This window comes from Scyliorhinus torazame, chromosome 6 (assembly GCF_047496885.1).
Source record: "Scyliorhinus torazame isolate Kashiwa2021f chromosome 6, sScyTor2.1, whole genome shotgun sequence".
NCBI classification, from domain to species: Eukaryota; Metazoa; Chordata; class Chondrichthyes; order Carcharhiniformes; family Scyliorhinidae; genus Scyliorhinus; species Scyliorhinus torazame.
Genome location: NC_092712.1, coordinates 41,438,383 through 42,015,098, shown reverse-complemented (window position 1 = coordinate 42,015,098; position 576,716 = coordinate 41,438,383). Strand labels below are relative to the sequence as shown.

Genomic DNA, 576,716 nt, shown 5'->3' with positions numbered 1-576,716 from the left:
TGCCAACTTGTTGTTAATGTGAGAGTTTTAAAAAAAAGTTACCATGAACCTGGCCGATTGTCAATAAAACTCACTGGTTTTCTAATGTCCTTTACGTCAGGAATGAAACTTTAAAAAAATATATATATTTTTATTCTCCTTTTTCACATTTTCTCCCAGATTTACACCCACCAACAATAAACAATAATCAGTAACGATTATGTCAATCCCCATATCAATAACAATGATCCCTCCCATCCTCCCATCAAACCCCAAGCATTGCCTCGCATGTTCACATAAAGAAATGACAAAAAGGAATCAGGAATCACCCATAGTCACCATTAACATACACAGTGCCCCTCCCCCAACCACCCCCACCAACTAATGTTCGATGTTATCCAGTTCTTGAAAGTGCATAATGAATAATGCCCATGAATTGTAGAGCCCCTCCATCCTTCCCCTCAGTTCAAACTTAACCTTCTCAAGAGTCATGAATTCCAAAAGGTCCCCCCCCCCCACGCCAGGGCACAGGGTGGAGAGGTTGCTCTCCATCCCATCAGGATCCGCCTTCGGGTGATCAACGAGGCGAAGGCTACAATATCTGCCTCCACACCCGTTTCCAACCCTGGCTGGTCCGACACCCCGAATATGGCCTCCCGAGGGCCCGGGTCCATTTTCACGTGCACCACTTTAGAGATTACCCTAAAAACCTCCTTCCAGTAATCCTCCAGCTTTGGACAGGACCAAAACATATGAACGTGATTTGTGGCCCCCCCCACACCCGCCACGTTCACACACATCTTCTACCCCTTCAAAGAATCGGCTCATCGTCACCCTCGTGAGGTGTGCTCTATATACCACCTTCAGCTGTATCAGCCCCAACCTCGCGCCTGAGGTGGACGTGTTCATTCTCCGGAGCACCTCACACCAGAACCCCTCCCCCATACCCTCTCCCAACTCTTCCTCCCACTTTGCTTTGATCCCTTCCAGTGGTGCCTTCTCCTTCTCCTAGGGGCTGGTGCTCACTGGGCTAAATCGCTGGCTTTTAAAGCAGACCAAGGCAGGCCAGCAGCACGGTTCAATTCCCGTACCAGACTCCCCGAACAGGCGCCGGAATGTGGTGACTAGGGGCTTTTCACAGTAACTTCATTGAAGCCTACTCGTGACAATACGCGATTTTCATTTTGTTTTCATTTTCTTCCAAAATAGCTCCGTAAACTGCCGACACTACCCCCTTCTCCAGTCCCCTTGTCGTCATCACCTCCGCCAGCATGGTAGAGGCCGGCTCCTCCGGGAAGCTCTGTATCTCCTTTCTGGCAAAATCCCAAACCTGCATGTATCAAAACATTTCCCCCTGCTCCAGCCAATACTTCGCTCCCAGCTCCTTCAATCCTGCAAACCGACCCCCAAGAAACAAACCTTTTAGTGTCTTAATCCCCTTCTCCTCCCAAATCTGTGGTTCCCCCGAAATGGCATTTCCCTTGACCCTGCCCCCAACCCAAAGTGTTGGCGAAACTGTGTCCAAATTCTCAATGAAGCTATTATTACCGGACTCCCCGAGTATTTCCCCGGGGCCATCGGGAGCGGCGCTGTTGCTAGCGCCATCAATCCCGACCCCCTGCTCAAACTCTCCTCCATTCTGACCCACTGGGAATCAACCCCTCTGACCCACTCCTCACTTCTCCACAATCGCCGCCCAGTAATAATACATCAGGTTCGGAAGTCCCAAACCCCCTGCCTGCCTTCCCCTCATGTCAGAAATGAAACTTGTGGCTCTTACCCAGTCCGGCCTATATATGACTCTATACCAACTGCAGCATTTTTGCCCTCTGACATAACCCGGTAAAAGCATTCAGCTGCAACAAATTTCTATTAAGAAAAGCATTTCAAGTAGGTGACACGCCATCACCGTCTCAAGGCAACTAGGGATGAGCAATAAATGCCAGCCTTTACACACTCCGAGAATGAATATATATATTTTTTAAATCCCACCCGTTTCCCTGGCAGATTGACAGATCTTGCCTTCACCAGTTCATTAGGTTCCTGTAGCACGTTGCCAGCACAGAAAAGGAGAAAACTTTTAAAAATCTGATCTGTGGAAGCAGCCAAAGAAAAAAAAATTCTAGGTGATTAACTTCTTTGGTCAAACAATTAAAAACATTTGCTTTCTGCCAGAAGTATTAATTATTTTTCAAACACACTGCAGTGTCGGCGAACTTAACTTAGAGCCAGAGTTTTTACAGCAAGGAAAGAGGCCCTTTGGCCAATCGTGTCTGTGCCGTCCACCAAATACCTACTCTAATCCCATTTTCCAGCACTCGGTCTGTAGCCTTGTTTGCTAGGGCGTTTCAAGTGCTCATCTAAATACTTTTTAAATGTGAGGATTCCCACCCCTCCTATCCTTTCAGGCAGTGAGTCCCAGATTTCCACCACGCTCAGGTGAAAAAGTTTTTCCTCACATCCCCTCTAAACCTTCTGTCCTTTACCTTAAATCTGTGCCCCCTGGTCATTGATCCCTCTAAGGGGTAAAGTTTCTACCCTATCTATTTACCTCATAATTTTATACACCTCAATGAGGTCCTGCCTCAGCCTTCTCTGTTCTAAGGAAAACAACCCCAGCCTAACCAGCCTCTCCTCATAGCTGAAATGCTCCAGCCAGGCAACATCCTGGTGAATGTCCTCTGCACCCTCTAGTGCAATCTCTTCCTTGTGGCAACCAGAACTGCACACAGTACTCTTGCTGTGGTCTAACGAGTGTTTTGTACAGCTCCATCATAAGCTCTTTGCTCTTATATTCTATGCCTTGGCTAATAAAAGCAAGTATGTTGCGGAAAAGCCAATGAATACAAACATTGTGACTCTCCGATGAGGAACCGCACTCGGGTGGGTACAAACAACATAGCCCAAGAAGAAGTCAACCTGCTCGGGGACAAACAAAAAATGTGGCTACAAATCAAATTTCACAGTATTGCATTAAAAAAAAAAAATGTCTAATGTTAAAGAACAGGAATAGAGAAATCCAAACGGGAATGATTGTAAAACATTTCCTTTGCACCATTCTTACAACAAACTGCAACTTCCTTATTTTGCAGTGGCAATCTCAGTCTTTGCATGCTAATGTCACAGGCATATCTTGCTGGCAACAAAAGTACAATTGCTAATTTGGAATTTAATAGTGTTCTGTTTTTGTATATTTTCTTCAGGTTACTTGGAGGGAGTTCTCAAATTGACAGCACAGCTTTGAAACTTGTGCACAAGAGAACTGTGAGGTTGATTTAAGTGCTTCAGGGAGCTGGGGAATATGTAATTCAATCAGGTGGAAAGCTATCAAGCTAATGGTGTAGATTCTGGTGCAAATTTGTTGATTGCTTGAAGCCACGAATGTAAGCAGAGTTTCTTTGGCATTGGGTTGGCTCCAATACACCATGTCTGGCGATGATAAATGAGCCAAGTCGTGAATGGCAGATTAGATAATAATATGTAGAAACATCGTAATAATAATCGCTTATTGTCACAAATCGGCTTCAATGAAGTTACTGTGAAAAGTAACCACATTCCGGCACCTGTTCGAGGAGGCCGGTATGGGAATTGAACCCGCGCTGCTGGCATTGTTCTGCATTACAAGCCAGCTGTTTAGCCCACTGAGCTAAACCAGCCCCTCGGGGGGCTGGATTCTCCGCCCCGCCACATTTCAGCCTCGACCCGCCAGCGGAATTCTCCGTTACGCCGGCCGGTCAATGGGGTTTCCCATTGTGGGGCAGCCTCATGCCATCAGGAAACGCCCGGGCACTGGCAGAACAGAGAATCCCGCCCAGGAACATGGGTAGGCCATTCAACCCACTGATCTGCTGGTGCCATTCAACTGGACAATGGTTGATCTGCACCTCCTTCAATGGCTTCCTCAATCCATGTCTCTCGATATTCACACCTGATAAATTTCTATATGCCTTGGATATTTTGATTGGGGGCTTAAATCCCACACAACAGTGTGCATAAAAAAGTGATTTCACTCCTGAATGGCCTGACTAATTTTTAGAGATTATGTCCCCATGTTCTAGATTCCCTCACCATGGGCAATAGCTTTTCTCTACCTACTCTATCAAATCGTTAATATCTCAATTAGAGCACCACGCAGCCGTTCAAACTCCGGAAAATGCATCCCAAATTTGTAATATCAGTTTTCACCAATTAATCACCTGCTTCACTGAACTGTTTCATATAGCTTCATCCAAGTATTAGCAGACATACGGCAAAAAGCTAAGTTCCCAGGACAGATGCCTGGGGAATGCCACTTGTCAACATCCCAGAGTACATTCCTTTTATCCCAGGTCTTTGCCTCTACCATTCAACCAATTTTCAAACCTGGTCACTGGGTTAGCTCAAATTCTATGCACTCAAATATGGGATATACACCCAGGTCCCTCTGCTCCTACACCCCCTTCAAAATTGTAACCCTTATTTTATATTGTCTCCCCACATTCCTCCTACCAAAATGCATCACTTTACACTTTTCCGCATTGAACTTCATCGGTCACCTATCTGCCCACTGCACCAACTTGTCTATGTTCTTCTTTTTAAAAAAAAATGTTTTATTTAAAATTTTTGGCCAACCATCACAGTACATTGTGTATCCTTTACACAGTAATATAACAATATAAATAACAATGGCCAGTTTTATAAACAAGAAATAAATAATAGATAAACAAAAACAAAACTAAATGGCAACTGCCTTGTCCCAGATAAATATTCTCCAAAAATATGTTTTAACAGTCCAATATACAATTATCTATAACAACAACCGAAACATATATATTATAGTATACATATATACTTATATATTAACATCCCTGAGAATCCCTCTGGTTCCTCCCCCGCACCCCCCCCCCCCCACCCCCCTCCAGGCTGCTGCTGCTGTCTTCTTCTTTTCCATTCCCTCTATCTTTCTGTGAGGTATTCGACGAACGGTTGCCACCGCCTGGTGAACCCTTGAGCCGATCCCCTGAGGACGAACTTAATCCGTTCCAGCTTTATAAACCCTGCCATGTCATTTATCCAGGTCTCCACACCCGGGGGCTTGGCTTCCTTCCACATCAACAGTATCCTGCGCCGGGCTACTAGGGACGCAAAGGCCAAAACATCGGCCTCTCTCGCCTCCTGCACTCCCGGCTCTTCTGCAACCCCAAATATAGCCAACCCCCAGCTTGGTTCGACCTGGACCCCCACTACCTTCGAAAGCACCTTTGTCACCCCCACCCAAAACTCCTGTAGTGCCGGACATGACCAGAACATGTGGGTGTGATTCGCTGGGCTTTTCGAGCATCTCGCACACCTATCCTCTACTCCAAAAAATTTGCTAAGCCGTGTTCCAGTCATATGCGCCCTGTGTAACACCTTAAATTGTATCAGGCTTAGCCTGGCACACGAGGACGATGAGTTTACCCTACTTAGGGCATCAGCCCACAGCCCCTCCTCAATCTCCTCCCCCAGCTCTTCTTCCCATTTCCCTTTCAGCTCGTCTACCATAATCTCCCCCTCGTCTCTCATCTCCCTATATATGTCTGACACCTTACCGTCCCCCACCCATGTCTTTGAGATCACTCTGTCCTGCACCTCCTGCGTCAGGAGTTGCGGGAATTCCCTCACCTGTTGCCTCGTAAAAGCCCTCAGTTGCATATACCGGAATGCATTCCCTTGGGGCAACCCATATTTTTCGGTCCGCGCTCCCAGACTTGCAAACGTCCCATCTACAAACAGATCTCTCAATTGTGTTACTCCTGCTCTTTGCCATGTTCCAAATCCCCCATCCATTCTCCCCGGAGCAAACCTATGATTATTTCTTATCGGGGACCGCACCGAGGCTCCCGTCTTTCCCCTATGCCGTCTCCATTGCCCCCAAATTTTCAGAGTAGTCACCACCACCGGGCTTGTGGTGTATTTCTTCGGTGAGAACGGCAACGGCGCCGTCACCATGGCTTGTAGGCAAGTCCCCCTACAGGACGCCTTCTCCAATCTCTTCCACGCCGCTCCCTCCTCTTCTCCCATCCACTTACATACCATTGAGATGTTGGCGGCCCAGTAGTACTCACTCAGGTTCGGTAGCGCCAGCCCCCCCTATCCCTACTACGCTGCAAAAATCCCTTCCTCACTCTCGGGGTCTTCCCGGCCCACACAAAACTCATGATACTCTTCTCAATCCTTTTGAAAAAAGCCTTCGTGATCACCACCGGGAGGCACTGAAACACAGAGGAATCTCGGGAGGACCACCATTTTAACCGCTTGTACCCTCCCTGCCAGTGACAGGGATACCATGTCCCATCTCTTGAAGTCCTCCTCCATCTGGTCCACCAACCGAGTTAAGTTTAACCTATGCAATGTACCCCAATTCTTGGCTATCTGGATCCCCAAGTAGCGAAAGTCCCTTGTTACCTTCCTCAGCGGTAAGTCCTCTATTTCTCTGCTCTGCTCCCCTGGATGCACCACAAACAGCTCACTTTTCCCCATGTTCAGCTTATATCCTGAAAATTCTCCAAACTCCCCAAGTATCCGCATTATCTCTGGCATCCCCTCCACCGGGTCTGCCACATACACCAATAAATCGTCCGCGTAAAGAGATACCCGGTGTTCCTCTCCTCCCCTGAGTACTCCCCTCCACTTCCTGGAACCCCTCAATGCTATTGCCAGGGGCTCAATCGCCAGTGCAAACAATGGGGACAGAGGACATCCCTGCCTCGTCCCTCTATGGAGCCGAAAATACGCAGACCCCCGTCCATTCGTGACCACGCTCGCCATCGGGGCCCTATACAGCAGCTGTACCCATCTAATATACTCATCTCCAAAGCCAAATCTCCTCAACACCTCCCACAAATAATCCCACTCCACTCTATCAAATGCTTTCTCGGCATCCATCGCCACCACTATCTCCGCTTCCCCCTCTGGTGGGGGCATCATCATTACCCCTAGCAGCTTCCGTATATTCGTATTCAGCTGTCTCCCCTTCACAAACCCAGTTTGGTCCTCATGGACTACCCCCGGGACACAATCCTCTATCCTCATTGCCATTACCTTGGCCAGAATTTTAGCGTCTACATTTAGGAGGGAAATAGGTCTATAGGACCCGCATTGCAGCGGGTCTTTTTCCTTCTTTAGGAGAAGCGATATCGTTGCCTCTGACATAGTCGGGGGCAGCTGTCCCCTTTCCTTCGCCTCATTAAAGGTTCTCATCAGTATCGGGGCAAGCAAGTTCACATATTTCCTATAAAATTCAACTGGAAATCCATCTGGCCCCGGAGCCTTCCCCGCCTGCATACTCCTAATTCCTTTCACTACTTCCTCTATCTCGATCTGTGCTCCCAGTCCCACCCTCTCCTGCTCCTCCACCTTAGGAAATTCCAGCCGGTCCAGGAAGCACATCATTCTCTCCTTCCCATCCGGGGGCTGAGCTTCGTATAATCTTTTATAGAATGCCTTGAACACTCCATTCACTCTCTCCGCTCCCCGCTCTATCTCTCCTTCCTCATCCCTCACTCCCCCTATTTCCCTCGCTGCTCCCCTTTTCCTCAATTGATGGGCCAGCAACCTGCTCGCCTTCTCCCCATACTCATACTGTACACCCTGTGCCTTCCTCCACTGTGCTTCTGCAGTACCCGTTGTCAGCAAGTCAAATTCTACGTGTAACCTTTGCCTTTCCCTGTACAGTCCCTCCTCCGGTGCCTCCGCATATTGCCTGTCCACCCTCAGAAGTTTTTGCAGCAATCGCTCCCGTTCCCTACTCTCCTGCTTTCCTTTATGTGCCCTTATTGATATCAGCTCCCCTCTAACCACTGCCTTCAGCGCCTCCCAGACCACTCCCACCTGGACCTCCCCGTTATCATTGAGTTCCAAGTATTTTTCAATGCACCCCCTCACCCTTAGACACACCCCTTCATCTGCCATTAGTCCCATGTCCATTCTCCAGGGTGGACGCCCTTCTGTTTCCTCCCCTATCTCCAAGTCTACCCAATGTGGAGCGTGATCCGAAATGGCTATAGCCGTATACTCCGTCCCCCTCACCTTCGGGATCAACGCCCTTCCCAAGACAAAAAAGTCTATTCGCGAATAAACTTTGTGGACATAGGAGAAAAACGAAAACTCCTTACTCCTAGGTCTACTAAACCTCCACGGGTCTACTCCTCCCATCTGCTCCATAAAATCTTTAAGCACCTTGGCTGCAGCCGGCCTCCTTCCAGTCCTGGATCTCGACCTGTCCAGCCCTGGCTCCAGCACCGTATTAAAATCTCCCCCCATTACCAACTTTCCCACCTCTAGGTCCGGGATGCGTCCTAGCAAGCGCCTCATAAAATTGGCATCATCCCAGTTCGGGGCATATATGTTTACCAAGACCACCGCCTCCCCCTGTAATTTGCCACTCACCACCACATATCTGCCCCCGCTATCCGCCACTATGGTCTTTGCCTCAAACATAACCCGCTTCCCCACTAGTATAGCCACCCCCCTGTTTTTCGCATCTAGCCCCGAATGAAACACCTGCCCCACCCATCCTTTGCGTAGTCTAACCTGGTCTATAAGTTTCAAGTGCGTCTCTTGTAACATAACCACGTCTGCCTTAAGTTTCTTAAGGTGTGCGAGTACTCGTGCCCTCTTTATCGGCCCGTTCAGCCCTCTCACATTCCACGTGATCAACCGGGTTGGGGGGCTTTTTACCCCCCCCTCCCCCTTGTCGATTAGCCATCCCCTTTTTCCAGCTCCTCACCCGGTTCCCACGCAGCTGTGTCCCCCCCCAGGCGGTGCCCCCCCCCGCCCACCCCACCCCATTCCGGCTCCCCCCTCTCCCCAGCAGCAGCAACCCAGTAACTCCCCCCTCCCACCCCCCCGCTAGATCCACCACTAGCGTAGTTACACCCCCCATGTTGCTCCCAGAAGTCAGCAAACTCTGGCCGACCTCGACTTCCCCCCGTGACCTCGGCTCGCACCTTGTGACGCCCCCTCCTTCCTGCTTCCCTATTCCTGCCATGATTATCATAGCGCGGGAACAAAGCCCGCGCTTCCCTTTTGGCCCCAACGCCCCATCTCCTCCACCTCCCTTTCTCCCTCCACCACCACCTGTGGAAGAGAGAAAAGTTACCGCATCGCAGGATTAATAACATAAAACTCATCCTTCCCCCCCCTTTTTCCCCCCATACTCGCCCCACCACTTTGTTTCAAACGTTCTTTTTTAATAACCCGCTTATTCCAGTTTTTCTTCCACAATAAACGTCCACGCCTCATCCGCCGTCTCAAAGTAGTGGTGCCTCCCTTGATATGTGACCCACAGTCTTGCCGGTTGCAGCATTCCAAATTTTATCTTCTTTTTGTGAAGCACCGCCTTGGCCCGATTAAAGCTCGCCCTCCTTCTCGCCACCTCCGCACTCCAGTCTTGATATACGCGGATCACCACGTTCTCCCACTTACTGCTCCGAGTTTTCTTTGCCCATCTAAGGACCATCTCTCTGTCCTTAAAACGGAGGAATCTCACCACTATGGCTCTAGGAATTTCTCCTGCTCTCGGTCCTCGCGCCATCACTCGGTATGCTCCCTCCACCTCCAGCGGACCCGCCGGGGCCTCCGCTCCCATTAACGAGTGCAGCATCGTGCTCACATATGCCCCGACGTCTGCTCCTTCTGCACCTTCAGGAAGACCAAGAATCCTTAAATTATTCCTCCTCGCGTTATTCTCCAGCACCTCCAGTCTTTCCACACATCGTTTATGGTGTGCCTCGTGCATCTCCGTTTTCACCACCAGGCCCTGTATATCGTCCTCGTTCTCGGCAGCCTTTGCCTTCACGACCCGAAGCTCCCGCTCCTGGGTCTTTTGCTCATCCTTTAGCCCTTCGATCGCCTGTAATATCGGGGCCAACAGCTCCATCTTCATTTCCTTTTTAAGTTCTTCCACGCAACATTTCAAAAACTCTTGTTGTTCAGGACCCCATGTTAAACTGCCACCTTCCGACGCCATCTTGGTTCTTGCTTGCCTTCCTTGCCGCTGCTCCAAAGGATCCACTGCAATCTGGTCACTTCCCTCTCCTTTTTCCATTCGTTTCCAGGGGGGATTCCCTTCTGGTTTACCGCACAGTGCTTCTAGCCGTTAAAATTGCCGTTGGGGCTCTTATTAAGAGCCCAAAAGTCCGTTCCACTGGGAGCTGCCGAAACGTGCGACTTAGCTGGTCATCGCCGCACCCGGAAGTCCTCGTCTATGTTCTTCTGAAGTACACTCCTCACAGTTCATAATTCTTACAAGTTTTGTTTCATCTGCAAACCATGAAATTGTCCCCTGCACACCAAGATCCAGATCATTAATATATATCTGGAAAAGGAAGGGTCCCAACACTGGTCCCTGGGGAACACCACTACAAAACTTCCTCCAGCCAAAACATTTCCATCGGCCATTACTCTGTTTACTATTCCTCAGCTAATTTTGTGTCTATTTCTCCCACTCTCCCTCGCGGGGGGGGTTCCAGATGATCAAAATGAACGTACTGCCCAGGTACTTCTTCCTACTTAGATCCATTCCGATCTACATCCCCAAGGCCTTTTCCAAAGCACAAGACAAACTAATCATGGCGTTCGTATGGGGGGGGGGGGATAAACAAAATCCCTTCCAAACCTACAATTCTACCATTGGGCGGCGACAGCCGGGCGAATAAGGGGATGGGTCAAGGAGCCATAAGCCGAGTGGGTGCCTGCGGAAGAGGCGTCCTGCATGGGGACCTCCCTCCGGGCCCTCGTCACGGTGGCACTCCTATCCCCACCCAAAAAACACTCCAGCAGCTTGGTGGTGATGGCCACCCTCCATTCCTGGAACCAACTATGGCAGCAATTTGGCCTGACCAAAATGTCGGACAAAGCTCCCATCTGTCACAACCATAGGTTCACATCAGCGCTGACTGACGCCACTTTCAAAAGGTGGGGACAGGACGGAGGGACACTGACAGTCGGGGACCTATACACGGACGGCAGGATCGCAACACTGGAAGAAATTCCAGCTAGACGGGGGAACAAGCTAAGGTACCTGCAACTCAAAAACTTCCTATGAAACCCACAACCGCCACGACAGATATTACTGGAAGAGTTACTGGCCGCAAGCATACTAGATAAAGGGAACTGTAGCGACATGTATGACCGACTGGCAGAGAGGGCCGACACCGTACTGGACGCAACAAGAAAGAAATGGGAGGAGGACCTGGGGATTGAAATAGGGTGGGGACTCTGGAGCGAAGCACTGCATAGGGTCAACTCCACCTCCACGTGCGCAAGGCTCAGCCTGACGCAACTAAAAGTGGTACATAGAGTCCACTTAACAAGAACCCGTATGAGTAGGTTCTTCCCGGAGGTAGAAGATAGATGTGAACGGTGCCAAGGAGGCCCGGCCAATCACACCCGCGTGTTCTCATCTTGCCCCAGACTTGCGGGGTGCTGGACAGCCTTCTTCGAGGCAATATCCAAAGTGGTGGGGATGAGGGTGGAGCCATGCCCGAAAGTGGCAGTCTTCTCGGGGTATCAGACCAGCCAGATCTATTCCTGGGGAGGAGGGCGGACGCCCTTGCCTTTGCCTCCCTGATCACCCGCCGTAGAATCCTGTTCGGCTGGCGATCAGAAGCACCACCCAAAGCTGCAAACTGGCTGTCCGCCCTCTCAGAGTATCTCCAAATGGAGAAAATGAAATTGACCTGAGGGTCAGACAACGGCTTCCACAGAACGTGGGAGCCATTCACCCAATTGTTCCGGGACCTGTTTGTGGCCAACAAACAAGCAGAAGAATAGCCAGGAAACAGGGGAGAGTAGCCAAGGCACGAGAGGGAGAGATAGAACGGGAGAGTGGGGAGACAGCTAAACCCAAGAGGAAAGAAAGGCGAACCACAGGAGGTGGGGGGCACGGGAAACGGCAACAAACTTTGCATCTCCAGGAACAGAGAGCAAGGAGAATCCAGGCGAAAGATGGGATGAACGGCTGAAGCGGACGTGAGCGCGAGACGACAACGGCAGCGAAATCCATCCGGGAGAAGCAAGTGACAACACCAACACCAGACCCATTCGAGTATTGCCCTCTGTAATTGTTTCTCCGGCACCCAAATGTATATCTACCTCCCAGTCCCCCCCCACAAACAGATGCCTACTTATGTGTTGTAAATAATATTGCCAATTGTACAGAGTTGCTGCTGTTGAGCTGGTGCGTAATACCTTACCAGTTATTTTATTTTATTTTTTATTTATTTTTTATTATTACTTTTTGTTTTTGTGGTATGTTTGTGTGTGCCCTTCTCTTCTATATATACATATCTTATTCTGTGTACATAACGGTAAATATACTTTGTTCAAAAATCCAACAAAAAAACATTTATATTTTAAAAAATTGTGTGTCTATTTTGCTACTGTCCCTTTTATTCCATCAGCTATAACTTTTTTCATAAGTCTGGTGTATGGCAATGTATCGAATGTTGAAAGTTCATGTACACCACATTAACCTCATCGACCCTCTCGGTTACCTCTTCAAATAACGTAATCAGTTAAACACAATTTACGCTTTAGAAATCCTTCTGGCTCTTCCAAATCAATCCACATTTTCCATGTAACTACTAACACTATCCCAAATAAGTGTTTCTGGAAGCTTCCCCGTCACTGAGGTTAAACTCATCAGCCTGTAGAATCGGCTGGGTTTTGCTCTACGCCCTTTGGTGACCAAGGGCGTAGCATTTGCAAATTCTCCAGTCCACTGGCACCTCCCCAGAGTCTAGGAAAGATTGAATGGTTATGGCCAATTTCCAATCTCACTTTCTTCAATATCTTTGGATGCATCTCATCCAGTCCTGGTACCACGTCAACTTTCAAAGTCGACTGTCTATTCACACTTCCTCCTTATCAATTTTGAACCCTTTTAGGGATAGTTTCTTCCTCTGCCACCTTGTCCTAGGTAGTATTTATCTCCTTGGTAAAGACATACGCAAAGTATTTATTTAATATCTCAGCCATGACCCCAGGCTTCATGTGTAAATTCTCCTTTAGGTTCCTAATCGACATTACTCCTCTTTTTACTACCCTCTTACCTTTTTTTTTTAAATCCAGAAAAGACTTGCGATTCCTCTTTATATTGGCTGCCAGTCTTTTCTCATAATCTCTCTTCGCTTCTCTAATGTGCTTCTGCACCTCCACTCCGAAAATTCCTCTCGATTCTCAAATGTATTTTCTATCTGACACCGGTCATAAACACACTTTTCCTTCTTTATCTTAACTTCCATCTCCTTTTTCATCCAGGAAGCTCCGAATTTCTTTTTCCTACATTTGCCTTTTCACGGATTACACCTCGACTGTGCCAGAATCATTTCTTTCTTGAAGGTAGCCCATTATTTAGCGACAATTTCCCTGCCAACCTTTTGTTCCAATCTATCTGGCCCAGCTCTACTCTTGCCCCACTGAAATCAGCTCTCGCCGAGTTAATTATTCTCACTCTGGATTGCCCATTGTCCTTTTCTACCATCATCCTACATCTTATGATACAATGATCACTGCCACCTAAATGTTCCCCCACTGACACTGCTTACTTGGCCCACCTCAATTCCCAGAACCAGGTCCAACAGTGCATCCTTGTCAATGGGTCAGCAAGTGCAAGCTGTGACAATTACATTGTTATGCTAATTGCCATATTAAAGACAGGTAATGGCTATTGGCTCAGCCTCCGAAAGAGTATAAACAGACACAGTGGAACAGTTGCTGTGGGGTGATCATCTGGAGTTTGTATCGCTAAGTCAGGTGCAGAACAAACTAGGTAAAGGGCAAGTGGCTATATTATCACTCGATCATGTACCAACAGTTAATATTAACATCCTTTCCTTGGACTGGACACATACTGTAGAAAGATTTCCTGAATACCATCTAGGAATGTATGCCCCTCTCCACGCTTTGCACTTCGACTGTTTTAGTCTACATTTGACTAATTAAAGTCCCCCACTGTAACTATCCAACAATGTTTGCATCTCTGTACTTTCCCTGCAGATTTGTTCCTCTACATCCTTCTCACTAGTGGTTGGTCTATAGACTACACCAAGGAAAGTAATTGCACCCTTTTTGTTCCTTAGCTCCAGCCAAATTGTTTGTGTCCTAAAACCCTCTGGGATACCCTATTTCTCTAAAGCTGCTATGCTCTCCTTAACCAATACTGCCATTCTTCTTCCTTTCCCATCTTTTCTGAACACCTTATACCCAGAAACATTGAACACCTAGTTCTGCCCTTCCTCGAGACTAAAGTTGTTATGTCAATGAGAGAAGAGGCCGCAAAAACGTTACAGGCTGAGCAGGCTGCAAGAGGGTAGGAAGAAAAGGTCATCATTCAAGAACCAAAATGAATGGAGCAATCAGTATAACGGCAATTCACGATTGTCAATGTGCCAGATTTCAAATAATAACCCGCTGACCGGACCATAAAGTACGACTTGCTTATAAAAGGAAATTGACAAAGGTTTTTTTTGAATGAAGTCCCTTCTGAAGCACCAAAAATATAATCTTTCAAGCTCCAGTTTTACACTGTTCAGCAATGCACTGACATTTTTTTGAAATATGATAATTTTTCTCTTTGAAATCAGTTTAAACGCGTCATCACAGCAATGAACTCAGCTCCTCAGTGCACATCGCTGTAGTTATTTCTATTTTACAGCTAATTGGCTTCCTGTAATAAGCTAACAGAATGCCTATTCCAGCAGTCCTGGTTTTTAAAATCCCCTTTGTGACAAAATCTAGATTTACTGTTTGAAGAAAACGTCACACTGAATGGGGCAGTAAGAGCTCTTTGGAGCAGGCTGATTTATTCAGAAATGACTACTAATCAAATAAGTCTCGTCTTTTTAAAGCGTACACAAGCCCAACATCAATCACAGACAAACAGCAATGTCCACAAAACATCAACAATAATTTTGTTGAGACACATTTTGTATTTTGGCTGGCAACCTTATGTTAAAGTTTATATTCCCAATTAAAGCAACACAAAATACTCAAGAGACTTAGGAAGCAATTCTCCGGAAAGATTTCCAAGTGTTGTAGTGAGCAGGAACTACAACATTGCTTCCCGGCACTCGGCCCAGCGAGGCTGGCAACGCTATTCAACACTAATTGGTACACTTCACGAGGCCTCATTGGCTTCTCGCTGTAAATGAAGGCTTGCCAGCTGATTCGCCGGCACCGTGCCCACCAGCCCCCCGCTAACAAGGTCAAGCACCACTTAATCAGCCAACCCCAGCCAGCTCGCAACAATGGCGACCAGAAGGCCGGCCCCAAGATTCAGGGATGCAGATCTGGGGAGGCTGCTAGACGCCATAGAGGCCAGGAGGGAGGTTCCGGAGGGTCAGCCATAGGGTAACCAATACCACCCGGGACGAGGTGGCAGTGGCAGCTTTGAGCGCCGGGAAGGTGACCAGAAGGGCCCGCCTCCAGAGCAGGAAAAAGATCAACAACCTACACCGGGCAGCACAAGTGAGTAGACTCCAAGCCCCCCCCCCCCCCCCCCCAACCCCACCCCGGGAGACCTTTCCGTCCCCATGGGAGCATCCACCCCAAACTCTCCATCTGACCCCCACCCCCCGGACCCTTCATTCACACAGCGGTCCCTGCCCACCACTGCCAGAAAACCGCGCCCTTATGAAAGGAACCACACTTAAGTCGCTGTATCTCCTTCATTCTCCATCATCTCCCCAGGCCACATATCAACCATCTATGGTCAACATCCAACCCTTTCTAAACTAAATACACATGCAAAAAGTCTGGTGACTCCTTGTTCTTGGATTCCCTCTTGTTTGGCTGCAGACATGGCTTCAGAGTGGTCTGGCTGATTTACCAGTAGGTAGGGAGGGATAGCAAGAGGATGAATCATACATACAACCTCACACTATTATTCTGTGGTACCGTGGATAAGTAGGCAGCACATCACTACATCCTTAAGGTCAACTAGGACAGGGCAAGGAATGCTTGCCTTGCTGCCGCAGTACTTCAATGCAATGTATCAATAATTTACATTTCTCTCATTTCATCCAGCCAGCTGGCATCATTTTAACATTACCCAGCTTCTACTACAAACATTTGCCTTAAACAGTAAGTGCAAGCAGCTCATGGACTTCTTTATCACAAAGACATAGATCATTCGATCAGCTGCTTCTGCCACTTATCTTTCGTCCCCTTGCCCACTGGCCAAAGTGCCTCTAAAGATTCCTCCTGCTGTAGCCCTGAATTTACAATGTACTCTAGTTTTACTCCCATCTTCCTTCATGCCTCCTCTGTGCTCATCTTGTCCATGAGACTCACTTCCTGCTCCCTCGATCCTATTCCCAGTAAATTACCGGCAATCTAACGTCGCTGCTTGGGTCTCACGTTACTCGATATTGTGAACAGTTGCTGCAATCACCCGCTCCTCAAAAAAATTAACCCTTGACCCCACAATCCTGGCAAACCATCGTCCAATCTCGAACCTCCCTTTCTTCTTTAAAGTCCTTGAGTGTGTTTGCTGCCTCCCAAATCCATTCCCATATTTCCCTCAAATCAGGTTTCGGCCCCTGCCACAATACTGAAACCGCTCTCAAAGTCATTAAGGACCTCCTCGGTGACCGTGACAGAGGTAAATTATCGTTCCTTATTCTTGGCGACCTCTCTGCAGCCTTTGACATGATTAATCACACCATACTCCTTAATGCTTCCCCACAGTAATATCCAGCTAGGCGGGACGACACTAACCTGGTTCCATTCCAATTGTGGCCAAAGAATAGCTTCTCTGTCTGCCGGAGGTGCAAAAATGTCCTTTCATCAATATTGGGAAGGCTGAAGCCATTGTCCTTGGCCTCCCTACAAACTCAATTCTAGACTCTATCCCAGTCTCTGGCAACTGATTTAGGCTCAACCAAAGTTTTCAACCTTATTTTCATATTTGGCCTCTAACTGAACACCCACATATCTGTGGCATCACTAAGACTATCGACTTCAATTTCAGTAAGAGTGTTCGACTGCACTCCTGTCATCGGCTCTTGAACCCTCATCCATGCTTTTGTTACCTCAGTACCTGACTATTTTAACAGTCCTGGCTGGCCTCCCACATTCTACCCTCCATAAACACGAGCTTCCTAAACCTTGCTTCCCATATCTTTACTTGCATCAAGCCCGATTCACTCACTGTCCTTGTACTCACTTATCTACATTGGCTCACAGCTAAGTAATGCTTCTATTTTAACGTTCTCACCTTTGTTTTCCAAACTCCCCCCACGCTCTCCCCAGCTCTGTAACCCCCTCACCATCTCTGTAACCCCCTCAAGCTTCAGAACCCTCTGCCTTATCGGTGCTCTTCAAATTTGGTCCTCATGAGCATCTGTGATTTTATTGGTGGATGTGTCTTAGTCCTAAGCTCTGGAATTCCCTACCTAACACTCACTATCTCTTTCCTCCTTTAAGACACTCCTTAAAGTCTTTGGCCAAGCTTTTGGCATCTGTCATAACTTATCTTGTGGCTTGTGTTAAATTTTGCTTTGGTACTCTCATGTAAAGCGCCTTGGGATGTCTCATTCCAGTAAAGGAGCAATACAGTTCCAAATTGTTGTTTTTCTGATCTTATTTTAGATTCTTAGCAGTTGCTGATTTTGTTTTTCTCCCTATTAGTATTGGTGATGAATGCAAGAAATTGATGTATATACTTCATATTTGCGGCAGTAATGTTATTAAAACTTCTGCTTTAAAATACATACAGACAGTAGGTCTGCTCAAGCTGTAATTAAGGAGTCATAAAAAGGCGAGCAGATTCATTTCAACAACTTATTTGGTTATAGATAAAGGACTAATAGAATTGTGTTTTGATTGCTAGAGATTCTCTGGAGTGTAGATAATTTATGAGGGATTGTATTTACTCCTAGCTAAGCCGCTCATGGAACTTAGTGGGATACAGATGATATAATTAATGGGAGGATAATGGGAGGAGCCCGATCTGCCTGTAATTTTAGAGTCGAACAAGACAGAAGTGTACTGGATCTGCTCTTGAAAGAATCTCTCTATAAAAGCATTTACACAGATAAGCAAGTAGCATGTTCTGTTAACTATATTTAGAAGGGATGAGGGAACAAAATGTAACATCTCAAAGTTTGCAGATGATACCAAATTAGGTGGGAGGGTGAATTGTGACGAGGATGCAGGGATTCTACAGCAAGATCTTGACAGGTTGGGCGAGTGGGCAAACCAATGGCAGATGCTGTATAATTTGGATAAGTATGAGGTTATTCATTTTGGAAGCAAAAGCAGGAAGGCAGATTACTACCTGAATGGTTGTTAAATTGGGAGGGGAGTGTGCAGCGGGACCTGGGTGTCCTTGTGCACTATTCGCTGAAGGTAAGCATGCAGGTGCAGCAGGCGGTAAAGCAGGCTAATGGTATGTTGGCCTTCATTGCAAGAGGTTTTGAGTATAGAAGCAGGGATGTGTTGCTGCAATTGTACAGGGCATTGGTGAGGCCATACTTGGGAGTACTGTGTGCAGTTTTGGTCGCCTTCTCTGAGGAAGGATGTTCTTGCCCTCGATGGAGTGCAGCGAATGTTTACCAGACTGATTCCAGGGATGGCAGGAATGTCATATGAGGAGAGATTGACTAGGCTGGGATTGTTCTCGTTGGAGTTCAGAAGAATGAGGGGGGATCTCAGAGACTATAAAATTCTAACAGGACTAGACAGGGTAGATGCTACCAATGATGGGCGTGTCCAGAACTAGGGGTCACAGTCTGAGGATTCAGGGTAAACCATTTCGGACAGAGATAAGGAGACATTTCTTCACACAAAGAGTGGTGAGCCTGTGGAATTCATTACCAGAGGAAGTAGTTGATGCTAAAACCTTGAATATATTCAAGAGGCGGCTGGATATAGCACTTGGGGAGAATGGGCCCAAAGGATATGGGGAGAAAGTAGGATTAGGCTATTGAGTTGGATGATCAGCCATGATCGTGATGAATGGCGGAGCAGGCTCAAAGGGCCAAAAGGCCTCCTCCTGCTCCGATCTTCTATGTATCTCTGTAAGTGGCATTTGAACTATTTTGGGTTGCTTATTTGGAATTAGTAGATAGTAATTTCAAGTTTTCCCTTTTATTTAGGAACTGTTTAACTGATAATTGTAAAGCTATTGCTTTGATGTTAATGTGGTTAATTTGGTGTATAAATTAATGTTTGTTTTAACATAAAGGATACCTTTTGGTCAGAGTTGTCATCACTCTTGTGAAGTATCCTTTCCTCACAGTTTTACAAATAGAAAAATTGTTTGGGGTTCTGGTCCGGCAAAAGTTGGGGACAGGTCCGGTATTTCATAGAATTTACAGTGCAGAAGGAGGCCATTCGGCCCATCGAGTCTGCACCGGCTCTTGGAAAGAGCACCTACCCAAGGTCAACACCTCCACCCTATCCCCATAACCCAGTAACCCCACCCAACACTAAGGGCAATTTTGGACATCCTAACATATAACATGTATCTCATTTTTGTGTTGTGTTTTTACATAGGAACCTAAGGATTTATAGGCACTAAGAAGGGGCACCAAAATTAATGCCTAGTTTAAGGCAACTTGCCTGCAGAGGAGAGGTTGAAGACTCTTATGCAAGTACAGGACCAGAAAGGTTCTAGTCCATCTGCACTTCTGCTTCGAAATAGTCATAGCATTCAATCCCACACACACTCAAATAGCTATCCCATTCTCTTTTATATGTTTTGCTACAATATTTAACTCAAATGCACTATATTAAGTGCAAATTCTTCCATGCTAATTTAAGTAAATTGCTGCAGTTGTTTGAACTGATTTATCCGAAGAATCTATCCGAAGAATCACAGAAGGGACGTGCGAGAGATTTTTTTTCTTTAAAAAAAAAATAAAAAATTTAGAGTACCCAATTATTATTTTTTTTCCAATTAAGGGGCAATTTAGCGTGGCCAATCCACCTAACCTGCACATCTTTGAGTTGCGGGGGTGAAACCCACGCAGACATGGGGAGAATGTGCAAACTCCACACGGACAGGAAGTGCAAGAGATGACCATTCAGCCTATCATGTATCAAATCTAATACTAATCTCACTGTTGTAATCTTTCCCCATAGCCCTTCTTCTGCTTCAAACATTATCCAATTAAAAGGTGTAATGCTACCTCACCCACTCGCTGTAGCAAAGCATGTTGCGCTCAGACAGCCTTGAGCAATGAAATGTCTCATTGCCTTCTCCTCAGATGCTTAGTGAGAATTTCAAATTGATGATACCACTTCAGCAATTCCCCTACAAACCAAATTAATCACTAACTACCCATTTGAAGAGTTTTGTAGAACAAAGAAAAAAGAAAATGACAGCACAGCCTGCGCCGATCCAGATCCTTTATCTAAACCTGTCGCCTATTTTCCCAAGGATCTACTTCCCTCTGTTCCCCGCCCGTTCATATATCTGTCTAGATGCATCTTAAATGATGCTATCGTGCCCACCTTTGCTGGCAAAGCGTTCCAGGCACCTACCACCCTCTGCATAAAAAAACTTTCCACACACACCTCCCTTAAACTTCCCCCTCTCACCTTGCAATCGTGACCCCTTGTAATCGACATCCCCACTCTTGGAAAAAGCTAGTTGCTATCCACCCTGTCCGTAATTGCAAGAATTTTTATTAAATCTCTAGTCTTCTCTGTCTCAAAACCGACAACCACATCGACTGCAGCGGTTATTGGCCGCAGCTCACCACCACCTTCTAAAGGGCAGTTCATGCTGGCCGAGCCAGCAATGCCCACATCCCGTTAAAGAATTAAAAAAAATTATTTCCACTGGTCACCATATTCATTTCATCCATCACCGATGCATTGTGGCCACAGTATGCACAATATATAAGATGCACTGCAATCACTCACCAAGGTTGTTTTAATGGAATCTGCCTCCCTTTCTAATCTCCACCATTAAAATCAATAAGAGCCACAATGTCATGGAACAGATTTACTATCAAGTTCCTCTCCAAGGTCACACACCAACACAACATGGGTCAGACTGTCCCTTTATTGTTGTTGGATCAAAATCAACATCTCTACCAAACACCAAAAGGGGAGCACTGTAACCACAAACTGTCGCAGTTTCAGATGATGGCTGTCTTCCACATTCCCAGGGCAACCAGGGATGGGGCAATAAATGCATCTTTGCCAGAGCAAAGATTTTTAAAATTCTGTCCTGAGGCGTGGCGTTGCTGACTGGGCCAGCACTTCTACTGCCCATCCCTAATTACCCTCGAGAAGGAGGTAGTGAGCTGTTGTCTTGAACCGCTGTAGTCTCGGATGTGTAGGTACGCTCAGTGCAGTTTCGGATGGAGTTCCAGGATTTTGAACCACAGACAATGGAGGAACGTCGGGCGATATGTCAGGTAGGTGTGTGACTTGGAGGGAAATTTGCAGATGGTGGTGTTCCCATGTATCTGCCCCCAAACTCCTTCTGGACGCAGTAGATTTGGAATGTGCAGTTGAAAGATCCTTTGAAAGTTGGAATGAATAATATGCAGTGAATTATAATAGCACTGAAGCTCACGGTAACCTTTCATAAAATATTCAGAGTTTAAAAAACATTTAAAGGGAAAGGTGAGTTTGCAAAAATGTGTTAGTGAAGTTGCTAAGGAACAGGGGCAGACAGCCCTCTCCAGATAGGATTACAATAATTAGTTAAATTATCAGTGTGCCATCGTGCTAAAGAACAAAAGATTAATGGAAAGGATTGGTAAGTCAGTTCATAGAATTTACAGTGCAGATGGAGGCCATTCGGTCCATCGAGTCTGCAGCAGCCCTTGGGAAGAGCATCCCACATAAGCCCACACCTCCACCCTATCCCCATAACTCAGTGACCCCACCTAACCTTTTGGATACTAAGGGGCAATTTAGCATGGCCAGTTCACCTAACCCGCATATCTTTGGACTGTGGGAGGAAACCGGAGCACCCGGAGTAAACCCACGCAGACACGGGGAGAAAGTGCAAACTCCACACAGACAGTCACCCAAGGCTGGAACCCAGGCCCCTGGAGCTGCGAGGCAGGAATGCTAACCATGGTGTTTGAATGTTTGAACTTTCAGGAGCCAGAACATTGAAGTTAAAACCACCAAGGTAGTCTTCTTTCCTAGCAACTAAAGCTAAATATATGCAAATCTAATTTACTTGATAACTAGATGTGCAAGGCATTCCCTGCTTCCTTTCCTGCCATTTAATTTTAGTTCAATCAACTTCCTCAACTGCAGATGAGTGCAAAACACAACAACTTTCTCAGAGTGGCAACTTGCAGCCGGATTGCCACTCTCGAAGGACTTGCCCACATTGATATTCCAAAGTCCATCTCGCTAACCTTCCTCACTCAGGCTGGGAGGGTAAAACAGGAGCAGTGAAATGTGCCCCCTGCTGCATCGGTAAGGAGTAACTGGAGCCCGGAGAGGCAAGACGCCCCCCCCCCCTTACCCTTTACGCCACTAGTTGCAGTAAAGGGAGGCTTTTAAAGGAAGAAGGCAAGTTTCAAAAGTAAGTGGGTTGGATGTCTGCAGGGTGTCCTGAGGGAGGCTGCGTCTATTTTTTAAAAAAATAGTTACTCTGGTATTAGAAGTCTTTTGTTCCTTCTACCTCTGAGTTACAGTTACAATTTTTAAATAAACCCTATGTAAATCCACTTTGGTTTCAACTCCCCAAGACAGTATATCTTGGTACGAAAACAGAAAATACTGGACAATCTCAGCAGGTCTGACAGCCTCTGTGGAGAAAGAAGGGAGCTAACGCTTCAAGTATGGATGACTCTTGGGCGGCACGGCGGCGTAATGGTTAGCACTACTGCCTCACAATGCCGAGGACCCGGATTCGATCCCGGCCCCGGGTCACTGACCTCGTGGAGTTTGCACATTCCCAGTGTCTGCGTGGGTCTCACCCCACAACCCAAAGATGTGCAGGATAGGTTGATTGGCCATGCTAAATTGCCCCTTAATTGGAAAAAAATAATTGAGTACTCTAAGTTTATTTAAAAAGTCTGGATGACTCTCTGTATCTTGGCTCTAGGTTAATGTAAGAACCAAAGCGATGGGAGTTTAACGGCTGAAAATAAACCAATGGGGGTTTTAAATTATTCAATCCCAAGCAGCATGCTTGATTTAGTATATAATACATCATACTTCAAGTTCACCAGCACAAATAACCATGCAGGATTTGGAGAGCTTTGGATCAGTGTTACCTCTGATTGTGCAATGGCATACGATTGCCACTACAATAGCACTAACAGATGTCAGGGATTTAATGAGTGCTTGGAGATCACACTTTTAGAAAAGCGAATGGATACCAAGTTTGAAGTGACTCAGGTGTAAATTAAGTTCTCAAGAGAGGGTGCAAATATATAAGATGGAAAAAAAATTCAGAGAAAATTCTTTTGGAAGCTCATTAATTAAGAAAGGTGGAAAAGGGACCATTACAGCATATCTGGTTGGTGTCAAAATAAAAACCTACCCTGTCACACCACTCAGTGACTTTCTTTACTAATTATCTACCCAATCTTCTCAAAGTTGAGGACTATTGTTGCCTTTCCAGAGAGTCTGTTCTAATTCTTTATCACATTGTAGGTAAAATAGTGAAATCGAAATTTTCTTCCCGCTTCTAAACTGAATCTTGACCGGAGTTTTGTGCATTTAATTATGTAAATTGTCGCCAGGGCAATGGCGTGACCAGAGTCGACCTGCCCCCACCCCCCAGTCTGAATTTGTACAAAGCTGTGCAGTTAACTCTTCCATGCTACATTCTCCATGGCAACGCCTCTATCAGAGCCTATTCCCCAACCAATTGGCACTCTATTTTCATGCAGTATAAATCATTGCATCCACAGTTCCTGTGGGTGGTTCTCGTGACCTGTACTGATGAGTGAAAGGCAAACAGTCTTGATGGTATGTCTCTTTTTTTCAGCAATCCTCAAGTCCCGTACGACCAAACAACTATAATGACAGAAAGTGCAACTTGGAACTTTGTCAGAAATCTACCGGTGATTCTATGCTGATCTGGGAGTCTGATCAGGTAATTATTTATTTTCCTTTGCAAGTAACTTGAGTTGATAACGACCTGGACCTGTTGCCCAAGAAGTTGGGGGAAGCCAGGTCACCCAATGGTTTCAAAAGATAGCAGGGTGGGCACCTGAAGGAAATAGATTTGTAGGGCTATGGGGATAGAGCAAGGGAATGGGACTGACTGGTTTGCTCTACAGAGAGTCGGTATGGGATCAATGGGTGTAATGGTCTTCTTTGGTGCCATAATTCAGATAGAACCAAGCATATGAGGGAGGATATGCAAAAATTGAAGTGTAAACAGAAAACAAATCAAACTACAAATCAAAGCCAGCATGATGCAAAATAAACATAGCTTCATTACAGTACATTTTGAAACATGGAAGCTTAATATTGATTCAAACTCCCAAAGGCTGGCCATAAAATCTCATGTAACCTCTCAATAGGAACTTGACACTTACAGATTTGTGCCATTAAGTTCCAACCTTTCTGTTTCATGGAGGAAATATGTGGGTTGAAACAATATGTAGGATCAATGGGATTACTTGTTTGGACCAAATGCTCTTGTATTTAAAGAAAAAAATATTCAACGCAGTTCAGCCCATTTTATGAAATCAGTGCAAGAGGACGACCCTGGGCCAGGCAGTCAAACAGCACCTAGAGGAGTGGGTGGATAAAAAAAATAAATAAAAGCTGCACTGTGAATGGTGATTTTTAAAAAAACATCCAGAGTGACATCACAGGGGAAATGCAAGTTAATAGAGTGGGACTGGGTACTTGCACGAGAGGAGCGGCCTTGGCAAATAGGACCAGGGTGAGCATTTTTGAAGGTCGAATTTGAATGCTGAATACAGGGTTAAAAGCAGGATTCTTGAAAGTGTGGAGGAACAGACGGATCTTGGGGTCCACGTACATAGATCCCTGAAAGTTGCCACCCAGGTTGATAGGGTTGTTAAGAAGGCGTATGGTGTGTTGGCTTTCATTAACAGGGGGATTGAGTTTAAGAGCCGCGAGGTTTTGCTGCAGCTTTATAAAACCCTGGTTAGGCCACACTTGCAATAGTGTGTCCAGTTCTGGTCGCCTCATTATAGGAAGGATGTGGATGCTTTGGAGAGGGTGCATAGGAGATTTACCAGGATGCTGCCTGGACTGGAGGGCATGTCTTATGAAGAAAGGTTGAGGGAGCTAGGGCTTTTCTCACTGGAGCAAAGAAGGAAGAGAGATGACTTGATAGAGGTGTACAAGGTGATGAGGGGCATGGATAGAGTGGACAGCCAGAGACTTTTCCTCAGGGCGGAAATGGCTGTCACGAGGGGACATAATTTTAAGGTGATTGGAAGAAGGTATAGGGGCGATGTTAGAGGTTGGTTCTTTACACAAAGTGGTGGGTGCGTGAAATGCACTGAAAGCAGAGGTGGTGGAGTCAGAGTCATTAGGGATATTTAAGCAACTCTTGGACAGGCACATGGACAGCAATACATTGAAGGGGTGTAGGTTAGGTTGATCTTAGATTAGGATAAATGGTCGGCACAACATCGTGGGCCAAAGGGCCTGAATTGTGCTGTACTGTTCAATGTCCTACTGGCCAGTCTTCACTCAACCCAAATTCAAGACTAATTTTTATTTTAGTCAAGAAATAAAGTAAAGTTTCCAGTTATTATTTAATATTCTTTAAACTAGAGAAATTAAATGAAAAAGGAGTAATTTAAGAGGTGTTCAAGGCAGATCAGCCAAAGTGGAATGCTCCTCCTGTGCGAGATGGGAAGCCAGGGACACTTCCAGTGTCCAGGGTGACCATGTGTGCAGGAAGTGTCTCCACATGTAGCTATATGAAATCCGCAGTTTCAATCTAGAGCAGTGACTGGAGCCACTGAGGAGTATCTGCGAGGCTGAAATTCTCAATGGATAGTGTGTACAGTGAGCTGGTCACAAGAAAGAAAGGGAATGGGTGACCTGCAGACAACGTAAAAGCACTAGATAGGTAGTACAGGAGTCCCCCTGGATCCATCTCACTCTCCAACAGATTTTCCTTTTTGGTACTGCTGCGGGCAGTGGTTTCTCCAGGGACTGCAGCAAGAGCCAAGTCCATGGTACCACAAGTGGCGCAACTGCATGGAGGGGCAGAACAGAAAAAAAGAGCAATAGGGATCCCAGCATAACAAGAACAGATGGACGTTTCTGTGGCCGCAGATGCTGGCTCGCGGGTCCACTTGATCAACCGGTGTTTCCCATAATGTGACTCTTGGATATTTTCAAAAATCACCTGTTGTCGTGCAACTTTTATCAGTATTTTTTATCCGCCCTCTCCTGTCTTGGGGTCCTGCTCTCGCTCTCTGGTTGCTGCTTGCAGCCTGTCCCAGGGTGGTATGTTGTCTCCCTGGTGCCAGGGTTAAGGTTCTCACTGAGTAGCTGCAGAACATCCTTTTTAAAAAAAATAAAATTTAGAGTACCCAATTATGTTTTTCCAATTAGGGGCAATTTAGCGTGGCCAATCCACCTAACCTGCATATCTTTGGGTTGTGGGGGTGTAACCCACGCAGACACTGGGAGAATGTGCAAACTCTACACGGACAGTGATCCAGGGCTGGGATTCGAACGCGGGTCCTCAACGCCGTAGGCAGCAGTGCTAACCACTGTGCCACGTGCCGCCCGAGCTGCAGAACATTTTAAAGGGGGGGGGGGGGTGAAAAGGCAGAAGTTGTGGTCCATATCAGTACAAAAATATGGAGAAAAGCGAGGGACGAGTACCCGCAAGCAGAATATAGGGAGATAGGAAATACATTTTAAAAAAGGATCTTAAAAGTACTAATTCTCAGGGTTACCCCCAGTGCCATGTGCCAGCAAGATCATGAATAGGAGAATAGACTGGATGAGTACACAGTACCTGCTACTACTGTGGGGGAAGAATTTAATCTAGAGTGGTAGGGGTATGGGAACCTGAGCGGGGAGACACGAGAGCGAAACAAAAATAGAAATGAATGACAAAGAAGTAGAAAGCAAAAGTTGAAGGTAAAAGAAACAAAGGCTAGCAGCAAACAGGGCCAGAATATAAAATGAGATTTGTAAAAATGTTAAAAAGAAAAATCTAAAGATACTATATCTGAATGCATGTAGCATTCGCAATAAGGGGCGAGATCTTCCAGATGTTCAAGCTGGCAGGATGGTCCGGTTCTGCTGAAAGCACTCCCCACTGCAGGTTTCCCGGATGCATGGGGTGGATTCAATGGAAATCCCATTTACAGTGGAAACTACAAATGTAGTGGGTCAAGGGTTATGGGGAGAAGGCCGGAGAATGGGGATGAGAAAAATATCAGCCATGATTGAATGGCGGTGCAGACTCGATGGGCCAAGTGGCCTAATTCTGCTCCAATGTCTTATGGTTTTATGGTATCAGGGTGAGTTAGCTGCGCTAGATTGGGTAACTTCATTCAAAGGCATGATGGTGGTTAGGCAATGGCCAATATTTAAGGAATTAATGTATACATTACAACAGTTGTACACATTCCTTTCGGGTGCAAATACACAACAGGCAAATTGGCAAGCCATGGCTGACAAAAGAAAATAAGGATAGTATTACACCCAAAGAGGAGTCATTTAAAATTGCTGGAAAAAGGAGCAAGCCTGAGGACTGGGAGCAGTTTGGAATTCAGCAAAGGAGGACTGGTTAAAAGGGAAAAATAGAGCTTGAGAGTAAACCTGCAAAGAGCATAACAGCAGACTGTAAAAGCTACTAAAAGTATGTAAAAAGAAAAAGATTAGTGAAAACAAGTCCTTACAGTCCAAAATGGGAGAATTGATCAAGGAGAACAAGAAAATGGAGGAGCAATTCAACAACTACTTTTGTTCTGTCCTCAGGAAGAATTATACCTTCCCAGAAATGGTAGGAAACCAAGGGTTTGGTGTGAAGGATGAATTGAAGGAAATTAGTATTGGTAAAGAAATAGTGCTGGAGAAATTAATGAGAATGAAAACTGAAAACTCCAGGGCCTGATAATCTACATCCCAGGGTATTAAAGGAAGTTAGCACGGGAATAGTGGATGAGTTGGCTGTCATTTTCCAAAATTCTGTAGATCCTGAAACAGTCCCGTAGATTGGAGAGTGGCAAATGGAACCTGACTATTTGAAAAAGGAGTGAGGGAGAAAACAGAGAATTACAGACCGGGTAGCCTCACATAATAGTAGGGTAAATAGGGCAGCATGGTGACACAGTGGTTAGCATTGCTGCCTCACGACGCCGAGGTCGCACGTTCGATCCCAGCTCTGGGTCACTGTCCGTGTGGAGTTTGCACATTCTCCCCGTGTTTGCATGGGTTTCGCCCCCACAACCCAAAGCTGTGCAGGCTAGATGGATTGGCCACGCTAAAATTGCCCCTTAATTGGAAAAAATTAATTGGGTACTTTATATAAAGAAAACTAGTAGGGTAAATGCTAGAGCCTATTATAAAGATTGCGATAACTGGACACTTAGAAAATATCAACAGGATTAGACAAAGTTAACATGTAGTTAGAAAAGGGAATTCATATCTGACAAACTTACAGAAGTTTTTTTGAGGATATAACTAGCAGGATAGAGATGGGTATTTGGATTTTCAGAAAGCTTTTGGTGAAGTTCCACATAAGAGGTTAGTGTGCAAAATTAAAGTGCATGAGATAATATATTGGCATGGATTGGGAACTGGATACAGAGAGTAGGAACAGATTTGTCTTTTTCAGAGAGGCAGGCGTTGACTAGTGGGGTATCAAAGAGCTTGGGCCACAGCTATTCACAGCATATATCAATGATTTGGATGATGGAATTGAATGTAATATTTCCAAGTTTGCCGATGGCACAAAACTAGGTGGATTTGAGTGGTGAGGAGGAAGTGAAGGGGTGATTGAACAAGTTGAGCGAGTGGGTAAATAAATGGCAGATGCTGTGTAACATGGATAAGTGTGAAATTATACACTTCAGTAGGAAAAACAGGATGACAGAGTATTATTTAAATGAGGATAGATTGGGAAATGTTGACGTTCAAAGGGGCCTGGGTGTTCTTGTACACAGTCACTGAAAGTAGGAATGCAGATGCAGCAAGCAATTAGAAAGACAAATGGTATGTTGGCCTTCGTTACAAGAAGATTTGTGTATAAGAGCAAGTATGTCATACTGCAGCTTTTCAGGGCTTTGGTGAGACCACACCTGGAGCACTGTGCGCTGTTTTGGTCTTCTTACCGAAGAAGATAAGATATACTTGCCATAGAGGACTGCAGAGAAGGTTCTTCAGATTGATTCAACGGTAGCAGGATTGTCATACGAGGAGAGATTGGGTTGGCTAGGCCTGTATTCACTGGAGTTCAGAAGAATGAGGAGATCTCATTGAAATGTGTAAAATTCCAACAGGCTGGATAGACTGGGTGCAGTGATGTTGTTTCCTCTCGCTGGGGAGGTCTACAACAAGGGGTCACAGTCTCAAGATGCAGGGTAGGTCATTTAGGACTGAGATGAGTATAAATGTCTCCACTCAGATGGTGGTGAACTTATGGAGCTCTCTACCACATAAGGCTATGGTGGCGAAGTCACTAAAAGTATTTAAGAAACAAATAGATAAGGTTCATAGACATTAAATGCGTCAGAGAGAGCGGGAGTAAAGAATTGAGATAGGGGATCAGTCATGATCATATTAAATGGTGGAGCAGGCTCGATGGGCTGCATTTTCTATGTAATGCATCCTATTTTCCTATGCTCCTATTTTCTATGTAACTCAATGCTATTTTAATTAGGGTAGCAAGGTCACTTGAGACTTTGGGGATAGTTCTCCTTGCCAGGTAGGAGATCCATGCTCAGGGTTATGAACCATGGTCAATAGCCGAACCAACAAATTTTCAGTGATGGTGGCAGAGCTAGAACCTTGAAGGGCCATGGTGGCTTACAGGCAGAGGATCCTTCAAGAAGAGGACTTGATTTTCCTTTAAGCATGAGTAATGCTATGGGAACCAATGTATTCTTTTCCCTAGTCATATTGAAAATGGGAGGCTCCTATGAGCAACTGAAGAGGAAAGCACAACCCCGGGAGGTGAGAAGAAATGAGCAGGAGAGCCGCCGTTAGGCAGAATACTGCTAGTGTTGTAATTAGTACCAATAAATGTTGTTTTCCTGCAATATCACTTCACTGTGTTGATTGGCTTACCATCCCCAATGTCCATTTTGCAGTAACCAGAGCCAGTTCTTATCTTGACTCTCAAGACTGGAGACAAAGTGGTCCGTACATTACCCCAGCTTCAGCCTTACCATTAGCCACTTACGTTTTGGGTCGGATCCATCTGGACTACTAAATCCAGCATCCTTTGCTGACACCCAGGCAGCAAAACAGTCACTCTCGTCTAAAGTAATTGTCAACATCTACCAGAAAGAAACAGAACACAACACAAATTCAGTCACACCTAATTGGGTGGATAGAATACTGCACAGCTTCACAGCTACCACAGAAGCAACGATAACCAAACAATGCTCTTGCTCACTATTACACGTCTAGGCATTTGTCTTAATAACGTCCCCAGCCTGCAAGATGTCCTGCTAATCTGTTCCAGGCTACTGCTCAATAAACTTGAGTAATGACCCGTATTCATTAATCCTGTGTGAATTTTATCAAAACCGAAGAACCTGGAACATACTGCGAACGACATCTACACTGGATGCAGCCCCTACAACATCAACTGTTCCCACGCAAATTAAATGTTGAGATGTTGAGCAGAGTTGGAATTTGTTATTTTAAAATCCATTGAGAAGAGTAACCTGCATGAGTTGTAAGTAGGTCATCATACACACCTCATGTTGATGACTGCTCCTACTGTTCCACTTTTCTTTGCACGGAAGTGGAGTTCATAGAATCATAGAATTTACAGTGCAGAAGGAGGCCATTCGGCCCATCGAGTCTGCACCGGCTCTTGGAAAGAGCACCCTACCCAAGGCCAACACCGCCACCCTATCCCTATAACCCAGTAACCCCAACCAACACTAAGGGCAATTTTGGACACTAAGGGCAATTTATCATGGCCAATCCACCTAACCTGCACATCTTTGGACTGTGGGAGGAAACCGGAGCACCCGGAGGAAACCCACGCACACACGGGGAGGATGTGCAGACTCCGCACAGACAGTGACCCAAGCCGGAATCGAACCTGGGACCCTGGCGCTGTGAAGCAAATGTGCTATCCACAAGGCTACCGTGCTGCCCCCTACAGTTGATAAAGGTATTGGATTGGGTGGAGGGCACAGACTAAGGCCACGACTAAGACTGCACCATAGTTGAGCATGAGTAAAATTGCTGGGTCCCATACAGATGTGTTACGGGCAGCACGGTAGCACAAGTGGATAGCACTGTGGCTTCACAGCGTCAGAGTCCCAGGTTCGATTCCCCGCTGCGTCTCTGTCTGTGCGGAGTCTGCACGTTCTCCCCGTGTCTGCGTGGGTTTCTTCCGGGTGCTCCGGTTTCCTCCCACAGTCCAAGGACGTGCACGTTAAGTAATTAGCCATGCTAAATTGCCCTTAGTGTGGAAAATGTTAGGAGGGGTTGGAGGGGTTATTGGGATAGGGTGGGAAGTGAGAGCTTAAGTGGGTCGGTGCAGACTCGATGGGCCGAATGGCCTCCTTCTGCACTGTATGTTCTATGTTATATGTGTGCATGGAATTCTCTTACAGGTTGGGTCCCAGGTCAAGGTCTGACACGCTGTAGGGACTGGCAGTAGGAGTAATAACAGAGGTTAAACATAGAGTTGGTCTTAAATTTAAAAAAAAATAAGCTCCAAGTCTGAAAGTAACAGCTGAAGTGTAGTATCAAAAATGACTACTGAATGACAGGAGCAGCATTAGCAGCGATCAATGATAAGATGTTACCAAGAGGCTAAAAAAAATCAATGGTTGTGATGGAGGAGATTTGGTGGTCTTATTTCTATGAACAAGATAATGAACAAAGACATGAAAGGAATCGGTTATTTTTAAAATGTAATTATAACCTTGTAATAAAGTGGAGCAACATTTAATTTAAAGCAAGTGTTGAATGCATAGTTGAATTAGTTTATAGAGGAGTTCTTTTGCAGTTCTGACTGCTTCATGAATTTTTGGACAGATTTGTATAATTTATCCTCAGCCAAAAGTTTCTTAAATTTTCTTCTCAAATAACCGTACTGCATTAAAATGTACAGCCTGCATTTCCGTTAACTATTAGCCACCAGGGAAATCAGTTACCTACAAACTTAAGAGTTCTGGGACCACTACAATCCAGGAAATTGCAGGCTCCTAAATAAGCAGATCTTTTTATAAGGAAATCACAATTCAGAAGGCATTGCATGAGATATAATTAAAAGTTCTGTCAGTCATTGCAGCTTAAGAGAAAGAGCTTGCCAGAGCTCTTTTAAAAATCGACCTACTTTAGAAAATGTAATCAATGCATTTTCCTGGCAAACGAGCACACATTCAAAAAAAAGCTGAATAAAACTGATAAAAAGCAGCATCAGGAAATATTAAATTCTATAAATTAACAATAGAATCACAAAGATCAAACTTGGCGCAAAGAAGGACTCAGGAAAAGTGCCAACTTCCAAAGAAAAAAATAAGGGTAGGCTTGTTAAGCCAGTGTTTTGCCAAACCAAGTTTGAAGTGTCGGCAAAACTTTGTTCAGCATATAATGTTTTTCCAGCACTTTTGTTTTATTTCAGATCTCCAGCATACGCTGTTTTTTTGCTTTTATTTAATTTTGAATTGTGATGTTCTTGGACTCACTGAGAGTCAATGGGCTGCCACTGTTGCCCCCTCAAAACTTAATTATACCAGTTCACATTCTTTAAAAGAAAACACACAGATGAGCCTATCTTAACACAAACAGTTCAAAGGACAAAATACGGTGGCTTCAAAATCTTCAGAAACACATTTCAGTCAGAGGCGAGTTACGATTTTACCATTACATGATTCCTAAAGTGAAGTACATTTAAAAATTCTTCACTAGCAATGAAGCTGCCACTTCTTGACACGGAGACCTTATTATTTTATCGCCTTTTCGATAACCGTTCTCACCGATGAGACTGTTTGCTGTAGACCTGCAATGCGCATTAGATATCTAGCTGGCAGGGTGTGTGGACAAGAATGGCCCAGACTGACTGATACAAACCATGCATACCTATCCCACATTTCAGCAACTCTACTGGTACATCAGTCCTTCAGAGTCACAGGGATGAAATCCCAGACTTGCCTGCTCAACACCATTGTGGAAGGACCAGGATTACAACAGTTTTGAGACATGGCCATACACTTTCACAATGAAACAAGTGACGGGCAATAAACATGGTCACGTGAAAAAAAAATTAGCGGCATTTTCTAACAAATGTGAAAAAATTGGAAGATGAAAACTTACCCCTGTTTTCAAGTCCACTGAGAACCAGTTTGGCACATAAACCATTTTGAACCGTTTCTTGACTTCTTCTTCAAATTCTACTTTCCCAAGGTCTTCTACCTTGCAAGCCTGTTGGATAATGTAAGAGCCGTTTATTTTAAATATTTTAATATCTTTTTAATGGACCAGTTACTGCAATCGCTGGGATCTGGGCAGCACACTCCACTGAATAAGTCAGCTTTGTCTTCCAAATTCTGGGTCGAAAACTCTCTGAAAATGACCAATTGTTTATTCCTTGGAGGGTTACTGCCAGATTTTAGGGCCCCGCTATGTGTGAACAGAGAGAACGTAACTGTCCACAATTCAGCAACGTCAAAGTCTTATGAGCGGCAATGCAATTTACACAAAACTAAAACATTCTCGCGCAATATGTTCGAAGGACGAAACTGAAACCAACTGCCAGGTCATGCCTTATGGATCAAGAGTGGTGCTATATGACAGTCCATTGTGGTCCTTGGGTCGAATATTTCACAGGCGGAGGTGCCGTCTTTCAGATGAAGTGTTAAAACAAAAGGACCTGCCTGCTCTCACAGTGGACAGAATATCCCATGGCCCTATTTTGAAGAGGAGCAGGGGAATTATTCTCCGAGTCAAGGTCATCATTTAGCCCCGTGGGGGCCTGTCTGAGTTGAAAATGGCTGTCACATCTCCTACATTACAACAGTGACAGCACTTCAAAAGTACTTCAAAGGTGGCCATGAAAGGTGCTTAAATAAATGCAGTGTTTCAAATCACCATTTCATGGCAAAAGATGGGAGATGGTGGCAGAGTGGTAATGTGGTAACTTACAGGACTGCTAATCAGAGACCTGATGTTAAATCTGTTAATATCCTGCTGAGAAAGGTACAGGTTCCACCAAGGCAGCTGGAGGAATTTAAATTCAATTTAGAAATCTGGAATTGAAGCTAGCCTCAGCAATGGTGGCCATGATTGTTGTAAAAACCCAGCTAGTGCACGATTGTCTTTTAGGGAAGGAAATCCATCATCCTCACCCAGACTGGGCTTCATGTGACTCCAAATCCACAGCAACGTGGGAGATTCTTAACTGCTCTCTGAAATGGCCTAGCAAGCCATTCAATTGTGGAAATGAGGGCTTTGGCATGAAATACTGGCTTTGCCAGTGACCCCCGCACCCAATTAAATAATATTCTTAAAAACGTCTGTTGATCTCGTCGCGCACAAGATCCAGGGAGAACTGAAACCCTTGTATATTCTGACTGTCCGCAATCAGTGTGGGTTTTGGAGAGGAAGATATGTGTCGTTCTTAGCGCCCCAAAGTGGGTGGTTAATTTAGAATCCACAGTAACTGGCTTTCATGGATTTAAATAAAAAGGGTGATTTATTCAAACGTTCAACCCGAAAGTCTAAAGGCCATGTCAATCGTTCCCACTCACAAGGTACAATTAAAGAAAATAGTATAGTTTCACAAGTTGTAAGCCAAATAAATGGTTTATAGGTCACGTGTTGGGTTCATGATAGAAGAACAAACTGTCGTGTGGGCCAATAAAGAGTGTTAGGATATCGGACCAGACCCCAATATTTGTTAGGATGCCGGACAAGCACCCGAAACAATTTTAATTTGGAAACTGTGAGGAAAGGATACGTCACACCAGGAGTGATGACTCGGACTAATAGGTATCTTTGTCAAAACAAACTGTAATTTAAACACAGAATTAACCACATTAACAACAATGAAAATTGCTTTACAATTAACAATTAAGCAACTCTTAAAAACAAAGAAAAAACTAAACTTATCTATTCCTGCTACTAACTCTAATTAAGCAACCCAATACAGTTCAAATGCCACTTATAAATAAAGTTAACAAACAGATTATTTGCCTGGTTGTGCAGAGACCTTTGGAGAGAGAGACCCTTTTAGGAGAAGAAATGCACTTCTGCTCAACCTAGTAGCATTTGGCAAAACTGCTGTTCAACTTAAAATCCTTCTGTCTTGTCAGACTCAAATCCTACGGAAAACGGGCGAGCGAAGCGGCCGCAGCAAAGACACTCCCGCACAGCCACAAAATCGCGGCTTTTTTGGGGGTGTTTTCCCGTGGAATTTTTTTTTTTTTTTTTTTTTTTTAAAGTAAAAAATTCTTTCGGCCCCACGAATTCGGTCCAGCCCAGGCGCCAAAGCTCTGATCCACGGAGCTGGAGAGGGAGAGAGAAAAAAAAAGGAGAGACTGGTCCCGGTGAGCTGCATGTGGAGGAGTGGGGATCGCTCAGAAACGGCCTGAAGGTCGGAGCACGGAGAGGATCACAAGAACAAAATAAGAATTTTTTAAATTCAACCTTCCTTGTTCCTCTCCTGCAAATTTTAAAAAGAAAAGAAAAAAATTTTTCAAGGGAAAAAAACATCTTCAAAAATTTTTTTTTTTTTTTTTTTTTTTTTTAAAGCGCTTTTTATATTTTAAAAAAATCGTTTTTAAAAGGAGAAAAAAAAACTCTTGGGTTTTTTATTCTTTGGGGGGAACAAAAATAAGAATTTCTTTTTCGCACCAAAACCCAGGTAAAAAAAAAAAGAGAAAGGCACAGACAGAAATATGCCTCCAAATAATAAATTGGGGGGGGGGGGCGGCGAGATGGAAGATGGAACAGCAGCGAAGGCGAAGGAAAAAAAGCAGGAGCTGCGGCCGCGCAGACAGACGACCCCACGGGGCGAGGCGGAGGTTCAGGCGAATCAGGAAGCGGAAAAGCTGGCGAGCCGAGCAGCAGGAACAGGACACGGCGACCATTATCTCCTCTCCCCCCCCCCCCCCCCCCCCCCCGCACAGGGAGAGGAATGGAGAAGCGTGCTGAAAACGGAAATAAACGCCATAAAGGAGGAGATTAAAATGGAGATAAACGCCATGAGGGAGGCACTCAGGACGGAGCTCCACACAATGATGGGGAGATGCTGGCGGAGACAACAGAAAAAATGCAGCGAACCATCGATGGCCTGGAAAGGAAGGTGGAGGTGCAGGAGAAAACTATTCAGGAGTTGGAGAGGGCCGCCCCGGACCAGAGCGACAGGATGGTAACTCAGGAAACCGAGGTGAAAAGGCTGGTAACGACCCAGGGGAGCCTAAGAGGGAAAGTGGAGGACCAGGAAAATAGGTCCAGACGGCAGAATGTTAAAATAGTGAGTCTGCCAGAGGGCTACGTCATCCAAATGCTGGGCAAGCTAGTGGGAAGGGAGAAGTTTCCAAACCCCCCAGAAATCGACAGAGCGCACAGGTCGCTCCGACCCAGGCCCAAGGCTGGGGAGCAGCCCAGAGCGATTATCGTGAAGCTGCACAGGTTCCAAGACAGGGGAAAAATCCTAAAGTGGGCCCGGCAGGCGAAAGCGAGCACGTGGGAAGGGAAGACCATAAGGGTGGACCAGGACATTGGGGCGGACCTGGCCAAAAGAAGGGCTGAATTCAACAGGGCCAAATCACCACTCTACAAAAGTAATGTGAAATTTGGGATGCTATTCCCGGCCAAACTCTGGGTAACATTGGAGGAGAAGGAGCTGTTTTTTAACACCCCAGCGGCAGTGGAGGAGTTCTTTAGAGCGAACAAACCTGGGGAGGGACATCCACAACGGCCATCATGAAAGCGACAGGGATGGAAAAGAAAGGAAGAATCGGAACAAAGAGCAGCGGGCAGACCGCAAACAGAGACAATACGATCACGAACTGTACACACGTGTTTGGTGCACTGTGCAGGACTGTGCTAACTCGTTCCCGGGCTCGCTTCACCTCTCAATGCAATGGGGGGGGGGGGGGGGGGGGGGGGGGGGGGGGGAGCGAAGCAAGGTGAATGAGGGTGAAAATGGCAGCCAGGTGGGCGAGACCAGGGCTAGCAAAAGGAAGGTAAAACAGGACCAGAGCAGGGCAAGTGCTGGGAGGAGGGCCACCGTGCTAGTGAGGAGGGCTAACACGGGAGGACAGGAAAAAAGGAGGGCCGCGGCACGCTTCTCAGGGGAGAGGGAGCGCCTGGCACAAAGAGAAAGTGGGGGGGGCAGGGCAGAGCGGGGGGGGGGGGGGGGGGAAAGAACACAGGGACACACACAGAGGAACAGGGACTAGGGGGGGGGGAGGGAAAGAGGAGTCGGGGAGAGAGCGCAGAACAAAAGAGAAGCAAAAGGAAGGGTGAAGTAGATAAGCAGCACGAACACAGGCCTCGGCAGGCATGGAGCAGGGCGAGGAACCAAGATGGTGCCACAAACAGCCACTCGGGAGGGCTTCAGGACGAAGGGAGACCCTGGATTGCAGGGGCGCAGCCACATGGCGTACACACAGCTGGCGGCCATGGTGGGTGCCCCCTGGACAAAAGGAAACCCCGGGGCCCGACCTCATGGTGAGAGCGGTGACCGCGGCCATTTTGTACGGCCCCCTAACGAAGGGAAACCTTGGAGGGCAGGGGCGCGTCCACCAGGTGAATGGGGGGGTCAAAAAACCCCCACCAGGATTGTTACCTGGAACGTAAGGGGACTCAACGGCCCGGTCAAAAGATCCAGAGTCTTCACCCACCTAAGAAGCCTAAAAGCAGACAATCTACCTACAAGAGGCGCACCTGAGGGGGAAGGACCGACTGCTGGTAAGGAAGGGCTGGGTGGGACAGAAATACCACTCATGCTACGGGACGAGGGCTAGGGGCGTAGCAATATTAATTAGTAAGAGGACGAGGTTTCGGAAACCAAGACAGTTACGGACCCACGGGGACGGTATGTCATGGTCAGCGGTGTCCTGGAAGGGGCACCGGTCGTACTGGTAAATGTGGGACGACACAGAATTCATAAAGACCATGGCAGAAATCCCCGATCTTGACACACACCGACTGATCATGGGGGCGAGTTCAACTGTGCACAGGGAAAAAGACCGGCATGGCTAGGGAACTAGGAGCATTTATGGAGCAGATGGGGGCGGTGGACCCATGGAGGTTCCTGCACCCGGGAGAGAAGGAATTTTCATACTTCTCACAAGTACACAAGGTATACACTCGTATCGACTTCTTTGCAGTGGGGAAATCGGTGCTTCCAGGGATCACGGGAACAGAGTACTCCGCGATGGTTATCTCTGACCACGCTCCACACTATACGGATGTGAGGTTGGAGACAGGCTGTGCCCAGCGCCCCGCATGGAGGCTGGACACGGATCTCCTGGCCGACAAGGCCTTCTGTCAGAAAACATCGCGGGCCATAGGCGACTACGTGAGTAACAACCAAAACGGGGAGGTCTCGCCCTCCACATTCTGGGAGGCACTGAAGGCCGTGATTAGAGGAGAGATCATAGCCTACAAGGCAAGCAGAGATAGGGAAGAGAGGGTGGCCAGGCAACAACTGGTGGACTCCATCCTGGAAGTCGACAGAAAATACTCCGAGGCCCCGACCGTAGAGCTGCTGGCGGAGAGGAAAAAGCTGCAAATGGACTTTAAGCTGCTATCCACTAGGATATCCACTAGTGTACCAGCTCCGTCAGACACGGAGGACCTTCTACGAACACGGAGACAAGGCTGGCTGTCTATTGGCTCACCAGCTGAGAAAGCAGGCAGCCACAAGGTAAATAGCACAGGTAAAGGATAGCAGAGGCAGACTGGTAACAGAACCAAAGGAGGTCAATCGGGCATTTGAGACCTTCTACCGGGGACTGTACACCTCCGAGCCCCCCAATGGGGACGAAACTGTTCCTAGACGGACTGGAACTACCAGTTGTGGGGGAAGACAGACGGGCGGAGCTGGAAACACCAATAGACCTAGGAGAAATCATGGAGAACATCAGCTCCATGCAGGCTGGGAAGGCACTGGGTCCCGATGGGTTCCCGGCAAACTTCTACAAAACATTTGCACCAGTCCTGGCCCCACACCTAAGGGACATGTTCGCGGACTCACTGGCAAGGGGCACCCTGCCTCCAACGCTAGCGCAGGCCACAATTTCACTGATACCCAAAAAGATAAAGACCTGACGGAATGCGGATCATACAGACCCATTTCACTGCTGAACGTAGATGCGAAAATACTCGCAAAGGTCCTGGCCAAAAGGCTGGAGGGCTGTGTACCAGAGGTGGTCACAGAGGACCAAACTGGCTTTGTCAAGGGTAGGCAGCTCACAGCGAACATCAGGCGGCTGCTGAACGTAATAATGACCCCCTCTGGGGAACGAACACCAGAGGTGATCGTCTCCCTGGACGCAGAAAAGGCCTTCAACAGAGTCGAATGGAAATACCTCCTCGAGGTACTGGAACGGTTTGGGCTAGGAGGGGGTTCACCGCTTGGGTGAGGCTCCTGTACAACGCTCCCAAAGTGAGCATCCAAACTAACACCACCAGCTCTAAATACTTCCAGCTGCAGAGAGGAACAAGACAGGGCTGCCCCCTGTCCCCACTCTTGTTCACGCTAGCCATCGAAACCCTGGCGATAGCCCTGCGAGACGCGAAAAGCTGGAAGGGAATCCGGAGAGCAGTCAGAGAGCACAGAGTCTCACTCTATGCAGATGACCTGCTCCTCTATGTCTCGAAGCCACAGGATGGACTGAAGGCAGTACTGCAAATGCTGAAAGAGTTTGGAACCTTCTCGGGCTACAAACTTAACCTGGGCAAAAGCGAGGCATTCCCAGTGAACGCAAACGGGGGAGGGAGAGAGCTGGAGGGGCTCCCGTTCAAAACAGCCCAGAACAGATTCCGCTACCTGGGGATCCAGATAGCCAGAGACTGGACACAGATCCACAAGTGGAACCTGGCCAGCCTGGTGGAGGAAGAAAGAAGAGACCTTCAAAGGGGGGCTCACTCCCACTCTCCCTGGCGGGGGGAGTGCAGACGATCAAGATGAACATACTGCCAAGGTTCCTCTTCCTGTTTGATCCATCCCGATCTTCATCCCCAAGGCCTTTTTCCAAAACGTAGACAGTATAATCATGGCGTTTGTGTGAGGGGGGTAAGAACCCGAGAATCCCAAAACAGACACTGCAAAGAAGGAAAATCAAAGGGGGCTTGGCCTTACCAAACCTACAATACTACCACTGGGCAGCAACAGCAGAAAGAGTGAGGGGATGGGTACAAGAACCCAACACAGATTGGGTACAAATGGAGGAGGCATCCTGTAAAGGAACGACCCTCTGGGCCCTGGCTACAGCAGCACTCCCATCCCCCTCAACAAGATACACAACAAGCCCAGTGGTAGCGGCCACGCTGAGAACATGGACCCAGCTCAGACAACACTTCGGGATAACTAAAATGTCCCCCATGGCCCCCATCTGCGGCAATCACAGATTTCCCCCAGCCATGCTAGATACCACCTTCAAAAGATGGAGGTGGGACGGAGGCACACTGACGGTCGGGGATTCTACGTAGGGCACAGACTGGCGACACTAGACGAACTGACGAGGAAGTGGAGGCTAGCAAAAGGACAGGAAATGAGGCACCTCCAAATAAAACACTTCCTCCGCAAAGAGATAGTGGGGTACCCTGGGGCCCCAGAAACCACACTACTAGAGGACCTGATAGGCACAAGCAATGGGAAGGGGAGACAATGTGGGAAAATATACGGACAGCTACTGGACAGAGGCCGGACTCCACTGGACGAGATCAGACAAAAATGGGAGGACGAACTGGGGACAGAGGTAGGATGGGGACTCTGGAGAGAAGCACTGAGCAGGGTGAACTTCACCTCCTCCTGCGCAAGGCTAAGCCTAATGCAGCACAAAGTGGTGCACAGAGCGCACCTGACCAGAACCCGAATGAGCAGGTTCTTCCCGGAGGTGGAGGACAAATGTGAGCGGTGCCAGAGGGGCCCGGCTAACCACACCCACATGTTTTGGGCTTGCCCCAAGCTTGCTGGGTTCTGGACAGCCTTCTCCGAGGCAATGTCCAAGGTTGTGGGGGTGAGGGTGAAGCCATGCCCAATAGTGGCAATCTTCGGGGTATCGGAGCAGCCAGAGCTACACATGAGGAAGGGGGCCAACGCCCTTGCTTTCGCTTGCCTAATCGCACGCCGGAGAATCCTGCTCGGCTGGCGATCGGCAGCACCACCCACAGCTGCAGACTGGCTCGCTGACCTTTCGGAATTTCTCCACCTGGAGAAGATGAATTACACCACCCGAGGGTCAGAGGAAGGCTTCCTGAATACTTGGGGGCAGTTTGTCGGTCTGTTTCGAGGCCTAAACCTCTGTATAATAAAGGAAATTAGCGCAGGCGAGAAAAATGTGATGTGCAACTGTTTATAAATATGAGAAATGCCAATAAAAAGATTAAAAATCCTACGGAAAACTGCAAAACTACATACAGACCTGCCTCCTCCCAATAATTACATCATCTGTATCCCACTAAGACCACCTGCTTAGCTAGGGCGAAATACTACCCTATAAATTCCAGGAAATCTCCAGCAATCATAACAATATCCCATTCGCCTTTCATCTGTAACCAATTAAGTGGTGAAATGAACCATGACCTCACCTTTCATGACTTCTTAATTGCAGCTTTAGTGGACATTCTGCCAGTATGTATTTTAAACCAGGGTGTTTAAAGAACATTACAGCCACAAATATGGTGTTAGCCTCACTTTGATTAGCCACTTTCTATGTATTTTTTCCAGCCATCCCTCCTGGGGTTTGGAGATCATTACTGTCTTTGTTTCAAGCCAGGAATGCAGTTCTGGATGATTTCACGATCGGGGTTTAAAAAAATAATAATTTACAGAATATGGGCAACATTGTCTCGGCCAGTATTTGTTGTCCATCCTGGATTGTCCTTGAGGTGGTGGCAGTGAGCAGCCTTTTTTATCCGCGGTAGTCCCTGTGGCATAGGTACACCCACAGTGCTGTTAGGGAGGGTGTTCCAGGATTTTGACCCAGCGAAAGTGAAGGAACAATGAGTGCTTTGTATTATGAAATTATTCTATATAACCGTAAAACTAGTCCTGCTGTCCCATTGCTTGTTGACCAGAAGCTGCTGAGAATTGCATTCTTACGTTTTTCATGAATCATCATTATTAATTCAATACGAAGAAACATTCATTTTCACTGGGATAAAGATGTTGGTCTTCTGTCAACAAGCAATGCTTCAGTGAGACACTGGTTCTCGAGATTCTGATAAACATCAGTTTTATTCTCCACATGGATAGGTGTATGGTAAATATTTGGCAATGCCACAAATATAAGAGAAAGCTGTGGATAGCGAAATTGATTAAATAAATGTATCAAAAAATACTACTCTCAGGGGGCCATTGATTCATGGAAAGTGAATAAATCAAGTATTGTATATAATTCTAAGAGTTTTTGGCCATTGTATTCCATCAATTTTGTTTAAAATGGAAAAACGTTGATCTTTTTCAGGGTCAACTGACAGGAGTGATCATGCAAGGAATATACCGTCAATTTATATATTTTTTTATAGAAAAAAAAAAGAGAAAGTAAGCAGCATCTTTCAGGTTGTCCAGCAAAGTCGTAATGGCCATTCAGCCCATATAGTCCATGCTGGCTCTCTGCAAAGCAATGTAGTCATTCCCATCCCCTGTTCTACCCCCGTAGTCCAGCACGTTTATGTCCCTCAAGTGCCTATCCAATTTTCTTTTGAAATCATTGCTCCTATCTGCTTATGCCATACTCCAAGGCAGCGAGTCCCATGTCATTACCACATATATTTTCTGCTTTCGTAGTTAGAACCCCTATTTGTGAAGCCTGAGACCCCATATGTTTTACGAGCTACTCTCAATATGTCCTGCCACCTTCAAAGATATATTCATATAAGACCATAAGACATCGGAGCAGAATTAGGCCACTCGGCCCATCGAGTCTGCTCCACCATTCAATCGTGGCTGATATTTTCTCATCCACATTCTCCTGCCTTCACCCCATAACCCCGATCCCCTTATTAATCAAGAACCTATCTATCTCTGTCCTTCTCTGAAACCTCCAGTTCTTCTGCCGCTGCACCTTCTCTAGAAATGTGACTTGAAGTCTGTGATGCTTCTCCCTCTCCTTCCTGCTGAACTGCATCACTTTTTCATGTTTAGTGTTAAATATATATCAAAAAAGCAGTGGCTCGGGCTCTTACCCTTGGGAACACTCTGCAATGTGGTGTGTGCTTAAATAGAATTTGCAGTATAAACAGAGCCTTTAATCCAAATGGTCTATACTAGCATTTATGCTCCATTGGAGCTGATGTACGACGCTACACAATTGAACCAATACTTGTACCTAAATAGCAAATTAGTTCCAATTCAGTTTATGGTATAGAACGTGTGAACCATTTTCCTGCAGAGTAGAACAGATTATCTCTCCAGTCACCAAACAGCCAAAGTGCTCACAAACAATTTCAGAAATGAGTCATGCCACAGAACAAAAATCTCCAGAACGGCTTCAAAATGCATTCAGCTAAATTAGCATCATTAAAAGGCATTAAATCTTTTCCTGGCCAGTTCTTGCTTATTAACCCAAAAGGACACTGCAAGAGATTTGGGGGCAGATGATGTGGGTGGCAAGTGAAAGGGAACTTTAAAGAGCACTTGAATTATAATTATATATAACTTGACCTGCCTTTCTACGACCAGAGTACAAATGCTGGTGACGTCACTCTGGAACAACTAGCTCAACAAGTCTGGCGTGCAGAATATGTTGGGAAGCAGCTTAAGGGGAAAGTAGACTTTTTAAAAAGAAAAGAAACCAGTGGCTTTTATAGCCAGTTAATTTACGTCAGTGACTCCTCTGTGCTGTAATTCACAGATCATGGCCAGAACTCTTCAGCCTTTCACGCCAGCGGGATTTTCCGGTCCCGCCGACGGTGCACCCCACCGCGGGGTTTCGTGGCGGTGAGGGATGCAGTCAACGGGGATCCCAGTTAACGGCGGCAGGACTGGAAGCTCCTGCTGCTAGCCAATGCCGGGTTGCCTCCACTGTGCGGTAAATTCGACCCCACGTTAATAACTTTAAAAAAGACGCAGGGCCGAATCTTCTGACCAGATGTACGGCCGAATGTGCAAGTCCTGACATAGGGGTCTCTGTGGACATTGCCCAGGAGCTTTCAACTTCCGGGTTTGGTAAACCAAGCAGCATCCACTGAAACCAAAAGCTGCATAGGTACTCTGTTCACAAGGTAGACAAAGGATTACCTTAATGTCCATTCCAATATTGAACTGATTAATATTGTTACAACCAAGATCAGGCAAAATGGACAATCGGGTCAGTGCAGACCAATCTGTTACAAATCACTTCCGTTGCATTTGGGAGAGATGGGGAGGAAGGAAGATTTATTTGTCATCTGCTCTTCAGGCAAAGCCATTAGGCGACAAACATCCGTCTAAAACAATGCCTGACTTAAATCTGGACTCACCTTCAGCACATCCCAGAATGCCACAATGTTGTTCGTATCTTTGGTCACTATGTGTCTCTTATCATTTAGAATATGACACTGGATGATACTAGCACCCCCTAGAGGATATAAAGAAAATTCACTGATGAAGTTGAATTTTGTAATGATAGTTCTTTTAAATAACGCAATGGCTCTTCCACCCCTCCACCACAACAATCAGCCCAATAGGTCACACTAGTGCTCCACAGGCGTGCCCTTCTGCCAGTATTCCCGTGCAGACTATTTACGAAGGCCACTCTCTGTATTTGCCCATTTGCACTTACAAAGATAAACATTTGGCAAAAATGCATTGTAGGTTACAGACATTTTTCCAAGACAGGGCAACTTAGCCTTTAGACTGCTAGTAGTTACAGGAAAGCGCCACTGTCTCAGGGTTGGTCCTATCTCACTGCTGTTGCAACTTACAACCCATTAACTGCAATGCTGAAGACACTCTTCATTGCTGGAATGTAATCATACGAAACCTGAAACTCAAGTCAATTGTTTTCTCGGCATTTTCTGCTTTCCTCTCTTTCACTTATTAGTCCAATGTTCACCCAATTTCCAACCAATGCACTTTATATTACAACAATTCTCTTAAAAAAAAAAGCCTTCTCAGAATTAAAAAGGTGCTGCTACAGAGGGGAAGGCAGGCAGGGGGTTCGGGTCTTCCGAACCTGATGTATTATTACTGGGCGGCGAATGTGGAGAAGGTACGGAGCTGGGTCAGAGGAGTTGACTCCCAATAGGTCAGAGTGGAGGAGAGTTTGGGTAGGGGGTCGGGACTGAAGGCACTAGCGACAGCGCCGCTCCCGACGGCCCCGAGGAGATACTCAGCGAGTCCGGTAGTAATAGCTTTGTTGAGAATTTGGAGGCAGTTTCGACAGCACTTCGGGTTGGGGCAGGGTCTAGGGAAATGCCAATTTGGGGGAAACCATAGATTTGAGCCTGGGAAGTGGGCTGAAAATTTTCGGAGATGGGAGGAAAAAGGAATTAGGACACTAAAAGATCTGTTTCTTGGGGGTCGTTTTGCAGGATTGAAGGAGCTGGGAGCAAAGTATGGGCTGCAGCAGGGGGAAATATTTAGATACATACAGGTTCGAGACTTTGCCAGAAAGGAGATACAGAGCTTCCCAGTAGAGCCGGCTCCCACATTGCTGGAGGAGGTGCTGATAACAGGGGAACGGGAGAAGGGAGCAGTATCAGCGGTTTATGGGGCTATTTTGGAGGAGGATAAGGCGCCGCTAGAAGGGATAAAGGCAAAGTGGGATGAAGAGTTGGGAGAGGATATTGGAGAGTGGTTCTGGTGTGAGGTACTTCGGAGGGTGAAGGCCTCCACCTCATGCGCAAGGTTGGGGCTGATACAGCTGTAGTTGGTATATAGAGCACACCGTACAAGGGCGAGGATGAGCCGGCTCTTTGAGAGGGTAGAAGATGTGTGTGAATGTTGCAGGGAGGACCCCCGCAAACCACGTTCGTATGTTTTGGTCCTGTCCAAAGCTGGAGGATTACTGGAAGGAGGTTTTTAGGGTAATCTCTAAAGTGGTGCACATGAAACTCTACCCGGGCCCCCGGGAGGCCATATTCGGGGTATCCGACCAGCGGGGGTTGTAAACGGGCGCCTTCGCCTCGTTGATCGCTCAAAAGCGGATCCTGTTAGGGTGGAGATCGACTTCTCCACCCTGTGTCCCGGCATGGCGGAAGGACCTGCTGGAATTCTTGGCGCTTGAAAAGGTCAAATTTGAACTGAGGGGAAGGTGGAGGGGTTCTACAATTCATGGCCATTATTCATCATGCACTTTCGAGAATTGGACCACATCAAACATTCGGGGGGGGGGGGGGGGGGGGGGGGGGGGGGAGAAAGAGGATTGGGGGGGGGGGGAAGAGACCGGTAGCACACGTGCCTAGCACTGTGGCTTCACAGCGCCAGGGTCCCAGGTTCGATTCCCTGCTGGGTCACTGTCTGTGCGGAGACTGCTCGTTCTCCCCGTGTCTGCGTCCAGTTTCCTCCCACAGTCCAACGAGGTGCAGGTTAGGTGGATTGGCCATGCTAAATTGCTCTTAGTGTCCAAGAAGGTTAGGAGGGTTTATTGGGTTACGGGGATAGGGTCGAAGTGAGGGCTTAAGCGGTTCGGTGCAGACACGATGGGCCGAATGGCCTCCTTCTGCACTGTCTGTTCTATGTTCAATGAGACGGACTGTATGTGTTTGTTTATGTTAACATGCGGGTTTGGTGGGGCGGATGGGATCATTTTTATTGATATGGGGATTGACATTACATTCGTTACTGATTATTGTTTATTGTTGGGTGTAAATTTGGGAGAAAATGTGAAACAGGAGAATAAAAAATATTTTTTAAATAAAGCCTTGTAATTTTCTCCTCCTCTTAATACTGTGTGAATAACTTCTCTAGTTACCAGCAGCACTTCTAATACTTTATTCAAATGACAATTCCTGACAGGGACAAGGTTCATCTCCCGCTGGCAGATATGACATCCAGTCCAAATAAATTACCAGACGGTCTCAATCAGGCTTTCCAGCTATTAATCCCGGGCTCGAACACTGGTTGACCCTCCCATCCTTTCCCCCCAACCACTATCCTTGCAGTCAACTGGCGGCCACTCCAGTCAAGATGAGGAAGACCCATGTTAGCCGACAATTGCCAACACCCTTCGTAAAGCATTTTTTTTGTTTATTTATAAATAAATATAAAATAAATAATCTTTATTGTCACAAGTAGGCTTACATTAATGCTGCAATGAAGTTACTGTGAAAAACCCCTAGTCGCCACATTCCAGCACCTGTTCGGGTACACGGAGGGAGAATTCAGAATTCTCAGCTGGTACGGGAATTGAACCCGCGCTGCTGGCTTTGTTCTGCATCACAAACTAGCTGTCTAGCCCGCTGGTTTATTTATACACCAGGGTATGGTTGAGCACTGATAAGAGGTGTTTGTCCAACCAAAAATTGATTCAAATGTCAGAACACCCCCATGCCTGTACAACTTATATAACCAAAGCAATTTTACTTCGGGCAGGAAGGATGAAAAACAAATTGGGTAGGAAGGGATTTTCTTATGAGGAGAGGCGAGTAGTTTGGGCCTGTACTCACTGAAGTTTAGAAGATTGAGAGGCGACCTTATTATAGAATTTACAGTGCAGGAGGCAATTCGGCCCATCAAGTCTGCACCGGCTCTTGGAAAGAGCACCCTACCCAAGCCCACACCACCCTATCCCCATAACCCAATAACCCCACTCAACCAACACTAAGGGCAATTTTGGACACCAAGGGCAATTTAGCATGGCCAATCCACCTAACCTGCACATCTTTGGACTGTGGGAGGAAACCGGAGCACCCGGAGGAAACCCACGCACACACGGGAAGAACATGCAGACTCCGCACAGACAGTGACCCAGCCGGGAATCGAACCTGGGACCCTGGAGCTGTGAAGCAATTGTGCTAACCACTATGCTATTGTGCTGCCCTTATTGAGACATATAGGATTCTTAGGGGACTTGACATGGTAAATGCTGAGAGGTCGTTTCTCCTTATGGGAGAGAGTACAGGACCTGAGGGCATAATCTCAGAGTAAGATTTCAGACAGAGATGGAGAGGTGTTTCTTCTCTCAGAGGGTAGTGAATCTGTGGAATTCTTTACCGCAGAGGGTTACAGAGGCTGGGTCGTCAAGTATGTTCAAGGCAGAGATAGACAGATTTTTAATCAGTAAGGGAATCAAGAGTAATGGGAATAAGACAGGAAAGTGGAGTGAGGATTATCACAGCAGATCAGCCATAATCTCATTGAATGGAGCAGACTCGATGACGGAATGGTCTACTTCAGCTCCCACATCTAATGGTCTTATGGAATTATCCTTTCCATGATATAATAAAGATTAACAAAGTCAGGCACATCATTTGTCAACTGTGGTCAAATCAAATATGCTGCGTTCCTCCAACATAACCCATACTTTATGTTCCAAAACAGTGAACCTTGATCAAGTACGGAGTTAGATGACCAGTCTTCAAAGATACATTTCCACGGCAGATGGTATGTGAGTCGGTACCGACTGAAGGCAAGATGGGGAAGGTGTTGCTCAGGTTGGATCTTGTTACTTGCTAAGGGCAAAAAGGACCATGAGAATTTTGACTGTAGCAAGCAGATTTGCATTTTTGTGTGGTCAAAACGGCGAGAATTACATGCAACAGCATCTGGGAGCGAGTTCTAAAGCTAAGGAGCTAGTGTAACATTTCAGAGCTAATGTTCTATGTGGACGACATGATACACATTGGCAAGGTACACCTGTTGCTGGTTCAAACATGCGTAACTCCTGTGGTATTCTTGTGGTCCTGGTTTATGAGACCAAAGGTTTGACCACATCTTTGCGATGTTTCTGGGGGTGTGCTCCAGCATAAAATACAACAACCAGTTTCATCCAGTTCACTGGTGTGTCACTGACGAATGTGATAGAAAATAGTTACTTTAGAGATACTAGTTAGTGTAATGTAGAAATAAGCCACTTTGATTCTGGCAGTTAGGGAGAAAGGGATTTGAGACCGCATGGAAAAAGCAGGAAGAGGTGTGTCTATGAGAGTGATGCTGCATTGATAGGGGCCAGAGAAAGGGATTGGAAGTGAGCCAATCAGAATAGATCAAACAGGTCAGGAGGGATATAGGCTGACCTATGGGCGTCGAGTATGTGAAACTTGATACCATTTGAATTGATTTGCAGAGATCCCTTTGTTTCTTTGTTCATTCGCTTTCTGGGATATAGGAAACTGGATGTCTCTTATATTTCTATGAAATGAATCAAGCTTGCAAGCTAAATAAATAACTTCTTTTTACGTGCGAATCCATCTCAACTTTTATTGAGGCCAGACTGACAGAGAAAGAAATTTGGGAATCAACATCACAGGGCTAGATCGAATCTGAAGGTAGAAAATAAGCCACCTTACAAATGGAGATACAAAATGTATTAGTGGGCAGATAGAATCATAGAAGCGCAGGAGGCCATTCGGCCCATTGAGTGTGCACCGGCTCTTGGAACGAGCACCCAAGCCCACGCCTCCACCCTATCTCCGTAACACAGTAACCCCACCTAAGCTTTTTGGACACTTAAGTGCAATTTATCATGGCCAATCCACCTAATCTGCACATCTTTGGACTGTGGGAGGAAACCGGAGCACCCGGAGGAAACCTACACAGTCACGGGGAGAACGTGCAGACTCCGCACAGACAGTGGCCCAAGCCGGGAATCGAACGTGGGACCCTGGAGCTGTAATGTAACTGTGCTAACCACTGTGCTACCGTGCTGCCCCAAGACAGTATGAAGGAGAGGTTGCTTCTGATTGTGGCAGCTAAGTCCAGACAGTTTGAAAGAACTTCTCTGCTCCTTTTTTAGGCTTGCTTGGCTGGAAATTAAAAAGCAGAAGAATGAGATGCTGATCATTCAGCTGGATGGAACAGCCCTTGCCTGGCTTCACTCTCACCAGTCCAGAGAATTATCGATATGTCTACTCTTCCTGCTCCCACATGATTACCTCTGGTTTCACCCTTCTCGCTGGCAACTGTTTTTGAGGCTGAAATAGGCCATTCGCAACTTTGGTGTCATATTTGATCCAGAGTTGAATTGTTGACCACATATCCACTCCAATATAGTTTACATCCAACTCCATAACATGGCCCGACTCCATCTCTGCTTCAGTTCGACTGCTGCTCAATTTGTTTGATGAGATGGGCTCATCGATGCCTATATTACCTCCAGATAAGATTATTCCAATGCTCTCCTGGCTTGCCTTCTATCCTCCGACTTACATAAACATCTGCTGGTCCAAACCTCTGCACCCCTCTGTTGTTTCCTAGTCCAGCAACGCCAAATTTAAATTACTTTCGGTTTTTCAAATCCATCCACGGTTTCACCCTTTCTCATCTCTGTAACAAACCTGCTCGGAACTCTGCTCCTGAGTGATTGGCTCCATCCCTCTCTCCTCTGCGAACAGTCTGAGATTAAGCCAGCCAGTTCGTAACCTTGGTGTCACATTTGATTCGTAGACGAGATTCCGATTTCTTGTTAGTGCCATCACTAATGCCACCCTATCTGCACCTCCGTATCACCCGTCTTCACCCTATCTCTGCACATCTGCGGCTGAAACCCTCAATTCTGCCTTTGTTAACTCTTGTCTCAACTATTCCAATGTAGGGCAGCACGGCGGCGCAGTGGTTAGCACTGCAGCATCATGACGCCGAGGTCCCAGGTTCGATCCCGGCTCTGGGTCCTGTCCGTGTGGCGTTTGCACATTCTCCCAGTGTTTGCGTGGGTTTCACCCCCACAACCCAGGGATGTGCAGGGTACGTGGATTGGCCACGCTAAAATTGCCCCTTAATTGGCAAAAATGAATTGGGTACTCTAAATTTGTTTTTAAAAACAGTTCTCAATGCACCCCTGGCTGGTGTCTCACATTTTACCCCCCTTGGGATTTCCTAATTGCTCCACTGTAACCACCTTAATAATAGATTCCAGCATTTTCCAAGATGTTAAGCTAACTGGCCTGCTGTTTCTTGCTTCCTGTCTCTCTCTTTTCCCCAATAGAGGAGTTATATTCGCTGTTTTCCAAATTGATGGGACCTATCCAGAATCTAGGGGATTTGAGAAAATTAAAACCAATGCATCTACTATCTCAGCACCCACTTCTTTTAAGACTCTAGGATGAAGTCCATCAGGGTCTGGGGCCTGTTAGCTTTTAGTTCTAATAGTTTTCTCAGTGCTCTTTCTCTAATGAAAGAAGAACCAGGCAACGTGCCTCAATGACTACCGACCAGGGGCCCTGACTTCAGTCGTAATGAAGTGCTTCGAGACGTTGATCATGAAGCGCATCATCTCCATACTCCCAGAATGCCTTGATCCACTGCAATTCGCATACCGCTGCAACCGGTCCACATCAGACACCATTTCCCTGGCCCTACACTCATCCCTAGAGCATCTCGAAAACAAGGACTCCTACATTAGACTCCTATTTACTGACTACTGCTCCGCCTTCAACACCATAATCCCAGCCAAGCTCATATCAAAGCTCCAAAACCTAGGACTTGGCTCCCCACTCTGCAACTGGATCCTCGATTTTCTGACCAACAGACCACAATCAGTAAGAATGAACAACAACACCTCCTCCACAATAGTCCTCAACACCGGTGCCCCGCAAGGCTGCGTACTTAGCCCCCTACTCTACTCCCTGTACACACACGACTGCGTGGCAAAACTTGGTTCCAACTCCATCTACAAGTTTGCTGACGATACGACCATAGTGGGCCGGATCTCGAATAACGATGAGTCCGAATACAGGAGGGAGATAGAGAACCTAGTGGAGTGGTGTAGCGACAACAATCTCTCCCTCAATGCCAGCAAAACTAAAGAGCTGGTAATTGACTTCAGGAAGCAAAGTACTGTACACACCCCTGTCAGCATCAACGGGGCCGAGGTGGAGATGGTTAGCAGTTTCAAATTCCTAGGGGTGCACATCTCCAAACATCTGTCCTGGTCCACCCACGTCGACGCTACCACCAAGAAAGCACAACAGCGCCTATACTTCCTCAGGAAACTAAGGAAATTCGGCATGTCCACATTGACTCTTACCAACTTTTACAGATGCACCATAGAAAGCATCCTATCAGGCTGCATCACAGCCTGGTATGGCAACTGCTCGGCCCAGGACCGCAAGAAACTTCAGAGAGTCGTGAACACCGCCCAGTCCATCACACGAACCTGCCTCCCATCCATTGACTCCATCTACACCTCCCGCTGCCTGGGGAAAGCGGGCAGTATAATCAAAGATCCCTCCCACCCGGCTTACTCACTCTTCCAACTTCTTCCATCGGGCAGGAGATACAGAAGTCTGAGAACACACACGAACAGACTCAAAAACAGCTTCTTCCCCACTGTCACCAGACTCCTAAATGACCCTCTTATGGACTGATTTCATTAACACTACACCTTGTATGCTTCATCCGATGCCAGTGCTTTTGTAGTTACATTGTATATGTTGTGTTGCCCTATTATGTATTTTCTTTTATTCCCTTTTCTTCTCATGTACTTAATGATCTGTTGAGCTGCTCGCAGAAAAATACTTTTCACTGTACCTCGGTACACGTGACAATAAACAAATCCAATCCAAATTCATGTTATGATCACTGTTACCCAGAGTGCCTTTACTTTGAGGTCATTAATTAATCTTGTCTCATTACACATGACCACATCGCAGATCACAAATATCCCCATCCTCAATTATGAGAAAGCCTGGCACATCAATGCAAAAGAAGCATTTGCAACTATCTTCAGCCATAAGTGCTGAGCAGATGATCCATCTTGGCTTCCTCCTGGAGGTCCCCAGTACCACAGATGCCAGTCTTCAGCCAATTCAATTCACTCCATGTGACATTAAGAAATGGTTGAAGGCACTGGATACAGCAAAGCCTATGAGCCCAGACAAAATCCAGCAGTGTACTGAAGACTTGTACTCCAGGACTAACTGCACCCCCAGCCAAGCTGTTCCAGTGTAACTACAACACTGGCATCAACATGGCAATGTGAAAGATTGCCCAGGTTATATGTCCTGTGCACAAAAAGCAGGACAAATCCAACCCGGACAATTATCGTCTGATCAGTCTATGCTTGGTCATCAGAAAGTGATGCAAAGTGCTGTTGATGGTGCTAAGAAGTAGTACTTACTCAGCAATAACCGACTCACTGAAGCTAGGTTTGACTTCCACCAGGGCTGGTCATCTCCTGACCTCTTTACAGCCTTGGTTTGAATGTAGACAAAACAGCTGAACTCCAGAGGGGAGAGTGATTGTCCTTGACATCAAGGCAGCATTTGACTGAGTGCAGCAAGGAGCCCGAGCAAAACTGAAGTGAATGGGAATCAGGGGGAAACTTCTCCATGGGTTGGAGTCATACCAGGCACAAAGAAATATGGTTGTGGTTGTTGAAGGTCAATCATCTCAATCCTGGGACATCACTGGAGCAGTTCCTCAGGGTAGTGTCCTAGGCCTAACCACCTTCATCAATGACCTTCCTTCCATCATGAGGTCAGAAGTGGGAATGCTCATTGATGACTACATAATGTTCGACACCATTCGAGGCTCCTCAGACACTGAAGCAGTCCATGTCCATATGCAGCAGGACTGGGACAGTATTCAGGCTTGTGCTTATAATTAGTAAGTAATATTTGTGCTGCAAGTGCTGGTCAATGACCATCTCCAACAAAACAGAACCTAACCAGGTCCCCATGACATTTAATGGCATTACCGTCACTGAATATCGACTATCAACATCCTGGGGCGAGAGGGTGGGGGTTACCATTGACCACAAACTAAAATGGTCCAGCCATATACATACTGAGCCTACCAGAACAGGTTAGAGGCTGGGAATTCTGTGGAGAGTAACTCCCCTCCTGACTCCCCAAAGCCTGTCCACAATCAACAAGGCAAAAGGTAGGAGTGTGATGGAATACTCTCCACTTATCTGGATGAGTGCAGCTCCAACAACACTCAAGCAGCTCGACAAAATCCAGGACAAAGCAACCCAATTGATTGGCACCCCATCCACCACTTTAAACATTCACTCCCTCCGACATCGACACACAGTAGCAGCAGTGTGTACCATCGACAAGACTGACTGTAGCAACTCACCAAAGATCTTCCGACAGCCCCTGTCAACCCCACGACCATTACCAACTGGAAGGACAAGGGTAGCAGATGGCAGAGCACCACCAACAGCAAGTGCCCAGTCCAAGTCACACACCATCCTGACCTGGAAGTGTATCGCTGTTTCTTCACTGACACTGGGTCAAATTTATCTTCCAACAGCTCCGTGGGGGTTCCTACAACACACGTTCTGCAGCAATTCAAGGGGGCAGCTCACCATCACCATCTCAGGGGCGATTAGGGATGGGAAGTAAATGTTGGCCTAACCACAATGCCCACGTCTCATGAATAAGTTCGTTAAAAAGCCTGCTCTCTGGTTGGTTCTAACACATGCTACTGAAAAACTGCCTGAAAACACTTTGAATTCAAGCAGCCATTGCCAATCTAATTTGCCAAATCGATATGTAGATTAAAATCACCCATGATTATCACTCTACTTTTCTCACAAGCCCCAATTATTTCTTCCTGTACACTCAGTCCTGCAGCATGGTAACTGTTTAGGGGCCTTTCCTACCTTTATTTTCTCTTATCTCTACCCAAACCGATTCTACATCTTAACCTTGAGAACAAATGTCATCTCTCTCTATTATACTAATGTCAGCTTTAATAAACAGGGCTACCCGTCCACCTTTTCCGAGCTTCCTGTCTTTCTGAAATTTCAGAGTCATAGACGTTTACAGCACGGAAACAGGCCCTTCGGCCCAGCTTGTCCATGCCGCCCAGTTTCTATCACTCAGCAAGTCCCACTTGCCCCGTTTGGCCCATACCCCTCTATACCCACCCTGCCCATGTAACTGTTTAACTGTTTTTTAAAGGAAGTAATCGTACCCGCCTCTACCACTGCCCCTGGCAGCTCGCTCCAGATGCTCACCACCCTCTGTGAAAAAAATTCCCCTCTGGTCTGATTTGTGTCTCTCCCCTCTCACCTTAAACCTATGCCCTCTAATTCTAGACTCCTCTACCTTTGGGAAGAGATGTTGATCATCTACCTTATATATGCTCCCCAACATTTAATAGATCTCTATAAGATCACCCCTAAGCCTTCTACGCTTCCTTGAACATTCAGTTCCAAACTTTTGTCATCTTGCAGCCATGTCGCTGTAACATACAAGATTCTGAGGGGTCTTGACAGGGTTGATGAGGAGTGGATGTTTCCTGTTGTGGGAGAATCTTGTACGTCGGGGGGGGGGGGGGGGGGGGGGGGTGGGGGGGGGGGGGGGTCACTGTTTTAAAATAAAGGGTCACCCATTTCTGACAGAGATTAGGATTTTTTATTCTCTGAGGTTTGAGTGTCTTTGTAACTCTGTCTTAAAATATTCAAAGACTCTCTTCCTCAAAAGCGGTGGAAGCAGAGATGGATGGATTCTTGATAGCCAAGGGAGTGAAAGATTATTGGGGTCAGGTGGGAACGTGGAGTTAGGTTACAATCAGATCAGCCACAATCTAATTGAATGGTGGAGAAGGCTCGAAGGGCCAAGTGGCTACTGCTGCTCCAAATTTGTATGTGCATATGTAATTGTCATCAGATCACACATATTTGTATCTATTTGAGCTACCATGTTACAAATACTATGTGCCTTTAACTCTGTATTTTTAGCATTTTTGTGGTCGCACTGTTAAGCTTGCACACTGTGCCCCTTCCTGCCATGCTTTATCACTTCCCTTATCTCTGCTATCTTGTCTTGTCTTCTCTCGTTAATTGATCACATCTTTCCACACTTTATCCCTTTCCCCCAGTACTGCCAGAATTATTCGAGCCAGTACGGTTCAGGTGAAGAATGCCCCAGTGGTACAGCTGCCACCTTCCCCAGTACTGGTGCCAGTGCCATGAAATGAAACCCATTCCTCCCACACCGACCCTTGGACTACATATTCAAGCCCCGAATCTCATGTACCCTTCACCAACTTGCTTGCAACTCAGGTAACAATAGAGAATATTACCTTTGAGCTTTTTGGAATTTATACAGTGCAGGAGGCTGTTCGGCCCATTGAGTCTGCACCAACCCTCTGAAAGGGCACCCTACCTAGGCCATTTCCACCGCCCTATCCCTGTAACCCCACCTAACCTGTACATCTTTGGACACTAAGAGGCAATTGATCATGGCCAGTCCACCAATCCTGCACATCTTTGGACTATGGGAGGAAACAGAAGCACCCAGAGGAAACCCATGCAGACATGGCGAGAAAGTGCAAATTCCAGAGATAGTCGGAATTGAACCCAGGTTCCTGGAGCTGTGAGGCAGCAGTGCTAACCACTGTGCCACCGTGCTGCTCAGATTTCTGATGCAGAACTTCTTCCTTTGCCTCCTTGGACCATGACCACTGGATCCTCCCTTTCCAACTGCACTTTCTCTCCAGCCCAGAGCAGATGCCCCGAATGCTAGCTCCCGGGTAACAAGAGAACTACCTTTGAGATTCCCATACCTGCAACTACTCACAGCCACATTCTCTTGCTCCTGACCACTGAACAAATCAGCTGCACTGCTAGAACATTCTTCACCTGAAGCCAGGTCGTCTCCGAACCCCTCGATGTGTCGCAACGTCTGAAGTTCGGCCTCCAGCAATGACTCTGAGCTGAAGCTCCTTAGGCCACAAACATTTACTATAGCCTTTTGGCCTGGGTCACAGTGACGTCCAGCAGCTTCCTCATTCTGCAGTCGCAGCACATCGCCTATCATCTTTATTACGTGTTAATTAATTTATTTTTCTTCTAGATGCTGCTTCCTGCCTCCACGTCCTCCCTTCACCAGCTCTTCTAGATGCTGCTTCCTGCCTCCACGTCCTCCCTTCATCAACTCTTCCTAGGTGCTGCTTCCTGCCTCCACGTCCTCCCTTCACCAGCTCTTCTAGATGCTGCTTCCTGCCTCCACGTCCTCCCTTCATCAACTCTTCCTAGGTGCTGCTTCCTGCCTCCACGTCCTCCCTTCACCAGCTCTTCTAGGTGCTGCTGACTGCCTCCATGTCCTCCCTTCACCAGCTCTTCTAGATGCTGCTTCCTGCCTCCACGTCCTCCCTTCACCAACTCTTCTAGATGCTGCTTCCTGCCTCCACGTCCTCCCTTCACCAGCTCTTCTAGGTGCTGCTTCCTGCCTCAACGTCCTCCCTTCACCAACTCTTCTAGGTGCTGCTGACTGCCTCTACGTCCTCCCTTCACCAACTCTTCTAGATGCTGCTTCCTGCCTCCACGTCCTCCCTTCACCAGCTCTTCTAGGTGCTGCTTCCTGCCTCAACGTCCTCCTTTCACCAGCTCTTCTAGGTGCTGCTGACTGCCTCCACGTCCTCCCTTCACCAGCTCTTCTAGATGCTGCTGCCTGCCTCCACGTCCTCCCTTCACCAACTCTTCTAGATGCTGCTTCCTGCCTCCACGTCCTCCCTTCACCAGCTCTTCTAGGTGCTGCTGACTGCCCCCACGTCCTCCCTTCACCAACTCTTCTTGGTGCTGCTGACTGCCTCCAGTTCTGCCTTTTGGTCTCATTTGGGAATAGGTTTCATAGGGCACGATTCTCCCAAAACATTTCCAAGTTAATTTGTGGCGGCTTTTTCAGAGAGTCCCCCCCCCCCCCCCACACCGGCTCTGCCGGTGCGTTCCCCACCACTATTCAATGACACTTAGTCACCTTTTGGGGCCCTGGGGAGTTTCTCACCGGTTTAGCTCATACTTAGAATTTGTTTTAGCACCGGTGAGCTCAACTGAGAGATAGGGCCGCCATTTTGAAAGGGTGCCCTGATCTCTAAGTGAGCTTGTGGGTCCCCCCCCACCCATTGGAAGTGCCACCCGGGCACCCTTGCCAATGCCAGGGTGGCATTACCAAGGTGCCTGCTGGGTAGTGCCAAGGTGCCCGCATTCCAGGGGGCCAGCGAGCCATCCTGCACTTACCCTGACCACCCAGGGGTCTCTGGAGGCTTGGGAGGCCCCCCCCCCAACCGGGTGCCGTTCCACCTGGTCCAACTTTGTGTGGACCAGCACTGATCGGCGTCCGGCTGCAGCCTCTCTGGGGAGGCCGGAGAATCTAAGGAGGTTGGCGGATCCCAGGCAGGTAGTCCTAAGTAGGTTTACGACCTACCTTTGGGAGCGGCATTCGGTCATGCCCATTTGGGCAGAGTTCCGACTCCGACATCGCGGGACATCGGTGAATCCCGCGAGGCACGGAGGCTGTTGGGACGCTCGCTGCAGGACTCTCGCAGGATTCTCCGGCTGTGTTGTGCTCTCGCTCGAGTTGGCTGCAGAATTGCGCCCATAGGAAGGTTAGTTTAACGCCAACATTAAAACTAGTGACATGAAGGAGTTCTTTTGGCATAGATACATTAACAAAGGTTCTGTTTTCATTCAGTTTCAGAGGTGAACATTCCTAATTATTTATGCCATCAACATTTTTGTTGTGCTTTTCTGCCTCTGTGTAACGTCAAACTTGTACATAAATCCAACACTTTCCTGATCACAAAGGTCTAACAATGCAATATTTATTGTCTTTTGCAGTCGCAAAAAGTGATGGGGGTGCCAGTTGATTTTCAGTGTGATATAATGGAATGCTTGTACATGTCTCAATCTTGGCATGCAGAAGGTTACAGCTTTTGATTTATAAAAGACCATGTCTAATTATGGAAGCTGCCTCTTCACTGTGAAAACAAAAGAGGAAAAAAAAAGCTGGGAGAAAGCCCAAAGAACAGATTCGCTAACTTTACGAGGTCAAGTTAACTTTGATTGAGAGTGCTGGCCGTGACCTCGCAAAACATCCAAACTGAGGCACTTTCTTCAAAACAATGAAGCTGGGGAATTGAGTTGGTGGTGATGCTGGAAGCAAAGGGCATGCTGGATAATTCTGCTTCATTAAAAGCCACCTAAAGTTGGATCAGTGTGGAGAGTGGACCTGATGTTTCCATCTCCACAGCAAGACCGAGAGATACTTACTAAATTTGGATTAAAACACTGTTTTGAATGAATTTCAGTGAAGCTACCGGTTTCCCCCACAGATGTACAGTTTTGTTTTAAGAGAAAAAAAACAGCAAGCACCACACTACAATATTTCAACTGGGTTAAGAACAAGGAGAAAACACATACCTACAGCATTCAAACAGCTCATTACTCATTTGACTACTCACTGTAAATTATTTCAACTTCTCTTTCCCACTTGTTGATAATATTCCCCTTCTGGCTTGGTGAATTTATGCATCGAGTGGCTGAGCTGTACAGACTCAGGCAATTCTGGGTTTTAAACATAGAAACACAGAAAACAGGATCAGGAGGAGGCCATTCGGCCCTTCAAGCCTGCTCCGCCAATCATTATGATCATGGCTGATTATCCAACTCAATAGCCTAATCCCACTTTCCCCCCCATATCCTTTGATCCCCTTCACCCTAAGTGCTATATCTAACTGCTTCTTGAAAACAAACACCGCCTTGTCCTCAGCTGCTTCCTGTAGTAGCGAATTCCACTTCTGGATGAAGTAATTCCTCCTCATCTCTGTCCTAAATGGTCTACCCCGTATCCTCATGACTGTCCCCTGGTTCTGGACACACCCACCATCGAGAACATCCTTCCTGCATTTATCCTGCCTAGTCCTGTTAAAATTTTGTAGGTTTCTATGAGATCCCCCCTCATTCTTCTGAACTCCAGCGAATACAATCCTAACCGATTCAATCGCTCCTCATAAGTCAGTCCCACCATCCCAGGAATCAGTCTGGTAAATCTTCGTTGTGCTCGCTCTATAGCAAAAATATCCATCCTCATATAATGACACCAAAACTGCACACAATACTAAACTGCAAATCCTGATGGAAGCAACATGGGTGAACATCAAGTGAGGGACATCAAGTGGGGACCATTGTGCCCACTGTGTGCTAATAGTCCACACAATACTCAGTATTAAGAGTCACTTGGCTAAGGATTGAATTGAATTTAGATTTGATTTGTAATGTGTACTGAGGGGCAGTGAAAAGTATTGTTCTGCATACAGTCCAGACAGATCGTTCCATACATGAACAAACATAGGACATACATAAATACACAGGCATCGGGTGAGCATACAGAGTGTAGTAATACTCAGTCAAGAAGATGTGTGAAGAGATCAGATCCGTCCATAAGGGGATTATTCAGGAGTCTGGTAATACCGGGAAAGAGGTTGTTTTTGAACCTGTTAGTGTGTGTTCTCAGACTTTTGTATCTCCTGCCCGATGGAAAGTTGTAAGGGAGAATAACCAGGGTGGGAGGGGTATTTCCCAAGGCAGAGTCAATGGATGGGAGGCGGGTTCGTCTGATGGACTGGGCTGTGTTCACGGCTCTCTATGGTTTCTTACGGTCTTGGGCCGAGCAGTTGCCATAGCAGGCTGTGATGCAGCCAGATACGATGCTTTCTATGGTGCATCTGTAAAAATTGGTAAGAGTCAATGTGGGCATGCTGCTTTTCCTTAGATTTCAGAGGAAGTATAGGCGCTGTTTCGCTTTCTTGGTCATAGCGTCACCGTGGGTGGACCAGGACAGATTGTTGGAGATGTGCATAGATAGGAATTTGAAGCTGTCAACCATCTCCACCGTGGCACCATTGATGCAGACAATACTTTGCTTCCTGAAGTCAATGACCTGCTCCTTAGTTTTGTTGACATTGAGGGAGATTGTTGTCGTTACACCACACAGTTAGGTTCTATATCCCCCTCCTGTACTCTGACTCATCGTTGTTTGAGTTCCAACCCACAATGGTTGTGTCATCAGTAAATCTGTACAAGAAGTTGGTAGCAAATTTTGCCACACAGTTGTGTGTATAAGGAGTATATTAGAGGGCTAAGTACGCAGCCTGGCTCGGCCCCGGTATTGAGGACTATCGAGGAGGAAGTTTTGTTGTTTATTCTTATTGATGGTGGTCTCTGGGTCAGGAAGTCGAGGATCCAGTTGTAGAGGGAGGAACCAAGTCTGAGGTTTTGGAGTTTTGATAAGAGCTAGGAATCAAGAGGCAATTTAATTTTCGACGAACAAACCATCCTTGGTTTGAATTGGGAATTGATAGTCTTCTGCCTTGATGAAAATGCTGGATTGGGGGAGGGGCAGGAATGCTGATCAAATAGTTGGGGATAGGGGCAGGGTCGGTAGGAATGGAGGTGGGATATCAGGGCAGCTGGCCACTTTCGAGCCTATCTGTATAAATGCTTTTAAAAAATCAAAGAATCTGCACTTTCAATTTGGCCAAGACAGATGGAAAGTCGGAGCCTGGGACAGGATGGGAAAATTTAATTGGTGTGCAACAGATTTTCGTCAAAACTTCCTTTGTAGAAACCCTACAAAACACTTTCAACATTGCCAGCATTTCAAAAAAATCTTCCTTGGTGTGCGGCATCGCTGGCAAGGTCAGCATTAGTTGCCCACCTATAATTGCCCTCAAGAAGATGGTCATAATCCACCTTCTTCGACTAATGCAGTCCATCCAGCATCGGTACACTCAAAAGTGTTTAACAGTCACCCACAGAAACATACCAGAGAACTTGTGATTTCAATTATATTGTACAGTTGCTAAGGGGAGCCAGGCATGAGCAGAATTCAGCCCCCTACTGTCATTAAATATTTTACTCACGGCCCTTCTTTTATTTTTATTTTTTAAATTTAGAGTACCCAATTATTTTTTTCCAATTAAGGGGCAATTTAGTGTGACCAATCCATCTACCCTGCACATCTTTGGGTAGTGGGGGTGAGACCCACACAGACACGGGGAGAATGTGCGAACCCCACACGAACAGTGACCCGGGGCCGGGATCGAAACCGGGTCCACAGCGCCGTAGATAGCAGTGCTAACCACTGTGCCATAGTGCTGCCCAAGGGTCCTTCTTTTATTGTATGGCATTTGAACAGTCTTCTGATCACACATCACCCATTGCTGCATAGCTCTGAATCTCAATTTTGTCCATAAGACCACAGGAAATCATAGAACCATAGAATTTACAGTACAGGATCGGCAATGTGGCCCATCGAGTCTGCACCGGCCCTTGGAAAGAGCACCTTACCCAAGCCCACAACACCACCCTATCCCCGTAACCCCACCTAACCTTTTTGGACACTATGGGCAATTTAGCATGGCCAATCCACCTAACCTGGACGTCTTTGGACTGTGGGAGGAAACAGGAGCACCCGCAGGAAACCCTTAGGAACAGGAGGAGGCCATTCAGCCCTTCGAGTCAGCTCTGCCTTTTAATAAGATCACGGCTGATCTAACACTCACTACGTCCGCTTTTATGCCCAATCTCCATAACACTTAATCCACCTCCTGATTAAAAACCTATCGATCTCAGCCTTGACTGTTCAAGGACTCTGCCTGAGGGCAACACGGTAGCAGTGGTTAGCACTGTTGCTTCATACCTCAAGGGAATCAAACCTGGGACCCTGGAGTCACTGTCTGTGCGGAGTCTGAACATTCTCCCCGTGTCTGCGTGGGTTTCCTCCAGGTGCTCCGGTTTCCTCCCTCAAGTCCCGAAAGACGTGCTGTTAGGTAATTTGGACATTCTGAATTCTCCCGGTGTACCCGAGCAGGCGCTGTTGTGTGGCGACTAGGGGCTTTTCACAGTAACTTCATTGCAGTGTAATGTAAGCCTACTTGTGACACAGCTTCCTGGGGTAAAGAATTCCAAAGATTCACCACTCAATTCTTCCTTAAATCCATCTTAAACGAGCACCCCCTTATTCTGCAACTGTGCCTCACAGTGAGGTATCTGGTCAATGCATATAGAGTACCAATTCTGCTGAACACCACAGCTAGAGGCTTAAATGACCCCAAACCGCAGTATGATTGACACTGACCCAAGATTGAACCTTTCAGATTCTTAAATCCAGCTCATTGCTGTAATGCTTGGAGATTAGATACCATCTGTTTTCACAGAACACTCAAACTAAATTGTACAGAAATTCTCCAAACCCTTGGTTTCTCAACCACTTAATTGACATATGACCTCTTGAAATGCAATAAAACGTCAACTCGCCTCTGAGAACACCTGGACACAGTTCACATTAGATAAGTAATTATTTTACCCAAATGTGTTTCATTTTTCTGTTAATTTTAATAAAAAGCACTAGAAGGTTATGGACGGGTGATGTTAATACACAATTTTCAGCTAACATTATATCTATAAAAAACTAAAATCATTCCCCAACCATAATTTGCAGGGATTTAATTTTATTTTGATTAATCTGACGTCTTTTTATTTGCATTTTAATTCCCATACACTCCTCTCCCGTGGTGGGGATGGAAAGGATGACATTCAAAAAGAAACACTAAGGGGACTTTGTTAACAGAAAAATAACAAAGACTGTATCTCCAAGTCGAGAGCATAAATAGGCTGGCAGTCCAGTGAAGTGCAGCTTGGTTGGAGCTGCCTCCTTTGAAGGAGACATTAAATGGAGGTCCTGTCTGCCACTCTCATGTGGACATAAAGAATCCCATGGCACCATTCTGAAGATAAGTAGGAGAGCTCTCCCCAGTCTCTTGACCAATATTTATCCCACAATCAACATTGCTAAAATGGGCGACACTGCTGCCTCATAGCACCAGGGACCTGGGTTCAATTCTGGCCTTGGGTGACTGTGTGTGGAGTTTGCACTTCTTCCTGTGACTGCGTGAGTTTCCTCCAGGTGCTCCGGTTTCATCCCACAGTCCAAAGATGAGCAGGTTAGGTGGGGTTACGGGGATAGGGCGGGGGAGTGGACCTAGGTTGGGTGCTATTTCGGGGGGTCGGTACAGATTCAATAGGCTGAATGGCCTCCTTCTGCACTGTAGGGATTGTTTTGAAAACAGATGACCTAATCAGCACCACATTATTGTTGTGGGAGTGGGCTATGCATGAATTGGCGGTCAGGTTTCCTACAATAAGCGATTACATTTAATTGGCTTTGGGTTGTGAAAAGCTCGATATAAATGCAAGATTTTATCCTGATGTTGGAAAATCTGCAAATGAAACAAGGAAATACTCGTCAGGTTAAGCAGCATCTGTGGGAAAATCCCAATTGCTTTCGGAACGCAACCTCCTGCCGACTGGCAATCCCAGACTAATCGCGCTAATGAATATCAGAAGATAGATACCACACAATAAATACACACGTTCCTAGCTAAGTGTCACGTACCTTTAATTACTTGCTCTGGTTGTGTGCAAAGGGGGACCAAAGGGGCGCTGCAATCATTGTCATAATCACCAGATGCCCTGAAATTCTGAATACCCTTCATGGACTGCAAAACAAATTATGAAAACTTAGGTTAAGTCACAACCACACGGTACACATGTATTTTCCTCAAGTATGCACACATTTTAAAAATGTCAAATATATAGGCCTAGTTACATCAAAGCTGAGATTTCAGGGGATGAGGAAATGCAATGGCCTGAAGTGGCTTTCCACATATTTCTAGGTTTGATAGTTTTCTGAGTATACTAAGCTATATCTCTTAACCTTCTCTGCATTGCATTGGGTTAAGAGGAGATTTGAGGCAGATATTCAAAATTATGAACTGATCTGATAAGAGTAAGTCAAGAGGGACAGCTTCCAGTGAGAGGATAGTTGGCGACCAGAGGACACAGTTTTCAGGTAATTGACAACAGGAGGAAAGAAATTAGTGTGGATTGCACTCTTGACACGTTGGTAGAAGCAGATTCAACAGCAGCTTTCAAAAGAGAATTGGATAAATACTCAAAGGGGAAAACTTTGCAGGACAATGGGCAAGAATAAGGGAGAATGACCTCCTTGTGTTGCATTACTCCATGAACGGTGTGGTCTGCGTGGGGTTTATTTGTGCACCGCCCATTCTTTCCTGCTTGCTTACAGTGCCCTTTAATTGTTCCTTTTTCCAAGGAAGCAAAGCACAGAAGTAATAACAGCTTTATTTAAGACCCAAACTTCAATATTTTATCCACAAAACATGAAATTCATAAATTACATTGTATCTCGACTATTTGTGTTGAGAGCTAAATTGTTGGTTTAGCCAGGATATCCACATTGTTTTGCGGTACTTTCGCTTAATCCCAATGTGCAAGCGAAGGCCATCAACTGGATTTTGCTAACCAAATCCCTTGGCTGAAGAATCATAGTTGCTAGGGCAGGAAACAGAAAGAAGAAAGTGTCCAGGCCCCCTCGGATCTTGCAGAATTAATTCTAAAATGTTTATCTTGTTGAATAAACTTCTTTGGTGACAAACTGCCTTGGCTGCCTATTCTTTACTGTCTCACAAGGTTATGACGCTGCTGCAGCAATGCACCATATAAAACAAATTCATAAAGCTTCTATAAATCTTTGGCGGGAATGCTAATGCTACAATACCTATACCGCAAACTTAAATCATGTTCACTGGGAAAGAAAACAGTAATTGGGCTCCCATTCCTTCTATAGAGGCATTTAAACGGTTTGGAATTTTAGAAAACGGAACTTTCTAAAGAGGTGCTTCACCTTAGAATGCTGACAGTATAGAGCCATTTAAGATCACAGCTTCTGTGCATTTCTGATTGTAGGTTGCTCCTTTAGTTGTCCCACTCTTTTTAGGGCCAGAAGATGCCTGAGACAATTTTACAATTTGTATATGTGCATAAACAAACGTCACTATTGTTAAGAAAACAAAGGTAGTTTTAAGGGATTTATGTTTATATTGGTAAACATTAAAAATAAGGTATAGTTTTGAGTGGGTTTAATTTAGTGTTTCTGTGCATGGAAGGGTAAAACCTACAGTTCGATTAATGCTGGGCAAAGGTACTTGTATGTGTGGGGTTGGTTAGTTCCAACTGTGTTTCTGTTGTGCTCAGAGAGGGCTACAGCATGAAGAATAAATAGGCCAGCAGAGATATGCGGCTGTTGTTTAGCAACTGGGGTAGAGAAGCCTTTAAAGTTTTAGTTTTAGCTGAATTTGTGGACAGATGGAGACAGGACCTCAGGGAGTGAACATACCTCAATTCTGCCAGAACGGGAGCTGCAAAGAGACAAGCTTCCTACAGTACAAGTTACAGTCCAGATAACTGGGACAGAGAGAATTTTTAAGACGACTGAGGGAGTTAAGTGAACAGAGACCAAGGTATTGTTCAGAAGAATTTAAGGAAGAGCAAACAAATGATCTGAAGTGGGACAGCAGCCTTCAAAGATAAATAGTCTGGGAATCGAGTGTTAAAGCAATTGTGAGCAGTTTACATTGCTGTCAAAACAAAGAAATCTTAATGGGGTTGGTGTAAAATCCTGGGCTAGATGCTCTGTTAAGAGTGGAGCGGAAGCCATGTTTAAAAATGTAATTTGGGACTTCCGGTGGCGGTGGGTTGGAGGGCTTCCGCCCGAGAATTAATTTTTCGGAGCTTTGATGCCCTGTCCCAGTAGCAACTTTTTAATGAAACAAGGGTAGGAAGGCACAGAGAAGAGAGATGTCCAAATCTCAAAGAAAAATGGCCGTGAAAAAGGGGGCTAATGAAGGTCCGCCGGTGGGTGGAAAGGTCGGCTGAGGAACTGGAAGGAAGGCGCCGGATGAGGCCGCACTGCTCACGGCAGAAAGGATGACCGAGGCGATGGCCGTGAAACTTGAAAAACAGTTCACAAAACACATGGAAGCAATGAGGAAGGAGATGGGGGCGGTATTGAAAGTGCTGGTGGAGGAGGCGATTGCCCCAGTGAGGGCGGCGGTATAGAGTGCATAGGCTGAGGTGCGGGAGCAGGGTGAGACACCTGAAGGAAGTGGAAGAGGCACTAGCGCAGCACAGTGATCAACTCACCTCGATGGGGAAGGAGCTGCGGAGGGGATAGAGACCAACAAGGGCCTGCGAGCCAAAAATGGAAGACCTGGAAAACAGATCCAGGCGGCAGAATCTGAGGATCGTGGGTCTGCCCGAAGGGGTGGAAGGCCCGAGGCCGACGGAGTATATTGCCACGATGTTGGCAAAGCTATTGGCGGAGGGGGAAGATCCCTCTCAATATGAACTGGATCGGGCTCATAGGTTGTGGAGGCCTATACCAAAGACGAGTGAGCCGCCAAGAGTGGTGGCTGTTTGTTTCCGTAGGTACCACATGAAGGACAAGGTCCTGTGCTGGACAAAACAGAAGCGGGAGGTGCAGTGGGCTGAAGTTGGCATATGCATATACCAGGACTTTATGGTGGAGGCGGGCGGCCTTTGGTCGAGTGAAGATAGCACTGTATAACAGAAAGGTGTGGTGCGGCATAGTGTACCCAGCTAAGTTGAGGGTGACCTACAAATCCAAAGACTTTTATTTTGAGACGATGAAAGCGGCAGAAGTGTTTGCGAAGGCAGAAGGGCTGTGGCAGAATTGAGAAATGGGACGGAGGACTGGTCTTGTACTGAGGGTAGAGGGTTGGTAGGAGAGTAGTAGCTGTATGTAGCTTTATTTTTTTCACTACATGTGTTGTATGTACTAAATGAGTCGACGCTGTCTATTTGGACAATAAGAGTTCGGACTTTCCTTTGCAATGATGGTTCTTTGGGATTTGTGTGTTTATGCTGGGGTTGTGTGTTAAAGGCAATTTCTTTGTTTCCCTGGGACCGGGCCGGGGACTGGGGCCTCCACATTGGCTGGTTTAAGCCGGCCAGTGAACGGGAGTGAGGTGGGGGGAGGGGTTGCGGCCATCAGAGCCTGGTAGAACAGGTTTCGATGAGCCTAGCTGGGGTGAAAAGTGAGGGGAAGGGACCGATGCTGGGTGAGGTGTTTTCAAGAGGAAATGGAGGGGAGGAGTGTGGGAGGGGGTTTACAACTCGTGGCTGGCATTCATTGTACACTTTCGGGGATTGGATGGCCTTGAATATTAGTTTTTTTGGGGGGGGGGGGTCGACTATATATGTTAATGGTGCCCATGGACGATTCCAGAGTCCTTTTCTGGGTTTAAAAAAAATTTGATGCTTATATTGTCATGCAGGCTGTTGTGTGGGGGTTGGTGGGAAAATGGGATCGTTGTTCTTAATAAAGGATTTGACATTGTATTTGTTTATTGTTTATTGGTGGGGGGTAAACTTTGAAGAAAATGTGAAAAAGGAGAATAAAAATATTTTTTAAAAATGTCATTTGGAAAACCTGGTCTATATTTCGGGATGTAAACTGCTACGGGAAAGTATAATTATGAGAAGATTTTAAAGTATGCTTTTGGAAGCAGAGTTTGGAAACTCTCACGTGACAATCACCTGGGGGGATTCTGAGGAGACATCCACAAACATTCACTTGGGGTTCACAGTGGAGAGTGTATTTGCCCACAGTTTGTGCTTAAAAGGGACTTTGTGTTAATGAGACCATTGTAGATTAAGATGTACTCTGAATCCGTATTAATCCTAAAACAGCAGACTGATGCCAGCCTATCTTTTCTACCAATGTGGCAATGTGTCCCCCACTGCTGTTTGTGAAAGTGTTTCAAAATCAACATCCAGAAAATAATCTAAAGAGGGATTTATTTTTGAAATTAACAGTTTGAAATCTGATTGCCGGTTTTAGTAAAACACAAATGAGCGCACAGATATCATTGCAAATTTATTAGGGGAGAAGTATTGGAACTGAGTGAGAAAGGACCGATCAAAGTTGCAGCTATGTGACTGTAATCAATTAAAGATGTATTTAAAAAGGAAAATTCCTCTGAGTGTGGGTGGGGCCTTTCACAGCATTGAAACAAGTAGAAAAGACCATTTTATCCATGCTGCTTCTTTAAATGATTCCTTCAAATTGCAGAGCAGAAGTGTGCGAAAGAAGGGATGGGCAAAAAAAAGTTCTAGTTTGTGGGGTGGGCAGATTAGGCAGGCATCAATATGGTAAGACTGTAAATTGTTCCTTGCAACATGCGCATTTGCAGATATGATGTCAATACACAAAGTAACGGATTGATTGGGCTGCAACATTAAATGTGAACAATGTAGTCTGCATCAGCACAAATATATTCACCCATTTATTCACTGACGATTTTGTGGTGGCGACCCAGATAGCTGGAGCTGGGTCCGCTGATCGATCAATCTCCATCTGCAAATCAAGTTTAAAAATGCAGAGAAATTAAAAGGGGCACAAGTTTAATACTTAATACTAACAGAACACTTAATCAAGAGTAAGGCAGAGTTAACACGCTGAGAACCTCTTGCAGAAATGGAGGCATCACTCAGTAGCTGCAAATTTTAAAGCTGAATTGAACCACACTGTTCCCCAATTTGAAGTAAATATCCTTTATGGTGTTGTATGGCTTGAGGATAAGACCATCAACAAAATACGCAAATACATGGGGCGGGATTCTCCTTTGGCCGACGGCAAAATCATGAAACCTGAATGGGCGGAGAATAGGTTCCGATGCTAAAATTATGGCGATCGTTGATTTGACATCAAGTCGAAATTCTCGACAGCGGTGTCAATGTGGTCCGGAACACACACAATTTAAACACCATTTGAATGTCATTAGCGGGCCTGACCCAGTATTCTCCAGGGCCTCCGTGATGCTATGACTCTGATTGGCTGAGTTCCCAATGGCACGTTTCATTTCTGCTTTTAAAAATCGTGAAACCGGCTTCGTGGTTGCGGAGGGAGAAAGAGGGGGTACGCAAAATTTCCAACATTGCCATAGTTTGCTAATACTTGTGCCACTGGCAGAGGGGCTTCTGTCAGGGCCGGGGGGAGTTGCGGGGAGGGGGGCTGTGGAGTCAGCGGGGGGGGGGGGGGGGGGGGGGGGCACGGAACTCCATTGCTGCAGCTGGCAGCCATGCAGCTGCACACGCCACTAACAGCCCACTGTGAACTTAGAGCCACGGGTCGTATGGGTGTCACCCCCAGACGACCCCCGAGGTGCCCTCTGGCCCCAGCCAACCCTGAACGGACGCGCTCCAGCACAACCAGTGCAATCTTGTTGGCTGGGATGGTGTGTGTGGGGATTATAATATGTATAAGCGGCTGCAGCTTGTCAGCCACCCGAGTGTTAATCACAGATCCATCAAATCCCGCACCGTTTTTCATTAGAATCGATTGGGTTCCAAGTGGTGCCGGTGCTAGCCCCGCCACAGTTCATGGATCAATCCAGGTTTGGCACCAGTTTTGCTGTCGTTAAAGTCCACAAATTCTGCGCCGGTGTCAACATGTAGTCTCGGAAATGGAGAATCCTGCCCATGGATTTTGAAAAAAGGTCATTCTTGGAGTCGATTTCGGCGGCGTGAGAGCAGCTGGTTAGTCAGTTTCAGCGGGAGCATTGCGGAAGGAGGGTGCTGGGAGGGGCAGGCCAGTCGATTTCGGCGGCGTGAGAGCAGCTGGTGAGTGGTGAGTCAGTTTCACAGCAGGAGCTGAGACTTTTTCTCTTTTCTTTAAATTAGTTTTTTAGGCGGGATCAGGAAGTCGACCCGCGGACGTCTGGGAAGACCCTCACCAATAAATTCTGGTGGAGAGGAAACCCGAGACACTACACGTGTAGTGTCTCCCACCCGCCCTCCTCCTCTAACCTAATAATAAAACCCATTGGTCTGAGGTAAGTACCATATTTTTATTATATTATTATTATTTTTTATAAAAATTTAATTTAGTTGTTAGCCAGATCTTGGTAGAAAGTTAGAGGAATGGCAGGGAAGGGAGTACAATGTTCCTCCTGCAGGATGTTTGAGGTGAGGGATGCAGTTAGTGTCCCTGCTGATTTTACCTGCAGGAAGTGCTGCCATTTCCAGCTCCTCCAAGACCGAGTTAGGGAACTGGAGCTGGAGTTGGAAGAACTTCGGATCATTCGGGAGGCAGAAGGGGTCATAGATAGCAGCTTCAGGGAATTAGTTACACCAAAGATTGGAGATAGGTGGGTAACTGTAAGAGGGACTGGGAAAAAACAGTCAGTGCAGGGATCCCCTGCGGTCGTTCCCCTGAGAAACAAGTATACCGCTTTGGATACTTGTGGGGGGGACGACTTACCAGGGGTAAGCCATGGGGTACGGGCCTCTGGCACGGAGTCTGTCCCTGTTGCTCAGAAGGGAAGGGGGGAGAGGAGCAGAGCATTAGTAATTGGGGACTCTATAGTCAGGGGCACAGATAGGAGATTTTGTGGGAGCGTGAGAGACTCACGTTTGGTATGTTGCCTCCCAGGTGCAAGGGTACGTGATGTCTCGGATCGTGTTTTCCGGGTCCTTAGGGGGGAGGGGGAGCAGCCCCAATTCGTGGTCCACATTGGCACCAACGACATAGGTAGGAAAGGGGACAAGGATGTCAGGCAGGCTTTCAGGGAGCTAGGATGGAAGCTCAGAACTAGAACAAACAGAGTTGTTATCTCTGGGTTGTTGCCCGTGCCACGTGATAGTGAGATGAGGAATAGGGAGAGAGAGCATTTAAACACGTGGCTACAGGGATGGTGCAGGCGGGAGGGTTTCAGATTTTTGGATAACTGGGGCTCTTTCTGGGGAAGGTGGGACCTCTACAGACAGGATGGTCTACATCTGAACCTGAGGGGCACAAATATCCTGGGGGGGAGATTTGTTAGTGCTCTTTGGGGGGGTTTAAACTAATGCAGCAGGGGCATGGGAACCTGGATTGTAGTTTTAGGGTAAGGGAGAATGAGAGTATAGAGGTCAGGAGCACAGATTTGACGTCGCAGGAGGGGGCCAGCGTTCAGGTAGGTGGTTTGAAGTGTGTCTACTTCAATGCCAGGAGTATACGAAACAAGGTAGGGGAACTGGCAGCGTGGGTTGGTACCTGGGACTTCGATGTTGTGGCCATTTCGGAGACATGGATAGAGCAGGGACAGGAATGGATGTTGCAGGTTCCGGGGTTTAGGTGTTTTAGTAAGCTCAGAGAAGGAGGTAAAAGAGGGGGAGGTGTGGCGCTGCTAGTCAAGAGCAGTATTACGGTGGCGGAGAGGATGCTAGATGGGGACTCTTCTTCCGAGGTAGTATTGGCTGAAGTTAGAAACAGGAAAGGAGAGGTCACCCTGTTGGGAGTTTTTTATAGGCCTCCTAATAGTTCTAGGGATGCAGAGGAAAGGATGGCGAAGATGATTCTGGATATGAGCGAAAGTAACAGGGTAGTTATTATGGGAGACTTTAACTTTCCAAATATTGACTGGAAAAGATATAGTTCGAGTACAATAGATGGGTCGTTTTTGTACAGTGTGTGCAGGAGGGTTTCCTGAAACAATATGTTGACAGGCCAACAAGAGGCGAGGCCACGTTGGATTTGGTTTTGGGTAATGAACCAGGCCAGGTGTTGGATTTGGAGGTAGGAGAGCACTTTGGGGACAGTGACCACAATTCGGTGACGTTTACGTTAATGATGGAAAGGGATAAGTATACACCGCAGGGCAAGAGTTATAGCTGGGGGAAGGGCAATTATGATGCCATTAGACGTGACTTGGGGGGGATAAGGTGGAGAAGTAGGCTGCAAGTATTGGGCACACTGGATAAGTGGGGCTTGTTCAAGGATCAGCTACTGCGTGTTCTTGATAAGTATGTACCGGTCAGACAGGGAGGAAGGCGTCGAGCGAGGGAACCGTGGTTTACCAGGGAAGTGGAATCTCTTGTTAAGAGGAAGAAGGAGGCCTATGTGAAGATGAAGTGTGAAGTTTCGGTTGGGGCGATGGATAGTTACAAGGTAGCGAGGAAGGATCTAAAGAGAGAGCTAAGACGAGCAAGGAGGGGACATGAGAAGTATTTGGCAGGAAGGATCAAGGAAAACCCAAAAGCTTTCTATAGGTATGTCAGGAATAAGCGAATGACTAGGGAAAGAGTAGGACCAGTCAAGGACAGGGATGGGAAATTGTGTGTGGAGTCTGAAGAGATAGGCGAGATACTAAATGAATATTTTTCGTCAGTATTCACTCAGGAAAAAGATAATGTTGTGGAGGAGAATGCTGAGCCCCAGGCTAATAGAATAGATGGCATTGAGGTACGTAGGGAAGAGGTGTTGGCAATTCTGGACAGGCTGAAAATAGATAAGTCCCTGGGACCTGATGGGATTTATCCTAGGATTCTATGGGAGGCCAGGGAAGAGATTGCTGGACCTTTGGCTTTGATTTTTATGTCATCATTGGCTACAGGAATAGTGCCAGAGGACTGGAGGACAGCAAATGTGGTCCCTTTGTTCAAAAAGGGGAGCAGAGACAACCCCGGCAACTATAGACCGGTGAGCCTCACGTCTGTAGTGGGTAAAGTCTTGGAGGGGATTATAAGGGACAAGATTTATAATCATCTAGATAGGAATGATATGATCAGGGATAGTCAGCATGGCTTTGTGAAGGGTAGGTCATGCCTCACAAACCTTATTGAGTTCTTTGAGAAGGTGACTGAACAGGTAGACGAGGGTAGAGCAGTTGATGTGGTGTATATGGATTTCAGCAAAGCGTTTGATAAGGTTCCCCACGGTAGGCTATTGCAAAAAATACGGAGGCTGGGGATTAAGGGTGATTTAGAGATGTGGATCAGAAATTGGCTAGCTGAAAGAAGACAGAGGGTGGTGGTTGATGGGAAATGTTCAGAATGGAGTACAGTCACAAGTGGAGTACCACAAGGATCTGTTCTGGGGCCGTTGCTGTTTGTCATTTTTATCAATGACCTAGAGGAAGGCACAGAAGGGTGGGTGAGTAAATTTGCAGATGATACTAAAGTCGGTGGTGTTGTCGATAGTGTGGAAGGATGTAGCAGGTTACAGAGGGATATAGATAAGCTGCAGAGCTGGGCTGAGAGGTGGCAAATGGAGTTTAATGTAGAGAAGTGTGAGGTGATTCACTTTGGAAGGAATAACAGGAATGCGGAATATTTGGCTAATGGTAAAGTTCTTGAAAGTGTGGCTGAGCAGAGGGATCTAGGTGTCCATGTACATAGATCCCTGAAAGTTGCCACCCAGGTTGATAGGGTTGTGAAGAAGGCCTATGGAGTGTTGGCCTTTATTGGTAGAGGGATTGAGTTCCGGAGTCGGGAGGTCATGTTGCAGCTGTACAGAACTCTGGTCCGGCCGCATTTGGAGTATTGCGTACAGTTCTGGTCACCGCATTATAGGAAGGACGTGGAGGCTTTGGAGCGGGTGCAGAGGAGATTTACCAGGATGTTGCCTGGTATGGAGGGAAAATCTTATGAGGAAAGGCTGACGGACTTGAGGTTGTTTTCGTTGGAGAGAAGAAGGTTAAGAGGAGATTTAATAGAGGCATACAAAATGATCAGGGGGTTGGATAGGGTGGACAGTGAGAGCCTTCTCCCGCGGATGGATATGGCTGGCACGAGGGGACATAACTTTAAACTGAGGGGTAATAGATATAGGACAGAGGTCAGAGGTAGGTTCTTTACGCAAAGAGTAGTGAGGCCGTGGAATGCCCTACCTGCTACAGTAGTGAACTCGCCAACATTGAGGGCATTTAAAAGTTTATTGGATAAACATATGGATGATAATGGCATAGTGTAGGTTAGATGGCTTTTGTTTCGGTGCAACATCGTGGGCCGAAGGGCCTGTACTGCGCTGTATTGTTCTATGTTCTATGAATGAAAGACTCAGTAGATAGTCATGTCCCTCATAATCCAGGATTTGTGTTTCAGGACATCAGATGTTGCACAAAACTAATTTGATGGGCATCTCTTTGAAATTTATTTGGCCCACTTTTATGGAAAGGGATTCAACAAGATTTTAGCCATGATTGCAAGATCACTTAGTGAGAAATCTGAAAGAGATGTTCTCTGACAATGCTCTAACCCCAGTCTACCTCGGAGTGAAGCTGTGTGTGCTAACCTTCTGTGACCTCTTGAAGAAGGTTGCAGACAGGTTGAAGACAGGGCTCAAACTGGTCCAAAGATTCACACGCCCAAGCTGGGGAGAAAGAGCATTAGTGCTTGTGACATCCGCGATGGCCCTTGTCTATTCTGCGCACTGGGTATGGACCCAAAGCAGCTGCGTGACTGTGCTCACCCAGAACAGAGCACAGTTTAACCACCTGAATGCAAGGTTAGAGATATTGCCCTCCATCTATATCAGCCACAAGAAAGAAGAGGTATATCTGCCTGGCTGTATGATAGCTACTTCCACACAGAAGCAGGTCTGCACAAAATTAAAAAGGTTTCAGCTTCAGCTTCCATAATGACGGCAATTGCTTTTCCTGAACTCGTATTCCATTCAGAGCGAGGCAAAGATTACAGAGGATCTGACTTAAATATTTTCATATGAAGGACAGGAAGCATGCAAGCACGGATGCATTTGTAATGACGGAGTCAGATCAAACTAGGGTCCACTCTCACAAATTAATCAAGTGGTGGGCGAGTGGCAAGTTTCACTTTTCTTCGATAACAATCTGTCTGTGGAACACGATTCTAAAGGTGGCGAAACCACCAGGATTTCGGAAAAATAAAAAGCGGTTCACAACAGAGGCTAATTGGACAGAAAACAATTTCTAGTTCTAGAGCTTCCTGGGCTTGCCTGATCGCCCACAAGAAGTCTGAGAAGAGCTTTTGTCTTTTCCCTCTCCCAGAAGTTGAGGTCAGAAATATACATGGGAATTAAGTCAGCATACGATGGGAACAAACACCAATTTTTTCATTCTGGATACAGAAACCAAATAAATACACAAGAGGTATGGCCCAGATTCCAGTCCTATAATCATAGAATTTACAGTACAGGAGGAGGCCATTCGGCCCATCGAGTCTGCACCGGCCCTTGGAAAGAGCACCCCACGCCTCCACCCAGTAACCCCGTCACCCCACCTAACCTTTTTAGACACTAAGGGCAATTTATCATGGCCAATCCACTAAACCTGCACATCTTTGGACTGCGGGAGGAAACCGGAGCACCCGGAGGAAACCCACACACACACGGGGAGAACAGGCAGACTTCGCACAGACAGTGGCCCAAGCCGGGAATCGAACCTGGGATCCTGGAGCTGTGAAGCAACTGTGCTAATCACTGTGCTACCGCGCTGCCCTAACTAGTCCCAGCCAGTGTTTATGCTCCATTTGAGCCTCTTCACAGCTCTCATCTAAATCTATTGTCACGCTGTAATCCCTTCTCCCTCAGATGCTTCTCCAGATTCCCCTTAAATGCATAGATACTACTTGTTTCAACCACTTCCTGGAGTAGAGAGTGCCCCACTCTTACCATGCTTTGAATAAGGAAGTATACACTGCAGGCACTCACCAAGGCTCCTTAAGACAGCATTTCCAAACCCATGAGCACTAGAAAGATAAGAGCAACAGACAGATGGGAACCCCACCACCTGGAGGTTCCCTGCCAAACCACACACCATCCTGACTTGGAAATTTATCGCCGTTCCTTCACTGTCGGCAGGTCAAAATCGTGGAACTCCCTAACAGCACAGTGGGTGTACCTACACCACAGGGATTGCAGCGGTTTTAAGAAAGCAGCTCACCACCACCTTTTCAAGGGCTATTCGGGATCGGCTATAAATGCTGGGCGAGCCAGTGAGATCCATACCCCGTGAACGAATAAAGGAAAAACGTTTCTTTCTGAATTCCCTATTGGATTTCTTGCTGACTATCGTATACTGAACGCCTCAAAGTTATGCTCTTCCCCACAAGTTGAGACATTCTCCATGCATCCACCGTCAAATCCGTTCATAATTTCAAGGTCCACAATCAGATCAGCCCTCGGCCTTCCTTTTCCATGAGAAAAGAGACCCTTTTCATAGTGTTCGATACAGGTCTAACATAACTTCCTTACTTTCAATCTTATTCCTCTAGATTCACAAGATCATTAGAACATAAGAAATAAGAGCAGGAGTAGACCATTCTGCCCCTGAGCCAGCTCAGCCATTGAATAAGATTATGGCTGATCTAACTGCGGCATCGACTCCACTTTCCATCATGTCCCCCAATAACCTGACCCCCCTGTTGATCTAATCCAACCTTGAATACATTGAATAATCCAGTCCCCATTGCTCGCTGGGGAAGAGAACCCCAAACACTAACAACCTTCTTGAGAAAAAAAATCATTTTTGTCTTAAATGGGAGACCCCTTGTTTTTAAACTGTGCCCCACTAGTTGTAGATTCATTCACAGGGAGAAATATCCTCTCAACATCCACCCTGTCACACCCCCTCATAATCTTCCAAGTTTCAATAAGACCACTCTCCTCCTTTTTGAAATAAAGCCGAGTGCTTGGCTTGCTTTTTAAAAAATGGGTTTATAACCTGTGGTGCAACTTTTAGCAATTGGCGCATCTGTACTCTCGATCCCTTTGCCCTTCTAGCCCAACGTCCAATAACTGGCCTCCCTAATCTTCCTACCAAAACGTCACATTTATCCAGACTTCGTTTGCCAATTATTTGCCCATCCTGTAAATTTATTAATATCTTCCTGTAATTTGTTTCAGTCCTCCTCAGTCTAGATTAAATTAATATTGGACTCCAAGCAGTCAATCAAGTGTTTGCAGACATTTGCGTCATTCTGCGCATCTCTTTTTTTCATTTTAAACCAATAATTATTGAATACAGGAGTTGGGACGTCTCGTTGAAGTTGTACAAGACATTGGTACGGCCACACTTGGAATACTGTGTGCAGTTCTGGTCACCCTATTATAGAAAGGATATTATTAAACTGGAAAGAGTGCAGAAAAGATTTACTAGGATGTTGCCGGGACTTGATGGTTTGAGTTATAAGGAGAGGCTGGATAGACTGGGACTTTTTTCCTTGGAGCGTGGGAGGCTTAGGGGTGATCTTATAGAGGTCTATAAAATAATGAGGGGCATAGATAAGGTAGATAGTCAACATCTTTTCCCAAAGGTAGGGGAGTCTAAAACTAGAGGGCATAGGTTTAAGGTGAGAGGGGAGAGATTCAGAAGGGCCCAGAGGGGCAATTTCTTCACTCAGAGGGTAGTGAGTGTCTGAAATGGGCTGCCAGAGGTAGTAGTAGAGGCGGGTACAATTGTGTCTTTTAAAAAACATTTAGATAGTTACATGGGTAAGATGGGTATAGAGGGTTATGGGCCAAGTGCGGGCAACTGGGACTAGCTTAATGGTAAAGACTGGGCGGCATGGACTGGTTGGGCCGAAGGGCCTGTTTCCATGCTGTAAACTTCTATGATTCTATGATTCTAATTTGAATTAAGTAGCATAAATGCTTTGGTTAGACAGGACAGCGGTTTGTGTGTTGTAAACGCAAGTATTTGGATATACAACCCGACATTGTCTTAGTGGCTTTGTGTCATACTTTGTCACATAATGCTCCTCAAAAGCATTAAGGGTATTATATAATCCATAAGACCATAAAAGCAGAATTAGGCCACTCGGCCCATCGAGTCTGCTCCGCCATTCAATCATGGCTGATATTTTTCTCATCCCCATTCTCCTGCCTTCTCCCCATAACCCCTGATCTCCTTATTAATCAAGAACCTATCTATCTCTGTCTTAAAGACACTCCAGACATTTGGCCTCCACAGCCTTCTGCGGCAAAGAGTTCCACAGATTCACCACCCTCTGGCTGAAGAAATTCCTCTTCCTCTCTGTTTTAAAGGATCATCCCTTTAGTCTGAGATTGTGTCCTCTGCTTCTAGTTTTTCCTACAAGTGGAAACATCCTCGCCACTTCCACTCTATCCAGGCCTCACAGTATCCTGTAAGTTTCAATAAGATCCCCCTCATCCTTCTAAACTCCAACGAGTACAGACCCAGATTCCTCAATCGTTCCTCATACGACAAGCTGTTCATTCCAGAGATCATTCTTGTGAACCTCCTCTGGACCCTTTCCAAGACCAGCACATCCTTCCTTAGATATGGGGCCCAAAACTGCTCACAGTATATCAAATGACCAGAGCCTTATACAGCCTCAGAAGTACATCCCTGGTCTTGCATTCTGGCCCTCTAAACTTAAGTTAGTCTTGTATATTTCAGATTAGTTTCTTCTGAGTAACCATAAACACTGCTTGGGTTGCCTTTCTTAGAAATCAAATTCTTCCCGAATAGGATGCGGAGTTTTCTTTCACCCCTCTTCCTCATTCCGTAATGCTTTGCAAGTGGCATGGGATAAGCTGAAGACAACAAGAGCCTCATGTCACACGTTGTGGCTGCACTGATGCCCATACGGTTTCAGCTTCCTGCCATCTGCTACCTGACAACTTTACTTTACTACCTATTTGTTAGCTCAGAGGGTGGTGGTTTTGTTTAAAAAAACTCAATATTCTGATTGCTATTCTTACTACTTTACCGTTGCCCTGTTTGAATTCTTGTATCTATCTATTTTATGTCTATTATACTGAAATTAAAGTCCTTGAGCGCTGCAGTGTTGCCAAAGGTTGTGCCTAATTTTTCAGACTGTACCTTGAGAACGGGTGCTTTTTCCTCACAAATCAGAACCCGAATGTCTGGATTCCGGAGGTCTGTGCAGTAAATCTTTCGGTCTCGTCCTCCCGAATAGACATGGGTGAACGCTTCGTTGACCTGCAATGCCCAAACTCCTTCATCATGAACCCTATAGGTCGCTATGCACCTCTGTTGTCCCAAGGACCACAGGCGGATGGTTCCATCAGAACTACCAGATAAACACTAAAGGATAAAGATGGGAAGAAAAACTGCTGTTAACTGCACCAACAGAAACATTTAAATCATTTACAGTTAAGAGAAGGACAACATTGCAATCGTTGTGGGTTGATACTGAAAGATTCTCAATGAATACTAAAACATAGAACATAGAGCGCAGAATGAGGCCATTCAGCCCATCAAGTCTGCACCCACCCACTTAAGCCCTCACTTCTGCCCTATCCCCATAACCCAATAACTCCTCTAATCTTTTTTGGTCACTATGGGCAATTTATCATGGCCAATCCACCTAACCTGCACGTCTTTGGCCTGTGGGAGTAAACCGGAGCACCCGGAGGAAACCCACGCAGACACGGGGAGAATGTGCAGACTCCGCACAGACAGTGACCCAGCGGGGAATTGAACCTGGGATCCTGGCGCTGTTAAGCTACAGTGCTAGCCACTTGTGCTACTGTGCTGCCCCGCTGAGTTGATGAGAAGGGGCGTACACCTATTTTCCTTTCTTCCACCCTACTCAAAACTAATGTGCTGTTGAGAAGAAATTTCTAACCTCTTGCATTCTCTGATATCAAGCCAGCTTACAATACGGTTAGTTGAATATGGTTAGTTGCAACCTACTTCATATGCACAGCAAGAGTTTACACCTAATCATAGAACAGAAGCGTTGAATTACTCCAGTGCAGAAGGAGGGCAGCACGGTAGCATAGTCGTTAGCGCAGTTGCTTCACAGCTCCAGGGTCCCAGGTTCGATTCCCGGCTTGGGTCACGGTCTGTGCGGAATGTGCACGTTCTCCAGTGTCTGCGTGGGTTTCCTCCGGGCGCTCCGGTTTCCTCCCTCAGTCCAAAGATGTGCAGGTTATGTGGATCGGCTATGCTAAATTGCCCTTAGTGTCCAAAAAGGTTGGGTGGGGTTACTGGGATTGAGTGATGGTGTGGGCTTGTAAGGATGCTCTTTCCAAGGGCTGTTGCAGACTTGATGGGCCAAATTGCCTCCTTCTGCACTGTAAATAATATGATTCAGCCCATCGAGTCTGCACAGACCCTCCGAAAGCATACCACACCTTGGCACACTCCCCTGCCCTCAAACTCCATAACCCCAACTAACCTACACATCCTTGGATACTAAGGGGTAAGTTAGCACAGCCAATCCACTTAACCTGCACATCTTTGGACAGTGGGGGGAAACCCACGTAGACACAGGGCGAAAGTGCAAACTCCACAGTCACCCAAAGCCGGAATCGAACCCAGGTCCTTGGCATTGTGAGGCAGGAGTGTGAACCACCATGCCACCGCGTTGCCCACTGGAACCATGTATAAACCCTTATGATAAAATTTTACTCTTTAAAAAAGTTAATAAAGACAATTTTGTAGGGGGTTTCTCCAACTCCGAGGCTTGATCAGTGAAACATTAGGCCTTTGCTTGAGATCGTGTCACAACAGAATGGCAAAGATCAGTAGTCAAGTGAAGGAACATTGTTCAGAATTTCCCAATGAGGAGCTGCTCTCAGTTTTGTCATTGAGAAAGTATCCAATTTTCATCATCACTCCTCAAAGTCCGTCCCTTAACTACCAAATGTGTTGTGTTACTGCTTTTGTTCTTTTGTATATTCCGGTACCAGCCTCCTCGAACAGGTGCCGGAATGTGGTGACTAGGGGCTTTTCACAGTAACTTCACCGAAGCTAACTTGTGACAATAAGCAATTATTATTATTCTATTCTTACTTAAATTCAGACGATACTTAAAGCCCAAGCTATTTCTAGTGCCACATTCTTCTGCCACCATCTGAAGACAAAAAGGATCCCATGAAGTTACGGGGCTAACTGGCCAAGGGAAATAATCTGCAACAGGTTAAATGCGTTACCTAGATGAGCTACAAATAATACAAACAAAACCCACTGTGATAGAGGGAACTGGGTTCAGACAGAAGGGAAGCTGAAAAGCACAATTCTAGAGTAAAATAGATTCTAAAAAATGAAACCAGCACAAGTTGCAAACTATATAACAAAAATGTTTACTGGGCAGAGGTAGCTGTATCCCATCATCACCAATTAAACAGATGCAATGGTGGAAGACAACATCCATTACCCCCAAAGCCCTGATTAATCACACTAATTAAATATTATACTGACAATTCAAAAATGACGACACCATTATAACTTGATATTAGAGAAACAGAGAAGCAAGAATGAGCGAGGGAAGCGCATGCGAGTGAGGCCAAAGAGAACGAGAGAGATAGAGAGAGAGAATTAAAGGGGGCCAAGAGATGGTGGCAAAAGCAATTGGGAGAAGATGGAAGAATTTGAATTTATATAAAACCGTCTACCAAGACTGCTGCATAGAACAACACAAAATGACTTTAACTTGGAACAGTAGCAAGAAATGTGAAATACCTGTGTGCCATCTCGGTTCAACAATAGAGCTTTTACATTATCCGTGTGACCTTTAAGTTTCATCAGCTTTGCACATGTCCTGGGATCCCACACTCTCAGAACCTGTTAATTGCAACCAACACCGCATACTACTTTAGGCAGCCTGAGACTAATGGCAAACATTTAACTCACTTCCAACACCTTTTGTTAATTCCTGTTTAATGTCATAAATTCAATCAGCAATTTTAAACAAATCAAACAGAAATTACCCCTCCACTGAAATAGAAAAAGAATGCACCATGAAAGTTCTTAGAAGTTATACAATAGGTCAAGCAAATTTAAAAGAAACTGATCTTGGTCACACTTAGCATTCGACAAAAAAAAAAATGCAACTGCAAAATATAATTTCCCCTTTCAGAACACTTACACAACTTATTAAAAAGTGTGAAATTTAATACCCACATTGCTGTTCTAAGCTTTAATTACTACGAAACATGAAAAGAAAAATATAGTTAGTCATAAGACACAACATGAGGTCCAAGTGCTGTTTGACAACTAAGGCAAGTCATCAAACACATTTGGAAAATAGGTCACCAAATCTGAAAAGTTGGCTTCTCAATTACATGAAACAGTCAAGCATGACTGGCATCATAATTCAACTTACCTTTTCAGTGGACCCAGACACAATGACTGTTCCCATCTGGTTCATTGCAAGGCTATAAATGGAATCTTTATTTCCACTCAACGATGATGCTGTTGTCACAAAAAAATGTATTTAGGTCCAAAGTAATTTGTTTCTGTGCAAAGTCTCCACAGCATTGCCAATACATTGGCAGATGGACAGGTAGGCGGAGGGCGATAGAGAGAAAGCATGGCAGCTATCTTCTTCTGCTAATTGTCCACACCAAAATTATACTTGTATCCAATGTTATAGATATAAACTCAAATCTAATTTCGGGGGCTAAGATCTTGCACTCTGAAAAACTGATAAATACTTTTTCAAATTGCTGAAGTGACGTCTGTTTGTGACCCTCAAATAATAAGTCAATATGGAAGTCATAACACCTCGTTATCTTTGAAGAGACACCATTGACCCGGTGGGCTACAGAGACCAAATTCAGTGGGAACTACACAAAGGCCATTGACATTTCGTAAACCCGGTCTGCCTAATTGGAGCCAATTCATTTGCTCATACAGTTATAGAGATCTGCAACACAAAAAAGACCCTTTGGCCCATTGCATCTTCACTGGTTAACAACAACCACCTAACCAATCTAATCCCATTTTCCAGCACTTGGCCTTGTATGCTTGACATCGCAAGTGCACATCTAAATACTCTTTAAATTTTATGAGGGTCTCTGCCTCCACCATCCCCTGGGTGAAAAGCCTCCCTTTTTCTCTGTACCCAATGCTGTATATTCCTCGATATCCAGGGTATACTGAATTTGTTGGTTCCACTCTTATGTACTCTCCCTTTTTCCTTCTTGAATGCATCCCACTAGGGCAGCATAGTGGTTAGCACAGTTGCCTCACAGCACCAAGGACCCAGGTTTGATCCGGGCCCTGGGTCACTGTCCATGTGGAGTTTGCACATTCTCCCCGTGTCTGCGTGGGTCTTACCCCCACAAACCAAAGATGTGCAGGGTTGGTGGATTGGCCATGCTAAATTGCCTCTTAATTGGAAAAAACTAATTGGGCACTTTAAATTTATTTTTAAACATGAGTGTCCCACTGTTGTGTCAAAGATTTACCTAAAGAGTTTACTCCCAGTGCACTCTGGCCAAATCATATCTGATCTTATTAAAATCGGCCTTTCCCCCGTTTAGAACTTTGATTTCAGGCCCATCCTTGCCCTTTTCCATAACAGTAAGAAGTCTTACAACGCCAGGTTAAAGTCCAACAGGTTTGCTTCGAATCACTAGCTTTCAGAGCACTCCTCCTTCCTCAGGTGAAGGAGCAGTGCTCCTAAAGTTAGTGTTTGAAACAAACCTGTTGGACTTTAACCTGGTGTTGTAAGGCTTCTTGCTGTGCTCACCCCAGTCCAACGGCGGCATCTCCACATCATGGCTACCTTTTCCATAACAATCTTGAATCTTGAATCTAACGGAATTCTGATCACTGTCTGCAAAATTCTCTCCCACAGATACTTCAATCACTTGCCTGGCTTTGTTACCTACAATTAAGTCCAGGCCCACCCTCTCTCTCTTGTAGGTCATTCTTTTTTTTAAATAAATAATCTTTATTGTCACAAGTAAGCTTACATCAACAGTGCAATGAAGTTGCTGTGAAAAGGCCCTAGTCGCCATATTCCAGCACCTGTTCGGGTACACAGAGGAAGAATTCAGAATGTCAAATTACATAACAAGCACATCTTTTAGGACTTGTGGGAGGAGACTGGAGCACCCGGAGGAAACCCATGCAGACACGGGGAGAACGTGTGGACTCCACACAGATAGTGACCCAAACCGGGAATCGAACCTGGAACCCTGGTGCTGTGAAGCCATAGTGTTAACCACTGTGCTTCCCAATACATATTGGCTTAAAAGGTTCTCCTGAACGCATTTAAAGAATTCCGTTGTCTCTAAACCTTTCACACTACGACTGCCCCAGTTAATGTTAGGGAAGTTGAAATTCCTCACTATCACTACCCCTATTACTTTTAACTTCTCTGAAATGTGCCAAAATATCTACTCTTCTATTTTTCTCAGACTGTTAGAGGGTCTATTAAAGTTGTACCCACGTGGTTTCACTTGATGAGCCTTCTGAGATACCCCGCCCCTCCTTACTGCTGCAACTGATTACCTCATCTGAATTGCAACACCCTCTCCTCTATTACCTCCTTCCCAGTCGCCTATGAAGATCCCCTATCCTGGAATATTGAGCTGCCAATCCTGCCCCCCTCTCAACCATGTCTCAGTGATAGCCATACCCCCATATTTTAATTTGTGCCCTCAACTCATCTGCCTGGTTTGTCAGACTCCTTGCATTCAATCTTGCCAAACATCCTCGTGACTTACTGGCCTATAACGTATATGCCTTCAAAGAACAAGAACAAAGAAATGTACAGCACAGGAACAGGCCCTTCGGCCCTCCAAGCCCGTGCCGACAATGCTGCCCGACTAAACTACAATCTTCTACACTTCCTGGGTCCGTATCCGTCTATTCCCATCCTATTCATGGATTTGTCAAGATGCCCCTTAAATGTCACTAGCGTCCCTGTTTCCACCACCCCCTCCGGTAGCGGGTTCCAGGCACTCACTACCCTCTGCGTAAAAAACTTGCCTCGTACATCTACTCTAAACCTTGCCCCTCTCACCTTAAACCTATGCCCCCTAGTAATTGACCCCTCTACCCTGGGCACTCTGTCTATGCCCCTCATAATTTTGTAGACCTCTATCAGGTCGCCCCTCAACCTCCTTCGTTCCAGTGAGAACAAACCGAGTTTATTCAACCGCTCCTCATAGCTAATGCCCTCCATACCAGGCAACATTCTGGTAAATCTCTTCTGCACCCTCTCTAAAGTCTCCACATCCTTCTGGTAGTGTGGCGACCAGAATTGAACACTATACTCCAAGTGTGGCCTAACTAAGGTTCTATACAGCTGCAACATGACTTGCCAATTCTTATACTCAATGCCCCGGCCAATGAAGGCAAGCATGCCGTATGCCTTCTTGACTACCTTCTCCACCTGTGTTGCCCCTTTCAATGACCTGTGGTCCTGTACTCCTAGATCTCTTTGACTTTCAATACTCTTGAGGGTTCTACCATTCACTGTATATTCCCTACCTGCATTAGACGTTCCAAAATGCATTACCTCACATTTGTCCGGATTAAACTCCATCTGCCATCTCTCCGCCCAAGTCTCCAAACAATCCAAATCCTGCTGTATCCTCTGACAGTCCTCATCGCTATCCGCAATTCCACCAACCTTTGTGTCGTCTGCAAACTTACTAATCAGACCAGTTACATTTTCCTCCAAATCATTTATATATACTACAAAGAGCAAAGGTCCCAGCACTGATCCCTGTGGAACACCACTGGTCACAGCCCTCCAATTAGAAAAGCATCCTTTTCTAATTGGAGGGCTGTGACCAGTGGTGTTCCACAGGGATCAGTGCTGGGACCTTTGCTCTTTGTAGTAAATATATATATATATATAAATGATTTGGAGGAAAATGTTTTCCTGACTCCCTTGCTGTCTCTTCTAATTTTGGCTGTGCACCTCCCCTGGATAAACCTTCTCTTGGTCCCACCCCACTACCAGCCAAGTTAAACCCTCCCCGACAGCACTAGTAAACCTGTCTGCAAGGGCTCTGGTCCTATTTTGGTTCGGGTGCAACTCGTCTGCCTTGTACAGATCTCACTGTCTCCAAAAAGGGTCCCAACGTCCCATAAATCTAAAGCCCTCCCTCCTGCACCATCCCTCTAGCCACACATTCACCTGGACTAACCTCCTATTTCTGTACTCACTAGAATATGGCAACAGAAGTAATCCAGAGATTACTATCTTCTGGGTCCTGTTCTTTAATCTACTTCCTAGCTCCTTAAATTCTGCTTGCAGGATCACATCCCTTCTACCTATATCGTTGGTATCAATACGTAACACTATTTGCACCCCCCTCCCACCTTTATGCCCTGCAGTCTTTCGATCACATCCCCGGCCCTGGCACCAGGGAGGCAACATACGATCCTAGATTCTCTTTTGCGGCTGCAGGAATGCCCGTCTGTTATCCTTGCAATTGAATCCCCTACCACTATAGCCCTGATGTTCTTCCCCCTCCCCTTTTGTGCATCAGACCACCCATGGTGCCAGGAAGTTGGCTGCCACTACTTTAACCTACAGTGTCCGCCCCCCCACCCCCCCCCCCCAAACAATATCCAAAACAACGATAAAAGGCTGGGAACAGACGAAGCCTGTGTGGAATATAAGGAAAGTAGGAAGGAACTTAAGCAAGGAGTCAGGAGGGCTAGAAGGGGTCACGAAAAGTCATTGGCAAATAGGGTTAAGGAAAATCCCAAGGCTTTTTACACGTACATAAAAAGCAAGAGGGTAGCCAGGGAAAGGATTGGCCCACTGAAGGATAGGCAAGGGAATCTATGTGTGGAGCCAGAGGAAATGGGCGAGGTACTAAATGAATACTTTGCATCGGTATTCACCAAAGAGAAGGAATTGGTGGATGTTGAGTCTGGAGAAGGGTGTGTAGATAGCCTGGGTCACACTGAGATCCAAAAAGACGAGGTGTTGGGCGTCTTGAAAAATAATTAGGTAGATAAGTCCCCAGGGCCTGATGGGATCTACCCCAGAATACTGAAGGAAGCTAGAGAGGAAATTGCTGAGGCCTTGACAGAAATCTTTGGATCCTCACTGTCTTCAGGTGATGTCCCGGAGGACTGGAGAATAGTCAATGTTGTTCCTCTGTTTAAGAGGGGTAGCAAGGATAATCCAGGGAACTACAGGCCTTATGTCAGTGGGAGGGAAATTACTGGAGAGAATTCTTCGAGACAGGATCTACTCCCATTTGAAAGCAAATGGACGGATTAGTGAGAGGCAGCATGGTTTTGTGAAGGAGAGGTCGTGTCTCACTAACTTGATAGAGTTTTTCGAAGAGGTCACAAAGATGATTGATGCAGGTAGGGCAGTGGGTGTTGTCTATATGGACTTCAGTAAGGCCTTTGACAAGGTCCTTCATGGTAGACTAGTACAACAGTAGGGCAGCACGGTAGCACAAGTGATTAGCACTGTGGCTTCACAGCGCCAGGGTCCCAGGTTCGATTCCCCGCTGGGTCACTGTCTGTGCGGAGTTTGCACGTTCTCCCCGTGTGTGCGTGGGTTTCCTCCGGGTGCTCCGGTTTCCTCCCACAGTCCAAAAGACGTGCAGGTTAGGTGGATTGGCCATGCTAAATTACCCGTAGTGTCCATAAGGGTTGGGAGGGGTTATTGGGTTGCGGGGATAAGGTGGAAGTGAGGGATTAATGTGGGTCGGTGCAGACTCGATGGGCCGAATGGCCTCCTTCTGCACTGTATGTTCTATGTAATCTATGTAAAAGGTGAAGTCACACGGGATCAGGGGTGAGCTGGCAAGGTGGATACAGAACTGGCTAGGTCATAGAAGGCAGAGAGTAGGTATGGAAGGATGCTTTTCTAATTGGAGGGCTGTGACTAGTGGCGTTCCGCAGGGATCAGTGCTGGGACCTTTGCTGTTTGTAGTATATATAAATGATTTGGAGGAAAATGTAACTGGTCTGATTAGTAAGTTTGCAGACGACACAAAGGTTGGTGGAATTGCGGATAGCGATGAGGACTGTCAGAGGATACAGCAGGATTTAGATTTTTTGGAGACTTGGGCGGAGAGATGGCAGATGGAGTTTAATCCGGACAAATGTGAGATAATGCATTTTGGAAGGTCTAATGCAGGTAGGGAATATACAGTGAATGGTAGAACCCTCAAGAGTATTGGAAGTCAGAGAGATCTAAGAGTACAGGTCCACAGGTCACTGAAAGGGGCAACACAGGTGGAGAAGGTAGTCAAGAAGGCATACGGCATGCTTGCCTTCATTGGCCGGGGCATTGAGTATAAGAATTGGCAAGTCATGTTGCAGCTGTATAGAACCTTAGTTAGGCCACACTTGGAGTACAGTGTTCAATTCTGGTCGCCACACTACCAGAAGGATGTGGAGGCTTTAGAGAGGGTGCAGAAGAGATTTACCAGAATGTTGCCTGGTATGGAGGGCATTAGCTATGAGGAGCGGTTGAATAAACTCGGTTTGTTCTCACTGGAACGAAGGAGGTTGAGGGGCGACCTGATAGAGGTCTACAAAATTATGAGGGGCATAGACAGAGTGGATAGTCAGAGGCTTTTCCCCAGGGTAGAGGGGTCAATTACTAGGGGGCATAGGTTTAAGGTGCGAGGGGCAAGGTTTAGAGTAGATGTACCAGGCAAGTTTTTTTTACACAGAGGGTAGTGGGTGCCTGGAACCCGCTGCCGGAGGTGGTGGTGGAAGCAGGGACGATGGTGACATTTAAGGGGCATCTTGACAAATACATGAATAGGATGGAAATAGAGGGATACGGACCCAGGAAGTGTAGAAGATTGTAGTTTAGTCAGGCAGCATGGTCGGCATGGGCTTGGAGGGCCGAAGGGCCTGTTCCTGTGCTGTACTTTTCTTTGTTCTTTGTTCTTTGTTGTTTTGTTATCTGTTAGAAAGGGAGATGGGCACCGGGGACTCTATCTCCACTTGGAGAGGCAAGCTTTGATCAGGAATAGACAGCATGGCTTTGTCAGAGGGAGATCATGCCTCACAAATTGTTTGAATTTTTCGAACATGTGACGAAGTTTGTAGATGAGGGTAGTTTACATGATTTCAGCAAAGCATCTGACAAGGTCCCACATGGGAGACTTATAAAGAAGGCAAATGCACATGGGAGACATGGGAACTTGATAAGGTGGATTCAAAGCTGGCTGAGCTGTAGGAAACAGGGGGTGATGAGGGCAGCACGGTAGCAGAGTGGTTAGCACCGTTGGCTTAACAACTCCAGGGTCCCAGGTTCGATTCCTGTCCTGGGTCACTGTCTGTGTGGAGTCTGCACGTTCTCCCTGTGACTGTGTGGGTTTCTTCCGGGTGCTCCGGTTTCCTCCCACAAGTCCTGAAAGACATGGGGCGTCATTCTCCGCCGGCGGGAGTCTCCGTTTTGCCGGCGCCCGGGGGTTTCCCGATGGCGTGGGGCTGCCCCACAATGGGAAACCCCATTGACCGGCCGGCGTTACGGAGACTCCAGCCGGCCGGTCAGCACAGAAATGTGGCGGGGCGGGTAGGAGAATTTCGCCCATGCTGTTAGGTAATTTGGACATTCTGAATTCTCCCTCTGTGTACCCGAACAGGCGGTGGAATGTGGCGACTAGGAGCTTTTTACAGTAACTTCATTGCAGTGTTAATGTAAGCCTACTTGTGACAATAAAGATTATTATTATTATTAATAAGGAAGGTTACCTAGCCAGTTCTATACATTTAGTCAGCCCATATGCAATCTGGTGTACATGCGACTCTATACTATGCGCCTTCCGAAGTGATCTTGTAAGCCTTAGTCCTATTATTTTTTTTCAGCGCAATTAGACAGTCACCAAATGCAGCTTTGCTAGCTAGCACTGTCAAGCTATCAACAAATTAAAACAAAACAACCTTTATAAATCTCCCAAGCATTTACTTCTATTGTATATAGCCTCCATATGTATTTCCCCTACCATTCCATTCACAATTAGGAACTTACTTGTGACAGTATTGTTTGAGGCAGTCAGGGCTGTAAGGGTATTGACATCCCAGAGGAAAATCTGTCTGTCCAGCCCCGCTGAAGCCACTAACTCTTTATCCTTTGCATAAGCCAATGCCTTAACATAATCCTAGACAGAGAAAGAAAGATTGTTAGCTTTCACCCAATTTTCTCCCTCCTCTCTAAAGCCACCAACTTACATTGCAGTATTATTTCATTTCCATATGTGTAATTAGACTGTGAGCTTGTGTGATTCACCTGAGGAAGGAGCAGCGCTCCGAAAGCTAGTGACATCGAAACAAACCTGTTGGACTTTAACCTGGTGTTGTAAGACTTCGTACTGTGCTCACCCCAGTCCAACGCCGGCATCTCCACCTCATTAAACAAGTGCAATTTCTTGCAATAATTAGGAAATTGGGAGTTGGAACGAAGAAGCTTTTTCTCCTCCTTGGTTTGCACAGCTCCACTCCACAACATGCTGTAAAAGGAAGTTTACTACTTCTAACTTCAATCTGCCCAGGACACATTTGTTGCATAAATCTTAAATGACTAAAACCAATTCCAGTAGGATACTTTCGAAACACTCCTGGGGTACAAGTATTTAGATTCAATTCCATGAGGAAATTCCACAAGGTGCACCTGAGCCATTAGAACTAACAGACAGGAAATTGGGTTTGATACCTCATCCAAACATTTGTTAACAATGCAGTACTCCCTCAGTACTGCAATACTCCCTCAGTACTGCACTGTGTCAGTCTAGATCACACGCACTGTTTGTACGCACAAGCCTTTGGCTCACGAGACAAAATTACTGTCAACTGAGCCAACTCAATGTTTTTATAGCTAAAAATATTTCCTGTGATCTATCCCCTCAAGTATCTCAAATAACCCCAAAGGTGATTAGTTACTTCAGTGGATTAAGCTCTAATTTACTAAAAGCAAGGGATTTAAATTTTCATTCTTCAAATAAACTGGATATAAAATGGATAATTCCAGACAAGATACACCAGAACATATGCATAATATGGAGCACGCGGGAGAGACCTTCATTAGTCACAGTGCCCAAAAGGTCACCTTCACATCAAGACTAATTCTGAACCATGCTCACCATTATAGGAGAAAAGAGGGACTTCCTGTGACGGTTATGAGGTGAGCGGTTGCATACAAGCTGGCTCCCGCTTGGAGTCTTGGTTTTTGGCCCTTTTTGCCTTGTGAACAGGTGCAGTTTTGGGAAGAAAGGTGGAGTAATTGATATTCATTGGTTTCTCTTCTGGTGTGGGATATCTACAGAATACTACACAAGACAGAAGTTGAATAAAGGCCCCTCATCAGACTCAGAAGGCCCTCGTGATGGAGTGGAAGAGAAAATGGCGGAGCCCTCCATGTTGTCGATGTCCAATAACTCCTTAACCTAAACTTCACATCCCTGGAAACTTGGGGGCAATTTACATAGGAACATAGGAATTAGGAGCAGAAGTAGGCAATTTTACTTCGAGTCTGCTCCGCCATTCAATCAGATCATGTTTGATCTCTTCCTGGTCTCAAATCCACCTCCTCACCTGTTGCTCATTTCCCTTTAACCTGTTTTTTAAAAAACCCAGAAATACATCTATCTCCTTCTTGAAACCATTTAATGACTTAGATTCCACCACACTATGGGGCAGCGAGTTCCACAAATTCATCACCCTCTGCGAGAAGTAGTTCCTCCTCATCTCAGTTCTAAATCTACCGCCTCTCATCCATCCAAACTCCAGTCAGTATAAGCCCAAACTATTTAATCACTCCTCATACATCAACCCTTTCATCCCCGGAATCAGTCTGGTGCACTACCTCTGCCTCCACCTCCCTTAAAATCCTAGGGCGCAGGCCATCAGGACCTGAAGACTTATCTACCTTTAATCTCATCAGTTTATTCAATACTGTCTCCCTAGTGATGGTTATTGCAAAAGTTCCTCTGCATTAACTGTAGAATTAAGGAAATGTTTATTATCTTCTTTGGGGAGGTAGAATCCAAATCATAGAATTTATAGAAGGAGGCCATTCGGTCCATCGAGTCTGCACCGGCCCTTGGAAAGAGCACCCTACTTAAGCCCACGCCGCCACCCTATCCCCATTAGCCATTAACCCCACTTAAACTTTTGGACACTGAAGGGCAATTTAGGATGGCCAATTCGCGTAACCTGCACATTGTTGGAATGTGGGAGGAAACCGGAGCACCTGGAGGAAACCCATGCAGACATGGGGAGAAAGTGCAAACTCCACACGGACAGTTACCCGAGAACGGATATGAACCTGGTCCGTGGAGCTGTGAGGCAGCAGTGCCGAAGGGCATTGGTCACTGCCTCACTTCTGTTCTCTTCGGTCTGGTTCTCTACAAGCCCGGTTGTAGAGCATCTGGAACTAATTTAGGCAGCATATTAAATTGGGGGCAATTTCATTGCCGTCACCAATTTGTGAGAAGCATAAGTTTGTGCCGTCTGGGATGATTGCAATGTATAAGATTTGGAAGAGGGAGGGGATCGAGAGGTTCAGAGATTTGTTTTTGGCGGTTAGGTTTGCAGCACTGGAGGGGATAGTGGAAAAAATTAAACTTCTGAGGGGGAGATCGTTTAGGTATATGCAGGTGCCAAACTTTGTTTGTAAGGAGCTGTCCCTCAGCTACCGCGATCGACACTTATGGACAGGTTGCTATCTAGAGATGAACAAAGGGAAAGGACGATAATGGACATATATGGGTGGTTGTTGAAGACAGGGAAAGCACAGTTAGAGGAAGTAAAGGGGAAGCAGGAGGAGGAACTGGGCCTGGGGCTGGAGAGAGAGGTGTGGAGTGAGATTTTGTACAGGGTGAATTCCACCTCTTCTTGCGACAGGTTTAGCTTGATACTGTTTAAAGTGGTTAATAGTGCACACTTGACTAGAGTGCGCACGAGTGGGTTCTCCCCGGAATAGAAGACAGGTGTGTGTTGATTGAGGGAGCCGGTGTGCCATTCACACATGTCCTGGTCCTGCCCCAAGTTGTTTGAGTTCTGGGTCTCCGTTATTGAGACTACGTTGGAGTTAGGCTCGAGTCCTGTCCATTGGTGATGATCTTTGGGGTGTCAGACTCGCCGGCATTCCTAGAGGGGAGGAAGGCTGGTGGCCTTGGCCTCTCTAATAGCCCGGAGACGAGTCCTACTTGGGTGGAGGCCATCAGCGCCATCCAAGGCCTCAGCATGGTTGGAGGACTTGGTAGTGTTTCTGAGATTAGAAAAGATTAAGTATGTCATTAGAGGGTTGGAGAAAGGGTTCTGTTCCAGGTGAAAGATCACCTTCTTTAAAGGCTTGTTTGCAGCCAGCAGTGGGGCGGGGGATTGTTAAGGTTATCATTAGTTTGTTTAAAAATAACAAATTGTTTGCACTATATTGCAATGTTTTGGATGTAATAACGGTGAAAATTTTTTAAACTAAAAAATATTTATAAAGAAAAATATTTTGTTTGTGCATTTCTTGGGGACCATACCAACACTTTTAGACAAACAAAATATTTTCTCTCCCCGATAATGTACAGTCTTCACCCATCACAAAACAAATACCTTGTGAGTTCGTAGCGTAGACATGCAAAATCCTTTATGGGCATTCCACACTTTCACTGTTGTGTCCGATGAAGCCGATATTACTGAAAAATAAGCAATATTAAATGATGAGGTCTGAAAGTAACTTTGGTTTAGAATCATCTCTTAAATAAGCACACTATATGATATTGTTAGCACTATCAGGTTATTAGACATCTTCTAGGATCAGAGACCAAACTTATTCCACATGAATAAGGGCTTCATACTAATTAAGGAAGGGTGGGTGGATTCAGGAAACTAAATTTCCAAAGTAATAAAATAGTGAATATTTAAGGATTGTCAATCAAACCAGTTGCTTTGCCCTGAATGGCGTCAACCTTCTTCAGTAAGATATGACCAAACTGAAAGAGGCTTAACAGGGCAGAAAATGTTTGCCTGGCTGGGGAATCTAAGAGGTTACAGTCTCACAACAAGGCGACAAACATTTAGGACTGAGACTAAGAGAAATGTCTTGACGCAAACACTAACAATTGTCTAGCCCAGCGGGCTGCGATGCTCTGCTTGTTCAATAACTAAGGGATATAGTGATACAATAGCAAGATGGGGATGAGGTAGATTAGGCATGATCTTGTTGAATAGCAGAGCAAGCCCCAAGGGTCAAATAGCCCAATCTAGCTCTCTGATCCCATGAAGTCAGGAAAAAAAAAAGAGATAAATCCGAATTATGGCAACTGACAGTAACCCTGAACGTTATTAAAAGTAACCAAAAAGTTCCATGTCTGCATACAGCAAGGTATGCACACAGGCTTGGGCTGTAAATGGCAAGTAACATTCTTAGCACTCAAGTGCCAGGCAACGACTATCTCCAACAAGAGGGACATTAACTTCCTCCCCATGTCATCCAACAGCATTATAATCATTGAAATCCCCATCATCAACACGCTGAAGTTGCCACTGAACAGCAACTGAACTGGACAAGCTACATGGCTATGTGAGAAGGTCACAGGATTGGTATTTTGCAAGTGATTCATTTCCTGACTCTTTAAGGTCTCCACCAGCAGAGAATCAGGAGACCATTCGGCCCATTGAGTCTATGCTGGTCCTCTGTAGAGCAATCCAGTCAGTTCCATTTCCCCACTCTATTCCTGTAGCCCTTCAAGTTTATTTCCCTCAAAGCGTCTATTCAATTTCCTTCTGAAATCATTAGTTACCTCCTCAGGCAGTGATTTCCAAGTCGTTATCATTTCCGTAAAAAGACATCAGTAAAATACAATTCTGGATCACGGAGGTGGGAAAGGAAAACTTCTGGAGCCCACAAAACAATAGGAGTTCGAGGAGAGCCAGGCGGCACGGGTGGCACAGTGGTTAGCACTGCTGCCTCACTGCGCCAAGGACCCTGGTTCGATCCTGGCCCCGGGTCACGGTCCGTGTGGAGTTTGCACATTCTCCTCGTGTCTGCGTGGGTCTCATACCCACAAGCCAAAGATGTGCAGGATAGGAAATATCTTAATTGGAAAACAATAATTGGGAATGGGGAGAATATGCAGACTCCGCACAGACAGCGACCCAAACCGGGAATCGGGAATCGAACCCGGGACTCTGGTGTGGTGAAGCAACAGACCACTGTGCTACCGTGCTGCACTTAATAACCCAGACTGCGGTGCTCAGGGCATGATTTTAACATTTGCAGATGATACAAAGATTAGAAACATTGTCAACTGTGATTGTCTTGAACTTCAAAAGGACCGAGACCTGAATATTGGTAGATTGGGTAGACAAACGGCTGATGATGGTCAATGCAGAGAAGTATGAGATAATTCATTTTGGCAGGAAGAATATGGAGAGACAGTACACAGTAAAGGGAGAAACTCTAAAGGAGGTGGCAGGAACAGAAGACCCTTAGTATATATGTACATAAGTCACTGAAGATGGCCGGGCAAGTTGAAAGAGCCACTAATAAAGCATTTAGTATCTTAGGTGTTATTCATAGGGACATGAAGTACATGAGTAAAGAAGTAATGTTAGTATAATAATAATCTTTATTGTCACAAGTAGGCTTACATTAACACTGCAACAAAGTTACTGTGAAAAGCCCCTTGAAAGCCCCTTTAAGGCACCACTTTGGCCTCATTTGAGTATTGCATCCGATTTAGATGAGGGAACTAAATGTAATCTCCAAATCTGCAGATGACACAAAGTTACATGGGAGGGTGAGCCGTGAGGATGCAGAGATGCTCCAGTGTGATTTGGACAAGTTGCGTGAGTGGGCAAGTGCATGACGGATGCAGTATAATTTGGATATATTTGGATAATGAGGTTATCCACTTTGGTAGCAAAAACAGGAAGCGAGTTTATTATCCAAATGGCTATAAATTGAGAGAAGGGAATATATAATGAGACTCGAGTGTCCTTGTACACGAACTGCTAAAAGTAAGCATGCAGATGGTGAAGGCGACAAATGGTACATTGGCTTTTATAGTGAGAAGATTAGAGTATAGGAGCAGGGTGTCTAGCACTTATCCAGTGAGACCATACCAAGAATATTGTGTGCAGTTTTTGTCTCCTTATCTGAGGAAGGATGTTCTTGCTATGGAGGGAGTGCAGAGAAGGATTACCAGACTGATTCCTGGGACGACAGGAATGACATCTGAGGAGAGATTGAGTTGGTTAGGATTATGTTCACTGAGTTTAGAAGACTGAAGGGGGGGGATCTCATAGAAACCTATAGAATTCTAACAGGACTAGACAGGGTAGATGCAGCAAGGATGTTCCTGATGGTGGGGATGTCCAGACACAGGGATCACAGTCTAAGAATGCGGGGTAAACCATTTAGGACTGAGATGTGGAGAAATTTCTTCACCCAGAGAGTTGTGAGCCGAAGGAATTTGCTAGCACAGAAAGTAGTTGAAGCCAAAACACTTATGTTTTCAAGAAGGAGTTAGATATAGCACTTGGGGCTAAAGGGATCAAAAGAAATCAAGTGCCAAACTTGAGAAAGGATGTGAAGAATTTAAAGAGAGTACAAAGGAAGTTCATAAGAATGATTCCAGGAAAAAGACAGCTTTGAGGACAGATTGGAGAGGTTGCCATGTTTTCCTCAGAGAAAAGGAGGCTGGGAGGAGACTTTATAGTGATATTAAAGATCTTGAGGAAAGGGTAAATAGTGAGAAACTGTTCCCTCTCAAGACAGCATCAAGAACTAGAGGACACAAATTCAAAATAATTGACAAAAGGAGTAAATGTGATGAAGGGAAATTTTTTTTTTTTTTTTTTTTAAACCCAGAGGGTGGTTGAAATTCCTGAGGGGGTGGTGGAGGCAGGTTCAATTGTGATATTCAAAAGGGAAGTGGATTGCTTTCTGAAAATAATTAATGTGCAAGATTATGGGGCTACGGCAGGAGAGTGGGACTAGGTAGAATGTTCTTTCAGAGAGCCAGTGCAGACTCCATGGCCACATGGCCTCCTTCTGCACTGTCAAGATTCCACGACTCTGCATCAGTGCAGGAAAAATGAAAGAGCAACAATATTGCCACAAGGTCAACACACCAATGGGCTGGTTAAACAGCATTTGGATCCACCACCGCCAACACAGAGTACTGCACGTGGACAATACCAGTCTTGGGTAGGCTAAATTAAACAATAATCACATGGCATAGAGCAGTGATGGGCAACCTCGGCGAGTGAGTGGCCATCCTTCATCTGTGAGTTGCAAGATTAAAATCAGTGTTGTTCACGAACCATGACTCCATGAGTAAGATTAAATACATTTAATACATGCTGAATATTTCATAGAAGTGTTGCAGAAAATGCTTGATCATTTATATATTAATGGAACTGTCATCAACTTCAAATGGTAAAAACAAAAGAAATATTGACACTTTGGACGCAGAGGGAGCGCACGGCTCAATGTTGTGAGCAATCAGCATGGACCTCACTTCACTTGCTTTACTTCAGTCATACCAATAGGGAAAAAAACTACGCAGATGAAAATCAGTGGAATGTGGCAACCCTGTGCATGGGCAACGGTCAACAAAATGTCGCGTGGGCCGCACTCAAAACCCAGATGGGCCGCTTGTGGCCCCCAGGCCGCAGATTACCCACCACTGCTATAAAGCATCAGTAACGGGCTGCTCAGCAGCTTGAGCACAAAGGGCACAATGGGAACCAAACTGGGTGGGAAGATGATTTTACTGTTAAACATACTCAAGTGTATAAAAGCCAGATTCAATGAAGTGAAGCTGAACTACTCACAGGTCTTTCCATTACAGCATAACACCACATCATTCACCCAGTCAGTGTGGTGCTCCATGGAGGCAATATAAGGATCTTGCTGAAAAAGAAAAAGAGGAATCATTAGGCAGACAGAAAAGTGGCAGCACAACTTCAAAGTTGGATTGCAATCTGTCCCAGAGTGACGACCCTCGGAAGGAGCAGTCCTAGACTGCCCGAGTTTAACACCACATGGAGTGCAACTCTCGTGTTGAGAAGTGAAATGCAGACGATGAGTATAAAGATTTACAGACGTATTTAGAAATTGAAGATCATTACATAAGGAGGCAGAAAGTTGTGATGAATGGATGCTTTTCTGGCCGAATGGAAGAATGCAGCGGGGCCCACCAGGGGTCAGTATTGGGATCATTGGTTTTCTTGATTTATATGTAAATAACCTGGACTCAGATACAGCGTACAACTTTGAAGTTCATAGTTGAAGCAAAACTCAGGGTAGCATAGGAAAGTGAGCTGTGTTGTAACAGGCTTCCCCAGGATTTGAAAAACGGCCATTTAGGAGAAGCTAGACCGGACAAGTGGAGCTGAGGCCAAAGCAATTTAATATGGAAAAAAAAAGACAAAAACATGGGAAAAAGGAGAAGACTATACCACTTGAATCTGCTTCACTATATAATAAAAGGTGACTGAACTTCAACTCAGCTCCACTTTTGCTCCAAAGATACATTAAATATTTTTAACAACTGACCACCTACAGCCTTTTGCGGCACAGAATTCCAAAGATTCTGGGGTGGCACAGTGGTTAGCACTGCTGCATCACAGCCCCAGGGACCCGGGTTCAATTCTAGTCTCGGGTGACTGTGTGGAGTTCGCACTTTCTCCCAGTGCCTGCGTGAATCTCCCAGTGCCTGCGTGAGTTTCCTCCGGGTGCTCCGGTTTCCCCCACAGTCCAAAGATGTGCAGGTTAGTTGGATTGGCCAATTGCCCCTTAGTGTGCAAAAAGTTGACATGGTTACAGAGATATGGTGGAGGTGTGGCCTTAAGTAGGGTGCTCGTTCCAAGGGCCGGTGCAGACTTGATGGGCCAAATGGTCTCTTTCTGTACTGTGGGGATTCTATGATTCTCAACTTACCAAGTGAAGAAAATTCTCCTGATCTTAGCCCTAAATGGTCAACACCTTATCTTAAGACAACGCCTCTTAGATCTAGACTTGCCAGTCAAGGGAAAGTGTCTCTCATCAGCTAACCCATCAGGTCCTCTCAGAATATGACATTTCAATTAGATCACCTTTTTTTAAACGTTAGAGAATATAGGCCCATTCTACTTTATGTCTTCTCATACAAGTCCCTCATTCCAGAAATCAATCTGCTATACCTTCCTCCAAGGCTAGTTTAGCCTTTTCCTTACGTACAGGGACCAAAACCATACAGTGATGCATTTTGTGAGAAAAATGCAGGGAGGCAGCATAATGTAAATGGAACTATTTTGAGAGGAATGCAAAGTAAAGGGTCCCACGGGTGTACATTCATAAACCTTTGAAGGTGGCACAGCAACTTCCTAACTGGTTAAGAAAAACCCATGGGATACTTGCTTTTTTCTAAATAGGGACACTGAACACAAAATGGGTCAGTCACGCTAAACCTTTTCCAAATTCCTGGTTAGACCCTAGCTAGACCTCCCTCTCGCTCCCTCCCCTGCACACAGAGTGGTGTAAAGATCTGGGGCGGGATTGTCCCTTTTGGGGACTAAGTCCCCATGCCCGCCGGAAAATGAGCGAGAATCACTCCGGACATTTTCCTCGAAGGTCCGGGGTGATTCCCCATTTTCCAGGGGGCTAGCAGGGCCCCAGCATGCGTCCCGCAGCTCCAGCTGCTGGCAGGGCCCTGCTGTCCAGACCGCGCGGCTGCAAGCAGGTTCGCGTATGCGCGCGGCAGCCCACCTCGGCGCGGGTGCCGCCGACATGGCGGACCCACACAGCAGGTCTGTACGTAGTTAGGTAGGGCCCCCCCAGATCACGATGGCCCGCCGATCGGTGGCCCACGATCGCGGGCCTGACTACCGCTGAGGCCGCCCCCGGAGTCAGATTCCTCCTGCCTTCCACCAGGACTGCCACCACGGCCGCGGGTCCGAGCTCCCGCCGGGTGGTACCAGATGTGAACCACGCCAGCGGGAACTCGGCTGGTCGACCGCAGAGAATCGCCGCGGGGGCCTGTTCCAACGGCCCCCAATTGACGTTGTGTCGACCGCACGTGCACGAGACAGGTGGGTCTCCGGATTTCCGGCGTGAACGGCTATTCTCCGACCCCGCACTAGGTGCAATTCTAGCGCGGAGAGTCGGAGAATCCCGCCCCTGGAATTTTCTACATGTAATGAGAGTGAAAGCAGAGGCTCTCAGACTTCCAAAAGTCAGCTGGACATGCACTAATTTGCAGGGTAATGGGGAAAAGTTTGGAGTGTGGTCTAAATTGCACAGCTTCTCCCTCGCCATATTTGGTTTTTTAAAACAAGAGCCTGCAAAGGCACAGCAGGTTGAATGACCGCTTTCTGTGCTGTAAGATTCAATGCTCTAATTCTTCAGTATTTTTACTGCCCGTCTGATACAGTGCAAGTATTAATATACAGATCATATAATTTCATAGAATTTACAGTGCAGAAGGAGGCCATTCGGCCCATCGAGTCTGCACCGGCTCTTGGAAAGAGCACCCTACCCAAGGTCCACACCTCCACCCTATCCCCACAACCCAACAACCCCACCCAACACTAAGGGCAATTTTGGACATTAAGGGCAATTTATCATGGCCAATCCACCTAACCTGCACATCTTTGGATTGTGGGAGGAAACCGGAGCACCTGGAGGAAACCTACACACACACAGGGAGGATGTGCAGACTCCGCACAGACAGTGACCCAAGCCGGAATCAAACCTGGGTCCCTGGAGCTGTGAAGCAATTGTGCTAACCACAATGCTACCGTGCTGCCCCTGAGGGTTAATTCGCATTAATAGGAGGGTTAATTCCTCTTCCTCGTGTGCCAGGCTTAGCCTGATACAATTTAAGGTGATTCATAGAGCGCATATGGCGGGGGCGAGGCTGAGTAGGTTCTTTGAGGTGGAGGACAGCTGTGGGAGGTGCTCAGGAAGTCCGGCGAACCATGTCCATATGTTTTGGTCATGCCCGGCACTGGAGGGGAGTGGCGGGAACAATATCTAAGGTGGTGAAAGTCCGGGTCAGGCCAAGCTGGGGGCTAGCACTATTTGGAGTAGTGGACGAGCCGGGAGTGCAGGAGGCGAAAGAGGCCGGTATTCTGGCCTTTGATTCCATAGTAGCCCGGCGAAGGATCTTGCTAATAAGGAAGGAGGCGAAGCCCCCCAGCGTGGAGGCCTGGATAAATTATATGGCTGGGTTTATCAAGTTGGAAAGGACAAAGTTTGCCTTGAGAGGGTCTGCGCAGGGATTCTACAGGCGGTGGCAACCGTTCCTAGATCATCTCGCTAGATGAAGGTCGGACAGCAGCAACAGCAACCCAGCCGGTGTGGGGGGGGGGGGGGGTCTCTGGGGGGCATTTGAGCAAGAAAACACATGAATGATCCGGAAACTGACATGTACGGGAAGAATCCAATGTACAAAGTTCTGTATCGTATTGACTTGCCATGTTCATGTCTTGCCACGCAAGTTCTCTTTCTTTTCTTTGTCACGGGTGGGGGGGGGGGGGGGGGTTGTTTGTAAGGTGGAAAATATTGTTGAAAATTTCATAATAAAAACATTTTAAAAAATATATATTTATAGATCATATGGAGGTTTGAAAGGAATACACAAGTTCTTGTGGAGGAAGTGGGTTGGTGATTGATGTAGTCATGAATAGATTATGGCATGAGTGGGTTTAATCGATCGAATGACCCATTATCATTCCAGACATCTTGGTAACTTCACAATGGCATTTTTTGCATTTATAAATTTCTATAAATCTCAGTACTTATTCTTCAAGATCACTTGACATTTCCAACTCTGTTACCAATAACAGGGCTCAGTAGCCTGGAACAAACATTGCTGAGGGTGTGGAGGAGGAAGAAAAACATTATTTCTTCTTAGAAAGATCAATTATGCTCTTTCCAATCTAAGTGAAGATCATGAATAGCACAGACCATATGCAATAAACAGAAATCCAATCTCTGCGCTATTATTCACATGTAATGTTTAAAGAAGTGACAGTTTCCCTGTTATTTGCACAGTCTGATGAAACTCATGTGGGGAAGTTCATGAATAAACTTCAATATTGATAAGTGTGAGACAGTACATTTTGGTGGGAAGAACAAGGAGCCCACATAAGTGTCTAAATGGGGTGCAGGAATAGGGGAACTGATGCAAGTTAATAAAACCATTAAAACACACAAAAAGCACTGGGATCCATTTCTAGATGGACAGAATTGAAAGCAGAAAAGTGATATTAAACTTAATAGACCCTATTAACATTGCACTTTCCAGGAACTGTGTAACATTTTGGTCTCCATATTACCAAAGTGAATGGAGGCAAAAGGTACAAAATAATTTGACTGGAAGGATAGCAGAACTGAGAGGTTATAACTATTAGGAAATTTGAATAAAGTGGGGACCTTTTCTCTCTTTAAACAAAGATAGAGAAGTGAGTAATAGGGGTCTTTAAGATTATGAAAGAGTTTGATCAGATAGACAGAAAATCTTTTCCATTTTCAGGTGAATCACAACTATGGGCCATAAGTACAAGACTTTGTTTTTAAAATTCCCCAATTAAGGGGCAATTTAACATGGCCAATCCACCTACCCTGCACACCTTTGGGTTGTGGGGGTAGACCCACACAGGTACGGGGAGAATTTGGAAAATCCACGGACAGTGACCCGGGGCCGGGATTGAACCCGGGTCCTCGGCGCTGTGAGGCAGCAGTGCTAACCACTGCACCACCGTGCCGCCCTGGCCATAAATATAAGATGGATCACTAATAAATCGAAGAGGGAATTCTGGAGAAGTGTCTTTACCCAGACAGTGGTTATAAATAGAACTCACTGCAAGGATTATTTGAGGGTAACAGTAGATGCAATAAAGGGAAAGCTGGATAAGCATGAGGGAAAAAGGAATCGAAGGATATAGACTTAGATGAAGGAAGTTTGTGTGAAGCACAAAACCGATGGTGTTATGCCAAGCAATATCGACTACTATGGCTAAGCCACACAGTTAGACTGGATGACTGTCACCTATCAAAAGATGCTCTGTATAGAGCTTGAATGTCCCAGTAGACCTGTTGGGGCATCAAAACTAAGATACAAGGATTCACGCAAGTGAGACATCATTTAAGGTCATATTGACAGTAAACACTAGGGACAGTGTACACATGACCAAAACACTTGACACCAAAGCTCACAGTGGAGCTTGGAAATCGGAAGAACTAAGCCTTCAGATTAGGACCGTTGCTGTTCGTAGTATATATAAATGATTTGGAGGAAAATGTAACTGGTCTGATTAGTAAGTTTGCGGACAACACAAAGGTTGGTGGAATTGCGGATAGCGATGAGGATGTCAGCGGATACAGCAGGATTTAGATTGTTTGGAGACTTGGGCGGAGAGATTGCAGATGGAGTTTAATCCGGACAAATGAGAGGTAATGCATTTTGGAAGCTTTAATACAGGTAGGGAATATACAGTGAATGGTAGAACCCTCAAGAGTATTGACAGTCAGAGAGATCTAGGTGTACAGGTCCACAGGTCACTGAAAGGGGTAACACAGGAAAGGGTAGTCAAGGAGGCATACGGCATGCCTGCCTTCATTGGCCGGGGCATTGAGTATAAGAATCGGCAAGTCATGTTGCAGCTGTATAGAACCTTAGTTAGGCCACACTTGGAGTACAGTGTTCAATTCTGGTCGCCACACTACCAGAGGGATGTGGAGGCTTTAGAGAGGGTGCAGAAGAGATTTACCAGCATGTTGCCTGGCATGGAGGGCATTAGCTATGAGGAGAGGTTGAATAAACTTGGTTTGTTCTCACTGGAACGAAGGAGGTTGAGGGGCGATCTGATACTACAAAAGTCTGAGGGGCATAGACAGAGTGGATAGTCAGAGACTTTTTCCCAGGGTAGAGGGGTCAATTACTAGGCGGCAGAGGTTTAAGGTGCAAGGGGCAAGTTTTAGAGGAGATGTACGAGGCAAGCTTTTTTGTTTGTTTTTTCTACACAGAGGGTAGTGGGTGCCTGGAACTCGCTGCCGGAGGAGGTGGTGGAAGCAGGGACAATAGTGCCGTTTAAAGGGGCATCTTGACAAATACATGAATAGGATAGGAATAGAGGGATACGTATCCTGGAAGTGTAGAAGATTTTAGTTTAGATGGGCAGCATGGTCAGCGCAGGCTTGGAGGGCCGCAGAGCATGTTCCTGTGCTCTACTTTTCTTTGTTATTACCACAGTAAAGTGTCATTATAGGAAGGAGCATGCAGCAGTAGTCCCTGGATCAACAAATGACAATCTATGGTTCCCCAACTGCAACCAAAGTCTTGCTGAAGTAGGACTATCTTTGAAAACTCAACAAATGAACAGTGGGTATCGCCAAAGCCAAAGAAGAAACAATGGTCTGGACCTATTGGGCTAAATGGGATATGTTCCTTTGCTGTAAACATTTTGCAAGAGTATCGACCCACAGGCTTCAAAACTAAAGAACAAGGGTTTGTAGTTGCAATCCCCCACCCAACACAATCACAACTGTTACTCTCAAATAGCACCAACTAAGAGACAATATCTGTGCATAATCTTTTATTTATATCCATTTAGAGTACCCAATTATCTATTTTTCCAATTAAGGGGCAATTTAGCATGGCTAATCCACCTACCCTGCACATATTTTTGGGTTGTGGGGGGTGAGACCCCTGTAAACAGGGGAAGAACATGCAAACTCCACACGGACAGTGACCCAGGGCCAGGATCGAAGCTGGGTCCTCAGCACCGTGAAGCAGCAGTGCTACCAATGTGCCACCATGCCGTCCTAGTATCTGTGCATAATCAACATTAATGTAGGTACAACTGGAATACTTCAGCATTCAAATCACTTCAGCTATTTTCATACGAAGTACCATGATATCATTAGAATTCACTGCCCAGAATAAACATATTTATTCAAAAATATGAATTCACTGCTCAGAAAAGTCTTTGGATCTGCTCCTGCTTTACTGATTTAACTTTTCATGAAGTAGGGCAGAAAATAGTGCACAGACCTCATATTTGCTGAAATAATCCCAAGGAATTAACTGATCCCTATGACAATGTAGGCAAATACGCAGACTTCACTTCTCTTCAGCTGAGAGTTGTGAGTCAGAATGGGCATGTGGGGGCAGAGGGTACAGGCACAGGGTGCTAGAAGAAAGAGTAATGAATTGTTGAATTGCTTTAGGAAGAACAAAAAACTGGAAATAATAAGTCAGTCAGGTTTGTACAACTTGACAGCCATTCTGACAAAAAGTCATTGGCCTGTCTTTCCAGTATTTTCTCTTTTTATTTCTGATTTCCAACATCTGTAGTTGGTAGTTTGCTTTGGAATATGACTGCCTTTATGTTCAATGGCTTCTCTTTTGCGTTAACCCTTAAAACACCCAATTGTCGAATTTGACCTATAGGTTGCTTATCCAGAACAAAAAACACCACATTTCTGTCTCCATCACCAAGACCCTGAAATTACTTTAGTGCTTCATTAACCTTCAATAATCAGAACTTTTGGTAGCTTCGGAAAAATACAATAGCTCCTGATGTTGAATGGAAGTACAATGAATTTTCCACAATCCTCTGAGGTCATAGATGAAGTTAATATAGATCCCAAAAGATTGAAGGATTATAATTTCAGCGCTATTTCAAGAAAATATCTTCAGGTTGTTGGGAGCTCCATTTGTGTGCAATTTACATTACTTAATGAATCTCTAACATTTCCCTCCCGCCAATTCGTAAATAAATATTGACATTGCAGATTTTAGTACTCCGCGTGAGGAGCCAGAGATATTGGGCGTGATTCTCTAGTCTCCCTGTTTCTCAGCAGCAGGAGCTGGCCTGCCGTTAGCCAGCGGTGGGATCTTCTGATCCCGCCGCCGTCAATGGGATTTCCCATTGAATCTACCCCATGCTGCTGGGAAACCCATTGCAGGAATGCGCTAATCGGCAGAACCGGAAGATCTCACCCATGCGGTTCAAATTTCTCACCTTGTGCTGGTTGACGCTCCATATCCTGATAATTGAATCTCGACCAGCTGTGAACAGTCTGTTTAACGTGGGATCAAGCTGAAGTGCATTAACGCCATTCCGATTGTATTTCTCGACTTCATCTCGAATAACGTATGACACCTAAAGTGAGAAAAAAAAAAATCAGCCATTAACAACATTACCACAAGTCATGTCACTGTTTTGTTATGCTCTTGTCGTAGCATAAGCTGCTTCCTTGATGTGCACTCTGACAAAGGAAGGTTCAGACTTGGAAATAGCTTTAACACTTTTATTAAACTATTAACAATTCTCCTACTTGGATTCGATGCTACTGTTAATCCTTCTATAGCTACTCAGACTGACTAACCAGTCTGCTACAATCCACGTGGTGGGAGTGATGTTCAATCAACCCTGTGTCTGTACTCACTGAGAGTCTCCACTTGAAAGAGCCCAAGCAGGTGTGATGTGTCCTTTTATATGGGTTGGTGTAATGCCCCCCTGTGGTAGTGTCACCACTGTGTGTATCTTGAATGCCCATTGAATGTCCTATTATCATAGAATTTACAGTGCGGAAGGAGGCCATTCGGCCCATCAAGTCTGCACCGGCTCTTGGAAAGAGCACCCTACCCAAGGTCAACACCTCCACCCTATCCCCATAACCCAGTAACCCCACCCAACACTAAGGGCAATTTTGAACACTAAGGGCAATTTATCATGGCCAATCCACCTAACCTGCACATCTTTGGACTGTGTGAGGAAACCGGAGCACCCAGAGGAAACCCACGCACACACAGGGAGGATGTGCAGACTCCGCACAGACAGTGACCCAAGCCGGAATCGAACCTGGGACCCTGGAGCTGTGAAGCAAATTGTGCTATCCACAATGCTACCGTGCTGCCCATTCAAATTGCACCATCATCCCTGGTGAGATTCGAACCCATATGCCCAGAGCATTACCCTGGGTCTCTGAATTACAAGTCCAGTGACAATATCACTACGCCACTGCCTCCCCCTTTTATCTTACTGACCTATTGGTTGACTGTCTGTGTGTCATGTCTCTGGTGTTCCCTCTAGTGTCTAGCTAGGTTTAGTGTATGTACATTAACCCTTTGTGTACTTAGTGATGTATACCACCACAGTCACAACAAATAAAAATAAAAATACAAGAAATCCGTCAGACAGGCTGAATTGTGTAGTGACTACTTAAGAGGAACAAATACAATAGATTGTGGTTAAATTAAGCTGCAATCACCAGGTTTTTAAATTTCTCCACATTACAGCTACTTGTAAGAATGCCCTCCCATTTTGATCATTTGTTGAGTGACATTAAATTTCCAGCAAAGTCAGTCTAGTCCCTTTATGTCAGTTGTTGCCAAACCAGACCAGACCACAAAATAGGAAGTTCACACAGTTCAAAGACAATTTGTCCATACCTACTACACTTCACGTACAAGAACTCGCCAGAACCTCTTCAGATTTGAAGAGCTGAAATTTAAGTAACTAAATAAGATAAGTTAGGGAACAAAGCTGGGAGGATAAAGGAAGAAAAAGTGAATCTGAGAGCAGAAACAGGAAGGCAAAACAGCTGATTGAGTGAGTACAGTTATATATTCTATAATATCAAGGAGCAAAGAAGGGCCTGAGTTAGTATTAATTAATACTAGTTTATACCATTTGAAATTGAACACTAGTTACTACTATTTGATAGTAAAAGGATAAATTCAACTTAAAGGAGTATGGCATGGCAACAGAGTCTAAGCCGTGGTCTGCTCCTCATGCTCCATATGGGAGACCAGAAACGTTTCCAGTTCTCAAGACCAGCATGTGTGCAGGAAGTGTCTCCAGCTGCAGTTCCTGGAAGCCAGAGTTTCAGAGCTGGAGCAGTGTCTGAATACACCGTGGAGCACCCACGAAGCAGAGAGTATCATGGATAGCACGTCTAGAGAGGTGGTCACACTGCAGGCTAGAGTCCACAGACAGGAAGGGAATGGGTGACCACCAGGCAGAGCAAGAGGGCGAGGCAGGCAAATGACAGAGCGAGTGAAAGTGGTGGGAGATTCAAGTGTGAGGGCCGTGCAATGTTCCTCCTGCAGGATGTTCGAGGCGAGGGACACCTACGGGAAGTGCACCCATCTCCAGCTCCTCAAAGACCATGTTAGGGAATTGGAGCTGGATGAACTGAGGATCATTCGGGAGGCAGAGTCGGTTATAGATAGAAGCTACAGGGATGTAGTTACTCCTAAGAATGAAGGTAGCTGGGTGACATTTAAAAGGAGGGGGAAGAAGCAGTCAGTGCAGGGATCCCCTGCGGTTGTTCCCCTCAATAACAGGTATACCGTTTTGGATACTGTTGGGGGGGGGGGGGGGGGGGGGGGGGGGCTACCAGATGTAAGCCACGTGACCAGGTCTCTGGCACCGAGTCTGTCCCTGTGGCTCAGAAGGGAAGGGGGGAGAGCAGGAGCGCATTAGCTATTGGAGACTCTATAGTTAGAGGTACAGATAGGCGGTTCTGTGGCAATGATAGAGGCTCGCGGTTGGTGTGTTGCCTCCCGGTTGCCAAGGTCCGTGACGTCTCTGATCGTGTTTTCAGGATCCTTAAGGGGGAGGGGGAGCAGCCACAAGTCGTGGTACACATCGGTACCAACGACATAGGTAGGAAAAGGGACGGGGATGTAAAACAGGAATTTAGGGAGCTAGGGTGGAAGCTGAGAGCCAGGACAGAGCCAGGACAGACCGTGTTGTCATTTCTGGTTTGCTGCCAGTGCCACATGCTGGCGAGGTGAGGAACAGGGAGAGAGTGCAGTTAAACACGTGGCTACAGGGACGGTGTAGGAGGGACGGTCTCAGTTACTTGGATAATTGGAGCACATTCTGGGGAAGGTGGAACCTGTACAAACAGGACGGGTTACACCTGAACCAGAGGGACACCAATAGCCTGGGAGGGAAATTTGCTCCAGCTCTTCGGCGGGGTTTAAACTAATTTGGCAGGGGGATGGGAAACTGATTTATAGTCTAGGGGATAGCGTTGCTGGAGTTCAGGAAGTAGAGGGTAGTGCAATAGGAAGGTACCAAGGTCACAAGAGTGGACCTGCAGGCATGAAGGTGATTTGAAGTGCGTCTACTTCAATGCGAGGAGCATCAGGAATAAGGTTGGTGAGCTTGAAGCATGGGTGGTGCCTGCGACTACAATGTTGTGGCCATTACGGAGACGTGGATAGAACAGGGCAGGAATGGTTGTTGGAGGTTCCGGGGTTTAGATGTTTCAGTAAGATTAGGGAAGGTGGTGAAAGAGGTGGAGGAGTAGCATTGTTAATCAAGGATATTATAATGGCTGCAGAAAGGCAGTTTGAGGAGGATCTGTCTACTGAGGTAGTGTGGGCTGAAGTTAGAAATAGGAAAGGAGCGGTCACTTTGTTAGGAGTTTTCTATAGGCCCCCAAACAGTAACTGAGATGGAGGAAAAGATTGCAATGCAGATTTTGGATAGGTGAGGTAGTCACAGGGTAGTTGTCATGGGTGACGTTAACTTTCCAAATATTGATTGGAACCACTATAATTCAAATAGTTTGGATGGGACTGTTTTTATCCAGTATGTGCAGAAGGGTTTCCTCACACAATATGTGGATAGACCGACAAGAGGCAGGGCCACATTGGATTTGGTACTGGGTAATGAACCGGGCCAAGTGTTAGATTTGGTTGTGGGAGAGCACTTTGGAGATAGTGACCACAATTCGGTGACTTTCACTATAGCAATGGAGAGGGACAGGAACATACGACAGGGCAAGGTTTATAACTGGGGGAAGGGCAATTACGATGCGATTAGGCAAGAATTGGGGAGCGTAAGATGGAAACAGGAACTGTCAGGGGCACAATTGAGATGTGGAGCTTGCTCAAGGAGCAAATACCGCGTGTCCTTGATATGTATGTCCCTGTCAGGCAGGGAGGAAATGGTCGAGTGAGAGAACCATGGTTTACAAAAGAGGTTGAATGCCTTGTCAAGAGGAAGTAGGGGGCTTATGTAAGGATGAGAAAACAAGGTTCAGTTAGGGCACTTGAGGGATACAAGATAGCTAGGAAGGAGCTTAAGAAAGGGCTTGGGAGAGCTAGGAGGGGGCATGAGAAGTCCTTGGCGGGTAGGATCAAGGAAAACCACCAAGGCTTTTTACACTTATGTGAGGAATAAAAGAATGACCACGGTGAAGTTAGGGCCGGTCAAGGACAGTGGTGTGAACGTGTGCATGGAGTCTGAAGATATAGGAGAGGCCCTAAATGAATACTTTTCTTCAGTGTTCACAAAGGAGAGGGGCCATGTTGTTGAGGAGGATAGTGCGATACAGGCTGGTCGGCTGGAGGAGGTAGATATTCGGAAGGAAGATGTGTTAGGCATTTTGAGAAACCTGAGGATAGATAAGTCCCCTGGGCCTGATGGGATATATCCTAGGGTTCTTTGGGAGGCGAGGGATGAGATTGCAGAGTCTTTGATCTTTATGTCCTCACTGTCTACAGGAATAGTGCCAGAAGACTGGAGAGAGGCGAATGTTGTCCCCTTGTTCAAGAAAGGGAATAGGTATAACCCTGGGAATTATAGGCTGGTTAGTCTCACTTCGGTCATAGGTAAATTATTGGAAGGGTCCCGAGGGATAGGATTTATGGTCATTTGGAAAGATACAGCTTAATCCAGGATAGTCAGCACGGATTTGTGAGGGTAAGTCTTGCCTCACAAGTTTGATTGTATTCTTTGAGGAGGTAACTAAGTACATAGATGAAGGTAGAGCAGTTGATATTGTATACATGGATTTTAGTAAGGCGTTTGATAAGGCGCCCCATGGTCGGCTCATGCAGAAAGTAAGAAGACATTGCATAGAGGGAAATTTGGCCGATTGGATCAGTAACTGGCTATCACAGAAGACAGAGGGTGGTGGTAATTGGTACATTTTCATCCTGGAGCCCAGTCACCAGCGGTGTACCACAGGGATCAGTGCTGGGTCCTCTGCTATTTGTGATTTTTATCAATGACTTGGATGATGGAGTTAAAGGTTGGGTTAGTAAATTTGCTGATGACACCAAGATTGGTGGAGTAGTGGATAATGTGGAGGGCTGTTGTCGGCTGCAAACAGACATTGATAGGATGCAGAGCTGAGCTGAAAAGTGGCAGATGGAGTTTAACCCTGGTAAGTTTGAGGTGATCCATTTTGGTAGGACAAATTTGAATGCGGATTACTGGGTTAACGGCAGGGTTCTGAAGAATGTGGAGGAGCAGGGAGATCTCGGAGTTCATGTCCTTGAGACCTCAGAAAGTTGCCACCTAAGTGGATAGAGCCGTGAAGAAAGCCGAAAGTGTGTTAGCATTTATTAACAAGGGGATTGAGTTTAAGAGCCGTGAGGTTATGCTGCAATTGTACAAGACCTTGGTTCGACCACATTTGGAGTATTGTGTGCAGTTCTGGTCGCCTCATTATAGGAAGGACGTGGAAACATTGGAAAGGGTGCAAAGGAGATTTACCAGGATGCTGCCTGGATTGGAGGGTAGGTCTTATGAGGAAAGGTTGAGGGAGCTAGGGCTTTTCTCATTGGCGTGAAGGAGGATGAGAGGTGACTTAATTGAGGTGTATAAGATGATGAGAGGGATAGATAGAGTGGACATTCAGCGACTTTTTCCTCGGGTAAATGTAGCTGTTACAAGGGGGCATAACTATAAAGGTTCATGGTGGAAGATGTAGGAGGGATGTCAGAGGTAGGTTCTTTACTCAGAGAGTGGTTGGGGGCGTGGAAAGCACTCCCAGCTATGGTAGTGGAGTCAGACACTTTAGGAACTTTCAAGCGGCTATTGGATAGGCATATGGAGTGCACTAGAATGATTGGAGAAGGTTGATTTGATCTTAGTTTCAGACTAGTTCGGCACAACATCGTGGGCCGAAGGGCCTGTACTGGGCTGTACAGGTCTATGTAGAACTGACAGGCGCTTCTGTGACCACGACTCCAGAATGGCATGTTGCCTCCCTAGTGCTAGGGTCAAGATGTCACAGAGCGGCTACAGGGCATTCTGAAATGGGAGGTGATCAGCCAGAGGCCCTAATACATGGTGGTACAAATGACGTAGGTAGAAAAAGGGATGAGGTCCTGCAATGTGAATTTAGGGAGTTGGAAGGTTAAAAAAACAGGACTTCAAGTGCTTTGATATCAGGATTGCTTCCAGTGCCACAGGCGAGTGAGTATAGAAATAGAAGGTTAGGTCACATAAACGTGTGACTAGGTCAACAGATTCAGCAGCTTAGTTCAGTACAGGCAAGTAATACTTTGCTTTTGAACAACTGCTGTGCATTGCATCCCAAATGAAAACTCAAATATACCTAAACCACGCAATCCATGCAGGTAGATATTTTATTTGCAAGGTATGTTGTACATACAACTCTTATCTATACAAGACACACTTCACTCAAAAGTACAAGGAATTCTAACAAAGGATTAGCAATAGGCAAGGCTTATGGAAACTCAAGTGTGCGATGCTAGAGTTTAAGCAGTTAAAGGCGTACCATCTTCTACAATCAGCACACAGCAACCTTTACATCCAAGTACAGATATGCCAAACAATTTCATGAGAAATGTTCCCAGCAAAAGTAGTGATAAACTTTATTCAACAATGGCAACTTGTGTTATAAAATTTACTTTATGGATAAATTGTGCCAAGATGTTTTACCAGAGGAAAGAAACGCTAAAATAAAAGGAATGGACGGTGTGTCACGATGGGCAAGTTCGGAGAGGCAACTAAAAACTTGGTTGAAATTATGAATTGTGAGATGGGAAACATAGTTCACTAGTACAGCACACTGGTCTACTGGTCACGTGCATTACAGCATTGTGGAAAAAGGGAATCTGGCTTACTGCTTCCCTATAAAGTTAGGCAAGACGGGCAGCACGGTAGCATACGGGCAGCACGGTAGCATTGTGGATAGCACAAATGCTTCACAGCTCCAGGGTCCCAGGTTCAATTCCGGCTTGGGTCACTGTCTGTGCGGAGTCTACACATCCTCCCAGTGTGTGCGTGGGTTTCCTCCGGGTGCTCCGGTTTCCTCCCACAGTCCAAAGATGTGCGGGTTAGGTGGATTGGCCATGATAAATTGCCCATAGTGTCCAAAATTGCCCTTAGTGTAGGGTGGGGTTACTGGGTTATGGGGATAGGGTGGAGGTGTGGACCTTGGGTAGGGTGCTCATTCCAAGAGCCGGTGCAGACTCGATGGGCCGAATGGCCTCCTTCTGCACTGTAAATTCTATGAGATCTATGATCTATGATCTATGAAGACTATGAGCAGCCTGGTAGCTGCACTCTCAAGAGTGGTCTCATAGAAGTTTCCACAGAACCCCGATAGTGCAGGAAGCCATTTGGCCCATCAGTCTGCACCGAGCCCCAGAGAGCATCCTATCTATGCCCACGCCACTGCCCCATCTCTGTAACCCCATAATCCAACCAACCTGCACATCTTTTTTTGGACACCAAGGGGTAATTTAGCATGGTCAATCCACCTGACCTGCACATCTTTGGACTGAGGGAAGAATGGAGCACCCAGAGGAAACCCACACAGACACGGGAGAAAGTGCAAAATCCACACAGTCATCCAAGGCCGGAATTGAACCTGGATCCCTGGTGCTGTGAGGCAGCAGTGCTAACCCCAGTGCCTGTGTCGTTTCATAAAGATACTCTTATTCCCAACACTTGTGATCCAAGCAGTTAAGTATCCAAGAGCAAGGAGACTGATGCACCAAAGAGTCAATTCAGGAGAGAAACTTGCAGTTGTTCACACCTACATTGAATTAGATTGCATTTAGATTGTGCAGTTCACTTCATTCCCCATTTTCATTCCATGTTTCACCCATTCATGTTCACATAAATAAAAACGAGTAGATCCAAATTTGGAATAGACATGGGAGTAACTCGTAGCCACCTAAATTTGCCACTGATAAAATGTACAATACTGCTTCACAACTGTTAAAATGTACCATCTTAAATTTGCATCAATTTTCTTGCCTTTCAGTTTTTATCTGAATGGCTGTTGCACTAAGTTTTTGTTCAAACGCAGAGCCAGAGTGCACAGTGAGCACATTCGCCAACTGCAGCATACATGCTGAAAGCTGTCAAGCTTCAGTTTACGGCAGAGATTCAAAATACAACTAGTCACAGGAAAAACACTTTCATTCCTTAGAAATGTTTTCATGTCCTGCAGGATGATATTTTAAGTTATAATAATATTATTAGGAAAAGATAGCAACCCTTAAGAGCAAGTAACCCCCCATTTAGGAAAGGCAGTGGCAAAGCGGTATTGTCGCTGGATGACTAATACAGAGACCAAGAGTCATAGAATAGAATAGAATTTACAGTGCAGAAGGAGGCCATTCGATGCTCAGGGAACCACGGTTCGAATCCCGCCATGGCAGATGGTGATACCTGAATTCATTCGAAAATATCTGGAATTAAAAGTCTAATGACGACCATGAAACCATTGTCAGAAAATCCCATCTGGTTCACTAATGTGTAAACTGTTGTCCTTACCTGATCTGGCCTACATGTGACTCCAGAGCCACTGCAATGTGGTTGCCTTTAAAATGCCCTCAGGGATGGGCAGGAAATGCTGACCCAGCCAACAATGCCCACATCCCATGAACGAATAAAAAAAATGTCAATGAAGAAATTATCTGTTTATACTAATGTGCAAATAATGTTATACTAATGTATAATAATAATTATTATTATATTTTTCAAAATAAATTGTAGCACTGTCAAAAACATTAAAAACAAATAAAAAGATTTTCTCCTGCAACGGTTAACAGATTAAATAAGCACACAGTAGAAACTCGTCCAATCTGATTATCCAATCAAACCATTTCACCCCAATTATTTCTGGTATGCTTAAATTAGAAATTTATTTTCAAAAACACCAAGTGTCTGATGAAACTTGAATACTGAGAAACTCAACTCTACACTGGTTAATGGAGTAGGGATCTCTCTCAGACTGCACATTGGGTGCCAGTACTTGAAGGAAGATGCAATGTTATCAGCAATATGTGAAAATCAACCGGTCAGAATGTGAACCATAAAAGCATGGGGTGGCCGGGGGGTAAGGTTTGGAAAGCATGCAGTTATTATTTGGTGCAGCTGGACAGCTAATGGCATCTGTCAACAGACCTAGAATTATAGAACCCCTACACTGCAGAAAGAGGTCATTCGGCACATCGAGTCTGAACCAACCCTCTGCCAGAGCACCCCACCTAGGCACAACCCCACCCCACCAACCCCCAATCCCGGTAATCCCACATAGAGGCAATTTAGCATGACCAATCCACCTAACGTACACATCTTTGGACTATGGGAGGAAACCATAGCACCCGGAGGAAGTCCATGCAGACACAGGGAGAATGTGCAGACTCCGCACAGTCACCCGAGGTCAGAATCGAACCTGGATCTCTGGTGCTGTGAGGCAGCAGTGCTGACCACTGTGCCACGCCTGCATGTTTTAGGTTTTTAAAACTTGTGTGGCAAGTTATTGCTCATTTGTCTTCTTGAACGAGAACATTGTTGGCAATGCCTGCATTTGTTGCCCATTCCGAATTGCCCTCAATAGAGTGGTGGGGAGTCATGGTCCATGTGGCGTAAGTACACCTGTGCTAATAGCAAAGGAGTTCTAGGATTTTGAACGAGTGACAGCAAAGGAACAGTGATGGGAGTCCCAACTCAGCATGGGGTGTGACTTAGAGGGGAACTTGTAGGTGGTGGTGTTCCTAGACATCTGCTGCCCTCATCCTTCAAGGTGGCAGAGGTCACAGATTTGGAAGGTGCTCCTGAAGAGGAATGGTGAGGAAGGATGCCTGAGTACGTTTTCTTTTATTCATTCAAGGAATATGGTCGATGTGGTAGAGGTCAGTGTGTGCAGTGGGTAGCATCAACAAGGGCAATTAAGGATGGGCAATAAATGCTGGCCCAGCCAGCAATGTCCACGTCTCATGAATAAATTTAAAAAAATAATGTTTAAGGTGGTGGATGGGGTGCCAATGAGTGAGTGGGCACATGCATGGCGGATGCAGTATTATGTGGATAAATGTGAGGTTATCTGCTTCGGTAGCAAAAATAGGAAGGCAGGAACGGCATGGTGGTGCTGCGGTTAGCACTGCTGTCTCATGGCACTGAGGACCCAGGTTCGATCCCGGCCCCGGGTCACTGTCCGTGTGAAGTTTGCACATTCTCCCTGTGTTGGTGGGGGGTCTCACCCCCACAACCTAAAGATGTGCAGCTAGGTGAATTGGAACAAAAATAATTGGGTACACCAAATTTTTAAAAAGTTTTAAAAATAGGAAGGCAGTTTATTATTTGAATGGGTGTAAATTGAGAGGTGGATACTCAGCGAGACCTTGGTGTCCTCATGCATCAGTCTCTGAAAGTAAGCCCACACGTACAGCAGGCAGTAAAGAAGGCAAATGGTATATTGGCCTTCATAGCAAGAGGATTTGAGTATAGAAATAGAGATGTTTTACTGCAATTGTATAGGGCATTGATGAGGCCACATTTGGATTATTGGGTGCAGTTTTTGTGCCCTTATCTGAATAAGGATGTTTTTGCTATGGAGGGAGTGCAACAAAGGTTTACCAGGTTTACCAGGCTGATTCCTGAGATGGCGGGACTGTCATATGGTAGCACAAGTGGCTAGCACTGTGGCTTCACAGCACCAGGGTCCCAGGTTTGATTCCCCGCTGGGTCACTTTCTGTGCGGAGTCTGCACATTCTGCGTGGGTTTCCACCGGTTGCTCCAGTTTCCTCTCGCAGTCCAAAGACGTGCAGGTTAGGTGGACTGGACATGCTAAATTGCCCTTAAGTGTCCAAAAAGGTTAGGAGGTGTTATTGGGTTATGGGGATAGGGTGGAAGTGAGGGCTTAAGTGGGTCGGATGATGAGGATGTGTTAACCCTGCTTAAGGCATCCGCCCACAGACCCGCCTCTATCTCTCCCCCAGCTCATCTTCCCACTTGCCCTTTAGTTCCTCTATCTGAGTTTCCTCCGACTCCATAAGTTCTTTGTAGATATGTGATACCTTCCCCTCCCCCACCCATGTTCTGGAAACGACAGTGTCCTGTATTCCCCGTGGTGGCAGGAGTGGGAAGGTCGGAATCTGCCTTCTCAGAAAATCCCGTACCTGCAGATATCTAAACTCATTCCCTGCTGGCAGTTCAAATTTCTCCTCCGAATCTTTCCAAGCTAGGGAAGCTCCCGCCTATAAATAGATCTCCCATCCTCTCAATTCCTAGTCTCTGCCATCTCCGAAACCCTCCACCAGTCTTCCCGGCACAAACCGATGGCTGTTGTAAATCGGGGCCCAGACTGATGCTCCCTCCGCTCTCCTATATTTTCTCCCCTGCCCCCAGACTCTCAGAGCCGCCACTACCACCGGGCTTGTGGAGTGCCAGGCCGGCCGTTATCAGTGCCCCCAAACTTGTGTTCTTACACGATGCCTTCTATGTTTATTATCTAACAGGAACCAGAGAATAGTGATAGATGAGTCTTTTTCGGATTGGCAAGATGGGAATAGAGGATCAGTGCTGGGCCCTCAATGATTTACAATTTCTATCAATGACTTGGGTGAAGGGACCGAAAGTATGGGAGCTGAATTTGCTGATGACACAAAGGTGGATAGGAAAGCAAGTTGTGAAAAAGACATAGTGAGTCTGCAAAGGGACATAGTAAGGCTAAGCAGGTGACAGGGCGGCACAGTGGTTAGTACTGCAGCCTCACGGCACCGAGGATCCGGGTTCGGTCCCGGCCCCGAGTCACTGTGTGGAGTCTCCCCGTGGGTCGCACCCCAACAACCCAAATATGTGCAGGGTAGGTGAATTGGCAACGCGAAATTGCACCTTAATTTTAAAAAAATTAATTGAGTACTCTAAATTTATAAAATGAAATAGATAGGTTAAGCAAGTGGCTAAAAAATTGGCAGATGGGAGTACACTGTGGGAGATTTACACTTATTCACGTTGGCAGGAAGAATAGAGAAGCAGCATATCAAAATTCATAGAATCCCTACAGTGCAGGAGGCCATTTGGCCTATTGAGTCTGCACTGACCCTCCGAAAATGACCCTACCTAGGCCCACTCCCCTGCCCAATCCTCATAACACTACCTAATCTACACATTTTTGGACACCAAGTGGCAACTTAGCACGGCCAATCCACCTAACCTGCACATCTTTAGAGAGATTGCAGAACTCTTAGGTACATATGGTGCATGAATCAGGAAGAGTCAGCTTGCACAAGTGATTATGAGGCAAATTAATTGCTGTCATTTATTGCAAGGGGAAAGTAGGGATGTTTCACATTATTGTACATAGAAACATAGAATACACTTACATTGGACAATTCATTATAAATGATTCATGATAAACAAGGATATGACAGGTCAATGGAAGGCGGGAATGTGGAGTTGCCGCCACAATCATTTTTTAAAAATGTATTGTCCCCAATTAATTTTTTCCAATTAAGGGGCAATTTAGCATGGCCAATCCACCTAGCCTGCACATCTTTGGGTTATGGGGGCGAAACCCACACAAACACGGGGAGAATATGCAACCTCCACACGGACAGTGACCCAGAGCCGGGATTGAACTTGGGATCTCGACGCCATGAGGCTGCAGGGCTGACCCACTGCGTTCCGTGCTGCCCTGACGTCACAATCATATCAGCCATGCTCTTATTGAATGGCAGAGCAGGTTTGAGGGGCCGAGTGGCCTACTCTTAATACTAATTTGTAAGTTTATTTGTTCCTTTATGAATTGGTGTTAAATAATTTGACCAGAGATGAATTATAAAGAATCTCATGGTAAATAATTTGCGGCCCCACTCATTTTTGAGCCTAACTTTATCTATACCTTGTATCTCTCAAATAGAATATTTGTGAAAGATTCAGTCCAAAGATGTGCCGGTTAGGTGGATTGGCCATGCTAAATTGCCATTCGTGTCCGAGAAAAAAGGTTAGGTGGGGTACTGGGTTACGGGGATGGGGTGGAGGGGTGGGCTTAGGTAGGGTGATTTAAAAGGTTATAACATAATATATATATATTTTACATTTAGGCTTATATTATCAACTACAGATTTAAGATAATTGGCAAAAGAAGAAATGGCAACATGAGGAAAATTATTTTAACATAGCAAATAGTTATGATCTGATACACTGTATGACAGCATGTTGGAGGCAGGGACCTTCAGAGAGCCAGCACAGACAACAAGCTGAATGGCCTCCTTCTGTGGTCTTATGATTCTATAATAATGGCACTTTATTGAAGAAGCACATTAACAGCCCGATGGCTGAATTGGAGTAACAGTCTATACATGAAGTTTTTTATGTAAGTAATCAGATGATAATCTGATCAAAAACAAATTTGGCAGGTAACAGGGACAAGGTGGATGGGATGTTAAACGGTTAACATTGAATTGAAGTTATATTAGAATTACAAACTGTTGAAGAAAATAATAGTCAGCACTTCGAGTTTTCGCGAAAGGTCCTTTATTTAACACAAAGTTTGTGGGGGGATTAGATAGACCAAAGTCATTCCAAATGTCCCCACTCTACAGAGGTAAGGCAATGAATTTATATGTTACAGTAAGCCATATCTTGGACAAAATGCATTCTTTAGATAAGCAGAAAGACAGAAAAAACGAGCAGGCCTTGAGTTCCTCGCCTAGGAAAAATAATAATTGTCTGCTGTCAGAAAAAAAGTGTGCAGCTGTCTGCTTGTTTACATTGTATGACCTTCTGACTGTTTCATACAGAACCTCTTGACTAAAAAATAAGGCTAAATGGTTTGCCAAGTGCCTATTTCCATGAAATATAGTCAAGCAGCCGGTTAAAATGAATACAGAGTATTAAGGCAGCTAATCCGCCAACTAAAGTCCCTTCTACAGGGAGTCAAAGTGTACCCCTACAGGAGCTAATCATGGATTCTTAAACCCCACCATAACTAAGGTACAACCAGAATACAGAAGAGATTTACGAGGATGCCACTGGGACTTGATGGTCTGAATTTTTTATGCTGAGCTGTGCCGTTCCGGTGGTTTTGTTGAGTTATTTGTTAAAATTAAAACTTCATTAAAAATACTTCAATAGAAAAAAAACAGCTTGTATGCTGGCCTTTATTGTAAGGATATTCGAGTCCAAGAATAAAGATGCCTGGCTACAATCGTTATGGGGCTTTTGTGAGACCATACCTGGAATATTGCGAGTAATTTTGGTCTCCATATTTAAGGAAGGACATATGGCTGTGGAGACGGTACAGAGTTATAAGGAGAGCCTGGATAGGCTGGGACGTTTTTCCCTGGAGGGTAGGAGGCTTAGGGGTGAACTTATGGAGGTGTATAAAATGATGAGGAGCATAGATATGATAGATAGTCAACACCTTTTCCCAAAGGTAGGAGTCTAGAACCAGAGGGCATAGGTTTAAGGTGAGAGGGGAGAGATACAAAAGAGACCAGAGGGGAGATTTCTGCACACAGAGGTGGTGAGCATCTGGAATGGGCTGCCAGAGGCAGTGGTGGAGACAGGTACGATTTTGTATTTTAAAAAGCAATTAAACAGTTACATGGGCAGGGTGGGTATAGAGAGATATGGGGCAAATGCAGGCAAGTGGGTCGAGCTTAATGATACAAGCTGAGCTGAAGGGCCATAGATGTAAACATCTATGACTCTATAACCATGTCCTCCATCACACACCCACCCCCAAGGATGAAGAGGAGAAAAAGCTGCTCGTTCATATAAGGGAACGTCTCAACCATAAAGGTGGCAACAGGGTAACTTTCACAATACAGGAGCGAGCTCAACCCCATGCCCTCGTGCACTTGGCGGTCAATAAACCAAGGATATTCAAGCACGTCAAAAAACCCAGCCTCTCAGGATGTCCCTAATAAATGCCTTAGTGTATAAGGAGGGCAACAGGATATCAGTCACAGCACTGGACTTGGCCTCGTCCAACACACTCTGAGACAAAGGAGTCAATACCCCCAAGACACCCAGCACACACCAGGACACACCACCCAGCTGGCCCAGCACCTCATTAACACCACCTAGGACAGGACACCACCCACCAACCAAAACATTGCTTGCCCAGAAGAGAAGAAAACCAGTGTCCAACACCCCCCCCCCCCTCTCTCTCTTCACCCCCCTCCCCTTATTAGACACAAAATAGCAGCGTATGTATGCCCTTCAAGAAGGGTATTAGGGGACAGGACAGCACTGCCTCATCAGAGACAAAACCACTGCCTCCCAATGGAAGACCCAACCACAACAAGGAGGACATTCAAGAAATCAATATACATTATTCACCCAGAGGAGGGCGTTTAACTGTCCCAGCAAGCCTAGCCCCAAACCGAAGAAGGGCTCAGGCAACGCAGAGACATAGCATACTTCAACAAATTGGACAGGAAAAAACGATCACATCCAGGCATGCGCCACCACTCATTTCTCTTGACCCCAGTAGCCCTAAAAACACCAACCGCAAAAAAGAATCAGAAGGAACCCAGTCCTCTCCAGGATATATGCTCTGCACAGGCCTTCAAAGAAGACAAGTACGGATTCACAAAATTCAAAGCAACAACAAAATAAAAAGCAAAATGAAAACCCGACACAATTATCTCTAATTGGGGCTATCCTCAAGTGAGGACTAATCTAATCCTACCACCCACCACCACACCAACCACCACTCATCACCCCGCCTCATCTTGATAAGGGGTGCCTAAAATGCACTCCCTTCTCATGGATGCAAGTCATTGAAAGCTAACATGCAGGAACAGCAGGCAATTATGAAGGCTAATGGTATGTTAGTCTTTACTGCAAGAGGGTTTGAATGCAGTAGTGAAGTCTTGCTTCAATTGTATAGAATCTTGGTTAGACCAGACCGAAGAATTGTGCACCGTTTTGGTCCCCTTACCTTAGGAAGGATATTATTGCAACAGGGGGAGTGCAACAGAAGTTCACCAGACTTGTTCCTGGGATGGCAGTACTGTCTTATAAAGAAAGATTGTGGAACTGGGCTTGTATAATCGACGTTTTGAAGAATGAGAGGTGATCTGATTGAAATCTATAAAATACTGCAAAGGAATCAACAGGGTAGATGCAGCTAAGATGTTTCCCTACTTGGGAGAACAAGGGGACACAATTTCAAAATAGTGGGAAAGCCACTTTGGACCGAGATGAGGAGAAATCTTTTATAGAGGGTTGCGAATCATTGAATCTTTCTACCCTCGAGGGTTATGGCAGTTCAGTCACCGAGTAAGTTTAAAATAGAGATTGAAAGATTTCTAAATACCAATGACAGAACGAGATATGGAGATAAGAGTAGGAAAATGGGACTGAAGTGGGTAATCAACCATGATTATATTGAATGATGGAGCAGGCCCGGTGGGCTGAGTGGCCTACTCCTGCCCTTATGTTTTGCCTAAGGCGTGGTAGAAGCAGGTTCAACTGAAAAGGAAACTGGACTGTTGTCTGAAAAGGAAAAGCGTGCAGTGGTATGGGGAGAAGGAAGGAAAATGGAATTGAGTAGAACAGAATTGTGGGAGTTGCTCATTCGGAGAGCTGATGCAGACACAGTGGGTCAGGTGGCCTCCTTCTGTGCCGTACAGTTGAGATTCTATATTTTGATCAACCTTGCTCTAGTGATAACAGGTCTGAAATGATAACATGTTTTTCCACTGGGAATTATGACCTCCCACTTCTTCGGTTTCTCGTGGTCACATGGCAACAGGTGGAAAAGTAAACAAGCCAGTGCACCACAGAGCTCTGGGAGTAAGGTGCATAGCTGCCTGTTCAGCTGGGCAATCATGCAATTGAGGGTGCAATGGAAAGGTGGGGAGAAAAATAGGAAATCTAACGTGGGATGAAATATTTAAACATGCTTTTTCATTTTGAAAATAATATAAATGAGAATACTGATGTCAGAAAATAGTTGTTACATTTGGACTCTATTCATCTAGACCATCTATTACTCAACAGTGCTGAAACAAACTTCTGCTGTATCTCAATGCAGATAACAAATACCCTAGACATAGTGAATGCAGCAATACTCCTGGGCAAAATTGAAAACAGCTTCTTTGGTACCATGTCTCCATGCCCTTTGATTCCTGCTAATGATTTGGGCTGTAACAAAATTTCAATAATTTAAAGCTTTAGCTCACCTTAAGTCAGGTGGAGGGACTTGGCCACAAAATCTAGGCTGCCACTCCAGTATAGTACTAAAGGAGTGCTGCACTTTTAGAGGTGCTGTCTCGCGGATGGGACATTAAACCAAGGACCTATCTGGTTGCCCAAACAGCTGGGCGGCACGGGAGCACAGTGGTTAGCACTGTTGCTTTGCTTCACAACTCCAGTGTCCCAGGTTCGATTCCCCGCTTGGGTCACTGTCTGTGCGGAGTCTGCACGTTCTCCCCGTGTGTGCGTGGGTTTCCTGCAGGTGCTACGGTTTCCTCCCCCAGTCCAAAGATGTGGTTAGGTGGATTGGCCCTGCTAAATTGTCCTTAGTGTCCAAAAAGGTTAGGTAGGGTTACTGGTATAGGGTTGAGATGTGGGCTTGAGTGGGGTGCTCTTTCCAAGGGCCGGCGCACACTCAATGGGCCGAATGGTCTCATTTTGCACTGCAAATTCTAATAAAAAAGAAACTTGTATGGCACTATTTAGAAGGACAACGGGGGGGGGGGGGGGCAATGCTATATAGTCGTTATCGCATTACTGTTTATGGGATATTGTTGTGTGTAATTTGTTATGCTGTCCAGTTTCTATTAGAACAATGACCACACTGCAAATTGGCTGCAAAGTGCTTTGGGACATCCCACGGTGATGCAAGGCACTATGGAAATAGAAGCCAGACTTTCTTCATTGAAGCCCTGTAGCTCTGTCACTAGATTACTTATTACCCAATGCTTTGAGTCTTTTCACCTTCCCTCTGTGAGTTCCAGTGCTCGAAAGCTTTCTATTTAAATGCTGTGTATATTTGGAAGCAAAGATGGGGTGACAGTGCTTCATGGTGCATGTCCCAGGCAATCCTAAAATTGTGTCAACAGTTTCAACTACAGATAAATATATATTCTCGACAGAAATATTTATCACAATCTTTCTGCTGGGCCATCAGTTGTCAGGCTAGGTTTGTGAAGATATTGTTAAATGATTCTGGCAATTGGACACAGCTGAATTAACATGCATCAGCCTGTGCAGGAGGCGAGCGCACAGCAATATTTAAAAAACTCTTCGGTGGTACTGTCCACGGCCCAGCAGAGCCAAGCGCTATGCTGGGACTGAAAATGTAACTTTGTTGTCATGTGCATTTATTTTTTAAAAATGATTTTTTTACTGAAGCTGAAGACAGTGCTACAAATTTGCTAAAAGCATTTCTAAGTTGTTGACAGAACATAAACTTGACAGAGAAAGAGAAAACACAAGGGAGGAGACAGGTGGCTAGGATGGGAGGGCAAGGAGAACTCAGTCTTTTAAACAAAGTGATGCCTGTGATACAAGAAAGTAACTTGCACTGCAAAAGTGTTCATTGTAAAAGCTGACAACATTGTAATTTTTAAAGTTAGAGTCAAAAAAACAAGCTGGCAAGCAAGTCTTTGCCTTCTGTTTAAGAAGCACATGCCAGCTACTGGCACAAAGTATGACATACCCTCAGCTGCTACTCACTGAGGAACCTGCAGTGGAGAGGGGAAATCTAAACCAGCTGTTGCTTTTTCTTTCAAATCTTCCAAAGCCATGGCTTCAATTTCTGTAAAATGCAATGATGGGCTTGTGAAATCTCCACTGGCTCCAAGTATGACAAATAGACCATGGCTAATGCACCTCAAAACATGGGTTATTTCTGGTATTCGATTTGCTACTACTGGTCACAGCAGATTGAGCTGAGGAACTAAAGGCATTGCACAGTAAGTTGAGCAAAATTACAATTTTAAAGCTTCCAAGGTCCAAAATATATTTTTGAGTATCCTAATAATTTGTGCCAAATATTTTAAATAAGATGCTTCTCTTCTCTCTTACCCCCAACTACACAAAATTAACATTTTCCCTCATTGATCCCATTACTGTCAATTAAAATTAGATCCCCAGCATCACAGATGTCAGTCTTCAGCCAATTTGATTCACTCCACATGATATCAAGATATGGCTGAAGGCACTGGGTACTACAATGGCTCAGGGCCCTGTTCTGGCAACTGTACCGAGAATCTGTGCTCCAGAATTTGCCGTGCCACTGACCAAGCTGTTGCAATACAGCCACAATACTGGCATTGATCAGTGATCGTGAAAAATTGTCCAGGTACGTCACATCCAAAAAAAGGCAGACATACTGCCCCATCAGTCCACTCCACTCTCGATCATCAGCAAAGTGTCATCAACTGTGCTGTCAAGTGACACTTACTCAGCAATAATCTGCTCACGGGCACTCTGTTTGGATTCCACCAGGGTCACTCAGCTCCTAACCTCATTACAGCCTTGGTTCTAACATGGTCAAAGGAAGTGAACACCAAAGGCGAAGAGAGAGTGACAGTCCTTGACAAGGCGCCCTAGCAAAGCTGGAGTCAATGGAAATTAAGTCAATGGAAAAACTTTCCACTGCTTGGAGTCTACTTAGCACAAAGGAAGATAGTTGTGGTGGTTGGAGGTCAATGATTTCTGTCCTGGAACACTATTGCAGGAGTTCCTTATGATAGTTCCAATTATGATAGGACACTATCTTCATCAATGACCTTCCCTACATCGTAAGGTCAGAAGTGGCAATGTTCACTGATAAACTATTGAAACTCTTCAGATACTGAAGTAGTCTGGGTCCATATGCAAAAAGACATGCACAACATTCAGGCTTGCGCTGACAAGTGACAAGTAACATTCGGGCCATATAAGTGCGAGGCAATGACAAGTGAGAAGCACACACTAGCCCATGACATTCAATGACATTACCATCACTGAATTCCCTTTGATCAACATTCTCAGGTCACCACTGACCAGAAACTATTTATTGATTTAGTCCTGTGCTAAACAGACCATGTAAATACTGTGGCTTCAAGAGCAAGTCAGAGACTGGGAATTCTGCAAAGTAACTCACCTCCTGATTTCCCAAAGTCTGTTCACTATCTATAAAGCACAAGTTAGGAGTGCAATGAGAGACTTGCCATTCCCTGGATAAGTGCAGCCCCAACAACACAAGTTTGAAACCACTCAAGACAAAGCAGCCTGCTTGGTTGGCACCACGAATGAATGAAATGAAATGAAATGAAAATCGCTTATTGTCACAAGTAGGCTTCAAATGAAGTTACTGTGAAACGCCCCTAGTCGCCACATTCCGGCGCCTGTTCGGGAGGCTGTTACGGGAATTGAACCGTGCTGCCGCTGCTGGCCTGCCTTGGTCTGCTTTCAAAGCCAGCGATTTAGTCCTGTGCTAAACAGCCCACTGAATGCATAGTGGCATCAGTGTGCACCATCCACAATGTACACTATAGCAACTCACCAAGGCTCATCCGACAGCACCTTCAAACCATAACCTCTACACCACCGAGAAGGACAAGAGCAGCGGATACATGTGAACATCACCACCTGCAAGCTCCCGTCCAAAAGAAACAGCATCCTGACTTGGAAATATATCGCCGTTCCTTCACTGTCACTGGGTCAAACTCCTGGAACTCTCTCCCTAATAGCACTATGCGTGTACCTAAACCACATGGACTGCAGCAGTTCATGTGGTTTAGGTACACGCACAGTGTTACACAGGGCAGCACGGTAGCATAGTGGTTAGCACGGTAGCATGGTGGTTAGCATAATTGCTTCACAGCTCCAGGGTCCCAGGTTCGATTCCCAGCTTGGGTCACTGTCTGTGCGGAGTCTGCACGTACTCCCAGTGTGTGCGTGGGTTTCCTCCGGGTGCTCCGGTTTCCTCCCACAGTCCAAAGATGTGCAGGTTAGGTGGATTGGCCCTGCTAAATTGTCCTTAGTGTCTAAAATTGCCCTTAGTGTTGGGTAGGGTTACTGGATTATGGGGATAGGGTGGAGGTGTGGGCTTGGGTAGGGTGCTCTTTCCAAGAGCCGGTGCAGACTCGATGGGCTGAATGGCCTCCTACTGCACTGTAAATTCTATGATTCTATGAAAAAGGCAGCTCACCACCACCTTCTCAAGGGCAATGAAGGATGGGTAATAAACTCTGGCCTAGCCAGTGCCCACTTCCCATGAACAATAATAAGAAATTAGATCAGAATACAGCATACTGATACCATATATTAACAGTTATTCACATTATGCAAGTAGTGGAATAAGTACAAATCCCAATATTAAATTATTTGAAGTGAAAATTAATTTGTGGATTGTTTCTAAAACTGGCATTCTAACTCTTCAAAACAGCTTTTGAATCCTTTTGCCTCCCGTTGTAACTCATTTAAAAGCAAACAATGATTTAATCTTTAATAAATCATCCATTTCTTAAGAGGTGTCATTATATTTTCCACTTTACGATGAGCTATCCAAGCATGCATCAGAAAGCACTTCATATTAATGGAGCACTTAAACTGTTCTCCACGGGGTAAATATCCATAGAAGATAACATAATGGCCTGGGTCTTGCTGTAATAATGACGACGAAGGTATCAGCACTCGCTGTTATTGGGAAAACATCTGGTGGAGATTTTGCCATCCCCACACATACAATAAAGTCAGAAATCCACAAGCTGCTGTCAGAGTTTCCCACTCCTTCCTCAGTTGTAGCCCTTGCCACTAGATTTTATCGTTGAAAATACCGCATTGTCATGAATCTTGGATATTTGGCCAAAAAGTCAGGATTTGTCCATTTAGGAATAAGTGTGTTTTTAAATAGCATAATTCGTGATGTTTACTGTGGAACAACCACTTAGGCCCTGAAAAGTTAATTTTACATGTGGGGGACGCATTCCCTCAAGAAAATATTACATTGAATTTTTAACTTCTTCTATTCTTCTTTTATCTCTCTTAATCCCCACTACATGCCCCAATCTTTATTTCACTTCCCATACATGATTTAAATGTCACTTACATTTCCTTTAGTCTAAAAATAAAATCCTGCTGTAGTCTCTGCAAGTCTCAGTGAGGATACTTCAATATTATAGGGCACAGTGGATGGCACTGTTGTTTCACAGTGCCAGGGACCCGGGTTTGATTCCCGTCTTGGGCCACTGTCTGCACGGGTTTCCTCCGTACTCCAATTTCCTCCCGGTGCTCCAATTTCCTCCCACAAGTCCCAAAAGACGTGCTTGTTAGGTGAATTGAACATTCGGAATTCTCCCTCAGTGCACCTGAACGTGGCGACTAGGGGATTTTCACAGTAACTTCATTGCAGTGCTAATGTAAGCCTACTTGCGACACTAATAAAGATTATCATTAATTGAAGAGCCTCGATGTTGCATGCCTTGTTCACATGCACCACTGATCCTCTGTGGAGGATAGATACGGAGATTTCTACTGACAAGCCTGCAAAAACTGTCTTTGCCGTGGAGAGAACATTGCACGCCACTACAAGTTATCCTGACATATATTAAAGTGAATCACTTAATGTGATTTCGACTATACACAGCATAGGATCCAATTATGAGATGTAAAAATGTATTGCATTGGAACCAATACAATTCATCTTCCCTTCACACTTAGGAATTGCATCTTCAATAATCACTCATTTTTATTTTTATTAATGAGTTGCATGTTTAATTCTATCTTTTAAGAGGAGATGAGAATCAATCGTTTCAGCAGCTGAAAAGCACCACTGATTTCTTGAATCATTTCATCCTTCCAAATGTCAAAAGTATTTTTGCATTCCAAGAAGCTTTGAAGTTGGCAGGTTGTTCACCCAGGACTCAAAATATTTTGATCTCCACAGTACTGAAGCAAACTACAGAACACATTTACACACACCCAAGAAATGTTTGTACAGGAGCTAGCAAGTTATTTTTATATTTACATTACATGAAATTTATAGTGCAGAAATAGGCTTTCATCTCATCTTAGTAAGACATCTTTCCAATCCGTTTGCCCTCATACACGTACCTAGTTTCGGCCTTAAATACATCGCTGCTATTCACTTCAACCATTTCATGGAGTACTGGTATCCACATTCTAAGCACTCTGTACTATTAAAACAATTTTAGTAACCATTGATGAAGTGACTGCCCTTAACCTCAAGGCAGCATTCGACCAAGTGTGGCAGCTTGGAGGCCTGGCAAAATTGGAGTCAATGGGATCGGGAATCATATAGAGTACAACGGAAGATGGTTGTGGGAGGAAATCATCTCAGTCCTGGAACATCGCTGCAGGGATACCTCAGGGTGGTGTGCTAGGTCTTTAGCCTCTTCATCAATGCCCTTCCCCTCATCATGAGGTCAGAAGCGGGGATGTCCGTGGATGATTAGGCACTGTTCATAGCTGGCATGGGCACTGACAAGGTGCCAGGTTGGCAGTGCCAAGCTGGCATTTTTTGCGCACACACGATCGGGCCAGGATTGCTCTGTGTGGGTGTTTGGGGGGGGGGGGAGGTGCTGGACAGGGACCTTCCCATATTGTGTTCGGGCGGGGGGAGGTAGGAGATTGTTTCGGGGGCCTCGGAGATCGGGACCCCATTTATATATGGTGTCTTGATTTCTCACTACAATGGGGAATTCCGGCGTGAGGATATCCCACTGTAAAAAACGGGGTGATGTACAGTCTCGGCGTTGAATAGCCACATGTTTCTCCGCACTGCGAGTGCTGGGTAAACATACAGCTAAACAGGCTCACTAGGGGACTTTGTTCCTTTTTGGAAGAATCGCGCTCGTATTTTCTACCCGACACCTGTCAAAAGCACAATTATTCTTCCTAAATTTCTTTCCCCCTTTTCATCCAGGGAGCTCTGGATTTGTTTGCCCTATCTTTCCCCTTTAAGGGAAAATACCTTGACTGTGTCTGGACCATTCTTGTTTCGAAGGTAGCCCATTGTTCAGCTAGTTTTCCCACAAACCTTTCACGTCAGTCTAACCAGCTCAGCTCCATTTTTACCCCGTTGAAGTCGGCTCTCTCCCAGTTAATTATTTTTACACTGGACTGCTTATTATCCTTTTCCATCATTCTAAACTTTAATATGATAATCACTGCCTTTAAAAACACTTGTCTTTGCAGGGGCAGGCCAGTCGATTTCGGCGTGAGAACAGCTGGTGAGTCAGTTTCAGCGGGAGCAGTGCGGAAGTGGCTGCTGGGAGGCAAGCCTGTCCTTCAAAAACACTTATCTTTGCAGGGGCAGGCCAGTCGATTTCGGCGGGAGTGGAGCTGGCTGGTTAGTCAATTTCAGCGGGAGCTGTGCGGAAGTGGCTGCTGGGAGGTAAGTCTGTCCTTTAAAAACACTTGTCTTTGCAGGGACAGGCCAGTCGATTTCGGCGGGAGAACAGCTGGTGAGTCAGTTTCAGCGGGAGCAGTGCGGAAGTGGCTGCTGGGAGGTAAGTCTGTCCTTTAAAAACACTTGTCTTTGCAGGGGCAGGCCAGTCGATTTCGGCGGGATTGGAGCTGGCTGGTTAGTCAATTTCAGCGGGAGCTGAAAATTTTTTAAAATTTTAGTGTTTAAGGCGGGAACAGGAAGTCGACCCGCGGACTTCTGGGAAGACCCTCACCAATAAATTCTGGTGGAGAGGAAACCCGAGACACTACACGTGTAGTGTCTCCCACCCGCCCTCCTCCTCTAACCTAATAATAAAACCCTTTGGTGTGAGGTAAGTACCATATTTTATTATTATTAATTTATTTTTTATAAAAAATTTAATTTAGTTGTTAGCCAGATCTTGGTAGAAAGTTAGAGGGATGGCAGGGAAGGGAGTGCAATGTTCCTCCTGCAGGATGTTTGAGGTGAGGGATGCAGTTAGTGTCCCTGCTGATTTTACCTGCAGGAAGTGCTACCATCTCCAGCTCCTCCAAGACCGAGTTAAGGAACTGGAGCTGGAGTTGGAAGAACTTCGGATCATTCGGGAGGCAGAGGGGGTCATAGATAGCAGCTTCAGGGAATTAGTTACACCAAAGATTGGAGATAGGTGGGTAACTGTAAGAGGGACTGGGAAAAAGCAGTCAGTGCAGGGATCCCCTGCGGTCGTTCCCCTGAGAAACAAGTATACCGCTTTGGATACTTGTGGGGGGGACGACTTACCAGGGGTAAGCCATGGGGTACGGGCCTCTGGCACGGAGTCTGTCCCTGTTGCTCAGAAGGGAAGGGGGGAGAGGAGCAGAGCATTAGTAATTGGGGACTCTATAGTCAGGGGCACAGATAGGAGATTTTGTGGGAGCGTGAGAGACTCACGTTTGGTATGTTGCCTCCCAGGTGCAAGGGTACGTGATGTCTCGGATCGTGTTTTCCGGGTCCTTAGGGGGGAGGGGGAGCAGCCCCAAGTCGTGGTCCACATTGGCACTAACGACATAGGTAGGAAAGGAGACAAGGATGTCAGGCAGGCTTTCAGGGAGCTAGGATGGAAGCTCAGAACTAGAACAAACAGAGTTGTTATCTCTGGGTTGTTGCCCGTGCCACGTGATAGTGAGATGAGGAATAGGGAGAGAGAGCATTTAAACACGTGGCTACAGGGATGGTGCAGGCGGGAGGGATTCAGATTTCTGGATAACTGGGGCTCTTTCTGGGGAAGGTGGGACCTCTACAGACAGGATGGTCTACATCTGAACCTGAGGGGCACAAATATCCTGGGGGGGGAGATTTGTTAGTGCTTTTTGGGGGGGTTTAAACTAATGCAGCAGGGGCATGGGAACCTGGATTGTAGTTTTAGGGTAAGGGAGAATGAGAGTATAGAGGTCAGGAGCACAGATTTGACGTTGCAGGAGGGGGCCAGTGTTCAGGTAGGTGGTTTGAAGTGTGTCTACTTCAATGCCAGGAGTATACGAAACAAGGTAGGGGAACTGGCAGCATGGGTTGACATCTGGGACTTCGATGTTGTGGCCATTTCGGAGACATGGATAGAGCAGGGACAGGAATGGATGTTGCAGGTTCCGGGGTTTAGGTGTTTTAGTAAGCTCAGAGAAGGAGGCAAAAGAGGGGGCGGTGTGGCGCTGCTAGTCAAGAGCAGTATTACGGTGGTGGAGAGGATGCTAGATGGGGACTCTACTTCCGAGGTTGTATGGGCTGAAGTTAGAAACAGGAAAGGAGAGGTCACCCTGTTGGGAGTTTTTTATAGGCCTCCTAATAGTTCTAGGGATGTAGAGGAAAGGATGGCGAAGATGATTCTGGATAAGAGCCAAAGTAACAGGGTAGTTATTATGGGAGACTTTAACTTTCCAAATATTGACTGGAAAAGATATAGTTCGAGTACAATAGATGGGTCGTTTTTTGTACAGTGTGTGCAGGAGGGTTTCCTGAAACAATATGTTGATAGGCCAACAAGAGGAGAGGCCACGTTGGATTTGGTTTTGGGTAATGAACCAGGCCAGGTGTTGGATTTGGAGGTAGGAGAGCACTTTGGGGACAGTGACCACAATTTGGTGACGTTTACGTTAATGACGGAAAGGGGTAAGTATACACCGCAGGGCAAGAGCTATAGCTGGGGGAAGGGCAATTATGATGCCATTAGACTTGACTTGGGGGGGGGGATAAGGTGGAGAAGTAGGCTGCAAGTGTTGGGCACACTGGATAAGTGGGGCTTGTTCAAGGATCAGCTACTGCGTGTTCTTGATAAGTATGTACCGGTCAGGCAGGGAGGAAGGCGTCGAGCGAGGGAACCGTGGTTTACCAAGGAAGTGGAATCTCTTGTTAAGAGGAAGAAGGAGGCCTATGTGAAGATGAGGTGTGAAGTTTCAGTTGGGGCGATGGATAGTTACAAGGTAGCGAGGAAAGATCTAAAGAGAGAGCTAAGACGAGCAAGGAGGGGACATGAGAAGTATTTGGCAGGAAGGATCAAGGAAAACCCAAAAGCTTTCTATAGGTATGTCAGGAATAAGCGAATGACTAGGGAAAGAGTAGGACCAGTCAAGGACAGGGATGGGAAATTGTGTGTGGAGTCTGAAGAGATAGGCGAGATACTAAATGAATATTTTTCGTCAGTATTCACTCAGGAAAAAGATAATGTTGTGGAGGAGAATGCTGAGCCCCAGGCTAATAGAATAGATGGCATTGAGGTACGGAGGGAAGAGGTGTTGGCAATTCTGGACAGGCTGAAAATAGATAAGTCCCCGGGACCTGATGGGATTTATCCTAGGATTCTCTGGGAGGCCAGGGAAGAGATTGCTGGACCTTTGGCTTTGATTTTTATGTCATCATTGGCTACAGGAATAGTGCCAGAGGACTGGAGGATAGCAAATGTGGTCCCTTTGTTCAAAAAGGGGAGCAGAGACAACCCCGGCAACTATAGACCGGTGAGCTTCACGTCTGTAGTGGGTAAAGTCTTGGAGGGGATTATAAGGGACAAGATTTATAATCATCTAGATAGGAATAATATGATCAGGGATAGTCAACATGGCTTTGTGAAGGGTAGGTCATGCCTCACAAACCTTATTGAGTTCTTTGAGAAGGTGACTGAACAGGTAGATGAGGGTAGAGCAGTTGATGTGGTGTATATGGATTTCAGCAAAGCGTTTGATAAGGTTCCCCACAGTAGGCTATTGCAGAAAATACAGAGGCTGGGGATTGAGGGTGATTTAGAGATGTGGATCAGAAATTGGCTAGCTGAAAGAAGACAGAGGGTGGTGGTTGATGGGAAATGTTCAGAATGGAGTTCAGTCACAAGTGGAGTACCACAAGGATCTGTTCTGGGGCCGTTGCTGTTTGTCATTTTTATCAATGACCTAGAGGAAGGCGCAGAAGGGTGGGTGAGTAAATTTGCAGACGATACTAAAGTTGGTGGTGTTGTCGATAGTGTGGAAGGATGTAGCAGGTTACAGAGGGATATAGATAAGCTGCAGAGCTGGGCTGAGAGGTGGCAAATGGAGTTTAATGTAGAGAAGTGTGAGGTGATTCACTTTGGAAGGAATAACAGGAATGCGGAATATTTGGCTAATGGTAAAGTTCTTGGAAGTGTGGATGAGCAGAGGGATCTAGGTGTCCATGTACATAGATCCCTGAAAGTTGCCACCCAGGTTGATAGGGTTGTGAAGAAGGCCTGTGGAGTGTTGGCCCTTATTGGTAGAGGGATTGAGTTCCGGAGTCAGGAGGTCATGTTGCAGCTGTACAGAACTCTGGTCCGGCCGCATTTGGAGTATTGCGTACAGTTCTGGTCACCGCATTATAGGAAGGACGTGGAGGCTTTGGAGCGGGTGCAGAGGAGATTTACCAGGATGTTGCCTGGTATGGAGGGAAAATCTTATGAGGAAAGGCTGATGGACTTGAGGTTGTTTTTGTTAGAGAGAAGAAGGTTAAGAGGAGACTTAATAGAGGCATACAAAATGATCAGGGGGTTAGATAGGGTGGACAGTGAGAGCCTTCTCCCGCGGATGGAAATAGCTAGCACGAGGGGACATAGCTTTAAACTGAGGGGTAATAGATATAGGACAGAGGTCAGAGGTAGGTTCTTTACGCAAAGAGTAGTGAGGCCGTGGAATGCCCTACCTGCTACAGTAGTGAACTCGCCAACATTGAGGGCATTTAAAAGTTTATTGGATAAACATATGGATGATAATGGCATAGTGTAGGTTAGATGGCTTTTGTTTCGGTGCAACATCGTGGGCCGAAGGGCCTGTACTGCGCTGTATTGTTCTATGTCTCCTAAATGTTCCCCCACTGACACTTGGGTCTCCTTGGCCCACCTCATTTCCAAGAACCAGGTCCAGCAGTGCATCCTTTCTTGTTGGATGGACACGTACTACTGTAGAAAATTTTCCTTAACATAATCTGGGAACCTTTCTCACTCTCCGCCCTTTATACTACCACTGTCCCAGTCTACATTCAGATAATTAAAGCCCTTAATTATGTTGCTTTCATCTCTCTGTAATTTCCCTGCAGATTTGTTCCTCTACATCCTCCTCACTAGTTGGTGGTCTATAGACTACACCAAGGAAAGTAATTTCACCCTTTTTGTTCCTTAGCTGCAGCCAAATTGATTCTGTCCTGAACCCTTTGGGACATCCTTTTTACCCAGCACTGTAATGCTCTCCTTCACCAATAATGTCACTCTTCGTTTCCTTCCTTTCTTATCTTTTCTGAACACCTTGCACCCAGGAATATTTAACACCCAGTCCTGTCCTTCGAGTCAGGTTTGTTATTACCACAACACTTTTCTACATTGCAATCTGCACCTGCAACTCCCTAATATTATTTACTATATTTTGCACATTCACATACATGCACAGTAACCCTGGTTTATATATTTTTACTTTCTCCCTTACTGACTTCACCTATTAACTTACTATTCTCTATACGAGTGCTATCTGTCCCTTCCGGTACTTTGTACGTTCTGGTATTCCTCTCTCATATTTCCTCTTGCCGGGTTAGTTAAAAGCCCTCCAAACATCACTAGCAAAGCGGTCCAAAACAAACTCAGTCCCAGCTCTGTCCAGATGCAGCCCATCTGCCTTGTGCAGGTGCCATCACTCCAGAGACAGTCCACTGTCCCAGGAATCTAAAGTCCTCCCTCCTGCATCATCTTTCCAGTCACATTCATCTGCCTTGTCCTCCTACTTCTGTACTCACTTGAATGTGGCACTGGAATAACCCAGACATTACTACTTTTGAGGTCTTGCTTGCTAATTTACCTAGATTCCAAAATTCTGATTCCAGGACCCCATCCCCTTTCCTACCCAAGTCATTGGTAACAATCTGGACCACAACCACTGGCTGTTCACCCTCCCCCAGAAGAATGTCCTGCAGCCGCTCTGTGACATGCATGACCCTGACCCCAAGGAGGCGACAAACCACCCTGGAGCGAGGTCTACGGCCACAGAAATACCTGTCTGTTCCCCTAACTAATGAATCCCCTATCACTATTGCTCTTCCCTTCTTCTTCCTCCCCCTTTGAACAACCGAGTTACCCGTGGTGCCACAAACCTGGCTCTGACTGTGCTCCTCTGGGAAACCAGCGCCTGCACCAGCTTCCAAAAGGGAAAGTCAATTTTAGAGTGGGACCCCAGGAGGCTTCTGCACTCCCCGCCTAGTTCTCTTGGACTGCTTGGTGGTCACCCATTCCCTATCTACCTCCAGGCTCTTAAGCTGTGACCACCTCTCAGAACATGTTATCCACGTAGCTCTCAGCCTCGCGGATGCGCCAGTGACTCCAGCCGCTGCTCCGAGGTCTGAAACCCGTACAGCTGACAGCACTTCCTGCACATATAAATCACTTAGCACACTCGTGGTATGCACAGATTTGCACATATCATAGGATACAGTGGTGGCACAGTGGTTCACGCTGCTGCCTCACAGCACCAGGGGCCCAGGTTCAATTCCGGCTGTGTGGAGTTTGCACGTTATCCCAGTGTCTGCGTGGGTTTCCTCCGGGTGATCCGGTTTCCTCCCACAGTCCAAAGATGTGAAGGTTAGGTGGATTAGCCATGCTAAATTGCTCCTTAGTGTCCAACGGTTAGGTGGAGTTACTGGGATACAGGGTTAGGGCGGAGGAGTGGACGTAGTTGGGGGTGCTCTTTTGGAGGGTCAGTGCAGACCTGATGGGCTGAATGGCCTCCTTTTGCACTGTAGGAATTCTATGAAATGAACCATCCCCTAGAGAGAGTACACGCATTGACTTCTCCTCAGATACTGAAGCAGTCCAAGTCTATCTGTAGCAAGACCTGTACAATATTCAGGCTTGGGCTGATAAGTGGCAAGTAATATTCCTTTCACAGAAATCATCATCTCCAACAAGAGCACATCCAGCCATCTTTTCTTGACAATCCCCCACAATCCTGGGGTGTTACCATTGACCAGAAAATGAACTGGACCCGCCATGTAAATCCTGTGGCTACAGAGCAGATCAGAAACTGGGAATTCTGAGGCAGGCAATTGGCAAAAGAAGCAATGAAGATGTGAGGAGAAACATTTTCATCGTTTAGATCTGGAATGCACTGCCTGAGAGTGTGGTTGAGGTGCAATTCAGACATTCAAGAGGGAACTGGATTATTATCTGAAAAGAAAGAATGTGCAGGATTACAAGGAGAAGGTGGGGGAGTAGCACTGGGCGATTTGTTCCTTTGGAGAACCAGCAGAGGCCCAAAGGCCTCACTTCTGTGCTGTAACAATTTGGTGATTCTGAGTAACTTCCCAAAGCCGATCCACAAGTCAGTTGTGTGAAGGAATACTCTCCACTTGCCTGGTTGAGTGCAGCTCCAACAACAGGAGTAGCTAGACACCATCCAGGACAAAGCAGCACACTTGATTGGCATCCACCACCGTAAACATTGATTCCCTCCATCACCAAAGCACAATGACAGCAGTTTGTACCATCTACAAAATGCACTGCAGGGAACTCCCTCCCGAACAACATTGCAGTGTACCTGCACTACATGGACTGGTTCAGGAGGCAGCTCAGCTCACTCCACTTTCTCGAGGGCAATTAGGGACAGACAACAAACGCTGGCCTTGTTACAATGCCCACATTACATGAAAGAATGCATTTTTAAAAATCGGTTTGAATTGATTGATCAGAATTGCCCTGACCACTTCACAAAAGGTGCACTATTCTGACTTCAATCAGTTGCAGTTACATTTCAAAGCTAACCTTTTGTGAAGCACATTGCTTCAAACTTCAAAGATTATGAACGTTGAACAACTGCCAGGTAGACTGTTCGACGGCATTTAAATTTTTTTATTATCCAATAGACCAGTTTAGCCCAAAATCAGAGTAAAGTTCTGGACTTCCCAATGTTAAATTGCGCATGTTTTGCACGCCGCCTTGCCAGTACACTTGAAACAGATATTGACGTTGAATGGTTATCTGCAGCATATGGGCACAGTTTGCTCATTTATCCCAAATGTTGAGAGCCGCTGTGATGTTACCCATCAGCTCAATTTATGTCAAAAAGCCTGCAAATAACCCAAGACCAAACACCTTTGCTTCACTGTAATTATATGCATCCTCTGCAAAGTTAAATACAGATTGCCATTGGGCATGGAGCTACTGGAAGCTTCAAGCATTTTGGGGGCGAACTTTTCATAGATTATAAAGGACTATTTTATCATGCACAGTAAAACTTGGATAACATTCAGATCAACATGGCATTTACATGTCCAACCAATTTGCACATTACGCAGGATAAATTTTCACGAAGAAAATAACCAAACTAAATTAGTGGGGGCACTTTCGGTTCAAGATCGGAGGTTATGCTTTAAAACTGAAAACAAAGCAAAGGGCCAAAGCACTTGGTGCAGGACACCCACAAAGTTGAAAAGAAAAAGCGAGAGAAGACTTGTTTAATCAGAAATTAGTCATTAGTTGGTGCCAAGGCTTTTAAAAACCCAAGCTTAAGATGGAGTAGGTCCCCGGACGTCACACAAACGCATTGCACAACTAGCCTTTCAAAGCAATGGGAATGGAGGGATGAGACAAATGCGAATGATCCACATTTGGGGTTTTGAAGGACAAAGTAAGTTGAAGAAATATCACTATAGTAAAAAACAAAATAAAAATCAATATCAGTAAGAAGTGAGAGAATTTAGATGATGGGGTGAAAGTGGAGATATTTCATTAAAAAAAGCTTTGGCTGCATTCCAGCCAAGAGAGAGAGGTGTGCTAAACAAACCACTCCAAATGCAGGTACAATAATATTCAAGTCTTTGGTGGAGAAAGCTAAAAGTTGTTGGTTGGTTTTGAAATACAGGAAGAACCATCTGATGTCAAAGGAATTTGATTTTCAGGATTCCACTGGAGTGCACAGAGACGCAAGGGTTACCAATTCTGTCATTCAGATCAGAGAACTGAATAATGTTGGAGAACATAGAGTGGGGAATGGGGTTGGCAGCTGAATGCAGAAAAATTACTGGTTTGGAAAAAGGAATAGAGTGGGAAAGAAAGACGGGAAGTGGCTGGGGGATGGGAGATCAGGAGAAGACATGCACAAAGCCGAGGGAGCAAATTTATAATAATAATAACCTTTTATTGTCACAAGTACAAAGTTACTGTGAAAACCATCTAGTCGCCACATTCCGTCGCCTGTTCAAGTAAGCTGATACAGGAATTGAACCCGCGCTGCTGGCCTTTTTCTGCATCACTGAGCTAAACCAACCCTTCTAAGATGAGGATGTAAAGTTTTAAGCATAGTTCGAAGGTAGGGTAATGTGCGAGTAACTTATAGCATTTGCACTGCCAGTTTGTCAAAACCTTTGGCGATGTCTATGGTATTGCATAATTCACTAATGTGCTAACAGCAGACATCTAGAGGCAAGCTTCAGAGTGAAACAGACATGCTGAAAACTATAAAAGCATGAATTATCTAAAAACTTTCAAAATGACGATAATTTGACCTAACAGCAGCGGTGACCTTACAGAATGCAATTTGTAACTTTGAGGAGGGCTGTTTTAATCCTTTGAAATGAAAAATTGCTTATTGTCACAAGTAGACTTCAATGAAGTTACTGTGAAAAGCCCCTAGTCGCCACATTCCGGCGTCTGTTCGGGGAGGCTGGTACGGGAATTGAACCGTGCTGCTGGCCTGCCTTGGTCTGCTTTAAAAGCCAGTGATTTAGCCCAGTGAGCTAAACCTGCCTTGGTAAGAATAGAAGAAATTTAAACATGGAGTTGCTGGAAAGCTGGGTACAGATTTGATAGGCGTATAGAATTTGCAGGAGGAAACTTGAAAAGGAAATTAGGAGAGCAAAAAGGGGGCATGAAAGGATGTTGGCAGGTAAAATAAAGGAAAATCCAAAGTTGCTTTACAAGTGCATTACGGGTAAACGGATAACTAGGGAAAGAGTACGGTCCATTGAGAACCACGGTGGCAATTTGTGTGCGGAGCCGGAGGATGTCAGTAGGGTTCTAAATGAATACTTTGCGTCGGTGTTCACTAGTGAGGGGGACGATGTGGATGCAGAAATCAAGGAGAAGGACTGTGATAAAATTAAAGAGATTGGTATAGACAGAGGGGAGGTTCTGAGTGGTCTGCCAAGCTTAAACTTTTATAAATTTCCAGGGCCAAATGAAATGCATCCCAGGCTGCTGAGTCAGGCAAGGGAAGAAATAGCACAGGTTCTAGCAATAATTTTCAATTGCTCTCTGGCCACAGGAGGACTGGAGGACAGCCAATGTGGTACCATTATTCTAGAAGGGAGGGAGGAATCAACCAGGAAACTACATGCCAGTCAGTCTAACTCAGTGGTGGGGAAACCATTGGAATATTCCAAGAGACAGAATTAGTCTGCATTTGGAGAGGCAGGGATTAACCAAGAACTTTGCTTTTGACCAATTTGGTTGAATTTTCCAAGAGGTGAGCAGCTGTGTAGATGAGGACAATGCATTTGATGTAATCTACTTGATATGGTCCCACATGGGAGACTGATAGCAATGGTAAGCGCTCATGGGATCAAAGGAAATTTAACAAATTGGGTGCAGAATCCGCTGAGTGGCAGGAAGGAGGGTGACGGTCGAGGGGTGCTTTTCTGACTGGAAGCCTGTGACCAGTGGGATCCTGAAGGGATAAGTGTTGAGGCCCTAGATGTGGTTTGGCGCTAAGAAGGCAGGACTAGCAAAGATGAACAACAGGGTTCAACCTCTCCTCCCTGGACCTCGTTCTCACGAAACAAAACTCCCTATAACCCACATTTCCTTAAGTCGGAGTCATAGAATGCCTACAGTGCTGGAGGCCATTCAGCCCATCGAGTCTGCACCGAGCTTCCGAAAGTGCACCCCAACCAGGCCCCCACCCTATCCCTGCGAGGGAATGGACTGGGCTCCATAGCTAAACTGGTGGAGGAAGCCAGGGAAGATTTTAGGAGGTGGGATACACTGCGCTTAACGTTGGCTGGGCGGTTCAAGTGGTGAAAATGAATATTCTGCCGAGGTTCTTGTTTATCTTTAAGGCTTTCCTGTTCTTTATATCAAAGGCCTATTTTCGGAAAATGGACAGGATCATCTCGGACTTTGTATGGGCGGGGAAGGTGCCGAGGGTGGGGAGGATCCTGCTACAGAGGCAGAGGGAAGGGTTGGCATTTCCGGACTTTCTTCATTATTGTCGGGTGGCGAATGTGGACAAGGTGCGGCAGTGGTGGGAAGGAGAGGGGCTGGAGTGGGTTAGGATAGACGGGGAATCTTGTAAGGGGCCTAGTTTGAGGGCTATGATGATGGCAGCATTGCCAATGGCTCCGAGAAGGTATTCAAGGAGCCCAGTGGTGCAGTCCACGGTGAAGATATGGAATCAGCTGAGGAGGCCTTTTAGGATGGAAGGGATGTTGCTGTTAACGCTGCTGTGCGAGAATCATGGGTTTGAGCCGGGGGGGATGGATAGTGTATACAAGTGGTGGAGGGAAGTGGGGCTGGTCAAGGTGAGGGATTTGTATTTGGAGGAAGGGTTCAGCAGTCTGGAGGAGCTAAGGGAGAGGGTAGAGCTGCCGAGGGGTAGCGAGTTCAGATATCTGCAGGTTCGAGACTTTGCACGAAAGGTCTGGAGGGGGTTCCCTAGGTTGCCTCAATACACTCTGCTGGAGCGACTGCTGCTTCCGGATGCGGAAGGGGAGGGAAAAATTGGGGATATATACAAGTGGCTGGGGGAGCAGAGAGGTGAGTGGGTGGTGAAGATCAAGGAGAAATGGGAAGCGCAGTTGGGAATGGAGATCAATTGGGGAGTATGGAGTGAGGCACTGCGAAGGATAAAAGGGGACCTCCTCTTGTGCAAGAATGAGCCTGCAACCCCACCTAACCCGCACATCCCGGGAAACTAAGAGGCAATTTACCAAACCTGCACATCTTTGGACAGTGGGCGGAACCAGAGCACTCGGAGGAAACCCACGCAGACACGGGGAGAAAGTGCAAACTCCACAGTCAGCCAGCCAAGGCCGGAATTTTACCCAGGTGCCTGGCGCTGTAAGGCAGCTGTGCTAACCACTGTGCCACCTTGGCACCCATCTTTAGGAATGACTGCAAATGGTTGACTTCCAGCATTGTCCCCCTGTCAAAACTGACATAGCCTCTCTCAAAAAAGAGTAAAAGAAAACTTGTTTTTAATTCCTGTTCTCACTAACCATTGCATCATCTCCATTTGTCTTTTTTCTCGCCCAAGTCCATGAACATGTTTGCCCCTTTTAGCACCATGCCCATTCCAGCCTGAATGTCTCCAATTAGGAGACCCCCCCAACCCCCCCTGTCGCAATGCACTAAAATTGCCTGACCAAAGTCACAAACAACCAGTGTGATGATGCATCAACTCTCAGCTTTACCGCTTGACAATTTTTGATACAGTTGACCTTTCCTCAACACTTCGCTTCCATTCTCCACAACCATCAAATTGCCCTTACATTCTGTCACTCGGAACTTGCCCATCATAGCTAGACCATCTCCAGCAATGGCTTCTCTCCCCAGCCAACCAGCTGTACTTCCCATCAACCATTCATCCTGAATCTTTTTATCCAAATGCTGTCTTTTGGCCTAATCAACGAGCTCTGCTTCCGGGCAGATCAGCTACTGCCACTCATCTCTACCACTCCGCCACCTCACTTGAACCATCCACTGGTTGTCAAACCGTATGCCTGACATCAAGTCTTCCTGCTGGTAAACCTTGGGGCTCATGCTACCATGATTTTGAGTATTTTAGAACTATTCAGGATTAAGTAAATATAAAATCATCAAATACCTTTTGCGTCAAAACTGAAAATCTGAGGAAATGTTTGCCTATCAGCAACCTTTTCAGTGTTGTAATTAATTTAAAAGGAGAGGGAGACATTTCAAATGGGAACTGAAAAGCATCACAATTCTCATTCTTACCCTTTTATAAAAATTACATTTCAGCTCATTTCATTCCAAATGAAATGGGGGCAGCACGGTAGCACAGTGGTTAGCATTGTGGCTTCACAGTGCCTGGGTACCAGGTTTGATTCCCGGCTTGGGTCACTGTCTGTGCCGAGTCTGCACGTTCTCCCTGTGTCGACGTGCGTTTCCTCCAGGTGCTCTGGTTTCCTTCCACAAGTCCTGAAGGACGTGCTGTTAGGTAATTTGGACATTCGGAATTCTCCCTCTGTGTACCCGAACAGGCGCCGGAATGTGGTGACTAGGGGCTTTCACAGTAACTTCATTGCAGTGTTAATGTAAGCCTATTTGTGACAAAGATTATTATTATTATAAATGCTTCTGCCTCTTGAAACTCCAGATTTGAAGTAGGTAGGGATTACGGCCTGACAAATGTTGCAAAGTGTTCAATTTTCTGGAGAATACCTTTGTACAATACCCTTTCAGTCCCATCTCTTATAACTTTGTGGATCTTCAGAAGCTGCAAAATAAAATAACTATACTTTTCCCTGGTAGCGTAGGGGTTTTTACTTCTGATGGGCAGCATGGTTGCTGCAGGCTTGGAGGGCCGAATGGCCTGTTCCTATGCTGTAATTTTCTTTGTATAACTACCCCTTTTAGACACATCATATCCTACGTGATTGATGTTCATTACCCATGCTGCTTCAAACATCAAAATATTCAGTTTTTTCAGATTGGTCCAAGAGCTCATTTGGGACTCCAGTTCATGGTCAAAGCCAAATTTACAAAGCCTCAATTCCCATTCTGTAACAGAACTAAACACTGAATCACAATTAATCACATTTTCCCCAAAAGGTGCCACATCTGTCTGTGTGGAGTTTGCACTTTCTCCCAGTGTCTGCGTGGGTTTCCTCCGGGTGCTCCGGTTTCTTACCACAGTTCAAAGATGTGCAGGTTAGGTGGATTAGCCGTGCTAAATTGCTCCCTAGTGTCCAGGGATGTGTAGGTTAGGCTAAGGGGTTATTGGGCTAAGGTGGGGAAGTGGGCTGGGTGTAGTACTCTTTTAGAGGGTCAGTGCAGACTCGATGGGCCGAATGCCTTCCTTCTGCGCTGTAGGGATTCTATGATTCTAGTGCACCCCCTGCACATAGGGATACTATGGTCTACCTAACAAGCTCATTCAAACCCTGACCTTCAACAACTAAACGAGGAAAGTCAATACTTCACCTCAGAAAAATATTAATACATCTAGAACTCTTGGGCATTCTGATTAAATTGTCCTTCTAATTGTCTTATCTTTCAGTATTGTGTAAAATCTTTCCATCTGTGTGCCCTGAGCTTTTAAAATTGGGCTACATTCACCTTGTTACATCAAATAAATGAAAATCTTGTGTAACAAGATGTTGAAGCGGTCAGTGTGAATTAATATGACGATAATTTGATTTTTCACAATTCAGAGAAGGTGGCATCCTCCAAAGTTCAGGGAGATACTGCAAAGACGCAGTTAACACATTCTTAAGCTGCAAGCTTAATAGTGTGCTGGATTAGGAGTGCTGCATTCTGGCTAGTGCAATCAGCAGACTGACAACACAAGGTGATACAATGTCACGGGATCTAGGGTACTGCAGTGATATACAGTATTTGTCACTGACAGTAGGTGAAGCACTTGCTCCCACAAACTATTGCAGACTCAAAGAATCTCAGCTGTGACAATGGTACCTAAACCTCGGCATAATAAGGCACAGAGCTAAGAAAGCACTGTGCTACAAACAGGTGTACAATGACATTCAAAGTTGCCAGGTTGCATTAAAAAATGCTCTGGTGACAGCAAAGAATCTGACAGCACAAGAGGCAGTCATTCGGCCCGTTGTGCCCAGAACTGTCCCAACTTAATCCCACAACTCAGTGCATGTCCTTGCATTCGAGCAGCCCAAGAGGAGATTTGATAGAGGTGTTCAAAATCTTGAGGGTGCTGGACAGTGTAGATCAGGAGAAACTGTTCTCGCTCGTATAAGGATTGACAACAAAGGGATTTAAAGAGATTTGTAAAATAAGCAAATGCAATGTGAGGAAAACTTTGTTCACACAGCGAGTGGTTCAGGTCTGGAATGCATTGCCTGAAGTGCAGTGGAGGCAGGTTCAATAGAGGCATTCCAGAAGGCACTAGATGCTTATTTGAATTGAAACAATGTGCAGGGATACAGAGAAAAAGGCTAGAGAATGGTGCTTACTCATTCGGCAAACCGTGCAGTCACGACAGGCCGCATGTCCTCCTTCTGCATCATAACAATCTCTGCAAAGGCTACCAGACCTGAGTATTTCCAAGTTTCTGGTTTTATCAGCTTCTTCAATTGCTCCACATGCTTCAAGTCCTAAGTAACATCTTTGCAAGTCTTATCATAGAATAGAATTTACAGTGCAGAAGGAGGCTGTGCCAGCCCTCAGAAAAAGCATCCCACTTAAAGCCCACACATCTCCCCCATCCCCGCAACCCCACCCAACCCTTTTGGACACTAAGGGCAATTTAGAATGGCCAATCCACCTAACCTGCACATCTTTGGATCGTGGGAGGAAACGAGAGCACCCGGAGGAAACCCATGCAGACACGGGGAGAACGTGCAGACTCCACACAGACAGTGACCCAAGCCAGGAATCGAACCTGGGAAGCAACAATGCTAACCACTATGCTACTATGCCGCTCTTCGTCTGCATACCCCGTGCCTAAAATGGGGTGCCCAGAATTATCTAGTACAGCACAACATCGAGGGCCGAAGGGCCTGTTCTGTGCTGTACTGTTCTATGATCTATGAATACTCCAGCTGAGGGCAAACTAGTGATTTCTAAAGCTTTTGCATGATTTCCTTGTATTCAGTGAATTTCCCCTGAATGTGGAACAATGACTAGCTCAGAAACTTGTGGGATTCTAACAAAAAATACTTTGTGGGTATGAAGAAATTCATAAATTCCCTGACAAGACACTTAAGGATTTATGAATGTCACTGGAACCCAGAGGATTTTGTGTAGCTGAAAACTGACTATAAGAATTACTTTTGCATCATCAGCTAAATGAATGGAAAAGTAAACCATAACGTTCATCGCAATACCTGGTTTAATGATGTTTGCCACAGACCAGTCATTTATAATAATAATAATCTTTGTCACAAGTAGGCTTACATTAACAGTGCAATGAAGTTACCATAAAAAAACCCTAGTCGCCAATTCCGGCACCTGTTCGGCTTCACAGAGGGAGAATTCAGAATGTCCAAATTACCGAACAGCATGTCTTTCAGGACTTGTGGAAGGAAACCGGAGCACCTGGAGGAAACCCATGCAGACACAGGGAGAACATTCAGACTCCACACAGCGCACAAACCCCGGAATCGAACCTGGGACCCTGGAGCTGTGAAGCAATAATGCTAACCACTGTGCTACCGTGCCGCCATAAGTACAAGCTGTTGTTGTTTGTTGCACAAACTTTACAAAATTTTCTACTTTGTGGCTATAAAGCACCCCCCCCCCGCCCACCCGCCATTGCTATGCATCTTACTCATCTGCAAAGATTTGTACAAATTTCTCTTAAACAATGGTCTCTACTTCAGTCAATATTTGTGACAATACAATACACTCCATATTCTGCTTTTCTACAGAGAGGGTGTTAGGAACATAGAAAGTAGGAGCAGGAGGGGGCCATTCGGCCCTTTGAGCCTGCTCATCCATTCATTGTGATCATGGCTGATCATCCAACTCAATCATTATCATAACCTGATCCCACCTTCCCCTCCTATATCCTTTAACCTACTCCGTCCTAAGTGTTATATCTAACTGTTTCTTGAAAACATATAATGTTTTGGCCTCAACTACTTTCTGTGGTAGCGAATTCCAACCACTCTCTGAGTGAAAAGATTTCTCCTCATCTCTGTCCTAAACAGTCTACCCTGTATCCTCAGACTGTGACCCCTGGTTCTGGATATTTGGAAATACAACATTTTTTAAATACATCAAAACGGAAGTTGTTATTACACAACTGGAGTTGTATTCCCATGGACGCTTTCAGCAGAATCACATTTTGTACAGCGGAGGAGGGGGCCATTTGGTCTCCAGATGAGCAATTTACTTAGTGCCATTCTCCCAACTTCTCAGAACATCAAAGCGAGATAACAACACAAGGACCATTACTGATGCAAGCATTTGGAGGTAACAAATAGCAAGCATCCCACAAGCACAACGACATACTAAAAGTAAAGTTAATAAAATTTACAGCACGGAAACAGGCCAATCAGGCCAAGCCACTCTGCTTGTGCCCCCTCGCCCTACACCAATTTCCCAACAGCGATGGGTAAATCCTGCTGATAAAATTTGTAGGTGCGGTTAATAATTACCGCCGCATAAAAACGCAAATCCCAAGGAGACAACCGCACATCTGCAGAGTTCCCATCTTGTGCGATCGGAACGAATTCACTGGAGAAAATACTTGGAAGATGATTGAGCTGGAGCAAGTGAACATACGGAAAGATTGAAGGGGACTAAAAGATGGTCCAGGTGGAGATTCCACTGTTTTTCAAACGGGCACGGGTTTATTGAAGATTGAAATAAGATATAAATTAATGGGGTCTAGTCGAGTCCCTCCTCCTGGCAGCGGCTCCAGGCGCTGGATTTGAACAGGCTGCACAGAGGGAGCGGAGGCCGCGGGGAGCAGGCGGCCGGGCGGGGGAGAGGGGTTGCTGGAGGAAGGCGGAGACCTCGGGGGGGCTGTAGGAGCACGGGGAGCCGGGCGGAGGGTCCGGCAGCGGCGTGGTGGGCCCTGATCCTTACCTGGACTTTCCTTCGCGCCGCGGTGTTCTGCCGATGATGAGCCGCCATTTTGCATGTTGACAGCGCGACGTCACCTCCTGTGTGACGACAGAGATGTGCGCGCGCGCGGGCCCAGGGAACTGGCCAATCGGAGAGAGCGCCCGCGGAGGGAGGGGGGGAGGAGCCGGAATCAGCAGGTGGACACCTGGACCACCTCACCTGGGGACATCCCACACACTCACCTATCCCAGTGCTTCCCAAACTATTTAATAATAATCTTTATTCGTGTCACAAGTAGACTTACATTAACACAGCAATGAAGTTACTGTGAAAATGCCCTTGTTGCCACACTCCGGTGCACCAGTTCATGGACGTTAAAGAACCGTGCCTTTTTTGCAGACTTGTGGAGTCTGTGAGCCACGCCTATGTTCAATGCCCTAGATTGCACTCCCTTTTTGGTTTCTTGACAACGTTGTTAAGATTTTGTTATCACTTAATAATAATCGCTTATTGTCACAGGTAGGCTTCAATAATGTTACTGTGAAAAGCCCCTAGTCGCCACATTCCGGCACCTGTTCGAGGAGGCCGGTACGGGAATTGGACCCGCGCTGCTGGCCTTGTTCTGGATTACAAGCCAGCTGTTTAGTCCACTGTGCTAAACCAGCCCCACTTCAGCCCCACGCTCCTGATATATGGGCATCCGGGGCGGAGGGGGACGGGCAAGGCGGAGGGCCTTCTCATGAACCTTCTCCTGGGCCTGGCGAAACTTGACATAAACAGGTCCAGGGAGCGGGCGACCAGGGGTCATCCAACCGGACTGTCTGCCCCTCTTCCGTGGCTTTATTCACTGCCGGGTGTCCCTGGAGAGGGAGTATGCGGTGTCCATGGGCACACTTGAGGCCTTGGTCCGGTTTCCTCCCACAAGTCCCAAAAGACGTGCTTGGTAGGTGAATTGGACATTCTGAATTCTGCTTCGGTGTACACGAACAAGGCGCCGGAGTGTGGCGTGTTATAGGGCCAATCAACTAATTAGAAGAACTAAAAACTAATTAAGGGATAAATCAAAGGGGGCTGCTCCTATAAAGAACACCGCAGGGGTTGGACTGCTTTACCGACCCCGATTTTCACATTTTGGTTTGATGTTTTTAAGTTTCCGTACCTCTTAATTCTTTTTGGGCTGTGCTCCTGATGTTCTTTGTAGGAGCGGTCCCCTTCGATTTATCCCTTAATTAGTTTTTAGTTCTTCTAATTAGTTGATTGGCCCTATAACACGCCACACTCCGGCACCTGTTCAGGTACACCGAAGCAGAATTCAGAATGTCCAATTCACCTAACAAGCACGTCTTTCGGGACTTGTCGGAGGAAACCGGAGCACCCGGAAGAAACACACGCAGACACGGGTAGAACGTGCAGACAGTGACCCAAGCCAGGAATCGAATCCGGGTCCCTGGAGCTGTGAAGCAACAGTGCTAACCCCACTGTGCTACCTTTTCCAATGTAATAAAACTACCTGCTGCTGATGCTGGAATTTGAGATAAAAACATAACATTTTCCGGTAGCACCTGCGGAGGTTTTCATTTTACCTTTTGAGTCGAATATAGCCTCTTCGTATCCCAGAAGGGAAAACCAGTTCAAAATGTTCACGCCCCGGTCTGTAACAATCAGGAACTCTGGAGTTCCTTTTCAAGACATGCAAGGGTAGTTCCGACAAGATACCCTGAATTTTCAAATTTTGCCGTTTACTTCTTTTGGGATTTGAACCGAAACTTTAACTCTGTTTCTCTCGCCGCAGATGCTGCCAGACCTGCTTAATATTTCCAGCGTTTTCTGTTTTTTTTAATTTTCCAATGGTTTCATTGTTGCATGGGGATGTGGGCATCATAGTCTCGGCCAGCATTTGTTTCCCATCTCCAATTGCCCAGGAGAAGTAGGTGGTGAGCCGTCTTCTTCAACCACTGCAGTCCACACGGTGTAGTTACACCCACATTGCTGTTAGGGAGGGAGTGGCAGGATTTTGACCCAGCGACAGTGAAGGATGTGGTAATCACCACTGTTATACATATTAGAAGATGTGTGGTAAGACCCTGTACTACAGGTACGGTGATAGTCCTTGCCTGCGGGCTCCGCCCAGTAGGCGGAGTATAAATATGTGTGCTCCCCATACAGCAGCCATTTCGCCAGCTGCTGTAGGGGGCCACACATCTTAGAGTAATAAAGCCTCAGTTGTATTCAACTCTCGTCTCTGTGCAATTGATCGTGCATCAGTTTATTACTCTAAGATTTTCAGAAGATGGACCTCCGCATCAAGCCGGATCACCTGCAGCTGGATCCACAACCAAGCGACGCCAAAAAGGACTTTCAACACTGGCTAGCTTGTTTCGAAGCTTACATCAGGTCTGCACCAGATCCAATCCCAGAAGCTCAGAAGATGTGGGCAGCACGGTAGCATTGTGGATAGCACAATTGCTTCACAGCTCCAGGGTCCCAGGTTCGATTCCGGCTTGGGTCACTGTCTGTGCGGAGTCTGCACATCCTCCCCGTGTGTGCGTGGGTTTCCTCCGGGTGCTCCGGTTTCCTCCCACAGTCCAAAGATGTGCAGGTTAGGTGGATTGGCCATGATAAATTGCCCTTAGTGCCCAAAATTGCCCTTAGTGTTGGGTGGGGTTACTGGGTTATGGGGATAGGGTGGAAGTGTTGACCTTGGGTAGGGTGCTCTTTCCAAGAGCCGGTGCAGACTCGATGGGCCAAATGGTATCCTTCTGCACTGTAAATTCTATGATAATCCAGATACTCTACTCAAGGCTGAGCTTCAACGTCTTTCCACTGGGGCCTCACCCAGTCAATACGCCTGTGCCATGCGCCAGCCAACCAACACTGGAGGCCTCCGATGTTACTTCTGCGGGCAACAGAAACACCCCTGCCAACGCTGCCCGGCCCGCACCGCCCTTTGCAAGGCCTGCGGCAAGAAGGGGCACTTCGCTGCTGTGTGCCAGGCCCGCTCAGTCGCCGCTATTACCCCGACCCCCCTCGCGTACGGAAAATGGGCGCCGCCATCTTCACCTCCACGGACTTTGTGCGGCCAATGGGCGTCACCAACTTCTCTCCCTCAGACCATGTGCGGCCAGTGGGCGCCGCCATCTTCCCCTTCTCGGACCATGTGCGGCCCATGGGCGCCGCCATCTTTTTCAACCCCCACCACGTGCGGCCCGTGGGCGCCGCCATCTTGTCCATCCCAAGATCATCAGGCACCGCCATCTTGTCTTCCCCACGGCACATAGGCACCACCATTGTTCCAGGACCCGTGCCCCACGGGCACCCTATTGTTCGACACCAGTAACGACCAGCTACGACTTGCCTCGGTCACGATTGACCAGTCTCGCCTGCACAATCTAGCCACTGCCTCGACAAGCGTGAAGATCAACGGGCACGAGACCTCTTGCCTGCTGGACTCCGGGAGCATCGAAAGCTGCATCATCCAGATATGGTAAGGTGCTGCTCCCTTGCGGTACAGCCCGCCAATCAAAGAATCTCCCTGGCCTCCGGATCCCATTCCGTGGCGATCCGTGGGTACTGTATAGTCACACTCACGGTCCAGCCTCTGCGCTGCCCTGCTACTCAGCCTGGACTTCCAGTGTTACCTCCAGAGCCTAACATTGAAATTCGGCGGGCCCCTACCACCCCTTACTGTGTGCGGCCTTGAGACCCTAAAGGTTGACCCACCTTCCCTATTCGCAAACCTATCCCCGGATTGCAAACCTGTCACCACCAGGAGCAGACGGTACAGCAACCAGACAGGACCTTCATCAGGTCCGAGGTCCAGCTGCTGCTTCGGGAAGGCATCATCGAGGCCAGCAACTGACCCTGGAGAGATCAAGTGATAGTGGTGAAAACTGGGGAGAAACACAGAATGGTCATGGACTACAGCCAGACCATCAATAGGTACACGCAGCTCGACGCGTACCCCCTCCCACGCATATCTGATATGGTCAATCAGATTGCACAGTACCGGGTCTTCTCAACTGTAGACCTTAAATCTGCCTACCACCAGCTCCCCATCCGTAAGGCCATGCACCAGCGCCAGCGCCCATACACTGCCTTTGAGGCAGATTGTTAAGTAATGGGTTAAGAGACATTGCAATTAGTTGTCTCATTTATGTTAAGTATCCATTAATTGACACTGATATGGAAAGGGGCTTCAGGTGGCCTCTGTCAGGTGGTGTGTTGTTAAGAGTTTTGTGCAGAGGCTGTGGAAATGAAATAAATGGTGTTTGGTGAAAAGGAACAAGAACTTTAGACTGTTCATATCACAGTAACTAAAACGGCTAACAATTGGTAGCAGAGGATGGTTGCTGTGTAAATGTGAAGGGTTGAAAGATACAACTTTTCCAGATCCAACCAAGGAGTGAGTGAGAAAAGAAAAAAAAAGGGATTTATGGCTGAACCGAGGATAAAGATGGCTCGATATGACTATCCTCCCTTATTTTCTGAAAGGGAATCGTACGACCAATGGAGAAGTGCAGTAGTTATGTGGACTAAGGTAACTGCTTTGGGAAAGAGAAAACAAGGTATGGCATTGGCTCTTTCTCTACCATATGGCAGTAAAATCTGAAACAAAGTGCTTTCTGAGCTGGAATTGGAAGAGTTAGACTCAGAAGAAGGTCTGGTCACTTTATTACATTATATGGATAAGATTTATAAGAAAGATGACTTGTTAAGTGCGTATGAAGCATGGTCGGATTTTGATAAGTTCCGGAAAATGGAGGATATCTCCATGGAAGACTATATAACGGAATTTGGCAGACTATATAAAAGGCTGCAGAAACACAATCTGGAATTTCCACAGTCTGTGTTGGCCTTTAAATTACTTGACTGTGCTAGAGTGAGCAACATGGATAGGCTCCTGGTTTTGACAGGAGTTCAGTTTACTGATAAGGATACCTTATTCGAACAGATGACAAAAGCTTTACAAAAGTTTCTGGGGAAACATTCGATTCCGATGGCTCTGATGACCCAAATAGGTCAGCCTGCAATAAGGCAGAATATGGAAGATACACTAGTAACAGGATGGCGAAATCGTATGGCTACGAACAGGGCTCAAGACTATAGACGGAGACCGAAACAAGGAAATTATGAAGACAGAAACCCAGTTAGAACCTACAATAGGAAGATGAACCCCAGAAATGCACGGGGCATGATAAATCGATGTTTTCGATGTGACTCTCAATACCATTATCCTTTCAACTGTCCAACTCGATATGATAGAGTGTTTGAAGCGACACATGACACGGAAGAGTCAGAAGAGGAAAAAGATAGTGACCAGAAAGAAGGCATTGTCCTATTGACAAGCAGTTTTAAGCCGGTAATGAGGGAGTTGGTTGCAGAATCCTTCAACTGTGCTGTATTGGACAGTGGCTGCACATCTACTGTGAGTGGAATTGACTGGTTAAAATGTTACCTGGACTCTTTGAATGCTGAAAATTGTAACAAGGTTAAGGAATTTAAAAGTTCCACAAGTTTCAGGTTTGGGGATGATAATACTCTGAAGTCGCTGAAAATATTGCCGGAGTGAATCATTTCATTAGCACGGATGTTGTATCAAGTGAGATACCTTTGCTTCTGAGCAGACCGTCGATGAAGAAAGCACACATGAAACTGGATATGGAACAGGATAAGGCAATAGTTTTTGGAAAGACGGTGGAATTACAATTCACACAGTCGGGACACTATTGTATTCCATTACTGACAAATAATTTTTCAAGTAGAGTGGTTAAGGATGTGTTAATGGCAGTTGAAAATGGGACTTTAGCTGATAAAAAGCTTGTGGTATTAAAACTGCATAAGCAATTTGCACATCCGTCTCCTCGGAAGGTGAAAAATTTATTAAAGGATGCAGGGGTAAGGGATGATGACTATACTAAACTGATAGAACAGGTTAGTGACCGCTGTGAAGTTTGTAGGAAGTACAGAAGGACACCAGCACGACCGATAGTAACCCTACCTTTGGCCAGGGATTTTAACGACATTGTGGCCATGGACTTTAAGATCTGGGATAAAACAAATTGTATATTTATTTTGCATTTTGTAGATTTAACAACCAGATTTAGTCAATCAACGATTGTACGAAGCAAAGAAAAGAGAGTAATCAAATCATGGAAAAATGGATAGGGACAGGAATGGGTCCACCTTATGGACAATGGGGGAGAATTTGCTAATGATGAGTTTAGGGATATGTGTGAAAACATGAATATCAGAGTTATGAATACGGCTGCAGAAAGCCCATTTAGTAATGGTGTCTGTGAAAGAAATCATGCTGTCATCGATGACATGCTTCGGAAAATTTTGGCAGATCGACCAAATTGCAGGCTAAATTCAGCTTTAGCATGGGCAGTACATGCAAAGAAGTCATTGCAGATGGTTGGGGGCTATAGTCCTTATCAATTAGTGTTTGGTAGAAGTCCTAAAATTCTGTCCATTTTGGATGACCAGCCTCCAGCTTGGGAGGGGACTACAATTAGCTTTGGTTTTGCTTAACATTTAAATGCATTACATAGCAGTAGAAAAGCTTTTTTGGAAGCAGAAGTCTCTGAAAGAATTCGCAGAGCTTTAAGACATAACGTACGGCCATCAGATGCCATTTTTCAGCAAGGAGGCATGGCATACTATAAGAGAGACAATTCTAATGAATGGAAAGGCCCAGGGAAGATCATAGGCATAGATGGCAAAATAATTATTTTGCAACATGGTAATCAAACTGTTAGGGTACATTCATCAAGGATAATGGGGACAGATTACAAATTTTCAAATTTAGACAGAGCAGACAGACACGACGAGGAACCAGAGTCATCTGGTACGCATGTGTTACAGAACTATGAGGACCAATTAACTGATATAGACAGGGTTTCTGTGGAGGAACACAACACTTCTGGTGAATTAGAACAGGCCATTTTTCTGAAAGGGCAACTGCCAAAAGATGGTACAAAAGTGACATACTTGCCTGAAGGGTCTAGTCAATGGAAGGATGCAACTGTTATTAGTAGAACAGGGAAGGCCACTGGAAAGTATAAACATTGGTTGAATGTACAGCATTCAGGGGAAGGAGTCAAGACAATGGATTGGGAAAACGAAGTTCAAAAATGGAGGACACAGAAACGCAGTGCCAGTTCAGATAGTACATCGGATAGTAAACAGGTCCGCAGGAAAAGGTCGAGAACTATTGAAAGGACATCCTACAGCAGAAGGGAAAGATCACGCAGTAGCAGTACTGAACGAGATACCAGGCGGGAGAGGGGACGTAGTTTGTCAAGATCGCGGAACATGAGTAAGACTACGAATACTAATAGAAGTAGAAGCCCACATGCATGTGAGATTTTGGTGGCTTCAAATAAATTGGATGAAAAAGTTATTAAAGAAGCTAAACAGCAAGAATTGCATAGTTGGAGTGAATTTGGGGTATACACGGAAGTACCAGATAGGGAACAAAGAGCTCTATCCCACAGATGGATTTGCACGGAAAAGGTTCTTCCGGATGGAACTTATAAGGCAAAGGCCAGGCTTGTGGCAAGGGGATTTGAAGAAAACTTAGAAGATCAGGATTTAAGGGTAGATTCACCTACAGCAGGAAAGGTTATTTTAAAGATCTTCTTAGCTCTATTAGCCACAAAGGCATGGGAATGCAAATCTATAGATATAAAAGCTGCCTTTTTGCAGGGGCATCAGCTCCAGAGAGACATTTTTCTCTGTCCTCCTAAAGAAGCAGCTAACATAGAAAGGGTACTCTGGAAGTTGAACAAATGTGTATATGGATTAAATGATGCATCTAGAGTCTGGTATTTTTCAGTAAGGTCAGTTTTGTTAAAGTTAGGCTGTTGCCAGTTGAAAGCAGACCCTGCAATGTTTTACTGGCACTATAAAGGAAATCTTTCTGGCATTTTTATGATGCATGTCGATGATTTTTTGTGGGGTGGGACGAGTGATTTTGAAGCTATTGTAATCTCTGGTTTGAGGAAAGAATTCAGGGTTGGAAGTCAGGCTTCCGGTGCATTTAAATATATTGGACTGGAAATTGGACAGACTAAGTTAGGGGCAACTTTATGTCAGCAATCTTATTTGGAAAGCATCACCCCAATAGCAATTAGTCATGGCCGAGTTTCACAAAAAGACGCAATGGTTTCAAATATAGAAAAAGAGCAACTGCAAAGTTTAATTGGGCAACTGAACTGGTTAGGTAGACAGACTAGACCGGACATGAGTTTTGATGTCTTAGAGTTGAGTACAAAAATGAATGATCCCAAAGTGGAAGATCTAATAAGAGCAAATAAAGCGTTGGCCAAACTAAAAATGCAGCAGTGTGTTTTGAGGTTTCCGGTTTTAGGTGACCTTCAGCACTTGAAACTCATAGTTTATAGTGATGCCTCCTACACAAATTTATGTGATGTAGTTTCAAGCGCAGGAGGTTTTATAATTTTCCTTTTGGAGAACAATGGTAAATGTTGCCCGCTTGTGTGGGAAACAAAGAAAATAAGGCGAGTGGTAAAAAGCACTTTGGCTGCTGAGACATTAAGCCTTGTAGAGACGGTGGATATGGCCTTTTATATAAGTATGATATTGACAGAAATTTTGGGATTAGGGGATTTGGGTAATATACCTATTGACTGTCACATTGACAATAAATCCCTGTGGGAAAATGTGCACTCTACAAAAAGTGTCAATGAAAAGAGGTTATGGATAGACATCGCAAGTTTGAAGCAGATGTTGGACAGAGGGGAAATAACAAAATTAAATGGGTCGACAGGAGCTATCAACTGTCAGACTGTTTTACGAAAAGAGGGGCGAGTTCACAGAAACTTTTGGATATTGTTAATGAAGGGCGCTTGTTTCTGTGACTGTTTCTTTTTCTTTCTTGTCCAAACAAAAAAAAGAAACAAAAGGGGGGAAATCATGTGTGTGTTTTTGAGTTTCTTGAAATTTTGTTTTCACCTAATTACTTTTTTTTCTCCAAGCAAGGGAAGGCTGTTAAGTAATGGGTTAAGAGACATTGCAATTAGTTGTCTCATTTATGTTAAGTATCCATTAATTGACACTGATATGTAAAGGGGCTTCAGGTGGCCTCTGTCAGGTGGTGTGTTGTTAAGAGTTTTGTGCAGAGGCTGTGGAAGTTAAATAAATGGTGTTTGGTGTAAAGGAACAAGAACTTTAGACTCTTCATTTCACAGCAACTAAAACGGCTAACACAGATGGCCGCCTCTACCATTTTCTCAGGGTTCCCTTCGGCGTCACCAACGGGGTCTCGGTCTTCCAAAGGGAGATGGACCGAATGGTCGACCGGTACGGGTTGCGGGCCACCTTCCCGTACCTAGATAATGTCACCATCTGCGGCCACGATCAGCAGGACCACGATGTCAACCTTGCCAAATTTCTCCACACCGCCACTCTCCTCAACCTCACCTAATAACAAGGAGAAGTGCGTATTCAGCACAAATTGCTTAGCCATCCTCGGCTATGTGGTCCAGAACGGAGTTCTGGGGCCTGATCCCGACTGCATGCGCCCCCTCATGGAGCTCCCCCTTCCCCACTGCCCCAGGTCCCTCAAACGCTGCCTGGGGTTCTTTTCATACTATGCCCAGTGGGTACCAAACTACACGGACAAGGCCCACCCACCCATCCAGTCCACCCTTTTCCCCCTGACAGCCGAGGCTCAACATGCCTTCAACTGTATTAGAGCCGATATCGCCAAGGCTGCGATACACGCAGTAGACAAGACGGCGCCGTTTCAAGTGGAGAGCGACGCATCAGACGTCGCCCTAGCTGCCACGCTCAATCAGGCAGGCAGGCCCGTGGCATTCTTTTCGCACACCCTCCATGCCTCCGTAATTCGGCACTCCTCCGTCGAAAAAAAGGCCCAAGACATCGTTGAAGCTGTGCAGCATTGGAGGCATTACCTGGCCGGCAGGAGATTCACTCTCCTCACTGACCAACGGTCGGTAACCTTCATGTTCAATAACACACAGCGGGGTAAGATCAAAAATGATAAAATCTTGAGGTGGAGGATTGAGCTCTCCATCTACAACTACGAGGTTTTGTATCGCCCCGGCAAGCTCAACGAGCCCCCAGATGCCCTATCCCGAGGTACATGTGCCAGCGCACAGGTGGCCCGACTCCAGATCCTGCACGATAACCTTTGTTACCCGGGAGTCACACGGTTGTACCATTTCATAAAGGCCCGCAGTCTGCCCCACTCAGTCGAGGAAGTGCGGACAATCACCAGGGACTGCCAGGCCTGTGCGGAGTGCAAACCGCACTTCTACCAGCTGGACCGCGCAGGCCTGGTGAAGGCCTCCTGCCCCTTTGAACGCCTCAGCGTGGATTTCAAAGGGCCCCTCCCTCCACCGACCGTAACAGATATTTCCTCAGTGTGGTCGATGAATACTCCAGATTACCCTTCCCCATCCCATGCCCCGATATGACGTCTGCCACCGTCATCAATGCCCTCAACACAATCTTCACTCTGTTCGGCTTCCCCACTTACATCCACAGTGACAGGGGATCCTCATTCATGAGTGATGAGCTGCGTCAGTTCCTGCTCAGCAGGGGTATCGCCTCCAGCAGGACGACCAGCTATAACCCCCGGGGAAATGGGCAGGTGGAGAGGGAGAACGGGACGGTCTGGAGGGCCATCCAACTGGCCCTACGGTCCAGAAATCTCCCGGCCTCCCGCTGGCGGGAGGTCCTCCCCAATGTACTGCAATCCATTCGGTCGCTATTCTGCACCGCCACTGACGACACACCCCATGAACGTCTCTTTGCCTTCCCCAGGAAGTCCACATCCGGGGTGTCGCTCCCGACCTGGCTCTCCGCTGCAGGACCCGTACTTCTCCGTAGGCACGTCCAACTCCACAAGACGGACCCGTTGGTTGAAAGGGTGCAGTTAGTCCATGCTAAACCCCAGTATAGAGGCGTGGACTATTTTCTAAACGGTGACAAAATTCATAATGCTGAAGTGCAAAGGGACTTGGGAGTCCTAGTCCAGGATTCTCTAAAGGTAAACTTGCAGGTTGAGTCCGTAATTAAGAAAGCAAATGCAATGTTGTCATTCATCTCAAGAGGCTTGGAATATAAAAGCAGGGATGTACTTCTGAAGCTTTATAAAGCATTAGTTAGGCCCCATTTAGAATACTGTGAGCAATTTTGGGTCCCACACCTCAGGAAGGACATACTGGCACTGGAGCGGGTCCAGCGGAGATTCACACGGATGATCCCAGGAATGGTAGGCCTAACATACGATGAACGTCTGAGGATCCTGGGATTATATTCATTGGAGTTTAGGAGGTTGAGGGGAGATCTAATAGAAACGTACAAGATAATGAATGGCTTAGATAGGGTGGATGTAGGGAAATTGTTTCCATTAACAGGGGAGACTAGGACCCGGGGGCACAGCCTTAGAATAAAAGGGAGTCACTTTAGAACAGAGATGAGGAGAAATTTCTTCAGCCAGAGAGTGGTGGGTCTGTGGAATTCATTGCCACAGAGGGCGGTGGAGGCCGGGACGTTGAGTGTCTTTAAGACAGAAGTTGATAAATTCTTGATTTCTCGAGGAATTAAGGGCTATGGAGAGAGAGCGGGTAAATGGAGTTGAAATCAGCCATGATTGAATGGTGGAGTGGACTCGATGGGCCGAATGGCCTTCCACTCCTATGTCTTATGGTCTTATGGTCTTATGCCTACGTAGCGTACCCCGACGGCCGCCAGGATACTGTCTCCCTCAGGGACCTGGCACCAGCAGGTTCCACACACACACATCCCTCCGGCCCGGCTCCACCACCCACCAGCCCCCCTGCCCCGGCGCACCCAGCAGCACCCCCCCCGCCCCCCCCCCCGCCCCCAGGACCATCTGTCCTCCCCCTGCCCACGCCCGAGGATGAAGGGAATTTTGGCACTCTCCCGGAGTCACTGAGGACCAGACCAACACCGGAATCGCCGCCACCACTGCGTCGCTCCCAACGCCACATCAAGGCCCCGGACCGGCTAAATCTATCATTAGTTCGGGACTATCAAACCACCTTGTACGGGACTTCAGAACGAGATTTTTTTTTTTTTCGCTTCTGTATATTAAACCTGCTCTGTATATAGTTCTCCACCACCCCCGCGGACTCAATTTTAACAGGGGGTGAATGTGGTAATCGCCACTGTTGTACATATTAGAAGATGTGTGGTAAGACCCTGTACTACAGGTACAGGGGTAGTCCCTGCCTGCTGGCTCTGCCCAGTAGGCGGAGTATAAATATGTGTGCTCCCTATACAGCAGCCATTTCGCCAGCTGCTGTAGGAGGCCACACATCTTAGAGTAATAAAGCCTCAGTTGTATTCAACTCTCATCTCTGTGCAATTGATCGTGCGTCAGAACAATTCGATTGTTCTAAGTTATCGTGAGTAGCTTGAAGGGGAATATGCAGGTGGTGGTGTTCCCATGCGTCTGCTGCCCTTGCCCTACTAAGTGGTAGAGGTGATCGGTTTGGAAGGTGCTGTTGAAGGAGCCTTGGTGAGTTGCCGTAGTGCTCCCACTGTGCATTGATGGTGGAGTGGATGAATGTTTAAGGTGGTGGATGTTTAGTCCTGAAGGATGTCTACCTTCTTCAGTGTTGTTGGAGTTACACTCATCCAGGCAAGTGGATAGTATTCCATCATCGTCCTGACTTCTACCTTGTAGATTGTGGACATGCCTTGGGGGAGTCAGTCAGCAGGTGAGTTACTCGCTGCAGAATTCCCAGTCTCTGACCCCTGACCTTTTAGCCACAGTATTTAGATAGCTGGTCCAGTTCAATTTCTTGCCAATGGTACCCCTCAGGAAGTTGATAATGGGGGAATTAGTGATGGCAATGCCATTGAGCATCAAAGAGAGATGGTTAAATTCTCTCTTGTTGGAGATGGTCATTGCCTGGCACGAATATTGCTTCCATGTGCCCTCATTTTAACACTCGAAAATTAACATGATCACAGACACCAACAAAAACAATAAAGCAGTACAGTTGCATTTAATATATAATTATAAAAGTTTACATATTATACATCAATTTATAATATAAAGATGAAACTGTGTGAGAAAACTTTGGGCCAGTTGTCAGATTTGGGGCAATATTCAATAGATCTTATTAAGGTATTTGTTAAGGTGTTGCACCTTCTGCAATTGCAAGGGAAGGTGCCATGAAAAGGGGATGAGAAGTTAGGGGTGATGGAGGAGTGGGCCAGGGTGTCACAGGGGGGGTGATCCCTGCTGATTGCTGATGAGGGGGAGAGTGGAAGATGTGTTCTGTGGTGGCATCATGCTGGAGTTGGCGGAAATGGAGGATGATCCCGTGAATGTGGAGGCTGGTGGGGCAAAATACCTTAATAAGACCTATCAAACAGTACCTTATTAAGTTCAACAATAAATATGTCTTCACTAGTTGAAACCACATCGGCACAGTAAAGGTTCAAGCTAGGAGCTGTCTCCATGCTTCCTTCTACACACAGCTCTGTCCAACATTACACTATACTCTGGGTGCAGGTCATGCAGTTTCTTACATCACTGTATGGGTGGTACTATACGCAGTCTCATGTTAAGCCTTTATATCACAGAATCACAGAATTGTTATGGCACAGAAGCACCATTTTCGAAGGTGGGCTCATTGGAACTGATGCAATGGAGGCGGTGAAACAGAGAAAGGTAAGGAGTCCTTACAGGGAGTGAAGTGTGGGGAGCCATTTTGGATTTGTTTATTGTCACATGTATCAAGGTACAGTGAAAAGTATTTTTCTGCGAGTAGCTCAACAGATTATTAAGTACATGAAAAGAAAAAGAAATAAAAGAAAATACATAATAGGGAAGAAAAGATAAAAGGGAGAGGTTAGTAATAATGCTTGTCTTAGAATTAAATTTTATAAGGTTAGAACGATTGTAAGTTAAGTAAAAAGTGGATCTGTTAGGGAGAGCTCACAGAGAGTCGCCGTGCTTGTGGTAGTCACCACGAGTAGTATATTACATGTATTACGGCACTGCCCGTATAGTAGAGGTACATGGGTAAATCCCTGCCTGCTGGCTCCGCCCAGTAGACGGCATATAAATATCCGGTGCTGCAGCCATTCTGGTTCCAGCTACAGGAGGTACAACATCTTGCTCAATAAAGCCTCGATTGTTCCATGACTCTCGTCTTGTGGTAATTGACGGTGCACAAATTTATTGAGCAAATATTTTTTTTAAACGATGGCTCTCTGCATCAAGCCTGATCGCCTGCAGCTGAGCCTTCAAGCAGCCAACCCTACGTCCACCTTTGACCACTGGCTAACCTGCTTCGAAAGCTACCTCAGGACAGCCGCTGAAGAACCCTCGGACTCGCAGAAGCTCCAAGTCCTCTATTCATGGGTGAGCCCTGACATTTTTCCCCTCATCCGGGATGTGCCCACCTACTCCGAAGCGATGGAGCTCCTGAAGGGACACTACATTCGACCAGTCAATCAAGTATACGCCAGGCACCTACTGGCCACGAGACAGCAATTCCCCGGGGAGTCTCTGGACGATTTCTGGCGTGCCCTGCACATCCTAGGTAGGAACTGTGACTGGCAGGCAGTTTTGGCAGTCCAGCACACCGAACGTTAAATTTGAGATGCTTACGTTACAGGCATGAAGTCTGCGTATGTCCGCCAGCGGCTATTGGAAGGGGGTACGCTTGATCTTGCGGGAACTAGGCAGCTCGCTAATTTGTTAGAAGTGGCCTCCCATAACGTCCAGTCCTACCCCCCCGACCGCGTGGCACCCTCGTGGGCATCGCTGGCTCCACCAGCTCACCGCAAGCCTGTGCCGCACGGCAGCCAGCCAACTCGGGGGGGCCCCAAGTGCTATTTTTGAAGGCAAAACAAACACCCCAGGCAGCGCTGCCTGGCGCGGAGCGCGACCTGCAACAGCTGTGGGAAGAAGGGACACTTTGTTTCTGTTTTCCAGGCCCGGTCGGTCGCCGCTGTTTCCAGGCCCGGCGTTCCTACACCCCCCATGTGCGACCCACGGGTGCCGCCATTTTCTCCTTTGCAAGCCACGTGCAGCCCGTGGGTGCCGCCATCTTCTTCACCGCAAGCCACGTGAGGCCCGTGGGCGCCGCCATCTTTGATGCCACCCGCCATGTGCGCCCCATGGGCGCAGCCATCTTCGGCGCCATTTTGGACGGCACCTCAGGATCCCTGCTCGTCTGGCCGTTCATCGCCTGCCGCTACCTCCACCACCGCTGACCAGCCCGGGACCTCCCAGCATCTGCCGCAGCTCGCCTCTATCACCCTGGATCAGTCCTGGCCCCGCAACCTCGCGACCGCGATGACGACGGTGAAGATCGATGGGCACGAGACAACCTGCCTTTTTGACTCCGGGAACACAGAGAGCTTCATCCACCCCACTACTGTAAGGCGCTACCCCCTCCTGGTATACCCCGTCACCCAGAAAATCTCCCTGGCCTCCGGATCCCATTCCGTGGAAATCCGAGGGGTACTGCATCGCGACACTCTCTGTCCAAGGTGTAGAGTTCAGCAACTTCCGGCTCTACGTCCTCCCCCATCTCTGCGCTGTCCTGTTACTCGGCCTGGACTTTCAGTGCCATCTCCAAAGCCTAACCTTAAAATTCAGCGGACCCCTACCCCCCCCCCCCCCCCCCCCGCCCCCCCACCGTATGCGGCCTCACAATCCTTAAGGTCGATCCAACTTTCCTGTTTGCGAACCTCACCCCAGATTGCAAATCCGTCGCTGCTAGGAGCAGACGGTACAGTGCCCAGGACAGGACCTTCATCAGGTCGGAGGTCCAACGGCTTCTGCGGGAAGGCATCATTGAGGCCAGCAACAGCCCTGGAGAGCTCAAGTGGCAGTAGAAAAGACTGGGGAGAAGCACAGAATGGTCATTGACGACAGTCAGACCATCAATTGGTACATGCAGCTCGACGCGTACCCCCTCCCATGCAAATCTGACATGGTCAATCAGATTGCACAGTATCGAGTCTTTTCCACAGTGGACCTGAAGTCCGCCTACCACCAGCTCCCCATCCGCCCGGAGGACCGCCAATACATTGCATTCAAAGCAGATGGCCACCTCTATCACTTCCTTAGGGTTCCCTTCGGCGTCACTAATGGGGTCTCGGTCTTCCAGCGAGAGGTGGACCGAATGGTTGACCGGTACGGACTGCGGGCCACCTTCCCGTACCTAGATAACGTCACCATCTGCGGCCACGATCAGCAGGACCACGACGCAAACTTCCAAAAATTCCTCCAGACCGCCAAACTCCTTCATCTCACATACAATAAGGAGAAATGCGTGTTCCACACCAACCGCTTAGCCATCCTTGGCTATGTCGTGGAAAATGGAGTCCTAGGGCCCGACCCCGACCACATGCACCCCCTCATGGAACTCCCACTCCCCCACTGCCCCAAGGCCCTGAAACGATGCCTGGGGTTTTTCCCCTACTATGCCCAGTGGGTCCCTAATTATGTAGACAAGGCCCGCCCACTCATTCAGTCCACAGCTTTTCCCCTGACGGCTGAGGCCCGCCAGGCCTTCAACCGCATCAAGGCAGACATCGCCAAGGCCACGATGCACGCGGTCGACGAGTCCCTCCCCTTCCAGGCGGAGAGTGATGCATCGGATGTAGCTCTGGTTGCCACACTCAACCAGGCGGGCAGGCCCGTGGCCTTCTTTTCCCGCACCCTCCATGCCTTCGAAATCCGGCACTCCTCTGTCGAAAAGGAGGCCCAAGCCCTAGTGGAACCTGTGCGGCATTGGAGGCATTACCTGGACGGCAGGAGATTCACTCTCCTCACTGACCAACGGTCGGTTGCTTTTATGTTTAATAATACACAATGGGGCAAGATCAAAAATGACAAGATCTTGAGGTGGAGGATCGAGTTCTCCACCTATAATTACGAGATTTTGTATCGCCCGGGGAAGCTCAATGAGCCCCATGATGCCCTATCCCGCGGTACATGTGCCAGCGCACAAGTGGACCAACTCCGGGCTCTCCACTATGATCTCTGCCACCCAGGCGTCAACTGGTTCTTCCATTTCATCAGGCCCGCAACCTGCCCTACTCCATTGAGGAGGTCAGGACTGTCACCAGAGACTGCCAGGTCTGCGCAGAGTGCAAGCCGCACTTTTACCGGCCAGATCGAGCGCACCTGTTGAAGGCCTCCTGCCCCTTTGAGCGCCTCAGCATGGACTTCAAAGGGCCCCGCCCCTCCACCGACTGCAACACGTACTTTCTGAACGTGATTGATGAGTACTCACGGTTCCCTTTCGCCATCCCATGCCCCGATATGACTTCTGCCGTGGCAGAAAATTAAAGCCCTCCACAGCATCTTCACTCTGTTCGGTTTCCCCACCTACATCCACAGCGATCGGGATCCTCTTTTATGAGCGAAGAGCTGCGTCAGTTCCTGCTCAGCGAGGGCATTGCCTCAAGCAGGATGACAAGCTACAACCCCCGGGGAAACGGGCAGGTGGAGAGGGAGAATGGGACGGTCTGGAAGGCCGCCCTGCTGGCCCTGCGGTCTAAAAATCTCCCGGTCTCCCGCTGGCAGCAGGTCCTCCCCGCCGCACTCCACTCCATCTGATCGCTGCTCTGCACCGCGACTAACGAGACTGTGTCCTGGCGCCCATCGGGGTGTGCCACGTAGGCGTACTGCGGGTTTGCATGATGGAGGTGGATTTTTTCGACCCAATGGGGTCTGACTTATGGGTCCGCACATGCTTCCGAAGGAGGACAGGTCCAGGAACTGTCAGCCATGTTGGGAGCGAGACCCCATAGGTGGACCTCCTGGGGAAGGCAAACACACGTTCGTGACGGGTCCCGTTAGTCGCGGTGCAGAGGAGCGATCAGGATAGTCCTGTGGATTTGGGGGAGGAAGTAGAAATGGGCTGTGACGTGCTGGGGCACAATGAGGTTGGAAGCTGTTGTGGGAAGATCATCAGAGGCGACTGTTGTGTTATGCTGCTACGTGTAGCATAAGCTGCTTTCTTGATGTATGCTTTGACAAAGGAAGCACCAGACTATGAAATGAGTTCAATGTGTTTATTGAACTATTAACACAGTTCTTAAATGAGTTCAACACTCTACTAATCTAACTGTAGTAACTCAGTCCAGCTTTACCAGCCTGCTCTAAGTTACGCGCTGGGTGTGATGCTGTTGATCAACCCTGATGTACTCTCTAGTTGTGGGTCTGTGGAACGAGGCAGAGCATGTGTGCCCTGTCCTTTTATATGGGGTGTGAAGTGCCCCCTTGTGGTAATGCCACCTCTGGGTGTCCTGATTACCCATTGGTTGTGTCCTATTGTAATGACCCATTGGCTGTATGTCTTCATGTCATGACATCTCTGGTACTCCCTCTAATGGTTACTTAGTTGTAGTGTTTTTACATTAACCCCTTGTGTATATACAGTGATGCATATCACCACAGCAACGAGGTCAGTGACCGTTCTTGGTTGATGTTCGGTGTGGGGGTCATGGTAAAGGTGGAGGGAGGAGGGAGTCTGTGAGAGTTGACGCCCAGCCTTTGCGAGGTAGAGGTCTGTCCAGCAGACAGCAATGGCACCACCCTTGTCAGCAGGTTTGATCACAAGGCCAGGATTAGATTTGCGAGAACAGAGTGCAACAAGTTCAGAAGGAGACAGGTCGCAGTGGGTGAGAGGAGCAGAGAAATTAAGGTGCTTGATGTTGTGTCAACCATTCTCAATGAAAAGATAAAATGTAGGTAGGAGGCCTGAGGGAGGGGGTCCTGGGAGAGGGAGAAGACTGGAGGTGGGTGAAAAGATCCATTGAATGAGGGAGGACTCCAGCCCAAAGAGGTGAGCACTGAGCTTTCAGCATCAGAGAGGGGAAGGGGTGTAATGAGTACATGGCAAGGGCTGGGGTTAGAAGAAAGAATGGGGTCAGAAGATGGGAAGGTGTGGAACGTGTTGGTATCAGGAAGTCATTGGAGCTTGCATTCCTGAACACCTGAAAGGAAGAGAAAAAGTTTCTCGTTAAGGTGTCGGATGAGACGAAGAATTGGATTGGATTGGATTTGATTATTGTCACGTGTACCGAGGTACAGTGAAAAGTATTTTTCTGCGAGCAGCTCAACAGATCATTAAGTACATGAAATGAAAAGGAAATAAAAGAAAATACAACAGGGCAACACAAGGTACACATTGTAAATACATAAGCACCGGCATCGGATGAAGCATACAGGGTGTAGTGTTAATGAGGTCAGTCCATAAGAGGATCATTTAGGAGTCTGGTAACAGTGTGGAAGAAGCTGTTTTTGAGTCTGTTCGTGCGTGTTCTCAGACTTCTGTATCTCCTGCCCGATGGAAGAAGTTGGAAGAGTGAGTAACCCGGGTGGGAGGGGTGTTTGATTATACTGCCCGCTTTCCCCTGGCAGCGGGAGGTGTAGATGGAGTCAATGGATGGGAGGCAGGTTTGTATGATGGACTGGGCGGTGTTCACGACTCTCGGAAGTTTCTTGCGGTCTCGGGCCGAGCATTTGCCATACCAGGCTGTGATGCAGCCAGATAGGGGCTGGTTTAGCACAGGGCTAAATCGCTGGCTTTTAAAGCAGACCAATGCAGGCCAGCAGCACAGTTCAATTCCCGTACCAGCCTCCCCGAACAGGCGCAGGAATGTGGCGAATAGGGGCTTTTCACAGTAACTTCATTTGAAGCCTACTTGTGACAATAAGCGATTTTCATTTAATTTCATAAGATGCTTTCTATGGTGCATCTGTAAAAGTTGGTAAGGGTTAATGTGGACATGCCGAATTTCCTTAGTTTCCTGAGGAAGTATAGGCGCTGTTGTGCTTTCTTAGTGGCAGCGTCGACGTGGGTGGACCAGGACAGATTTTTGGAGATGTGCACTGTGGTGAATGTATTACGGCAACTATTCACCACTGCATTGCATTGTACTATGTTGTTGCCCTTGTGGGCTCCACCTATGGACCATTGTATTATATTACATCGCATTGTATCATGTTGGTGCCCTTGTGGGGAGGTATATAGATCTGCTGCCCTGCAGGCGGCTCTCAGTGCAGGGCAGTCGCAGGCAGGCACAGTTCTAGCTGATTAAAACCACTGTTCACTTCAACTCTCCGTCTCGTGTGAATTGATGGTCGCATCAATTTAATCAGCTCCAACATCGCGATGGAAGCAGCCCTCAAACCTGATCGACTGGAACTTGACCCACAGGCCGCTAAAGCCAAAGGGATTTTTTTGCACTGGCTCCGTTGTTTTGAGGCCTACCTCGCCGCCTCCTCCTCACCCTCCGTCACCGACGCACAGAAACAGAAACTGAGCCTCCTCCACGCCCGGGTGAGCCACAGGATCTCCGTGCAAATCGAGGAAGCGACCACGTACGCAGGCGCGGTCGCGATCCTGAAAAGGCAATACATGAGGCCGGTGAACAAAGTGTTCGCGCGGCATCTCCTCACCACTCGCCGCCAACGCCCCAGGGAATCGCTGGAGGAGTACCTACGCGACCTGCAAGTACTCGCGCGAAGCTGCAACTACCAGGCCGTCACGGCCTCACAACACATGGAACTCGCCATCCGGGACGCCTATGTGGCTGGAGTCCGGTCCAACTACGTCAGACAGCGCCTGCTCGAGAAAGGCGCCCTCGACCTAGAAGAGACGGTAAAACTAGCCACCTCCCTAGAAGTAGCGTTCCAAACCCTCAACACTTTCCCCTCCGACCACGCGACCCCCTCGCGGACCCCCGACCAGAGGGTGCCCCAGGCCTGTGCCGCGTGGCTGCCCACACGACTCGGGGGGCTGCCCTGCTATTTCTGCGGCCAGCACCAGCACCCCAGGCAGCGTGGCCTGGCTCAGAACGCGACATGTAGCGGCTGCGGCAAGAAAGGACACTTTGCCAAAGCTTGCTTGGCCAGGTCCAAAACCTCCAAATCACAGGCCCGGCTTTCAGACTCACAGGCCCGCAGACCCCGCAGCATGGCTGCATGCCTGCCGGCACCGCCCCCCCCCCCCCCGACGCGTCATCTGCCTCGTGTTGTCCGTGGGGGCAGCCATCTTCGACTCTACCCAACACCCAACACGTGCGACTCACAGGGGCTGCCATCTTGGCCGTCGTCTCCCACACGGCTCTCCATGTGCGACTCATGGGGGTCGGCATCTTGACCGCCATCTTCATCACCGCCCGACACGTGCGACTGACGGGGCCCGCCATCTTGGCCGTCATCATCATCACCGCCGACACGTGCAACCGACGGGGGCCGCCATCTTGGCCGCCATCATCATCACCGCCCGACACGTGCAACCGACGGGGGCAGCCATCTTGGGACCACCCCACCACCTCCGACCACGCCGGCTACCCGCAACCCGACGCTGTCACCCTCGACCAGTCACGCCCCAAGCACCTCAGGAACTCGATGGTGACCATCCGGGTCAATGGACACGAAACGCCCTGCCTGTTTGACTCTGGGAGCACAGAAAGCTTTGTACACCCAGACACGGTAAGGCACTGCTCTCTCCAAATTTCCCCCGCATTCCGAACAATCTCCCTCGCTTCCGGATCGTATTCCGAGCAGATCCGGAGATACTGTGTCGCGAACCTTGCAATACAGGGCGTCGAGTACGCCAATTTTAAACTATATGTACTCCCCGATCTCTGCGCTCCTCTCCTGTTGGGACTGGATTTCCAGTGCAACCTCAGGAGCCTGACCCTGAAGTTCGGCGGGCCCCTACCCCCTCTCACCGTATGTAGCCTCGCGACCCTAAAGGTCGACCCTCCCCCGCTCTTCACGAACCTCACCGCTGACTGTAAACCCGTCAGCACCAGGAGCCAGCGGTACAGTATCCAGGACAGGACTTTTATCAAGTCCGAGGTCCAGCGGCTCTTGAGGGAGGAGATCATCGAGGCCAGCAATAGCCCCTGGAGAGCCCAGGTGGTGGTCGTCAGGACCGGGGAGAAGAACCGGATGGTTGTAGACTACAGCCACAGCATAAACCGATACACGCACCTCGATGCATACCCCCTTCCCTGGATAGCGGACATGGTTAATCAGATCGCCCACTATCGGGTGTTCTCCACGATAGAGCTGAAGTCCGCATACCACCAGCTCCCAATCCGCCCGGAGGATCGCCACTACACGGCTTTTGAGGCAGACGGCCACCTGTTCCACTCCCTCCGGGTTCTCTTGGGCGTCACCAACGGGGCCTTGGTCGTCCAAAGAATGATGGACCGAATGGTGGACCAGTACGGGCTGCGGGCCACATTTCCGTACTTGGACAACATCACCATCTGCGGCCACGACCAGCAGGACCACGAGACCAACCTTCAGAAGTTTCTCCAAACCGGCCAAGTCCTAGGGCCCGACCCCGACCGCATGCACCCCCTCCTGCAACACCCCCTCCCCCACTGTCCCAAGGGCCTGAAACGATGCCTCGGATTCCTTTCCTATAATGCCCAGTGGGTCCCCAACTATGTGGACAAAGCCCGCCCACTGATCAAAGCTACCATCTTCCCACTGCCGGCTGAGGCCTGCCAGACCTTCAGCCGCATCAAGGCAGATATTACCAAAGTCGCGATGCATGCTGTGGACGAGTCCACCCCCTTCCAAGTGGAGAGCGACGCGTCAGAGGTCGCCCTCGCCGCTACCCTCAATCAGGCAGGCGTCCCGTAGCCTTTTTCTCCCGTACCCTCAACACCTCTGCGATTCGACACTCCTCAGTCGAAAAAGAAGCTCAAGCCATTGTGGAAACATTGGAGGCACTACCTCACTGGTAGGAGGTTTACCCTCGTCACCGACCAACGCTCGGTAGCCTTCATGTTCGATAACACACAGCGGGGCAAGATCAGGAACGATAAAATCTTGAGGTGGAGGATCGAACTCTCCACCTATAATTATGATATTGTGTATCGTCCTGGGAAGCTCAATGAGCCCTCAGATGCCCTGTCCTGCGGCACATGTGCCAGCGCGCAAGATGACCGACTCCGGGTCATCCACAATGACCTCTGTCACCTGGGGTCACCCGGCTTCTCCACTACACCAAGGCCCGCAACCTGCCCTACTCCACCGAGGAGGTCAGGGCCATGACCAGGGACTGCCAAATTTGTGCGGAGTGTAGGCCACACTTCTATCGACCGGATAAGGCCCACCTGGTGAAGGCATCCCGGCCCTTTGAGCGCCTCAGTATCGACTTCAAAGGGCCCCTCCCCTCTACCAACCGAAACGCGTATTTTCTCAAGGTCGTTGACGAGTTCTCCCGCTTCCTCTTTGCCATCCCCTGCCCCGACATGACCGCAGCCACTGTCATTAAGCCCCTACATAGTATCTTCACCTTGTTCAGTTTCCCCACTTACGTCCACAGTGACCGGGGCTCCTCGTTTATGAGTGACGAACTGCGTCAGTACCTGCTCGGTAAGGGCATTGCGTCGAGCAGGACTACCAGTTACAACCCCCGGGGAAATGGACAGGTGAAGAGCGAGAACGCAACGGTATGGAAGGCCGACCTTCAGATTCTTTGGACATAGAGACTGGGGTCTCGCTTCTGGCCTGGCTGATGCCACTGGGGGTTATACTCCTCCGGAAACATGTGAGGAACCATAAGTCCGGCCCCCTGGTCGAGAGGGTCCAGCTCCTTCATGCCAACCCCCAGTATGCCTCCGTGGCGCACCACGACGGCCGACAAGATAGAGTCTCCCTTCAGGACCCGGCACCCGCAGGATCACCTACCCCCCCCCCCAACCTACACCAAACAGCGCCCCCGCCCCTACATGGCCTACACCCCCCCTCCTACACCCCCTCTCCCCATCACCGACCTACAGGGATGAAGCTCCAGAAGACACGTTCCCGGAGTCAACACCCGTGCCCGCATCGACGCGTTCAACACCCGTGCCCGCACCGATGAGTTCAACACCCGTGCCCGCAGCGAAACCAGAGCTCAGGCGATCGCAGCGCACGATCAAGCCGCTGGACAGACTCAAACTGTGAGCCACTTCACCCCCGCTGCACTTCCATTTTTTAAAAAGGGTGAATGTGGTGAATGTATTACGGCAACCATTCACCACTGCATTGCATTGTACTATGTTGTTGCCCTTGTGGGCTCCACCTATGGACCATTGTATTATATTACATCGCATTGTATCATGTTGGTGCCATTGTTGGCTCCGCCCCTGGCTCCACCCCCTCGGGGTGGTATATAGATCTGCTGTCCTGCAGGCGGCTCTCAGTGCAGAGCAGGCAGGCAAAGTTCTAGCTGATTAAAACCACTGTTCACTTCAACTCTCCGTCGCGTGTGAAATGATGGTCGCATCATGCACCCCAAGGAATTTGAAACTGCTGACCATCTCCACCTCGGCCCCGTTGATGCTGGCAGGGGTGTGTACAGTACTTTGCTTCCTGAAGTCAATGACCAGGTCTTTAGTTTTGCTGGCATTGAGGGAGAGATTCATGTCGCTGCACCACTCCACTAGGTTTTCTATCTCCCTCCTGTATTCTGACTCGTCGTTATTCGAGATCCGGCCCACTAATGTGGTATCGTCAGCAAACTTGTAGTCGTGTATATAGGGAGTAGAGAAGGGGGCTAAGTACGCAGCCTTGCTGGGCCCCGGTATTGAGGACTATTGTGGAGGATGTGTTATTTATTCTTACTGATTGTGGTCTGTGGGTTTGAAAGTCGAGGATCCAGTTGCAGAGTGAGGAGCCAAGTCCTAGGTTTTGGAGCTTTGATATGGATAAGGTGGAATGGGGACAAGGACCGTTTTCCTCCACCTGTGCCCCTTGTTAATTCTCCTTAATATTATCTCCTGGTTCCACACACCTTCCGAGTGAGTTTAAATCCTCCGAGGAATTCTGTCCTGGCTCTGTTGTTATGGGCCAGGGTTTCGAGATCCCCAAAGTCTATTATGGAGTTCACTTGACCCACAACCTTTCATAGATTGTGATATGGGGAGCACATGGCCCACTCTATAGGTGTGGTACAGCAGAAATGGTTTATTCTATGAACTCAAGTTCACCTTTTAAAACATACAGTGAACATCTTAGCAACCATTAATTCAAATACAACCCCCAAAGAATACAACACTAAGTAATCCTTAATAACTTCCCAAACAACATCCAGAAGACAAAAGAAACACCTTTCAACAGAAGCACATTAGGTTTACATTCACTACTGAAAACATTTATAAATCTGAATTCACCAAATGATCAAGAGATAGTCTTTTCATGGCAGAGAGATCAACAGTACACCTGCTCTGTCTGGCTTCAGCTCCAACACTGAAAACAAAACTAAAACACACCCTGCAGCAAACAGCCTAAAACTAAAGTAAAAAGCTGACAGACAGCCCAGCTCCACCCACTCTCTGATATCACTGCAGTAGTAAACACCCATTTCTTAAAGGTACTCTCACTACAGATATTTATATACACGCCCATTTATAAACACCCATTTCTTAAAGGTACTCTCACAAGACACTGTTCTGAAGGTGGTATATAGAGCATATCTCACAACCAGTCCGGCCTGTACCGGTGTCATTTCCCCCAGAGCCACTCTCTATGTCCAAAGAATCTGAAGCCTTCCTTCCTGCACCATCTTTCCAGCCCACACATTAATCTGTTTTATCTTCCTATTTTTATATTCACGTGACACTGGGAGTAATCCAGAGGTTACTACTTTTCAAGTCGTACTTGCTAATTTTCTATCTCGCTCCCTAAATTTAGACTGCAGCATCACATACGTCTTTCCACCTATGTCATTGGTACTGATGTGGACTACCACAGCTGGCTGTTCACCCTCCCGCTTTTGCAGCCACTGAGTGACATCATAGAATTCCGACAGTGGAGAAGGAGGCCATTCAGCCCATCAAGTCTGTACGAACCCTCTGAAAGAGCTTCCCGGTGGAGCCGGCCTCCACATTGCTGGAGGAGGTGCTGACGACAGGGGGACTGGAGAAGAGGGTAGTGTCGGCGGTTTACCGAGCTATTTTGGAAGAGGAGAAGGCACCACTGGAAGGGACCAAATCAAAGGGGAAGAGTTGAGAGAGGATATGGAGGAGGGATTCTGGTGTGAGGTGCTCCGGAGAGTGAAGGCCTCCACCTTGTGCGCGAGGTTGGGACTGATACAGCTGAAGGTGGTATATAGAGAACACCTCACAAGGGCGGGGATGGGCCGGCACTTTGAAGGGGTGTGAACGTTGCCGGGGGGGGGGGGGGGGGTGGACGAATCACGTTGATATGTTTTGGTCCTGTCCAAAGATGGACGATTACTGGAAGGAGGTTTTTAGGGTAATCTCTAAAGTGGTGCACGTGAAACTAGACCCGGGCCCTCGGGAGGCCATATTCGGGGTGTCGGACCAGCCGGGTTTGGAAAGGGGTGCAGAGGCAGATGTTGTAGCCTTCGTCTCATTGATCACCCGAAGGCGGATCCTGATGGGTTGGAGAGCAGCCTCTCCACCCTGTGCCCTGGCGTGGCGGGGGGACCTGCTGGAATTCTTAACTCTTGAAAAGGTTAAGTTTGAACTGAGGGGAAGGATGGAGGGGTTCTGCAATTTGTGGGCGTTATTCATTATGCACTTTCAAGAATTGGATAACATCGAACATTGAGGGGTGGGGGGATTGTTTGAGTTGGGGGGAGGGGGACTGTATGTGTCTATGGGTGATTCCTGATTCCTTTTTGTCATTTGTTTATGTTACATGCGGGCAGTTGTTTGGGGGTTTGGTGGGAGAATGGGATTGTTGTTGATATGGGGATTGACATTATATTCGTTACTAATTCTTGTTTATTGTTGGTGGGTGTAAATTTGGGAGAAAATGTGAAAAAGGAGAATAAAAATATATTTTTTAAAAAGTCTTCACGGGGTCCGGAGTCAATGTTGAGAACTTCCAAGTCAACTCCCTCCCGACGGTATACCACTGTGCTGCCACCTCTGCTGGGCCTGTCCTGCCGGTGAGACAGGACTTACCCTGGAATCGTGATAATGGTGTCTGTAAGGTATGATTCTGTGAGTATGACTATACTAGGTCAGCATTAGACTTTTAATTCCAGATATTTTATTAAGTTTAAATTTTATTGAGTTTAAATTCTATCACCTGCCTCGGTAGGATTTGAACCTGGGTCCCCAGATCATTATCCTGGGTTTCTGGATTACTGGACCAGAGACAAAACCACTGTGCCACCACCTTCCCTCACAGACTAATGATGTGAGGGGACTTCAACTGTGTACAGGACCTGTTGATGCATGGGTCAAACCCCAAAACGGGAAAAACAGCAAACACGGCTGGAAAATTAGGAACATTTACAGAGAAGGTGGGGGCAGTGGACCCATGGAGGTTCATGTACCCAAGTGAGAAGGAGTTCTCATGTTTTTCACGAGTATACAGGGTCTATATCCACATCGACTTCTTTGTGGTGGGGAAATGGGTGCTTCCACGGATAGTAAGAGCAGAATACTCCCCGATCGTAATCCCCGACAACGCTCCACACTACATGGATGTGAGGTTGGAGATGGGCCGTGCCCAAGGCCCCCCATGGAGGTTGGACACGACCCTCCTGGCCGACAAGGTCTTCTGCCAGAAAATATCATAGGCCACAGACAAGTACACAATGAACAACTGGAATGCGGAGATCTCACCCTCCGCGTTCTGGGAGGTGCTGAAGGCTGTGATCAGAGGAGAAATTATCACCTAGAAGGAACGCAAGGATAGGGAAGAGAGGGTTGCCAGGCAACAACTGATTGACTCCACACTGCAGGCAACCACAAGGGAGATAGCGCAGGTGAAGGAAAGCAAAGGCCAAACCAAAAAAGGTCAACAAAGCATTCGAGACCTTCTACCGGGTCCTGTGCACCTCTGACACCCCGACGGGGACTTGGGGATGAAACAGCTCCTCGACAGACTGGATATGCCAGTCATTGGGGACGATAGATGGAGGGGGCTGGAAGCACTGCTGGAACTGGGAGAGGTCATAGAGAGCATCAACTCCATGCAGGCGGGAAAGACGCCTGGACCGGATGGATTCCCGGCGAACCTCTACAAACGATTTGCGGCAGCACTGGCCCCGCACTTGTGGGAGATGTTTGCAAACTCACTAGCGAGGTGCACCCGGCCTCCAACGCTAGCACCGGCTACTATTGGCACCCAAGAAAGACAAAGACCCATCCGAATACGGATCCTACATACCCATTTTGCTGCTCAACGTGGGTGCGAAAATCCTCGCAAAAAGTGCATGCCAGAGGTGATCGCAGAAGACCAGGTGGGCTTTGTTAAGGGTAGACAGCGAACATCAGGTGACTACTGAACGTGATAATGACCCCAGTCGGGGAGAGAACACCAGAGGTGATCATCTCCTTGGACTCAGAAAAGATCTTCGACAGAGCCGAGTGGAAATACCTCTTGAGGTACTGGAGGGATTTGGTCTGAGGACAGGGTTCACCTCATGGGTGGAACTCCTGTACAATGCCTCCATGGTGAGCGTACAGACCACCACCACCAGCTCTGACTACTTCCAGCTGCACAGAGGCACAAGGCAGGGATGCCCACTGTCCCCGCTCCTATTTGCCCTGGCAGTTGAACCGTTGGCGATCACCCTCAGAGCGGTGAAAAACTGGAAGGGAATCTGAAGAGGAGACAGAGAGCACAGAGTCTCACCCTATCCAGGTGACTTGCTCCTCTCCATCTCACACCCGTAAACCAGCATGGGAGGGATCACAAAGCTTTTGAGAGAGTTTGAAGCCTTTTCGAGCTACAAGCTCAACCCGAGGAAGAGTGAAGTCTTCCTGGTGAACCCAAAATGGGGAGGGGCAGGGCTGGAGGGATTGCCATTCAAGGGAGCCCAATACAAATTCCGCTATCTGCGAATCCAGATTGCCCACAACTGGACACAGATCCTCAAAGGGAATCTGCCCAGTCTGGCAGAGGAAGTAAAAAAGGACCTGCAACGCTGGGACACACAGCCACTCTCCCGAGCGGGGAGGGTACAGACAATCAAGATAAACGTGCTGGCCAGGTTCCTCTTCCTGTTCAGATCAATACCAATCGATAACCCCAAGGCCTTCTTTCAATCAGTCAACAATATTATTATGCCGTTTGTGAGGGGGGGTAGGGGTGGAGAACCCAAGGATCCTGAAATAGGTCCTACAAGAAAAAGAAGCATAAGGGGACTGGCCCTCCCAAACCTACAATGCTAGCACTGGGCAGCCGCAGCAGAAAGAATGAGGGGACGGGTGAAAGAACTGGAAACGGAGTGGGCGAGGATGGAGGCGAGCTCCTGCACAAGGATGACCTCCGAGCCCTCGCCAAGGCAGCGTTCCCACCCCTGCCAGCCAAAGCACTCACCAAGCCCAGTGGTGGCAGCCAAAGCCCAAACCTGGAATCAAATGAGACAGCACTTTGGTCTGACCGAAACGTCCACTATGGCCCCCAGCTACGGCAACCCAGGTTCACACCAGCCATGTTGGATGCCACCATTAGAGACAGGATGTGCGGGGTGGGAGGTGAAGGGGAGAGGGTAGGGCAAGGGGAGGGGTGGGGGAACAGGAACAGCCCGAATAGACAACTGGGGGACAGGAACAAGGCCACAAAGCCAGGGCCCTGCGGCAGGGACGCAGGGTTCAAGGTCAGAATGGGGGCTGGCCAAGGCTGAAGCACCCGGTACAGGGAGGGATACCAAACCATCTCCCCCCCCCCCCCACCCCTGAGTGGAAAAGTCCATTCTAGCCGGCAAACAAACAGAACCAGTTACATGACCTAGGGCTGTGCCTGGGCCGGCACAGGTACGTAAGCAAAACCCTATCCAAATGTGAATACACAAAGACATCAAGGGAACATCCAAACGGGGGAGGGGGAGGAGAGGGAGGACTGGGCTACCCAATTAGGGTGTAAAGGGCAGGGGGAGGGGAGAAGGGAGCTATTCATCTGTAAATACACGATGATCTGTTTCTGTAAGCTCTGTAAAAACTGCAACATTTCAATAAAAATATTATTTTAAAGGTAAGGAAGGAATCAGGATGTCCCGCCGCTGATATGAGATTGAGAGCGTGACGTGGCTGCCGCACACTCAGTGTTGATCTCCCATCGAATGGTGAGTGCTGCAATTCAACCCTGTGCTCTCGCACACTTAGACTGCCCGATGCCCTTCTTAATGTTAGTTTGCAGTGAGCAGACGGTGCGTTTACTCTGGTGGAGCGCAGCTGGTCAGTCATCCTCTTCCGACACGGCCGGGAATCTTTGTGCTCAACCCCATCAGCAAAAACCTCCACTGGGAGCTCTGTTCATGCTGTTGTGGTCAGACAGGAGGGCCTCGTACTGCAGAGAGTCTCCCTTGAACTGTGGGGCCGTATGGTGTTTTCTTCTCTGGGACATTACGGACATCCAGGCTGAAGCTCCCGACCTGCAGTGAGTGAATGGCTGTCCAGATGCCCTTTAGATATGGTGTTGGAGCCCGTAAGGTAATGTTGTGGTGGAGACTTCCTGACCACCCCCACTGCGAGATTTTTCATGCTCCGTACAGATTCACATTTAATGAGCTGACCAGTGTAAGATCGTGCATGGATAGACATCCTGCTACTCTCCCTCCTTACACCCAGCAGGACTCACTCTCACCTCTGTGCCTGCCACCGAACTTCATGTTCAGAGTGGGGAATTCTCCTCACTACCTTATTTGGAAAAGCACTTTGAACTTGTAACAAAGCAGAAGTTGTTCTCGAACAGATACCATCAGATTTTCACAGTAATTTCATTGCAGTGTTAATGTAAGCCTACTTGTGACAATAATAATGATTATTATTATTATAATTATTCGCTGTAAGACAACTTTGCAACCAAAGTAACATGTGGCCATAGCTTGAAAGTAGAAGGACTCTACTCCCAATCTGTTCCAACCTCAAGTTCACCTGAGATTCAACCTCCTAGTAAATCAAATGCAAGAAGACTCAGAACTTACTGTGAATCCTCTACTATAACAAGACCTCCATTCCAGTTAAAGCATTAATTTATCCAAGAAACTACAAGCCTGCAACAAAAGAGACTGGTGTAATTCCTGTTTGTAATGTTATTTCATTTCTTTGTCTATTTCTGTTCTTTTTGTATGTGATAGTGTTTGTTAGATGTCACATTTTAAACCTGTGAGACAAGTATGTCATCATAATTAGTCTTCTTTATTTTAAAATTTACAAAAGCTTGCTGCTAAGACAAATTACTTTGAGGGTAAGTGTAAGGAACCACTTTTAAATCCTTCTCTGATCCTTGATTCCCTTTTTAATTTCTGTCCTTTTGACCATTAACTTTTGGATCTGGACGATTACTGAACCGCACCCCCCCCCGCCCCCGCTGCCCCCCTGCCCACTCCCACCCCCACCCCCGCTGCCCCCTGCCCCCCCCCCCCCCGGTACAAGGTGCTGTTTGGACAGGTCAAAGGACTCCCCTCAGGCCAGTGTGCTATTTGGCATGGTCCAATGATGTCAGTTTGATGGACTTGGCTAGCAGCCAATCAACTCTTCCGGAATTCCTCGACTTATTCGGTTCTCAATTTTGATTGGCAGAGAGCCCCGGAGAAACTTCTGGAAAGAAGGCAAACTCCATTTTGAGTTCAGTTCTGCTTACACCAGGAGAGCAGGAAGGACGCAGATTTGATCTCTCTTGATCAGCGAAGGCTGCCACCTGCGGAAAGTTTAATTTCTGATTAAAAGGCTGCAAGCAGTCTATCTCCAGCTATCTGTAAAGTTTCACTTCTGATCAAGAGGCTGGGGGGCGACAGCTCAGATCTCTCTCTCTCATCTGATGACTTGTAACTAACTACTTTGCTCTTTCTGGACAGCCTGTGACCTGTTGGTAAGTGGTCATATACATTTTGATTAAGCAACTGAGAAGCTAGAGCTCTGGATTTTCTCACCTGATGGATTATTTCTGAAGGTTTCCTTCCCCATTCAAATCCTCTCCCCTTGTGCCCCCATTATGACAGAAACCTTGAATACTTCGGTTCAGGAATAGTCGTCTGTATTTTAATTAAACCTTCTCCACCACGGATGAAGTTTAAATCTATCTCCCAATTTAAAAAGAATTCTTTCATGGATGTGGGTGTCACTGGTGAGGCTGATATTTACTGCCCGTAAACCCAATAGACCGTAAGAAATAGGAGCAGGAGGAAGCCATTCAGCCCTTCGAGACTGCTTCGCCATTTAGTAAGATCATGGCTGATCTAACACAAATTCCACTTTCTTACCGACCTTCATAACCCTTAATTCCCTACTGATTTAAAAATCTATCGATGTCAGACTTTAAAATGTTCAAGGAATGTCCCAGCTTCTTGGGGTAAAGAATTCTAAAGATTTACCACCTTTTGAGAAAATAATTTCTTCCTCGATTTCATCTTAAATGTGCACCCCCTTATTCTGCGACTGTGCCCTCTGGTCCTACACTCTCCCATGAGTGGAAACATCATCCCAACATGTTCCCTGTCTGAACCCCGAAGAATCCCACCCCAACTTGTCTGATCATTCAAAAACTTTGCATTTCCACTTGAGTATCATTTGCATTCTTGAATTTGAATTATTGGGATTGTTAAAAATGCAAATCGGGGCGAAATTCTCCGGAAATGGCGCGATGTCCGCCGACGGGCGCCCAAAACGGCGCAAATCAGACGGGCATCGCGCCGCCCCAAAGGTACGGACTCCTCCGCATCTTTGGGGGCCGAGCCCCAACCTTGAGGGGCTAGGTCGGCACCGGACGAATTTCCGCCCCGCCAACTGGCGGGAAAGGCCTTTGGTGCCCCGCCAGCTGGCGCGGAAATTACATCTCCGGGCGGCGCATGCGCAGGAGCGTCAGTGGCCGCTGACGGCATTCCCGCGCATGCGCATTGGAGGGAGTCTCTTCTGCCTCCGCCATGGTGGAGACCGTGGCGGAGGCGTAAGGGAAAGAGTGCCCCCACGGCACAGGCCCGCCCGCGGATCGGTGGGCCCCAATCGCGGGCCAGGCCACCGTGGGGGCACCCCCCATGGCCAGATCGCCCCGCGCCCCCCCCCCAGGACCCCGGAGCCCGCCCGCGCCGCCTTGTCCCGCCGGTAAGGTAGGTGGTTTAATTTACGCCGGCGGGACAGGCATTTTAGCGGCGGGACTTCGGCCCATCCAGGCCGGAGAATCGAGCTGGGGGGCCTGCCAACCGGCGCGCCGCGATTCCCGCCCCCGCCGAATATCCGGTGCCGGAGAATTCGGCAACCGGCGGGGGCGGGATTCACGCCATCCCCCGGCGATTTTCCGACCTGGCGGGGGGTCGGAGAATCTCGCCCCAGAACTTTGAATTGAGTGAGTTATCATCCTGCACTAACCTTCTGAAAGAGCATCCTACCTGAGACCAATCCCACATCCTAACCCCACCTAGGGGCAATTTAGCATGGCCAATCCACATAACCTGTACATCTTTGGGCTGTGGGAGAAAACCCCACGCAGAAATGGGGAGAGTGTGTTCTGGTGTTTTAACTCTGGGCTTAACCACCAGTGAAGGAACGTTTTTTTTTTGTTATTGCAAAGAACGTATTTCTAAAACTAAACCCTCTGGAAAATTGTCAACAGTAGCTAGCAAGCCAGAAGTATGAATGCAAAATGGACTGTGCCTGTCTGAGCTTGCAGGGCTAGAGAGTACCAGGGCTTGAGAGAGGAGGGGGGCTCACAGATGGACTGCATGTGTGTCTCAGACCTCGGGGCTTCTGAGGTTGAGCTTACTTGTACCCACGGCGTAGCTTCCTCTTTGTGGGATCTTGCTGTGTGCAAACAGACTCCCCCCCCCCACCCCCCAACCCCACCCCACCCCCACACACCCTCAATGTAGTCTGCTGTATCCACGACCATGACAACAGCAACAAGCTTTTTTTAATTTTCAGTTTAACATGCGGAAAAGACCCCAAGGTGCTTCATAACGATGTGTAGTTCAATGAAAAGTCATTGTCAGTCTAAAGGTGGAAGACCAATTCTTGGAAAAGCACCTTTGCGGTTGACAGACGCTATGTAAATGCCAGCTTTTTTCTAAAATTCCTCCGCAGCTTACAGGCTACACCAGCAAGAGTGGAATTTGCTGCTCTTAGAAAAAGAAAAGAAAGACTTGCATTTATCTAGCCTCTTTCATGACTACAGGATGTCGTTAAAGTCCTTTGAGGCCAATGAAGTACTTCTTGAAGTGTCGTAACGTAGGAAACGCAGCAGCTGATTTTCACTCCGTGAACTCCCACGATGGCAAATTGAAAATCAGTGGATAATCTGATTTTTGTGTTGATTTGAGGGACAAATAATAATAATGTTTGTTGTTATTATTGTCACAAGCAGGCTTACATTAACACTGCAATGAGGTTACTGTGAAAATCCCCTAGTCGCCACATTCCGGCGCCTGTTCGGGGACACAGAGGGGGAATTCAGAATGTCCAATTCACCTAACAGCGCGTCTTTCGGAACTTATGGGAAGAAACTGGAGCCCCCGGAGGAAAACCACGCAGACACGGGGAGGACGTGCAGACTCCGCACAGACAGTGACCCAAGCCGGAAATCAAACCCGGGGCCCTGGCGTTGTGAAGCAACAGTGCTAACCATTGTGCTACCGCGCCACCCTATTGGTCAGGACTTTGGGGCAGCTTCCCTACTCTTTGAAGTAGTCCATGGGATCTTTTGGATTCATCCAGATGAGGCCTTGATATAATATTGCATCCAAAAGACGGCACCTCCAACAGTGCCGCACTCCCTCAGTCCTGCACTGGGAGTGTCAGTCTTGAATTTTGTGCGGAAGCCCTGGAGTGGGTCTCAAACCCAGAACTCTTTGATTCAGAGGCAAGAGTACTCACAGCTCTGACACACCTCTAGTTGCCCTCGAGAATGTAGCCGTCGGGTTTTACAGCACCAAAGGTTGGCCCTGCGGCCCATCGTGTCTGCGCCGGCCATCAAGCACCTATCCTTCCTAACCCCATTTTCCAGCACTTGGCCCGTAGCCTTGTGTGCAATGGCGTTTCTGGTGCTCATCTAAATTCTTCTTAAAAGGTTGTGAGGGTTCCCGCCTCTACCACCCTTTCAGGCAGTGAGTTCCAGGGGTGGCATGGTGGCAGAGTGGTTAGCACTGCTGCCTCACAGTGCCAGGCGCCAAGGCTTGATTCCGACCTCGGGGCGACTGTCTGTGGAGTTTGCACATTCTCCCCGTTTCTGCGCGGGTTTTCTCCCACAGCCCAAAGATGTGCAGGTTAGGTGGATTGGCCGTGCTAAATTGTCCCGAGGTGGGGTTAGGATGGGGGATTGGGCCTAGGTAGGGTGCTCTTTCAAAAGGTCGGTGCAGACCTGATGGGCCGAATGGCCTCTTTCTGCACTGTAAGGATTCTATGGATTCTATGAAACACCTTTCTCTCTGAAGTCAGTGTGACGTGCAGGAAGATCCAGTCCAGCGCCACCTGCAGGCAGAGGGGACTGTTTGAAAAAGTTGAGAACTTTAAATCTAACTCAGTGAGGCTGATAGTCCATCTGGTGGACACAAGTTAGAATTGAACAGACATGGGGGGGATCTTCTATGTGAAAGCCCAGGTCAGTAAAAATGAAGGTGACTCCCCAGAGGAAGTCTTGCAGCCTGTGACTGATGTGTTGGGTACTCTGCTACACAGACGAACCAACAAGGTTGCGAACGGTACAACTCAGTTTTATTGCTAACATTTATTTACAGTGGTAAACTGGTCACTGAGTTTCGATCATAACCCGAGAATCTGTGGACCTATTCCTAACACCATCTTGGAGAGGCACTCAGCACATGGTGGATGTCTGAGTGGCTTGTTGTGAGCTCTGTGCCCTGAGCTGTCTCCTGCTGGAATGCTCAGGAAGTGTCGTGTTTCCTGTTTTGTACTGTGTATGCTCTTGGCTGTGATTGGCTGTGGTGTTGTGTGTGTGTTGATTGGTCTGTTGATCTGTCCATCAGTATGTATGTGCTATGATGTTTACCTGAATATCATGACAGCGACGTCTAATTGAAGGTTCCAGCTAGAAGCTCCAAACCAACTGATGGTTTCAACACTCTGCATCCCAAGTGCTACCGACTGCTACCTCAGCAATGAAGCTATGCATCTCTCACGCTCATTTTAATCCCCGTTATTTTGATCCTTCCCGACTCCACTACGTGTCTGTCATGTGTGTGTGTGTGAGGGGAGTATAAAAAGGTGGGACGGTGAAGGGGGGAATAATTAGATTAGCAGACTGTTCTATTATCACCATTACATATTTGTCACATTTCTTGTTATAAATAAACAGTTATTAAGTTTTATTTACAAATCTGGGATTCTCTGCAATCGACGCGATGTCTGCTGACCGGCGCCAAAAATGGCGCGAATCAGTCCGGCATCGCGCCGCCCCAAAGGTGCGGAAGTCTCCGCATCTTGAGGGGCCGAGCCCTCACCTTGAGGGGCTAGGCCCGCGGCGGAGTGATTTCCGCCCCATCGGCTGGGGGGAAAGGCCTTTGGCGCCCCGCCAGCTGGCGCGGAAATGACTTTGCCGTGCGACGCATGCGTGGGAGTGTCAGCGGCCGCTTACGGCATCCCCGCGCATGCGCAGTGGAGGGGGTCTCTTCCGCCTCCACCATAGTGAAGACCATGGCGAAGGTGGAAGGAAAAAAGTGCCCCCACGGCACAGGCCCGCCCGCGGATCGGTGGGCCCCGATCGTGGGCCAGGCCACCGTGGGGGCACCCCCTGGGGCCAGATCGCCCCACGCCCCCCCCACCAGGACCCCGGAGCCCGCCCGCGCTGCCTTGTCCCACCGTTCGAAACGTGTTTCAATCCACGCCGGCTGGCGTGGGTTGACAGCGGCGGGACTTTGGCCCACCGCGGACCGGAGAATTGCCAGGGGTGGGCCCGCCGACCGCCGCGATTTCCGCCGACCGGCGCGGCGCGATTCCCACCCCTGCCGAATCTCTGGTGGCGGAGAATTCGGGACACGGCGGCGGCGGGATTCACGACAGCCGCCGGCGATTCTCCGACCCAGTGGGGGGGTCGGAGAATCGCGCCCCTGGTGCCTGAAAGTCATTGGAGCAGTCAAGATCTCAGGATATATTTACGGACTGTTGGTTAATTCACTTATGTTGGGATTCTGGGGCCTGTGAGGCTGGAATTGACCGTGCACTAGCCCAGGGTGGTGTAACAGTAAGAAAAAACACTAACTTCACTTATTATAACACTTTGATAACGGACAACAGTAAAGTACTTCGAGTAGGATTCTCCGATGCTGGAATCGGGGAAATGTGATTGAGCGGCGAATCGCACGTCAGCCAACGATCGAAGCTGGCGCCAGGCATCCGACAGAATGCCATGCTCTGGTGCCTCGACAGTGGCGTGAATGCATTTTACGGCGCAAGTACAATAAACGCTGTTGGCATATCGTTAACCGGCCCATCCCGCTATTCTCCGGGGCTCCCGCGATCCTCCGCCAGGACGAGTTACTGACGACGAGGTTCACTTGTGATTTTAAAAATCGGGAAACAGGCGCAGTGGCTGCTGAGGGAGGGAGTGGAGGCAGGACAAGTTCCCAGAGGCGCAATCATGGGCTGCCGGTTCTGCCACTGGGGGGGTGGGGGGGAGGGGGAGGGTCTGCCAGTGTAGTAGGAGTGACCAGGGAATGGGCCGTGGTGTCAGGGTGACCCCCGGCACCGGGACGTCCAGGCATGGACTGCTGTTGCTGCCCAGGTCAATAAAAATGAAGGTGACACCCCAGAGGACGTATTACAGCCTGGGAGTTCTAATTGAATCCCGAGAAGATAACCACCTTGCTGCGTACCCTACTGACCGCCCACTGTGGCCCGTGGTTGTGCACCCACTCCACCCACCCCCAATTCCTCCCTTCACTCCACCTCCATCCCACCAACCCCCCCCCCCCACCCACAACTGGGAGTCACCTGCCAACGGGGCATCAGGAGGCCCACCGAGGGCAAAGCCGATGCTAGCCCTTACAGGAGGGCATTGGCATGGGTGACTGGCAGGGTCTCGATTTTTGGCCGACGAGCGATTCTCCGCCCGTTCGGGTTTCCCAATTCTGCCGTTGACCGACGGAGAATCCTGCCCTTAGGGTGTGATCTATGGCCCGGTTGCGCTTAAGCGAGAGCGCGACGAGGCCGTTAAATCGCGGGAGAGGCCAAAATCTCAAGAGCAAGTGGTCACGCGGGCGCCAATCAGCACTCCTTTTAAAAGCGTGAAGCTGGTGGAAGGGCAGCTGTGGGGGTCCAAGGAGGTGAGTAGCCACCTTCGCTCACAGGCAAAGAGTCCGGGGTACTGGGGTTACGGCCCCAGTGGCTCTAAGCAGGGTGGGGCAGACCCCGGGGTGGGGGGGGGGGGGGTCTCGTCATCCGGCAGATAGTTCCCGCTCGCTACCACACTTTGGTTAAATCGTGCCCAAAGTCTCTGAAACAGGCAATCCAGCCCTTAATCTCCCAAATGGGGAATTCTGACCATACTTTTTATTGAGCACGATTTAAATTCATAGAATCATAGAATTCACAGTGCAGAAGGAGGCCATTTGGCCCATCAAGTCTGCACCGGCCCTTAGGAAAGAGCACCCCTCTGAAGCCCACACCCTTACCTATCCCATAACCCCATTTGGACACTAAGGGCAATTTATCATGGCCAAACCACCTAACCTGCACATCATTGGAGGAAACCAGAGCACCCGGAGGAATCCCACGCAGACACAAGGAGAACGTGCAGATTTCCCACAGACAGTTGCCCAAGCCGGGAATCGAACCTGGGACCCTGGAGCTGTGAAGCAACTGTGCTAACCACTGTGCTACCGTGCTGCCCTTGCTTTTCTGCATCGTGGTTTCCTGACACTTGTCCATTTTATTTTACCCAGTTCTATCCTCAGCCCCTCATTAGATACCCCTCTCTCTTACTGTGATGCCTCCCTCATTTTATCGCTGCCCCTTACTGTAAGGAGGCCTTTGCAATATTTCCGACTGAAGTTGTTGCTCTTGTTGATCCGCTTCCAACCGTGTGACAGAACCTGTATTACCTGACAGTGCAATCGCACCATTGTGTGAAATGGGTGTATAGACTGCTGACATGTCATTTGATACATAGCTTTAAATTTACATTATGTGAAGCATAAAACAAATCCTTGTGGGATTTATTCAAATTTTACTGAGTTTAACCCTGGCTCTGCTCTGTCTTGTGCTGAGCTGCTGTAGTCGAATTGATCTCGATGACACGGAGATGGGAGGGCAGAAATAAGCCTGGGTTGCTCCCTCTTTGATTGATAGATATTTTCCAGCAGGCGTCACTGGCTATGTGCATATATCGGTCAGGGACTGGGGGGAAACTTGATCATCATGTCTCTGACAGCATAGAATTAACAGCACAGAAACAGACCATTCAGCTTGACTGGTCCATGCTAGAGCTCCCTTTTCACAGTAACTTTATTGAAGTGTTAATGTAAGCCTACTTGTGACAATAATAAATGTATTATTATGCTCTGCATGAATCTTCTCCATATCTCATTCATCAAATAATATCAATTTTTCCTTCTCTATTTATCTGAAATCAATCGATGTAGTGTCAGCCGCATCTCAGTTAGTGGCGCTCACAACAACGTTTTGGGTTCAATTCCCACTTGAGGGCTTGGGCTCAAGGCTGACACAGCGACGCGGCACTGGTGAGAGGCGTTGTCCTTCCGGTTAAACTGAGGCCTGATCTGCCGACTGGGATAAATATAAAGTTTCCAATGGTGCTACTTTGAAGGAGAGCAGGGAAGCTATCCCTTGGGCCGCGGTCAATATTTATCTCTCAATCATGATGTGGAGGTGCCGGCGTTGGACTGGGGGGAGCACAGTAAGAAGTCTTACAACACCAGGTTACAGTCCAACAGGTTTGTTTCAAATCACTAGCTTTTGGAGCACTGCTCCTTCACCTGAGGAAGGAGCCGTGCTCCGAAATCTAGTGATTCGAAGCAAACCTGTTGGACTTTAACCTGGTGTTGTAAGACTTCTTACTATCTCTCAATCCACATCGAGGCACTGGCAGATTATCTGGTCGTTATCACATGGCTGACTGTGTGCAAATTGCCGCCATTTCCTACAAAACAACAGTGACTACATTTCAGAAGTACTTCATTGGCTGTAAAGTGCTTTCAGACATCCAGAGGACATGGAATGTCCGATATTCTTTCCAGGCCAACACTCCCAAGTGGTAACAAATCCCTTATTCCAACCACTGTGAGGTAAAGGAGGTTCTCCTGAATTTTCTATGGATTTATTGGTAATTTAATTTATCATATTTGTGCCACTAGCTTTAGCCCTCCCCCCTACAAATGGAAGCATCTTTGCAGTGCCTATCCTATCGAACCCTTTCATAACCTTAAACAGCTCTCTCCGCTCAACTCCTGGATCTTCTCTTTTCCAGATAAAATTCAATCTTTCGTGACATTCAACCCTGTAAAAAAAATAGATGGATTGGCCGCGCTAAATTTCCCCTTAGTGTCCAAAGATGTGCTGGTTAGGTGGATTGGCCACGTTAAATTGTCCCTTAGTGTCCAAAGATGTGCTGGTTAGGTGGATTGGCCACGCTAAATTGCCCCTTTGTGTCCAAAGATGTGCAGGCTAGGTGGATTGGCCACGCTAAATTGCCCCTCAGCGTCCAAAGATGTGCAGGCTAGGTGGATTGGCCACGTTAAATTGTCCCTTAGTGTCCAAAGATGTGCTGGTTAGGTGGATTGGCCACGCTAAATTGCCCCTCAGTGTCCAAAGATGTGCAGGCTAGGTGGATTGGCCACGCTAAATTGCCCCTCAGCGTCCAAAGATGTGCAGGCTAGGTGGATTGGCCACGCTAAATTGTCCCTTAGTGTCCAAAGATGTGCTGGTTAGGTGGATTGGCCACGCTAAATTGCCCCTCAGTGTCCAAAGATGTGCAGGCTAGGTGGATTGGCCACGCTAAATTGCCCCTCAGCGTCCAAAGATGTGCAGGCTAGGTGGATTGGCCACGCTAAATTGTCCCTTAGTGTCCAAAGATGTGCAGGTTAGGTGGGGTTATGGGTATAGGTCTGGATAGGCGGGGAGTGGAGCTAGGTAGGGTGCTCATTCGGAGGGTCGGTCCAGACTCGATGGGCTGAATGGCCTCCTCGTGCGCTGTAGGGACCCTATGATTCTTTTTTAAAATTTCGAGTACCCAATTATTTTTTTCCAATTAAGGGGCAATTTAGCGTGGCCAATCCACCTACCCTGCGCATCTTTGGGTTGAGGGGACAAAACCCACGCAGACACGGAGAGAATGTGCCTGATTCTACAATGATTCTAATGTGTCACTGTGTACGTTTTATAAATGGAGACCCAAAACCACGCCTGAAAACAACAGAATCCGGAAGATCAAGGCCTAGGTTCACAGATTAAAAATGGATGTCTGATAGGTTGTACCTCAAAGAAGGTCGGAGTGTTTGTGAGAGTTGGGGTTACAAAGTAAAAGCACTTTTTGGACCAAGTCTCTATTACTCGGCAGAGTCCGTGCACGAAGAATCTTTGAAACTTTACACATTTAATCATAGGCCTTTATTTTCCTTACGTGAAATATCGTTGAAGAAAATGATTTTAAGTTGACAAATTAAAACTCTGACTTTTTTTGGTGCTCTGCTTGACATAGTCCTATCTGCCTGTCATTCTCTGTTTTGATATGTGCTGCGCTCAGTTTGGATATTTCTCCCAAGCATTTCCTTGATTGTAATTAAAGTTTATTTCCTGCTTTCTTCCACTTGAGTTTGTCTCCTGCCGGCCTCCTGTCCTTTGGCAGCTCTTTACCTATTGCCACAAAATCCTTGCGAAACAGAATCATTTTGCCATCGCATCACATTTAATATATGTGGGCCTGGATTGCAGATCACTTTATGTGTGCACATAATGACGTGCCACATAGTTGCTGACAAAAGATTATGAAATAGGAGTTAATCACACCTGACAGCAACTCTGTCAGTGCATGAGGACGAAAGGTTTTGTCTGGAGTATACATCCTCATTAATTCATTTCGGCAAATTCAAACCTTTTGTCGCAACTCGCCTTTGCTATTTCACTTAAGGTAATACAATGCAGGTGTCTATTCATCACAATGCAACAGTGTTATTAAACCACTCCAGCCCAATGACATTTGGGACAAGTAATTATGGCCTGGATTTTATGGTAGCTGAGGCTGTCAGCACGCTCCATTGCTCTGAGGTAAATTGGACTTCCAGAGCTGTCTAAGTTCCTCTGCTCCTTCCCGAGCCTCACTACATCAAGCCCTCATTGAGCAAGGAGGTGATGGTCATAGAATTTACAGTGTAGAAGGAGGCCATTCGGCCCATCAAGTCTGCACCGGCCCTTGGAAAGAGCACCCCATCTAAGCCCACACCTCCACCTGTAACCCAGTAACCCCACCTAGCCTTTTTGGGCAATTTAGTGTGGTCAATCCACCTAACCTGCACATATTTGGAATGTGAGAGGAAACCAGATCACCGGGAGAACATGCAGACTCCGCACAGACAGTGACCCAAGCCGAGAATTGTCCCTGGGACCCTGGGGCTGTGAAGCAACTGTGCTAACCACTGTGCTACCGTGGTGTAATGGTATTGTCGCTGAACTAGTAATCCCGAGACCCAGGGTAATCTCTGGAAACCTGGGGTTGAATCTCACCACAGATGGAGGAATTTAAACTCTTTTTTAAAGAAGTATTTTTATTCAAATTTTAACATTTTTAAATTCAACATATTTAACATTACAAAACAAAATAAACCCAACACGCCAACCAACCTCTTCCCCCTCCCACCCCCACCTAGCAGTTGACGGGAACCAGCTCCCCAAAATGTAGTATGAACAAACCCAATCTTTCAGGGAACCCTCTCACGCACCCCTCTTAAAGCGTATTTCACCTTTCCGAAGTGCAAGAACTCCATTAAATTGCCCCGCCATGCCGGGGAACAGGGTGGAGAAGCTGACCTCCACCCCAACAGAACCCACCTGCGAGTGATCAACGAGGTGAAGGCTAAAACATCTGCCCCTGCACCCGACTGCAGCTCTGGCAAGTCTGACACCCCGAATATGACCCCTTGGGGGACTGGGCTCCAAGTCACATACAGGATCACTGACATGGTGCTGAAGAATGTCCTCCAAAATTTCTCCAACTTCGGGCAGGACCAGAACATGTGTAGGTGATTGGCTGGGCCCCTCCCACACTGCTCACAAATATCCTCCACCCCCCTCAAACAGCTGGCTCATCCTCCATTTTGTCAGGTGCGCCCTGTGTACTATATTTAGCTGTGTCAGCCCCAGCCTCGCACACGAGGTTGTGCCATTCACACTCCACAGCACCTCACACCATAACCCCTCCTCCAGCGCCATCCTCAACTCCTCCTCCCACTTGGCCTTAACCCCCCCTCCAGAGATGTCATATCCTCATCCAAAATCCTCCTGCTGTAGAACTCCTGTTGGAGACCTATAGATCCCTACCAATTCACACCTCTTTAACCTGGGATTACCCCTCTCTCTGGATCTGTAAAAGCTTAATTACCTGCAAATGCTCGCAATCAAAGCATTGTCTTGCATCTTTGACTTTGACTATATATATGTTTCTGGAACCTACCTCTTCATTCACCTCAGGAAGGAGCAGTGCTCCAAAAGCTAGTGATTTGAAACAAACCTGTTGGACTTTAACCTGGTGTTGTAAGACTTCTTACTGTGCTCACCCCAGTCCAATGCCGGCATCTCCACATCATTCTATACAGACTGATCCCTCTCCTCACCAGCTGGGCTGCACCACCTCCTTTTCCTTTCACCCTATCTTCCTGAAATACTGTGTACCCTTTGGATATTCAACTCCCAGACCTGGTCTCCCTGTAACCACGTTTCAGTAATCCCCACCAAGTCAGAATCTTTTGTTTCTATTTGCGCCGTTAGCTCATTTAAGTTTGTTACGAATGCTTAGAACATAGAACATAGAACAATACAGCGCAGTACAGGCCCTTCGGCCCACGATGTTGCACCGAAACAAAAGCCATCTAACCTACACTATGCCATTATCATCCGTATGTTTATCCAATAAACTTTTAAATGCCCTCAATGTTGGCGAGTTCACTACTGTAGCAGGTAGGGCATTCCACGGCCTCACTACTCTTTGCGTAAAGAACCTACCTCTGACCTCTGTCCTATATCTATTACCCCTCAGTTTAAAGTTATGTCCCCTCGTGCCAGCCATATCCATCCGCGGGAGAAGGCTCTCACTGTCCACCCTATCCAACCCCCTGATCATTTTGTATGCCTCTATTAAGTCTCCCCTTAACCTTCTTCTCTCCAACGAAAACAACCTCAAGTCCATCAGCCTTTCCTCATAAGATTTTCCCTCCATACCAGGCAACATCCTGGTAAATCTCCTCTGCACCCGCTCCAAAGCCTCCACGTCCTTCCTATAATGCGGTGACCAGAACTGTACGCAATACTCCAAATGCGGCCGTACCAGAGTTCTGTACAGCTGCAACATAACCTCCCGACACCGGAACTCAATCGCTCTACCAATAAAGGCCAACACTCCATAGGCCTTCTTCACAACCCTATCAACCTGGGTGGCAACTTTCAGGGATCTATGTACATGGACACCTAGATCCCTCTGCTCATCCACACTTTCAAGAACTTTACCATTAGCCAAATATTCCGCATTCCTGTTATTCCTTCCAAAGTGAATCACCTCACACTTCTCTACATTAAACTCCATTTGCCACCTCTCAGCCCAGCTCTGCAGCTTATCTATATCCCTCTGTAACCTGCTACATCCTTCCACACTATCGACAACACCACCGACTTTAGTATCGTCTGCAAATTTACTCATCCACCCTTCTGCGCCTTCCTCTAGGTCATTGATAAAAATGACAAACAGCAACGGCCCCAGAACAGATCCTTGTGGTACTCCACTTGTGACTGTACTCCATTCTGAACATTTCCCATCAACCACCACCCTCTGTCTTCTTTCAGCTAGCCAATTTCTGATCCACATCTCTAAATCACCCTCAATCCCCAGCCTCCGTATTTTTTGCAATAGCCTACCGTGGGGAACCTTATCAAACGCTTTGCTGAAATCCATATACACCACATCAACTGCTCTACCCTCGTCTACCTGTTCAGTCACCTTCTCAAAGAACTCAATAAGGTTTGTGAGGCATGACCTACCCTTCACAAAGCCATGATGACTATCCCTGATCATATTATTCCTATCTAGATGATTATAAATCTTGTCTCTTATAATCCCCTCCAAGACTTTACCCACTACAGACGTGAGGCTCACCGGTCTATAGTTGCCGGGGTTGTCTCTGCTCCCCTTTTTGAACAAAGGGACCACATTTGCTGTCCTCCAGTCCTCTGGCACTATTCCTGTAGCCAATGATGACATAAAAATCAAAGCCAAAGGTCCAGCAATCTCTTCCCTGGCCTCCCAGAGAATCCTAGGATAAATCCCATCAGGTCCCGGGGACTTATCTATTTTCAGCCTGTCCAGAATTGCCGACACCTCTTCCCTACGTACCTCAATGCCATCTATTCTATTAGCCTGGGGCTCAGCATTCTCCTCCACAACATTATCTTTTTCCTGAGTGAATACTGACGAAAAATATTCATTTAGTATCTCGCCTATCTCTTCAGTCTCCACACACAATTTCCCATCCCTGTCCTTGACTGGTCCTACTCTTTCCCTAGTCATTCGCTTATTCCTGACATACCTATAGAAAGCTTTTGGGTTTTCCTTGATCCTTCCTGCCAAATACTTCTCATGTCCCCTCCTTGCTTGTCTTAGCTCTCTCTTTAGATCCTTCCTCGCTACCTTGTAACTATCCATCGCCCCAACCGAAACTTCACACTTCATCTTCACATAGGCCTCCTTCTTCCTCTTAACAAGAGATTCCACTTCCTTGGTAAACCACGGTTCCCTCGCTCAACGCCTTCCTCCCTGTCTGACCGGTACATACTTATCAAGAACACGCAGTAGCTGATCCTTGAACAAGCCCCACTTATCCAGTGTGCCCAACACTTGCAGCCTACTTCTCCACCTTATCCCCCCCAAGTCACGTCTAATGGCATCATAATTGCCCTTCCCCCAGCTATAACTCTTGCCCTGCGGTGTATACTTATCCCTTTCCATCATTAACGTAAACGTCACCGAATTGTGGTCACTGTCCCCAAAGTGCTCTCCTACCTCCAAATCCAACACCTGGCCTGGTTCATTACCCAAAACCAAATCCAACGTGGCCTCTCCTCTTGTTGGCCTATCAACATATTGTTTCAGGAAACCCTCCTGCACACACTGTACAAAAAACGACCCATCTATTGTACTCGAACTATATCTTTTCCAGTCAATATTTGGAAAGTTAAAGTCTCCCATAATAACTACCCTGTTACTTTCGCTCTTATCCAGAATCATCTTTCCCATCCTTTCCTCTACATCCCTAGAACTATTAGGAGGCCTATAAAAAAACTCCCAACAGGGTGACCTCTCCTTTCTTGTTTCTAACTTCAGCCCATACTACCTCGGAAGAAGAGTCCCCATCTAGCATCCTCTCCACCACCGTAGTACTGCTCTTGACTAGCAGCGCCACACCTCCCCCTCTTTTGCCTCCTTCTCGGAGCTTACTAAAACACCTAAACCCCGGTACCTGCAACATCCATTCCTGTCCCTGCTGCTCTATCCATGTCTCCGAAATGGCCACAACATCGAAGTCCCAGTTATCAACCCATGCTGCCAGTTCCCCTACCTTGTTTCGTATACTCCTGGCATTGAAGTAGACACAATTCAAACCACCTACCTGAACACTGGCCCCCTCCTGCAACGTCAAATCTGTGCTCCTGACCTCTATACTCCTATTCTCCCTTACCCTAAAACTACAATGCAGGTTCCCATGCCCCTGCTGCATTAGTTTAAACCCCCCCAAAGAGCACTAACAAATCTCCCCCCCAGGATATTTGTGCCCCTCAGGTTCAGATGTAGACCATCCTGTCTGTAGAGGTCCCACCTTCCCCAGAAAGAGCCCCAGTTATCCAAAAATCTGAATCCCTCCCGCCTGCACCATCCCTGTAGCCACGTGTTTAAATGCTCTCTCTCCCTATTCCTCATCTCACTATCACGTGGCACGGGCAACAACCCAGAGATAACAACTCTGTTTGTTCTCGTTCTGAGCTTCCATCCTAGCTCCCTGAAAGCCTGCCTGACATCCTTGTCCCCTTTCCTACCTATGTCGTTAGTGCCAATGTGGACCACGACTTGGGGCTGCTCCCCCTCCCCCTAAGGACCCGGAAAACACGATCCGAGACATCACGTACCCTTGCACCTGGGAGGCAACATACCAAACGTGAGTCTCTCACGCTCCCACAAAATCTCCTATCTGTGCCCCTGACTATAGAGTCCCCAATTACTAATGCTCTGCTCCTCTCCCCCCTTCCCTTCTGAGCAACAGGGACAGACTCCGTGCCAGAGGCCCGTACCCCATGGCTTACCCCTGGTAAGTCCCCCCCCCCCCCACAAGTATCCAAAGCGGTATACTTGTTTCTCAGGGGAACGACCGCAGGGGATCCCTGCACTGACTGCTTTTTCCCAGTCCCTCTTACAGTTACCCACCTATCTCCAATCTTTAGTGTAACTAATTCCCTGAAGCTGCTATCTATGACCCCTTCTGCCTCCCGAATGATCCGAAGTTCTTCCAACTCCAGCTCCAGTTCCCTAACTCGGTCTTGGAGGAGCTGGAGATGGCAGCACTTCCTGCAGGTAAAATCAGCAGGGACACTAACTGCATCCCTCACCTCAAATATCCTGCAGGAGGAACATTGCCCTCCCTTCCCTGCCATTCCTCTAACTTTCTACCAAGATCTGGCTAACAACTAAATTAAATTTTTATAAAAAATAATAATATAATAAAATATGGTACTTACCTCACACCAATGGGTTTTATTCTTAGGTTAGAGGAGGAGGGCGGGTGGGAGACACTACACGTGTAGTGTCTCGGGTTTCCTCTCCACCAGAATTTATTGGTGAGGGTCTTCCCAGACGTCCGCGGGTGGACTTCCTGTTCCCGCCTAAAAAACTAATTAAAAAAAAAAAAAAATTTCTCAGCTCCTGCTGAAATTGACTAACCAGCCAGCTCCACTCCCGCCGAAATCGACTGGCCTGCCCCTGCAAAGAGAAGTGCTTTTAAAGGTTGCCTTACCTCTCAGCAGCCACTTCCGCACAGCTCCCGCTGAAACTGACTCACCAGCTGTTCTCACGCCGAAATCGACTGGCCTGCCCCTGCAAAGACAAGTGCTTTTAAAGGTTGCCTTACCTCCCAGCAACCTCCTTCCGCAATGCTCCCGCTGAAACTGACTCACCAGCTGTTCTCATGCCGAAATCGACTGGCCTGCCCCTGCAAAGACAAGTGCTTTTAAAGGTTGACTTACCTCCCAGCAACCTCCTTCCGCAATGCTCCCGCTGAAACTGACTCACCAGCTGTTCTCACGCCGAAATCGACTGGCCTGCCCCTGCAAAGACAAGTGCTTTTAAAGGTTGACTTACCTCCCAGCAACCTCCTTCCGCAATGCTCCCGCTTCTTGCATTTAGATACAAAGTTTTTAAACTTGTTTCACTGTTAAATTTTCCTACTCTTCTATAATTCATTGGTACATAAAGACACCTGTTCTGTCCCTTACTTTTAGTTTCTGGTCACCGTCCGCCACATGACTAACCTGCAATCTTACCTCCTGCTTTAAATAGTTTTCTAGTCTCCCCGACAACTGACCCTCCCCCTCCCCAATTTAGTTTAAAGCTCTATCTACAGCCCTAGTTACCTGATTCGCTAGGACTCTGGTCCCAGCATGGTTCAAATGAAGACCGTCCCTTCGGAACAAGTCCCCTCTTCCTCAGTGCTGGTGCCAATGTCCCATGAATTCGAACCCATTTCTCCGTCACCAATCTTTGAGCCACGCATTTACCTCCTTAATCTTATTGGTCCTGTGCCAATTAGATCGTGGCTCAGGAAGTAATCCAGAGATTATTACCTTTTTTGGTTCTGCTTTTTAAATTAGCTCCTAGCTGTTCATACCCGCGAAGCAAAGCCTCTGTCCTCCTTCTACCTATGTCATTGGTCCCAATGTGGACCATGACAACTGGATCTTTACCCTCCCACTCCCACGTTCCTCTGTAGCCCAGATGAGATATCCCGAACCTGAGCACCAGGCAACACAACCTTTGGGATTCTTGATCCTGGTCAAGAGAACAGTGTCTATGCCCTGAACTATACTGTCCCCGATTACGACTACATTTCTTTTCTCTCCCCCAACTTGAATGGCTCCCTGTGCCATGGTGCTGTGGTCAGCTTGCTCACCCTCCCTGCAGTCCCCGTTCCCGTCCACAAGGGAGCAAGAATCTCAAACCTGTTGGACAGGGATAAAGGCTGAGGCACCTGCAGCCCTACCTCCTAGATCCCTCTACCTGCCTCACTTGCAATCACACCCTCCTGTCCCTGACCACTGGCCGAATTTAAGTTAATTATTCCAAGGGTGTGACTGCCTCCTGGAACACAGTGTTCAGGTACCGCTTCCCCTTATGGATGTGTCGCAGTGTCCGAAGCTCAGACTCCAGCTCATCAACTTTGAGCCAGTGTTTGTCATGCAACCAACACTTACTCCAGACGTGCTCACTGGGAACCACAATGGGATCCACCAACTCCCACATCATGCAGGAACAACATATCACCTGACTCTCCATGTCTATATTATTTAATTAGTTTTTAATTTTGTTTTTAAACCCTAATTATTTATTTTATAAATTGTTTCTTTTAAATCTCTCCTTATTATCTCTGTCTGAAAGCCAATTATAAACTATTTTTACAACAATCGACAATTGTTTTACGGTTACCATTACTAAGACAATCTTCCAGATTTTAATAATCATAATAATCTTTATTAGTGTCACAAGTAAGCTTTACATTAAACCCGCAATTAAATTACTGTGAAAATCCCCTAGTCGCCACACTCTGGCGCCTGTTCGGGTACACTGAGGGAGAATTTAGAATGTCCAATTCACCTAGCAATCATGTCTTTCGGGACTTGTGGGAGTAAACCGGAGCACCCGGAGGAAACCCACGCAGCCACGGGGAGAACGGTATTAATTGAATTAAAATATCACAAGCTGCCATGGTGGACCTTGAACCCGCATCCCCAGATCATTAGCCTGGACCCTTATGATAATAATAATCGCTTATTGTCACAAGTAGGCTTCAATGAAGTTACTGTGAAAAGCCCCTAGTCGCCACATTCCGGTGCCTGTTCTGGGAGGCTGGTACGGGAATTGAACCCGCGCTGCTGGCATTGTTCTGCATTGCAAGCTAGCTATTTATCCCACTGTGCTAAACCAACCCCCTAGATTACTGGTCTAGTGATATTACCACCATAGAATCATAGGATCCCTAGAATACTGAAAGAGGCCATTCGGGCTATTGGATCTGCACTGACCCTCTGAAAGGCCTTCCCACCTAGGCCCAATCCCCCACCCTGTGCCTGGAGTCCCACCTTGGGGCAATTTAGCATGGCCTATCCACCTAATGTCCACATCTTTGGTCTGTGGGAGGAAATCGGAGCACCCGGAGGAAACCCACGCAGACACGGGAACAATATGCAAACTCCACACAGTCACCTGAGGTCAGATTTAAACCTGGGTCCCTGGCATTGTGAGGCAGCAGTGCTAACCACTGTGCTGCCCATATCCCCCATATATTTTTATATTGACCTATTTTTGCACCCCATCTAATTTCCTTTCCAGGAGAAGACTTCTCCAAGTGATAAGAATTCCAAGTGATATTTGGATAAGAGCAAGATGGGATAGAGGCCAACTTTCCTTCCCTAATTTTATCCCTAGGCCTGGGATCTTCTTGTGCACGATAACAACTGTTGCCCAGCAAATGTGCTTTCTAAACGTAAGACTGGCTTTTCACTGGATGCTATCGAAGAATTGCAATTTGTGTTAGCGATGTGTCAAATGTCAGCATAAATTATGTACAATTTCCAACACGGATACCTCATGGGCCAAGCAATTCTCACATGTCCAATAAGTAAATTAGCCACAGTCCCAGATGACCATAGGCTGCCTTTCCCATTTTTTTTATTTATTTAGAAAATATTTTATTGAGGCATTTATAATTTTAAAGTTCTAAGCAACCTTTGAGGGGGAAGAGCTGACTGGTGGCGATTTAACCTGAGGACCACCACGCCTCAGGTCAAGGTTAAGAAGGAGAGGCCTTCAAGAACAACCTCAGCCGGTACAGGAATTGAACACGCGCTGTTGGCCTTGCTCTGCATCATGAACCAGCTGTCCAGCCAACCGAGCTAAACCGACCCCCTGTTAGGGGCATGCCTCAAATGGAAATGAAGAACTTGTCTTATGAGGAACATTTGAGGACTCTGGGTCTGTACTCTTTGGAGTTTAAAAGGATGAGGGGGAGATCTTATTGAAATGTACAGGATCCTGTGAGGCCTGGATAGAGTGGACGTGGAGAGAAGGTGACTGAACAGGTAGACGAGGGTAGAGCAGTTGATGTGGTGTATATGGATTTCAGCAAAGCATTTGATAAGGTTCCCCACGGTAGGCTATTGCAAAAAATACGGAGGCTGGGGATTGAGGGTGATTTAGAGATGTGGATCAGAAATTGGCTAGCTGAAAGAAGACAGAGGGTGGTGGTTGATGGGAAATGTTCAGAATGGAGTACAGTCACAAGTGGAGTACCACAAGGATCTGTTCTGGGGCCGTTGCTGTTTGTCATTTTTATCAATGACCTAGAGGAAGGCGCAGAAGGGTGGGTGAGTAAATTTGCAGACGATACTAAAGTCGGTGGTGTTGTCGATAGTGTGGAAGGATGTAGCAGGTTACAGAGGGATATAGATAAGCTGCAGAGCTGGGCTGAGAGGTGGCAAATGGAGTTTAATGTAGAGAAGTGTGAGGTGATTCACTTTGGAAGGAATAACAGGAATGCGGAATATTTGGCTAATGGTAAAGTTCTTGAAAGTGTGGCTGAGCAGAGGGATCTAGGTGTCCATGTACATAGATCCCTGAAAGTTGCCACCCAGGTTGATAGGGTTGTGAAGAAGGCCTATGGAGTGTTGGCCTTTATTGGTAGAGGGATTGAGTTCCGGAGTCGGGAGGTCATGTTGCAGCTGTACAGAACTCTGGTCCGGCCGCATTTGGAGTATTGCGTACAGTTCTGGTCACCGCATTATAGGAAGGACGTGGAGGCTTTGGAGCGGGTGCAGAGGAGATTTACCAGGATGTTGCCTGGTATGGAGGGAAAATCTTATGAGGAAAGGCTGATGGACTTGAGGTTGTTTTCGTTGGAGAGAAGAAGGTTAAGAGGAGACTTAATAGAGGCATACAAAATGATCAGGGGGTTGGATAGGGTGGACAGTGAGAGCCTTCTCCCGCGGATGGATATGGCTGGCACGAGGGGACATAACTTTAAACTGAGGGGTAATAGATATAGGACAGAGGTCAGAGGTAGGTTCTTTACGCAAAGAGTAGTGAGGCCGTGGAATGCCCTACCTGCTACAGTAGTGAACTCGCCAACATTGAGGGCATTTAAAAGTTTATTGGATAAACATATGGATGATAATGGCATAGTGTAGGTTAGATGGCTTTTGTTTCGGTGCAACATCGTGGGCCGAAGGGCCTGTACTGCGCTGTATTGTTCTATGTTCTATGTTCTATGTTCTATGATGTTTCCACTTGTCGGAAAAACTAGAAACAGAGGACACAATCTACGACTAAAGGAGATTCTCCTATGTCTTATGGTCTTATAGAAACAAGACAAAGGGGCTTTTAGTCATCCGCAGGGAACAATCTTGCCATTTGCCAATGCAAAGTACACACATAACCAACGAGAGCAGCAGTGCGTTAACCCAGTAGAAATACCAGATGACACCGCAGTTTAGTTTTGGATTAAAATTTACATTGTTTCCTGTCATGTGTCATACCTCCCATCTGCCCTTGGGCAGGGAGATCATTGTAAGGAGCAACTAGAAACAATTAATAGCTACAACTTAAATCTTCTGACATGACGTAATAGAGAGTATATCCCACGCAGTGTAAAAGCGTTTGAGAAAATGGAGAGAGGAGCTTATTTTTTCTGAAGGTAATACCAAATATTTTTTGTTCCTTACTTCATTGCTGTGTAAACTTATATCACTAGGGAATCAGGAAACAGAATAGATTTCACATTTCAGCAACACCATTGATAATTGCCACACTACCGTGGCCCAATCTTTAACAAGTACAGTCGATGGAAGAACTGGGTGGTGCAAATAGTTTGTGCGTAGTTATTTTACTTGTCTGAGTCTGACGCCAGCCCAGCTGGGAAAATGCTCATTCTTCATATTGGATTCTAAGAGCATAAACAAAGTCAGTTTGGGTGGTCTCCAGCCAGTCATGGCGATCGCTGCTCCAAAAGATACCTCGGTGTAAAGAAAGATCAAACTACAGGATACCAGCCAGGCTGAAACTCGTCGGTGAGAAGGCGGCAAATCAGGAAGTGTGCGAATGAATTAGTGACATCCTAAGTTTTAAGAATTTGCTGTTTCTCGGAGGGAGAACGGAGTGGGCGGGAAAGGGGTCTCATCCTGGGCAGGAATGAGCACAGTCGGAAAAGGAGCTAGGAATCTTGATTCTTACTAAAGGGTCAGGGAGGAGGAATGACAGAGAAGGTGATAAATTTATAACCTGAAGAAGCAAGCAAGAAAAGTGCTTAGAATTGGCTGCAACTGCACCAGTTAAGTAAAAGGCAATAGGAAAGGCAGCAATGGAGGGAGGGAGAGAGAGAGGGGAGGATAGGTTGGAGGCTAAAGGTGAGATTATCTGGCTGATGACGAGCATTTTTTTTTGGAAAACAAGTATGTTGTAGGATGACTGGGAGGTGCAACCTGGCCTTTTGCCTCTGGCAACAGCGATTTCAGGTCCAACCCAGATTGATGAAACCCTCTTTCCTGCCTGTAGGAGTCGTAGGTGTAATGGATTTAGCTAGACTGAGCCTGTGGGCAAAATTGTCCTGGAATTGACAGAAAAGGTTTTAAGAATCAATGCAGGTGCAACACAAAAACTCCTTTTCTCCCGAAGGCATTGCCTCTTTGTCTGAGGGACATTACCGGATCTTCCGTCCTGTCATTCTCAGTTATTCTACTTCCTGAATGTGCTGAACTCGAGCTTTTTGAGCTACAATGCACAGCATGTTCTTTCTTTCCGATTGCTGCGTCACAGCTGACAGAGACGACATGACAAGCAAAGGAGTTGAGCAAAGATAATTATGGCATTTTTTTAAATAGCAAGAAACTTCACAGGAGGGTTATGAAACAAAATTTAATACCAAGTCAAATAAGGAAATATTAGGACAAGTGACTAGAAGCTTGCTCAAAGAGGTAGTCTTTAAGGAGCATCTTGAAGGAAAGAGGCAAGGAGGTGGGGAAGGTGAGGGAAGGAGGTCAGGGTCCAGGCAGTTGAAGGACAATGGTGAAACGATTAACATCATGGGGCTCGTTTAGCACAGTGAGCTATATCGCTGGTTTGTAAAATAGAACAAGGCCAGCAGCGTGGGTTCAATTCCTGTACCAGCCTCCCTGAACAGGCGCCGGAATGTGGCGACTAGGGGCGTTTCACAGCAACTTCATTGAAGCCCACTCGTGACAATAAGCGATTATTATTAAGTGCAAGAGGCCAAAGTTGGGGGATTGCAGAGATATTGGGAGCGATATGGAGCTGGAGATATGAGAAAAATAGGGACGGGCAAGGTCATGATGCAATTGAAAATAAGGAAGAGAATTTTAAAATTGAGTGAAGTACATAAAACATGAGCCAATAAGGCAGGGAGGTAACAGATCGACTTTCTGTTATGAATCTTATTTAAACGGAGAAAGTCTGTGGGGAACATCAGCATGGATTTGGCGGTCCTCGTGCATAAATCACAAAGGTTAGGATGTGAGTACAGCAGGGAGCTGGAAAGGCAAATGGAATGTTAGTCTTTATTTCAAAGGGAATGGAGTATAAAAATAGGAAAGTCTTGCTAAAACCAGACAAGGCACTAGTTTTTTCCCCTTTATTTGTTTATAGCAAATAATGTGGGCCTCGCTGGCTGGGCCAGCATTTATTGCCCATCCCTGAGGGCATTTAAGAGTCAGCCACATAATAATAATAATAGTCTTTATTATTGTCACAAGGAGCTTACATTAATACTGCAATGAAGTTACTGTGAAAATCCTCATGTTGTGGGTCTGGAGTCACATGTAGGCCAGACCCGGTAAGGATGGCAGATTTCCTTCCTTAAAGAACGTTATTGAACCAGATGGGCTTGTATGACAATCGACAATAGCCATGATTTATACTTTTATTTCCAGATTTTTATTGAATTTAAATTCCACCATCTGCCATGACGGATTACCCTGGGTCTCTGGACTACTAATCCAGCAACAATGCCACTGCCTCCCCAGGTCTAGACCACACCTGGAATACTGTAACAGTTTTGGTCCTCTTTACCTCAGGAAAGATATATTGGCTTTGGAGGCAGTCCAGAGAAGGTTCAGTGGGTTGGTCCCGGGTCTGAAGGGATTTTCTGATGAGGAGAGGTTGAGTAGGTATGGCCTGTACTCAGTGGAGTTTACTAGGTCAATTACTAGGGGGCATAGGTTTAAAGTGAGAGGGGCAAGGTTTAGAGGAGATGTACGAGGCATGTTTTTTACGCAGAGGGTAGTGGGTGCCTGGAACTCGCTACCGGAGGAGGTAGTGGAAGCAGGGGCGATAGTGACATTTAAGGGGCATCTTGACAAATACATGAATAGGATGGGAATAGAGGGATACGGACCCCGGAAGTGTAGAAGATTTTAGTTTAGACGGGCAGCATGATCGGCACGGGCTTGGAGGGCCGAAGGGCCTGTTCCTGTGCTGTACATTTCTTTGTTCTTTGTTCTTTGTTTAGAAGAATGAGGGTAAACTTATTGAGACATATAGAATTAACAGGGGGATTAAACATTAGTTGGTGGGGGGGTGGGGGGGAGGGGGGCTGTGTAGATTAAGGGTGACTACGGGTAATCCCTGATTCCTTTTTGTCATTTGTTTATGTAAACATGCGGGATGATGTTTGGGGGTTGGTGGGTAGATGGGATCGTTGTTATTATGGGGATTGACATATCTTGCTGATTATTGTTTATTGTTGATGGGTGTAAATGTGGGAGAAAATGTGAAAAAGGAGGAGAATAAAAATATATTGAGAGAGTAAATGCTGAGAGGTTGTTCTCCCTTGTGGGAGAGGCTGGGAGCAGAGGCATAATCTTGGAGTAAGCGGTTGCCATTTTAAGGCCGAGATGAGGAATTTCTTCTCTCAGAGGATAGTGAATCTGTGGAACTTTTTACTGCAGAGAGCTGTAGAGGCTGGGTCGTTAAGTATGCCAAGGCTGAATAGACAGATTTTTAACCAGTAAGGGAATCAAGAGTTATGGGCAGAAGGCGGGAATGTGGAGTTGAGGATTATCACAGCAGGTCAGTCATGATTTCATTGAATGGTGGAGCAGACTCAATGGGCCGAATGGCCTACATCTCCCATGTTTTATGGTTTTATGTACTTCACTCAAATTTCCAGCCTGTTGATGGAATTGGGTGGGGTGTATAATCTGTTACTGCCATTTAGTGTGTGTGTGTTATTATTTAATTTGATCTCCACTAAGTGTGAGTAAGTTTTTTGACTCTTGAGAGCTTTGCATTGCACTTCATCAAGGCCATGCTTTTAACTGAGGGTAGGAGCAATCACGTGACGAAGGGTAAGGGCCGGGGTGGGTGAAGAGTTTGCATGTTCTTGGAGTGTTTTGAATTTGTGACAATTATTCAGACCAAATCCAGCAGGGATTACTGCCAGCCTGACAGATGTAAGGGGCTGAGGAGTGAATGTTTGAACAGCAGGGTGTCCCAACACTGGGGACACTACGGGATGATCCCTGACAGATGGGCTAGTAGCAAGAAGAAGGATGGAGGAATGGCAGTGGGAAGGGAAGTAGGCAGTGGCAATTGGGAGAAGGGGAAATGTAAAATAGGGAGCAAAGGATGTCCAAGGCCATTGCTGCATCTCCAGGCTGACAAGGAAACATTAATTTAAAAAAACATCAGAATATAAGAAATGAAAACAGAAGTAGGCCATTGTGTTCCTCGAAGCTGTTCAACCAGTCAACCGGATCACAACTGATGTGACTAATATCCACTAATGTAGTGACTAATGTAGCTCTGTAGAGTCTCCTGGTAAAGCTGATAAACATCTGCGTGGTCAAGTTTATTTTTGCCCCTCTTCTCCTTCTTCCCCTCCTCTCACTGGTCAAAGGGTCCACAGCCGTCACCCTCCCGATGCCACATTTAGTGAGACAAATGATGCCATCAAACTATTCAACTGGAGAAGGAATCATGACCCACTGTGGCTGTTTCCTCACCCGATGTCCGTGCACATGCACTTTTTACCAAGAGCTACTGAGGTAAAATCCCGAATTTATACAGCATCTTTAACACACTGAAAATGCGCCAAAATGTGCACCATTAGGCAACATTTGACACCAAAGCATCTAAGGGGGTGTCAGCGGAGGTGGGTTTTAAGGATTATTTTACGAAAGAAGCCAAGAGATGAAGAGGTTTCACAGAATCGCACAATTGTTATGGTACAAAGAGACCATTAGGTCCATCGTGTTTGCCTCTGAACCCATTACCGTCTGATTCAAAGGGAGGGAATAGCAGAGTAAGGCCGAGCACTGAAGATATGACTAAAAGAAATTGAGGGGCACACAAGAGACCAGAATTGGGGAATCGGAGAGATCGTGGAGGGTTTTAAGGCTTAAGGAGGTTGCCTGGTGAGATCTCCCATTTGCTGACAGGACAACGAAAACTGTCTGACTCCTCTGCAACTTCAGAGCTTACTCCGAACCAGCATATTAGCTGTACCAGCTGTCATGCCTGCGCCCCAGGCTGCAAGATGACACGCGGACTCGGCAGAACAAACACAAAAAGGGAAAAGAAATCTTCTCCGCATTTTAAAACATCTCACAATTGCATGGCACCTTTCATGACCTCAGGATGTCCTTAAGGGCAGCACGGCAGCATTGTGGATAGCACAATTGCTTCACAGCTCCAGGGTCCCAGGTTCGATTCCGGCTTGGGTCACTGTCTGTGCGGAGTCTGCACATCCTCCCCGTGTGTGCGTGGGTTTCCTCCGGGTGCTCCGGTTTCCTCCCACAGTCCAAAGATGTGCAGGTTAGGTGGATTGGCCATGATAAATTGCCCTTAGTGTCCAAAATTGCCCTTAGTGTTGGGTGGGGTTACTGGGTTATGGGGATGGGGTGGAGGTGTGGACCTTGGGTAGGGTGCTCTTTCCAAGAGCCGGTGCAGACTCGATGGGCTGAATGGCCTCCTTCTGCACTGTAAATTCTATGTTAAGCATTTCTCATGATGTGAATACTCATGAAATGTGGTCACTGTAGTAATGTAGGAGCTGTGGCCACCGGTCCGTGCACAGCACAATCTCACTAACATCAATGTGACGATCACCAGGTAATCTGCTTGTTAGATGAGGGATAATTGACAGTCGGACACCAAGGAGAACGCCGCTACTCTTCTTCAAAGTAGCGTCATTCGATATTTTATATCCACCTGAGTCTTTGAAACTCTCTTCCTGAATCGGCGGTGGACCAGTCTTTGAATATTTTTAAGGCAATGGTGTATAGATTCCTGATGAGCAAGGGGGGGAGATGAAAGGTTATCGGGGTTGAGGTCACAATCAGATCAGCCACGATCCTAATGAATGGCCAAACAGGCGCGAGGGGCCGAGTGGCCAGTCTGTACGTTCTGTGATACAGTTGAGAGTGCGTGCTGAGTTAGGACAAGATCGAGCCCCGCTGTGGCAGTGTTTCCACAAATGCCCACATTCTAGTTTCACTTATGAAGAACGTTCACTGGTAAATCTGGTTGGGAAGCCAATTCTGGTGGAAGCCGGTAGTCAGGATCTTCAGGGGAAAGAGGAAAGAGGAGAAAGTCTACTGAAAAGAAACAGAAATTCCCCATCAGGGTGAAAGGACAGGAGGATGCAACAGAAATAAATAGCAACAACATTTACAGTGTTCCCATTAACCGCCCGCTGCAGGTTTAATAGAACGGGGAATGAAATTTAATATTGAGCTGCATTTTAGCTTTCTCAGGAGATACTGCTGAAACTGCTCATCAACTCCAGTAAATGCCATGGTATAAAGCAAATAAATCAGTACGGAGAGTGGTTCCTAGGAAACGAGCCACTTTCTGACATTTGCATTACTTTGGCCACAACCCCAGGAGTTTGATGGTCTGTGTGTGCAACCCTGCTCTGGAATATTGCTGATGTAAACTACTTATTCCATCAATATCAGGATATTATATATTTGTGTGGCTTCACTTAGGCTTCTCAATTTAAAAGACGCAAAATGTCAGTTTCAATATCACATCGCCGACTGTGATCTCATGAAGAGATTCTTGAAATTCCTTGTAGTCTTTGTGTGGCACTGTGTTAACATCAAGGTGTGTCAACTCTTTACCCAGACAGTACAGTAATAAGAATGTGAAACTCACTACCACAGGGAATAGTTGAAGGAAATAGCACAGATACACTTAAAAGAAAACTGGATAAGTACATGACGGAAGAATGGATGGAAGTATATGATGATGGAATGAGGTGAAATCGGATGGCTGGTCGTTCACATGTGACATGTGTTACAATCCCAGTTGATGTTATAACTGAACGGGAAGATCGCAGAATGGAACCCTGGCTCAAAAAACCTTTTTATTTTTAAAAATAGAACGTGGAGGGACAGAGTCACAGGACCGCTAATTTGCTTTAATAATAGAAGAGAAAACATTTATTAAACATGAAAAAATTGGTTTATGACACAACATGTCTATACTATCCCCTTAGTTTAACAATTACACACAGGTTTTAGGATTAGCACGGATTACAAAATGAATTTTAATCTACAATGGTCTCATCAACACAAAGTCCCTTTTAAGCGCACAAGATGACTGTAGGCAAATACACTCTCTCTAGTCTGAAACCTAAGTGAATGTTTGTGGATGTCTTCTCAGAATTGCCCCAGAAGATTGTCACATGAGAGTTTCCAAACTTCACTCCCAAAACATGCTTTAAAATCTTCTTTTATAATTCTTTCAGGATGTAATTAATAGAGTTGATGAATGGCAGCCAGTGGATGTGATTTATTTGGACTTCCAGAAGGCTTTTGACAATGTCCCCACATAAGGGTTTAGCAAAATTCCGCTCAAGAGTTTACTGTGTAAAATTAAAGTGCACAGGATTTGGAGTAGTGTATTGAGATGGATAGAAAACTGGTTGGCAGACGGGAAACAAAGAGTAGGAATAAATGGGTCTTTTCCCAAATGATAAGCAGTGACAGCTGTTGTACTGCTGGGATCGGTGCTAGGACCCCAGCTATTCACAATATATATTAATGATTTAGATGAGGGAACGAAATGTAATATCTCCAAATTTGCAGATGACACAAAGCTGGGTGGGAGGGTGAGCTGTGAGGAGGATGCAGAGATCCTTCAGTGTAATTTGAGTGTCTGGGCAAATGAATGGCAGATGCAGTATAGTTTGGAGAAATATGAGGTTATCCATTCTGGTAGCAAAAACGGAAAGGCAGATTATTATCTGAATGGTCATAAATTAGGAGAGGGGAATGAGCAACAAGACCCCGGTGTTCTTGTGCACCAATCACTGAAGATAAGCATGCAGGTGCAGCAGGCAGTCAAGAAGGCAAATGGTATGTTGGCCTTCATTGCGAGAGGATTCGAGTACCAGAGCAGGGGTGTCTTGCTGCAATTAGACAGGGGCTTGGTGAGGCCTCACCTGGAATGTTGTGTGTAGTTTTGGTCTCCTTATCTGAGGAAGGATATTCTTGCTCTAGAGGGAGTGCAGCGAAGGTTTACCTGACGGATTCCTGGGATGGCGGGACTGACGTATGAGGAGAGATTGAATCGGTTAGGCTTGTATTCGCTTGAGTTCGGATGAATGAGGCGGGAATCTCACAGAAACCTATAGAATTCTAACAGGACTGGACAGGGTAGATGCAGAAAGGATGAGAAGATGTTTATTCACCCAGAGAGGAGTCGGCTTCTGGAATTTGTTACCACAGAAAGCAGTTGAGGCCAAATCATTGTATGTTTTCATGAAGCAGTTAGATGTAGCACCAAAAGAATTCAGAGGGAAGGTGGGATCAGGTTATTGAATTGGATGATCAACCATGATCATAATGAATGGTGAAGCAAATTTGAAGGGCCAATTGGCCTCCTCCCCGCTTGTATTTTCTATATTTCTATCATTATGCTTTCCCTTAGCGGTTTGCATTCCGAAATCCAGACCATGTTTTCCAAATGACACTTATAAACAAAGCTTTCACTCTACTTTTAACAGTGAATCCAGTCCAGGATTTTACACCAACCCCTTTATGATTTCTTTGTCTTGACTGCTGTGCAAATCATTCAAATTGCTTTAACTCTCGATTCCCAGATTGTATTAAAATGGCATCAGACATTTGATTTATCTTTGAAGACCGCTGTCCTAATTTAAATTTGGTTACTGCTATTGATTCTTTACGTCAGAACAGTTTGTTTAATGCCTTAAGCTATTGAGTAAAGACAATTACGGTCAAGGGTGACGCCCGGGTTCCTGCAGCTTTGTGCGAGAGGAATTTTTAAGTGGGGTAAAGGTCGCCCTGCAGATGACCTGCCTACTTACTGGGATGCTGCAGTGCAGTGATCTGCCTGGCCCCACCCCCCCAACCATCTTCCCCCCCAAATTATAACAAAAAAAAGTGAAGACAGAACAGTTTGTTTACTCTTCCTTGAATTCTTCTGAACAATACCTTGGCCTCTGTTCACTTAACTCCAGTCATCTTAGACATTCTTTCTGGCCCAGCTCCCTGGTTGTTTGGAGTGTAACTTGTACTTTAGGGAGCTGTCTCTTTGCAGCTCCCTGTCCAATCTTTCTTTTGGCAGTGTTGAGAGATGTCCGCGTCCTGTCTCCAACTGCTCACAAATTCAGTTAAAACTAAAACTTAAAAACGTTGTTTATCCTTACAAGGGTCTCCAATTGCTAAGCAACCCCTGCTAGTTTTATTTATTCTTCATGCTGTAATCCTGTCTAAGCACAATAGATTCACATTTGGAATTGAAACCAACACCCACACATACAAACACCTTTGTCTAGCATGAATCTAACTATAGATTTTACCCTTCCAGGCACAGAAACATTAAATTAACCCTTAAAACAAATATAAATCCCTTAAAACTACCTTTTGTTTTCCTTGCACATAGCGCAGACCAATCATATCGAATGGCCTCCTTGTGTTGTAATTTCCTTGAAATTCTATTTCTATGTACATAGGTGGAGATGAGCAAAAGAAAGCTTTTCTGTGCCTCCTTGGTATATTTGAGAACTTAGATTCATACAAGGAAGCATAAAACTCATCTAGTCTTTCCGCATTGTATTTTCCCTTGACGTTGGTACCTTAATATTAGAACATGTTCTAAGTCAGCCTTCCTGTTATATTCTTGCACTGGCGGCCCGTGTAGCTCACTTGGCTGGACAGCTGGTTTGCGATGTAGAGCAAGGCTGGCAGCGTAAATTCAATTCCCATATCGACTGAGGTTAACCTTGGCTCTTGTCTGAGGTGTGGTGATCCGTAGGTTAAATCCACGGTCAGTACCCAGATCTGTTCACCAGTCAGCTCTCCCCCTCAAAGAGGAGAAGCTCTATGGTTACCTGGGACTATGACATTATTCCAAATTCTTGCACACTTTGGCTCTCCAGAATGTTCACAGCATTATGATGTCAGCAATTTACCAGAAACGTATCTCTTACTTTTTCCTGATTCCGGGGTATTAAGGAACAGTGGAACAGAGCTGGAGCAGGTTAAATGAAGCCAGAATATTGAGGTCCCAGAATACAATTATTTAGGTCCCTAAATGATAGAACAGTATCTGATGTCCTGACCTAATTAAATCTACATCGCATCTGACAGATGGCATCCTTGACAGTGCAGCATGCCCTCATACTGCACGGGAACATCAGCCTTAGGATTTGTGCTCAAGTCCTGGTGTGAGACGTGAGACCAGAACATCCTGCCCCGTCGGCAACAGTTCCTCCGACAGAGCCACAGCTGACGTGGGAGTTCTGTTCCTCCACACCTCCCCCCCCCCCCCCCCCCCCCCACCCCCCTCCTGGGATGCATCCAGGATCCATCCAGTCAGATGGAAGCACTTGTTAAAAGGTCACTGAAATTGCTTGTGGACACCTTCACAGATGCATATACAGGGTCCCGCTGCAGGTATTGCAGCATTTCTGCTTCTATATTCCAATCCCAAATCCACCAGGAGAATTGTAGGTCAGGGTTTTGTTGGGGGCACAGATTTGCTACCCTCTGGTTCTTTTTCCGATGACCGTAACTTGGTATTCTCTGATTACCAACCCCCCTGTCCCTTTTTCTTTAAACCTAATCAATACCCTTTATGATTTTGAACACTTCTATTAAATCTACCCTTCAGCATCTCTGGCCTCAGAAGAAGGATCCCAGCCTCTTTCATTTCCCCCATTTAACTGAAGCTCCCTCACCCTTGGTACCATTATAAATGTAGCTGTAAGGAAAATACTGGGGAAAAAAATTGTCAGGATGTACACACACCCAGATGCAAGTTTAAAAAAAAATAGATTAAAGATATATAACCATTATGGTGGGTAATGACACCCCGTGTACTGCTCTACCAATGCAGCATTTCCTGCTGTGTGCTGTTAGGAACATAGGGACATGTGTAGGCCATTGAGCCTCTGCTCTGCCAGACAATGAGATCAATCGGTGGCCCAACTCCATACACCTGTCTTTGTCCCATATCCTTTAATATCTCTGCTTAACAAAAAATTATCCATCTCAGATTAAACATTAACTGTTCCAGCTTCAATTACTGTTTGTGGGAGAGAGTTCCGAACCTCTATCACCCTTTGAGTGAAGAAGTTCATCCTAACATCAGTCCTGAATGGTTTCGCCCTAATCTTTAGACTATGCCCTCTAGTTTTAGAATCTCGAAACAGTGGAAACAGTATATTATTATCTGCCCTGTCTTTCTTGACGACTTGTTAATATCTTGACGACTTCGACCAGATTGGCCATTAATCTTGTAAATTTTAGGGCGCGATTTTCCCACCTTGTTGCGTCTGGCGCCAATCCCGTTGCGCTGGGTGCATAGCGGGTGAGGCCAAAAATGGGTTTTACACCAGGTGCCGATATTCCTGACCGCACCGATCAGGCCTCACATCGGCGTAAATTAGTACTGGTCTCCAGAAACGGAAACCAGACGTGATGATCACGCCTGGGGGCTCAGAGGCCATTGGAGCCATCGGGTGGCCGGGGACAGGACAGTGCACCTGGCACCCAGGCATTGTCAATCTGGCACCCTGGCAGTGCCAATCAGCAACTCTCAACTTCACTTTGAGATCTGGGGAACTGGTCTTGCCGGTATCTTTAGTTCCCCACTGCATAAAATATTGGGATTTTCCAGCAAGAAATTGCTTATACTCTAGTCCTCCAGATATGAACCCATTCGCCTTGATTAATTTCTGCATTTGTTTGCAGCATTTTAAAGATCAATGCAACTGCACCCCAGGTTTTTTGGACATCGCTGAATTTGGCTTCATACCAGCTAGAAAGTACACAGATCTATCCTTTCTTCGTCCAAAAAGGAGAACTACGCACTTGCGTTTTAAAAATAAATTTAGAGGACCCAATTTTTTTTTTTTTCAATTAAGGGGCAACTTAGCGTGGCCAATCCACCTACCCTGCACATCTTTGGGTTGTGGGGGTGAAACCCACGCAGACACGGGAAGAATGTGCAAACTCCACACGGACAGTGACCCGGGGCTGGGATCGAACCTGGGACCTCAGCGCTGTGAGGCAGCAGTGCTAACCACTGCGCCACCGTGCCGCCCCAACCTCACACTTGCTAACGTTGAAATCCGTCTGCCACAGTTCTGCCCACTCATCTAACAAGTTTATCTGAACAAGTACAGCAGCTATAGTTTTCCTTGCATCATTCGAGGAACTGAGAGGAACGGAATGCTGGTCATACCTGCTTGAAAGTGAGCATCAGACAGGAGCTGGTTATAGTGCCAAGGAGCCTTCCAACATTCACTGTATGGGCCTGCACAGGAAAGATCTTAAGACCATAAGACATAGGAGCAGAATAAGGCCATTCGGCCCATCGAGTCTGCTCCGCCATTCAATCATGGCTGATATTTTTCTCATCCCCATTCTCCTGCTTTCTCCCAATAACCCCTGATCCCCTAATTAATCAAGAACCTATCTATCTCTGTCTTAAAGACACTCAGTGATTTGGCCTCCACAGCTTTCTGCAGCAGAGTTCCATAGATTCACCACACTCCGGCTGAAGAAATTCCTCCTCATCTCTGTTTTAAAGGACCGTGCCTTTAGTCGAAGGCTGTGGCCTTGGGTTCTAGTTTTTCCTCCTGGTGGAAACATCCTCTCCGCGTCCACTCTATCTAGGCCTCTCAGTATCCTGTAAGTTTCAATATGATCCCCCCCCCCCGCCCTCATCATTTTAAACTCCAAAGAATGCAGACCCAGAGTCCTCAACCGCTCCTCATACGACAAGCTCTTCATTCCAGGAATCATTCTTGTGAACCTCCTCTGGACATTTTCCAAGGCTTGAACATCCTTCCTTAGATACGGGGCCCCAAACAGCTCACAATACTCCAAATGGGGTCTGACCAGAGCCTTATACAGCCTCAGAAGTACATTCCTGCTCTTGTATTCTGGTCCTCTTGACATGAATGCTAACATTACATTTGCCTTCCTAACTGGCGACTGAACCTGCACGTTAACCTTAAGAGAACCTTGAACAAGGACTCCCAAGTCCCTTTGCGCTTCTGATTTCTTCAGCCTTTTCCCATTTAGAAACTCGTCTATACCTCCATTCTTCCTACCAAAGTGCAAAAGTTTACACTTTTCCACATTGTATTCCATCTGCCACTTCACTGCCCACTCTCCTACCCTGTCCAAGTCCTTCTGCAGTCTGCCTGCTTCCTCAATACTACCTGCCCCTCTGCGTATCTTTATATCATCTGCAAACTTAGTAACAGTGCCTTCAGTTCCTGCCTTCAGATCATGGAATTTAAGAAGGAGTTTGCACAGGCCCCTGGAAAGAGCACCCTACTCAAGCCCACACCTCCACCCCTTCCCCGTAATCCAGAAACCCCACCCAAACCAACCTTTTTGGACACTAAGGGCAATTTAACATGGCCAAACCAGCTAACATTTTTGGATGGTGGGAGGAAACCGGAGCACCCGGAGGAAACCCACGCAGACTCGGGAAGAGCGTGCAGACTCCGTACAGGCAGTGATCCAGGCTAGCAATCAAACCCGGAACCCTGGAGCTGTGGAGCAACTGTGCTAACCACTGTGCTCCGTGCCGCCAGATCTTCCAGATCATTAATGTATATTGTAAAACGTTGTGGTCCCAGCACAGACCCCTGAGACACACCACTAGTCACCGGCTGCCATCCTGAAAATGACCCCTTTATCCCCACACTCTGCATTTTGCCAGTCAGCCAATCCTCTATCCATGCCAGGATCTTACCCTTAACACCATGGGCTCTTAACTTATTCAACAGCCTCCCATATGGAACTTTATCAAAGGCCTTCTGGAAATCTAAATAGATCACATCCACTGGATCTCCTTTGTCTAACTTCCTTGTTACATCCTCGAAGAATTCTAACAGATTTGTCAGGCACGTCCTCCCCTTGACGAAGTCGTGCTGACTCAGTCCTATTTTACCATGCACTTCCAAGTACTCTGCAATTTCATCTTTAATAACAGACGCTGAAATCTTACCAATGACCAAAGTCAGGCTAACCGGCCTATAATTTCCCGTCTTCTGCCTACCTCCCTTTTTAAACAATGGTGTTACATTAGCCACTTTCCAGTTCTCTGGGACCCTCCCTGCCTCCAGTAATTCCTGAAAGATCACCACCAATGTCTCCACAATCTACTCAGCTATCTCCTTTAGAACCCTGGGGCATAGTCTATCCGGTCCAGGTGATTTATCCACCTTCAGACCTTTCCGTTTCCTCAGAACCTACTCCTTAGTGATGGTCACTGCACTCACCTCTGCCCTCTGATTCTCCTCGAGCTCTGGCATCCCACTGGTGTCTTCCACCGTGAAGACTGATGCAAAGTAACTATTCAGTTCCTCTGCCGTTTTCCTATTACAATTCTCCAGTATCATTTTCCAGTGGTTCAATGTCTTATTTTTGCCTCTCTTTAAAAAAATATATATTTTATTAAAGTTTTCAAACATAATTTTTTCCCTTACAAATCAACAAAAATGGTAGCATGATACCTGCTATATATTGTTTAAATAATATAGTAAACTAACCAAATAACATGAAGTAATGCTCCCCCACCCCCTCTCCCCATCTAGAACACAAACAATTTCTCCCCCCTCCCCGGCCCCCCCCCCCCTCCCCCCCTGCTGGGCTGCTGCTATCTTCCCCCTAACGTTCCGCTAGATAGTCGAGGAATGGTTGCCACTGCCTGGTGAACCCTTGCTCCGATCCTCTCAGCGCAAACTTCATCCGCTCCATTTTTATGAACCCCACCATATTGTTTATCCAGGTCTCCAGGCCGGGGGGTTTCGCTTCCTTCCACTTGAGTAAAATCCTACGCCGGGCTACTAGGGACGCAAAGGCCACAACATCGGCCTCTCTCGCCTCCTGCACTCCCAGCTCATCCGCTACCCCGAATATAGCTAACCCCCAGCCTGGCTTGACCCGGACCTTCACCACCTTCGACATCACTCCCGCCACTCCCCTCCAATACCCCTCCAGTGCCGGACATGACCAAAACATGTGTGTGGTTCGCCGGGCTTCCCCCGCACCTCCCACACTTGTCCTCCACTCCGAAGAACCTGCTCAACCTCGCTCCCGTTATGTGTGCTCTATGCAGCACCTTAAATTGGATCAGGCTAAGCCTGGCACACGAGGAAGAGGAATTTACCCTGCTTAGGGCATGCCCACAAACACTCCTCAATCTCCTCCCCGAGCTCTTCTTCCCATTTTCCCTTCAGTTCGTCCACCAGCTCCTCCCCCTCTTCTCTGATCTCCCGGTCTATCTCGGACACTTTGCCCTCCCCGACCCACCCCCCCGAAAGCACCCTGTCCTGGATCCCTTGTGTCGGGAGCAGCGGAAATTCCCTCACCAGTTGTCTCGTGAACGCTCTCACCTGCAGAAACCTAAAGGTATTTCCCAGGGGCAGCTCATACTTTTCCTCAAGCGTTCCCAAACTCGCAAACGTCCCATCTATAAATAAGTCTCCCACTCTCCTGATTCCTGCCCGGTGCCAGCCCTGGAATCCTCCGTCCTATTTTTGCCTCTTTTATAGATTGGAAAAGACTCTTGCTATCTTGTTTTATATTACCAGCTAGATTACATTGCATCTTCTCCCTCCTTGTTTCTGCTCGCTTTTCAAGGCTTCCCACTAATCCTCGCCAATTTGTATGCTTTTTCTTTTACTTTTATGATGTTCTTGACTTCCCTTGTCTACCATGGATGCCTTGTCCTCTCCTTAGCATATTTCCTCCTCCTTGGGATGAATTTCTGTTGTGCCTCCCGAATAACTCCCCAAGACACCTGCCATTGCTGTTCCACTGTCTTCCCTGCTCGGCTCCTTTTCCAATCAACTCTGGCTAGCTCCTCCCTCATGTCTTTGTAGTTACCCTTATTTAATTGTAATACCATTACATTTGATTCCAGCTTCTCCCTCTCAAACACAGTGTAAATTATAACATATGTGGTCACTGCTCCCTAAGGGTTCCTTCATCTTAAGTTGCCTAATCGAGTCTGCCTCATTACACATCACCAAATCCAGAATTGCCTGTTCCCTAGTAGGCTCTGTCACAAGCTGCTCCAAAAAAACATCTCTTAGACATTCCACAAATTCCATTTCTTGGGATCCACTACCAGCCTGATTTTCCCAGTCCACCTGCATATTGAAGTCCCCCATGATTATTGTAATATTGCCTTAATTAGAAGCTTTTTCTATCTCCTGATTTATTTTCTGCCCCATATCCTGACTACTGCTAGGGGATCTGTACATAATCCCATCAGGGTCTTTTTACCTTTGCGTTTCCTCACCTCTACCCACACAGATTCTATGTTTTCCGATCCTATATTGCTCCATGTTATCGATTTAATTTAATTCCTTACTAACAATTCAATCCGCCCCCTTTGCCCATCTGCCTGTCCTTTCGATAGGACACATATCCTTGGATATTTAGATCCCAGCCCTGATCCCCTTGCAGCCAATTTCAATGTGTGGAACAAGCTCATTTACCTTATTCCGTAGGGCTGTTGTGTGACTGATACTCACGAATTGCCAGCAGGCATGATACCAGATCTCAGCAAGAAGCAACACATTCAGGCAAGCAAATGAGAAAAACAGTGAAACAATTAAGAGTTGACATGACTTTCCGAAGAATAATGTTTCAAAACGGAAGTGAAAAAAAGCTTTGAGATTCCAGCGTATCTATTGGGAAAACCACAAAGCAAATCAAAGCTGCAGTGATCTTGTAAATAATCTGAAATGCACATTTGCCCTGTGCGGCCCTCAATGTCCCACTCTCCTAACACGACGGCCACATCTCGAGAAATGTCTCCCTCTTGAATTACTCCTAATGGAATGCCTGGAACAGGTCATGGACTAGATGAGGAGTCCCATGGACTGGATATCACCTGTGGCCTGTAGTTTGCCTTCTCTTGCTTTAGACGTTCATCCACACCAAACTAAAGGTGGGCATTAAATACCTGAGTTGCCAACATCCCAAGACAGAAGCAAGTGAAGGCCAGTTCCATGGGTCATCTGTAAAATACTTGGCATAAAGCCCCTAATGGGCAAATGGGCAGCACAGTGGCACAGTGCAGCCTCACAGGTTCAATTCAACCTTGGGTGACTGCGTGGAGTTTGCACGCTCTCCCCATGTCTGTGTGGGTTTCCGCCGATCCTCCGGTTTTGTCCCACAGTCTAAAGATGTGCAGGTTAGGTGGATTGGCCATGATCAATGGGTGGAGTTATGGTGATAGGGCGGTGGAGTGGGCCCAGGCAGCGTGCTCTTTTGGAGCATTGCTGCAGACTCGATGGACAGAGTGGCCTCTTTGTGCATGGTAGGGATTCTACAGGGATTCTAATGGCTCTGGAGTGGAGATGGTCGATAGCAAGTCCCTGGGGGTCACCATCACCAACAGTCTGTCCTGGTCCACTCACGTTGATGCAACAGTCAAGAAGGCCCAACAACGTCTCTACTTCCTACAGAAGCTAAAGAAATTCGGCATTTCTACATTGACTCTCTCAAACTTCTACAGATATGCGATAGAGAGCATCCTATCCGGCTGCATCACAGCCTGGTATGGTAACTGCTCGATTCAAGATCGCAAGAAACTGCAGAGTGTGGTGAACTCAGCCCAATGCATCACACAAGCTTGCCACCCCCACATTTATTCTGTAAAGACCTCTCGCTGCCTCAGGAAGGCAGACAGCATTATCAGAGACCCCTCCCACCCAGGCATTGTCTTCTTCCAGACCATTCCATCAGGCAGAAGATACAGAAGTCTGAAGACCCGCACATCCAGACATAGGAATAGCATCTTCCCCACAGTTACAAGACTCCTCAACGACTCCCCCTCGGACTGATCTGTTCCGTGTAAGAACCCTATTCACGACGCCCTATGCTGCTCTTGCTCATGTATTTGCTTTGTTTGGCCCCTTGTTCCGCACTGTAACCAATCACTGTTTGTCAATGTACCATTTGTCAATGTACTCTGTTGATTATTCTTTTTGTCTACTATGTACGTATTGTGTACGTTCCCTCGGCTGCAGAAAAATACTTTTCACTCTACTTCGGTACATGTGACAATAAAATCAAATCAAATCTATTGAAATTGAAAATAATAATAGTGAGAAACAGGATTGTCAAATCAATGCCTGGGATTAAGTAGATTTATTGAGGCAGTGATGGGAGTTTCGATTCAAGGTTTTACGATGATGAATTAATTTCTTCAGTTTATCATCTCAACTCAGGTGTCAGTCGGTATCACTTTGAGTCTGAGTTAGAAGATTGTGGGGGGTCAAACCACGTCCAGTGACCTGAGCACACAACCCATTTGGACTCTCCAGAGATAGCATTGAGGGAGTGCTTTACTGTCAGAGCTGCATAGCTTTAGTTGTGAGATTCGGTCTAAGATGGACGGAGGGTATCCCAAGAGTTGAGTTTGATGAAGAGCATGCAAGCTTTCTCTGGTATCTTAGACAATGGCCAGAATTCGCTGGCTGTTGGGATTAATTTTTTCCCGCCATCAGCGCATCCCTGCCTGTGGGTTTCCTGGCGGCATGAGATGGCTTCATTGGGAGTGCCCATTGACAAGCGGCGGGAGTACAGAAACCCACTTCCAATGCATGGTGCGCCAATGAAAAACACGCATCTGGGGGGATGGCGCGGCCAGAGAATCCTCAGAGAGCATCTAGTCATTTAGTTCTATGGTGTTTTGAGACTAGTTGTCTGCAAATGGCTACGTGTTTTGCTGTATTACAGCAGTGCTCTTGATCAGTATTTCATTGGCTGTTACAGCACTTGGGGACATCTTTTTTTAAAATTAAATATTTTTATTCTCCTCCTTTTCACATTTTCTCCCACATTTACACCCATCAACAATAAACAATAATCAGCAAGATATGTCAATCCCCTCCACCCACCAACCCCCAAACATCAGCCCGCATGTTTACATAAACAAATGACAAAAAGGAATCAGGGATTACCCATCGTCACCCTTAATCTACACAGCCCCCCTCCCCCCCACCCCACCCCCCCCCACCCACCCCCCCAACTAATGTTCGATGTTATCCAGTTCTTGAAAGTGCATAATAAATAGTGCCCATGACTTGTAGAACCCCTCCGAGCTTCCCCTCAGTTCGAACTTAACCTTCTCAAGGGTCAAGTATTCCAACAGGTCCCCCCGCCATGCCAGGGCACTGGGTGGAGAGGCTGCTCTCCATCCCAGCAGGATCCGCCTTCGGGCGATCAACGAAGGCAGATATGAAATCTGCCTCCGCTCCCGTTTCCAACCCTGGCTGGTCCGACACCCCGAATATGGCCTCCTGGGGACCCGGGTCCAGTTTCACACGCACCACCTTGGAAATTACCTGAAACACCTCCTTCCAGTACTCCCCTAGCTTTGGACAGGACCAAAACATAGGAACGTGATTCGCAGGCCCACCCCCCGGCAACGCACACACAAATCCTCTTCTCCTTCAAAAAATCGGCTCATCCTCGCCCTCGTGAGGTGCGCTCTATATACCACCTTCAGCTGTATCAGCCCCAACCTCGCACATGAGGTGGAGGCATTCACTCTCCGGAGCACCTCACACCAGACCCCCTCCTCTATAACCTCTCCCAGCTCTTCCTCCCACTTTGCTTTGATCCCTTCCAGTGGTGCTTTATCCTCTTCCAGAATAGCTCCATACACCGCTGACACTGCCCCCTTCTCCAGTCCCCTTGTCGTCAACACCTCCTCCAGCAATGTGGAGGCCAGTTCCTCTGGGAAGCTCTGTATCTCCTTCCTGGCAAAATCCCGAACCTGCATGTACCTAAACCCTTCTGCCTGCTCTAGCCCATACTTCGCTTCCAGCTCCCTCAATCCTGCAAACCGACCCCGAAGAAACAAATCTTTTAGCGTCTTAATCCCCTTCTCTTCCCATTTCCGAAAACTTCCATCCCAACTCCCTGGCTCAAATCTGTGGTTCCCCCGAATCGGCATTTCCCTTGACCCTAAACGCAACCTGAAGTGTTGGCGAAACTGCCTTCAGATTTTCAATGAAGCTATTATTACCGGACTCCCTGAGTATTTCCCCGGAGCTATCGGGAGCCGCGCTGTTGCTAGTGCCTTCAGCCCCGACCCCCTGCACAAACTCTCCTCCGTTCTGACCCACTGAGAATCAACCCCTCTGACCCAGCTCCGCACCTTCTCCACATTCGCCGCCCAGTAGTAGTACAACAGGTTCGGGAGACCCAAACCCCCTGCCTGCCTTCCCCTCTGTAGCAGCACCTTTCTCACTCTGGGCACCTTCCCTCCCCATATGAATGAGGTAATCCTTCACTCAATCTCCCTGAAAAATCGGTAGGCATTGAAAAATAAACAGGAATCGCGGCAACACGTTCATTTTAATCGCCTGTACCCGACCCGCCAGTGACAGAGGAAGGCCATCCCACCTTGCCAGATCGGCTTTCACTCTCCCCACCAAACTAGTGATGTTGTACCTACGAAGCCTCCCCCACACCCGGGCAACCTGCACCCCCAGATACCTAAAATGAATCCCTGCTCTACGGAACGGCAGCCCCCCCACCCCTGCCCCCACCCCCGGCCGAGACACCACAAAGTACTCACTCTTGTCCAGGTTCAACTTGTACCCCGAGAAAGACCCAAATACCCGCAGTAGCTCCAATATTCCTTCTATCGACGCACTCGTCTCTGACACATACAGCAGCAAGTCGTCAGCATATAAGGACACCCTATGCTCTATCCCCCCCCGCACTATTCCTTTCCATGCTCCCGAACTTCTCAATGTGATGGCCAACAGCTCAATCGCAAGTGCAAACAGCAGGGGGGACATAGGACATCCCTGTCTCGTCCCACGGTAGAGAGAAAAGTATCTCGAACTGATATTATTTGTGCGGACATTCGCCTTCGGCTCCTTATATAACAGCTTTACCCAGTTCACAAACCTTGGTCCAATCCCAAACCGCTCCAGCACTGCCATCAGGTACCCCCATTCTACCCGATCAAACGCCTTCTCGGCGTCCAATGCCACAACTTCCTCTGTTTCCTTTCTTTCCGCCGGTGCCATAACAACGTTCAAAACCCTCCTAATGTTCGAAACAGCTGCCTCCCTCTCACAAACCCCGTCTGATCCTCCCCTATCACCTTCGGAAGGCACTCCTCCAGCCTACCCGCCAGTACCTTCGCCAACACTTTTACGTCCACATTCAGAAGTGATAATGGGCCGATACGACCCACACTCCGTCGGATCCTTATCTTTTTTTAGTAACAGGGAAATCGATGCCTGCCCCAAGGTTTGCGGCAACACCCCCTTCCCTATCGCCTCCTCAAACATCCCCACCATCAGGGGTGCCAACCTATCCTTAAATATTTTATAATATTCCACCGGAAACCCATCCGGCCCTGCCACCTTCCCCGACTGCATCCTCCCGATCGCATCCTTTATCTACTGCTCCACTATTGCTCCTTCTAATGTAGCCCTGTCCCCCTCCCCTAGCCTCGGGTACTCCAACCCTTCGAGAAATTCCTGCATCTCACGGTCTCCTCCGAGTGGCTCTGACTTATACAACCTCTCATAAAACTTCTCAAAAACCTTGTTAATCAGCACTGGGGCCACCACCAACTTCCCTGCCCTATCCTTCACCTGAAGAATTTCCCTTGCCGCTGCCTCCCTCCGGAGCTGACCTGCTAACATACCTTATCTCCATGTTCATAAACTGCACCCCTTGCTCGTCTCAGTTGGCGCACCGCCTTCCTGGTGGACAGTCGGTCGAAGCTCGCCTGTAGTTCCTTCCTCTTTTCCAGTTTTGCCGGGTCCCCATCCTCTGCATACCTCCTATCTACCTCCAACATCTCATCTATTACCCTCTGCCGCTCCGACCTCTCCTCCTTATCCACCCTGGCCTTAAACAAAATTACGTCACCTCTCACCACCGCCTTTAGAGCCTCCCAGACGACTGCCTTCGACACCTCACCCATACAATTGAAACCTACATATTCCTTAATTACCTTTTCAATTTTCTCACAGAATACTTGGTCCCCCAAAAGCCCCACATCCAGTTTCCACCCCGGTCTCTGCGCTGCCCCCTTCTCTAGCACCATATCCATCCAATGTGGAGCGTGATCTGACACTGCAATTGCAGAGTATTCCGACCCCTTGACTCCAGCCAGCAAAGCCTTCCCCACCACAAAAAAGTTGATCCGTGAGTACACCTTATGGACCGCTGAGAAAAACGAATACTCCCGTTCCCTTGGGTGCAGGAACCTCCAAGGGTCCACCCCTCCCATTTCCACCATTAGCCCAGCCAGCGCCTTCGCCCCCCCTGATGGGACCAGCGAGCGCGGCCGTGATCTGTCCAACCTTGGCTCCTGCACCAGGTTCCATTCCCCCCCCCACAATTAGCTCATGCGTGTCTAAGTCGGGAATAGCCCCAACCACCTTCCTCGCGAATCCCACATCGTCCCAATTGGGACCGTATACACTTAACAGCGCCACTAATCTCCCCTCCAATGCCCCTGCCACAATCACATATCTACCCCCCTGATCTGCCAGCACCTTCTCCATCTGGAAGCGTACCCTTTTGCTGACCAGCACCGCTACCCCTCGAGCCCTTCCATCAAATCCGGAGTGAAACACTTGGCTAACCCAGCCCTTTTTAAGTCTCACCTGGTCCTTCACCCTCAAGTGAGTCTCCTGCAGCATTGCTACATCGGCTTTCAAACTTTTAAGATGTGCAAGCACCCTTGACCTCTTGACCGGACCTCCTACGTTCCACGTGATTATCCTTACTGGGGGTCTCTCACCCCCCCCACCTTTCTTATCCACCATCACCATACCACCGGGCCCTGCCCCATAAGCCTGACCCGCCCCTGTCCATTGTTAACATCGAACCCCTTCCCCCCCCCTTTCAAGAACCCCCCCTACAAAAACATCCCCCAACATCCCTCCCTCCACCCCCTCTTGCTCGCCTCGTAGGCCCATTGAAGCCTGCTACCCAGGCTCCAACGTCCGCAGCCCTCCTCTCACCTCACCCCCGTTCACTAACTGACTCTAGTTAGCTAGCGCGGGTGGCTCCCCCCCGCCAATACCTCTCGCCCCATTCCGCCAAGTCACAGAGAAAGAAACACCAAAACAAACCCAACAATCCAACCCCTACAATTCACTAACATAACAACAAAAGAACAAAGAAATGTGCAGCACAGGAACAGGCCCTGCGGCCCTCCAAGCCCATGCCGACCATGCTGCCCGACTAAACTACAATCTTCTACACTTCCTGGGTCCGTATCCCTCTATTCCCATCCTATTCATGTATTTGTCAAGATGCCCCTTAAACGTCACTATCGTCCCTGCTTCCACGACCTCCTCCGGTAGTGAGTTCCAGGCACCCACTACCCTCTGCGTAAAAAACTTGCCTCGTACATCTACTCTAAACCTTGCCCCTCTCACCTTAAACCTATGTCCCCTAGTAATTGACCCCTCTACCCCGGGGAAAAGTCTCTGACTATCCACTCTGTCTATGCCCCTCATAATTTTGTAGACCTCTATCAGGTCGCCCCTCAACCTCCTTCGTTCCAGTGAGAACAAACCGAGTTTATTCAACCGCTCCTCATAGCTAATGCTCTCCATACCAGGCAACATTCTGGTAAATCTCTTCTGCACCCTCTCTAAAGCCTCCACATCCTCCTGGTAGTGTGGCGACCAGAATTGAACACTATACTCCAAGTGTGGCCTAACTAAGGTTCGATACAGCTGCAACATGACTTGCCAATTCTTTTACTCAATGCCCCGGCCAATGAAGGCAAGCATGCCGTATGCCTTCTTGACTACCTTCTCCACCGGTGTTGCCCCTTTCAGTGACCTGTGGACCTGTACTCCTAGATCTCTTTGACTTTCAATACTCTTGAGGGTTCTACCATTCACTGTATATTCCCTACCTGCATTAGACCTTCCAAAATGCATTACCTCACATTTGTCTGGATTAAACTCCACCTGCCATCTCTCCGCCCAAGTCTCCAAACAATCTAAATCCTGCTGTATCCTCTGACAGTCCTCATCGCTATCCGCAATTCCACCAACCTTTGTGTCGCCTGCAAACTTACTAATCAGACCAGTTACATTTTCCTCCAAATCATTTATATATACTACAAACAGCAAAGGTCTCAGCACTGATCCCTGTGGAACACCACTGGTCACAGCCCTCCAATTAGAAAAGCATCCTTCCATTGCTACTCTCTGCCTTCTATGACCTAGCCAGTTCTGTATCCACCCTGCCAGCTCACCCCTGATCCCGTGTGACTTCACCTTTTGTACTAGTCTACCATGAGGGACCTTGTCAAAGGCCTTACTGAAGTCCATAGAGACAACATCCACTGCCCTACCTGCATCAATCATCTTAGTGACCTGTCGAAAAACCCTATCAAGTTAGTGAGACACGACCTCCCCTTCACAAAACCATGCTGCCTCTCACTAATATGTCCATTTGCTTCCAAATGGGAGTAGATCCTGTCTCGAAGAATTCTCTCCAGTAACATTTAACCGTCGCAACACAGAACGCCATTGACTTGAACTCTGTAACAATGCAAAGAGAAGTAAATTTCAAATTTCAATACAAATCAGTAAAAAGAAAGTTGTAACATTTGTACATTTGTACATTTTCCAGCCGCTCAAACACAGTCCACAGTCTTTCTTCCAGTTCCGCTCTTCAAGTCTGTCCCAAGCCTTCTGCCCTCACGAACGCCTCAGCCGCCTCCGCTGTCTCAAAATAAAAGTATTTGGCTTTATATGTTACTCTCAACTTCGCCGGGTACACCACACCAAATCGCACCCCCTTCTTGTACAAAGCCGCCTTCACTCGCCCAAACGCCGCTCGTCTTTTTGCCAACTACACCGTCCAGTCCTGGTAGATCCGAACCTCAGTACCATCCCACAGCACCTCACGCTCCTGCTTCGCCCAGCTTAATACTTTCTCCTTCATGCAAAACTTATGGAAGCAGATAATTACTGCCCTTGGTGGCTCGTTCACTTTGGGCTTCGGCCTTAATGACCGATGAGCTCGGTCTAGCTCGTAAAGGGTAGGGTTCTCACCCTCCCCCAGCAGCTCCGCCAACTTCTTAGCGAAGTATTGCGTTGGCCTTGGGCCCTCTGTCCCTTCGGGCAAGCCCACAATTCTTATATTGTGCCGCCTTGAGCGGTTTTCCAAGTCTTCCAGCTTTGCTCGGAGCCCTCTGTTAACCTCCACCACCCTCCGCAGCTCGTCTCCCATCGAGGTGACCTGGTCGCTGTGTCGTCTCACGGCCTCCTCCACCGCCTTCATCTTCTCGCCCTGCTCTCTCACCTAGGCCGCTGCCTTTGCCACCTCCACCCTGATCGGGCCAATTGCCTCCTCCAACAATGACCTCACCACGACCACCATCTCTTTCCTCAGGATCTCCATGTGCCTCACCAAATGTTTTTCCAGCTCCACCACCATCACCTCGGTCATCTTCTCCACCGTAAGTAGTGCGGTCCCGCCTTGCAGTTCGGCTTCCGCCATTCTGTCAACACTTTTGCTCGTCTTCTCCTTCAGCGGCGAACCCGCGTTTCCTCCTTTCTTCGACGCTGCTTTTCGCATCTTTTAGCGGCTTATTGTTTTTTATCTTCTTTCCTTTCTCCTCTCTCCCCCTTCACCCTCCTTCCCTTCATCAATCTGACATTCTTCTTTTTTGAGAAAAAAAAAACTTTTACCAAACTTCCATGAATCTTCTTTCTTTCTCCTCTACATTCACCTGGGACCAGGCTTCAAACCTTCTTCTTCCTAGGTGGGAGCCATCCGACGTGGAGCACCCTCCCTACATGGCGCTCGGGCCTGCCGCCTCGACCTCTTCGTAGCTCCGCCCCCGCTGCCCACTTGGGGACATCTTGAATTGAGTTCTAAATGCAAATATTTCTTGAGAACCGTATTCCTCTTCACTCAACCAAATGCTTGCAGCTACGCCCTCTCCTTTCAAGTTTCTAGTTTACATGTTTTGTCTTCAAACAACCGTGCAACCTCAAACAGACCACTGTTTGCAGCAAACTACCCAGCCTTCAGGAGAACCGCGACACCACACAACCCTGCCATGGCAACCTCTGCAAGATGTGCCAGCTCATCGACATAAATACCGCCATTACACTTGAGAACACCATCCACCAGGTACGCGGTACATACTCGTACAACTCGGCCAATGTTGTCTACCTCATACACAGCAGGAAAGAATGTCCCGAGGCGTGGTACATTGGCGAGACCATGCAGACACTGCGACAACGGATGAACGGGCATCGCGTGACAATTACCAGGCAGGAATGTTCCCTTCTAGTCGGGGAACACTTCAGCAGTCAAGGGCATTCAGCCTCTGATCTTCGGGTAAGCATTCTCCAAGACGGCCTTCAGGACGCATGACAACGCAGAATCGCTGTGCGGAAACTGATGGCCAAGTTCCGCACACATGAGTACGGTTTCAACTGGGACCTTGAATTCATGTCTCATTATATTCACCCCCCACCAACTGGCCTGGGCTTGCAAAATCCTACCAACTGTCCTGGCTGAGACAATTCACACCTCTTTAAGCTGGGATTATCCCTCTCTCCAGTCACACTGTCTGGACCTGTAAAGACTTAATTACCTGCAAAGACTCACGTTCAAAGTATCGTCTTGCATCATTGATTTTGTCTATATATGTGTTTGTGGAACCCACCTCTTCATTCACCTGAGGGTAGAGCTGTGCTCCAAAAGCTAGTGATTCCAAACAAACTTTAACCTGGTGTTGCCCAGCCCAGTCCAACACCGGCATCTCCACATATATCATATATATTTTATGGATTTCAATTAACCTTTGCCATTAATAAAGCAATTTCTGGACTCTGTTCATTTCAGTTTTGAGGAGAGGAGGCAGCATGCCCAGAATGGCATGATGCAAAACCGAGTTTGAGGGAGGAGAGAGCAGAGTTGAGGCTGGGAATGGGATATGGGGAATCTGAGAGAGGTGGGAGTAGACAGTGTGGGAGTAGGATATAGGGAGATTCTGAAAGAGGAGGGAGCAGAGTGAATGAGGGTGGAAGTGGGATATGGTGAGTGAGTGTGGAAGTGGGATATGTGGAGACTATGAGAGGAGGGAGCAGGTTGAGTGTGAGCGTGGGATATGGGAAGGCACAGAGGAGGGAGCAGTGTGAGGGTGGGAGTGGGATATGGGAGACTCTGAGAGAGGAAGGAGCAGAGAGGGGTAGGAGTGGGATAAGGGAAGACACAGAGGAGGGAGCAGATTGTGGGTGGGAGTGGGAGAGGGAAGACTCTGAGAGAGGAGTGAGCAGAATGAGGGCGGTAGTAGGATACGGAGAGACTCTGAGAGAGGAGGGAACACTGAGGGTGGGAGCGGGATATGGGGAGACTCTGAGAGAGGAGGGAGCAGAGTGAGTGTGGGAGTGGAATGTGGGGAGATTTTGAGAAAGGAGAGAGCAGATTGAGGGTGGTAGTGTGATACAGGAAGGCTCTGAGAGAGGAGGGAGAGGGTTTAGGGACGAAATTCCAGAGCTTCAGCTCTATTTGGCTGAGGCCTGGCCAACAATGGTGGAGTGAATCAAACAGGACATGAAGAGGCCAGGAGGGTAGAAAGATCACACAGGCTTGTAGGCTGGAACAGTTTACAGAGATAGAGTGGGGCAGGGACATGGAGGGATTGGGAAACAAAGGGCTGAATTCTCCGCCGTCGGGATTCTCCATTTTGTCGGCAGCCCGGGGATTCCTGACGGAGCGGGCCTACCCCACAATGGGAAACCCCATTGGCCAGCCGCCGAAAAGGAGAATCCCGATGGCGTGGTGACCCAGCATTCTGCTCCGGCGGGACGGAGAATCCCGTCCATAGAGTCTTTGTAGCTCAGAACAAAAGGTGAAAGTTGAGAATAGTACGAGTGTCATGAATTCAGTGAAATGAGGCGAGTCAAGGAAGATTGTAACTGAGGGATCACGGAGTCTGGAAGCTAACCGTCAGGGATCGCAGGGGCTTTCTCTATATCCTGCTGGTTAGTACAGCAAAAATACTGAAAGAACCTTCTCAGCTATTGGGGAAATATTCAAGCGCAGATTTAAGAATTAAGAAGGAATAATAAATGATTGGTGCGAGAGAGAAGCCAAGATTCTTGGAAACAGATTCAGAAACACAGACTGACATCTTCCCTCCTCGTTTGCGGCTGGGAATTTCCGCTGCCACTGGCAGTGAACGGAATTTCAGTTGGAACGGCAAATTTTCCATCCTCGCTCGTAACAGATCGCTCCACGGACAAGGCCGGAGAATCCCGCCCATAGAGTTGGGATATCTGTTTGAGATCAGATGGGACAGTAATTTTTTCCTTATTTTGTCAAGGGATGTGGGTGTTTCTCGGAAGGCCAGCATTTGCTGCCCATCCCTAATTGCCCTCGAAATGGGTGTCTTGCTCAGCCACTTCAGAGGGTAGTTAAGAGTCAACCACATTGCTGTGGTGGAGTCTGGCGTTACACGTGGGCCACAACGGGGTAAGGGCGGCAGATTTCATTCCCTAATGGAGATCAGTGAACCAGATGGGTTTTTAACAAAACAATGATGATAGTTTCATGGTCACCGTTATTGAGACTAGCTTTCAATTCCAGTTTAATAATAATAATCGCTTATTGTCACAAGTAGGCTTCAATGAAGTTACTGTGAAAAGCCCCTAGTCGCCACATTCCGGCGTCTGTTCGGGGAGGCCGGTACGGGAATTGAACCCGCGCTGCTGGTCTTTTTCTGCATTACAAGCCAGCTGTTTGTTTAACCCACTGTGCTAAACCAGCCCCGAATTGTTGGAATTGAAATTCTACCAGCTGCCATGGTGGGATTTATACCACTGCCCCAACAGCATTAGCCTGGGCCTTTAGATTACTAGTCCGGTGATATAATACCTGCCTCAGGTTAGTGATTGAAGTGTGTTATTCTGGGGCTGGTTTAGCACAGTGGGCTAAACAGCTGGCTTGTAATGCAGAACAAGGCCAGCAGCGCGGGTTCTATTCCCGTACCAGCCTCCCCGAACAGGTGCTGGAATGTGGCGACTAGGGGCCACTTCATTGAAGCCTACTTGTGACAATAAGCGATTATTATTATTATTATTGTTATTACCCTCTCTATATTTCTCAGGCTCTCAATTTTGCAGCAGGTATCATTCACATTGGAATGGAATGGCAGGCAACCCCAATCCTCGTCCCCATGTGTATGTGGATAGATCCCTGGATAGTGATGAACAAAAGAAACTCGAATCCCAATCTCAGCAACAACGGGGCCAATTTAAATTTCACTCAGAGTTCCCAGTGAGATAAATTAACAAGAACTGGAAACTTGCAGTTGTATATTGCCTTTAGTGTAAAAAAGAAAGTTAGAAACTAGAAAGTTGTTAAATGTGTTCCTGGAGAAGGCTGGTGGAGCAGGGAAGAAGGCAGAATGAAGAAAAGGGAACAAGGTTGGATCAGCCATATTCTGAGGCATGAGAACCTGCTGGAGAAGGTGATTGAAGGAAAATTAGAGGAATATCAGATCATAGAATTTACACTGCAGAAGGAGGCCATTCGGCCCATCAATCTGCACCGGTCCTTGGAGAGGGCACACCACTTAAGCCCACACCTCCACCCTATCCCTGTAACCCAGTAACCCCACCCAACCATTTTGGCCACCAAGGGCAATTTATCATGGCCAATCTTTGGACTGTGGGAGGAAACCGGGGCACCCGGAGGAAACCCACGCATTCATGGGGAGAAAGTGCAAATTACAGACAGACAGTCATCCAAGCCGGGAATCGAACCTGGCAGCCTGGAGCTGTGAAGCAACTGTGCTAGCCACTGTGCTACCGTGCTGCCCTTGAGGACGGGCAAGAGGAAGAAAGAGAACCGGAATTATGGGCGGCGCGGTAGCACAGTGGTTAGCATTGTTGCTTCACAGCGCCAGGGTCCAACGTGCAGAGTCTGCACGTTCTCCTTGTGTCTGCGGGGTTTCCTCCGGGTGCTCTGGTTTCCTCCCACAAGTCCTGAAAGACGTGCTGTTAGGTAATTTGGACATTCTGAATTCTACCTCCATGTACCCGAACAGGCGCTGGAATGTGGCGACTCGGGGCTTTTCACAGTAACTTCATTGCATTGTTAATGTAAGCCTACTTGTGACAATAAAAAATTATTATTATATCAGGTAACTGGACATGGAAAATGGGAAGCTTCTGGGAGCTATTGAAGAGAAAAACAGAAACCCACAAGGCATGGAGAAATTACCAGATTACTTTATACTTTGATTGGTAAAGGTGTTGCTATGGAGAATTCACCAGTTGATGGTGACAGTTAACTGCCAAGCATTGTTGGAAATTTAAAGCAGGCAACTTGACTCTGATTTGTCAAGGCATTTCTCTGAGGAATGAACCCGCGGATGGCTGCCATTAATTTTGATTAGCTGATACAGACGCAATGTGTGCACATGTTCTTTCTGTCTGCAAATAACAGGGCGATGTGTAATAATATATGTGGCTTCCAGTACCTGAAAACCGCTACACCGTGAGTCTGAAAGTCAATCTTAATGTCAGCATAAATTTTGACACACTGAGGATTGAGTACCCCACACCACAAATGTTGTCCATTCACAGAATTACATCTAAGATTGGGCATTATGTTTTAAAATGGGCAGCACGGTAGCATTGTGGATAGCACAATTGCTTCACAGCTCCAGGGTCCCAAGTTCGATTCCGGCTTGGGTCACTGTCTGTGCGGAGTCTGCACATCCTCCCCGTGTGTGCGTGGGTTTCCTCCGGGTGCTCCGGTTTCCTCCCACAGTCCAAAGATGTGCAGGTTAGGTGGATTGGGCATGATAAATTGTCCTTAGTGTTCAAAATTGCCCTTAGTGTTGGGTGGGGTTACTGGGTTATGGGGATAGGGTGGAGGTGTCGACCTTGGGTGGAGTGCTCTTTCCAAGAGCCGGTGCAGACTCGATGGGCCGAATGGCCTCCTTCTGCAATGTAAATTCTACGAAAGAGTAGGCAGGTTGGGTATCATCTGTACCTTGCTCATTGCGAACAGCGGAAGGACATGCTATTTGATATGATCCATCAGTCTTTGGGGTGCACAGCCTACATACCCAGCATCACACTGGCACTGAAACCCATATACCACATTACTCATTTGTGTGATAGGCAGAACGCCTTTTGGACTTGACGGCAGCATCCTGTTAGTGGTGAATACCACTCATGTTGCTACTGCATAAAGCTTAACAGCTTAAAGCAGTTGGCTTCACCTGTTGCTGAGAGTTTTTAGATACCTTGCCCTTCCAAGGTAAACTGAGCTAGACTGGGCACTTTTCAAGGCCGTTCATGAGTTTGCGCAAAAAACGGCAGCTGATATTATTATTATTATCATCAGGGTAGCCATTATCCCGCAGGATGTCTTTGTTGCCCCCCTATTTCAGCATCAAGCTTGCATGGCGAGCGAACGGCTCTATTTATGAAGTTGCCGATAAAGCCAGTCGTATAGCGCATGGAAGTGTAAGAATTCCTACGCACAATCACCAGTGAACGTAGGCTTGAGGTAAACCATGGTGGAGAATCCCCCTGGCATATCTCTCAACTAGTACATCAAGGATAGGGAGCTCATTTGATTGCCCCATTTCAAAGGTGAAAGCGGAGGATGGAGCCCATTAAAGACATGTAAGAAAATGATTACATGCAGCCGCAGATTTAAATACAGCAAACGTATCATCCACAGAACCCCTTGAAATTTGCAAGGGAAGTTAGGTGTCATTCCATTGAAGATGCGATTCGCATGGGACCCAACAAAGATGTTTGCGAGATCTAGGCTTAGAGGGGATCCCATGGCAACATCATCTATTTGGGCATGCATGGTGTCATTAAAACTGAATTAAATTTGCCGAGTTCATAAGCTCAATGAACACTGATTCATGCAATGGTGGCCATGATATAGTTCTAAGTGGATCTTTGCCAGTAATAATAATAATCTTTATTAGTGTCACACTGCAATGAAGTTATTGTGTAAATCCCCTAGTCGCCACATTCCGGCGCCTGTTCGGGTACACAGAGGAAGAATTCAGAATGTCCAAATTACCTAACAAGCATGTCTTTTCGGCCTTGTGGGAGGAAAGCGGAGCACTCGGAGGAAATCCACGCAGACACGGGGAGAACGTGCAGACTCCGCACAGACAGTGACCCCAAGCCGGGAATCGACCCTGGCGCTGTGAAGCAACGGTGCTAACCACTGTGCTACCGTGCCGCCTTTGTGCTACAGTAATGGTAAGATTCTTGGCAGTGTGGATGAGCAGAGAGATCTCGGTGTCCATGTACATTGATCCCTGAAAGTTGCCACCCAGGTTGAGAGGGTTGTTAAGAAGGCGTACGGTGTGTTAGCTTTTATTGGTAGAGGGATTGAGTTTCGGAGCCATGAGGTCATGTTGCAGCTGTACAAAACTCTGGTGCGGCCGCATTTGGAGTATTGCGTGCAATTCTGGTCGCCGCATTATAGGAAGGATGTGGAAGCATTGGAAAGGGTGCAGAGGAGATTTACCAGAATGTTGCCTGGTATGGAGGGAAGATCTTCTGAGGAAAGGCTGAGGCACTTGCGGCTGTTTTCGTTAGAGAGAAGAAGGTTAAGAGGTGACTTAATTGAGGCATACAAGATGATCAGAGGATTGGATAAGGTGGACAGTGCGAGCCTTTTTCCTCGGATGGTGATGTCTAGCACGAGGGGACATAGCTTTAAATTGAGGGGAGATAGATATAGGACAGATGTCAGAGGTAGGTTCTTTACTCAGAGAGTAATAAGGGCGTGGAATGCCCTGCCTGCAACAGTAGTGGACTCGCCAACACTAAGGGCATTCAAATGGTCATTGGATAGACATATGGACGATAAGGGAATAGTGTAGATGGGCTTTAGAGTGGTTTCACAGGTCGGCGCAACATCGAGGGCCGAAGGGCCTGTACTGCGCTGCAATGTTCTATGTTCTATGCCACCCTAATGAGCCCATGAACACAGCAGTGCTAGCAATATGCAAGTCCTGTATGGTCTTTACAAATGTGAAGGAATCCTTCACCATGTATGTGGGAACTTTGCTCAAAACTGGCTGTAACAATTTTCCCAACCATTGTGTCAATTCATGTTGTACAGAACCATTCATAGATTTAAAAAAAAAATCTTTTTATTGGCATTTCTCATAATTATAAACAATTGTATATATATACACAACACATTTTTCTTACCCGTGTTAATTTACTTTATTGTACAGAAAGGTTTTGTCTTTCTTTTAATTGGTCCTATACACATTTTGCTGCACTCTGGGTCGGTCTATGGACCCCCCCCCCCCCCCCCCCCCCCTGCCCCCGTTGGCTCCAGCTGTGCTTTGCTTTTATTTTCTGGGGGAGGGGGTTACCCCCTCCTTTTCTCTTCTTTTTGTGATTTCACAAGAAAGATTTCAGGAACCATTCATAGATAAGACAGAACGCAACTTATACCTGATACTTAAGCAAAACTGCTCACAAGAGCCTTGTTTGACAAAACTTGGCATCATAAAAAAATATGCTTGGATTGATGAGCAAAAGTCAAAGGGATAGGATTCGAGCTATCAGGGATAGCTGCCCTGGACTTTGTCAGTCCTACGGATGGACAGGTTTACCTATGTTACCATACGAGGGCACTCAAAGTCGACAATTCAAATAGGGTTTGCTAAAGAGCGTGTAAAAATCTCAGCTAGACTATCGAGCTGAGAAGTGTGAACCAGACGCTCAACTGTGCGCGCAAAAGCTAAAGGCACTGATTGCATTATTATGCTGTAAATATTTCATGAGATTGTCAATCCATAAAAGTGAAGCTCAAGCATCATCTAATCCTTTTACTCACTTCCTGTTACCCATTATTTTCCGTAATATAACCCATTGTAAGTGGAAAGCAAACAGCATTGCTTCCTTTTGTGGCTAGACAGCAGAATGTGCAGCGGTTAGGCATAAAGCGGGACATAATACAGATTGTGGAATGCTTACGATAGCTTATGCTAGTAATATATATGTAGAGCTATTGGACAAGATTAAACGGCCTCGTCACACCGGACTACTCAGTGACGCGACGAATCCGTTAAACCTCGCGAGTACGATGCTCGGAACCCTCGCGAGATCTAACGAGATACCGTGATCTGGATCCCACCCAGTGAGGGTGAGACCAGATTTGCATATTTAAGTGGGCAGTTAGCTTCACGTAAATATTTCTGTACCGGAGTTCCCAAGGCCCGGAATCGAACCCCCGTGCCGGAGTTCCCAAGGCCCGGAATCGAACCCTCGTGCCGGAGTTCCCAAGGCCCGGAATCGAACCCCCGTGCCTGGGATACCGCACCATGGTGCCGTTTAGCACTGGTTTCCACAAACGTGGGCCAGACATAATGTCACTTGGGGGGGGGGGGGGAGTCTCCCAGGCGATCAGAGGCCCTCAAGTGGTCGGGGTCTGAGCAGGGTGGTATACTGGCATCCTGATGCCATGGGCACATTGGCACTGCCAGCCTGGCAGGGGCACTGCCCAGTTGCCAAGCTGGCAATGCCAAGGTGCCCAGGTGCCAGGTTGCCTGTGTCAGGGATTGGACTCGGGGGTGGCCTGCCCATTTGAGATGGAGTAAAGGAGGGCTCAAGAACCCGATGGTTAGGCTTTGGCGGGCGGAGAGGGGGGGGGGGTGCGAAAGATTGGGGTGGCATTTCAAAATATGGCCTGATCTCTTCCTGCACCGACGAGCTGATCCCATCAGACAGTGACCCAAAGCAGGAATTGAACCTGGGTCCCTGGTGCTGTAAAGCAACAGTGCTAACCACTGTGCCACCAAGTCTCCCATATATGTCACAGAGGCTTTTTAAGGTAAGGAATGCACTCCCTTAAAAGAATCATAGAATCATACAGTACAGAAGAGGCCTTTTGGCCCATCAGGCCTGCGCCAACAAAAAAACCCTTCTGTAATCTGCACAAATCCCACTTCCCAGCACTTGGCCCATAGCCTTGAAGTTAGGACATTTCCAAGTGCTCACCCAAGTACTTGTTAAAGGTTGTGAGGTTTCCTGCCTCAACTACCCTCCCAGCCAGTGCATTCCAGACTCCCACCAGCCTTTGGGTGAAAAAGTGTTCCTCAAATCACATCCAAACCTGTTGCTTTTCACCTTAACATTATGCCCCTTTACTACTGAACCTTCAACTAAGGGGAACAGCTGCTTTCTATCCTCCCTGTCCATACCCCTCATAATGTTATACACCTAAATCTGGCATCTTCTCTGCTTTCTCTGCCCCAAAGAAAACAACCCGTGCTTATCCAGCCGCTCTTCATGGTTAAAACGCTCCATCCCAGGCAACAGCCTGGTGAACCTCCTCTGCACCCTCTCCAGTGCAATCACATTCTTCCTATAGTGAGGTGACCAGAATTGCACACAGTACTCCAGCTGTGGCCTAACCAAAGTCCTGTACAGCTCCAACATAGCCTCCTTGCTCTTAGCTCACTGGGCTAAATCGCTGGCTTTTAAAGCAGACCAAGGCAGGCCAGCAGCACGGTTCAATTCCCGTACCAGCCTCCCTGAACAGGCGCCGGAATGTGGCGACTAGGGGCTTTTCACAGTAACTTCGTTGAAGCCTACTTGTGACAGTAAGTGATTTTCATTTTCATTATAATCTATGCCACAATTGTTCTTAACAACCCTATTAACCTGTCCTGCCGCCTTCAGGGATCTGCGGACAAGCACCCCAAGATCCCTCTGTTTCTCTGAGCTTCCTAGTGTCCTGCCATTCACTGAGTAAAGGAATAGTGAAAGCAGATTCCATTGGAACCTACAAAGGGCAATTTTATACCCCCTTGAAAATGGTTAATTTGCAGGGTAAAGGGGAAAAACGATGGGGCTTGGCACTAGCTTTAACACCTCTTTCAGAGGGTTGGTTCAGGTACAATGGGTCACATGTTCCCCTTTGTGCTATGATATTCTATGATTCGATGTAGTATTTCTTTTTTTGTGTGCAGTTGAATAATGCCAATTGTATTAGCTCAGAGATCAGATACTAACATGGGGATAAAGCTTCATTCTGAACATACGTTTCCATTAACCACTCAATAATCCACACCTTTCTACCTGCCAATCCTGATTGGCGTTCCAGTCCCTTTATCATGCGGAAACCGGTCCCCAGCCTGATTAAAACACTCGATTATGTCTCTTCATATAATAATTTAGTTTTTGTCCCTATTCCAGCACTGAAATAACTGGGACATGCACAACATCTGTGGTGCAATCCTCCTTGCTGACACAGGATCAGGCTGAGAAATGAGTAACATTCTGCTCGAGGTAGGCCCCGAGCCTACCTCGACCGGAATGGAGATCAAACTCTGGCATTATTCTGAAACACACACTAGCTGCCTAGTCAACTGAGCAAACCAGTTCCCCCTCACCCGCCTTCTATTCTAATGTTAATTAAAAAATGAAATGAAATGTTGGCCTTTATCTCAAGGAAGCTAAAAAACAAATGATTAGAGGTTGCAGGTTGGGTGGGGGTGGTTTGCTTCTGTAGGGGGAGTGGTTAATGCTGTTGACAAGTATGTGAATCAGATTGATGCCAACAATTCAATTCCCATTCCTGCTGAGGTGGACCTGGGGCCTGTTTCCTTGACCTACCTGCATTAAAAAAGACTACCTTTTGCTGTGGTTAGATGAATAGTCACCACAAAACTGCCTTCATGCATAGTTCAAGAAGCGCAGGGTTTCTTAAAATTCATTGCCCATCTCTAATTGACCTTGAACTGACTGGCTTGTCAGGCCATTTCAGAATCAACCACATTGCAGTAGGTCTGGATTCCCATGTAGGCCAGACCGGGTGAGGACGGCAGATTTCCTTCCCTCAAGGACATGAGTGAACCAGGTGTTTTTTTTTTGTAACAATCGACAATAGTTTCATGGTCACCATTACTGAGGTTAGCTTCCCATTCCAGATTTATTAATTGATTTTAAATTTCAATCGTTGCCATGGCAGGATTTGAACCCATCTTCCCAAACCTCAGCATTACCAGTCCAGTCACTTTGCCACCACACCATATTTTCATTGTTTGCATTACCGTTGGACAAAGCTCTGACAAGGTTACATCTGAGGTCCTGTTTGGTGGTTGTTGGGTTTGGAGGTTCATGTTTGTAATGCGTGTCCCTGTAAGCGGAAGCTTGTAAGTGAATAAAGGCTCCAGTTGTATCCTTCACTGCCTGGCTATCTGGAAAATACCAAAGTGGTGTTCTAATTGTGATGGTTAAGAAAATAAAAGGATTTGATAATGTAGAAAGAGAGAATTATTTCCCTGGTGGGGAAGTGCAGAACAAAGAGCCTTAAAATTAAACCGAGGCATCCAGTGGGTGATGTCAGGAAGCACTTCTTCACACAAAGGGTAGTGCGCACAGTATGATTAGAACAAGTCAACATTGTTTTCCTCAGGAGAAATCCTGCTTGACAAATTTATTTTTTGAGGTTCATGCTGGTAGAGAAGGGGGAGCCAATAGATGTAGTGTACCTGGATTTCCAAAAGGCATTTGATAAGGTTCCACACAAAAGACTGATAGGCAAGATGAGGGCTCATGGAGTTGGGGGTAGTATTTTAGCAAGAGAAGAGGATTGGTGAATGGATAAAAAACAGGAAATGGGCATTAATGGGGGTTTTTGAAGTTGGAAGACCGTTAATAGCGGGTGCCACAGGGATCAATGCTGGGTACTCAGCTACTTACAATTTATATTAATGACTTAGATGAAGAGACAGAGAGTAATGTGTCAAAGTTTGCTGATCATGCCAAGCAAGGTGGATGGTAAGCTATGGGGAGGACACAGAGAGGCTGTAAACAGATATAGACAGGTTAAGCGACTGGGCAACAAGATGGCAAATGGTGTATAATGTGAGGAAATGTGAAGTTTATTACCTTTGGTCGTAAGAATAATATTTTTAAAAAGGTGTGAAACTTGTAAGTGTTGATGTACAAAGAGACTTGGGTGTGCCTGTACAAGCGGCGTAGACATTTAGCATGCAAATACAGTAAGTAATTAGGAAGGCAAGTGTCATGTTGGATTTAGTGCGAGGAATTGTGGAGGCTTTGGAGAGGGTGCAGTGGAGGTTTACCAGGATGTTGCCTGGTCTGAAGGGTATTAGTTATGCGGAGAGGCTGAATAGACTCGGACTGTTTTCATTAGAACGATGGAGGTTGAGGGGTGACCTGATAGAGGTCTACAAGATTATGAGGGGCATGGATAGAGTGGATGGGCAGGTGCCCTTTCCCAGGATGGAGGGGTCAGTCACCAGGGGGCATAGGTATAAGGTCCGTGGGGCAAAAATTAGAGATGTGTGAGGCAGGTTTTTTACGCTGAGGGTGGTGAGTGCCTGGAATGCATTGCCAGGGGAGGTTGTGGAAGCAGATACATTAACGGCATTCAAAAGGCATTTTGACAAACACATGGATAGGATGGGTATAGAGGGGTACGGCACAAGGAAGTGCTGAGAGTTTTGGCCAAGGTTGGTATCATGACCAGTACAGGCTTGGAGGGCCGAAGGACCTGTTCCAGTGCTGTATTGTTCTTTGTTCTTTGATTGGAGTTCAAGAATAAATTTCAAAACTGAGCATATATCTTTGTTAGACAAGAGTATTCAGGATTACAGAAGCAAGATTGGTCAAATGGAGTTGAGATACCGATCAGCTATGGAACAGGCTCAGGAAGTTGAATGTTCGCCTATTGCTGAGCGCCAAGCCTCTTTACTCGGGTGACTTGCCCACAGTGAATTGTAACTCAGGGGCTGTGCTTCTGTGAAAATTCCAACAGGAAAAAGACAGATCTGCATGGCCATTCCCACCAGCATTATAACGCTTCCATTGCTGCTGCACAGTGGGCAGCCTGCGGAGTTCACATACTAGATTCTAAAGTGCCACTACTGCAGCTAATTAAGTTCATAATTGCCTCAACATTACACAATGTTTACAGCCCTTTTCGAGCCTTGTAAACCTGTTGCACAGGTTGCTCTCAGCCACAAACAAAGTTAGCATAGCAACAGTCCAGTCTGAGTACATGTAATCCTCAGAGGCGGCGGGTCACAGAAGCGATGATTAATTACATTTGCAAAGCTCTACAGTGTAGCTCCTATTTTAACTCCAAATGCATTCACTACACACTCACCCCCTCCACTGAGGCCAATATACCCTCCCTGATGTTCCCAAAACTGAATGCAGCCCCCAAGTTAGGTATTGACCAAACATACCCCTGTATTCCAAAATAAAGACCAAACTTTGTATTCCAAACTAAAGGACAAAAGTCTGATTATACAAGTGGAATGGACGTTCAGGATCGTGGAGGTGAAATCCTGCAAATGATTTTTTAGAAACACTGGCTATTATTCTTCGATGAAGGGAGACCACAGGCTGTTTCGGTAAGATGGGTTCATAGGGGCAGGACTAGGCCATTCAGCCCATCGAGCCTGGTGCCCAAATGGCCTTTTCCATCTGTAATTGGATGGTAGAAAATTAACTGGGTGGTCCGCCATGGAACATTTTGTTGCCTAGAAATTTTTAAGCTTTGTGTAATATGGCGAGTGGGATGCACAGGTGCAACGTAACCAAGTGGAACTGAAGAGAAACCAGGGGCTGGATTTCTCTGTTCCCCCCAGCCACGTGTTTCTTGGCGGCGTGCCGTTCACTGGCAGCGGGATTCTCTGCTCTCACCGCTTGTCTGTTGTTTGTAGGAAAACGTAGCTGGTCTGATTAGTAAGTGCGCAGATGACACCAAGGTTGGTGGAGTGGCAGATAGTGTTGAGGGATTGTCAGAAAATACAACAGGACACAGATAGGTTGGAGACTTGGGCAGAGAAATGGCAAATGGAGTTTAATCCGGACAAATGTGAGGTAATGCATTTTGTAGGTCTAACATAGAGGGGAAATATACCGTAAATGGCAAAACTCTTAGGAATATAGAAAGTCAGAGAGATCTGGGCGTGCAGGTCCACAGATCTTTCAAGGTGGCAACACAAGCAGACAAGGTAGTCAAGAAAGCATACGGAATGCTTGCCTTCATTGGATGGGGCATAAAGTATAAAAACCAGCAAGTCATGCTACATTTGTATAGAATCTTGGTAAGGCCGCACTTGGAATATTGCACACAATTCTGGTCGCCACACTACCAGAAGGATGTGGAGGCTTTGGAGAGGGTGCAGAGGAGGTTTACCAGATGTTGCCTGGTCTGAAGGGTGTTAGCTATGCAGCGAGGCTAAATAGACTCAGACTGTTTTCATTGGAAAGATGGTGGTTAAGGGGTGACCTGATAGAGGTCTACAAGATTAGGAGGGGCATGGATAGAGTGGATAGGCAGGCACTCTTTCCCAGGGTGGAGAGGTCAGTCATCAGGGAGCATAGATTTAAGGTCCATGGGGTAAAGTTTAGAGGAGATGTGCGAAGCAAGTTTTTTTACGCAGAGGGTGGCGAGTGCCTGGAACGCGTTGCCAGGGGAAGTTGTGGAAGCAGATACATCAACGGCGTTCAAAAGGCATCTTGACAAACACATGGATAGGATGAGTATAGAGGGATACGGCACAATGAAGTGCTGAGGATTTTGGCAAGGTTGGTATCATGACCGGTACAGGCTTGGAGGGCCGAAGGGCTTGTTCCTGTGCTGTATTGTTCTTTGTTCTTCGGAATTCCCATTGAAGCTACCCCATGGAGCTGTGAAACCCATGGGTCGGGGTGCGCTGCCATGGGAAAAGGCACCCCCAACGGCTAGAGAATTCAGGCCCAGCAATCTAACTAATGGGAGGAAGCTAAAACAAAGAAAGAACACGACATGCATTTAAATAAGCAAATTAAACACGCACAACAAACGTTAAAACCACTGGATAGATTATAATCAATGTCATTTCCCCACTTCCCGATAATCAAAAAAATCTACAGCAAACATTATCATGTCTTGTTTCCCTTAAATTCCAGTTGTGTTCGCTCAAAGCCTCATTTGCAGCCTTAACTATTGGCATTTCAAGCCATGAAGAAAATGATTGAAGGAACAAGTATTTATCTGCCACACAAATGCATAATACAATTTTAAAACCGTCCATTTGTTTAAGTATTCCATTAGACAAAATCCAGAGGAAAAGCAAACTAATGGTTTCGAATCAAATTCACAGCTTAATTACTTAAATGGGCTTATCTTGATACGTATAACTTTCTTGGTCTGCACTTGGGCACTTAAGATTGTGTATAATTGGGTTGAAATATCACAATACTTATGCTTATTGAAATTTAAAATTGTTTCATGGTGACCACAGGCTTTAAAGCCATTCTGAAACATGGAGGATTTGGCAATAAACTTATTAAAGAAAATCACGGCACTTCACCCAGACTGATGCACCCTGCAGGCTACCGAAGCCTTTTATCATGATTGATTCACTAATAACTTTATATCCTCACAACATTTCAGTGGATTGCGCTCGTCAAGGAGGTGACGGTATATTTTATTCAAATAGTCTCAAGGTAAATGACCTTTTCCGCTTGCACGGTTTGATACTTGCCAGATGCTCCAACATCACTTATTGCCATTCGGGTTCTTCCCCTGTTATCTCATAACATTTTATTGCTTTTGATACGTCACAGATGCAACTCTTGAGTGTACAAGACTGCAGATTGGAGGAAAGAAAATGAAGCCCTGTATAAGTACTATTTAAGTAGCTAAGGGGAAGTTCACAGATATCTAGCAATTTTGGTGACTCACTACTTAATATAAAAGAAATATTTGCACATATATTGCACCTTATCATATTCCTGAGGAACACTGTATACAATGACCTCATATACAATAAATTATTCTGATATGAAGCAACTGTCTCAACATAGAAAACAGTGGCGACCAATTCAGACACGGCCAGACCCATGGCAACAGCTGATGCACGGTAGCACAATGCTTCAGATGCACTGTTGCTTCACAGCGCCAGGGTCCCAGGTTCGATTCCTGGCTTGGGTCACTGCCTGCACTTCTCCCCGTGTTGCGTGGGTTTCCTCCGGATGCTCCGGTTTCCTACCACAAGTCCTGAAAGACGTGCTTGTTAGGTGAATTGGACATTCTGAATTCTCCCTCCGTGTACCCGAACAAGCGCCGGAATGTGGCGACTAGGGAATTTTCACAGTAACTTCATTGCAGTGTCAATGTAAGCCTACTTGTGACAGTAATAAAGATGATTGTTCTGGGGAGTACAAAGTATTAGCCAAATACCAAGAAAACGGCCTGTTCAATTTTGCGTCAATGACATGGGACTGTTAACATCCACACGATCGAGTAGGCATGGTAACAGCTTAATGGGGTTGGATTCTCCGTTCCCCCAGCCGTGTGTTTTCCGGCAGCACGTCACTCTGTGGCAGCGGGATTCTCTACTCCCACTGCTTGTCAATGGGATTTCGCATTGAAGCCACATAATGCCACAGGGAAACCTGCGGGCGGGGTCCTCTGCCGGCGGGAAAAGAGATTCCCAATGGCCGGCGAATTCCGGCCAACGTCTCTTGCAAGGCAAGCAATGCTAGGTTTCTGCTCTTCTCACAGCAGCTTCAGGATTGGCCGCAATTTCATGACCCCGTCACGGCAGGACGGAAAATGCAGTGAGCTGTTCAAACGTCCATTGACTTCGGTAGGATGGGAAAATCCCACCCGGATGGGAAAATCCCACCACTGGGAGGGACTGTAAAATTCCTCCCACACATGGAACCTTTTGGGTTATAAAGTTATCATGGACCATTATTGGATACAGAACTGACCGCATGTGCGCAGCTAATGTTGGAACTGTTGTGGCGTTAGGAGCTATAGATTTGTAATTGTGATACACATTGTAAATTAAACTAAAACTGAGTAAAGATTGACTTCCAGTAAGAACTTTAACATGGTAGCTGCGAATGGTTCTCTGAAGGTGAAGCGTGAGACCAGAAGTTAATCTTTACTAAGTTTTCGATTTGTTCACAAAGCGATATTACAAATATCTAACTTTCATCTCTACAACCTGCCATTGGTGCCACTCTATACTCTTTTGAAGTGTAAATAGCCCATTAAACAAAAAAACTGCAGCTGTATAGAACCTTAGGCAACACTTAGAGTATAGTGTTCAATTCTGGTCGCCACACTACCAGAAAGATGTGGAGGCTTCAGAGAGGGTGCAGAAGAGATTTACCAGGATGTTGCCTGGTATGGAGTGCATTAGCTTTGAGGAGAGGTTGAATAAACTCGGTTTGTTCTCACTGGAACGACGGAGGTTGAGGGGTGACCTGATAGAGGTCTACAAAATTATGACTTTTTCCCAGGGTAGAGGGGTCAATTACTAGGGGCATAGGTTTAAGGTGCAAGGGGCAAGGTTAAGAGGAGATGTGCAAGGTAAGTTTTTTACACAGAGGGTAGTAAGTGCCTGGAACTCGCTGCCGGAGGAGGTGGAGGAAGCAGGGACGATAGTGACGTTTAAGGGGCATCTTGACAAATACATGAATAGGATGGGAATAGAGGGATGCGGCCCTCTGAAGTGTAGAAGATTTTAGTTTTGACAGGCAGCATGGTCGGCGCAGGCTTGGAGGGCCGAAGAGCCTGTTTCTGTGCTGTACTTTTCTTTGTTCTTTGATCAATCCCTTAACGGGACATTCTAACAAAACGGATCAATTAAAAATAATATTTTGCGGGGGGGGGGGGGGGGGGGGGGGGGGTGCAGGGTGGGGGGGGGGTGGAATAATGCACCCCAGCCCCAGCGACGCCGACCAGCTGCAGAAGTCCTCAAGCATACCAGTGGACACCCTTCCCAAAGGTCGCCTGGGCGTGCACATTAGCACAAAAGAGGTGCATCTCCTTATGTATGCTCTTTTTAAAAAGCAAAATAAACAAATTAATTAATGAACTAATTGAAAGCCCCTTCAAGTGGCACTGTAACAAAAAGACAACCTTTTAAAAGGAAACTTAATAAATTCAATTCAAATGTTGTTTCCAGCCCCTGCAGTACCCCTGGCCCCGGAGGGCCTCACATGTCCTGGAGACACCACATGCTCCCTCTTCCAAGGACACACGGGCGTGAACGTAACCACTAAAGAGGTGTGTCTCTTTAAATGTGCACAAGTAATTATCTAATGAGTGTCCCCACCTATATAAACCTGACCTTAACTTATGCAATTCACAAGTGGGAGGCACATGATTGGGCCTCGGGACTTATTGCCATAACTGGAGCCTGTAGAGACTTGAGTGTGTTCAGTTCTCATTCCCCATTTGCCTTTGCTGCTTCCACCTGTCTTACTTAGGAATTCAGGGATTCATAGAATTTACAGAGCAGAAGGAGGCCATTCAGCCCATCGAGTCTGCACCGGTTCTTGGAAAGAGCACCCTACCCAAGGTCAACACCGCCACCCTATCCCCATAACCCAGTAACCCCACGGGCAATTTTTGGACACTAAGGCAATTTATCATGGCCAATCCACCTAACCCGCACATCTTTGTGACTGTGGGAGGAAACCGGAGCACCCGGAGGAAACCCACGCACACACGGGGAGGATGTGCAGACTCCGCACAGACAGTGACCCAAGCCAGAATCGAACCTGGGACCCTGGAGCTGTGAAGCAATTGTGCTATCCACAAGGCTACCGTGCTGCCCTTCTTCAATCTCTGGGGTGAAAGACCACAGGTTGGGATGGGTTCCGCTTTGTGCAGCTGGCATTTGCAATAAAAGCACTTTCTAATTTAAGGATAAATCAGGTGTGGTGAAGGTCCTCTTCTTAGTGTCATTTAGGGTTGAATTTTACAATCCCCCACCAATGGGTTTGTAGGTGGGAGGGCCATAAGATTCTGCCACTGCCCTTGCCACCACCTACGCACTTGTCTCTAATCTGGCAGCCATTTTACAGGGGGGTTGCTTTGTGATGTTCTGAAGTCATGAACGGAACTACATAAATGCAAAGTTTTTTTTAACCATGCTGATGGTCAGGTCTTTGCAGATGCACAATAGCCTACTTGTACTGCATAGTTAGAATGTGTGGCCGTCACCTCCGTGGCTCTATTATAGCCTGGTCAGTTTATTGAACTGCTCCTCCAGTTGGCATGTGGTGAGGGATGATTGGGAAGACTGGGGATGGCAGGAACTCTGAATGTCGCCTCCAACTATTATCAGAGAATCAGAGAATCTACACATTGGCTTAGAGAATCCCAACTGAGCAAATCAGGGTAAGACTAAATAAATCAAAAGCATAAATAAGTGGAAACTGTTTCCAGTGACAGGAGGTTTGGTGATACAGGAACCTGGCATTTAGGAGCAGGACTAGGCCTTTGAGCCTTTTCTGTCATTCATAAGATCTGATTGCGGTCTCAACTCCACACTCCCCCTCAGAACCCTTGACTCCGTTAGTCTATCAGAAATCTGCCTAACAATCTGTGTGACCATAGGATGCAGATTAAAATGAATGGCAGAAGGGGCAGATGAGGGGAAGGTCTCTACAGGCAATGAGTTGTGGAATGCATTGCCTGAAAAGGTGGTGGCAGCATCAGCACTTTCAAAAGGAAACTGGAGATTTACTTGAAAGGGACAATATGTAGAGCAATGGGGGAAAGAACGGGGCAATAAGAACAAAGAACAAAGAAATGTACAGCACAGGAACAGGCCCTTCGGCCCTCCAAGCCCGTGCCGACCATGCTGCCCGACTAAACTACAATCTTCTACACTTCCTGGGTCCGTATCCCTCTATTCCCATCCTATTCATGTATTTGTCAAGATGCCCCTTAAATGTCACTATCGTCCCTGCTTCACCACCTCCTCCGGTAGCGAGTTCCAGGCACCTACTACCCTCTGCGTAAAAAACTTGCCTCGTACATCTACTCTAAACCTTGCCCCTCTCACCTTAAACCTATGCCCCCTAGTAATTGACCCCTCTACCCCGGGGAAAAGCCTCTGACTATCCACTCTGTCTATGCCCCTCATAATTTTGTAGACCTCTATCAGGTCGCCCCTCAACCTCCTTCGTTCCAGTGAGAACAAACCGAGTTTATTCAACCGCTCCTCATAGCTAATATGGGACTAATTGGATAGTTCTTTCAAGGTGCCAACACAGGCAATGGGCTGAATGGCCGCCTTCTGTGCTGTATGATTCTTAGATTCTATCAAGTCAATAAAAGAATTGCATTTCTATCGCATCTTTTGTGACCTCCAGATTTACAGCGAACGACGTGCTTTTGAAGTGTACTTCGTGGAAGTAAAATTTGGGGACAGGTGTAAAGCGGGCTGTCGACTCAAGCAACAGCCTGACATAGTCATACTCACAGAATCTTACACAGTCCCAGACACCACTCTCACCATTCCTGGGTATCTCCTGTCTCACCAGCAGGACAGACCCAGAGGTGGCGGCACAGTGGTATATATTTCCAATGGAGTCCTCAACATTGATCTAGACCCCATGAAGTCTCATGGCTTCAGGTTAAACACGGGCAAGGAAACATCCTGCTGATTACCACGTAGCGTCCACCATCAGCTAATGAATCAGTACTCTTCCATATTGAACACCACTAGGAGGAAGCACTGAGGGTGGCAAGGGTGCAGAATATGCTCTGGGTGGGGTCTTCAATGTCCATCACCAAGAGTGGCTCGGTAGCACCACTGCAGGCCGGGTCCTAAAGGATGTAGCTGCTAGACGGGGACTGCAGCAGGTGCGAGGGAACCAACAAGAGGGAAAAACGTACTTGACCTCATCCTCACCAATCTGCCTGCTGCAGATATATCTGTTCTTGACAGTATTGGTAGAAATGACCACCGCACAGTTCTTGTGGAGACAAAGTTCCATCTTCACATTGAGCATACCCTCGATCGTGTTGTGTAACATTGATCAGAAACTAAACTGGACTGGCCATTTAATACTGTGGCTATCGGGCAGGTCAAAGGCTAGGAATCCTATGGTGAGTAACTCAACTCCTGACCCTCCAAAGTCTGTCCACTATCTACAAGGCACAAGTCAGGAGTGTGATGGAATACTCTCCACTTGCCTGGATGAGTGCAGCTCCAACAACACTCGAGAAGCTTGACACCATCCAGGATGAACCAGCCCGCTGATTGCTCCCCTTCCACAAACATTCAATCCCACCATCACCAACGAACAGTAGCAGCCGTGTGCACCATCTACAAGATGCACCGCAGTGACTTATGATATGCATAATGTAAGTTTGTACATAATGTTATGCATGACCTCCGATCACTAAGTGGCATTGTAAACCCATCACATCACCATGTGATCTGGGAGTTGGAAGTTGGTCGTGCTGGGGGATAGGCGTATTTGCAGTAATTTCACAAAAGTTGTTTTGTGTTAGTTGTTCAATTAGTTAGTTTATCCTAGTTATCTTACCACGCAGTTTGTTCCATAATAAATTATTTTAAATTACATGCTCTGTAGTCCATCATTCACTTCGGCCAGTCTACAGAACAAGACATGACTCACCCAAGGTTCCTCAGACAGCACCTTCCAAACCCACGATCCCTACCATCTAGAAGGACAAGAGCAGCAGATACCTGGGAACCCCACCACCTGGAGGTTCCCCTCCAAGTCACTCACCATTCTATTTTTAAAATAAATTTAGAGTACCCAATTCATTTTTTCCAATTAAGGGCAATTTAGCGTGGCCAATCCACCGACCCTGCGCATCTTCGGGTTGTGAATGTGCACACTCGACACGGACAGTGACCCAGAGCCAGGATTGAATCTGGGACCTCGGCGCCATGAGGCAACAGTGCTAACCACAGTGCCACCGTACTGCCCTGCTCCACCATTCTGACTTGGAAATATATTGGCGTTCCTTCACTGTCACTGGGGTAAAATCCTGGTACTCCCTCCCTAACAGCACAGTGGGGGCACCTACACATCACAAGGACTATGGTGGTTCAAGATGGCAACTCACCACCACCTTCTGAAGGCCAACTAGGGTTGGGCAGTAAATGCTGGCCTAACTAACGACACCCACATCCCGCAAATGAGTAAAAAGAAAGGACACCTTGACGCAAGAGAGATATTTGAGCCCTTTAAATATTAGCAGAGGAAAGTCCCAAGAATCCTCCTTGGTCACCCTCGCAATTTAGAAAACGCAAACCTTTTTTTGTGCAAAGCTGTAAAGTAGAAGGATAAACACGGGGAGAACTGCAAAATGTACTGTCATTTGCCGCAGAGGAAGGATCCCAATCTCATGTGTGAAGTTAGGACTAAGTACATCTTGTTGAGAATCTGAATCTGAATCTCTGGGGATTAGAGATGTCTCCGAAGTTTGGATCAGTCAAGCATTTATATCAATAACAATTCCGGATCCGGAATCAATGCTACTGTTTCGCTTTCCGCTTTTCAGACACTGTACAGCAAATTGGCGAGCAGCATTTTATTATCTTCCTTACTTGTAACTTTGGCCTTTGAGTCTTACATCAATCGATTTGCTAACGGCCCTTTCTTTACAATTCTGTACTGTGTGATTAGTTTGGCACAATTCCAAATTGAAACCAGACTGTTCCTACCTTCAGCCATCCACCCCCGAAGCTCTGGATTTCCGTCCCAAATCTTTCTGTCTTTCTCTCTCCCGCTCTCCTCCCTTAAATCCTTCCTTAAAATTGAATCACAGAATTGTTACAGTGCTGGAAGAGGCCATTTGGCTCATCTGGTCTGCACTGGATCTGCGAAAGAGCATCTCACAGCAGTGTCATTCCCCCATCTTTTTCCTCCTGTAATCCTGCACATTCTTCCTTTGCAGGTAACAGACTAATTCCCTGTTGAATGCTTCAAATGCCTCCGCCACACTCTGGGGCAGTATATTCCGTGATCCTAACCACTCGCTGTGTGAGAATGTTTTCCTCACCTTGCTTTGGCTAATTCTTTTAAACCTTTTGCCCTCTTGTTCTCGATTCTTTCACTGGGGGAAAGACAGTTTCTACCCTGTCCAGTTGAGTTTGAACATCGCTAGCAAATCTCCTCTCGGCCTTCTCTTCTCCAAGGAAAACTGTCCCAACTTCTCCCATCTATCTTAATAACAGAAGTTCCACATCCCTGGAACCATTCTTGTGAATCTTTTCTGCATCCTCTCGAATGCCTTCTGTCATGTGAGAGTACCTTTAAGAAATGGATGTTTAAGCAATGTACCTTTGAGGAATGGAGCTGATCATATTACTGAAGTGATGTCAGAAGTTGGGGGGAGCTGAGCTCACTTCTGCTTTTGGTTTCAGTTTGAGAGAGCAGCTTGGGTGTGTCTGTGTGTTTTGCTGAGAGCAGCTGAAAAGTGCCTGGCTGGTTTGCTGAGAGCTGCTTGAAAGGAGAAAGCCAGTTTGAGAGAACAGCTTGGGTGTGTCTGTGCGTCTCCAGTGAGCTGCAAGAAGAAAACACAGAACTGGTCTGTTGATGTCTGCAAATACAAAGACTATAAGTATATTGAATGTAACCTCATGTCTGTTGTTAAAGGGGAAGTCTTTTGGATGTTTGAAGGAACATTTTGAGTGATTATTTAGTGTTGTATTATTTTCGGGGTTATCTTTAAAGTACGGGGTGTTAAGAGATTCAATGTTTATTTAAAAGGTTAAGTTGAGTTCATGGAATAAACATTGTTTTGTGTTAAAAACCACGTGTCCATAATTATAATACCACACCTGGGGAACAAGCCGTGTGCTTCAAAAGCAGCAATCCATTAAAGGGGGAGGTTGGTTGAACTCCATGATACATTTTGGGGTTCTGAAAACACCTCTCCCATGACACTTCACATTATTCCGAAAATGTGGCATCCAGGATTAGACAAAATGGTCTGGATTCTCCGCCACCTGCTGCTGGTAGGGGAGTTCCCGATGAAGTGGAGAATCCGGAATCATAGAACATAGAACATAGAACAGTACAACACAGTACAGGCCCTTCGGCCCACGATGTTGTGCCGACCATTTACCCTAATCTAAGATCAACCTAACCTACACCCCTTCAATTTATTGCTGTCCATGTGCCTGTCGGGAAAGAAACGGGATTGTGCCCGATGCTCTTGTTCACCTGCGGTATTTAATATCGTGAAACAGGCGCCATGGCTGCTGAGGGGGAGAGAGGGGGTACGAAAAGTGTCCAACATCGCTATAGTGTACTGACAGGTGTGCTGCTGGCCAGGGGGCTTCTGCCAACTCTACAATTCTCTGAGATCCCAGCTCTCCTCTAATTCTGGCCTCTTGAGCATCCATGATTTTAGTTGCTCCACAATTGGTGGCCTTGCTTTTAGCCGCTTACGCCCGAAGCTCTAAACCTCTTCATCTCTCTACCCTTCCTCATTTCAGATACCCCCTAAAACCTACCTCTTTAACAAAGTATTTGGCCATCTGTCTGAATGTGGCACTATGTAGCTTGGTATCCGATTTGTTTTCCGATGTCCCTGTGACACACATTGATCTTGTTAAAGGTGCTATATGAGTGCAAGTTGTTGTTGGGGATCAGAACATGAAGATGTAAATTTCCACGGGCTTTCTCCTCATTGTCCGCCATCACTTTGAAAAACCCAGAGTAAATGAAGTTGTGACGACTTCCGCACGACAAGCATGCTGTATAATATTGTGGAAATTAGGCGGGTCAGAAATCGCCATGCTGAAATGCGCAGCGGAGAGCGCCAACAAACCGAGCAGGGGCAAAGTGCCACAAAGGTGCATTGAGAACTGAATACTGCCTTTGTAAAGGCCACAAGATGCTTGTTTAACCTCCATCATCAAAATGATAGGAATGCTACACTTGGCCCAATGCCGCCCCTCCCACGTTGTAAAGTTAGCCAGCTCCCAAGGCTCATGGACAACAATCAGTTGGGCAAGATACACAAAGGTGACATCTGCCAATGGTGTCTGTGGTAGTATGCATTAGGGGTCATGTGGAACTGTGAAGCCGTGATGTCATTGGCTGACAGATCCCGGGTCCTGGTTGGCTGTTGATCTCTAGCTCCGCCCTGAAGGCGGAGTATAAGAACCAGGAATTCTCCCCGCAGCTCCAGTCTGTTGCTGAACTGCGGGGAACGAGTCACGCTTAATAAAGCCTCATCGACTTCACCTCTATTCGTCTCTCGGGAGTCTTTGTGCGCTACAATTTATTAAGCGTGCTTAAAGGACTATGGAGCTCAGGATCGTCCCGGAATGCCTGAGGATCAGCCCCCACGCAGTGAACTCAGCAGCAGTTTTTAAACACTGGCAGACTTGTTTCGAGGCCTACCTCAGAACGGCCCCCGGCCGGGTCACAGAAGACCAGAAACTACAGGCCCTGCACTCGAGGGTAAGCCCGGAAATTTTCCCTCTCATCGAAGACGCAGAGGATTTCCAGACGGCGTTCGCAGCACTAAAGAGCATCTATGTTCGCCCAGTGAACCAGATCTACGCACGCTACCAACTCGCAACGAGACGGCAAAGTCCCGGAGAATCGCTAGACGAATTCTACGCCGTGCTGCTAATTTTGGGACGGGCCTGCAGCTGCCCGCCGGTAAACGCGATTGAACACACGGACATGTTAATTCACGATGCGTTTGTGGCTGGTATGAACTCTCCCCAAATCCGCCAAAGACTTTTAGAAAAAGAGTCGCTAAGACTCTCAGAGGCACGGGCCCTTGCAGCCTCACTAGATGTAGCCGCGCGAAACGCCCGCGCCTACGGCCCCAACCGCGCGGCAGCCCCTTGGGCTCCGTGGACCCCCGTCGCGACAACCCCCCCCACCCCACAGGCTTGCGCGGTTCAGACGCCAAGTCGTCCCGGGGGAGCCCGCTGCTATTTCTGCGGCCAGGCGAAACACCCCCGGCAGCGCTGCCCGGCCCGCGCAGCGATTTGCAAGAGCTGCGGGAGAAAGGGCCATTTCGCGGCTGTGTGCCGGTCCCGGGGGGTCGCCGCTGTCCCCGGAGAAGAAGGAGTCCTGCGCGTTCCAAACGCTCCCCAACCACCCCCCCCAGCGCCCCATGTGCGACCCGCAGGGGCCGCCATTTTGGGTCCCGGCCACCACGAGGGGAGGAGGGGTGCCGCCATCTTGGGACCCCCCCAGCCCTGCGCGATGCATGGGGGCGGCCATTTTGTCCACCCCCACCGCCATCTTGTGACCCCCCAGCCATGTGCGATGCATGGGGGTGGCCATTTTGTTCACCCCCGCCGCCATCTTGGACGGCAACAATGGATCCCAGCATCGACGGCTCCACGGGGTTCGAGGAAGACGCTGAAGCACTACGACCACGTCTGGCCTCAATGACGCTGGACCAAGCACGGCCCCGGACGCTCCAGACGACGACAACAACGGTGCTGATCAACGGACACGAGACACCATGCCTGGTCGACTCCGGGAGCACAGAAAGCTTCATCCACCCCGACACGGTAAGACGCTGTTTTTTGACCATCCGTCCCAGTGCGCAAAAGATTTCCCTAGCTGCAGGATCCCACTCCGTACAGATCAAAGGCTTCTGCATAGTGACCCTAACGGTGCAAGGGAGGGAGTTTAAAAACTACAGGCTCTACGTCCTTCCCCAACTCTGCGCGCCCACATTACTGGGATTAGACTTCCAGTGCAATCTGCAGAGCCTAACTTTCCAATTCGGCCGCCCAATACCCCCACTCACTATCTGCGGCCTCGCAACCCTCAAGGTTGAGCCCCCATCCTTGTTTGCAAACCTCACCCCGGATTGCAAACCCGTCGCCACTAGGAGCAGACGGTACAGCGCCCAGGACCGGACATTTATTCGGTCCGAAGTCCAGCGGCTACTGAAGGAAGGCATAATCCAGGCCAGCAATAGTCCCTGGAGAGCACAGGTGGTAGTAGTAAAGACAGGGGAGAAGCAAAGGATGGTCATAGACTATAGCCAGACCATCAACAGGTACACACAGCTAGATGCGTACCCTGTCCCCCGCATATCCGACATGGTCAATCGGATTGCCCAATATAAGGTCTTCTCCACCGTGGACCTCAAGTCCGCCTACCATCAGCTCCCCATCCGCCCAAGTGACCGCAAGTACACAGCCTTCGAGGCAGACGGGCGATTATACCACTTCCTAAGGGTCCCATTTGGCGTCACAAACGGGGTCTCGGTCTTCCAACGTGAGATGGACCGAATGGTTGATCAACACGGGTTGCAGGCCACGTTCCCGTATCTCGACAACGTAACCATCTGCAGCCACGATCAGCAGGACCACGACTCCAATCTCCAAAAATTCCTCCAGACCGCTAAAGCCTTGAACCTCACATACAACGAGGACAAGTGCGTTTTTAGCACAAACCGACTAGCCATCTTGGGATATGTAGTGCGCAATGGGATAATAGGCCCCGACCCCGAACGTATGCACCCCCTCATGGAATTTCCCCTCCCTCACTGCTCAAAAGCCCTAAAACGCTGCCTGGGGTTCTTTTCATATTACGCCCAGTGGGTCCCCCAGTACGCAGACAAGGCCCGCCCTCTAATACAGACCACGACCTTCCCTCTGTTGACAGAGGCTTGCCAGGCCTTCAGCCGCATCAAAGCGGATAGCGCAAAGGCCACGATGCGCGCCACGACGTGTCCCTCCCCTTCCAGGTCGAGAGCGACGCCTCCGATGTAGCTCTAGCGGCCACCCTTAACCAAGCGGGCAGACCCGTGGTCTTTTTCTCCCGAACCCTCCACGCCTCAGAAATCCGCCACTCCTCAGTGGAAAAGGAAGCCCAAGCCGTAGTGGAAGCTGTGTGACATTGGAGGCATTACCTGGCCGGCAGGAGATTCACTCTCCTCACTGACCAACGGTCGGTAGCTTTCATGTTCGATAATGCACAGCGGTGCAAAATTAAAAATGACAAGATCTTAAGGTGGAGGATCGAGCTCTCCACCTTCAACTATGAGATCTTGTACCGTCCCGGAAAGCTGAACGAGCCGTCCGATGCCCTATCCCGCGGCACATGTGCCAACGCACAAATTAACCGTCTCCAAACCCTCCACGAGGACCTCTGCCACCCGGGGGTCACTCGGTTCTACCATTTTATAAAGTCCCGCAACCTCCCCTACTCCGTGGAGGAGGTCCGTACAGTCACAAGGAACTGCCACATCTGCGCAGAGTGCAAACCGCATTTTTTCAGGCCGGATAGTGCGCACCTGATCCAGGCTTCCCGTCCCTTTGAACGCCTCAGTCTGGATTTCAAAGGGCCCCTCCCCTCCACCGACCGCAACACATACTTCCTGAATGTGGTGGACGAGTACTCCCGTTTCCCCTTCGCCATCCCCTGCCCTGACATGACAGCGGCCACAGTCATTAAAGCCCTTAGCACCATATTCACACTGTTCGGTTGCCCCGCATACGTCCATAGCGACAGGGGGTCCTCCTTCATGAGTGACGAGCTGCGCCAGTTCCTGCTCAGGAAGGGTATAGCCTCGAGCAGGACGACCAGCTACAACCCCCGGGGGAACGAGCAAGTAGAGAGGGAGAACGGCACGGTCTGGAAGACCGTCCTACTGGCCCTACGGTCCAGGGATCTCCCAGTTTCACGGTGGCAGGAGGTCCTCCCGGACGCCCTCCACTCCATCCGGTCGCTACTGTGTACCACCACTAACCAAACACCTCATGAGCGCCTCCTTGTCTTCCCCAGGAAGTCCTCCTCTGGAACGTCGCTGCCGACCTGGCTGGCGGCCCCAGGACCCATCTTGCTCTGGAAACATGTGCGGGCGCACAAGTCGGACCCGTTGGTCGAGAGGGTTCACCTCCTCCACGCGAACCCGCAGTGCGCCTACGTGGAGTACCCCGACGGCCGACAGGACACGGTCTCCCTGGCGCCCGCCGGCAACACACACACCCCCTCGACACCAATCACCTAGTTCTCTAAGGATATGGGAGCCAAAAGAGAGTTAAAATGTGTGTCACCATGTTGGGGAAATCACTGCATTGTCAAAGATACATTCGGATAAATGCCTTTTACAACTATTAATATTATAGCTTTAATTTATTCCCTCTAATTTGCATGGTTACGAGTCTCTCAACCCAGAATAGAATCCCTTCAGGGCAGAAGGAGGCCATTCAGCCCATCAAGTCTGCACCAACCCTCCGAAAGAACACTCTACCACGGTTCACACACCGCCCTATCCCCTGAATTCCAGTTAACCTACACATCTTAGGTGGATTGACCAGACTAAATTGTCCCTCAGTGTCCAGGGACGTGTAGGTTAGGTTAAGGGGTTGTAGAAATAGGGCAGGGAAGTGGGCTCGGTGCTGACTCGATGGGCCAAATGGCCTCCTTCTGCATTGTAGGGATGCTATGATCTTTGGACACTAAGGGGCAATTTAGCATGGCCAATCCACCTGACCTGCACATCTTTGGACTGTGGGAGAAAACCGGAGCACCCGGAGGAAACCCACACAGATAATAGGAGAATGTGCAAACTCCATACAGACCGTCACCCAAGGCTGGAATTGGACCCAGGACCATGGCGCTGAGGTAGCAGTGCCAACCACTGTGCCACCCCATGGTTAGCATGTTGTTGCCTTGTAATGCCTCCAGAGTTGTGCCCCTTTGCAACACTCAAGGGTGGTTTAATCAGGGGCATGATTTAATGAAAAAATAAGAGTCCCTCTTTGGGTGGGGAATGCTTGGCCGAGGCTGCACTCAGTCACATTTCCTGCACCGAGGACTTCGGTTCGCCCGGACCCGATCCCCAGCATGGGAAAGAAGCCACCTTGGCACAGCCAGCCTGGCACCCTAGCAGTGCCTCTGACAGGCTGGCAGTGCCACACGGTCCCCCTTCCTTGATGCTGCCAGCCTGTCGCCCTAGCAGTGCTCCTGTCAGGCTGGCAGTGCTCCACAGTCCCCCTTCCTTGATTCTTGCGCCTATCAGGTATTCTAATAGTATGGTTTCTGGGGGCTCGGCGTACCCTACTGTCTTTTTGCGTAGGAAGTGTTTTATTTGGACGTGTCTCATTTCCTGTCCTTTTGTTAGTTTCCTTTTCCTCGTCAGTTCGTTCAGTGTCGCCAGTCTGTGCCCTACGTAAAAGTCTCTGACCGTCAGTGTTGCCCCCGTCTCAACTCCATCTTTTGAAGGTGGTGTCTAGCATGGCTGGGGGGTGATTTCTAGGTGTAACATAAGCGGCTTCCTTGTGGTGCACTTGACAAAGGAAGGTTCAGACGTGGAGATAACTTCAACACGTTTATTAAACTATTTACACTTCTATTACTCGGGTTCGACACTACTGCTAATCCTCTATAGCTACCCAGACTGACTAACCAGTTGCTGCAATCCACGTGGTGGGAGTGATATTGAATCAACCCTGTGTCTCTACTTACTGACTGTCTCCACTGGAAAGAGGCAGATCATGTGTGTGATGTCCTTTATATATGGGTTGGGGAAATGCCCTCCTGTGGTCGTGTCACCTCTGTGTGTATCGTTGTTGTCCATTGGTCGTGTCCTATCTAACTGATCTATTGGTTGAGTGTGTGTGTGTGATGTCTCTGGTGCTCCCTGTAGTGTCTAGCTAGCCTACATGTATTTACATTGATGCACATAATCACAGGGAAATTTGTAATTGCTGCAGATGGGGTCATGGGGGACATCTTAGTTAGCCCGAAGTGATGTCCCAATTGGGGCCATGTTCTCAAGTGTGGCCGCTACCACTGGGCTCGTTGTGTATCTTGTTGAGGAGGATGGGAGTGCTGCTGTGGCCAGGGCCCGGAGGGTCGTTTCTTTACAGGATGCCTCCTCTATTTGTACCCAATCTGTGTCGGGTTCTTGTACCCATCCCCTCACTCTTTCTGCCGTTGCTGCCCAGTGGTAGTATTGTAGGTTTGGTAAGGCCAAGTCCACTTTGATTTTCCTTCTTTGCAGTGTCTGTTTGGGAATTCTCGGGTTCTTACCCCCACACAAACGCCATGATTAGACTGTCTACGTTTTGGAAAAAGGCCTTGGGGATGAAGATCGGAATGGATCTAAACAGGAAGAGGAACCTTGGCAACTCGTTCATCTTGATCGTCTGCACTCTCCCCGCCAGGGAGAGTGGGAGTGAGCCCCACCTTTGAAGGTCCTTTTTTACTTCCTCCACCAGGTTCCACTTGTGGATCTGTGTCCAGTCTCTGGTTATCTAGATCCCCAGGTAGCGGAATCTGTTCTGGGCTGTTTTAAATGGGAGCCCCTCCAGCTCTGCCCCTCCCCCATTTGGGTTCACAAACGTTCTAAAGAAGGCTTATTTATTCCACTGGCATCAAAGCAGTATCAAGCCTCAAGGGAAATCTTTTTTTAAAAAAACCATTTTATTAAGGCATTTATGATTTTATAACAGCAAATACAAATATAAACAAAACTAAGTAAATAACAACCCACAACCCACAACGACACCCAGTCAACATGGCTTACACACACAATTCCCCAATCCCACCTCCTCCTCGCGCTGATCCCGCCAAAACTAAACTAAACTAAACTATACTATTCCCCCCACGCCGCCCCCCCCCCCCCACTCCGATTGTGTCTGCTAACAGTTTAGTTTTCCACGAAGAAGTCGATAAACGGCTGCCACCTTTTGGAAACGGACCCTAACATCGATCTTCTCAGGGCAAACTTAATTTTCTCAAGCCTGAGAAACCCAGCCATGTCGCTAACCCATTCCCGTGTCCCTCCACACCAATAAGATCCGTCTCCGGGCTACCAAGGAAGCAAATGCCAACACGTTAGCCCCTCTCGCCCCCGGACTCCCGGGTCTTCCGAACCTCCAGAAATCGCCACCTCTGGACCCGCTGCCACCCTTGTCTTTAATACCCTGGACACGACATCCGCAAATCCCTGCCAGAATCGCCAAAGCATCGGGTATGCCCAAAACATGTAGACATGGTTTGCGGGCCCTCCCGCACACTTCCCACACCTGTCCTCCACTCCTCCAATAAACCTGCTCATCCGGGCCACCGTCATGTGGATCACCTTAAATTGTATCAGGCAGAGCCTGGCACATGATGAGGACGTGTTGACTCTACCCAGGGCATCTTCCCACAAACCCGCCTCTAGCGCCTTACCCAACTCATCTTCCCACTTACGCTTTACCTCCACTATCTGGGTTCCCTCCTACTCCATAAGCTCTTTATAAATTTCCGAGACCTTCTCGTTCCCCACCCCCATTTTTGAAACTACCCTATTGTGGTAGTCACCACTAGCTGTATTATATGTGTTACGGTAAGACACATATACTAGAGGTACAAGGGTAAATCCCTGCCTGCTGGCTCCGCCCAGTAGGCGGCGTATAAATGTGTGTGCTCGCCGGTGCTGCAGCCATTCTGGTTCCAGCTACAGGAGGCACAACACCTTTGCTCGATAAAGCCTCGATTATTCCACTACTCTCGTCTTTGTGGTAATTGACGGTGCATCAATATATTGAGCAAAGATTTTTAAAACGATGGATCTTCACATCAAGCCTGATCGCCTGCAGCTGAGCCCTCAAGCAGCCAACGCTACGTCCGCTTTTGACCACTGGCTAGCCTGTTTCGAAAGCTACCTCAGGACAGCCGCTGAAGAACCCTCGGACTCGCAGAAGCTCCAAGTCCTCTATTCACGGGTGAGCCCTGACATTTTTGCTCTCATCCGGGATGCGCCCACTTGCTTCGAAGCAATGGAGCTCCTGAAGGGACATTACGTTTGGCCAGTCAATCAACTATATGCCAGGCACCTCCTGGCCACGAGACAGCAACTCCCAGGTGAGTCCCGAGACGATTTCTGGCGTGCCCTGCACATCCTGGGGAGGAACTGTGACTGCCAGGCAGTTTTGGCAGTCCAGCACACAGAACCTTAATCCGAGACGCCTTCGTTACGGGCATGAGGTCTGCGTTCGTCCGCCACGCCTATTGGAAGGGGGTGCGCTTGATCTTGCGGGAACCAGGCAGCTCGCAAACTCGTTAACAGTGGCCTCCCGTAACATCCAGTCGTACGCCCCTGACCGCACGGCACCCTCATGGGCATCGTGGACCCCACCAGGTACCGACTCCAGCTCACCGCAAGCCTGCGCCGCGCGGCAGCCAGCCAACCCCGGGGGGCCCAAATGCTATCTTTGTGGGCAGAACAAACACCCCCGGCAGCGCTACCCGGCGCGGAGAGCAACCTGCAACGGATGCGAAAACAAGGGACACTTTGTTTCTGAGTGCCAGGCCCGGTCGGTTGCCGCTGGTTACAGGCCCAGCGTTCCTACACCCCCCACGTGCGACCCAGGGGCGCCGCCATTTTCCTCCTCACAAGCTACGTGCGGCCTGTGGGCGCCGCCATCTTCTTCCCCACAGGCCATGTGCGCCCCATGGACGCCGCCATCTTCGCCACCATTTTGGATGGCGCCTTAGACCCCTGCTCGTCTGGAGGTTTGTCTCGACGTTCATCACCTGCCGCTACCTCCACCACCGCTGACCAGCCCGGGGCCTCCCAGCATCTGCCGCAGCTCGCCTCGATCATCCTGGACCAGTCCCGGCCCCGCAACCTCGCGACCGCAGCGGCAACGGTGAAAATCGATGGGCACAAGACGTCCTGCCTTTTTGACTCCGGGAGCACAGAGAGCTTCATCCACCCCACGACGGTAAGGCACTGCTCCCTCGCGGTACACGCCGTTACCCAGAAAATCTCCCTGGCCTCCGGATCCCATTCCGTGGAAATCTGGGGGTACTGCATCGCGACCCTTACCATCCAAGGCGTAGAGTTTAGCAACTTCCGGCTCGACGTCCTCCCACACCTCACTGCCCTGTTACTCGGCCTGGATCTCCAGTGCCACCTCCAAAGCTTAACCTTAAAATTTGGTGGACCCCCTACCCCCCCTCACCGTATGCGGCCTCACGACCCTTAAGGTCGATCTACCTTCCTTGTTTGCGAATCTTACCCTGGATTGCAAACCCGTCGCCACCATAAGCAGACGGTACAGTGCCCAGGACAGGACCTTCATCAGGTCGGAGGTCCAGCGGCTGCTGCGGGAAGGCATCATTGAGGCCAGCAACAGCCCCTGGAGAGCCCAAGTGGTAGTAGTAAAGACTGGGGAGAAATACAGGATGGTCATTGACTACAGTCAGTCCATCAATCGGTACACGCAGCTCGACGCGTACCCCCTCCCATGCAAATCTGACATGGTCAATCAGATTGCACAGTGTCGGGTCTTTTCCACAGTGGACCTGCAGTCCGCCTACCACCAGCTCCCCATCCGCAAGGAGGACTGCCAATACACTGCGTTTGAAGCAAATGGCCGCCTCTATCACTTCCTTAGGGTTCCCTTCGGCGTCACTAATGGGGTCTCGGTCTTCCAACGTGAGATGGACCGAATGCTGGACCGGTATGGACTGCGGGCCACCTTCCCGTACCCAGACAATGTCACCATCTGCGGCCACGATCAGCAGGACCACGACGCTAACCTCCTAAAATTTCTCCAGACCGCCAAGCTCCTTAATCTCACGTACAATAAGGAGAAATGCGTGTTCCGCACCAACGATTTAGCCATCCTTGGCTATGTCGTGGAAAATGGAGTTCTAGGGCCCGACCCCGACCGCATGCGCCCCCTCATGGAACTCCCCCTCCCCCACTGCCCGAAGGCCCTGAAACGATGCCTGGGGTTTTTCTCCTACTATTCCCAGTGGCTCCCTAACTATGCGGACAAGGCCCGCCCACTCATTCAGTCCACAGTTTTTCCCCTGACGGCTGAGGCCCGCCAGGCCTTCAACCGCATCAAGGCAGACATCGCCAAGGCCATGATGCACGCGGTCGACGAGTCCCTCCTCTTCCAGGTCGAGAGCGATGCATCGGAGGTAGCTCTGGCCACCACCCTCAACCAGGCGGGCAGGCCCCTGGCCTTCTTTTTCCGCACCCTCCACGCCTCTGCAATTCGGCACTCCTCTGTCGAAAAGGAGGCCCAAGCCATTGTGGAACCGGTGCGGCATTGGAGGCATTACCTGGCCGGCAGGAGATTCACTCTCCTCACTGACCAACGGTCGGTTGCCTTCATGTTCAATAAAAACAGCGGGGCAAGATCAAAAACGATAAGATCTTGAGGTGGAGGTTCGAGCTCGTCACCTATAATTACGAGATTTTGTATCGCCCCGGGAAGCTCAACGAGCCCTTTGACACTCTATCCCGTGGTACATGTGCCAGCGCACAAGTGGACCGACTCCGGGCTCTCCACGATGGCCTCTGCTACCCGGGGGTCAACCGGTTCTTCCATTTCCTCAAGGCCCGCAACCTGAACTACTCCATTGTGGAGGTCAGGACTGTCACCAGAGACTGCCAGGTCTGTGCAGAGTGCAAGCCGCACTTCTACCGGCCAGATCGAGCGCACCTGGTGAAGGCTTCCCGCCCCTTTGAATGCCTCAGCGTGGACTCCACAGGGCCCCTCCCCTCCACCGACTGCAACACGTACTTTCTGAACGTGGTTGATGAGTACTCCCGGTTCCCTTTCGCCATCCCATGCCCCGATATGACTTCTGCCACGGTCATTAAAGCCCTCCACAGTATCTTCACTCTGTTCGGTTTCGCCACCTATGTCCACAGCGATCGGAGATCCTCCTTTATGAGCGATGAGCTGCGTCAGTTCCTGCTCAGCAAGGGCATCGCCTCGAGTAGGACAACTAGCTACAACCCCCGGGGAAACGGGCAGGTGGAGAGGGAGAACGGGACGGTCTGGAAGGCCGTCCTACGGGCCCTGTGGTCTAAAAATCTCCGGTCTCCCGCTGGCAGGAGGTCCTCCCCGACATGCTCCACTCCATTCTATCACTCCTCTGCACCGCAACTAACGAGACCCCTCATGAACGTATCTTTGCCTTCCCCAGGAAGTCCACCTCCGGGGTCTCACTCTCAACATGGCTGACAGTTCCTGGACCCGTCCTCCTTCGCAAGCATGTGCGGACCCATTGGTCGATAGGGTCCACCTCCTACACGCGAACCCGCAGTACGCCTATGTGGCGCACCCCAACGGGCGCCAGGATACAGTCTCCCTCCGGGACCTGGCACCCGCTGGATCCCCACCCATGGCCCCCGACCCGACAGCCCCCCCCGCCCCCCCCTCCGGTTGCCTCATTCACCCCTGCGCAACTCACCCTCCCCCCAGCGAACCTCACCGCAGCTCCCGACCCAGGAGGATCCGTCCTCCCACTGGTTCCACTCAGGGGTGACGAAGACAGGACACGCTCCCAGAGTCACAGGTGACCAAGTTGGCGCCCACATCGCCACCAGGACTGAGGCGACCACAAAGGTGGATCAAGGCCCCCGACAGACTGAACTTGTAAATTTTTTTTCCACCACCCCCGCCGGACTCTTTTTTTTTTAACAGGGGGTGAATGTGGTAGTCACCACTAGCTGTATTATATGTATTACGATAAGATACATATACTAGAGGTACATGGGTAAATCCCTGCCTTCTGGCTCCGCCCAGTAGGTGGCGTATAAATGTGTGTGCATTTGTGTGTGCAATGGGTGTGAACCAGCCATTCTGGTTCCAGCTACAGGAGGCACAACATCTTTGCTCAATAAAGCCTCGATTATTCCATGACTCTCGTCTTTGTGGTAATTGATAGTGCATCACCTATCCTGTATTCCCTGTGGCGTTAGAAGCGGAAAGGTCGAAACCTGCCTTCATACAAAGTCTCTCACCTGCAGATAGTGAAACCCATTCCCTCCCGGCAGTTCAAACTCCTCCTCCAAATCCTCCGAACAGAGACAGCTCCCATTGATAAACAGATCCCCCAGCCTCTCAATCCCTGCTCTCTGCCACCTCCGGAACTCCCCGGGACAAACCGGTGATTGCCCCAAATTGGAGCCTACATCGCTCTCCCTCCACTCCCATCTGTTTCCGCCGCTGCCCCCAGACTCTCAGAGCTGCTCAGTTCCCAAATTTCTATCACCCTTTGTGTGTGGACATCTTTTCTAATTTCCATTCTGAAAAGCCCGACTCTAATCTTTTTGATTTTGCTTTCTTGTCATAGACCCCCCCAACCAGTGGAAATAGACTACCCCCCACCCCCCTCAACATCGCAAAAACCTCAATCAAATAACCCCATGAAAATAAAATAAAACACATATTAGGGCAACACAAGGTCCACAATGTAAATACCTAGACACTGGCATCGGGTGAAGCATACAGGAGTGTAGTATTGATCAGATCAATCCATAAGAGGGTCATTTAGGAGTCTGGTAACAGCGGGGAAGAAGCTGTTTTTGAGTCTGTTCGTGCGTGTTCTCAGACCTCTGTATCTCCTGCCCGATGGGAGAAATTGGAAGAGTGAGTTAGCCAGGTGGGAGGGGTCTTTGATTATGCTGCCCGCTTTCCCAAGGCAGCGGGACGTGTAGATGGAGTCAATGGATGGGAGGCAGGTTCGTGTGATGGACTGGGCGGTGTTCACGATTCTCTGAAGTTTCTTGCGGTCCTGGGCCGAGCAGTTGCCATACCAGGCTGTGATGCAGCCAGATAGGATGCTTTCTATGGTGCATCTATAAAAGTTGGTAAGAGTCAGTGTGGACGTGCCGAATTTCCTTAGTTTCCTGAGGAAGTATAGAAAGCGCTGTTGCGCTTTCTTGGTGGTAGCGTCGACGTGGGTGGACCAGGACAGATTTTTGATGTGCACACCTACTCTAAATTCAGGTGTGTACAAACCCAGCTTGTTGCACCTCTCCTCTTAGCTCCATTCTTAAGAGTCCAGGTATCATCCTAGTAAATCTGCACTGTACTCCCTCCAAGGCCAACATGCCCTTCCTAAAATGTGGTGCAACCTGTTGAATAGTCTGCGACTGAACATTGTCTGATTATTTTTCTTTCCATAACATAGGCACATTGATGGCCAATGTCACACCATCTCTGCCACTCCTCCTACCTTGCCTCCCTCCTCAAACCTCCATCCCTCCAACCAACTGCTCCAGCAGGTGAAAACAGCTCACCTGATGTAGCCCAGGGTCGGAGAAAGGATCTTGCTGGTATAGCAGCTTCCCAGCTACAAGGCACCGCAGGGTTGCCACTCATTTCCAAAATAGCACCAGCCTTAAATGCCCTGGAGAAAAGTGCAGTGGGGTTAACGGGACAAGACCGTGGCGATTGACCAAATCCACGGGGAGCAGCACTTGCAGTGTTACATGGCCACTCAAGCGAGAACCAATTATGTTAAGTTGCTGGGAGATGCCACTTGAACTACATGTACAATTCTAATTGGAAATTAATCAAGTTAAGTAGGACAAATGAAGGTCAATCCTCAAAAGCATTTCAAAGAATCAATTACACTGAAGTAGCGACATTTGAGATGAGGCTGTGCTTTTCCAAGGCACTGGGCTGCAAAATCCACTTTTTTCCTTTTCAAGATTCCTGTGGCCTTTTTAAATAAAAAGGAATTTTCTTCACCACTTGGTGCTCGAAGTGTGGGAAATCAACAGTTTTGTTGAAAGGAAAGGCTGTGTATCTCTGCTGAGAAATATCTCTTTGTCACCTGCAGCATGGCAAATTGTCCATCATTGTTTGAAACCCCACGATTGCAGAGAACAAATAAATTAAGAGAAATGCAAAAAGGTACCCCGGTAGCGCAGTGGTTAGCATTGCTGTCTCATCGCGCTGAGGACCCGGGTTCGATCCCAGCACTGGGTCATTGTCCGTGTGGAGTTTGCATGTTCTCCCCGTGCCTGCGTGGGTCTCGCCCCCGCAACCCAAAAAGATATGCAGGCAAGGTGAATTGACCATAACCTTTTAAAAAGGTATATATAAAAAAAATATACAAGGCCAAACAGTACAAACACTAATTTTGTGTTGGAGAAACAGCGAACCCTTCCGTCAGTACCAACGTACGGGGAGGGGCGTAGGATACTCTGATTATTAAAACAGTTCACAACACAGTTGTACTGAAAAACAAACGGTGCACGCACTAAACTTTGCGCTGGATAGACCAGACACTCTCGTCTCTGTACCAATAGAAGGGAAAGGAAGGGGTGGTGATGGGGAGAGAGGGGAAAGGAGGGTGGTGGAGAGGGACTATGCTAAATTTTCCTTTAATTGGATAAAAAATAATTGGGTGGTCTAAATTTAAAAAAAGAGAAATAACAAAGACCTTTCATTTATCCAGCACTTTTTATGACCTTTGAACATCCGATCGCATGTTCCTTCACTGTCGCTGGGACAAAATCATGGAACTCCCTCCCTAACAGCACAGTGGGTGTACCTACACCTTAAGGACTGCCGCGGTTCAAGAAGGCAGCTCACCACCACCTCCTGAAGGGCAACTAGGGATGGGCAATAAATGCTGGCCTAACCAGCAACGCCCACATCCCATAAATCAAATGTGGACTGTTCAGAGAGCAATCCGGTGATAGTAAAACAGCTTTGCTCTGATCTGCTGCCAGTGCAATTGTATTATCACAATTCCTGTAGCATATTACAACGTGTGTCTGTATGGAATCAGGAGCTTAATATTCATTTGGAAGATTGGATTACAGCCTACTTGATTTCATCATTCTGGATTCACAGCCCCAGTGTCCCGGGTTCAATTCTAGCCTCGGGTCACTGTCTGTGTGGTTTTCACTTTCTCCCCGTGTCTGCGTGGGTTTCCTCCGGGTGCTCCAGTTTCCTCCCACAGTCCAAAGATGTGCAGGTTCGGTGGATTGGCCATGCTACATCGTCCTTAGTGTCCAAAGATGTGCAGATTAGGTGGGGTTATTGGCATAGTACGGAGAGTGGGCCTAGGTAGGATGCTCTTTCGGAGGGTCGGTGCAGACACGTTGCGTCGAATGGCCTCCTTCTGCACTGTCAGGATTCTATGGATAACAATTTTACAACACCTATCAGTTTCTTAAATGAGTCCAGTATCTTCGCTCGACACACTCTGCGTTTTACCAGCCTACGAGGGTAATGTTGGCTGTTGGTGATAGATTAACTCCTGTTATAAGTGAAAATGGAGAGGGGTGGTTAAGGGACAATTGAGTACATATTTCTCATATTAAACCATCTATAAAAGTAAATGTTCCCCCCCCCCTCCATCCAAGAAAGAAAGATTTATGGTCACCCGTGGCTCTGAGGGATAGGTTGTGGGTTCAAGTCCCACTCCAGAAACTTGATCTCAGAGTCTAGGCTGACATTCCCACTGGAGTACTGAGGGAATGTTAGTCTTCCAGATGGTGCACTGAAATAAAGCTCCATTGCCCTTTCAGGTTGACATAAGAAATCCTGAAGAAGGGAAGTGTACACTTCACCCCCAGTGTCCTGACCAATATTTATCCTTCAACCAAACTCACTAAAACAGATTAACTGCTCATCATCTTATTGCTGTTCATGGGTGCTTGCGAGGTGCTATTTGGCTGCCATATCATTTCAACAGTGATAACAATTCCTTGTCTGTTCAGCACTTTGGAACACCCTAAAGCCTTGAGAACTGCAATACAAATACACGGTCTATATTTTTTTTGCTCCCTGCATTTATGTCGAGCTTCAGTGATGTCTCTCTGAAACATCTCAATGCGCTTCAAGTGGAATGAAATACGCTTAAGCACAGATGCAATATAGTGTTACATGGCACACGGCAAGATTTCAGAAATAGATATTGAGATGAGTGACTAATTCATGTGTCTGCCCTGGTATTACTTGGCCAGGATATCAGGAGAGTTTTCTGCTCTTCTACAAAATAGTGCCATGCTATCCTTAACATTTGTATGTATAGACATTGGTCTGAACTCTCACCCAATGGATGACATCTCTGACAGCGCATAATGCCCCATTGACACACTGAAGTGGCAGCCAACATTTACATACTCAAATCATGGTGTGTGCTGGGAAATGATGATCATCAGGTTGATCTTCAAAACCTCCACCAAAGTCATGGCTGTTGATCTGGAGAACCCTGCAGAGGTAATCGGCATGTGAGGCTAATTACTCAAACAGGAAAAGAAATGTGCCCAATGTTGTCACTTCTGATGGACAACTGATTAAAAAATGTCTCAATTGTGGTCATATTGAGAATAATTGGTTTTATTGATATCTCAGCTGGATGTAAAAGTCCCAATGCGCCACTTTGAAGAAGAGCAAGGGAGTTGTCCCTAGAATCCTGGCCAATATTTATCCCTCACATCGATATTGCCAAAGCAGGTTATCTAGTCATTATCCCATTGATGTTTGTGGGAGCTTGCTTTGTACTTCGCTTCCTTGCTTCCTATGTTACAACACTTCAAAAAGTACTTCCTTGGCTGTAAAGCTCTTTGAGACATCTGGTGGCCTTAAAAGGTCCTTTACGAATGCAAGTTTTCTTTCCTTTTTCACCATCAGATTCAATGATTAAATTGGGACTTTTAAAATAGCATAAACTTAAAGTGAAATGGACATTGTTCATGCTGGAGAGTATCAGGAAGTGAATAAATCTAACTTTGGGGTTGCAGTTGATTGGTTGGCTGTCATTGGATTATTGGGAAGAGCAATATAACACATGGTTATCATTTATTTCTCAACACTGATTGCATCATTTTTGCAATTTGCAATATTAGTGCTAATGTGTAAGATCAACCAAACTGTCACATTGAGCACCCAGTGAACAAGTGCCCATATTGTCACAGTAATGCACCATAAGTGGTAGCGTTTTCATCTTGTCCAGGGGTTACTGGTAAACATGCCGATGAGAAAGTTCCATTCCACATCCTAGGGTTTTGTGCCTGAAGTGACCCTCAGGATGAGGACCAGCAAGGCCAGGGACAGACTGCCATTGATGTTGGGCGCCATGTGTGGAGTTCTGCCAAGTCCTGCTCCTCTGGAGGTTCCTAGTAAGAGACGTGGGCAGTTACATTGAGTGCTACCTCTCCCTTAATCCTTGCTGTCGTACAGTCCTATGCTGTAAATTGTCTGCCTTTCTCTGTATTATCCAATTTTGAAGTGTTTTTGTTTCAGTAAAGTTAGGCTTTACGCTGCTTAACTACCTTCTAATTGCAGTTGGGTTACTCGGTAGGGTATTAGTCAGAATTTCCTGCACTGTATTAGGAATTAGCCCCAATCCTGCAGATAAGAAAGTTCTAATTAAATCCAGTGAATCAGTGTGCTGGCAGGCTACCTGTGGAGCTCCTCAGGCACCAGTGTTAGGGCCATTATCTTCACTATTTGCATCAATGATTTGGACATTATTATTGAGGAAGGTCAGCACAGTACAATAATTTGTGCGAATTTCAATAATGTCACGTCTTCTGCTGAACCATTTTGATGGACTCGGTGAAGAACAATGGCAAATGCTATTGCCATGGCAAATGGCAACTGCAGTTAATATAATATAAATCAAAGGACGTTAATCTGTCCCCATGCAGGTCCTTGGGTAGACTTCACCTAGAATATTGGGTCCAGTTGGGTCCAATGTGGGTGATAAAATAATCTTGGAAAAGGTTTGGAGGAGAGCTCTGAGAATTAATGAATAGTTACAGAGAGCGACTTAAAGAGCCTGGTCTGTTTATTTGAAAGCAGTGTAAACGTTGTCTTACTAAGGTGTATAAAATAAGGAAAGGAATTGACAATACACTTACTGATAGATTATTTCACTCTGACTGGTTAAGACAGACTGGTGCTGTTAAATTGTTAAAGAGTGGGAATGCAATAAGCTCCATCATTGATTAAGCAATGATTTTTGATTTAAGAGTCCTTCATGTTGATTTCCTTATTTCCCCTTTTTCTGCCGTTATCATTTGTTTCCATGGGTGCTTAATGGACATGTATCTTTAAGTCAAGCAGCAGAGCGAATGAGGAATTCAAGAAGTTGCAACATAGTATATGATGCTGCGGTGAATGTATTACTGCTACCATTCACCATTGTAATTGCATTACATTGTATTGTATTATGTTGATGCCCTTGTGGGCTCCGCCTGTGGCTCCGCCCCCTCAGGGGAGGTATAAGAGCTGGCCGCCATCTTCAACGCCGCCCGACACGTGCGACCGACGGGGGCCGCCATCTTGGGACCACCCCTCCACCTCTGACCACGCCGGCTACCCGCAGCTCGGCGCTGTCACCGTCGACCAGTCACGGCACAAGCACCTCAGGAACTCGATGATGACCGTCCGGGTCAATGTGCACGAAACACCCTGCCTGTTTGACTCTGGGCGCATGGAGAGCTTCATTCATCTGGACACGGACATCCACCTCCGGGGTCTTGCTTCCGTCCTGGCTGACAACACCGGGGCCTATCCTCCTCCGAAAACATACGAGGAGCCATAAGTCCGACCCGCTGGTCGAGAGGGTCCAGCTCCTTCACACCAACCCCCAGTATGTCTACGTGGTGCACCACGACGGCCGACAAGATACAGTCTCCCTCCGGGATCTGGCACCCATTGGTTCCCCTGCGACCATCACCTACCCCCCCCCCCCAACCCTACACCGAACACCACCCCCACCCCTACATGGACTACACCCCCCGTCACCCCATCGCCGACCTACAGTGATGAAGCTCCAGAAGACACGCACCCGGAGTCAACGAACCCAACACCCGTGCCCGCAATGATGAGTTCAACACCGTTGCCCGCAACGACGAATTCAACACCCGTGCCCGCAGCGAAACCAGAGCTCAGGCTATCGCAGCGAACAATCAAGGCGCCGGACAGACTCGATCTGTGAGCCCACTTCACCCCCGCTGGACTTCAATTTTTAACAGGGGGTGAATGTGGTGAATGTATTACTGCTACCATTCACCATTGTAATTGCATTACATTGTATTGTATTATGTTGATGCCCTTGTGGGCTCCGCCCCCTCGAGGGAGGTATATAGAGCTGCAGCCTGTAGGTGGCACTCAGTACAGAGCAGTCGCAGGCAGTCACAGTTCGAGCTGATTAAAACCACTGTTCACTTCAACTCTCCGTCTCATGTGAATTGATGGTCGCATCAGGTGCTAGCGTTCGAACAGGAGAACTCAGACTTTGTGGCACCCGAGAGATGGGGTGGGACTCGGTTCGATAGGTTAGCTGGTGGCCAATGAATTGGCCCAAAAGGCCATATTCTGCCAATTAACAGGTGGTGATTGGGTTCTGCCTGGGTGGGCTGATTTTCAGAAAGCCAAGGGAAGTTCAGTTTGAACCCTGGGTACTCAAGGGAAAGAACCTGCTTGCTTTCACTTTCTCTCTCGCCTTTTCTCCAGAAAAGTTGCTGTATTTCTGAAACTGCAGAGACCTGAATCCATCTACGGTGGACACCACTATAGAATGGAAAACAGGACTTGAACGCTTACTTTGAAGGCAATCATCTGAAACAAAAACTCTTTTTCCTTTTCCTTATTATTTTTCACCCCTCTCTTCCCCTTTGTGTTTGTTTGTCATCTGTGTGACTGCAATTATTGGGCAGCCAAGGGCCAAAGACTTTGCATATTTTTCTAAGAATTATTTGTTAATTCAATTGTGTTGTGACTCCGGGTCAAGGGGGGCTGGAATTGACCGTATCCTAACCCAGGGTGTCTTAACACATTGATTAAGTTAACTGCTACATTTGTATCTTGCATAAGATGCAATTACTGCCTGAGTCAAGTATCAGACTAGTTCTCTGCAGCACACACCACAAAGGTTTGCAACTTATTTTCAGGGTCCTCTACTGTCTGGGAAAAGAAAAAGAAATCTCGAGTCCATTGTATTCCTACTCAGTTTAAGTGCATGATTGTCAGTCTACCCCAATCTGCCAAAGAAATGTAAATGGATTTTTACGACAATTGATCATAGTTTCATAGTCATTGAGACAAGCTTTCTATTCTAGATTTCCGCAATTGAGATTTCAATACCACCAACGGTGCTGAGATTTGAATTCATATCCCCAGAGCATTAGGCTGGACCACTTCCGCATAGCTATCCAGTGACAATGACCACTACACCACCAGCTGATGCACCTGAGTGCCTTGCTAGGCTACTGCAGAGGCCAATCAACCACGTTGGAGAAGGAATGGAGTAGTCAGATTGGGTCAGGATGGCAGATGTCCTAACCTGCACATCTTTGGACTGTGGGAGGAAGCCGGAGTATCCGGAGAAAACCCACGCAGACACGGGGAGAAAGTGCAAACTCCACAGAGCCACCCAAGGCGGGAATTGAACCCGGGTCCCTGCCGCTGTAAGGCAGCAGTGCTGACCACTGTGTCACTGTGTGTTTTTTATTAAAAGATGTTCTGTCAGGTATATTGCCAGTGGTTTGTTTGAAAAAGATAGATATTGTGATGAACGTAGGAATTCCAGCGATATTGTGTTATTCGGTGCAGCAAGGGTTAAAAGCCTGAGTTAGTGTTTGACTGCTGCTGTCAACTTTTAAAATAGAGTCTGGTTTGAAAGACAACAATGGTTTTTGGAGCCAGGGGTGCAATTAAACCATCGTGAAAAGCTTGGGCTAATGCAGCTTTGTTTGGATTAAGGGCATTCCCTGTGGAGTTAATTAGATTTCAGCTTGGTAAGATGATGTCATCAGTGGGTGGAGGTAAGCTATCAGGCATTTTGCAAAAAAATTCAGCTGTTAGCTGGACGAAACTGTGAAGTTTGCTCTCTGAAGTTCAGTTAAAAGATACGTCTGCAGATAGAAGAGCAGTGTGGTTGGAAAGGTGAACAAACCAGTTGAAGATCCTTCTTCTGAAATGCAGCCAGAGTTTCTGCGTGGTTCTGACAGGATTCAGAATTTTTCTTTAAAGCAGTGACACAAGATCTCTCTTTCTCAAAGAACATCCATTCAGGTATTTCTGAACGCTAAAGGTATTTTAACAGTGGATTGAGAGCGGAGATGTTTTTTCTTGTTGATTTATTCATTCTGGTTTAGCACAGTGGGCTAAACAGCTGTAATGCAGAACAAGGCCAGCAGCGCAGGTTCAATTCCCGTACCGGCCTACCCGAACAGGTGCCGGAATGTGGCGACTAGGGGCCTTTCATAGTAATTTAGTTGAAGCCTACTTGTGACAATAAGTTATTATTATTACCATGAAACGAGGGCATCGCAGACTGTGCCAGCATTTATTGTCCATCCCAAGTTGCCCTTGAGGGGGCAGTTATGAGTCAACCACATTTCTGTATGTCTAGAGCCAGACCAGGTAAGGAATTCCTACCCAAATGGACATTAGTGAACCAGATGTGCTTTTACAACAATCGACAATGGTTTCATTGTCATCATTAGATTTTTACTGAATTAAAATTTCACCATCTGCACTGGTAGGATTTGAACCTGGGTCCCTAGTGCATTGCACTGGGTCTCTGTAGTAGTCCAGGGACAATACCACTACGCCACCACCTCCCCTGTTGTTTGAGTGGGAATAAAGATACCAGTTAAGGGTATTGCATTCTCTGTATTGAGTAGAATTAGGTTTAGGGTTAGGGTAATTATAAACTATTTTCTTGTGCGATGTTAAAGATATTTTAATACTGCGTTTGTAATAAAGTTGTTTTAAAACACCATAATCCTATTTCTTCATGAAATTACCCTGGACCGAGTTATCCTTTCCTTGCAGTCTTACAAAATTAAAATTAAATATTGGGGTTTCTGTCCAGTATTCTATCCACTGTTGGGGTCTGGTCTAGGATCGTACTAACATCGATAGAGAAAGTGGGTCAATAGCCAAAGATTTCAAATCATTGGCAACAGTCTGAGAGAGAGGAGGTGAGAAATTCTTTCATTCAGAGTATTGTCGGTACAGGGAACAGTACACATGGGAAGGTGGTGGAAAGTGATTCCATTAATAATTCTCAAAAGGAGTTGGGCTGGCAATGGAAGATGAGGAACTGAAAGGGTCATGGGCAAAATAAAACAAAGTGGGAACAACTCTTTCAGAGTCAGCACGGGCAAAATGGATCACACAGCCTCCAATTCTTTTACAAGTGAGCTCCCTCTAGGAAGTTACTATTGGTTTGTAAGTAAATAAATAATAGGGAATTACCGTGGGTCTAAGACTTGTATTTTAAACTTAGATAAGGGCAATTATGAGGGCACAGCAGCTGAGCAGGCGAAAGAGAATTGGCAAATTAGGTTAAGGGATCTGTCAACAGAGATGCAGTGACAAACATGTCAGGGATATTTCAGAATGCACAGAATAGATGCATTCCAACGAGTAAGAAATATTTCAAGGGGCAGACCCACTATCGGTGGTTAACTGAAATTTAGAATCAAACTTTTTTTTTTTAAATTTAGAGTGCCCAATTCATTTTTTCCAATTAAGGGGCAATTTAGCATGGCCAATCCATCTACCCTGCACATCTTTGGGTTGTGGGGGCGAAACCCATGCAAACATGGGGAGAATGTGCAAACTCCACGCGTTAGAATCAAACTTGAAGAGAAAGCATGTAATTGCGCAAAGATGGGTGGCAGGTCAGAAGATTAGACAGAATAGAAAAAAACAGCAAAGAATGACTAAAAGATTAATTAGGAGGGGCAAATTAGACTATGAAGGAAAGCTAGCCAGAAATATAGACAGTAAGAGTTTCTATAAAAAGAGTTAACACGGTGAGCTTTGGTCCAATAGAAAGTGCGCCTGAGGAATTAATAATGAATTTAAAAAAAAATTAATTTGGGGATGTGGGTGTCGCTGGCTGGGTCAGCATTTATTGTCCATCCTTGAACTGAATGGCTTGCTGGGCTGTTTCAGACAGCAGTTCAGAGTCAACCGCATTGCTGTGAATTTGGAGTCAAATATAGGCCAGACCAGGTAAAGATGGCAGATTTCCTGATGAGGGAACATTAGTGAACCAGTTGAGTTTTTACGACAATCAACAAGGGGCTTCATGGTCACCATTAGACTTTCAATTCCAGATGTTTGACTGAGTTTAAATTCCACCATCTGCCGTGGTGGGTTTCGAACCCAGGTCCCTAGGTCTCTGGATTACTAGTCCAGAAACAATATCACTATCCTATGATTTTTTTTTCCACAGAGAGTCGTAAGACTTTGGAACTCTCTTACTGTTTGAAGCAGTCTTTGAATATCCTTAAGGCAGAAATAGAGAGATACTTGATGAGCAAGGGGGTGACAGGTTGTCGGGGGGACGCAGGAATGTGGGGTTAAGGTTAAAAGTCAATCAGCCATGATCTTATTGAATGGCAAGACAGACTCAAGGGGCTGAATAGCCGGCTCCTGCTCCTAATTCATACGTTCAGATTGAATCTGTTCCCAGCACTCCTTTCAGAGGTACATTCTGGATCGTGGGCAGCACGGTAGCATAGTGGTCAGCACCGTTGCTTCACAGCTCCAGCTTCCCAGGTTCGATTCCCGGCTTGGGTCACTGTCTGTGCGGAGTCTGCACGTTCTCCCCGTGTCTGCGGGGGTTTCCTCCGGGTGCTCCGGTTTCATCCCACAGTCCAAAGATTTGCAGGTTCAATGGATTGACCATGATAAATTGCTCTTCGTGTCCAAAAAGGTTAGACTGGGTTACGGGGATAGGGTGAAGGCGTGGGGGGCTCTTTCCAAGGGCCGGTGCAGACTCGATGGGCCGAATGGCCTCCTTCTGCACTAGAAACTCTATGAGTCTATGTTGATTCAACCATACAACCTGAAGGCTTCTCAATTCACCGGGCGGACCGCACGGCATCATCAGGCAAAGCGAAGGGTGGAGGGGTTTGCCTCCTCATCAACTCCTCCTGGTGCTTGGATGTGGCGACTCTGGCGACGTACTGCTCCCCAGACCTGGAATACCTGACCGTGAAGTGCCGCCCATATTATCTTCCACGTGAGTTCACTTCAGCCATTATCACAGCGGTCTACATCCCACCCCAGGCAGTAGTGAGGAAGGTGCTGGACGAACTATACACAGTAATAAACAACTACGAAACAGAACACCCGGAGACTTTGTTCATCGTGGCCGGAGACTTCAACAAGGCCAAACTCAAGAGTGTACTGCCAAAATTCCACCAGCACATCTCCTGTCCCACCAGGGGCGACAACACTCTTGACCACTGCTACTCAAAAAACAAGAGCGCCTACCGTTCCATCCCCTGACCGCACTTTGGGAAATCAGACCATAAGGCGGTGCTCCTTCTCCCGGCATACAAACAGAAACTCCAGCGGGAGAATCCAGCTAAGAAAGTTGTGCAGTGCTGGTCCGAGGAGACAGAAGAGCTCTTACGTGACTGCTTAGAGACAGTGGACTGGTCCATATTTAAGAACTCAGCGACCAACTTAAATGAGTATGCCACCACTGTCACAGACTTCATCAGCAAATGTGTGGACGACTGCATGCCAAAGAAAGCAGTACGTGCATTCCCCAACCGGAAACCATGGCTCAATCGCGAGATTGACTCCCTACTGAAGGATAGATCTGAGGCGTTCAAGGCAGACGACCCTGACCTATACAAGAAATCCAGGTACGACCTCTGCAAAGCCATCCGGAATGCCAAGAGAGAATATCAAACCAAGCTAGAGTCACAGACAGACTCTCGGCGGTTGTGGCAAGGACTAAACAACATTACGGGCTACAAAGCGAAGCTGAACAGTATCTCTGGCAGCAGCACAACCCTCCCCGATGAACTCAATGCATTCTATGCTCGGTTCGAGCAGGTAACCAACAATCCACTGGCGAGTGCCCCAGCAGACCATAACTCACCCATACCCACCATCACAGCTTCCGAAGTCAGATTGGCCTCCCTGAAAGTGAACCCTCGGCAGGCGACGGGCCCAGACGGGATCCCTGGTCGTGCACTCAGAGTCTGCGCGGACCAGCTGGCAGAGGTATTCACGGACATCTTTAACCTGTCCCTACTCTACTCCGAGGTCCCCACCTGCTTCAAGAAGACCACCATCATACCGGTACCAAAGAAGAACCAGGCAACGTGCCTCAATGATTACCGACCAGTGGCCCTGACTTCAGTCGTAATGAAGTGCTTCGAGAGGTTGATCATGAAGCGCATCACCTCCATACTCCCAGAACGCCTTGATCCACTGCAATTCGCATACCGCTGCAACCGGTCCACATCAGACACCATTTCCCTGGCCCTACACTCATCCCTAGAGCATCTCGAAAACAAGGACTCCTACATTAGACTCCTATTTATTGACTACAGCCCCACCTTCAACACCATAATCCCAGCCAAGCTCATATCAAAGCTCCAAAACCTAGGACTTGGCTCCCCGCTCTGCAACTGGATCCTCGATTTTCTGACCAACAGACCACCATCAGTAAGAATGAACAACAACACCTCCTCCACAATAGTCCTCAACACCGGTGCCCCGCAAGGCTGCGTACTTAGCCCCCTACTCTACTCCCTGTACACACACGACTGCGTGGCAAAACTTGGTTCCAACTCCATCTACAGGTTTGCTGACGATACGACCATAGTGGGCCGGATCTCGAATAACGATGAGTCCGAATACAGGAGGGAGATAGAGAACCTAGTGGAGTGGTGTAGCGACAACAATCTCTCCCTCAATGCCAGCAAAACTAAAGAGCTGGTAATTGACTTCAGGAAGCAAAGTACTGTACACACCCCTTTCAGCATCAACGGGGCCGAGGTGGAGGTGGTTAGCAGTTTCAAATTCCTAGGGGTGCACATCTCCAAAAATCTGTCCTGGTCCACCCACGTCGACGCTACCACCAAGAATGCACAACAGCGCCTATACTTCCTCAGGAAACTAAGGAAATTCGGCATGTCCACATTGACTCTTACCAACTTTTACAGATGCACCATAGAACGCATACTATCAGGCTGCATCACAGCCTGGTATGGCAACTGCTCGTCCCAGGACCGCAAGAAACTTCAGAGAGTCGTGAACACTGCCCAGTCCATCACACGAACCTGCCTCCCATCCATTGACTCCATCTACACCTCCCGCTGCCTGGGGAAAGCTGGCAGCATAATCAAAGACCCCTCCCACCCGGCTTACTCACTCTTCCAACTTCTTCCATCGGGCAGGAGATACAGAAGTCTGAGAACACGCACGAACAGACTCAAAAACAGCTTCTTCCCCACTGTCACCAGACTCCTAAATGACCCTCTTATGGACTGACCTCATTAACACTACACCCTGTATGCTTCATCCGATGCCAGTGCTTATGTAGTTACAGTGTATATGTTGTGTTGCCCTATTATGTATTTTCATTTATTCCCGTTTCTTCTCATGTACTTAATGATCTGTTGAGCTGCTCGCAGAAAAATACTTTTCACTGTACCTCGGTACACGTGACAATAAACAATCCAATCCAATCCGATATAACAACTTGGGTGTAAAATAATTCACATCATCTCCCCTCTGGCTCTTTTGCCAATTATCTTAAAGCTGTATTCTCAGTGTTCACAGTGATATTGATAGGTTCTGCCTCCAGGGCCTTCAATCTCACGGTTTAGTTAAGGAGCATCTGGAAGCTTTTTGTTTTGATTTATGGCAACATCAGAATGATTTGCCTGGATTACTAATTCATAATTCCACAGCAACAGATTGCATCAATGGTTGTGCCTTCAACATAGTGAAACGTCCCAAGGAACTTGAAACAAAAATTGAACCCGAGCCAAAAAAATGGAGATATCAGCCGAAGTGTGTGAAATAGTGAAGGTAGTTTTTAGGAAGAGTCTTGGGACCTGGAAAGCTAAGCTGGCAATGGTGGAGTGAGCAGACAGGGGAACGTAGAATGATAATAATTTAATAATGATCTTTTTTGTCACAAGTAGGCTTACATTGACACTGCAATGAAGTTACTGTGAAAAGCCCCTAGTCGCCACATTCCGGCGCCTGTTCGGGCACACAGTGGGAGAATTCAGAATGTCCAAGTTACCTAACAGCCCGTCTTTCGGGACTTGTGGGAGGAAACTGGAACCGGAGGAAACTCTCGCAGACACGGGGAGAACGTGTAGACTCCACACAGACAGTGGCCCAAGCCAGGAATCGAACCTGGGAACTGTTGTGCTACCGTGACGCCCAGAAGGGACCAGAATTGGAGGGTCAGGAGCTTCCAAGGGTTGTGGGTGCTGGAGGTGGTTACAGTGATAGGAAGGGGTGAGGGCAACTCCATTCAAGTGGACAAGGTTGTAAAGAAAGCATATGGAATGCTCTCTTTTATTGGCAAAGGTATTGAATATAAAAATAAGGGTATAGATAGTTTTTTGAAGAATAAAGGGATATGGTGCTCGGGCAGGAAAGTGGAGCTGAGTCCACAAAAGATCAGCCATGATCTCATTGAATGGCGGAGCAGGCTCGAGGGGCCTACTCCTACTCCTGCTCCTAGTTCTTATGTTCTTATAATGTTAGAATTGTATAAAACACCGGTGAGGCCACAACTGGAGTATTGTGTGTAGTTCTGGTCACCACATTATAGGGAGGACATTGTAGCTCTGGAGAGCATGCAGAGGAGGTTGATTAGAACGTTGCCAGAGCTAGAAAAGTGTAGCTACAAGGAGAGATTAGATAGGTTGGGGTTATTTTCCTTGGACCAAAGAAGGCTGAGGGATGACTTAATTGAGGTGCACAAAATTATGACGGGGAGAGTAGGGTGGACAGAATAAAATTGTTTCCCTTGGTGGAGAATTCTAGAACCAGGGGACATAGATTCAAGGTAAGCGGCAGAAGGTGTAGAGGGGACATGAGGAGGAACCCTTTTACACAGAGGGCAGTGGGAGCCTGGAAATCGCTGCCCGAGTTGGTGGTGGAGGCAGAGACCCTAAACTCTTTCAACAAGTACCTAGATCTGCACCTTAAGTGCTGTAGGAGGCAGGGCTATGTAGGCTGCAGGAAGGTGGGATTAGAAAGTGCACCTGGGTGTCCTGGAGCTGGCATGGACAAGATGGGCCGAATGGCCCCCTTCTGTGCTGTAACCTTTCTATGGTTCGATGGATTTGAAACCAAGAAAGAGAATTTGAAAATTGCGTTGAGTTTGAGAGCTTCTATGCTCCTTTCCATCACCTCCTGCAGCAAGACCTCCAGGAAATCCAGAATGCATGCTCCTGCCATGCTATCCCAGCTCAAACTCACTTTTGGAATGACTCCAGCACCCGCTCCAGCCAAAATGCACCTTTCCCATTTAAGCCGTGCAGGCTGGCTTTAACTTGTGTGGGCAAGCTGTAAGTTGTGCAAACCTGCTCAGGATTTTGCATTCCCTGCCCAGGCGTCCAGCTGCGCAAAACTGAGCTTAGCATCGGCTTCACACGGCAATAATTGAAACAAGGAAGCGGCCTATGCGTTTACTCAATAGGAAGAAAGGGGAATAGATGAATAGCTAATTGTGATCTCAGCACCCATTTTTGAGTTGCACGGGCAGAATTGTGCGGGGCCACCACAGTGTTTGTGGACCGTTTAAATTCCCCAGCTGACCTTCCTGCCGCCTACTTTCCCCACAAACAAATGGGCCAGCTGGGTGGGCTGCAGACTCAAGGCTGCCTTCCTGGTCAGGAGGTGGCAGAGGCAGTCAATGCTGCCAGCCTCACCAGGAGGAGACAGCTCGTGATCCTAAGGGGAGGCCTCTGCTCTGAGAGGGGCAGTGTGCCGTGGAGGGTTACAATGGTCACGGAGCAGGTGTCCTTTGTTTGGGGTGAACTCTGCTAATCCCCTGCTTTCCCTGCAGTGGGGCTGCGCTTCTGAGGAGCGCCAAGACCTGGTGGACCAGTGATTGAGCTTGGCCACGCCCATCCCGTTGATGATACCGCTGGGGTGTAAGGGTTTCCAGAGGGGCTGCCTTGGTGGACTCCCACGTCACCAGAGGCTCTGTGAATATTTACAGGACACAGTGAGCATTCAGCCGTGTGAACAGCCAGGGGCCTGTACATAGTGCCCGAGGGGTTGTAAAAACGTTCTGGTTCACTAATGTTCTTCAGGGAGGGAAATCTGCCATTCTTACCCAGTCTGGCCTACATGTGACACCAGACCCACAGCAATGTGGTTGACTCTTAAATGCCCTCTGAACTGGCTGAGCAAATCACTCGGTGCAAGGGAAATTAGGGACGGGCAATAAATGCTGGCCCAGTCAGCGACATCCACATCCCATGAAGGAATAAAAAAAAGTACTAAATAAAGATCCCACCTACAATTCTTCAACTTTGCCAAGTTGCCTACATGATTGGGCAAGACAGTGCCAGACAAGGTTCGACCGGGGACGTGTGGGATCATCTACTTTCGACCTAAGAAAGACAGAGTAGTGTATTACAGCAGATGTAGTGTCAGCTTGGTGCAGTTCAGTTGGTAGAATTCTGGCCACCATTTCCTCTGGTGGGAGAGTTTAGGGCAGCACGGTAGCATTGTGGATAGCACAATTGCTTCACAGCTCCAGGGTCCCATGTTCGATTCCGGCTTGGGTCACTGTCTGTGTGGAGTCTGCACATCCTCCCCGTGTGTGCATGGGTTTCCTCCGGGTGCTCCGATTTCCTCCCACAGTCCAAAGATGTGCAGGTTAGGTGGATTGGCCATGATAAATTGCCCTTAGTGTCCAAAATTCCCTTAGTGTTGAGTGGGGTTACTGGGTTATGGGGATGGGGTGGAGATGTTGACCTTGGGTAGGGTGCTCTTTCCAAGAGCCGGTGCAGACTCGATGGGCCGAATGGCCTCCTTCTGCACTGTAAATTCTATGATAATCTATGAGAACACAGGGGAACAATCTGAAAATTAGATCTAGGCCGTCGAGGTTAGGAAGCACCTGTTCACACAAGGATTATGAAAATCTGGCATTCTCTTCACTAAGAGGTCCCTGAGGTTGGGGTTCGATGGAAAGTTTCAAAGCTGAGGATGATAGATTTTTTTTTTGTTGGTCACAAAAGCAAAGGGAGGGATGGAGCTCAAGCGCAGATTAGCTGTGATCTGATTGAATGGCGATGAAGGCTCGATGGGCTGAATGGCTTAACCCTGTTTCTGTGCTCCCATTGTTGCTCTTATTAGCCTTAGTTTTATTAGCTCTAATTCTGTCACCTTTGCTCACGAGTCGCCAGATATCTTTCTGATACCGCCACGTGGTTCAAGCTCAAGTAATGATCAATAATGCAGCTCACCGCTTTCGTAAAAGTTAAATCAACGATCATTTATTATATACAGCAATAAATACTTATATAATAATCCTACTTCTAGACTATTACCTACCACTAAAGGCCAATACTTAACTTTGGTGATGGCCCATCAGGTCAGGGAAACGAATGGTCTATCGAATTGGGTCTGGCCTGCGGGATTCAAAAAGGCTGGTACGAGTCGATAGTCTGGAACACCTATCTGGTAGCGATTGCTGGAGTAACACTTACTTGTTTCTTCATCGAAGGGTCTCGAAGGTTGCGAGCAGGAGAAGAAGGGTCGATCTGAACTTGGCCCCTTATTTTTATAGTTCCCAGGGGCTTCCCGCCTCTCGGGGCGGACCTTGACCCTGGTTCCAAGTGATTGGACTTGGTCCCAATCACTGGGTTCGATATGCTCCAATAATGGGGCGATTTCTTGATCGGGGGGGTGGTCGTCCACCTTTCTTTGTCTCGGCCACTGCTGGCGCCGAGAGGTCTGGATCGGCTTTATGTTGCTAATGTGTAGCAATTGTTCCCGGGGATGGCTGCTTAGTATGCAGATAGCTGGGTTGATGTGCTGTTACTGGTTGCAGGTGTCGGTCTGGGCCGACTTCCCCAGAGCCGAATACACTGTTTTGCCTGCAGCTGTCCGTTTGAGTCCTGTTCGCTGATTTTCCCATCAGCCTTTTTCGTTCGCCATTTTAGATCGGGGTTTGACCATTTTACTCGGAATCAGCCATTTTAGGTGGCTACACCATGAACCCCATTACAATTGGGAACAGTAATCGCGTTGCTTCAGTAGTTTGCTGCGTTGGAGAAGTTGGCTGGAAATTTTGTTCTCACTGACTGTAGGACAACCTCTCCACAGGTGGCTCCATGTGTGTGAAGTAGCACTCTTTCAGGGGGCAGCAAGTTCCCTTTGATGCTCAGTACAATAGTCATCCCTCAATCAACGTCAGTACAATAAATTATCTCATCATTATCACGCTGCTGTTTCAGAGGCTTTTTGTTATGGGCTTCCATTGAGCCTTCAGAGTTGGTTGTCACGGTGACAATAACATTTTGTTTCAGCCTGACTTGTGTCTATGCCTTTTAGAAGGTCGAGGCTTGGAGTGTTATTTCAGTAAATGGAATCCACCCCATAATATTTAGCTAAGCTTTCATCTTGTTTACTGTCATTTTCTGCTGTGTGAAACCCACAGAGGAATGTGTGATTTACCGGGCATATTGATCAATGGATTCTAAATGTGCACAACAGATTACCGGCTGGGGTGAGAGAGAAGGAAAGATTATTGAGTTTCAAAATATGAATTAGACAGGCTGGAGTCAACAAGTGGGGCGTGGACTTCCGGAGACGGCCATGGAGGGAATGGTCGCACATTTGGTGGCTCCCGCTCGAGGTGGAATCCTTTGGTCCTTCCCCACCCAATCTGAGGTGTGTTAGATGGCAAAAGATGCATGAGTGCTGAGGGAATGTAATACTCTGGTGGGACTGGTTTATGGCTTACCGGATGAGGAGTGTAACGAGCAAGAGGCAGCAGCTTGACCGAGAGGTTAATAGAGGTGCAACACAGGAGAAGGTGGTGGGGAGTGTGGTTGGGGGGGGGTGGGGAGTGATCTACGGAGCAGCTGGTGGAATTCCTCAACAACAAGTTCCAGCAACGAAAGAAGGAGGACCTGGCTAAGGTGGCGGAGACGCGTAGGGTGGCTAATGAGCATGTCAGCGGAGGCAGGAGGCACAGGGCCTGGTGACGGAGAATATGGAAGCGTCGATGGAGGAGCTCGAGGATAGACTGATCTCCCTGGAGGCGGAGATGGGGATGATGACGAGCAGCCGGAAAGGCTGAGCGAGAAGTTGGAGGATCTTGAAAAGCGCTCCAGGAGGTAAAATCTCTGGATCGTGGGGATGCCTGAGAGTATTGAAGGAGCAAGGCCGGCATGTATGTGGTGACCATGTTGGAGAAGCTGACGGGGGATTGGGTCTCTGACCGTCCTCTCGAGGTGCATTGAGCGCACAGGGTGCTGAGGAGGAGGCCACGAGCGGAGGAACCGCCGAGGACGAAGCCGGTGAAGAAGATTATGAGGGGGCCGAGGCAGACAGAGAGGTGCACCTGGGAGGAGAACGAGTTATGTATTTATCACGTTAGCACAGTGGTTAACACTGTCGCTTCACAGCGCCAAGGTCCCAGGTTCGACTCCCGGCTTGGGTCACTGTCTGTGTGGAATCTGCACGTTCTCCTTGTGTCTGCGTGGGTTTCCTCTGGGTGCTCCGGTTTCCTCCCAGAAGTCCCAAAAGACGTGCTGTTAGGTCATTTGGACATTTTGAATTCTCCCTCTGTGTATCCGAACGGAAATGCCCGATGTGGCAGCTGGGGTTTTTCGTAGTAATTTCATTGCATTGTTAATGTAAGCCTACTTGTGACAATAATAAAGATTATTATTATCAGGGCCTAGGAATGGAGCTGGCAAAATGGAGGGCAGCGGTTGCAGTAGGGTCAAGGCTGCCCTTTACAAGAAGCGGGTGAAGTTTAGGATTCTGCACCCTGCTCGTCTGCAGGTCACGCACCAGAATCAAGTATTCTATTTTGACTAGCTGCAGGCGACGAAGAACTTTATGAGTGACCATGGACTGGGAGGAATATGAGGGCATTGCACTCTGGACTTGTGCTATGTATAGAATGTGAGCACGGGGGGCGGGATGGTGGATTGGCGAAGGTTATGATGATGGGAGTTGAGAAGGTGTGTGTGCCTTTTTCTTTTTCTTGTATGTTTGTTGTTTGCGGGATGGGGCTGGATTGGGGAGTGATGAAGGGTGGCCAGAGGTCCTGGGTGTGGCCACCATGCTGGCTGGGCTAGTTAACAGGAGTGAAGTGGGGGGTTGTTTGGGGGAAGGATGTTGAGGAGGGGGAAAATGGGTGGGTTCTTTATTTGGTTATGGGGAGTGTGTGTGAAGGGGGAGTGGAGATGAGGGATGCTGACGTGGGTGTGGTTGGTGTGGGACAGTAGGTGAGGGAGGGATGGCAGTGGACATCTAAGGGTGGGCTCGGAGGAGTGTGAGGCGATCTGAGGGTGGGCTCAGCAGAATGTGAGGCGATCTGAGGGTGGGCTCGGAGGAGTGTGAGGCAATCTGAGGGTGGGCTCGGAGGAGTGTGTGGCGATCTGAGGGTGGGCTCAGAAGAGTGTGGGGCATGGACCCGGGGGGAGCTGGCTAAAGAAGGGTCCTGACTGACCAGCGGGGAAGTGGAGCGGGAAGCTCCCACGACCCGGTTGATTATATGGAACATGTGGGTTGAATGGGCCGGTTAAACAATCGCTTGTTTTCACATACTTGAGGAGTTTGAAGGCGGACATGGTGTTTCTTCAGGAGACACACCTGAAGCTGGGAGATTAGACGAGACTGAGGAAGGGAAGGTTGGGGCAGGTGTTCCACTTAGGGTTGGATATGAAGCCAAGGGGGTGGTGGAGCTGGTCAACACGAATGTGCCTTCGAGGTTGGTAGTATTGTAGCTAACCCCGGGGGCAGATAGGTGATGGTTAATGGGAATCTGCAGGGGATGCCTTTAGTTCGGGTGACTATTTGTGCCCCGAATTGCAACGATGTGAATTTCTTGAGGCGGGGATTGGGGAAGATTCCGGACCTGGATACGCGCCGGCTGATAATTGGATGTGATTTTAACCCGGTTGTAGGCCCGAGGCTGGACCAGTTGTGTCTTTGAAGGTTTTGGCTGTGGCGAAAGAGTTGAGGGGGCTCATGGACCCTCTGGGGGGCGGACCCATGGTAGTTTGGGAGACCAGGGGCCAAAGACTCCTCGTACTTTTCACATGTGCACCGGGTGTACTCCTGGATTCACTTTTTTAGAATGGATAAGGCGCTGTTGGCGGGGGTAGCCGACTCAGAGTGTTCGCCAACCATGGTTTCTGACCACACGCCTGGATTAGTGGGTGGCACAGGAGGAAGCTCAGCCACAGTGGGGGTTGGATGTGGGATTGTTGGCGGATGAGAATCTGTGTGTGTGAGAGGTGAGCACGGCCTCCGAAGCTATGTGGAGCTGAACAACATACGGGAGGTCATGGCCTCCATGCTGTGCTAGGCATTTAAGGCCGTAATAAGGGGTGAATTTATCTTGATTCGGGTGCACAGGGAGAGGGTGGAACGAGAGGAGAGAGCGAGGCTAGTGGATCAGATTTTGTGAGTGGACTGGAAGTACTTGGTTGCAACAGAGGAGGCGCTATTAAAGGAGAGGTAGAGGTTGCAGATGGAGTTTGGGTTGGTGTCCACAGGAAAGGCAAGAGGACAACTGCGGAGGGTCAGAGGGGCAGTGTATGAGTGATACGCAATCAATACGCTTGAGTCCACGTGGAGTCATATCGATTCAGCTTTAATCAGATAGAACTGTACCCAGCAGCGAAGTTACAGAAGTGAAGGCTGCTGGGACTGCATTGGTTCTTATACCCCGCCTCTCAGGGCGGGGCTATGTACATTGCCCAATGGTAGACCCCGCGGTCTAGCCAATGGTCATTCCTCTCTCTGGTACCGCAATACCTGGTATTACCACATTCACCCCCTGTTAAAAAAGAGCCAGCGGGGTGATGGTCAGTATTACTGTCGCCTTTTCATGGTAGGACCAGGTATTGCAGGTACCATGCTATCGAGGGTTGCGGAGAAAGTTCTTGCGTTGTTAATTCTCTTCATGGTGCTGCAATCAGACGATCGGGCGGCTTGGTCATCCTACTGGAGCGTCTAATTTCGGCGGCGATCCTGGTGAGGGCCCCGGCGGTAGTGACTCCGGGAACGTGGTGTCTTCCTCCCAGGCAGTTTTGTCACCTCTAGGCGGCGCTGTAAGGTCGAAAAATGGGCAGAAGGAAGGGGTGCCTGTAGGGGGCGTCGGTGCCTGCTCGGCTCTGGGTCGGGGTTCTGGCGGCAGTACTGACCCTCCGGTCAGGTACGGTGGGGGGGGTAGTGGCTCGGGCACGCATGGGGCTCCGGCAGGCGCCAGGTCCCGGAGGGAGACCGTATCTTGGTGTCCGTCGGGGAACGCTACGTAGGCGTACTGGGGGTTGGCATGCAGCAGGTGGACCCTTTCGACCAGCGGGTCCGACTTGTGCGCTCTCGCATGTTTCTGCAGCAGGACGGTTCCGGGTGGTGCTAGCCAGGTTGGGAGCGAGGTCCCTGAGGAGGACTTCCGTGTCGGGGTGGACGAAGCTCTCCGTGCTCCCGGAGTTGATGAGGCATGACGTCACGTGGCCGTTGATGCCAATCGTCGTGGTGGCCTTTGCTAGCGTTCGGGGCCGACTGTGGTCCAGGGTAATGGAGGCCAGCTGCAGCAAGGAGTGAAGATCGGGCAGCGCATCGTCAGCCGTTTTGGGGGCTTGAGGCCCCATCCAAGATGGCGCCGTCCATGGATTGCACATGGAGTCCGGGGACTCCGAAGATGGCGGCGGGGAGGAACAAAATGGCGGCGGGGAGGGACAAAATGGCGGTGCACTCTGCTCCCGCGAGGCGGAGGCCAGCTGCAACAAAGGGTTTTGGCCGGGTAGCGCGTAGCCAGTCGCGCTGGGGGCTTGAGGCCCCATCCAAGATGGCGCCGGCCATGGATCGCACGTGGAGTCCGGGGACTCCGAAGATGGCGGCGGGGAGGAGCAAACTGGCGGCACACGCTGCTCCAGCATGGCGGAGGCCAGCTGTAGCAAGGGGTTTTGGTCCGGCAGCGCATAGCCAGCCGTACTGGGGGCTTGAGGCCCCATCCAAGATGGCGCCGGCCATGGATCGCACGTGGAGTCCGGGGCCCGAGCCGCCGCTCAGTCAGGTCAGCAGAAACCCGCTCCCGCTGTCCATAACCACACCCGCCATGTTCATCATTCGCTCCAAGTATGACCGGGGTGTCAATACATTCTCTCCAGAAGGCCGATTGTTCCAAGTCGAATATGCCATCGAGGCCATTAAGTTGGGCTCCACAGCAATCGGAATCCAGACTACAGAAGGTGTTGTTCTTGCAGTTGAAAAGAGAATCACTTCACCCCTGATGGAACCCAATAACATTGAGAACATTGTTGAAATTGATGCCCACATAGGTTGTGCAATGAGTGGGTTAATAGCTGATGCCAGAACTTTGATTGACAAAGCAAGGGTTGAAACGCCGAATCATTGGTTTACCTATAATGGAAATATGACCGTGGAGTGTGTGACGCAGGCAGTTTCTAACCTGGCCCTGCAGTTTGGCGAAGAAGATGCAGATCCTGGTGCAATGAGCCGACCATTTGGTGTGGCTTTGCTGTTTGGAGAAATTTTTGAAAAAGGACCACAGATGTATCATATGGATCCATCTGGGACCTTTGTACAGTGTGATGCAAGAGCGATTGGTTTTGCTTCTGAAGGTGCCCAGAGCTCTCTCCAGGAGGTTTATCGTAAGTCAATGACATTAGAAGAGGCAAAGAACGCAGCTCTCACCATCCTGAAACAAATAATGGAAGAAAAACGGAATAAATTGATACGCAATCAATACGCTTGAGTCCACGTGAAGTCATATCGATTCAGCTTTAATCAGATAGAACTGTACCCAGCAGCGAAGTTACAGAAGTGAAGGCTGCTGGGACGGCATTGGTTCTTGAGGGCGGGGCTATGTACATTGCCCAATGGTAGACCCCGCGGTCTAGCCAATGGTCATTCCTCTCTCTGGTACCGCAATACCTGGTATTACCACAATGAGTATGGAGAAAAAGCAAGCAGAATATTGCTCAGATCCTGAAAGACGTGCTTGTTAGGTGAATTGGACATTCTGAATTCTCCCTCTGTGTACCCAAACAGGCATCGGATTGTGGCAACTTGGGGATTCCCACAGTAACCTCATTGCAGTGTTAATGTAAGCCTACTTGTGACGCGAATAAAGATGATTATTATTATCACTACACCACCATCTTCACACACGCATGCACATCCACCTTGCAATGCAACAAAGGGAATGCCATTAATAGGTGGGCAGGGCCGCTGTGGATTTTGGCCCAAGTGTTTAGAATTTCTTTCCACTTGGGTTTGGAGTTTGGAGTTTGGAGTTGATCGTCTGAGCTTTAACGGGCTGTCCAGAAACATTTAATGTGCAAAGCATGAACTAAAATGTGGCCTGTAAAATAGAAGTCTGGGAGTTTTTCTTCATTAAACATTATTTGTCTCATTGCTTTACAATCATTAGGCAAGTAAACATCACCCCCTACACCCCAGATCTGAGTTTGAACCTGACGATATGTCATAAAATCCCTCCAGTGCAGAAGGAGGCTATTTGGCCCATTGAGTCTGCACCAACCCTCCGAAAGAGCATCCCATCCACGTCCACTGATCCGCCCACCCTGCCCTATCCCTGTAACCTAACCTGCACATTCGTGGACACTCATGGGGCAGTTTTTATCATGGCCAATCCACCTAACCCGCACATCTTTGGACTGTGGGAGGAAATTGGAGCACCCGGAGGAAACCCTCGCAGACACTGGGAGAATGTGCATAGTCCACATAGACAGTTGTCCAAGGCCGGAATCGAACCTGGTCCCTGGCGGTGTGAGGCAGCAGTGCTAACCACAGTGCCACCGTGGCGCCATCAAGTTCAAATTGGCCGATCTACATTTACAATAGGTGATACCGTGCACAAAAGATTCTTCAGGCTCTGACATCAGAAGCCATTCCCCAGTGACCAATATCAGAGTAATAAGGAAATATTAGAGAACTCCAGCTCTTTAATGCTGAGATGCACTGACTGAGTCAGGCCTTGTGTGCATGTAAAGATAGTGAACAAAACAGAAACCTTTGGTTGGGCATTGGAGGCAAAATCCTTGGAATCATTTTGGAAGTGACTGGATCCTGTTACTGGGGGAATGTAGAATACTTTTGGAGAGATATGTTATGGTGGTAGATGCAAGTTTATTGAGCAATTACCCCCAAAACCATCCACTCTCTTTTTCCAGCCAACATTGACTTTTCCCAGACGAGCTTACTTTACCATGCTCAGGATAATGGGTCAGCCATTGAGGACAGAGATGAGGAGAAATGTCTTCACTCAGAAGGTTGTGGATCTTTGGAATTTCTTATCCCAGGGAGCAGTGGGTGTTTAATAGTCAGTGTATCCAAGACAGGGATTAATAGATTTCTGGACAATAAGGCAATCAAAGGATATGGGGGGGTTTATGACGAGAAAGTGGAACTGAGATAGAAGATTAGCCAGGCCCTAACTGAACGGCGGAGAAAGTTCAAGGAGCTGTACGACCTACTCCTGCTTCTGTTTCTTGTGTCTCCTCTGAAACCGGCTGCTCTTTCCTGCTCAGAGCTTTATGTGACTTAAGTCCTAATCCATTGTGATTGATTCTTTTTTTGTATAAGAGTACCTAATTCTTTTTTTTCTTTTAAGGGGCAATTTAGCATTGCCAATTCACCTACCCTGTACATCAGCTTGGTTTGTGGGGGTGAGACCCACACAGACACAGGGAGAATGTGCAAACTCCACACGGACAGTGACCCAGGGTCGGGATTGAACCGGGGTCCTTGGCACCGTCAGGCAGCAGAGCTAACCACTGTGCTGCCCCCAGTGTGATTGATTCTTAACTGACCACTGAAGTGGCCTGATGAATCTTTCAGTTGCATCAAAATTACACTTGAATATGATAAGGATGCAACAAAGACATATTGAATCTAGTGAACCATTGCAGATTCCAACTCACTAGCACCTGGGGACTGGTGTCGATGTTGGAAGATCTACCCCACCAACTGGTCAAGCAACAGACTTATGTAATCATGCACACATTATCATAGCCACGGGTCAATACACAAAATACCTTCTTCAGAATCACTGGATAGGTCCCTTCACTGGCTGGTCACACCTATCACAAATTTACAGTCAGGTAGAATGGCCTTGGGAGTCCTCAATGTTGACTCCGAGCACCACAAACTCTCATGGCAAGGGGTCAAACATGGGCAAGGGAACCTCCTGCTGAGTACCATCCACTGCCTTCCCTCAACTGATGATTCCATCTTCCTCCACATTGGAAACCACTTTGCAAAAGTCCAGAGGACTCAAAGAACATACTCCGGGTGAGTGACTTCAATGTGTATCACCATGATGAGCTGGATAGCAATTGAGTTGACAGAGTTTGGAAATAACGTACTGGGTTTATGGTAGGTGGAGTCCCGACACAAGGAAATAACATCACATTTCAGAATTTGCCAACAAAGTACCGATGGCACAAGCTAAAACAGGAAAATAAAAACCTCTAAATACAGTTTTATTTATTTGTTTATGAAATGTGAGTGTTGCAGTTATTTACTGAAATAATTAAGCCACAGGATTCCATGGCTTAAAACAGAGGAACCTTTACTATACAAGAGTCAAACAAAGCAAACACTATCTTGTGTAACCACCTATATTCTCTAACCCAGAATCATCATGAATTAAACATGAAATAACAGGCAGATTGCTGTTGATTATAAACTATAAATTACACATTAGGCAGATACAACTAAAACTTCTTCTGGATTTGGCTCATCAGTCCACTTAGTATATGTCATTAATCTCAGTCACAAAGCCTTCAAAATTGTCTTCCTCAGTTCCTGTTCTTCTAGGATTTAGCCTGATCCCCAATTAAACCTGAGTTCCAGGCATAGTCAATGGCCTTCACCAAAAATGGCACATATCTGCAGAAACCCCCCTTACTACAACCGTCTGGATCATGCAGATACACCAATGGTATCTTCCATCTGCAGCAACTATATCTGTTTACTTTCAGCTTCTGAATCTAGCCTCTGTTGTCTTCAGCCTGCCTATACTGCACCAATGGAATGATCATCTGCTACTGCGCTGGGATGGCTCTCTGCCATTTTATATGTTACAACCGATTACAGTCTCCCGGACGTTTTGGTTTCCAATCTCAGTTTCAGTCTTAGTTTCCATAGAAACTGGGAGGGTCAATTTCTTTTCTTAATTTCCCTTTTTCAGTTTCCTTTTCAATGAGGATGCACCTTGAAAAAGTGCAACTTTGAGGGTAGTGAATCTGTGGAATTATTTACCGCAGGGGGCTGCAGAGGCTGCCTCATTAAGCATGTTCGAGGCTGAGATGGACAGATTTTTAATCAGTTAGGGAATCAAGGGTTATGGGGATAAGGCGGGAAAGTGGAGTTGAGGATGAGATGAGATCAGTCGGAATCTCATTGAATGGTGGAGCAAACTTGATGGGCTGAATGGCCTGCTTCTGCTCCCACGTCTTATGTCCTTGAAACCACAGACTCCTTCACAGTGGCAAGGCCAGCACTTATTGCTTATCTTGAATTTTTATTGAGAGAACAATGGGCTGAATTCTCCGCTTCCTGAGCTCCGTATTTCTCGGTGGGGCGCCATTTGCTGGCGGCAGGGTTCTGTCTTCCCATCGCTTGTCGATGGTATTTCCCATTGAAGCCATCCCATAACTACCGGAAAACCCATGGGTGGGGTTGCGCTGCCAGCCGGAAAAGTGAATTGCAATGGCCAGAGAATTCCAGTTAATATCTATATTGGTTTACAAATCTTACGCTTGTACACAGTTGCGAACCAGAAAATGGTAATGCCAGCTTTTGCCATTATACAGCCTTACATCGGAAGCTTCGTCTATAAATTATCACCGGGTTCGTATAATCTCCCATCAGCGGTGACACCATAGTACATGAGTTGTGCGTCTTCCAGTTCTATACTCTCTTATATATTCCAATTTGCTGTTTCCTAAATTGCTGTGCAGGTTGCTATTTAACTATAAATGATAATGTAAAATATAAGTATTCTGTAAAAACACAGAGTAAATTAACTTCAAATGGAGATTAGGTTCCCTCTCTGTGCCCCGGTTCAATTATTCCATGTCTTCCAACCCCACTTCGCCATAAACCTGGACTCCCCATTCGCAATGCTCAGAGAAATCAGAATAACGGATGACCAGAAAGTTAGTTGACAGTTGTAAAATCATCCGGACATTTGGACAATTATTAATCACTTGAGTGTTGCTTTATTGGTTTATGAGATCATCGCACTACTTTGATTAGATTATAGCTTTGCAATCACTCCCAAGCATCCATTATTCTAGATTTAATTTACTGCTGATTGATAGCATTTACCATCATAAGTAGTGTATACTTTACAGGAATCATATTCTAACATAGTTTTATTGCAACATTGGACATGTTATCATTCATGGCCTGAGCATAATGGACATTTTTGTGGTGAGGAACCTCAACGCAGATAAGGTTGGAACTGCGGTGAAGGAAATGGGTGACCTTGGTGAGGTCAGTGGTGTCAGTGCTCTGAATGGACACAATTTCCAATATGCCATTGACTGCGAATCAACAATTGTGCACTGGTAAATGACTTGAAAGATTATTGTCAGGACAACATCACTATGCAATCAAAATACTCTGCCAGAATTCTCTGGTCGTTGTGATTCAATTATCCCATCGGCGGCGTACACCCCCAAAGGGTTTCCAGGCAGTATGGGGTGGTTATAATGGGAATTCTCATTGACAAGCAGTGGTAAGATAGAATCCCTTCGCCAGCAAACGGCACGCTGCCGAGAAACACAATGGCGGATCAGAGAACCCCTCGTTCTCAAACATGAAGTTGGGTAGATGTGGAGCACGGGTAATATTTGTGTTTCGGGGAGGAGGGGGGGTGCAGCGATCTATCAGACTAGCAAAAGGCGATTGTTGTGCTGCAGGACTTTGAAGAATGAAGCTGAAGAATACATTCTTTTGTCACGCCACTACTTAAAAAGAGCTATGTTGCTTTTTAAATCATAAAGTAAACTTGAGTTGGTCATTCCTTTTCAGTTGAAACCGCTAATGGACTATTGGTCTGTGTTAATTGCTGATCTGAGGATTCATACATCTGTAGAAATGGATTAGCAAACATTCGCTCAAAGTGAGTAATAAGCTGGGTTTACGTTTGTTGAAGTTCTGCTGCAGGCTGTTGTTGGTAAACTCTTGTAACAGTCCATGGCTGCGTAGTCATCGTGAGAAGGGAGCTGGGTGAGTTGAATGAAGAGACAATCCCAGATGTGTCACCATGAGAAATAAAACACAGTTTGGGGGTTTCTGCCTGTGAGCATCAATGTGCCTCATTCGCAATTCTCTCTGTAAAGAAAGTGACTTTTACTGTATCAAGTCACACCTGGTTCCTCTACCCTGTGCTCACTGACCTACATTGACTCTCGGTCAAGCAATGTGTTGATTTTAAAATTCTCATCCCTCTTTTCAAATCCCTCCATGGCCTCGCCTCTCCCCATCTCTGGGACCTCCTCCAACCCCACAACCCTCCAAGATATATGCACTCTTACAGTTCTGGCCTTTTGTCCATTCCCAATTGTAATCCACCATTGTCTGCTGTGCCTCCAGTTGCTTGGACCCCAAGTTCTGGAGCTCCCTCCCTACAACCCTCTGCTTCTATGCCTTCCTTTCCCCCATTAAGGGGCTGGTTAAGCACAAGGCTAAATCGCTGGCTTTGAAAGCAGACCAAGGAAGGCCAGCAGCACGGTTCGATTCCCGTACCAGCCTCCCTGAACAGGCACAGGAATGTGGTGACTAGGGGCTTTTCACAGTAACTTCATTTGAAGCCTACTTGTGACAATAAGTGATTTTCATTTCATTAAACACACCTAAAAACCTATCATTTCGACCAAGCTTTTGGTCATTTGCCTCAATATTTCTTTTTGTGGCTGGGTGTTATACCCTATTTTATAATGCTCCTGTGTTGTGCCTTCGGACATTTTAGTACATTAAAGGCACTAAATAACTATAAGTTGTTGTCATATAAGTTGTTGACTTATTACTCACTTTGAGCGAATGTTTGCTAATCCATTTCTACAGATGTACGAATCCTCAACTGCTTTCTTTACCTACAGATATAGGGCGGGATTCTCTGGCCACGCCCACCCAGCGACCGGAAATCTCCGCCCAAGGTCAATGGACCTATCCATGGTCCGCGCCCCGCCTGTGGCGATCTTGCAGTAGGCGGGTGGAAGAATCCGGCCCATAGGCTTTGAAGTGGTCATTGATGAGAATAGATTCTCGGCGAGGCGTGTATTACCTCGAGTATAGTAAAGGGGTCATCTATTTGGGGTGTTTAGGATAGTTAGATGATATGATAGGTAGTTAGGGAGAGACTGTTTCCTCTGGTGGGGAAGTCCAGAACGAGGTGGTGTAACCTTAAAACTTGAGTTAGGCCATGGTGGCAGGAAGCATTTCGAAACACAAAACAGAGAGGAAATCTACAACTCTGTCCCTAAAAAAAGTGGTTGAGGATCGGAGCCAATTGAAAATTTAATGTCAGAGAATGATGCATTTTGTCAGTATTAAGGGAAACAAGTTAAGATGCAGATGGACCATGGTCTAATTAGATGGAGGAATAAGCTTGAGGGGATGAATGGCCTCCTCCTGTTGTTTTGCTCCTATATTTATAGTTGTTGACAAATGTATTTTCTCAACTCGTTGAGCTGTCATCTAATATTGTGCGGGGCTTGGCTTAATGCTCTCTTTCACAATTATGCCCACTAAGTGTCTCGTTAGCCACTGGAAAACAATCAAAATGTTGTGAAAGATAGATTTTCCATGAGATAGTGCCTTTCACAATCTCCCAGGCTTTCACAAAGCACTTTCAGAATTTGGGGCGGGAGCATATTGGTGATGTTACTGGAAACTAGTTTTTTAAAAAAAAATTCACAGGGCTTGTCTCTCTGGTCCCCCAGCCGCGTGTTTCTCAATGTCACGCCGTTCGCTGGCGGTGGGATTCTATACTCCCGCCGCTGGTCAATGGGATTTCCCATTGAAACCACCACACGCCGCCGTGCAACACGCTGGCGTGGGTGTGCTGCCGCCGGAAAAAGTGAATCGCACCGGCCGGGTTATTTCGGCCATCCTTTCATGGGATGTGGGCTTCGCTGGCTCGGCCAGGATTTATTGCCCATCCCAAATTGCCCTTGAGAAGGTGGTGGCGAGCTGCTCTCTTGAACTGATGTAGTCCATGTGTGTAGGGCCACCCACAGTGAGTGGCTTGGGGGGGGGAACTTGCAGGTGGTGGTGTCCCCACGTATCTGCTGTTTTTTGTCCTTCTAGATGGTAGAGGTTGCGGGGTTTGGTAGGTGCTGTAGAAGGAGCTTTGGTGAGTTGCCGCAATACATCTTGCAATAACCCAGAATAATGGCAGGAGGTGTGACTTGAAATGAAAAATGAAAATCGCTTATTGTCACAAATAGGCTTCAAATGAAGTTACTGTGACAAGCCCCTGTCATGATATTCGGGTAAACATCATAGCACATACATACATACATACTGATGGACAGGTCAACGGACCAATCAACACACACAACACGACAGCCAATCACAGGCAAGAGCATACACAGTACAAAACAGGGAACACGACACTTCCTGGGCACTCGAGCAGGAGACGGCTCAGGGCACGGAGCTCATTACAAGCCACTCAGACATCCACCATGTGCTGAGTGCCACTACACGATAGAATTAGGAATAGGTCCACAGAATCAAGGGTCATGATCGAACCTCAGTAAACAGTTTACCACTGTAAATAGTTGTTTGAAATAAAACTGTTGTACCATTCGCAACCATGTTGGTTCGTCTGTGTAGCAGAGTACCCAACACTTCAGCCCCTAGTCGCCACATTCCGGCGCCTGTTCGGGGAGGCTGGCACGGGAATTGAACCGCGCTGCTGGCCTGCCTTGGTCTGCTTTAAAAGCCAGCTATTTAGCCCTGTGCTAAATCAGACTCTGCAGGACTTTAAGTCCAACCCATGGCAGCTGAGGGGATTTAAACTCAAGTGACAAGTTGGGAATAAACACTAGTCTCATTAATAATAATCATAGAATTTACAGTGCAGAAGGAGACCAATTGGCCCATCAGGTCTGCACGGCCTTGGAAATATCACCCTACTTAAGCCCACACCTCCACCCTATTCCCGTAACCCAGTAATCCCACCTAACTTTTGGACACTAAGGGGCAATTCAGCATGGCCAATCCATCTACCCTGCACATCTTTGGACTGTGGGAGGAAACCGAAGCACCCGGAGGAAACCCACACAGACACGGGGAGAAGGTGCAGACTCCGCGCAGACAGTGACCCAGCGGGGAATCGAACCTGGGATCCTGGAGCTGTGAAGTAACAGTGCTAACCACTGTGCTACTGTGCTGCTCTCTAATAATAATTGATTGTCATAAAAATCCATCTCATTCGTGATTCCCTTTCGGGGAGAAAGTCTGCTGTCTGCAGACCAGCCTGCATGTGACTCCAGACCAAAAGCAATGTTAATTACTGTGGTGAAATATATTCACCAGGACATGTGGTGCCTATGTAACCTTTAACCTTTAAGGATTGAGCTGGAACCCCGGTGTGCTCTGCCTCTGGCTCCTCCCCCCCCCCCCCCCCCCCAGGACGGTATATAGTCCTGCGCCCAGTGGGTGGCGCTCATTTGTACAGAAGTCACTGGCAGGCTAGTTCTTTGTGTAATAAAGCCTTCGTTCACTTGTTCATATGGTCTCGCTGTGAATTGATGGTATATCAATTACCCTCAGAAATGACCCAGCAGACCACTCAGTTCAAGGGCAATAAATGTTGGCCTGCCAATGACACTCGTATCCCAAGAATGAATAAGAAAAGATCGTTGCCGTTGTAATGTAGGAAATGCAACAGCCAATATGTGCACATCAAGCTCTCATAAACAGCTATGTGGTAATGGCCAGATAATATTTTTCACTGATGTTGGTTAAGAACATACAAAATAAGAGCAGCCGCAGATCATTCAGCTCTCCAAGCAAGCTCCACTATTCAATGAGATCATGATTGATCCTCAATCGCAAGACTATTTCCTTGTCTCTCTTAATGTTTTTAAGCTGCAGAAATCTAGCAATCTTAACCTTGGACATCCCCAACGACTGAGCCTCCCCCGCCCTGTGAGGTGGAGAATTCCAAAGATTCACTCCCTTCAAGGTGAGGAAATTCCTCTTGGGCCTAAATAGCCTGCCTCTTATTCGGAGATTGTGTCCCCTGGTTCTAGACTGGCTGGAGAATTCTGGCCTATGTCTTTGGGGTTGGGCCTGTATCCAGTTCTTGGGATATTAATGATGTTGGGGACAGCATTTGTTGCCCCTCACTGCTTATCCTCAAAGGCTGGCAATGAAATTTCTCTTTGGTGACCTACTGGAGGTGAATTTCTTTCTCTGAGGGTCGTGAGTCTTTGGAAACTCTCTTCCTGAAAAGGTGGCCGAAGCAGAGCCTTTGAATATTTTTAAGGCAGAGACGGATAGATTCTTGGTAAGCAAGGGGGTAGGCGGGATGCAGATTTGAGGTTACTATCAGATCGGCCATGTTCTTATTAAATGGGGGAGCTGGCTCGAGGGGCCGAATGGCCTGCTCCTTGTTTGTATGTTCATATGCCCTTGTGGTGATGGAGCTCCTGCAGTGGTGTGACATTGTTGCTCATGTGTCACAATCTACATTCTTTGCCTGTTGACCCATTTCTTTCTCTCTACCGACCAGAATATATGGGAATGCTTTCGTGAGCAGCAAGCTGCCATGAGACAGCCATTTGACTGAATAATGAATGTGCTCTCACTTGCTGTGGGTACACATGAGTCAATAATTTCAAGTTCCTAGTTTACATTGGTGGCTGGTATTTCCTCCAGTTGCTAATGTGAAAGAGAAAATTGACAGTGAGTTCAAAACACCTTGCCTGTTGACTTTTCTCTTTGACGACCGTAGGAGAGGGGACGGCACCTTGGTGCAGTGGTTAGCACTGCACCAAGGTGCTGAGGTCCCAGGTTCGATCCCAGCTCTGGGTCACTGTCCGTGCGGAGTTTGCACATTCTCCCCGTGTCTGCGTGGGTTTCGCCCCCACAACCCAAAGATGTGCAGGTTAGGTGGATTGGCCAGGCTAAATTGCCCCTTAATTGGAAAAAAAAAAATTGGGTACTCTTAAATTTTTTTTTTTTAAAGTATGTTGCCTGGGCCCGAGGGTCTCAGCTATGAGGAAAGATTGAATAGGCCAGGGCTGTTTTCCTTGGAGCAGTGTAGGTTGAGAGAGAACCTGATAAAGGCGTGTAAGATTATGAGGGGCATAGATAGGATGGACAGGAAGGCACTTTTACCATTCTGAGAGGGGTCAATAACCCTTTAATTTTTAAAGATTTAAGGTAAAAGGTAAAACACTAAGAGGGGAGTTGAGGAGAATCCTTTTCACCCAGAGGGCGATAGAAGTCGGGAATTCACTGCCTGAAAGGGTGGTCGAGTCAGAAACTCTTGTGACATTTAAGAAGCACTTAGATATTCTCCTGCGCTGCCGTAACATCCAAGGCAATGGTGCAAGTGCTGGAAAATGGAATTAGTGTGGTCAGATTTTTGTTGACCAGCATGGACATGATGGGCTGAATGGCCTTCTTCTATTAACTATGAATCTATGAATCTTGAAGACCTTTACAGCTAATGAAGTCCTTTTGAAGTGCAGTAACCATTTTAATGTTGGGAATGCACGGTAGCAAGTTTGGGGCAGCACGGTAGCATAGTGGTTAGCATAATTGCTTCACAGATCCAGGGTCCCAGGTTCGATTCCCGGCTTGGGTCACTGTCTGTGCAGAGTCTGCACGTTCTCCCTGTGTGCACGTGGGTTTCCTCTGGGTGCTCTGTTTTCCTCCCACAGTCCAAAGGTGTGCAGGTTAGGTGGATTGGCCATGCTAAATTGCCCTTAGTGTCCAAAATTGCCCTTAGTGTTGGGTGGGGTTACTGGGTTATGGGGATAGGGTGGAGGTGTGGGCTTGGGTAGGGTGCTCTTTCGAAGAACCGGTGCAGACTCGATGGGCCGAATGGCCTCCTGTACTGTAAATTCTATGATCGATGAATGCGGCAGCCAATCGGCACACAGCAAGTTATAATGACCAAGTAACCTGTTTTTGTGCTGTTGATTGAGGGGTGAATATTGGTCAAGGCACTGAGGGTAACTTCCGTGCTCTCCTCCGGAATAATGCCATGGAATCTTTTACTTCCACCTGAGCAGACAGGTGGGGCTCCGGTTTAATGTCGCTTCTGCGGCACCTTCAACTGTTCAGCTCCCTCAATCCTGCATTGGCAGGTCAACCTTGATTTTTGTGCTCAAGGGTGGGGTGGAACTTGAGCTGAGAACCTCGTGATCTCGACCAACTGAGCCACTGTTGACACTGACCAATGGCTGTTATTCGATAAAAAAGGGAGAGAGAGAGAAAGCAGGAAACTACAAGTCAGTTAGTTTGACATCTGTCATAGGCAAAGTATTGCAATCTATTATGAAGTCTGAACAATACACTTAGAAAATCATATTTCGATCAGATAAAGTCAACATGGTTTTATGAAGGAGAAATCTTGTAGGAGTTTGATTAAAGTTTTTTGAGGATTGAAAAATAAATAATTTTACGGGATGTGGGCTTTGCTGGCTAGGCCAGCATTCATTGACCATTCCTAGTTGCCCCTGAGAAGGTGGTGACAAGCTGCCTCTTGAACTGCTGCAGTCCATGTGGTGTAGCCCACAGTGCTGCTAGTGAGGGAGTTCCAGGAGTTTCGCCCAGCGACAGTTAAAAAGTACCTGGATGTGTACTTGGCACGCCATCACATTCAAGGCTATGGGTCAAATGCTGGCAATTTCATGAGACGGTACAGACTCGATGGGCCAAAAGGCTTCTTCTGCACTGTAGTTTTCTGTGATTCTGTGTGACAGTGAAGGAACGGTGATATGTTTCCAAGTCAGGATGGTGAGTGACTTGGAGGGGAACCTCCAGATGGTGGTGTTCCTGAGTACCTGCTGCCCTTGTCCTTTTAGATGGTAGTAGCCCTGGGTTTGAAAGGTGCTGTCTAAGGATCCTTGGTGAGTTCCTGCAGTGCATCTTGAAGTTGGTACGCACAGCTGCTACTGTGCGTTGGTGGGTGGAGGGATTAATGTAACTAGTAAGGGAGATAAAAGGGAACTATTAGATGTTATATACCTTGATTTTCAAAAGGCATTTGATAAGATGCCACACAAAAGTTTAATAGACAAGCTAAGGACTCATGGAGTTGGGGGTGATATATTAGCATGGATAGAGATTTGGCTCACAGACATGAACCAAAGAGTACGTATAAATGGGCAAATCGCAAATTCCTGGGCTGTGATTGGCAGAGTTCCGCAAAGATCAGCGCTGTGGCCTTAGATAATAAGAATAATCATCACTTATTGTCGCAAGTAGGCTTCAATGAAGTTACTGTGAAAAGCTCCAAGTCGCCACATTCCGGCGCCTGTTCGGGGAGGCCGGTATGGGAATTGAACCCGGGCTGCTGCCTTGTTCTGCATTACAAGACAGCTATTTAGACCACTGTGCTAAACCAGCCTCTCATTTTGATGCAAGGCGCTCTGAAAATCAACGGGAATTACTCAAAATGCTTAACTCACTGAGAAAATCACTGTTTTTCCAAAATGAATGTTTGTCAAAAATTAGTAAATTTTAATGCAAGACACTCTGAAATATTTACAATCTACATTAATAACTGCGACAAAGACAGACAGTAATGTATCTAAGTTTGCAGATGAAATGGAAGCTGTGAGAAGGATACAAAGAGGCTGCAATGAGATATTGGCTGGGATTTTTTGGCCCCGCAGTAGCAGGACCTGCATGGTCTATTCCTGCCACTATTTCTGTGCTGTTGTGTATGACAAGATGATCTTTTTCTTTTAGCCATGTTATTTAAGGGTTAGCCATTGGTCAATTCACCAGGGAAAATGTCACTGCTCTTCTTGAAAATAGTGGGATGGAATCCTTTGCATCCATCGAGAGGGCAGATAGGACCACAACTTATCCAAGTGATGGCACCTCTGACTGCACAGCACTCTTTCAGAACTGCACTGGAGAATCAGGCTGGTATTTGTGCTCAAGTCACTGTGAGAAGTCTTACACCACCAGGTTAAAGTCCAACAGGTTTGTTTCGAATCACTAGCTTTTGGAGCACTGCTCCTTCCTCAGGTGAATGGCCGTTTGTTTTCAGAACGCCTTGCATCAAAATTTACTAATTTCTGCCAAATATTTATTTTGGGAAAAAAGTGATTTTCTCGGTGAGTTAAGCATTTTGAGTAATTTGCCATTGGTTTCCACCTGAGGAAGGAGCAGTGCTCCGAAAGCTAGTGATTCGAAACAAACCTGTTGGACTTTAACCTGATGTTGTAAGACTTCTTACTGTGCTCACCCCAGTCCAACGCTGGCATCTCCCCATCAAGTCACTGTGAGCAAGGCTTGAGCCCTCGGCTTACTCACTCAAGAGAGTTCTTCAGGCTGTGCCTGAATGAGGGCTGCCTTGTGGGCCAGGAAGACTGGATGCAAGTTGCCATGTGGTAATGAGTCTGATGAAGAAGTAGCTTTGTAAATAAATGCCTATAATTTACTCAGCTAATCCTTTAATATCCTCTTAAAACTAAATCAAAATGTGAACTCAGCCTCTCCTGCTTAATATAAGTGTTTTTTGAACTTTTAAAACTCATCCAAGCATTCATAATGGGCTCAGCTGTAACAATAGCTCTTGGGAAATGTCAACAAAGGAGTCTGTTGAAACTGCAAGAACAGATAGTATTTTTTTCTAGGCTACATTAGATGGCCTGTCATTGAATGCACTCCAACAGTTCCTTTCCCAACAGCTGCAGCTTGGTTTTTCATGTTTAAAGGACTGGAAATTGAACTAACTTCAGATCTTGACACTTGTTGGTTTAGCACAGGGCTAAATAGCTGGCTTTTAAAGCAGACCAAGGCAGGTCAGCAGCACGGGTTAAATTCCCATACCAGCCTTCCCAAACAGGCGCCGGAATGTGGCGACTAGGGGCTTTTCACAGTAACTTCATTTGAAGCCTACTTGTGACAATAAGCGATTTTCATTTCATTTCATTTAACACTGGGGTAGGTAGGAATGTGGAGCTGTGGTTAAAATCAGATCAATCATGATCTTATTTAATGGCAGAGCAGGCTTAAAGGCCAAGTGGCTTATTCCTGCTTTTTATTCATGTGGATGTATGTATGTCCATAAGTAACAGAACTTATCAGACCTTATGCACCCTTCAAGAGTGTTTACATCTCCTCCATCAATTTGCTACCCCCACATTGTGGGTTAAGGCCTTTAGAACAGCCAAAATAGTGGCTATTTGAATTTATCATTATGTTCAAATGGCCCTGCGGGGTTTGGGTCTCCTGTCTACCTGATTCACATTCCTACCCCCTGCCTGAATGTAGCACAGTGGGGGGGGGGGGGGGGGGGGGGTCTTTGCATCTAGGTCCTGCCTGCCATTTTTAAAGGTCTCAAGAGTTGACCTAACTTCACGAAGATCCAGCAAACTCCAAAGCAAGAGTGAAATGGAGTGAAACTCCATGGAACATATCATGGCACTTCCATTTTAATAAAGCCTCATCACAGAATTCTAGAATGATGTACAATCATAGCTAACAAAATAAATTATGGATAGTATTAGATCCAGCATAGTATTAGATAGTATTAGATTGGCTCTCTTGTTTACTAGTCCAGTGACAATACCGCTACACCACTGTCTCTGCAAATATAATGTATTAGCATAGAATTGGTTAGCAGACAGGAAACAGGGAGTTGGAATAAATTGATCTTTCTTGGAGTGGCAGGCGGTGATTTAGCGGGGTACCGCAAAGATCAGTGCTTGACCCCAAGCAGTCGCCATATGCATCAATGATTTGGATGAGGGAACCAAATGTAATATTTCCAAGTTTGCTGATGACATGAAACTTAGTGGAAATGTAAGTGATGAGGAGGATGTTAAGAGGCTTCAAGCTGATTTAGACAAGTTACGTGAGTGGACAAATACATGGCAGATGCAGTACAGAATGGATAAAGATGAAGTTATCCCTTGCTGGCATTGGAATGGTTACCTGCTGTGTGGGGAGATCTCCAGGTACATCAAGGTGACCTTGCAGAAACTTCCTGAGGTGGGGGTGCCTTCGGTCCTAGAGCTTCCATTTCGTACAGAGCACTCCCCCCCCCTCCCCCCCCCCCCCCCATATCCCCCAACCTCCGCAGGTCTGACATCATGCTGGAGGATTTACCCCTCTGATTTCCAGGCTTGACTATTTCTTCCTGGGCACCTCAACATGGAGGCAGCTCGCTTTGCTCCTGCAGCCACCTCAGACCAATGGTACTGTCTAGATTCTGGCCCTCAGAGAGACAGGACTCTATCCTTAATAGGATAATGCTCTCATTGGTGGCCTCTTAACTGGTCACAACCAGTCAAATCCTCTCTGTGTTCCTGCCATTCACCCGCACGGGCCCGGGACCTGCCTTTGATTGTGGGACCCTTGGGGTGCTGGTAAAATTCTGGTCAAAGAGTCAAAACTGCAAATCTGAAGATAAAATAAATGGAGGATTCGGGAAACGTTCATCAGCTTGTTAATGAGAAAAGATAGAGTAATGTTTTGGATGTTACACGAGGATATTCTTTAATAGGCAGATGTAGCCATGCTCACGGTAGAGCCCGTCAACAAGGTTGTAAACTTAGTGATTAAATGCCTTGTAATTTTATAGAATCATTGAATTGTACAGTACTGGAGGCCATTCGTTCCATTGTGCCTGCCAGCTCTTGGAAAGAACTATCCAGTTATTCCAATAACCTATGCTCTTTATCTTTAAAAAAATATATATGTTTATTCAAAATGTTTTAAATAAATTTTTACAAAACACTCCAGAAAGGAAAGATAATATACAAAAGAGAAATAAAAAGGGCCTTACGCCAACACACAAAGCAACTTAAACCTCTAACCATTAAACTATCAAACAAACTAAGAACAAAAATGGGGCTACGCCCCTTACAATAATCAAAACAAGAACCTATGCTCTTTATCAAAGTCCTTTAGAAACTTTCCTTCTCAACTTTTTATCTAAATTCTTTGAAAGTAATTATTGAATCTGCTTTCGGCACCGTTTCAGAGCAATGCATTCAAGATTATAACAGATCACCGTGTAAAGAAAATGTTCCTCATCTCCCCACTGGTTCTTTTGGAAAATATCCTAAATATGTCTTTTCTGGTTAACTCCTGCCTGTGTCAACAGTTACTCCTTACTTACTCTATCAAAACCCTTCAGAATTTTGAAGCCTCTATTAATTCACCCCTTTAGCTTCTCTGCTGGTAAGAATAACCCTGGGTTTGCTAGTGTCCCGACAACTGAAGCCAATCATTCCCAATACTTGCTCCTCCTCCAAGTACACCTGAGAGGGTGTTGGCCACCATGGACAGCAATTGGATTGGTCCATTATTTTACTGCCGTGTTTGCTCTGGCCTTCTGTAGTATGGCTGACCAGGTAACCCTCCTGCTCTTACCACCTGCCATCAGGTTCAGTCGAAGGATTTACAAGCTGATACTCAACTCGTTTGGCCAGGTTGTGAACGCACCTTCCATGGCCATCATGCCCTGATGTAGTTCTCGAACCCGGAATCTCTGGCCTAGAGGTAGGGATTCTGTCACAAGAACTCTGTTTTCATAGAATCATAGAATTTACAGTGCAGAATAATAATAATCTTTATTATTGTCACAAGTAGGCTGACATTAACTCCGCATTGAAGTTACTGTGAGAATCCCTTAGTCGTCACATTCTGGCGCCTGTGCGGGTACACAGAGGGAGAATTCAGAATGTCCAATTCACCTAACAGCATGTCCATTCTGCCCATCAGGTCTACACTGGTTCTTTGGAAAAAGCACCCCACTTAAGCCCACGCCTCCACCCTATCCCCATAACCCAGTAACCGCACCTAACATGTTTTGGACACAATGGGCAAGTTAGAATGGCCAATCCAGCTAACCTGTACATCTTTGAATTGTGGGAGGAAACTGGAGCACCCGGAGTAAACCCACACAGACACGGGGAGAACGTACAGAATTGGCACAGTCAGTGACCCAAGCCTAGAATCGAACCTGGGACCCTGGCGCTGTGAGGCAACAGTACTAACTGTCATGATATTCAGGTGAACATCACAGCACATACATACACACATAATGATGGACAGATCAACGGACCAATCAACACACAAAACACGACAGCCAATCACAGACAAGAGCATACACAGTACAAAGCAGGGAACACGACACTCCCTGTGGACTCGAGCAGGAGAGGGCTGAGGGCACAGACCTCATTGCCAGCCACTCAGAGGTTCACCATGTGCTGAATACCAGAGTTTAATATGTTAATAGTTCATTGAAATAAAACTGCGTTGTACCATTCGCAACCGTGTTGGTTCGTCTGTGTATCAGAGTACCCAACACTTCATGATACCAGGAGTGATTTGACACCTGCCCACAAATCTGCCATCCTGCGCCATGGACACCGTCAACACACCGCAGCCGCTGCAAGTCGCTGGGAACCTCGGCGTAAATTGGAAGCTGTTCAAGCAGTGCTTCCAGCTCTTTCTGGAAGCCAACGAAAGAGAGAACACCTTGGACACCAGAAAGATCGCCATCCTCCTCACCACCGCAGGGCAGCACGCCATCCTTTCTGCAACTCCCTGGTGTTCGCGGAAGGCGAGGACAAATCCAAATACAAGACGGTCCTTCTCAAGCTCGACCAACACTTCAACGTCGAGGTCAACGAAAGCTTCACGAGATATGCCTTCCAGCAGCGCCTGCAAGGTAAGGATGAGCTCTTTCAGTCATTCCTTACCCATCTCCGCATCCTCGCGCAGTCCTGCGGTTACGACACCACCTCAGGCTCCATGATTCGGGTCCAGATCGTTTCTGGGGTCGCCTCGGGCACCCTACGCCAGCAGCTTTTAAAAATAAAAGGCCTCACCTTAGCCTCCGCAATCGAAGCCTGTGTCTTGCACGAAAACGCGACCAGCCGCAATGCACAATTTCAGGTGACCGAATCGGCGCGGCGGGGGTCCTATGCGGCCGGATCAGCGAGCCAGGTGCCCCACGAGGCCGAACGGGTCCAGGCGATTGTGCTCCTCCCGGCCCGCGGCCAGGACGACGTCGGCCATTTCGCGTGCTTTTTCGGGCCTCCCGCGCTTGTGCGCGTCAAAACCTACGGCAACACTGAGGGACGTGATGCGCAGGCGCGCCCGACGCAAGACCGAACTGCGCATGCACAGTGGCGCAACGAACGTCATGACGTCACGACGTGCGGCAACTGTGGAGCTGCACATTTAAAGCGGCAATGTCCCGCAAGAACCTGGCAATGCCTACGCTGTGGCAAGGTGGGCCACTACGCTGCTTACTGTCGAGCAGCTCAACCTGTTAATGTTCCCCAACTCCGACAACCTCGCAGGAACGTGCGGACCATTCAGCCTCCCCATTACGAATCGGGCCCAGACGACATCCAGACCGGTGACACAGATGACCGAGACGCCTTCCGTGTTGCGGTCATTGATGGGAACCGAGTTAACACGATCAATCCAGGTGATGAATGGTGTGCCACCCTGATGGTCAACCGATCGCCGATCACTTTCCGCCTGGACACTGGCGCCTCCGCCAACCTCATAGCATGGTCAGCCTTCTACGCCATGAAGGTCAGACCACCAATTCGGCCGTCCCGGTGCAGGACGGGAATGTTATCCCGGCTATGGGATCCTGCCAGCTCCAGGTGACACACAACACACACATGGCCACACTCTCATTTGAGATAGTCAGCTCATCGAAGGACTCCCTGCTAGGCGCACAGGCATGCAAGGCTCTCCACCTCGTGCAACGAGTCCACTCTCTCTCTCCAGACGGAACGTCTGACTTCCCGGATGCAGAGTTTAACGCACAGCTCCAATCGCTCCTCGCCCACAACCAGGAGGCATTCGAGGGCATGGGAACACTGCCATACACCTATAGAATTCGGCTCAAACCAGACGCCATCCCGGTCGTTCACGCACCTCGCAGGGTCCCTGCGGCACTCAAAGACCGCCTCAAGCAGCAGCTGCAGGATCTCCAGGACCAAGGGGTCTTATCCAGGGTCACAGAGTCCACGCCGTGGGTCAGCTCCATGGTGTGTGTCAAGAAGCCCTCCGGCGATCTCCGAGATCTGTATTGATCCGAAAGACCTCAATAACAATATTATGAGGGAACATTACCCCATACCCAAACGGGAAGAGATCATGAGTGAAATGGCCGAGGCGAAAATATTTACCAAACTGGATGCCTATAAAGGCTTTTGGCAGATCCAACTGGATCCGTCCAGCTGAAAGCTGTGCACTTTCAACACCCCTTTCGGCAGGTTCTGCTACAACCGAATGCCATTTGGCACCATCTCGGCGTCCGAAGTCTTTCATAGGATCATGGAGCAGATGGTGGAAGGCATCGAAGGGGTGCGCGTCTACGTGGACGACGTCATCATCTGGTCCACCACACCACAGGAGCACATCTATCGTCTCCAACGTGTCTTTGCACGCATACGTGAAAACGGCCTGCGCCTCAACCGAGCCAAGTGTTCTTTCGGCCAAACCGAGCTGAAGTTCCTGGGGGACCACATTTCCCGGTCAGGGGTCCGTCCGGATGCAGACAAGGTATGCGCCATCTTAGCCATGCCGCCGCCGGCAGACAAGAAAGCAGTACTACGCTTCCTAGGCATGGTCAACTTCCTGGGGAAGTTCATTCCCAACCTTGCCTCCCTTACGACAGCTCTGCGCCACCTCGTCAAAAAGTCCACGGAGTTCCAGTGGCAGCACACACACCAGCAGGAATGGGAGGAGCTCAAACTCCAGCTCACCACTGCACCGGTACTGGCGTTTTTCAACACGTCTCGTGCCACTAAAATCTCGACTGATGCCAGCCAGTCCGGCATTGGGGCAGTGCTCCTGCAGCGGGATGACACTACGTCATGGGCCCCGGTCGCCTATGCCTCACGGGCCATGACCCCCACAGAACAGCGCTACGCACAGATCGAAAAGGAGTGCCTGGGCTTGCTAACCGGTTTAGACAAGTTCCATGATTATGTGTATGGTCTTCCCCGGTTCACTGTTGAAACTGACCACCGCCCCCTGGTCAGCATCATAAACAAGGACCTGAACGAGATGACCCCTCGCCTCCAGCGCATCCTACTTAAACTCAGGAGGTATGACTTCCAACTGGTCTACACCCCAGGGAAGGACCTTGTCATTGCGGATGCCCTATCGAGAGCAGTGAGCACGCCGCCAGATTCGGAGGGGTATGTCAGGTCGAGGCGCAGGTGGCCTTCACATCGGCAAATCTGCCAGCTGACGACTCCAGTCTGGCCCGTATTCGCCGAGAGACTGCGGCCGATCCCCTTCTACAACGGGTGATGCGCCACATGACGGGAGGGTGGCTCAAAGGACAGTGCCCGCAGTTCTACAATGTCCGAGATGACTTGGCCGTCATTGATGGTGTCCTTCTGAAGCTGGATCAGATTGTGATTCCGCACAGCATGCACAAGCTGGTTCTCGACCAACTACACGAAGGCCACCTGGGGGTCGAGAAGTGCAGAAGAAGGGCCCGAGAGGCGGTGTACTGGCCGGGCATCAGTGATGATATTGCCAATATGGTGCTCAACTGCCCAACCTGCCAAAGGTTTCAGCCGGCGCAACCTCCTGAGACGCTTCTGCCCCATGAGCTGGTGACGTCCCCCTGGGCGAAGGTGGGTGTGGACCTCTTTCACGTGCTCGGCAGGCACTATGTCATCATCGTTGACTACTTCTCCAACTACCCAGAGGTCATACGCCTGCATGATTTGACGTCGTCCGCTGTCATAAGGGCCTGCAAAGACACCTTCGCTCGCCACGGCATTCCGATGACGGTCATGTCGGACAATGGGCCCTGTTTCGCCAGCCAGGAATTGTCATCGTTTGCTGCCTCGTATGGCTTCACACGTGTGACATCTAGCCCTCTGCACCCCCAGTCCAACGGAAAGGCGGAGAAGGGCGTTCACATTGTCAAGCGGCTCCTCTGCAAGGCTGCTGCTGCTGGATCGGATTTCTGCCTCGCCCTGCTGGCCTATCGCTCGGCCCCACTAGCCACTGGTCTCTCACCAGCCCAGCTGTTGATGGGTCGTGCCCTCAGGACCACTGTGCCTTCCTTTCTGGCACCCACAATCGACTATGCTCCGGTACTGCACAGGATGCAACTGCAGCGCGGTCGCCAGAAGAGGTCATATGACACACGGGCAACTGATCTTCCCGCCCTGGCCCCTGGAGACAAAGTCCGCATCCACCTACCAGAAGGTGACTGGTCAGCACCTGCCGAGGTTCTCCGACGCGTGGCTCCCCACTCGTTTCTGGTTCGCATGCCTGATGGATCCGTTCGTAGGCGCAATCGCCGGGCTCTTCGCCTGCTTCCACGCTCGCTACGAGACCTTACACCAACACCGTGCCCTCCTGTTGTTCCTGATTTCCACTTCATGGAGTTGCCTGCTACCATGCCCCTTCCGTCGTCGCCCGTGGCCAGGCCCGTTCCTCAGCTGGTGGTTCCAGACCTACCCTTGAGGCGGTCAACCCAAATTCGTCGCCCACCTACTAGACTGGACTTATGAGACTGTTTATACATTGAACTCATGCAACCACTTTGTTAATATGTTTATGTTCTTATTGTTACAGGAATTCGTTTTATCGTTCAACATTTCCCCGTTCTTTGTTATGGTACAACCTCGTTGTTATGTCACACCCGACATTGCCCCTTGTATATAGTTAAGCCCCATGTACATGCTGTAAATATTGCACACACACACATTTAGCTACACTCAGTACACATCTCTATTTATAAACACGTAGGCACATAATCCTGTAAAAAAGGGGGGATGTCATGATATTCAGGTGAACTTCACAGCACATACATACACACATAATGATGGACAGATCAACGGACCAATCAACACACAAAACACGACAGCCAATCACAGACAAGAGCATACACAGTACAAAGCAGGGAACACAACACTTCCTGGGGACTCGAGCAGGAGAGGACTGAGGGCACAGACCTCATTGCCAGCCACTCAGTGATTCACCATGTGCTGAATACCAGAGTTTAATATGTTAATAGTTCATTGAAATAAAACTGCGTTGTACCATTCGCAACCGTGTTGGTTAGTCTGTGTATCAGAGTACCCAACACTTCACTAACCACTGTGCTACCGTGCTGCCCTAGCTTTCTAGTATAATTCGAGTAAATCTTCACTGCAACATCTCTTCCTAAAATGTAATGCCCACGATTAGACACAATACACCAGCTGAAGCCTTGCTGGCGATTATTAAAGGTTAATCACAACTTCACTCGTACTCTATGCCTCTGTTTATAAAACACAGGATTCCTGGGCTGTTTTAATAGCTGTACCAACTTATCATGCCATCTGCCAAGATTTGTGTATGTTATTGTATCTTTCAGGTTATAGTGCCTCTCCTTAATCTCCCTGCCAACGTTTGTCATTTCACACTTCTCTGTGCTAAATTCCATCTGTCATGTGTCCTCCCCTTTTCATCTCTCTGTCTACTTCCTCCTCACTGGTGCCATATTTGCAAGTTCTGTAGTGTTTGCAAACTTTAAAATGCACCCCCCCCCTCCCCCCACCGATACCCAAGTTTAGGTCATTAATATATATCGAAAAGAACAGTCATCCTAATAACAAACCCTGGACAGCACCACTGTATCCTTCCTTTCAGTCTGAACAACAACAGTTCATCACTGTTTCCTGTTTCTTATTCAATTTTCTCTCATTGCTTCCTCTGATCTTTTAATCCCAGGAGGGTACAGTTTTGCTGACAAATCCATTATGTAGCACTTTATTGTGACAAAAAGACTTGCATTTGTGTAGCATCTTTCATGGGTGATGGCCTCCGTTACCCTCAGTCGTTCTTGATTAATAAGTGGATCAGGGGTTATGGGGAGAAGGCAGGAGAATGGGGATGAGAAAATATCAGCCATGATTGAATGGCGGAGCAGACTCGATGGGCCAAGTGGCCTAATTCTGCTCCTCTGTCTTATGGTCTTATGACCAATGGATGTCGCAAAGTGATTCATAGCCAGCGAAGCACTTTTTGGAGTTGAGTCACTGTTGAAATGTAGGAAACACAGCAGCCAACTTGCACAGAGCAAACTCTCACAAACAGCAATGGAATGGTGGCCTGATAATTGGTGAGATCATCCACGTTTCAGGGATTCTCTGGTGCCGCTGATGGCGCACCCCCGCTGCGGGTTTCCTGGCGGCATGTGGCGGAAACAATGGGAAATCCCCTTGATTGCAGCGGGACCAGAAGATCTCGCCGCCGGCCAACGTCCGCTGAGAAACACAATCATATTGCTTCAGGCATGAATGTTGGCTTGGACACTGGGACAGCACGGTAGCACGGTAGACAGCACTGTTGCTTCACAGCGCCAAGGTTGCAGGTTCGATTCCCGCTTAGGTCACTGCCTGTGCGGAGTCTGCACATTTTCCCTGTGTCTTTGTGGGTTTCCTCCGGGTGCTTTGGTTTCCTCCCACAAGTCCCGAAGAGACGTTAGGTGAATTGGACATTCTGAATTCTCCCTCTGTGTACCTGAACAGACGCCGGAGTGTGGCGACTAGGGGATTTTCACAGTAATAATAATAATTGCTTATTGTCAAAAGTAGGCTTCAATGAAGTTACTGTGAAAAACCCCTAGTCGCCACATTACGGCGCCTGTTCTGGGAGGCGAGTACGGGAATTGAACCTGTGCTGCTGGCCTTGTTCTGCATTACAAGCCAGCTGTTTAGGCCACTGTGCTAAACTAGCCCAGTAACCCCATTGCAGCATTAATGTAATATTTGTGCCAATAATAAAGATTAGTCTTATTATTATTTATTAGCTACCCTGCACTCGTCTGAAATAATGCCATGACATATTTTTCACCCAGCGATAGGGTGGATGGGGTCTCATTTTTTCATTTTAAGAGAGCTCCTCCTTCCGTGCTGCCCTGGAGAATCAGCTCTCAAATTGAATTTAAACCAACAACCTTCTGATTCAGAGGCAAGAGAAGTGCCAACCAAACCACAATTAACACTTTTGGGAAGTTCATATACTCAATATCAATGCATTATCCTCATTAACCCTCGCCATTACTTCTTCAAAGAACTCAATTAAATTTACCTGATGAAGGAGCTACGCTCTGAAAGCTAGTGATTCCAAACAAACCTGTTGGGCTTTAACCAGATGTTGTAAGACTTCTTACTGTGCCCACCCCAGTCCAACGCACCGGTATCTCCACACCAATTACATTTGTCAAACATGATTTGCCTTTTAGAAAATCCAAGCCGGCCGTCATTTATGAACACACACTTTCTTCACGTGACAATTATTTTTGTCCTGGATTACCATCTCTAGATGTTTTCCCACCTCCATCATAAGGCAATTGTTGTGTTTGCTTCTCTTCCTGTATTGTCAACATTTGCAACACCCAGTCCTCTGGCCCCACACCCATATCGTAGGCGGATTGACAGATCCTGTTACAGTCTCTAACTGTGCTACTGAAGTACTTTCCATTTCCCATTTGGCCTTGTTTAGGAAAATGATTGTTGAACTGGGGGAGGTGGGTAGGAAATGTTATCATTTGCCCTTAATGCAGAATGACAAACTGGAATGATACTTGTCATACTTAATTCACATGGGAGTGAAGAATTTCAAGCCATTTAGTGTGAGGTAGAAACTGGAGTACCTAACACACTGTGCTACCCACATTCTTTGCCTTCACAGGCAAGTTCTTACATTGCTGGAATGTGGAAAGGAAAATTAGAATTCATTACTAGAATCTCATGTGCAGCAAATCAAAATGATATTTCACACACATACAACTGCGTTAGACAGAGCCTTCCACGGCCCCAGGACACCTCTAACCACGTTACAACCAACGAGGTACTTCCTTAAGTGTAGACAGTGCAGCATTGCAGGAATCACAGCAGCCACTTTGTGCACAGTAAGCTCCCACAGAGAGCCTTGCGCTATTGGGTCGGACAACTTGAGGGATACATTTTGGCCAGGATCCCAGGAAGAATTCTCCTGCTCTTCTCCCAAAAAGAAACGCCACGGGATCTTCCCTGTCCACCGTACATCTTCAGTACTGCACAAGGTGTGCCAGTGATATGTTCAAGTGTCTGGAGGGTGGCGTTAAACCAAGGATTGCATTTCGTTAACTTCTTGACTGGCCTTGTGGTGTCTGCAGATCTGTTGGAGTGTGTGGTGATGTTTCAGCCTAAGTGCGTGCATTGCAAGAAAAAGCTCACATAACATTCCTATCATAGTAACTGAATCACCAGGTTAAGCACATCACAACTGGGAAAATGTCCCAGAAGACAGATAGAGGGAGCTCTTGACTAAGACATTCTGTTTATTTTCTCCGCTTTTTAATGCAGTTTGAACCATTTTACTACCAAGGGCATCTAAATAAATAACTGAATGCTGTTTATTCTAAGCTGGGAAGGGAGAGAGCAGGTAGGTACACTTTTGTCGGTGTTCATGTTCAGAGGCTGGGCTCTTTATTAGGTACATGTCACAAAGAAAACTCAATAATATTTAAGCAAATTTAGCAGAAAATGTGCATTTCTAAAAATATATAGGAACAAATGGATTGTACTTTCTTGGAGAACTGGGACAATTAGAATTCCAAACCTCCTCTTCCTCTTCTCCCTCCCTAGTTTTCTCGCCTTCTCAGTTTAGCTCCTTGTACCATTTCAAACCCACTTCACTGATCTATTACAGAAACGACAGGTTATGTTGCAGGGGCAGCACGGCAGCATTGTGGATAGCGCAATTGCTTCACAGCTCCAGGGTCAATTCTGGCTTGGGTCACTGTCTGTGCGGAGTCTGCACATCCTCCCCGTGTGTGCGTGGGTTTCCTCCGGGTGCTCCGGTTTCCTCCCACAGTCCAAAGATGTGCAGGTTAGGTGGATTGGCCATGATAAATTGCCCTTAGTGTCCAAAATTGCCCTTAGTGTTGAGTGGGGTTACTGGGTTATGGGGATCGGGTGGAGGTGTTGACCTTGGGTAGGGTGCTCTTTCCAAGAGCCGGTGCAGTCTCGATGGGCCGAATGGCCTCTTTCTGTGCTGTAAATTCTATGTTAATCATAGAATCCCTAGAGCGCAGAAGGAGGCCATTCAGCCCATCGAGTTTGCACCAACCCTCAAAAGAGCACCTACCTAAGCCCAATCCCCCGCCCTACCCACCCACCCCCTGTAACCCCACCTAGCTGTTGGAAACTAAGGGGCAATTTAGCCGGGCCAATCCACCAGATTGTGGCACATCTGTGGGAGGAAACCTATGCAGACTAGGGGAGAATGAGCAAACTGCACACAGAATCACCCAATGCCGGAATTGAACCCAGGTCCCAGGTGCTGTTAGGTAGCAGTGCTAACTGTGCCACTGTGACAACAATAGATAGATAGATACAAGCATAGATACATAGATAGGTAGATACATAGATAGATATAGGCAGGCAGATAGATAGATATAGATTGATGTAGACATTATATTAGAAGATAAGATCTCATTAGTTTTGTTCGAATGCAGATGGGCTGGGGGTGAAAGTGGGAAAATATTGATTGTAATTTTTATGGGACATTTGAGTTTCCCATAACAAATATTATAAAAGTGAATGTTTTATTAATCCCGAACAACTGGGATTCCACATCAGATCAATCAGTCTACATCTGGTGATGAAAGGTATAAGCTGGGTGTTGGTAATGAACAAAGAACAAAGAACAAAGAAATGTACAGCACAGGAACAGGCCCTTCGGCCCTCCAAGCCCATGCCGACCATACTGCCCGACTAAACTACAATCTTCTACACTTCCTGGGTCCGTATCCTTCTATTCCCATCCTATTCATATATTTGTCAAGATGCCCCTTAAATGTCCCTATCGTCCCTGCTTCCACTACCTCCTCCGGTAGTGAGTTCCAGGCACCCACTACCCTCTGCGTAAAGAACTTGCCTCGTACATCTACTCTAAACTTTGCCCCTCTCACCTTAAACCTATGCCCCCTCGTAATTGACCCCTCTACCCTGGGGAAAAGCCTCTGACTATCCACTCTGTCTATGCCCCTCATAATTTTGTATACCTCTATCAGGTCGCCCCTCAACCTCCTTCGTTCCAGTGAGAACAAACCGAGTTTATTCAATCGCTCCTCATAGCTTAGTCAATTTTATCAATTGAAGCTTTTATCAATTTGGTTTATGGGTGTTAGAAACGCATGGAGATAAAAAGGAATCACAGGGAGGCCCAAACTGCCCATTCAGCCCAATCTACAATATATTTCAATGAAGCCACCACAAATCTTTCTAAACTCTCAGGAATCTAGGCTGAGTCCTCACAGTCCAATACCTTCATCCCAGGAAGCAGCCTAGTGAACCTTTGATGCTCTCCCTCTTAGTCAAATATATCCTATAACCATCTGTTTATTCCGGATATTAAAATCAAAAACAGGCGAAGGTGACTGGAGGATGAGAAGAAAAGTGATATTTATTGAGAGAACAGGAGGCACTGTTCCCAATCCAGTCCAGATAACCCAACAAAATCTTTAAATCCTTTTATTACAGTCACTTTGAAAAATAGTAATTAAAATATAGAGGAAATCATGATTTTATAACTTGGTATATATTAATGAATAATTAACACATCTATCTATCTATCTGTCTGCCTGTTTGCCTATCTAGCTATCTACCTATCTATCTATCTAGCTATTTATCGATTGGTCTATTTCTGTATCCATCTATCTGTTTGGCATCTGTCTATCTGTCTGGTGTCTGTCTATCTATCTGCCTATTTCTATAGCTATCTATCTGTCTGTTTGATTGCATGTCTCTCTCTATATCTTTCTATATATCTATGTGTCTGTCTGTCTGGCGTCTGTCTATCTGCCTATTTCTATACCTATCTATCTGTCTGTTTGATTGCATGTCTCTCTCTATATCTTTCTATATATCTATGTGTCTGTCTGTCTGGCGTCTGTCTATCTATCTGCCTATTTCTATAGCTATCTATCTGTCTGTTTGATTGCCTGTCTCTCTCTATATCTATCTATCTATCTATCTGTCTGTCTGGCGTCTATCTACCTGCCTCTGCCTATATCTATCTGTCAATATGTCTCTCTTGTCTATCAAAATCATTTCCCCCGTTCTTCTTTCTATGTTTTTCTTCCATATTTCTCAGGTCTATCCATATCTATCTCCTTTCCATGCTTCTTTCTATCTTTCTTTTCCCCCCATCTCTCTCTGCTGTCCTCTCCTCAAGCTTTCACAACAGCCGCTGAGAGTTTGAGACAAGACAAATCGCTACTTTGCACTTGTGTGTGTGTGTGTGTGTGTGTGGAGGGGTGGAGAGTGAGAAAGAGGGCGAACAATAATAAATCAGTTGTCCCCCCCCCCCCCCCCCCCCCCTCGGCTCTGCCACCCTTCCCCGGGCTTTCCGGGCCAGGCAGAGGGCGGCAGCGGGGCTGAGCGCTTTGGCAGTGGGAGGGAGCCAGGGGGAAGGCGCCGCCTCTGGGAGCTGCATGTGTCACAGTCCATCAGAGGAGGCGTCCGCCTCACATCCCTCAGCATCTTCCCAACCAGCAACAGGCAGCGCGCTCCTCAGCAGCCTCAACTTTCTCCTTCTTGTTGCGTTCGTTATATTTTTTTTTTTAAAAGAACAATTGATTTTCCAACAGAGAGAGAGAGAGGAGAGAAAAAAAACCCCCCAACAACGGGGGAAGAAACGAACTATTCCACCTTCGAGCTGGACAAGAAAGTACCGTGTGGGGAAAGTGGGGAGAGGACACTTGGGCGAGACGAGGAGAGAGAGGGACAAACACTGGAAGATGGAAGGAATTGACTTCTTCGGTGGGTGACCCACCCAAAAAAGTGCGCGCGATGGGAACAGTTGTGGATTTACTGACACTTGGCAAGAGTTTTCTGCCAGCTTTGGAATTCTTTGAATCGGCGAAAGAAACTTCAAGTGGTGAGTGATCAATAATATCTGATTCTTTTTGTTGAGTATGTTTTTTTTCCAATGCTGAAGGTGTTATTATTGTGGGTTGTTGAGAATGTTTTTTCAATGTTGGGGCTGTCACTATTGCCAGTTGTGTGTGTGTATGTGTGTGTTATTTTTTTTTTTACAATTCTGAGGTAAATTGGTCCCTCGGTCCAAATCCAAACGGTTTACAGGTTCACAGAGTCGGAGAATCTCCCCTGTACCATCTGCGCCGTCCGATGTCGTCGTTGCAAGCAACAACAAAAAACCCCACCACAAAGTAAGTGCTTAATGTCACAGAAATGAGACGAACGCAGAGATGCGAGCGGAGGGGAGGTTTTTGTTTGTTGAAAGAGTGCAGCCAGCAGCTGTGAAAATAACCTGCCCTGCCAGGGTATTGTTGTGTTTTTTTTTTTGGGTGCTCTTTCACATCAGGGTTGGGCTTGAGGTTGTGTGTTTGCTTGAAACAGCAGCAGCAAGAGGCAGGAGGAGCTGTTATGTAATTGTTGGTGAGCTGCCACTTGTGCATCTTCTTTCTGCCTCAGACCACCTCGACCAGTTCCTTTGGCTCTGTGAATCTGCAGCGGGGAAGCAGAGCCTTCTGCTCATTGTTCCGGCTCTCAGAGGGAGAGAGACAGAGAGAGAGCTCTCCAATCCACCCTACTCCCCTCATGCTCATTCCCCGTTGACCTGCAAGTTATCCCCCCCCCCCCCACCCCGCCCCCTTTTTTAATAATACATCTCCAGTTCGTCCTTGGAAAGTTACTGATGAATCTGATCCCACCATTCTTGGAGGCAGCTCATAACAAAGCACAGCATTGCAAAAAAAAAAACCTCCTGGTTTCTCTTCAGGTTCTTTTGCCAATTAACTTAAGTTTGTGCTTCTTGTTATCGACCCTGCAGCCAGCGGAAACAATCTGTCCTTATTTATTCTGTCTAATGTACCCCTGGTTAATATTGCTGCTCTCACGGTGCAAAATTACAATGAAACCCTAATATGGCACAGAGATTTAAGGCAAAGATTTAACCACCGAAAATGTTAGAATGCTGAGGGAATCACCGCAAAGATCTAAGATATATGAAATGGAATATTTAATTGTCACTGATTTAATTTTCCTTTGTTTGGATGTGGGTTCAAATCAAATCAAATCCTGGTACCATTAGTTCAGAGTTAAATATATTTACAGGAGGTATCATCATCTGTTGTGCAGTTTGTGTTGTTTTTTAAATGCACCAGGGCCCCATGTGGCATCTTCCTTGTGTAAGCACCTGCTTTCTCAAAACATTAAGTTCACCAAGCGTCCAGGAAAGCCTGGCTCTCCACTTTTTAAAAATAATTGTGTCTTTGCACTTTGGGACGGAGTTATACTCCAGCTGGCGAGTGCCTCAGAGACTTAGCTCACTGGAGAGGCTTGTGCAGCTCACCACTTTATGGGGCTCAGGAGTCAGGTCCGCATTGACGGTAGCAATGTAGCTGAGCCATATTAGTGTGTGTGTGTGTGTGTGGTATCAAAGAGGACAAGCAGTTGTCTGGAAGAGGGTGGGTAAAAATAAATAAAAGACCATGTGTGGAAAATGTGGGGAGGAGTAGAAGGTTCTTCGTGTTAAAGGACTGATATGAGGTGGGCAGTTTCAGCCCTTGGCCAAGTTTGCCACTGTTTTATTTCATTCAACAAAAGCCCTCCAATTTAATCCCACTTGATTATTTTTTTAAAAGTGGCTGTCCTACAGAGAGTTGTGAAAACCAGAATATAAAATACCCTTTTCACCGGAGCACATTCCATTATGGTGATGGTGACTTGTCAGCCAATTAGCAAAGATAGAGAACAAAATGCACAAATGATGAAAAAGACGGGGACAGGCTCTGCCCTGAGTTCCTCTTGAACATGAGAAGAAAAAGAGACACACATCGAGCCTGGAAATGGAAACCCCCTTGACATATTAAAATGCAAGTTACAAGCACTGAAACTCACCCTTTGATGGGAATTGAGTGCGATAACTCCCCAAATCCCATGGACCTGTGGCCATGTTGTGCAAGATTTCAGACTGAGTGTGTGCTACAGGCACAGTGTGAGAGGGACAAGTGGAAGGAAGTCAAACTGTCCCATAAGCCAGTCTCTTTTCATCACCCTGATACTTAGAAAGTGGCTGATGATGTGATCCCAGGATCTGATGAGGTAGTGGCTCTGGTGACATGAAGCTTGCAGAGCTGATAGTGGTTCAAATGACCCAGCAATGATGGTCAGTTGCTATGCGGGCTATAAACGTTTAGATTAGTAACCTTATCTCTTCATTCTGAACCACTCTATTTTTAGTGGGAGAGGTCACACACACACAATTTATCTGTCCAAGGTACCGAAAGAGGCAAATAAAACAGGACACGGAGAGCAAAAAGTGAGGGCTGGTGATGTGGGGAAGTGGGTTGAGATGGGGAATACAGTAAGAATTTACAACGCCCAACATAATGGTGAGTTCCTGTTTCCTGAGGGAAAGATTCCCTATAGGAGATAGCATTCTGTTTGAAATCTGCCTATTTGCACCTTTCATAGTGACAGTGATTTTGGGTGAGGCATTAAACCGAGTGCCCCTTTTTTCCCTTGGGTGGATGTAAGACATCCGATCCCATTATACCAAAGAAGAACAAGTGAATACTCCCCGGTGGCCTGGCCAGCATCTCTCTCCCAATTAGCCAGATTTGCTGGTGATTATCACATCGTTTGCGGAAACCTGGTGTGCAGAAATGTGGCATAACAGCAACCACACTTCATTGGATGTGAAAGACTTTGGTTGTGAAAGTCAATTCTAAAAAGGTGCAAGAAGAGAGAGACCTGGGGATGTCTGTGCACAATGTCCTGAAGGTGGCAGGACAGCTTAACAAAGAGTTAGCAATACACAGGCGGAAGTGGTCTTTATAAATAAGTATAAAAGCAGGGTGTTTTGCAAACCCTATAGAAAGCCCCAGCTGGAGTATTGCATCTAATTCTGGGCACCAGATGTGAGGCAGAATATGAAGGTTCTGGATGTGTTCCGAAAGATATTTACTCGAATGCTACCAGGAGCGAAGGATTACAGTTACATGGAGAGACAGGAGAAGTTGGGTTGTTCTCCGAGGAGATTGGAACAACATGTTTGAAACCACAAAGGGTTTAGATATATCAGCTAAAGAGAAACTGTTTCCATTGGCTGAAGGGACAATATAAAAGGCCATTGATTTACCACAATTGGCAAAAGAACCAGCATCAACATGGGGGGAGAGGGATGGCCGGTGGGGGGGGGGGGGGGGGGGGCGGGGGGGGGGGGGGAGTGTTTTAATGTAATGTATATTTAGGATTTGGAATTCACTTCCTGCTAGGTTCAATTTTAGCCTTCAAAAGACAACAAATAAATATTTGAAGCAGGAAAAATTGCTGGGAGATAGGGAAAGAATGGGACTAACTGCAGTGCTGTTCTAAAGAGATAGCAAATATTTGAGGGGCCTTAATGACCACTTGGTGAGTTGTACGATTCTATAATTCTGTATGAATGCAGATTCATCCTTTCTTCACTCTGCAAATTGATGGTGCAATGACCACTTATTTCAGCATATTTGTGTTATTGGATGTTGAAATCTTCTAGATGCCAGGCCTAGTCTCTCAGTGGAAAATGTCACAGTGGTCTTTTCTTTGAGTGGTCTGAGGGACCGAATTCTATGTCAACGTCCGACATGGTCACATTGGGTACAGTGAAAGAATATCCTTAAATAGCAGCAGGTGAACCTACTGGTTTTTGTACTCCATTTCACAAAACTGACCTTTCCAGGAATGATGAATAAATTTTGAAAGCAATGTATTAAGTGCACCGTATTCAAAACTTGCTGGAATATCCTTTGATTCTGTCTCAAGAACAGGCCCACTATGACAACCTGGACATGTGAGACAGATTGAATGACCAGTACAACTCATGGAAAGGCTGTCTTGAGTCCTAAAGCTGAGAACTGAATGGCTCTCCCCTGGAGTTTCAGTGGAGTTGCAACCGTCTCGTTCATTCTGGTAGTGATGGTCCATAGTTGAATTCCAGTGTGGACTGGCAAGAAGATCGGGTAGACCTGTTGCATTGTGTTTTATGGGTATATTGGTAGTGTGCTCTATGAGTATATTGGGTATTGTCCTTTATGGGTATATTGGGTATTGTGCTCTATGTCTTTATTGGGTATTGTGCTTGATGGGTATATTGGGTATTGTGCTTGATGGGTATATTGGGTATTGTGCTCTATGGGTGTATTGGGTATTGTGCTGGATGGGTATATTGGGTATTGTGCTCTATAGATATGTTGGGTATTGTGCTCGATGTGTATATTGGGTATTGTTCTTGATGTGTATATTGGGTATTGTGCTTGATGGGTATATTGGGTATTGTGCTCTATGGGTGTATTGGGTATTGTGCTGGATGGGTATATTGGGTATTGTGCTCTATAGATATGTTGGGTATTGTGCTCGATGTGTATATTGGGTATTGTGCTCAATGGGTATATTGGGTATTGTGCTCGATGGGTGTATTCGGTATTGAAAAATGAAAATCGCTTATTGTCACGAGTAGGCTTCAATGAAGTTACTGTGAAAAGCCCCTAGTCGCCACATTCCGGCACCTGTTCGGGGAGGCTGGTACGGGAATTGAACCGTGCTGCTGGCCTGCCTTGGTCTGCTTTAAAAGCCAGCGATTTAGCCCAGTGAGCTAAACCAGCCCCTTTGTGTGCTCTTTGTGTGATTTAGGTATTGTGCTCGATGGGTATATTGGGTATTGTGCTCGATGGGTATATTGTTGTGCTCTATGTGTTTTTTGGGTACTGTGCCCGATGGGTATATTGGTTATTGTGCTCGATGGGTATATTGGGTATTGTGATCTATGGGTGTATTCGGTATTGTGCTCTTTGTGTGTATTGGGTATTGTGCCCGATGGGTATATTGGGTATTGTGCTCAATGGGTATATTGGGTATTGTGCTCTTTGGGTGTATTGGGTATTGTGCTCTATGGGTGTATTGGGCATTGTGCTCTGAGTATATTGGGTATTGTGCTCGATGGGTGTATTGGGTATTGTGCTCAATGGGTATATTGGGTATTGTGCTCAATGGGTATATTGGGTATTGTGCTCAATGGGTACATCAGGTATTGTGCTCTTTGGGTGTATTGGGTATTGTGCTCGGTGGATATATTGGGTATTGTGCTCGATGGGTATATTGGTATTGTGCTCTTTGGGTGTATTGGGTATTGTGCTCTATGGGTGTATTGGGCATTGTGCTCTGAGTATATTGGGTATTGTGCTCGATGGGTGTATTGGGTATTGTGCTCGATGGGTATATTGGGTATTGTGCTCGATGGGTATATTGGGTATTGTGCTCGATGGGTATATTTGGTCTTGTGCTCGATGGGTATATTGGGTATTGTGTTCGATGGGTATATTTAGTATTGTGCTCTATGTGTTTATTGGGTATTGTGCTCTATGGGTATATTATTAGACCTTTGTTCTGTTCTTACCTTATAAAGAAAATAAATAATTGCCCGCTCATGCCAAACGTTGAAGAGCGTATGCATTAGGATTTTGGTAAGATAAAGTCACTGTATGAGTGCATGCTGTTGTATTGAAATGAATAATAATGACAAAAAGACGCAGGATGTTGAAGCTTGTGTGGCTGACTCATCAGGTCAGACATACAAGCGTACCAAATCTAAAGGTAACATCAATTTATACTGCATGAGAAGAGGGTTCTGATTGGTTGGTAACAGGACTCTAATTGTTTGAGGCATTGCCATGGAATTGCGCCAAGAAACAGTCAACTGCCAAACTTTTGTTTAAATTCATACCAGGCAGGTCAACTCTGTTTGGTCAAGGCATTGCTATGGGAATGAATCCGGGAATGGCTGGTCCCCAAGCTTTTTTTGTTCAGTTGAAAAAGGTGCAATGTGTGGACATGCTCCTCTGTCTGCAAAGGACAGGGCTCTGTGTGTGAATATATGTAGCTTCCAGCACACCTAAGTGTCCACACTACGAGGGCGACTGATAATCTGAATTTCGTTTTCCATTGTAATCTCAAGCGCACTCAGGTTTGCTAAGCAAATGTCCAGCTACAAAAATGCATCTAATGTTGGACATTATGTTTCTGAGTTTTACAAGCACGGGCAGATTGAATATGGTCAGTACTTGGCCAATTGCGAACAGTCAAAATTTGCGTGATGTACAGTGAATGATCAGGATAGTCATTATCCTGCAGGATGGCAAAGACGGGTCCTGTTCCAGCACTGATCTTGCATGGTGAGCAAATGGCTTACACTGCTGAATGTGTATATTGACCAGTGACGGTAAGCTTGCAAGTAGACATTTGTAGATAATCCATTGGCTAATTTCTCAACGAGCGCATCGATGAAAATAAGCTCATTTGCCTGCTTCATTTCAAAGGTGAATTTGAGTGCAGGATGGAGCCCATACAGGTGTGTAAGGAAGTCTTTTCATGCAGCTGCAGACTCAAAAATAGCAAATGTATTGTCTACATTTTGGGAATATGTGAGAGCTAGGAGTCAGGCTAACTCCACTGAAGATGCATTTCTCTTGGAAACTCAATGATGGTTGTGAAAGCTGGGCCTATAGGGGTATTGGGTGGCAATCCAATGGCAACACCATCTATTTGTGCATACACGGTTTTATTAAAACAGAGCTCAACTGCGCGAGTTTTTGATAGGTAGGAAAGTAAGTTGTGAAGAAGACACAAGGTGCAGAATTTTCTGGCTATTCATGCTGGCGTGATCTGATGGTCCTGTCGACGGCACAGCGCACCCCCGCCGTGGGTTTCACGCCGCGTTCAAAGGGAAAAACTGTTGACAATGGTGAGACCAGAAGTTCCCATCGCCAGCCACTGGAGAGCCACCCTAAAGTGCTGAAGAACACGCCACGGAGGGGTAGGAAAATTACCCCCCCCCCCCCTCTCACCCCTCCAGAAGAGTCTACAGTGGTATATAGACAGGTTAAGTGAGTTGGCAAAGATCTGGCAAATGGAGTACAATGGGGGAAAATGCGAAATTGTCCATTTTGGCAGGAAGAATAAAGAAGAAGCACATCACCTAAATCATGAGAGACTGAGAGCTCTGAGATGCAGAGGGATCTGGGTGTCCTACTGCATGACTCACAAAAGGCTAGTATACAGGTACAATGAGTAATTAGCAAAGCTTACAGTATGTTATTGTTTATTGCTAAGGAAATTGAATGTAAAAGATGGGAAGTTATGCTTCAGTTGTCCAGGGCATTGGTGATGCCACATCAGGGGTGTGTACAGTATTGGTCACATTATTTCCGGAAGGATGTAAATGCATTGAAACGGTAGAGAGAAGGTTTATTAGATTGTTACCTGGAACGGGCAGATTATGCTACAAGGAAAAGTTTGACAGGCTTGACCTGTATCCACTGGAGTTTAGAAGAGTAACTTGATCAGAATCTTTCAGATCCTGAGGGGTATTGACAGGGTGGATGTAGAGAGGGTGTTTCCACTTGTGGGAGAATCTAGAGATGAGGAGAATTATTTCTTTTCCACAAAGAGCAGTGGAAGCAGAGTCTTTCAGTATTGTTAAGGCAGAGCTAGATAGATTCTTAATAAACAAGGAGTTAGATTCTTAATAAACAAGGGGTTAGATTCTTAATAAACAAGGGGTTAAAGGTTAGTGAAGGTAGATGGGAGGTTACAATCAGATCAGCCATGATCTTATTGAATGGCGAATCAGGCTTAAGGGGCTGAATGGCCTACTCTTCCTCCTAATTCGTATAATCGCAGGTGTTTTGGAATGACCATACATAGGCAGACACAATGAACCATGAGGATGCATCCTATAGTAGTCTGTGCCCATGTGCAGATAGACCTGGACATCACTCAGGCTTGGGCTAATAAGTGGTAAATACTTTCATACCACAGAAGTGCCAGGTAATGACTTATCTCCAACAATAGAGAATCCAACCATCTCCCTTTGACTTTCAATGGCATGACCATTGCTGAAGTAAACTTTGAGAAGTATTATAAACTGTGAGGAGGACAGTGTAGAACTTCAGAAGGACATAGACAAGTTGGTGGAGTGGGCAGGTAGGTGGCAGATGAATTAGGGATGGCAATTAGGGATGGTCAGCAAGAAGGCTGGCCTAGCCAGTGACACCAACCTCTCGTAAAAGAATAAGTAAAAAAAAACTAGCAGCTTGTTATTCTTACACAATTCCACCAAACGACTTTGAAACTTGCTTAGCGATAGATCCAATAGATACAAATTTGGATCCATCATTAAGAAAGGCGGGCATTTTGTCAATATAGTGACACCTGCATTATTCTAGTCCCTTTGTCGGATTTACAGATGTATGTCTGGGCTGACCTTGAGGCCTCCCAATGCTACCAAACATTCGGGCTGCTTGTGAAAATGGCCAAGTGGTTGGGTTACTGCAATATGTGTGCACTAGATCAGCTAGGCACGCGTTCAAAGATCCAGTGTCTTCATTGGATATTGGTTTGTGGCAGGATAGCTGGAAATAAATGGGTTTGAACCCGACAATATCTCTTCCCGTTTGATTTGGGATGAAGGCACACCAGAACTGAAACAATGTGCCAGGGCAAACTCCTCGCTTTCAGAGAATTCATGGCCAGAGAGAGTTACTGTGTTTTGGGCTTTGTCATCAATTGTGTTGCCAAACCGCTCCCGCTTAAGTGTTTTGCCATGCGGGCTGGTTTCAAATGGGCATTGTTTATGCTGCGGCCACTTATTGATAACTGATCAAATTGAAAAATGTAAAATATTTGCACATTTTAGAACAATCGCAGTGATCGGTTCAATCACATCCTGTATGAACAGTAGCTTGAGTGTCGGACTGTGTCTCACTTCAGCATTGTCGATACGCTTGGAAATGAGAGCTTTTGGGTCGAATACAAATAGGAAAGTTGGATAGATTGTTTCAGTCCTGTACTGCCGAGCATCTCTGCATCCCTGAGTAACCTAACAGCATGGGCTTCAGTGACCATCGGTTTTGTATCACTACTTGTCTCCCGATTACATGCCATCTCTTCATGGGTTTGCGATAAAAACTCGCAACCAACGTTTAAAGGCTGTTTTTTTCTTTATTAAGAATTGAAGAGCACATGATAACAGCTGGGGGTGAAGCTATGCTCCAACAGCAACAGCTTGTATTGACAAAACGCCTTTAGTTTGGTACAAACATCTAAATGCGCTTCATAGGAATGGAATCAAACAGAATTGGATGCTGATGGTGGGATTTTCCAGTCATTCCCGTCGGCGGACCGGAGACCCTACCAATGGCAACCCCCCCACCCCCCCATCGGGGCTCCCCTGGCAGTAGTGGCGGGGGGTGCGAACAGTGGGAAACCCCGTTGACAATGGCGAGACTGGAAAATACTGCCACTGGCAAATGGCGGGCAGCACTACCTCCGCAAAACAGGCTGTGGGGTGGGGGTGGGGGGCAGAAAATATCCATTCTGAGTCACATCAAGCGATATTAGCACATGTGAGCAAAAGATTAGTAAAAGAGGTAGACTTTGAGTAGTACTTTAAGTAAGGAGAGAGATGTAGAGAGGTGGCGAAGTTGAGAGAGATTTCCAGAGCTCCGAGACCAGGCATGATCAAAATCAAGAATGCTAAAGTGATCAAAATTGGATGTGGGAAGAATGAAAGATACATTTAGGTTTAACACCGGGCACTGGTTATTTTTGACACTTGCGATATAGACTGCAGCATCATACATAATTGAACTGGATGTAGTTAATGCTCTAAATTCTCACATCACACAGAGAGGTGTTTGAACCTCGATTTCTGGACCGTCTCTGCTTCAGTATTGGAGGTTCCTACCTCTACCCTGCACCACCTTCCCATCAGAAAGTACCGCAGCACTAGAATGAGCTGCTGCTTTACTGACTCCACTTTCAGGCTCAATGTTGTAACAAAAAAACAGAAAATAAAAATGCCAGTCTAGTAAGTCAATCAGTTAACAAAGCTTTCTACCCCTTCTTGGCCTTTTGGTTAGGATGAGTCTGAGGTCAGGTGTAATGCCTGGATCTGGTATGTCTCCCTTGTAGAGACCATGAATTGGATTCAATTTGAATTGGTTTTTGGAGCAGGCAAGGAGCTGGATTAGGCGTTTGCCCCTGTCCACACTCTGAGCTCTGGCTTTGTAACTGATAAAGTAAAAAAAAAAGTTAGCAAGCTCTCTCATTTTACTGGGCTGACTTTCTTTTCTCACATGGTTTGTGTGTGTGTGCTTGAGTATTTATCTGATCGATGGATGGCCGTATGGAGGAGGCATTAAGAAATCCACTAATGCTTGGATTCAGAACTAAAAATGTGAAATGCTGTTTTCAGGTCAGTCAGAGAAATAAATAACCCTTCATCACAAAGTACATAAAGAGGTCCTTTGGTCTATCCCAGTGTGCCTGTACATCACGCCATCCAGTGTTTCCAATGATTTCAGGTTATTCTGCCTCTTATCCTCCCCACATTCTCAACAGTCCCAAGTATCACATTTTTTTATCAGATTGAGCAATGGGCTGTAATCCCCAAATTAGAGCTTGCCTGTTTAGCGGTTATGTCAGGGAGCACTTGCTCACACAGAAAGAATCGGCTAAATCCAGAATTATCTTTCCCCAAAAAGGTATTGAGGTTACAAGTGAGGTGAAAATATCAAAATTGAGATTGATGGATATCATTAGGCAAGAGCATGGAGGGTTACAAAGACAAGAAGATGGAATTAAGTTACACATCAGCAGTGATCGATTCGAATGGTAGAGCAGACTTGGTGGGCTAAATGGCTTCCTCTTGACCCTGTTTTTCTTTGAACCTGTGCTTTTCCAGTCCTATATAGCTTCATGTGACGGTTTGGATACAGTTTCCTATATCGTAGTCCCCAATCAATAAGTTCACTTTGTCTGCAAAGCTTAGTGTCGCGATCCATGTAAGGTTCGAATCAGGCTTGCCCCTCTTGCTTACACCTTGCCCAAGGTTTGAACATCATCCTTTTGTGTTTCAGTGACCCAATCAGCAGTCTTGACGGTATAGTTTCAGCATCGCTCCCTCTTACTTACACTCTGATCTCATTGGCGTCATTGATTAGGTCCACTCCTTTTGTAGAGCTAAACCCAAACACAGGGAGGGAGGGAAGTACAATAATTAAGAGGCCAGGGGTTCAAACACGTTGAGGAGTGGGAAGTAAAAACACTGAGGTGGGAGGGGGGGGGCTGATGGGGGAGGTGCAGTGACATACTGAATCTAAAGGTCATCGCTCCAAATAGAACAGGACATTATGGAGCAGGCACAGAAGGTTCCTGAGCAGAGCTGCACAGAGCTTTGTATACAATGAGGCATGGACCGGCTAAATTATAATCTGAATTGGTAGTACCTTAAGGGGTTTTCCTGGTGTCTTTCACCACAATGCCATTACCGAACAACTTGTCAATTATTCCACCTACAAATTAAAAGCAATCAATAATCTGGTTTAACTTCAAACTTTGAGCCAAACCAGATGCTCGACATTTATACCATTTACTTTACATTGATTAAGGGGGGAGATTTTCACTGCCCCCCACCCCCCTCCCCACCCTGTTTTGTTAGGGGTTGTTTAGCACAGGGCTAAATTGGTGGCTTTGAAAGCAGACCAAGGCAGGCCAGCAGCACAGTTCAATTCCCATCTCAGCCTCCCCGAACAGGCGCCGGAATGTGGCGACTAGGGGCTTTTCACAGTATCTTCATTTGAAGCCTACTTGTGACAATAAGCGATTTCATTTCATTTTCTGCTGGTAGCGGGGGCTCACCATTGGCCAGCAGTGGGATCATCCTGTTCGCCATCAGGGCCACCGGGGTACCTGCCGTGGGGGGAATTGCCATTGGCAGAACCGGAAGATCCCGCTGGGCGAGAAGGGCTGGAAAATTCAGCTGCAGCAATTTGAGAGAAAGCATTTATTTTTGTTTTGTTCCCAGTGTAAATGCCCTCGGGGCAGTGGGTATCTTCTCTGCACTCTGCTAATTATGGGCCTCCTGAGCATCCTTAATTTTCCTTGCTCCACTGCACCATCAGCTGCCCCTGGCTTTAAGTTGCCTCACTAAAACTCCCTCGCTCTCCAGCTCTCTCTCCTCCTTTAATGTGCTCCATTAAAACACACCTCTGACCTAACTTTTGGCCACTAGGCCCAGCATATCCTTGTGGTTCGGTGTCGATAATGTTTGATTAAGTTTCTGTCACTGCCTTGGGGACATTTTCACTACATTAAATGCAAAGTGTTGTTGTTTTATGTCTGTTTGGCTCATTTGATTTGCCTTTGTCTCAAGAGGATTTTTAACTCGCAAAGGCGAGTGATAAGCTGGTGGTAAACAACCACCCTGCTTTTTAAAGTTTGTGCTTGGAACATGTGCATCGTTGGGGAGACCAGCATTTATTGCCTGTCCAGAATTGCCTTTCAGGAGGTGGTGGGGATCCAGCTCTTGAACAGTTGCAGTCCATGTGGTGTAAATACAGCCCCCCCCCCCTGCCCTCCCCCAGTGCTTTTAGAGGGAAGCATTCTAACCTCTGAGTCAGAAGGTTGGAGGTTCAGGTCCAGGGATTTGAGAATGTTATCTCGGCTGACAGTCCCAGTGCAGTGCTGAGGGAGTGCTGCAGTATCTTTCAAACGACACGTTAAATCCAGGCACCACCTGGCACTATTTTGAAGAAGAGCAATGGAGCTCTCCCTTGGTGTTCTGACCAATATGTATTTCTTGAAACAGCATCACTGAAGCAGATTGTTTGGCCGTTACCTCATTGCTGTTGGTGGGAGCTTGCAGGGAGTACACTTCAAAATGCACTTCATTGGTTATAAAACACCTTGGGACATCTGGAGTCCATGATAGATGCTAAACAAATACAAATCTTCCTTTTCATTCCGTCAATAAAATTGGTTGGGGAAAATTAGCTTGTCAGTGCCTCATTGTACGGCTCCATACAAATCAGTTGCCTTCGCAACTGCCTCTGTATCATGATCCATTTATGTAGCGTTTTAAAAATAATTGTACCAAAGGCGATCCATCCATTGCTGCCAGTTACACAGTCGGCGGTGAAAGATTAAATCTAACCCTTTGTGTTTGAGTCCCACGCAAGGTTTGAACACATTATCTAACCTGAGTCCACCTATGCAGTGGTGCTCGGAGTGCTAGCACCCCCATAATCAGGGGGTGTTGGTCCTTCAGCAGTGGCTGAGGCGCTGTCGACTCCTGTTCCTCTGTGTAGCTGAAGGATCGAACCAAGGTCCTGTCTTACCTGTTCCGCGGGGAATGTTAAATATCCCACAGCGACAGCTATGTGGAAAAGTGCACAGAATCCTTCGAGCTGACGTTCTCTTCATCAAACAACCTCACCAAAAGTCAGATTAACTAGGGTTGCTCGTCTCATTGCTGTTCTTGCTATGTTGGTGGTGCAGACTGATTACTAAGTTTTCTTGCATAATGATGGCCGTTGCGTGTTAAACATTTGAAGCGTCTCAGCGATATGTCACGGTAACCTCTCAATGCAGGCGTCATTCCACCAACCTGCGAGTTTTAAATACTGTTGCTAAAACTCAGTGGAAATTCCTGAGGGTAGTACTCATGATAAATTGGATGCAATAGATGAAAAGAGTTACAGCAGAAATACAGAGGTGAGAAAAAGGTTGACTTTCAGAGAACTGTCCCTCATACCTGTCTGTGGATTATACCCCAACGCTGTAACTACAGTTGGTTGGAAGGCTGGTTTGTGATGCTGAGTGACGCCAGCAGCAGGGGTTCAATTCCCGTACTAGATGAGGTTAATCATGAAGGTCCCGCCTTCTTAACCTTGCCTGAGGTGTGGCGATGCTCAGGTTAAATCAAAGGGGAGAGCAGCCCCTGGGGCTGTGGTGACATTTCCATTTTTTTACTTGAATCAACATGCCAAAATTAAGATTAGTGCGGCTTGGAGGGGTAGGGGCTAATCTGGGAAAAGGATTTTTTATTCATTCATGGGATGTGGTTGTCGCTGACTGGGCCAGCATTTCTTGCCCATCCCTAACTGCCCTTGAACTGAGTGGCTTGTGTGGCCATTTCAGAGAGCATTTAAGAGTGAACCACGTTGCTTTGGATCTGAAGTTACATGTCGGCCAGACCGGGTAAGGACGGCAGACTTCCTTTCCTAAAGAACAAAGGTGATGTTGTGGCCATGTAAGCAGTCTGAGGCCTTGGTTAATGTTCTGACATGGATGTTCAAGTTCCACCATTGTACCTGGGGAATTGGGCAGCACGGTAGCACAGTGGTTAGCAGTGTGGCTTCACAGCGAAAGGGTTCCAGGTTCGATTCCCAGCTGGTTCACTGTCTGTGCGGAGTCTGCACTTTCTCCCCGTGTCTGTGTGGGTTTCCTCCGGGTGCTCCGGTTTCCTCCCACTAGTCCCGAAAGACGTGCTGTTAGGTAATTGGGACATTCTGAATTCTCCCTCCGTGTACCCGAACAGGCGCCGGAATGTGGCGACTAGGGGCTTTTCACAGTAACTTCATTGCAGTGTTAATGTAAGTCTACTTGTGACAATAAAGATTATTAAAAAATTAAATTCAGTTAATCAAATTAATATGGAATACAAAGCAAGCACTAGTGATGGTAACTGGGAAACTATTGGATTGTTGTGAAAACTTGTCTTTAGATAAAAACAATGGATTGGACATGATCAATGCATGGGGTTATGGGCATAGGACTGGAGAGTGGGCCTAGGAACGGTGCTCTTTGGGAGTGTCGGTGATGCCCAGATCCTGTACACGAATAAAGAAAACAAAACACAGAAAGATAAAGGCAAATTGCTTTTTGACAAATTTATTGGACTTTTTTTGAAGAGGTGTCTGATTGGACGAATGTAGCTGTCATGCACATGAATTTTGAGATAACACCGATGTATACAGAATAACAACACAGAAACTGATCATTTGACCCAACTACTTGCTCCAAGGGGGCAAATGATCCAAACCACACATACCCATTCTATTCCCATGTCCCTACATCCCTGTTACCTTCACCCACCTACTCAATCCACTCTCGTCAACATATCTGCCTCAACCACTAACCCCGGAAGTGTATTCCATTGACTTGTCAAAACAAAGGTTTTCTTGTTCTGTGTTGGAAATCTATTATATTTAATTCTACCTCGGGTGGCCCCTCATCACAAACCCCTCAGCTGTTGAAAGTTGCCTGCTCCCATCTAACCTTTCGCAAGCATTCTATCATCTTGCTCTGTGTGCAACACCATACTAATGAAAAGCACTCAATAAGATGTGTCACAAATAGTTTTTTGGGAAAATTAAGATGTGATGTAAGGAAATGTAACGTTATGGATAGAAAACTAGTTGATGGACAGGAAAGTAAGAAAAGTTGCATGTGTTCTTTCTCAGGGTTTGATGTTGGCTTCATCCTTTGTTCTCCCTATCATGCAAATTATAGAGGACAAAATCTCCTTTATGACCGCCAGAGCCGTGAAAGACCTCGGGGAAAGGTGGCCATGTTTTCAGGATGTGCAGATTGGTGGAAGTTATCATAATATTAATAATCTTTATTAGTGACACATGTTGGCCCACATTAACACTGCAATGAAGTTACTGTGAAAATCCCCGAGTCGCCACACTCCGACGCATGTTCGGATACACCGAGGGAGAATTCAGAATGTCCAATTTGCCTAACAAGCAAGTCTTTCAGGACTTGTGGGAGGAACCCTGAGCACCTAGAGGAAACCCATACAGACACGAGGAAAACGTGTGTACTGCGCACAGACAGCGACCCAAGCCAGGAATTGAACCCGGTTCCCTGGTGCTGTGAAACAAGAGTGCTAACCACTGTGCTACCGTGTGCCAATTTAATGGGGAGGGATAAATGGGAGGTAATTCATGTTGTGGAGGAACACAATGCGAATTCACTGGAGGGTGTGAAGGAAGTAAGAGTCCTCAGGATTGAAATGAATGAATCTAGGAATATACAATTGAAGGTAGATAAAAACATCAAAAAGGCATTTGGCTGAATAAATGAGGAATGAGATTGTAAGAGTAAAGAAGTAATAGGATATTATCATGAGTAATAGGTGAAAAATGACTAGGCTGTGTGTTGTCCTGAGTGCTCCATTGTGGTCAAGACATTCAGGCGATAGGGAACAAATAGTACAGATAGATTAGGGTTAGGTGGAATCATGTAAAAGTTCGTCAAATGGTGCCATGAGGGTTTATAAGGAAAGGATGAAATGGATAGACTCCCCGGGATAGGTGTTAATGCCGATATTATGGGATGTTTATTAAAAAGAAGAGAGGAAGAAATTCTATAGAAAATAATTTTTTGAAGAATTTCTACAGCCCCTTTCATGACCTCAGGACGTCCCAAAGTACCTCACAACCGGTTAGGTACTTCGCGTCCAATATTAGATTTAGTGTAGTGACTTCTGCAATGTAGGAAACATAGCCATCAATTTGTTCGCCTCAAGTGCACAAGTATCTTACTGTTCTGCATTCACAGAGAACAGGCCTGGACTGCTTGTCCAGTCGATGTAACTGCTTCCCGAGACTGACATCACCTGGTGACCTGCTCATTCTATAGGGTGGTTCAGATGCTGAGATATCAGTCAGCTTTTGAAACCACAGTGTGCTGGAGCATGTGTGTTACTTTGTTAAGAACATCTGACTCGCTCATTCCCCAGTGCAATTTATCTGCTCTTGTCTGGTACCAGTGTTAAACCTGGCATCTGTCTTCATTGCAGTGACCTCTGGCTGCTGCACCACCTGGAATGAAGCATCTGTACCCTACATTGATTCTCTCCCACAGTTGCCCTGCAGTATTGCTAAATCCGGTGAACAAATTATTTCCGTACATTTTTTTCATTTAAGCTCTTCTTACTGTTTCTGTACTGATCACTCAACCTCCCCTAACACACATATTCCCTATCACACATTCTTCCCGATCACACACATGTTCTTCCCTATTATACATGTTGGACAGGATTCTTCGGACCCCCAGCAGTGTGCTTCTCAGGGACGTGCCGATCGCTGGTGGCAGGATTCTCTCTTCCCATCGCTTGTCAATTTGATTTCCTGTCGAAGCCACCCTATGCCTCTGGGAAACCTGTGAGCGACGGTGCGCTGCCAGTGGGTAAGAGGGTTTGGCCATGTTTCGCTCTTTCACATATCCTCCCCCATCAAATATTCTTGGGGCGGCACGGTGGCACAGAGGTTAGCACTGCTGCCTCACAGCGCCAGGGACCCAGAGTTCCATTCTGGTCTTGGGTGACTGGGGAGTTTGCACGTTCTCCCCATGTCTGCGTGGATTTCCTCCGGGTGCTCCGGTTTCCTCCCACAATCCAAAGATGTGCAGGTTCGCTGGATTGGACATGATCAATGCACGGGGCTGTGGGGATAGGATGGGAGAGTGGGCCTAGGTCGGGTGCTCTTTCGGAGGGTCAGTGCAGACGCGATAGGCTGAATGGCCTCCTTCTGCACTGGATGTATTCTAGGGATTCGTCCCTGTCACGCAGATCCTTCCCCAACTTAAAGCCTGGCTGTGGAGTAGAGAATTTTAAAAGCTGTTTGAATTTGCCTGTGTCATCTATAAATGATTGTTCATCAAATGCATTGGGTGCGAGCATAAACAAGAGAAATGGAAGTCGGGGGCGTGGACTGATGCTGAGCAGGGAACACACAAACGCCAGTCAACATCCCTGGGCAGTCTTTTGTTCCTGCCACACATTTGTTGCTTTGGAATGATAGAATGTTACAACAGTTTCTGCCTTTCAAGGGATCAATTTTAGAAGCATATGAATCCCTGGATAAAAACAGACTAAGGTCGTTTGCCCTGTGCCATCTGGTATGACACAATGATAGGGGAGTTGTTGACTAATCATAGAATCACACAAGGTTTATGGCACAAAAGGAGGCCACTCGGCCCATCTGCACCGGCTGAGAAATGTGCCAACCAGCCTGATCCCATTTTCCAAAATTTAGTCCCTATTCCCGCAGGTTACGGCACTTGAGGTGCAAATCCAGACACCTTTTCAATGGATTGAGAATTTCCGCTTCTACCATCCTTTCAGGCAGTGAGCTCCAGACCCCCACAAGCCTCTGGGTGAAACCACTTTCCTTATCTCCCTCTAATCTCTCTACTAATCACTTCAAATCTGTGCCCCCTCGTCACTGACCTCTCTGCTAAAGTAAATTGGTCCTTCCCAAAGGTTGTATCCAGGACCCCCACTATTTTGTGCATCTCAAATAATTCTCCCCTCAGCCTCCTCTGTTTCAGGGAGAATGACCCAGAATGTTCAATCTTTCCTCATAGCTGTAATTTTCCAGTGTTGGCAACATCCTCGTAAATGTCCTCTGTACCCGCTCATAAGAACATAAGAACTAGGATCAGGAGTCGGCCATCTGGCCCCTCGAGCCTGCTCCGCCATTCAATGAGGTCATGGCTGATCTTTTGTGGCCTTAGCTCCACTTTCCGGCCCGAACACCATCACCCTTTGTTCCTTTATTCTTCAAAAAACTATCTATCTTTATTTTGAAAACATTTCATGAAAGAGCCTCAATGGCTTCGCTGAGCAGGGAATTCCATAGATTCACAACCTTTTGGGTGAAGTTCCTCCTAAACTCAGTCCTAAATCTACTCTTATTTTGAGGCTATGTCCCCTAGTTCTGCTTTCACCCGCCAGTGGAAACAACCTCCCCGCATCTATCCTATCTATTCCCTTTATAATTTTATATGTTTATATTAGATCACACCCCCGCATCCTTCTAAATTCCAATGAGTACAGTCCCAGTCTACTCAACCTCTCCTCGTAATCCAACCCCCTCAACTCTGGGATTAACCGAGTGAATCTCCTCTGCACACTCTCCAGCGCCAGTACGTCCTTTCTCAGGTAAGGAGACCAGAACTGAACACAATACTCCAGGTGTGGCCTCACTAGCACCTTAAACAGTTGCAGCATAGCCTCCCTAGTCTTAAACTCCAACCCTCTAGCAATGAAGGACAAAACTCCATTCGCCTTCTTAATCACCTGTAAACCAACTTTTTGCGACTCATGCATGAGTGCAGTTACATCCTTTCTGTAATGAGGTGACCAGCACTGCACACAGGACTTAATCATTGTCTCTGTTAAATAGCCTACAACAGACTCAGGATTACCACAGACTCAGATTTCCCTGCAGAGGTGCAGACCTTTGGGAAGCATAAGTTTCAAAGGCTGGCTTTCTTTAATTAATCCGCACACGTCCAAGTGACTGTTATTGTTGTCCAAATTATTGTTTCTCAAAGCTTTCGCATAATCAAAGTATACTGACTGGTGTACTGAAGGTAATACAGCCTTTGAATGTTATGTGAATAATTGTTCATTGTGAGATATAGACTGCTGCATGAAAATCTCAGGTGAGAAAAGATTCAGGATTGACCCTGTTGGCTTGAAACAGATGTTGGATAAGAAGGCAATCTCTAAAATTAAATAACTGGACGCAAGTCATCAGCTGTCGGATTGTTTTACAAAATCATGAGGGGTCTCAACAGAGTGGATAGAGAAACATTGTTCCCATTGGTGTGAGAATGAAAACGATTGAAAATGAAATGCAATGAAAATCGCTTATTGCCACAAGTAGGCTTCAAATGAAGTTACTGTGAAAAGCCCCTAGTCACCTCATTCCGGCGCCTGTTCGGGGAGGCTGGTATGGGAATTGAACCCGCACTGCTGGCCTGGTTCTGCTTTAAAAGCCAGCTGTTTAGCCTACTGTGCTAAACCAGCTCCTTGGTACACAAGTTAAAGGTGACATAGGGACATGGGGAAACAGTTTTTACAGGGCCACTAATTAGGATCGAGAACGCACAGCCTGAGAGTGCGATGGAGGTGATTCATTCGTAGCTTTCAAAAGGGAATTGGATGGATGTCTGAAGGCAAAACAAAGTCTGGGCTATGGGGAAAGGTTGAGGGAGTGGAACTAGCTAAATAGCTCTTGTAGACAACCAATGTGGACTTGATGGGTCAAATAGCCTCCTTCTGTTCTGTAACCATTGTCTGATTTTACTCGATGACAGAATACTATCGACTGTCGCTGTAGACTGGCTAAAAATTGAGCCGTGAATGCTTGGGGCTGAATTGGGAAGTGATGCTGTCAAACAGGTGGCAGGCTCCTGATTAACACAGTGTAGTGGCCTGATGAGTGTGCCTCCACATTGTCAGCTGCCAATCGTGGGGCAGGTGGCAGATTGTGTGTGAGAGATCCTACTCAGAAATCTTTTCCCATCTGATTTGTTAATGTTGTTCGGTCAATAGCCTGTTGAGTGGGTGCGGCGCATGTGCGCGCACGAGAGAGAGAGAGCGAGGGAGAGTTCGGCAGTCCTGTTCCTTGTCACCTCGTTATTCTGGTGATTTGAGCGGTGATGGAAAAATTTGTCACGCGCTGCTGCAGTCCGATAATCTGATGAACGTGTGGGGGTTAGAACAGTTCATAGCCCCCCTGACCCCCCCCCCCCCCCCCCCCCGCCATAGCCGTGCTCCTTTAAGCAACAAAATTATGTCTGACCATGTAACTCAATTCCTTTTTACCACCCGATTGCCTTACTCTTTATTCCAAAAATCTATTGATCTCAGCCTCAAATGTACTCAGTGGCTGAGTATCTATCCACCGTCATCCAGGGTATGAAGGTATTCCTCCTCAGCTCAGTTTAAAGCCTGCTCCTGAGACTATAACCCCTAGTTCTACACAGTACAGCCAGGGGGAATATCCTCACAGCGTCTACCTTGCCAAATCCTCTAAATCAAATGTTATACCTCGTGAGATCACCTCTAATTCCTCTAAGCTCTAGAGGAGCGAGGTCCATTCCACTCAATCTCTCCACACCGGATAGCCCACTCATCCCAGGAATCAATCTATTTGTGTATCGCTCAAAATAAAGCCCCACCAGCTCTGAAACATGGAGTGGTAGTTAAATCAGACCCGGCTGCAGCCCAGCTCTCTCACTGAAGTCACATTAATAAGCACAAGGTGAGAGGCACCTGGTGCAGTGGATAGCACTGGGACTACGGCGCTGAGGACACAGGTTCGAATCCCGGCCCTGTGTCACTGGTCCTTGTGGAGTTTGCACATTCTCCCCGTGTCTCCGTGGGTTTCTCCCCCACAACCCAAAGATTAGGTTTGGTGGATTGGCCACGCTAAATTGCCCCTTAATTGGGAAAAAAAAAATTGGGTACTCTAAATTTATTTAAAAAAATAAAGAGCACAAGATGTTGCAAAGCACGATACCTTAATATAAGTCAAGCCGACGCGCGGCTGAAACTTGACATTATGCCACTACGCTATCGTTCTCACACACCATTTTTTAAATGCACCGCTGTGGCCTCTTTCAGTGTATGTGTCGAGTGCGACTTCTAAACGGGCAACGCACTCTGAGTGGAAATTATCCTGTGTCGCAATGATAGCCGTCAAGGGGAATTCCCCACCTTGCTGCCGCATTCAGCGAGAGAGCAATTTGCGACACTGACTCCATCCCAAACACCCTTTGACAATGTGCGGGATTTTCCCTCCCTTCCCGCCAGCGGGCGGGCCATGCAAAGCGTCGGAGACATCAGTGGGACCGGTAGATCGCACTGGCTGCCAATGGCAGGCCGCCTTCGCCACCGGAAATCATGCCACGGGGGGAACAGAAAACCCCACCCCATGTCTCCCTGCTGAAGGGGTGCAATTGAAGGATTTATCCCTCAGTCCGTGTTACTGTGCTCAAATCCTTCCGTCAGCCCTCCCATCTCTGTCACCTCCTTCACCCCACTAGCCCTCTGATGTCTGCGGTCCTCCAAGTCTGGCCCCTTGCGCACCTCCCCTTCCAGCAGTGATGGCTATGTCCTCAGCTTCCTGAGCCCTAAACTCTGGAATTTTCTTCCTAAATTCACCTCTTTACTTCTGTCTCTCTCTCTCTCGTTCCTTCTTTTCATACCTCTTTATGGGGTACGGTGTCAATTTGTATCTGATTCCTCCTTGTGAAGTGCCTCAGGACATTTTGCTATTCTAAAGGTGGCTATTTAAATTCAAGTTGTTGTTGTTGTTCTGCTTTAAAATTGAAACTCAACATTTCCCTGCCTCTGTTCTGAAGTTGTTTTCCGACAGGACTGCCACTTACCTCCCCGGCAGCAAGTTGCCATCCTTTAAAACTCATCATCAAACAATTACTTCCTGATTTATCTTCTCCTCTACTCTTCTCTTTGACTTTCTATTATGTACCTTGGATATCAGTTAGGTTTCTTAATTGAGGAGGGAAGGAGCGAGCCAGGGTTTATAAAGATTCTCTTTGTTAGTTTTTTGTTTGTTCTTAAAGGACTGCAATTGTTGAAGGTTGCTGCGGTTTGATTGACGTGTTTGCTGTATTTGGTGCAAAATTACACTCGGAATAATAGGTATCTAAAAGTGAATTACAGGCCTTAATTCAATTCAGTGGCCTTGGTGACGTCAAATGCTTGAGTGATTTATGAATGTCAAAAGGACCCGGAGAATGAATCATTTATTTCTGCCTGTTCCCAGCTATGAGCAAGCAAGAGAACAATTTTGTTTTTCAAGATAAAAATGTTCTTTTTATGATCGTGCCAATGACAGGGGTTAATATGTTTTATGGCACAATCTCTTACAGAAGTGAAAGTTATCTGGTTTGAACCCTGGGCTGGGGTTTTCTGATCCCCCCTCACGGTGGAGGTGCCTCTCCATTGGCTGCTGGTGGGATCTCCGGTCACGCCACCTGGGGAACCCGCTACGGGGGAGTTGCCTTCTCGACAATCCCGCCAGCTGGAAGGGTCGGGATATCCAGCCCCGACTTTGTTGAGTTCACTGTTTGCACCTGGGGCGCACAATGGACAACAGGGCGACTGGAGAAAGGAAGGACTTGTAAAGCCCCATTGGCATCATTTCAAAGAAGAACACGGGCTGGATTCTCCGCAGCCCCTCGCCGTGTGGGGGTGGAGAATCGATGTTTGCGCGGCGCCGCTCCCGTGATTTTCCAGTCCCTGGAGAATCGCTCGCGCGCGGATTACACGGCGCTGCTACACGGGCCATTGACAGAGGCCCCCCACCCTGCCATTCTCCGGGCAAAACTGGCGGAGTGACCGATGGCGTGGTTCTAACCACGTATCGCTGGTCGGGAACTTCGGGTGATGGCTGCGGACTCAGTCGGTGGGGGGGCTCATGGGTGGCCGGGGCAGTAATCGGGCGACTCGGATCTGCGGGTGCGTGCCATTTCGGTGGGGGGGGGGTCTACATTTCCGATGACTGTCCGCGGTCCGAGTCCGCCATGGCGCATGGGGCGGTCGCTGCAGGCCACCACCGTACTCGTGCGCGGACTCCCAACCAGACGTGCGGAGGTCGTTTCCTCAGCCAGATCTGCGAGCAATTCCCCAGGACCCTGCTAGCCCCCTGCAGGTAGGAGAATCGCTCTTGACTTTTTTAAGGAAAATCAAGAGTGAAAGGACATAGCCCCATTTTTGGAGAATGCAGCCCCGTGGGACTGCTCCCTGGTGTCCTTGTCAATACTTTTCCCACCATCAACAGCACTGAAAAGAAATAGGTTATCTGATCGTCGTCACATTGCTGCTTGCGGCAGCTTGCCGTACACAAATTGTGTTTCCTACATGGGAACAGTGACAACATTCAAAAAAGTCCTCAATTGGCTGTAAGCTGGGTTGCGAATGGCAGAATTTGTGGAAAATGCCACATTCTTTCCTTCAACGGATTTTGTTCGGGATTCTCCGGTCCGCCAGCCGCGTGTTTCTCGGCCGCGCACCGTTTGCTGGTGGCGGGACTCGATCTTCCCGCCAATTGTCATTGGGACTTCCCATTGTAACCACCCCAAGCCGCCGCGGTGAAACCCGTTGGCGGAGCTGCACTGCCGGTGGGAAAATTGAACCGCAACGAGTGGAGAACTCCGGCCTATGGACTGACTGTCACTTTGATACTGAGGCGACATCATGGATGTAAGGGTCAAACGCGGCAACATGCTTCCGTGAAACCCACCTCAGCCTGCTTTTGAAAAGCTTCTTTGCGTCATAAAAGGCACAAATGCGGGTTTCATCATCAGGAATCAGTGTTTAAAACTGGCTGCTGCAAGTGTTTCTGAGTGATGTGGAAAGTTGCTGCATTTTGGCCAACTTTTGAGAAGAGCCTTTGGTGTAAATAGTTGGTGGACCCACATTGAAATCTGTGTGGAAGTATTAATAAGGCCAGGCTTTACCAGGGAGCTTCTGCCAAACACATGCAGCTGATGCTGAAACCTCCATGGCCCCAATGACTCAATCTCTGCTGACCACACAAACTGGGAAGAAAAACATGACCAGGAGAAGAGGCGGAACGAACCATAAAAAGTATGTCATAGGCAATCAGAATTATCTGCGCCTTTTGTTTTATGGGCGGTTCTAACTGAAAGCACTTCTCTCTCTAATTGTCAAACTGGTGTATTTGAAAGGAGTTCTGATTGGATTTAATTCACTGGGAATTTGATTGAGGCAGACTGAATGATATGTTATATTTCAGTGTTTAGCACCCTCAATGAACAAAGACCTTTATTGGTGTGTGGGTGGGATTCCACCCGGGAGTGCTTTTGGAAGGGGCATAATGGCAGGGGGTAGCTAGATTCAGTTGCTTAGCAATTGAGAGGGGAGACAGTGGCGGAGTGATATTGTCACTGGCCCAATCAACCAGAGACCCAGGATAATGCGCTGGGGACCTGGGTTCAAACCCATCAGGGCAGATGGTGAAAATTGAATTCAATAAAAACCTGGAATTAAAAGTCGAATGATGAGCATGAAACCATTGTCAATTGTCCTAAAAACCCACCGGGTTCACTAATGCCCTTTAGGGAAGGAAATCTGCCATGCTTACCTGGTATGGCCGAGATGTGACTCCAGACCCACAGCAATGTGGTTGACTCTTAAATGCCCTTCGGGATGGGCAATAAATGCTGGCCCGGCCAGCGATGCCCACTACCCAGGAACGAATAAAGAAAACAAAATCCTGTGCCAGCTCTGACCCCTGAATCTGAATACTGCTAACATCGACAGAACAAATGTTTCCTTGCATCAGCCCTCTGTTGAAAATAAGTCTACATTTGTAAGTGCCAGCCGTCGCTGAGTTGGGAGGCACCTCTATCCTGAATTCAAAGGTTGTGGGTTTGACTCCCACTTCAGCACTGAGGAAGTCTTGCACTGTCAGAGGAACCCTATTTCATGTGGGCATAAAAACCTCTCATGATGCTGTGATGAAAAAGAGCAGGAGAGTTGACACAGAATCCCTACAGTGCAGAAGGAGGCCATTCAGCCTATCGAGCCTGCACCGACCCTCCGAAAGATCACCCTACCCAGGCCCACTGCTCCACCCTTTCCCCGTAACCCCACCTAACCTACACATCTTTGAATACTAAGGGGCAATTTTAGCATGGCCATTTCACCTACCCTGCACATCTTTAGACCGGGGGAAGAAACTGGAGCACCTGGAGGAAATCCACGAAAGTTCTTCCTGGCCAGTATTTATCCATCACCAAGATAGATTATCTGGTCATTGTCATCTTGTTAATTGTGGGAGCTTGAATTGGCTACAACATTCCCTACATTACAACAATGACTACACTTCAGAAGCGCTTCACCTTCATTGACTTTAATGTACTTTAAGATATCATGAAAGGTGCAAGTCATTCTTTCCATGTCCACAATACGATGCTAGTTCAGTGGGAAGCAACATTAGATTGTTTCTTCAAGTGTCACATCAAACCGAAGCCTGTTCAGGTGGCTGTTATCGGTTGCCACAGCAGAAGAGTAGGGGATTGATTCCCTGCAACTCTGACCAATAATTATCCCTATAAAACATCACTGAAAGACTTTGGCTGAGCATTCATTTCATTGTGTCGATGCCAATTGGCTTATGCAATAAAAAGCATGCACAATCGACTTGGAATATCTGTTGGAGGCTGAAAAAGTACCATGTAAATACCAGCTCTACTTCCATGCACAGGAATTCTCTCCCTGAATGAACAAAGGCTTTCTGGAAATGGAAAATGGCCTACTGATTAAAGTAGGCGTCACTCCCAATAGCCTGGCCCAGAAGTGAGTTTATTCTGGGTGAGGGAATGCTTTATTCCGCATCACTGGAAATCGAAAGGGCGCAAGTTAAAATCTTGAAATTGGTAAGGCAAGAATTATAATGGCGTTAATAGAATTCATAGAATTTACAGTGCAGAAGGAGGCCATTCAGCCCATCAAGTGTGCACCGGCCTTTGGAAAGTGCCCCCTACCCAAGCCCAAACCTCCACCCTATCCCTGTAACCCATTAACCCCACCCAACCTTTTTGAACACTAAGGGGCAATTTAGCATGGCCAATCCACCTAACCAGCACATCTTTGGACTGTGGGAGGAAACTGGAGGAAACCCACACAGACATGGGGAGAACGTGCAGACTCCGCACAGTCAGTGACCCATGCCAGGAATCGAACCAGGGACCCTGGAACTGTGAAGCAACTGTGCTAACCACAATGCTGGAATGACTTCTTTTCCAAAGGAAGGCGTTATTTGTGTATTACCTCATTGATGGACGAACTAGTCTCCCGAGTGAAAGTCGCAAGATCATTTGTAATTTGCCACAGCACAGCGATGACATTGCCAGCTTGGTATTGCTGTTTGGATCAGTGCTTTCTACAATGGGCTGAGCTCCAAATTCCATAACATCTGACACTCTTCCCCTGTTTACACAAAATAGCTGACGTCTGCGTCTTTTCACTCAGCCCACGTTACTTCCATTCTTGTAAAGCAGCAGAACTCAGGCCAAGATGACTTCTGAAGTCTCCGCTTTGAATAATTTACTGCACAATATATTGAGTTAACATTTCAAGTCCGTGTGACTCTTCTTCAGAGTTGTGTAAAAGGGTCAATGGAGTTGAAGCATTGGGCGCGATCTACTGGCCACATTGGACCTGAAAGCCAGCACACTGCAATATAACGTGGCCGGTAGATACCGGGAGACCCTGCCCCCTGAGATCTAATACGATCTTGTGAGATATCGTGGGCAGGATCCCATTGTGGGCGGGATCACGTTTTGGAAAATCTGCATAGTAGAGCGAGACAGCTAGGCTAACTCGAATATGCAGTTCCCCAGGTATTTATCTCCTTTGCCTTGGAGACCTCAGGTGAGCGCCGTTCAGTACTGGTCCTCACAAATGGGGATCAGGAGGAACAGCACTCGTGGGGGTCTCCCAGGAGATCGGGGGCCCCCAGGTGTTGCAGGGTGGCACCCTGGCTCTGCTGGTACCAGCCTGGCACCTTGGCCACTGCCAAGCTGGTAGGGGTGGGGAGGGGTGGGGAGGGGTGCTCTGCCCGGGTGTGGGGGGGGGGGCACAATGACGGGTAGATCGCACCCTTGAACTCTATTTCTGCTCCACAAATACTGCCAGACCTCCTGAGTCTCTCCAGCATTTTCTGTTTTTATTTCACGTTTCCATTTCACGTTTCCAGCATCTGCGGTATTTTGGCTTTATTTCCCTTCAGTACCTTGTAGGTTTCAACGGGATCGCCTTTCATTCTCCTCTTCTCCAGAGAATATAATAATGATAATCGTTTATTGTCACAAGTAGGCTTCAATGAAGCTGCTGTGAAAAGCCCCTAGTCGCCACATTCCGGCGCCTGTTCAGGGAGCCTGGTACGGGAATTGAACCCACGCAGCTGGCCTTGTTCTGCATTACAAGCCAGTTATTTAGCCCACTGTGCTATATAGGCCCAATATAGAACATCGAACATAGAACATACAGTGCAGAAGGAGGCCATTCAGCCCGTCGGGTCCGCACTGACCCACTTAAGCCCTCACTTCTACCCTATCCCCGTAATCCAATAACCCCTCCTAATCTTTTTGGTCATTAAGGGCAATTTATCATGGCCAATCCACCTAACCTGCACGTCTTTGGACTATGAGAGGAAACCGGAGAACCCGGGGGAAACCCACGCAGTCATAGGGAGAAAGTGCAAACTCCCCCAGTGGGGAATCGAACCTGGGACCCTGGCGCTGGTGAAGCCACAGTGCTAGCCACTTGTGTTACCGTGCTGCCCTCATTATCCCTAATCAACAGATAAATTTCCTCACCCTATCACCCCAGGGACCAATCAGTGAACCTTTGCTTTGATGTCACATGGCAGTAAAGTTAAAAATGCAATAACAAACACCAGAACCATTTGCCACTGGCTCTTTCAGCTAGCAATATCTCACACTCTGGGTATATTTTGGACTCTTGTCTTTTTTTGGCTATCAGATAAAAGCATGAAGGAATGGGTTGTGGTATAGTTGGCACAAATCTGGGCAGCTGTGCTGGTTAAGAATAGGTTATTTGTTTGATCTGGTAATCGAGTACCCTTCTTACTTAGTCAGTTGTAGAAGGTTGTTATGGTCTGGAAGGTGCTACTTGAAAAGATAGTAGAAGCAAATTTGTTGACTTTAGAAGAAAATAGGGTAAGCACTTAAAAGGAAAAACGTGCAGGGTTGTGAGGAAAGAGATGGGAAGTGGGACCGTTTGGTAAACTCTGATTGGCTCTATGCTCCTGACATCACGAAAGATGCTATATAAATGCAAGACTTTCTTTTCCTCTCAAAGAGGCAGCACAGGCTCAATGTTCTCCTTCTGCACTGTAAGATTCTAGGAACCCTGGTGAATAACCATTTTGATGGTTGCAACCGTTTGGGAAGAACACCTTGTGCATTTCTGCGCAAGAAATGTTAAATATGCAGAAGGGATTAGAGCCTACTGGATTAGCACTGTAGGAAGCTATCGGCTTGCCATCCAGAGTCCTGCTGGACGTCAGAATATAAACGTTGATAGATTGTTGCAGAGCTGGATGCCGACCACAAATGTTGTGTGGCAGAACAACACGAGGAAGGATAATGACTACTTGAACCCCCATGAGAGCCCAGGCTGTGTCCTGCTGGAAAGCTGAGACTGGAATGCTGCTTGGCCATCGCATTAAAGCAGCAACAATTCGGAAACAACAGCAGAATGAATCATAGTGCGCATTAATTTAATAAGAAGCCAACCCTGACCGGCAACTGAGACAATCGGGCAGCTCTGCAAACTAAAATAAATCAATCTCAAAAGATCTTGCAGTTAAAGCCATGCAAGGCATGAACTGTATGTGGAAATGATGGGCAGCAATTCCCGGAAATTGTGCACCGTCATAAGAGGTATTGCTTGATTCAATCCATGACTTGTTGACATGCGACTCAGTGCCTGTTGTGGAAGTGTTATTACTGGAATGGGTAAAACCAAGATACGGACAGCTGTGAACAGATCGGTATGAAGAAAGAATACATTATAGAACAAAAGAAAACCCTAGATGGAAAAGGCAATTCGGCCCACCAAACGTGATCTGTCCAGAACATCGTGGGCCGTTTCTCACACTATCTATCATCCGCTGTACAAAACACGATAAGCTTCTTCCCATGGCTGAAATGAAATTAAGAAGCGTTGTTTGCAGCTCCATTATCCTCTATATCCCTAACCAACAGATGTCAATTCAGTGCCTTTTAACAATGTCGATTGATGCTGAACAGCCTTCTCTGGGAGCTGGTCCAAATACTCACTGTGAGGTAGCATGCCCAGAACCTCCACTTATTCCAGAATTGACCTTGATCTGCCCTCGAGATTGAATTGATTATGCCTGATTTGCCTGAAGACAAATAGTTTTTTAAATCTGTTCAATGATTTCCAAATTATTTTCCTATTTAGTTCAGCCATTTGATGACCAGCTTAATTTAATATTATTTGCAATTGCTTGGGTGGGCCTGCTTCCCTAAGTCTGTGAGTTGTGTTGGGTTCTTTTAGTCAACGCTTGGTGAATCTCAGTGGGGTTGCATTCAGCCATTCCTGTAGCTACTTTACAAAGGATTTTTCATCTGTTTACCTATTACCATCAGAGTAACAGTGAGAATTTTTTACTTTATTCTTTCATGGGGCACGGGCATCACTGGCAAGGTCAGCACGTGTTGCCCCTCCCTAATTGCCCTTGAACCGAGTGGCTTGGCTCACCAGCCCCTGGGCACTTAAGAGTCAACTATATTGCTGGAGTCTGGGGTCACGTGTAGGCCAGACTGGGTAAGTGTGGCAGATTTCCTTCCCTAAAGTGCATTGCTGAACCAGGTGGGCTTTTGCAACAATAGTTTTGCGTTCTTCATTACTCTACAGTTCCAGATTATTAATTGAGTTTAAATTCCACCAGCGACATTGCCACTAAGCCACCATCACTCTTTAGAGAGGCTCGTGATTAACGATACTGTGGCTGGGATTTTCCGGCAAGCCCGCGGCGGGTTTTCCGGTGGCGGATGTGGCGGGATCTTCCGGTCCTGCTGAAGGCAGCCCCCTGCGGCGGGTTCCCCGATGGCAGGGCAGGCGAGCCATACAAAACACCATCGACTTTGGCGAGATCTTCTGGTCCCGAATGGCAGGAACGGCCAGAAAGTCCCTCCCTGTGGAACTGCCCTCTCCCACTACATGATAAAGGCAGCTTTCTTCATTAAACCCAGTACCAATGCTAACAATGACTTGCATTTATGCAGCAAATTAACACGGTAAAGCTTCCCAAAGCTGCTCATGGAAGCATATTTGAACAAAACTTGCCCCAGAGCCACATAAGGAGAAAGGAGGGCATCAAAACCTAAATCTCAACCTCAGAACATCAAAAAGGGTGGCACAGTGGTTAGCACTGCTGCTTCATAGCGGCAAGGGGCTGTTTAGCACAGGGCAGGCCAGCAGCACGGCAATGTGGCAACTAGGGGCTTTTCACAGTAACTTCATTTGAAGCCTACTTGTGACAATAAGCGATTTTCATTTTCAAGGACCCAGGTTCAATTTCTGCCTTGGGTGACTGTGAATTTTCACATTCTCCCCATGTCTGCGTGGGTTTCCTCCGGGTGCTCCGGTTTCCTCCCACAGTCCAAAGATGCACAGGTTAGGTGGATTGGCCATGCTAAATTGTCCTTCATGTCCAAAGATGTGTAGGTTAGGTGGGGTTATGGGAATAGGGCGGGGAGCCCATCTCGGTAGGGTGCTCTTTTGGAGGGTCAGTGCAGATTCGATGGGCCGAATCGCCTCCTTCTGCACTGTAGGGATTCTATGTTCTATGTTCTAAAGCCTGGTTGAAGAGGTAGCTTTTAAAGAGCCTGTTGGAGAGAGAGGCAGAGAGGTTTTGGTTGTGAATTCCGGAGCTTAGCGACTAGGAAACTGAAGGCAGGTATCACTAATGGAGGATCGATGAAAAATATGGATTTGTAAGAGGCCAGCGGTGGAGAAATGAAGGGATCTCAGTGGGTTACAGCAGTGCAGGGCTCAGTTCTTTGCAGATGACCTGATTCGAATCTCCAAAGTTACTGCTTTGTACCATTTTTCCCAGTTCCCACTCTTGGAAAGTGTCAGAGGAAAGTTTGCCCAGCTCAACCGCAGAATGTAATGCCCCACTGATGACACACTGAGAGAGTCGATCAGTTAACACCCACGTCTTAGAGTATCCCTCGTCGTGTTTCTCAGCCCGGCTAGCCTGCAGCGTTCCATTTTCAAATGCTCACCGCCAGAGTTATAAGAATGCTGTCTCCAGGAGTGAGGTAGTGTTATTGTGAAACCTGAACTCTCGGTTGTAGGAGATAATGTTCACTCAGAGCCACAGAGACTGACTGAGCGGCGCTTAAGAGGCAACGTTATGAGGCGGCGAGTTGCTTTTAAAGCTTAGATGGTTGAGGGGTTATCTAATTGAGGGCTTTGAGACACTTAAAGGATTTAGCACGGCTAGGCTATTTCTTCTGGTGGTGGGGGGGCGGGGGGTGGGGGTGGGGGGGCGGCGCTGGGGGAGGGAAATCCACAAAGAAGGGGCCGTAGACCTAATGTTGGGGCCTTGCTATTTAGGAGTGGAATTAGAAAGTGCTTTCTCGACAAGGTCTTGTAGAAATCTAAAACTGCCTCTGCCTGAAGGCTGTGGATCGTGGGGTTAATTGACATTTCCAGGACTGAGATTGATAGACTGGTGTTGGGTAAGGATTTCACGGGATGATGGAAGGAATGAGTGTGAACAGTGTTCAGATAAAGATCAGCCACGATCTAATAAATCAGCCTCGAGGGGCTGAATGGCTTACACCTGTTCCTTTACTACGATGATTTTATGATTGGAAACCAGCTGCCAAAGAATATGAATGCTAAAAATAAGCGCAGTCTCATTAAATGAGATTAATTGTAATTTCTGCAGCGATCGGCCACTCAGAATTCCAAAGTGCCTTCCTTCTTGCATCAGACAGCAGGTGAATATTTGGATCTGATGGTTTGATCTGTGAAATATAAGCCCCAGAAATTGTTACTGAAACTCTACAAAGTATTAATGCATCAAGGGCACTCATTTTAATTAGGAGAGCGGCGGTGGGATGGATTCAGGGAAGGATTATGTTATAACCAGCCTGCTTACCATTGGTTGGGGACTAATGACAATCCCACAATCCTGTGGGAGTATGAGCTTCCCCAATGAGGGGGGCGGAGAAACCATTAGTAAACTCCAAGTATAAATAAAGCTGGCCAGTTTAGGAACCAGCAGGAAGGAGTGTGCAGCAAGGGAAGTTGCTGCTGCTGTTATATATATATACATATATATATATATATGTTATAGTAAATAAATGTTATTACTTTGTATCCTTAAAACTCGTGCTGGATTCTTCGTGGCCCTCACAAAACTGGCGACGAGGGTTAAAGTGAATAGCTGTCTACACTGCTGAAGCCACCTCCCTGGAATTTTGTTGGATACAGGTTGGAAGTTGTTTTCTATTATACCATGCCGCTGTACGGACGTTTGGATGTTTTTGATGCTGCGCTGGAAAGCTGGAACCAGTACGCACAACGGATGCGTTACTATTTCCGGGCAAACAATATCACCGAAAATGAGTGCCAGGTGGTCATATTGCTCACCGCCTGCGGCCCGCATACGTTTGGGGTGATTAGGAACCTTATGTACCCAGCTGCGCCGGACACCAAAACGTTTGATGAACTTGTGAATATAGTGCGGCAACATTTTAACCCAACCCCGTCCACGATAGTCCAGCGTTACCGGTTTAATACCGCTGAGAGGACCCCTGGAGAATCCCTTGCCGATTTTCTATCCAGGCTACGCAGGATTGCGGAGTACTGTGACTATGTTGAGACCTTGTCAGAAATGTTACGTGACCGTTTGGTTTACGGTATTAACAATGCGGCCACCCAGAAAAGTTGTTAGCTGAGCCAACATTGACTTTTCAACAGGCAATTGAAATGGTATTGTCCCGAGGGAGCGCAGAACGAGGAGTGCAGGAGCTACAGGGAATGGAAGTGCATGCCTTGGGGCGCAACCCCTTCCGTCCGAAAACATCCCCCCGCACTCCTGCGGTACCTTGGATGAGGCGCCGTCCGGACCAATGCCAGTGGCTGTTGGACATTCCTCCCCGAAGGGAGCCTTCTCCAGAACCAATGGATGAGGAGCCATGTCCCTGTCAAACCTGTAGGCGGACGTCGGTCCTGGGGGCGCCAGAGGCGCCGTCGTTCCGACCGATACTGGGACCAGCCCAGGGGCCGTAACTGGGACCAGCCCAGGGGCCGTACCTTCCATGTGGATGAACCTGCGGCGACTACTCCTGAGGCCGTGGAGACGGAGGACGACTGTCTGCAGCTGCATTGTGTGGCAGCTCCCCGTGTGGCCCCCATTAAGGTGACAGTACGGGTCAATGGTCACCCGCTTGAGATGGAGTTGGACACTGGCGCAACGGTCTCCGTGATCGCCCAGAGGACATTCGACCGCATCAAGCAGGGTATACAGACCCTTACATTAACCGACTCACAGGCCAGGTTGGCCACCTACACGGGGGAACCACTGGACATTGCACGAACTACAATGACCCCTGTTGTTTATGGACGCCAGGAGGGGTGTTTCCCACTCATCGTGGTCCGCGGCCATGGGCCCAGCCTTTTGGGTCGGGACTGGTTGCGCCATTTGCGGTTGCAATGGCAGCACATCCTCCAAACAGTTTCTGAAGGGTTGACTGGGGTGCTGGGACGATACCCAGATGTATTCCAGCCTGGTTTGGGGAAAATAAAAGGGGCCGCATCCCGTATCCAAGTCGAACCAGGAGCCACACCGCGCTATTTCCGGGCGTGCCCGGTGCCTTACGCCTTGCTCGAGAAGGTAGAAGGGGAGCTCACTCGTTTGGAGAGTTTGGGTATTATCAGGCCCGTCCGTTTTGCTGACTGGGCAGCACCAATTGTACCTGTAATGAAGCCAGATGCCACAGTTCGCTTGTGTGGCGACTATAAACTTACAGTGAATACGGCTTCCCGACTCGACTGATATTCCAATGCCTCGCATAGAGGATCTCTACGCGAAGCTTGCAGGCGGACTCTCCTTCACAAAATTAGATATGAGTCACGCCTACCTACAGTTGGAGCTGGACCTTGCCTCCCAACCATATGTAACGATCAATACACACCGGGGCCTGTATGAATATACACGGTTGCCCTTTAGAGTATCCTCTGCCTGCGCAATTTTTCAATGTGTTATGGAGGGCATTTTGAGAGGTTTACCACGTGTGGCTGTCTACTTAGATGACGTTTTGATTACAAGGACGTCGGAGCAGGAACATTTGGAAAATCTGGAGGCTGTCCTGAGATGCTTTTCGGAGGCTGGAATCCGTTTACGTCGCACAAAGTGCGTATTTCAGGCAAAGGAAGTTGTCTACCTAGGTTATCGGGTGGACCGCAAAGGTTTGCACCCCTTCGCAGAGAAGGTGCGTGCGATTCAACAGGCCCCCGCCCCGACTGACACTTCGCATCTTCGTTCTTTTCTCGGTCTCGTAAACTATTACGGGAAGTTCCTCCCCAATCTGGTAACTACGCTGGCCCCGTTGCACCTTCTGCTAAAGAAAAATCACACCTGGGTTTGGGGTCAGTCGCAAGGAACTGCTTTCCGGCGGGTAAAGCAACAATTGTCGTCGCCTGGGTTACTAATCCACTATGATCCTGGAAAGCCTTTGCTCGTCACATGTGATGCATCCCCGTATGGTATTGGGGCCGTCCTGTCCCACAAGATGGAGAACGGGGCCGAGCGACCGATAGCTTTCGCCTCCCGCACATTGACTGCAGCGGAGAAAAAGTATGCGCAGATCGAGAAGGAGGGCCTGGCAGTGGTTTTTGCGGTGAAACGCTTCCACCAGTACGTGTATGGCCGCCATTTCACTATCGTGACTGATCATAAGCCTCTGCTGGGACTTTTCAGAGAGGATAAGCCAATTCCGCCCATTGCTTCCGCACGGATCCAACGTTGGGCTTTGTTGTTTGCTGCATACGAGTATTCTCTGGAGCACAAGCCAGGAACGCAGATAGCAAATGCCGACGCACTGAGCCGATTGCCTTTATCGACCGGCCCCATGTCGACCCCCACGACCGGTGAGGTGGTTGCAACCCTACATTTTATGGACACCTTGCCTGTCACGGCATCATAGATCCGTGAGTGGACCCAGACGGAGCCAGTCCTGTCAAAGGTTCGACACATAGTCCTGTATGGTGGGCAGCATAGACAGCTCCCAGGCGAGTTGCGGGCATTTTCCTCCAAGCTGTCAGAGTTCAGTGTGGAAGATGGCATCATCTTGTGGGGGACGCGTGTGATTGTCCCGGAAAAAGGCCAGGAGCTGATACTGAGATACTTGCACAATGGGCATCCAGGTGCGACCAAAATGAAAATGTTGGCCCGGAGTTATGTCTGGTGGCCAGGCCTCGACACCGACATTGAGAAGGTGGCCCAAAACTGCTCCATTTGCCAGGAGCATCAGAAGCTTCCGCCGGCCGCGCCCCTACATCACTGGGAATGGCCAGGGCGGCCTTGGGCGTGCTTGCATGCGGATTTCGCAGGCCCTTTTCAAGGATCCATGTTCCTTCTATTAATCGACGCCCAGTCTAAATGGCTAGAGGTGCATAAGATGCAGGGGACAACATCCTGCGCAACAATTGAAAAGATGCATTTGTCCTTTAGCACACATGGAGTCCCCGAGGTGCTGGTCACGGATAACGGCACTCCATTCACGAGTGAGGAGTTTGCGAGGTTCATGAAGATGAACGGCATACGCCATATCTGCACTGCCCCTTACCACCCGGCTTCAAATTGGTTGGCAGAGTGCGCAGTGCAGACATTCAAAAGAGGACTAAAGAAGCAGTCTTCCGGATCAATGGGCACGAGACTGGCTCGCTTTTTGTTTACGTATAGGACCACCCCCCATGCGGTGACTGGCGTAGCTCCCGCAGAATCCCTAATAGGCCGGAGACTTCGCACCCACCTTAGTATGATTTTCCCGGACATTGGCGCAAAAGTACGCCACACACAAGAACGGCAGGAACAGGGATTTTCTCGGCATCAGCTGATTCGGCAGTTTGCGCCCGGTGACCCAGTGTTCGTTCGGAATTTTACTGGTGGTGCCCAGTGGGTTCCTGGTGTAATCTTTCGCCAAACGGGCCCTATATTTTACCAGGTGCAAGCCCAGGGTCGTCTCCAGCGCAAACATGTAGACCACGTTCGGTCCAGAAGACTATCCCCTCCAAAGGTTCCCCGCCCCCGGAGCTCATTTCTACAGCCGCAGAGAGCAGAGACAAGGGAAGGTAGTCCTCACAATCTTCCACTGGTGCCTCACTCGAAGCCTGCGCAGGTCATTACGGAACCGAATGGAGATAGAGACGCTGACATGACGGAGGCAGCAGACTCTGACTCCGAGATGGAGACACAGGACGCATCAGAGGGGGAATCCTCGGGTCCACGGGCCGTGGATGTACAACCGTTACACCGTTCATCACGGAAGCGCCGGTCTCCGTCTCGTTGCACGCCGCCTGATCCAGCGCCGCATGCAAATGGCGTCCGGCCTGTGGCAAAACGAGTCCGACGCCCTCCTTCGCCAGGGTCTTCGGTGGATTCCTTGGACTTTGGGGGGGAGGGATGTTATAACCTGCCTGCTTACCATTGGCTGGGGACTAATGACAATCCCACAATCCTGTGGGAGTATGAGCTTCCCCAATGAGGGGGGGGCGGAGAAACCATTAGTAAACTCCAAGTATAAATAAAGCTGGCCAGTTTAGGAACCAGCAGGAAGGAGTGTGCAGAAAGGGAAGTTGCTGCTGCTGTTTTATATATATATATATATATATGTTATTGTAAATAAATGTTATTACTTTGTATCCTTCAAACTCGTGCTGGATTCTTCGTGGCCCTCACAAAAGATTATAAAGATTTTAAGGGGTAAACGGTTGGTGGCGCCTGCCTGACCACATGGGCCATTTGCTATCCAACATCCCCAACCCCACCTCATATTCAGTTCCAATGATGTTGGTGGAGTTGCTCATTGGTGGGCCCTCGATTGATCACCCCATCCACTGCCAATACTGGCATATGAAAACAAAGACTTGCATTTGTGTAGCACCTTTCACAACTACGTGACAGACCAAACCATTTTGCAGCTGACAAAATACTTCTGCAATGTTGCCGAAGGCTTTAGGAAACCCGACGACCAATGTTGTGCACAGCAAGCTCCCACAAACAGCAATGAGATAATGACCAGATAACTTGGTTGTTTTGTGAGGTTGACGGAGGGATGCATGCAGGCCAGGACACTGGGGAGAACGCCTCCTGCTCTTCTTCTGAAATAATGTCATGGAATTTTTGACGGCCACCTGAGAGGACAGATGGGGCCTTAGTTTAAGCACGTCATCTGAAAGATGGCCCCTCTGACAGTTCAGCACTCCCTCCATGCCACACTGGAATGTCGGCTGAGATATTTGTGCTCAAGGCTCTGCAGTAGGACATGAGCATTCAAATGGTAAAAAACTAAATAAATATTTATGCTTGATTGGCCGAGAGGGAGCGCACGGCTCTCACAGACAATGTTTCGTAGAATCCCTACAATGCAGAAGGAGGCCATTCAGCCCATCAAGTCTTCCCTGATCCCCCCCCCCCCCCCCCCAAAAGAGCACCCTACCTAGGCCCACTACCTAGGCCCACTACCATCCACGTCAGCCTGCCTAACCTACGCATCTTTGGGCACTAAGGGGCAATTTATCGTGGTCAACCCACCTAACGTGCACATGTTTGGACTGTGGGGGGAATCCAGGACACCCAGAGGAAACCCACGCAGACACGGAGTGAGCTTGCAAATGCTGTGTGTCATCCCCTCACCCCACTTGTACCTGCTTGACTCGTGTATCACTTCAGTCAAACAGGTAGGGAAAAAGCTATCAGCAGAATGTGGCAACTCTGCATGTGGGACACCGGTCATGTGGGCCGCACTCAGAACCCTGATGGGCTGCATGTGACCCCCGGGCCACAGGTTCCCAACCAGTGGCCTAGATGATGGCCTCAAGATGCTCTCCGACCTTTTTCATGAACTGACAATACAATTTGGAATTAAATAGTGATGAATTATTCCTGTGGGCTCCTATCCAGCAGTACCAGGTCGAGATTGGCCCAACCTTACTTCCCTTGGGAGTTTTAAATGCAAGCAAATTTTAACCCTTTACCTTATTCTGGGTTCCACAAGTGCAAACTGTAGTGTAAGGGTGTTCAAGTTAGTAAGGGTTAATGTAGGACTGGCAAAGCAGTACCGCCCACATTATGATGTAGAGAGTCACATGATGGTATAGACTGTGCATCGAGAGGGTCTGAGCAAAGTTGGCATGAATATAGCACCTGGTTAACGCTATACTTTGGAGATATGTTTATAGTTGTGTGTGAACAATGAATGATATATGTTCAACCGTACAAGCCTCCACACCCCTCAGTGAAAGACCAAACAGCATTACAATACAAATCACTTTCTGAGCCATGCCCCCACCACCCTTTGCATGTAAATAGGGCACACAGGCGGCACGGTAGCACAGTGGTTAGCACAGTTGCTTCACAGTGCCAGGGACCCGGGTTCGATTCCCAGCTTGGGTCACTGTCTGTGCGGAGTCTGCACGTTCCCCCTGCGGGTTTCCCCCGGGTGCTCTGGTTTCCACCCCAAGTCCCGAAAGACGTGCTGTTCGGTGAATTGGACATCCTGAATTCTCCCTCTGTGAACCCGAACAGGGGCCGGAGTGTGGCGACTAGGGGATATTCAGAGTAACTTCATTGCGGAGTTACTGTAAGCCTACTTGTGACACTAATAAAGATTATAAAGATTATGGGCTGGATTCTCTGCAGCCCCGCGCTGAAATCGGGCCCGGTGCCCGTCCGGCGATTCTCTGGGACCCGAGAATTGGCGCTTTTGCGAACTACTCCACGCGGCTGGGGGGCCATTGCCAGAGGCCCATCCAGCGATCCGCCACTCCCAGCCGGCCTAGTTCCCGACGACGGGAAACTAGCCTGCTATGGCCGGTCGGGACTCTCGTAGATCCGCGGCTGCCCTGGTGGGGGACGGGGTATCGGGCACCGGGGGGGAGGGGACAGATTGGGCGGGTCGGAAGAACGGGTGCGCGGCCGATTGGGGGGGCTACATCTTGCAGCTGCCTCCGCGGTGAGAGTCCCCCATGACGCAGAGGCCGCCGCTGTGCGCATGTGCGGACTCGAAACCGGAATTGCGGTGGCCAGTATCCGCAGCTAAAGCTGTGTGAATCACTCTGGGTCCCTGCTAGCCCCCTCCTCGTCAGTGAATCGGCTCGAACGTTCCTCAGGAATCTTCGGAGTGAAACACCAGCATTTCCTCACCGGCCTGGGGACATAGCCCCATTTTGGGAGAATCCAGCCCTATACTATACAAAAACAGGCCATTCACCCCACTCAGCCCACGCTGCAGTTTCCGCTACGCTCCAGCCTCCTCCCATCTTTCCTCATCTAAATCTATCATCATAACCCCCTATTCCCTTCTCCATCATCTAAGTCCCGAGCTTCCCTTTAAACATACCCAAACTATTAACTTCAACCACACTGTGTGGTAGCGAGTTCCACACTTGCACCACTCTTTGGGTGAGGATGCTACTTTCTGAATTCCTTATTTAATTTCTTTATCTTTCTTCTATCGATGGTCTCTCGTTATGCTCTTCCTCACAAGAGGAAACTTTCTCTTTGAATCTCTACGGGGTCAAACCCCTTTATAATTGTGAAGACCTCTGTTAGGCCACCCCTCACCTTTCTCCTGTGTCTGTATATCCCTTTTGTAATGTGGTGCTCGTTCATGTGGCAAGACATCAATTTCAGGTTTTTGTTTAAACCTGAAACAAAAAACCCAGAAAAGCACGAGGACCATTGGGATATTACCCAAGCTAACAAAATCAAACTTTGCACGCCAAATAATTCCCCAGTAATTGTTGGGGTTGCATGCACGGGTTCATAAGCTAAAACAACGCTCACTAAGTTCCATTAGCTTCATAGTACAATACATCAATTCTGTCCTCTCATTTCCCAGAATTTTATCAATTTCAATATATTAAACTGTAGCTAGACAGTATTTTGTTTCAGAAGGCAGTCCCTAAAACAAAAGAAGTGTAAGGACCTCAAGATCATTTATCAGCCATGATCTCATTGAATGGCGGTGCAGGCTCGAAGGGCCAGATGGATTACTCCTGCTCTTAGTTCTTATTAAGACATCATAAAGCACTTTGCAGTGACTTTAATTTGTTTCTGAGTGTGTCACTGATGCAGTGTTGGAAACATGGCAGCTATTTGCGCAAGCAAGGTCCCACAAACATAAGAACATAAGAACGAGGAGCAGGTGTAGGCCATCTGCTCCGCCAAACAGCAATACCCAATTCATTAATGATATTGGTGGAGAAATAAATATTGGGAAGAGCACTGGTGTCATGAGAATGTCGCTTTAATGTGCCTGCTTTCCTGCAAATTGCGCAGAGCGACTATTTCTGTCCATTTGAGAGGGGCAGCTGGGGTCTTAGTTTCAATGCATCAACCCAAAGACACACTTATTACACATTCGATCAGAACTATTGTGCTCCTAGGCCAGACCCCAACAGTGGCCAGGACACTGGATCGAAGCTCCAACCTTTCAATTTATGTTGGAAGACTGTAGAAAGGATACTTCACTCCAGGAGTGACTGTACGAAGAAATAGGGGCTTGATATTTTAAAACAAAACTTTATTATTAACACAGTATTAAAATCTTTAACCTGACATCTGAAAAGGGCATACAATTACCCCTTTCACAATACTACTAAACACAATACCCTTAATCACTATCCCTATTCCCAATTAAACAACAAGGAAAGAAAAAAACACAGAGCTCTCATCCCGAAGACACAGAGTAATATTTGCTTTCCAGAACAGATTTGACTCCGGTTAGAACCCCTGCAGAATCTGGCTGGATGTCTTAAAAAAGCTGTTCCAACTGGTTTGTTTCAGCTTCCACCTTGTCCTCAGGCAACTCTGCACTTTAAATACTATTTATCTTTTTTTTTTTAACTATCCTACTGTGAGAGTAAAGGATCTTACTTGTGGACTCAGTGTTAGCCAGATCAGAACTCAACTCAAAATCTTTCTCAACATGTCTGAATGCCTTAGCTCCCCCAGCAATGACATCATCTCCCTAAGCTGAAACCTCCCCAGGGACTCCCCTAGACAGACTACAATGCATTAGCCCAGGCTGCAGTCAAACACATTCTACTCCAGGTTTTTAACCCTTCAATTTCCAAATGTATATCATCCAACATATCTAAAATCCTGCACCTGTCACAGAAGCTAAGGTGTCACTTTGCGCCATCAATATAGTATTATGACTCATAAATGCTGCTCCCTCACCTGCTCCAGAATCTAATCATTGTTCATTTAGATATTGTCTCATAGCTGGAAGGAATATTGTTTCATAAATCAGTCTGGTGCTCGTGCGGTGATAGGTGATTAGCACAGTTTAATGGGGCATTTCAGTCATCTCAGGGACTATTGTAGAGCAGGGAGAGTAGGTTGTTGTAAATAACAATAGTCTTTGGGCATTCAATGGCCTTACTATGTACATACAGATTGAATTGCCAAGGCTGTGGCATTTAAAAGATTGTTATATTGGCCTGGAGCACTCGGCAGTAAAAAGGATGTGCCTGTTGCTGACGTCATAGTTGCATTTCTATTCTTTCCAAGCTTGTTCAACGATTGAATGGCATTACTATTGTCATTGCTGCCAATCCATTTTGAAATGTTCCACTAGGTTAAGAGACAAATGGAGAATTTACTAGATGTGAAGTAGTAAAAAAATTAAAGTTTAAATAAAAAGTCCATTTATTGTTTTGATCATGTTTTACATTCATTTCCAGTCCATTTCAGGGTGCAGGCTTGAACGCAAGTGGCGAGATATTCCGGTCTCGCTGGGCACTCTGGGAATGATTCTCTGGTCTCTCCGCGGCAGGTTTCCCGGTGGCCTGGGGTGGGTTCAATGGGAAATCCTATTAACAGCAGCGAGACGAGAAGATCTCACCGCCGGCCAACGACGGCCGCCTCTCGCCGCCAGGAAACCTGCCGCAGGGAGGCCAGAGAACCCGCCCAGCGGAGTGCGGGCCCCGGCTCAGAGTGCGGGCCCCGGCTCGGAGTGCGGGCCCCAATTTGGTGTGTTTATTTATTCTTTCACGGGACATGGGCATCATTGGCTAGGCTAGCATCTCTTGCCCACCCCAATTGCCCTTAACTGGTTTATAGTGAGCTGGAGGCCAGGATTCTCAGATCAGAGTTCTCCCCGCCATTGCTGCCAGCAAGAACAGAAAATTTGTTGCTCAGCCAGAGCTCCATTCACTACAGCGGGACTGGAGGATCCCATCGTCTTGAACGGATGGAAAATCCCAGCCATAATCTTGAACCGCTGCAGACTGTGTGATGTAGGTACACCCATGGTACTGTTAGGGAGGGAGTTCCAGACTTATGACCTTGCAACAGTGGAGGAATGGTGATATAGTTCCAGGTCAGGATCCTGTGCGGCTTGAAGAGGATCTTCCATGTGGTGGTGATCCCAGACATCCTCTGTCCTACTCCGTTGAAGTGGTAGCTATTGCAAGTTTGGAAGGGGCTGTCAAAAGAATCTCAGTGAGTTCCTGCAGTGCATCCTGTAGATGGCACACACTGCTTTCACTGTGCATGGGTGGTGGAGGGAGTGGATGCTGAAAGTGATGGATGGGGTGCCAATCAAGTGGGGTTGCTTTGTCCTGTCTGGTGTTGATCTTCTTGAGTATTGAACTCATCAGGCAAGTGGAGAGAATTCCATCACGTTCCTGACTTGTGCCTTCTAGATGGTGGACAAAGATAAAGTCCAACAGGTTTGCTTCAAATCACTAACTTTCGGAGCACTGCTCCGTCCTCAGGTGAATGACGAGATAGATTCCAGAAACATATATATAGACAAATTCAAAGATGCAAGACGATACTTTGAATGCGAGCATTTGCAGGTAATTAAGTCTTTACAGATCCAGAGAGACAGGTAATTCCAGGTTAAAGAGGTGTGAATTGTCTCATACCAGGACAGTTGGTAGGATTTAGCAAGCCCAGACCAGATGGTGGGGGGTGAATGTAATGTGACATGAATCCAAGGTCCCGGTTGAGGCTGTACTCATGTGGGCAGAACTTGGCTGTAAGTTTCTGCTCAGCAATTCTGTGTTGTTGCGTGTCTTGAAGGCTGCCTTGGAGAACGCTTACCCGAAGATCAGAGGCTGAATGCCTTTGACTGCTGAAGTGTTCCCCGACTGGAATGGAACATTCCTGCCTGGCGATGTCCGTCCATCCGTTGTCGCGACGTCTGCATGGTCTCACCAATATATTAGTAGGTATTAATAGAGGCAGCAACACTTGACTCATTTAAACGGTGACTGGATTTGCTCCCCACGTGCCATTAGCTGCAGAGTGGCTCATTTTCGCCAGGTGCCAGCATGAGGGGTTCTTTCGGATTAGAGTGTGGGCTCCGGCCCGGATCAGAGTGCGGGCTGCGGCCCGGATCAGAGTGCGGGCTGCGGCCCGGATCAGAGTGCGGGCTCCGTCCCGGATCAGAGTGCGGGCTCCGGCCCGGATCAGAGTGCGGGATCCGGCTCGGACCAGAGTGCGGGCTGCGGCCCGGATCAGAGTGCGGGCTCCGGCCCGGATCAGAGTGCGGGCTCCGGCCCGGATCAGAGTGCGGGATCCGGCTCGGATCAGAGTGCGGGATCCGGCTCGGATCAGAGTGTGGGCTTCGGCTCGGATCAGAGTGCGGGCTCCTTCCTGGATTAGAGTGCGGGCTCCGACCCCGATCAAAGTGCGTGCTGCGACCTGGATTAGAGTGCGGGCTCCGACCCAGATCAGAGTGCGTGCTGCGACCTGGATTAGAGTGCGGGCTCCGGCCCGAGCAGAGTGCGGGCTCCTGCCTGGATTAGAGTGCGGGCTCCTGCCCGATCAGAGTGCGGGCTGCGGCCCGGATCAGAGTGTGGGCTGCGGCCCGGATCAGAGTGTGGGCTGCGGCCCGGATCAGAATGCGGCTGCGGCCCAGATCAGAGTGCGGGCTACGGCCCGGATCAGAGAGCGGAATCTGGCCCGGATCAGAGTGCGGGCTCCGGCCCGAGCCGAGTGCGGGCTCCGGCCAGGATCAGAGTGCGGGCTGCGGCCCGGATCAGAGTGCGGGCTCCGGTTCGAATCAGAGTGCGGGCTGCGGCCCGGATCAGAGTGCGGGCTCCGGCCCGGAACAGAGTGCGGGCTCCGGCCCGGTTCAGAGTGCGGGCTGCGGCCCGGATCAGAGTGTGGGCTCCGGCCCGGGTCAGAGTTCGGGCTCCGATTCGGATGCTGAGTGCGGGCTCTGGCCCGGATCAGAGTGCGGGCTCCGGCCCGGATCAGAGTGCGGGCTCCGACCCGGATGAGAGTGCGGGCTTCGTCCCGGATCAGAGTGCGGCTGCGGCTCGGATCAGAGAGCGGCTGCGGCCCGGTTCAGAGTGCGGAATCTGGCACGGATCAGAGTGCGGGCTCCGGCCCGAGCAGAGTGCGGGCTCCTGCCCGGATTAGAGTGCGGCTGCGGCCCGATCAGAGTGCGGGCTCCGGACCGGATCAGAGTGCGGCCTCCGACCCGGATCAGAGTGCGGGCTGCGGCCCGGATCAGAGTGCGTGCTCCGGCCCGGATCAGAGTGCGGGCTGCGGCCCGGATCAGAATGCGGGCTCCGATTCGGATGCTGAGTGCGGGCTGCGGCCTGGATCAGAGTGCGGGCTAATGCACGGATCAGAGTGCGGGCTGCGGCCCGGTTCACAATGCGGACACCGGCCCGGATCAGAGTGCGGGCTCCGGCCCGGATCAGAGTGCGGGCTCCGATACGGATGCTGAGTGCGGGCTGCGGCCCGGATCAGAGTGCGGGCTGCGGCCCGGATCAGACTGCGGGCTCCGACCCGGATCAGAGTGCGGGCTCCGACCCGGACCAGAGTGCGGGCTGCGGCAGGAGCAGAGTGAGGGTTCCGGCCAGGATCAGAGTGCGGGCTCCGATTCGGACCAGAGTGGGGGCTCCGGCCCGGGTCAGAGTTCGGGCTCCGATTCGGATGCTGAGTGCGGGCTCTGGCCCGGATCAGAGTGTGGGCTCCGGCCCGGATCAGAGTGCGGGCTCCGACCCGGATGAGAGTGCGGGCTTCGTCCCGGATCAGAGTGCGGTCTGCGGCCCGGATCAGAGTGCAGCTGCGGCCCGGTTCAGAGTGCGGAATCTGGCCCGGATCAGAGTGCGGGCTCCGGCCCGAGCAGAGTGCGGGCTCCTGCCCGGATTAGAGTGCGGCCTCCGACCCGGATCAGAGTGCGGGCTCCGATACGGATGCTGAGTGCGGGCTGCGGCCCGGATCAGAGTGCGGGCTGCGGCCCGGATCAGAGTGCGGGCTCCGACCCAGATCAGAGTGCGGGCTCCGACCCGGACCAGAGTGCGGGATCCGGCTCGGATCAGAGTGCGGGATCCGGCTCGGATCAGAGTGTGGGCTTCGGCTCGGATCAGAGTGCGGGCTGCGGCCCGGATCAGAGTGTGGGCTGCGGCCCGGATCAGAGTGCGGGCTGCGGCCCGGATCAGAATGCGGCTGCGGCCCAGATCAGAGTGCGGGCTACGGCCCGGATCAGAGAGCGGAATCTGGCCCGGATCAGAGTGCGGGCTCCGGCCCGAGCCGAGTGCGGGCTCCGGCCAGGATCAGAGTGCGGGCTGCGGCCCGGATCAGAGTGCGGGCTCCGGTTCGAATCAGAGTGCGGGCTGCGGCCCGGATCAGAGTGCGGGCTCCGGCCCGGAACAGAGTGCGGGCTCCGGCCCGGTTCAGAGTGCGGGCTCCCGCCCAGATCAGAGTGCGGGCTCCCGTTCGGATCAGACTGCGGGCTGCGACCCGGATCAGAGTACGGGCTGCGGCCCGGATCAGACTGCGGGCTGCGGCCCGGATGAGAGTGCGGGCTTCGTCCCGGATCAGAGTGCGGGCTGCGGCCCAGATCAGAGTGCGGAATCTGGCACGGATCAGAGTGCGGGCTCCGGCCCGAGCAGAGTGCGGGCTCCTGCCCGGATTAGAGTGCGGCTGCGGCCCGGATCAGAGTGCGGCTGCGGCCCGGTTCAGAGTGCGGAATCTGGCACGAATCAGAGTGCGGGCTCCGGCCCGAGCAGAGTGCGGTCTGCGGCCCGGATTAGAGTGCGGCTGCGACCCGATCAGAGTGCGGGCTCCGGACCGGATCAGAGTGCGGCCTCCGACCCGGATCAGAGTGCGGGCTGCGGCCCGGATCAGAGTGCGTGCTCCGGCCCGGATCAGAGTGCGGGCTGCGGCCCGGATCAGAATGCGGGCTCCGATTCGGATGCTGAGTGCGGGCTGCAGCCTGGATCAGAGTGCGGGCTAATGCACGGATCAGAGTGCGGGCTGCGGCCCGGTTCACAATGCGGACACCGGCCCGGATCAGAGTGCGGGCTCCGGCCCGGATCAGAGTGCGGGCTCCGATACGGATGCTGAGTGCGGGCTGCGGCCCGGATCAGAATGCGGGCTCCGATTCGGATGCTGAGTGCGGGCTGCAGCCTGGATCAGAGTGCGGGCTCCGGCCCGGATCAGAGTGCGTGCTCCGGCCCGGATCAGAGTGCGGGCTGCGGCCCGGATCAGAATGCGGGCTCCGATTCGGATGCTGAGTGCGGGCTGCAGCCTGGATCAGAGTGCGGGCTAATGCACGGATCAGAGTGCGGGCTGCGGCCCGGTTCACAATGCGGACACCGGCCCGGATCAGAGTGCGGACACCGGCCCGGATCAGAGTGCGGGCTCCGGCCCGGATTAGAGTGCGGCTCCGGCCCGGATCAGAGTGCGGGCTCCGATACGGATGCTGAGTGCGGGCTGCGGCCCGGATCAGAGTGCGGGCTGCTGCCCGGATCAGAGTGCGAGCTCCGGCCCGGATCAGAGTGCGGGCTGCGGCCCGGATCAGAGTGTGGGCTCCGGCCCGGGTCAGAGTTCGGGCTCCGATTCGGATGCTGAGTGCGGGCTCTGGCCCGGATCAGAGTGTGGGCTCCGGCCCGGATCAGAGTGCGGGCTCCGACCCGGATGAGAGTGCGGGCTTCGTCCCGAATCAGAGTGCGGTCTGCGGCCCGGATCAGAGTGCAGCTGCGGCCCGGTTCAGAGTGCGGAATCTGGCACGGATCAGAGTGCGGGCTCCGGCCCGAGCAGAGTGCAGGCTCCTGCCCGGATTAGAGTGCGGCCTCCGACCCGGATCAGAGTGCGGGCTCCGATACGGATGCTGAGTGCGGGCTGCGGCCCGGATCAGAGTGCGGGCTAATGCACGGATCAGAGTCTGGGCTGCGGCCTGGATCAGAGTGCGGGCTTCGGCCCGGATCAGAGTGCGTCTGCGGCCCGATCAGAGTGCGTGCTCCAGCCCGGATCAGAGTGCGGGCTGCGGCCCGGATCAGAATGCGGGCTCCGATTCGGATGCTGAGTGCGGGCTGCGGCCCGGATCAGAGTGCGGGCTGCGGCCCGGTTCACAATGCGGACACCGGCCCGGATCAGAGTGCGGGCTCCGATTCGGATGCTGAGTGCGGGCTGCGGCCCGGATCAGAGTGCGGGCTGCGGCCCGGATCAGAGTGTGGGCTCCGGCCCGGATCAGAGTGCGGGCTCCGACCCGGATGAGAGTGCGGGCTTCGTCCCGAATCAGAGTGCGGTCTGCGGCCCGGATCAGAGTGCAGCTGCGGCCCGGTTCAGAGTGCGGAATCTGGCACGGATCAGAGTGCGGGCTCCGGCCCGAGCAGAGTGCAGGCTCCTGCCCGGATTAGAGTGCGGCCTCCGACCCGGATCAGAGTGCGGGCTCCGATACGGATGCTGAGTGCGGGCTGCGGCCCGGATCAGAGTGCGGGCTAATGCACGGATCAGAGTCTGGGCTGCGGCCTGGATCAGAGTGCGGGCTTCGGCCCGGATCAGAGTGCGTCTGCGGCCCGATCAGAGTGCGTGCTCCAGCCCGGATCAGAGTGCGGGCTGCGGCCCGGATCAGAATGCGGGCTGCGGCCCGGTTCACAATGCGGACACCGGCCCGGATCAGAGTGCGGGCTCCGATTCGGATGCTGAGTGCGGGCTGCGGCCCGGATCAGAGTGCGGGCTGCGGCCCGGTTCACAATGCGGACACCGGCCCGGATCAGAGTGCGGGCTCCGATTCGGATGCTGAGTGCGGGCTGCGGCCCGGATCAGAGTGCGGGCTGCGGCCCGGATCAGAGTGCGGGCTGCGGCCCGGATCAGAGTGCGGGCTCCGACCCAGATCAGAGTGCGGGCTCCGACCCGGACCAGAGTGCGGTCTCCGACACGGATCAGAGTGCGGGCTGTGGCAGGAGCAGAGTGAGGGTACCGGCCAGGATCAGAGTGCGGGCTCCGATTCGGACCAGAGTGGGGGCTCCAGCCTGGATCAGAGTGCGGGCTCCGGCCCGGATCAGAGTGCGGGCTCCGGCCCGGATCAGAGTGCGGGCTGCGGCCCGGATCAGAGTGCGGGCTGCTGCCCAGATCAGAGTGCGAGCTCCGGCCCGGATCAGAGTGCGGGCTCCGGCCCGGATCAGAGTGCGGGCTCAGGCCCGGATCAGAGTGCGGGCTGCGGCCCAGATCAGAGTGCGGGCTCCGATTCGGATGCTGAGTGCGGGCTGCGGCCCTGATCAGAGTGCGGGCTCCGGCCCGGATCAGAGTGAGGGCTTCAGCCCGGATCAGAGTGCGGGCTCCGATTCGGATGCTGAGTGCAGGCTGCGGCTCGGATCAGAGTGCGGGCTCCGGCCCGGATCAGAGTGCGAGCTCCGGCCCGGATCAGAGTGCGGGCTGCTGCCCAGATCAGAGTGCGGCTGCGGCCCGGATCAGAGTGCGAGCTCCGGCCCGGATCAGAGTGCGGGCTCCGGCCCGGATCAGAGTGCAGGCTCCGGCCCGGATCAGAGTGCGGTCTGCGGCCCGGATCAGAGTGCAGCTGCGGCCCGGTTCAGAGTGCGGAATCTGGCCCGGATCAGAGTGCGGGCTCCAGCCCGAGCAGAGTGCGGGCTCCTGCCCGGATTAGAGTGCGGGCTCCGATTCGGATGCTGAGTGCGGGCTCTGGCCCGGATCAGAGTGTGGGCTCCGGCCCGGATCAGAGTGCGGGCTCCGACCCGGATGAGAGTGCGGGCTTCGTCCCGAATCAGAGTGCGGTCTGCGGCCCGGATCAGAGTGCAGCTGCGGCCCGGTTCAGAGTGCGGAATCTGGCCCGGATCAGAGTGCGGGCTCCGGCCCGAGCAGAGTGCGGGCTCCTGCCCGGATTAGAGTGCGGCCTCCGACCCGGATCAGAGTGCGGGCTCCGATACGGATGCTGAGTGCGGGCTGCGGCCCGGATCAGAGTGCGGGCTAATGCACGGATCAGAGTCTGGGCTGCGGCCTGGATCAGAGTGCGGGCTTCGGCCCGGATCAGAGTGCGTCTGCGGCCCGATCAGAGTGCGTGCTCCAGCCCGGATCAGAGTGCGGGCTGCGGCCCGGATCAGAATGCGGGCTCCGATTCGGATGCTGAGTGCGGGCTGCGGCCCGGATCAGAGTGCGGGCTGCGGCCCGGTTCACAATGCGGACACCGGCCCGGATCAGAGTGCGGGCTCCGATTCGGATGCTGAGTGCGGGCTGCGGCCCGGATCAGAGTGCGGGCTGCGGCCCGGATCAGAGTGCGGGCTGCGGCCCGGATCAGAGTGCGGGCTGCGGCCCGGATCAGAGTGCGGGCTCCGACCCAGATCAGAGTGCGGGCTCCGACCCGGACCAGAGTGCGGTCTCCGACACGGATCAGAGTGCGGGCTGTGGCAGGAGCAGAGTGAGGGTACCGGCCAGGATCAGAGTGCGGGCTCCGATTCGGACCAGAGTGGGGGCTCCAGCCTGGATCAGAGTGCGGGCTCCGGCCCGGATCAGAGTGCGGGCTCCGGCCAGGATCAGAGTGCGGGCTGCGGCCCGGATCAGAGTGCGGGCTGCTGCCCAGATCAGAGTGCGAGCTCCGGCCCGGATCAGAGTGCGGGCTCCGGCCCGGATCAGAGTGCGGGCTCCGGCCCGGATCAGAGTGCGGGCTGCGGCCCAGATCAGAGTGCGGGCTCCGATTCGGATGCTGAGTGCGGGCTGCGGCCCGGATCAGAGTGCGGGCTCCGGCCCGGATCAGAGTGAGGGCTTCAGCCCGGATCAGAGTGCGGGCTCCGATTCGGATGCTGAGTGCGGGCTGCGGCCCGGATCAGAGTGCGGGCTGCGGCTCGGATCAGAGTGCGAGCTCCGGCCCGGATCAGAGTGCGAGCTCCGGCCCGGATCAGAGTGCGGGCTGCTGCCCGGATCAGAGTGCGGCTGCGGCCCGGATCAGAGTGCGAGCTCCGGCCCGGATCAGAGTGCGGGCTCCGGCCCGGATCAGAGTGCAGGCTCCGGCCCGGATCAGAGTGCGAGCTCCGGCCCGGATCAGAGTGCGGGCTGCTGCCCGGATCAGAGTGCGGCTGCGGCCCGGATCAGAGTGCGGAATCTGGCACGGATCAGAGTGCGGGCTCCGACCCGGATGAGAGTGCGGGCTTCGTCCCGAATCAGAGTGCGGTCTGCGGCCCGGATCAGAGTGCAGCTGCGGCCCGGTTCAGAGTGCGGAATCTGGCACGGATCAGAGTGCGGGCTCCGGCCCGAGCAGAGTGCAGGCTCCTGCCCGGATTAGAGTGCGGCCTCCGACCCGGATCAGAGTGCGGGCTCCGATACGGATGCTGAGTGCGGGCTGCGGCCCGGATCAGAGTGCGGGCTAATGCACGGATCAGAGTCTGGGCTGCGGCCTGGATCAGAGTGCGGGCTTCGGCCCGGATCAGAGTGCGTCTGCGGCCCGATCAGAGTGCGTGCTCCAGCCCGGATCAGAGTGCGGGCTGCGGCCCGGATCAGAATGCGGGCTGCGGCCCGGTTCACAATGCGGACACCGGCCCGGATCAGAGTGCGGGCTCCGATTCGGATGCTGAGTGCGGGCTGCGGCCCGGATCAGAGTGCGGGCTGCGGCCCGGTTCACAATGCGGACACCGGCCCGGATCAGAGTGCGGGCTCCGATTCGGATGCTGAGTGCGGGCTGCGGCCCGGATCAGAGTGCGGGCTGCGGCCCGGATCAGAGTGCGGGCTGCGGCCCGGATCAGAGTGCGGGCTCCGACCCAGATCAGAGTGCGGGCTCCGACCCGGACCAGAGTGCGGTCTCCGACACGGATCAGAGTGCGGGCTGTGGCAGGAGCAGAGTGAGGGTACCGGCCAGGATCAGAGTGCGGGCTCCGATTCGGACCAGAGTGGGGGCTCCAGCCTGGATCAGAGTGCGGGCTCCGGCCCGGATCAGAGTGCGGGCTCCGGCCCGGATCAGAGTGCGGGCTGCGGCCCGGATCAGAGTGCGGGCTGCTGCCCAGATCAGAGTGCGAGCTCCGGCCCGGATCAGAGTGCGGGCTCCGGCCCGGATCAGAGTGCGGGCTCAGGCCCGGATCAGAGTGCGGGCTGCGGCCCAGATCAGAGTGCGGGCTCCGATTCGGATGCTGAGTGCAGGCTGCGGCCCTGATCAGAGTGCGGGCTCCGGCCCGGATCAGAGTGAGGGCTTCAGCCCGGATCAGAGTGCGGGCTCCGATTCGGATGCTGAGTGCAGGCTGCGGCTCGGATCAGAGTGCGGGCTCCGGCCCGGATCAGAGTGCGAGCTCCGGCCCGGATCAGAGTGCGGGCTGCTGCCCAGATCAGAGTGCGGCTGCGGCCCGGATCAGAGTGCGAGCTCCGGCCCGGATCAGAGTGCGGGCTCCGGCCCGGATCAGAGTGCAGGCTCCGGCCCGGATCAGAGTGCGGTCTGCGGCCCGGATCAGAGTGCAGCTGCGGCCCGGTTCAGAGTGCGGAATCTGGCCCGGATCAGAGTGCGGGCTCCGGCCCGAGCAGAGTGCGGGCTCCTGCCCGGATTAGAGTGCGGGCTCCGATTCGGATGCTGAGTGCGGGCTCTGGCCCGGATCAGAGTGTGGGCTCCGGCCCGGATCAGAGTGCGGGCTCCGACCCGGATGAGAGTGCGGGCTTCGTCCCGAATCAGAGTGCGGTCTGCGGCCCGGATCAGAGTGCAGCTGCGGCCCGGTTCAGAGTGCGGAATCTGGCCCGGATCAGAGTGCGGGCTCCGGCCCGAGCAGAGTGCGGGCTCCTGCCCGGATTAGAGTGCGGCCTCCGACCCGGATCAGAGTGCGGGCTCCGATACGGATGCTGAGTGCGGGCTGCGGCCCGGATCAGAGTGCGGGCTAATGCACGGATCAGAGTCTGGGCTGCGGCCTGGATCAGAGTGCGGGCTTCGGCCCGGATCAGAGTGCGTCTGCGGCCCGATCAGAGTGCGTGCTCCAGCCCGGATCAGAGTGCGGGCTGCGGCCCGGATCAGAATGCGGGCTCCGATTCGGATGCTGAGTGCGGGCTGCGGCCCGGATCAGAGTGCGGGCTGCGGCCCGGTTCACAATGCGGACACCGGCCCGGATCAGAGTGCGGGCTCCGATTCGGATGCTGAGTGCGGGCTGCGGCCCGGATCAGAGTGCGGGCTGCGGCCCGGATCAGAGTGCGGGCTGCGGCCCGGATCAGAGTGCGGGCTGCGGCCCGGATCAGAGTGCGGGCTCCGACCCAGATCAGAGTGCGGGCTCCGACCCGGACCAGAGTGCGGTCTCCGACACGGATCAGAGTGCGGGCTGTGGCAGGAGCAGAGTGAGGGTACCGGCCAGGATCAGAGTGCGGGCTCCGATTCGGACCAGAGTGGGGGCTCCAGCCTGGATCAGAGTGCGGGCTCCGGCCCGGATCAGAGTGCGGGCTCCGGCCCGGATCAGAGTGCGGGCTGCGGCCCGGATCAGAGTGCGGGCTGCTGCCCAGATCAGAGTGCGAGCTCCGGCCCGGATCAGAGTGCGGGCTCCGGCCCGGATCAGAGTGCGGGCTCCGGCCCGGATCAGAGTGCGGGCTGCGGCCCAGATCAGAGTGCGGGCTCCGATTCGGATGCTGAGTGCGGGCTGCGGCCCGGATCAGAGTGCGGGCTCCGGCCCGGATCAGAGTGAGGGCTTCAGCCCGGATCAGAGTGCGGGCTCCGATTCGGATGCTGAGTGCGGGCTGCGGCCCGGATCAGAGTGCGGGCTGCGGCTCGGATCAGAGTGCGAGCTCCGGCCCGGATCAGAGTGCGAGCTCCGGCCCGGATCAGAGTGCGGGCTGCTGCCCGGATCAGAGTGCGGCTGCGGCCCGGATCAGAGTGCGAGCTCCGGCCCGGATCAGAGTGCGGGCTCCGGCCCGGATCAGAGTGCAGGCTCCGGCCCGGATCAGAGTGCGAGCTCCGGCCCGGATCAGAGTGCGGGCTGCTGCCCGGATCAGAGTGCGGCTGCGGCCCGGATCAGAGTGCGAGCTCCGGCCCGGATCAGAGTGCGGGCTCCGGCCCGGATCAGAGTGCAGGCTCCGGCCTGGATCAAAGTGCGGGCTGCGGCCCGGATCAGAGTGCGAGCTCCGGCCCGGATCAGAGTGCGGGCTCCGACCCGGACCAGAGTGCGGTCTCCGACACGGATCAGAGTGCGGGCTGTGGCAGGAGCAGAGTGAGGGTACCGGCCAGGATCAGAGTGCGGGCTCCGATTCGGACCAGTGTGGGGGCTCCAGCCTGGATCAGAGTGCGGGCTCCGGCCCGGATCAGAGTGCGGGCTCCGGCCCGGATCAGAGTGCGGGCTGCGGCCCGGATCAGAGTGCGGGCTGCTGCCCAGATCAGAGTGCGAGCTCCGGCCCGGATCAGAGTGCGGGCTCCGGCCCGGATCAGAGTGCGGGCTCCGGCCCGGATCAGAGTGCGGGCTGCGGCCCAGATCAGAGTGCGGTCTCCGATTCGGATGCTGAGTGCGGGCTGCGGCCCGGATCAGAGTGCGGGCTCCGGCCCGGATCAGAGTGAGGGCTTCAGCCCGGATCAGAGTGCGGGCTCCGATTCGGATGCTGAGTGCGGGCTGCGGCCCGGATCAGAGTGCGGGCTGCGGCTCGGATCAGAGTGCGAGCTCCGGCCCGGATCAGAGTGCGGGCTGCTGCCCGGATCAGAGTGCGGCTGCGGCCCGGATCAGAGTGCGAGCTCCGGCCCGGATCAGAGTGCGGGCTCCGGCCCGGATCAGAGTGCAGGCTCCGGCCCGGATCAGAGTGCGAGCTCCGGCCCGGATCAGAGTGCGGGCTGCTGCCCGGATCAGAGTGCGGCTGCGGCCCGGATCAGAGTGCGAGCTCCGGCCCGGATCAGAGTGCGGGCTCCGGCCCGGATCAGAGTGCAGGCTCCGGCCTGGATCAAAGTGCGGGCTGCGGCCCGGATCAGAGTGCGAGCTCCGGCCCGGATCAGGGTGCGGGCTGCTGCCCAGATCAGAGTGCGGGCTCCGGCCCGTATCAGAGTGCGGGCTGCGGCCCGGATCAGAGTGCGGGCTCCGGCCCGTATCAGAGTGCGGGCTGCGGCCCGGATCAGAGTGCGGGCTGCGGCCCGGATCAGAGTGCGGGCTCCGGCCCGGATCAGGGTGCGGGCTGCGGCCCGGATCAGGGTGCGGGCTCCGGCCCGGATCAGGGTGCGGGCTCCGGCCCGGATCAGGGTGCGGGCTGCTGCCCAGATCAGAGTGCGGGCTGCGGCCCTGATCAGAGTGCGGGCTTCAGCCCGGATCAGAGTGCGGGCTCCGATTCGGATGCTGAGTGCGGGCTGCGGCCCGGATCAGAGTGCGGGCTGCGGCTCGGATCAGGGTGCGAGCTCCGGCCCGGATCAGAGTGCGGGCTCCGGTCCGGAACAGAGTGCGGGCTCCGGCCCGGTTCAGAGTGCGGGCTCCCGCCCAGATCAGAGTGCGGGCTCCGGCCCGGATCAGAGTGCGGGCTCCGGCCCGGATCAGAGTGTGGGCTCCGGTCCGGAACAGAGTGCGGGCTCCGGCCCGGTTCAGAGTGCGGGCTCCCGCCCAGATCAGAGTGCGGGCTCCGGTTCGGATCAGACTGCGGGCTGCGACCCGGATCAGAGTACGGGCTGCGGCCCGGATCAGAGAGTGGGCTCCGGCCCGGGTCAGAGTTCGGGCTCCGATTCGGATGCTGAGTGCGGGCTGTGGCCCGGATCAGAGTGTGGGCTCCGGCCCGGGTCAGAGTTCGGGCTCCGATTCGGATGCTGAGTGCGGGCTCTGGCCCGGATCAGAGTGCGGGCTCCGGTTCGAATCACAGTGCGGGCTGCGGCCCGGATCAGGGTGCGGGCTCTGGCCCGGATCAGAGTGTGGGCTCCGGCCCGGGTCAGAGTTCGGGCTCCGATTCGGATGCTGAGTGCGGGCTGTGGCCCGGATCAGAGTGCGGGCTCCGGCCCGGATCAGAGTGCGGGCTCCGACCCGGATCAGACTGCGGGCTGCGACCCGGATCAGAGTACGGGCTGCGGCCCGGATCAGAGTGTGGGCTCCGGCCCGGGTCAGAGTTCGGGCTCCGATTCGGATGCTGAGTGCGGGCTCTGGCCCGGATCAGAGTGTGGGCTCCGGCCCGGGTCAGAGTTCGGGCTCCGATTCGGATGCTGAGTGCGGGCTCTGGCCCGGATCAGAGTGCGGGCTCCGGTTCGAATCACAGTGCGGGCTGCGGCCCGGATCAGGGTGCGGGCTCCGGCCCGGATCAGAGTGCGGGCTCCGGCCCGGATCAGAGTGCGGGCTCCAGCCCGGATCAGAGTGCGGGCTCCGGTCCGGAACAGAGTGCGGGCTCCGGCCCGGTTCAGAGTGCGGGCTCCCGCCCAGATCAGAGTGCGGGCTTCGGTTCGGATCAGACTGCGAGCTGCGACCCGGATCAGAGTACGGGCTGCGGCCCGGATCAGAGTGTGGGCTCCGGCCCGGGTCAGAGTTCGGGCTCCGATTCGGATGCTGAGTGCGGGCTCTGGCCCGGATCAGAGTGCGGGCTCCGGCCCGGATCAGAGTGCGGGCTGCGGCCCGGATCAGAGTGCGAGCTCCGGCCCGGATCAGGTTGCGGGCTGCTGCCCAGATCAGAGTGCGGGCTGCGGCCCGGATCAGAGTGCGGGCTCCGGCCCGTATCAGAGTGCGTGCTGCGGCCCGGATCAGAGTGCGGGCTCCGGCCCGGATCAGGGTGCGGGCTGCTGCCCAGATCAGAGTGCGGGCTGCGGCCCGGATCAGAGTGCGGGCTCCGGTTCGAATCACAGTGCGGGCTGCGGCCCGGATCAGGGTGCGGGCTCCGGCCCGGATCAGAGTGCGGGCTCCGGCCTGGATCAGAGTGCGGGCTCCGGCCTGGATCAGAGTGCGGGCTCCGGTCCGGAACAGAGTGCGGGCTCCGGCCCGGCTCAGAGTGCGGGCTCCCGCCCAGATCAGAGTGCGGGCTCCGGTTCGGATCAGACTACGGGCTGCGACCCGGATCAGAGTACGGGCTGCGGCCCGGATCAGAGTGTGGGCTCCGGCCCGGGTCAGAGTTCGGGCTCCGATTCGGATGCTGAGTGCGGGCTGTGGCCCGGATCAGAGTGTGGGCTCCGGCCCGGGTCAGAGTTCGGGCTCCGATTCGGATGGTGAGTGCGGGCTCTGGCCCGGATCAGAGTGCGGGCTCCGGCCCGGATGAGAGTGCGGGCTCCGACCCGGATGAGAGTGCGGGCTTCGTCCCGGATCAGAGTGCGGGCTGCGGCCCGGATCAGAGTGCGGCTGCGGCCCGGTTCAGAATGCGGAATCTGGCACGGATCAGAGTGCGGGCTCCGATTCGGATGCTGAGTACGGGCTCTGGCCCGGATCAGAGTGTGGGCTCCGGCCCGGGTCAGAGTTCGGGCTCCGATTCGGATGCTGAGTGCGGGCTGTGGCCCGGATCAGAGTGCGGGCTCCGGCCCGGATCAGAGTGCGGGCTCCGACCCGGATCAGACTGCGGGCTGCGACCCGGATCAGAGTACGGGCTGCGGCCCTGATCAGAGTGTGGGCTCCGGCCCGGGTCAGAGTTCGGGCTCCGATTCGGATGCTGAGTGCGGGCTCTGGCCCGGATCAGAGTGTGGGCTCCGGCCCGGGTCAGAGTTCGGGCTCCGATTCGGATGCTGAGTGCGGGCTCTGGCCCGGATCAGAGTGCGGGCTCCGGTTCGAATCTCAGTGCGGGCTGCGGCCCGGATCAGGGTGTGGGCTCCGGCCCGGATCAGAGTGCGGGCTCCGGCCTGGATCAGAGTGCGGGCTCCGGCCTGGATCAGAGTGCGGGCTCCGGTCCGGAACAGAGTGCGGGCTCCGGCCCGGCTCAGAGTGCGGGCTCCCGCCCAGATCAGAGTGCGGGCTCCGGTTCGGATCAGACTACGGGCTGCGACCCGGATCAGAGTACGGGCTGCGGCCCGGATCAGAGTGTGGGCTCCGGCCCGGGTCAGAGTTCGGGCTCCGATTCGGATGCTGAGTGCGGGCTGTGGCCCGGATCAGAGTGTGGGCTCCGGCCCGGGTCAGAGTTCGGGCTCCGATTCGGATGGTGAGTGCGGGCTCTGGCCCGGATCAGAGTGCGGGCTCCGGCCCGGATCAGAGTGCGGGCTCCGACCCGGATGAGAGTGCGGGCTTCGTCCCGGATCAGAGTGCGGGCTGCGGCCCGGATCAGAGTGCGGCTGCGGCCCGGTTCAGAATGCGGAATCTGGCACGGATCAGAGTGCGGGCTCCGATTCGGATGCTGAGTACGGGCTCTGGCCCGGATCAGAGTGTGGGCTCCGGCCCGGGTCAGAGTTCGGGCTCCGATTCGGATGCTGAGTGCGGGCTGTGGCCCGGATCAGAGTGCGGGCTCCGGCCCGGATCAGAGTGCGGGCTCCGACCCGGATCAGACTGCGGGCTGCGACCCGGATCAGAGTACGGGCTGCGGCCCTGATCAGAGTGTGGGCTCCGGCCCGGGTCAGAGTTCGGGCTCCGATTCGGATGCTGAGTGCGGGCTCTGGCCCGGATCAGAGTGTGGGCTCCGGCCCGGGTCAGAGTTCGGGCTCCGATTCGGATGCTGAGTGCGGGCTCTGGCCCGGATCAGAGTGCGGGCTCCTGTTCGAATCTCAGTGCGGGCTGCGGCCCGGATCAGGGTGTGGGCTCCGGCCCGGATCAGAGTGCGGGCTCCGGCCCGGATCAGAGTGCGGGCTCCAGCCCGGATCAGAGTGCGGGCTCCGGTCCGGAACAGAGTGCGGGCTCCGGCCCGGATCAGAGTGCGGGCTCCGACCCGGATGAGAGTGCGGGCTTCGTCCCGGATCAGAGTGCGGGCTGCGGCCCGGATCAGAGTGCGGCTGCGGCCCGGTTCAGAGTGCGGAATCTGGCACGGATCAGAGTGCGGGCTCCGATTCGGATGCTGAGTACGGGCTCTGGCCCGGATCAGAGTGTAGGCTACGGCCCGGGTCAGAGTTCGGGCTCCGATTCGGATGCTGAGTGCGGGCTGTGGCCCGGATCAGAGTGCGGGCTCCGGCCCGGATCAGAGTGCGGGCTCCGACCCGGATCAGACTGCGGGCTGCGACCCGGATCAGAGTACGGGCTGCGGCCCGGATCAGAGTGTGGGCTCCGGCCCGGGTCAGAGTTCGGGCTCCGATTCGAATGCTGAGTGCGGGCTCTGGCCCGGATCAGAGTGTGGGCTCCGGCCCGGGTCAGAGTTCGGGCTCCGATTAGGATGCTGAGTGCGGGCTCTGGCCCGGATCAGAGTGCGGGCTCCGGCCCGGATCAGAGTGCGGGCTTCGGTTCGGATCAGACTGCGGGCTGCGACCCGGATCAGAGTACGGGCTGCGGCCCGGATCAGAGTGTGGGCTCCGGCCCGGGTCAGAGTTCGGGCTCCGATTCGGATGCTGAGTGCGGGCTCTGGCCAGGATCAGAGAGTGGGCTCCGGCCCGGATCAGAGTGCGGGCTGCGGCCCGGATCAGAGTGCGGGCTGCTGCCCGGATCAGAGTGCGAGCTCCGGCCCGGATCAGAGTGCGGCCTGCTGCCCGGATCAGAGTACGGGCTGCGGCCCGGATCAGAGTGTGGGCTCCGGCCCGGGTCAGAGTTCGGGCTCCGATTCGGATGCTGAGTGCGGGCTCTGGCCCGGATCAGAGTGCGGGCTCCGGCCCGGATCAGAGTGCGGGCTCCGACCCGGATGAGAGTGCGGGCTTCGTCCCGGATCAGAGTGCGGGCTGCGGCCCGGATCAGAGTGCCGCTGCGGCCCGGTTCAGAGTGCGGAATCTGGCACGGATCAGAGTGCGGGCTCCGATTCGGATGCTGAGTGCGGGCTCTGGCCCGGATCAGAGTGTGGGCTCCGGCCCGGGTCAGAGTTCGGGCTCCGATTTGGATGCTGAGTGCGGGCTCTGGCCCGGATCAGAGTGCGGGCTCCGGCCCGGATCAGAGTGCGGGCTCCGACCCGGATGAGAGTGCGGGCTTCGTCCCGGATCAGAGTGCGGGCTGCGGCCCGGACCAGAGTGCGGCTGCGGCCCGGTTCAGAGTGCGGAATCTGGCACGAATCAGAGTGCGGGCTCCGGCCCGAGCAGAGTGCGGGCTCCTGCCCGGATTAGAGTGCGGCTGCGGCCCGATCAGAGTGCGGGCTCCGGACCGGATCAGAGTGCGGCCTCCGACCCGGATCAGAGTGCGGGCTGCGGCCCGGATCAGAGTGCGTGCTCCGGCCCGGGTCAGAGTTCGGGCTCCGATTCGGATGCTGAGTGCGGGCTGTGGCCCGGATCAGAGTGCGGGCTCCGGCCCGGATCAGAGTGCGGGCTCCGACCCGGATCAGACTGCGGGCTGCGACCCGGATCAGAGTACGGGCTGCGGCCCGGATCAGAGTGTGGGCTCCGGCCCGGGTCAGAGTTCGGGCTCCGATTCGGATGCTGAGTGCGGGCTCTGGCCCGGATCAGAGTGTGGGCTCCGGCCCGGGTCAGAGTTCGGGCTCCGATTTGGATGCTGAGTGCGGGCTCTGGCCCGGATCAGAGTGCGGGCTCCGGCCCGGATCAGAGTGCGGGCTCCGACCCGGATGAGAGTGCGGGCTTCGTCCCGGATCAGAGTGCGGGCTGCGGCCCGGATCAGAGTGCGGCTGCGGCCCGGTTCAGACTGCGGAATCTGGCACGAATCAGAGTGCGGGCTCCGGCCCGAGCAGAGTGCGGGCTCCGGACCGGATCAGAGTGCGGCCTCCGACCCGGATCAGAGTGCGGGCTGCGGCCCGGATTAGAGTGCGGCTGCGGCCCGATCAGAGTGCGGGCTCCGGACCGGATCAGAGTGCGGCCTCCGACCCGGATCAGAGTGCGGGCTGCGGCCTGGATCAGAGTGCGTGCTCCGGCCCGGATCAGAGTGCGGTCTGCGGCCCGATCAGAGTGCGGGCTCCGGACCGGATCAGAGTGCGGGCTCCGACCCGGATCAGAGTGCGGGCTCCGGACAGGATCAGAGTGCGGGCTCCGACCCGGATCAGAGTGCGGGCTGCGGCCCGGATCAGAATGCGGGCTCCGATTCGGATGCTGAGTGCGGGCTGCGGCCCGGATCAGAGTGCGGGCTAATGCACGGATCAGAGTGCGGGCTGCGGCCCGGTTCACAATGCGGACACCGGCCCGGATCAGAGTGCGGGCTCCGATACGGATGCTGAGTGCGGGCTCCGATACGGATGCTGAGTGCGGGCTGCGGCCCGGATCAGAGTGCGGACTGCGGCCCGATTCAGAATGCTGACACCGGCCCGGATCAGAGTGCGGGCTCCGACCCGGATCAGAGTGCGGGCTCCGATACGGATGCTGAGTGCGGGCTGCGGCCCGGATCAGAGTGCGGACTGCGGCCCGGATCAGAGTGCGGGCTGCGGCCCGGATCAGAGTGCGGGCTCCGATTCGGACCAGAGTGCGGGCTCCAGCCTGGATCAGAGTGCGGGCTCCGGCCCGGATCAGAGTGCGGGCTGCTGCCCGGATCAGAGTGCGAGCTCCGGCCCGGATCAGAGTGCGGGCTGCTGCCCGGATCAGAGTACGGGCTGCGGCCCGGATCAGAGTGTGGGCTCCGGCCCGGGTCAGAGTTCGGGCTCCGATTCGGATGCTGAGTGCGGGCTCTGGCCCGGATCAGAGTGCGGGCTCTGGCCCGGATCAGAGTGTGGGCTCCGGTCCGGATCAGAGTGCGGGCTCCGACCCGGATGAGAGTGCGGGCTTCGTCCCGGATCAGAGTGCGGTCTGCGGCCCGGATCAGAGTGCGGCTGCGGCCCGGTTCAGAGTGCGGAATCTGGCACGGATCAGAGTGCGGGCTCCGGCCCGAGCAGAGTGCCCGCTCCGGCCCGGATCAGAGTGCGGGCTGCGGCCCGGATCAGAGTGCGGGCTCCTGCCCGGATTAGAGAGCGGCTGCGGCCCGATCAGAGTGCGTGCTCCGGCCCGGATCAGAGTGCGGGCTCCGGCCCGGATCAGAGTGCGGGCTCCGGCCCGGATCAGAGTGCGGCCTCCGACCCGGATCAGAGTGCGGGCTGCGGCCTGGATCAGAGTGCGTCTGCGGCCCGATCAGAGTGCGGGCTGCGGCCCGGATCAGAGTGCGGCTGCGGCCCGATCAGAGTGCGGGCTCCGGCCCGGATCAGAGTGCGGGCTCCGACCCGGATCAGAGTGCGGGCTCCGGCCCGGATCAGAGTGCGGGCTGCGGCCCGGATCAGAGTGCGGGCTGCGGCCCGGATCAGAATGCGGGCTCCGATTCGGATGCTGAGTGCGGGCTGCGGCCCGGATCAGAGTGCGGGCTAATGCACGGATCAGAGTGCGGGCTGCGGCCCGGTTCACAATGCGGACACCGGCCCGGATCAGAGTGCGGGCTCCGGCCCGGATCAGAGTGCGGGCTCCGATACGGATGCTGAGTGCGGGCTGCGGCCCGGATCAGAGTGCGGGCTGCGGCCCGGATCAGAGTGCGTGCTCCGGTTCGAATCACAGTGCGGGCTGCGGCCCGGATCAGAGTGCGGGATCCGGTTCGAATCAGAGTGCGGGCTGCGGCCCGGATCAGAGTGCGGGCTCCGGTTCGAATCACAGTGCGGGCTGCGGCCCGGATCAGAGTGCGGGCTCCGGCCCGGATCAGAGTGCGGAATCTGGCACGGATCAGAGTGCGGGCTCCGGCCCGGATCAGAGTGCGGGCTGCGGCTCGGATCAGAGTGCGGGCTGCGGCTCGGATCAGAGTGCGGGCTCCGGCCCGGATCAGAGTGCGGGCTCCGGCCCGGATCAGGGTGCAGGCTGCTGCCCAGATCAGAGTGCGGGCTGCGGCCCTGATCAGAGTGCGGGCTCCGGTTCGAATCAGAGTGCCGGATCCGGCCCGGATCAGAGTGCGGGCTCCGGTTCGAATCAGAGTGCGGGCTCCGGCCCGGATCAGAGTGCGGGCTCCGGCTCGGATCAGAGTGCGGGCTCCGGCCCGGATCAGAGTGCGTGCTCCGGCCCGGATCAGAGTGCGGGCTCCGGTTCGAATCAGAGTGCGGGCTGCTGCCCAGATCAGAGTGCGGGCTGCGGCCCTGATCAGAGTGCGGGCTCCGGTTCGAATCAGAGTGCGGGCTGCGGCCCTGATCAGAGTGCGGGCTCCGGTTCGAATCAGAGTGCGGGCTGCGGCCCGGATCAGAGTGCGGGCTCCGGCCCAATCAGAGTGCGGGCTGCGGCCCGGTTCAGAGTGCGGGCTCCCGCCCGGATCAGAGTGCGGTCTGCGGCCCGGATCCGAGTGCGGAATCTGGCCTGGATCAGAGTGCGGAATCTGGCCTGGATCAGAGTGCGGGCTCCGGCCAGGATCAGAGTGCGGGATTTGGCCCGGATCAGCGTGCGGGCTCCGGCCCGAGCTGAGTGCGGGCTCCGGCCAGGATCAGAGTGTGGGCTGCGGTTCGGACCAGAGTGTGGGCTCCGGCCCGGATCAGAGTGCTGGCTCCGGCCCGGATCAGAGTGCGGGCTGCGGCCCGTATCAGAGTGGGGGCTCCGGCCCGTATCAGAGTGCTGGCTCCGGCCCGGATCAGAGTGCGTGCTGCGACCCGGATCAGAGTGCGGGCTCCGGCCCGGATCAGAGTGCGTGCTGCGACCCGGATCAGAGTGCGGGCTCTGGCCCGGATCAGAGTGCGTGCTGCGACCCGGATCAGAGTGCGGGCTCCGGCCCGGATCAGAGTGCGGGCTGCGGCCCGGATCAGAGTGCGGGCTGCGGCCTGGATCAGCGTGCGGGCTCCGGCCAGGATCAGAGTGCGGGGTTCGGCCCGGATCAGCGTGCGGGCTCCGGCCCGAGCAGAGTGCGGGCTCCGGCCCGGATCAGAGTGCGGGCTCGGGCCCGGATCAGAGTGCGGGCTCCGGCCCGGATCAGAGTGCGGGCTGCGGCCCGTATCTGAGTGCGGGCTCCGGCCCGTATCAGAGTGCGGGATCCGGCCCGGATCAGAGTGCGGAATCTGGCCTGGATCAGAGTGCGTGCTCCGGCCCGAGCAGGGCGCGGGCTCCGGCCAGGATCAGAGTGCGGAATCTGGCCTGGATCAGAGTGCGGGCTCCGGCCCGAGCAGGGTGCGGGCTCCGGCCAGGATCAGAGTGCGGAATCTGGCCTGGATCAGAGTGCGTGCTCCGGCCCGTATCAGAGTGCGGGATCCGGCCCGGATCAGAGTGCGGAATCTGGCCTGGATCAGAGTGCGGGCTCCGGCCCGAGCAGGGTGCGGGCTCCGGCCAGGATCAGAGTGCGGAATCTGGCCTGGATCAGAGTGCGTGCTCCGGCCCGAGCAGGGTGCGGGCTGCGGCCCGGATCAGAGTGCGGGATTCAGCCGGATCAGAGTGCGGGCTCCGGCCCGAGCAGAGTGCGGATTCCGGCCAGGATCAGAGTGCGGGCTCCGGCACGGATCAGAGTGCAGGCTCCGGCCCGTATCAGAGTGCGGGCTGCGGCCCTGATCAGAGTGCGGTCTCCGGCCCGGATCAGGGTGCAGGCTGCTGCCCAGATCAGAGTGCGGGCTGCGGCCCTGATCAGAGTGCGGGCTCCGGTTCGAATCAGAGTGCGGGCTGCGGCCCGGATCAGAGTGCGGGCTCCGGCCCGGATCAGAGTGCGGGCTCCGGCCCGGATCAGAGTGCGGTCTCCGGCCCGGATCAGGGTGCAGGCTGCTGCCCAGATCAGAGTGCGGGCTGCGGCCCTGATCAGAGTGCGGGCTCCGGTTCGAATCAGAGTGCGGGCTCCGGCCCAATCAGAGTGCGGGCTCCGGTTCGAATCAGAGTGCGGGCTGCGGCCCTGATCAGAGTGCGGGCTCCGGCCCAATCAGAGCGCGGGCTGCGGCCCGGTTCAGAGTGCGGGCTCCCGCCCGGATCAGAGTGCGGCCTGCGGCCCGGATCCGAGTGCGGAATCTGGCCTGGATCAGAGTGCGGAATCTGGCCTGGATCAGAGTGCGGAATCTGGCCTGGATCAGAGTGCGGGCTCCGGCCAGGATCAGAGTGCGGGATTCGGTCCGGATCAGCGTGCGGGCACCGGCCCGAGCTGAGTGCGGGCTCCGGCCAGGATCAGAGTGTGGGCTGCGGTTCTGACCAGAGTGGGGGCTCCGGCCCGTATCAGAGTGCGGGCTCCGGCCCGGATCAGAGTGCGTGCTGCGACCCGGATCAGAGTGCGGGCTCCGGCCCGGATCAGAGTGCGTGCTGCGACCCGGATCAGAGTGCGGGCTCCGGCCCGGATCAGAGTGCGTGCTGCGACCCGGATCAGAGTGCGGGCTCCGGCCCGGATCAGAGTGCGTGCTGCGACCCGGATCAGAGTGCGGGCTCCGGCCCGGATCAGAGTGCGTGCTGCGACCCGGATCAGAGTGTGGGCTCCGGCCCGGATCAGAGTGCGGGCTGCGGCCCGGATCAGAGTGTGGGCTGCGGCCTGGATCAGAGTGCGGGCTCCGGTCCGGATCAGAGTGCGGGCTCCGGCCCGGATCAGTGTTCGGGCTCCGATTCGGATGCTGAGTGCGGGCTGCGGCCCGGATCAGAGTGCAGGCTCCGGCCCGGATCAGAGTGCGGGCTCCTGTTCGGATTCTGAGTGCGAGCTCCGGCCCGGATCAGAGTGCGGGCTCCGATTCGGATGCTGAGTGCGGGCTGCGGCCCGGATCTGAGTGCGGGCTCCGGCCCGGATCAGAGTGCGGGCTCCGACCCGGATCAGAGTGCGGGCTCCGGCCCGGATCAGAGTGCGGGCTCCGGCCCGGATCAGAGTGCGGGCTCCGGTTCGGATCAGAGTGCGGGCTGCGGCTCGGATCAGAGTGCGGGCTGCGGCCCGGATCAGAGTGCGGGCTCCGGCCCGGATCAGAGTGCGGGCTCCGGCCCGGATCAGAGTGCGGGCTCCGATTCGGATGCTGAGTGCGGGCTGCGGCCCGGATCTGAGTGCGGGCTCCGGCCCGGATCAGAGTGCGGGCTCCGACCCGGATCAGAGTGCGGGCTCCGGCCCGGATCAGAGTGCGGGCTCCGGCCCGGATCAGAGTGCGGGCTCCGGCCCGGATCAGAGTGCGCGCTCCGGTTCGGATCAGAGTGCAGGCTGCGGCTCGGATCAGAGTGCGGGCTGCGGCTCGGATCAGAGTGCGGGCTCCGGTTCGGATCAGAGTGCGGGCTGCGGCCCGGATCAGAGTGCGGGCTCCGGCCCGAGCAGAGTGCGGGCTCTGGCCCAGATCAGAGTGCGGAATCTGGCCTGGATCAGAGTGCGGGCTGCGGCCCGGATCAGAGTGCGGCTGCGGCCCGGTTCAGAGTGCGGAATCTGGCACGAATCAGAGTGCGGGCTCCGGCCCGAGCAGAGTGCGGGCTCCTGCCCGGATTAGAGTGCGGCTGCGGCCCGGATCAGAGTGCGGCTGCGGCCCGGTTCAGAGTGCGGAATCTGGCACGAATCAGAGTGCGGGCTCCGGCCCGAGCAGAGTGCGGGCTCCTGCCCGGATTAGAGTGCGGCTGCGGCCCGATCAGAGTGCGGGCTCCGGACCGGATCAGAGTGCGGCCTCCGACCCGGATCAGAGTGCGGGCTGCGGCCCGGATCAGAGTGCGTGCTCCGGCCCGGGTCAGAGTTCGGGCTCCGATTCGGATGCTGAGTGCGGGCTGTGGCCCGGATCAGAGTGCGGGCTCCGGCCCGGATCAGAGTGCGGGCTCCGACCCGGATCAGACTGCGGGCTGCGACCCGGATCAGAGTACGGGCTGCGGCCCGGATCAGAGTGTGGGCTCCGGCCCGGGTCAGAGTTCGGGCTCCGATTCGGATGCTGAGTGCGGGCTCTGGCCCGGATCAGAGTGTGGGCTCCGGCCCGGGTCAGAGTTCGGGCTCCGATTTGGATGCTGAGTGCGGGCTCTGGCCCGGATCAGAGTGCGGGCTCCGGCCCGGATCAGAGTGCGGGCTCCGACCCGGATGAGAGTGCGGGCTTCGTCCCGGATCAGAGTGCGGGCTGCGGCCCGGATCAGAGTGCGGCTGCGGCCCGGTTCAGAGTGCGGAATCTGGCACGAATCAGAGTGCGGGCTCCGGCCCGAGCAGAGTGCGGGCTCCGGACCGGATCAGAGTGCGGCCTCCGACCCGGATCAGAGTGCGGGCTGCGGCCCGGATTAGAGTGCGGCTGCGGCCCGATCAGAGTGCGGGCTCCGGACCGGATCAGAGTGCGGCCTCCGACCCGGATCAGAGTGCGGGCTGCGGCCCGGATCAGAGTGCGTGCTCCGGCCCGGATCAGAGTGCGGTCTGCGGCCCGATCAGAGTGCGGGCTCCGGACCGGATCAGAGTGCGGGCTCCGACCCGGATCAGAGTGCGGGCTCCGGACAGGATCAGAGTGCGGGCTCCGACCCGGATCAGAGTGCGGGCTGCGGCCCGGATCAGAATGCGGGCTCCGATTCGGATGCTGAGTGCGGGCTGCGGCCCGGATCAGAGTGCGGGCTAATGCACGGATCAGAGTGCGGGCTGCGGCCCGGTTCACAATGCGGACACCGGCCCGGATCAGAGTGCGGGCTCCGATACGGATGCTGAGTGCGGGCTCCGATACGGATGCTGAGTGCGGGCTGCGGCCCGGATCAGAGTGCGGACTGCGGCCCGATTCAGAATGCTGACACCGGCCCGGATCAGAGTGCGGGCTCCGACCCGGATCAGAGTGCGGGCTCCGATACGGATGCTGAGTGCGGGCTGCGGCCCGGATCAGAGTGCGGACTGCGGCCCGGATCAGAGTGCGGGCTGCGGCCCGGATCAGAGTGCGGGCTCCGATTCGGACCAGAGTGGGGGCTCCAGCCTGGATCAGAGTGCGGGCTCCGGCCCGGATCAGAGTGCGGGCTGCTGCCCGGATCAGAGTGCGAGCTCCGGCCCGGATCAGAGTGCGGGCTGCTGCCCGGATCAGAGTACGGGCTGCGGCCCGGATCAGAGTGTGGGCTCCGGCCCGGGTCAGAGTTCGGGCTCCGATTCGGATGCTGAGTGCGGGCTCTGGCCCGGATCAGAGTGCGGGCTCTGGCCCGGATCAGAGTGTGGGCTCCGGCCCGGGTCAGAGTGCGGGCTCCGACCCGGATGAGAGTGCGGGCTTCGTCCCGGATCAGAGTGCGGTCTGCGGCCCGGATCAGAGTGCGGCTGCGGCCCGGTTCAGAGTGCGGAATCTGGCACGGATCAGAGTGCGGGCTCCGGCCCGAGCAGAGTGCCCGCTCCGGCCCGGATCAGAGTGCGGGCTGCGGCCCGGATCAGAGTGCGGGCTCCTGCCCGGATTAGAGAGCGGCTGCGGCCCGATCAGAGTGCGTGCTCCGGCCCGGATCAGAGTGCGGGCTCCGGCCCGGATCAGAGTGCGGGCTCCGGCCCGGATCAGAGTGCGGCCTCCGACCCGGATCAGAGTGCGGGCTGCGGCCTGGATCAGAGTGCGTCTGCGGCCCGATCAGAGTGCGGGCTGCGGCCCGGATCAGAGTGCGGCTGCGGCCCGATCAGAGTGCGGGCTCCGGCCCGGATCAGAGTGCGGGCTCCGACCCGGATCAGAGTGCGGGCTCCGGCCCGGATCAGAGTGCGGGCTGCGGCCCGGATCAGAGTGCGGGCTGCGGCCCGGATCAGAATGCGGGCTCCGATTCGGATGCTGAGTGCGGGCTGCGGCCCGGATCAGAGTGCGGGCTAATGCACGGATCAGAGTGCGGGCTGCGGCCCGGTTCACAATGCGGACACCGGCCCGGATCAGAGTGCGGGCTCCGGCCCGGATCAGAGTGCGGGCTCCGATACGGATGCTGAGTGCGGGCTGCGGCCCGGATCAGAGTGCGGGCTGCGGCCCGGATCAGAGTGCGTGCTCCGGTTCGAATCACAGTGCGGGCTGCGGCCCGGATCAGAGTGCGGGCTCCGGTTCGAATCAGAGTGCGGGCTGCGGCCCGGATCAGAGTGCGGGCTCCGGTTCGAATCACAGTGCGGGCTGCGGCCCGGATCAGAGTGCGGGCTCCGGCCCGGATCAGAGTGCGGAATCTGGCACGGATCAGAGTGCGGGCTCCGGCCCGGATCAGAGTGCGGGCTGCGGCGCGGATCAGAGTGCGGGCTGCGGCTCGGATCAGAGTGCGGGCTCCGGCCCGGATCAGAGTGCGGGCTCCGGCCCGGATCAGGGTGCAGGCTGCTGCCCAGATCAGAGTGCGGGCTGCGGCCCTGATCAGAGTGCGGGCTCCGGTTCGAATCAGAGTGCGGGATCCGGCCCGGATCAGAGTGCGGGCTCCGGTTCGAATCAGAGTGCGGGCTCCGGCCCGGATCAGAGTGCGGGCTCCGGCTCGGATCAGAGTGCGGGCTCCGGCCCGGATCAGAGTGCGGGCTCCGGTTCGAATCAGAGTGCGAGCTGCTGCCCAGATCAGAGTGCGGGCTGCGGCCCTGATCAGAGTGCGGGCTCCGGTTCGAATCAGAGTGCGGGCTGCGGCCCTGATCAGAGTGCGGGCTCCGGTTCGAATCAGAGTGCGGGCTGCGGCCCGGATCAGAGTGCGGGCTCCGGCCCAATCAGAGTGCGGGCTGCGGCCCGGTTCAGAGTGCGGGCTCCCGCCCGGATCAGAGTGCGGTCTGCGGCCCGGATCCGAGTGCGGAATCTGGCCTGGATCAGAGTGCGGAATCTGGCCTGGATCAGAGTGCGGGCTCCGGCCAGGATCAGAGTGCGGGATTTGGCCCGGATCAGCGTGCGGGCTCCGGCCCGAGCTGAGTGCGGGCTCCGGCCAGGATCAGAGTGTGGGCTGCGGTTCGGACCAGAGTGTGGGCTCCGGCCCGGATCAGAGTGCTGGCTCCGGCCCGGATCAGAGTGCGGGCTGCGGCCCGTATCAGAGTGGGGGCTCCGGCCCGTATCAGAGTGCTGGCTCCGGCCCGGATCAGAGTGCGTGCTGCGACCCGGATCAGAGTGCGGGCTCCGGCCCGGATCAGAGTGCGTGCTGCGACCCGGATCAGAGTGCGGGCTCTGGCCCGGATCAGAGTGCGTGCTGCGACCCGGATCAGAGTGCGGGCTCCGGCCCGGATCAGAGTGCGGGCTGCGGCCCGGATCAGAGTGCGGGCTGCGGCCTGGATCAGCGTGCGGGCTCCGGCCAGGATCAGAGTGCGGGGTTCGGCCCGGATCAGCGTGCGGGCTCCGGCCCGAGCAGAGTGCGGGCTCCGGCCCGGATCAGAGTGCGGGCTCGGGCCCGGATCAGAGTGCGGGCTCCGGCCCGGATCAGAGTGCGGGCTGCGGCCCGTATCTGAGTGCGGGCTCCGGCCCGTATCAGAGTGCGGGATCCGGCCCGGATCAGAGTGCGGAATCTGGCCTGGATCAGAGTGCGTGCTCCGGCCCGAGCAGGGCGCGGGCTCCGGCCAGGATCAGAGTGCGGAATCTGGCCTGGATCAGAGTGCGGGCTCCGGCCCGAGCAGGGTGCGGGCTCCGGCCAGGATCAGAGTGCGGAATCTGGCCTGGATCAGAGTGCGTGCTCCGGCCCGTATCAGAGTGCGGGATCCGGCCCGGATCAGAGTGCGGAATCTGGCCTGGATCAGAGTGCGGGCTCCGGCCCGAGCAGGGTGCGGGCTCCGGCCAGGATCAGAGTGCGGAATCTGGCCTGGATCAGAGTGCGTGCTCCGGCCCGAGCAGGGTGCGGGCTGCGGCCCGGATCAGAGTGCGGGATTCAGCCGGATCAGAGTGCGGGCTCCGGCCCGAGCAGAGTGCGGATTCCGGCCAGGATCAGAGTGCGGGCTCCGGCACGGATCAGAGTGCAGGCTCCGGCCCGTATCAGAGTGCGGGCTGCGGCCCTGATCAGAGTGCGGTCTCCGGCCCGGATCAGGGTGCAGGCTGCTGCCCAGATCAGAGTGCGGGCTGCGGCCCTGATCAGAGTGCGGGCTCCGGTTCGAATCAGAGTGCGGGCTGCGGCCCGGATCAGAGTGCGGGCTCCGGCCCGGATCAGAGTGCGGGCTCCGGCCCGGATCAGAGTGCGGTCTCCGGCCCGGATCAGGGTGCAGGCTGCTGCCCAGATCAGAGTGCGGGCTGCGGCCCTGATCAGAGTGCGGGCTCCGGTTCGAATCAGAGTGCGGGCTCCGGCCCAATCAGAGTGCGGGCTCCGGTTCGAATCAGAGTGCGGGCTGCGGCCCTGATCAGAGTGCGGGCTCCGGCCCAATCAGAGCGCGGGCTGCGGCCCGGTTCAGAGTGCGGGCTCCCGCCCGGATCAGAGTGCGGCCTGCGGCCCGGATCCGAGTGCGGAATCTGGCCTGGATCAGAGTGCGGAATCTGGCCTGGATCAGAGTGCGGAATCTGGCCTGGATCAGAGTGCGGGCTCCGGCCAGGATCAGAGTGCGGGATTCGGTCCGGATCAGCGTGCGGGCACCGGCCCGAGCTGAGTGCGGGCTCCGGCCAGGATCAGAGTGTGGGCTGCGGTTCTGACCAGAGTGGGGGCTCCGGCCCGTATCAGAGTGCGGGCTCCGGCCCGGATCAGAGTGCGTGCTGCGACCCGGATCAGAGTGCGGGCTCCGGCCCGGATCAGAGTGCGTGCTGCGACCCGGATCAGAGTGCGGGCTCCGGCCCGGATCAGAGTGCGTGCTGCGACCCGGATCAGAGTGCGGGCTCCGGCCCGGATCAGAGTGCGTGCTGCGACCCGGATCAGAGTGCGGGCTCCGGCCCGGATCAGAGTGCGTGCTGCGACCCGGATCAGAGTGTGGGCTCCGGCCCGGATCAGAGTGCGGGCTGCGGCCCGGATCAGAGTGTGGGCTGCGGCCTGGATCAGAGTGCGGGCTCCGGTCCGGATCAGAGTGCGGGCTCCGGCCCGGATCAGTGTTCGGGCTCCGATTCGGATGCTGAGTGCGGGCTGCGGCCCGGATCAGAGTGCAGGCTCCGGCCCGGATCAGAGTGCGGGCTCCTGTTCGGATTCTGAGTGCGAGCTCCGGCCCGGATCAGAGTGCGGGCTCCGATTCGGATGCTGAGTGCGGGCTGCGGCCCGGATCTGAGTGCGGGCTCCGGCCCGGATCAGAGTGCGGGCTCCGACCCGGATCAGAGTGCGGGCTCCGGCCCGGATCAGAGTGCGGGCTCCGGCCCGGATCAGAGTGCGGGCTCCGGTTCGGATCAGAGTGCGGGCTGCGGCTCGGATCAGAGTGCGGGCTGCGGCCCGGATCAGAGTGCGGGCTCCGGCCCGGATCAGAGTGCGGGCTCCGGCCCGGATCAGAGTGCGGGCTCCGATTCGGATGCTGAGTGCGGGCTGCGGCCCGGATCTGAGTGCGGGCTCCGGCCCGGATCAGAGTGCGGGCTCCGACCCGGATCAGAGTGCGGGCTCCGGCCCGGATCAGAGTGCGGGCTCCGGCCCGGATCAGAGTGCGGGCTCCGGCCCGGATCAGAGTGCGCGCTCCGGTTCGGATCAGAGTGCAGGCTGCGGCTCGGATCAGAGTGCGGGCTGCGGCTCGGATCAGAGTGCGGGCTCCGGTTCGGATCAGAGTGCGGGCTGCGGCCCGGATCAGAGTGCGGGCTCCGGCCCGAGCAGAGTGCGGGCTCTGGCCCAGATCAGAGTGCGGAATCTGGCCTGGATCAGAGTGCGGGCTGCGGCCCGGATCAGAGTGCGGCTGCGGCCCGGTTCAGAGTGCGGAATCTGGCACGAATCAGAGTGCGGGCTCCGGCCCGAGCAGAGTGCGGGCTCCTGCCCGGATTAGAGTGCGGCTGCGGCCCGGATCAGAGTGCGGCTGCGGCCCGGTTCAGAGTGCGGAATCTGGCACGAATCAGAGTGCGGGCTCCGGCCCGAGCAGAGTGCGGGTTCCTGCCCGGATTAGAGTGCGGCTGCGGCCCGATCAGAGTGCGGGCTCCGGACCGGATCAGAGTGCGGCCTCCGACCCGGATCAGAGTGCGGGCTGCGGCCCGGATCAGAGTGCGTGCTCCGGCCCGGATCAGAGTGCGGTCTGCGGCCCGATCAGAGTGCGGGCTCCGGACCGGATCAGAGTGCGGGCTCCGACCCGGATCAGAGTGCGGGCTCCGACCCGGATCAGAGTGCGGGCTCCGGACCGGATCAGAGTGCGGGCTCCGACCCGGATCAGAGTGCGGGCTGCGGCCCGGATCAGAATGCGGGCTAATGCACGGATCAGAGTGCGGGCTGCGGCCCGGATCAGAGTGCGGGCTAATGCACGGATCAGAGTGCGGGCTGCGGCCCGGTTCACAATGCGGACACCGGCCCGGATCAGAGTGCGGGCTCCGATACGGATGCTGAGTGCGGGCTCCGATACGGATGCTGAGTGCGGGCTCCGATACGGATGCTGAGTGCGGGCTGCGGACCGGATCTGAGTGCGGGCTCCGGCCCGGATCAGAGTGCGGGCTCCGACCCGGATCAGAGTGCGGGCTCCGGCCCGGATCAGAGTGCGGGCTCCGGCCCGGATCAGAGTGCGGGCTCCGGTTCGGATCAGAGTGCGGGCTGCGGCTCGGATCAGAGTGCGGGCTCCGGCCCGGATCAGAGTGCGGGCTCCGGTTCGGATCAGAGTGTGGGCTCCGGCCCGGATCAGAGTGCGGGCTCCGGCCCGGATCAGAGTGCGGGCTGCGGCCCGGATCAGAGTGCGGGCTCCGGCCCGGATCAGAGTGCGGGCTCCGGCCCGGATCAGAGTGCGGGCTCCGATTCGGATGCTGAGTGCGGGCTGCGGCCCGGATCTGAGTGCGGGCTCCGGCCCGGATCAGAGTGCGGGCTCCGACCCGGATCAGAGTGCGGGCTCCGGCCCGGATCAGAGTGCGGGCTCCGGCCCGGATCAGAGTGCGGGCTCCGGCCCGGATCAGAGTGCGCGCTCCGGTTCGGATCAGAGTGCAGGCTGCGGCTCGGATCAGAGTGCGGGCTGCGGCTCGGATCAGAGTGCGGGCTCCGGTTCGGATCAGAGTGCGGGCTGCGGCCCGGATCAGAGTGCGGGCTCCGGCCCGAGCTGAGTGCGGGCTCTGGCCCAGATCAGAGTGCGGAATCTGGCCTGGATCAGAGTGCGGGCTCCGGCCCGGATGAGAGTACGGGCTTCGTCCCGGATCAGAGTGCGGGCTGCGGCCCGGATCAGAGTGCGGCTGCGGCCCGGTTCAGAGTGCGGAATCTGGCACGAATCAGAGTGCGGGCTCCGGCCCGAGCAGAGTGCGGGCTCCTGCCCGGATTAGAGTGCGGCTGCGGCCCGGATCAGAGTGCGGCTGCGTCCCGGTTCAGAGTGCGGAATCTGGCACGAATCAGAGTGCGGGCTCCGGCCCGAGCAGAGTGCGGGCTCCTGCCCGGATTAGAGTGCGGCTGCGGCCCGATCAGAGTGCGGGCTCCGGACCGGATCAGAGTGCGGCCTCCGACCCGGATCAGAGTGCGGGCTGCGGCCCGGATCAGAGTGCGTGCTCCGGCCCGGATCAGAGTGCGGTCTGCGGCCCGATCAGAGTGCGGGCTCCGGACCGGATCAGAGTGCGGGCTCCGACCCGGATCAGAGTGCGGGCTCCGGACCGGATCAGAGTGCGGGCTCCGACCCGGATCAGAGTGCGGGCTGCGGCCCGGATCAGAATGCGGGCTCCGATTCGGATGCTGAGTGCGGGCTGCGGCCCGGATCAGAGTGCGGGCTAATGCACGGATCAGAGTGCGGGCTGCGGCCCGGTTCACAATGCGGACACCGGCCCGGATCAGAGTGCGGGCTCCGATACGGATGTTGAGTGCGGGCTCCGATACGGATGCTGAGTGCGGGCTCCGATACGGATGCTGAGTGCGGGCTGCGGCCCGGATCAGAGTGCGGCCTGCGGCCGATTCAGAATGCTGACACCGGCCCGGATCAGAGTGCGGGCTCCGACCCGGATCAGAGTGCGGGCTCCGATACGGATGCTGAGTGCGGGCTGCGGCCCGGATCAGAGTGCGGACTGCGGCCCGGATCAGAGTGCGGGCTGCGGCCCGGATCAGAGTGCGGGCTCCGATTCGGACCAGAGTGGGGGCTCCAGCCTGGATCAGAGTGCGGGCTCCGGCCCGGATCAGAGTGCGGGCTGCGGCCCGGATCAGAGTGCGGGCTGCTGCCCGGATCAGAGTGCGAGCTCCGGCCCGGATCAGAGTGCGGGCTGCTGCCCGGATCAGAGTACGGGCTGCGGCCCGGATCAGAGTGTGGGCTCCGGCCCGGGTCAGAGTTCGTGCTCCGATTCGGATCAGAATGCGGGCTCCGGCCCGGATCAGAGTGCGGTCTGCGGCCCGATCAGAGTGCGGGCTAATGCACGGATCAGAGTGCGGGCTGCGGCCCGGTTCACAATGCGGACACCGGCCCGGATCAGAGTGCGGGCTCCGGCCCGGATCAGAGTGCGGGCTCCGATACGGATGCTGAGTGCGGGCTGCGGCCCGGATCAGAGTGCGGGCTGCGGCCCGGATCAGAGTGCGGGCTCCGGTTCGAATCACAGTGCGGGCTGCGGCCCGGATCAGAGTGCGGGCTCCGGTTCGAATCACAGTGCGGGCTGCGGCCCGGATCAGAGTGCGGGCTCCGGTTCGAATCACAGTGCGGGCTGCGGCCCGGATCAGAGTGCGGGCTCCGGCCCGGATCAGAGTGCGGAATCTGGCACGGATCAGAGTGCGGGCTCCGGCCCGGATCAGAGTGCGGGCTGCGGCTCGGATCAGAGTGCGGGCTGCGGCTCGGATCAGAGTGCGGGCTCCGGCCCGGATCAGAGTGCGGGCTCCGGCCCGGATCAGGGTGCAGGCTGCTGCCCAGATCAGAGTGCGGGCTGCGGCCCTGATCAGAGTGCGGGCTCCGGTTCGAATCAGAGTGCGGGCTGCGGCCCGGATCAGAGTGCGGGCTCCGGTTCGAATCAGAGTGCGGGCTGCGGCCCTGATCAGAGTGCGGGCTCCGGTTCGAATCAGAGTGCGGGCTGCTGCCCAGATCAGAGTGCGGGCTCCGGCCCGGATCAGGGTGCAGACTGCGGCCCGGATCAGAGTGCGGGCTGCGGCCCTGATCAGAGTGCGGGCTCCGGTTCGAATCAGAGTGCGTGCTGCGGCCCGGATCAGAGTGCGGGCTCCGATTCGAATCAGAGTGCGGGCTGCGGCCCTGATCAGAGTGCGGGCTCCGGCCCAATCAGAGTGCGGGCTGCGGCCCTGATCAGAGTGCGGGCTGCGGCCCTGATCAGAGTGCGGGCTCCGGCCCAATCAGAGTGCGGGCTGCGGCCCGGTTCAGAGTGCGGGCTCCCGCCCGGATCAGAGTGCGGTCTGCGGCCCGGATCCGAGTGCGGAATCTGGCCTGGATCAGAGTGCGGAATCTGGCCTGGATCAGAGTGCGGGCTCCGGCCAGGATCAGAGTGCGGGATTCGGCCCGGATCAGCGTGCGGGCTCCGGCCCGAGCTGAGTGCGGGCTCCGGCCAGGATCAGAGTGCGGGCTGCGGTTCGGACCAGAGTGTGGGCTCCGGCCCGGATCAGAGTGCGGGCTCCGGCCCGGATCAGAGTGTGGGCTGCGGTTCGGACCAGAGTGTGGGCTCCGGCCCGGATCAGAGTGCTGGCTCCGGCCCGGATCAGAGTGCGGGCTGCGGCCCGTATCAGAGTGGGGGCTCCGGCCCGTATCAGAGTGCTGGCTCCGGCCCGGATCAGAGTGCGTGCTGCGACCCGGATCAGAGTGCGGGCTCCGGCCCGGATCAGAGTGCGCGCTGCGACCCGGATCAGAGTGCGGGCTCTGGCCCGGATCAGAGTGCGTGCTGCGACCCGGATCAGAGTGCGGGCTCCGGCCCGGATCAGAGTGCGGGCTGTGGCCCGGATCAGAGTGCGGGCTGCGGCCTGGATCAGCGTGCGGGCTCCGATACGGATGCTGAGTGCGGGCTCCGATACGGATGCTGAGTGCGGGCTCCGATACGGATGCTGAGTGCGGGCTGCGGACCGGATCTGAGTGCGGGCTCCGGCCCGGATCAGAGTGCGGGCTCCGACCCGGATCAGAGTGCGGGCTCCGGCCCGGATCAGAGTGCGGGCTCCGGCCCGGATCAGAGTGCGGGCTCCGGTTCGGATCAGAGTGCGGGCTGCGGCTCGGATCAGAGTGCGGGCTCCGGCCCGGATCAGAGTGCGGGCTCCGGTTCGGATCAGAGTGTGGGCTCCGGCCCGGATCAGAGTGCGGGCTCCGGCCCGGATCAGAGTGCGGGCTGCGGCCCGGATCAGAGTGCGGGCTCCGGCCCGGATCAGAGTGCGGGCTCCGGCCCGGATCAGAGTGCGGGCTCCGATTCGGATGCTGAGTGCGGGCTGCGGCCCGGATCTGAGTGCGGGCTCCGGCCCGGATCAGAGTGCGGGCTCCGACCCGGATCAGAGTGCGGGCTCCGGCCCGGATCAGAGTGCGGGCTCCGGCCCGGATCAGAGTGCGGGCTCCGGCCCGGATCAGAGTGCGCGCTCCGGTTCGGATCAGAGTGCAGGCTGCGGCTCGGATCAGAGTGCGGGCTGCGGCTCGGATCAGAGTGCGGGCTCCGGTTCGGATCAGAGTGCGGGCTGCGGCCCGGATCAGAGTGCGGGCTCCGGCCCGAGCTGAGTGCGGGCTCTGGCCCAGATCAGAGTGCGGAATCTGGCCTGGATCAGAGTGCGGGCTCCGGCCCGGATGAGAGTACGGGCTTCGTCCCGGATCAGAGTGCGGGCTGCGGCCCGGATCAGAGTGCGGCTGCGGCCCGGTTCAGAGTGCGGAATCTGGCACGAATCAGAGTGCGGGCTCCGGCCCGAGCAGAGTGCGGGCTCCTGCCCGGATTAGAGTGCGGCTGCGGCCCGGATCAGAGTGCGGCTGCGTCCCGGTTCAGAGTGCGGAATCTGGCACGAATCAGAGTGCGGGCTCCGGCCCGAGCAGAGTGCGGGCTCCTGCCCGGATTAGAGTGCGGCTGCGGCCCGATCAGAGTGCGGGCTCCGGACCGGATCAGAGTGCGGCCTCCGACCCGGATCAGAGTGCGGGCTGCGGCCCGGATCAGAGTGCGTGCTCCGGCCCGGATCAGAGTGCGGTCTGCGGCCCGATCAGAGTGCGGGCTCCGGACCGGATCAGAGTGCGGGCTCCGACCCGGATCAGAGTGCGGGCTCCGGACCGGATCAGAGTGCGGGCTCCGACCCGGATCAGAGTGCGGGCTGCGGCCCGGATCAGAATGCGGGCTCCGATTCGGATGCTGAGTGCGGGCTGCGGCCCGGATCAGAGTGCGGGCTAATGCACGGATCAGAGTGCGGGCTGCGGCCCGGTTCACAATGCGGACACCGGCCCGGATCAGAGTGCGGGCTCCGATACGGATGTTGAGTGCGGGCTCCGATACGGATGCTGAGTGCGGGCTCCGATACGGATGCTGAGTGCGGGCTGCGGCCCGGATCAGAGTGCGGCCTGCGGCCGATTCAGAATGCTGACACCGGCCCGGATCAGAGTGCGGGCTCCGACCCGGATCAGAGTGCGGGCTCCGATACGGATGCTGAGTGCGGGCTGCGGCCCGGATCAGAGTGCGGACTGCGGCCCGGATCAGAGTGCGGGCTGCGGCCCGGATCAGAGTGCGGGCTCCGATTCGGACCAGAGTGGGGGCTCCAGCCTGGATCAGAGTGCGGGCTCCGGCCCGGATCAGAGTGCGGGCTGCGGCCCGGATCAGAGTGCGGGCTGCTGCCCGGATCAGAGTGCGAGCTCCGACCCGGATCAGAGTGCGGGCTGCTGCCCGGATCAGAGTACGGGCTGCGGCCCGGATCAGAGTGTGGGCTCCGGCCCGGGTCAGAGTTCGTGCTCCGATTCGGATCAGAATGCGGGCTCCGGCCCGGATCAGAGTGCGGTCTGCGGCCCGATCAGAGTGCGGGCTAATGCACGGATCAGAGTGCGGGCTGCGGCCCGGTTCACAATGCGGACACCGGCCCGGATCAGAGTGCGGGCTCCGGCCCGGATCAGAGTGCGGGCTCCGATACGGATGCTGAGTGCGGGCTGCGGCCCGGATCAGAGTGCGGGCTGCGGCCCGGATCAGAGTGCGGGCTCCGGTTCGAATCACAGTGCGGGCTGCGGCCCGGATCAGAGTGCGGGCTCCGGTTCGAATCACAGTGCGGGCTGCGGCCCGGATCAGAGTGCGGGCTCCGGTTCGAATCACAGTGCGGGCTGCGGCCCGGATCAGAGTGCGGGCTCCGGCCCGGATCAGAGTGCGGAATCTGGCACGGATCAGAGTGCGGGCTCCGGCCCGGATCAGAGTGCGGGCTGCGGCTCGGATCAGAGTGCGGGCTGCGGCTCGGATCAGAGTGCGGGCTCCGGCCCGGATCAGAGTGCGGGCTCCGGCCCGGATCAGAGTGCGGAATCTGGCACGGATCAGAGTGCGGGCTCCGGCCCGGATCAGAGTGCGGGCTGCGGCTCGGATCAGAGTGCGGGCTGCGGCTCGGATCAGAGTGCGGGCTCCGGCCCGGATCAGAGTGCGGGCTCCGGCCCGAGCTGAGTGCGGGCTCCGGCCAGGATCAGAGTGCGGGCTGCGGTTCGGACCAGAGTGTGGGCTCCGGCCCGGATCAGAGTGCGGGCTCCGGCCCGGATCAGAGTGTGGGCTGCGGTTCGGACCAGAGTGTGGGCTCCGGCCCGGATCAGAGTGCTGGCTCCGGCCCGGATCAGAGTGCGGGCTGCGGCCCGTATCAGAGTGGGGGCTCCGGCCCGTATCAGAGTGCTGGCTCCGGCCCGGATCAGAGTGCGTGCTGCGACCCGGATCAGAGTGCGGGCTCCGGCCCGGATCAGAGTGCGCGCTGCGACCCGGATCAGAGTGCGGGCTCTGGCCCGGATCAGAGTGCGTGCTGCGACCCGGATCAGAGTGCGGGCTCCGGCCTGGATCAGAGTGCGTGCTCCGGCCCGAGCAGGGCGCGGGCTCCGGCCAGGATCAGAGTGCGGAATCTGGCCTGGATCAGAGTGCGGGCTCCGGCCCGAGCAGGGTGCGGGCTCCGGCCAGGATCAGAGTGCGGAATCTGGCCTGGATCAGAGTGCGTGCTCCGGCCCGTATCAGAGTGCGGGATCCGGCCCGGATCAGAGTGCGGAATCTGGCCTGGATCAGAGTGCGGGCTCCGGCCCGAGCAGGGTGCGGGCTCCGGCCAGGACCAGAGTGCGGAATCTGGCCTGGATCAGAGTGCGGGCTCCGGCCCGAGCAGAGTGCGGATTCCGGCCAGGATCAGAGTGCGGGCTCCGGCACGGATCAGAGTGCAGGCTCCGGCCCGTATCAGAGTGCGGGCTGCGGCCCTGATCAGAGTGCGGTCTCCGGCCCGGATCAGGGTGCAGGCTGCTGCCCAGATCAGAGTGCGGGCTGCGGCCCTGATCAGAGTGCGGGCTCCGGTTCGAATCAGAGTGCGGGCTGCGGCCCGGATCAGAGTGCGGGCTCCGGCCCGGATCAGAGTGCGGGCTCCGGCCCGGATCAGAGTGCGGTCTCCGGCCCGGATCAGGGTGCAGGCTGCTGCCCAGATCAGAGTGCGGGCTGCGGCCCTGATCAGAGTGCGGGCTCCGGTTCGAATCAGAGTGCGGGCTCCGGCCCAATCAGAGTGCGGGCTCCGGTTCGAATCAGAGTGCGGGCTGCGGCCCTGATCAGAGTGCGGGCTCCGGTTCGAATCAGAGTGCGGGCTGCGGCGCTTATCAGAGTGCGGGCTCCGGCCCAATCAGAGCGCGGGCTGCGGCCCGGTTCAGAGTGCGGGCTCCCGCCCGGATCAGAGTGCGGCCTGCGGCCCGGATCCGAGTGCGGAATCTGGCCTGGATCAGAGTGCGGAATCTGGCCTGGATCAGAGTGCGGAATCTGGCCTGGATCAGAGTGCGGGCTCCGGCCAGGATCAGAGTGCGGGATTCGGCCCGGATCAGCGTGCGGGCACCGGCCCGAGCTGAGTGCGGGCTCCGGCCAGGATCAGAGTGTGGGCTGCGGTTCTGACCAGAGTGGGGGCTCCGGCCCGTATCAGAGTGCGGGCTCCGGCCCGGATCAGAGTGCGTGCTGCGACCCGGATCAGAGTGCGGGCTCCGGCCCGGATCAGAGTGCGTGCTGCGACCCGGATCAGAGTGCGGGCTCCGGCCCGGATCAGAGTGCGTGCTGCGACCCGGATCAGAGTGCGGGCTCCGGCCCGGATCAGAGTGCGTGCTGCGACCCGGATCAGAGTGCGGGCTCCGGCCCGGATCAGAGTGCGTGCTGCGACCCGGATCAGAGTGTGGGCTCCGGCCCGGATCAGAGTGCGGGCTGCGGCCCGGATCAGAGTGTGGGCTGCGGCCTGGATCAGAGTGCGGGCTCCGGTCCGGATCAGAGTGCGGGCTCCGGCCCGGATCAGTGTTCGGGCTCCGATTCGGATGCTGAGTGCGGGCTGCGGCCCGGATCAGAGTGCAGGCTCCGGCCCGGATCAGAGTGCGGGCTCCTGTTCGGATTCTGAGTGCGAGCTCCGGCCCGGATCAGAGTGCGGGCTCCGATTCGGATGCTGAGTGCGGGCTGCGGCCCGGATCTGAGTGCGGGCTCCGGCCCGGATCAGAGTGCGGGCTCCGACCCGGATCAGAGTGCGGGCTCCGGCCCGGATCAGAGTGCGGGCTCCGGCCCGGATCAGAGTGCGGGCTCCGGTTCGGATCAGAGTGCGGGCTGCGGCTCGGATCAGAGTGCGGGCTGCGGCCCGGATCAGAGTGCGGGCTCCGGCCCGGATCAGAGTGCGGGCTCCGGCCCGGATCAGAGTGCGGGCTCCGATTCGGATGCTGAGTGCGGGCTGCGGCCCGGATCTGAGTGCGGGCTCCGGCCCGGATCAGAGTGCGGGCTCCGACCCGGATCAGAGTGCGGGCTCCGGCCCGGATCAGAGTGCGGGCTCCGGCCCGGATCAGAGTGCGGGCTCCGGCCCGGATCAGAGTGCGCGCTCCGGTTCGGATCAGAGTGCAGGCTGCGGCTCGGATCAGAGTGCGGGCTGCGGCTCGGATCAGAGTGCGGGCTCCGGATCGGATCAGAGTGCGGGCTGCGGCCCGGATCAGAGTGCGGGCTCCGGCCCGAGCAGAGTGCGGGCTCTGGCCCAGATCAGAGTGCGGAATCTGGCCTGGATCAGAGTGCGGGCTGCGGCCCGGATCAGAGTGCGGCTGCGGCCCGGTTCAGAGTGCGGAATCTGGCACGAATCAGAGTGCGGGCTCCGGCCCGAGCAGAGTGCGGGCTCCTGCCCGGATTAGAGTGCGGCTGCGGCCCGGATCAGAGTGCGGCTGCGGCCCGGTTCAGAGTGCGGAATCTGGCACGAATCAGAGTGCGGGCTCCGGCCCGAGCAGAGTGCGGGTTCCTGCCCGGATTAGAGTGCGGCTGCGGCCCGATCAGAGTGCGGGCTCCGGACCGGATCAGAGTGCGGCCTCCGACCCGGATCAGAGTGCGGGCTGCGGCCCGGATCAGAGTGCGTGCTCCGGCCCGGATCAGAGTGCGGTCTGCGGCCCGATCAGAGTGCGGGCTCCGGACCGGATCAGAGTGCGGGCTCCGACCCGGATCAGAGTGCGGGCTCCGACCCGGATCAGAGTGCGGGCTCCGGACCGGATCAGAGTGCGGGCTCCGACCCGGATCAGAGTGCGGGCTGCGGCCCGGATCAGAATGCGGGCTCCGATTCGGATGCTGAGTGCGGGCTGCGGCCCGGATCAGAGTGCGGGCTAATGCACGGATCAGAGTGCGGGCTGCGGCCCGGTTCACAATGCGGACACCGGCCCGGATCAGAGTGCGGGCTCCGATACGGATGCTGAGTGCGGGCCCCGATACGGATGCTGAGTGTGGGCTCCGATACGGATGCTGAGTGCGGGCTGCGGCCCGGATCTGAGTGCGGGCTCCGGCCCGGATCAGAGTGCGGGCTCCGACCCGGATCAGAGTGCGGGCTCCGGCCCGGATCAGAGTGCGGGCTCCGGCCCGGATCAGAGTGCGGGCTCCGGTTCGGATCAGAGTGCGGGCTGCGGCTCGGATCAGAGTGTGGGCTCCGGCCCGGATCAGAGTGCGGGCTCCGGCCCGGATCAGAGTGCGGGCTGCGGCCCGGATCAGAGTGCGGGCTCCGGTTCGAATCAGAGTGCGGGCTGCGGCGCTTATCAGAGTGCGGGCTCCGGCCCAATCAGAGCGCGGGCTGCGGCCCGGTTCAGAGTGCGGGCTCCCGCCCGGATCAGAGTGCGGCCTGCGGCCCGGATCCGAGTGCGGAATCTGGCCTGGATCAGAGTGCGGAATCTGGCCTGGATCAGAGTGCGGAATCTGGCCTGGATCAGAGTGCGGGCTCCGGCCAGGATCAGAGTGCGGGATTCGGCCCGGATCAGCGTGCGGGCACCGGCCCGAGCTGAGTGCGGGCTCCGGCCAGGATCAGAGTGTGGGCTGCGGTTCTGACCAGAGTGGGGGCTCCGGCCCGTATCAGAGTGCGGGCTCCGGCCCGGATCAGAGTGCGTGCTGCGACCCGGATCAGAGTGCGGGCTCCGGCCCGGATCAGAGTGCGTGCTGCGACCCGGATCAGAGTGCGGGCTCCGGCCCGGATCAGAGTGCGTGCTGCGACCCGGATCAGAGTGCGGGCTCCGGCCCGGATCAGAGTGCGTGCTGCGACCCGGATCAGAGTGCGGGCTCCGGCCCGGATCAGAGTGCGGGCTGCGGCCCGGATCAGAGTGTGGGCTGCGGCCTGGATCAGAGTGCGGGCTCCGGTCCGGATCAGAGTGCGGGCTCCGGCCCGGATCAGTGTTCGGGCTCCGATTCGGATGCTGAGTGCGGGCTGCGGCCCGGATCAGAGTGCAGGCTCCGGCCCGGATCAGAGTGCGAGCTCCTGTTCAGATTCTGAGTGCGAGCTCCGGCCCGGATCAGAGTGCGGGCTCCGATTCGGATGCTGAGTGCGGGCTGCGGCCCGGATCTGAGTGCGGGCTCCGGCCCGGATCAGAGTGCGGGCTCCGACCCGGATCAGAGTGCGGGCTCCGGCCCGGATCAGAGTGCGGGCTCCGGCCCGGATCAGAGTGCGGGCTCCGGTTCGGATCAGAGTGCGGGCTGCGGCTCGGATCAGAGTGCGGGCTGCGGCCCGGATCAGAGTGCGGGCTCCGGCCCGGATCAGAGTGCGGGCTCCGGCCCGGATCAGAGTGCGGGCTCCGATTCGGATGCTGAGTGCGGGCTGCGGCCCGGATCTGAGTGCGGGCTCCGGCCCGGATCAGAGTGCGGGCTCCGACCCGGATCAGAGTGCGGGCTCCGGCCCGGATCAGAGTGCGGGCTCCGGCCCGGATCAGAGTGCGGGCTCCGGCCCGGATCAGAGTGCGCGCTCCGGTTCGGATCAGAGTGCAGGCTGCGGCTCGGATCAGAGTGCGGGCTGCGGCTCGGATCAGAGTGCGGGCTCCGGATCGGATCAGAGTGCGGGCTGCGGCCCGGATCAGAGTGCGGGCTCCGGCCCGAGCAGAGTGCGGGCTCTGGCCTAGATCAGAGTGCGGAATCTGGCCTGGATCAGAGTGCGGGCTGCGGCCCGGATCAGAGTGCGGCTGCGGCCCGGTTCAGAGTGCGGAATCTGGCACGAATCAGAGTGCGGGCTCCGGCCCGAGCAGAGTGCGGGCTCCTGCCCGGATTAGAGTGCGGCTGCGGCCCGGATCAGAGTGCGGCTGCGGCCCGGTTCAGAGTGCGGAATCTGGCACGAATCAGAGTGCGGGCTCCGGCCCGAGCAGAGTGCGGGTTCCTGCCCGGATTAGAGTGCGGCTGCGGCCCGATCAGAGTGCGGGCTCCGGACCGGATCAGAGTGCGGCCTCCGACCCGGATCAGAGTGCGGGCTGCGGCCCGGATCAGAGTGCGTGCTCCGGCCCGGATCAGAGTGCGGTCTGCGGCCCGATCAGAGTGCGGGCTCCGGACCGGATCAGAGTGCGGGCTCCGACCCGGATCAGAGTGCGGGCTCCGACCCGGATCAGAGTGCGGGCTCCGGACCGGATCAGAGTGCGGGCTCCGACCCGGATCAGAGTGCGGGCTGCGGCCCGGATCAGAATGCGGGCTCCGATTCGGATGCTGAGTGCGGGCTGCGGCCCGGATCAGAGTGCGGGCTAATGCACGGATCAGAGTGCGGGCTGCGGCCCGGTTCACAATGCGGACACCGGCCCGGATCAGAGTGCGGGCTCCGATACGGATGCTGAGTGCGGGCTCCGATACGGATGCTGAGTGCGGGCTCCGATACGGATGCTGAGTGCGGGCTGCGGACCGGATCTGAGTGCGGGCTCCGGCCCGGATCAGAGTGCGGGCTCCGACCCGGATCAGAGTGCGGGCTCCGGCCCGGATCAGAGTGCGGGCTCCGGCCCGGATCAGAGTGCGGGCTCCGGTTCGGATCAGAGTGCGGGCTGCGGCTCGGATCAGAGTGTGGGCTCCGGCCCGGATCAGAGTGCGGGCTCCGGCCCGGATCAGAGTGCGGGCTGCGGCCCGGATCAGAGTGCGGGCTCCGGCCCGGATCAGAGTGCGGGCTCCGGCCCGGATCAGAGTGCGGGCTCCGATTCGGATGCTGAGTGCGGGCTGCGGCCCGGATCTGAGTGCGGGCTCCGGCCCGGATCAGAGTGCGGGCTCCGACCCGGATCAGAGTGCGGGCTCCGGCCCGGATCAGAGTGCGGGCTCCGGCCCGGATCAGCGTGCGGGCTCCGGCCCGGATCAGAGTGCGCGCTCCGGTTCGGATCAGAGTGCAGGCTGCGGCTCGGATCAGAGTGCGGGCTGCGGCTCGGATCAGAGTGCGGGCTCCGGTTCGGATCAGAGTGCGGGCTGCGGCCCGGATCAGAGTGCGGGCTCCGGCCCGAGCTGAGTGCGGGCTCCGGCCCGGATCAGAGTGCGGGCTGCGGCCCGGATCAGAATGCGGGCTCCGATTCGGATGCTGAGTGCGGGCTGCGGCCCGGATCAGAGTGCGGGCTGCGGCCCGGTTCACAATGCGGACACCGGCCCGGATCAGAGTGCGGGCTCCGGCCCGGATCAGAGTGCGGGCTCCGATACGGATGCTGAGTGCGGGCTGCGGCCCGGATCAGAGTGCGGGCTCCGGCCCGGATCAGAGTGCGGGCTCCGATACGGATGCTGAGTGCGGGCTGCGGCCCGGATCACAGTGCGGGCTGCGGCCCGGATCAGAGTGCGGGCTCCGGTTCGAATCACAGTGCGGGCTGCGGCCCGGATCAGGGTGCGGGCTCCAGCCCGGATCAGAGTGCGGTCTCCGGCCCAGATCAGAGTGCGGGCTCCGGCCCGGATCAGAGTGCGGGCTGCGGCTCGGATCAGAGTGCGGGCTGCGGCCCGGATCAGAGTGCGGGCTCCGGCCCGGATCAGTGTGCGGGCTCCGGCCCGGATCAGAGTGCGGGCTGCGGCCCTGATCAGATTGCGGGCTCCGGTTCGAATCAGAGTGCGGGCTGCGGCCCGGATCAGAGTGCGGGCTCCGGTTCGAATCAGAGTGCGGGCTGCGGCCCGGATCAGAGTGCGGGCTCCGGCCCAATCAGAGTGCGGGCTCCGACCCGGATCAGAGTGCGGGCTGCGGCCCGGATCAGAGTGCGGGCTCCGGTTCGAATCAGAGTGCGGGCTGCGGCCCGGATCAGAGTGCGGGCTCCGGTTCGAATCAGAGTGCGGGCTGCGGCCCGGATCAGAGTGCGGGCTCCGGCCCAATCAGAGTGCGGGCTCCGACCCGGATCAGAGTGCGGGCTCCGACCCGGATCAGAGTGCGGGCTCCGGTTCGGATCAGAGTGCGGCCTGCGGCCCGGATCCGAGTGCGGAATCTGGCCTGGATCAGAGTGCGGGCTCCGGCCAGGATCAGAGTGCGGGATTCGGCCCGGATCAGCGTGCGGGCTCCGGCCCGAGCTGAGTGCGGGCTCCGGCCAGGATCAGAGTGTGGGCTGCGGTTCGGACCAGAGTGTGGGCTCCGGCCCGGATCAGAGTGCGGGCTCCGGCCCGGATCAGAGTGCGGGCTCCGGCCCGGATCAGAGTGCGGGCTGCGGCCCGGATCAGAGTGCGTGCTGCGACCCGGATCAGAGTGCGGGCTCCGGCCCGGATCAGAGTGCGTGCTGCGACCCGGATCAGAGTGCGGGCTCCGGCCCGGATCAGAGTGCGGGCTGCGGCCCGGATCAGAGTGCGGGCTGCGGCCTGGATCAGCGTGCGGGCTCCGGCCAGGATCAGAGTGCGGGGTTCGGCCCGGATCAGCGTGCGGGCTCCGGCCCGAGCAGAGTGCGGGCTCCGGCCAGGATCAGAGTGCGGGCTCCGGTTCGGTCCAGAGTGTGGGCTCCGGCCCGGATCAGAGTGCGGGCTCGGGCCCGGATCAGAGTGCGGGCTCCGGCCCGGATCAGAGTGCGGGCTCCGGCCCGGATCAGAGTGCGGGCTGCGGCCCGTATCTGAGTGCGGGCTCCGGCCCGTATCAGAGTGCGGGATCCGGCCCGGATCAGAGTGCGGAATCTGGCCTGGATTATAGTGCGGGCTGCGGCCCGTATCTGAGTGCGGGCTCCGGCCCGTATCAGAGTGCGGGATCCGGCCCGGATCAGAGTGCGGAATCTGGCCTGGATCAGAGTGCGTGCTCCGGCCCGAGCAGGGTGCGGGCTCCGGCCAGGATCAGAGTGCGGAATCTGGCCTGGATCAGAGTGCGTGCTCCGGCCCGAGCAGGGTGCGGGCTGCGGCCCGGATCAGAGTGCGGGATTCAGCCGGATCAGAGTGCGGGCTCCGGCCCGAGCAGAGTGCGGACTCCGGCCAGAATCAGAGTGCGGGCTCCGGCACGGATCAGAGTGCAGGCTCCGGCCCGTATCAGAGTGCGGGCTGCGGCCCTGATCAGAGTGCGGTCTCCGGCCCGGATCAGAGTGCGGGCTCCGGCCCGGATCAGAGTGCGGGCTCCGGCCCGGATCAGGGTGCAGGCTGCTGCCCAGATCAGAGTGCGGGCTGCGGCCCTGATCAGAGTGCGGGCTCCGGTTCGAATCAGAGTGCGGGCTGCGGCCCGGATCAGAGTGCAGGCTGCTGCCCAGATCAGAGTGCGGGCTCCGGCCCTGATCAGAGTGCGGGCTCCGGCCCGGATCAGGGTGCAGGCTGCTGCCCAGATCAGAGTGCGGGCTGCTGTTCGAATCAGAGTGCGGGCTCCGGCCCGGATCAGAGTGCGGGCTCCGGCCCAATCAGAGTGCGGGCTCCGGCCCGGATCAGAGTGCGGGCTCCCGCCCGGATCAGAGTGCGGGCTCCGGTTCGAATCAGAGTGCGGGCTCCGGTTCGAATCAGAGTGCGGGCTGCGGCGCTTATCAGAGTGCGGGCTGCGGCCTGGATCAGAGTGCGGGCTCCGGTCCAATCAGAGTGCGGGCTGCGGCCCGGTTCAGAGTGCGGGCTCCCGCCCGGATCAGAGTGCGGCCTGCGGCCCGGATCCGAGTGCGGAATCTGGCCTGGATCAGAGTGCGGAATCTGGCCTGGATCAGAGTGCGGGCTCCGGCCAGGATCAGAGTGCGGGATTCGGCCTGGATCAGCGTGCGGGCACCGGCCCGAGCTGAGTGCGGCCTGCGGCCCGGATCAGAGTGCGGGCTCCGGCCAGGATCAGAGTGTGGGCTGCGGTTCGGACCAGAGTGGGGGCTCCGGCCCGTATCAGAGTGCGGGCTCCGGCCCGGATCAGAGTGCGTGCTGCGACCCGGATCAGAGTGCGGGCTCCGGCCCGGATCAGAGTGTGGGCTGCGGTTCGGACCAGAGTGGGGGCTCCGGCCCGTATCAGAGTGCGGGCTCCGGCCCGGATCAGAGTGCGTGCTGCGACCCGGATCAGAGTGCGGGCTCCGGCCCGGATCAGAGTGCGTGCTGCGACCCGGATCAGAGTGCGGGCTCCGGCCCGGATCAGAGTGCGGGCTGCGGCCCGGATCAGAGTGCGTGCTGCGACCCGGATCAGAGTGCGGGCTCCGGCCCGGATCAGAGTGCGTGCTGCGACCCGGATCAGAATGCGAGCTCCGGCCCGGATCAGAGTGCGGGCTGCGGCCCGGATCAGAGTGCGGGCTGCGGCCTGGATCAGAGTGCGGGCTCCGGTCCGGATCAGAGTGCGGGCTCCGGCCCAGATCAGTGTTCGGGCTCCGATTCGGATGCTGAGTGCGGGCTGCGGCCCGGATCAGAGTGCAGGCTCTGGCCCGGATCAGAGTGCGGGCTCCTGTTCGGATTCTGAGTGCGGGCTCCGGCCCGGATCAGAGTGCGGGCTCCGATTCGGATGCTGAGTGCGGGCTGCGGCCCGGATCTGAGTGCGGGCTCCGGCCCGGATCAGAGTGCGGGCTCCGACCCGGATCAGAGTGCGGGCTCCGGCCCGGATCAGAGTGCGGGCTCCGGCCCGGATCAGAGTGCGGGCTCCGGTTCGGATCAGAGTGCGGGCTGCGGCCCGGATCAGAGTGCGGGCTGCGGCCCGGATCAGAGTGCGGGCTCCGGCCCGGATCAGAGTGCGGGCTCCGATTCGGATGCTGAGTGCGGGCTCCGGCCCGGATCAGAGTGCGGGCTCCGGCCCGGATCAGAGTGCGGGCTCCGACCCGGATCAGAGTGCGGGCTCCGGCCCGGATCAGAGTGCGGGCTCCGGCCCGGATCAGAGTGCGGGCTCCGGCCCGGATCAGAGTGCGCGCTCCGGTTCGGATCAGAGTGCAGGCTGCGGCTCGGATCAGAGTGCGGGCTGCGGCTCGGATCAGAGTGCGGGCTCCGGCCCGGATCAGAGTGCGGGCTCCGGCCAGGATCAGAGTGCGGGCTCCGGTTCGGATCAGAGTGCGGGCTCCGGTTCGGATCAGAGTGCGGGCTCCGGCCCGGATCAGAGTGCGGGCTCCGGCCAGGATCAGAGTGCGGGCTCCGACCCGGATCAGAGTGCGGGCTCCGGTTCGGATCAGAGTGCGGGCTGCGGCCCGGATCAGAGTGCGGGCTCCGGCCCGAGCAGAGTGCGGGCTCTGGCCCAGATCAGAGTGCGGAATCTGGCCTGGATCAGAGTGCGGGCTCCGGCCCGAGCAGAGTGCGGGCTCCGGCCAGGATGAAATAACTCGGTTATTTCAGCCTCTTCCTTGCCTTTAGACAAGGATGCTCTGTTTTAAAAATATTATTACTCTTTTTGCCTATCCTACTGGAAAACAAAGCTGCCTTTATCTGTTGTCTAAAAAAGCACAAGGGTTCCGAGGCAGCACGGTTTTGTGAAGGGGAGGTCGTGTCTCACTAACTTGATAGAGTTTTTCGAGGAGGTCACTAAGATGATTGATGCAGGTAGGGCAGTAGATGTTGTCTATATGGACTTCAGTAAGGCCTTTGACAAGGTCCCTCATGGTAGACTAGTACAAAAGGTGAAGTCACACGGGATCAGGGGTGAACTGGCAAGGTGGATACAGAACTGGCTAGGCCATAGAAGGCAGAGGGTAGCAATGGAGGGATGCTTTTCTAATTGGAGGGCTGTGACCAGTGGTGTTCCACAGGGATCAGTGCTGGGACCTTTGCTCTTTGTAGTATATATAAATGATTTGGAGGAAAATGTAACTGGTCTGATTAGTAAGTTTGCAGACGACACAAAGGTTGGTGGAATTGCGGATAGCGATGAGGACTGTCTGAGGATACAGCAGGATTTAGATTGTCTGGAGACTTGGGCGGAGAGATGGCAGATGGAGTTTAACCTGGACAAATGTGAGGTAATGCATTTTGGAAGGGCTAATGCAGGTAGGGAATATACAGTGAATGGTAGAACCCTCAAGAGTATTGAAAGTCAAAGAGATCTAGGAGTACAGGTCCACAGATCACTGAAAGGGGCTACACAGGTGGAGAAGGTAGTCAAGAAGGCATACGGCATGCTTGCCTTCATTGGCCGGGGCATTGAGTATAAGAATTGGCAAGTCATGTTGCAGCTGTATAGAACCTTAGTTAGGCCACACTTGGAGTATAGTGTTCAATTCTGGTCGCCACACTACCAGAAGGATGTGGAGGCTTTAGAGAGGGTGCAGAAGAGATTTACCAGAATGTTGCCTGGTATGGAGGGCATAAGCTATGAGGAGCGATTGAATAAACTCGGTTTGTTCTCACTGGAACGAAGGAGGTTGAGGGGCGACCTGATAGAGGTATACAAAATTATGAGGGGCATAGACAGAGTGGATAGTCAGAGGCTTTTCCCCAGGGTAGAGGGGTCAATTACTAGGGGGCATAGGTTTAAGGTGAGAGGGGCAAAGTTTAGAGTAGATGTACGAGGCAAGTTTTTTACGCAGAGGGTAGTGGGTGCCTGGAACTCACTACCGGAGGAGGTAGTGGAGGCAGGGACGATAGGGACATTTAAGGGGCATCTTGACAAATATATGAATAGGATGGGAATAGAAGGATACGGACCCAGGAAGTGTAGAAGATTGTAGTTTAGTCGGGCAGTATGGTCGGCACGGGCTTGGAGGGCCGAAGGGCCTGTTCCTGTGCTGTACATTTCTTTGTTCTTTGTTCTTTGTTCTTTGTTCCAGATCAGCCTCCACTTCCAAAAACCTTTTTTCCAAAACCCTGGGCGGGATTCTCTCACCCTGGGGCCGGGCCGGAGAATCACCGCGAATCGCGCCACGCATCCCCAATACCGGGTCGCTGAGAATTGGGACGGCGCGGCGCTGGCTGGGGGCCAGTCTACGGCCCCCCCCCCCATCAATTCTCCGCCCAGGATGGGCCGAGCAGCCGTATCAAAAAACCCGAGTCCCGCCGGTGCTGTTCTAACCTGGTTTTACCTGGCGGGACCTCGGCGTGGAAGGGTCCGGGGACGGCCTGTGTGGGGGGGGGGGGGGGGGGGGGGGTCCGACCCCGTGGGGGGCGTCCGCGATCGGGGCCCACTGGTTGGCGGGCCGACCTCTCGGCCTAGGAACCTCTTTTGTTCTGCGCCGGCTCCTGTAGCCCTACATCATGTTGCGTTGGGGCCGGCGTGGGGAAGAGAGATACTGCGCATGCGCGCGTTAGCACCGGTGCCATTGCACATGCGCACGTTGGCGTCGGTGCCACTGCGCATGCGTGGACCCCGCGGTGTCCATCTGATGCCGGGATCAGCAGCTGGGGCGGCGTGGGTCGCTCCAGTGCTGTGCTGGCCCCCAATAGGGGCCAGAATTGCTGATCCTGAGGCCTTGTTGACGCCGTCGGGAAATGCAACGGCGTTTACGACGCCGTCAACACTTAGCCTCAGGAGCAGAGAATCCCGCCCCCTGTCTCTCTCCACAACTTTCTCCAAAACTGCCTTTCTCCACAGCTTCTCAAAATGTCTCTGAGCTCCAGCCAGTAACGACCTCATCTCCCCAAGCTGAAAAAAAATATCTTTGCAGACTGCAACAGCACATTGACTCCCTCGAGACTTCCCAGGCAAACTAAAGTCCGTTAGCCTAGATCGAAAAACACATTCCGTCGTAAATTTCTCCTGCTATTCCTCAGAAGCAAAACAAAATCCTTCTTAAAACCATGGTCACTGCAGAACAGAATTATCTTTCCACAAATCCAATCTTACCCCAGGCTTTTAACTTTAGGTTACTTGCTATTGGATTGCTAGCCTTTGACCTGCCCTGGTAGCCACAGTGTTAAACTGGCTAGTCCTGTTCAGTTTCTGATCAATGGTAACCCCCAACATGTTGATTGTGGGAGATTCAGCAATGGTAATGCCATTGAATGTCAAGGGACGATGGTTAGATCCTCTCTTGTAGGAGATGGTCATTGCCTGGCACTTGTGTGGCACGAATGTAACTTGCCACTTGTCAGCCCAAGTCTGCATATTGTCCAGGTCTTGCTGCATTTGGACATGGACTGCTTCGAGGAGTCGCGAATGGATGCATGATCTGCTTGGCTCCGTCATGATAAGTGCACCATCTACTCACTAAAAACTTACACCATCAGAAGGGCATCAATCAGTGAACATGTGGGGGTACTCAAAGATGTCAGACAGGAGTTTGGGTTGCAGCACTCACCAGCAGATGGAACTTGCAAACTGAATGTTTGGCAGCTCCTTCATGTTCTTAATCTCATATTGAGGCACAGTGGTTAGCACTGCTGCCTCACAGTGCCAGGGACCCGGATTCAATTCCGGCCCCGGGTCACTGTCTGTGTGGAGTCTACACATTCTCCCAGTGTCTGCGTGGGTTTCCTCTGGGTGCTCCAGTTTCCTCCCACAGCTAAAAAAAAGTTACCCCTTAGTGTCCAGGCGTGGCATTGCAGGGAGAGGGTGGAAACCTGTTCGGGGGCTCTTTCAGAGGGTGAGCACAGACTCGATAGGCCGAATGGCCTGTTTCTACACTGTAGGAATTCTGTGATATCAGTTGCAGGACATCCTGATGTTTAAAAAAAAAAAATTAAATTTTTTTATTCTCCTTTTTCACATTTTCATCCATCAACAATAAACAATAATCAGCAAGATATGTCAGTCCCCATAATAACAACGATCCCGCCTACCCACCAACCCCCAAACCTCAACCCGCATGTTTACATAAACAAATGACAAAAAGGAATCAGGGATTACCCGTAGTCACCCTTAATCTACACAGCCCCCTCCAACCCCAGGTCTCCAGCTCCTCCCGTCCACTGCCTCTTGTAAAACTCCTCCTCCCAACCTCGGTGCCTTCCCCCCAACTTTTCACCCCGGCTAGACCACTCGGATCCTGTTCTGCCAGGCTCCGATGGCCGCAGCCCCTCCCCCCACCTCACTCCCGTTCACTGGCCGGCTTAAACCGGCCAGCGTGGAGGCCCCCGCCCAGGTCCCTTTCCCACTTGCCCGGTCCTAGGAAAGCCCAAAGATCCCCTTTTAGCACACAAATCCCGCATATCCACCTACACCCCAAAGAACCCTCATTTCGAGTGAAAGCCCTGTCCCTTCCCTTGTCCAAATATATACCACATTGGCTCCTTTAGTCTCTACACCCGCGCGCAGTGATACAAAAAAGAAGAAAATACAGTCATGAGGTTACATCGGCACATGGCCATTCCTCAATTTGTCAGTTCTGCCACAGTCCTTCTGCTTTTGCAAACTCCACCGCTGCTTCCGCCATTCCAAAATAAAAGTCCCTGAGCTTGTAAGTCACCCTCAGCTTCGCTGGATATACAATGCCACACTGCACCTTGCAAATGTACAGTGCCCTCTTCACCCGGTTGAAGGCAGCCCGCCTCCTCGCCAGCTCCACCGTAAAATCCTGGTATACACGTATACCAGCTCCAGCCCACTGCACCACCCGCTTCTGCTTGGCCCAGCTCAGGACCTTCTCCTTCACACTGTACCTACGGAAGCACAGAGTCACTGCCCTTGGCGGCTCACTCGCCTTTGGTACAGGCCTCCATCACCGATGAGCCCGATCCAGTTCATATCGGGAGAGATCCTCCCCCTCCCTCAATAGTTTTGCCAGCATCGCGGCAAAATACTCAGTCGGCTTCGGTCCTTCAACTCCTTCGGGCAGCCCCACAATCCTCAAATTCTGTCGCCTGGATCTTTTTCCCAGGTCTTCCATTTTTCCTCGTAGATCCTTGTTAGTATCCATCACATTCCGCATCTCTTTCCCCATCGAGGCAAGTTGATCACCGTGCTGCAATACCGTCTCCTCCACATCCTTCAGAGCCTCCCCTTGCTCTCGCACCTCCGCCACTGCGCTCGCCACCTCCGTCCTCACCAGGGAAACCGCCTCCTCCATCAGCGCACTCAAAACCTCCCTCATCTCCTTCCTCACCGTCTCCATGCATTTCGCAATCTGCGCCAACTGTTTTTCAAATTCCGCAGCCATCACCTTAGTTATTTCTTCAGCCGTAAGCAGTGCGGCCTCCCCTTGGTGCTCCAGCCTCCATTTTCCTTGGTGACCCCGCGGTGACCTTTCCACTCCCCGACGGACCTTCAGCTGTTTTTTTCCCGGCCGTTTTGTTGCTCACCCTCGACACTTTTCTTTGTTTTTTTTTCCTCCTGTGTCTTCACTGTGCCTCCTCCGTGCCTTCTCCCTGCTTCTGCCGCCTCCGTGGACCCTGGGACCGGGCTTAAAGCCCCGAAAATGCCGTTCCCGAACGGGAGCCCTCGATTGTGCGGCCGCCTCCCGCCGCCGTCACCGGAAGTCGTCGACATCCTGATTTTTAATCTCTTACTGGGGAGGACACAGTAGCTGCCTAGATGTGAACTGCTCATACGCCCACTGGTATGACAATCAATCCATCTGTCATTGTGCAGGAGAATAATGCCCACAACAAGCAAGAGTGTTCCCACACCAGAGGTGGAATGCTGAATAAAATCCTCACCCTGTATGAGAGGTTGGCAGCTGAGTTACCCGGGGAGGAGCTGAGTTACCCGGGGAGAAGCTGAGTTACCTGGGGAGGAGCTGAGTTACCCGGGGAGAAGCTGAGTTACCCGGGGAGGAGCTGAGTTACCCGGGGAGAAGCTGAGTTACCCGGGGAGGAGCTGAGTTACCCGGGGAGGAGCTGAGTTACCCGGGGAGAAGCTGAGTTACCCGGGGAGAAGCTGAGTTACCCGGGGAGAAGCTGAGTTACCTGGGGAGAAGCTGAGTTACCCGGGGAGAAGCTGAGTTACCCGGGGAGGAGCTGAGTTACCCGGGGAGAAGCTGAGTTACCCGGGGAGGAGCTGAGTTACCCGGGGAGGAGCTGAGTTACCCGGGGAGGAGCTGAGTTACCCGGGGAGGAGCTGAGTTACCCGGGGAGGAGCTGAGTTACCCGGGGAGGAGCTGAGTTACCCGGGGAGGAGCTGAGTTACCCGGGGAGGAGCTGAGTTACCCGGGGAGGAGCTGAGTTACCCAGGGAGGAGCTGAGTTACCCGGGGAGAAGCTGAGTTACCCGGGGAGAAGCTGAGTTACCCGGGGAGGAGCTGAGTTACCCGGGGAGGAGCTGAGTTACCCGGGGAGGAGCTGAGTTACCCGGGGAGGAGCTGAGTTACCCGGGGAGGAGCTGAGTTACCCGGGGAGGAGCTGAGTTACCCGGGGAGGAGCTGAGTTACCCGGGGAGGAGCTGAGTTACCCGGGGAGGAGCTGAGTTACCCGGGGAGAAGCTGAGTTACCCGGGGAGGAGCTGAGTTACCCGGGGAGAAGCTGAGTTACCCGGGGAGAAGCTGAGTTACCCGGGGAGAAGCTGTGTTACCCGGGGAGAAGCTGAGTTACCCGGGGAGGAGCTGAGTTACCCGAGGAGAAGCTGAGTTACCCGGGGAGGAGCTGAGTTACCCGGGGAGGAGCTGAGTTACCCGGGGAGGAGCTGAGTTACCCGGGGAGGAGCTGAGTTACCCGGGGAGAAGCTGAGTTACCCGGGGAGGAGCTGAGTTACCCGGGGAGGAGCTGAGTTACCCGGGGAGGAGCTGAGTTACCTGGGGAGGAGCAGGACCATTCTGGTGCAAAGAGCGAGATAGGACTCCCCGAGGAAACCAGCGACGCTGCTTCCAGTTTGCATTGACAGCTGTGCCTGCTGCGTGAAAGGCATATTTCATTTAGGAGCCGACTTCGTCAATCACTAAATCTTTCTTTTCTCAATTTCAGGTACCAGCAAGAAATAAGGGCGGACAACAGCCAGTCACAGACCCTGCCCCAAACCCACCTCTGAGGAGGATGTCTCGGAGGTTTCAGAGGATGCACAGACCTGCCCAGTTCACCTGCTCCTCCCCCAGCTCTGTTCCATTCACCTCAGTGGGTCCAAGGTCTAGAGTAGGCTCGGGGTCACAATCGGGTGAGCATATCAATGACACAGCTCTGCAGTTGGCAGAGACAATGACAGCTGAGAGAACTGACACTGGAAGGATCGCTGCAGACTACCACCCTTGCAGAGTCCCATGCAGATTACAAACCTCTGGACTCAGCCTGTTGGAGATGGACAGGCACCTGTCTGCTGTTGTGTCTCTTCATGTGAGTGCTTGGCTGCCTCCGTGAAAAGGTTGATGGTCGCCGTGGAGACCCAGGCCCAGCAGAACACACAGTTGCAGCTGAATACGTGCTTAGACCTCATCTCCATTGCTTTAGCTGTGGGTGCAGTGCAGCAGTAGCAAGGCGAAAGGTGGATAGGGCATCTTGACCTCCCTCCAGGTGCCCCTTCTCCTCGAGAAGGCAGGGAGGTGCCATTGGGCACCCCCGTGGAGGTGGAGCGCCAGCCAGGTAACCTGGGGCTTACACTTCAAAGGTGCCCTGCCTGTCCACCTCCCCTCTGCCAGTGACCCCCATCGCCGCCAGCAGGCCAGGCTGAGGACGGTGCACTGTCATTTGAGCAGAAGGCGGTTAGCAGGCCAGGAACTCTGTGGGCCTTGGGCCACAAGAGGGCACCTACCCAAAATCACCACAGTCAACAGGGTCAGGCAGCAGGTTGCCTCCACTTTTTAAAAAATATATTCATTCATGGGAAGTGGGTGTCACTGGCAAGGCCAACACGTGTTGCCCATCCCTAATTGCCCTTGAACTGAGTGGCTGGTGAGGCCATTTCAGAGGGCAGATGAGAGTCAACCGCATTGCTATGGGTGTGGAGTCATATATAAACGCCAGATCGGGTAAGGATGGCAGATTTCCTTCCCGAATAGGGTAAAGGACTGAACCAGATGGGTTTTTATGGCAATTGTGGCCACCAATACTGAGAGCAATTTTATATTCCAGATTTGGGGAACTGGATTTGAATTCCACCATTTGCCAATGGTGCGTTTTTAACCCATGTCTCCAGAGCATTAGCCTGGGTGTCTAGATTACGAGTCCCATTGGATGTGCCAACACCACCTCCTCCCCAACAGCTGCAGGTGCCAGGCTTCACTGAGACCAAACAGTAGGTAAAGAAAGATGAAGAAGCTTTGAAGGCACACAGATAGCACTCTGGCATTTGTAAATATCTGTTTGGGCTCCCATCATTGTTTAATAATGAACTCCTATAGATTCACTCCTCTCACATTATCAACATAAAGTAAAGTCACCCTCGTCCCAGATGACCATAGGCTGCTTTCCCCTTTGAAGGGGGAGAGGTGACTGGTGGTTATTTAACCTGAGGGTCACCACACCTCAGGTGAAGGGCCAGGTTGAGAAGGCGAGGCCTCAGTTGGTCTTGCTCCACGTCGTGAACTGGCTGTCCAGTCAACTGAGCTACTCAACAACCCATGCTTGTGCGTGATTAAGCACTGGCTATTATTTGCGAGTGTGTGGTCTGGACATGCACCATGGAAGCCATTACTTGCGGTGCACCCTGTTCTAAGCTCTGAAGGTGGGTCCAACAAAGTCATTGCATCTGCTGCTGCCCTGATGTGAGATATGGGTGGAAGCAAGGATTACTCGGTGTGAATTAAAAATGCTATGTGAGTGGTAAGGAACGCTGTAGATGTAGTTTCAGGGTTGAAAGATTGAAGCTGCACATTGTCTTATTAACAGTAGTAAACCTTCCCAACATTATTGGAGAAAGATGAAGAGGACACATCCAATTGTTAGTCTTGTTAATTTGTCACTTTGAGCTAACATGCAGGCGAAGGCTCGGAAGCAAAAACAGCAAGAGGGATTGTGTGTAGGATTTAAGAGGTGCGTGTGCCATTGACTTCAGCCTTTGTCAAACCGCACATGGAGCTTTGTTTGGCTTGCTCGCTTCCACACCAAGGGTGGTAGTACACCTTGCATGAGGTGTTTGCAACCAAAATGCGTTGGATCTCACTGAAGGACAGCTTAGTGCACGAAATGTTAGAGTAGAATGGGCGGCTGGACTGTGCCGAAGACCGTGAGGCTCTTAAAGTGCTCTGCAGAGTCCATGCAGAAATTATGTTTACCGTAGCTAGTCCAGAATAACTAATGCACTAATACTAAGACCATCTAGGACTGAGACTTGTAGCAGTCTTTGTGATTGGAGGGTCCAGAATGCTTGCTACTCAGCAATCCATAGAACAGGTGAGGCAATCTCAGTGAGTGGATTCGAAAATAACCTCAAAGCTTTCCGGCATGATCACGATATCAAGGGAAATGGACTCTGGACAAATGGCAATTGCGGGTGGGGGGCTGGGGGAGACAGGGTATTGGGGGGGTGGAGGGGATGGCGAGGGACACACTCAGGAACACAATCTTCCCTGATCAATCTGCATGGAGGAAAGATCTCGAGGGGCCAAATTCTCACTGTGAATCCATCTGTTTGGTTCTTCCTGAAAGCTCTCTGTTAGGTCTGCCCCCCATTGGGAGCAGGTGTTAGGGTGCCTTGAGTGCACCCCCCCCCCCCCCCCCCCCCCGAGCTATGATTTATATTGTTCCCAAGTTGCCATGCACACAGAGTGTTTTGCAGGTTCTAATGTGTGCATTCTATTATCTGCACAGTTTGGTGCATGCAAAAGATCAAACCACCAGACGTTAAGCAACGCAATTTAATTCAGTTTTCATAAGTCAAGGTACATTAAAGAAAAATATTTTCTATAATCATCCTTCTAGCGTTCCAGCCAGCAGAGGAAATCCAAAACGTTCAACTGGTGTGTTGTCAGCTCACTCTGCCTGGAAACGGGGAGCTATCAGATTGGCACGGATCGTTGTGTGTGTGTCGTGCCCTTGCTATGACCTCTGCGAATGGTCCAGCGACATCGTGGCCATTGTCAGCTCCATCTTCTTCACTGTCCTCATCATCAGGTGAGACATCTCAGTCTTGCATTCCTCCCTCAACAGACAATGATGGCATTAAAAAAAACCACGAGACAGCGATGATCAGGAACACGCTCTGTGGTGAGTATTGGAGAGCTCTACCTGTGCCACACGTCTGTACCCTATCATTAGACAGCCTATTGCCTGGTCGATCGTGGACCTTGGGGAAACATGTGTGGAATTGCATCTCTCCTCAGCAGCACTCTGAATATGGAAAACTGGCTTCATCAGCTGGGTCTCCTTGGGGGTATTGCTTGGCCCCAAGTAACCAGCCCTGCAAACAGCAAGATGCTACACAAACCAGTGGCACCTGAGAGTGGGACCGGAAGTGGGCATCGTGACAGCTCACTGGAAACCGAGCACAAACGTGCAGGGTTCTATCATCACATATCGGCTACAAGTTAAAATAGTGGAAACTTTTCTTGCTGGTGAATGTGACTGCCTGCTGTCAAGGCCACAGGTGTGCAGTCAATTGCCCCTTGCACTTGGGGAAACCTGTGATTGCTGTAAAATCCCAATGACCTTCACGCCCCGTCCTGCGGGTCTAGTCAGAATTAGACAAATTGGTGTGCTCTACTGAATAGGGCATGTGCCAGCTCTCATACGCACTGGTCGGCCACTGACAGGGAGGTGCCACACGGATCCCCAGTGGAGCCTTGGAAGGAGCCACTGACAAAGAAGTTCAAGGCGGCGGTTACCTTCAATGCCACCAGTGATGGAATTTATCCAACCCCTGTGGCCTCAGCTCACCGTGGAAAAGCTGAAAGATGTGAGCAACCACAGCCTGGGGTGTCCAAAGTCATCCACGGTGTTGTCTTTTGTTCATCTGAGTACTAACTGCGATACACCTGTGGCCGCCATCTGTAACGGACCCTCTTCTCATTTGGGTGAGAGACAGCAGAAAGGCCGGGCTGCCTGGAGCCTGCATGATGGGCACGTCAATGGATCCATGAATGCATTCAAGTAATGAATTTAATCAGGATATCCTTTATAGATTTCCCTCCATCTCAAAGCCAGCAGACAAATTCTAAGCCCTTTGCTTGACCTCCATCTGGACATGGTATCTCGAACCCACCCCCTTCCAGGTAAAGAACATTCTGAAAGACCAGAGATGGGTGTTATTCCTGGTTCATATGTGGCTACGTTGCTCTTTAAGCAGGGTGATGAGAACCATGTGGAAGAAGCCTCACGCGGACACTTTACTCTTTGTCTCCTCTACCCTCAAGACTCTGCAGAGATATCATTGCCTTGGCAGAATAGAAAGACTATCTGCATGATCCCTTGTCAGCCGTGACCATTCACCCGGTAGGATGGAGGTTTGGAGTTGTGAGTTGCCTGCCCTCCACGAGCTGTGCCTCTTGGAGACATTCCACCTCCCCCTCCCTTCTTCCCTGTCTCTGACTGCAGCCAATGGAACATAGGCAAATAGGAACATAGGAATTTTAGGAGCAGAAGTAGGCAGTTCAGCCCCTCGAGCCTGCCACGACATTCAATCAGATCATGGCAAAAGGCACAGAATGATCAACCCTCCTCACTTTGCTGAGATCTCGAGCTTGTGAAACCCATGAGTCAGGCACAAACCTGCTGCAATGTGATCTTCATTATCGCGAGGAGAACACAAATGAGCACCTTTGACATCCAGTTGCTTCAATTTATAAGGGTGTCCCTTTACTCAGCCACTGGTGCTGACTTTGAACTCAACCCACCCAAAAAACTCTCCTCCTACCTCACGGGATCTCACTGTGTGGTAAAGGTTATTTTTGAAAAAAGGTTTGTGTCACCTTTCAAGCTCACACCATCAACTCCCACCCTCCCCCTAACACCCACCAACTTCCCCTATTGTCCTTGACCCACACAATATCACCGTTCATCTCCCCTCTGTAACTCTTGAACATCCCCCTGTTACCCTGGATCCTATTACCATCAATTCCCTCATGCCAGGACCAGAGGGTATAATCTCAGAGACCGAGATAAGGAGGAATTTTGTCTCTCAGAGGGTAATGAATTTGTGGAATCTTTTACTGCAGAGAGGTATAGAGGATGAAACAGACAGGTTTTTCATCCGTAAGGGAACCAAGGGTTATAGGGAAATGGCGGGAAAGTTGAGTTGAGGATTATATCAGATCGGCCATGGTCTCATTGAAAGGCGAAGCAGACTCAATGGGCTGAGTGGCCTACTTCAGTTCCTATGTCTTATGGTCTTATGGCCTTCCCTCCCCTCAGAGCCAATATTCGTTACCCTCCACAGGCCCACCCTGACCCTGAACCCTTCCGTTATCTGAACCACCTCTATGGTCTACCTCAGATACCTGCTGCTATTAGACAATGAGATTATGCTACCCTACCAAACCCAATCACTGTGTGCTCTGATCCGGCGTGCGGGCCCCGATCCGGAGTGCGGGCCCCGATCCGGAGTGTGGGCCCCGATCCGGAGTGCGGGGCCCGATCCGGAGTGCGGGGCCCGATCCGGAGTGCGGGTCCCGATCCGGAGTGCGGGCCCCGATCCGGAGTGCGGGCCCCGATCCGGAGTGCGGGCCCCGATCTGGAGTGCGGGCTTTGCTCCGGAGGGCGATTTGTTTTTTGAAAGATTGCTCTTGTGTTTTCAATGGTTTTAAATTAATGAAAAGTGGGGAAATCTGTTAATGTTATGTGAAATACGTTATTAAGGTTAATGTGGTGACTGCTAATTGAGCTGTGGAGAGCGAGGGAGTACACCTGAGGCCTCTGTGAGCAGTGGGCACCGCAGGGGCACGGCAGGGGCTGGGGTGCATCGTCAACCCGGTAACACCATTTTAATTTGAGTTTCCTTTTGATGTTTTGATTTCTATTACGTGGGCTGTCACCTCCTTTCATCAGTTTAATTTGTTGATCTTTTGTTTTTTTCAAGCGAGAATATAAGTAGGGGACAGCTGGGATACTGTATTGGATGGCAGGAGAGCTTTGAGACCGCACAAGTCATTAAATTATCTCAATAAAGAAAAGCTGTGTGTCTTGATTTCTGTTTCACCAGCCAGCTTGGATTTTATTGGCACTGGAGCAAGCTGAACAGAGTCAGCGGGAGGGCTGTTTCACGTGACCCAACATCTCAGTAAAAGAGCAATTCCTCCATACACTGTCATTTATGAATGGCAGGAAGACCCACCTCAGGATATCCTTCACCTGCATGGATGGGGTGCAGATGCCACGCCTGGATGGAAGCCAGGCACAAGCCTTAGCACTGGCTTGATGGCTCCAGGACAGAGGAAAACACACAAAGAATATTCTCACGAGATTTATGACTTCAATTTGTTCACAGATCCACGAAGGCCTGGATGATGCCGCCTCCAGGGAGCTCTGCCTTTCTATTGTTTTCTCTCAGCCAGATGACAAAGTGGAAGGGCCTGGGAGAGCCAATGGCTGGAGCAGCAAGAGGCAGTGAGGCCTCAAGAAGGTCAGGATGCTGCCGACCAGGGGTCAGTGCAACAATAGGAATTGGCCCAGCCACGGGTATATCACAGGCAGCGCAGCTATCTACAGATGAGTGGAGGCACCTTAGAATATCCCATAATGTGCCTGCACACATCTTCCAGCTTCTCTATTTGCCAGTGGTTCCTCCTGAGCAAACAGGCGGTGACTTATGCCCTGTTCAGGAGAGCACACCAATTTATCCAATTCGGTCTGGATCCGGAAAGCCAGGCTGTGAGAACATTGGGATTTACAGTAAACTCAGGTTTTCAACAAATGCAAGACACCATTGACAGCATATATGTGGCCTTGAGAGCTCACTGGTAACAGCCAGTCACCTTCATCAAGATTAAAGTTTCTGCTCTTTGAACATGTGATCACAGAAGAAAAATCTTGAATGTGCTCAATTCCCAGAAGCTCTGACAGTGCCTACATTGTGGCCCACTCCCAGGTGCTACAGGTTGTGAAGGACCTTGATGTTTGCAGGACTTGCTCTTCAGGGACAAAGGATACCCCCAGAAGACCTGGCTGATGAGAGGTACAATTCCACACATACCTCCACAAGGTACGTGACTGAGAAGATGAATGGCCTCCTAAAGATGAAGTTCAGACGTTTGGACTGGTCAGGGTGGGCTCTCCAATATTTACCACAGAGAGTGTCCCGGATCATCATTGTCTGCTATGCGCTGCACAACATCATGGTACAAATGTGGAGGGATGTCTTGACTGATGGTGGTGAAGGCCAGAATGTCACTGAACCATATACAGAGGCCGTAGCAGAGGCATGGTGTGGCACACGGACCTGTGTCAATCTGATAGCTACCAGATTCCAGGCAGAGTAAGGGACTGACACATAAGTTGAACAATTTGGTTTTCCTCTGCTGGCTGAAGGCCACGACGTCTTTATGGTTACAGACAATATAATGTTCCTTGATATATGATAACTGAATTAAATTGCACTGCTTAACGTCTGCCCTGCTGGTGCTTTAATCTTTTGCATGTGCCAACCCTTGCTAAAATGCAGCATCTTGGTGCTAAGTGCACGCATTAGAACCCGCAAAGCACTCTATGACGTCCAGCTCCTGTAATTAGATGTGAAATTTTTCTCATGCCCGCACAAAGTCTGTCTGCATGGCAACTTGGAAATAATATAAATTTTAACTCGGTGTCACCTTGACACCTGCTCCCAATGGGGGCAGAGCTGGCAGAGAGCTCTTTCAGGCAGATCCAAATAGATGGGTCCACAGGGAGGAGCAGCATGAGAACATCATTTGGCCTCTCGAGATTTTTCCTCCACGCAGATTGATCAGGGAAGATTGTGTTCCTGCAAACCCCCCAATTGCCATTTGCCCACAGTAAACCCATATCTCTTGACATTTTATCATGCCGGCACAGTCCAGCACATCGGCCCATTCTACTCTCATGCCTCGTTCAATAAGATCCCTGTCCTTCAATAAGGTCCAGTGCAATTTGGATGCAAACACTCTATGCAAGGTGTACTACAACCCTTGATGTGGAGGCAAGCAGGCCATAGCAAAGCTCCATGAGCTGTCTGACAAAGGCTTCAGTCACACACATCCCTTATCCGACATGCAGTTCCTCTGGCCGTCAAGGCTAACTCGCTCTTTGCCTCCTTTCTTGCTGCCTTCACCTGGATGTTAGCTCAAAGCAACAAATCTGCTGCACCTGGATCTCCAAGGCGGCCGTGGGCCACCTTTTCTGTGGAGGCAGCCGAGGGCACGCAGGCCGGTGCCGCAACAGCAGACAGTACATGAATGGACACCTACAGCCTTTGATCCAGTCTCCGCATAACCTCTGGCTTTTGTTCCCCTGCCTGTCTCTGCATCTCCAACTAGTCTCTGAGGGCCTAGTCCAGAGACTCGTTGTCTGTTTGGGGCTGTCTGTCTTGTCTCCTTCAATCCTCAGAGTGTCAGAGTCCTCGGATGTCATTTACTCCACCATCTGTCGACCCGTGTCTGTCATGTACTTACCAGATTATGAACCCGAGCGTATTCTAGAATGTGCCCCCTCCCCCCGAGGTGAATGTATCTGCGCTGGGGAAAGGGGCCGGTGAACCCCGCAATTGTGCATCCTCTGAGGCACCCTCGTCAGAGGTGGGAGTGGAGATGGAGCTGCGGATGGCCTCCATTGTCGGCCTTCCCCATTTATGTTGGTACCTGGAATGGAGAAAAGGAAGATTCAGTGGATGATAAAGCATTCCACAAATTAAAACAACGGAACACACTGTGGCTGAGGCTGACAACTGCAGACTGGAAACATTCCCACTGGCTTCAGAGGAGATTCCTATCTCTCCTTCAGCACAGTCACGGGCCTGCTCCTCCTCAGCTCTATCAGCAGGCTCTTCTTCCCAGCTATCACAGCGGCCTGCAACTTTCCAGTTCTCTCGTTAGCCTTCTCCTTCCCAGATACCTGAGCGGCCTGCTCCTTCCCATCTACCTGAGCAACCTGCTCCTTCCCATCTACCTGAGGGCCTGCTCCTTCCCAGATACCTGAGCGGCCTGCTCCTTCCCATCTACCTGAGCAACCTGCTCCTTCCCATCTACCTGAGGGCCTGCTCCTTCCCATCTACCTGAGCAGCCTGCTCCTTCCCAGATACCTGAGCGGCCTGCTCCTTCCCATCTACCTGAGGGCCTGCTCCTTCCCATCTACCTGAGGGCCTGCTCCTTCCCAGATACCTGAGCGGCCATCTCCTTCCCATCTACCTGAGCGGCCTGCTCCTTCCCATCTACCTGAGGGCCTGCTCCTTCCCATCTACCTGAGGGCCTGCTCCTTCCCAGATACCTGAGCAGCCTGCTCCTTCCCAGATACCTGAGCGGCCTGCTCCTTCCCATCTACCTGAGCGGCCTGCTCCTTCCCACCAACCTGAGGGCCTGCTCCTTCCCATCTACCTGAGGGCCTGCTCCTTCCCATCTCCCTGAGCAGCATGCTCCTTCCCAGATACCTGAGCGGCCTGCTCCTTCCCATCTACCTGACCAACCTGCTCCTTCCCATCTACCTGAGGGCCTGCTCCTTCCCATCTACCTGAGGGCCTGCTCCTTCCCATCTACCTGAGGGCCTGCTCCTTCCCAGATACCTGAGCGGCCTGCTCCTTCCCATCTATCTGAGCAACCTGCTGCTACCCAGCTACCTGAGGGCCTGCTCCTTCCCATCTACCTGAGCAGCCTGCTCCTTCCCATCTACCTGAGGGCCTGCTACTTCCCATCTACCTGAGCGGCCTGCTCCTTCCCATCTATCTGAGCAACCTGCTGCTACCCAGCTATCTGAGGGCCTGCTCCTTCCCATCTACCTGAGCAGCCTGCTCCTTCCCATCTACCTGAGCGTCCTGGTCCTTCCCATCTACCTGAGCGGCCTGCTCCTTCCCATCTACTGAGGGCATGCTCCTTCCCAGCTATATCAGTGGCCTGCTCCTTCCCAGCTACCTTGGCCGCTGAGATAGCTGGGTAGGAGCAGGCCCTCAGGTAGATGGGAAGGAGCAGGCTGCTCAGGTAGCTGGGTAGGAGGAAGCTGCTGATATCGCTGGGAAGGAGAAAGCTGCTCAGGTAGCTGGGTAGGAGCAGGTTGCTCAGGTAGCTGGGTAGGAGCAGGTTGCCCAGGTAGCTGGGTAGGAGCAGGTTGCTCAGGTAGCTGGGTAGGAGCAGGTTGCCCAGGTAGCTGGGTAGGAGCAGGTTGCTCAGGTAGCTGGGTAGCAGCAGGTTGCTCTGGTAGCTGGGTAGCAGCAGGCTACTCACGTAGCTGGGTAGGAGCAGGTTGCTCAGGTAGATGGGAAGGAGCATGCTGCTCAGGTAGATGGGAAGGAGCAGGATGCTCAGGTAGCTGGGTAGGAGCAGGCGGCTCAGTTAGATGGGAAGGAGCAAGCTGCTGATATAGCTGGGAAGGAGCAGGCCGCTGATGTAGCTGGGAAGGAACAGGCTGCTGAGCTAGTTGGGAAGAGCAGGCCGCTGATATAGCTGGGAAGGAGCAGGCCGCTGATGTAGCTGGGAAGGAGCAAGCTGCTGATGTAGCTGGGAAGGAGCAGGCCGCTGATATAGCTGGGAAGGAACAGACTGCTGAGCTAGTTGGGAAGAGCAGGCCGCTGATATAGCTGGGAAGGAGCAGGCCGCTGATGTAGCTGGGAAGGAGCAGGCCGCTGATGTAGCTGGGAAGGAGCAGGCTGCTGATATAGCTGGGAAGGAGCAGGCCGCTGATATAGCTGGGAAGGAGCAGGCCGCTGATATAGCTGGGAAGGAGCAGGTCGCTGATATAGTTGGGAAGGAACAGACTGCTGAGCTAGTTGGGAAGAGCAGGCCGCTGATATAGCTGGGAAGGAACAGGCTGCTGAGCTAGCTGGGAAGAGCAGGCTGCTCACATAGTGGGAAGGAGTAGACTGCTGATGTTTACCTGGACCTACTGCTGGAGAGTTTGGCCAGGCCCAGGGGTATGAGCATGAGAAGGACCTCTTCCTTCTCCGCCCCTCTCCGCACCGGATGCCCATAGTCCAGGAGCATGGGACTGAAGTGCAAACAAAACTCCAGTAAAAGGTTTTTCAAATAAGTGAAAAGGGGGTGCAGCCGACATGAACTTACAGACGCATGGACATAAACTCCACACGGCTGCAGAAAACACAGGCATCACTAATCCTACGATTGTGTGTGACTGCTGCATGTAACACCTCTGCTCCAGGTCCCAGCGGTAAAAGGGGAGGCCTCCCATGTAGAGAGACTCTACTGAGGACCTCTGATGTCAGAAGGCAAAGCTACACGCCATGGTTTGATCCGGCAATGGCAAAGGGCAAAGAAGTGAAGGGTGCGCAGCTGCCATCCATCCAGGAAATCTCTCTGCGCTGTGCTACAGGGAAATCTCTCTACGCTGTGCTACAGGAAAATCTCTCTGCGCTATGCTACAGGAAAATCACTCTGCGCTGTGCTACAGGAAAATCACTCTGCGCTGTGCTATAGGAAAATCTCTCTGCGCTGTGCTACAGGAAAATCACTCTGCGCTGTGCTACAGGGAAATCTCTCTGCGCTGTGCTACAGGAAAATCTCTCTGCGCTGTGCTACAGGAAAATCACTCTGCGCTGTGCTACAGGGAAATCTCTCTGCGCTGTGCTACAGGAAAATCTCTCTGCGCTGCGCTACAGGGAAATCTCTCTGCGCTGCGCTACAGGGAAATCTCTCTGCGCTGCGCAACAGGGAAATCTCTCTGCGCTGTGCTGCAGGAAAATCTCTCTGCGCTGTGCTGCAGGAAAATCTCTCTGCGCTGCGCTAAAGGGAAATCTCTCTGCGCTGCGCTACAGGGAAATCACTCTGCGCTGTGCTACAGGGAAATCTCTCTGCGCTGTGCTACAGGGAAATCTCTCTGCGCTGTGCTACAGGGAAATCTCTCTGCGCTGTGCTACAGGAAAATCTCTCTGCGCTGCGCTACAGAGAACTCTCTCTGCGCTGTGCTACAGGAAAATCACTCTGCGCTGTGCTACAGGGAAATCTCTCTGCGCTGTGCTACAGGAAAATCTCTCTGCGCTGCGTTACAGGGAAATCTCGCTGCGCTGTGCTACAGGAAAATCTCTCTGCTTCTGTGCTACATGAAAATCTCTCTGCGCTGCGCTACTGGGAAATCTCTCTGCGCTGTGCTACAGGGAAATCTCTTTGCGCTGCGCTACAGGGAAATCTCGCTGCGCTGCGCTACAGGAAAATCTCTCTGCGCTGTGCTACAGGGAAATCTCTCTGCGCTGCGCTACAGGGAAATCTCTCTGCGCTGTGCTACAGGGATATCTCTCTGCGCTGTGCTACAGGGAAATCTCTCTGCGCTGCGCTACAGGGAAATCTCTCTGCGCTGCGCTACAGGGAAATCTCTCTGCGCTGCGCTACAGGGAAATCTCGCTGCGCTGCGCTACAGGAAAATCTCTCAGCGCTGTGCTACAGGGAAATCTCTCTGCGCTGCGCTACAGGGAAATCTCTCTGCGCTGCGCTACAGGGAAATCTCTCTGCGCTGTGCTACAGGAAAATCTCTCTGTGCTGTGCTACAGGGGAATCTCTCTGCGCTGAGCTACAGGGAAATCTCTCTGCGCTGTGCTACAAGGAAATGTCTCTGCCCTGTGCTACAGGGAAATCTCTGCGCTGTGCTACAGGGAAATCTCTCTGCGCTGTGCTACAGGGAAATATTTCTGCGCTGTGCTGCAGGAAAATCTCTCTGCGCTGTGCTACAGGGAAATCTCTCTGCGCTGTGCTACAGGGAAATCTCTCTGCGCTGTGCTACAAGGAAATCTCTCTGCGCTGTGCTACAGGGAAATCTCTCTGCGCTGTGCTACAGGAAAATCTCTCTGCGCTGTGCGACAGGGAAACCTCTCTGCGCTGTGCTACAGGGAAATCTCTCTGCGCTGTGCTGCAGGAAAATCTCTCTGCGCTGTGCTACAGGGAAATCTCTCTGCGCTGTGCTACAGGGAAATCTCTCTGCGCTGTGCTACAGGGAAATCTCTCTGCGCTGTGCTACAAGGAAATCTCTCTGCGCTGTGCTACAGGGAAATCTCTCTGCGCTGTGCTACAGGGAAATCTCTCTGCACTGTGCTACAGGAAAATCTCTCTGCGCTGTGCTACAGGGAAATCCCTCTGCGCTGTGCTACTGGAAAATCTCTCTGCGCTGTGCTATAGGGAAATCTCTCTGCGCTGTGCCACAGGGAAATCTCTCTGCGCTGTGCGACAGGGAAATCTCTCTGCGCTGTGCTAAAGGGAAATGTCTCTGCGCTGTGCTACAAGGAAATCTCTCTGCGCTGTGCTACAGGGAAATCTCTCTGCACCGTGCTACAGCGAAATCTCTCTGCGCTGTGCTACAGGGAAATCTCTCTGCGCTGTGCTACAGGGAAATCTCTCTGCGCTGTGCTACAGGGAAATCTCTCTGCACTGTGCTACAGGAAAATCTCTCTGCGCTGTGCTACAGGGAAATCTCTCTGCGCTGTGCTACTGGAAAATCTCTCTGCGCTGTGCTATAGGGAAATCTCTCTGCGCTGTGCCACAGGGAAATCTCTCCAGCGCTGTGCGACAGGGAAATCTCTCTGCGCTGTGCTAAAGGGAAATCTCTCTGCGCTGTGCTACAAGGAAATCTCTCTGCGCTGTGCTACAGGGAAATCTCTCTGCACCGTGCCACAGCGAAATCTCTCTGCGCTGTGCTACAGGGAAATCTCTCTGCACTGTGCTACAGGGAAATCTCTCTGCGCTGTGCTGCAGGGAAATCTCTGCGCTGTGCTACAGGGAAATATCTCTGCGCTGCGCTACAGGAAAATCTCTCTGCGCTGTGCTACAAGGAAATCTCTCTGCGCTGTGCTACAGGAAAATCTCTCTGCGCTGTGCTACAGGGAAACCTCTCTGCGCTGTGCTACAGGGAAATCTCTCTGCGCTGTGCTGCAGGAAAATCTCTCTGCGCTGTGCTACAGGGAAATCTCTCTGCGCTGTGCTACAGGGAAATCTCTCTGCGCTGTGCTACAGGGAAATCTCTCTGCGCTGTGCTACAAGGAAATCTCTCTGCGCTGTGCTACAGGGAAATCTCTCTGCGCTGTGCTACAGGGAAATCTCTCTGCACTGTGCTACAGGAAAATCTCTCTGCGCTGTGCTACAGGGAAATCCCTCTGCGCTGTGCTACTGGAAAATCTCTCTGCGCTGTGCTATAGGGAAATCTCTCTGCGCTGTGCCACAGGGAAATCTCTCTGCGCTGTGCGACAGGGAAATCTCTCTGCGCTGTGCTAAAGGGAAATGTCTCTGCGCTGTGCTACAAGGAAATCTCTCTGCGCTGTGCTACAGGGAAATCTCTCTGCACCGTGCTACAGCGAAATCTCTCTGCGCTGTGTTACAGGGAAATCTCTCTGCGCTGTGCTACAGGGAAATCTCTCTGCGCTGTGCTACAGGGAAATCTCTCTGCACTGTGCTACAGGAAAATCTCTCTGCGCTGTGCTACAGGGAAATCTCTCTGCGCTGTGCTACTGGAAAATCTCTCTGCGCTGTGCTATAGGGAAATCTCTCTGCGCTGTGCCACAGGGAAATCTCTCTGCGCTGTGCGACAGGGAAATCTCTCTGCGCTGTGCGACAGGGAAATCTCTCTGCGCTGTGCTACAAGGAAATCTCTCTGCGCTGTGCTACAGGGAAATCTCTCTGCACCGTGCTACAGCGAAATCTCTCTGCGCTGTGCTACAGGGAAATCTCTCTGCACTGTGCTACAGGGAAATCTCTCTGCGCTGTGCTGCAGGGAAATCTCTGCGCTGTGCTACAGGGAAATATCTCTGCGCTGTGCTACAAGGAAATCTCTCTGCGCTGCGCTACAGGAAAATCTCTCTGCGCTGTGCTACAAGGAAATCTCTCTGCGCTGTGCTACAGGAAAATCTCTCTGCGCTGTGCTACAGGAAAATCTCTCTGCGCTGTGCTACAGGAAAATCTCTCTGCGCTGTGCTACAGGGAAATCTCTCTGCGCTGTGCTACAGGGAAATCTCTCTGCGCTGTGCTACAGGGAAAACTCTCTGCGCTGTGTCACAGGGAAATCTCTGCGCTGTGCTACAGGGAAATCTCTGCGCTGTGCTACAGGGAAATCTCTCTGCGCTGTGCTACAAGGAAATCTCTCTGCTCTGTGCTACTGGGTAATCTCTCTGCGCTGTGCTGCAGGAAAATCTCTCTGCGCTGTGCTACAGGGAAATCTCTCTGTGCTGTGCTACAGGGAAATCTCTCTGCGCTGTGCTACAGGAAAATCTCTCTGCGCTGTGCTACAAGGTAATCTCTGCTCTGTGCTACAAGGAAATCTCTCTGCGCTGCGCTACAGGAAAATCTCTCTGCGCTGTGCTACAAGGAAATCTCTCTGCGCTGTGCTACAGGAAAATCTCTCTGCGCTGTGCTACAGGGAAATCTCTCTGCGCTGTGCTACAGGGAAATCTCTCTGCGCTGTGCTGCAGGAAAATCTCTCTGCGCTGTGCTGCAGGAAAATCTCTCTGCGCTGTGCTACAGGGAAATCTCTGCGCTGTGCTACAGGGAAATCTCTCTGCGCTGTGCTACAAGGTAATCTCTGCACTGTGCTACAAGGAAATCTCTCTGCGCTGCGCTACAGGAAAATCTCTCTGCGCTGTGCTACAAGGAAATCTCTCTGCGCTGTGCTACAGGAAAATCTCTCTGCGCTGTGCTACAGGGAAACCTCTCTGCGCTGTGCTACAGGGAAATCTCTCTGCGCTGTGCTGCAGGAAAATCTCTCTGCGCTGTGCTACAGGGAAATATCTCTGCGCTGTGCTACAAGGAAATCTCTCTGCGCTGCGCTACAGGAAAATCCCTCTGTGCTGTGCTACAAGGAAATCTCTCTGCGCTGTGCTACAGGAAAATCTCTCTGCGCTGTGCTACAGGGAAATATCTCTGCGCTGTGCTACAAGGAAATCTCTCTGCGCTGCGCTACAGGAAAATCTCTCTGCGCTGTGCTACAAGGAAATCTCTCTGCGCTGTGCTACAAGGAAATCTCTCTGCGCTGTGCTACAGGAAAATCTCTCTGCGCTGTGCTACAGGGAAATCTCTCTGCGCTGTGCTACAGGGAAATCTCTCTGCGCTGTGCTACAGGGAAATCTCTCTGCAATGTGCTACAGGGAAATCTCTGCGCTGTGCTACAGGGAAATCTCTGCGCTGTGCTACAGGGAAATCACTCTGCGCTGTGCTACAAGGAAATTTCTCTGCTCTGTGCTACTGGGTAATCTCTCTGCGCTGTGCTGCAGGAAAATCTCTCTGCGCTGTGCTACAGGGAAATCTCTCTGCGCTGTGCTGCAGGGGAATCTCTCTGCGCTGTGCTACAGGAAAATCTCTCTGCGCTGTGCTACAGGGAAATCTCTCCGCGCTGTGCTACAGGGAAATCTCTGCGCTGTGCTACAGGGAAATCTCTCTGCGCTGTGCTACAAGGTAATCTCTGCTCTGTGCTACAAGGAAATCTCTCTGCGCTGCGCTGCAGGAAAATCTCTCTGCGCTGTGCTACAGGGAAATATCTCCGCGCTGTGCTACAAGGAAATCTCTCTGCGCTGCGCTACAGGAAAATCTCTCTGCGCTGTGCTACAAGGAAATCTCTCTGCGCTGTGCTACAGGAAAATCTCTCTGTGCTGTGCTACAGGGAAATCTCTCTGCGCTGTGCTACAGGAAAATCGCTCTGCGCTGTGCTACAGGGAAATCTCTCTGCGCTGTGCTACAGGGAAATCTCTGCGCTGTGCTACAGGGAAATCTCTGCGCTGTGCTACAGGGAAATCTCTCTGCGCTGTGCTGCAGGAAAATCTCTCTGCGCTGTGCTACAGGGAAACATCTCTGCGCTGTGCTACAAGGAAATCTCTATGCGCTGCGCTACAGGAAAATCTCACTGCGCTGTGGTACAAGCAAATCTCTCTGCACTGTGCTACAGGAAAATCGCTCTGCGCTGTGCTACAGGGAAATCTCTCTGCGCTGTGCTACAGGGAAATCTCTGCGCTGTGCTACAGGGAAATCTCTGCGCTGTGCTACAGGGAAATCTCTCTGCGCTGTGCTGCAGGAAAATCTCTCTGCGCTGTGCTACAGGGAAACATCTCTGCGCTGTGCTACAAGGAAATCTCTCTGCGCTGTGCTACAGGAAAATCTCTCTGCGCTGTGCTACAAGGAAATCTCTCTGCGCTGTGCTGCAGGAAAATCTCTCTGCGCTGTGCTGCAGGAAAATCTCTCTGCGCTGTGCTACAGGAAAATCTCTCTGCGCTGCGCTACAGGGAAATCTCTCTGTGCTGTGCTGCAGGAAAATCTCTCTGCGCTGTGCTACAGGGAAATATCTCTGCGCTGTGCTACAGGAAAATCCCTCTGTGCTGTGCTACAAGGAAATCTCTCTGCGCTGTGCTACAGGAAAATCTCTCTGCGCTGTGCTACAGGGAAATATCTCTGCGCTGTGCTACAAGGAAATCTCTCTGCGCTGCGCTACAGGAAAATCTCTCTGCGCTGTGCTACAAGGAAATCTCTCTGCGCTGTGCTACAAGGAAATCTCTCTGCGCTGTGCTACAGGAAAATCTCTCTGCGCTGTGCTACAGGGAAATCTCTCTGCGCTGTGCTACAGGGAAATCTCTCTGCGCTGTGCTACAGGGAAATCTCTCTGCAATGTGCTACAGGGAAATCTCTGCGCTGTGCTACAGGGAAATCTCTGCGCTGTGCTACAGGGAAATCACTCTGCGCTGTGCTACAAGGAAATTTCTCTGCTCTGTGCTACTGGGTAATCTCTCTGCGCTGTGCTGCAGGAAAATCTCTCTGCGCTGTGCTACAGGGAAATCTCTCTGCGCTGTGCTGCAGGGGAATCTCTCTGCGCTGTGCTACAGGAAAATCTCTCTGCGCTGTGCTACAGGGAAATCTCTCTGCGCTGTGCTACAGGGAAATCTCTGCGCTGTGCTACAGGGAAATCTCTCTGCGCTGTGCTACAAGGTAATCTCTGCTCTGTGCTACAAGGAAATCTCTCTGCGCTGCGCTGCAGGAAAATCTCTCTGCGCTGTGCTACAGGGAAATATCTCCGCGCTGTGCTACAAGGAAATGTCTCTGCGCTGCGCTACAGGAAAATCTCTCTGCGCTGTGCTACAAGGAAATCTCTCTGCGCTGTGCTACAGGAAAATCTCTCTGTGCTGTGCTACAGGGAAATCTCTCTGCGCTGTGCTACAGGAAAATCGCTCTGCGCTGTGCTACAGGGAAATCTCTCTGCGCTGTGCTACAGGGAAATCTCTGCGCTGTGCTACAGGGAAATCTCTGCGCTGTGCTACAGGGAAATCTCTCTGCGCTGTGCTGCAGGAAAATCTCTCTGCGCTGTGCTACAGGGAAACATCTCTGCGCTGTGCTACAAGGAAATCTCTATGCGCTGCGCTACAGGAAAATCTCACTGCGCTGTGGTACAAGCAAATCTCTCTGCACTGTGCTACAGGAAAATCGCTCTGCGCTGTGCTACAGGGAAATCTCTCTGCGCTGTGCTACAGGGAAATCTCTGCGCTGTGCTACAGGGAAATCTCTGCGCTGTGCTACAGGGAAATCTCTCTGCGCTGTGCTGCAGGAAAATCTCTCTGCGCTGTGCTACAGGGAAACATCTCTGCGCTGTGCTACAAGGAAATCTCTCTGCGCTGTGCTACAGGAAAATCTCTCTGCGCTGTGCTACAAGGAAATCTCTCTGCGCTGTGCTGCAGGAAAATCTCTCTGCGCTGTGCTGCAGGAAAATCTCTCTGCGCTGTGCTACAGGAAAATCTCTCTGCGCTGCGCTACAGGGAAATCTCTCTGTGCTGTGCTGCAGGAAAATCTCTCTGCGCTGTGCTACAGGGAAATATCTCTGCGCTGTGCTACAAGGAAATCTCTCTGCGCTGCGCTACAGGAAAATCTCTCTGCGCTGTGCTACAAGGAAATCTCTCTGCGTTGTGCTACAAGGAAATCTCTCTGCGCTGTGCTACAGGAAAATCTCTCTGCGCTGTGCTACAGGGAAATCTCTTTGCGCTGTGCTACAGGGAAATCTCTCTGCGCTGTGCTACAGGGAAATCTCTGCACTGTGCTACAGGGAAAACTCTGCGCTGTGCTACAGGGAAATCTCTGCGCTGTGCTACAGGGAAATCACTCTGCGCTGTGCAACAAGGAAATCTCTCTGCTCTGTGCTACTGGGTAATCTCTCTGAGCTGTGCTGCAGGAAAATCTCTCTGCGCTGTGCTACAGGGAAATCTCTCTGCGCTGTGCTACAGGAAAATCTCTCTGCGCTGTGCTACAAGGAAATCTCTCTGCGCTGTGCTACAGGGAAATCTCTGCACTGTGCTACAGGGAAAACTCTGCGCTGTGCTACAGGGAAATCTCTGCGCTGTGCTACAGGGAAATCACTCTGCGCTGTGCTACAAGGAAATCTCTCTGCTCTGTGCTACTGGGTAATCTCTCTGCGCTGTGCTGCAGGAAAATCTCTCTGCGCTGTGCTACAGGAAAATCTCTCTGCGCTGTGCTACAGGGAAATCTCTCTGCGCTGTGCTACAGGGAAATCTCTCTGCGCTGTGCTGCAGGAAAATCTCTCTGCGCTGTGCTACAAGGTAATCTCTGCTCTGTGCTACAAGGAAATCTCTCTGCGCTGCGCTACAGGAAAATCTCTCTGCGCTGTGCTACAGGAAAATCTCTCTGCGCTGTGCTACAGGGAAATCTCTCTGCGCTGTGCTACAGGGAAATCTCTCTGCGCTGTGCTGCAGGAAAATCTCTCTGCGCTGTGCTACAGCGAAATCTCTCTGCGCTGTGCTACAGGGAAATCTCTCTGCGCTGTGCTACAGGGAAATATCTCTGCGCTGTGCTACAAGGAAATCTCTCTGCGCTGCGCTACAAGGAAATCTCTCTGCGCTGCGCTACAGGAAAATCCCTCTGCGCTGTGCTACAAGGAAATCTCTCTGCGCTGTGCTACAGGAAAATCTCTCTGCGCTGTGCTACAGGGAAATCTCTGCGCTGCGCTACAGGGAAATCTCTCTGCGCTGTGCTACAGGGAAATCTCTCTGCGCTGTGCTGCAGAGTCTGAAGGCAGAAAGTCGCTGCTTGTGTGCAAGGGCACACCAGCGCCTGGCCGTTCCTCCCTAAGCAGGAGACTTAGAACTTCAGCAGCGACCCAGCGCAGACTTTTGCTCCAGAAGAAGTTCACAAGAATCTTCTATCATTTTACGGGGGCGGGGTCAAAGTGACCAACGGGTACAACAGCATGGGGGCAATCAGTTGGTTTATGTCGAGCGCCTGTAGCACTCAGAGCAGTCCTGCCTCTGTAGGACAGCACTCAGTGCAGTCTTGCCCCTGTAGGACAGCACTCAGAGCAGTCCTGCCCCTGAAGGACAGAACTCAGAGCAGTCCTGCCCCTGTAGGACAGCACTCAGTTCAGTCCTGCCCCTGTAGGGCAGCACTCAGAGCAGTCTTGCCCCTGTAGGACAGCACTCAGAGCAGTCCTGCCCCTGAAGGACAGCACTCAGAGCAGTCCTGCCCCTGAAGGACAGCACTCAGAGCAGTCCTGCCCCCGTAGGACCGCACTCAGAGCAGTCCTGCCCCTGTAGGACAGCACTCAGAGCAGTCCTGCCCCTGTAGGACAGCACTCAGAGCAGTCCTGCCCCTGTAGGACAACACTCAGAGCAGTCCTGCCCCTGTAGGACAGCACTCGAGCAGTCCGGCCCCTGTAGGACAGCACTCATAGCAGTCCTGCTCCTGTAGGACAGCACTCAGAGGAGTCCTGCTCCTGTAGGACAGCACTCAGAGCAGCCCTGCCCCTGTAGGACAGCAATCAGAGCAGTCCTGCCCCTGTAGGACAGCACTCAGAGCAGCCCTGCCCCTCTAGGACAGCACTCAGAGCAGTCCTGCCCCTGTAGGACAGCACTCAGAGCAGTCCTGCCCCTGTAGGACAGCACTCAGAGCAGTCCTGCCCCTGTAGGACAGCACTCAGAACAGTCCTGCCCCTGTAGGACAGCACTCATAGCAGTCCTGCCCCTGTAGGACAGCACTCAGAGGAGTCCTGCTCCTGTAGGACAGCACTCAGAGCAGCCCTGCCCCTGTAGGACAGCACTCAGAGGAGTCCTGCTCCTGTAGGACAGCACTCAGAGCAGCCCTGCCCCTGTAGGACAGCACTCAGAGCAGTCCTGCCCCTGTAGGACAGCATTCAGAGCAGCCCTGCCCCTCTAGGACAGCACTCAGAGCAGTCCTGCCCCTGTAGGACAGCACTCAGAGCAGTCCTGCCCCTGTAGGACAGCACTCATAGCAGTCCTGCCCCTGTAGGACAGCACTCAGAGCAGTCCTGCCCCTGTAGGACAGCACTCAGAGCAGTCCTGCCCCTGTAGGACAGCACTCAGAGCAGTCCTGCCCCTGTAGGACAGCACTCAGAGCAGTCCTGCCCCTGTAGGACAGCACTCAGAGCAGTCCTGCCCCTGTAGGACAGCACTCAGAGCAGTCCTGCCCCTGTAGGACAGCACTCAGAACAGTCCTGCCCAGCGCTCTAGGTGGGTTTGGATTTTGGCCTCCAACTCTTGCCAATATTTTTTATTCATTGATTGGATGTGGGCTTCGCTGGTTAGGCCAGCATTTATTGCCCATCCCTAGTCGTCCTTCTGATGGATCTGTGAGGCTTCCACATTTATCAATGTAGGCTGGTGTGCCATCAAGGACCCGTTAACTTTCAATAGGCTCCCTGTAGTGATGAACAGAAGTTCGATCCGGGCACCAAAATGCATCCCAGATTTGAATAGAAACTTGTGGTTTCAGTCCCACCAGCTGAAGCGGAGCGTAGAGCATCCCGGTGCCCTCTGGGCTCACCTGCAGCAGGTCCTCCCACACTAGTCTGCGAGCATCCTCGCTGGACAGTCCAGGAGAGAACTGAGCTGAATAATGGGCTAGAATCTGATACCCCCGGATCTGAGACAAGAGATAGTATCCTACTTTGCAGAAGGAGGCCATTCGGCCCAGTGAGTCTGAACCGGCCCTTGGAACGAGCACCCTACTTAAGGCCACGCCTCCACCCTATCCCTGTAACCCCACCTAAAACATTTGGACACGAAGGGGTAATTTAACATGGCCAATCCACCTAGCCTGCACATCTTTGGACTGTGGGAGGAAACCGGAGCACCCGGAGGAAACCCACGCAGACATGGGAGTGCGTGCAGTCTCCACACAGTCACCCGTGGCTGGAATTGAACCTGCCTCCCTGGTGCGGTGAGGCAGCAGTGCTAATCACTGTGCCACCGTGCCACCCTGTTGTGATCCAGCAGTGCCAGGAGCCTCTTACGGACCCCTTGCCTTTTTCCAGCAAGTAGAAGAAGGGAGAACTGTGGTCCACACCCCTGAGGAGGAAGTTGCAGGTCCCTCACCGCGTCCTTCCCCTCGTCGTCTACCCCCTCGGGTGGCTGGGTCCTTGATTGGCCTGTGACTCCAGGTTTCAGTACTTTGCCCTCCGATATCTCCACCTGTTCGTTGATCCCTTTGCGAACTTCTGATAGAAGATGCGGATGTGAACTTTCCCCACAACCCACCACAGCCTTAAGGAGAGGAATCCGCCCTGTTTCCTTCTCCAGCCAGCCCAGAAATGGGGGTAACAGTGCAGGAACCGCTCGACCTCCAGTAGCAGTTTGTTAAAGTGCCAACACAAGGACCCAAATCGAGCGGGCAATGGATTAAGTTCCATCCACAAGAGGTGGTGGGCCCAGCATGGCCACTGCTGCAATGAAGCCACCAGAATACAGGACATGGATACTTTGGATAAGGTCAAGGAGGTCAATCCTGGTCAGCTGGATTCCTGCCTCACCAAGTGAGGATGTTGGAGTCAGGATGGAGATTCAAGTGGACTCCACCAAGTTAAAAGAAACAAAACTGACCACCCTACCACCCACTCCCCAAACCAACCCCTCCCCAAGTCATCCCCCTCCCCAAACTATCCCCCTTCCCAAACCACCCCCACCACAAGTCATCACCCTCCCCAAGCCATCCCCTTCCCAAGTCATTCCGCCCCCAAACTCTCCCCTTCCCCAACCATCCCCTCCCCCAACCACCCACTCTCCAAACCACCCCCTCCCCAAGTAATCCCCTCCCCAAACCATCCCCTTCCCCAACCATCCCCTCCCACAACCACCCCCTCCCCAAACCACCCCCTCCCCAAGTCATCCCCTCCCTAAACCATCCCCTCCCCAAACCACCCCCTCCCCACGTCATCCCCTCCCCCAACCATCCCCTCCCCCAACCACCCCCTCCCCAAACCACCCCCTCAACAAGTCATCCCCTCCACAAACCACCCCCTCCCCAAACCAACCCCTTCCCCAAGTCATCTCCTCCCCAAACCACTCCCTCCCCAAGTCATCCCCTCCCCCAACCACCCCCTCCCCAACCATGCCCTCCCCCAACCACCCCCTCAACAAGTCATCCCCTCCCCAAACCACCCCCTCCCCAAATAAACCCCTTCCCCAAGTCATCTCCTCCCCAAACCACTCCCTCCCCAAGTCATCCCCTCCCCCAACCACCCCCTCCCCAACCATGCCCTCCCCCAACCACCCCCTCAACAAGTCATCCCCTCCCCAAACCACTCCCTCCCCAAACCAAACCCTTCCCCAAGTCATCTCCTCCCCAAACCACTCCCTCCCCAAGTCATCCCCTCCCCAAACGACCCCCTTCCCCAAGTCATCTCCTCCCCAAACCACTCCCTCCCCAAGTCATCCCCTCCCCAACCACCCCCTCCCCACCATCCCCTCCCCCAACCACCCCCTCCCCAAACCACCCCTCCCCCAAGTCATCCCCTCCCCAACCATCCCCTCCCCAAATCACCCCCTCTCCAAACCACCCCTTCCCCACAACACCCCTTCCCCAAGTAATCCCCTCCCCCAACCGGCCCCTCCCCAAACCATCCCCTCCCCAAAATAACCCCTCCCCAAACCATCCCCCTCTCCAAACCATCCCCCTCCACCAAACATCCCCCTCTCCAAACTATCCCCCTCCCCCAACTACCCCCTCCCCAAACCATTCCCCTCACCCAACCGCCGCCTCCCCAAACCACCCCCTCCCCCAACCACCCCCTCCCCAAACCATCCCCCTCCCCCAACCACCCCCTCCCCAACCACCGCCTCTACCCAACCACCCCCTCCCCCAGCCACCCACTCCCCATGACGGTGGGTTCGGGGTCACACTCGGACATGACGGTGGGCTCGGAGTCACACTCGGTCTTGACGGTGGGCTCGGGGTCACACTCGGACATGACGGTGGGCTCGGGGTCACACTCGGACATGACGGTGGGCTCGGGGTCACACTCGGACATGATGGTGGGCTCGGGGTCACACTCGGACATGACGGTTGGCACGGGGGCACACTCGGACATGATGGTGGGCATGGGGGCACACTCTGACATGACGGTGGGCACGGGGGCACACTCGGACATGACGGTGGGCACGGGGGCACACTCTGACATGATGGTGGGCACGGGGGCACACTCGGACATGACGGTGGGCACGGGGGCACACCCTGACATGACGGTGGGCTCGGGGTCACACTCGGACATGATGGTGGGCACGGCATTACACTCGGACATGATGGTGGGCTCGGGGGCACACTCTGACATGATGGTGGGCACGGGGGCACACTCGGACATGACGGTGGGCACGGGGGCACACTCGGACATGGTGATGGGCTCGGGGTCACACTCGGACATGATGGTGGGCTCGGGGCACACTCGGACATGATGGTGGGCTCGGCGTCACACTCGGACATGATGATGGGCTCGGGGTCACACTCGGACATGATGATGGGCTCGGGGTCACACTTGGACATGATGATGGGCTCGGGGTCACACTCGGACATGATGGTGGGCTCGGGGTCACACTCTGACATGACGGTGGGCTCGGGGTCACACTCGGACATGATGGTGGGCTTGGCGTCACACTCGGACATTATGGTGGGCTCGGGGTCACACTCGGACATGATGGTGGGCACGGCATCACACTCGGACATGGTGATGGGCTCGGGGTCACACTCGGACATGATGGTGGGCACGGCATCACACTCTGACATGACGGTGGGCACGGGGGCACACTCGGACATGGTGATGGGCTCGGGGTCACACATCGGACATGACGGTGGGCTCGGGGTCACACTCGGACATGATGATGGGCTCGGGGTCACACTCGGACATGATGGTGGGCTCGGGGTCACACATCGGACATGACGGTGGGCTCGGGGTCACACTCGGACATGATGATGGGCTCGGGGTCACACTCGGACATGACGGTGGGCTCGGGGTCACACATCGGACATGACGGTGGGCTCGGGGTCACACTCGGACATGATGATGGGCTCGGGGTCACACTCGGACATGGTGATGGGCTCGGGGTCACACTCGGACATGGTGATGGGCTCGGGGTCACACCCGGACATGATGGTGGGCTCGGGGGCACACTCGGACATGACGGTGGGCACGGGGTCACACTCTGACATGACGGTGGGCTCGGGGTCACACTCTGACATGATGGTGGGCACGGGGGCACACTCGGACATGACGGTGGGCACGGGGGCACACTCGGACATGGTGATGGGCTCGGGGTCACACCCGGACATGGTGGTGGGCTCGGGGGCACACTCGGACATGATGATGGGCTCGGGGTCACACTCTGACATGACGGTGGGCTCGGGGTCACACTCTGACATGATGGTGGGCACGGGGGCACACTCGGACATGACGGTGGGCACGGGGGCACACTCGGACATGATGATGGGCTCGGGGTCACACTCGGACATGATGATGGGCTCGGGGTCACACTCGGACATGATGGTGGGCTCGGGGGCACACTCGGACATGATGATGGGCTCGGGGTCACACTCGGACATGATGGTGGGCTCGGGGTCACACTCGGACATGGTGATGGGCTCGGGGTCACACTTGGACCTGATGGTGGGCACGGCATCACACTCGGACATGACGGTGGGCTCGGGGTCACACTCGGACATGATGGTGGGCTCGGGGGCACACTCGGACATGATGGTGGGCTCGGGGGCACACTCGGACATGATGATGGGCTCGGGGGCACACTCGGACATGATGATGGGCTCGGGGTCACACTCGGACATGATGGTGGGCTCGGGGTCACACTCGGACATGGTGATGGGCTCGGGGTCACACTCGGACATGATGATGGGCTCGGGGTCACACTCGGACATGATGGTGGGCTCGGGGGCACACTCGGACATGATGATGGGCTCGGGGTCACACTCGGACATGATGGTGGGCTCGGGGTCACACTCGGACATGGTGATGGGCTCGGGGTCACACTTGGACCTGATGGTGGGCTCGGCGTCACACATCGGACATGATGATGGGCTCGGGGGCACACTCGGACATGATGATGGGCTCGGGGTCACACTCGGACATGATGGTGGGCTCGGGGTCACACTCGGACATGGTGATGGGCTCGGGGTCACACTTGGACCTGATGGTGGGCTCGGGGTCACACTCGGACATGATGATGGGCTCGGGGGCACACTCGGACATGATGATGGGCTCGGGGTCACACTCGGATATGATGGTGGGCTCGGGGTCACACTCGGACATGGTGATGGGCTCGGGGTCACACTCGGACATGGTGATGGGCTCGGGGGCACACTCGGACATGACGGTGGGCTCGGGGGCACACTCGGACATGACGGTGCGCTCGGGGTCACACCCGGACATGATGGTGGGCTCGGCGTCACACCCGGACATGATGGTGGGCTCGGGGGCACACTCGGACATGATGGTGGGCTCGGGGGCACACTCGGACATGATGGTGGGCTCGGGGGCACACTCGGACATGACGGTGGGCTCGGGGTCACACTCGGACATGATGGTGGGCTCGGGGTCACACTCGGACATGATGGTGGGCACGGCATCACACTCGGACATGATGGTGGGCTCGGCGTCACACGCGGACATGATGGTGGGCTCGGGGTCACACTCGGACATGATGGTGGGCTTGGCGTCACACTCGGACATGATGGTGGGCTCGGCGTCACACTCGGACATGATGGTGGGCTCGGTGTCACACTCGGACATGATGGTGGGCTCGGGGTCACACTCGGACATGATGGTGGGCTCGGTGTCACACTCGGACATGATGGTGGGATCGGGGTCACACTCGGACATGATGGTGGGCTCGGTGTCACACTCGGACATGATGGTGGGCTCGGGGTCACACTCGGACATGATGGTGGGCTCGGTGTCACACTCGGACATGACGGTGGGCTCGGGGTCACACTCTAACATGGTGATGGGCTCGGGGTCACACTCGGACATGGTGGTGGGCACGGCGTCACACTCGGACATGATGGTGGGCTCGGGGTCACACTCGGACATGGTGGTGGGCACGGCGTCACACTCGGACATGATGGTGGGCTCGGGGTCACACTCGGACATGATGGTGGGCTCAGCGTCACACTCGGACATGATGGTGGGCTCGGGGTCACACTCGGACATGACGGTGGGCTCGGCGTCACACTCGGTCTTGACGGTGGGCTCGGGGTCACACTCGGACATGGCGGTGGGCTCGGGGTCACACTCCGACATGACACAGGGCTCGGGGTCACACTCGGACTTGATGGGTCCGGGGTCACGCTCGGACATGACGCTGAGCGCGGAGACACACTTGGATATGACGGTGGGCTCGGGGTCACACTCGGACATGACGCTGAGCGCGGAGACACACTCGGATATGACGGTGGGCTCGGGGTCACGCTCGGACATGATGCTGAGCGCGGAGACACACTTGGATATGACGGTGGGCTCGGGGTCACACTCGGCCATGATGATGGTCTCCGGGTCACACTCGGACATGATGATGGGCTCGGGGTCACACTCGGCCATGATGATGGGCTCCGTGTCACACTCGGACATGGTGATGGGCTCTGGGTCACACCCGGACATGATGATGGGCTCGGGGTCACACTTGGACATGATGATAGGCTCGGGATCACACTCGGACATGAGAGTGGCTCGGGGTCACACTCGGACATGATAATGGGCTCGGGGTCACACTCGGACATGATGATGGGCTCGGGGTCACACTCGGACATGATAATGGGCTCGGGGTCACACTCAGACATGATGATGGGCTCGGGGTCACACTCGGACACGGTGATGAGTTCGGGGGGTCACACCCGGACACGATGATGGGCTCGGGGTCATACTCGGACATGATAATGGGGTCGGGGTCACACTCGGACATGATGATGGGCTCGGGGTCACACTCGGACATGAGAGTGGCTCGGGGTCACACTCGGACATGGTGATGAGCTCGGGGGTCACACCCGGACACGATGATGGGCTCGGGGTCACACTCGGACACGATGATGGGCTCGGGGTCACACTCGGACATGAGAGTGGCTCGGGGTCACACTCGGACATGATGATGGGCTCGGGGTCACACCCGGACATGATGAGGAGCTCGGGGTCACACTCGGACACGATGATGGGCTCGGGGTCACACCCGGACACGATGATGGGCTTGGGGTCACACTCGGACACGATGATGGGCTCGGGGTCACACTCGGACACGATGATGGGCTCGGGGTCACACTCGGACACGATGATGGGCTCGGGGTCACACCCGGACATCATGATGTGCTCTGGGTCACACTCGGACATGATGATGGGCTCGGGGTCACACTCGGACACGATGATGGGCTCGGGGTCACACTCGGACACGATGATGGGCTCGGGGTCACACTGGGGCACGATGATGGGCTCGGGGTCACACCCGGACATGATGATGTGCTCGGGGTCACACTCGGACACGATGATGGGCTCGGGGTCACACTCGGACATGATTAGTTAATTGGATTAGGCCAGTTTTCAGAGGCTAGATTCACAGTATAATAGTGATCTCCTACAGTGCAGACTTTGTTTGCACTGAGTGCTGAATTTGGTGCATGTTGAGTGCTATAGTAAGAGTTTGGTGACCGAGGGAGTTAGGCGAGGAGAGAGTAAGGTGCTCCTTTCATTTTGTTTCCGACATTTCCACAAAGAGTGAGAAGAGAGCCAGGGGTTTACAGAAAGTGTAGCTGACTGGGAGCAGAGTCGGAGGGCGGAGATCTAGTTAGTCCACAGGGCAGCTATATTCTGTCAGGTAAGAGGGGATGGAGGCTAGGCCAGTTGCATGCTCCTCCTGTAGGATGTGGGTGGTGAGGGATACCACCGGTGTCCCCGCTGACTATACCTGCGGGAAGTGCACCCAACTTCAGCTCCTCAAAGACCGTGTGAGGGAACTGGAGCTGAAGATGGATGAACTTCGGATCATCTGGGAGGCAGAGGGGGTGATTGAGAAGAGTTACAGGGAGGTAACCACACCCAAGGTACAGGACAAGAATAGCTGGGTTACCGTCAGGGGGGAAAAAGCAAACAGGCAGACAGTGCAGGGATCCCTCGTGGCCATTCCCCTTCAAAACAAGTATACCGTTTTGGATGCTGTTGGGGGGGATGACCTACCGGGGGAAGGCCCTAGCGGCCAGGTCTCTGGCACTGAGTCTGGCTCTGGGGCTCAGAAGGGAAGGGGGGAGAATAGAAAAGCAATAGTTGTAGGAGACTCAATGGTTAGGGGAATAGATAGGAGAATCTGTGGTCGCGAGCGAGACTCCCGGAATGTATGTTGCCTCCCGGGTGCCAGGGTCAGGGATGTCTCGGATCGTGTCTTCAGGATCCTTAAGGGGAAGGGCGAGCAGCCAGAAGTCGTGGTGCACATTGGTACCAACGACATAGGTAGGAAAAGGGGTGTGGAGGTAATAAACAAGTTTAGGGAGTTCGGCTGGAAGTTAAAAGCCAGGACAGACAGAGTTGTCATCTCTGGTTTGTTGCCGGTGCGACGTGATAGCGAGGCTAGGAATAGGGAGAGAGTGCAGTTGAACACGTGGCTGCAGGAATGGTGTAGGAGGGAGGGCTTCAGGTATTTGGATAATTGGAGCGCATTCTGGGGAAGGTGGGACCTGTACAAGCAGGACGGGTTGCATCTGAACCAGAGGGGCACCAATATCCTGGGAGGGAGGTTTTCTAGTACTCTTCGGGAGGGTTTAAACTAATTTGGCAGGGGAATGGGAACCGGATTTGTAGTCCAGCAACTAAGGTAGCCGATATTCAGGACGCCAAAGCGTGTAATGAGGCAGTGAGGAAGGGAACACTGACAAAGGAGAGTACTTGCAGGCACGGAGATGGGTTGAAGTGTGTATACTTCAACGCAAGAAGCATCAGGAATAAGGTGGGTGAACTTAAGGCATGGATCGGTACTTGGGACTACGATGTGGTGGCCATCACGGAAACTTGGATAGAAGAGGGGCAGAAATGGTTGTTGGAGGTCCCTGGTTATAGATGTTTCAATAAGATTAGGGAGGGGGGTAAAAGAGGTGGGGGGGGGGGGGTGGCATTGTTAATTAGAGATAGTATAACAGCTGCAGAAAGGTAGTTCGAGGAGTATCACCCTAATGAGGTAGTATGGGTTGAAGTCAGAAATAGGAAAGGAGCAGTCACCTTGTTAGGAGTTTTCTATAGGCCCCCCAATAGTAGCAGAGATGTGGAGGAACAGATTGGGAAACAGATTTTGGAAAGGTGCAGAAGTCACAGGGTAGTAGTCATGGGTGACTTTAACTTCCCAAATATTGAGTGGAAACTCTTTAGGAAACCACCAAATAGTTTGGATGGGGTGGTGTTTGTGCAGTGTGTCCAGGAAGCTTTTCTAACACAGTATGTAGATTGTCCGACCAGAGGAGGGGCAATATTGGATTTAGTACTGGGTAATGAACCAGGGCAAGTGACAGATTTGTTAGTGGGGGAGCATTTTGGAGATAGTGACCACAATTCTGTGACTTTCACTTTAGTAATGGAGAGGGATAGGTGCGTGCAACAGGGCAAGGTTTACAATTGGGGGAAGGGTAAATACAATGTTGTCAGACAAGAATTGAAGTGCATAAGTTGGGAACATAGGCTGTCAGGGAAGGACACAAGTGAAATGTGGAACTTGTTCAAGGAACAGGTACTACTTGTCCTTGATATGTATGTCCCTGTCAGGCAGGGAAGAGATGGTCGAGTGAGGGAACCATGGTTGACAAGAGAGGTTGAATGTCTTGTTAAGAGGAAAAAGGAGACTTATGTAAGGCTGAGGAAACAAGGTTCAGACAGGGCATTGGAGGGATACAAGATAGCCAGGAGGGAACTGAAGAAAGGGATTAGGAGAGCTAAGAGAGGGCATGAACAATCTTTGGCGGGTAGGATCAAGGAAAACCCCAAGGCCTTTTACACATATGTGAGAAATATGAGAATGACTAGAGCGAGGGTAGGTCCGATCAAGACAGTAGCGGGAGATTGTGTATTGAGTCTGAAGAGATAGGAGAGGTCTTGAACGAGTACTTTTCTTCTGTATTTACAAATGAGAGGGGCGATATTGTTGGAGAGGACAGTGTGAAACAGACTGGTAAGCTCGAGGAAATACTTGTTAGGAAGGAAGATGTGTTGGGCATTTTGAAAAACTTGAGGATAGACAAGTCCCCCGGGCCTGACGGGATATATCCAAGGATTCTATGGGAACATAGAACATAGAACATAGAACAATACAGCGCAGTACAGGCCCTTCTGCCCACGATGTTGCACCGAAACAAAAGCCATCTAACCTACACTATACCATTATCATCCATATGTTTACCCAATAAACTTTTAAATGCCCTCAATGTTGGCGAGTTCACGACTGTAGCAGGTAGGGCATTCCACGGCCTCACTACTCTTTGCGTAAAGAACCTACCTCTGACCTCTGTCCTATATCTATTACCCCTCAGATTAAAGTTATGTCCCCTCGTGCCAGCCATTTCCATCCGCGGGAGAAGGCTCTCACTGTCCACCCTATCCAACCCCCTAATCATTTTGTATGCCTCTATTAAGTCTCCTCTTAACCTTCTTCTCTCCAACGAAAACAACCTCAAGTCCATCAGCCTTTCCTCATAAGATTTTCCCTCCATACCAGGCAACATCCTGGTAAATCTCCTCTGCACCCGCTCCAAAGCCTCCACGTCCTTCCTATAATGCGGTGACCAGAACTGTACGCAATACTCCAAATGCGGCCGTACCAGAGTTCTGTACAGCTGCAACATGACCTCCTGACTCCGGAACTCAATCCCTCTACCAATAAAGGCCAACACTCCATAGGCCTTCTTCACAACCCTATCAACCTGGGTGGCAACTTTCAGGGATCTATGTACATGGACACCTAGATCCCTCTGCTCATCCACACTTTCAAGAACTTTTCCATTAGCCAAATATTCCACATTCCTGTTATTCCTTCCAAAGTGAATCACCTCACACTTCTCTACATTAAACTCCATTTGCCACCTCTCAGCCCAGCTCTGCAGCTTATCTATATCCCTCTGTAACCTGCTACTTCCTTCCACACTATCGACAACACCACCGACTTTAGTACCGTCTGCAAATTTACTCACCCACCCTTCTGCGCCTTCCTCTAGGTCATTGATAAAAATGACAAACAGCAACGGCCCCAGAACAGATCCTTGTGGTACTCCACTTGTGACTGAACTCCATTCTGAACATTTCCCATCAACCACCACCCTCTGTCTTCTTTCAGCTAGCCAATTTCTGATCCACATCTCTAAATCACCCTTAATCCCCAGCCTCCGTATTTTCTGCAATAGCCTACTGTGGGGAACCTTATCAAACGCTTTGCTGAAATCCATATACACCACATCAACTGCTCTACCCTCGTCTACCTGTTCAGTCACCTCCTCAAAGAACTCGATAAGGTTTGTGAGGCATGACCTACCCTTCACAAAGCCATGCTGACTATCCCTGATCATATTATTCCTATCTAGATGATTATAAATCTTGTCTCTTATAATCCCCTCCAAGACTTTACCCACTACAGACGTGAGGCTCACCGGTCTATTGTTGCCGGGGTTGTCTCTGCACCCCTTTTTGAACAAAGGGACCACATTTGCTATCCTCCAGTCCTCTGGCACTATTCCTGTAGCCAATGATGACATAAAAATCAAAGCCAATGGTCCAGCAATCTCTTCCCTGGCCTCCCAGAGAATCCTAGGATAAATCCCATCAGGTCCCGGGGACTTATCTATTTTCAGCCTGTCCAGAATTGCCAACACCTCTTCCCTACGTACCTCAATGCCATCTAATCTATTTACCTGGAGCTCAGCATTCTCCTCCACAACATTATCTTTTTCCTGAGTGAATACTGACGAAAAATATTCATTTAGTATCTCGCCTATCTCTTCAGACTCTACACACAACTTCCCATCCCTGTCCTTGACTGGTCCTACTCTTTCCCTAGTCATTCGCTTATTCCTGACATACCTATAGAAAGCTTTTGGGTTTTCCTTGATCCTTCCTGCCAAATACTTCTCATGTCCCCTCCTTGCTCGTCTTAGCTCTCTCTTTAGATCTTTCCTCGCTACCTTGTAACTATCCATCGCCCCAACTGAAACTTCACACCTCATCTTCACATAGGCCTCCTTCTTCCTCTTAACAAGAGATTCCACTTCTTTGGTAAACCACGGTTCCCTCGCTCGGCACCTTCCTCCCTGCCTGACCGGTACATACATATCAAGAACACGCAGAAGCTGATTCTTGAACAAGCTCCACTTATCCAGTGTGTCCAACACTTGCAGCCTACTTCTCCACCTTATCCCCCCCAAGTCACGTCTAATGGCATCATAATTTCCCTTCCCCCAGCTATAACTCTTGCCCTGCGGTGTATACTTATCCCTTTCCATCCTTAACGTAAACGTCACCGAATTGTGGTCACTGTCCCCAAATCCAACACCTGGCCTGGTTCATTACCCAAAACCAAATCCAATGTGGCCTCGCCTCTTGTTGGCCTGTCAACAAACTGTGTCAGGAAACCCTCCTGCACACACTGTACAAAAAACGACCCATCTAATGTACTCGAACTATATCTTTTCCAGTCAATATTTGGAAAGTTAAAGTCTCCCATAATAACTACCCTGTTACTTTCGCTCTTATCCAGGATCATCCTCGCCATCCTTTCCTCTACATCCCTAGAACTATTTGGAGGCCTATAGAAGACTCCCAACAGTGTGACCTCTCCTTTCATGTTTCTAACCTCAGCCCATACTACCTCGGAAGATGAGTCCCCATCTAGCATCCTCTCCGCCACCGTAATACTGCTCTTGACTAGCAGCGCCACACCTCCCCCTCTTTTGCCTCCTTCTCTGAGCTTACTAAAACACCTAAACCCCGGAACCTGCAACATCCATTCCTGTCCCTGCTCTATCCATGTCTCCGGAATGGCCACAACATCGAAGTCCCAGGTACCAACCCATGCTGCCAGTTCCCCTACCTTATTTCGTATACTCCTGGCATTGAAGTAGACACACTTCAAACCACCTACCTGAACACTGGCCCCCTCCTGCGACGTCAAATCTGAGCTCCTGACCTCTGTACTCTCATTCTCCCTTACCCTAAAACTACAATCCAGGTTCCCATGCCCCTGCTGCATTAGTTTAAACCCCCCCCAAAGAGCACTAACAAATCTCCCCCCCAGGATATTTGTGCCCCGCAGGTTCAGATGTAGACCATCCTGTTTGTAGAGGTCCCACCTTCCCCAGAAAGAGCCCCAGTTATCCAGAAATCGGAATCCCTCCCGCCTGCACCATCCCTGTACAAGAGATGAAATTGCAGAGCTGTTGGCAATGATCTTTTCGTCCTCACTGTCAACAGGGGTGGTACCAGGGGATTGGAGAGTGGCGAATGTCGTGCCCCTGTTCAAAAAAGGGACTAGGGATAACCCTGGGAATTACAGGCCAGTTAGTCTTACTTCGGTGGGAGGCAAAGTGATGGAAAGTGTACTGAAGGATAGGATTTCTGAGCATCTGGAAAGACACTGCTTGATTAGGGATAGTCAGCACGGATTTGTGAGGGGTAGGTCTTGCCTTACAAATCTTATTGAATTCTTTGAGGAGGTGACCAAGCATGTGGATGAAGGTAAAGCAGTGGATGTAGTGTACATGGATTTTAGTAAGGCATTTGATAAGGTTCCCCATGGTAGGCTTCTGCAGAAAGTAAGGAGGCATGGGATAGTGGGAAATTTAACCAGTTGGATAATGAACTGGCTAACCGATAGAAGTCAGAGAGTGGTGGTGGATGGCAAATATTCAGCCTGGATCCCAGTTACCAGTGGCGTACCGCAGGGATCAGTTCTGGGTCCTCTGCTGTTTGTGATTTTCATTAATGACTTGAATGAGGGAGTTGAAGGGTGGGTCAGTAAATTTGCAGACGATACGAAGATTGGTGGAGTTGTGGATAGTAAGGAGGGCTGTTGTCGGCTGCAAAGAGACATAGATAGGATGCAGAGCTGGGCTGAGAAGTGGCAGATGGAGTTTAACCCTGAAAAGTGTGAGGTTGTCCATTTTGGAAGAACAAATATGAATGCGGAATACAGGGTTAACGGTAGAGCTCTTGGCAATGTGGAGGAGCAGAGAGATCTTGGGGTCTACGTTCATACATCTTTGAAAGTTGCCACTCAAGTGGATAGAGCTGTGAAGAAGGCCTATGGTGTGCTCGCCTTCATTAACAGAGGGATTGAATTTAAGAGCCGTGAGGTGATGATGCAGCTGTACAAAACTTTGGTGAGGCCACATTTGGAGTACTGTGTACAGTTCTGGTCACCTCATTTTAGGAAGGATGTGGAAGCTTTGGAAAAGGTGCAAAGAAGATTTACCAGGATGTTGCCTGGAATGGAGAGTAGGTCTTACGAGGAAAGGTTGAGGGTGCTAGGCCTTTTCTCATTAGAGCGGAGAAGGATGAGGGGGCGACTTGATAGAGGTTTATAAGATGATCAGGGGAATAGATAGAGTAGACAGTCAGAGACTTTTTCCCCAGGTGGAACAAACCATTACAAGGGGACATAAATTTAAGGTGAAAGGTGGAAGATATAGGAGGGATATCAGAGGTAGGTTCTTTACCCAGAGAGTAGTGGGGGCATGGAATGCACTGCCTGTGGAAGTAGTTGAGTCGGAAACATTAGGGACCTTCAAGCAGCTATTGGATAGGTACATGGATTACAGTAAAATGATATAGTGTAGATTTATTTGTTCTTAAGGGCAGCACGGTAGCATTGTGGATATCACAATTGCTTCACAGCTCCAGGGTCCCAGGTTCGATTCCGGCTTGGGTCACTGTCTGTGCGGAGTCTGCACGTCCTCCCCGTGTCTGCGTGTGTTTCCTCCGGGTGCTCCGGTTTCCTCCCACAGTCCAAAGATGTGCAGGGTAGGTGGATTGGCCATGATAAATTGCCCTTAGTGTCCAAAATTGCCCTTGGTGTTGGGTGGAGGTGTTGAGTTTGGGTGGGGTGCTCTTTCCAAGAGCCGGTGCAGACTCAGGGGGCCGAATGGCTTCCTTCTGCACTGTAAATTCAATGATAATCTATGATTAATCTAGGACAAAGGTTCGGCACAACATCGTGGGCCGAAGGGCCTGTTCTGTGCTGTATTTTCTATGTCTATGATGATGGGCTCGGGGTCACACTCGGCCATGATGATGGGCTCGGGGTCACACTCAGACATGATGATGGGTTCGGGGTCACACTCGGACATGATGATGGGCTCGGGGTCACACTCGGACGTGATCATTGGCTCGGGGTCACACTCGGACATGATGGTGGGCTTGTGGTCACACTCGGTCATGGTGATGGGCTCGGGGTCACACACGGACACGATGATGGGCTCGGGGTCACACTCGGACATGATGATGGGCTCGGGGTCACACTCGGACATGATGATGGGCTCGGGGTCACACTCGGACATGATGATGGGCTCGGGGTGACACCCGGACATGATGTTGTGCTCGGGGTCACACTCGGACATGAGAGTGGGCTCGGGGTCACACTCGGACATGATGATGGGCTCGGGGTCACACTCGGGCATGATGATGGGCTCGGGGTCACACACGGACATGAGAGTGGGCCCGGGGTCACACTCGGACATGATGATGGGCTCGGGGTCACACTCGGACACGATGATGGGCTCGGGGTCACACTCGGACATGAGAGTGGGCCCGGGGTCGCACTTGGTCATGATGATGGGCTCGGGTTCACACTCGGACATGATGATGGGCCCGGGGTAACACTCGGACGTGAGAGTGGGCTCGGGGTCACACTCGGACATGATGATGGGCTCGGGGTCACACTCGGACATGGTGATGAGCTCGGGGGTCACACCCGGACACGGTGATGAGCTCGGGGGTCGCACCCGGACACGGTGATGAGCTCTGGGTCACACCCGGACACGGTGATGAGCTCTGGGTCACACCCGGACACGGTGATGAGCTCGGGGGTCGCACCCGGACACGGTGATGAGCTCTGGGTCACACCCGGACACGGTGATGAGCTAGGGTTGTAGATGGACACGGTGATGACCTAGGGTTATAGACGGACACATGGTGGGCCCGGGTTCTCTCCCGGACTTGATGGTGGGTTCGGAGTCACATTCAGACAAGATGATGGGCTAAGGGTTATACACAGACACGATGGTGGGCTCCGGGTCACACACGGACACGATGGTTGATTCAGAGTCATGCTCAGAAACACTGATGGGGCTTCTGGGCACATGTGGACAAGGCAGAGGGCTCGAGGTCTCCCTCCGACACTATACTGGGCTGCAGGCCACACTGGGACACAATGATGAGATTGAGTCAGGTTTGGACATGATGTTGGTTTCATCTTCAGGGTTGGGCACGGTGGCAGGCACAACGTCACTCTTGGACACGATGGTGGGCTTGACGTCACCTCTTGGACATGTCGGTGATCACACTTGGACACGATGATGGACTCGAGGTCGCTCTTCGACATGTTGTGGTCTGGAGATCACACTTGAAATGAAAATCGCTTATTGTCACAAGTAGGCTTCAAATGACGTTACTGTGAAAAGCCCCTAGTCACCACATTCTGGCGCCTGTTCGGGGAGGCTGTTACGGGAACAGCCTGGAGTCGATGGTGGGCTCCATATCACTCTTGGACATGATAAAGTAATTGAGGTCACTTTCGGACATGATGTTGGGCTTAGGTTCAGGCCCGAAAACGATGGTGGGCTCGAAGTCATTTTGGACACAATGGCAGTCTCACGGACACTCTTGGATACAATGGCGAGCTTGTGATCATGCTTGGGCACGATGGCAGACTCGAAGTCTCGCTTGGATACAATGGTGAGCTTGGAAACATACTTGGACACGATGGCAGTCTTGACATCACGCTTGGATACAATGGCGAGCTTGGGATCATGCTTGAACATGATGGCGAGCTTGGGGCACGGTTGGACACAATGGCGGACTACAGGTCATGCTCAGAAACCATGACGGGCTCAGGATAATGCAAGGTAGGCTCAGGATTACATTCTGATACGGTGGTGGGCTTGGGGTCACATTTGAACATGCCGATGGGCTCGGTCACATTTGGACACGCAGTCTCAGGGTCGCATACAAACAAGATTATGGGCTTGGGGTCATACTCAGACATGTCTGTGGGTTTGGTGTTATACTTGAATATGACGATGGGGTCAGGGTCACTTTTGGGACATGCCTGTGGTCTCTGGGCCACACTCAAACAAGATGATGGGTTTGGGGTCACACTTCTTCATGTCTGTGGGCTCGGGGTCACACGGAGATACGATGGGGGGCTCGGGTCACACTCAGCCACAATGGTGGGCTCGGGGTCACACTCGGGCACGATGGTGAGCTCAAGGTCACATTCAGACATGCTGGTGGATTCGGGGTAACACTCAGACATGGTGGTGGATTCGGGGTCACACTCAGACATGGTGGTGGGTTCGGGGTCACACTCAGACATGGTGGTGGATTCGGGGTCACACTCAGACATGGTGGTGGATTCGGGGTCACACTCAGACATGGTGGTGGGTTCGGGGTCACACTCAGACATGGTGGTGGGTTCGGGGTCACACTCAGACATGGTGGTGGGTTCGGGGTCACACTCAGACATGGTGGTGGATTCGGGGTCACACTCAGACATGGTGGTGGGTTCGGGGTCACACTCAGACATGGTGGTGGGTTCGGGGTCACACTCAGACATGGTGGTGGGTTCGGGGTCACACTCAGACATGGGGGTGGGTTCGGCGTCACATTCAGACATGCTGGTGGATTCGGGGTAACACTCAGACATGGTGGTGGATTCGGGGTCACACTCAGACATGGTGGTGGGTTCGGGGTCACACTCAGACATGGTGGTGGATTCGGGGTCACACTCAGACATGGTGGTGGATTCGGGGTCACACTCAGACATGGTGGTGGGTTCGGGGTCACACTCAGACATGGTGGTGGGTTCGGGGTCACACTCAGACATGGTGGTGGGTTCGGGGTCACACTCAGACATGGTGGTGGATTCGGGGTCACACTCAGACATGGTGGTGGGTTCGGGGTCACACTCAGACATGGTGGTGGGTTCGGGGTCACACTCAGACATGGTGGTGGGTTCGGGGTCACACTCAGACATGGGGGTGGGTTCGGCGTCACACTCAGACATGGTGGTGGATTCGGGGTCACACTCAGACATGGTGGTGGGTTCGGGGTCACACTCAGACATGGTGGTGGGTTCGGGGTCACACTCAGACATGGTGGTGGGTTCGGGGTCACACTCAGACATGGTGGTCGGTTCAGGGTCACACTCAGACATGGTGGTCGATTCAGCGTCACACTCAGACATGGGGGTGGGTTCGGCGTCACACTCAGACATGGTGGTGGATTCGGGGTCACACTCAGACATGGTGGTGGGTTCGGGGTCACACTCAGACATGGTGGTGGATTCGGGGTCACACTCAGACATGGTGGTGGATTCGGGGTCACACTCAGACATGGTGGTGGGTTCGGGGTCACACGCAGACATGGTGGTGGATTCGGGGTCACACTCAGACATGGTGGTGGGTTCGGGGTCACACTCAGACATGGGGGTGGGTTCGGCGTCACACTCAGACATGGTGGTGGATTCGGGGTCACACTCAGACATGGTGGTGGGTTCGGGGTCACACTCAGACATGGTGGTGGGTTCGGGGTCACACTCAGACATGGGGGTGGGTTCGGCGTCACACTCAGACATGGTGGTCGGTTCAGGGTCACACTCAGACATGGTGGTCGGTTCAGCGTCACACTCAGACATGGGGGTGGGTTCGGCGTCACACTCAGACATGGTGGTGGGTTCGGGGTCACACTCAGACATGGTGGTGGGTTCGGGGTCACACTCAGACATGGTGGTGGGTTCGGGGTCACACTCAGACATGGGGGGGGGTTCAGGGTCACACTCAGACATGGTGGTGGGTTCGGGGTCACACTCAGACATGGTGGTGGATTCGGGGTCACACTCAGACATGGTGGTGGGTTCGGGGTCACACTCAGACATAGTGGTGGGTTCGGCGTCACACTCAGACATGGTGGTGGGTTCGGGGTCACACTCAGACATGGTGGTCGGTTCGGGGTCACACTCATCATGGTGGTGGGTTCGGCGTCACACTCAGACATGGTGGTGGGTTCGGGGTCACACTCAGACATGGTGGTGGGTTCGGGGTCACACTCAGACATGGTGGTGGATTCGGGGTCACACTCAGACATGGTGGTGGGTTCGGGGTCACACTCAGACATGGTGGTGGGTTCGGCGTCACACTCAGACATGGTGGTGGGTTCGGGGTCACACTCATCATGGTGGTGGGTTCGGGGTCACACTCAGACATGGTGGTGGATTCGGGGTCACACTCAGACATGGTGGTGGGTTCGGTGTCACACTCAGACATGGTGGTGGGTTCGGCGTCACACTCAGACATGGTGGTGGGTTCGGGGTCACACTCAGACATGGTGGTGGATTCGGGGTCACACTCAGACATGGTGGTGGGTTCGGGGTCACACTCAGACATGGTGGTGGGTTCGGCGTCACACTCAGACATGGTGGTGGGTTTGGGGTCACACTCAGACATGGTGGTGGGTTCGGGATCACACTCAGACATGGTGGTGGGTTCGGGGTCACACTCAGACATGGTGGTGGGTTCGGGGTCACACTCGGGCACGATGGTGAGCTCAAGGTCACATTCAGACATGGTGGTCGGTTCGGGGTCACACTCAGACATGGTGGTGGATTCGGGGTAACACTCAGACATGGTGGTGGATTCGGGGTCACACTCAGACATGGTGGTGGGTTCGGGGTCACACTCAGACATGGTGGTGGATTCGGGGTCACACTCAGACATGGTGGTGGATTCGGGGTCACACGCAGACATGGTGGTGGATTCGGGGTCACACTCAGACATGGTGGTCGGTTCAGGGTCACACTCAGACATGGTGGTGGGTTCAGCGTCACACTCAGACATGGGGGTGGGTTCGGCGTCACACTCAGACATGGTGGTGGGTTCGGGGTCACACTCAGACATGGTGGTCGGTTCAGCGTCACACTCAGACATGGGGGTGGGTTCCGCGTCACACTCAGACATGGTGGTGGGTTCGGGGTCACACTCAGACATGGTGGTGGGTTCGGGGTCACACTCAGACATGGTGGTGGGTTCGGGGTCACACTCAGACATGGTGGTGGGTTCGGGGTCACACTCAGACATGGTGGTGGGTTCGGGGTCACACTCAGACATGGTGGTGGGTTCGGCGTCACACTCAGACATGGTGGTGGGTTCGGGGTCACACTCAGACATGGTGGTGGGTTCGGGGTCACACTCAGACATGGTGGTGGATTCGGGGTCACACTCAGACATGGTGGTGGGTTCGGGGTCACACTCAGACATGGTGGTGGGTTTGGCGTCACACTCAGACATGGTGGTGGGTTCGGGGTCACACTCAGACATGGTGGTGGGTTCGGGATCACACTCAGACATGGTGGTGGGATCGGGGTAACACTCAGACATGGTGGTGGGGTCGGGGTCACACTCAGACATGGGGGTGGATTCGGGGTCACACTCAGACATGGTGGTGGGTTCGGGGTCACACTCAGACATGGTGGTGGGTTTGGGGTCACACTCAGACATGGTGGTGGGTTCGGGGTCACACTCAGACATGGTGGTGGGTTCGGGGTCACACTCAGACATGGTGGTGGGTTCGGGGTCACACTCAGACATGGTGGTGGGTTCGGGGTCACACTCAGACATGGTGGTGGGTTCGGGGTCACACTCAGACATGGTGGTGGGTTCGGGGTCACACTCAGACATGGTGGTGGGTTCGGGGTAACACTCAGACATGGTGGTCGGTTCGGGGTCACACTCAGACATGGTGGTGTGTTCGGGGTCACACTCAGACATGGTGGTGGATTCAGCGTCACACTCAGACATGGGGGTGGGTTCGGGGTCACACTCAGACATGGGGGTGGGTTCGGGGTCACACTCAGACATGGTGGTGGGTTCGGGGTCACACTCAGACATGGTGGTGGGTTCGGGGTCACACTCAGACATGGCGGTGGGTTCAGGGTCACACTCAGACATGGTGGTCCGTTCGGGGTCACACTCAGACATGGTGGTCCGTTCGGGGTCACACTCAGACATGGTGGTGGGTTCAGCGTCACACTCAGACATGGTGGTCCGTTCGGGGTCACACTCAGACATGGTGGTCCGTTCGGGGTCACACTCAGACATGGTGGTGGGTTCGGCGTCACACTCAGACATGGTGGTGGGTTCGGGGTCACACTCAGACATGGCGGTGGGTTCGGGGTCACGCTCAGACATGGCGGTGGGTTCGGGGTCACACTCAGACATGGTGGTGGGTTGGGGGTCACACTCAGACATGGTGGTGGGTTCGGGGTAACACTCAGACATGGGGGTGGATTCGGGGTCACACTCAGACATGGTGGTGGGTTCGGGGTCACACTCAGACATGGTGGTGGGTTCGGGGTCACACTCAGACATGGTGGTGGGTTCGGGGTCACACTCAGACATGGTGGTCCGTTCGGGATCACACTCAGACATGGGGGTGGGTTCGGGGTCACACTCAGACATGGCGGTGGGTTCGGGGTCACACTCAGACATGGCGGTGGGTTCGGGGTCACACTCAGACATGGTGGTGGGTTCGGGGTCACACTCAGACATGGTGGTGGGTTCGGGGTAACACTCAGACATGGGGGTGGATTCGGGGTCACACTCAGACATGGTGGTGGGTTCGGGGTCACACTCAGACATGGTGGTGGGTTCGGGGTCACACTCAGACATGGTGGTGGGTTCGGGGTCACACTCAGACATGGTGGTGGGTTCGGGATCACACTCAGACATGGGGGTGGGTTCGGGGTCACACTCAGACATGGCGGTGGGTTCGGGGTCACACTCAGACATGGTGGTGGGTTCGGGGTAACACTCAGACATGGGGGTGGATTCGGGGTCACACTCAGACATGGTGGTGGGTTCGGGGTCACACTCAGACATGGTGGTGGGTTCGGGGTCACACTCAGACATGGTGGTGGGTTCGGGGTCACACTCAGACATGGTGGTCCGTTCGGGATCACACTCAGACATGGGGGTGGGTTCGGGGTCACACTCAGACATGGCGGTGGGTTCGGGGTCACACTCAGACATGGTGGTGGGTTCAGCGTCACACTCAGACATGGTGGTCCGTTCGGGGTCACACTCAGACATGGTGGTGGGTTCGGCGTCACACTCAGACATGGTGGTCCGTTCGGGGTCACACTCAGACATGGTGGTCCGTTCGGGGTCACACTCAGACATGGTGGTGGGTTCGGCGTCACACTCAGACATGGTGGTGGGTTCGGGGTCACACTCAGACATGGTGGTCCGTTCGGGGTCACACTCAGACATGGTGGTCCGTTCGGGGTCACACTCAGACATGGTGGTGGGTTCGGGGTCACACTCAGACATGGTGGTTGGTTCGGGATCACACTCAGACATGGTGGTGGGTTCGGGGTCACACTCAGACATGGTGGTGGGTTCGGGGTCACACTCAGACATGGTGGTGGGTTCGGGGTCACACTCAGACATGGTGGTGGGTTCGGGGTAACACTCAGACATGGTGGTCGGTTCGGGGTCACACTCAGACATGGTGGTGGGTTCGGGATCACACTCAGACATGGTGGTGGATTCGGCGTCACACTCAGACATGGTGGTGGGTTCGGGGTAACACTCAGACATGGTGGTGGGTTCGGGGTCACACTCAGACATGGTGGTGGATTCGGTGTCACACTCAGACATGGTGGTGGATTCGGGGTCACACTCAGACATGGTGGTGGGTTCGGGGTCACACTCAGACATGGTGGTGGGTTCGGGGTCACACTCAGACATGGTGGTAGGTTCGGGATCACACTCAGACATGGTGGTGGGTTCGGGGTCACACTCAGACATGGTGGTGGGTTTGGGGTCACACTCAGACATGGTGGTGGGTTCGGGGTCACACTCAGACATGGTGGTGGGTTCGGGGTCACACTCAGACATGGTGGTGGATTCGGGATCACACTCAGACATGGTGGTGCGTTCGGGGTCACACTCAGACATGGTGGTGGATTCGGTGTCACACTCAGACATGGTGGTGGATTCGGGGTCACACTCAGACATGGTGGTGGGTTCGGGGTCACACTCAGACATGGTGGTGGGTTCAGGGTCACACTCAGACATGGTGGTGGGTTCGGGGTCACACTCAGACATGGTGGTGGGTTCGGGGTCACACTCAGACATGGTGGTGGGTTCGGGGTCACACTCAGACATGGTGGTCCGTTCGGGGTCACACTCAGACATGGTGGTCCGTTCGGGGTCACACTCAGACATGGTGGTCCGTTCGGGGTCACACTCAGACATGGTGGTCCGTTCGGGGTCACACTCAGACATGGTGGGGGGTTCGGGGTCACACTCAGACATGGTGGTGGATTCGGGGTCACACTCAGACATGGTGGTGGTTCGGGGTCACACTCAGACATGGTGGTGGGTTTGGGGTCACACTCAGACATGGTGGGGGGTTCGGGGTCACACTCAGACATGGTGGTGGATTCGGGGTCACACTCTGACATGGGGGTGGATTCGGGGTCACACTCAGACATGGTGGTGGGTTCGGGGTCACACTCAGACATGGTGGTGGGTTCGGGGTCACACTCAGACATGGTGGTGGGTTTGGGGTCACACTCAGACATGGTGGTGGATTCGGCATCACAATCAGACATGGTGGTGGGTTCGGGGTCACACTCAGACATGGGGGTGGGTTCGGGGTCACACTCAGACATGGTGGTGGGTTTGGGGTAACACTCAGACATGGTGGTGCGTTCGGGGTCACACTCAGACATGGTGGTGGATTCGGTGTCACACTCAGACATGGTGGTGGATTCGGGGTAACACTCAGACATGGTGGTGGGTTCGGGGTCACACTCAGACATGGTGGTGGGTTCGGGGTCACACTCAGACATGGTGGTCGGTTCGGGGTCACACTCAGACATGGTGGTCGGTTCGGGGTCACACTCAGACATGGTGGTGGGTTCGGGGTCACACTCAGGCATGGTGGTGGGTTCGGGGTCACACTCAGACATGGTGGTGGATTCAGCGTTACACTCAGACATGGTGGTGGGTTCGGGGTCACACTCAGACATGGTGGTGGGTTCGGGGTCACACTCAGACATGGTGGTGTGTTCGGGGTCACACTCAGACATGGTGGTGGGGTCGGGGTCACACTCAGACATGGTGGTGGGTTTGGGGTCACACTCAGACATGGTGGTGGATTCGGGGTCACAGTCAGACATGGTGGTGGATTCGGGGTCACACTCAGACATGGTGGTGGGATCGGGGTCACACTGAGACATGGTGGTGGGTTCAGGGTCACACTCAGACATGGTGGTGTGTTCGGGGTCACACTCAGACATGGTGGTGGGTTCGGGGTCACACTCAGACATGGTGGTGGGTTCGGCGTCACACTCAGACATGGTGGTCGGTTCGGGGTCACACTCAGACATGGTGGTGGGTTCGGGGTCACACTCAGACATGGTGGTGGGTTCGGGGTCACACTCAGACATGGTGGTGGGTTCGGGGTCACACTCAGATATGGTGGTGGGTTCGGCGTCACACTCAGACATGGTGGTCGGTTCGGGGTCACACTCAGACATGGTGGTGGGTTCGGGGTCACACTCAGACATGGTGGTGGGTTCGGGGTCACACTCAGACATGGTGGTGGGTTCGGGGTCACACTCAGACATGGTGGTGGGTTTGGGATCACACTCAGACATGGTGGTGGGTTCAGGGTCACACTCAGACATGGTGGTGGATTCGGGATCACACTCAGACATGGTGGTGGGTTCGGGGTCACACTCAGACATGGTGGTGGATTCGGGGTAACACTCAGACATGGGGGTGGGTTCGGGGTCACACTCAGGCATGGTGGTGGGTTCGGGATCACACTCAGACATGGTGGTGGGTTCGGGGTCACACTCAGACATGGTGGTGGGTTCGGGATCACACTCAGGCATGGTGGTGGGTTCGGGATCACACTCAGACATGGTGGTGGATTCGGCGTCACACTCAGACATGGTGGTGGGTTCGGGATCACACTCAGACATGGTGGTGGGTTCAGGGTCACACTCAGACATGGTGGTGGGTTCGGGATCACACTCAGACATGGTGGTGGGTTTGGGATCACACTCAGACATGGTGGTGGGTTCGGGGTCACACTCAGACATGGTGGTGGGTTCGGGGTCACACTCAGACATGGTGGTCCGTTCGGGGTCACACTCAGACATGGTGGTGGGTTCGGGGTCACACTCAGACATGGTGGTGGATTCGGGGTCACACTCAGATATGGTGGTGGATTCGGGGTCACACTCAGACATGGTGGTGGATTCGGGGTCACACTCAGACATGGCGGTGGGTTCAGGGTCACACTCAGACATGGTGGTGGAGTCGGGGTCACACTCAGACATGGTGGTGGGTTCGGGGTCACACTCAGACATGGTGGTGGATTCAGCGTCACACTCAGACATGGTGGTGGGTTCGGCATCACACTCAGACATGGTGGTGGGTTCGGGGTCACACTCAGACATGGTGGTGGGTTCGGGGTCACACTAAGACATGGTGGTGGTTTCAGGGTCACACTCAGACATGGCGGTGGGTTCGGGGTCACACTCAGACATGGTGGTGGGTTCGGGGTCACACTCAGACATGGTGGTGGGTTCGGGGTCACACTCAGACATGGTGGGGGGTTCGGGTTCACACTCAGAAATGGTGGTGGGTTCGGGGTCACACTCAGACATGGTGGTGGGTTCGGGGTCACACTCAGACATTGTGGGGGGTTCGGGGTCACACTCAGACATGGTGGTGGGTTCGGGGTCACACTCAGACATGGTGGTGGGTTCGGGGTCACGCTCAGACAAGGTGGTGGGTTCGGGGTCACACCTCAGACATGGTGGTGGATTCGGGGCAACACTCAGACATGGTGGTGGATTCGGGGTCACACTCAGACATGGTGGTGGGTTCGGGGTCACACTCAGACATGGTGGTGGGTTCGGGGTCACACTCAGACATGGTGGTGGGTTCGGGGTCACACTCAGACATGGTGGTGGGTTCGGGGTCACGCTCAGACATGGTGGTGGGTTCGGGGTCACGCTCAGACATGGTGGTGGGTTCGGGGTCACACTCAGACATGGTGGTGGATTCGGGGTCACACTCAGACATGGTGGGGGGTTCGGGGTCACACTCAGACATGGGGGTGGGTTTGGGGTCACACTCAGACATGGTGGTCCGTTCGGGGTCACACTCAGACATGGGGGTGGGTTCGGGGTCACACTCAGACATGTTGGTGGGTTCGGGATCACACTCAGACATGGTGGTCCGTTCGGGGTCACACTCAGACATGGGGGTGGGTTCGGGGTCACACTCAGACATGGGGGTGGGTTCGGGGTCACACTCAGACATGGTGGTCCGTTCGGGGTCACACTCAGACATGGGGGTGGGTTCGGGGTCACACTCAGACATGGTGGTGGATTCGGCGTCACACTCAGACATGGTGGTGGGTTCGGGGTCACACTCAGACATGACATTGAAGCTGGGGGTCACACTGGGACACGATGACAGTCTGAGGGTCACACTGGGACATGACAGGCTGGGGGTCACACTGGGACATGATGACAGGCTGGGGGGTCACACTGGGACACGATGGCCGGCTGGGGGTCACACTGGGACACGATGGCAGGCTGGGGGTCACACTGGGACATGATGACAGGCTGGGGTCACACTGGGACACGATAACAGGCTGGGGGTCACACTGGGACACGATGACAGGCTGGGGTCACACTGGGACATGATGACAGGCTGGGGGTCACACTGGGACACGATGACAGACTGGGGGTCACACTGGGACACGATGACAGGCTGGGGGTCACACTGGGACACGATGACAGGCTGGGGGTCACACTGGGACACAATAACAGGCTGGGGGTCACACTGGGACACAATGACAGGCTGGGGGTCACACTGGGGCATGATGACAGGCTGGGGGTCACATTGGGACACAATGTCAGGCTGGGGGTCACACTGGGACACGATGACAGACACGGGGTCACACTGGGACACGGTGACAGGCTGTGGGTCACACTGGGACACAATCACAGGCTGGGGGTCACACTGGGGCATGATGACAGGCTGGGGGTCACATTGGGACACAATGTCAGGCTGGGGGTCACACTGGGACACAATGACAGACTGGGGGTCACACTGGGACACGATGACAGGCTGGGGGTCACACTGGGACACGATGACAGGCTGGGCGTCACACTGGGACACAATAACAGGCTGGGGGTCACACTGGGACACAATGACAGGCTGGGGGTCACACTGGGGCATGATGACAGGCTGGGGGTCACATTGGGACACAATGTCAGGCTGGGGGTCACACTGGGACACGATGACAGACTGGGGGTCACACTGGGACACGGTGACAGGCTGGGGGTCACAGTTGAACATGATGGCAGGCTGGGGGTCAGATTGCAACACGATGACAGGCTGGGGGGTCACTCTGGGACACGATGACAGGCTGGGGGTCACACTGGGACATGATGACAGGCTGGGGTCACACTGGGACACGATGACAGGCTGGGGGTCACACTGGGACAGGATGACAGGCTGGTGGTCACACTGGGACACGATGACAGGCTGGGGGTCACTCTGAGACACGATGACCGGCTGGGGGTCACACTGGGACACGATGACAGGCCGGGGGTCACACTGGGACACGATGACAGGCTGGCGGTCACACTGGGACACGATGACAGGCTGGGGGTCACTCTGGGACATGATAACAGGCTGGGGGTCACACTGGGACATGATGACAAGCTGGGGGTCACACTGGGACATGATAACAGGCTGGGGGTCACACTGGGACATGATGACAGGCTGGGGGTCACAGTGGGACATGATGACAGGCTGGGGGTCACACTGGGACACGATGACAGGCTCGGGTCACACTGGGACACGATGACAGGCTGGAGGTCACACTGGGACACGGTGACAGGCTGGGGGTCACACTGGGACATGATGACAGGCTGGGGTCACACTGGTACATGATGACAGGCTGGGGGTCACACTGGGACACGATGACAAGCTGGGGGTCACACTGGGACATGATGACAGGCTGGGGTCACACTGGGACATGATAACAGGCTGGGGGTCACACTGGGACATGATGACAGGCTGGGGATCACACTGGGACACAATGACAGGCTGGGGGTCACACTGGGACACGATAACAGGCTGGGTGTCACACTGGGACACGATGACAGGCTGGGGGTCACACTGGGACATGATGACAGGCTGGGGTCACACTGGGACATGATGACAGGCTGGGGGTCACACTGGGACACGATGACAGGCTGGGGGTCACACTGGGACATGATAACAGGCTGGGGGTCACACTGGGACATGATGACAGGCTGAGGGTCACACTGGGACATGATGACAGGCTGGGGGGTCACACTGGGACACGATGACAGGCTGGGGTCACACTGGGACATGATGACAGGCTGGGGGTCACACTGGGACATGATGACAGGCTGGGGGGTCACACTGGGACACGATGACAGGCTGGGGGTCACACTGGGACATGATAACAGGCTGGGGGTCACACTGGGACATGATGACAGGCTGAGGGTCACACTGGGATATGATGACAGGCTTGGGGGTCACACTGGGACACGATGACAGGCTGGGGTCACACTGGGACATGATGACAGGCTGGGGGTCACACTGGGACATGATGACAGGCTGGGGGGTCACACTGGGACACGATAACAGGCTTGGGGTCACACTGGGACATGATGACAGGCTGGGGGTCACAGTGGGACTCTATGACAGGCTGGGGGTCACACTGGGACATGATGACAGGCTGGGGGTCACACTGGGACATGATGACAGGCTGGGGGGGACACTGGGAAACGATGACAGGCTCGGGTCACACTGGGACACGATGACAGGCTGGAGGTCACACTGGGACACGGTGACAGGCTGGGGGTCACTCTGGGACATGATGACAGGCTGGGGTCACACTGGGACATGATGACAGGCTGGGGGTCACACTGGGACACGATGACAAGCTGGGGGTCACTCTGGGACATGATGACAGGCTGGGGGTCACACTGGGACATGATGTCAGGCTGGGGATCACACTGGGACACAATGACAGGCTGGGGGTCGCACTGGGACATTGTAACAGGCTGGGGGTCACACTGGGACACGATGACAGGCTGGGGGTCACACTGGGACATGATGACAGGCTGGGGTCACACTGGGACATGATGACAGGCTGGGGGGTCACACTAGGACACAATGGCAGGCTGGGGGTCACACTGGGACATGATGACAGGCTGGGGTCACACTGGGACACGATAACAGGCTGCGGGTCACACTGGGACACGATGACAGGCTGGGGTCACAATGGGACATGATGGCAGGCTGGGGGTCACACTGGGACACGATGACAGGCTGGGGGTCACACTGGGACACGATGACAGGCTGGGGGTCACACTGGGACACGATGACCGGCTGGGGGTCACACTGGGACACGATGACAGGCCGGGGGTCACACTGGGACACGATGAAAAGCTGGTGGTCACACTGGGACACGATGACAGGCTGGGGGTCACTCTGGGACATGATAACAGGCTGGGGGTCACACTGGGACATGATGACAAGCTGGGGGTCACACTGGGACATGATAACAGGCTGGGGGTCACACTTCGACATGATGACAGGCTGGGGGTCACAGTGGGACTCTTTGACAGGCTGGTGGTCACAATGGGACATGATGACAGGCTGGGGGTTACACTGGGACATGATGACAGGCTGGGGGTCACACTGGGACACGATGACAGGCTCGGGTCACACTGGGACACGATGACAGGCTGGAGGTCACACTGGGAAACGGTGACAGGCTGGGGGTCACACTGGGACATGATGACAGGCTGGGATCACACTGGGACATGATGACAGGCTGGGGGTCACACTGGGACACGATGACAAGCAGGGGGTCACACTGGGACATGATGACAGGCTGGGGTCACACTGGGACATGATAACAGGCTGGGGGTCACACTGGGACATGATAACAGGCTGGGGGTCACACTGAGACATGATAACAGGCTGGGGGTCACACTGGGACATGATGACAAGCTGGGGGTCACACTGGGACATGATAACAGGCTGGGGGTCACACTGGGACATGATGATAGGCTGGGGGTCACAGTGGGACTCTATGACAGGCTGGGGGTCACACTGGGACATGATGACAGGCTGGGGGTTACACTGGGACATGATGACAGGCTGGGGGTCACACTGGGACACGATGACAGGCTCGGGTCACACTGGGACACGATGACAGGCTGGAGGTCATACTGGGACATGATGACAGGCTGAGGGTCACACTGGGAGATGATGACAGGCTGGGGGGTCAGACTGGGACATGATGACAGGCTGGGGTCACACTGGGACATGATGACAGGCTTGGGGTCACACTGGGACATGATGACAGGCTGGGGGGTCACACTGGGACACGATGGCAGGCTCGGGTCACACTGGGACATGATGTCAGGCTGGGGATCACACTGGGACACAATGACAGGCTGGGGGTCACACTGGGACATGATAACAGGCTGGGGGTCACACTGGGACACGATGACAGGCTGGGGGTCACACTGGGACATGATGACAGGCTGGGGTCACACTGGGACATGATGACAGGCTGGGGGGTCACACTGGGACACGATGGCTGGCTGGGGGTCACACTGGGACACGATGACAGGCTGGAGTCACACTGGGACACGATAACAGGCTGGGGGTCACACTGGGACACGATGACAGGCTGGGGTCACACTGGGACATGATGGCAGGCTGGGGGTCACACTGGGACACGATGACAGGCTGGGGGTCACACTGGGACACGATGACAGGCTGGGGGTCACACTGGGACACGATGACCGGCTAGGGGTCACACTGGGACACGATGACAGGCCGGGGGTCACACTGGGACACGATGACAGGCTGGGGGTCACACTGGGACATGATGACAGGCTGGGGGTCACTCTGGGACATGATAACAGGCTAGGGGTCACACTGGGACATGATGACAAGCTGGGGGTCACACTGGGACATGATAACAGGCTGGGGGTCACACTGGGACATGATGACAGGCTGGGGGTCACAGTGGGACTCTATGACAGGCTGGGGGTCACACTGGGACATGATGACAGGCTGGGGGTTACACTGGGACATGATGACAGGCTGGGGGTCACACTTGGACACGATGACAGGCTCGGGTCACACTGGGACACGATGACAGGCTGGAGGTCACACTGGGAAACGGTGACAGGCTGGGGGTCACACTGGGACATGATGACAGGCTGGGGTCACACTGGGACATGATGACAGGCTGGGGGTCACACTGGGACATGATGACAAGCTGGGGGTCACACTGGGACATGATGACAGGCTGGGGTCACACTGGGACATGATAACAGGCTGTGGGTCACACTGGGACATGATAACAGGCTGGGGGTCACACTGAGACATGATAACAGGCTGTGGGTCACACTGGGACATGATGACAAACTGGGGGTCACACTGGGACATGATAACAGGCTGGGGGTCACACTGGGACATGATGACAGGCTGGGGGTCACAGTGGGACTCTATGACAGGCTGGGGGTCACACTGGGACATGATGACAGGCTGGGGGTTACACTGGGACATGATGACAGGCTGGGGGTCACACTGGGACACGATGACAGGCTCGGGTCACACTGGGACACGATGACAGGCTGGAGGTCACACTGGGAAATGGTGACAGGCTGGGGGTCACACTGGGACATGATGACAGGCTGGGGTCACACTGGCACATGATGACAGGCTGGGGGTCACACTGGGACACGATGACAACTGGGGGTCACACTGGGACACGATAACAGGCTGGGGGTCACACTGGGACATGACAACAGGCTGGGAATCACACTGGGACACAATGTCAGGCTGGGGGTCACACTGGGACACGATAACAGGCTGGGGGTCACACTGGGACACGATGACAGGCTGGGGGTCACACTGGGACATGATGACAGGCTGGGGTCACACTGGGACATGATAACAGGCTGGGGGTCACACTGGGACATGATGACAGGCTGAGGGTGACACTGGGACATGATGACAGGCTGGGGGGTCACACTTGGTCACGATGACAGGCTGGGGTCACACTGGGACATGATGACAGGCTGGGGGTCACACTGGGACACGATGACAGGCTGGGGTCACACTGGGACATGATGGCAGGCTGGGGGTCACACTGGGACACGATGACAGGCTGGGGGTCACACTGGGACACGATGACAGGCTGGGGGTCACACTGGGACACGATGACCGGCTGGGGGTCACACTGGGACACGATGACAGGCCGGGGGTCACACTGGGACACGATGACAGGCTGGGGTCACACTGGGACATGATGGCAGGCTGGGGGTCACACTGGGACACGATGACAGGCTGGGGGTCACACTGGGACACGATGACAGGCTGGGGGTCACACTGGGACACGATGACCGGCTGGGGGTCACACTGGGACACGATAACAGGCTGGGGGTCACACTGGGACACGATGACAGGCTGGGGTCACACTGGGACATGATGGCAGGCTAGGGGTCACACTGGGACACGATGACAGGCTGGGGGTCACACTGGGACACGATGACAGGCTGGGGTTCACACTGGGACACGACGACAGGCTGGGGTCACAGTGGGACACGATGACAGGCTGGGGGTCACACTGGGACATGATGACAGGCTGGGGGTCACACTGGGACATGATGACATGCTGGGGGTCACACTGGGACATGGTGACAGGCTGGAGGTCACACTGGGACATGGTGACAGGCTGGGGGTCACACTGGGACACGATGACATGCTGGGGGTCACACTGGGACTCGATGACAGGCTGGGTGTCACACTGGGACACGGTGACAGGCTGGGGGTCACACTGGGACACTAACACAGGCTGGGGTCACACTGGGACACAATGTCAGGCTGGGGGTCACATTGGAACACTATGACAGGCTGGGGGTCACACTGGGACACGGTGACAGGCTGGGGTCCCACTGGGACACAATGTCAGGCTGGGGGTCACACTGGGCCATGATAACAGGCTGGGGGTCACAGTGGGACACGATGACAGGCTGGTGATCACACTGGGACATGATGACAGGCTGGGGGTCACACTGGGACACGATGACAGGCTGGGGGTCACACTGGCACATGATGACAGGCTGGGGGTCACACTGGGACACGATGACAGGCTGGGGTCACACTGGGACACGATGACAGGCTGGGGGTCACACTGGGACATGATGACAGGCTGGGGGTCACACTGGGACATGATGACAGGCTGGGGGTCACACTGGGACACAATGACAGGCTGGGGGTCACACTGGGACATGATGACAGGCTGGGGTCACACGGGGACATGATGACAGGCTGCGGGTCACACTGGGACATGATGACAGGCTGGGGGTCACACTGGGACATGATAACAGGCTGGGGGGTCACACTGGGACACAATGACAGGCTGGGGTCACACTGGGACACGATGACAGGATGGGGGTCACACTGGGACATGATGACAGGCTGGGGGTCACACTGGGATACGATGACAGGCTGGGGTTCACACTGGGACACGACGACAGGCTTGGGTCACACTGGGACACGATGACAGGCTGGGGGTCACACTGGAACATGATGACAGGCTGGGGGTCACACTGGGACATGATGACATGCTGGGGGTCACACTGGGACATGGTGACAGGCTGGGGGTCACACTGGGACCTAATAACAGGCTGGGGGTCACACTGGGACACGATGACTGGCTGGGGTCACACTGGGACACGATGACAGGCTGGGGGTCACACTGGGACACGATGACAGGCTCGGGTCACACTGGGACACGATGACAGGCTGGAGGTCACACTGGGAAACGGTGACAGGCTGGTTGTCACACTGGGACATGATGACAGGCTGGGGTCACACTGGGACATGATGACAGGCTGGGGGTCACACTGGGATGCGATGACAAGACTGGGGGTCACACTGGGACACGATGACAGGCTGGGGGTCACACTGGTACATGATGACAGGCTGGGGGTCACACTGGGACACGATGACAGGCTGGGGTCACACTGGGACACGATGACAGGCTGGGGGTCACACTGGGACATGATGACAGGCTGGGGGTCACACTGGGACACAATGACAGGCTGGGGGTCACACTGGGACATGATGACAGGCTGGGGTCACACGGGGACATGATGACAGGCTGGGGGTCACACTGGGACAGGATGACAGGCTGGGGCTCACACTGGGAAATGATGACAGGCTGGGGGTCACACTGGGACATGATGACAGGCTGGGGGTCACACTGGGACATGATAACAGGCTGGGGGGTCACACTGGGACACGATGACAGGCTGGGGTCACACTGGGACACGATGACAGGGTGGGGGTCACACTGGGACATGATGACAGGCTGGGGGTCACACTGGGACACGATGACAGGCTGGGGTTCACACTGGGACACGACGACAGGCTGGGGTCACACTGGGACACGATGACAGGCTGGGGGTCACACTGAGACATGATGACAAGCTGGGGGTCACACTGGGACATGATGGCAGGCTGGGGGTCACACTGGGACACGATGACAGGCTGGGGGTCACACTGGGACACGATGACATGCTGGGGGTCACACTGGGACTCGATGACAGGCTGGGTGTCGCACTGGGACACGGTCACAGGCTGGGGTCACACTGGGACACTAAGACAGGCTGGGGTCACACTGGGACACAATGTCAGGCTGGGGGTCACACTGGGACACTATGACAGGCTGGGGGTCACACTGGGACACGTTGACAGGCTGGGGTCCCACTGGGACACAATGTCAGGCTGGGGGTCACACTGGGCCATGATAACAGGCTGGGGGTCACAGTGGGACACGATGACAGGCTGGGGTCACACTGGGACATGATGACAGGCTGGGGGTCACACTGGGACACGATGACAGGCTGGGGGTCACACTGGCACATGATGACAGGCTGGCGGTCACACTGGGACACGATGACAGGCTGGGGTCACACTGGGACACGATGACAGGCTGGGGGTCACACTGGGACACAATGACAGGCTGGGGGGTCACACTGGGACATGATGACAGGCTGGGGTCACACGGGGACATGATGACAGGCTGCGGGTCACACGGGGACATGATGACAGGCTGCGGGTCACACTGGGACATGATGACAGGCTGGGGGTCACACTGGGACCTGATAACAGGCTGGGGGGTCACACTGGGACACAATGACAGGCTGGGGTCACACTGGGACACGATGACAGGGTGGGGGTCGCACTGGGACATGATGACAGGCTGGGGGTCACACTGGGATACGATGACAGGCTGGGGTTCACACTGGGACACAATGACATGCTGGGGGTCACACTGGGACATGGTGACAGGCTGGGGGTCACACTGGGACATAATAACAGGCTGGGGGTCACACTGGGACACGATGACTGGCTGGGGTCACACTCGGACACGATGACAGGCTGGGGGTCACACTGGGACACGATGACAGGCTCGGGTCACACTGGGACACGATGACAGGCTGGGGGTCACACTGGGAAACGGTGACAGGCTGGGGGTCACACTGGGACATGATGACAGGCTGGGGTCACACTGGGACATGATAACAGGCTGGGGGTCACACTGGGATGCGATGACAAGCTGGGGGTCACACTGGGACATGATAACAGGCTGGGGGTCTCACTGGGACATGATGACAAGCTGGGGGTCACACTGGGACATGATAACAGGCTGGGGGTCACACTGGGACATGATGACAGGCTGGGGGTCACACTGGGACACGATGACAGGCTCGGGTCAAACTGGGACACGATGACAGGCTGGAGGTCACACTGGGAAACGGTGACAGGCTGGGGGTCACACTGGGTCATGATGACAGGCTGGGGTCACACTGGGACATGATGACAGGCTGGGAGTCACACTGGGACACGATGACAAGCTGGGGGTCACACTGGGACATGATGACAGGCTGGGGTCACACTGGGACATGATAACAGGCTGGGGGTCACACTGGGACATGCTGACAGGCTGGGGATCACACTGGGACACAATAACAGGCTGGGGGTCACACTGGGACTCGATAACAGGCTGGGGGTCACACTGGGACACGATGATAGGCTGGGGCACACTCGAACACAATGACAGGCTGGGGTCACACTGGGACATGATAACAGGCTGGGGGTCACACTGGGACATGATGACAGGCTGAGGGTGACACTGGGACATGATGACAGGCTTAGGGTCACACTGTGACACGATGACAGGGTGGGGGTCACACTGGGACATGATGACAGGCTGGGGGTCACACTGGGATACGATGACAGGCTGGGGTTCACACTGGGACACGACGACAGGCTTGGGTCACACTGGGACACGATGACAGGCTGGGGGTCACACTGGAACATGATGACAGGCTGGGGGTCACACTGGGACATGATGACATGCTGGGGGTCACACTGGGACATGGTGACAGGCTGGGGGTCACACTGGGACCTAATAACAGGCTGGGGGTCACACTGGGACACGATGACTGGCTGGGGTCACACTGGGACACGATGACAGGCTGGGGGTCACACTGGGACACGATGACAGGCTCGGGTCACACTGGGACACGATGACAGGCTGGAGGTCACACTGGGAAACGGTCACAGGCTGGGGGTCACACTGGGACATGATGACAGGCTGGGGTCACACTGGGACATGATGACAGGCTGGGGGTCACACTGGGATGCGATGACAAGCTGGGGGTCACACTGGGACACGATGACAGGCTGGGGGTCACACTGGCACATGATGACAGGTTGGGGGTCACACTGGGACACGATGACAGGCTGGGGTCACACTGGGACACGATGACAGGCTTGGGGTCACACTGGGACATGATGACAGGCTGGGGGTCACACTGGGACACAATGACAGGCTGGGGGTCACACTGGGACATGATGACAGGCTCGGGTCAAACGGGGACATGATGACAGGCTGGGGGTCACACTGGGACAGGATGACAGGCTGGGGCTCACACTGGGAAATGATGACAGGCTGGGGGTCACACTGGGACATGATGACAGGCTGGGGGTCACACTGGGACATGATAACAGGCTGGGGGGTCACACTGGGACACGATGACAGGCTGGGGTCACACTGGGACACGATGACAGGGTGGGGGTCACACTGGGACATGATGACAGGCTGGGGGTCACACTGGGACACGATGACAGGCTGGGGTTCACACTGGGACACGACGACAGGCTGGGGTCACACTGGGACACGATGACAGGCTGGGGGTCACACTGGGACATGATGACAGGCTGGGGGTCACACTGGGACATGATGACAGGCTGGGGGTCACACTGGGACATGGTGACAGGCTGGGGGTCACACTGGGACACGATGACATGCTGGGGGTCACACTGGGACTCGATGACAGGCTGGGTGTCACACTGGGACACGGTGACAGGCTGGGGGTCACACTGGGACACTAAGACAGGCTGGGGTCACACTGGGACACAATGTCAGGCTGGGGGTCACACTGGGACACTATGACAGGCTGGGGGTCACACTGGGACACGGTGACAGGCTGGGGTCCCACTGGGACACAATGTCAGGCTGGGGGTCACACTGGGCCATGATAACAGGCTGGGGGTCACAGTGGGACACGATGACAGGCTGGGGTCACACTGGGACATGATGACAGGCTGGGGGTCACACTGGGACACGATGACAGGCTGGGGGTCACACTGGGACACGATGACAGGCTGGGGGTCACACTGGGACATGATGACAGGTTGGGGGTCACACTGGGACACGATGACAGGCTGGGGTCACACTGGGACACGATGACAGGCTGGGGGTCACACTGGGACATGATGACAGGCTGGGGGTCACACTGGGACACAATGACAGGCTGGGGGTCACACTGGGACATGATGACAGGCTGGGGTCACACGGGGACATGATGACAGGCTGCGGGTCACACTGGGACATGATGACAGGCTGGGGGTCACACTGGGACATGATAACAGGCTGGGGGGTCACACTGGGACACAATGACAGGCTGGGGTCACACTGGGACACGATGACAGGGTGGGGGTCCCACTGGGACATGATGACAGGCTGGGGGTCACACTGGGATACGATGACAGGCTGGGGTTCACACTGGAACATGATGACAGGCTGGGGGTCACACTGGGACATGATGACATGCTGGGGGTCACACTGGGACATGGTGACAGGCTGGCGGTCACACTGGGACATAATAACAGGCTGCGGGTCACACTGGGACATGATGACAGGCTGGGGGTCACACTGGGACTTGATAACAGGCTGGGGGGTCACACTGGGACACAATGACAGGCTGGGGTCACACTGGGACACGATGACAGGGTGGGGGTCACACTGGGACACGACGACAGGCTGGGGTCACACTGGGACACGATGACATGCTGGGGGTCACACTGGGACTCGATGACAGGCTGGGTGTCACTCTGGGACACGGTGACAGGCTGGGGGTCACACTGGGACACTAAGACAGGCTGGGGTCACACTGGGACACAATGTCAGGCTGGGGGTCACACTGGGACACTATGACAGGCTGGGGGTCACACTGGGACACGGTGACAGGCTGGGGTCCCACTGGGACACAATGTCAGGCTGGGGGTCACACTGGGCCATGATAACAGGCTGGGGGTCACAGTGGGACACGATGACAGGCTGGGGTCACACTGGGACATGATGACAGGCTGGGGGTCACACTGGGACACGATGACAGGCTGGGGGTCACACTGGCACATGATGACAGGCTGGGGGTCACACTGGGACACGATGACAGGCTGGGGTCACACTGGGACACGATGACAGGCTGGGGGTCACACTGGGACATGATGACAGGCTGGGGGTCACACTGGGACACAATGACAGGCTGGGGGTCACACTGGGACATGATGACAGGCTGGGGTCACACGGGGACATGATGACAGGCTGCGGGTCACACTGGGACATGATGACAGGCTGGGGGTCACACTGGGACATGATAACAGGCTGGGGGGTCACACTGGGACACAATGACAGGCTGGGGTCACACTGGGACACGATGACAGGGTGGGGGTCCCACTGGGACATGATGACAGGCTGGGGGTCACACTGGGATACGATGACAGGCTGGGGTTCACACTGGAACATGATGACAGGCTGGGGGTCACACTGGGACATGATGACATGCTGGGGGTCACACTGGGACATGGTGACAGGCTGGCGGTCACACTGGGACATAATAACAGGCTGCGGGTCACACTGGGACATGATGACAGGCTGGGGGTCACACTGGGACTTGATAACAGGCTGGGGGGTCACACTGGGACACAATGACAGGCTGGGGTCACACTGGGACACGATGACAGGGTGGGGGTCACACTGGGACACGACGACAGGCTGGGGTCACACTGGGACACGATGATAGGCTGGGGGTCACACTGGAACATGATGACAGGCTGGGGGTCACACTGGGACATGATGACATGCTGGGGGTCACACTGGGACATGGTGACAGGCTGGGGGTCACACTGGGACATAATAACAGGCTGGGGGTCACACTGGGACACGATGACTGGCTGGGGTCACACTGGGACACGATGACAGGCTGGGGGTCACACTGGGACACGATGACAGGCTCGGGTCACACTGGGACACGATGACAGGCTGGAGGTCACACTGGGAAACGGTGACAGGCTGGGGGTCACACTGGGACATGATGACAGGCTGGGGTCACACTGGGACATGATAACAGGCTGGGGGTCACACTGGGATGCGATGACAAGCTGGGGGTCACACTGGGACATGATAACAGGCTGGGGGTCTCACTGGGACATGATGACAAGCTGGGGGTCACACTGGGACATGATAACAGGCTGGGGGTCACACTGGGACATGATGACAGGCTGGGGGTCACACTGGGACACGATGACAGGCTCGGGTCAAACTGGGACACGATGACAGGCTGGAGGTCACACTGGGAAACGCTGACAGGCTGGGGGTCACACTGGGTCATGATGACAGGCTGGGGTCACACTGGGACATGATGACAGCCTGGGGGTCACACTGGGACACGATGACAAGCTGGGGGTCACACTGGGACATGATGACAGGCTGGGGTCACACTGGGACATGATAACAGGCTGGGGGTCACACTGGGACATGCTGACAGGCTAGGGATCACACTGGGACACAATAACAGGCTGGGGGTCACACTGGGACTCGATAACAGGCTGGGGGTCACACTGGGACACGATGACAGGCTGGGGCACACTCGAACACAATGACAGGCTGGGGTCACACTGGGACATGATAACAGGCGGGGGGTCACACTGGGACATGATGACAGGCTGAGGGTGACACTGGGACATGATGACAGGCTTAGGGTCACACTGTGACACGATGACAGGCTGGGGTCACACTGGGACATGATGACAGGCTGGGGGTTACACTGGGACATGATGACAGGCTGGGGGTCACACTGTGACACGATGACAGGCTGGGGTCACACTGGGACATGATAACAGGCTGGGGGTCACACTGGGACATGATGACAGGCTGGTGGTCACACTGGGACATGATGACAGGCTGGGGTCACACTGGGACACGATAACAGGCTGGGGGTCACACTGGGACATCATGACAGGCTGGTGGTCACACTGGGACATGATGACAGGCTGGGGTCACACTGGGACATGATAACAGGCTGGGGGTCACACTGGGACATGATGACAGGCTGGTGCTCACACTGGGACATGATGACTGGCTGGGGTCACACTGGGACATGATAACAGGCTGGGGGTCACACTGGGACATGATGACAGGCTGAGGGTGACACTGGGACATGATGACAGGCTGGGGGGTCACACTGTGACACGATGACAGGCTGGGGTCACACTGGGACATGATGACAGGCTGGGGGTCACACTGGGACATGATGACGGGCTGGGTGGTCACACTGGGACACGATGACAGGCTGGGGGTATCACTGGGACATGATGACAGGCTGGGGGTCAGACTGGGACATGATGACAGGCTGGGGGGTCACACTGGGACACGATGACAGGCTGGGGGTCACACTGGGACATGCTGACAGGCTGGGGATCACACTGGGACACAATGACAGGCTGGGGGTCACACTGGGACACGATAACAGGCTGGGGGTCACACTGGGACATGATGACAGGCTGGGGTCACACTGGAACACAATGACAGGCTGGGGTCACACTGGGACATGATAACAGGCTGGGGGTCACACTGGGACATGATGACAGGCTGAGGGTGACACTGGGACATGATGACAGGCTGGGGGGTCACACTGTGACACGATGACAGGCTGGGGTCACACTGGGACACGATAACAGGCTGGGGGTCACACTGGGACATGATGACAGGCTGGGGGGTCACACTGGGACACGATGACAGGCTGGTGGTCACACTGGGACATGATGACAGGCTGGGGTCACACTGGGACATGATAACAGGCTGGGGGTCACACTGGGACATGATGACAGGCTGGTGGTCACACTGGGACATGATGACAGGCTGGGGTCACACTGGGACATGATAACAGGCTGGGGGTCACACTGGGACCTGATGACAGGCTGAGGGTGACACTGGGACATGATGACAGGCTGGGGGGTCACACTGTGACACGATGACAGGCTGGGGTCACACTGGGACATGATGACAGGCTGGGGGTCACACTGGGACATGATGACAGGCTGGGGGGTCACACTGGGACACGATGACAGGCTGGGGGTCACACTGGGACATGATGACAGGTTGGGGTCACACTGGGACACGATAACAGGCTGGGGGTCACACTGGGACACGATGACAGGCTGGGGTCACACTGGGACATGATGGCAGGCTGGGGGTCACACTGGGACACGATGACAGGCTGGAGGTCACACTGGGACACGATGACAGGCTGGGGGTCACACTGGGACACGATGACCGGCTGGGGGTCACACTGGGACACGATGACAGGCCGGGGGTCACACTGGGACACGATGACAGGCTGGGGGTCACACTGGGACACGATGACAGGCTGGGGGTCACTCTGGGACATGATAACAGGCTGGGATCACACTGGGACATGATGACAAGCTGGGGGTCACACTGGGACATGATAACAAGCTGGGGGTCACACTAGGACATGATGACAGGCTGGGGGTCACAGTGGGACTCTATGACAGGCTGGGGGTCACACTGGGACATGATGACAGGCTGGGGGTCACACTGGGACATGATGACAGGCTTGGGGTCACACTGGGAAACGATGACAGGCTGGGGGTCACACTGGGACACTATGACAAGCTGGGGGTCACACTGGGACATGATGACAGGCTGGGGTCACACTGGGACATGATGACAGGCTGGGGTTCACACTGGGACACGATGACAGGCTGGGGGTCACACTGGCACATGGTGACAGGCTGGGGGTCACACTGGGACACGATGACAGGCTGGGGGTCACACTGGGACATGATGACAGGCTGGGGGTCACACATGGGACACAATGACAGGCTGGGGGTCACACTGGGACATGATAACAGGCTGGGGGTCACACTAGGACATGATGACAGGCTGGGGGTCACAGTGGGACTCTATGACAGGCTGGGGGTCACTCTGGGACATGATGACAGGCTGGGGGTCACACTGGGACATGATGACAGGCTGGGGGTCACACTGGGAAACGATGACAGGCTCGGGTCACACTGGGCCACGATGACAGGCTGGAGGTCACACTGGGACACGGTGACAGGCTGGGGGTCACTCTGGGACATGATGACAGGCTGGGGTCACACTGGGACATGATGACAGGCTGGGGGTCACACTGGGACACGATGACAAGCTGGGGGTCACACTGGGACATGAAGACAGGCTGGGGTCACACTGGGACATGATAACAGGCTGGGGGTCACACTGGGACATGATGACAGGCTGGGGATCACACTGGGACACAATGACAGGCTGGGGGTCACACTGGGACATGATAACAGGCTGGGGGTCACACTGCGACACGATGACAGGCTGGGGGGTCACACTGGGACACGATGACAGGCTGGGGTCACACTGGGACATGATAACAGGCTGGGGGTCACACTGGGACACGATAACAGGCTGGGGGTCACACTGGGACACAATGACAGGCTGGGGGTCACACTGGGACATGATGACAGGCTGGGGTCACACTGGGACACGATAACAGGCTGGGGGTCACACTGGGACACGATGACAGGCTGGGGTCACACTGGGAAATGATGGCAGGCTGAGGGTCACACTGGGACACGATGAAAGGCTGGGGGTCACACTGGGACACGATGACAGGCTGGGGGTCACACTGGGACACGATAACAGGCTGGGGGTCACACTGGGACACAATGACAGGCTGGGGGTCACACTGGGACCTGATGACAGGCTGGGGGTCACATTGGGACACAATGTCAGGCTGGGGGTCACACTGGGACACGATGACAGGCTGGGGGTCACACTGGGACACGGTGACAGGATGGGGGTCACACTGGGACACGATGACAGGCTGGAGGTCACACTGGGACACGATGACAGGCTGGGGGTCACACTGGGACACGATGACAGGCCCGGGGTCACACTGGAACACGATGACAGGCTGGGGGTCACACTGGGACACGATGACAGGCTGGGGGTCACTCTGGGACATGATAACAGGCTGGGATCACTCTGGGACATGATGACAAGCTGGGGGTCACACTGGGACATGATGACAGGCTGGGGGTCACACTGGGAAACGATGACAGGCTCGGGTCACACTGGGACACGATGACAGGCTGGAGGTCACACTAGGACATGATGACAGGCTGGGGGTCACACTAGGACATGATGACAGGCTGGGGGTCACAGTGGGACTCTATGACAGGCTGGGGGTCACACTGGGACATGATGACAGGCTGGGGGTCACACTGGGACATGATGACAGGCTGGGGGTCACACTGGGAAACGATGACAGACTCGGGTCACACTGGGACACGATGACAGGCTGGAGGTCACACTGGGACACGGTGACAGGCTGGGGGTCACTCTGGGACATGATGACAGGCTGGGGTCACACTGGGACATGATGACAGGCTGGGGGTCTCACTGGGACACGATGACAAGCTGGGGGTCACACTGGGACATGATGACAGGCTGGGGTCACACTGGGACATGATAACAGGCTGGGGGTCACACTGGGACATGATGACAGGCTGGGGATCACACTGGGACACAATGACAGGCTGGGGGTCACACTGGGACATGATAACAGGCTGGGGGTCACACTGCGACACGATGACAGGCTGGGGGGTCACACTGGGACACGATGACAGGCTGGGGTCACACTGGGACATGATGACAGGCTGGGGGTCACACTGGGACACGATAACAGGCTGGGGGTCACACTGGGACACAATGACAGGCTGGGGGTCACACTGGGACATGATGACAGGCTGGGGTCACACTGGGACACGATAACAGGCTGGGGGTCACACTGGGACACGATGACAGGCTGGGGTCACACTGGGAAATGATGGCAGGCTGAGGGTCACACTGGGACACGATGAAAGGCTGGGGGTCACACTGGGACACGATGACAGGCTGGGGGTCACACTGGGACATGATAACAGGCTGGGGGTCACACTGGGACACAATGACAGGCTGGGGGTCACACTGGGACCTGATGACAGGCTGGGGGTCACATTGGGACACAATGTCAGGCTGGGGGTCACACTGGGATACGATGACAGGCTGGGGGTCACACTGGGACACGGTGACAGGATGGGGGTCACACTGGGACACTATGACAGGCTGGGGGTCACACTGGGACATGATGACAGGCTGGGGGTCACACAGGGACATGATGACAGTCTGGGGGTCACACTGGGACACAATGTCAGGCAGGGGGTCATACTGGGACATGATGACATGCTGGGGGTCACACTGGGACATGATGACAAGCCGGGGGTCACACTGCGACATGATAACAGTCTGGGGGTCACACTGGGACATGATGACAGGCTGGGGGTCACAGTGGGACTCTATGACAGGCTGGGGGTCACACTGGGACATGATGACAGGCTGGGGGTCACACTGGGACATGATGACAGGCTGGGGTCACACGGGGACATGATGACAGGCTGGGGGTCACACTGGGACATGATGACAGGCTGGGGCTCACACTGGGAAATGATGACAGGCTGGGGGTCACACTGGGACATGATGACAGGCTGGGGGTCACACTGGGACATGATAACAGGCTGGGGGGTCACACTGGGACACGATGACAGGCTGGGGTCACACTGGGACACGATGACAGGGTGGGGGTCACACTGGGACATGATGACAGGCTGGGGGTCACACTGGGACACGATGACAGGCTGGGGTTCACACTGGGACATGATGACAGGCTGGGGGTCACACTGGGACATGATGACTGTGGTGTTGGGTGGTCTGACACACAGATGAGCCAACACGGTTGCATATGGTACAACGCTACTTTATTTAAACTTACTATTTACAGTTTGGTCTTTGCACTTTGCACGTGGGGGATTCCCTGCTTGTGATGTTTTAACAGCTCTTTCTTGTTCCCTTCTCCCCAGACCTACTGACCACCAGGTGTCGTGCTCGTGCTTTTTATGTGGTTGGTGTTCTTGTCTGTGATTGGTTGTGGTGTTGTGTACTCTGATTTGCCTGTTAGTGTGTCCATCATGATGTGTGTGTTTGAATATCATGACATCCCCCCTTTTTACAAAGATATGTGCCTACGTGGTAATAAATATGATCGTGTCGTGAGTGCATCTAAGAGTATGTGTGTGTCGTGTGCAGCATGTGCATATGACGGAACTATGTACATGGGGCGATGTCGGGTGCGTCACATGAACCAAGTTGTACCATAACATAACATAAATGCGAACGAGAGAAGAAGAAAAAAAAAAAACTTGAACAGTTGTCCAGTCAGACGACATCTGGAACGATAAACAACAACAGGTTATCATGTAAAATTGTGCAACTTGTTAAACATATGAACGGTATTATAAGTCCAGTCTAATGGGCTTGCGACGAGTTCGGGTTGACCGCCTCAAGGGTGGATCAAGAACCACCGGCTGCTGTGCAGGCATGGCCATGGGTGGCGATGGAAAGGGCGTGATGTGCGGCAGCTCCACAAAGTCATCCTCGGAAGCCTGTTGAGGATCTGGCGTGTGCGTGCTGTGTGGCTGTGAGCGTGGAAGTCGGCGAAGGGCGCGCCGATTGCGGCGACGCACGGAACCATCCGGCATGCGAACCAGGAACGAGCGGGGAGCCACTTGTCGGAGGACTTCGGCCGGTGCTGACCAGCCACCATACGGTTGATGGACGCGTACTTTGTCTCCGGAGGACAGGGGGGGCAGGTCCGTCGCTCGTGTGTCGTACCGACTTTTCTGGCGATCACGCTGCAGTTGCATGTTCCGAAGAACCGCCTCATGGTCTGTTGTTGGTGCCAGGATGGAAGGTACCGTCGTCCTGAGGGAGCGACCCATTAGTAGCTGCGCTGGCGAGAGACCCGTGGATAGCGGGGCCGATCGATAGGCCAGCAAGGCAAGGTTAAAGTCCGATCCGGCAGCAGCCGCCCTGCACAGGAGCCGCTTGGCGATGTGGACACCCTTTTCAGCCTTCCCGTTCGATTGTGGATGCAGAGGGCTGGATGTCACATGAGTGAAACCATATGCTGCGGCAAAGGACGACCATTCACGGCTGGCAAAACAAGGTCCATTGTCTGACATGACAGTCCTTGGAATGCCATAGCGAGCAAATGTTTCCTTGCAGGCCCCAATGACTGCGGACGACGTCAGATCATGGAGAGGCATGACTTCCGGGTAGTTTGAGAAGTAGTCTATAATAACAAAGTAATCTCTGCCGAGCGCGTGAAATAGGTCAACACCCACCTTCGCCCAGGGGGACGTCACCATCTCGTGTGGTAGAAGTGTTTCCGGAGGTTGCGCCGGCTGAAACCTCTGACAGGTTGTGCAGTTGAGCACCATGTTGGCTATGTCTTCATTAATACCCGGCCAATATACCGCCTCCCGGGCCCTTCGTCTGCATTTTTCGACGCCCAAGTGGCCTTCGTGTAGTTGATGAAGAATCATCTGGCGCACGCTGTGCGGAATAACGATCCTGTGTGATTTCATAAGGACCCCGTCTATGTTGGTGAGATCATCTCGCACATTATAAAACTGGGGGCACTGCCCTTTTAGCCACCCTTCCGTCATGTGGCGCATCACTCGCTGCAGAAGGGGGTCAGTCGCCGTCTCTGCGCGTATGTGGGCCAGACTAGGATCATCAGCTGGCAGATTTGCTGCTGTCAGAGTTACGTGTGCCTCAATTTGACGCACGAACCCCTCCGCATCTGGTGGTGTACTCACTGCTCGGGAAAGAGTGTCCGCCACGATGAGTTCCTTCCCCAGAGTGTAGATCAGTTCAAAATCGTACCTCCTGAGTTTAAGTAAGATGCGCTGGAGGCGAGGAGTCATGTCGTTCAGGTCTTTGTTAATGATGTTGACCAGGGGGCGGTGGTCAGTTTCGACCGTAAATCGTGGCAGGCCATACACATAGTCGTGGAACTTGTCCAGTCCAGTTAACAAGCCCAGGCATTCTTTTTCGATTTGCGCGTAGCGCTGTTCGGTAGGGGTCATGGCTCGTGAGGCATATGCAACCGGGGCCCATGACGACGTGCTGTCTTTTTGCAGGAGTACCGCTCCAATACCAGATTGGCTGGCGTCTGTTGAGATCTTTGTAGGGCGAGTCGTGTCAAAGAAGGCCAGCACTGGTGCCGTGACTAGTTTGTGCTTGAGCTCCTCCCATTCCCGCTGATGCGATTGGTGCCAGTTGAATTCTGTCGATTTTTTTACGAGATGGCGCATATTTGTTGTATGAGAAGCCAGGTTGGGAATGAACTTCCCAAGGAAGTTGACCATGCCCAGGAATCTTAAGACAGCCTTCTTGTCAGCCGGTCGTGGCATGGCTGTGATGGCGCTAACCTTGTCTGCATCGGGACGGACCCCTGACCTTGAGATGTGGTCCCCGAGGAATTTCAGCTCCGTCTGGCCGAAGGCACACTTCGCACGGTTGAGACGCAGGCCATTTTGTCGTATGCGGGTAAAGACACGTCGTAGACGATGCATGTGTTCCTGCGGAGTGGTGGACCAAATGATGATATCGTCCACATATACACGTACCCCTTCGATGCCTTCCATCATCCGCTCCATAATGCGGTGGAAAACTTCAGATGCCGAAATGATGCCGAATGGCATCCGGTTGTAGCAGAATCTGCCAAAAGGGGTGTTGAATGTGCATAGTCTTCGGCTGGCCGGGTCCAGTTGGATCTGCCAGAATCCTTTGGACGCATCCAATTTAGTGAATATTTTGGCTCGCGCCATCTCGCTGGTGAGGTCTTCTCGTTTCGGGATGGGATAGTGTTCCCGCATGATGTTGTTATTCAGATCTTTTGGATCTATACATATACGGAGCTCGCCAGAGGGCTTCTTTACACAGACCATGGAGCTGACCCATGGCGTGGGCTCCGTGACCCTGGATAGGACCCCTTGGTCCTGAAGAATCTGCAGTTGTGCCTTGAGGCGGTCTTTGAGTGGCGCAGGAACCCTCCGAGGTGCGTGAACGACAGGGATGGCGTCCGGTCTGAGTCGAATCTTGTACGTGTATGGCAATGTCCCCATGCCTTCAAAAACCTCCTGGTTGTGAGCAAGGAGGGAATGGAGACTTGCGTGGAACTCAGCATCCGGGAAGTCGGATATCTCATCTGGAGAGAGAGACATAATGCGCTGTACCAGGTGAAGGACCTTACACGCCTGTGCGCCCAGTAACGAGTCCTTTGATGAGCCGACAACTTCGAAGGGGAGTGTGGCCGTGTACCTCTTGTGAGTCACCTGTAGCTGGCAAGATCCTATGGACGGGATGACGTTCCCGTTATAGTCAACCATCTTGAGCCGGGATGGCGTGATGGGTGGTTTGACCTTCATGGCCTGGACTGCAGAGTAAGCAATCAGGTTGGCGGATGCGCCTGTGTCCAGACGGAAGGCGACGCGCGATCGGTTGACCGTCAGGGTGGCACACCACTCATCGGCTGGATTGATGGCATTGACCTTGTTGACATCAATGACGGAAACTCGGAGGGCATCCTGGTCATCTGCATCACTTAACTGGAAGTCTTGATGCGTGGGCTGGACGGTCCTGACTCGTCTGCGAGGTTGTCGAGGATGCGCCGGATCCATGGGTTGAGCCGAACGACAGTGGGCTGCGTAGTGGCCCATCGTGCCACATCTGTGGCACTGTCGGTTTTTTGCAGGACATTGCCCTTTTAAATGTAGAGCTCCACAATTGCCGCACGTCATGACGTCACGGCGTTCGTTGCGCCACTGCGCATGCGCAGTGCGATCTTGCGGTGGGCGCGCCTGCGCAGTGCGTCCCTCGTTGTGGCCGTTATTTTTGGCGCGCACCTGCGCGGGAGACCGCGAAAAGCGCGGGAAGCGGCCGCTGTCGTCCGGGCCGTGGGTCGGGAAGTAATCGACGGCCTGGATGCGTTCGACGTCGTGGGCGGCCTGGCTTGCCGATTCGACGGCTGGGGACCCCCTCCGTGCCAACTCGGACGCCTGAAATCGGGCAAAACGGCAGGTAGCATTTTCGTGGAGGACACAGGCTTCCACAGCAGACGCTAAGGTGAGGCTTTTCATTTTAAGAAGCTGCTGGCGTAGGCCACTAGAGGCAACGCCAAAAACAATCTGGTCCCTGATCATGGACTCTGTGGTGGTGCCGTAACCGCAGGACTGCGCTAGAATCCGGAGGTGCGTCAAAAAGGGTTGAAAAAGCTCCTCCTTACCTTGCAGGCGTTGCTGAAAGAGGTATCTTTCAAAACTTTCATTTATTTCAACTTGAAAGTGCTGGTCCAGTTTGAGGATGACCGTGTCATATTTGGCTTGGTTTTCGCCTTCTTCGAACACCAGTGAGTTGAAGACGTCGGTGGCGTGCGGACCTGCGTAGAAGAGGAGCATTGCAATCTTCGAGTCATCCGAGACATCCTGTTTTTCGGTGGCACGGATGTACAGGTCAAATCGCTGCCTGTAGAGCTTCCAGTTGGTACCTAGGTTCCCCGCGACTTGCATCGGCTGCGGTTTGCCGGTGTGGTCCATGTCCAGAATGGCAGGTTGGTAGGCAGGTATCGATCCACTCCTGTACCATGTGGTGTTGGGTGTTCTGACACACAGATGAGCCAACACGGTTGCATATGGTACAACGCTACTTTATTTAAACTTACTATTTACAGTTTGGTCTTTGCACTTTGCACGTGGGGGGTTCCCTGCTTGTGATGTTTTAACAGCTCTTTCTTGTTCCCTTCTCCCCAGACCTACTGACCACCAGGTGTCGTGCTCGTGCTTTTTATGTGGTTGGTGTTCTTGTCTGTGATTGGTTGTGGTGTTGTGTACTCTGATTTGCCTGTTAGTGTGTCCATCATGATGTGTGTGTTTGAATATCATGACAATGACAGGCTGGGGTCACACGGGGACATGATGACAGGCTGGGGGGTCACACTGGGAAACGATGACAGGCTGGGGTCACACTGGGACACGATGACAGGGTGGGGGTCACACTGGGACATGATGACAGGCTGGGGGTCACACTGGGACACGATGACAGGCTGGGGTTCACACTGGGACACGACGACAGGCTGGGGTCACACTGGGACACGATGACTGGCTGGGGGTCACACTGGGACATGATGACAGGCTGGGGGTCACACTGGGACATGATGACAGGCTGGGGTCACACGGGGACATGATGACAGGCTGGGGGTCACACTGGGACATGATGACAGGCTGGGGGTCACACTGGGACATGATAACAGGCTGGGGGGGTCACACTGGGACACAATGACAGGCTGGGGTCACACTGGGACACGATGACAGGGTGGGAGTCACACTGGGACATGATGACAGGCTGGGGGTCACACTGGGATACGATGACAGGCTGGGGTTCACACTGGGACACGACGACAGGCTGGGGTCACACTGGGACACGATGACAGGCTGGGGGTCACACTGGGACATGATGACAGGCTGGGGGTCACACTGGGACATGATGACATGCAGGGGGTCACACTGGGACATGGTGACAGGCTCGGGGTCACACTGGGACATAATAACAGGCTGGGGGTCACACTGGGACACGATGACAGGCTGGGGTCACACTGGGACACGATGACAGGCTGGGGGTCACACTGGGACACGATGACAGGCTGGGGTCACACTGGGACATGATGACAGGCTGGGGGTCACACTGGGACACAATGTCAGGCTGGGGGTCACAGTGGGACATGATGGCAGGCTGGGGTCACACTGGGACATGATGACAGGCTGGGGGTCACACTGGGACACAATGTCAGGCTGGGGGTCACACTGGGACATGATGACAGGCTGGGGGTCACACTGGGACACAATGTCAGGCTGGGGGTCACAGTGGGACATGATGGCAGGCTGGGCGTCAGATTGCAACACGATGACAGGTTGGGGGGTCACTCTGGGACACGATGACAGGCTGGGGGTCACACTGGGACATGATGACAGGCTGGGGTCACACTGGGACACGATGGCAGGCTGGGGTTCACACTCGGACAGGATGACATGCTGGGGGTCACACTGGGACACGATGACAGGCAGGGGGTCACACTGGGACACGATGACCGGCTGGGGGTCACACTGGGACACGATGACAGGCCGGGGGTCACATGGGCCACGATGACAGGCTGGGGGTCACACTGGGACACGATGACAGGCTGGGGGTCACTCTGGGACATGATAACAGGCTGGGGGTCACACTGGGACATGATGACAAGCTGGGGGTCACACTGCCACATGATAACAGTCTGGGGGTCACACTGGGACATGATGACAGGCTGGGGGTCACAGTGGGACTCTATGACAGGCTGGGGGTCACACTGGGACACGATGACAGGCTGGGGGTCACACTGTGACATGATGACAGGCTGGGGGTCACACTGGGACACAATGTCAGGCTGGGGGTCACAGTGGGACATGATGGCAGGCTGGGGGTCAGATTGCAACACGATGACAGGTTGGGGGGTCACTCTGGGACACGATGACAGGCTGGGGGTCACACTGGGACATGATGACAGGCTGGGGTCACACTGGGACACGATGGCAGGCTGGGGTTCACACTCGGACAGGATGACATGCTGGGGGTCACACTGGGACACGATGACAGGCAGGGGGTCACACTGGGACACGATGACCGGCTGGGGGTCACACTGGGACACGATGACAGGCCGGGGGTCACACTGGGTCACGATGACAGGCTGGGGGTCACACTGGGACACGATGACAGGCTGGGGGTCACTCTGGGACATGATAACAGGCTGGGGGTCACACTGGGACATGATGACAAGCTGGGGGTCACACTGCCACATGATAACAGTCTGGGGGTCACACTGGGACATGATGACAGGCTGGGGGTCACAGTGGGACTCTATGACAGGCTGGGGGTCACACTGGGACACGATGACAGGCTCGGGTCACACTGGGACACGATGACAGGCTGGAGGTCACACTGGGACACGGTGACAGGCTGGGGGTCACACTGGGACATGATGACAGGCTGGGGTCACACTGGGACATGATGACAGGCTGGGGGTCACACTGGGAAACGATGACAAGCTGGGGGTCACACTGGGACATGATGACAGGCTGGGGTCACACTGGGACATGATAACAGGCTGGGGGTCACACTGGGACATGATGACAGGCTGGGGATCACACTGGGACACAATGACAGGTTGGGGGTCACACTGGGACACGATAACAGGCTGGGGGTCACACTGGGACACGATGACAGGCTGGGGGTTGTGGTGTTGGGTGTTCTGACACACAGATGAGCCAACACAGTTGCATATGGTACAACGCTTCTTTATTTAAACTTACTATTTACAGTTTGGTCTTTGCACTCTGCACGTGGGGGGCTCCCTGCTTGTGGTGTTTTAACAGCTCTTTCTTGTTCCCTTCTCCCCAGACCTACTGACCACCAGGTGTCGTGCTCGTGCTTTTTATGTGGTTGGTGTTCTTGTCTGTGATTGGTTGTGGTGTTGTGTACTCTGATTTGCCTGTTAGTGTGTCCATCATGATGTGTGTGTTTGAATATCATGACATCCCCCCTTTTTACAAAGATATGTGCCTACGTGGTAATAAATATGATCGTGACGTGAGTGCATCTAAGAGTGTGTGTGTGTGTGTGTGTGCCGTGTGCAGCATGTGCATATGACGGAACTATGTACATGGGGCGATGTCGGGTGCGTCACATGAATCAAGTTGTACCATAACATAACAGAAATGCGAACGAGAGAAGAAGAAAAAAAAACTTGAACAGTTGTCCAGTCAGACGACATCTGGAACGATAAACAACAACAGGTTATCATGTAAAATTGTGCAACTTGTTAAACATATGAACTGTATTATAAGTCCAGTCTAATGGGCTTGCGACGAATTCGGGTTGACCGTCAGGGTGGCACACCACTCATCGGCTGGATTGATGGCATTGACCTTGTTGACATCAATGACGGAAACTCGGAAGGCATCCTGGTCATCTGCATCACTTAACTGGAAGTCTTGATGCGTGGGCTGGACGGTCCTGACTCGTCTGCGAGGTTGTCGAGGATGCGCCGGATCCATGGGTTGAGCCGCACGACAGCGGGCTGCGTAGTGGCCCATCGTGGCACATCTGTGGCACTGTCGGTTTTTTGCAGGACATTGCCCTTTTAAGTGTAGACCTCCACAATTGCCGCACGTCATGACGTCACGGCGTTCGTTGCGCCACTGCGCATGCGCAGTGCGATCTTGCGGTGGGCGCGCCTGCGCAGTGCGTCCCTCGTTGTGGCCGTTATTTTTGGCGCGCACCTGCGCGGGAGACCGCGAAAAGCGCGGGAAGCGGCCGCTGTCGTCCGGGCCGTGGGTCGGGAAGTAATCGACGGCCTGGATGCGTTCGACGTCGTGGGCGGCCTGGCTTGCCGATTCGACGGCTGGGGACCCCCTCCGTGCCAACTCGGACGCCTGAAATCGGGCAAAACGGCAGGTAGCATTTTCGTGGAGGACACAGGCTTCCACAGCAGACGCTAAGGTGAGGCTTTTCATTTTAAGAAGCTGCTGGCGTAGGCCACTAGAGGCAACGCCAAAAACAATCTGGTCCCTGATCATGGACTCTGTGGTGGTGCCGTAACCGCAGGACTGCGCTAGAATCCGGAGGTGCGTCAAAAAGGGTTGAAAAAGCTCCTCCTTACCTTGCAGGCGTTGCTGAAAGATGTATCTTTCAAAACTTTCATTTACTTCAACTTGAAAGTGCTTGTCCAGTTTGAGGATGACCGTGTCATATTTGGCCTAGTTTTCGCCTTCTTCGAACACCAGTGAGTTAAAGACATCGGTTGCGTGCGGGCCTGCGTAGAAGAGGAGCATTGCAATCTTCGAGTCATCCGAGACATTCTGTTTTTCGGTGGCACGGATGTACAGGTCAAATCGCTGCCTGTAGAGCTTCCAGTTGGTGCCTAGGTTCCCCGTGACTTGCATCGGCTGCGGTTTGCCGGTGTGGTCCATGTCCAGAATGGCAGGTTGGTAGGCAGGTATCGATCCACTCCTGTACCATGTGGTGTTGGGTGTTCTGACACACAGATGAGCCAACACAGTTGCATATGGTACAACGCTTCTTTATTTAAAATTACTATTTACAGTTTGGTCTTTGCACTCTGCACGTGGGGGGCTCCCTGCTTGTGGTGTTTTAACAGCTCTTTCTTGTTCCCTTCTCCCCAGACCTACTGACCACCAGGTGTCGTGCTCGTGCTTTTTATGTGGTTGGTGTTCTTGTCTGTGATTGGTTGTGGTGTTGTGTACTCTGATTTGCCTGTTAGTGTGTCCATCATGATATGTGTGTTTGAATATCATGACAGGGGTCACACTGGGAAACGATGACAGGCTCGGGTCACACTGGGACACGATGACAGGCTGGAGGTCACACTGGGACACGGTGACAGGCTGGGGGTCACTCTGGGACATGATGACAGGCTGGGGTCACACTGGGACATGATGACAAGCTGGGGGTCACACTGGGACACGATGACAAGCTGGGGGTCACACTGGGACATGATGACAGGCTGGGGTCACACTGGGACATGATAACAGGCTGGGGGTCACACTGGGACATGATGACAGGCTGGGGATCACACTGGGACATGATAACAGGCTGGGGGTCACACTGCGACACGATGACAGGCTGGGGGTCACACTGGGACATGATGACAGGCTGGGGGTCACACTGGGACATGATGACAGGCTGGGGGGTCACACTGGGACACGATGGCAGGCTGGGGTTCACACTGGGACATGATGACAGGCTGGGGTTACACTGGGACACGACAACAGGCTGGGGGTCACACTGGGACAGGATGACAGGCTGGGGTCACACTGGGACATGATGACAGGCTGAGGGTCACACTGGGACATGATGACAGGCTGGGGGATCACACTGGGACACGATGACAGGCGGGGGTCACACTGGGACATGATGACAGGCTGGGGGTCACACTGGGACACGATAACAGGCTGGGGGTCACACTGGGACACAATGACAGGCTGGGGGTCACACTGGGACATGATGACAGGCTGGGGTCACACTGGGACACGATAACAGGCTGGGGGTCACACTGGGACACAATGACAGGCTGGGGTCACACTGGGAAATGATGGCAGGCTGAGGGTCACACTGGGACACGATGAAAGGCTGGGGGTCACACTGGGACACGATGACAGGCTGGGGGTCACACTGGGACACGATGACAGGCTGGGGGTCACACTGGGACACGATAACAGGCTGGGGGTCACACTGGGACACAATGACAGGCTGGCGGTCACACTGGGACCTGATGACAGGCTGGGGGTCACATTGGGACACAATGTCAGGCTGGGGGTCACACTGGGACACGATGACAGGCTGGGGGTCACACTGGGACACGGTGACAGGCTGAGGGTCACACTGGGACACTATGACAGGCTGGGGGTCACACTGGGACATGATGACAGGCTGGGGGTCACACTGGGACATGATGACAGGCTGGGGGTCACACTGGGACACAATGTCAGGCTGGGGGTCACACTGGGACATGATGACAGGCTGGGGTCACACTGGAACACGATGACAGGCTGGGGGTCACACTGGGACACGATGACAAGCTGGGGGTCACTCTGGGACATGATAACATGCTGGGGGTCACACTGGGACATGATGACAAGCCGGGGGTCACACTGCGACATGATAACAGTCTGGGGGTCACACTGGGACATGATGACAAGCTGGGGGTCACAGTGGGACTCTATGACAGGCTGGGGGTCACACTGGGACATGATGACAGGCTGGGGTCACACGGGGACATGATGACAGGCTGGGGGTCACACTGGGACATGATGACAGGCTGGGGCTCACACTGGGAAATGATGACAGGCTGGGGGTCACACTGGGACATGATGACAGGCTGGGGGTCACACTGGGACATGATAACAGGCTGGGGGGTCACACTGGGACACGATGACAGGCTGGGGTCACACTGGGACACGATGGCAGGGTGGGGGTCACACTGGGACATGATGACAGGCTGGGGGTCACACTGGGACACGATGACAGGCTGGGGTTCACACTGGGACACGACGACAGGCTGGGGTCACACTGGGACACGATGACTGGCTGGGGGTCACACTGGGACATGATGACAGGCTGGGGGTCACACTGGGACATGATGACAGGCTGGGGTCACACGGGGACATGATGACAGGCTGGGGGTCACACTGGGACATGATGACAGGCTGGGGGGTCACACTGGGACATGATAACAGGCTGGGGGGGTCACACTGGGACACAATGACAGGCTGGGGTCACACTGGGACACGATGACAGGGTGGGAGTCACACTGGGACATGATGACAGGCTGGGGGTCACACTGGGATACGATGACAGGCTGGGGTTCACACCGGGACACGACGACAGGCTGGGGTCACACTGGGACACGATGACAGGCTGGGGGTCACACTGGGACATGATGACAGGCTGGGGGTCACACTGGGACATGATGACATGCAGGGGGTCACACTGGGACATGGTGACAGGCTCGGGGTCACATTGGGACATAATAACAGGCTGGGGGTCACACTGGGACACGATGACAGGCTCGGGTCACACTGGGACATGATGACAGGCTGGGGGTCACACTGGGACACAATGTCAGGCTGGGGGTCACAGTGGGACATGATGGCAGGCTGGGGGTCAGATTGCAACACGATGACAGGTTGGGGGGTCACTCTGGGACACGATGACAGGCTGGGGGTCACACTGGGACATGATGACAGGCTGGGGTCACACTGGGGCACGATGGCAGGCTGGGGGTCACACTGGGACAGGATGACAGGCTGGGGGTCACACTGGGACACGATGACAGGCAGGGGGTCACACTGGGACACGATGACCGGCTGGGGGTCATACTGGGATACGATGACAGGCCGGGGGTCACACTGGGTCACGATGACAGGCTGGGGGTCACACTGGGACACGATGACAGGCTGGGGGTCACTCTGGGACATGATAACAGGCTGGGGGTCACACTGGGACATGATGACAAGCTGGGGGTCACACTGCGACATGATAACAGTCTGGGGGTCACACTGGGACATGATGACAGGCTGGGGGTCACAGTGGGACTCTATGACAGGCTGGGGGTCACACTGGGACATGATGACAGGCTGGGGGTCACACTGGGACATGATGACAGGCTGGGGGTCACACTGGGACACGATGACAGGCTGGGGTCACACTGGGACATGATAACAGGCTGGGGGTCACACTGGGACATGATGACAAGCTGGGGGTCACACTGGGACATGATGACAGGCTGGGGTCACACTGGGACATGATAACAGGCTGGGGGTCACACTGGGACATGATGACAGGCTGGGGATCACACTGGGACACAATGACAGGTTGGGGGTCACACTGGGACACGATAACAGGCTGGGGGTCACACTGGGACACGATGACAGGCTGGGGGTCACACTGGGACATGATGACAGGCTGGTGTCACACTGGGACATGATGACAGTCGGGGGGTCACACTGGGACACGATGACAAGCTGTGGGTCACACTGGGAGATGATGACAGGCTGGGGTCACACTGGGACATGATAACAGGCTGGGGGTCACACTGGGACATGATGACAGGCTGAGGGTCACACTGGGACATGATGACAGGCTGGGGGGTCACACTGGGACACAATGACAGGCTGGGGTCACACTGGGACATGATGACAGGCTGGGGGTCACACTGGGACATGATGACAGGCTGGGGGGTCACCCTGGGACACGATGACAGGCTGGGGGTAACACTGGGACATGATGACAGGCTGGGGGTCACACTGGGACACGATGACAGGCTGGGGGTCACACTGGGACATGATAACAGTCTGGGGGTCACACTGGGACATGATGACAGGCTGAGGGTCACACTGGGACATGGTGACAGGCTGGGGGGTCACACTGGGACACGATGACTGGCTGGGGTCACACTGGGACATGATGACAGGCTGGGGGTCACACTGGGACATGATGACAGGCTGGGGGGTCACACTGGGACACGATGACAGGCTGGGGGTCACACTGGGAAATGATGACAGGCTGGGGTCACACTGCGACACGATAACTGGCTGGGGGTCACACTGGGACACGATGACAGGCTGGGGTCACACTGGGACATGATGGCAGTCTGGGGGTCACACTGGGACACGATGACAGGCTGGGGGTCACACTGGGACACGATGACAGGCTGGGGGTCACACTGGGACACGATGACCGGCTGGGGCTCACACTGGGACACGATGACAGGCCGGGGGTCACACTGGGACACGATGACAGGCTGTGGTCACACTGGGACACGATGACAGGCTGGGGGTCACACTGCGACACGATAACAGGCTGGGGGTCACACTGGGACACGATGACAGGCTGGGGGTCACACTGGGACATGATGACAGGCTGGGGGTCACACTGCGACATGATAACAGTCTGGGGGTCACACTGGGACATGATGACAGGCTGGGGGTCACAGTGGGACTCTATGACAGGCTGGGGGTCATAATGGGACATGATAACAGCCTGGGGGGGTCACACTGGGACACAATGACAGGCTGGGGTCACACTGGGACACGATGACAGGGTGGGAGTCACACTGGGACATGATGACAGGCTGGGGGTCACACTGGGATACGACGACAGGCTGGGGTTCACACTGGGACACGACGACAGGCTGGGGTCACACTGGGACACGATGACAGGCTGGGGGTCACACTGGGACATGATGACAGGCTGGGGTTCACACTGGGACATGATGACATGCAGGGGGTCACACTGGGACATGGTGACAGGCTGGGGGTCACACTGGGACATGATGACAGGCTGGGGTCACACTGGGACACGATGACAGGCTGGGGGTCACACTGGGACACGATGACAGGCTGGGGTCACACTGGGACATGATGACAGGCTGGGGGTCACACTGGGACACAATGTCAGGCTGGGGGTCACAGTGGGACATGATGGCAGGCTGGGGGTCAGATTGCAACACGATGACAGGTTGGGGGGTCACTCTGGGACACGATGACAGGCTGGGGGTCACACTGGGACATGATGACAGGCTGGGGTCACACTGGGACACGATGGCAGGCTGGGGGTCACACTGGGACAGGATGACAGGCTGGGGGTCACACTGGGACACGATTACAGGCAGGGGGTCACACTGGGACACGATTACCGGCTGGGGGTCATACTGGGATACGATGACAGGCCGGGGGTCACACTGGGTCACGATGACAGGCTGGGGGTCACACTGGGACACGATGACAGGCTGGGGGTCACTCTGGGACATGATAACAGGCTGGGGGTCACACTGGGACATGATGACAAGCTGGGGGTCACACTGCGACATGATAACAGTCTGGGGGTCACACTGGGACATGATGACAGGCTGGGGGTCACAGTGGGACTCTATGACAGGCTGGGGGTCACACTGGGACATGATGACAGGCTGGGGGTCACACTGGGACATGATGACAGGCTGGGGGTCACACTGGGACACGATGTCAGGCTCGGGTCACACTGGGACACGATGACAGGCTGGAGGTCACACTGGGACACGGTGACAGGCTGGGGGTCACACTGGGACATGATGACAGGCTGGGGTCACACTGGGACATGATGACAGGCTGGGGGTCACACTGGGACACGATGACAAGCTGGGGGTCACACTGGGACATGATGACAGGCTGGGGTCACACTGGGACATGATTACAGGCTGGGGGTCACACTGGGACATGATGACAGGCTGGGGATCACACTGGGACACAATGACAGGTTGGGGGTCACACTGGGACACGATAACAGGCTGGGGGTCACACTGGGACACGATGACAGGCTGGGGGTCACACTGGGACATGATGACAGGCTGGTGTCACACTGGGACATGATGACAGTCTGGGGGTCACACTGGGACACGATGACAAGCTGTGGGTCACACTGGGAGATGATGACAGGCTGGGGTCACACTGGGACATGATAACAGGCTGGGGGTCACACTGGGACATGATGACAGGCTGAGGGTCACACTGGGACATGATGACAGGCTGGGGGGTCACACTGGGACACAATGACAGGCTGGGGTCACACTGGGACATGATGACAGGCTGGGGGTCACACTGGGACATGATGACAGGCTGGGGGGTCACACTGGGACACGATGACAGGCTGGGGGTAACACTGGGACATGATGACAGGCTGGGGGTCACACTGGGACACGATGACAGGATGGGGCTCACACTGGGACATGATAACAGGCTGGGGGTCACACTGGGACATGATGACAGGCTGAGGGTCACACTGGGACATGGTGACAGGCTAGGGGGTCACACTGGGACACGATGACAGGCTGGGGTCACACTGGGACATGATGACAGGCTGGGGGTCACACTGGGACATGATGACAGGCTGGGGGGTCACACTGGGACACGATGACAGGCTGGGGGTCACACTGGGAAATGATGACAGGCTGGGGTCACACTGCGACACGATAACAGGCTGGGGGTCACACTGGGACACGATGACAGGCTGGGGTCACACTGGGACATGATGGCAGTCTGGGGGTCACACTGGGACACGATGACAGGCTGGGGGTCACACTGGGACACGATGACAGGCTGGGGGTCACACTGGGACACGGTGACCGGCTGGGGCTCACACTGGGACACGATGACAGGCCGGGGGTCACACTGGGACACGATGACAGGCTGTGGTCACACTGGGACACGATGACAGGCTGGGGGTCACACTGCGACACGATAACAGGCTGGGGGTCACACTGGGACACGATGACAGGCTGGGGGTCACACTGGGACATGATGACAGGCTGGGGGTCACACTGCGACATGATAACAGTCTGGGGGTCACACTGGGACATGATGACAGGCTGGGGGTCACAGTGGGACTCTATGACAGGCTGGGGGTCACACTGGGACATGATGACAGGCTGGGGGTCACACTGGGACATGATGACAGGCTGGGGGTCACACTGGGACACGATGGCAGGCTCGGGTCACACTGGGACACGATGACAGGCTGGAGGTCACACTGGGTCACGGTGACAGGCTGGGGGTCACACTGGGACATGATGACAGGCTGGGGTCACACTGGGACATGATGACAGGCTGGGGGTCACACTGGGACACGATGACAAGCTGGGGGTCACACTGGGACATGATGACAGGCTGGGGTCACACTGGGACATGTTAACAGGCTGGGGGTCACACTGGGACATGATGACAGGCTGGGGATCACACTGGGACACAATGACAGGTTGGGGGTCACACTGGGACACGATAACAGGCTGGGGGTCACACTGGGACACGATGACAGGCTGGGGGTCACACTGGGACATGATGACAGGCTGGTGTCACACTGGGACATGATGACAGTCTGGGGGTCACACTGGGACACGATGACAAGCTGTGGGTCACACTGGGACATGATGACAGGCTGGGGTCACACTGGGACATGATAACAGGCTGGGGGTCACACTGGGACATGATGACAGGCTGAGGGTCACACTGGGACATGATGACAGGCTGGGGGGTCACACTGGGACACAATGACAGGCTGGGGTCAAACTGGGACATGATGACAGGCTGGGGGTCACACTGGGACATGATGACAGGCTGGGGGTCACACTGGGACACGATGGCAGGCTCGGGTCACACTGGGACACGATGACAGGCTGGAGGTCACACTGGGTCACGGTGACAGGCTGGGGGTCACACTGGGACATGATGACAGGCTGGGGTCACACTGGGACATGATGACAGGCTGGGGGTCACACTGGGACACGATGACAAGCTGGGGGTCACACTGGGACATGATGACAGGCTGGGGGTCACACTGGGACACGATAACAGGCTGGGGGTCACACTGGGACACGATGACAGGCTGGGGGTCACACTGGGACATGATGACAGGCTGGTGTCACACTGGGACATGATGACAGTCTGGGGGTCACACTGGGACACGATGACAAGCTGTGGGTCACACTGGGACATGATGACAGGCTGGGGTCACACTGGGACATGATAACAGGCTGGGGGTCACACTGGGACATGATGACAGGCTGAGGGTCACACTGGGACATGATGACAGGCTGGGGGGTCACACTGGGACACAATGACAGGCTGGGGTCAAACTGGGACATGATGACAGGCTGGGGGTCACACTGGGACATGATGACAGGCTGGGGGGTCACACTGGGACACGATGACAGGCTGGGGGTAACACTGGGACATGATGACAGGCTGGGGGTCACACTGGGACACGATGACAGGCTGGGGGTCACACTGGGACATGAAAACAGGCTGGGGGCCACACTGGGACATGATGACAGGCTGAGGGTCACACTGGGTCATGGTGACAGGCTGGGGGGTCACACTGGGACACGATGACAGGCTGGGGTCACACTGGGACATGATGACAGGCTGGGGGTCACACTGGGACATGATGACAGGCTGGGGGGTCACACTGGGACACGATGACAGGCTGGGGGTCACACTGGGAAATGATGACAGGCTGGGGTCACACTGCGACACGATAACAGGCTGGGGGTCACACTGGGCCACGATGACAGGCTGGGGTCACACTGGGACATGATGGCAGTCTGGGGGTCACACTGGGACACGATGACAGTCTGGGGGTCACACTGGGACACGATGACAGGCTGGGGGTCACACTGGGACACGATGACCGGCTGGGGCTCACACTGGGACACGATGACAGGCCGGGGGTCACACTGGGACACGATGACAGGCTGTGGTCACACTGGGACACGATGACAGGCTGGGGGTCACACTGCGACACGATAACAGGCTGGGGGTCACACTGGGACACGATGACAGGCTGGGGTCACACTGGGACATGATGGCAGGCTGGGGGTCACACTGGGACACGATGACAGGCTGGGGGTCACACTGGGACACGATGACTGGCTGGGGGTCACACTGGGACACGATGACCGGCTGGGGGTCACACTGGGACACGATGACAGGCCGGGGGTCACACTGGGACACGATGACAGGCTGGGGGTCACACTGGGACACGATGACAGGCTGGGGGTCACTCTGGGACATGATAACAGGCTGGGGGTCACACTGGGACATGATGACAAGCTGGGGGTCACACTGGGACATGATGACAGGCTGGGGTCACACTGCGACATGATAACAGGCTGGGGGTCACACTGGGACATGATGACAGGCTGGGGGTCACACTGGGACACGATGACAGGCTCGGGTCACACTGGGACACGATGACAGGCTGGAGGTCACACTGGGACACGGTGACAGGCTGGGGGTCACACTGGGACATGATGACAGGCTGGGGTCACACTGGGACATGATGACAGGCTGGGGGTCACACTGGGACACGATGACAAGCTGGGAGTCACACTGGGACATGATGACAGGCTGGGGTCACACTGGGACATGATAACAGGCTGGGGGTCACACTGGGACATGATGACAGGCTGGGGATAACACTGGGACACAATGACAGGCTGGGGGTCACACTGGGACACGATAACAGGCTAGGGGTCACACTGGGACACGATGACAGGTTGGGGGTCACACTGGTACATGATAACAGGCTGGGGGTCACACTGGGGCATGATGACAGGCTGAGGGTCACACTGGGACATGATGACAGGCTGGGGGGTCACACTGGGACACGATGACAGGCTGGGCTCACACTGGGACATGATGACAGGCTGGGGGTCACACTGGGACATGATGACAGGCTGGGGGGTCACACTGGGACACGATGACAGGCTGCGGGTCACACTGGGACATGATGACAGGCTGGGGTCACACTGCGACACGATAACAGGCTGGGGGTCACACTGGGACACGATGACAGGCTGGGGTCACACTGGGACATGATGGCAGGCTGGGGGTCACACCGGGACACGATGACAGGATGGGGGTCACACTGGGACACGATGACAGGCTGGAGGTCACACTGGGAAACGATGACCGGCTGGGGGTCACACTGGGACACGATGACAGGCCGGGGGTCACACTGGGACATGATGACAGGCTGGGGGTCATAGTGGGACTCTATGACAGGCTGGGGGTCACACTGGGACATGATGACAGGCTGGGGGTCACACTGGGACATGATGACAGGCTGGGGGTCACACTGGGACACGATGACAGGCTCGGGTCACACTGGGACACGATGACAGGCTGGAGGTCACACTGGGACACGGTGACAGGCTGGGGGTCACACTGGGACATGATGACAGGCTGGGGTCACACTGGGACATGATGACAGGCTGGGGGTCACACTGGGACATGATGACAGGCTGGGGATAACACTGGGACACAATGACAGGCTGGGGGTCACACTGGGACACGATAACAGGCTAGGGGTCACACTGGGACACGATGACAGGTTGGGGGTCACACTGGGACATGATAACAGGCTGGGGGTCACACTGGGGCATGATGACAGGCTGAGGGTCACACTGGGACATGATGACAGGCTGGGGGGTCACACTGGGACACGATGACAGGCTGGGCTCACACTGGGACATGATGACAGGCTGGGGGTCACACTGGGACATGATGACAGGCTGGGGGGTCACACTGGGACACGATGACAGGCTGCGGGTCACACTGGGACATGATGACAGGCTGGGGTCACACTGCGACACGATAACAGGCTGGGGGTCACACTGGGACACGATGACAGGCTGGGGTCACACTGGGACATGATGGCAGGCTGGGGGTCACACTGGGACACGATGACAGGCTGGGGGTCACTCTGGGACACGATGACAGGCTGGAGGTCACACTGGGAAACGATGACCGGCTGGGGGTCACACTGGGACACGATGACAGGCCGGGGGTCACACTGGGACACGATGACAGGCTGGGGGTCACACTGGGACACGATGACAGGCTGGGGGTCACACTGGGACATGATGACAGGCTGGGGGTCACACTGCGACATGATGACAGTCTGGGGGTCACACTGGGAAACGATGACAGGCTCGGGTCACACTGGGACACGATGACAGGCTGGAGGTCACACTGGGACACGGTGACAGGCTGGGGGTCACTCTGGGACATGATGACAGGCTGGGGTCACTCTGGGACATGATGACAGGCTGGGGGTCACACTGGGACACGATGACAAGCTGTGGGTCACACTGGGACATGACGACAGGCTGGGGTCACACAGGGACACGATGACAGGCTGGGGGTCACACTGGGACATGATGACAGGCTGTGGTCACACTGGGACACGATAACAGGCTGGGGGTCACACTGGGACACGATGACAGGCTGGGGTCACACTGGGACATGATGGCAGGCTGAGGGTCACACTGGGACACGATGACAGGCTGGGGGTCACACTGCGACACGATAACAGGCTGGGGGTCACACTGGGACACAATGACAGGCTGGGGGTCACACTGGGACATGATGACAGGCTGGGGGTCACATTGGGACACAATGTCAGGTTGGGGGTCACACTGGGACACGATTACAGGCTGGGGGTCACACTGGGACACGGTGACAGGCTGGGGGTCACACTGGGACACTATGACAGGCTGGGGGTCACACTGGGACATGATGACAGGCTGGGGGTCACACTGGGACATGATGACAGGCTGGGGGTCACACTGGGACACAATGTCAGGCTGGGGGTCACACTGGGACATGATGACAGGCTGGGGGTCACACTGGGACACGATGACAGGCTGGGGTCACACTGGAACACGATGACAGGCTGGGGGTCACACTGGGACACAATGACAGGCTGTGGGTCACACTGGGACATGATGACAGGCTGGGGGTCACACTGGGACACGATGACAGGCTGGGGGTCACACTGGCACATGATGACAGGCTGGGGGTCACACTGGGACACGATGACAGGCTGGGGTCACACTGGGACACGATGACAGGCTGGGGGTCACACTGGGACATGATGACAGGCTGGGGGTCACAATGGGACATGATGACAGGCTGGGGGTCACACGGGGACATGATGACAGGCTGGGGGTCACACTGGGACATGATGACAGGCTGGGGGTCACACTGGGACATGATGACAGGCTGTTGTCACACTGGGACACGATGACAGGCTGGGGGTCACACTGGGACATGATGACAGGCTGGGGGTCACACTGGGACACAATGACAGGCTGGGGGTCACACGGGGACATGATGACAGGCTGGGGGTCACACTGGGACATGATGACAGGCTGAGGGTCATACTGGGACACAATGACAGGCTGGGGGTCACACTGGGATATGATGACAGGCTGGGGGTCACACGGGGACATGATGACAGGCTGGGGGTCACACTGGGACATGATGACAGGCTGGGGGTCACACTGACACATGATGACAGGCTGGGGGTCACACTGGGACACGATGACAGGCTGTGGTCACACTGGGACACGATGACAGGCTGGGGGTCACACTGGGACATGATGACAGGCTGGGGGTCACACTGGGACACAATGACAGGCTGGGGGTCACACTGGGACATGATGACAGGCTGGGGGTCACACGGGGACATTATGACAGGCTGGGGGTCACACTGGGACATGATGACAGGCTGGGGGTCACACGGGGACATTATGACAGGCTGGGGGTCACACTGGGACATGATGACAGGCTGGTGGTCACACTGGGACATGATGACAGGCTGGGGGTCACACTGGGACGTGATGACAGGCTGGGGGTCACACTGGGAAATGATGGCGAGCTTGGAGTCACGTTAAAACACAATGGTGGGCCTGGGTCACCCTTGGGCTCAGGGAAGATCTGTTCTGGTGGTTCACCTGAATGCTTTTAGCCTTGTTTGCAGATGTTCCCCCTCTACCTCCCTGATAGCCAGCGTGCTGTTTGGCACTGGTGTTAAATTCCCTTGTGGGTTTGGAGATGGGGGTGCCAGGAGAGGTGCGGTGGTGCCACTTGTGGCACATGTTTGGTTCTGGTGACATTGGAAGCAGGGCAGATTTTTTTTCTCACGCCCCTCATTTCTTTGCAGATAGAACATTGCTTTCCATTCCGACATCCAGAAGAGACGGTAGGTGACCCCACCACATTCAACCCCAACTGGCAGTATGTTGAGCCCCCAGATGGTGCGCACCAATGGCTGGGGGGGGGGCTGAGGAACCAGCGTGGCCACAGCGCAAGCCTCTATATGCATGTTGGGATGGGCATCGCTCTTTGCCCCAAACTTCTTTCCGATGACTTTGAAAGGCATGAGGGCCAAGGAAGGGGCCGGAGTGGAAATAGCACTAATCCTGCAATGGGTCCTTACCGGCTGGAGAAGGTGGTGCCTCCAATGAGTTCCAAGAGCCACACACAGCCTCTGTTCTTGGTTTGGTTTAATGACAATGACAGTTGTGAAGACCAAAGATGGAAGTAACAAGGCCTTTCTGCTAAGAAAGAGCGAGAAGGAGTCAGCAGGGGAGTTAGAGTTCTTTGAGGAGGTAACAAGGAAGTTAGACAAAGGAGAACCAGTGGACGTGATTTATTCAGATTTCCAGAAGGCCGTTGACAAGGTGCCGCAGAGGTGTTGAGGGTAAGATCCTGGCATGGATAGAGGATTGGCTGACTGGCAGAAGGCAGAGAGTGCGGATAAAGGGGTCTTTTCAGGATGGCAGCCGGTGACTCGTGGTGTGCCTCAGGGGTCTGTGCTGGGACCACAACTTTTCACAATATATATTAATGATCTGGAAGAAGTAACTGAGTTTGTTGCTAAGTTTACAGATGATACAAAGATCTGTAGAGGGACAGGTAGTATTGAGGAAGCAAGGGGGCTGCAGAAGGATTTGGACAAGCTAGGAGAGGGGGCAAAGAAGTGGCAGATGGAATACAATGTGCAAAAGTGTGAGGTTATGCACTTTGGAAGGACGAATTCAGGCATAGACTATTTTCTAAATGGGGAAATGCTTAGGAAATCAGAATCACAAAGGGACTTGGGAGTCCTTGTTCAAGATTCTCTTAAGGTTAATGTGCAGGTTCAGTCGGCAGTTAGGAAGGCAAATGCAATGTTAGCATTCATGTTAGACCGCTTGACGGCTCTGGAGCTGCGGATGGACTCTCTTTGGAGCATACGCAATGCTGAGGACGTCGTGGATAGCACGTTTAGCGAGTTGGTCACACCGCAGGTGAAAGGTACTGAGGGAGATAGTAAATGGGTGACCAAAAGACAGACCAAGAGTAGGAAGGCAGTGCAGGTATCCCCTGCGGTCATGTCCCTGCAAAACAGATATACCGCTTTGGATACTGTTGAGGGAGATGGGTCACCAGGGCAAGGCAGCAACAGCCAGGTTCATGGCACCGTGGTGGGCTCTGCTGCACAGCTGGGCAGGAAGAAGAATGGCAGGGCTATAGTGATAGGGGACTCAATTGTAAGGGGAATAGACAGGCGGTTCTGCGGACGCAATCGAGACTCCAAGATGGTATGTTGCCTCCCTGGTGCAAGGGTCAAGGATGTCTCGGAGCGGCTGCAGGATATTCGGGGTGGGGGGAGGGTGAACAGCCAGCTATCGTGGTGCACATAGGCACCAACGATATAGGTAAAAAACGGGACGAGGTCCTACAAGCTGAATTCAGGGAGTTAGGAGTTAAACTAAAAAGTAGGACCTCAAAGGTAGTAATCTCAGGATTGCTACCAGTGCCACGAACTAGTCAGAGTAGGAATGTCAGGATAGATAGGATGAATGCGTGGCTCGAGAGATGGTGCAAGAGGGAGGGGTTCAAATTCCTGGGGCATTGGAACCGGTTCTGGGGGAGGTGGGACCAGTACAAACCGGACGGTCTGCACCTGGGCAGGACTGGAACTGATGTCCTGGGGCGGGGGGGGGGGGGGGGGGTTGCTAGAGCTGTTGGGGAGAGTTTAAACTAATGTGGCAGGGGGATGGGAACCGATGCAGGAAATCGGAAGGTAGTAAAACAGGGACAGAAATAAAAGTCAGTAAGGGGGAAAGTGTAAGGCAGAGAAGCCATAGTCAAAAATAAAAAAAGGGCGACAGTACAAGGTACAGTGACTGAGGGGAGCTCAGTGAATAGGACCAGAAATACTAAAAGAAATAAAACGGGAAGTAAAAACATTAATGGTAAGCCACGCAGCAGGTTGTTACATGAATATATGGTTTCAACGACAATGAAAATTAGGAGAAAAGTTAAGAGGAAATATAACTTAGGAGAGGTTACTGATCGAGGTGTTAAGATTCAGAACAGAGGTAAAAAAGCCAACATAAGTGTACTTTACCTGAATTCTCGTAGTATTCGGAATAAGGTAAATGAGTTGACGGCGCAAATCATGGTGAATGACTATGATTTAGTGGCCATTACTGAAACATGGTTAAAGGATGGTCACGACAGGGAGTTAAATATCCAAGGGTGTCAAACTATTCGGAAGGACAGAGTGGATGGTAAGGGAGGTGGTGTAGCTCCCACCGGATGACATCCGAGCAATAGCAAGGGATGACATCGGTGCTATGGAGGATAAGGTTGAATCCATTTGGGTGGAAATCAGGAATAGTAAGGCAAAAAAGTCACTGATAGGAGTAGTCTATAGGCCACCAAATAGTAACATTATGGTGGGGCAGGCAATAAACAAAGAAATAACGGATGCATGTAGAAATGGTACAGCAGTTATCATGGGGGATTTAAATCTACATGTCGATTGGTTTAACCAGGTCGGTCAAGGCAGCCTTGAGGAGGAGTTTATAGAATGTATCCGCAATAGTTTCCTGGAACAGTATGTAATGGAAACTACGATGGAACAAACGATCCTAGATCTGGTCCTGTGTAATGAGACAGGATTGATTCATGATCTCATAGTTAGGGATCCTCTCGGAAGGAGCGATCACAATATGGTGGAATTTAAAATACAGATGGAAGGTGAGAAGGTAAAATCAAACACAAGTGTTTTGTGCTTAAACAAAGGAGGTTAGAATCATAGAATCACAGAAGTTTATAGCATGGCAACAGGCCCTTCGGCCCAACCAGTCCATGCCGCCCAGTTAAGCTAGTCCCAGTTGCCCGCACTTGGCCCATAACCCTCTATACCCATCTTACCCATGTAACTATCCAAATGCTTTTTAAAAGACACAATTGTACCCGCCTCTACTACTACCTCTGGCAGCACATTCCAGACACTCACTACCCTCTGAGTGAAGAAATTGCCCCTCTGGGCCCTTTTGAATCTCTCCCCTCTCACCTTAAACCTATGCCCTCTAGTTTTAGACTCCCCTACCTTTGGGAAAAGATGTTGACTATCTACCTTATCTATGCCCCTCATTATTTTATAGACCTCTATAAGATCACCCCTAAGCCTCCAGGGAAAAAAGTCCCAGTCTATCCAGCCCCTCCTTATAACCCAAACCATCAAGTCCCGGTAACATCCTAGTAACATCCTAGATTACAATGGGATGAGAGAAGATCTAGCTAAGGTAGACTGGGAGCAAAGACTTTATGGTGAAACAGTTGAGGAACAGTGTAGAACCTTCCAAGCGATTTTTCACAGTGCTCAGCAAAGGTTTATACCAACAAAAAAGAAGGATGATAGAAAGAGGGAAAATCGACCGTGGATATCTAAGGAAATAAGGGAGAGTATCAAATTGAAGGAAAAAGCATACAAAGTAGCAAAGATTAGTGGCAGACATAAGAACATAAGAACATAAGAATTAGGAACAGGAGTAGGCCATCTGGCCCCTCGAGCCTGCTCCGTCATTTAATGAGATCATGGCTGATCTTTGTGGACTCAGCTCCACTCTCTGGCCTGTACACCATATCCCCGAATCCCTTTATTCTTTAGAAAGGCATCTATCTTTTTCTTAAAAACGTTTAAAGAAGGAGCCTCAACTGCTTCACTGGGCAATGAATTCCAGAGATTCACAACCCTTTGGGTGAAGAAGTTCCTCCTACACTCCGTCCTTAATCTACCTCCCCTTATTTTGAGGCTATGCCCCCTAGTTCTGTTTTCCCCGACCAGTGGAAACAACCTGCCCGCATCTATCCTATCTATTCCCTTCATAATTTTATATGTCTCAATAAGATCCCCCCGCATCCTTCTAAACTCCAATGAGTACAGTCCCAGTCTACTCAACCTCTCGTCATAATCTAATCCCCTCAACTCTGGGATCAACCTAGTGAATCTCCTCTGCACTCCCTCCAGTGCCAATATGTCCTTTCTCAGGTAAGGAGACCAAAAATTGAACACAATACTCCAGATGCGGCCTCACCAACACCCTAGACTAGAGGACTGGGAAATCTTTAGGGGACAACAGAAAGCTACTAAAAAGCTATAAAGAAGAGTAAGATAGATTATGAGAGTAAACTTGCTCAGAATATAAAAACAGATAGTAAAAGTTTCTACAAATATATAAAACAAAAAAGAGTGGCTAAGGTAAATATTGGTCCTTTAGAGGATGAGAAGGGAGATTTAATAATGGGAAATGAGGAAATGGCTGAGGAACTGAACAGGTTTTTTGGGTCAGTCTTCACAGTGGAAGACACAAATAACATGCCAGTGACTGATGGAAATGAGGCTATGACAGATGAGGACCTTGAGAGGATTGTTATCACTAAGGAGGTAGTGATGGACAAGCTAATGGGGCTAAAGATAGACAAGTCTCCTGGCCCTGATGGAATGCATCCCAGAGTGCTAAAAGAGATGGCTAGGGAAATTGCAAATGCACTAGTGCTAATTTACCAAAATTCACTAGACTCTGGAGTGGTCCCGACGGATTGGAAATTAGCAAACGTGACACCACTGAAGATGCCGGAATCTATCATCAAGGAAGAAATAGCGAGGCATCTGGATGGAAATTGTCCCATTGGGCAGACTCAGCATGGGTTCATAAAGGGCAGGTCGTGCCTAACTAATTTAGTGGAATTTTTTGAGGACATTACCAGTGCGGTAGATAATGAGGAGCCAATGGATGTGGTATATCTGGATTTTCAGAAAGCCTTTGACAAGGTGCCGCACAAAAGGTTGCTGCATAAGATAAAGATGTATGGCATTAAGGGGAAAGTAGTAGCATGGATAGAGGATTGGTTAATTAATAGAAAGCAAAGAGTGGGGATTAATGGGTGTTTCTCTAGTTGGCAATCAGTAGCTAGTGGTGTCCCTCAGGGATCAGTGTTGGGCCCACAACTGTTCACAATTTACATAGATGATTTGCAGGTGGGGACCAAGGGCAATGTGTCCAAGTTTGCAGACGACACTAAGATAAGCGGTAAAGCAAAAAGTGCAGCGGATACTGGAAGTCTGCAGAGGGATTTGGATAGGCTAAGTGAATGGGCTAGGGTCTGGCAGATGGAATACAATGTTGACAAATGTGAGGTTATCCATTTTGGTAGGAATAACAGCAAAAGGTATTATTTAAATGATAAAATATTAAAACATGCTGCTGTGCAGAGAGACCTGGTTGTGCTAGTGCATGAGTCGCAAAAAGTTGGTTTACAGGTGCAACAGGTGATTAAGAAGGCAAATGGAATTTTGTCCTTCATTGCTAGAGGGATGGAGTTTAAGACTAGGGAGGTTATGCTGCAATTGTATAAGGTGTTAGTGAGGCCATACCTGGAGTATTTGGTTCAGTTTTGGTCTCCTTACTTGAGAAAAGACGTACCGGCACTGGAGGGTGTGCAGAGGAGATTCACTAGGTTAATCCCAGAGTTGAAGGGGTTGGATTACGAGGAGAGGTTGAGTAGACTGGGACTGTACTCGTTGGAATTTAGAAGGATGAGGGGGGATCTTACAGAAACATATAAAATTATGAAGGGAATAGATAGGATAGCTGCGGGGAGGTTGTTTCCAGTGGCGGGTGAAAGCAGAACTAGGGGCATAGCCTCAAAATAAGGTGAAGTAGATTTAGGACTGAGTTTAGGAGGAATTTCTTCACCCAAAGGGTTGTGAATCTATGGAATTCCTTGCCCAGTGAGGCAGTAGAGGCTCCTTCATTAAATGCTTTTACGATAAAGATAGATAGTTTTTTGAAGAATAAAGAGATTAAAGGTTATGGTGTTCGGGCCGGAAAGTGGAGCTGAGTCCACAAAAGATCAGCCATGATCTCATTGAATGGCGGAGCAGGCTAAAGGGGCCAGATGGCCTACTCCTGCTCCTAGTTCTTATGTTCTTATGTAATACAAGAGCAGGGATGTACTTCTGAGGCTGTATAAGGCTCTGATCAGACCTCATTTGGAGTATTGAGCAGTTTTGGGTCCGTATCTGAGGAAGGATGTGGTGGCCTTGGAAATGGTCCAGAGGAGGTTCACAAGAATGATCCCTGGAATGAAGAGCTTGTTGTATGAGGAACGGTTGAGGACTCTGGGTCTGTACTCGATGGGAGTTTAGAAGGATGAGGGGGGATCTTATTGAAACTTACAGCATATTGCGAGGCCTGGATTGAATGGACGTGGAGAGGATGTTTCCATCTGTAGGAAAAACTAGAAGCAAAGGACACAAACTCAGACTAAAGGGACGATCCTTTAAAACAGAGATGAGGAGGAATTTCTTCAGTCAGTGGGTGGCAAATCTGTGGAACTCTTTGCCGCAGAGGGCTGTGGAGGTCAAGTCACTGAGTGTCTTTAAAACAGAGATAGATAGGTTCTTGATTGATAAGGGGATCAATGTTAATGGGGAGAAGGCAGGAGAATGGGGATGAGAAAAATATCAGCCATGAGTGAATGATGGAGCAGACTCGATGGGCCGAGTGGCCTAATTCTGTTCCTATGTCTTATGGTCTAAGGCTGAAAGTCAGTTCAATCTTCACCTAGGCAGCATCAACTGCTCCCATGGGGCAAAACAGTGTTCTTGATTATTATTATTATTAATAATAATAATAATAAGAATAATAATATTTATTGTCACAAGTAGGCTTACATTAACACCCCACTGAAGTTACTGTGAAAAGCCCCTAGTCGCCACATTCCGGCGTCTGTTCGGGTACACAGAGGGAGAATTCAGAATGTCCAATTCACCTAACAGCATGCCTTTCGGCACTTGTGGGAGGAAACCGGAGCACCCGGAGGAAACCAACACAGACATGGGGAGACCATGCAGACTCCGCACAGACAGTGACCCAAGCCGGAAATTGAACCTGGGACCCTGGTGCTGTGAAGCAACAATGCTAACCATTGGGTTACCGTGCTGCCCTTAAAGGGGTACTGCATCTCCATTGAAATGTAAAACATCAAAACAAAATGTGATTAAAGGGGTCATTAACACACCCCGGTGCCTTTGGTGCCCACTGGGCATGGAACCAACCTACTTTTGTGTTATCAGCAAATTTGGAAACGTTACAATTGGTTGCCACTTCCAAATCATTTATATAGATTGTGAACAGCTGTGGCCCTAGTGCTGACCCATGCAGTATCCCATTAGAAAGAGACTGCCAACCTGTGAATGAGCCGTTTATTCCTTCTCTCTGTATTCTGTCTGTTAACCAATTCTCAATCCGTGCCAGTAGATTGCCTCTAATTCCAGATATTCTAATTTGTTTCCTAACCTCTTGGGTGAGACCTTATTGAATAAATTTGAAAAATTTGAATCCACCACATCCACTGGTTCTCCTTTATGTATGTGACAAGTAACAGCCTCAAGAAACTACAACAGGCTTTTCAAGCATGAGTTCCCTTTCATAAATCCATGTTGACTCTTCCCAGTCATTATTTTCCAGTTACCAGTTAGCACTGCTGCCTCACAGCGCCAGGGGGCCGTGCTCAATTCTGACCTTGGATGGCTGCCTGTGTGGAGTTTCTTAGGTGGGGTGATGGGGATAGGGTGGGGGAGTGGTCTTTCGAAGGGTCGGTGTAGGCTAAATGGGCCGAATGGCCTCCTTCTGCACTAGGGATTCTATGATTCCATTTTCCCTCCTACTGACATCAGGTCTGTAGTTCTCTGTTCTCCCTCTTCCTCCCTTCTTAAATAGTGGGGCTACATTTGCTACTTTGCAGTCCACAGGAACCTTTCCAGAATCTATAGAATTTTGGAAGATATTGGGCAGCACGGTAGCACAAGCGATTAGCACTGTGGCTTCACAGCGCCAGGGTCCCAGGTTCGATTCCCTGCTGGGTCACTGTCTGTGTGGAGTCTGCACGTTCTCCCTGTGTCTGCGTGGGTTTCCTCCGGGTGCTCCGGTTTCCTCCCACTGTCCAAAGATGTGCAGGTTAGGTGGATTGGCCATGATAAATTGCCCTTAGTGTCCAAAAAAGGTTTGGAGTGGTTATGGGTTACGGGGATAGGGTGGAAGTGAGGGTTTAAGTGGGTCGGTGCAGACTCGATGGGCTGAAGGGCCTCCTTCTGCACTGTATGTTCTATGAATGTATGAATCTATAAATAACTACCAATGCATCCACGATCTCTACAGCCACTTCCTTTAACGCCCAGGGATGTAGCTCATCTGGTCCAGGAGATTTATCAACCTTCAGTTCAATTAATTTTTCAAGTACTACCTCTTTATTAGGAGGTATTGTGCTGCATTGGGTAGAACTGTTGTTCGGGTCTCACCCCAGGACCTGGCGGCCAAGCAAAGTGCGTTCATCACTCGGCAAAACAGTTTGAGTGTCAAACCTTCCAAACATGCCAATGGCTGGCCGTGAGAGCAGCAGAGACTCGTAGACAACCATGCTTGATGTGGCGTGGCATCCAGCAAGCTATAAACCCCTGGCAACAGATTAACCACCTTGCACCAGGGAAGACCCTGCCATAGGAACAGATGAAAGTCTGCTTTATGCACCACCTTGTGTGTAAAGAGAAACAAGACATTGTTGCACTTCATGCCCCCTGGGTAACTCGAGGGATTTTTGTTTTCGAACCGAGTTCGCCCAAATAAAGTCTAGCTGGCTCTCGATCACTGGCCGGCAGTGGTGCAGCTTGCCTTGTCCGCCCGCGCCTGTTACCAAGGACGTTTCCTGGAATGAGTGGCGCCCGTTGAATGGCTTCCTCGCCAGGCTCCTGAGGGAGTGGAGGGACACAGCTGCCTCCTCACCCTCTGAGCACTAAAAGGTGACTGGTGGAGGTAGCACGATATTTCTTACATGAAGATAACCATAGCCAGCCCCAAACAACAACGGCAGCAGAGAGGCACAACGCAGGTTCCAGAACCTCTCGGTCCTCAGCGACGGGAAGTGTGCTTCCTGCAGGACACTCAGGAGAGAAAACCACGTGGCTCCTGAAGGGGCGATGGTGGGGGGTGGAGGGTGGCGGTTTACGTAAATCACCTGGCTTCAAATTCTGGCGGGCTGGCTATCTTGTCGGCCGTGCATTTTCAGCTGGAGATCTTGGGGCTCAAGGTGCCTGGGCCAGGCCGTTTGCTGCACCTCATGGTCCGCGAGGGTGGTGTGCTGTTTCGCTATGTCAACGTCTGCATTCCCCTGGCTGGCCAGCAGCAAGTGATTTTCTATGATGAAATGTCCACTCATCTCAGCACCATTGATGTGGGCGAAGGCATCACCCACGGGGATGGGGGATGTGCTGGAGTGGAATTGCAACTGCACCCTCAGAGCCAGGGACTGTCTTGGTGCCTCTCGCCACTCATGAGCAAGGGGGAATTTGAGGGACCTGGTCGGGTCATTGAACTTGGCGGGCGTCTGGTGACATCTCCATCTTCATAGATTATCAGAGAATTTACAGTGCAGAAGGAGGCCATTCGGCCCATCGGGTCTGCACCGGCTCTTGGAAAGAGCACCCTACCCAAGATCAACACCTCCACCCTATCCCCATAACCCAGTAACCCCACCCAACACTAAGGGCAATTTTGGACACTAAGGGTAATTTATCATGGCCAATCCACCTAACCTGCACATCTTTGTACTGCGGGAGGAAACCGGAGCACCCGGAGGAAACCCACGCACACACGGGGAGGATGTGCAGACTCCGCCCAGACAGTGACCCAAGCCAGAATCGAACCTGGGACCCTGGAGCTGTGAAGCAATTGTGCTATCCACAATGCTACCGTGCTGCCCCACTTCAGGTGCTCCTGGAGTCGGAGTGTCAAATCTCGATCGCCTGTGTGTTTGGAAGGAGTATGTGTCCTGTATTCTGTCGGCTACTGTGCAACAGGTGCTGTGCTTGGACCACCACCTGGTGTGGTTAGAACTCGTTCTGTTCCGCGCTGGGATAGGTTCCGTGCACTGGCACTTTTAACAACCAGCTGCTGGAGGACGAGCTGATCCTGGACTCGTTCCATCGTTTCTGGGCCGGATGGAGAAGGAAGCAGGGAGGATTGTCTTCCTTGAGGCTCCGGTGGGGCATGCGCAAGGCTCACATCGGAATCTTCTGTCAGGTGTAGGTGAGGGGGTCGACAAAGACACAGATCTGGCATCGAAGAGTTGGAAAAGGAGGTGCTTGACCTGGAGTCACATCTCGGTCAGCCCGATGAGGACCCAGCCCTGTGGTCGGTGCACGGAGAGGAGAAGGGCACGCTAAGATCTGGACCCCTGCCACTCCTTCTACTTGCTGAATGCTTTCCAAGTTGATGTCTTCTAGCCACGCAATCCAACTTGACCAGTCCTACACGGTCCTGAGCTGTGCTATCTTTGGTCCGTGGCCTGATTCACCATTCCCTAAAGGCTGCTCAGTCAAGCGTCTTCCTATCTGTTGACCCGGAGAAGGCATTCGACAGTGTGGATCCTGGATATTTATTTGGAACTGTGTGGGCATTCGGGCTCGGGACGCATTTCTTCACCTGAATCCGACTTCTGTACGCTGCCGCAGAGACTCATTGAGTTTAACAGATCCCTGACGGGTGCCCCTTCACTTCGGGAGGCTGCCCCACGTCTGACATGTTTTTTCACAGAGCTTTTCCTGCGCTTCTTGCAAAGGAAGTTGTTGGGTTTGGTTCTACATGGCCGGGCATCAGGATGGTCCTTTTGGCCTACAGGACTCTGGCCCGGTTGCAGGAAGGTGGATTAGAAAGGGCACCTGGGTGTCCTCGGGCTGGCATGGGCAAGATGGGCTGAATGGCCTGCTTTGCTGTAACTTTTCTATGGCTCTGTGGTTCTAAGGTAGTATTCTGATAATATGCTTCTCATGTTCACGCACCTGGCTGACCTGGGGAGGTTGCACGAGTGCCGGGTTGTGTACTCTGCTGTGTCCTCCGGACCAACTGGGACAAGCATCCCAGACTCCTGGTCGACCTGTGGCAGATGGACCCCCTCCCGGAGTTGTTCTGGCCTTTCACCTGGAGCAGGACCAATCTCCTTGACTTAGGAGTCCATCTTTACCTGGCTGAGGAATCCTGGCCAGCGAATTGGCAGGACCTAGAGGCCAAAGTCACCACTTGCCTGAGAAGCTGGATAGGATGCTCTGAGTGCTGTCTTACAGCGAGTATTAGTCATAAACCATCTAATTGTCGCTAAGTTGGGGTGCTGCCTTTACCCCTGAGTTTGCCACCAAAGTCCAGAGAATGCTCATCGTGTTCTTTGGGGTCAAAAAGCTGCACTGGGTCATTGCTGAGGTTCTGAGTTTCCCACTGAGGGGGGGCCTGTCAGGCGTTGGTGTGCCTTCGCACCCAGCTGGTGACTTTCTGCCTTCAGATCCTGAACCGATACCTATACGTTGAGCCCCCTCCTAGATGATGTGCCTTGATGTCCTATTGCTGCCGCCAGGGGCATGGCCTGAATTATGACATGCAGCTCCTTCTCAAAGACCCGAAGGGTCTCCGTAACTCCTTACCCGTCTTTTACCAGTTCCTGACCAAAGTCTTCAACATGGTCACCTCACACTATGGCCCTCACCCATATGGAGTAGTGGCCGTCGTCAGGGGGCCGCTGTGCAGGAATCTGCACCTCCGCTAATACAATCTTGGGTAGCTGGCGGAGGGAGAGGCTGTGGCCGCCGGGGCGAACCGGATTAGGGACATGCTGGATGCCAAAGGAGTGGGCTGATTGATACCCCATGAATTGATGTGTCGCCCGTTGCTGGATGTCAAGCTTATGGCCAATGCCAACATGACCTTAAAATGGTGTGCAGTGAACTCCCGTCTGAGCGTACTCCTGCTTGAATGGAATTTCACATCGGCCCCAACGCCCAAACCCTCCTTCGGGAGCTGAAGCCCCACAAGTACTGCGCCATAATGTTCTATGTTCTATAACCCAAGCCGTCCCACAGAAATACCCTCCGGGCCCACTAGCACAGCGCAGAGGGGTTTCCTGTCTAGGCGGCTGCTATACACTGTTCACTTCCTTGCCCTTGGCCATTGCCTGGACAAAGCATGGCGTGTTTTGCCGTCCGGCGGTGGAGATCCTTGATGGAGGCTCTCTACATGAGAGGTCTTCCCCTTTACTGTTGGGACCTGGGGCAGAGTGTGCTACATGCCCCAGTCTTATACAATCATAGGATTCGTAGGATGCCTGTGTTTTCTGCAGCCTTGTGTATGTAAGTTCTTGTAGGCTGCACCCCCTTTCACTTATTTGAAAAACCTTTTATTGGAGTTTTGTTTGCACTTCAGTCCCATGCTCCTGATCAACAGGCACCAGGTGCGGAGAGGGGCGGAGAAGGTGGAGGTCCTTCTCATGAACATGCTCCTGGGTTTGGCCAAATTCACCATCCAAGCACCGGTGATTGAGGGGATTGGCCGGCTAGACTGTCCATCTACTGTGGCTCCATTCACAATCGGGTGTCCTGGAGAGGGAGAATGTGGCGTCCGCTGGCAAGATCGAAGCCTTCCATGAATGGTGGGAACCGCAGAGATTGAAGTGGTCTAGCCGCTCCTTCGACCACATTTTGATTTAACGTTCTAAGTCCACTTTGCCATTTGGGTTCATTTGTTGTAGTATTCCTTTAAGAGGCTGCTCTTTAAATTTGTCCTTAGTTTATATGATTTAGTTTAATTGATTGTTTGTAAGAGCTCAGGAGGCCCGAGAAGGTAAATCCAAAAGAGGTTTAATTCAACAACACAAGTAAAGGCTGCAAAGTAGCTGACAGCTCCAAGGTCCCAAACAGGGTTACCGTTTTTAGCCGGTCCCAGTTTCCACGAGTCCCAGTTGATGTGCCTCCGTCCACTAGGGAGGAGCTCTTGTTTCACGAGTCCCATTGAGAGATGAATTGGCGTGTCCCCATGCGTCTCGTGAGGGTCATTACATTTTATTTTACTCAATATAGTATAAACAGCTCTCAGCAATGCTTGCTGCCTCTGGCCATTACTCGCCTCCACCGAAACTGTTTCTATAGTTTGAGTTGTCGATTTAAGATTCTTGCTTATGTACTGATCTCAAAATTGGTAAGTGTTGAACAGACTTGGCATTGAAAGGTGACAAGGCACCGGGGCCGGGTGAGTCGAATCCAACGATATTGAAGGAAGTGAGAGTGGAAATTGTAGGGGCGCTGGCCATAATCGTCCAGTCTTCCCTAGACTCAGGGAGGGGCCAGAGGTCTGGAGAATTGCAAATGTTACACCCTTGTTCAAAAAAGGTTCTGAAGATGGCCCCAGTAATTACAGGCTAGTCAGGTTAACATCAGTAATGGGCAAGCATCGAGAACAATTATTCTGGATAGAGTAGGCAGTCACGTGGAAAGATCTGGGTTGATTAGGAACAGCCAGCGCGGATTTATAAAGGGAAAATTGTACTTAACTGACTTGCTGGAGTTTTTTGAGGAGGTAACAGAAAGGGTCGATAAGGGTAATGCTGTTGATGAGGTGTATGTACATGGACTTTCAGAAGGCATTCAATATGGTGCCACACAACAGACTTGCGAGAAAAGTAATAGCTCAAATAAAAGGGACAGGAGCAATGTAGATAGAAAATCGGCTGAATAATAGGAAGCTGAAAGTAACAGTCGCTGGGTATTTTTCGGGCTGGAGGAAGGTTGGTAGTGGAGTTCCCCAGGGGTTGTTATTGGGACTCTTGCTTTTCCTGATATATATTAATGATCCAGATCTTGGTGTGCAGGGAACAATTTTAAAGTTTACTGAAGATACAAAACTTGGAAGCATTGTAAACTGTCAAGGGGAAGAGTGTAGAACTTCAAAAGGGCATAGACAAGTTGATGGAGTGGGCAGATAGGTGTTCAATGCGGAGAAGTGTGAGCTGATGTATTTTTGTCAGAAGAACATGGAGAGACAATATAAAATAAGGGGTAAAATTCTTAAGGGTGTGCAGGGTCAGAAGGACCTGGGTGTACATACGCATCCAGGTGCGTATATTATTGAAGGTGGCAGGACAGGTGGATAGAGCAGTGAATAAAGCATGCAATATTCTGGGCTTCCGTAACAGGGGCATAGAGTACAAGCACAAGGAGGTTATGCTGAACTTAATCAAGGCACTAGTTAGACCTCAGCTGGAATATTGTGTGCAATTCTGGGAACCACTCTACAGCAAGGATGTGAACACATTGGAGAGAGTGCAGAAGGGGTTTACAAGAATGGTTCCAGGGATGAGAAACTTCGGTTATGAGGACGGATTGAAGAGGTTGGGACTGTTCTCCTTGGAGAGAAGAAGGCTCAGAGGAGATCTGATAGAGATGTTCAAAATCAGGAGGGGGCTGGACAGAGTAGACAGGGAGAAGCTGTTCCCGCTCGTAATAGGATCAAAAAGGAGAGGGCGCAGATTTAAAGTGGTTTGTATAAGAAGTAAATGTGAAGAGAGAAAAAGCTTTTTCACACAATGGCTGGTTTGGGTCTGGAATACGCTGCCTGGAAGTGTGGTGGAGGCAGGTTCAATCGAGGCATTCCAGAGGGCATCGGATGATTATTTGACTAGAAACAATGTGTAGGGGTATGGGGAAAAGGCAGGGGAATGAGCACCAAGCCCTGATGCTTGTTTGGAGAGCTGGCGCAGACACAATGGGCCAAATGGCCTCCTTCTGCACCTTAACAATTCTGTGATTCATCCCTTACTAACAGCACGGTCCCACCTGCTTCCCTTTTTTCCTATCCTTCCTAAATGTGACACAATGTTGAATATCGCGATCCCACTCTTGCTCACCTTAAAATCACATCTTTAGGCAATTAAATCATACCCATTTACCTCTATTTGAGCCTTCAAATCTTGTTGCGAATGCTGCCTACATTCCGATAGCATGCTGTTAACGTTGCCTTTTCATCATGCTTCTGCATTCTGATCCTGCTCGATGACTGCGTTCACTTTGTCTGCCTCCTAATTTTGCTTGCTACTTTTCTACTTCCTGCGATTTGTTTTGCTTCCCTCCAATTTGAGCTCCCTCTCAGTTTCCCATCCCCTGCAAATCTAGTTTAAACTTTTCCCAGTGGCACAAGTAAACCTCCCTGCGAGGATGCTAGTCTTGGCCCCACTAAGGTGCAACCATTCATCTAGTCCAGGTCCCGCTTGGCCCAGAACAAGTCGCAACACCTAAGAAACCTGACGCCCTCCCTCCTGCAGCAATTCCCCAGCCATATGTTCAATCCTGTGCGTCTGCCATCTGGGCGCGCCCCTGCACTCCAGGGTTTCACTTTGTTTAGTGACCCTCCAAAGTGGCTGCTTGCACCTTACCTGCTGTAACCAATCCGAGATCCATCCCTTCTCTTCATGTTCCCCTTGTGTTCCTTCTCCTCCCATCCCCCTTTCTATCCCCTCCCTCCCATGTGCTCCCTGCCCACTTGCCTCTTTGCATTCTCCCTCCCTGTGTCCCCCCCCCCTCCCCGCCAGGCATTCCCTCCCTGCCAGGAGGTGCATCGCGGCCACCTTTGCTATCATACTTCCTGCACTATCTTTCCCCACTAGTGTAGTGGCCTCCCTCCTGTGGCTGGTCTTATGCCCGCTGATTGTCTGCTCCCACTGCCTGTGGCTCGCCCTCACCTATGTGCCACTGCCCTTGCCCTTCCCTGTGATCTGATCTTTCTGATCAAAGTGAGGCAGCACAGTCCCGCGCAAACATCGTGTGTGTCATTCACAGTTCTTTGTTTCCCTCTTTCCTCCTCTGCTTCACCTTCAGCGTTGCCTTGCCTGCCCCTTTTCCAGGCCGTTCATCCGAACAAACCTGCCCGCCTCTGCCAGGGTGTGGAAGTAGTGTTCCTTATTCTGGAATGTGACCCAGAGCCTGGCTGATAACAGCATTCTAAATCTCACTTTGTTCTTGTACAGGGCCAATTTCGCCTGGTTGAACTTGGCCCTGTGTTTTGCCAAGTCCGCCCCATATGACATAGGACCAGAAGTTGAAATCCCCCGCTATTATTAGACTATTACTTTTACACTTCGCTGAAATTTGCCTACATATCTGCTCTTTTATTTCCCTCAGACTGTTAGTGGGCCTATACAACACTCCCAGCAATGTGAGTGCTCATTTTTGGTTTTAAATTCTTCCCATGTCGCTTCATTTGAAGAGCCTTCTAAGATGTCTTCCCGACTTAATGCTGTAATTAATTCCCTGATCAAAATTGTGACCCCCCCCCCCCCCTCTTTTACCTCCTTCCCAGTCTCACATGAAGATCCTACATCCTGGAATATTGAACTGCTAATCCTGCCCCTCTTTCAACCATGTGACAGCAATGACAACATACCCCCATGTTTCAATTTATGCTCTCAACTCATCTGCCTTGTTTTTCAGACTCCTCACATTAAAATTAATACCATCCAATCTTGCCAAACTCCCTTGCGACTTGACTGGTCGAGAACCTCTATGCCTTATCATAGAATCATAGAATTTACAGGGCAGAAGGAGGCCATTTGGCCCATCGAGTGTGCAGCGGCCCTTGGAAAGAACACCCTACTTAAGCCCACACCGCCACCCTATCTCTGTAATCCAGTAACCCCACCTAACCTTTTTGTCACTAAGGGCAATTTAGCATGGCCAATCTACCTAACCTGCACATCTTTGGACTGTGGGAGGAAACCGGAACACGCGGGGGAAACCCACGCAGACATGGGGAGAAAGTGCAAACTCCACACAGACAGTCACCCGAGGCTGGAATTGACCCGGGTCCCTGGAGCTGTGAGGCAGCGGTGCTAACCACTGTGCCACCATGCCGCCCCATGACTCAATTGCTGACTCAATTGCTGCCTCTTCTAATTTTGGCTGTGCATCTCCCCTGCTGAACCTTCTCTCAGGATCCCAACCTCCGCCAAGTTAGTTTAAACCATCCCCAACAGCAGCAGCAAACCTCCGTGCAAAGACGCTGGTCCTTGATCCTTGGTCCTGGCACTAGGGAGGCAACATTCCATCCTGGAGTTACATCTACTGCCACAGAAATGTCTGTCTGTTGCCCTAGCTAATGAATGTCCCATCATCATTGCTCTTCCACTGCTCCTGTGGAGCTGAGCAACTTGTGAACATCACGGACTTAGCTCTGGCTGTACTCCACTGAGGAGACATCACATGAACCAATATCCAAAATGGAAAAGCAGTTAGCAAGCAAGATCGACTCGGGGGACTCCTGCTTGGTTCTCTTGAGATTGCCTGATGGTCACCCATTCGCTCCCTGCCTTGGTGCTCCTAATATGCAGTGTGACTGTGGTGGTATGTATTAGGGGTAATACGGTACACCACGTGTCGACAGGCTATTGGTGGAGGGATGCCAGGTCCTGATAGGATCTGCCACCTACTGGACTCCACCCAGAAATGCCGGTATAAGAACCCAGTTTTCCCTCCATTTCCCTCAGCAGCTGCATTCTGTAACCACGCTGCTGGGGATAAAGTTCTGCTTAATAAAGCCTTCAATTGACATTACCTCAACCTGCCTCATGCCATATTGACGGTGCTACAGTGACCACTTCCTTAAACATACTATCCACATAGTTCCCTTCCTCACAGCGGCTGCGCAATGTGACTCCAGCTGCTGCTCGGTTTAGGAAACCCGGAGATCAAGTTACTGCAGCCGGTGACATTTACTCCAGAGATGATTGTCTCGGACACATAGTGCATCCATGACTTCCCATATACAACAGGTGGCGCATTCCATGTGGCTGAGCTGCCCTGCCCTGCCTCAACTGCTACAAAATATTTAATGTATGTGGGCTAACTTACCGGTTACTCACCAATAAGCTTCTTCCCCTGGACTGAAATTGGAGCTAAATGCTGAAGACTGTAAAAGATATATCACGATGCTTCTGACTGTCTCCAAAGTCTTCACCTTCACTGATCAATAATTGGGCAGTGTTCAGCAGCACAAGGTCTCTGTCAGGGGGTCACATACTTTTGCTATTTGTCCCCCATCACCCCTTATGGCAACAATAGATGTGGCATCGTCAGCGCAAAAGGCAGCGACCTCTAAATGTTAAATATCCTTGTGTTTTATTCTTCTTCCTCAGCAGATGTTAATTCTTGCCTCCTAGAGCTCTCGCCCCTCTTTGATGCATTCCAAACAGAAGGGTCAAAGCACGATTTTCAAAAGCGGTCTGCTTCAGAACGCAGTGCGGGCTCCGGTCCCGAGTGCGGGCTCCGGTCCCGAGTGCGGGCTCTGATTCAGGTGGCTGGATTCTTCTGCCCCGCCCGCCACAAAACCGCCATGGGTGAGACGCGGACAATGGAGAAGTCCATTGACTCCGGGTCGTCTGGCGGACAGGGTTGGAGAATCCCGCCCAGAGTGTGGGCTTTGACTGGGTGCACTGGGCCGGGGGCTTGCATTCGGGACGTGTGCTCACATTCGGGGCATGGGCTCACATTCGTAGCACGTGTTCTGCTGCAGATAGCGGGCGCTAGTTCAAAGCATACACGCTAATACATACTGAATGAAAATGGAGGAAAGCGGGGACAAGTTACTGAGTTGGATGATCAGCCATTGGATAATCAATGGCAGAGCAGTCTTGATAAACCAAATGGCTTACTCCTGCTCCTATTATCTATGTTTCTATGAATTCTGTAAATCACAGGTGTGCTCTAATTCCATATGTGTGCTCTAAATTCATGAGATAATGCACTCACTCAGAGTGTGGACTCCATTTAAGAATGTGTGCTCTGACTTAGTTTGTGCTGCTAATGGAAGAATGGAGTTGGCGATGAAAGGGGAAATGGATATTTAGGGAAAGCCATCGAGTTGATTTGTGGTGGGTTTGTCAGGGAGATGTCCTGAAACCAGTTCTGTACTGGGAGAAAGTTTGTAATCTGAATCGGACATATGAATTGGACATCCAGTCAGACTAGAAAAGGTTTTGTTTTCAAAAACAATTTTGTTGCTGACCTTTCTTGGACTTCCACAGCAGAGTGGTAGTTTGTGTGGAGTCTTGATACCTTTGCTAAAGTACCATCAGTTTTTGCCTTGGGTAATATGTCTGGATTTTTACAGTTAAAATCTGTAAGGGGATTGTTGTGAAGTAGTTCACTTGTTTGTTCTGAGAAAGTTTTTTGTGTGGATATTTTGTCAGAATGTTTTAGCTGTGCAACTTTAATCTTGTGTGCTTAAGTCGTTTTTCTTCTTGCTTATCTTTGTAAAATCTTAGACGTGCTACTGATGTTCTGTGCTTCTGAAATCTGTAGTTCTTTCTTCTCATTTTCACAATACAAAAAAAACCATTATGATCAATCTGACGAATTTCCCTCTGGGATTTGGCTTGCTCAGAAAATAAGATCTGTTCTGGTCATATCAAATTTGGGGGCACTTTGCGGGGTATTAAAATTCCTCGAATGAATTGGAGCTTGCGAATCTACAGGTTATGATTACGAGGGGAATACTGAACTCAGGAATTTTATGTTGAGGGATTTTGCAATGGCTTTGGCAATTGGGCTGGAAGAAAAAGAAAGTGGAATGGAAAAACTTGAAAAATAAAACGACAGATTAAAAGAAATAGAAATTTTAAAAATCTGGCACGGGGGAGAAAAGAGGAGCAAGAAAAGGGGAATAAAAGATTGTTGGGGATAGAAATTTGAAATCCTGAGTTTGAACTCCAGACAGACAAGTTGTCAAGTGAGAAATGGGATAGGGAAAGAGATGGTTTAGGGGCTGGTTTAGCACAGTGGGCTAAATAGCCGGCTTGCAATTCAGAACAAGGCAGCAGCGTGGGTTCAATTCCCGTACCAGCCTCCCTGAACAGGCGCCGGAATGTGGTGACTTGGGGCTTTTCACAGTAACTTCATTGAAGCCTACTTGTGCGAATAAGCAATTATTATTATTATTATTATGGTGAGCTTCTGAGAGAGAAAGTAGCCAAATTGTATGAACTGTCTAAAATGAAACTTAAAATATAGGGAGAAAGAAGAATTGGTGTTCTGGAGGGTGACTTAGATTCTGTGTTAACCCTCATGAGGATCATGCAGAATCACTCATTGATCTCCTTCCGGATATTGCTGAGTATGAGTTCCCATGGCAATGGGCATAGGCACATCCAGCTGGGGCTCGTTATCGTGCCTTTTAAATACCGTCCCAGACCTGGACTGGGAGTTCCTGTTACTCCCGGGCTGGGACACCAGCAGTGTTAGCTGCAGGTGTGGCTTTACTTTTGAGTCAGTACTACTACTAATAATAATAACAATTGCTTATTGTCACAAGTAGGCTTCAATGAAGTTACTGTGAAAAAACCCTCGTCGCCACATTCCAGCGCCTGTTCGGGGAGGCCGGCACGGGAATTGAACCCACGCTGCTGCCTTGTTCTGCATTACAAGCCAGCTGTTTAGCCCACTGTGCTAAACTAAATTTGGTTTAATCTTCATCTTCGTGTCTCCTGGATTACCACAGATTCTTTTGAGGAATTTGATTTAAACTGAGAACCTTCAGTTGTTGCCTGATTTTACGGGTGGTGAACCTGAAAGATATTTCACCTCATTTGAAAAGGTAGCTGTGAAATTGAATTGACCAAGAGATGGTCAATTGGACCACAACGTTGCAGAGTGTTTTGTCAGGCACAACAGTTAATGTGTGATCAGAGGAGCAATCTGCAGACTGCGAGGTAGTAAAAAAGGCAACATTAAATGCATTTGGCTTGTCCCTGAAGTTTATCAGATGAAGTTTAAGACTATAAGAAAGACCTGATCAAACTTCTGAGGAGTTGGCAAGAGAAAAAAAAGTATATTCTGTGGAATCAACAGTTCAGGGTACTGAATTTAGAAAGTGTAAGGGAGGTTATGATCATGGAAGAATTTAGAAATAGCATTCCCCTAACCATCAAGAATATTTGGATGAAAGACAAAATAAAAAGATCAGGGAAACTCCTGTTTTAACGGATACGAATGATATTTCCCACAGATGAGTGTAGGAAAAGGGTCAAATGGGAAATCAGCGACGAAATTGGAGATATAGAAAAACGTATTAATGGTAAAAGTGTTAGTAACAAGGGACAAGCTGGTAAAAGTGTTAGTAACAAGGGGCAAGCTGGTAAAAGTGTCAGTAACAAGGGGCAAGCTGAAGGTCAACCAATCTACTAAAGACGGAAATATGGAAGGCAGAGGCGAAGGAAGGCAAGTGGTTTGTTACCATTGTAACCAGGCTGCACACGCAAGATCAGACAGTTGGAAGTTAAAGAGGGGACCAATTGCAGTGGTAGGAACGCAGAGGAGTTCACAGTAACTTCATTGCAATGTTAATGTAAGCCTACTTGTGACAATAAAGATTATTATTAAGCAGATGTGTTGTGGACTCTGAGACCCAAGATAGGACTGTAGCCATTGGATAGGCGAAAAAAAAAAATAGTCAGCATTAGCCAGAGAGGTAGGGATGTGTTCACAACCTACCCAATGGAGCTCTGAAGGGCAGGTTACAGAGATGTTTAAAGATTTTGGGCGGGATTCTCCGCTAACCAGCGGGGCAGGCCATACTGGCACGAAGGAGTGGCGTGAGCCACTCCGGCATCGTGCCGCCTGGAAAATGGGCTGCCACTCGGCCCATCGTGGAGCGGAGAATCGCCGGGGGGGGGGTGCCGCCGGCAACGGCCTCCGACCGGCGCGGCGCGATTCCCGCCCCCGCCAAAAAAAACGGCGCCGGAGAATTCGGCAGCCGGTGGCGGGGCGGGATTCACGCCGCCACCCCCCCCCCCCCCCAAGCGATTCTCTGACCCAGTGGGGGATCGGAGAATCGGAGAATCCCGCCCCGTATATCTGAAGGAAAAACATATTACTGTTTCTCAGGAAGAGCAGGCAAAACGGCAGCACAGTGGTTAGCACTGTTGCTTCACAGCACCAAGGATCCGGGTTCGATTGCCGGCTTGGGTCACTATCTGTGCGGAGTCTGCACGTTCTCCACATGTCTGCGTGGGTTTCCTCTGGGCTCTCCGGTTTCCTCCCACAAAGTCCCGAAAGACATGCTGTTCGGTGAATTGGATATTCTGAATTCTCCCTCTGTGTATCCGAACAGGTGTCGGAATGTGGCAACTAGGGGATTTTCACAGTAACTTCATTGCAGTGTTAATGTAAGTCTACTTGTGACACTAATAAAGATTATTATAACTTTTAAGATCTAAAGAATGACAGCGGCGAGCCAGTCATTGATGTTACAGGATAGTGCCATCTACTGTCCAGAAAGGTTGTTGCAGGATAAAGTGTTAGTGGAATCCACAGGCGAGGGGGAGCGGTTAGGTCTATGTCATCACATTAAATACATTTTAAAAGTGATTTGGATACAGGAGAGTTGATTGTTTGGGTGATACTGAAATTGTCCACTGCATGGGTTCAGTTCATTCCTGGGAATGATACCGGCTGGATTGCAAATATTGAGTATGCCTGCTGTAGTAGAGCAGCTTGTTGAGACACAATCAGCCGAGGCTTTACAGAAAGAGCATCCTGATGATTGTTTCCAGATTTTGTAGCGACGTAGTCGCAGACACACAAATTTAAACAGCAAGTGGAAGAATCTAAAAGACAGGGGAAGGATACTGAAAGTTACTCAGGAAGAAAAGATGAGAGGGAAAGAGGATGAGATGTTTGGTTCCTTGACGTCAGAGGAGTTAAAGACTTAAAGACAGCTTATTCTGAAACAGACGCAGAATACATTTCCAAGTCAGGGTGGTGAGTGACTTGGAGGGGAGCCTCCAGGTGGTGGGGTTCCCAGATATCTGCTGCTCTTGTCCTTCTGGATGATAGTGGTCATGGGTTTGGAAGATGTGCTCTAATTCAGAGGGCACTCTGAAATCCTATTGTCCACTTTAGTACACTGTGTGCTCTATATTTCAATCTGTTCACTCTAATTCATCGTCTGCATTCTATTGCGGAATGCGCTCTGTGTTTCAGAGTGTGTGCTTTGTTTTGGAGCGCTGCTGCAATTCATAACGTGTGTTGTAATTCATAGTCGCCCAATTCTGATTGTGTGGTCTATTTTAGTTAGTGATCTAATTTAGAGTTTCCTCTCTATTTGGCAGAGCGGCGAGAACGCACAGCTTTTCGACAGGGGAGAACGCGGGTCACAGTTTCAAGGACTTAAAGCAACACCAGCTGGCATATAGTGAGCAAGCGGCAAGGTTTTTTAATGGTGCAAGAAGAAAGATGGAGATAGGGAACTGCGACAGCTTAAAGCAGAGTGAGAAGGATGGAAGCGTAGCAAGAGCGTTCAGTCTGAAGACAGACCCAACTCTTAAACAAAAAACTATGCCTAACATCGCAGATAAACTGGTAAGTGATTATTTGGTGTTTGTGTTGCTTATTTTTCTAGTTTTTCTTTGATAACTCATGTCAGTTATTAGTAATTGTAAGGTTTCATTGGTATTTGGACTCTTTACTAGCAATAATAGAGCTTATTGGGGTATTGGGATATAGTAATTAGAAATTAAGTTGGAAAATATATTATTTAACACGCAATAATGTTGACAGGATAGGAGACGTGGTGTGACTGCAGCATGCGGGAATCCCTTTGACGCCGGTGTAATCCAGGGGTAACGCATCTGCAGTAGGTTTCTGCGATGTGAGGAGCTTCGGCCCAGTCACTGAGATGGAGGCCGAGCTGCAGACACTGCGGCAAGTCAGGGAAGGGCAGAGTTACCTGGACATTTTATTCCAGAAGGTGGTCACGCCCCTTATGCTGATTTGGTCAGTGGTCAGATAAAGGAGGGATTTTCTTTTTATTTGTCAGGTGATGTAAGCCTCACTGGGAAGGCTTGCATTTGTTGCCCAACCCTAACTGCCCTTGAATTAACTGGCTTGTCAGGTCTATTTCAGAGGGCAGCTAAGTGTCAACCACAGTGTTGAGGATCTGCATTGGCAGGTAGGCCAGACCGGGTAAGGACAGCAGATTTCCTTCACTAAAGGACAATAGTGAATCAGATGGGTTTTTGCAACAATCGATAATAGTTTCATCGTCAAGATTGCTGAGACTATCTTTACAATTCCATATTTATTAATTGAATTTAATTCAAATTCCACCATCTGCCATGGTGGGTTTTGCATCTGTGTCCATCGAGCATTAGGGGGTCTCCGGATTATTATTCCAGTCACATTATAAATACGCCACCATCTCCCCGAGATGCGATCTCGAGGTGAGGCAGGTAAGGCGACCCAGTAGATCAAAGTGGAGCAGCCTCATCCATTTAGAGTTCTTGCAGCTTATTGCATGAAAGGAGCAGCTGCAGGTTGGATATGTTGCCTGACCATGGCACCATGATAAAGGAGGCCATTTAAGCTGGGGGAATGAACAGGAATATTGGGGTACAGTAGTCAGAGGGCTGGACACAATCGTTCTCCAGCTGAGAGCCTGAATTCAGATGGCTGGGTGGCCAGAGTTCAGGACATGTGCTAAGGGTTGGAGAGGAACTTACAGTGGTAGATGGTAGGATCTGGTGGCCGTGGTCCTTGTTGGTAGCAATGACATACCTAGGATTAGCAAAGAGGTTCTAGTTGGGGATTATGTGCATCTAAGTGGCCAAATTAAAAAGCAGAACCTCAAAGGTAATAATCATCTGAGCCATGAACAAACTGTCGTAGGGTAAATAGGATTAGAGAGCTGAGTGAGTGGCTGAAAGACTGGTGAGGGAGAAATAGGTTTTGATCCATGGGGTACTGCCACCTGTACTGGGGCAATGTGGTTGACTCTTGAGTGCCCTCAGGGATGGGCAATAAATGCTGGCCAGCCAGCAACGCCCACATCCAATGAATGAATTTTTTTAAAGTGGAAGTTGTACCTTTGGGACAGCCGTTAACTGAACTGTGTTGGGTCCAGTGTTTTGGCAAGTTGTATAACTAGGGTGGGAGAGAGGGCCTTCAAATAACGTGAGGAAGAGATCATGCGAGAGGAGATATGGTAAATCAAAGGGAAACAACAAGGTAATAGAGCAGGTTGATGATTTGAGTAATGACAACTAGGGTGCGGCAGAGAGTCCAAATTTAAGAGTGGACCAGCAGATAAGGCCAGCGACTGCAAAAATGGTAAAAAGGCAGAATTAAAGGCTCTATATCTTAATGCACACAGCATTCAGACCAAGATTAACAAATTGTTAGCACAGGTAGAAATAAGTAAGTATGACCTGATCGCCAATACAGCAACATGCGGTTGCAGGGTGACCAAGGCTGGGACTTGAATATTGAAGGATATTTGACATTTCGGAAAAATAGGAAGGAAGGAAAAAGTGGTGGGGGAGCTCTGTGAATGAAGGTAGAAGACAGAGATTACCTTGGCTCAAAAGAGCTAAATGAAGATTAAACAAAATCAAATCAAATCAAATAAATAAAGAGAATGAGTCTGGGTAGAGATAAGAAATAGTAAAGGCAAAAAGTCACTTAGTGAGTAGTTTATAGGCCTCCTGACAATATTACACAGGATAGGATATACAGGAAAAAAATAAATGGGAAAGAAGTGTTACAATAACCAGGCATGACTTTATTCTACAGGCAGATTGGGTAAATCAGATTGGCAAAGGTAGCTCAGACCATGTTCGTAGAGTGCATTTGGAATATTGAGCAGTACATTTGAGAGCTAACCAGCGAGAAGACTGTTGTGAGCCTGGTAATGAGTAATGAGGCAAGAATAATCAATAACTTCAGAGCAAAGGAGCTTCTAGGCAACAATGATCACAACATGATATAATTTCATGTTCAGTTAGAAGGGGAGAAGTGAGTCACAGACTACTGTTTTAAACCTGAAAAATAAGGCTAATTTTAAGGGTATGAAAGCTGATGAAGCTAGAGTGAATCAAGAAATTATGTTAAAAAATAAGACCGAGAAGATACAGTGGCAGACTTTTGATGAGATATCTAATAACTCAGTGGTTAGCACTGCTGCCTCACGGCACCAGGGACATGTGTACGATTCTGACCTTGGGAGAGTGTCCGTGTGGAGTTTACACATTCTCTCAGTGTCTGAGCGGGTTCCTCCGGGTGCTCCAATTTCCTCCCACAGTCCAAAGATGTGCCGGTTAGGTGGATTGGCCATGATAAATTGCCCTGAGTGTCCAAAGGTTAGGTGGGGTCAGGGGAATAGGGCTGGGGAGTGGGCCGAGATAGGGTGCTCTTTCAGCGGGTTGGTGCAGACTCGATGGGCCGAATGGCCTCCTTCTGCACTGCAGGGATTCTATGATTCTGAAGATTTATCCCAGTGAGAGCAAAATGCTCTTTGAGAAGGCATGCATCATCTATGGCTGAATAAGGGAGTGGAGGATAGTGTCAAATTGAAAGAAACACTGTTCAAATCTGCAAGGATTGATGGTAGGTCAGAGGATTGGTGAAATTATGAGAACGAGCACAAAATTATTGAAAAAAGATGGAGAAATAAGCTTATGAGAGAAAGCTGACTTGTAATATAAAACGATTATTTAAAATAGGAAAAGAGTAACGAATGATACTGTTAGTCCTCCAGAGAGTCAGTCTGGGAAATTGATAATGAAAAACAAGAAAGTGGCAGCGGCGTTGAACAGGGATTTTCTGTCTGTCTTCACTGTAGAAGACATACAAAACTTCCCAAAGATATTTGAAAATCAAGATGTGATTGGGAAGGAGGAACGTAACATAATTGCCATCACGAGGGAAAAGGTGCTGGGCAAACTAATAGACTTAAAGATTGACAATGAACTAATAACTAATAGATTTAAAAATTGAGTCCCACCTGATGAAGGAGCAGTGCTTCGAAAGCTAGTGATTCCAAACAAACCTGGTGGACTTTAATCTGGTTTTGTAAGACTTATTACTGTGCCCACCCCAGTCCAATGCCAGCATCTCCACACCATGATCAGAAGATAGTGAATGTCACTCCTTTATTCAAGAAAGGATGGGGACAGAAAACAGCACGATAGCATAGTGGTTAGCACAATTGCTTCACAGCTCCAGGGTCCTAGGTTCGATTCCCGGCTTGGGTCACTGTCTGTGCGGAGTCTGCACGTTCTCCTCGTGTGTGCGTGGGTTTCCTCCGGGTGCTCCGGTTTCCTCCCACAGTCCAAAGACGTGCAGGTTAGATGAATTAACCGAAGCAAGGAGTCAGGAGGGCTAGAAGGGGTCACGAAAAGTCATTGGCAAATAGGGTTAAGGAAAATCCCAAGGCTTTTTACACGTACATAAAAAGCAAGAGGGTAGCCAGGGAAAGGGTTGGCCCACTGAAGGATAGGCAAGGGAATCTATGTGTGGAGCCAGAGGAAATGGGTGAGGTACTAAATGAATACTTTGCATCTGTATTCACCAAAGAGAAGAAATTGGTAGATGTTGAGTCTGGAGAAGGGTGTGTGTCGATAACCTGGGTCACATTGAGATCCAAAAAGACGAGGTGTTGGGTGTCTTAAAAAATATTAAGGTAGATAAGTCCCCAGGGCCTGATGGGATCTACCCCAGAATACTGAAGGAGGCTGGAGAGGAAATTGCTGAGGCCTTGACAGAAATCTTTGGATCCTTCAGGGGATGTCCCGGAGGACTGGAGAATAGCCAATGTTGTTCCTCTGTTTAAGAAGGGTAGCAAGGATAATCCCGGGAACTACAGGCCGGTGAGCCTTACTTCAGTGGTAGGGAAATTACTGGAGAGAATTCTTCGAGACAGGATCTACTCCTATTTGGAAGCAAATGGACGTATTAGTGAGAGGCAGCACGGTTTTGTGAAGGGAAGGTCGTGTCTCACTAACTTGATAGAGTTTTTCGAGGAGGTCACTAAGATGATTGATGCAGGTAGGGCAGTGGATGTTGTCTATATGGACTTCAGTAAGGCCTTTGACAAGGTCCCTCATGGTAGACTAGTACAAAAGGTGAAGTCACACGGGATCAGGGGTGAGCTGGCAAGGTGGATACAGAACTGGTTAGGCCATAGAAGGCAGAGAGTAGCAATGGAAGGATGCTTTTCTAATTGGAGGGATGTGACCAGTGGTGTTCCACAGGGATCAGTGCTGGGACCTTTGCTCTTTGTAGTATATATAAATGATTTGGAGGAAAATGTAACTGGTCTGATTAGTAAGTATGCAGACGACACAAAGGTTGGTGGAATTGCGGATAGCGATGAGGACTGTCGGAGGATACAGCAGGATTTAGATTGTTTGGAGACTTGGGCGGAGAGATGGCAGATGGAGTTTAATCCGGACAAATGTGAGGTAATGCATTTTGGAAGGTCTAATGCAGGTAGGGAATATACAGTGAATGGTAGAACCCTCAAGAGTATTGAAAGTCAAAGAGATCTAGGAGTACAGGTCCACAGGTCATTGAAAGGGGCAACACAGGTGGAGAAGGTAGTCAAGAAGGCATACGGCATGCTTGCCTTCATTGGCCGGGGCATTGAGTATAAGAATTGGCAAGTCATATTGCAGCTGTATAGAACCTTAGTTAGGCCACACTTGGAGTATAGTGTTCAATTCTGGTCGCCACACTACCAGAAGGATGTGGAGGCTTTAGAGAGGGTGCAGAAGAGATTTACCAGAATGTTGCCTGGTATGGAGGGCATTAGCTATGAAGAGCGGTTGAATAAACTCGGTTTGTTCTCACTGGAACGAAGGAGGTCGAGGGGCGACCTGATAGAGGTCTACAAAATTATGAGGGGCATAGACAGAGTGGATAGTCAGAGGCTTTTCCCAGGGTAGAGGGGTCAATTACTAGGGGGCATAGGTTTAAGGTGAGAGGGGCAACGTTTAGAGTAGATGTACGAGGCAAGTTTTTTACGCAGAGGGTAGTGGGTGCCTGGAACTCGCTACCGGAGGAGGTGGTGGAAGCAGGGACGATAGTGACATTTAAGGGGCATCTTGACAAATACATGAATAGGATGGGAATAGAGGGATACGGACCCAGGAAGTGTAGGAGATTGTAGTTCAGTCGGGCAGCATGGTCGGCACGGGCTTGGAGGGCCGAAGGGCCTGTTCCTGTGCTGTACATTTCTTTGTTCTTTGTTTGTTTGTTGAATTGGCCACGCTAAATTGCCCTTAGTGTTGGGTGGGGTTACTGGGTTATGGGGATAGGGTGGAGGTGTGGGCTTGGGTAGGGTGCTCTTTCAAAGAGCCGATGCAGACTCGATGGGCCGAATGGCCTCCTTCTGAACTGTAAATTCTATGAAAACTCTAGTTCAGTTAGTCTAACATCTATCATAGGGAAATTGCTGGAATCCATTATCAAGGAGGTTATCACAGGGTATTTCCTGAATCATAATTTGATCAGAAAGTATCCACATATGTTTGTGAAAATAAACCATGTTTAACAAATTTATTTGGGGTTTTGAGGAAATAACAGACAAGAAGCAGATAGTAATAATTCAGCTCCAGGTTTCCCAACTATCCTGTCAAACAAAGTTTCTGCTCCACTGAATGAGTTCAGTTCCATGTTTTCCACCTCTCCTTTGAGGCTTCTTTTGTCTTAAAAGTGTTTACACAAACTCTGAGGTCCAGCCACCGATTTCCGCAATAATTTCAAATCATGTCTCACAAACTGTAGTGAGATCTCACAGAGCTTAGAAATGCTTCGGATATCTTTCTGGCCTCTCATGATCCAATTTCTTTTCAACACTTTGCGACTTTGCTGAACAGCATCCTGTCCTCATACCAGTTTCCTCTGTTCCTTTATCATCAGACTTCTTGGAAACGTCTCTTCATTCCACAAGTTTCCTTAATGAGCTGTCCTTTAGGTTTCTCCACTTTTCTTAACCATTACTCCATAGTATGGCTGTTCATCCAACAAAGCTGAGAGAGATGGTCCCTCTCTAGCTTCCTGTAACCAAAACAGCCTCCCCAAACAGGTGCCGGAATGTGGCGACTAGGGGCTTTTCACAGTAACTTCATTGAAGCCTACTCGTGACAATAAGCGATTTTCATTTCATTTCATGAATTCAACTAAAACAGTCACAAAAGCTTTACTACCTTAAAGGTGCCTGCTAAGCAACAACTTGTCCCCTCTCCCAGCTTGTTTATTTTTCACGCTGTGTAAGCACAATAGAAGGACAGTTTGAAATGACCAAACCCTCACGCACGTAAACACCTTTGTCTATCATGAATTTTATTCGAGGTTTACTCTTCTTACACTGCTCCTTATATTGAATTAAACAGCACGGTAGCACAGTGGTTAGCACAGTTGCTTCACAGCGCCAAGGTCCCAGGTTCGATTCCCGGCTTGGGTCACTGTCTGTGCGGAGTCTGCACATTCTCCCCGTGTCTGCGTGGGTTTCCTCCGGGTGCTCCGGTTTCCTCCCACAGTCCAAAGATGTGCGGGTTAGGTGGATTGGCCATGCTAAATTGCCCTTAGTGTTCAAAAAGGTTAGGTAGGGTTATTGGGTTATGTGGATGTAGTTGACTGAAGTAGGGAGCTCTTTCCAAGGCTTGGTGCAGACCCGATGGGCCGAATGGCCTCCTTCTGCATTGTAAATTCTATGATTCTATGAAATCCATACCTTTTTTCTAATATTTAACAATACAAATATAGCTTATCTAAAACTACCCCTGCTTCCCTGATCATGGGCAAAAATTTGGCAGATGGAGTATAATGTGGGAAAATGTGAACTTGTCCACTTTAGCAGAAAGAATAGAAAAACAGTATAACATTTAAATGGATGGAGATTGCAGTGGTTAAGAGGGAGAAGCCCATCCTTGTGTATAAATCACAGACGGTGAATATGTAGCTACAGCAGGTCGTGAGAAAGGCAAATGGAATGTTGTTGTTCATTGCAGGGGGATATGGAATTTAAAACTAGGGAAGTTTTACTGAAGCTGTACAGAGCCTTGGTGAGACTGGATCTGGAATACTGAGCACAGTTTTGATCTCCTTATTTGACAACTGGACATAACTGTGTGAGAAACTGTTCGGAGAATGTGCGTTTGACAAATACTTGGGATGAATGACTTTTCTGATGAAAACATTGAAAATTTGGCCTCAGATTAAGGGGTGCGGACTTGGACTCAGTGTGCACGCTCTAATTTAGAGTGTGCTCTTATTGCAATCTTCAGCAGCACCTAGAGGAAAGTGCAAGAGGAGATTGAAAACAGTGCGAGATTGCAGGGAGAAAGCCGAGTGTGAGCTCGGAGGTTGGAGCTCCTGAGGTGACGTCAGGGTTCAAAAGTGAGGCAGGGAAAGTTTAAGCAGCTGAATGGGCGAGTGCTGCTCTTTTTCCTCACACAGGAAAGAGTACCCTACCTAGACCCACGCCTCGACCTTATCCACGTAACCCAGTAACCACAGCGAAACGTTTGGACACTGATGGGCAATTTAGCATGGTCAATCCACCTAACCTGCACAATTTTGGACTGTGGGTGGAAACTAGAGCACCCGGAGGAAACTCACACAGAACACAGGGAGAAATGCAAATTCCACACAGTCACCCGAGGCCGGAATTGAACCCTGGTCCCTGGCACTGTGACGCATCAGTGCTAACCACTGTGTCACCATGTACTAATCAGAGCAGAAAGAGCAGGATATATCAGATGAATAGGTGGCTGAAGTGATGGTAGAAGGGGGAGGGTTTCAAATTAATGGGTTATTGGGACTGGTTCTGGTGGAGGTGGGACCTGTGCAAATTGGACGGGTTACACCTGGGCAGGCCCGAGACTGATGTCTGGGGCGAGGATTTGCTAGATTGGTTGGGGAGGGTTGAAACTAAATGGCAGGGGACGGGAACCTATGCAAGGAGTCAGAGGAGGAGGAATCAAGGACAAGAACAAAAGATAGGCAGAAGATAATAAGAAAAGTGAGAGGCAGAGAAATCAAGGGCCAGAATTAAATAGGCCCACAGTGAAAAATAATGGCAACGGGCCAAGGATTGTTAAAGAACATGCCTTAAGGCTTTGTGCCTTAATGCGCGGAGCATTCACAATTCAGTGGATACAACATTGCGTAAATAGATGTAAATGAGTACGATGTAGTTGGGAGACATGGCTGAAGGTTACCAGGGTTTGGAACTAAACATCCATGGGTATTCAGTATTTAGGAAGGACAGAAAAAAGGAATAGGCGGTAGAGTTGCATTGCTGGTTAAAGAGGAAATTAATAGTGGGGAAGGATATTAGCACCAAAGATGTGGCATCTGTATGAGTTGAGTTGAGAAACACTAAGTGGCAAAAAATGTTTGTGGGGGGTGTATATCGATCCTCAAACTGTGGAGATGATGTTGGGGATGGCATTAAGCAGGAAATTAGAGACGCATGCAATAAAGGAACATCTGTATTATGTGGGTGACTTTAATCTGCATATAGATTGGGCTAATCAAATTAGTAACAATACCATAGAGGAGGAATTCTTGGAGTGTATAAAGGACAGTTTACTGGACTAATACGTTGAGAAACAAACTAGAGAACAGGTCATCCTAGACTGGGTACTGTGTAATGAGAACGGAATCATTGGCAAAATGAAAAAGGAACAATTGACAATCTAGTTGTGTGAGGACCCTTGGGGATGAACGACTATAATATGATAGAAGTCTTCATCAAGATGGGAAGTTACATAGTTAATTTTGAGACTAGAGTCCTGAATCTAAATAAAGGAAACTACGATGGTATGAGGTGCGAGTTGGCTATGATGGATTGAAGAGCGTTATTTAAAAGATAGACCATGGAAAACATTCAAAGAGCGCATTCGTGAACTGCAACAATTGTTCATTCCTGTCTGGTGCAAAAAATGAAATGGGAAAGGTGACCAAACCATATCTTACAAGGGAAATTAGAGATAACATTAGATCCAAGTAAGAGGCATACAAATTGGACAGGATAAACAGCAGACCCGAGGATTGGTTGCAATTTAGAATTCAGCAAAGGAGGAGGAAGAAATTGATTAAGAAGGGGAAAATACAAATATAGGAGTAAGCTTTGAGGGAATATTAAAACTGACTAAAAGCTTCTATAGTATTTGAAGAGAAATAGATTGATGAAGACAAATGTCGGTCCCTTACAGTCAGAAACAGGGAACTTTACAATGGGGAACAAAGAAATGGCTGGCCAACTAACTACATATTTAGTTCTGACTTCATGAAGGAGAGCAAAAATTATTTTTTGTATAAATTTGAAAAAATGAAAATCGCTTATTGTCACAAGTAGGCTTCAATGAAGTTACTGTGAAAAGCCCCTAGTCGCCGTATTCCGGCGCCTGTTCGGGGAGGCTGGTACGGGAATTGAACCGTGCTGCTGGCCTGCCTTGGTCTGCTTTAAAAGCCAGCAATTTAGCCCAGTGAGCTAAACCAGCTCCTGGTTTTAGAATACCCAATTTAGAATTTAGAATACCCAATTCTTTTTTTCCAATTAAGGGGCAATTTCGCGTGGCCAATCCACATACCCTGCACATCTTTGGGTTGTGGGGCGAAACCCACGCAAACACGGGGAGAATGTGCAAACTCCACACAGCCAGTGACCCAGAGCTGGGATCGAACCAGGGACCTCGGCGCCATGAGGCTGCAGGACTAACCCACTGCGCCATCGTGCTGCCCAGGAGAGCAAAAATAACATACCAGAAATGTTGGGGAACACAGGGTTTAGTGAGAGGGAGGGACTGAAGGAAATCATTATTAGTAAGGAAAAGGTGTTGAGGAAATTGACAGAATTGAAGGGCGATAAATCCCCAGGGCCTGATCAACTACGTCCCAGAGTACCTAAGTAAGTGGCCCTAAAATTAGTGGATGCATTGGTGATCACATTCCAAGATTCTATAGACTCTGGAACAGTTGCTACAGATTGGAGGGTAGCTGATGTAATTCCACCATTTAAAAAGGGAGGTCGAGAGAAAACAGAAAATTTTGGACCAGTAGCCTGACATCAGTAGTGGGGAAAATTTGAGAATCCATTATCAAAGATTTAATAACGGAGCACTTGGAAAACAATGGCAGGATCGGACAGAGTAGGCATGGATTTGCGGAAGGGAAATCATGCTTGACAAATCTACTGGAATTCTTTGAGGATATAACTATTAGAGTTGATGAGGAGGAGCCAGTGGATGTGGTTTTGTTTGGACTTTCAGAATGATTTTGACCAAATCCCACGTGCAAAGACCCCGTGTAAAATTAAAGCTCATGGGATTGGGGGTAATGTGTTGAGATGGATAGAAAACTGGTTGGCAGACAAAAAACAAGTGGCAGGTAGTGACTAGTGGGGTACAACATGGATCAATATCCAGGACCCCAGCTATTCGCAATATATATCAATGATTTAGTAAGTAAAGTCAAAAGCAATCTCCATAGTCCCAGATGACCACAGACCCCTTTGAGGGGGAGAGCTGACTGGTGGCGATTTATCCCGAGGATCACCAAACCAAGGCGGTTCAAGAAGGCAATTCACCACCACCTTCTGAAGGGCAACTAGGGACGGGCAATAAATTCTGGCCTAACCAGTGACGCCCACATCCTGTAAATGAATAACAAGAAACTTCAGATGAGAGGCAAGGTTGAGAAGGTGGGGCCTTCAGGAATAACCTCAGCTGGTACGGGAATAGAACCTGCACTGTCGGCCTCGCTCTGCATCACAGACCAGCTGTCCAGCCAACTGAGCTAAATCGAGCAGGCTTGACGGGCTGAATGGCCTAACCCTGCTCCTATTTTCTATGTTTGTTTTTCAGGCCAGTTATGTTATTGTTTGAACCAAAACATGCTCCACCTGAAGTCAGCACCAGGATTGAGTCTTTTCTAACTTATTTGTGCTTTTTCTTACTTTTTGACACTGTAGCAATTGGTTTCTGCTCTCGTACAGCGGAGGAAGTTGGCGTGAATCTGCTGAATATCCAGTAAGTTGTCAAGGTGTCTTCTCCAAACTTTTAAAGTTGCTCTGGAATATTTGTTAAGATGAATAAACATCGAAGAGAAAATAAATAATTGACTTGGGCGGAGAGATGGCAGATGAAGTTTAATCCGGACAAATGTGAAGTAATGCATTTTGGAAGGTCTAATAGAGGTAGGGAATATACAGTGAATGGTAGGACCCTCAAGAGTATCGACAGTCAGAGAAATCTAGGTATACAGGTGTGTTGGCTTCCATTAACAGGGGGATTGAGTTTAAGAGCAGTGAGGTTTTGCTGCAGCTTTATAAAACTCTGGTTAGGCCACACTTGGAATATTGTGTCCAGTTCTGGTCGCCTCATTATAGGAAGGATGTGGATGCTTTGGAGAGGGTGCAGAGGATATTTACCAGGATGCTGCCTGGACTGGAGGGCATGTCTTATGAAGAAAGGTTGAGGGAGCTAGGGCTTTTCTCACTGGAGCGAAGAAGGAAGAGAGGTGACTTGATAGAGGTGCACAAGATGATTAGAGTCATCGACAGAGTGGATAGCCAGAGATTTTCCCCAGGGTGGAAATGGCTGTCACGAGGGGACATAATGTTAAGGTGATTGGAGGAAGGTATAAGGAAGATGTCAGAGGTCAGTTCTTTACACAGAGACTGGTGGGTGTGTGGGTGCACTGCCAGCAGAGGTTGTGGAGTCACAGTCATTAGGGACATTTAAGCGACTCTTAGACAGGCACGTGGACAGCAGTAAATTGAAGGGGTGTAGGTTAGGTTGATCTTAGATTAGGATAAATGGTCGGCACAACATCGTGGGCCGAAGTGCCTGTACTGCGCTGTACTGTTCTATGTTCTCAAAGAAAAAGGAGGGATGGGTAATGGCGGAGGAATAAGACAAGATGAGAGATTTTGTACTTTGAAAAATGGAACTGCAAATAGATTATCAACTTAGAAGGTTGCAGTAGTTAAATGCAGATGTCGAGGAAAGTCTAGAGGAAAGAGTAACCCCACGTATAAATTTTCACAGAAAAATACTTTTCACTGTACTTCGGTACATGTGACAATAAATCAAATCAAATCAAAATGAGAAATTCACAATGCAAAGGAGGCCTAGTTGCAGATATTAAAAATGATTTTTCCTAAGGTTATAAAGGTGCAAGAGAGATAAGAAAAGTTAAATGTTTTCATTGTAATAAAGTTTGGACACACAAGGTCGCAGTGTTGAGCCCTTCAGAAAAGTACAGGGAAGACAGACTCTTTGAAAAAAGCAGGAGGTTTATTAAAGTGGGAAAAAAACTATGGTTGCAACTGAAGAGATGCAAAAGAGTATGCAGCTTGTTCAGAGGTTGATTGATAAGAAGATATCAGGGGCTGGATCCTCCGGTTGACGACGCCGAAATCACGTTTGGCGATCGGCCTGAGAATCAAAGTTCCCGACCAAATCAGGCTCAGCGCCGCTTTCACGATGCTCCCCCCCCCCCCAAAGTGCGCCACATATCGACCCTGAGGCCTGCTCCCTATGCTCCGCCCCCGACTGGCCGAGTTCCCGACTGCGTGGGTCTCTCATGGTCTCATCCGTCGGGAATTCGGCGTGGCGGCTGCGGACAAAGTCCAGCACCGCCACAGTTGGGGGAGGGCCGATCCGCGGGTGGGGAGACTTCATCAGGCACTGGGGGCACTGTGGTGGAGGTGGTCCAGGGCACGTGAGCCAGTTGAAGGGGGGGCTGTTTCGCGGGCCGGGTCCGCAAGTGGCCACCGCCATGTTGCACGGTGCGGATGCTGCAGGCTGCTGCCGTGCGCATGCGCGGCCATGGAACCGGCAATTCTCCGGGCTGTATCGGCAGCTAGAGCCGGGTGCTCTACACTGCCTTCCTGCTAGCCCCCAGCAGAACAGGGAATCGGTAGCCGCTTTACGCCATTTTTTCTGGAGTAAAAAGCCACCGTTCCCACACTGGCGTGGGGACATAGCCCTAGAATCGGAGAATCCAGCCCCAGACCCTTTAAGGGTAAGGTTTACTCATCTGTATGCAGTGGCGTAGATAAGGAGGATAAGATCTTAAGGGGTACAGGGAGCAACAAGTTGGGATAAATGTGTATTTTTCCGATTGGCAGGCAGTGACTAGTGGGGTACCACAGTGATCTGTGCGAGGACCCCAACTGTTCAGATTATATATTAATGATTTGGTGGAGGGAACTAAATGTACTATCTCCAAATTTTCAGATTTGGATTTGTTTATTCGTACGTGTACCGAGTTCTGCAAACTGTCATGGGAGTGTCACTTTAAGAAATGTTTGTCTTCTCAAGTGGCTGCAGTGATGTCATTGTGTGGGTGGAGCTGGACTCTGGCTCTGCTTTTTACTTTCGTTTTGAGCTGGAAGCTGTTTTTGACTCTGAATTTTACTTTCGGTTTTCAGTTGGGGAGCTGCATCCAAACCAAGCAGGTGTACTTTGGTCTCTCTCTCTGCATGCTAAAGAATGTCTCCAGATCACTTGATAATTTCAAAATAATACCTGTTTCTGTAAGGAATGAAAACTTACAGTTTTTGTAGGGAAAAAGGCTGTTTGGCTTATGGATGTTGTTAGGAAAGTTACTAAGGGTTACCGATAGAGTACTGTATCTTGGTGAGGGGTATCTGTGTTGATAGTTGATAAGATGTTACTGTGTGTTTATAAAATGTTAACTAGCTTCATAGAATAAACATTGTTTTGTTTAAAAATACTTAAGATCTCTGTTGCATCACACCTGGAAAGTGGGCCCTTGTGCTCCTCATAACCAAAATCTATTAAATTGTGTGGGTCAAGTGAACTCCATGATATACTTTGGTGTTCTCTAAACCTGGCCCATTATAAATTGGGGGCTCGTGGGGTAAAAGTCTATCTTTCGTGATTGGGTTGGCTTAGTGAACTTAAAGACAGTGAGGGGTGAGCATATTTGTGTTTGCTTTTCAGGTGTGGTATTCCAGTTTAAGTAGGGAGTGTGTTGTGGACAATGGCTCTTTTGGAAGTTTTTGTGGATGGAGAAGGTCACATGCAGTACCTTACGAACAGAGACTAAAAAAAGGCTTATAGATTTGGCAAAAACATTGCAGTTAACGTTACCTGACAGCATACAAAATGAAGAGGTACTTACGGCGATAGCTGAGCATTTAACATTGCCTGAGACACAGTCCGACTCATTAGAAATGGCAAAAATTCAGTTACAGACTAAGCAACGTGAACATGAAAAAGAAATAAAACAGCTTGAATACGAAATGAGGGAAATAGAAGGAATAGCCCTAGCAGAACAACAAGAAAGAGAAAGGGAAGTACAGATAAGGGAAAACGAAAAAGAGAGAGAGTTTGAACTTCAGAAAATGGCCATGAAACATGACAGTCAGTTAGAATTGGCGGATGTAAAGGGAAACATGCAGTTTGAGGATAGTGATGAGGATAAAGAGAAAGAGCCTCAGAGTCGAAGGCTTGGTGGGGATCTATTTAAATATGTTCAAGCATTGCCAAGGTATGATGAGAAGGAGGTAGAAGCCTTTTTCATTTCATTTGAGAAGGTAGCTAAACAAATGAAATGGTCACAGGACATGTGGGCATTACTGATTCAAACAAAGCTGGTAGGTAGGGCTAGTGAAGTGTTTGCATCACAATCAGAGGATGTATCTGGGACGTATGAGGTGGTGAAAAAATCCATCTTAGGTGCTTATGAACTAGTGCCTGAAGCCGACAGACAAAGGTTTAGAAATTTAGGTAAAGAACCTGGTCAAACAGACATGGAGTTTGAAAGGATTAAACAGAGTAATTTTGTTAGGTGGATAAGGACTTTGAAAATAGACCAAAAGTATGAAGCTCTCAGAGAAATTATACTTTTGGAGGAGTTTAAAAATTCAATTCCTGATGTAGTGAGAACTCATGTGAGGGAGCAGAGGGTTAAAACCGCGAGGTTAGCAGCAGAAATGGCAGATGATTATGAATTAGTTCATAAATCAAAGTTTGGTTTCCGACATCAGTTTCAGTCTGTGAGGTACAGAAACTGGGGAAACGAGAAATGCTCAAGTGGTAAAAGTAAAGGTGATCTGATGGGAGATAATAAGGAGAGTGTACCTCAGATTAAAAAAGAAAATCAGGAGGGTGGAAAAGAAATGAAAAGTTTCAGATGTTTTCACTGTAATAAACTAGGTCATGTCAAGTCACAATGTTGGTGGTTGAAGAAAAGCACTGGGAAGGCTGATGTGGTAAAACAGGATAAGACAGTGGGGTTTGTTAAAGTGGTAAAGGAAAGCCCAAGTGAAGCGAAGGAGCTGCAAAAGATTGTACAGCCTGATCAAGAGGTGATTGATAAGAAGGTGCCAGATCTCTTTAAAGAATTTACTTATGTGGGTAAATTTTACTCAGGTTTACCCGGAGGAGTAGGTATTAAAGTCACAATTTTAAGAGATAAGGGAGCTAGTCAATCATTGATGGTAAGAGATGAGGAGTTATATAGTTTGGGAGGAATATTGCCAGAAAAGGTAGTAATATGTGGAATTCAGGGTGAGAAGAGTAGTGTTCCATTATATAAGGTAAGGTTGGAAAGTCCAGTGAAGAGTGGTGAAGTGGTAGTAGGAGTAATAGAGAAACTATCTTGTCCAGGAAGTCAGTTTATCTTGGGTAATGATATAGCTGGATCGGAGTTGGGAGTGATGCCTACTGTAGTTGATAAGTCAGTGGAAAATCAGACAACTGAAGTGTTGAAGGATGGATAGTTCAATTATCAGAAACAATTTTTGATCAGATGTTTGGAAAAGAACAAGAACAGGTGGAGGATGGGGCGGATAATTTTAGTTCAGGAAAATTGGCGGAGTTACAAGTGTATATACCAGGGCCGAAATTCTCCGACCCCCGCTCGATTCTCCTGCCCGGCTGGGCCGAAGTCCCGCCGCTAAAATGCCTGTCCCGCCGGCGTAAATTAAATCACCTACCTTAACGGCGGGACAAGGCAGCGCGGGCGGGCTCCGGGGTCCTGGGGGGGGGGCGCGGGGCGATCTGGCCCCGGGGGGTGCCCCCACGGTGGCCTAGCCCGCGATCGGGGCCCACCGATCCGCGGGCGGGCCTGTGCCGTGGGGACACTCTTTCCCTTCTGCTTCTGCCACGGTCTCCACCATGGCGGAGGCAGAAGAGACTCCCTCCACTGCGCATGCGTGGGAAGCTGTCAGCGGCCGCTGACGCTCCCGCGCATGCGCTGCCCCGACATGTCATTTCCGCGCCAGCTGGCGGGGCAACAAAGGCCTTTTCCGCCATCTGGCGGGGCGGAAATTCGTCCGGCGCCGACCTAGCCCCTCAATGTTGGGGCTCGGCCCCCAAAGATGCGGAGCATTCCGCACCTTTGGGGCGGCGCGATGCCCGTCTGATTTGCGCCGTTTTGGGCGCCAGTCGGCGGACATCGCGCCGTTTCCGGAGAATTTCACCCCTGAATGTTATTACCGTAAAAATGATGTCTTGATGAGAAAATGGAGACCTTTACTAGACCTTTACAGGCGGATGAAAAGTGGGCAGAGGTTCATCAAGTGGTATTGCCGGTAGGGTATAGAAAGGGGGTGTTGTGAGTAGCACATGAGGTACCAGTGGGAGGTCATTTGGGAATATGGAAAACTCAAACTAAAATACAAAAACATTTTTATTGGCCTGGACTACATGAAGATGTAGTTAAATTTTGTTGATCATGTCACACATGTCAAGTGATAGGGAAACCTCAAGCAGTGCTAAAACCAGCGCCCTTAATATCCATTCCAGCATTTGAGGAACCTTTTAACAGTCCAGTCCAGGCAGATCATTCCAAACATGAAAAAAAAACATAGGGCAAACATAAATACTCAATGTAAATACATGGACACAGGCATCTGAAGAAGCAGACAGAGTGTAGCGCTACTCAGTAGAGAAGATATGTGAAGAGAACAGATCTGTCCATAAGTGGGTCATTTTTGAGTCTGGTAACAGCGGGGAAGAAGATGATACAAGGTTGGGTTGGAGGGTGAGCTGTGGGGAGGATGCAGAGATGCTTCAGCAGGATTTGGACAGACTGAGTGAGTGGGCAAATGCATGGCAGATGCAGTATAATTATCATAGAATTTACAGTGCAGAAGGAGGCCATTCGGCCCATCGAGTCTGTACCGGCCCTTGGAAAGAGCACCTTACCCAAGGTCAACACCTCCACCCTATCCCCATAACCCAGTAACCCCACCCAACACTAAGGGCAATTTTGGACAATAAGGGCAATTTATCATGGCCAATCCACACGGGGGGAAAGGTGGGGTCAGGGTATTGAACTTGATAATCAGCCATGATCATAATGAATGGGGGAGCAGGCACGAAGGGCCGAATGGCCTCCTCCTGCTTCTATTTTCTATGAATATTTCTAAGTCAATCTTTAATGGTGAGACATAAGAACATTCTATTTTTTCATTTGTTCTTGGGATGTGGGCGACGCAGACTGTGCCCACATTTATTTCCCATCCCGAATTGCCCTTGAGGGGGCAGTTAAGAGTCAACCATATTGCTGTGGATCTGGAATATGGGGGCGGCACAGTAGCACAGTGGTTAGCACTCTTGCTTCACAGCGCCAGGGTCCCAGGTTCGATTCCCGTCTTGGGTCACTGTCTGTGCGGAGTTTGCACGTTCTCCCCTTGTGTGCGTGGGTTTCCTCCGGGCGCTCCCGATTCCTCCCACAAGTCCCGAAAGACGTGCTGTTAGGTAATTTTGACATTCTGAATTCTCCCTCCGTGTACCCGAACAGGCGCAGGAATGCAGAAACTGTAGACTTTTCACAGTAACTTCATTGCAGTGTTAATGTAAGCCTACTTGTGACAACAAAGATTATTATTATTAGATTTGCCACATATTCTCATTCTTAAGTACCGTGACCAGGACATAAGCCAACAACACTCAAGAAGCTCAACACCATCCTGGACAAAGCAGCCTGCTTGATTGGCATCTCTTCCACAAACATTCAAACCCTCCAACACTGATGATGTGGCTCGCTCATACATCAGCACCAGCACATTTCAGGTATAGATCATGCCAACAGAACAGATCCACTTTCACCAACACTGGTGCCAGTGCCCCAACTCTCCCACGCCAATCTCTGAGTTGCGCATTCAATTCTCTAATCTAATTTAGCCAACGCCAATTCGCACATCGCTCAGGTACTAATCTGGAAATTATTGCCTTTCAGGTTTTGCTTCTCAATTTTGTGCCTAGCTCCTCAAACTGATGATGCAGAACCTCCTTCCTCACCTGCCAATGCCATTGGCACCCACATGACCATGTCCTCTGTATCCTCCCAATCCCACTGCAATTTCCTCTCCAGCCCTGAGTTGATGTCCCAAACTGTGGCACTGGGTGGGCAACACAGCCATCCGGACTCTCACTCCTTGCCACAGAGAACAGAGTCAATCCCCCTGACTACACCATCCCCTACTACCTCTACATTCCTATGTGCTCCTGACAAATGGCTCCTTTTTCTTTTTGACGAGGCCTACAATATCTCTCGTTATCCAAGGTTCCCGAAATTTGCCGTATTTATCCTTCTTCCGCACAGGAACATGCCCGTCCTGAATTCCTTTCAACTGACATTTGAAAGCCTCCCACATGTCAGATGTTGATTTACCCTCAAACATCCGCCCCCAATCTAGGTTCTTCAGTTGCCGCCTATTATTGTTATAATTAGCCTTCCCCCAATTTAGCACATTCACCCGAGGGTCACTCTTATCCTTGTCCACCAGCACTTTAAAAACTTACTGAATTGTGGTCACTGTTCCCGAAATGCTCCCTTCTTGAAACTTCTGCCACCTGGCCGGGCCCATTCCCCAATACCAGGTTCAGTACAGCCCCTTCCCTAGTTGGACTATCTATATATTGTTTTAAGAAGCCCTCCTGGATGTTCCTTACAAACTCTTCCCCGACCAAGCCCCTAGCACTAAGTGAGGTTAGGCAGTGGATGATCCCTGGTCCTGGTGATCCTGTGGGATACCACTGGTCACTGACCTCCAGGCGGAATACTTTCCATCCACTACCACTCGCTGTCTTTTTTCGGCCAGCCATTTCTGTATCCAGATAGCCAGATTTCCCTGTATCCCATGCCCCCTAACTTTCTGAATGAGCCTACCATGGGGAACCTGTTCAAATGCCTTTCTGAAATCCAAATACACCACAACCAATGCCCGACCTTCATCAATGTGTCTCGTCACATTCTCAAAGAATTCAATGAGGCTTGTGACTGGTCTGTAATTCCCAGGGATTTCCCTATTCCCTTTCTTGAACAGGGGAACAACATTTGCCTCCCTCCAATCATCCGGTACTACTCCAGTGGAGAGTGAGGATGCAAAGATCATCGCCAATGTCGCAGCAATCTCCTCCCTCGCTTCCTGTAGTAACCTTGGGTATATCCCGTCAGGTCCAGGGGACTTATCTATCCTGATGCTTTTCAAAATTTCCAGCACATCCTCCTTAATATCAACCCGTTCGAGTCAATTAATCTGGTTCACGCTGTTCTCATGAGCAACAAGGCCCCTCTCTCTAGTGAATACTGAAGCTAAATATTCATTTCGGACCTCCCCCATCTCCTCAGATGCTAGGCACAAGTTCCCTCCACTATCCCTGATCGGCCCTACTCTCACTTTAATCATCCTCATATTTCTTACATAAGTGTAGAACGCCTTGGGGTTTTCCCTAATCCTTCCCACCAGGGCTTTGTCATGCCCCCCTCTAGCTCTCCTAAGTCCATTTTTGAGTTCCTTCCTGCTACCTTGTAAGCCTCTAGAGCCGTGCCAGATCCTTGCTTCCGCAACCTTACGTAAGCTTCCTTTTTCCTCTTGACAGAAGCTCCACTTATCTTGTCATCCAAGGCTCCTTCACCTTACCATTCCTTCCTCGTCTCAGTGGGACAAAACTATTCAGCACTCGCAGCAACTGCTCCTTAAACAACCCCCACATTACTGTTGTGCGTTTCCCCAAGAACAATTGGTCGCACTTTATGCTCCTCAGCTCCTGTCTAATAGCAGTTTCACCTCCCCATTAAATACCTTCCCATACTGTGTGTCCCTTTCCCTCTCCATGACTATGGTAAAGGTCAAGGAGTTGTGGTCACTGTTACCGAAATGCTCTCCCACCGAGACATCTGACATTGTGTCAGGAATCCTTCCTGTACATACCTGCCAAGATCTGCTCCATCCAAACCATTTGCACTAAGGAGGTTCCAGTCAATATTAGGGAAGTTGAAGTCACCCATGACAACAACTCTGTTACTTCTGCACCTTTCCAAGATCTGCCGCCCAATCTGTTCCTCTATCTCTCTGCTTGTCTGTAGAGAACTCCCAATAAAGTGACTGCTCCTTTTTTGTTTCTGACTTCCACCCATACTGACTCAGTAGACAAACCCTCCTCGACTACCTCCTTTTCTGCAGCTGTGGTGCACTCCCTAATTAACAGTGCCACTCCCCCTCCTCGTTTACCTCCCTCCCTATTCTTCTTAAACCATCTAACACTGGAACATCTAACAAACATTCCTGCCCCTGAGAAATCCATGTCTCTGTAATGGCCACAACATCGTAGTTCCAAGTACTGAAATGAAAATCGCTTATTGTCACAAGTAGGCTTCAAATGAAGTTACTGTGAAAAGCCCCTAGTCGCCACATTCTGGCGCCTGTTTGGGGAGGCTGGTACGGGAATTGAACCGTGCTGCTGGCCTGCCTTGGTCTGCTTTAAAAGCCAGCGATTTAGCCCAGTGTGCTAAACCAGCCCCTGTCATGCTGATCCATGCTCTAAGTTCATCTCCCATATTCCTGACACTCCATGCATTGAAACAGACACACTTTAACCTATTCCACTGAGTACAACTTTGCCCTATCAACTGTCTATCCTTCCTCACAGACTCACCACAGACTTTTTCTGCCTGTTCAACAGCTACCCTAGCCTCTGATCCTTAGCTCTGGTTCCCATCCCCCTGCCAATCTAGTATAAACCCTCCCGAAGAGCTCCAGCAAACCTCCCACCCAAGATATTGGTGCCTCTCCAGTTTAGGTGCAATCCGTCCTTCAGGTACAGGCCCCACCTTCTCCAGAAGGTATCCCAATGATTCACATATCTGAAGCCTTCCCTCCTGCACCAGCCCTGTAGCCACGTGTTCAACTGCTCTCGCTCTCTGTTCCTTGTCTCACTTGCACGTGGCACCGGCAGCAATCCTGAGATTACAACTCTGCTTGTCCTGCTCTTTAGCTTCCAACCTAACACCCTAAAATCACTTTTTAGATCCTCATCCCTTTTCTTAGCTATGTTGTTGGTGCCTATGTGCACCACGTCTTCTGGTTGCTCACCCTTCCCCTTAAGAATCCTGTAGACTCGATCCAAGACATCCATGACCTTGGCACCCAGGAAGCAATATACCTTCCGGGAGTCTCGTTCGCAACTACAGAATCACCTATCCATTCACCTACCCATTGAGTTTCCTGTCACTATTGCTTTTCTATTTTCCTCCCTTCCCTTCTGAGCCACAGAGCCAGGTTCAGTGCCAGAGACCTGGCCACTAGGGCCTTCCCCGGTAGGTCATCCCCCCCCCCCCAACAGCATCCAAACGGTGTACTTGTTTTGAAGGTGAACGGCCACGAGGGTGATGTGTTGGGTATGCCGGGTCTGCGAGGACTGCGTTTACTGCAGCAGAGAGAGAGACAGGCTTCCAACACTTGAAGAAATGCAACTCGATTTTATTGAACACTTAACTATCATACATACTTTAACTGTGGGTTGACACTATGCTGACTTGACTGGAGACCTGAGGGTAACCTGACCAGACTATCTTACTACCACATGGTGTATGTTCTTGTTGCTGCTCACAGGCTCTGACTGTCTCAGAGGCTGGATCCCAAGAGAGCGGGAAAACTAGTGCCCTCTGGCTTTATAGTGGTCGTGTCCTGTCTGGTGATTGGCTGCTGTGTTCTGTGCGTTCACTGGTCATCCTGTGTGTCAATCACTGCCTGTCTGTGCACCATCATATACCTGTGTGTATATTATGTCATCTCCCCCCCTTTTTTTTTTACTAATTAAAAAGTAGTCATGTCAATAAATAGTGAGTGTGTGTGTGTACAGGAGCCTGACTATATACAAAGTATGTTTACATATTTACATGGGAAGGTGTCTAGTGCAGATAGAGGGCAGGTAACAAATTAGGAAGAAACAATATGTACAGATGTATAAACGGGTCACAAGGTAATGCAACATTCAGTCTATAAATTCAGTCTCTGTGGCGGGCGACGAATTCTGGCTGACCGTCTCAAGGGTGGGTCAGGGGCCACCTGCACTTGAATGGGCGGAACTGCCTCCAATGTAGAGGTCGGTAAAAGAACTGGCAGATCGGTGGCCTCGTGGAAGGGCGCGTCCTGAGGAACCAGCATGCGAGGAGGGACATCACGTTCAGGTGGCGGGCATGGAAATAGCCGCAGTGCCCGCCTATTACGCCGAAGAAAGGAGCCATCATGCATGCGAACGAGGAACGGTCCCGGGGTCACTTGCTTAACCACCACAGCTGTGGCAGACCAGCCACTGTCAAGTAGCTGAACATGAACTCGGTCAGCAGGAGCCAGAGCAGGGAGATCTGAGGCGTGGGCGTCGTACACTGACTTGCATTGAGCCCGAGACTGTTGCATCCTCTGCAGGACCGGAAAATTGTCAAGGTCCGGGATGTGGATAGCCGACACCGTCGTCCGTAGTGCGGTTCATTAGCAGCTGTGCTGGGGACAGGCCAGCGGACAAAGGAGTCGCCCAGTAGGCTAACAGCGCCAGGTTAAAATCCGAACCCGAGTCAGCAGCTTTGCACAACAGTCTTTTAACAATGTGGACCCCCTTTTTAGCCTTCCCATTCGACTGGGGGTAGTGGGGGCTTGAAGTGACGTGTGTAAAATTGTACAGCCGGGCAAAATCCATCCACTCCCGGCTGAAGAAACAAGGGCCATTATCAGTCATAACTGTAAGTGGAATGCCATGATGGGCAAAAGTCTCTTTGCATGCGTTGATGACTGTTGCTGATGTGAGGTCTGTCAGTCTGACCACCTCGGGGTAGTTGGAAACGTAGTCCACGAGGACATAGTCTCAGCCCTTTGCATGAAAGAGGTCAATACCAACCATGGGGAGGACACCAGTTCATGCGGCTGTAGAGTCTCTTTGGGCTGAGTCGGCTGGAACATTTGACACGTTGGGAAATTGAGGACCGTGTTGGCGATTTCCTGACTGATGCCTGGCCAATATACTGCCTCTCGGGCTCGACGGCGACACCTTTCGACCTCCAGGTGACCCTCGTGGGTTTGGCCGAGGACCAGCTCTCGCATGCTCTGTGGGATGACTATCCTGTCCAGCTTCATTAATATGCCGTCCAATACCACTAGATCGTCCTTTACATTATAAAACTGGGGGCACTGTCCCTTTTGCCAACCATCCGTGAGATGTCGCATTACCCGCTGGAGTAAAGGATCCCTGGCCGTCTCCTGACAAATTTGCACGACCCTTTCATCAGTGGCCGGAAAGTTGGATGCACAAAACTTCACCTGAGCGTCGATCTGACAGATAAAGTCCGACTGCTCACACGGCGTGGTGATGGATCTAGAGAGTGCATCAGCCACAATGAGCTCTTTGCCCGGGGTGTAGACCAGGTCAAAATCGTAGCGGCGGAATTTGAGGAGGATACGTTGTAGTCGTGGCGTCATATCATTGAGGTCATTTTGGATGATGTGAACCAATGGCCTGTGGTCTGTCTCGACCGTGAATTTGGGGAGTCCATACACGTAATCATGGAATTTGTCAATCCCTGTGAGGAGGCCCAGGCATTCTTTTTCAAGCTGAGCGTATAGTTGCTCAGTAGGTGTCATGGCTCCAGAGGCATATGCGACTGGGGCCCAGGAGGTGGATTCGTCCCGCTGGAGGAGTACTGCCCCAATGCCAGCCTGGCTCGCGTCGGTGGAGATCTTCGTCTCCTTGGCGGAGTCAAAAAACGCCAGTACCGGGGCCTTGGTGAGTTTCGCCCTGAGCTCATGCCACTCTTGATCATGAACGGGAGCCACTGGAAGTCCATAGTTTTTTTGACAAGATTGCGGAGAGCTGTGGTGTGTGATGCAGGGTTGGGGATAAACTTACCAAGGAAATTGACCATCCCGAGGAAGCGGAGGACCGCCTTCATGTCCTCCGGGGTCTTCATGGCGTTGATCGCTGACACCTTGTCTGCATCTGGCCGCACACCGAACTGTGAAATATGGTCGCCAAGGAACTTTATTTCTGCTTGATCGAACGAGCATTTGGCTCTATTGAGTCGGAGGCCATGCTCGTGGATCCTGTGGAACACTCGCTTGAGGCGATCGATGTGCTCCTGAGGAGTTGTGGACCAAATAATGATATCATCGACGTACACTCACACTCTCTCGATGTCCTCCATCATTTGCTCCATTATGCGGTGGAACACCTCCGAGGCAGAGATGATGCTAAAGGGCATCCAGTTGTAACAGTAGCGACCGAACGGGGTGTTAAATGTACACAACTTTCGACTGGATGCGTCCAGCTGTATTTGCCAAAAACCCCTTGGAGGTATCCAGCTTCGTGAAAAACTTGGCGTGAGCCATTTAGCTGTTGAGCTCTTCTCGTTTAGGTATAGGGTAGTGTTCCCTCATGATGTTACGGTTCAAATCTTTGGGTCAATACAAATGCGAAGTTCCCCTGATGGTTTTTTGACACAGACCATGGAGCTAACCCAGTCCGTGGGTTCACTGACCTTAGAAATGACGCCCTGGTCCTGGAGGTCTTGCAGCTGCTGCTTGAGGCGGTCCTTGATGGGTGCCGGCACCCGACACGGTGCATGAACCACAGGTGTGGCATTCGGCTTCAGCAGTATCTTGTATCGTGAAGGTAGTGTACCCATACCTTCGAAGACGCTGTGGTATTGTGCTATGATGTCATCTAATTGGGCTTGGAAGTTGACATGGTGTGAAACCGCTGCACAAGATTCAGGATTTTGCAGGCCCGAGCACCGAGCAGGGAAGCTCTGTTGGTTCCTACAATTTCAAAACACAGGGTTGCTTTTGAAGAACGATGGGATACCGCAAGCTAGCATGAGCCGCTGGCAGCAATGGCATTGCCATTGTAGTCGAGGAGCTGGCAGGCTGGTGGAAGAATGCTTGGCTTGACGCGGATGGTGTCAAGGTCAGACTTTGAAATGAGGTTCACTGAAGCGCCGGTGTCAAGACTGAAGCGTATGCGAGCCTTGTTGACCGTAAGGGTGGCACACGACTCGTCGTCCGGATCAATGCTCATCACTGGGAGTTGTTGCACCTTCTTCGCTGAAAGCATCGTATGCTTGGTGACGATGCCCACCCGGAATGGGGATGTGAAGCCCTCGGTGTCGGAATCTGGAACCATGTTGGAGTCGGAGTTTGCAACGGGTTGCTGTACTGACCGGGCGTTCCTGCGCTGCGACTGGGATCGCTGTGTATTGGGCAGTTGAGCAGATCTGCACAGGGCTGAGTAGTGGCCAAGCTTGCCATGCTGGAGACAGCGTTGAGATTTCGCGGGACATTGCGGCTTTAAAAGGGCGGAGCCACAGTTGTTGCACGTCATGGCGCCGACGACAGGACGCTCCGTGCGTCACCGTGCATGCGCGGTGCGGTTGAACGATGTGCGCACTTGCGCAGTTCGGTCATCAGTCTCGCCGTCCCCTTGGTTGTGGCGCGCATGCGCAGGAGCCCGGGAAAAGCACGCAAAATGGCCGCCCTCATCCAGACTCAGGCCCATGGAGCTGTTTTACGGCCTGCACCCGCTCCACATCGTGGGGGCCTTGCTGCGCCATCTCTGCCACCTTGATATGGGAGTACCAATTGTTAGCGTGCTCGTGGAGGACGCAGGTTTCGATGGCGATGGCAAGGGTGAGCTGCTTAACTTTAAGGAGCTGCTGGCAAAGGGGATCGGAGTGGACCCCGAAAATGATCTGGTCGCGGATCATGGAGTCGGAAGTGGAGCCGTAGTTGCAGGACTGCGCGAGGATATGGAGATGGGTTAAGAAGGACTGAAAAGGTTCATCCTTACCCTGAAGCCTCTGCTGGAACACATAGCGTTCAACGCTCTCGTTGACTTAGATGTCACAGTGGCTGTCGAACTTCAGCAGGACTGTTTTAAACTTAGTCTTGTGCTCGCCTTCAGCAAAGATGAGGGAGTTGAAGATGTGGATAGCGTGGTCCCCGGCTGTAGAGAGGAAGAGAGCGATCTTCCTGGCATCCGATGCGGTTTCGAGGTCGGTCGCGTCAAGATACAGCTGGAACTTCTGCTTGAAAATCTTCCAGTTAGCACCAAGGTTGCCGGCGATGCGGAGCTGCGTGGGAGGGAGGACGCTGTCCATGTTACCGGATGGCTGATCGCTGGTCAAAGGCAGACTATCTCAAGGCAGGTCCGTCAAACTCGAGCATGACTCACTGGTACCATGATGTGTTGGGTATGCCGGGTCTGCGAGGACTGCGTTTGCTGCAGCAGTGAGAGAGACAGGCTTCCAACACTTGAAGAAATGCAACTCGATTTTATTGAACTCTTAACTATCATACATACTTTAACTGTGGGTTGACACTATGCTGACTTGACTGGAGACCTGAGGCTAACCTGACCAGACTATCTTACTACCACAAAGTGTATGTTCTAGTTGCTGCTCACGGGCTCGGACTGTCTCAGAGGCTGGATCCCAAGAGAGCGGGAAAATGAGTGCCCTCTGGCTTTATAGTGGTCGTGTCCTGCCTGGTGATTGGCTGCCGTGTTCTGTGTGTTCACTGGTCATCCTGTGTGTCAATCACTGCCTGTCTGTGCACCATCATATACCTGTGTGTATATGATGACAGAGGGATCCCTGCACTGTCTGCCTGTTTCTTTTCCTTCCCCTGACTGTAACCCAGCTACTCTTGACCTGCACCTTGGGTGTGGCTTCCTCCCTGTAACTCTTCTCTATCACCCCCTCTGCCTCCCGGATGATCCAAAGTTCATCCAGCTCCAGCTTCAATTCCCTAATGCGGTCTCTGAGGAACTGGAGTTGGGTGCACTTTCCGCTGGTGTCGTCAGTGGGGTCACCAGTGGTGTCCCTCACCACTCACATCCTACAGGAGGAGCATGCAACTGCCCTAGCCTCCATCCCCTCCGATCTGCATTCCCAAAGAGATTTAAAAGGGAAAAAAAGATTAAGCGCCTGTTAGGCCCCCCCAAAATATATATATATACCGCTGCTACTCTCTCAAGTGAACCCTCTAAAATTGGTGATTTTGCTAAATGATACAAAGATAGCTTGCTGCTCCCAAAACCCCCCCCCAAAAAAAACAACTCTTACCTTACAGATTGTAGCTGCGCTGTGAACCAACAGGAACTCCACCCTCCGACTCTGCTCCCAGTCAGCTGCACTCTCTGTAAACTCCCGGCTCCCTTCTCGCCCTCTGAGGAAATGAAATGAAAGGAGCGCCTTGCTCCCTCCTCAACAAACTCCCTCACTCTCCAAACTCTCACTATACCAAACTTCTGCCTTTTCCTGTATTTCCTTTACCTTTTCTCCTGCCATTGCCGCTCTTTCTATTTCATCCCTTGCTAATCTTTCCACTTCCATATCAACTTTCCTAATTTCAACTGGCTTATGAGAGGCTCTTTCTTTTTCCTGCATTTCTAATTGCTTCATTTTAGCTAAATCCAATGATTCAGACTGTGTCTATGGCAGATTTAAATGCTGAGCTGTCTCTTTAACTATCTCCACCTTCCTCATCCCTTCAGGTAAAGACAGCCGCATCTTAACTGCCAAACCCAAAAGCTTTGTTTTAACCAACCTTTGTAAAGCACCGAGCATTACCTCTTCCACACACACAAAACTCTTCGTCACTGAAAGAGCCATTTCACCAGTTGCAGCCTGTTTAAACACTTGAAAGAAAGCACCAGTTCCTCACACACGCTTTCTTTAAGTTCAAAAATTCTCAAGCCAAACAAAGAATTATACATTTAATCCTGGGAGAGCCCCCAATTTTGTTAGGATACTAGACCAGACCCCAACTTCTGTTAGAATACCGCATCAGACCTCAACATTTTAAGAAATTTGCAAAACAATGAGGAAAGGACACTTAGCCCCAAGAGTAATAACTCTGACCTACAGGTATCTTTTATGTGAAAACAAACTTTAATTTAAACACAGCATTAACAATATTAACATCAAAGAAATAACTTTGCAATAAACAGTTAAACAGTTCTTATATTAAAGGAAGAATCTTGAATTTACTCTTGACACCTGTCACTAATTCCAATTGAGCAACCCATTACAGTTCAAATGCCACTTATAAATAATGTTAACACAACAGGTTTACTTGTGGTCTTCTGTGCAGATACTTATTGAGAGAGACCCTTTCAGTCGCTGATCCAGTACACTTCGGCTCAACCTAAGAGCATTTGGCAAAACTGCTGTTCAACTTAAAATCCTTTCTCAGGCTGCAAAACTACAGACATTCCTGGCTCCTCCCTTTAATTACAGCATCTGCTTAACTAGGACTAAACACCACTCCCTCATAAATCCTCTACACTGCAGGGAATCTCCTCCAAACAAAACAATGTTGCGTTCGTAATTACTTTACCTTTTACAACTCCTTAATTACAGCTTTAGTAGACACACTGACTATGTTTTTTAAACCAGGCTTTTTAATAACATTACTGCAACAGAATATAAAATATATTTGTGGGCGGCACGGTAGCACAGTAGTCAACACTGTTGCTCCACAGCTTCAGGGTCCCAGATTCGATTCCCGGCGTGGTTACTGTCTGTGCGGAGTCTGCACGTTATCCCCGTGTGTGCGTGGGTTTCCTCCGGGTGCTCCGATTTCCTCTCACAGTTCAAAAATGTGCAGGTTGTGTGGATTGACCATGATAAATTGCCCTTAGTGTTCAAAAAGGTTAGACTGGATTACGGGGATAGGGTGAAGGTGTGGGCTTACGTAGGGAGCTCTTTCTAAGGCCCGATGCAGACTCAACGGGATGAATGGACTTCTTCTGCACTGTAAATTGTATTATTCTATGATTCTATGATAACAATTTCTTCATTCATCACAGTTTGGATCCTAATTCTGAAGATCTGCTCTAATTCTGTGTTTGTTTCAATTCAGAGTGTGCTATCAATCAGGCGGGCACTCTAATTCCGAATGTGTGCTCTACTTCAGACTGTGGGCTCTAATTCTGAATTTCGGCTCCAATTCGGTGCGTGATCTCTAATTCAGGCAATGGGCTCTCATGCAGAGTGCGGGCCGGGGTTCAGAGTGCGGGCCGGGGTTCAGAGTGCGGGCCGGGGTTCAGAGTGCAGGCCGGGGTTCAGAGTGCGGATCAGGGTTCAGAGTGCGGGCCGGGGTTCAGAGTGCGGGCCGGGGTTCAGAGTGCGGGCCGGGGTTCAGAGTGCGGGCCGGGGTTCAGAGTGCGGGCCGGGGATCAGAGTGCGGGCCGGGGATCAGAGTGCGGGCCGGGGATCAGAGTGCGGGCCGGGGATCAGAGTGCGGGCCGGGGTTCAGAGTGCGGGCCGGGGTTCAGAGTGCGGGCCGGGGTTCAGAGTGCGGGCCGGGGTTCAGAGTGCGGGCCGGGGTTCAGAGTGCGGGCCGGGGTTCAGAGTGCGGGCCGGGGTTCAGAGTGCGGGCCGGGGTTCAGAGTGCGGGCCGGGGTTCAGAGTGCGGGCCGGGGTTCAGAGTGCGGGCCGGGGTTCAGAGTGCGGGCCGGGGTTCAGAGTGCGGGCCGGGGATCAGAGTGCGGGCCGGGGTTCAGAGTGCGGGCCGGGGTTCAGAGTGCGGGCCGGGGTTCAGAGTGCGGGCCGGGGTTCAGATTGCGGGCCGGGGTTCAGAGTGTTCAGAGTGCGGGCCGGGGTTCAGATTGCGGGCCGGGGTTCAGAGTGCGGGCCGGGGTTCAGAGTGCGGGCCGGGGTTCAGAGTGCGGGCCGGGGTTCAGAGTGCGGGCCGGGGTTCAGAGTGCGGGCCGGGGTTCAGAGTGCGGGCCGGGGTTCAGAGTGGGGGCCGGGGTTCAGAGTGCGGGCCGTGGTTCATAGTGCGGGCCGTGGTTCCGAGTGCGGGCCGTGGTTCCGAGTGCGGGCCGTGGTTCAGAGTGCGGGCCGTGGTTCAGAGTGCGGGCCGGGGTTCAGAGTGCGGGCCGGGGTTCAGAGTGCGGGCCGGGGTTCAGAGTGCGGGCCGGGGTTCAGAGTGCGGGCCGGGGTTCAGAGTGCGAGCCAGGGTTCAGAGTGCGGGCCGGGGTTCAGAGTGCGGGCCGGGGTTCAGAGTGCGGGCCGGGGTTCAGAGTGCGGGCCGGGATTCAGAGTGCGGGCCGGGGTTCAGAGTGCGGGCCGGTGTTCAGATTGCGGGCCGGGGTTCAGATTGCGGGCCGGGGTTCAGATTGCGGGCCGGGGTTCAGAGTGCGGGCCGGGGTTCAGAGTGCGGGCCGGGGTTCAGATTGCGGGCCGGGGTTCAGAGTGCGGGCCGGGGTTCAGAGTGCGGGCCGGGGTTCAGAGTGCGGGCCGGGGTTCAGAGTGCCGGCCGGGGTTCAGAGTGCGGGCCGGGGTTCAGAGTGCGGGCCGGGGTTCAGAGTGCGGGCCGGGGTTCAGAGTGCGGGCCGGGGTTCAGAGTGCGGGCCGGGGTTCAGAGTGCGGGCCGGGGTTCAGAGTGCGGGCCGGGGTTCAGATGCGGGCCGGGGTTCGGAGTGCGGGCCGGGGTTCGGAGTGCGGGCCGGGGTTCGGAGTGCGGGCCGGGGTTCCGAGTGCGGGCCGGGGTTCCGAGTGCGGGCCGGGGTTCCGAGTGCGGGCCGGGGTTCAGAGTGCGGGCCGGGGTTCAGAGTGCGGGCCGGGGTTCAGATTGCGGGCCGGGGTTCAGAGTGTTCAGAATGCGGGCCGGGGTTCAGAGTGCGGGCCGGGGTTCAGAGTGCGAGCCGGGGTTCAGAGTGCGGGCCGGGGTTCAGAGTGCGGGCCGGGGTTCAGAGTGCGGGCCGGGGTTCAGAGAGCGGGCCGGGGTTCAGAGCGCGGGCCGGGGTTCAGAGCGCGGGCCGGGGTTCAGAGTGCGGGCGGGGTTCAGAGTGCGGGCCGGGGTTCAGAGTGCGGGCCGGGGTTCAGAGTGCGGGCCGGGGTTCAGAGTGCGGGCCGGGGTTCAGAGTGCGGGCCGGGGTTCAGAGTGCGGGCCGGGGTTCAGAGTGCGGGCCGGGGATCAGAGTGCGGGCCGGGGTTCAGAGTGCGGGCCGGGGTTCAGAGTGCGGGCCGGGGTTCAGAGTGCGGGCCGGGGTTCAGAGTGCGGGCCGGGGTTCAGATTGCGGGCCGGGGTTCAGAGTGTTCAGAGTGCGGGCCGGGGTTCAGATTGCGGGCCGGGGTTCAGAGTGCGGGCCGGGGTTCAGAGTGCGGGCCGGGGTTCAGAGTGCGGGCCGGGGTTCAGAGTGCGGGCCGGGGTTCAGAGTGCGGGCCGGGGTTCAGAGTGGGGGCCGGGGTTCAGAGTGCGGGCCGTGGTTCATAGTGCGGGCCGTGGTTCAGAGTGCGGGCCGTGGTTCCGAGTGCGGGCCGTGGTTCAGAGTGCGGGCCGTGGTTCAGAGTGCGGGCCGGGGTTCAGAGTGCGGGCCGGGGTTCAGAGTGCGGGCCGGTGTTCAGAGTGCGGGCCGGGGTTCAGAGTGCGGGCCGGGGTTCAGAGTGCGAGCCAGGGTTCAGAGTGCGGGCCGGGGTTCAGAGTGCGGGCCGGGGTTCAGAGTGCGGGCCGGGGTTCAGAGTGCGGGCCGGGGTTCAGAGTGCGGGCCGGGATTCAGAGTGCGGGCCGGGGTTCAGAGTGCGGGCCGGTGTTCAGATTGCGGGCCGGGGTTCAGATTGCGGGCCGGGGTTCAGATTGCGGGCCGGGGTTCAGAGTGCGGGCCGGGGTTCAGAGTGCGGGCCGGGGTTCAGATTGCGGGCCGGGGTTCAGAGTGCGGGCCGGGGTTCAGAGTGCGGGCCGGGGTTCAGAGTGCGGGCCGGGGTTCAGAGTGCGGGCCGGGGTTCAGAGTGCGGGCCGGGGTTCAGAGTGCGGGCCGGGGTTCAGAGTGCGGGCCGGGGTTCAGAGTGCGGGCCGGGGTTCAGATGCGGGCCGGGGTTCGGAGTGCGGGCCGGGGTTCGGAGTGCGGGCCGGGGTTCGGAGTGCGGGCCGGGGTTCCGAGTGCGGGCCGGGGTTCAGAGTGCGGGCCGGGGTTCAGAGTGCGGGCCGGGGTTCAGATTGCGGGCCGGGGTTCAGAGTGTTCAGAATGCGGGCTGGGGTTCAGAGTGCGGGCCGGGGTTCAGAGTGCGAGCCGGGGTTCAGAGTGCGGGCCGGGGTTCAGAGTGCGGGCCGGGGTTCAGAGTGCGGGCCGGGGTTCAGAGTGCGGGCCGGGGTTCAGAGCGCGGGCCGGGGTTCAGAGCGCGGGCCGGGGTTCAGAGTGCGGGCGGGGTTCAGAGTGCGGGCCGGGGTTCAGAGTGCGGGCCGGGGTTCAGAGTGCGGGCCGGAGTTCAGAGTGCGGGCCGGGGTTCAGAGTGCGGGCCGGGGTTCAGAGTGCGGGCCGGGGTTCAGAGTGCGGGCCGGGGTTCAGAGTGCGGGCCGGGGTTCAGAGTGCGGGCCGGGGTTCAGAGTGCGGATCGGGGTTCAGAGTGCGGATCGGGGTTCAGAGTGCGGATCGGGGTTCAGAGTGCGGGCCGGGGTTCAGAGTGCGGGCCGGGGTTCAGAGTGCGGGCCGGGGTTCAGAGTGCGGGCCGGGGCTCAGAGTGCGGGCCGGGGTTCAGATTGCGGGCCGGGGTTCAGAGTGCGGGCCGGGGTTCAGAGTGCGGGCCGGGGTTCAGAGTGCGGGCCGGGGTTCAGAGTGCGGATCGGGGTTCAGAGTGCGGATCGGGGTTCAGAGTGCGGGCCGGGGTTCAGAGTGCGGGCCGGTGTTCAGAGTGCGGGCCGGGGTTCAGAGTGCGGGCCGGGGTTCAGAGTGCGGGCCGGGGTTCAGAGTGCGGGCCGGGGTTCAGAGTGCGGGCCGGGGTTCAGAGTGCGGGCCGGGGTTCAGAGTGCGGGCCGGGGTTCAGAGTGCGGGCCGGGGTTCAGAGTGCGGGCCGGGGTTCAGAGTGCGGGCCGGGGTTCAGAGTGCGGGCCGGGGTTCAGAGTGCGGGCCGGGGTTCAGAGTGCGGGCCGGGGTTCAGAGTGCGGGCCGGGGTTCAGAGTGCGGGCCGGGGTTCAGAGTGCGGGCCGGGGTTCAGAGTGCGGGCCGGGGTTCAGAGTGCGGGCCGGGGTTCAGATTGCGGGCCGGGGTTCAGAGTGTTCAGAGTGCGGGCCGTGGTTCAGATTGCGGGCCGGGGTTCAGAGTGTTCAGAGTGCGGGCCGGGGTTCAGAGTGCGGGCCGGGGTTCAGAGTGCGGGCCGGGGTTCAGAGTGCGGGCCGGGGTTCAGAGTGCGGGCCGGGGTTCAGAGTGCGGGCCGGGGTTCAGAGTGCGGGCCGGGGTTCAGAGTGCGGGCCGGGGTTCAGAGTGCGGGCCGGGGTTCAGAGTGCGGGCCGGGGTTCAGAGTGCGGGCCGGGGTTCAGAGTGCGGGCCGGGGTTCAGAGTGTGGGCCGGGGTTCAGAGTGTTCAGAGTGCGGGCCGGGGTTCAGAGTGCGGGCCGGGGTTCAGAGTGCGGGCCGGGGTTCAGAGTGCGGGCCGGGGTTCAGATTGCGGGCCGTGGTTCAGAGTGCGGGCCGGGGTTCAGAGTGCGGGCCGGGGTTCAGAGTGCGGGCCGGGGTTCAGAGTGCGGGCCGGTGTTCAGATTGCGGGCCGGGGTTCAGATTGCGGGCCGGGGTTCAGAGTGCGGGCCGGGGTTCAGAGTGCGGGCCGGGGTTCAGAGTGCGGGCCGTGGTTCAGAGTGCGGGCCGGGGTTCAGAGTGCGGGCCGGGGTTCAGAGTGCGGGCCGGGGTTCAGAGTGCGGGCCGGGGTTCAGAGTGCGGGCCGGGGTTCAGAGTGCGGGCCGGGGTTCAGAGTGCGGGCCGGTGTTCAGATTGCGGGCCGGGGTTCAGAGTGCGGGCCGGGGTTCAGAGTGCGGGCCGTGGTTCAGAGTGCGGGCCGGGGTTCAGAGTGCGGGCCGGGGTTCAGAGTGCGGGCCGGGGTTCAGAGTGCGGGCCGGGGTTCAGAGTGCGGGCCGGGGTTCAGATTGCGGGCCGGGGTTCAGAGTGTGGGCCGGGGTTCAGAGTGCGGGCCGGGGTTCAGAGTGCGGGCCGGGGTTCAGAGTGCGGATCGGGGTTCAGAGTGCGGATCGGGGTTCAGAGTGCGGGCCGGGGTTCAGAGTGCGGGCCGGGGTTCAGAGTGCGGGCCGGGGTTCAGAGTGCGGGCCGGGGTTCAGAGTGCGGGCCGGGGTTCAGAGTGCGGGCCGGGGTTCAGAGTGCGGGCCGGGGTTCAGAGTGCGGGCCGGGGTTCAGAGTGCGGGCCGGGGTTCAGAGTGCGGGCCGGGGTTCAGAGTGCGGGCCGGGGTTCAGAGTGCGGGCCGGGGTTCAGAGTGCGGGCCGGGGTTCAGAGTGCGGGCCGGGGTTCAGAGTGCGGGCCGGGGTTCAGAGTGCGGGCCGGGGTTCAGAGTGCGGGCCGGGGTTCAGAGTGCGGGCCGGGGTTCAGAGTGCGGGCCGGGGTTCAGATTGCGGGCCGGGGTTCAGAGTGTTCAGAGTGCGGGCCGTGGTTCAGATTGCGGGCCGGGGTTCAGAGTGTTCAGAGTGCGGGCCGGGGTTCAGAGTGCGGGCCGGGGTTCAGAGTGCGGGCCGGGGTTCAGAGTGCGGGCCGGGGTTCAGAGTGCGGGCCGGGGTTCAGAGTGCGGGCCGGGGTTCAGAGTGCGGGCCGGGGTTCAGAGTGCGGGCCGGGGTTCAGAGTGCGGGCCGGGGTTCAGAGTGCGGGCCGGGGTTCAGAGTGCGGGCCGGGGTTCAGAGTGCGGGCCGGGGTTCAGAGTGCGGGCCGGGGTTCAGAGTGTGGGCCGGGGTTCAGAGTGTTCAGAGTGCGGGCCGGGGTTCAGAGTGCGGGCCGGGGTTCAGAGTGCGGGCCGGGGTTCAGAGTGCGGGCCGGGGTTCAGATTGCGGGCCGTGGTTCAGAGTGCGGGCCGGGGTTCAGAGTGCGGGCCGGGGTTCAGAGTGCGGGCCGGGGTTCAGACTGCGGGCCGGGGTTCAGAGTGCGGGCCGGGGTTCAGATTGCGGGCCGGGGTTCAGATTGCGGGCCGGGGTTCAGAGTGCGGGCCGGGGTTCAGAGTGCGGGCCGGGGTTCAGAGTGCGGGCCGTGGTTCAGAGTGCGGGCCGGGGTTCAGAGTGCGGGCCGGGGTTCAGAGTGCGGGCCGGGGTTCAGAGTGCGGGCCGGGGTTCAGAGTGCGGGCCGGGGTTCAGAGTGCGGGCCGGGGTTCAGAGTGCGGGCCGGTGTTCAGATTGCGGGCCGGGGTTCAGAGTGCGGGCCGGGGTTCAGAGTGCGGGCCGTGGTTCAGAGTGCGGGCCGGGGTTCAGAGTGCGGGCCGGGGTTCAGAGTGCGGGCCGGGGTTCAGAGTGCGGGCCGGGGTTCAGAGTGCGGGCCGGGGTTCAGAGTGCGGGCCGGGGTTCAGAGTGCGGGCCGGGGTTCAGAGTGCGGGCCGGGGTTCAGAGTGCGGGCCGGGGTTCAGAGTGCGGGCCGGGGTTCAGAGTGCGGGCCGGGGTTCAGAGTGCGGGCCGGCGTTCAGAGTGCGGGCCGGGGTTCAGAGTGCGGGCCGGGGTTCAGAGTGCGGGCCGGGGTTCAGAGTGCGGGCCGGGGTTCAGAGTGCGGGCCGGGGTTCAGAGTGCGGGCCGGGGTTCAGAGTGCGGGCCGGGGTTCAGAGTGCGGGCCGGGGTTCAGAGTGCGGGCCGGGGTTCAGAGTGCGGGCCGGCGTTCAGAGTGCGGGCCGGGGTTCAGAGTGCGGGCCGGGGTTCAGAGTGCGGGCCGGGGTTCAGAGTGCGGGCCGGGGTTCAGAGTGCGGGCCGGGGTTCAGAGTGCGGGCCGGGGTTCAGAGTGCGGGCCGGGGTTCAGAGTGCGGGCCGGGGTTCAGAGTGCGGGCCGGGGTTCAGAGTGCGTGCCGGGGTTCAGAGTGCGGGCCGGGGTTCAGAGTGCGGGCCGGGGTTCAGAGTGCGGGCCGGGGTTCAGAGTGCGGGCCGGGGTTCAGAGTGCGGGCCGGGGTTCAGAGTGAGGGCCGGGGTTCAGAGTGCGGGCCGGGGTTCAGAGTGCGGGCCGGGGTTCAGAGTGCGGGCCGGGGTTCAGAGCGCGGGCCGGGGTTCAGAGCGCGGGCCGGGGTTCAGAGCGCGGGCCGGGGTTCAGAGCGCGGGCCGGGGTTCAGAGCGCGGGCCGGAGTTCAGAGCGCGGGCCGGGGTTCAGAGCGCGGGCCGGAGTTCAGAGTGCCGGCCGGGGTTCAGAGTGTTCAGAGTGCGGGCCGGGGTTCAGATTGCGGGCCGGGGTTCAGAGTGTTCAGAATGCGGGCCGGGGTTCAGAGTGCGGGCCGGGGTTCAGAGTGCGAGCCGGGGTTCAGAGTGCGGGCCGGGGTTCAGAGTGCGGGCCGGGGTTCAGAGTGCGGGCCGGGGTTCAGAGTGCGGGCCGGGGTTCAGAGTGCGGGCCGGGGTTCAGAGTGCGGGCCGGGGTTCAGAGTGCGGGCCGGGGTTCAGAGTGCGGGCCGGGGTTCAGAGTGCGGGCCGGGGTTCAGAGTGTGTGCTCTGATTTAGATTGTGGCAGTTATTCGGTGTTTGGACAAGTTGCGAACCCTGCTGTTGTTAAATGTGAGGTTATCCCAAAACCAGAAAGCTATCTTGGAACACCTATTCTTTGTGCTGTATATTTTCAATTGGTATAATGTGAGAAAAGATATGTAAACTGGTGAGAAACTGCCAAGCCTTGTTGTGATCAATTTGTAAAGAATATTTATTAAGATAAAAGAAAACACAGTAAGAGAGAGTATGATGCACAACACAGTACACTTAGCTACAATAATGGCTATACACACATTGTATCTCTTGAGGTTAACCCTTGTTCCCAACAACTTGAAGTCTGAGAAATGCCCCTTTTCCCAGTGAACATCCAATATGGTATAACTCTATGAGCTAAATCTAGCATATAATTACCACCTGCAGGTTATTTTACAGGTTTGGGAAGATCTTCTTCAGTTCAACGTAATGGTTATTTTCTGGTAGAGCTTGATTAAAACAGCAGCTATTGACAACTTTTTTTCGGGAGAGTCTGCTTTCTACAGCTGGGTGTGGCTCTGATTGTAGCTGCTTCTCGCCAGGTGTACTCAGCTATCCTCCTTTGGTTATACTGTCCTTTATCTTTGACGTTATGGTACCTTAATAACACCTCCGACCAGGCTTTTAGCAGAGAGGTGCAAATGATATTCTTCTCTCTCCACTTTGAACTCATCTCTGCTATAATTCTAACACCTATTTTTGTACACCATTGTTTTCCCCTCATCTCTTTGGTAAATGCTTCTTTTCCTACTGCTAATTCGCATATCAAAACACACCTTCAGACACTGCACTCATCAGTTCCCCTTTTGTCCAGTTTCTTTAATTTATTTTATCGCGTTTTCCTTTTTCGTTTTGATTTTACTAAATTCTTGAACTTTCCTTTTACTCCAGTAGCTTAACACCGTCCCGATTATTACAAATGAAACATCATAATTAGGAAGGCGATTTCATTTCTCAAACATTTGTTATCAGTTCTACCTGATGTAACGTTATAAAGATTTAAAAGCATACATTAGCAGAAAACATACCCCACACAAGGTTCCCAATAGTCTTTTACACGCGTTACCTGTGGGGAACTGCAATACGAACCAAGGAGCTTGCTGGTGACTATAGGTCAAAGCCTTTTTTTTGACACCTTTAAATCTGAGAAAGATAGAAAATGGGAAGGTGCGAAGAAAGACCGTCAAGCAAGCGAGGGAGTGGTTGAAAATTCCAAGGAAACATCACCACAAAAAAAAAGATGCAAACTTTGTTTGCACTGAGTGCTGAATTTGGGTGCATTTGAGTGCTATAGTGAGAGTTTGGTGACTGAGGGAGTTTGGTGAGGAGGGAGCAAGGCGCTCCTTTCATTTCATTTCCTCAGAGGGCGAGAAGGGAGCCGGGAGTTTATAGAGAGTTTAGCTGACTGGGAGCAGAGTCGGAGGGCGGAGTACCAGTTGGTCCACAGGACAGCTACATTCTGTAAGGTAAGAGGGGATGGAGGCTAGGGCAGTTGCATGCTCCTCCTGTAGGATGTGGGTGGTGAGGGATACCACCGGTGTCCCCGCTGACTATTCCGGCGGGAAGTGCACCCAAACCCAGCTCCTCAGAGACCGTGTTAGGGAACTGGAGCTGGAGCTGGATGAACTTCGGATCACCCGGGAGACAGAGGGGGTAATAGAGAAAAGTTACAGGGAGGTAGTCACACCCAAGATACAGGAGTAGAGTAGCTGGGTTACAGTCAGGGGAAGGAAAACGAACAGGCAGACAGTGCAGGGATCCCTCGTGGCCGTTCCCCTTCAAAACAAGGACACCGTTTTGGTTGCTGTTGGGGGAGATGACCTACCGGGGAAGGCTCTAGCGTTCAGGTCTCTGACACTGAGTCTGGCTCTGTGGCTCAGAAGGGAAGGGGGAGAATAGAACATCAATAGTGATAGGCGACTCAATGGTTAGGGGAATGGATAGGTGATTCTGTGGTCACGGTCGAGACTCCCGGAAGGTCTGTTGCCTCCCGGGTGCCAGGGCCAGGAATGTCTCGGATCGAGTCTACAGGATTCTTAAGGGGGAGGTGGTGCAACCAGACATTGTGGTGCACATAGGCACCAACGACATAGCTAAGAAAAGGGATGAGGATCTAAAATGTGATTTTAGGTAGTTAGGTTGGAAGCTAAAGAGCAGGACAAGCAGAGTAGTGATCTCAGGATTGCTACCGGTGCCACGTGCAAGTGAGGCAAGGAACAGAGAGCGAGTGCAGTTGAACACGTGGCTACAGGGCTGGTGTAGTAGGAAAGGCTTCAGATGTGTGGATCATTGGGATACCTTCTGGAGAAGGCCTGTACCTGAAGGACGGATTGCACCTAAACTGGAGAGGCACCAATATCCTGGGTGGGAGGTTTGCTGGAGCTCTTCGGGAGGGTTTAAACTAGTTTGGCAGGGGTATGGGAACCAGAGCTATGGATCAGAGGATAGGGTAGCTGTTGAACAGGCAGAAATAGTATGCAGCAAGTCTGTGAGGAAGGATAGACAGTTGATAGGGCAAAGTTGCACTCAGTGGAATAGGTTAAAGTGTGTCTGTTTCAATGCAAGGAATGTCAGGAATAAGGGAGATGATCTTAGAGCATGGATCAGTACTTGGAACTACGATGTTGTGGCCATTCCGGAGACATGGATTTCACAGGGGCAGGACTGGTTGTTAGATGTTCCGGGGTTTAGATGTTTTCAGAAGAATAGGGAGGGAGGTAAAAGAAGAGGGAGAGTAGCACTGTTAATTAGAGAGTGCATCACAGCTGCAGAAAATAAGGTAGTTGAGGAGGGATTCTCTACTGAGTCAGTATGGGTGGAAGTCAGAAACAAGAAAGGAGCAGTCACTTTATTGGGAGTTTTCTATAGGCCCCCCAATAGCAGCAGAGAGATAGAGGAACAGATTGGGCGGCAGATCTTGGAAAGGTGCAGAAGTAACAGAGTTGTTGTCATGGGTGACTTCAACTTCCCTCATATTAACTGGAACTCCTTAGTGCAAATGGTTTGGATGGAGCAGATTTTGTCAGGTGTGTACAGGAAGGATTCCTGACTCAATGTGCAGATAGGCCGACTAGGGGGGGAAGCCATATTGGACTTGGTGCTCGGCAACGAACCAGGCCAGGTGTCAGATGTCTCAGTGGGAGAGCATTTAGGTGACAGTGACCACAACTCCTTGACCTTTACCAAAGTCATGGAGAGGGAAAGGGACACACAGTATGGGAAGGTATTTAATGGGGAGGTGAAACTGCTATTAGACAGGAGCTGAGGATCATAAAGTGGGACCAATTGTTCTTGGGGAATTGCACAACAGTAATGTGGGGGTTGTTTAAGAGCTGAATAGTTTTGATCCCACTGAGATGAGGAAGGAATGGTAAGGTGAAGGAGCCTTGGATGACAAGAGAAGTGGAGCTTCTAGTCAAGATAAAGAAGGCAGCTTACGTAAGGTTGAGGAAGCAAGGATCTGGCACGGCTCTAGAGGCTTACAAGGTAGCTAGGAAGGAACTCAAAAATGGACTGAGGAGAGCCAGAGGGGCGCATGAAAAAAAGCCCTGGTGGGAGGGATTAGGGAAACCCCCACGGCGTTCTACACTTATGTGAGAAATAAGAGGATGATCAAAGTCAGAGTAGGGCCAATCAGGGATAGTGGAGGGAACTTGTGCCTGGAGTCTGAAGAGATGGGGGAGGCCCCAAATGAATACTTTGCTTCAGTATTCACTAGAGAGAGGGACCTTGTTGCCCATGAGGACAGTGTGAACCAGGTTAATAGACTCAAACAGGTTGATATTAAGAAGGAGGATGTGCTGGAAATTTTGAAAAGCACAGGATAGATAAGTCCCCTGGGCCTGATGGGATATACCCAAGGTTACTACGGGAAGCGATGGAGGAGATTGCTGCGCCGTTGGCGATGACCTTTGCGTCCTCACTCTCCACTGGAGTAGTACCGGATGATTGGAAGGAGGCGAATGCTGTTCCTCTATTCAAGAAAGGGAATAGAGAAATCCCTGGGAATTACAGACCCATCAGTCTCACGTCTGTGGTGAGCAAAACATTTTAAGGATTCTGAGAGATGGGATTTATGATTATTTAGAAAAACATAGTTTGATTAAAGTTGGTCAGCATGGCTTTGTGATGGACATGTCATGCCTCACAAGCCTCATTGAATTCTTTGAGGATGTGACGAGACACATTGATGAAGGTCGGACAGTGGATGTGGTGTATATGGATTTCAGTAAGGCACTTGAAAAGGTTCCCCATGGTAGGCTCATTCAGAAAGTTAGGGTGCATGGGATACAGGGAAATTTGGCTGTCTGGATACAGAATTGGCTGGCCGAAAGAAGACGGCGTGTGGTTATGGATAGAAAGTATCCCGCCTGGAGATCAGTGACCAGTGGTGTCCCGCAAGGATCTGTTCTGGGATCTAGGCTCTTTGTGGTTTTTATAAAGATGAGAAAGTGGAAGAGTGGGTTAGTAAGTTTGCCGATGACACGAAGGTTGGGGGAGTTGTAGATAGTGTTGAGGTTTGTTGCAGGTTACAACAGGACATTGACAGGCTGCAGAGCTGGGCTGAGAAGTGGCAGATGGAGTTCAACCTTAATAAATGTGAAGTGATTCATTTTGGAAGGTCGAATTTGAATGCTGAATACAGCGTTAAAAGCAGGATTCTTGGAAGTGTGGAGGAACAGAGGGATCTTGGGGTCCACGTACATAGATCCCTCAAAGTTGCCACCCAGGTTGATAGGGTTGTTAAGAAGGCGTATGGTGTGTTGGCTTTCATTAACAGGGGGATTGAGATTTTGATGCAGTTTTATAAAACTCTGGTTAGACCACACTTGGAATATTGTGTCCAGTTCTGGTCGCCTCATTACAGGAAGGATGTGATGCTTTGGAGAGGGGGCATAGGAGATTTACCAGGCTGCTGCCTGGACTGGAGGGCATGTCTTATGAAGAAAGGTTGAGGGAGCTAGGGCTTTTCTCACTGGAGCGAAGAAGGCTCAGAGGTGATTTGATAGAGGTGTACAAGATGATGAGAGGCATGGATAGAGTGGATAGCCAGAGACTTTTCCCCAGGGCGGAAATGGCTGTCATGACGGGACATAATTTTAAGGTGATTGGAGGAAGGTATAGGGAGATGTCAGAGGTAGGTTCTTCACAGAGACTGGTGGATGTGTGGGTGAACTGCCAGCGGAGGTGGCGGAGTCAGAGTCATTAGGGACATTTAAGCGACTCTTGGACAGGCATATGGACAGCAGTAAACTGAAGGGGTGTAGGTTAGGTTGATCTTAGATTAGGATAAATGGTCGGCACAACATCGTGGGCTGAAGAGCCTGTACTGTACTGTACTGTTCTATGTTCTATGGTGCTGAGGGTATGAGGAAAGTTAGATGCTTTTGTTGTGATAAACTGGGTCACAACAAATTATCATGCTGAGAGTTAAATGGAAAGCCGGTTGGCGTTATAACTCTTAAGATTGGAATGATTAAATCCGAGGCTGGAGAAAAGGAGAAGCCGTTAGGGGTTATATACAGAGAAGATCAAACAACAGGGGTGTGTCATGATATCCATATTAACATATCATGGTGCAATCACACACACACACATTGATGGACAGGTAGATGGACCAACCAACCCACACACATCACAGCCAATCACCAGTGAGAGCACACGCACTATAAAACAGTGAACACCACAGTTCCCGCTCATTCTAACAGGAGATAGCTCAGAGCACAGAGCTCACAGCGTGCCACTCAGACATACAACATGTGCTGAGTGCCTCACTAAGATCGTGCTAGGGCTGGGTCCACAGGTTAGCTGGTAAAGTACAAACCACAGCCAGAAGTTAATAGTTATTATTGTACAGAATAATAAAACAGAGTTGTACCATCTACAACCGTGTTGGTCCGTTTGTATATCGGAACACCCAACACGACAGGGTGAAAATGTGTGCAAAGATTATACAGGGGCAGAGTGACCAGCAGGTGTATGATGTATTTAGGAACTCTGTATCTGAAGTGGAAGTCTTTCCACGTGTAAAAAACTGAATGGGGAGAGATATTACCATTTTAAGAGTTACAAGAGCAAGTCAATCCCTAATGTTGTGGGATAAGGATATTTGTTGTTCAGAAGGAATGTTGAAGGAAGCCATTCATGGCAAAATAAGAAAAATTCCTTTGGGGGAAATAAACTTAAGGAGTAGCTTGAAGATGGGAGAAGTGGTTGTCGGAGTTGTAGAAGCATTGCACATTGCCCGGATTCAATCCATTCTAAGAGTTATATAACTGGATTACAGATAGCAGTGATGCCTACTGTGGTCAAACACCTGGAGTGGGTCAAACAGCTAGAGAGACATTGCAAACAGACCACACTGGTATGTCTCTTTATTGTGTAGTAATGAGGTCACAGGCACATAAGATAAGACAAGAGGGGAAGGAGCAATGAGCACAGGATGAGAAAAGTATGATCAGGTTGTCTGGCATGACCTTTACTAAATTAACTGAGGACGGCACAGACAAAGGGAAATAAATCGATGTGCTTAGTTCAAAGAGAATATAGAATTATCAAAATAGAATTACAGGGGAATGATTCCAAATTAAAACAAATCTATCAAACCTACTCAGAATTGGAAACTCAGTGTATTACTGAGTGTTATAATAATCTTTATTGTGACAAGTAGGCTTGCACTAACAATGCAATGAAGTTACTGTGAAAAGTCCCTCGTCGCCACATTCCGGCACCTATTCGGGTTCACAGAGGGAGAATTTAGAATGTCCAAATCACCTAACAGCATGTCTTTCGGGACTTATGGGAGGAAACCTGAGCACCCGGAGGAAACCCACGCAGACACGGGGAGAACGTGCAGACTCCGCACAGACTGTGACCCAAGCCGGGAATCAAACCTGGGACCCTAGCACTGTGAAGCAACAGTGATAACCACTGTGCTACCATGCCGCCCAAATGGTTATAATATAAAGAATGGCATATTAATAATGAAATGGCATCCCATACTTGTCAGTGCCCATCAAAAACGGGCAGAAATACATCAAATTGTATTACCTCCTGAGTCTAGGAAATAGATCCTCAGGAAAGTTCATGAAATTCCATTCGGGAAACATCTAGGAATAAAGAAAACACAAGCAAGGATTCAGAAACAGTTTTACTGGCGGGGATTTGATAAAGATGTAGCTAAATTTTGCCAAGCAAGTCACATATCTCAAGTAATAGGGAAATCACAAGCTGCAATAAAGCAAATTTGATCCCTGTTACAGCTTTCAAAGGTCCTTTTGTAAGAGTTCTAATCGACAGTGAAGGATTGTTGTTGAAAACACGAAGTGGAAATAATATCTGTTAACTATTATGGCTATACCCACTAGATTTCCTGAAGCCGTACTGTTAAGAACCATTACAACCAAGAGAGTGTTGGAAGAATTAACCAACTTCTTGACTAGATATGGCTTATGAAAAGAGATATAATCAGATTAATGATCAAATTTCATGTCAGGATTATTTAAAGAGGTCATGAATAGACTGGGAATAAAATAATATAAATCATCGGTGTATCATCCAGAGTCACAAGGCGTATTAGAGAGGTGACATTAAACTTTGAAAACAATGATGAAAGTGTATACTCAAGATTACCCTCATGATTTGGTCAAAGGGATTCCATTTTTGATATTTGCCATGAGCGATGCACCAAATGTTTCTACCAGATTTAGTCCTTTTGAATTGGTATCTGGACATGAAGTTAGAAGACCACTAAATTTATCAGAAGTTCATCATATACAGAAGCAGAATTAGGCCATTTGGTCCATCGAGTCTACTCCACCATTCAATTATGGCTGATCTCATTCTAGCCTTAACTCCACTGTCCTTCCCATTCTCCATAATCCTTCAACCCTTTACCAATTAAAAATCTGTCTAACTCCTCCTTCAATTTACTCACTGTCCCAGCATCCACCGCACTCTGCGGTAGCGAATTCCACAGATTCACAGCCCTTTGGGAGAAGTAGTTTCTCCTCAATTCCGTTTTAAATTTTCTACCTCTTATCCTAAGACCATGACCTCTTATTCTAGAATGCCCCACAAGAGGAAGCATCCGTTCCACTTTCTCCATACCTTTTATCATCTTGTACACCTCAATTTGATCTCCCCTCATTTTTCTGAACTCTAGGGAGTATGAGCCTAAACTGTCCAATTTCTCTTCATACGACAAACCCCTCATCTCTGGAATCAACCTAGTGAACCTCCTCTGAACTGCCTCCAATGCCACTACATCTTTCCTCAAATAAATGGATCAAAACTATGCACAATGCCCCAGGTGTGGTCTCACCAATACCTTGTATAGTTGCAGCGACACTGCCTTATTACTCGAGCTATAAATGTCATTCGATTTCTTTATTATCTACTGTACCTGCATGCTAGTTTCTGTGACTCATGAACAAGGACCCCAGATCCCTCTGCAATGGAGCATCCCGAAGTCTCTCAGACATTCTGAATTTTCCCTCAGTGTACCTGAGCAGGCACCATAGTGTGGCGGCTAGGGGATTTTCACAGCAACTTCATTGCAGTGTTAATGTAAGCCTACTTTTGACACTAATAAAGATTATTCCTAGAATTATTTTGATAATAAATTGCCTTCCCATTTTTTAAATAAATGTAGAGTACCCAATTATTTTTTTTCCAATTAGAGGATCTGGATCGGCGCAAGCTTGGAGGGCCGAAGGGCCTGTTTCTGTGCTGTAATTTTTCTTTGTTCTTTGTTCAAATGTTCTTATACTACTTCCTTGATAATTGATTCTAACAGTTTTCCAACAACAGATGTTCAACTAACTGGTCTGTAATTTCCCACATTCTGCCTCACACTTTTTTTGAGTAAGGGCATTTTTCCAATCCATTGGAACTTTTCCCGTGTCCAGGGAATTTTGGAATATTGTAACCAATGGATCCACTATCTCCTCTGTCACTTCCTAAACAATTGGTTAAGTTATCTTCCAGATAAGACAAGGTGAATTGGAAGAGTTACTTCAATTTATAAATTTATTTGTGGGAATAAATTAAGTAGAACGGAGATAGTGATGCATGATGTCGATGTGGAGAAAGCAGTTGCAATGAAGCAACATCCACATAGGTTAAATCCAGCAATGTTATCACAATGTAGAGTGTAGGCCATCAGACCCCGGGGACTTGTCTGCCTTCAATCCCAACAGTTTGTTGAGTATCCTTTCCCTATTGATGTTGATTGTTCGAAATTCCTCGCTTTCTATTAACTATGAATTGCCCCTTCCTATAGGAATGGTACTAGTGTCCTCCACCATGAAAACTGAGGCAAAGTATTAACTCTCTGGGTTTAGCTTCCAAGGGATCAACATTCACTTTAGCGACTCTCTTCGCTTTTATGTACTTATAGAAGCTTTTGCTATCCGTTTTTATATTTTGTGCTAGTTTACTTAATCCAAGAAAAACTATTAAGTAAGAATTCAAAGATTACACTTTTGTATCAAATTTCAGAGAGAGCCTGAATGGGGCTTGTGAGGTGGCAAGGAGGCATTTAAAGACAGCACAGCAGGGAATGAAAGCCATGGCTGATAGGAAAACACACATTTGTAGTTTTGTAGCAGGACAGAAAGTGCTTGTGCTGTTTCCTGTCTCAGGCGAACCACTAAAGGTTAGGTGTTTTGGACTGTATCAAATTGATAGAAAACAGAGCAAAGTGAAATATCTGGTACGCACACCAGATAGACATAAATATCACAGAGTGTGCCATGTTAGAACAAAGAACAAAGAAAAGTACAGCGCAGGAACAGCCCCTTCGGCCCTCCAAGCCTGCGCCGACCATGCTGCCCGTCTAAACTAAAATCTTCTACACTTCCGGGGTCCGTATCCCTCTAGTCCCATCCTATTCATGTATTTGTCAAGATGTCCCTTAAACGTCACTCTCGTCCCTGCTTCCCCAACCTCCTCTGGCAGCGGGTTCCAGGTACCCACTACCCTCTGTGTAAAAAACGTACCTCGTACATCTCCTCTAAACCTTGCCCCTCGCACCTGAAACCTATGCCCCCCAAACCTATGCCCCCCCAGTAACTGATCCCTCTACCCTGGGGAAAAGCCTCTGACTATCCACTCTGTCTATGCTCCTCACAATTTTGTAGACCTCTATCAGGTCGCCCCTCAACCTCCTTCATTCCAGTGAGAACAAACCAAGTTTATTCAACCTCTCCTCACAGCTATTAATATGCTCAAGAGATATTGGAATAGAGGAGATGCGAATAAATATGAGGTCTTGGTAGTAATGGAACAGGGACAAGAGGAAGGGTTAAATTCTGGGGGCGACTTTCCTTTGATTCATTTGGGTAATGAGGCAGCACTCGAAAATTTAAACAACTGGTTAAGTTATCTTACAGCTAAGACAAAGTGAATTGGAAGAGTTATTTCAACTTTATAAATTTATTTGTGGGAATAAATGAGGTAAAACGGAGATAGTGATGCATGATGTAGATGTGGGGAAAGCTGTTGCAATAAAGCAACATCCATGTAAGTTAAATCCAGCAATGTTATCACAACACAGAAGGAAATTGAATACATGCTCCAAAATGACATTATTGAATTAAGTTCTAGTGATTGGAGCTCCCCTACCGTAATGGTGCCAAAGCTGGATCGAACGCAATGACTTTGTGTGGACTGCAGGAAAGTGAATGCCATCACCAGGAGGGATTTGTTTCCTATACCACGGTTGGAGGATTACACCGAAAGAGTTGGACAGTCTTCATCCATCACGAAAATAGATTTACTAAAGGGCTATTGACTAAAGGGCCTTTGTCCAAGAGGGCGAAGAAAATCTCAACATTCGTGACGCCAAATGGACTTTATCAATTTAAAGTTATGCCATTCAGGATGAAGAACACACCCGCAATATTTCAGAGACTAATAATTAAAGTTATTCAAGGATTGTGTCATTGTGCAGTATACATTGACAATTTAGTGTGTTTAGTCGAAGTTGGGGAGTGCATCTGTAACACTTAAAAGAACTGTTTGAATGTTTAAAAGAGGCTAACCTCATCATGGATTTGGCAAAAAAGCGAATTTGCGAAAGCTCAAATTTCACATTTAGGACATGTCGTGGGACATGGTCACATGGCCCCACGAGATGTAAAAATACAGGCCATTTGGAATTTTCCAGAACCTACAACAAGAAAAGAGGTTTCAAGGTTTCTGGGAATGAGTGGATTGTATCGTAAATTTGTGCCAAACGTTAGCAGTGTGGTAGCACCACTAACAGAACTCTTGAAGAAGAACAAGCAATTTAAATGGACGGAGGAATGCCAAACTGCATTCCAACATTTAATAACTGTGCTGACAACAAAGCCAGTGTTCGCCACACCAAATTATGACGAACAGTTTAAACTGGCTGTGAAAGCTAGTGACGCTGGTGTGGGAGCTGTGTTGTTACAAAAAGATGAACTTGGACTTGAGAAGCTAGTGGGATAATTAAGGAAATTAAATCACCACCAAAGAAGTATTCCACAATTGAAAAAGAGACTTTAAGTTTGGTATTGGCATTGCAACATTTCTTGATTGATGTTGCCAATAATCCAGCTAAAACGGACATAGATACGGATTATAATCCCCTAAAATCTCTGGAGAATTTTTGAAATCGGAACGCCAGATTACTTTGATGGAATTTGTTACTACGACTGTTTAACTTAAAAATCATTCATGTGGCCGGAAGAGAAAAACATCATTGCGAATGCTTTGTCAGGAGTACAAAGAGACTATTGGGTGCAAATACCCTGGGGTATATTTTATGTTAATGCATGCTTTGAAATCTTTGTAATGGTTGATTAAATGGAACCGACAAGAAGTGGTTGAGAAATGGAAATTGTCTTTCAAATTAAGACATTTCATTTTTAAAAAGAGGGAACCAGTTAAGATGGGGAGAAAATTAAGAGAAGACCCCAGAAGTAAAACGGGGAAATTGATTGGTGCACACTATGAATTTGCCTATTAGTGGAAAACAAGTATTCTACATATGTGACGAGAGAAAACAATGGGACGATAGAGGTGGTAACTTCTGAGTGGAGAGCTAAGGAAACTGACAACTACCTGCCAAAAGCCAACTCCACAGGGTGAATAACAACAAAGGGAAATAAATCATATACTAGCTAAAGGGAGAGAGAAAGACACAGCTAACATCAGAACGGCAGGTTGCAAATGTAGTCCCTGAAAGAAAGCAGACATTTCCTGTTGTCACTGAACCTGAAGACTATATCCCAGATCTGGCCACCCTAACTTGGTTTTGGTAATTATTTGTTGGATTTAGCTCACAAAGTCACTTAAAATTGGATGTTGTTTGGGAAAAGGGGTGTCTCAGATGTTAGGTAAACATAATTTTGATAGTTTCATGTAAATTATGTGTGTACAGTGTGTACAGTCATCAGCATACTTAAGTATCAGTGTGTGTCGTTGTCTTTCATTTACGTTAATAAATATTCTTTATTAATTGTTCACACAATGACTGGACTGTTCCTCACGGGGTTCTACACCGTTCCTCACATTATACCAGAAAGAATACATATGCCACTATGAACCGGTGTTCTAATTTACCCTTCTGGGTTTGGGATACCCTCACATTATCATCAGCACGGTTCGTAATGACACTGCTAAAGTTCGACACGACCTTACGATGAAATCCACTCATTTCCAGAAATCTTAAAATCTCTTTTCTTGTTGTCGGTTCTGGAAAATCCCGAATGGCCTGTATTTCCGCATCACGTGGAGCTAACTGACCATGTCCCACAATATATCCTGAATATGAAATTTGAGCTTTAGCAAACCTGCTTCTTGCCTAATACATGACTAGATTAGCATATTTTAAACTTTCAGTTCTTTTAGGTGTTTCAGATTTTCTTCCCAATTTAGACTTAACATCACTAAATCAACAATGTACACCACACAGTGACTCAATCCCTGAATAACTTTATTGATTTGTCTGTGAAATGTTGTGGGTGTATTCTTCATTCCGAACGGCATAACTTTAATTTGATAAAGTTCATTTGGCGTTATGAATGCTGAAATGCCAATAGTCCTTTAGCATCTATTTTTGTAATGAATTTTGACTGTTCAACTAACCGATCCTCCAGCCATGGGAA

At 50.7% G+C, this 576,716-nt stretch overlaps 1 protein-coding gene, 1 long non-coding RNA gene, 1 other non-coding gene and 1 pseudogene across 4 annotated transcripts in view; 3 read left to right on the top strand and 1 right to left on the bottom strand.

Moving 5' to 3' along the window:
• LOC140424761 (WD repeat-containing protein 48) overlaps positions 1-148,177 on the bottom strand; it is a 163,934-nt gene extending 15,757 nt beyond the window's left edge. The window contains exons 1-13 of the mRNA XM_072508141.1: positions 148,100-148,177; positions 106,448-106,588; positions 98,270-98,348; positions 94,040-94,122; positions 90,468-90,597; positions 82,866-82,954; positions 82,223-82,324; positions 79,613-79,837; positions 69,310-69,384; positions 64,540-64,642; positions 44,731-44,828; positions 33,406-33,513; positions 30,302-30,398 (exon numbers count right to left, since the gene is read on the bottom strand). Of these exons, the coding sequence (XP_072364242.1) occupies positions 30,302-30,398; positions 33,406-33,513; positions 44,731-44,828; positions 64,540-64,642; positions 69,310-69,384; positions 79,613-79,837; positions 82,223-82,324; positions 82,866-82,954; positions 90,468-90,597; positions 94,040-94,122; positions 98,270-98,348; positions 106,448-106,588; positions 148,100-148,147 (1,378 nt within the window). The 5' untranslated portion in view covers positions 148,148-148,177. The remainder of the gene's footprint in view (positions 1-30,301; positions 30,399-33,405; positions 33,514-44,730; positions 44,829-64,539; positions 64,643-69,309; positions 69,385-79,612; positions 79,838-82,222; positions 82,325-82,865; positions 82,955-90,467; positions 90,598-94,039; positions 94,123-98,269; positions 98,349-106,447; positions 106,589-148,099) is intronic.
• A 52,868-nt stretch (positions 148,178-201,045) lies between these two features.
• Positions 201,046-576,046, top strand: LOC140424760 (uncharacterized). Of its 2 annotated transcripts, XR_011947682.1 has the most exons (5): positions 201,046-201,192; positions 317,443-317,732; positions 526,178-526,427; positions 537,823-537,880; positions 574,180-576,046. It is a non-coding gene; the product is annotated as an uncharacterized lncRNA (long non-coding RNA). The 2 variants fall into 2 exon arrangements; XR_011947681.1 differs by lacking the exon at positions 201,046-201,192 and having other exon boundaries at positions 317,347-317,732.
• LOC140425908 (U12 minor spliceosomal RNA) lies at positions 209,725-209,876 on the top strand. The gene has a single exon (XR_011948063.1). It is a non-coding gene; the product is annotated as a U12 minor spliceosomal RNA (small nuclear RNA).
• Positions 287,626-288,324, top strand: LOC140425637 (proteasome subunit alpha type-5 pseudogene; annotated as a pseudogene).
• Positions 576,047-576,716: the final 670 nt, after the last annotated feature.